At 36.1% G+C, this 566,301-nt stretch overlaps 14 protein-coding genes and 3 long non-coding RNA genes across 23 annotated transcripts in view; 11 read left to right on the forward strand and 6 right to left on the reverse strand.

Annotated features, from left to right (window-relative positions):
- The window catches only part of mmp17a (matrix metallopeptidase 17a), a 227,214-nt gene extending 222,483 nt beyond the window's left edge, over positions 1-4,731 (reverse strand). Inside the window, exon 1 of the mRNA XM_073935110.1 lies at positions 4,598-4,731. The gene's annotated coding sequence lies outside the window, so the exon portion shown is untranslated. The remainder of the gene's footprint in view (positions 1-4,597) is intronic.
- A 9,508-nt stretch (positions 4,732-14,239) lies between these two features.
- Positions 14,240-171,441, reverse strand: sfswap (splicing factor SWAP). 2 transcript variants are annotated; one of them, NM_201168.2, is made up of 18 exons: positions 171,090-171,441; positions 168,553-168,716; positions 158,452-158,583; positions 152,960-153,039; positions 148,990-149,215; positions 147,880-147,986; positions 141,413-141,563; positions 123,086-123,365; positions 119,331-119,507; positions 119,101-119,194; positions 89,967-90,048; positions 89,390-89,626; positions 80,264-80,448; positions 43,207-43,526; positions 35,429-35,575; positions 27,358-27,519; positions 26,552-26,624; positions 14,240-14,930 (listed from the first exon to the last, which is right to left on the reverse strand). In NM_201168.2, the coding sequence occupies exons 1-18, from the start codon at positions 171,281-171,283 to the stop codon at positions 14,865-14,867; spliced, it is 2,877 nt and encodes a 958-aa protein (NP_957462.2). In that variant the 5' UTR covers positions 171,284-171,441; the 3' UTR covers positions 14,240-14,864. The 2 variants fall into 2 exon arrangements, with proteins under 2 accessions (NP_957462.2, XP_009293570.1); XM_009295295.5 differs by lacking the exon at positions 27,358-27,519 and having other exon boundaries at positions 171,090-171,411.
- Positions 133,412-138,015, forward strand: LOC141379828 (uncharacterized). The gene is made up of 2 exons (XR_012396674.1): positions 133,412-135,046; positions 135,469-138,015. It is a non-coding gene; the product is annotated as an uncharacterized lncRNA (long non-coding RNA).
- A 1,964-nt stretch (positions 171,442-173,405) lies between the features above and the next one.
- LOC141379803 (uncharacterized) lies at positions 173,406-181,724 on the reverse strand. Of its 2 annotated transcripts, none has more exons than XM_073935052.1 (2): positions 175,177-181,724; positions 173,406-174,725 (listed from the first exon to the last, which is right to left on the reverse strand). In XM_073935052.1, the coding sequence occupies exon 1, from the start codon at positions 180,743-180,745 to the stop codon at positions 175,847-175,849; it is 4,899 nt and encodes a 1,632-aa protein (XP_073791153.1). In that variant the 5' UTR covers positions 180,746-181,724; the 3' UTR covers positions 173,406-174,725; positions 175,177-175,846. The 2 variants fall into 2 exon arrangements, with proteins under 2 accessions (XP_073791153.1, XP_073791154.1); XM_073935053.1 differs by having other exon boundaries at positions 173,406-174,709; positions 175,164-181,724.
- Positions 173,406-181,724, reverse strand: LOC141379804 (syncytin-A-like). Its single transcript, XM_073935054.1, has 2 exons — positions 181,385-181,724; positions 173,406-175,512 (listed from the first exon to the last, which is right to left on the reverse strand). The coding sequence occupies exon 2, from the start codon at positions 175,361-175,363 to the stop codon at positions 174,071-174,073; it is 1,293 nt and encodes a 430-aa protein (XP_073791155.1). The 5' UTR covers positions 175,364-175,512; positions 181,385-181,724; the 3' UTR covers positions 173,406-174,070.
- A 2,840-nt stretch (positions 181,725-184,564) lies between these two features.
- On the forward strand, positions 184,565-197,546 carry si:dkey-11o15.4. Of its 2 annotated transcripts, XM_068218958.2 has the most exons (12): positions 184,565-184,592; positions 184,672-184,700; positions 188,936-189,319; positions 189,411-189,752; positions 190,112-190,480; positions 190,567-190,941; positions 191,304-191,678; positions 191,762-192,103; positions 193,866-194,234; positions 194,667-195,226; positions 195,339-195,415; positions 195,561-197,546. In XM_068218958.2, exons 2-10 carry the CDS (start codon positions 184,676-184,678, stop codon positions 195,134-195,136), a joined length of 3,051 nt encoding a protein of 1,016 aa, XP_068075059.2. In that variant the 5' UTR covers positions 184,565-184,592; positions 184,672-184,675; the 3' UTR covers positions 195,137-195,226; positions 195,339-195,415; positions 195,561-197,546. The 2 variants fall into 2 exon arrangements, with proteins under 2 accessions (XP_068075059.2, XP_073791208.1); XM_073935107.1 differs by lacking the exons at positions 193,866-194,234; positions 194,667-195,226; positions 195,339-195,415; positions 195,561-197,546 and adding an exon at positions 192,858-192,977 and having other exon boundaries at positions 191,762-192,495.
- Positions 186,970-382,928, forward strand: LOC141379826 (uncharacterized). Of its 2 annotated transcripts, XM_073935108.1 has the most exons (3): positions 186,970-187,119; positions 378,361-380,262; positions 380,344-382,928. In XM_073935108.1, exons 2-3 carry the CDS (start codon positions 379,815-379,817, stop codon positions 382,620-382,622), a joined length of 2,727 nt encoding a protein of 908 aa, XP_073791209.1. In that variant the 5' UTR covers positions 186,970-187,119; positions 378,361-379,814; the 3' UTR covers positions 382,623-382,928. The 2 variants fall into 2 exon arrangements, with proteins under 2 accessions (XP_073791209.1, XP_073791210.1); XM_073935109.1 differs by having other exon boundaries at positions 378,361-382,928.
- On the forward strand, positions 201,521-218,542 carry si:dkey-11o15.5. The gene is made up of 13 exons (XM_021469040.3): positions 201,521-201,554; positions 201,647-201,675; positions 206,584-206,967; positions 207,060-207,401; positions 207,923-208,294; positions 208,377-208,751; positions 212,782-213,156; positions 213,240-213,587; positions 214,351-214,719; positions 216,617-217,018; positions 217,168-217,176; positions 217,285-217,361; positions 217,566-218,542. Exons 2-13 carry the CDS (start codon positions 201,651-201,653, stop codon positions 217,644-217,646), a joined length of 3,159 nt encoding a protein of 1,052 aa, XP_021324715.3. The 5' UTR covers positions 201,521-201,554; positions 201,647-201,650; the 3' UTR covers positions 217,647-218,542.
- Positions 221,375-229,032, forward strand: LOC141379827 (C-type Lectin CRL-like). The gene is made up of 6 exons (XM_073935111.1): positions 221,375-221,521; positions 225,019-225,405; positions 225,498-225,839; positions 226,525-226,893; positions 227,229-228,013; positions 228,231-229,032. The coding sequence occupies exons 1-3, from the start codon at positions 221,497-221,499 to the stop codon at positions 225,638-225,640; spliced, it is 555 nt and encodes a 184-aa protein (XP_073791212.1). The 5' UTR covers positions 221,375-221,496; the 3' UTR covers positions 225,641-225,839; positions 226,525-226,893; positions 227,229-228,013; positions 228,231-229,032.
- On the forward strand, positions 249,931-252,500 carry LOC141380034 (C-type mannose receptor 2-like). Its single transcript, XM_073936108.1, has 2 exons — positions 249,931-250,290; positions 252,094-252,500. The coding sequence occupies exons 1-2, from the start codon at positions 249,966-249,968 to the stop codon at positions 252,498-252,500; spliced, it is 732 nt and encodes a 243-aa protein (XP_073792209.1). The 5' UTR covers positions 249,931-249,965.
- Positions 262,835-487,042, reverse strand: LOC141379829 (uncharacterized). Its single transcript, XR_012396675.1, has 4 exons — positions 486,998-487,042; positions 482,832-482,944; positions 461,993-462,069; positions 262,835-263,953 (listed from the first exon to the last, which is right to left on the reverse strand). It is a non-coding gene; the product is annotated as an uncharacterized lncRNA (long non-coding RNA).
- Positions 264,871-276,077, forward strand: LOC137488858 (C-type mannose receptor 2). The gene is made up of 9 exons (XM_073936106.1): positions 264,871-265,108; positions 265,297-265,674; positions 269,263-269,637; positions 269,721-270,065; positions 270,259-270,621; positions 274,154-274,534; positions 274,666-274,695; positions 274,811-274,881; positions 275,491-276,077. Exons 1-9 carry the CDS (start codon positions 264,871-264,873, stop codon positions 275,569-275,571), a joined length of 2,262 nt encoding a protein of 753 aa, XP_073792207.1. The 3' UTR covers positions 275,572-276,077.
- Positions 277,397-283,210, forward strand: LOC137487312 (macrophage mannose receptor 1-like). Its single transcript, XM_073936102.1, has 12 exons — positions 277,397-277,431; positions 277,641-277,667; positions 277,741-278,124; positions 278,260-278,392; positions 278,456-278,622; positions 278,709-279,082; positions 279,163-279,537; positions 279,625-279,999; positions 280,108-280,452; positions 281,414-281,782; positions 282,241-282,723; positions 282,815-283,210. Exons 2-6 carry the CDS (start codon positions 277,643-277,645, stop codon positions 278,900-278,902), a joined length of 903 nt encoding a protein of 300 aa, XP_073792203.1. The 5' UTR covers positions 277,397-277,431; positions 277,641-277,642; the 3' UTR covers positions 278,903-279,082; positions 279,163-279,537; positions 279,625-279,999; positions 280,108-280,452; positions 281,414-281,782; positions 282,241-282,723; positions 282,815-283,210.
- si:dkey-11o15.10 lies at positions 325,198-327,015 on the forward strand. Its single transcript, NM_001328169.1, has 5 exons — positions 325,198-325,595; positions 325,883-325,963; positions 326,047-326,112; positions 326,224-326,526; positions 326,636-327,015. Exons 1-5 carry the CDS (start codon positions 325,247-325,249, stop codon positions 326,920-326,922), a joined length of 1,086 nt encoding a protein of 361 aa, NP_001315098.1. The 5' UTR covers positions 325,198-325,246; the 3' UTR covers positions 326,923-327,015.
- A 3,827-nt stretch (positions 487,043-490,869) lies between the features above and the next one.
- smarcb1b (SWI/SNF related BAF chromatin remodeling complex subunit B1b) lies at positions 490,870-508,393 on the forward strand. 3 transcript variants are annotated; one of them, NM_131448.1, is given in 10 exon segments: positions 490,873-490,973; positions 493,124-493,235; positions 493,373-493,481; positions 494,711-494,848; positions 496,838-496,965; positions 498,584-498,750; positions 500,850-501,040; positions 504,388-504,399; positions 505,284-505,415; positions 507,960-508,393. In NM_131448.1, coding segments are annotated over 10 exon segments (1,113 nt in total). In that variant the 5' UTR covers positions 490,873-490,889; the 3' UTR covers positions 508,000-508,393.
- A 15,642-nt stretch (positions 508,394-524,035) lies between these two features.
- mmp11b (matrix metallopeptidase 11b) lies at positions 524,036-564,433 on the reverse strand. Its single transcript, XM_689061.11, has 8 exons — positions 564,263-564,433; positions 551,555-551,832; positions 536,180-536,323; positions 533,082-533,215; positions 530,124-530,362; positions 529,813-530,047; positions 528,301-528,561; positions 524,036-526,282 (listed from the first exon to the last, which is right to left on the reverse strand). Exons 1-8 carry the CDS (start codon positions 564,362-564,364, stop codon positions 526,155-526,157), a joined length of 1,521 nt encoding a protein of 506 aa, XP_694153.4. The 5' UTR covers positions 564,365-564,433; the 3' UTR covers positions 524,036-526,154.
- The window catches only part of LOC141379830 (uncharacterized), a 20,398-nt gene continuing 18,402 nt past the window's right edge, over positions 564,306-566,301 (forward strand). Inside the window, exons 1-2 of the long non-coding RNA XR_012396676.1 lie at positions 564,306-564,417; positions 564,515-564,619. This is a non-coding gene — a long non-coding RNA (uncharacterized lncRNA). The remainder of the gene's footprint in view (positions 564,418-564,514; positions 564,620-566,301) is intronic.

Below are 566,301 nucleotides of genomic sequence, written 5' to 3' on the forward strand. Positions count from 1 at the left end.
TACCTCATAATAATTAGACGTTAATATGGTGCAGCTAAATATCAACTTATAACTTCGAGATAAATGGCCCTGGGAGTGAGTAAATAAGTAAGGTGTTGGTTTTTGTCTTAAATGTTTTAGTTCAGCTTACTTGATAATTTTAAGGCAATCGGTTTCCTAATAATTTCCTAGTAATGTTAACATTAATAAGTTAACATAACTAAATATTTTGTTAAAAGTAACAAAATAAACATAGCTTGTCAGTACCCAGTGTTCATAAGGACACTTTATTACGACAGAAGTTCATCATAAATGATTTTAATTCATAAAAAGCAATCACAATTAGGCAAAAGGGTGCTCTAATAGATTTAAGTGAAAAACATTAGGATATTTATGCAGTTCTAAAGAAAAATAATAGCCATGGCCATTACAATCTTTATTAAATTCAATTAAAGATTTACTTTGTTTTATGCAGGAGAATAAAAGGCCACCCAAAAATGAACATTTTACCATCATTTACCCTTATGTTCCAAAACAAGTTCAATTCAATAATGGCAGCACATTATCATAAATTACTCTAACGTTTTAGTAAATTATTCAAGTGTGGAACCAAAAATGTCATTTTCCAAGCAGTTACTGATTTTAGAGAAAAACAAGCTGATATTCAAGTTAAGCGTTAAGGCTGCACAATATTGGAAAAAAACTGAAATTGCAATATTCTATTTTACTATGATTTTATTGAATATATGAATACTTTCACCAGACTTCCATCTCTACTTGAAATTAATTAAATAGTTTAGATTGATTGAAAGATTGAGAGAGAAAATCATGCTAATTAAATATAATAAACAAAGGAATAGCAAATAATGGTTAGCATTAGGAGTAAAAGGCATAGATTAAAAAAAACAGAGCAACGATAAAATTGAAACAAACAATGTTTTATGGTTTTCTTGGGAGTCTAACAATATTCAGAAACTGAATAATTGTAAAATAGCATTGTATAGTTTTCACTGTATAAATAAAACAATTTGCAATTTGTGCCTGGACGCTTACATGCCTTAAAAACGCAGACATATGATAAACTTTCACTACATTTTGATTAAACCGTTCAGTGCTCCACAATTTCTCATGTGTTCTGAACTGCAGCTACTAGTAAAGATCAACAATCGCAGAACATGCGGTGTGATTGCAGACGTGCATATTGCTGAAACGATATATTGTGCAACTCTATCTTGCAACGTTCTGGTGTACAGAAGTCTTTCCTATTTCTACCTAATTTAGAAGGACATATTTTCATGACATCAAGTTGATTAGTTGGTTTAGGGTAAAACCGTATAATCTAAACGGACAAAAATTATTATATGCATTCAAGTATATAAATCTGGCCTAAATATTTTGGAGTGCTGCTCAGCTATAACTGGGCGAGTCTGTTGACACTGTACAGCCGGAGTCCTTGAGCTGCTACGGCAAGACTAATAAACAAGCCTATAATTCCTCAACAAAATCTCCCTCTGCAAGATTAGCACTGGACAAATGTTGCTTTCTGGACAGGGACTAGCAACAGACTAATAGCACTTGTACAAACAAGACAGGAGAGAGAGGGGCAGGGGGAAATGGAGTACTTAGAGGAGAGCTACTTCATCCAGCAGCTAAAATAACAATACTTCAGGTGTTTAAAAAATGAGGAAATTCTCAGCGCCAGGAATGGTTTTGCAAGGATTTATGAAGCCTCCCCACTTGAATCAACTCATTATGAGGCAAAGGACCTTGGGGACAAGCTTACTCAAACGCTGAAATGTTTCATCAAAGGTAAGAATCAAGGTTTGATATGCATTTAAAAAAAAAAAAAAAAACTCTATAATTGATGCAAACTATCCAAAATCATTAATATAATACACACAAAAATAGTTCTGTAGTTCAGCAGGCACAAATGCCTTATTGATGCCAAAGGAGAATGGCCAGACTGATTTGAGCTGATAGAAAGGTAACAGTAACTCAAATAAGCACTCGTTACAACCGAGGTATGCAGAAGAGCATCTCCAAATGCACAACACGTCCAACCTTGAGGCGGATGGGCTACAGCAGCAGAAGACCACACCAGGTGCCACTTTTGCCAGCTAAAATTGGACAATAGAAGATTGGAAAAACGTTGACTGCTCTGATGAGTCTCGATGTCTGAGGCAACATTTCAGATGGTAGGGTCAGAATTTAGCATCAACAACATGAAAGCATGGATCCACCTTGCCTTGTATCAACGATTCAGGCTGGTGGTGATGGTGGTGTAATGGTGTGGGGCATATTTCTTGGTACACTTTGGGCCATTATAGCCAAATGAACATCTGGTCAATGCGACAGTCTACCCGAGTACTGTTGCTGACCATGTCCATCCCTTCATGACCACAGTGTACCTATCATAACGCGCCATGTCATAAAGCGCCAATCATCTCAGACCAGTTTCTTGAACATGACAATGAGTTCAAGGGGCCTCCACAATCATCAGACCTCAATCCAATAGAGCACCTTTGGGATGTGGTGGAATGGGAGATTCACATCATGAATGTGCAGCCTTCAAATCTGCAGCAACTGCTCGAAGCTATTATGTCAACATACAAAATGGACCAAAATCTCTGAGGATTATTTTCAGTACCTTGCTGAATCTATGCCATAAGCATTAAAGCAGTTCCGACGGCAAAAGGGGGTCCAATCAGTTCTAATAAGGTATACCTAATATAAAAGTTGCTTGCTTGCTGAATAAAAAACAAACAAATTAAGTTGAATATTACTAAATGTAATTTGTTTACTTTAATTCTGTCCATATAAATCATTTGCAACCACTTACCTTTAAACATTTAGTTAATCTGATGAATATATTTTCTTCAATGTATAAAGTTTGAATAAAACAGTTTCGCATTTCCCAAGATTCTTGCTCCAGCCAAGCCCCTCGATCGCGAGGACTACTTGACTTGCAAATGTCCACTGAATCATTTCAGTCAATGACTGATAAAATATTCTCTTTATTCTCCATCGACCCCACAAACCACTGTCTTAACAGCGCAAAATACAAGTCGGCTTGACCTAGCAGGTAAGGGAGAGAGCCCTTCAGATGGCCCCAAAAATGAGATAGTACTAAAAGCAGAGAAGATTGCTACTGAATCAAACCAGTGAAGAGCGTCTCAAGGGACATTATTAGCAGCTGCGCAGTATTTTCAAAAGACCCACCATAATGTAGTGAGACGGCGAGGGCCATATTTATATTTAATAATTGAGAACTCATGAACTACATATGTTTTGCCAGAAGCGCTGAATCCTTTAGAGACACACACACACGTGTATACTGTATATACCCACCTCATACAAGCCAATCGCTGTAAAATACATTAAGCCTAGCATGAAATTGAGATGGATAGATAGATAGATAGATAGATAGATAGATAGATAGATAGATAGATAGATAGATAGATAGATATACTTATTTCCAAGCTTATTTTTCGTGTGTGTGTGTGCGTATATATAAATATATATATAAATATATATATATATATATATATATATATATATATATATATATATATATATATATATATATATATATATATATATATATATATATATATATATATATATATATATATATATATATATAACACAGTCTCTTACTACATTAACCATAAGGCAAAGTAGAACCAACTTATCCTAGTTTTGTTGAATAAAATAAAAGCAAACAATGTGAATGAAATATGACAACAAGATGTTGCGATTTTAGAAACTTGTGTTGTTGTCAGCTAAGTGAACGAGTCGTTCATAATAAAGACTCATTCAAAAACTAATCGCTCCGCAGGTGAGGGGGTGTTTCAGGACATGGATTAGATCAAATTTAACAAGGACAGTGGATGGTACATTTTCATTCACACAAACACATGCTCTTTGTCGTTAATGCCTGTGGGTCACTAATCAATGGATGTAGAAAAGTGATGTAAAATTACCATTTTCGCAATTAAAAAAAAAATGCATACTGACCACCGGGAAAACAGATCACATATACATATACATACATACATACATACATACATACATATATATATATATATATATATATATATATATATATATATATATATATATATATATATATATATATATATATATATATAATTATATATATGGTTCTGGATGGCCACAGTCCTCCACTGCACCTTGGTCCCGCATTCATTTCAATGGAGCACTAGCCTGTACTAAACCGGCAGCTCTATTGACGCATTCCTTCCAATAGACAACAACAGGGTAGACGACATCTGAAATCAAGTTTAGTCATTTTTGACTTTGAAGGGCAAACAGTGTTTAACAGGACAACATAAGGTTAAGTTAGTAGGCTATGCTATGTTTCTATCATGGCTAAACACAATGCTAACCCAATTAATCTTGGCACTAGGATATTGCTAAAACTGTTAACATGTTTTGTACCTTAACATGACACAACACATTGATGTTTTAGCTTTCAATAAACAACATTTTTGCCCACAAGGTTGAATTTAATTAGGTAACGTTTAAGTCCCATGCAGTAGATTACACAATATAACAATACAGAACAAACAAATGTAAGCGAAAGTGGCTCACTTACCGCCAGTTCTGCCACAAAAAAAAAAAAAAATAAAATAAATTCCAACGTCAAAACTCATGTATTTAAGAAAAAGTAGTGTTACAAAACAGGTAAGACTTCCATTACTTTTGTCATTGACAAGATGTGTTTAACTCAGGTGTCAAACTCTGGCTCTCCCTAATTAAACACACCTGATCAAACTAATCAAGTCCTTTAGGCTTGTTTAAAACTCTCAGCCATGTGTGTTGAAGAAGGGTTAGAACTAAACTCTTTTTGGAAAGTTTGACAGCACTGTTGTTAATGGATTCCACATTTGCAGTCTATTAACAGTCTATTTGGTGGCAAAAACTAAAAATAGAGCAAATCAATGAAAAGGAAAAAAGTGTAGACTGCAGCTAACCACTTAGTTGTAATATTGTCGTTTTTTTTTTATTAAACATCCACATTTTATGCAAAATTTACTCACCTGCAGGGGATTATTTTTCTTCAGTAGACCATTTAGGGAGTTTTTTTTAATTCGAGGAATTTATAAATAAATTAATTAATATATCTTTCATTTTTAAGCACACACTCGGCAGTGTGTGGTGTTTAAACTCTATTTGGTGGCAAATCAACAGAGGGAAGACTACACTAACCTTCTGAAAAGCCATACAATGGAACATTTTATCAGTGGCTATTTAATGTTACCACACACACAAAAATATTTTGCTGCTTGTTCAAACTACTTATTAAAAATGAGCTGAAACAATTCTTAAGATTTTTTGGGGGGACAACTTAATTGTTTTATATTCAATCCACTTAAATTTGTTAAGTTAACGCAAGTGATTTGTGTTGAGACAACATGAAGGGTTTGAAACCCATTCATATGTCCCACAAACTTAAACTGTATCCAACTTATCATTTTCCTGTTCATAATTGACTTTGATTTGATTTATATCATCTAAAGCAGGGATGCCCAAACTCGGTCCTGGAGGACTAGTTTAGCTGTAACTTCCTTCAAAACACCTGCCTGGTAGTTTCTAGTAGAAAGAGCTTGTTTAGCTGGTTTAGGTGTGTTTAATTAGGGTTGGAACTGAAATATGCAGGACACCCGCCCTCCAGGACCGATTTTGGGCACTGCTGGTCTAAAGCCAGGGGTCACCAATCTCAATCATGGAGGGCCGGTGTCCCTGCAGGGGTTAGCTCCAACTTGCCTAAACACACCTGTCTGGGTGTTTCAAGTATACATAGTAAAGCTGCGGTCACATTAAAGTTTGAGCATGCGATATTCTGTCGTGCTGTGCTGTAAAAAGGGGCGGGATTAAACAAGCTAATTAGACATTTGAAAAAGCGAGCGATTGCTGCATGCTTTAAATTTCTGTAAACAAATGTCATGTTTTGATCCTCGATTGTTCTCACGCAGTCAAGTGATGTGATTTCGCAGGTCAGAGTTCACCAAGCTTGAACTTTGCACCGCAGCAACCTGTGAAACTTAACGCATGACCCTGGCTGCGTCCGAAACCGCCTACTACTCAGTAGGTACTGCATTTAAATGTAAACGTATAACTCGGCCGTTGGAAAAGTACGTTCTATACAGTATGAATGTGAAAAGTATGAATGGAATTTGGACGTACTACATCCGCCATTTTGACTTAGTCACATGACATACCTGCATAATTTATGTCGCTTTACTTCCATTCATGAATTCGCTCGCGGGGCATCATGAAATAGCGCAGCATGCATAGGATGCGCACTCTAGAATCTCGCCGGAGGTAGTAAGTCATCCTGGTACTTCTCGTATCCTGTTTTTCGAAGTCTATGAATTCGGACATACTACTCGGCTCACATACTGATTTTAGCATACTATATAATATGGAAGTATGCGGTTTCGGACGCAGCCCCTGTGTTTCCGGTCTGACACATTCGCGTGCGTATGAATGGAAGTCTATGGGAGGAAATGCCCAGTATGACCGCAGCTTGGGACCTTAATTAGCTTGTTCAGGTTTGTTTGATTAGGGTTGGAGCTAAAATCTGCAGGACACCGGCCCTCCAGGAACAAGTTTGGAGACCCCTGTCTAAAGTGCTGTAATAACATAAGTGACTTAATTTGACCCAGTCCTACAATGCAGACTATTTCCCCAAAAGCATCAGCTTACACCAAAACAAATGTTTCCATGGGATTCAGAATGCAAATCCGATAATGGAATTTTGATATATTGTTTGTGCATGTAATTAACCACGATGATTAATAATATGCATACCCAGAGACAAATGGCTTCAATCTGAGGGAGAAAAAGATCTTAAAACAAAATAGATTTACAGAGCCGCCATTGTTAATAACTGAAAGCATCCACAACCAACACAATAAGACTGGATGTTATACTTTATACACACTGGCTCACGTGTAATACATTAATGTACCAAAAAGAAAATGAAACCGTAACCTTATACTGGAAGTCAGTGATATCATCTGAGAAAGCTTTCACATCTGCGGGATAAATCTGCAGAAAGCCCAGCTAGAGTGATCACATGCTATCGCCACAGGAGAGATAATGCAACCTATTTCCTGACGCTGTGTGGGATAGAATTGATACTTGAAGGACAAGTGTGAGAGTTAAGACAGTCTGCTTTAATCAGGACACCTTGAATATGATAACAAACAGGAGACTGAAAGCAGCGCTAGATAAAATCGCCACTGAATAGAGATTTGGTCAGTTGACCCTTTATAGGGCGCTCGGTGCAATGCTAGCCATTGAATAATAATAATAAAAATGAGTTATTGAGTGTTATTGTGGGTTATAACAAGACTTTTAAACTTTTATGACTTAAAAAAGGTGAATGAAGTTACCATATGGGTAGTTGGGTATAAATTGGCAGTAAAAATGCTGAGAAAACATGAGAGCCCAATAAAAATGTTAAAACATCTACTGTTTTGTTTATATTTTTTTTAATGAACTGCACTGTAAGAAATGTCCTATGGTGTGACCTAGCAAAAAAAAGAAAAAAAAAACACTTTGTAAGAGAAAAAGCACAAGAATAATTTATCTTCATTGATGGACACTTACACTCACCGGCCACTTTATTAGGTACACCTTACTAGTGCCAAGTTTGACCTCTTTTGCCTTCAGAACTGTTCCACCACATCCTAGATGAGCTTTATTGGATTGAGTCTGGTGACTGTGGAGGCCATTTGAGTACAGTGAACTCCATGTTTAAGAAACCGGTCTGAGATTATTGGCACTTTATGACATAGTACATTATCTTGCTGGAAGTAGCCAACACGAGATGGGTACACTGTGGTCATAAAGGATGGACATGGTCAGCAACAATACTCAGGTAGGCTGTGGCATTGGAACTAATGAGCCCAAAGTGTGCCAAGAAAATATCCCCCATACCTTTGCACCACCACCATCAGCCTGAACTTTTGATACAAGGTAGTATGGATCCCTGCATTCATGTTGTTGATGCCAAATTCTGACCCTACTATCCAAATGTCTCAGCAGAAATCGAGATTCATCAGATCAGGCAACGTTTTTCCAATCTTCTATTGTCCAATGTTGGTGAGCCTGTGTGAATTGTAGCCTCAGTTTCCTGTTCTTAGCTGACAGGAGTGGCACCTGGTGTGGTCTTCTGCTGCTGTAGCCCATCTGCCTCAGGGTTTGATGTGTTGTGTGTTCAGAGATGCTGTTCTCCTCACCTCTGTTGTAACGAGTGCTTGATTGAGTTTCTGTCAGCTCGTAACAGTCAGGCCATTCCCCTCTGACCTCCGGCATCAACAAGGCATTTGTGTCCACATAAGTGCCACTCACTAGACATTTTAATCTTTTCTGACCATTCTCTGTAAACCCTAGAGATGATTGTGCATGAAAATCCCAGTAGATCAGCAGTTTCTGACATACTCAGACCAGCCTGTCTGGCACCAACACAGCCACCCCTCTGTAATCTCTGGCCACCTAATATGATTTTGCTGTGAATAGTAGTCATTTAAATGTACTTGCGTAAATTCACAATGTCTTAATATACAGTATAAACAAATAGCAGCCACTATATTATGGTGGATTGATTGGTGCCACTGGTGTAGCTGATTCACTGCTGATGTAACCATTAATATAAAAATGTAACCATTTACTACATATTAAATTACACGACTTACACGACTGGGTTCCATGAAGCAATTAAGTTACCTTATTAATTTTTAATGGATTGAACATGTGTTAAGATTTATTCCCTAAAAAACTCAGAAATGGTGTTGTTTCAACTCATTTTAAATAAGTAGTTTAAACAAACAACAAATGTCATTTTTTGAGTGCATGACAATAGCAATCTTATAGATTTTTGTCATGTGACAGTGAAAACGCAACCACGTCAACAACCCATCTAGTTTTTCACCTGATAAATGATTGAAAGCTGCTCATACAAACACATCAAACATTTGATTCAAGTTGTAAAAATGCACGCTGAAAACTGTTGAGCATCACATAAATCGTTGCAAGGCATAAAGGGCGAGAAAACATTTCAATTACCACAGTAAAACCCTTCACAGCACCTACCATCACATAAAATGATTCCGCTGAGGATTTAGTTTTTCATGCATATTCTTTTCCCGCTCTGAAATGTTCCCAAAAAAGGCCTTTCTGTTTCATAACATTCAGGCTTTATCAGAGTTGGCTGAGATTTTCTTTTCCCTTGTGGGAAATTCAAGCAAAGCAGCTAAAGGAGTTCAGGCCACAACTTTGAAAAGTGCAACAACCCTCTGCAGAATAACCACATCAAGAGAATCAAAAGCTCTCAAACGCATGCTTCTGGAGTTTTAATTTTACATCCTCAACCGGGTCCAGCTTGGTTTTCCAACGTGTCGCCGCATGACTCCTTTCATTCCAGCGGGGTTTCCAGCTGCGGTGCGATGCATAAAACTTCAAAACAGGCCATGAGACGTCACTCTCAACCCAACGCAATTGACTTAAGATGGCAGATTTTGCAAACGTGTGCTAAAACAAACGACATATTACCCTAGGATCGACTGACAAATCAAACCTACTGCCTACAAAATGCTTTTCCTTCCAGCATTTCAGACTCATAAAGTCAACAAACGGCCTTCTCATTCCGCCCTGTGAGTGACTTCTTGGACACCTCACAGCCGTTTTATTTGTCGTGCACAAAAACTCAGACGCTGTGAGTGGGCAAAACCTTGAAAGCAGCCTTTCAGAATCAAATCAATGATGTTATAAGGTGCGTTTAATTGCTTATAAATCCATTATTTAGTGCTATACGAGGCAACCCGGGAATATTGCAGCCATTACAAGCCTGAAATGAGTGAAGCCTTGGCCAAAAGAAGATGAGATATGTGTTTACTCGCTGTGGCGGAGCAGATTGCTGGTGTGTAATGATGAACAGAGGCTCTCGAGCGAGAAAGAAAAAAGACGTCGGGGCTGGAAGGAGCCTCATATACTCGACTCGTCGTCTGTCTATAGCGGATCTGACAGCAGGTCAACGCCGATGCCAAAAACAACCCTGCAGAGATGGCGTCTTCCATTTCAATCCGGCTAATACGCTTCCATTTAATGATTATAATTAGTTAATTGCCTATAAAGACTTGGCCTGAAAATTGCCCTTAACAACCGTGTCACGCTGAAATATCGTACTAGCGACAAATGAAACGGGCACTCTAGCAAGGCCTTTTATTTCCTCGATTCAGAACTGCAGTGTTGAGGGCAAGTGAATTCGATAAAAGGATAAAATTGGGATAGACTGAATAATGAAAATCTGGAAGGGATGACGGCCGTCAGAGAGACTTTGGAAATCAACAGCTCATTTAACGCAGGCATGGTGGTTGAGTACAACAAAGTCTTTGTAATGGATGAATTCCATTTTAGGGAACAACTGGCTTTGTAAGCCTTGCTGAAGCATATTAACAGGTAGATGTGTACACAATGTCTGTGGTGGCTAGTAATAAGTAGTAATGCCGAGACTTCCGCAGACTTTTAGCCCATCATTGAGTCTATTTATTTACTTGTGTAAATGTGTATATATTTATTCATTTTTTTTAAATTAATTTCAGTAATATTATTGACTAATATAAAAATGTTTACAATACAGTTTGTAAAGTAAGATTTTCTGTCTTTAGTAGATATATTATAAGACAGACTTGCTTTATTTACTAATTAAGTGGATCTAATTGGGTTGTTGCTATAGATCACATATGTTTACTGGGAATTATTTATATTATTTATTAAATTTCCCATTTGTTGTATTTTATTAACGTTTACCCCTGTCCCAACCGTCACATTGATGTAAAAACAGTAGTTGTACTATAAAGTATTAGAGTATTAGTAGTTGTAATGTAGTGTATTATTTATGCTATCTATCAAACTACCCAACGAATTGTATTTTTGAACGCCTACTCCCATACCACCCCAACCCTAAACACAACCGTCACAGTACTGTAAAAATATTAATTATTGTTATACAGTGTCATACAAAATGCTGCTATATTGATGTGCATATTGCACTTCCTGTCGCATATCCGATCTAGACTTTACCATCTAATTGGATTTGCATTGTAAACATTAAATAAAAGTTAAAAACGTATTATTTTTTTATAATTTTATATATTAAGTATATAATATTTAATATATTAAATTCTAAGCAGAAATAGCAAAAATGTTTGTAGATTCTGTTTGACCCTAGTAATGAGTTCCATATTATTTGGTACTTTAATACAAGAACACTATTAATGATAAAACTATTTTTCAGTACGCTGGACAACATTTTACTCATTTATGTAGCTGGATTGACGCATGTTGGAATTATCATAATTCCTAAAATTTGAGAAATCATCGAAATGATGTATTTTAATGGTTGGTTAGGTGGTAAATGTCAAAGCTCTCAGAACATTTCCAGTTAAATTAAGTTGTATTTTGAGTTAATAAATAAGAGTTCAATGGAAATGTAAGTAAAAACTAAAATAAAAATGCAATAGATATTTTTGAAAATGTAGTCAATTATATTTAAAGTGTCAATTAAACAATTGGTAAAACAGTCTGAATTTGAATTTGTGGATAATTTTTAATGATTTGTTTATTTTAACATCTTAGAAGGACATCATTTCAGGGTTTCTGCAGGTTTCAAAAAGTTAAATTTAAGACTTTTTAAGACCTTTTAAAGACAATGAAGAATGAAATTTCAGACTTAATTAGGGCTAAACGCTAAGTTTTTTAAAAAATGGCCTAACAGAAAAAATATAGTTGGTGAACGGATGTGTGTTGGACTAATTGGGTAGAATTACATAAACAAATGCCTGCTTAAAATAATTTAAGAACTGAAAAACAACATATCAGTGAATTTAAGACTTTAAAGGGTCACGAAACACCAAAACACATTTTTGAGCTGTTGACAGTCGTATACTGTATGTGTCCCACACTGCTAAAACACTATTAGGTCACCTATATTTCACTAAAAAGTGTAAATTGGTTGTTTTTGCGTTATTTCAAGCAAATTCGTACTTCTGGTGTGAACCAAATTTTTGAAGCTGCGTCACAGTCATGAGATAATAGCGTTGTATTCCAGTGTGCAGAGTGGATGTCTGTGCCATAGTGGGCCTTATTACGTTTCAGAGTGTGCTGCATTAATGCATGAGTAAGGCTTGGTTCAAACCAATCAGCGCGCTCTATTGTGCAACTTCATTAATATTTATTACTGTCACAGTGTTTAGACGGAGACACCACGTTGTGTTGGCAAAACAAGCGTGAAGTGTTGCTTTTATAGTTTGCTGCAGTTAAGTTTTGTTTTCATTTTCTCTCTGTGAGAGCGCAGCGAGAGTCACGTGTGGATTAACAGTGTACGCGACGATCTACAACAATAACTTACGTGTCTAAGGAGGATTATTGTTTACCTGAGAGCTGTTCTCATCTGCAAAAGCTGAGATCCGGATTCGCTTGTAGTCTCCTCTTAATAAAGACGCGGCTCTCGTTGCTGGTGATTGTCCTGTCTCTACAGATTTGGTAAGTGAGCGACCAGCGCTCTTTGTTTATTCTGTTTGTTCGTATCGAACTAATTATTGCACCGAGTGTAAACATGTTAGCACCACAACCAAACTTTAACCTCGTGTAGGATTTTCACCGCATTTTGTGACCGGAATAACACACGCGGCTTTCTGACGCTACCTGCCGTGTGCATCTAAGTTTCCAGGAAATGCTGAGGTTTTTGTTCTCTCATTAGCCGTGCGGTATCAAACATTGCATGAAAAATACACGCTTAGAGCAGATCCTCGAATCAAATATCTCGTTTGTCACGAGGGGCATGAATTAATTCCCTGAATGAAAGAGCCAAACTGCAGTTAAAGTCCACCAATTAACAATTTGGCAAATAATTCGATTACAGATGTCTCCCCTGTGTGTGTGTGTGTGTGTGTATTTTGACTCTGAAACTCAACACGTGGTCAAATAGACACTCCCACACCATAGCTTTTTGGTTTCTCCGACACTCCCCCCTAAACAGAGCTGGACACGCCCACTTTTCTGTCTTTTTCCAAAGTAGAGGTGTGAAAACACCCTGCTGAAACGAGGGGGTTTCATGGCCCTTTAGGTATAATTTTGTTTTAAAAGCTTAAAAATTTTAAGACCCCTCGTATACCCTGAATTTATGCTTATTTGTTTGACATGGTTGTTTTAATTTGACCAAAAAAATTCTGTAAAAACAGTAAAATAGTGAAATTATTATTATTTTTTTATATTTTATTTATTCCTGTGATTGCTAAGCTGGAATTTCTTTAGTGCTGTTACATGATCATTGATCATTGCATATGATCCATGATCACTGCTGATTTAATTATATGCTTCATATTCCTGCCTAAAAGATCCAAACAATTTGTAGCGAGGATTGTTAAATTCCAATGTGAGAGCAACAACAGCAAAAAAAATAAATAAATAAAAAAAAAAGCTGGGATTATTAAGTGTAGTTCAAAGCTGCCCTTTTTAAAAAACGCATATCACAATTATCCTGATTGCTGCAATTACGGAACATTAAGCATCAATTTACAAACGAGAACCTTTTTTTAATATAATGCTAATCAAAAAATGACAAGTAAATTTAGTACCCTGATTAGATTGTTCACGGATAACTGACCTTAAGGGACCGAGCGATAGATGAAAACCCAGATGATCAATAAAATACAAGCCAGATGGACATTTTGAATTTATTTTTTGGCAGCAAACAGTTCCTCTGAGCCCTTTTTCCAGGAAAACGCCACTTGAATTGGACACAACATAATCTGAACATGGGAAAGCGTTAAGCTCTCCGTGTCAAGAGAGTTTGGAAGGGAGTGTAAATATGGTTTTGGATGGGACCGACCTGCTCTAGGGATCTCCAACCAGTCCATTTGACTCTCTCGCAGGACTAAATGAGACTCCCCACACTGCCTCTTTGGGCTGAACCGCCACCAGATTAAAGGCTCAGTTAAAATGGACCATGATTCCCACAGTTCGCTCTCTCTCTCTCTGGAGAGCAGCACTCATACAGTCCCTTCCACAGAACATGAGGTCTAATTATCATGCAGAGTGCATTCTGGGATGCAGTACATGCGTAGACGCTCCAAAGGCCAGAGCTCGCAGGTGCAGGAAATGAAAAACAGACGGAGCAGGAGGCGAACATGACGAGACGTCGCTCACGGAAAGTAAGGCAACCGTATTCTCGTTGGATAATTCATAACTTTATTGACGGTTTTACAAAGTAGCTGCAAAATTAAGCTCGTACAAACTTGGAAATGAAAAACCGAAGGCCACATATTCAAAAAAAAAAAAAAAGACTACGAATTCATATCTGAAAGAGCTCGGAGAGGGAGGAAAGGAGATGGGTGCGAAAAATAAACAGCATTATCCTTCACGGAAGGATATAACCGTGTCCCTCTGCAAGACACAATATTACAAAGGAAAGAGCTCAGTCATCAGAACACAATTTAAATTTGTTTTTTTGTTGCATCCGAGGATTTATACCTTTAACTCTTCTTTTTAGTTGCTGCACACAGCAGGACCAATGTTCCACCATCTGCTTTTGGCTTCATTTCTTTCTACACCTGCTTGGTTTCCACCTGTACCTCCAAAATATAGGAGATCTCTGTGCCTAATACTATTCTGGAGGCAAAATAAAAACATCTAACCAATGCAGAGGTCCAATACAGGTATACGTAAAGGGATTAAAGCATCCAGCATTGTGCGGCTCGGCAGGAGAACAGCAGTCCAGAGGTTTGTCAGAAGGTTGTGTCTGTCATGTGAGATGTTGGAGACTGATCCTGCCAGGTTGTTGTCTAACTTTCTCAGGAGGGGTTTGGCTGGAGGCCTTTGGATGCTGCAAGCATCGCTCTTACTTTCGCCATGAGGTCCTACAAGAAATGGAGGAAAGAATAAAATAAATTAGCATTCCTTGAGATGCAGAGATTTTGCCAGCGAATCTAATCATAGTACAAACACGGCAGAAAAACAAAAACATATTTTCATATGCTTGCAGACAATAGTGTGATTTGAAATTCAGATCGGCTTCTGGCTTTGGTTTGAATGAGAATTCTATGTGCTAAATATGGATACGGATGTCTAATGACGTCCTATAGAGAAGGCCACAGGCAAACTGGGTTCCTGTTTTTTCGAAGGGCTCTCATCATTCAGTGTGGCTCAGGTTTCCTTACTCAAGGCCATTTGCATGGTAAAAGTCCACAGAGACAAGTGACACCCGAGAACTCACAGCTTGGCACTTGAATAAACATTTACTTAATGAATATGCACATTAACTGGAGTCACTGATTTCAGAGAAATAGAATTTGCATCATGGAAACTCCAAATTAAAAACATTACTTAAAGATATATTGTGGGTTTAAAATGCAAGATCCATGATGATTGAGTGACTATGACTATTTGAAAAATAGAGGTGAATGGGGCTAATTTTATAGAATAAAATGCAGAAATGTGAGGTTTACAAGTCAACCTAAACTGTAAAGTTGTTTCAGTCCTTTAAAGTTTACAAATCACTTTTCTGGAAATTGTACTTAGTAACAATTACACATTTTAGCTAATATATTACTTTAGGATTTCATTTAGATTACATTTTCACCCGACTAGTTTAGAAATCAAGGTAGAACTAAACTGATTCAAAAAGCATACAAATGACAAATTACTTCCTGAAAATAGTAATTGGTAACAATTAAATATTTTAGGTCATTTATTGTTTACTTTTTGATTGCATTTAGATTACTTTTTTACTCAACTATTTTTAAAATTAAATTTAAATTAAACTGCTGTGACCCACAGATTTAAAAAGCAAACAGTTTACAAATTACTTCCTGAAAATTGTAGTTAGAATAAATTAAACATTTTATGTAATGTACTGTTGACATTTGGATTACATTTAGATTACGTTTTTACCCAACTAGTTTCAAGACTTCACACTTAGATATTGCTTGATAATAATAGCAGGTTTGACATGCTGTCCCGGGAGATAACCCTGAGCTCGGAGATAATTGAGCCCAGGGCTCCCTCCTGGTCAATGAGCATGTGAGGGGGTACGAGATCAGGTAGTTCTCGAAGGAGGAAAAGGGGAGATGGGGTGGATGAAGGGATTCTTCAAAAAATGAAGATGAGGGTGTAATGCCTGTCAGGTTATTTATAGTGAGTTTGTAATGATCTGATTGGCTAACTAATGATTACAGATGAGAGACCAGCTGCGATCAATCATATCAGGTGCTCCTCTCGAAATTAGTTTGAGAAACTTCACTTAAAAATGAATTTGGATTGGTGTGTGACACTGATTTAAAAAGCATAGCGAAAGAAACAAGGGTTTTCCAAACTGGGGAAAACAAAGAAAGTCTTACAAGTCAATAAAAAAGTAACTGATTCAAAAATATTTAAAATAAAATTCCAAAACACTAAACGTATTAATCATTTATCTGTTTACCTGCATGTCAGTGTGAACATTAACAGATATCAGAAAACTATGAATATGCAAATATGTTGTGAAATTATTCATACATTAACTTTCTCAGGGGCACTTAATGTAAATATTTTATGTCTGACGAGGTATGACTAACAAACAAACAAACAAGCAAGCAAGCAAACAAACAAACAAACAAAAAACATTTGTAAATTTCTACATTACATAAACATTAATAAACAAAAAAAAAAAGGCAATCGCTTAAAGTCTTCCACATATTAAATATTTTGACCAAACTTTGAAGATAGATAAAACATCTGGGTAACTTAGGTTTAGTTTTAGTTTTATATATTTAATACTGCCTTATTATCTGCCTATTAACTATTTATAATAACTTATAACGTGTGCTCCTATTTTACATCCCTTATCCTAACCAATACCTACACCCAACTACTACCAAACTAACTATTATTAGCAGTGGTTTATTGAGTTAAAAGTGATAGTAAATAGTTTGTTAATAGCACACATTGTAATTTAAAATAAATTGTGACCAACACTTTTTCTTGATATTCATATTTAAATGCAAAATGAACTCCATCACTTTATATTGTTGTACACTGAGCTCACTTGTATTGAACCTGGAATATTTCCATAATATTTCTCTTATATGAGTCACTTAATAGGATACATGTAGAGACATTTTTTTCTGTTCTTTGACAATGATGACTTTCTCGGCCACAGCATACATTCACTTCAAGGTTCTATACTGCTTTCAATGAAAGCAGCTCAGGTTGCCATAACATATCAAATAAGTAAAATAATCTTTCGAAACTTGTGGCTGAATCGCACGGTTGTCATAGGAGCAAGGTTTGCTCATTGACGCCTGCAAAGTTAAAGCCACTGCCATCTTCCACCCCCTCGGCCAGTCTAAGGAAAGTTATTAACCCTGATTTTCCAATAAAACCGCAGCAGAATTAATCATTAAACAAACAAGTGGGCAAGAAAAGCGTAAACAAAACAGGCAAGGACCAACATGTCTATGGAGAGAAAGGTCTTTCGTTGTCCTACAAAGTGTAAAATCATTTTAACGTCACTCTGGAAGAGTGAAACCCAAAAAAAATTACAAAGACTCATTTAATTAGTAGTTCACCCCCCAAAAAATAGAAACTTGTTGTTAATTTACACTGCTGGACAGTGGATTAGAGGTAATAATTTTGGAAATGTTAGTTTCTTGCACAGACTAATCATTTGCTCATATACACTACACTACCTGACAAGAATCTTGTGGCCTATCCAAGTTTTAGGAAAAAACAAATAATAATTGACTTCTTGTTGATCATTTAGTATCAGAAGTGGCTTATATGAAAGGCAAATACCTCTAGATTATGCTTATTTTACCAAAATAAAATATGATCATGCTTTGATTTTTAATTATTTAATTAGGACAGTAAGGTCTGACTTTGCTTAGACAAAAGTCTAGTCACTTAACAGAAATAATGAACAGTATAGAAAATAAAGTCATGCTGCAGTGAAAAAAGAATTAATATTGTGTTTGACTCCCATGAGTTTGAAGGACTGCATCAATACATCTCTGCAATGACTCAAATATTCATTATTAATCATGTTATCTGGAATGGCAAAGAAAGCATTCTTGCAAAATTCCCAGAGTTCATTAAGATTCTTTGAATTCATCTTCAATGCCTCCTTCTCCATTTTACCCCAGACATGCTCAATAATTTTCACGTCTAGTGACTGGCCAATCCTCGAGTACCCTGACCTTCTTTGCTTTCAGGTGGAAGCTAAAGTAAGAGGAGAAGCACTGTCCTGCTGATGAATTTGCATTTTCCTGTGGTTTGTAATGTAATGGGCAGCACAAATGTCTTGACACCTCAGGCTGTTGCCATCCACTCTGCAGATCACTCGCATGCTCCTATACCGAATGTAACCCCAAACCATGATTTTCCCTTCAGCAAACTTGACTAATTTCGTTGAGAATCTTGGGTCCATGCGATTTTCATAGAACTTCTGAAGTATTTGTCGTGATTAGGATGCAGTTCAACAGAGGATTGATCAGAAAAAAAGTTATTATTTGTTGCTCTTACAACTGGGATCAATGACAAACTTTTGTCAGGGAGAGTATACACATACACACAAAGTTCTAAAATGTTAGCAGACATTTACATATTTGTAGAATCAGCTAAAATCAATAACATTCCACTAGATAAATAAATTCACCTACATCATAGATGAGTAAATTAAAAAAATTGTTTTATTATTCTAGGGGGACTAGGCCTAAATGAGAGCCTGACTTGTAATTAAACAAAATATAAACAATAACATTGCAAATCAAGGATGTTATTTTCCCATCAATTTTAAATGCAGAACTTTCATTTGATGTCATATTAAAATTAAAATGTAATTTTAACTACTGTAGAAAAGGTCTGTCAGGATATATGTTGGCTTGAAAAAAAGTTTTAGATGTTTTGAAAAAAGAAATGTTAAAAAGCCTTGAAGTTCTGAAGGTGTACAGGCCTTTCCAACAAAGAGAATAACAGAGCAACAGAATAAAATAAGAGATTTCTGGTTGCCCTTTGAAAAAATAGAATAATCTTGAGATCCATCCATACAGACAGAATTGTTTTTCTTGTCATTTCAGATAAAATTGCTAATTAACTTCCCATATTGTGTTACTATTACAATCCAAATGACAACTTACGACCATAAGAGACCAATTCTTTAGTTCTGAATTTAACCTAATGCTAGTACAGACAAGAACTTAAGCAATTAATTTTCTTCTTACGGTTTTGGTTTATTATAATTCAAAATGCAAAAATGATAAAGTGAATTTGGCACTACTGGAATGCATTTACAAAAATGAAGAACAAGAGAGAATACATCTCTGATCACAGTGTGTTGATCCATGTACATTAGAGTGACGGGACTAAGCTGGGATAAAGGGCTCTCTGGGCTTCTAGCTGACCAGAGCAGATTACTGCAGTATCTTCTGCATGATTAGAGCTCATTATGAGACCACAGCTGGCTGAAGTGTGAGGATATCTGAGAATATAGCCGCTAAACTCTGCTCTGGCTAAAGGAAACATACGCATTTTGCTTTCTGACGTCAAATGACCAAACAAGACCTTGTTGTAATTGGGACTAAGAACTGCTTTCTGCAGTTGGCTGGTTTCTTAGAAGCCATTTGGGTTCAGATCTCAAACCAATTTGACAGAAATCACACAATTGTACCTACATTTTCAAGGTTCAGAGGAATTGCACCACTTTGAGTTCAAGAAGGTGGCACTTCAATCACAAGCCCTGGCCATTTAAAAGCAATTTTAAACCTCACACTCAATATCTCTCCAAACTCCCTCCAAAAGATTACATTAAGCTTTTTTTAAAGATCTAACACAAGTCTCTGGTGTTCCTAGAATTTGTCTGGGAAGTTTCAGTTCAAAATACATTATGAATCTTTTATTACACCAGGCTGTAAATGCTCCTTTTTGGGTGAAAGCAAAAACATGCTGTTTTCATGGTTCTGTTGAAATGTAAATTAGCTACTGGTCTCCAGCCCCCTTCATGAAGTGGGCTGTGCTTTTTAGGGTTAGGTGATGTCAACCAATAAGGCGTCATATAATGTCTGGATGTGATGTACGGTGACATTGGGGCTTCGGGGTGCAGTGAAAGTAAATACTTGCAAATTCAAACAAAAAGTGCTTAGGGGTAGCTTAAATAATGTGTCAGTGCTCTGAGTAAGGGATTCATCAGAATAAACGGCAAAAAAAATCACTCAAAGGCACATGAAAAATGTAGAAAAATATTAAGTGAAGTTTTTAAACTAATTTTGAAAGGAACACGTGATATAATTGACTGCAGCTGGCCGCCTATCTACACTCATTAGTTAGCCAATCAGATCTATCCTAACTTACTATAAATAGCCTAGCTAGATATTACCTCCTTGTCTTCGTTTTCCGAAGAAACCCCCCATCCACCCCCTTTCTCCTCCTTTCCTCCTTTAAAAAGGGGAGCTCTCGAGAACCACCTGATCTCGTACTTCCCTCACATGCTCTATGGACCTTTACGGTTTCCCCACAGTCCAAAGACATGCGGTACAGGTGAATTGGGTAGGCTGTAGTGTGTGAATGTGTGTGTGGATGTTTCCCAGAGATGAGTTGCGGCTGGAAGGGCATCCGCTGCGTAAAAACTTGCTGGATACGTTGGCGGTTCATTCCGCTGTGGCGACCCCTGATTAATCAAGGGACTAAGCCGACAAGAAAATGAATGAAAGAATGAATAAACTGATCAACATTTTTGTCTTCATCAAATTCATTCATAAACAATTTTTTAAAACATAAAAAAAAGAAAATTCTAAATATTATTTTCTGCTGCTCTCCAAACAAAAACAATTAAACTAAATTAAAATAATAATCTGTATTTCTGGTAAAAAAAATAATAATAACAATAATTGAACATAAAACACTTGTTGTTGCCACAGTGGTTTTAACTAATTATTTAAAACGAAACCTAAGCTAGTCTTGTGTCTTGTTTTATGACATAACAAATGAAAAAAATTAACAAAAGTGATTTGAGCAAAGATTTTAGCTAATTCAAATGTGATTTTGGTGACATCCTGAAACCACAATGCACCCTGCACTCGACTGGACAAAACGCTTCCACTATGGGAGAACACAGATGATGATTTACCCTATTGCCACTTCCTATGTAAAAGCGCCTTAATCATAATTGTTGCTACTATGCTGTAGATAAAATGTATTTGCTTTACATAGCAAGTAAATAGATAAATGTATAAAGCAGATAAATTTATACTCCTGTAACCTGCACACAACTTAGAGTATCTTACCGCCTTGTATTAATCTAGTAAATCACGTCCTGCACCCCATTCAGTTGCATCAAGTCACGCAAGACCCATGGGACTCTCAGGGAGCACAAGTCTCTATTTCAAAATCAGTTCCACACTGGCTTTGCAAGCAGATGGTTGCTGCATCAGGGAATGAAATATGCCAATTCAACACTGTGACGTCTATCACTCATCAGCAATGCCATTGTCTATAGGTACAACCCTATTGCCTTTACAGTTCGTAGCTTGGTTACTCCAGCAATAACAAATTAAACATCAAGATAATTTTTATAGTCTTGTTAGTTTAAACTCCTATGACATTATTTTTCAAAGGTCATGCTTTGAAAACATCACGTGGTTGTCAGTACTTGGATAGGAGACTAACATGGGAAAGCTAGGTTGCTGCCGGAAGTAGGGTTAGAGAGATCAGCAGGGGGTGCTCAATCTGCGTTCTGTTTGGGTCCTAACGCCCCAGTATATTGATGGGGACACCATACTGCTCAGTGAGCGCCATCTATCAGATGAGACGTTGACTCTCTGTGATCATAAAAAATCCCAGGGTGTACTTCGAAAAAGAGTAGGGGTTTACCCCAGCATCCTGGTCAAATTTTCCCACTGGCCACTATTCATCATGAACTCCTAACCATCCCCATATCATAATAGACTTCATCACTCGTTCTCCTCTCCACCAATTAGCTGTTGTGTGTACGGTCTGGTGCCAGATGGATGCTGCAGACGTGGTGTAATGTAATGTAATGTAATGTAATGTAATGTAATGTGTATTTATATAGGGCATTTATTGTGTATGGCTATACAACCAAAGCGCTTCACAATCATGAGGGGGGGTCTCTCCACAGCACCACCAGTGTGCAGCATCCACTTGGATGATGCGACGGCTGCCACAGGACAACAGCGCCAGTGCGCTCACCACACACCAGCTATTGGTGGAGAGGAGAGACAGTGATAGAGCCAAATCGGTGGAAGTGGATGATTGGGAGGCCCTGATCGTAAGGGCCGATGGACACCAGGGTTACGCCCCTGCTCTTTCACGAGAAGTGCCATGGGATTTTTAATGACCACAGAGAGCCAGGACCTCGGTTTAATGTCTCATCCGAAAGACGGCGCCCACTGACAGTGTAGTGTCCCCTTCACTTTTACTGGGGCATTAGGACTCACACAGACCACAGGTTGAGCACCCACTGCTGGCCTCATTAACACCACTTCCAACAGCAACCTAGTGTTCCCAAGTGGTCTCCCATCCAGGTACTGACCAGGCTCAGCCCTGCTTATCTTCAGTGAGTAACCGGTCTTGGGCTGCAGGGTGACATGGCTGTGGCAAGGAGTGATAAGGAGTTTCCCCCCAAAAATGAATAAAGGGCTCAATAAATGTAAGGAATTATTATTATTTTTATTATTTTTATTATTATTATTATTATTATTATGTCAACTATTACAAAATGTTATGTCTAAAACACACAAGCTCACTCAATGCTTGTGTCTATGAATTTGAAAACCTATGACTATGAAGATAAAACCTTGGAAGGAAATTATGTATACACATGGTATACTGTGCCATGTATGTATGCTCCCAAAAGACAACTCAAGACTACAATAGAGGCATTTGAAAAGATTCAAAAACAGTATTTGTTGTTTTTAGAGTGGACGTTCATGCTCAAACAGCAATATTACACTCTACAGCAATGGGAAAGTGTAAAAAGCATTACAACCCTTCAACATTCTGACTCAATCATTTAGTGCAAGATGTCTTTCCCCTGAGACGAAGTGGGAAACTTTGCAAATGCAACATTTTTTGGTTTCTTATCTCACACACAACAACGGCAATGTACTCATAACCAAACTATCAATCACTTGCCACCCTTAACATGTCACCCGTTCTAAAGAGTGGTAAATAAGAAAGGAGGACCAACATTTTAAGGATAAGGAGAATGGAGCACTAGAAAAGAAAAAGAGACTATTGTGTTCCTCAGGGACAACCATAAACCAGCCTCCCTTGTTGTTCGGCTGACAGGCAGATAGAGGGTTCGTAAAATCCCAGCAGAGCACTGCTAAGATCGAGAACACGCTTTTCCCTGCCTTTAATGTTACAGCTTTTCATTTGCAGGCTGTAAAAAAAAAAAAAAAACCCAGGCAGTCTCCACCGGTGTGCCTCATGAGAGCACTTCTTCCTCTATCAATAGTCAGGATGTGCATGTCAGAGCTGGAACATTCTTCTCTGGAGGATCCGATCAGAGTTGCGTGAGGTAGGGCTGCGGGCAAAGGATCAAAATGAGCTGAGCTGAAACCTGCTTGCCTACCGCAGAATTTACTGGTGGTCCATGCGGCCAGGAGCTTTCTATGTCTTGGCTAGTGGGGGGGAAATGGGGACAGACGGACTTCCACATGCAAACCGAAAAGTAAGCATGCACAGGCCTGCAGAAGTTCCTGCCGGTAGTTATTTGTCAAGGTGAACTGCACTTCTATTGATTCAAGCTGCAGTTGCTGGTTTTAATAAGAGCCAACTCGTTTTTGCAAGACGTTGCCCCCTGGAAGTCCTGCCCCAGTTCTGAAGTGTCAGAATTGATTTCGTGCAGCGAGAGTCAAAGGAAGTGAATTAGGTTTCCAAAAGTTCTGAATCCAAGTCAAGGCCGTGGTCTTTTCAAAATAGTGTGTGATAAAAAAAAAAAACACCATTCTTTTCCTACAGAATCACATGGCTTCGAGCGAAATGCAGTACTACACTGAGAATTTCTCACATCTTTTTCTCTTCGACCCAACTGTGTTTTCTAATTGCATATGGTAGCTACCTTTCATCAGCTCTGTGTAACAATAAACAAAGGGAAGGAAAGAGAGTACACTCTGCATTTCATCCTCGCCGCACAAGGCCAGGGATCATAACAGAGCTGCAGAGACTGACAGCTGCACTGAATCAGCATGCGATAGCGACAAGCTTTCTTTCTCCCATAACACACACACACACACCTACATGCCCACCTCGGCGACAGGGTCATGCAACCAAATTACTGCATTTCTCAGTTTCAGCACGTAAGGCTCAGCAAACACAGACCACTGAGGCCGTCTGGCTCTAAATTACATATATTAAAGCCTTACTAAGCGTCTAAGGGTCTCATCAGCTCTGCTACACAGTTTTGGTCTGTTTTCCCTTTAGGCGCTGAATTAAACAGAGGTAGTGAAAGTTTTGTGTTATTAGCTTAATACAGTGTTTTCAAGGCGTTTCCACTGTTTTGATATATCTCATGCTTCTTAGTTTGAGGTGTATTACATATGATTGATCGAGTAACATTACAAATATTTATAACTGTCAATATGGAGTGACTCACGGCTACAAACCACAACTGTCTAGAAGTTTTGCATTAACATAAACGGCTCTTATTTTCTGATCAAAATCATGAGCATTTTAGAGAACTCACCTTAAAATAAATCTGAAATTTCCTGACTGTTTTAACCTATATGTTATAATAATAGTATATTAGAAATGTTATTAGCTTCAATATCATTGTGTATGCCTTTAATAGCCATTATTAGAACAACATTAGATAATTTCCCCCAGTACTTACTTTTTACATACAGTAGCTGTAAAGCGCTCCTTCTATTTTTGAGTGTAATAGTAGTTGTATTTTACATTTAGTTTTTCTGCTGTGTTGGGCAAGCTACTTGATAATTATAGTGAGCTAAGCTACTAGCTGCTCTACTTAAAATGTAGCTTAACTACACTAAAAGCTACCCTTTAGTAAATGTAGTAAGCTAAGCTAAAAACTATTTATCAAAAGTAGCTTTGGTACATTTAAGCTATCTTTTTATTGCAATAAAAAATACATTTAAGCTACTTTTGCTATTTTTATTTAGAAATTAAAGCAACTAAAAGCCAAGTCAAATCAATAAAACTGTCAATGAAACAAATGAGGCATATTTGTTCATTTCAGTCACTTACTACACAAATATGCGGTACCGAACAGAAACAAACTAGTATATAACAGGTGTTACACATTTAAAAAATACTATAGCAATTTATAGTAAAGAGAAATATTTTGGAATAAGCATTATATTGTTTATGCATTTACACCTCATCATTAATGAATTACTCAACATAGTATCATTAGTAATTATCATGAACTAATAGTAATAACCATAGTATACTTTAGTCTTTACTACAGTATATATATATATATATATATATATATATATATATATATATATATATATATATATATATATATATATATAGCTGATAAATATGATATATAGCTGATAAATATGATATATAGAATGGCATATATATATATATAGCATGATAGGTCTTATTTATAAATAAACTCCTCTTCTTTCCATCAAGCAAATTTCTTGTGTTATCCTAATTGGTTTTCGACGTCACCGACCAGAGTGAGAGGTGGCAATAATGCACCAAAAAGTTTGTTGTTGACCACCATAAAAAAGGTAGAAGAAGAAATCAGCATTCTTGCCATCATAGGGATTCACTTTCACCGACTAGACACTGGCCTCACAGCTCCGTGAATATCGGTGCCACGATCAGTAAACGTAGCTTGTGTAGACGCAACTGCACTATTTGACTACTTGACAGTAGCTTTGCTACTGAAAAGCTAAATTTGATTTATGAAGTAGCGATGCTATGGCCATGCTACTGCGAAATGTAGTAATAGTTGTAGCGACGCTACTGCCCAACACTGCTTTTCTGGAGTATTTATTTTTTTTTAAACGCATCTTTGAAGTGGTCATTTTGAAGCCAAAGCTCATAAAATATATATTATCCTTCCATGATAGGTCTTATTTAACAGGTACAGTCTGATGATTGCCAGTTGATGAGTGTTAAAAAGTGAAGAGAAAATAGCCTAGCCATAACAATAGGCACCAAAACAGCAAGATATAAACAATCCGGTTTATGATAAATGGAAACTACAATTTAAAGCAACAGGCAAAAGTCCCAGGTATTCCAGATATCCGGGATGAATAAAAATAAACAATTCCCTGACTTTCAATGTCTGGAATAGACATTTTAAAATTCCATGATAATCCAGAAACTCATTGAAACCCTGGCATTTGCTAATAAAATCCTCATTTGATGTTATCTCGCTGTAAATATTGATCTATGAAATCGTGATTCCATTTTTAATTAATTAAAAAACACATTTTATTAAATTAAAAACCCTAGTTTACAAAAGCTATATTGAAGTAAACATTTCGTAATGACATACCTGAGTGATTTTGCTTTGTACTGAAGAGACAATAGTGGAGGCCACTTGCTTTTCTTTCTCCTGAGAGCCATCCCTGTTTAACAAACAACAAGACAGACAGTGAGACAGCGACAGACAAACAGAGGTCTGCCAATTGGCAAGGGCTGTGAAGAACACCGTAATACAGTATTCATGACGAGTGGTGAGGACGTAACCACCACAGACATCTCAGGCTAAAACTGAGCGACCAGAAGAAGGTCATGAAATATTCACCCAATGCCGGAAGAGACACAACAACTGCACAAATAACACAAAGTCTGGAGCGAGACTCGTAGTGGAAGCTTAAAAAAGCAGAACGAAAAATAAAAAAATAAAAAAACAACTGAATGCCACGGGAGTTTAAAGCTACTTTTTGATGAAACTTGAGAAGTGAAAAAGTCAGTGCCATAACTGGGGTTTTCGCACAGAAATCTATCTGTATACAATATATATATTATGCTGTCAAAGATGTTTTACCTAGATATCATCATGGTTAAGCATCTGAAGGCTTCTTGCTTTATTTGACAGGTAATTAGTCAAGTTGTCAAATCAAACATAAAACCATTATTACTCTAAAATCGAAAAAGCTACAGCGCAGGGCGTCTCGGTGTCTCGCACACAAAGCTCTTGGCAAAGCTCAAATTAATATTGCAACAAAGTGGGTGAAAAATATGCTGGAAATCTATGATTCTGACTGAAGCAGGCTGAGCTTCAGATGGTGGGCGGCTCTCATGAGGTTCCCGCTGATTGATTGTTTAGTAGTAGGACTACAGTGATATGCCCTTTACCTGGATCTCCCCAAGCTGGAGGTGGGGCTGGTGGCAGGGGAGGGGCTTGCAGAGACTCTGCTCACGGCTCTGCCTCTGTTTGGAGACGCTGAGGGTGAACAGGAGGAACCCTTAAAATGAGATGACTTGGAACTCTTTCGCTTCTTTTTTTCATGAGGTGATCTAAAAATGAAAGAAAAGGAAAATGAGTAAATTAAAAACAAACATAGCTACAAAGTTGCTGCTAGCGTGAATAAGACATTGTGGATCATTGGAGCTTAAATGGCTCTAGTAAAAAAAAAAAAAAAAGAAACAAAGAAAAAAACAATCTTTTGTTTCTTCCTTAACTTTTTCCTTTGTTTTGCATAAAAATCGTCCATGCTTATCAGAACTACAGGTGATGAAACTTTAGCATTATCGTGCACTTCTTCGTGAATGCTTTAATTAGGGATTCTCCGATTGAGATTTTTGCAGCCGATACAGAGTACCAATTCCTTGTCATGGGGATCAGCCGTTACCAAGAACCATTTCTGATGCTTTGAGCTTTATAATGCATAAAGCACATTTTCACTCTAAGTATGATACGGTACTTAAGTGGAGATCTTGTCTTACCTATGAGAATAAATGAAAGATGATGCATTTAACTCCTTAAACATGCCTCTTATAAACATTTAGTAAGGACATGTAATGATCAGAAGCAGCTAATAGAAAATATTAGAAAAAGAGAAAAAGAATTGCTATAAAAATCCCTAACAAAGCAATTTGGAAATATGTCTCATGTCTCAATGAAGTTTGAAGCACATATTTGATGCATAAGAAAGCCTATAAACTTATTTTATTTAAATGTTTATTACAATAAGTGCATTACAATAAGGTATTGTATTATATATTTCAGAAAAAAATAATAATACATAATAATAAAAAAAAATAAAAAAAAATATATATATATACACAGTATATATATATATATATATATATATATATATATATATATATATATATATATATATATATATTTTTTTTTTTTTTGTAATATATCATCTGCTTGTAAACATGTAAACAAACACTTGTGATATGGTACAATAAATCGGCCAGATTAGCGATCACAGATAGAGTCATAAAATGTGATCATTGGCCGATACCGATCTCATCCCTAGTTTAAATGTCCGGTCTTTCTGTATTTTTACTTCACCTTTTTCTCTCTTGTGCACGGATTTCAAAAACAAGTTCAAAACATGAATCTAGAGTGTCATACTGTAGCTTTCAAATGATGCCTTGTTTTTGATAGATGGTTGAATAATTTTAATAAACGAAGGTAGTAAATTCTTCAGACACATCCAGACAGCCCGTGGGTTAACAGGTAATAAACCAGATTATACAAAAAACATACAGAGGACAACAATATTGATAAAAGCTCATATAAGAGTCCATTTTAATCACTGATAAATATTCTAAAATTCTTCCAGGAGACACTAATATATTAAAAATAAACATTTAATTAAAATGTTTTATCGTCAAAATAATGTTTCAAATTGTCACACATTAGTTTCTTGTCCTCTTTCAATAAATATGAGAGTGTAAGTCACTTTGAGTAAGTCATTGAAATGATCCACAAAAATGGAAGAAAGTCACACTTGTTTAGAATAACAAATAAATAATGCAAAGTACATAGTAGTCACTATTCTTGAATTATTCCATACATTCTTTCTGTCTAAAAAAAAAGTCTTATTTCTGGCAGCTCTAGGGACAGTGTATTGAAGTGCAAGTCGGTGACAAGCAGTGACACTGTGGCACAAGTGTGGAGTCTTAAAACATCCACACGTCCCTTCAGCAAGACCCCGAAATCCACCACTGCATCAGCAAGGGACTGAAATCGGCCAGTCACACAAACACAAGACACACCGTGAGTTCTCTCATGAGAAAAAGCACACAGGGACCTTTATCTCCGAGGCTGTCCTTGATGAATATTTCATTTAAATATACTGGGCAGGTCCTTTAGTGGAAAAAAAAAAATATAGTTTTAAAGGAGCACCCATATTCAGCTAATGGGCATAGTGACCTCTAATTACCTGTGCTAACTGTAGCAAAATGACAAGACATGTTGGGAGAGTGGATCAAAGTACTCCTAGGAGACACAGTGAGGTTAAAAATGTGCTACTGCGGACGTGCTTACAATTCTAAAAGAGACATAGTAACACAAATGACTGAATCAATACATGAAAATGGATCCAAGTTCACAGAATGACGGTGCGTGTCCTCCAAAGGGTTTTCTCCCAAGCTGAGTGTTTTTTTCTCTTCCTTTTGTTGTAAATTGTATGTGAAGTTTCGAGCACTCACTGTTTTTTAAATGCACAGACAGTTGAATAAGTGATTACAGATGAATATTTTTAGGAAAGGACTGGTGTTTTTAGCTGTGCAAAAAATGCTTCAGTAGACACGAACCCTTAAACCTCTCACCTACTGTATCTGACTGCAAGTTTAAGATCACATGCTACTTTACTGGATAGGGAGGCATTTTGAAGTTCGACAGTATTTCTCTGCATTCATTTTACACAGATGAGCTGATAACATTACGAGCACCTAGCTATAGTCAGAGTTTGAGCAGGTGAAATTCTGTAGGACGGTGCTGGGTAAAGGGGAGAGATAAAACAAGATGCAACATTGATGAAATGAGCTCCATATTTTACATTTCTGAACAGAAAGGTGACGTTTTAATCTACTATTGGTCTCATGTAGTACCATAGTGTGAATTCGCAGGTCCAGCTTCACCAAGCTTAAAATTTTGGAACGCAGTGAAATGTGAAACTTGCTGCACAAGCTAGCATTTCTCATCTGGCATATTTGCATGATTATCAATGGAAGTCAATGGGATGAAAAGTGCAATGCAACTGTGGCTTAGAGCTTAGATCGGGCGCCAAAAAAATGAAACTAGACCCTACCTGAGCCCAAGCACCTTGTGTCTGAGCCCGACCCACTCCAGCACGTTAACTGTAATTCTGATCCTGAGCCCGTTTTAAACCCGAGTTTTTTAGAATTTGTGTCCATTATAACAGATGTTCTCAACTACAATTCAGAGTTGTTGAAACTCGGAAATTAGTTTAGATTTATCTTAATGAATAATGTAACAAAGACAAAGCTTGTAAACTGCATTGTTTGTTTATTCAGAATGGATCGTAAAGGAGGACATTGAAGGCTTTTTTCTGCCATGGCAAGCCTGCTTCTTGACATGTCTGTTCATCTTGAAAGTCCCTGTTTTTACATGCTTTCACACTGCTAGTTGATCAGCGGTTGTTTTTTTTCCGCTGTCCATGTTAACAAATAAATGTTTGCAAGAGCTACAGCATTGTTATGCATGACACGCGTTGACAATTGTGCAACTTTGTAGAACTACACAGGTTGCTAAATCCGACTTTGCTATAATATTTGTATCATTTTTTACATTATGCCATAAGCTTCCAACCAATTAATTAACTGAATGATAAAAAATAAATAAATAAATAAAAACACAAATGCTTCATCACAGCCTGACCCGGCCCGAAGATAATGGCAGGAAATATTGGCTCGACCCAGCCCATGGTGTGGGCTTAGGCTCAGGCAGAGAATCTAAACTCTACTGTAACTTAATACATTGTTGGTCCTTCAAAACAGTAGCTATGTTTCCATCCAAAAATGCAAATTAACTTTATGCGCAAAACTGGATTATCACAGAAAAGATGTGTGAATAAAGCAGCGTTTTCATCCAACCAGTCAAAGAACAAAATAGCCACTTCCTGATTAACTGGCGCCAAATATCACAAGTAAAAACTTAATTTGTTGCTGTAGGAGAATCTTTTCTCCATTTAGTAAATGACTTGCACCTCAAAAGGCAATCCTGACACGCAGTGAACGTGTGGTGGTGTTTTAAGGCGTGGGACGCGGTGCACAGATGCTCTTGATTCTGGAGGTCATTAATAACATAATACCAATAATAGTAAAACTATTAGTAATAATACTCATAGTAGTATTAAGGTATTTAGAATGACCAAAACAACATTTCAGATGCTTTACAGTGTGCTCAGTCTGCTGGATTATCCATTCGCACATATTTTTATCATCACATGATCTCTTATAACAGAATCACATGACCTTTTTACAGTAAATGCGCAAACTGGAAATTGTTCAGTAAAAGTGTTTCTAATGCAGTTTATCTTTTCTTATCAAATAAAAAGTTTATCCTACTCAGATATGTGCATATGTTTTTTATGTGCATTTTTAAAATGTATGCACATCTTGGCGTTTTTATCCACCTATTTTTATGCACATATCCAAAATGTGCATAAAAATAGGTGGATGGAAATGTAGCTATTGACAACTTGCAAAGGTTCTACAAGACTCCTAAAGGTGTGCTGTGGTATCTGCCGTTTCCAGCAAGTTCTGTTCTCTTTCAAGTTCTGTAGGCTGTAAGGTGGAGGATTTTATTAGTACAGCACATCCAACAGATGCTCAACTGAATTGCAATCTGGGAAATTAGTGAGATGGTGCAACACCGTTAACTAATTGTGCTCTTCCGATTCATTGTGGCAGGGTGTTTTATCTTGTAGCTCCAACTTGCCTTAACACACCAGCAAGGAAGTTTCTAGAAAGCCTAGTAAATGCTTGATTAGCTAGTCCTGGGGTGTCTGATTGGGGTTGGAGCTAAAATCTGCAGGACACCAGACCTCCGGGACCGAAATTAAATACCCCTGGTCTAAAACATCAAACAGATGCTCAGCTAGTTTGGAATTTGAGAAATTAGGAGGATAGCGCAACATGTTAATCTCTTTTTATTGCATTCTTCAATCCATTGCGGTATTACTCTGCTCAAAGAGTCCACGGTTTTAAACATTTTAGGTAGCAGACGAGTCGTTATCAGACATTCTGATTGGTCTGCTGTTGCGTAGCTCCATATGCCGCAGGGTGGGATCCACTGTGTATTGCGAGACATTTCTCTTGTAACCACCATTAAAATTCCTACCACTGCTGACCAGGAGCTACCCACACACCTAGCCATTTCAGAAACACTCTGTGTTATGGCCTTGCAATAACAATTTGGCACTTGTCAAAGACACTCTAAAATTTATTCCTGTCCATTTCTCCTGCATCCAACACACTGATTACAAAAACTGATTGTTTGCTGACCATCTAATCAATCCAGGCCTTAATATCTGGCCTTGTTATGAGATGAATGACAACAAACTTATTATCAGGAATTTTATCTCACATATTATAAATACAAATATACAGTTTAAGTCAGAATTATTAGGCCCCCTTTAATTTTTATTTTATTTTATTATTATTTTTTTTAATAGAGCAAGGAAATTTTCACAGTGTGTCTGATAATATTTTTTTCTTCTGGAGAAAGTCTTATTTGTTTTATTTCGGCTAGAATAAAAGCAGTTTTAAAATGTTTAAAAACCATTTTAGGGACAAAATTATTAGCCCCTTTAAGCTATATTAGCCCCTTTAAGCTGTTAACCTTTAACCCCGATAATCTACAGAACAAACCATCATTATACAATAACTTGCCTAATTATCCTATCCTGCCTAGTTAACCTAATTAACCCAGTTAGGCCTTTAAATGTCACTTTAAGCTGTATAGAAGTGTCTAGAAAAATATCTAGTCAAATATTATTTATTGTCATCATGGCAAAGATAAAATAAATCAGTTATTAGAAATGAGTTATTAAAACTATTATGTTAAGAAATGTGTTGAAAAAATCTCTCTGTTAAACAGAAATTGGGGAATAATAATTCTAACTTCAACTGTACATGATTATGGTCCTCATCATTATCTTCCTGACTAACGAATCAGGCTGGAACTAAAAAAATTAGGTTGTACAGTTAAAATGTAAATGTAGTTGAATGGTTTATGTGTTTGTGTTTTCTAGAAATGTATGTTCCTATGAGAATTAAAAAAAAAAAAAAAAAAAAAAAAAAACTTTAGATCCGGAACTCGACCACTATATTTCTAAGACAACAGCTGCTGTGGGTTTAAGGCAGGCTCTCAGACATTCAATCTTGCATGCAAGTCTGGTTCTACATCTGAGATGCTTCTATCATCACAAACAAAACTTTGCTGAAGCCCTGAAAGTGATCTAACCATCTATGTCTGGCTCTGGATTTTTTTTTCAACTTCAGCTAGAAAGGGTCAAGGGTGTAATGAAAGATGCTGAGCTTTTTCTTTCCTTTGAAGGAGTTGTGTAAAAAGCTTGTCCTCACTTTTAGCATCCTCCAGAATATGGAGAAATGTCTCGGCTAAGCTGTGTGAGTATTGCAGAGAGTGGGCTGCCCAGATAAAGAGCAGTGACATAAAAGCTGGGTGAGATCTGAGAAGTCACCATGACCATGTCTTTCGGTGGCGCTTTAACACCTTATAGGTGTCTGCAAGAAAATAATGGTACGGCAGAGGAAACGGGAGAGGGAAGGGTGATGATAGCAGTGTCATGGAGTGGTGTCTTCAAAAGAAGGATTACCGTGAATTAAAAGATCATGCTTGGTGCAGACTCTGGGGAAACACCAGGAAAGCACTTTTTTGCCTACTGTGAAAGGCGACATGCATGCTGACAATCAGCCAAACCGCTCTCTGTGAGGATATATGGCAGGAGGGTTTAAAATGAGGCCTTATCACAGCTGCTGTTAATACAAACACATGTTCTTCCTGCTGTCATTACATTTGGAATTCTCAGCAGCGTGCCAATGAAAACAGACTACATGAGTTTGATTTTGCTGAATTTCTTTGATTACAAATACAGCAAAACAGGAATATTGGCAAAGGATGGATTTATTTCTGTGATCCAAAGCTAAATAGAAAAATTGAATTGCTCTTAAGGAGACAGTTCACCTAAAAATAAATCATATTTTTTTCTCTTTCGTGTGGTTCTAAAATGCTACGAGTTGTTTTCTTCTGTTCAACTCAAAAGAAGATATTTTGAGGAATGCTGGTTGATAGGACCCATTGACCTCGATTGTAGGAAAAACAATTACTAAGGATGTCAGTGGGTCCCAGGAATTGCCATTTATCAAATTATCTTCTTTTGTGTTTGACAGAAGAAAGAAACTCAAACAGCTTTTGAATAGGTGAAGGGTGAGCAAATGATGACACAGTTTTTATTTTTGTGTCATATTTAGTTACATATAATAACCCTGGGAATGTGTCAAGTAGTTTTTTTGTATCAGTTTTTGCATCCTAAAAAGAAATTTTAAAACTTTAAAATATGGTCTCATTGCTTTACGTAAACTACATTAACTAATTAAATAACAAAAAAACCTGCCTTCTACTGCATTTATTTAACATTAAAAATCAGTAAACAACGATTAAAATGAGTAAAGATTAGTAAATGTTGCAATAAGTCATTGCTTAATAATAGTTTGTTAATTTATTAAATAATGTTAATAAATTACACATTTTAAATGATATTATTTAACATAAAATTACAGGTGAAGTCAGAATTTTTAGCCACCCTGAATTATTAGCCACCGTTTATTTTCCCCCATTTTCTGTTTAACGGAGAGAAGATTTTCTCAACACATTTCTAAACATAATTGTTTTAATAAACATTTCTAATGACTGATTTATTTTATCTTTGCCATGATGACAGTAAATACTATTTTACTAGATACTTTTCAAGACACTTCTATACAGCTTAAAGTGACATTTAAAGGTTTAGTTGGTTTAATAAGGTTAACTAGGCAGGATAGGGTAATTAGGCAAGTTATTGTATAATGATGGTTTGTTCTGTAGATTATTGAAACAAATATGGCTTAAAGGGGCTAATAATTTTTACCTTTAAATGGTCTTTCAAAAAAATGTAAAAACTGCTTTTACTCTAGCCAAAATAAAACAAATAAGACTTTCTTTAGAAGGAAAAACATTATCAGACACACTGTGAAAATGTCCTTGCTCTTTTAAACATCATTGAGGCACTATCTAAAATAAGAAACCAAAAAAATCAGGGGGTGGTAATAATTCTGACTTCAACAGTACATAGAATTTTCTTATTGTATTTGTGGCAGATCATAGCAGTCCAAACAAACTGTCCCATTAAGCCTAATGTGTCTTAAAAACTAGACCCACCTCGATCTTGAGCGCTGCCTGCCCAGTGCTGGGTTGCTGCCAAGACGGTAGTTGCTGGGACCATAGCTCTCTTTCTCCCTCTCGTCACGCTTTCTGTCTGGAGAACGAGCCCGCCGGTCTCTGCGACTGGGGGACCGAGACTGAGACCTGAGACAGAACAGATTGGAAAGACAAAATGAGAAGACAAAAAAACATTGTCAGCTTCCATCTGACTTCTGCCCATGAAATCAACCCACAGGTTGAACTCATCGATAAAGCTGATGATGGTCCTCTACTCTCCATTAACTCCTGAAAAGCTTGCTGAGAGATGGAAAAAGTTCTAAAAACAACTAAAAAGGTCCTACAATTCGCAGCAAAGTGATGATTAAAAGGAACAAAAGTAAAAGACTAGATTAACAAAAAAGCTTTTATCTTTCTAGAAACAAGCTTCCTAAAAACATTTTTTTTTGATATATTAAGCGTAAAGAGCAAATTAATATGATATCCTCAAAATGTTAGAAAGCAATTATTTTTTGGTAATTCATACATGAAGTCCAACCAATTTCTAACATAGTAAATAATTCTACCAGTAATTGTTAATAAGGGACAATCAGACAATCTTAGATGTACATAGAAGCCCTAACCATAAACACGGAATCGAAGAAACTGAGAAAACCTGTGACCCTCAAAAATTTAAGGAAATTCAGTCAGGATTGTTCACCAGTGGAAGCCACCTGTGACCTGAGTGAATCTCAAATGGCATAAATGGTCATAAATGTCAAGAGTGAGGGCAGTTATTTCTGTAAAAGAAGCAGCAATTACCACATTTATAGCAGACTCCACTGACAGTAAGTACTGCAGGTTACTGTGGTGCTGTATTTGACACACACATCTACCCATCTTTCTATCCATCTATCTATCTGCCTGTCCGTCCGTCTGTCTGCCATCTGTCCATCCATCCATCCATCTATCTACCCATCTATTACTGTATGCCAATGGGGTACATCCACACAGACATTTAATTTTTAGACAGTTGGCCTAATGACTGGTCTCTCCATTACAAAATCACCATGTTTAAGATCTTTTTTCTTTAAAATAAGTGATCTTCACAGTCTGATTGATATATGATATAAAATGGGTCTCAGATCGGACAAAAATTACTGCGTTGAATTCCATTTTCACTGCCATCTCTTTAAAATATGAACAAAATACCCAGTATTTTCACTGGAGTTTCTGCGCTAGCCTGTTGACACTGATGGCACTAGAGTTTAAACAGTCTATCATCTTGTTTTGTGCTTGAACAACTAAATGAATGCTTAAATTAATTTAACTGATTGCATTTTAATTACATGTTAATTAATGGTTATTAATGTTGATGCTGTAAAAGAAACCATATAAAATTTAAAATAGTCACCAAAACCTTTCACCGGAAGTTAACCATTGGCTAAAAGACACAAGCTGTGCATATAGCCCATTAGCTGCACAATTTAAAAACAGAAGAAAATGTGAGTAATTGTAATAAGATGGGTAATTAATAACAGGACATGGATATAGCAGACTAGGAGTAATTTGAACTATTTTTATTTTATTTTATTTTATTTTTTTAATCTAAAAATTGTGGTTCTAGATAAATATATCTGCAAAACAGGGTTTAAAATGAAGCTTCTTCACTCACCGGCCAATTAGATAACAACATTTGATAACAATAAGGCCACCTTTTAAAACAACAAAAAGTAAAGCAAAAATAGTCAAAAAATAAAAAATAAATAAAAAATAAACTCACAACTTTGATACTTTTGAACTTTAAATATATTTAGCATTATATCTAAATTAATAATCTATATGACAAGCTTTATACAGTATTTGTAAATTCCCAATTTGTCAAAATTAATGTTTACTATTAAACATTGGATATTGAAGATTAGCTTCATATAAATATACATTGGATATTGACTGGCTGCCAATTCATAAATAATAATTACTTCTTTATTATTATTATTTTTTAATAACAGAAGTCAACATACACATATTAAAGCCTTTCCCCAATTGCCGTCCAATTAAAAAAGCCATCCTGTTTTCACTCCAAATACTGATAATGAAAATCATGCTCCAAAATGTCATGTCATGTAATAATGACATTTTTTTGTCTGCCATTTCGCCTAGCCTTTCTTTCTTTTACAATAATAATACCACGAAATAAGCATCACTGAACTCAGAAAAATGCTATTTAATGTTGTCGATTACATTCCAGTAATAACATGGATAAGCTCTTATTATCAGATGTGCATAGCTTTAAATTGTACTTAAAAGTAAAAAAGCAATGAAAATGTGTGGGTCAGGAACAGGCAGAGAGAAAAAAGCCCACAGATATTTATAGAGACAGGAAGAATAAAGAAAAACAGACATTAGATCTAATCATTATACTCAAATGCAAAGGTGTCAGAGATATGATTTGAAGAAGAGGAAAGTATTTTTTTCCCACCATAATATATTTGCATCCATTTATTATAATTGTGTCCAGTTTGAGTCTCATTTTCTGCTACACTGGACAGATACACTCATTAAAGATAAATTTGCGCTGGTGTTGACGCTTTAACTAGAGACGAGAGATGTCAGGTGTCAGCAAATCAAAACCAATGAGATGCTTAAATACTGACACCATTATTATTAGCAGTAGCAAAAATCTGTGGCACAACACTGGCCATCTTTGATGTCAGAAAACGGCGCTTTATAATTACTTCTGGACCTAGTGTCATCAATTCAAAGTCCATAGAGCCACTCACAGAGATATGGGCTTGTTATTAATGAAAACTACAAGAAAAAAACAGACCCAACATGATCAAGTTTGATTTAAACAACATATTAATGCTACATTAAGCTGTCCAAATGACTGGTTATCTTCATTTCTTTGTTGTATTACAATTATTGATCAAATAAAAGAGACATACTTCGCTAAATATAGTCAAATGAGGCACAGTCATTTATGAGGTCATTATAATAAAGATAAAATGTTATAAAACAGCCACTTTGCTGTAATTTAATTATAATAGAAACAATATTTTGCTGACATTAAGTGCACATTATCTAGCATTTTACAAAGACATTAAAACATTAGTAATCCTGCCTTACTCCGGCATGCATTCATCTTTCGAAGACACATTTTAGATGAAAACCAAGAGTTAGATAGCGTAGATACAGTAGCAATGAGAGGTTTAAAGTCCAGAAAAAGAACCAAAAACTGAGTCAAAATATTCAGTGAGTCTTCAGTGGCTCAAACGTAATCGCATGTATGTCCAAGGAAAAAACAAAACATAAATATGACTTGGTTCATCTATAACAGGGGTGTCCAATTCTGTTCCTGGAGATCTACCTTTCGGCAGATTTCAGCTCCAACCCTGATCAAACAAAACTAGACCAGCTAAGGCCATGTTTACGAAAACGCCTACATCGCCGTGTCACCAAGTGTTTTTGGAAAGATCTCCATCTACACTATACCACTGAAAATGCACATCACTTGACCACACTCACACTCTGGCATGCGTTGCAGCGAATGCGCACGTTTGAGCCCCAGGCAGTCAGCGGGTGCTTTGAGCACAGCTCCCCAGATGAGAGCATATAGCATGTCGGACCAATCACCAAGGACCATCCATTGGATTTTATGTCACTATAGTCTTTAAATTCTATAGTCTTTAAATTACATGTTTAATTCATTTTGTCTTTATCTAATGACTTTAGATAACCTGTTTCAGGTAACCTGTTTTGGTTGAGCGTAAAGAAAAGTTCATAAATAAATTTATTTAACCACTTACACTGATTCTGCTTATTTGACTGATTGCTTGCCTACATTGTATAAACTTATTGTACATTATACTTTTAATAATGACCATTATTGATTATTAAAACTGATAGTGAGCAAAAGAGAGGGTATGTTTCATATTTTCAATGAAATTAAAAGAAGACAGTTATGTTATAGGCTCCGTTTTGTTATAAATATGCAAACAGTGAGATGATGCTCATATAAATATGTAGTTACACGACACCTCAGCATTTTAGTGTCTAATAGGTTGCTAATATCAAAATAAAAATAGGCAGTTCTTTATATCATGTTTTCATTGTATTGTTAAGATAGTGAAACGATGTAGCCTGGGTGATGTGAATAATGTTAAGTAACTTACACTGTTCCCTTTGAAGATTTACTCAACATGTTCTCAGGAGTTTGTTTTCAATATCAAACTTACTGAACTTTGTGCACTAGCTTAATATTAAGGAAAAAGCACCAATCAGATAGACGAATGTCTGCAGCCACCCCTCTGTTTTCAGATGTCTCAAGCTGCGTCCCAAATCGCATACTTATGCACTATTCTATGCCATTTTGTAGTATAAATAGTGTAAGTAGTGTGTTCACACTGAAAACTCTAAAAATATTAAGTGCACTTTAATTACCCGGATGATGCACTCATTCAGGAGGTAAAATGAAGTGTGGAATGATGGACACTTCACGCACTCAACGACCGTAGGTTTGATTACGTAGCGGAAGGAGCGGAGCTATCGGGCGCACATGTTGGATAACTTTAATTATTTTGTATTGTGAAAGCAAAATTCTCCTACGAGAGTGATTATAGCGCCTCCCGATGGTGAATGCGGTTATTCTCACGGCAGGTATTATTTGAAAATTCGGTCGTATATTTCACTTACATGGCAACCGTCAAACGTCATCAGGGAAACGGTTTGAATTTCCACTTAGTAAAAAAAACATTAGTGTGCCATTTGGGATAACACTACATACATATACTATCCTGTTCAGTGTGTAAGTGCATACATACATAGTGCATGAGTGCATAGTGTGCCATTTGGGACGCAGCTCCAGTTTTCCCCCATCCACACTATAACGAAGCAGCCGTTTTCTAAAATGAAAATGGCCTTTTCAGCGTTTTTATAATGCTACATTTACAGGGCTCGAAACCTCCGGGGTAGTGTGAACAGAAGGCGTAACCGCAGCAAAACGTATGCGTTTTAAAACGAAAACGTATTAGTGTAAACAGGGCCAAAGTCAGACCTAAAGTAGAAGTTGGTAATTACAGACAGGTGTGTTTGATCAAGGTTTCAGCTGAAAACCAGGAAGGTAGATTTCCTGGAACAGGACTGGGCACCCCGGTCTATATCTTCTTTTTGGCAAGAGGTCAGGGTGTGCATTTTCTACGGGCAGTAGAATGTATTCCCATTCGAGTCAGGAGTGCAAGATACAAACAGCATTTTTCACACACAAACGGCATAATTACGCAGTTGTAACATTTTTCCTCCCACAAAATTGTTCAAAAAGCTTTGTATAATTGCATTTGAAGCACTGAATTTGCATGGAATTTTTGGACTGTTTTTGGTCTCTTTTCTGCACAAAACACCAGTGTTTCCCAAGTGAAATGGGGTCACTAGCATTTTTGAAACACTTTTTCATGTTTTCTTGGATTGAGAATGCCGGAGCCGTGTAAATGCCAGGAGTGACCATAACAGAACATTAACTTTTTTAAAAACAAAAACAGACTAGTTTTGTTGTCACAATAATTTAATTCAGTATCAATCGATACACCACTGATTTCATTGTGTTCACATGCTCAACAGAAATTACTGTGATTGGTCGTAAAGGTCAGTTTCACCGCTGTTTACGGAGTGTAAACATAGATAAAGGAACACTGGAGTGTTTTAAAGTCACATAGATCAGTCAATTCATCAGTGGATTACTCGTATGTCAGCTCTTACACAGAGCAGCTGATCTTCATGGCTCAAATGTTAACGGAAAATGGATGTGTTTAAAATCTTAGTACCAAACTCCAATATCATGACGACACTACGCACTAGTAAAAACATACCCTATTCATGTCATTCGGACTGCACTGACAGAAGAAATGTAATATTCACAGGGCACAAAACCACTTACTCTAAAAACCTGCTTCCAATGTTTGAAAACTTGACATGCACTACAGTTCTCTTCCTCAACTCTCTCAAGCCTACATGACACAAATAGTTTATTAAATTCCCCTCAAGTTTGGAATCAGCTCACAAAGAGCGGCAATTACCAGGGAAGAGAACAAAAGGTGACAGCTGAACTCATTTCCTGTGCTGAAGTAGCGATGCTCAGGCACACTTGACCAGGACTCATTCTGAAAGCAAGCATACCTGCTGTAAAGCAAACACACGTAGACTGAAGGCCCTCCACTGCTCCACAGCAATCAGGGAACAAGGTCAACGGCACAAGATCACGTGTCTGTCTTGAGAAACGTACGTGTCTAAGCTTGCTAATGACACAATTGTGGAGAGAGATGACAGAGGAAGGCGTAGAGCCGCTGCAGATGCTCTCATTATCTCAGGTCATCTGAGGACTAGTAGAAAAGGGCAACACTGATGGGGCCGTTCCCAATGAGAAATTAACTCCAATGTGGGACGATCTGGATTAGACGGAGAAGATGGGATTGTCATCTTAATGCAGACGCTGCAGTCTGCGCAGTGGTGCGGAGCCTACGAAGTAAGCGGATGAACTGCAGTTCAATAACAGAGGAATAAGAAAACCGCTAGGGATAGGAAGATTTCTCATACAGCTCTTAGCTGGAGAACATGGCTAAAGCCAAGGCGATATCTACAGAGCCCACGGGGGCTCAGCCAAACTAGATTAGTAGTCTAAGAAGAGCTTCAGCCCAAAACTCATCTCAATCTCTCTCTCTTGCACCGACACAAGATTTATTCCACAAATATACAGAGAGAGAGAGGCCATTTCTTATCTGGAAGAAGCAGTTTTACTCCTTCCGATATTTCACCTAGCAGGTTCATCTGAGATACAGCCTCACTTTTTGCCCTTGTTTGACAAGTTTGCATGGAAAATAACAGTGGAAAAAAAGATGAGGAGATGGAGAGTGACAAAAAAAAAGAAATGGAGGACTTTTAAACACTAAGTGATTTAAATCCTGGGGCTGAATTGATTTAATCTCCAGAAATTATATTATGGCGTGTCAGGATGAGCGTGATGAGAGGACTGTAATTACTGCAACTTCAGCAGCAGATAATGACAAATCAGCCTTGATTTCCCTATAAAGAGGACGTATTTAAAAATGAGGGGCAGGAGAGGGAGGAACAAAAGTATAAAGGTGGGGTACTGCAATCCTGCTTTACAGTTTGCATTCTTCTTTCAAACAGGAAAAGGTATGTGAACCTGTGGATTTATCTTTGCTTTTTCATTCAAGGTTATCTTATTCAACACTAATTTAAAGGCAGAGTTCACCCTAAAATGGTAATCACTATTTACTCATCCACATCTCAAGTGTTTAGTTATGAAAAGTTTTCAAAAATATTTTTTTTTGTGCAAAATTTTGAGTAAATGATCAAGAAAAATACATTTGTTTATCATTAATGCCTTTAAATCTGAGGCTTCACAAACTTTTTTCACTAATAACTAAAAACTTAAGGATCGGGTCACGTTTTATGGCCAATGTATGCAAATGTGATTTCATGGTAATCCCTAAGGGTGCAAACATTTTTTTTTTCTCACATTAAGGTAATTCTGTGTTTAAGAAGTGAAGTCAGCACCGACTAATTCCAACATTTAAGCCCTGAAACCACATTTTACATTTAACTTAAAAGGCCACTTAGATTAACATATTCTTGGATTGGGTAAAAAAAAAAACAGGAAAGGCAGTTTAAAAACGCAAATTTCAGTAAAAGTAGCCCTCGGCATGGGAAATTAGCAATTAACAAGCGTTTTTTTAACAGTTTAAATCTTTTCTGGAAACTTGTTACAACCCCCGAGCCAGTACCTGGATCTCCTGAAGGTGCGGTAGGCACTGGGCAAAGCATGCTTGGTTTTGGATTTGGATCGGGAGCGTGACCGAGACCTGCTCCGGGACCTTCTCTTGTGTTTCTTCTTCCGTTTATCCCGGTCTCTATCTCGATCCCTATCCCTGTCTCTGTCCCTTTCAGGCCCACGAGATGAAGATGAGGAGGTAGAGGTGGTCACATGGGAAGCAGCGTTGTTTAAGCTCCTAGTTAGTGCATTTTCCAGCGGCTCGTAGTCAAAGCCTGGTATACGACATGTGTGTTGAAGAAGACCACTTATAGGCAGGATGGAACCCAATGGCTGGAAAGACACGACAAAAGAAGAGGGATTAGACACATGAGACCTGACGCACAACCGAGACAGACACATGAAAGAAACCAGCATTTTAATGAGCAAAATCCAATCAGCCTGCTTTCTCTGGACAATATTACAACACATGAGATGAAAGGTGGTCCCAGTGGCTTTCAAAATTTGCGCATCTGCCCCAATCAATAGAGCCTCAACTGGCTTTGAGCGCTGTCCGGGACCATAACCAATTTAGAAAGGTTTTTGCCATCATTGTAAGTCTGCATGTGAAAGAAAGCAGTGTTACTGTGTATGTGGATGGCTCCCTAGAGCTGTGCCTGAGTCTTTTCCCCTCGTAAGTCCTAATAGCTCCTCTTTACTCCTTCCACCCCAGAAATAGCACTAATTAAAAATACTGGTTGTTTCGCAGTATAACATGGGTCTGGCAGAAACATAATTGGCCATTCTCTTCTGTCGTAATCACTTCAATATGAGTCTGTCTGGTTAAATGAGATCCCCTCTGCTGCTGGATTCACATCAGAAATGGAATTTCATCAATCAATGTTTCGGCTCACGCCATCGAAACCACATCTGCGGGTCTCGGTTCATCACACATGAGGAAATAAAAAGTCTATTTTATCACAGAGTAGAAAAGACGATAGACAAGAGTGTGCGCTGTGCTCAATAAAGCCAGGCTCAAAGTCTAAGGCCTACCGGTTATAAAAACAGCTCTGGAGAGCTTAAACTGAACCAGGACGCAATATCATCCTGAAGTATTTTTAAACATGTCCCAATTAATCTTGAAATAGTGTTCTTCACTATCTCAGAACGTCTCATATGTAACAGATAGCACTGCTCAGGGGAGAGGGTGTTGGATAAGGTGCTGTAGATTAGCAATTGTATTCAATTTGATAACTTTCTAGCTGGAGATACACAATGGCAGGCAGGGTTAGGTTTGATTTTAGGGGCTTTGGGTTGACATTTAGGAAGATAATCCCCAGAGGAGAGCATAGCACAAGTGTCCGGTCTCTCCCATCTGTTTTTAAAAGATAGGAACAAAGTGCCCTCCAAAATATCGAGCGCACTTTAGCCACCATAATCAGGCATGTGTATATTTATACAATATCTGAAGGAAATTTACCTGAGCATTGACACAGGAATACTTACTGCTCCAATTCAAAGAAGTGTCTAAAATATTTTGATTACTACTACCAATACTTTGGTGCTATCTTCTAGACAAATTTATGTGATTATTCAGCTCTGAATTGGCTAATGCACTGGTTCTCAAGTTGGGGTTACATAAAAAATATTATATGGTTGTTAGACTGTTATTTTTTTTGTGTGCTGTCAATATGTTTGTGTTTATATAGCCTCCGGCACCCAGACTGTAGCTCTGCACAGGAAGTTTGGCCAGAGGAGAAATGGTCATGCCCAACTGAGCCTGGTTTCTCTCCATTTTTTTTTTCATCACTTTCGTCAATTGGTAAAGTTTTGTTCCTCGCCACTGGCCTGCTTGGTTTGGAACTTGTGAAGCTGTGATTCGATAGATTTGCTCTTTAGTGTTTGGACAGTCAGCAGTGAAATTTAAACCACACTAAACTGAACTAACTGAACTCTAAGAACTGGACTGACACAGTTTCAATTTACTAGAACTTCTATGTTAAGCTACTTTGACACAATCTACATTGTAAAAGCGCTATAGAAATAAACATGAATTGAACTGAGACGAATATAGGCCTATTAGTGTGTGTGCATCATTAGAATGTTTGTATATTTTTAACCACCTTCAAGTATGGTGGGAGGGGGATGTAATTAACTGGAATTGTTATTTTGAGGGTCGTGGCATGAAAAGTTTGGGAACCACTAGTCTAATGCACTGCTAATTTCACTAAAAAGCAATTGTGCAACATGCTGCATGACTTAAATGCAAACTTCCAGGTACCAATTCAGAAAATTTACCACAAAAAGTTTAGGGTTAGAGGTATGCTGAAATACATACATCAAGGTATAAGTGATAGCGACGCTTTCCTTATTAAGAACCACCAAGTACACACTCACAAAGAAGAGCGGAGAATGCCAGGTCAGCAAAGTGAAAGAACTTAGTCATGGCGCATGTTAATAAGGAGAAAGTGTTTGTCCAAATCCCCACAGCATGAAAACCAGCTGCTGTTCTGCTACTGGAACTCTATTAAGAAGTTCAAGTGAAAGAGAGAGTGGGAAAGATTGAGTGAGAGTAAGTGGTAGCAGGAGACACACAGCAAGGTCTTACAATTCATTTCTTTTTAAATGTTTTCATTTGGGTCCTTCACACACAAAACGGTACAAATCACAAACCAAAGATTGCATTTGTCATCTTTCGATCAATGATTCGGACACGAATGGGGTTCGTTCAGCCTCAGACTGTGACTAAAGCAAATCAGGCTGGGTAAAGAAATAAGCTGTGAGTGGTGGTTCGCTCCGACAGCTTTATGGGTTAAGCACAGCATTACTTGTTCAATAAAGACTCTAGAGGATATGTGAGTGCAATGTGGGTCTTCCGCTTGCCTAAGAAAGATATTAGCTTCTAATGGGTCAAATTCTGCTATTTAAAATTGTGACTTTTAAATTGATTATCTCATCATTAAATTATATTGTAAATAAATCTCCATTTTTTATATTCTTGATAATCCACTGACTAAATTGGAGAGCTATCACCAAATCAATATTAAAAATAGCAATTATGAAAAATACTGTACACATTGCTTAGTTTTTCATAACAGTCCTAACTAAAATCAAATAACCAATTTAATGTTACATTTTACAATTTAAATAATAATACTTAAAGGTGCAGAATGTAAGTTTGACACCCAGTGGTTGAACTAGGCATTGCATTCCCAGATCAAAACACACGCAAGCGCAGGTTGCCAGATTAAATGCTGATTTCAGCATAGACTAAATGCCGATTTAAGGCTGATTTAAATCGTGTCCTAAATAAAAGCAACAGTACACAATAGAAGAAATATTTTCAGAATAAAATGAGTTTTTGTCCTAACTAATACCTGGAATTTATATCTTAGAAACGGCTTCAACATTTTGCAGCTGAACAGAAAACTTGATGACATGATGACCTGAGATAAACCTCATGTGCTTTATTCAGTGTTAAATATCACAAATATTCAGCGGATAATGTGAGCTTGAATGCCATTTTATATGACATTTATTGCCACACTAGTGAAAGCAGCAGCAGATAGTTTATGAGATTTCAAAAATAAAATAAATCATTTAAAATTGAATTTTAGGACTGAAATAATACAAACCATTAAATATCAGTGATTCAGCCTGTACATTTATTAAAGTTACAGTGGTTTAATATATATATATATATATATATATATATATATATATATATATATATATATATATATATATATATATATATATATATATATATATATATTAAATTATGAACCTTACTATTTTGTGAGTACATATTCTGTGCTTTTAAATATCTGTGTTAAAATTTTTGTTGTGTTTCATCAGGTGCAAACAGCCAAATTGCTTATCACTGCTTATCTCATCACAAAGCGTGTTGTTAGGACATGCGGTTACAATGAAAGCTGCTCACCTAATGTTTACGATCGTAATATTTATATTATTTGCTGATTAATAACCTCATGTGGTACTCTGAATCTGTGTCTCATTTTGGATTCTGCTACTGTCCACCTGAGGTCGCATTTCGGTAAAAAAAGCATGTTTTGGGAGCCTTTCTGACTGAATGAATGAAATATGCTGTTTTCCACCAAGGCAATCCGGTGCTGAAATATAATTGGTTAAACTGGTATTGGGTGGGTTAAAAGGACCAATACAAAGACAGCGTTCCAGCAGGTAACGCACATTTTCAAAGCAGAATAACTGACTTATACTGTTTTTCAGATAAACAAGAATGTTCACTTCGCATGTTTCTTAAATATCAGCAAACATATTATGGTGTTTTTTATGCTTTAGATGAGTCAAAAACATACATACAGCAGCTTTAAACTCAAATAATTTTTAAATATAACCACATTACCCTTAATATATTTTGCTGATTTTTTTACTCTGAATAAATCCTGAAAAACTACAAAAACACATAAATAATTTCTATATCAAATTTCTATTTAAACTAAGAAAATGTTTACTTCTGAACATTAAAATATGAAAAAACACATTTATTTATACAAAATAAATTAATGATTTGCATATCAAATTCTAATTACATATTAATTGCTTAAATACTTTTGAATGCTCACTAAAGAATAATAAAATATAAAACAAAACACACAAATTAAATATATTACAAATTTCACCACTGTTAGATGATCAAAGACAATGAGCCACATCCTGACAACTAAACTAAATGAGTTGGTACCTAAAATCTGAAGAGCAAAATACAGAGTCATTAAAACTACGGTGCTAAATTCATCTGCTCCATCTGCAGAGCGAAGTGCGCAGCATATTTAATCCATCTGTTCTTCGTACTTGCAGAGAAAAACAAACTTAAGTGGGGTAAATTGCTCCTATTTAGTTTCTCAGGAGACACTGAAGTTTTTTTTACAACAGGAATTTTGTTATTTTTCTTTAAACCATCTCTACTGGACAGAATATGTTTGGACTGACAGTTTGAAGAAAAAGTCTAGCAGGATATACCTCAGGTGACAGTGTGCAATTATAGCCAGCAACCATTTCCCTCAATAAATATTTTTTTCATTGTAAACACCCGATCCAGGTCACAAAATGGGAAAACGTCATCAAAAGAAGAGTAAGAAGATCCATCATTCTCGAGTTTTGACACACAATCGCCTCAATCATAGAGTTTTTCTACACGAGGCACGATTCAGTGTGTGTGATGAGAGCCATTTAAATGCATGAGCAGCACTCTGGATAGTCCGACTCAGTCTCTCTCCTATAGCCAGCAAAAGCACAGACACCTATTTTCATTCAAATAACGACACCTAGAATGAGTCTCTTTGATCTTGGCCAGTTTACTTTCTGGGATTCATCGGAATACACAGCGACTCTGGCACAGACAACTAGCTGACACTCAGCGCTACGCTAATTAGCTTCCTGGAATGAACCATTATTTACGATCCTCTTCAGCTTCTCTAAACGAAAGGCTATTGTTTCTCTAATTCTGAAGGAGCATCTGGTGAGATCGGGGGTTTGGACAATCATTCCAACTATACTTTAGAGAAACGGGAGTTGGGTTTGTTTACGATCTCTCGCTACGCACAATCACATCTAATGGCATTCTAAAAAAAGCTATTATGCTTGTAATTAAGAAAGAACGGACTTCCACCTGAATTTCCTTTGCCACAACTAGCACCAAATGTTTTGATGCACGTGACCTCTAAACCACGGTAGTCAATCTTTGAAGCATCTTTAACATTGTTTACAACTTGCGACTCCACTAAAAGGATCCCTGCGGTGGTGATGGGGACCGCAGGAAGCTTTCATCTCACCCGATGTTCGCACGGGGCATTAGGACACTTTCAACTCACAGGATTTCTGATTGAGGTCAGCTAACGGTGGAGGGATTTTAGAGATTCTGAAAGCCGGCGTATGCAATATCAATGCCCCGTGTACACAGTCGGATTCCTGCCAAATTGCCTTGCCATCAGCTGGGCAGTGAAAACGTGAAATGAAGTATATGCTAGGGCATAAACAGTGATTTGTAGATTTATGAGAGTTGGGTGGAAAGTAGTAGTAAGCAAATGAACTGAAGCGGTAAAGCCATTGGATGGTGTTAGATGGCAAACAAGAGATTATAGGGGGAAAAACTGACTCAGAGGCCAGTTTAGAGTAAATTCTCTTAGTCTGTGCAAACAATGCAAGCTGCTCTTAATTTTTTATTTAATCATTGTGATGAAGAATATCATGTCTATTCAGGCAGTGATGCATGGGCAAAGTATGATCTAACTAGTTTATTATTATTTTTTTTTAATCTGACCTGCATAGCAATATAGAAAAACAATCAGCTTAAACAGAAAACACACAAACGAAGGCAGTTTTGTGCATCAGCAAACCATAAGCTAAAGTGTCATGTAACACCAAAACACATTTTTTGAGATGTTACCACTCTGCTAAAAACATTATTAGGACACATATTTTAGAAAAAAAGTGAAAATTGATTGTTTTTGTTTTATTTTGAGCAAATTCGTTCTTCTGGTTTGAAAAGAAATTCTTGTGTGTATTCACCATGTAGACTGGATGTCTGTCCCGGCGACTACAATGTGACATCTTTGAGATTTCAGCATTAATTTATGAGAAAGACTTGGTTCTAACCAATCAGCGCTGTATTGTGTATGAGGTGTAGCTTTATTAATATGCATGATAGCTTCGAAGACCTTTTACTTGTTACAGTGTTCAGATGCCAGAAAGACGCCATAGTTGTGTTGTCAACAGTAATTAAAACAAGTGGAAAAAGAAGAATTGTTTGGTCATGGGTCATCAGTGTTGCGTTTATAAATGAGCTGCAACAAAGATTTTGTTTTCAATTCCCCGTTATTAGAGCACAGCTGGACTCACGTGTGGATTACAGTGGTCTGCTAACAAGGAAAAAAATCTGTTTGTGAGGAACATTTTTTACCAGAGAGCTTTTCCCATCTGGAAATAGTGAAATCTCTATTTGCCACATCTTCTTTAAAAAAAGACGCGGTTCCAGTTTGTGTTGATTGTCCTGTCTCTACAGATTTGGTAAGTGTGTGATCAATGTTCTTTGTTTATGTTTATTCAGAGGCAAAGTTAGTTACAATTGTAAGCAGTTCTCTTTCAGTATTAAAGACATACCTTAGTCAAAATGATTTAGTTAGTAAGTTCACAGTACATTAATATCACTACAATATTATGAACTGATAGATTAGCAGTAAATGCTGCTCTCTCAATTTAAACATGTAAACACCTTAAGACATTACCGTTGTGTAGGATTTTCACCACATTTTGTGACAGGATAGTCTATACACACACGGCTTTCTGACGCTACCTACAGAGTGCATCCAAGTTATCGAGAAATATGGAAATTTTTTTTCTCATACGACGTGCAGTATCAAACACTCCATTAAAACTACACTCTTCCTGCAGTTCCTCACATTCAATATCTCGTTTGCCATGGGGGGCATGCATGAAATGTAACTGAATAAAAGTGAAGGTGCTAAACTGCAGTTAAAGACGACAAATTAATAATTTGGCAAATAATTTGATTACTGATGTCCATGTAAATACACTGTCTTTCTCCCCTGCGTCTGTGTGTTGCTTTTCCTCTGTGAAAATCAGCACGTGCTCAAATTGAAACTCCCATTTTTTGCAAAACGTTCCCTCTTTCCTTCCCCCGACACTTCCACCTAAACAGAACGAGACTCACCCACTGCTGAAACGGGGGTTTCGTGGCCCTTTAAAAGGCCCATGAACATCCATGATACAGAACTGTTGACCTACATAATGCTGAAAGCCTCGTTGTTCATCAGTCCTTGGAAAGACAATTTGATACGAGTTTGCAAAAGAGCACCTGCATGCTCAACTGTGCAAAACATTCTGAAAACAGAAAAAAAAAAAAAAAACTAGAGTTGATGTGAAAGCATTTTGTCGAGAGAAAAAAGGCACAGCACAGCAGCGGAGGGGCCGTCATGGTTTTTGGTCTGCTTTTATGCCTCAGGGCCTGAGCGGTTTGCTATCATCAATGGAAGATGAATTCACAAGTTTATCTGGACACGGTGTGAAAGAATGCAAGGTCAAATGACTCTGAAAACTGAAGGACAAGACCCAAAGCACAGAAGAAAAACAGAACAAAAGTTAAAGTCCAGACCTCAGCCTGATTGAGATGCTTTAGCCTCTCCTCAAGATTTATACAATACTGCTGAACAGAAACAGTATAGTTCAGTATAGAGGAAAAGTCAAGTCGACTGACCTTTATTTCTATGGCGAATTAGACAATGCAGATTGTGTTAACAGAGATCAGAACAGGAAACAGAAGAATCCATAATGGAAACTCGAGATTCAGCTTTCAGACGAGTACATTCAAACAAGCTATTAGTACAAAACTGCTGCTGATGGTTGGCCATGTTTGATCCACAATAGGAAAATTACATTTGATGGAGGTTATTGCTAAGAGAGGGACAATGCGCTGTTGAATTGATTTGCAAACATCTTTCACCTTGCACTATTAATGTTTAAACTGAGCTTAAATGTGTGGTCTAATGTCATTTCATGCAATTATGTTATTTGAGCATAGGTATAAAAGTGAATGGCGCACATTCCCTTTCCATAACTGTATTTTATCAACTCTTCCCCCTAAATGATTAAAGGATTTAAAGTTTCTTATTACAATCAAATATGAACATTAACAACTCCATTTCAACAGCTCAAATGGCAGAATTACATCTTTTTTTTTTTTTTTTTGGGTCAATACTGTTGGATGAGCAGTAAATGACAAGATGTGTTAACATTAATCAAGTTAACAATGAATAATCAAAAAACCAGACAGTCATTACGAACAATCTATAAATGTTTCACTGCTGATGGAGCTCGTATCTTCAGAGGGTTAGAAATTCTGCTTTCAAGTCCAGATTATTAGCTTGTTTTTCTGCAGTCTCCCGAAATGATGAATGGACATCTGTCAAGTGCTGCTTGGTAATCTAACAGGAACACAAGGGTTTCTTACTGAAATTCGGGAAGGTTCCCAGTAGGGAAGAGAACTATAAAATGAAACCCTGATTATTTAACTGCTGGGCAATCAGGAATTGAACTATTATAACAATAGTGTGGTGGAACAGCAAAGAAAAAAAAGCAACCTGCCGACTTGGTGCAATTAAAAAATATGAATAAAAAATGCAATTATATGAAACTGTATGGATGTAAACAAAAGGATAAGCCATTATTGTTAACCAAACACAAACATTTGTTTCTTTTGTGTTACACAAAAACTGCATTTGTCCATACAATGAGTGGCAGGGCGTCCAAAATGGAATGGAAGATTTAATAAATAAACATGTTTTAATATGTAATATTATTTCTAGATAACAATAGACGCCATGATTGTATTTGCTTTAAATAAGGTTGCTATTATGAAATTTTACAAAAAAAAATAAATACAAAGTCATTTGGAAAAACAAATACATTTTGAATTTTTAACCCACGCTCTCATTGGTCAGAAAAAAACAGACAGCTATTGGTTGATTCACTGTTGCCATGTTGAGTTGGCCAGGATTCTCAAACACATAAAGCTATGTATTTGAAACCAAAACAAACAAGTAGCGTAAAATCTTTAATCAAATCAGCCTATGAATTACAGGACATACAAAATTTGGTAGCCTGACGTCGCGGAGCTACAGATTATTTTAGTCAGGCTACTAAAATTTATCCATGTGCTGCCTACAGGCCAGGGAAAAAAATTTAATAAAAAAAATAATATATATATATATCAATACTTTTACAATCTCTAACAAAGTGGATTGGTAAACAGTTGGCAGTAATCCTATCAAAGGGAATGTTTTGAAAAATACATATTATGTTTAAAAGAGAAAGAAACACTACCTGGTCTGAAATAAATGAAGTGTGAGAAAATAATGGCACAATTTTCCCATTTGGATGACATGTGTTTGTGTCTTCTCTACCTCACAGCTAAAACCATTCAGATTTTAAAGGTAGCAGCAAATAAATAATCAAAAATAACCACAAGAGAATATATATATATATATATATATATATATATATATATATATATATATATATATATATATATATATATATATATATATATATATATGTGTGTGTGTGTGTGTGTGTTTTTATTTAATAAATAATGTATTTTCTATTTGGGCTACTTAAATTTATATTTGGACTACCAAATACTGATGAGTGCCTGCCCAAGGGATCTGGAAACTTTTCCAGAAATTTACAATTTTTTCAAGCCCTGAATTATGCATATAACATTACTATACTAGAATAGTATGGGGGAAAAAAACTAAAACAATTCCTGGTCTTTTAAGATAAGCTAGGCATGTCAAATAAGCAAATTTCAACAAATACAAACTGATATCACAGTTGACTAAATGCTTCTGTGACACTGTCGATCCCTGTATTCTAGTTTAACATGGACAAAAAAGAAAAAGGAAGTGTAAAGGCACAGAGCCTCACCTCCGCACCCCTGCTTTTGTCACTAATCAGGAGCGTGTTCCCTCCTGAGTACAGACTGTCTTGTTAAAGCAGTACCTGCCGGAAACACCTCTCCCACGAGAGCTTCTTTTAAAAAGAGCAGCTCGGATACAAAGAGCCCAATCAATTAAATGGTAAATCACACATCAGAGAAAAAGCGGCGCCACAGCCCTGGGGCAGGAGTATGTGGAGCTGGGAGTGCAAACACGCTAAAACACATAGAGGCGCACTAAGGGCACATCAAACAGGTCTCACATCCAGGGTAAAAACGCAAAAAAAAGGAATATAAATGTGACACTGGGGAGAACTTGGATCTCGGCTTCATGTATACTCACTGTTTGATAAAGTCTGCACTTTGGGAAGAACTTTCCTGAACTGGCAGGCTATAATCTGACTGGCTGACTTGGTACGAACAGCACAAATATTTATATTTATTTATTTATTTATTTATTTTTATCAGCATGCCTATAATGGTGTTTACAAGGCACCTGACCAATACAATACTTCAGTGGATAAAATACTCACTTTTTTGCCAACTAATACTGCAGCATCCATTGTCCACGAGGTTAGTACAAGTTCTTTTTACTACAAAATACATTCAACTACACACATTTGGCAGCTGGAATAACTGAAATTTCACTATTAAGTACTTTGTAATGATTTAAAATAAGCAGGGTAATATAAGCACTATTGTGACAAGCTTGCTGCATCAACATGGAAATAATAAGATGATAGATTCAAAAATTACAAAAACCTCAGAGGGCTAGATGAATATTGATAGACTGCATTAAGAATAGGAAAAGCAATCTCAGAAATAAATTGCATTTCATATAAAACTAAAACACATTATTTTGGATTACATAAATGCTCCCTTCTTTTGCTTAATGGAATTTAAAACTATACATTTAGAAAACTTTTGAACAATAGTGCCCTACTTTAGAGTTTAATATTGAAATTAGCAAATATTCTGATTAAATATTACTGACGCAATACTGTTATTTGCCACTTATTTGCCATGTTTCATTAAATTTAACAATATTTTTTTTATATTCATACATTTAATTATATACTGAATTAATTGTGGACACTATAGCTTAATGCAGTTTTCAGTACAGTAGTCCCTCACTATAACGCTGTTCATCTTTCTTGGCCTCGCAATTTTAAAAGGCAGAGGAAGATGCTAACCATCGCCCAAAAAGTTGGACTTTTGGACAGGCTAATGGAAGTTAAAAGTTACACAGCTGTAAGGCGCAATTATGAAATAAATAAATGAAGATCAAATGGTTTTGATCTTTGGTTTCATTCTGTAATACTGGACCTATTTTTCTATGAAGGTTTGAACTTGAAGGTTGGATTTTGCCTATTGCGGGGTATTTTTAGAACGTAACTTCCACCATTAACAAGGGACAACTCTATACACTGTACTATAATGCATTGTAAAAATCAATCATTACAAGTTAGTATTAAAGTATGCCTAATATAAATGAATAAAAAAACAAACTATTGATTTTTAAAAATAACATCAACTTATAATACAAATACTGTAAATTTGAAATATTTTAATTAAATGTTACAGGGTTTCTGCAGGTTTCATTAAGTCAAATTTAAGATTACATAACAGATTATTTCACAGGGTTAAAATCGTGTAACTGTTTTTTGTTTTCTTTCCCTGATTAAGGAGTTTAAGTTGGGGGTTAGGGTTAAAAAATTTATTAAATTAATATTTATTAAACAAAAAGGTTTATTGAAATGTATTGTTGTTCATTGGATGGATGTCAGCACAATTGAGTAGATTTACTCGGATAAAGCTAATTTAAGACCTCTTTAAAATGATTTGAGACCTACAACATAGGTCTCATATCAAAACAATATTTTAGTGAATTAAAGACATTTCAAGAATTTAAGAGCCTGCAGACACCCTGTATTAGTAAATATAACTGATGCAATACTAACATTTGACATTTAATAATGATTCGTTAAATTTAACAATATTTAATTTAAATTAAATTCAAATACTGAAAAACTTATGGATACGATATTAATGCAGTATTCAGTATGCATTATACTATAATACAATGTAATCTTTATTCATTATAAGTTAATAATAAAGTATGCTTAATATCCATGAATGAAATTACAATAGCATTTTTAAACTTAACATCAACTTATAATACAATATTTTTTTTTTATTAATAATGGTATATTTAAATAATGCCCAGTCAGTACCTAAATGGAAGATCACATGGGAAAGCTAAGTTGCTGCCGTAAGTGGTGGTGTGTGGGGGCGCTCAACCTGCAGTCTTCGTGGGTCTTAACGTACCAGTAAATTAATGGGGAATCTATACCGCTTAGTGATCACCGTCTTTCGGATGAGACGCTAAACCGAGGTCTTCACTCTCTGTAGTCATTAAAAATGCCAGGATGTCCTTTAAAAAAAAAAAAAAAAAAAAAAAAAAAAAAGAGTAGGGGTTTAACCCCGGCATCCTGCTAATGTTGCCCACTGGCCTTTGTCCATCACGGCCTCCTAACCTAATATTTCAATTAAATGTTAGTTAACATTACTAATGCAATACTAACATTTGTCATTTAGTTCTGTTACGTTAAATTTAACAATATTTATTTTATATTACATTTTCAAATGTATACTGAATTATATACACTATATTAATTTAGCGTAATGCAATTTTCAGTATGCACTGTACTATAACACATTATCTTTATCAGCAAACATCATTCATTATAAGTTAATAAAGTATGCTTAATATAAATTAAATAAAAAAAATCTCAAATTGTATTTATAAAAATAATATCTTATAATGTATAATGTAACTTATGATACAAATTTGTCAGAAAAAATCTTCAGACTATTAATTGCTCTGCAGAAACAACAGACTCATGCTAGGGACAAGACCCGCTCTTCAAGAAGAAAATGCTGCAATACTGAAAATAAAATCAATTGGAATCTTAAAATAAAGACAGACGAAAAAGAAAAAAAAACAAACACGGTTGTGGTTAGAATTGGTCTTTTTTCTATTTTAGCCATTGTAAGATCTGCAGTGGCTTCTGGGTATTGTTTTTCTCAAACAATGTCTATTTGCAGTTGGCTTGAATGAGGCCTATAAGGAAGAACTCATTTAAAAGTGAAGGTCAACAAGGTGTCAAACCTGATTTTTCTTCTCTTTCAAAAAGAAAGGCAAACACTGTATATGGAATCCTGGAAGCATCACCACTCATGAGTGTTCCATTTAATAATGAAAGGTCAATAATAAGAAACGGGATTCAAGTAAAAGCCACAGCAATAAAGCAGTCAATCTAAGACTGATGGCACATGGGGTTGCTGCAGAACTGGCAGTCCGCTGTGGACAATTTACGGCACATTTATCAATCAAAAGATGGTGAAACGACCAGCTGGCACAAAGATTTTCTGCAGGACGGAACATTTTCTAATTAATCCAAACACACTCATGGTGAAAAATATGGCTTTAATGATTACATGCCGCCTGTTTATTTAGCACCCAGAATAATTCTCAACAACATACTGAGTGAAGTCGCATCTAAATTTTCTTGTCCGACGAGCCAGGAGCTGGAAGCATCAAAAATATGGCGTTTTGAAGACGAGGCAAATATACAGTTTTCCAGATAAACACACACAAAAAGCACTGACACATGCATCCTGATATCGCTGTCGAAGCTTTTAAGAGCTCAGTGTTAAAATACCAGCACACCAGGGACTGACGCAAGCTCTCCTAACCTCTACTTGACATCATCTAAACATACGAGCATTAAGCCCTGCAATCAAACATACAAAAATGGGAGAAAGAAAGAGAATTAAAAGATTAGAAAGGCTATGACAGCAGCAGCCTTCCATTATTAATTCAACAGTTCACTGAAAAGAAGTATCTTATTCCTAGCCACCTTTCTTCAGTATAACTTTAAACAATTTATATTTAGTTATTTTTTTAAGAATGTTTTTTCATACAACAAAGCTTATTATGGTTTTGTTTTGTGTTATTTGGTCCCCATTCATACTATTGCCATTGGCTAGCATAGTTCAGGACTTGTGGAGCTCCACATGGATGGATTTGCTTTTCAGTATTTGGACTTTCCAGCAGTGAAAATTAAACCACACTGAAGTGAACTAATCTGAACTTCAACACTGAAAACTGGACTGATACTGTTTGAATTTACTATAATCTTTTATGTTAAGCTGCTTTGACACAATCTACATTGTAAAAGCGCTATAGAAATAAAGATGAATTGAATTGAAATACTACAGAGACCATAAAAAATAAATAAAATAAAATAAGATGTTTCCATCCACTTATTTTATGCACATTTTGGAATATTACATTAAAATGCCTAATGGAAATGCCAAGATGAGCAGACATTTTTAAAAAGTGTAAATGTTTTATTCGGTATGTAAAAATTCACATAAACTATGATGTATACACATTTTCGGAATAAAGTCCTGCATACACATAAAAAAGTCATGTGATTTTTGTTTGAATGGGTGAATGGATTTTGTTTTAAAATGGTTGCAATGGGACACATATTAAATGAACAAAGCAGTGGACAAGATCTAAAATGTTGTCTTTGTCATTCTAAAAAAGGCCATAGCCAAATACTGTAATCAAACTTGCATTATTACCTCCCAGAACCTCCCTTGAGTGGCTGCACTCACAAAAAGTGTTCAAGCCTCCAAAGCCACCACACATTCGTTGTGTTGCATTGCTTTTTTGCCTTCCAAGGTGCAAATAATATATTACATCTCAAAAAAATCAGGACTAGTAAGAGAATGTTGGGCTTTTTACAATTTCTCACCTTCAATTCAAACATGTGACTTCAGAGAGCAAAAATAAATCCTGCCTGCATAGTGCACTTTAACCACACATCTTGTAATGTTTAAGAATTGGGTCAGCAGGTAGAGAAAAGGCATCTAAGATAGCTGCTTGAACGCATTCGCCCACGTAAGCATCATCATTACAGTCAAAAGTGTTTTCAACTACGTCTGGAAGTGTTTAAAAGTGAACAAGCCCAAATTTTTCAGAACCGGTTTACAACTGTATTTAAAATTGTCCCATTGTGTCTGGATTGACGAAAAAAAACATCTTTATAAACAAGGCCAAAAGTAATCTTATGCATCTGTGTACTTTTTTCCTATGAAGTCTGATGGAAAACACAAGCAATAGGTGAAGTTAAAAGCTTTGCCAAATCATTTAGATTTTATAGGGAATTGTTTTTAAACCTTCTACACTCTTAAATTCCAAAATTGAGTTCAATTTAAATTGTCTAATAAGCTGTGATGAAAACGTTTCTTAATGTACAACATTTAAAAGGAACCCCTTTTCCACTATAAAGAACCAAACAGGGAGTAAAAAGATATAGTCATCAATGCCAAAAAAAAATCTTTCCTTCTGTCTATAACAAATTTTTTAAGTCATAAAAGGCCTACATTTTGGTATACATGTGAACTTTCTCTTTAAGAGAGTTTCTCTCCGTTGAATGACATTTGGGATTTTTGACAAATGGTCCACCAGTGAAAACAAGTTCTTTGTTGAGGTAAAAAAAAATTCTTCTTTTTCGCTGTGAGCTAATCCGTAGCCAATTTACTCCATTTAGGTCAGGATAAAAGTTATAGTGGGCTCTTAAATCTTCGCCATGGATTTATGTATAAACTAATTAGAGCAAGCACAGGCACAGTGGCGGAGAGCCTCAACTGTTTCAGATCACCTCATTTCCTCAGGGTCTATCGATTCTATTCCCCTTTTTAATTCTGTCTTGTGACTATGAACAGGGAAAATAAAAGGATGGCTCCAGTGAAATATTTGGCTTAGCTGAAAACAGGGCCTTCATTTCATGGTAGCTTCCTAATTCAACCACTGCCTGTTTTTATTAGTCAACAGCCTATACTAAAAGCTTCTGAAAGACATTTGCAGTGTTTAACCAAAATGGAGTGAACATTTTTTATTTGCACGTTTTTAAGGCCTGACAGAGTATTCATGCACAAGAAATGTTTACCATTTGTAACTTTACTGTATAAACAAGTCAAGAAAATATATACTTTTTAAATACTTTTGGTGTGTTATTTTTCATTTTATTTTTTATATTCTGTACCTGAATACTAATTTGACTGCTTTTTAAACTTTTATATTTGTTTTTTTATTTACTTGTGATTTGTTGATTGCATTTTATGATTTCCTTCCCTACAGAATCATTTTAATCATTCTAAATTAATATATTCTTTCTAAATAGCAGATTCAAGTCATCTCGTAAAATTGTATATCACAATATTCAATCACAGAAAAACTAAATATTTCAATATCAGATTTTTCCAGTATTGTGCAGTTCTAGTTCAGTCTCATAGACATCATACACAAACCACTAAGGCAAGGGTCAAGTATTAAAGGAAAGGTTCACCCAAAACAGAAAACTCTGTTATATTTTCCTCACCCTTCACTTTGGTCTGAGCACAGAAAAATAGATGTTGAAAAATGCTTAAAAAAAATTAAACCTTGACCATTGAGATCCATAATAGTTGTTTTTCCGACTAGAGAAGTCTATGGTTACTGGTTTCTCACATTCTTCAAAATATCTTCTTTTCTGTTCAACAGAAATAAAATCTCAAATAGGTTTTGAACATTAGAAAGATGAGTAAATAATGAAGAATATATTTTTGAGTGAACTATCCCTTTACAAAATTTAAACCTGAGATCTTGGACTTGATTTGGCTTATTTAGTACGAACTAAATATCATACACAAAACTATTCTTCAAACAAAATACCTTACATCAAAATTACCAAAAATATTTACTCAGCCATAAACACTTGAAAAAAACAACAAATGAATTTAGCCAGTGTAAAATGTAGCGAGATGAAGCACAAACTTAGACTTGAACTTGGTACTGATCTCCTGTGCACAGAGCAATGGCGACACCACAACACATACATTTATGATGAAGCTGAAGCTGTAGCTGAAAATACACAATTATGTAAGACAAATAGGCTTGCACTCACCGGCTACATAAATAGAATCAGACGTTTGGCATTATCAGGACCCACAAAGTGTTCCCCTTGCATTATTAAACATCACATTCAACATTTTATATGTCAGTTTAATGCAGTACTGTCACTAAAACTCTTTAAACTTTCATTTTTTTTCCTTGCGTTGTGAATGCAGGCATTGGATCTCTTACAGCAAAGCCACACACACACACAGACTCTCCTGGTGCTTATGTTCTGCCTCTCTCGTTATTAATGCATTTACATAATGCGAATAAACCATCTAAAATGCTTTCAGTAATCATACTACTGGAACTAAATGCAATGTGGTGATCTGAACGATGTTTGCGCTTTCACTTTGTGGAGAGCTGCTCCAGTGCATGCATGCGTTTCAGATGATCACTGCAATCAATCACACCTCGAATGGCAAACTGTGTGCGCACAATGACTATTCACAAACATTAATGCATCCAAAAATGCACTATTTGCAGTAAAGTGACTCACACATTTGAAAGTCAATGTTTAAGTGTACTGTTGTAAATGTTTTCAGTCAAAGTCATTGTGTCTCCTCAAAAAACACAAGTACATTTGGATTAGAGCACTCGACTGATTCCTTTGCTGATTTATTGTTATTATTATTATTTTTTTGATCTCTTAAGCTTTGACTTTAAATAGAGGAACATAAATCTCTCTGGCTTCTGTATTTGTTTTTAGAAGATGTGTGAATACCTTACACTGCAAAAAAAGAAAATAGCTATCTGTACTGAAAAAAATAATCACATTTTAAAGTAATTGACTACAGTTTTTAGCCACCCTGTATGTTTCCCCTAATTTCTGTTTACCGTAAAAATATGTATTTTCAGCCCATTTCTAAACATTATAGTTTTAATAACTAATTTCTTTTATCTTAGCTGTGATGACAATACATAATATTTTACAAGATAGTATTCAAGATACTAGTATTCAGCTTAAAGTTACATTTAAAGGCTTAACTAGGTTAATTAGACAAGTCATTTTATAATAATAATGGTTTGTTCTGTAGACCAGAGGGACCCAAACTTTTCAGCCTGCGACCCCCAAAATAACAATTCCAGTGACTCTCACTATCCTTGGAGGTGGTTATAAACAAACAAACATTGCACACAACGGTGCACACATAACAATAAGAACTATATAAACATGAGACAACATATTGACAACACAAAAAAAAGGCCAACAGTCTAACAACCATATCACTTTTTAAATAATTAATTATTTGTTTAATTTAATGTTAACTGTTTTTTTTATTCGTTTGTTGTTTATTTGTATGGCTTTTTATTTGTTCGTTGTTTATTTGTATGGCTTTTTATTGGTTTGTTGTTTATTTGAATGGCTTTGTATTTGTATTTTGTTTATTTGTATGGCTTTTTATTTGTTTGTTGTTTATTTGAATGACTTTGTATTTGTCCTTTGTTTATTTTGTATGGTTTTTTATTTGTTTGTTGTTTATTTGAATAGCTTTGTATTTGTACTTTGTTTATTTTGTATGGCTTTTTGTTTGTTGTTTATTTGAATGGCTTTGTATTTGTATTTTGTTTATTTTATATGGCTTTTTATTTGTATGTTGTTTTTATGTAACTAGTAAATGATACTTTATCTTCTGTAGGTTATGGATATTCATTCATTCATTCATTCATTTTCTTGTCGGCTTAGTCCCTTTATTAATCCGGGGTCGCCACAGCGGAATAAACCGCCAACTTATCCAGCATGTTTTTACGCAGCGGATGCCCTTCCAGCCGCAACCCATCCCTGGGAAACATCCACACAGACATTCACACACATACTCATACACTACGGACAATTTAGCCTACCCAATCAACCTGTACCACATGTCTTTGGACATGTTTCAGCTTGAGCTCCACCTTTTTTGCACTTCTTCTACGAGTGATGTCACTGGGGGTAGGGTTAGGGGTGGGGTTGGTGTACGCATTAAAACAGCTTACAGGAGGAGGAGCGACAGCTCATGCTCCCCCTCTCTGGAGCTCACCTCTCCTCAAATGGCTCTGCAGTGAGCACCCTCTCAAAATTTCCACAAAATCTGATTTGGAAAGCTGTTTTAACAACCTCTTAAAGAACTTTGCCTTTAAAATGACGCTCCACTTGCTCATTCTTCAATTCGCTTAAGGTCTGGAAAGGTTTCCAGTCAGAATAGTGGTCTTTAGAACTGTAATCTGTCTGAGCCCATCAATCAATGCTAAGCTAGCGTTTGGCTGTGGGTGTTAAGTGGAGGATTACACAGCGGAGCAAACTATTTGTTTAAAGGAAAAGAGCCCAGAGGCGTGAGGTTGCACACGGACACCACATAGACAAGCTACAGGATAAATGGTTGTGATATCCCTTTCACGCTGGCAGACGGATCCATATGAACAAATCCAATGCTTTTCTGAGGTGCGCTCGATTGGACGTTTTGTTTCGCCAGTAAACATGCCAATGTCTACCAGTGGAACAGTGGACAGAGGACACTTACTCCAAACCATATGTTGGCAGGCCGGGCCCTCCTAAAGCTGTACTGCTATTGGCAGAACATCCGATGGCAATGAAGCAAAGAAAAGCACTGCACTGATTTAGCAGTTTTTCCAAAGTGCTCATTTGGAGTATTTTGTTCTTGTCTGAAGGGAAACACAAATTGAATGTTTTTTTTTAGACTACACTACATGGAAGCTATTAAAAAAACGAAAACAAAAAATAATATCCCCCCAAAATAATTAAATAACTTTAATAAAATAATAGTAATAATACCATAAAATAATACAAAACACAATTGAATGTTTTTTTTTGGACTAGACTACAGGGAAACTATTTAAAAAATTAAATAAAACTAATATTACACCAAGAGAATTAAATAAATTGAATAATTAACAGTAATAATACCATGAAATGTTATTTGTTTTTAACTAAAATACAGATTATACAAATAAAATTGTATATTTTAACAGATTATTTTGCCAATTTTGAGTATTTTGTTCTAGTCTGAAAGGGAAACACAAATGGACTTTTTTTTTTAGAGTAGATTTATAAAATTTATAAATTTATAAAATACTAAAATAAAACTTATATTACATCAAAAGAATAATAAATAAATGTAATGAGTTGCATTAATTAATTAATAATAATGATAATAATACTGATACAAAATTATATTTTTTTCTTTTAAACAAAAATACAAAACTAATCTATACGTTTCTTAACATATTATTTTGCCAATTTGGAGTATTTTGTTTTTGTCTGACGGTGAAACACAAATGGGCTTTTATTAACAAAATTATAATAATATGAAATAATCTTAGTTGTTTTTAACTAAATACTAATTATACTTAAGTATGTATAAACCGTTTTTTTATTTTTTGCCAATATTTTGTTTCTGTCTGAAGAGAAACTATATTTTGACCAAACTATACCTATAACTAAAAGTAATGTAACTTTAAGAGAATTAAAACATTAAATTTAATTAGTTGAATGAAATAACAACAACAACAACAATAATAATAATAATAATATAAAATAACATAAACATTTTTAACTAAAAAACTAAATGATATTAACTAAACCTTTTAAGAGAAACGTTTTGCTAATTTGGGAGTAATTTATTCCTGTCTGAGATTTGTAAAAAGGTAAAAATAATTAAATAATGGAGTGCATTGAAAAACAAAATGCATAAAAAAACTAAATAATACAAATTTTCCATAAGTCTGTTTCTTAAAAGATTAGTTATCTAATTTGTAATTTTGTCATTGTCATAGGGATGATTTTTGCACTAAACTACAAATACACAAATTAAATAAACTAATAAGATGGAATGAGTTAAATAAAACACACTACACAGTGGACAACACCAAACAGTAAGCTATTACAATAATGTAATAATAATACAATGAAAATATTTAAATATATAATTATATATTACACAATGAAAGTGAAAGTAATACATTTAAATGAGCAGAATAAAATAATCATATTCATTTTTAAAATAAAATAAAGCAAATAAAAGTCTTCAAATTCTGATGTATTTAAACTCTTTTTGTTTGGATTTCTAATCTCTCGGGCTACACATACTTGTGCAAAAGCAGGAAAAAACTGCTTTTCTTGTTAAACAAAAGCTGCATTTCTGGTGTTGAGCAATGCAGACACTGACACAGTTTTTTTAAGCTCTCTTCCAAGGCCTGCCATGTACTTTTTTACAATGCTTCCTGAAGACACAAAGCTGACTCAGAGGTTCTGTCTTTAGTCTCATTTTAGATCTAGAACACAGTTAAGATCATAATTCTTTCATGAAGTTAGAGCTCTCTCTACGCCCAACATGAGTCTCAAACAAAAGTTTTCTGTTACAAAAACATGCTTGGTGGACTAACGACGCCTGAGATTGAATTCCTTGAGAACTGCTATATGTTTTTCTTTGCATATAACAGCCACTACATGGAATTCACTACATGGCAAAATGAAAACAAGCAAACAAGCAAGCGAGTGAAAGAATGCAGACACAGCATCAGTCAGTGCATAACCCAAGTTTTATGCATCTGGACTACAGCTGCGTATTCATTTTTAGGATGTTTAGGTTATGTTGAAAAATACATTAAGCTACAGTATAAAATCTTTACAAAGAAAACAGAACGAAGACCAAAGAAACTGTACAAGTGAAACTATATGGGAAGGGTGGACAAGGGATGAAATTACATCAGATTGAGATTTGAGAGGTAAAATAAAACATATGAAATGTTACTCTACATTACTTCTAAGAGTCTAAATAACACTCACTGTCTGAACTGAGGAAGACATTTTACGCAGCTTTTCATAAAATTTCAAATAAATCACTAATATTGTCAATGTGTCTGAGAAGTTTTAAAAGTAGGCTACAGATCATTTATTATAGCTTGTTAAAATAGCCCTTATTTGAGTGCGAGCAAAAACAACCCATTTCTGTAAGTCCAGTGAGACAGTAAAGCTTTTTGAGAGTTTTTGTCAAGTTTAAAAGGTGTGTTTGTGCGCGTTTAGATGCCTGAATGTGACTGTGAAACCTTGACTCCCTTCACAGTTCTGGTGATGCCGCGAGTGGCTTTTTTCTTTTCTTTTTTCTTTTGGAGATAATACACAATATGAATACAACAGAAAGACATAAAACTTTATAAATAACATGTCCACTTTTGTAGGCTCAACAAAAGTGTTTTATCATATCTTGATAAAAATAGCTATAAGCTATATTAAAATAATTGAAAGAATTACAAATATTGGATATCATAAAATAGGATTAAATAAATAAACCAATATAAAACTAACAAAAGCTAGCTATAACAATGTAGGTACTATATACAAATCAAACTGTTTTAGAGCCATATTAAACTTTCATTTTACAAAAGCCTGTCTGAAAAAAAAGATTTTAGATATTTTCTAAAAACAATACACATGTTTATTTATAGGTTTTAAATATTATTTATAAAGTATTTGGATACGATGATATTAATCAAAGCGTGCAAACAGAGCATTTTTGGGGTGAGTGAAATGAGGATGTTATAAAATATAGTTTATACCGAGCTATTAACGGAGAATTTCTGTGGTTTTATATTATGGATGGTGCACTCCCTGCAAAAGAAAGTTCAAGCAAACATCTAACAAACGGAGCAATGGAACAGACAGAAAAGCAAGACGGTGATTGGTTCAAGGATGATGGCCGCTGAACATGACCAAACTGAAGGACATTATTTTTGCTTTACATGTATGGCTGGTATTATGATCTGCATCAAATCAATAAATGACACTTCCCTTTTACAGCAATCTGTGTTTTACGTGTATTACGGTTGGAGACGGCCTAACGCATGTCCTATGTGCAAGGTACCTGATGCTTCAGTGAGTGAGAGAGAGAATGTAAGATTGTGGTTAAAAATAAGAGTTATACAACCTTCTTTTGGCTTAATCCCTACCATTTTAGATTGTGTCTGGACAAGAGACCAAAATAATGAAGCTTTATTTTTATGATTTGTGTCATTGTGTCAGCCTGCACACCTCACATAGTAGGCTACCTTATATGGTAAATAATATATATTTTTAGATTTATATATATATATATATATATATATATATATATATATATATATATATATATATATATATATATTATTCTTTTTTTTTTTTTAATCGCAAAATTGTACAAAAGTTACACCACAAAATCACTGTGGAAGAACTGTGGAAAAACTAGGGGGTCTGATATAATAAGATTCTGAATAGTTTATTTTTCCACATGCTTGCAAGCAAAGAATTACCAAAGCAAAGCTACTTGGATGTCTTTTTTGACCATATTCTAAATTGGTGGATGCAAGGGGGACCTGTTTATAGCACTTAAACACAGAAAAAAGGTAAGATGTTCTTTGTATGACCATTTAAAGATTATGTCGTTTTATAAGAACTAATAAAATAAATGAATAAATACATAAATATAATACCACCACTGTTTCTGAACACTGAGTGCAAGTTTCTATTGTCAAAAATGTTGTACTTTCCATTCCGCGGTAGAGAAGCTAAAACATCATCTATCAAATCACTCAAGCAAATGCAAAAACACTGCAAAATGTTTGATAAAAGCATAGCCATCAGGAGAAAACATTGTCTCAAATCACAGTGGGTCTGGCGAACAAAATAAAACAATGATCATAAACAAACATGGGCACTGACTTCCATCCCTGCATTATGGTTGTCAAGAAAATAAGTAAAAAAAGATGCATGTAGAGCTTGAACTGCTTACAACGGAAATGTCTACTCAATCTCATTCTCTCTCTCTCACATACACACATTCAAATTCAATAAACACAAATTACCTGTTTCTTTCTCATAAGTGCTGTTTTTAATGACTGGAATCATATACAGAAAATGCTGAAACTGGACAATTGTATCTATCCCTGTCTCAGCTTTTATCGATTCAGATATTTTCACATATTTTCCATTAAATCCTGCACCAGTTTTGCACAGTCTGAGAAACGGATGCATATAAATTGCAATTTAGCAATGTTCCTTGTCCATTATTTCAGCTCAGCTACCTTATTTATTTCGTATGTGATTTTAGCTTCCATTTTGTGTCATACTTGCTTATTTGGAGATAAGGTTGATAAATTTCATTAAATGATTACATTCACAGTAATTGATAATGTAGTGTGTGTGCGCAAGAGAATTGAGTCATTCCTGACTTCCAAGGCCAGTTACAAGCTGAAAATCAAAATAATAATTGCGTTCTACAATTTAACACAAAATAACATGCAACAACATATTATACATATATGACTAAACAATAATATTGTTTAACAACAATAAACAATTTATTAACAATACTAAACAATAAAAAACATATATTTTTTTTAAGGTTGCATTTTTAGATTCATGATCACTCAAATGTGTATATATTTTATTATGTTTCTATGTACAATCCTTGTATTTCATTGCATGCTTGATATTCTCTGTTGTTGTCACTCTGGGTTTTAGAAAAGCACATTATAAACAAAAGGTTTGCCCTCGAGTCTGAGTCATTTGATTTTAAGAATCTACCGATACCGAAACTCGTTCTGATACTTCTACAATACATAAAAAAAGAAGTTTTTTCAAGCTGAAATAAAACAAATAAGACTTTCTCCAGAAGAACAAAAGTATTATAATATTATAAAATGTAATATTTAAAAAAGAAATATATCTCATATCTATGTTGGCAATGGCAATGTTGTCGTCATCAACTTTAAAATACCTCAAGACCGCAGACATACTCGCGCTTTACGAATTAAGCTACTTCCATGTTCTACTTTGCCGGCATTTAACCAATAGCATAAAACAATATATATCGAAACTGTGTGATCTGGTCTGGACATCCCAAAATAAAATGTATATAATTATTATTACAATAAAATGTATATTATTATTATTAGAAGCTAAATTTTTGAAGCACATTAATAACATGACAATAAAATGTATAATCAATAATAATAATAATAACAACAACTAGAAACTGTAATAAGATAAATAAAACAAAATAAAATAAAATCAGATTGAGCTAAATAATTCAAACAAAAGAGCTGAAAACCGCTGATGAAATATGGATTAAGCTGCTAATGGAAGCAGAGATAGTCTTCGCTACAGCAAGCCACCTGGCTGCACAGATGACTGCTCCACATTTCCCATTTCAAACTTGGCATTTTCTGAGAGAGACCTGCCAAACCGCATTTAGCGCGACAAAAGGTTGTAGCTAAACATCAAACAATTAGCCAGGTCCCATTTCCACTTTAAAGCTCTCCTGTCTGTCACACAGAATCCATCCTTCTAAATCCCTAGGACAGCAGTGCAGCTCAAGCCCATTTTATTCTCTCAGACTTTTTCCTGTTATCTGGTGGCACGTCCACGTTCTCCAGCAAACAAGAGATGAACTACTACAAATACAAGTGCAGCCAGAAACACTCGAAAAGAAACAGAAAACTCTCATTGAACAAACAGGGCTGCAGTCACGGCCGGCTGTGATGGAATGAGATGGTTGTTGGTTCAACATTGCGAAAAACTGATGATCACCCTGGCCCCAGTAGAGTTCTCTGTAAAACACAGCTATTAAATGAATCTATAGACATTGTAGCATGTCCTTGGGTTGGGTAAAAGCCAGGAGAACATGACCTGATGCTGCTTGCTGAATTGGTTAGATTTGATTTCTGTTGCCATAGCAATCAGTAAAGCGCCACAGGCTGTATATATGAGGACGGTGGAGCAGCAGACACAGAGGGAGCTCTGTGCAATCTGAATGAGTCCCTCAGCTGGGCGGTGAAAGAGAATGCATTTAAAAGCATTATGAAATACAATAATACCACTAAAAACTAGATTTTCTACAAATCAATCTGCTATTGAAATCATATTCAATGCTATTTTATGCTATTGAGAAAATGAAACACAAATGGGCTAAGGCGAACTAAAAAAGTATCTAGAAAAAATAATATAGATTTTTTAAGGCTTTTTTCTATTTAAGTAATGTTCAGATGCATTATGATGAGATTATTAATTACTTAGATAACACTTTATTTTGATGGTCCATTTGATTATTAGTAGACTGTGTTGCTCCTTCAACAGACATTTAACTGACTATAAAGCTGCATTTACATTGCAGATCTTTATGGTCAACTTCGATTTTCCGAACCCATTTTTTTGATGATCGTCTAACATCATCTTTTAAAAGTGACTTGTATCCGATTTACACAGCACACAGCAAAAGCACAATAACCAGGGGAAAAAAATGGGTGCTGACTGACAGCCGATAATAAAAGAGCGTTCTTTTCTCCGTTCCTGTATTGAATCTGTTGGCAGGGTTTACATTTTTTTTTCTTTTTGACAAGTTACTATAGTTTATGACAGAAAAGTTCTCATTTGGCCATCTTCTTTTAATCCAGGCCTTTTTAAACCAGTAGGCATTTTAATGTAATGACCATGGCGTGATTTAAGCATGTGATGTATGCTATAATTTTATATTAGTATATATTGGTTACGTGGCGGATGTTGCACTCTTTTGCTCTCTCTCATTAACATGCTAAAATACTTGTGCTACATGACAACATAAAAGCTTTTTTATCTTTTTGATTTAATGTTTGGGACTCTGCTGAAGTCTGTTCTAAAATGAAAGAGTCAGACTTGACATCCTTTGCTATAGTTTTTAATGACAAAAATCCAATCAGGTGACAGGTGAAAATTCAATTTACCTGCTTACACTGCAGACACGAAGACACAGATCAGATTCATACCGGATAAATTTCCACATATGTTACAAGTGCTGAATCTGATTTGTGAAAATCAGTATCCATGTGATTTCTTACTGTTTACACATACATGGGCCACATCAGATCTGTGCCACATGGGAGAAAATAAAATTGGAATTGAGTCACTTGAACCATGCAGTGTAAATGTAGCCTAGCCTAAAAAACTTTGCAAGTACATGTCAACTTACACTAACCCCAACCTAACAGTTTATTTATAATCTAATGAGAATTAGTTGCAATGTAACTTATATTCAGCAAACGGACCATCAAAAAAAGTGTGACCATTATTTATAATAGAATTACCCTTTATAAGTGAGCCTTTGGATGTTTTGAGTCTAATTCAAAGCACAAAAACAGATGTAGCACTTTATTTAAGAGTGCAACCATGGACACTGTAAAATATTAAGCACAATTTTCGGATTTCAACCCAATGTGCCCAGAATATTCTGTTACAGCCTCAACTTTTCACTTTGGTGCCTCACAACTTCTGAAAAAAAGAAAGAAAGGAAGCCGAGATCAATGCTAGCAATCGGCTCCATCAGAGATCACAGGCTGGCATTAAGCTTAAATTGACTGAAATCATTACCACTACTGACTCACCGGAAAAAAGATGGAATAGATAATAGTGAAGCGATGCGGAGGATGATACAGCAGTCATGAGCAATGACCGATCACACCGATTTGCATTGAAGACACAGCAAAAATCCTTGAAGCCGTAAAGCGAGGTTCAACAGAGTCTAGTCAGCAGATAAAGGCTGGGCGCATCCATATTTACAGGGAAGCAAATAAGCATGCATAAACATAAATCAGGCCTTTAGGACAACAACAATACAAAAAAAACAGCTCTTGGACTTCAAGCACTTGGACAGGAACAACACTACACCATGTTCAAATCAAGTGTTTCCATAAACAAGCAACTTGTATGATGAGATGGAATGTGAATCTACAGCAATAACAGAACACAAACACAGCCGATAAGAAGACAAGAGGCGTTTCAACCAATGACATTGCAGAGTTCACTTTGTTCACCATTCACTTAGTACATCTTAAACCACACGGGAAACTCACTTTTAACACTTCTGAGCTTGTGTCCCATCTGGCATTGCTAAACAACCATCACCGCATTCTTAAATACCAACACATACTGTAGCTCTGATACAGGACTTATGGATTTTTAAGAGCCAGTTTTTGAGTGCTCTGCATTTGTCTGATGTAATTATACTGTTATGACTTAAATCTGTATACTACATACAAAGTGTAAAGCTGATTGATTGACATTGCGCTTGCGACATTCTAGAAAGTTGAGATGATTTCAACTCCCTGCACTGTATGTGTGCCTGGAAAAAGTAATATTTATGCACATATGACGTACTTCTATATTTGAGGCACACAAAGACATGTTGCGTGAACCGCCACTTAAATATACAAAAAATATAAGTGAAAATGCGCACTTTAATTTTGATACCCCCAGACATCGTCACCAAATATAAATCAGAGGTCAGACTTTCTCATACATGGCCTCATTTCAGTTGTCAAGTTAAGTAAAAATATATCAATTGAATTAATCAATTGATATTGATCAACTATTTAAACAAACGTTGGCTAGAATTATGCATTATAGGCTTAAATTATAGAGAAATAACAGATGAAGCAAGACTGCAGTCAGATTACGAAGCAGATCAATGTTGATCTTTCTTTCCAGGTGTCAGTGCAGAAATAAACAAAACAATAGGCCTAATACAAAATATTATACAATTAAAATATTGAAAAATATTTAAATATTTCTGAAATATTTTAGCACGGTTTCACTTTCGTATTCAATTAATATAACCATATGGCTATTACGCCCCATTTACACGGGGCTTCAGCGTCAACGCATGACCGAGAGACGTGTCTGAAGTTGAGGCTGACACGATCGTCATAAGTGTCAGCTAATAAAATTAGTCAGCAATCGGCTACTGTCTGAGCTGGTGTTTTGCATACAGCGATCTGATTGGCTGAAGCTTCTGTCAGCGTTTTAAAAGTTGAGAAAGTCTCAACTTCTGCATCGAGCAACGCCTCTGAAGTGGGTCCACAATGCAGTTCGGCAACGCCTGACGTCACCTATTCAAAATGTATGGGAAGAGTTGAAGCTGACGCCCTGTGTAAATACTGTGATATAGCCTTGCTTGTCACTTTGTTGAATCCTTTTGCTTTATCACTACAATCGATCCACTGCAGAGTTTGTTTCAATCGAGCAGAAACAACCTCATTCAGGCGATCTCGGATTGATTGATTGAACAATTGGCAAATAGTTACAGCCCAATTAAACTACTGACAAGGCAGCATTGGGCCAGTAATGATGCTGTATACTGTCCTGAGCATCTCACATGCAGACCCCGGGCCATCGGGCAGTCCTTATTGTTGAGACCTGTGAAATGATCTGATTTTTTTTTTTTTTAATTTTTAAAACATATTATTATACACAATAAATGTCATTATTTAATTATTTACCTGTTTACGCCCAACAAATATACTGGTTTAGTGCATATATTAGCATATTGGAGCAATAAAAAATTCTTTGTACTTGGTTAAAATAGAGTTCCTGTTCCCGTTTTTGCTGTTTTCAGTAGTTTGTTGTCTTTATTTAGCTGCTTTTTTGACCTCAAAATAGTTCAATGTGGACAAACTGTAAAAAAAAAAAAATAATAATAATAATAATAATATATATATATATATATATATGAATATATATATATATATATATATATATTTCAATGTGCAAATTCACTCAGATTTATGTCACCTGTCTAAATTATGCCAGAAAGCTAGTTATTTAGAAAATGATTTAGTTGCTAGAGAAAGTTTTTAGTCCCTATTACTTTCTTGTGCCGCGCCTGAGACTCTCTTTGTTTCCTTCCCAAGGGTAAATGACAAAACTGCCATAAGCTATTCTAAGGTGCATCTACAATCAGGCCTTGGGTAAAGAAAAGTAATAAGCTGAAAACTAAATAAGGCCCACTGAATAATTGGGAGTCCAAGAATAAGCAGCAGCAGAAGGGACATTCATAATGGATTAGTTGGTGAGGAACGTACAAGTGGTGTTGTGTATATGCGAGTGAGCGACTCAGGTAAAAGCCCAGAGGAAACAGTGCTGCATCCACCAGCTGCTTCTTCTGATTTCATGCTTCATTGGCCTCATTAATGTGGAGCTGAACCGCATGCCTGTGGAGACAATCGGCCAGATTAGTCTTCACCACTCTCTTACTCCGACTCTCTTTCACTTTTCCTAACGGCATCCCTAAATTGCACACTTCTGGTTCTGCCTTTCTCGTTGTCCCTCTGTGGACACAATGGTAGAGAGTACTTTTGGAATATAGAGACAGTGTTTGTAGCCTGTAGAGAAGATCAGGGGAAAAATGAGCTGCACACAGCTGGCGCTAGCCATTATTGTGAGAATCTGAGGAAGAGCGTGGTTGCGATCTCAAAAACACCTGCTGGGAACTACTCTAAGCAGACACCACACACAATGTTCAGCCAAAGAGCCACAGCCATAGAAAAAAAAAACATAAAACCAACTTTGCATCCTTATCTTTGCAATAAAACAGGAGATTCAAAAAAAAAAAATGCTGCTTAAAATGCAAAAATTGATTACTTCAAAAGTAAGTGATTAAAAAGTGCTTTAAAAATGACAGGTGAATTTTTGTTAAAACCACATTTCTGTTGTAACTTAGAACAGTTAAGTTCTCTTATTTTTTATAATTATGCACAGTTACTTTACTTAACAATTTGAAGGCAACAAGTTCACTCACTTTTTCAACTAATCGCTTTTTACAGTGTGCATGGTGACTAAGTAGCCATTAAAAATAAAAGTATCAGAGTTTAAGAAATAGCATATTTTATGGTGGTTATCTTTTATTTATTAAAACAATAATACAAAAGAAAAGTTATTTTATTGCACGTCAAAAAAGCCAGTTTCTATACCTGACGATCGGGTTGTCGTGGTCCTAACCTTAGACCAACAACCGTTTCACAATGCACCGGCCCCTTACGGCTCCCACTGCAGGTGGTGGGCCTGTGCGAGGCCATGGTGCTCCACCGGAAAAAGATGGTTTGCCATCTCCAGGTTGAAGGAGAGTCCTTACCCTAGGTGGAGGAGTTCAAGTATCTTTGGGTTTTATTCACGAGTGAGGGAAGGATGGATCGTGAGATTGACGGATTGGTGCAGTGGCAGCAGTAATGTGGTTAATGTACCAGTCCCTTGTGGTAAAAGAAGGAGCTGAGCCGAAAGGCAAAGCTCTTGATTTACCGGTCAATCTATATTCCTACTCTCACCTATGGTTATAAGCTTTGGGTCATGACCGAAAGAAAGAGTGGCCAAAATGAGTTTCCTTTCTAGGGTGACAGGGCGCACTCTTTTAGATAGCGTGAGGAGCTCTGTTACCCGGGAGGAGCTTGAAGTAGAGCCGCTGCTCCTCCACATCGAGAGAAGTCAGCTGAGGTGGCTGTTCCAGATGCCACCTGGAAGCCTACCAAGGGAGGTGTTCCAGGTATGTCCCACTGGGAGGAGGCCTCGGGGAAGACCCAGGACATGCTGGAGGGACTATATCTCTCGGCTGGCCTGGGAACGCGTCAGAGGAGGAGCTGGAGGAAGTATCTGGAGAGAGGGAAGTCTGGGGTTCTCTCCTAAGACTGCTGCCCCCGCGACCCGGCCCCGAATAAGCAAACGAAAATTAAATGACATGAGTTATTTTATTTGAAGTAATGAGTTTTTCTTCGTGTGGTTGTGAAGGTCTCTTTTTGTTGTGGTTCTCTTGTCTCCGCCTCTATCAGTGTCTATCTAACAGGTTTCATTATGAGTGCACAGGTGCAGTGAATCAGGTGTCGACACGTGGAAGCTTGCAGATGTGTTGGTGAAGTCCATTGAAACTGGACTGGAAGATCTTTCGGAGAGTCTCCTCTTTCCCGTCTTGTTTTGTTTATTTGTGAAAACTTATGTTGTATTTGCTCAGCAATATTGCTGAATTTAACGCTGAGTGTTGACTATTATTTAGATTAATGTACGAAGACACATGTGATGAGGAGGGTGCCGTTTTTATTTTATTAAGTTTTGTCATGTTTTGTGGTTAGTTTAAAACGTAGTTAGTTGTTGACTTTTTTGTTTTATTATTTTGACTTTACCTCTGCAAGATTAAGATTAAAGTTAAATGTCAAATAAAATTGACTTAAGTTATTTTTTTGGTCAGTCGACTTTGTTGTTGTTTTCATTTAAACGGGGGAGGAGACTCCGGGCCCCTCATTAATTTTAGAGCTGTCCCAATTAATTTAATTTTATTTATTGTTACAGGTCTGGCTAGTTTTGTGGAGCCGCGCAACATAAAAGTGGTGTAATTATGTTTATGGAGTTCTTCAAATCATACTATTATATGTTTCACAGAAGAAAACAAATAGGAGTATATATTTTTTAGACATTTTATATATATTTAACATTTGCATATGGATACTCTTTGCCTTTATAAACTTCTCAGACTGTTTGTCATCAAAAATGTGTTCTTGTGCACACTGCTGTTCAAAGATGTTTCTTGCACTGTAAAAAAAATGCAGGGTTCCATACAATTCCTTCAGGCTGTCCCAACAAAAACTATTAAGTTACTTAAATAACAAATTTAAGTGGATTGAACATAAAACAACTAAGTCTCCAAAACATCTCAATAATTTCATTTTTTGGTTAACTAAGCCTGCATTATTTAATTAAAAATACAGTAAAAAGTCAGTGAAATGTTATTCAAAATTATTGAAATTATTTATTTCTATTTAATTACATTTTAAAACTTAATTGTTAAAAAAATATACTAAATATATAAATATATATATAAAATATTAGATTAGAAATCAATTACCACGACCAATTTGTGTTGGGAAAACATGAAGAAATGAAGTTAACTTACTAGTTTTTTAAAAATATAAGTAGATTGAACATAAAAAATTTAAGTGTTCTGCCCGAAAAAAGAAAAAAAAACCTCAAGAACTGTATTGTTTCAGCTCATCTTATAAGGCATTTGAAGAAACAGCAATCGCCACTTTTTCCAAAACAATTTTGACAAATTTGTGAATTTAACAAGAGCATTCTGACATCAGTCAAAGCTTCAGTGAAAAACAATCATCAGGGACTGCTTCAATGCCTATAAATGCTGACACAAAATAAACCCACACAAACAAACTCACAAGTACAAATAGGCGTTTTTCCTATGAGACACCGGCTTTGTCAGCACAACTAATTAGGAACTCCTCCTTCTGCAAGTTCACAAAAATACAATTGGGAAAGAATTAAATAACATCCATATATTCCCATTTTATCTCATCTGGTCTGTCAACACACAAACACCCCCAGAGAAAGCTGAAAAATGGTTGTCAGAAATCGTTTTGCGGTAATGAGCATTTCCTCAAGACTCTTGACGAATCGATAAACTGTGTTGCTTTTCTTTATGGGGGACTTAACTAAACAAACCTTGAGGAAACCACAGCAGGGTTATTGAGCAGAAGTCCTGACATGATGCTGACTGATGAAATAAAAATACTCAAATTTACAGCCGTGACGACACGGTGCATGATTCTGAACCGCAGAGCAAAAAACGCTGAATTTTTTGTCAGGGCAAGCATGTCAAGCAATGCAATGAATACGGGGAGAGGGATAAAATAGCTGCCTGCTCTATTTTTTTTAAGTGTAAGCACCATAAATAGCAAGAAAGTTGTCTTGTGGTTAAAGTCACCATGAAATTAAAACTGACAATGCCTATTGTCTAATGGAATATAGCAGTACTTATTAAAATCTATTAATTCATGCACATCTTTATCCATCAACCAGCCATTTAAAATCCATCAGACAAAAAGTCCAGCCCCACAAAAGCTAGATATACCTAATATACAATCCTCGGCCACTTTATTAGATACACCTGTGCAAATGCTTGTAAAACGCTAATTTCTAATCAGCCAATCACGTCAGCAACTTAATGTATTTAGGCATGTAGAAGTGATAAAGACAATCTGCTGCAGTTCAAATTGAGCATCAGAATGGGGAAGAAAGGGGATTTAGGTGACTTTGAACATGGCATGGTTGTTGGTGCCAGACGGGCTGCTCTAAGTATTTCAGAAACTAATGATTTACTGGAATTTTAACACACAACCATCTTTAGGGTTTACAGAAAATGGTCTGAAAAAAAAAAAAAAAATCCAGTGAGTGGCAGTTCTGTGGGTGCAAATGCCTGCTTGATGCCGGAGTTTAGAGGAGAATGGCCAGATTGGTTTGAGCTGATAGAAAGGCAACAGTATCTAAAATAACCACCAATCACCAGATATCAATCCAATACAGCACCTTTGGGATGTGGTGGAACTGGGTGGCATGGATGTGCAGGCAACAAAGCTGCAGCAACTGCGTGATGCTATCATGTCAATATGGACCAAAATCTCTGAGTAATAGTTCCAGTAACTTGTTAAATATATGCCTTGAAGGATTAAAGCAGTTCTGAAGGCAAAAGGGAGTCCAACTTGGTACCAGTAAGGTTTACTTAATAGTGTACATGAAATAAAAGACAACAGATAGGTCTACATTAATATTATAACAAAACCCATATGTAATTCTCCCAAAACTGCCACAATACCATAAACTAGTTACTGGTACTTCTGTCAAACCATGGTAAATGTGTGGATAGTTCATAGCACTGTTTCTCCTGTTCGTCAGTGTCGCTGAAAATGCTGAATAACCAATACATTTCTGCTCTTTGCTAAAATCAAGCACTTCTCTCTGGAGCTGCCCGTGTGATCGAGTCGTGAGTTTTCCCCATGCAAATAAATCTGAACTCGCCCTGTGCTGCTGTTGGGCGTGATTTGCATGGACAGAAAAACAGTCTGTGAGCCGCAAACCAGCAGCACGATTAATTCCACTCTGAAGCATGAACATACCCTGAACATTTATCAAACAACTGTTATCATGTTACAGAGGGAAAATTATCCTGTGATAATTATCATTTTATTTCTCAGCCCTAAATACACACATTCATTGCACTGATTTTTTATTATTATTATTATTCTTTTGCATGTAAATGAATTTTCCCAGGCCAGTTCCAGGAGGCACACCAACAGCACACATTTATCAACTCTTCCTAATGAAACACACCTGAATCAACTCATCAGCTCATCGGTAGAGACTCTGGGACTACAAATAGAGGGGAAAGATAAAAGAAGGTATAAAAAGTGTGCACTGTTGGGAACACGGTAGCAATCTCTAATCTAAATGAACTGGTTTTAATCAAACAAACATCGCAAGCATCAATGAATCAACCTAATTAATACCAACAAAACAAAAGGGGGAAGAACTATGAATGTGCCAATCGACAGCCAGAAATTTTAATTTGTCCGACCTCTGTTCTGGACTTGTATTCAAATGAAGCACAGATGTACCAACAGACAAATACTGTACTGGCAGAACAGGCGGCACACAGGCAATGACAAAGCATCCACTGAAAAACACCAGATAACCTTTACTAACTTGACATAAATATAGCAAATATTGATTTTCATTCATTTCATTTAAAGGGATAGTTCACCAAAAAAAATCTTTCATTATTTATTCTGCCTTGGCTGTTTTGGTCTGATACAAAACAAGGTATTTTGAAGAATGCTGGAAACCTGTAAGCACTGATATCCACAGCTGGAAAAACAAATATTATGGAAGTCAATTGTTTCAAGTTTTCAACATTCTTCAAAACATCATCTTCTCTGTTTTAAAAGGATAGTTAACCTAAAAACATGACAATTCTTTCATCATTTACTCTCCGTTGACTCTTTTTGTGCTGATACAAAAGAAGATATTTTGAAGAATGCTGGAAACCTGTTAGCAATGACATCCTTAGTCGGAAAAACAAAAAATATGCAAGTCAATGGTTACAAGTTTTCAACATTCTAAAAGATCTTCTACTGTATTCAAAAGAACTAAAAAACTCAACCTTGTTTGGAACAAGTGTGTGTAAAAGATAACAGTAGTTTCATTTTAGGTGAACTACCCTTTAACAATAAATGAAAACATTGCATGGATAAGACTTGATTTTATTAAAAAATATAGCCATTAAAGCTATGTTTAAACCTAATATTATAACTAGGGGATTGTTTGAAATTTTGTAGGCATCAAAAAGTCAGACTATATTAGCAGGATATATGTTAGGTCAACTTTTAAAACAAACTCTATTTAACGATAAGAGTACAAATCTACACAAATGTACTATATATTGGATTCATTTGATTTACCTATGCATGTTTATTTTATCGCATATGTGGATCATTTGGTAGTATTTTAAAAAACTTACCAGCAAAAGCTATTTGATCCTGAAGCAAGAAATACTATGAGAAAATGCTAAATGCTGAACTAGAGAGGTGGGAGATTTTAAGTCAAAAAACTGTATTTACAGCACTGCAAAATAAGCATTTTTAAAACAACATTTTTCTATTTGTTTTACTCTAAACGTGTCATCTGCTAGCAGACAGCAAATTTGCATTTTTATTTATCCTTTATTTTAGTCGGTCATCGTTTATTCGTCCAAACCTGTTTGAGCTTCTTCCTTCTGTTTAACACAAGATACACTGAAGCCAACATTCTTCAGAATATATTATTTTGTGTTCAACAGAAGTAAGAAATTCATAAAAGTTTAGAACCACTTCACTGTGAGTAACATTTCTGAGCGAACAATTCCTTTAGGAAACATTCTAGGTATATATGGTGGTTAGATGGTCAATGCTGAGAAACGCACACACACAGAAACAAACCTCAGGTGCAGCAGTAGTTTCCTCAGTGCGCTTGACCTCAGCCTCTGGCCCTCGCAGAGTCTGCAGGAAGAGGGCAGCTTTCCTCTTGCGCTCAGCCTGAAGCTGCCTCTCTTTGGACTCTTTGGAAGCCTGGGCCAGTTTCTCCCTCGCTGCTGCTGCTAACCGATCCTCAAGCTTCTGTTTGGCTGGAAAAGAAAAAGAAAAGAAAGGTCAGACTCGCACACATTCGTCTTGATTCACACCATCTGCTCTGACAGCTAAAAGCATGGGCAAGCGAGATTGCGTGCAAAAGTGTGTTGTGTTTTTGCAGCTAAGCAAACACAAAATGTTTCTAGATGAGGTCGCTCGTGACTTACCTGGTTTTGTAAACCAGAGTGGCTCATAAAAACTGCATAGGGCTTAAAAAGCTACAAGCTAACAATGCGTTGCATTTTAATGTTTCGCATCTAGCACAACAAAACCACCCCATTTGACAGTGTTAAAAGCTGCCTGGCTTTTGACTTTATACCAGTCAACAGCATCTCAATTTAGCAAGTTTGAGTAGGCAGTGTACTCAAGTATAATTTTTTCAGGTTTTTTTCATGGGAACAGTGATAACAAAAGGAAAAGGGGGAAAAAAACAAGTCATTATATTATACAAGAATAAGAAGAGCGCTCTGTCAGCGTCCACACTAAAAATAGGCCCCCTGCCATGGACAATCACATACAACTCGAGAACAAACACAACTAGTGAGAGAACAGAGCCTTCTTCTTCATTACGTCAACGGGAGGGAGATAATAAGTTGTGTATAATAAGAAAGAAACTTGTCCCTCAATCAGCAAAGCTCTTTCTCACAAGTGTTTTGGCATTACTATATTTGACTTGAAAGAAAAAAACAAATCTTGCAGCCTTGACATCCCGTTACGATTTAACTTAATCCCCTGTGAGTGTACGGCACTGCGCCCTTGACCTAATGAGGGGGTTTAGGGAAAAACTGCAATCGAATGAAAACCAGCAACTCATAAAGCACTTTCCGATGTCGCAGAATCACTGAAACTAAAAACTTAATTTTCGTTTTGTCCTGCAAACTAGTGAGTGGGCTTAATAAACCACCTGTAGAAAACACACTCTTTCATCTTTCTGTCATTTTAACAGAAACTTGCACCAGTTTTACACATTTACACTAGACATTTTCTTACAATCACTCAGCAAAGTCCACTCAATGAAAAAGAAGCACACTTCACACAGGTGAGGGTCTTGATAAACCACCTGTATAAACACTCTTCTTTCTCTATCTTTTCAAACTCTAGCACCTAACTCTCTGAGCACTAACAGTTCCTTTGTGTACAGTAATTGGCACTTCTTGTGTGTATTGCCTCTTCTTGTTGAATCACCGAATGCCTCTTCAATTTTAAGCTGTTTGGACAAAAGTATCTGCTAAATGACTACTTGTAAATGTAGACTATAGATGACATTTTTTCTATTCAAAATGAATAAAAACATATTTAAAGCATGAAATGACAATTTGTCTAAAATTAAATTCAATGTTTAACTTCAAATACCTGTATTTAAAGTAGGCAAACAATGTTTTGTGGAATACCCAATATAACCAATATAAATAACATTTTTAGCTATAATTCTGATAAAACAGAATTAATCCAACACACCTAGTAAATCCAGTATATATAGAGAAACTTGTTTCCATTTCCATAAAAAAAGACATTAAAATATTAAAAGAAAAGCTAACAAACTATACAATGTAGGACTGCACAATATATCATATCAACATTAATATTGCAATGTGTGCATCCGCAATAGTCACATCGCAATATATGTAATTTCAGTCTAAATTATAGCAGCTGAAGAATTGTATTTAATTACTGCATTAAAATGAAATTTATAGGAATTGTGCAAAAATAAAAAAGAAAGTGTTTGTCACTTATAATTTTTTGCCTTGTTTCTAGTCTAAATATCCATATCCATTCATTAATTTTCTTTTCGGCTTAGACCCTTTATTAATCAGGGGTCGCCACAGTGGAATGAACCGCCAACTTATCCAGCATATGTTTTAAGCTGTGGATGCCCTTCCAGTTGCAACCCAACACTGGGAAACACCCATACACTCTTAAATTCACACCATTACACTACGGCCAATTTGGTTTATTCAATTCACCTACTATATAGCGCATGCCTTTGGATTGTGGGGGAAACTGGAGCACTCAAAGGAAACCCATGTGAACATGGGAAGAACATGCAAACTCCTCACAGAAATGCCAACTGGCCAAGCTGGGACTCGAACCAGAGACCTTCTTGCTGTAAGGCGTGCTACCCACCACCATGACGCCCATAAAATTTCCATTTAGAGAAAAACTCTTACTTTACACTTATTTCTTCTAAGATTGAAAACGAAACAATATTTTTACTTGATCTAAGAAATTTTAGATATCTGGTCTATAAACAAGACAATTTTATTTGCATTGTAATCATTCAACTACTGTACCTTAATACTGTTTGGCTCCCCAGACAACCATTAAATATAGCGCTATTTAAATGCTCTTGTGAAAGTGTATTCATATCGCTATATTTATCGTAGAAAAGTAAAATATCACAATAACAATCCGATTTTTCCAATATTGTGTAGCACTATTACAATGTCTACATTGCAAGTAAATAATTGCTTTTTCCTTCAGTAGTACCAGCTAAAGCACACCAAAAAGTACAAAGTTAAAAATTTAGCATCATTTTGCCGTGTTTACATAATGACCTCAATCTTCAACACAGAATTAATCTATTTTCTATGATTGTTTTCAAACTGTCGATTAATTTACTTATGGGGGAAATGTCTATAAGAATAATACATGGCAGAAAACAGTCAAACTATTTGCCCTACAAACAATTTTATTTGACAATGTATACAAATAAAAAAAAATAAAACACAAGTTTGCAACATCATTCAGCATAAACTGCTTTAATGACAGTGAAAGTGTAAGAAAACTGAAATCTCAAGCCAATAAGTTTCCATCATTTACGACAGTAAAGAAAAAAGGTCAATAGACTCAGACTGGTTTAAAATGCATTAAAGTTGCAAACCAATCAAGTCACATGTAATTAATTTATTTATTATTGATCGCTCCTGTCTTTTCAAAGCACTCGTGCTTATCCCTAGATAAAAGACTGCAATAACTTTATACACGTGACAAAGCCTTTTCAATGCAACCCGCAGCACTTAACACCTGTAATTTGCTTGTGGAGCTTCTAAAAAGCAATGACTCCAGTCATTTTTTTCTGCGTTTTCCTGCAAATTTCCCCCTTCTCTCGCATAATTTCTCATCTGTACACTTCAGAAGTCAATGCGCAATTGAGGCGGCAAATCACATTTTGACAAAATCCAATAAGGCTTACCTTTTGAGGTTTGATTTTAAAATTACAATTTGCAAAGTAAACAGGTGAATGTGAAGAAAAACACAAAGGGCGTAAATACTTCATGTGCCCACATAACCACAAGAGACAGCAGAGAGACGAACCCAATAAAACTCACTCACAATCACGCAAATTCACTTCATTCAGTAAATAAACCGAAGGTAATAGATGGACACGTGAAAACAGACCAACCCTCGGCTGCATCTGTGATTCTTTAACAGTTCATCAATACAGATTATGTTCCTCCGGATGGGTCGATAGCTATGCAATCTAAAAGCTAGTTTGCCAGTGAGTGAGGCCTTCTTTGCTGCAGTGCCGTTTATTTCACTTCCTCGTGCAGTAAACTTCCTTTGGGCATCTGGTCTTATTACTGTAATTACCCCCATGTTCCAGGAGCATTACAGCTCGGCCGAAGTGTCTGCCATTTGCGCAGTCCGGTGTCAGTGATAAGCTTTAAACAAATTCACTTTTAATGGGAAACGAGAAAACTGATGCAAAAGCTGCATGTTACAACAAAATGTGCATCTCCAAACAAACGATTCACCACAAAATGAATATTTGTCATCATTTACTCACCCTTGTGTCATTCTAAACTCGTATGACATTCTGTCTTCTGAAGCATATGAAATATTGAATACCGCAGCTCAACCAATTTTGGTATAATGAAAGTAAATGAGCACTAGGGTTGTGGCATAAAAGCGGTCAATATGGTATATGTTCTATGTTACTTGGGTCAAAGACAAGATGTCCCGTTTTATGCATGAAATTTTATATATATATATATATTGATTTTATATACAGAGTTTAGCGTATATGAGTATTCCCCCTACAGATCACACTTTTAATTTAATATTAAAAAAATTATTTTAGTAATATATTGCGTATACATATACAGCATAAGTCTAAAGTATTAGCCTCCCAATTTCTGTTTATTGTTCTATTTCAATTTACTTAATGTGTTGAGATTTTTTCAACACATTTTAAACATAATAGTTTTAATAACTTTTTTATAATAACTGTATTTTTTTTTTTTATCTTTGCCATGATGACAGTAAATAATATTTTTCTAGATATTTCAAGGCACTTGAAAGACAGTAGTATTCAGCTTAAAGTGACATTTAAAGGTTTAACTAGGTTAATTAGGTTAACTAGGCAGGTTAGGGTAATTAGGCAAATCACTGTATAAATCATTGATGATTTGTTCTGTAGACGATCAAATTATATATAGCTTAAGAGGGCTAATTATTTTGACCTTAAAATGGCTTTATAAAAAGTAATTTCATTTAACTTTAAAACAAATAACACTATCCAGAAGAAAAAATATTAGCGGAAATACTGTAAAAAATGGCTCTGGTACACATCATCTGGGAATTATTTAAAACAAATAAAAAAAAATAATAAAATAAAAGGGGGGTTAATAATTCTAACTTTAGAACAACTGTACTTTAGACTAGTCAGTACCAAAGCCAAAATTAGAGCTAACCTAACAAATAATAAACTTATTATTTTATAAATATTTTATTTTACTATTTAATTTATTGATATTTATTTAATAAAATTTTATTTAACAGAAAAAAAATCAGGAGAAAAATACAAAATAGAAAATTTAGTTTAACATTTAGGTTTTTATTTTGCTATAACTTGCTTGACTTTAAAATGTATTATCTTTGTCTTGCTAAAGATGTTAGGTGACCAAACTATTATTCAAAAGGATATAACAGTTTAATAAAAATGGTTTTGTTAAAATGCATTAAAAACTACTGGCTATTTTTAAAATATTCACTTTCAAAAGGGGTTGTACTTATTAATGATAAGCAATTTACATATGAAGAACATTAAATGGATGTGAAGTGCCTGTGTGTAAGAAAATGTGTTTCAATAACATTTGCAAAAATAAAAATGTGACTTTATACATCAAAACATGTTTCAAGAGTTCCCACTTAGATATGCTTGGCACTTATAGCAGGTTTGGCATGCTGTCACGGGAGAGAACCCTGAGCTCAGAGATATTTGAGCCCAGGGCTCCCGCCCGGTCTAGAAGCATATCAGGAGAACCGAGATCAGGTAGGTCTCGATCGCTCCCCCTTTAGAAGGGGAGAAAAAGGAGGAGATGGGGTGGAAGGGGGGATTCTTCCAAAACGAAGATAGTGCAATAAGGAGAAAATGATCCATTTATATTAAGCTAGGATCATTCTGATTGGATTATTACTAATTACGGATGAGTGGCCAGCGGTGCACAATCATATCACGTGCTCCTCTCGAAATTAGTTTATGAAACTTCACTTGAACATTAAGTTTTATATATCACCTGTAAGCTGAATAAATAAGTTTTCATTGATGCACAATTTTTTTAAGATACTGGCCGAAGTAAAAACATGTAAGAAAAAAGAATACAAATGTAAACACTGAGAAAATAGTTTTAAATGCTGTCTCAATAAAGTGCTTAGCCATAATTGAGCAACAATTTAGTTTTGACATTTACAGTAGATTTAAAAAAAATATATCTTTATGGAACATGGACTCTACTTAACTTCCAAATGCATAAAAAATTATACATTTGAATGTACTTCTGGCTATTGCTTTTGCCCAAAATATAAGAAATATTAAATACATTTAAATTCACACATAATTCTAAAATAATGTCAAGCCATAAGAATTCAAATGTGCTTTGTGTAGTAAATTAAAGAAGCATATCAAGGTTTTTCTAACAATCTCAAATCAACAGTTTATTATTAAAAAAATAATAAAAATAAAAAATAAACTTATTTTCTGTTAAATGGAAGAAAGTGAACTATGAAGATCATCATATCAGAAAAATGATTCTGCAAAAACGCAACATGAATCCAGTGTGTTTAAAACTGTTCAAAACTATTTCCAGAGCATTCAAAGGATCAAGTAACACTGGAGTAATTACTGCTGAAATTTAATTTAGTTTCAATCAAATAAATGTAACTTTTTAATTGTAATGTTTCAAAATTACTTTTTTTCTAAATTAGCAAACAAATGTGAATACACGACAGTTTGAATTTCACATGATTTTAAAATGTTTTTTTACACAAAACTGATAATTATTCTACAAATTTACTTCAAATTTAATTGTCACAAACATAGTTCAGTTACTTTCTTTCTGTTGACCACAAAAGAAAATACTTTGAAAAATGCTGAAAACCAGTAAACAGTAAAGACTTTCACAGTATTTGTTTTTCCTACTATGGATTTTTTTTTCTCAGTATCTTCTTTTGAAAAACATTATGAAAAACATTTTAAAAACCACTTGAGGCAGAGTAAACAGTGAGTACATTTTTGTTTTTGGGTGAACTGTCTCTTTAATGGTAGTAAAGCTAGATTTTCAGAAGATTTTAGCCAAAATCATATTTAGAATTTCTCCCGCACACCTTCAGGTTTCCTGCACAGACACTGTCGGTATCTTTGATTGAGTGGTGTCCTTCTTGTTTTAACCGTGTGGAACACTCCCTCTTAATTACAGAGGACAGTTACTGCCGCCGGTGAGCACGGCCCGTATGGACAGATCTATTACATTACAAGCCTGGACCTCGCTGGAGTAATTTAATGCACTGTCAGTCATCGAGATGTGACGGCGATCAGATCAGCTCACTATTTTAAATCCTTAGGGGTCAAAAGAACAATGAAGGAGTGCAGCAAAAATCCGGTAACTCTCAGCTTTGTGCGATCATGATAAACCAGTTTGTTCCTCTATACTTTTTATCTTGTTAGTGTAAAAGACTGACTTTTAAGCGTTCTGGTCAGTGACATATTGCATGTGGGCTGCAAGAATTACAGTGAAGGAAATCAGCATTAGTTATTTTCATTACACTTCAACAAAATGACTCATCTCTTCGGTTTGAAGTATTTTTCTGAACACTTACAAAAGAACAGCCTTGAAAACGGCGGGCAAGGAATTATTTCAATTAGGATTCACTTACGAAACTTAACTTTTGAACTCTCCAGACATTGATTCAAAGCTAAAATATGCTAATACGGCTGGCATTTAAAATGATGGACAATAATCCAGAACAGAGCCTAGTGCCTTTAAAGGGACAGTTCAAAAACGAACAGTGTTCTTTCAAGCACATCGACATATTACATCATTCTGAAAAAATAGCTCTAGCCATTCGTTCTAGCCATGCCTTTCATTCCCATTCTTCATTTCCTCCTATTCCTTTCTATATCTATCCCTGTTGCTTCATACCAGCCTTCATTCTCAACTTCCTATTCATTGATGTTATTCCTTCCATCTCTCATTCCGATCTTTGTTTCTTGATCCTTCTTCCTAAACTTCATCTCTGCCTTCTTCCTGTCATTCATTTCTCTTTTATGTCCATTGTTCCTGCTTGTAATCCTTCACTCCAGTTCCTTTTCTTTTTCATTCATTCATGCCATCCTTATTTCTTTCATTCCATCTATTCCTATAGCTTCCCCTTTCTTTTCGTTATTTTATATTTCCTGCTCTTGTATTATGCTTGTACTTACCTCCCTTCTTTTTAGACTTTGTTTGTCCTTCCTTAGCTTTGTTCCCTCAAGTTTTTAACCTTTGCATTTCCTACCTTTCCTGTTGTCCATTGAGTGTTCCTTCTTCCTACCTGTTTGTAGCTTGTCCTTTGATTGTCCTCATTTTTATTTTTGTAATCCTTCCTTCCTTTCTTCCTTCCTTCTTTCCTTCCTTCCGTTCATTTCTTTTGAGAGTTAATTCTTTCTTCCTGTTGCTTGTCCTTTGTTTGAATCTATTTTATTAATTTTTATTTTTTATTATTTTATTTTTTTAATTTTTATTTGTCCATCATTGTCCTTTCTTCCTTCCCTGTTTATGTCTTGTAAGTGTTCATACTTTCTTCCAGTTGCTTGCCCTTTGATTGAATTTTTTCTTCATTGTTATCCTTTTATTGTATGTTCTTCCTTCCTTCCATCCCTACTTCCTTCCTTCCTTTCTTCATTTGTCATTTCGTCCTTCTCTGTTCATGTCTTTTCAGTGTTCATACTTTCTTCCAGTTGCTAGCCCTTAGATTAAATTTCTTTTCTTCATTGTTGCCCTGTTATTGTCTGTCATTCCTTCCTTCCTTCCTTCCTTCCTTCCTTCCTTCCTTCCTTTCCTTCCTTCCTTCCTTCCTTCCTTTCCTTCCTTCCTTCCTTCCTTCCATGTCTTTTGAGTGCTCATACATCCAGTTGCTTGTCCTTTGATTGAATTTCTTTTCTTCATTGTTGTCCTGTTATTGTCTGTCGTTCATTTGTTCATTCGTTTGTTCATTCCCTCCTTCCTTCTATGTCTTTTAAGTGTTCATACTTCCAGTTGCTTGTCCTTTGATTGAACATCTTTTCTTCATTATTGTCCTTTTATTGTCCACCTGACCATCCTTCCTTGCCTCCTTCCACACCTCCATCCTTCCTTCCCTCATGTATTTTAAGAGTTCATTCTTTCTTCCTGCTGCTTGTCCTTTGATTTAATTTATTTTCTTCATTCTTCTTTAATTCCCTCCCTCCTTCCCTGTCCTTTGAGTGTTGTTCATACCTGTTTGTGGCTTGTCCTTTGAGTATCATTTTTAAACCATTTAAGTTTTAGCTAATCTTCATACTTCAAACTTCAACAAACAACGAGTGCCTTTAAAAAGTCATTTTTAAAGCACCACAGTGGTTTGGCGAACAAGTAGATAAAAACATAGCATGACATTCATCGGGTGTGAATTATACTTTTAATGAATCACTTCACGTACCTTGTTTGGCCTCCAGCTCTTCCTGTGACAGGACTGGCTTCTTCTCCTCAGCCAGTGGAGGTTGAGGAACCTCTCTTGGCGCCTCAAGCAATCCAATGGCCAGCTCCATTCCCTCCAGCACATCCCCCTTAATCGCATCCTCATCAGAGTCATCATCCAGCCTCACACGGTTCTTCTCCAAAGGCAGAAGATCGTTTTCTTTTGACTTAATAGCGAAGCAGATGGGTGCAAAGGACGCTGGCAAGAGGACAGATTTAATTTAGTAACATCGTTAACCTTTCACAATTAGCACAAATCTACTGCACAGTTACTGTCATTATGGTCAAAAACATGATCGTTACAGTCAAGCCTGATAGATAATCTAAATTTACATTGTTGGTTATACAGAAGTCCTCTCACCATTTTTTAAATTCTGGGTGAAATGGTCTTCACACAACAGCATTAATTAACTGACAGAGACATGGAACTGCATCGTTATGTGGGTGAATGAGGGCACCCTGAAATGTCAATGTGGCTGACAAGGATGTTCTGAGGTCAGGTGGTGGGGGCTCGATCATGGAGCATAGAGTTGCCTTACCTTTAATGAGCTTGCCCTCGTCCTGCTGCTTGTCAGAAGAGTTTTCTGCGCTGTCCCCCCCACTGCCATACAGCAGAGAACCCTGTGAGACCGGGACGACAGGAAGAGAGAAAGAGACAGAGGAGAGAGACACAAAGTTACTTTACTTTGCAGACATAGGTTAAGGATGAGAATCTTGAGCTCTCAGTTTTCAGACAAAGACTCTCTCAAGAGCCTGACAGTATTTTAAAGGACTTCCTTTGTACCGAATATGTGGTTATTCTGAGCCAGTAATTCCACTATACTGTTCACAGGTGACGATGAAGAGCCATGGGGGAAATAGAAAGAGTATAAGAGAGAACCATATCATCTTTTAAAAGGTATATGTGTAATATATAACGTTGAAGTCCTTTATCGGTCCCCTTTCTCTGCCTTATTTTTTCTTTTCTGTCCAATTTACTTGGTTTCTTTTTCTGGTTTGTTTCCTCCTCTTTCCTACTGTTTTCTTTACATTTAATGATTTTGCAGTCATGTACAACTTAAAAATGAGGACAATAGAAGTAATTAAAGAAAAGAAAGAAATGCAACATAAGTATTTAAACATATACGGTTGAAGTCAAAATTATTAGCCGCCTTTTGAACTTTTTTTTTTTTTCTTTTTTTAAATATTTCCCAAATGATGTTTAACAGAGCAAGGACATTTTCACAGTATGTCTGATAATATTTTTTCTTCTGGAGAAAAACTTATTTGTTTTATTTCGGCTAGAATAAAAGCTGTTTTTAATAATAAAAAAAACATTTTAGGGACAAAATTTATTATTAATATTAGCCCCTTTAAGCATTTTTTTCGATTGTCCACAGAACAAACCATCATTATACATCATTATAACTAGTCTAATTATCCTAAGCTACCCAGTTAACCTAATTTACATAGTTAAGCCTTTAACCTGTATAGAAGTGTCTTGAAGATATTAAGTAAAATAATATTGACTGTCTTCATGGCAAAGATAAAATAAATCAGTTATTGGAAATGAGCTATTAAAACTATTATGTGTAAAAATGTGTTGAAAAGGTCTTCTCTCCGTTAAACAGAAGAAAAATTAAACAGGGGGGCTAATAATTTTGACTTCAACTGTATATGACAAGACATTACTTTAAGTAACAACTTCCACTATTATCTCCTGGATTATTACCTGCCTATGAATAAGATATTGGCTTTTTACTAGTACCTACAACATATGATCTTATTTTGCATCCCTAATCCTACCCAATACTAAACCCAATAGACTGATTTCATGCTGCCGCCATTTTAAAAATTAAATCGAGGTTGCAGTGGGAAGAAACCTGGAAGTATCACCTGAAGTGACACTGTGCGTTGTGTATCTTGCTGAATATCTTATGAGCGAAGAGAAAGTGACACAAATTTATCAATTAACCACCTTCTGAGTGGCCCGAAGGTCTGTTCTGAATGGATGGTAAAAAAAAAAATAAAGTGATATCAGACCTCATTTACTTATTATTAAGTTAAGGGAAATGGCACTAGTTAGCAAATGTCATCTTCAGAGGTGGAAGGAGTACTGAAAAATCATACTCAAGTAAAAGTACCATTACTTGCCTAAAAATGTAGTGCAAGTACAGTAAAAGTATCTGTTGTAAATATTACTCAAAGTAGGAGTAAAAAGTAGCCCTTTTAAAAGTACTCATGAGTAGTGAGTAGTGAGTATTACGCTGCGAAAAGCTGATGCGCTTACATGTAATTTGTGGATGTGTGTAAACGTAACATTCTGTAGTGCATGTAGTTATTGCCTAGCAGGCATACAACGTCTTAGGACATTAATATTAGGTTAGATTTAGGTTGTGGTGTCAAGTGACCAAAATTCAATGTCTAGCCAGCATCTAAGGATAACATTATTTTGATGTCTAATAACAACGTTAAATAACATTGATATTTGGTTGATTTTAGGTTGTGTTAGAAAGTGACCAAAATCCAATGTCGTGCCAACATCTTAAACCAACATCCTATTGACATCAAATACTGATATTGATTTAGGACGTCTTCTTGGACACTTTTAATGCTTCCAAACAGTTTGCTGCATTTATAAATTGCGCATGTCTTGAGGTAGTTCATTATGAGGCGATTTACCTTCTATGTGTGATTTGATTGGACAGGAATCACAGAACTGATTTTTCTAATCCCCAAAGACAAGAAAAAATAAAGTAGTGACTGCAGGTTGAAGTAAGGTAGTGGAGTAACAGTACAGATACTGCACTAAAAATGTACTCAAGTAAAAGTACACATTTTTAAAACTGCTCAGTAAATTACAATTCCTGAGAAAAAGTTATTAATTACAGTAATTTGAGTATTTGTAATTAGTTACTTTACACCACTGGTCATCTTTCCCAAACACACGTTTTAAATACCTTTCATCATAATCAAGTTAATGAACTGATTCTTTCACTATATTAGATGGTCACACTTTATTTTGATGTACCGTTTGTTGAATTTAAGTTACATTGCGTCTTCATGCCAACTAATTCTCATTAGAGTATAAGTAGACTGTTAGGTTGGGGTTAGGGTTAGTGTAGGTTGACATATACTTGCAAAGTTTCTTATAGTCAGTTAAATGTCTGCTGAAAGAGCATATCAACAGATATTAAGCAGACAGTCTACTAATACTCAAATGGACCATCAAAATAAAGTGTTACCTATTAGACTTGTCACGATACAGAATTCTGGTAAAACTACCACCAATTTCCCGCTAACATTGAAGCACGGTTAAGCGCATTCTTAAACAGCGCTGATGACCTGAACTTATGACCTTCACAGCCAATCACAGTCATTTCTGTTGAGCACTGGTAAATACTATGTATGAACACTACTAATGCAAATTAGCTGTGTTTTAGAACAAACTCAACAGCGCTTAAATGTTAGCGGGAAATTCACATTTTTTAAATTTCATTACCAGGACAACACTATTACAGACTGCTACAGAGGACTGCAATGCTTTATCCCTCACCAGGTTACATAGGCTAAAGCAGGGAAGCGTCTCCACGATGTTTACCTGGTGCCATGAACTGAAGCCTGGGAGGACACTTAAGCGTATTACTCTTAAAGAGATTATAATTTAGTTTGATGCCTTATATGCTTTAAATTGTTTAAATTAAACTTAACTGAATTTGATGAAGTAATGTTACACCATATCTGCATTTAAAATTGTGGCAAAAGCAATGTTTACAGTGCTGATCCTATACTTTCGGGTTTCTTCCCACTGCAGCCTCGCTTTCGTTAAAAAAAAAAAAAAAAAAAAAAAAAACATGACACAAAACACATAGAACACAAAAATAATATTAAGCATAATACATTTTTAAAACGTACACTCTGCTAAAAAGACAGACTAAAATATGTTTGAATAGAGTGATTGATGGTACAGATTCTACATGTAGCTCATTCCATACACAGAGGATACTATTAACTATTAATATAAGAAAACTAGAAGTTTATTGAGCTAAAAGTCTTAGTTATCGGATTGTTATTAGCGAGAAATTGTGTGACTACTTTCCTTCAATAGTTTAAATTCACAAACCAAAAAATAAATAAATAAATAAATAATAGAGAAACGAATCATCTTTTATTCACAGCAAGTGAATAAAGGTGCAGAAACAACTAAAATTAAGCCTTGCTTGGAAGCAATTATTTCTGCAATTACGTTTGATGCCACAGGAATTGCTTCACCTTTAAACGATGAAGAAAAGAAATGAGAATTTCCCTCATGCTATATGTATTCTGAACCTAGCTCTGCTGGGATGAGATGCAGGGTTTGAGTATCTCTCTGGGAGCTTCGCTGATGGACGAGTATAATCTCAGCAACGTTCTGCGGCTCGGAAAATCACGACAAGCTTCTTCACGGTCATGCGGTGTGAGAGTAACACAGGCCTGATGCTCTCATTTATCAACCATCTGCCAGCCGAAAGCATGCTCAAAATGTCTAATTCCATCTCGATCGACATGGAAGACTGGACTCCATACTGTGAGGTGGTGAAAAACTTTACACATTAATGAGGTACAGTGTTTCCACACTAATGAGATGTTTTCTTTACACTGACCCCAAAAAAAAAATCTTTGTGCTTTTTTGTTTGAATCAGCGGAAGAGTACAAATAAATATTCTATACTGCTGTACGCTAATAGGCATTGCCACTAATAATAAAGAGAATCACATATGCTGGGTTAATGCCAGATAATTTGGCTGTCGGGTTTTTAATGTAAGAAGAATATAAAAAATTACAGACTGAGAGGACAAAAGAGAGTGGGATTCGGAAAGTTTAGTGTCCCTAATGGAAGTTTTCAATATTTTACAGCTCTATTAAAGAAGTGTCTGTAGATCCTCAGTGTAGCCCTGGGTAAGATGAAGGGTCAGAGGGACATGAAACCCAGTTAAGGAACACTCGCCCAAAAATGAAAGACAAGATGAAGGAATTAAAGCAGGAGATTGGATCTGTGACCAGACACTCGATAAAAAAGTGAAAAGAGACACTGTGTGGGAAAGACAGACACTATGAGGAGAGAGAATACTTCAATGTTGCCTGTGCTGCGTTGAGTAAGTTACTTCAAAGTTTTTAATAAAAATTATATTTTTATTAATTTTCTAAGTTCTTAGTCAAAATGTAATTTAATTACTCAAAAATGAACTGAATTACTTGACTCAATACTACTTAAAATCCATATAGAAAACTAATTAATTACAGTAGCTCATTACTTTGGAACTAATTACACCAAACTCTGACTCTAAAACTCTTCTAGACCCAGTTGTTACATGCCAACACGTATTTATGTATTTCTTTTTGTGTGTCTCATTGTGTTTTTCTTGCTACCACTCCAGTTCACTTCATTACTTGTCCTGCCTACTGATTTCCCTGGTCGGCTGTTTTACTGTTCAATGCTGCAACCAATCCCGTTACTGCTTCATCCTGAATGGTTCCTGCTCTATAACTCCATACCATTTTTAGCCAATCCCCTCATGCCACCTCTCCTTTAAAAACTCTTCACCCCAGCAGTTTGACAATCTTTTGGCTCACTTTGACGGTTTGCATTTGTGCTTTTTGCTAGTATTTTTAATAGTTTAATAAATTAATATCACTAATCGTTAATCAATAGCTTATTTAATTTACACTTTGTTGTTGTTTGAATAATTTTTTGATGTATTCTTACCCTCTTGTTACCATTCCTTTCTCACCCTCGTGTTTGTCACTAAGGTTAAAAAGGCTGGTATGTAAGTAAGTCTTGTGACATACATCTCAACACGTAATTTTACTACTGTCTTGAGAAGAGGGTGTGCACCAACACTTCGTTTTGAGGTTAAATTGTTAGTTAGTGTAGATTAGGTAGGACATTTTTCCATAGTTTTTGTTTACCAGATTAGATTATAGAAGAATATTTTTAAATATTAGTAAGACTGTTTGGGTTTTGATTGGTTCTTTTCTTTAGCGCCACATATAGCCTTTCTAAAAACCTAGTTTCGTTTATTGTTTTTAAAATTGTACATAGTGTAAATAATTCACTCACTGTTTTACCATAACCACTTGTTAATAAATCACTTTTATTTGTGCGCAAGTTATTGTCGTCTATTCTTACTTCGGAGCACATTTTTCATTTTTTAACCAAATCCTCAGTCCAAGTGTGCAAACCCACTCCCCTATACCCAGAGGTTGTAACACTGATGATAATAATAATAATAATAATAATAATAATAATAATAATAGTTAAATAAAATAAGACTTTATTCTAGTACCAGTTGGGACATCTAAAATAAAATAAAATAAAATAAAATAAAATAAAAAATGAAAAATAAAAACTCCAACCAAGTGTTGAAATTCTAGTACCAGTTTCAAAAATCTATAATAAATATAAATAAAATAAAGACTCCAAACAAGCTTTGAAATTATTGCACCAGTTCTAAAATCTAAAATGAAATAAAATATGAAGAGTAAAAAATATTATATGTGAAATCACTTAGAAACTTGATTAAGTAGAATTGGAAAGAAAACCACTCAACTCCTTACTATTCCCATCACTATACTACCTAGAGGAGAAAACTGCTCTGAATTACAAGCGCTTTCCTAAGCAGTCTGTTTGTTTCTGCCTGTTTGCTCTGCTTCAGTGTGCTTCAGTTTCCAGAGAATGCGTTGTTAAAGACCTTTGTTGTCCACTTACATCACCAAATAAATATCAAATGAACATTAATAACAAATCAAGAGTTGTTATATATTCTCCCCCTCTGAGCGACATTTCTTCTTCGGTCTTGGGTTTCCCTAAACACGTTCTTCCCTGTCGAGATGGTGTCATACTGAATGTCTTCATCCACTCATAGAAAAGCAGTAATCCCTTAATCCTGTTTATGGGTAAAGTCAGCAGAAGAAACATATGCTGATGGACCATGCCATGTGGAAGTATAGCTCTAGAATAGCAAAACATGGATGAGCAATGTGACTATGGGAGAGTTAGAATACATAGAGCAAGACTGTAAGCGTTACTCAGGAAGGATTACATAGAGATATGGGATGCTATGAGAAAAAAAAAAAACGAAAACGATTTCCGTTAACTCTAACTGAATATGTTGCACCTATAATCAAATTCACTCTTTAGCTGATATTGATAAATCAGTCTCATTCGCTAATACAATTCTTCACTTCACACAATGAACTACATCTCAGAATATTTTCACATTTCAGCCCTAATCCCCCTGATGCCACAGATAGCTTTTACATTGCATTAATTGGTTCTGAACACTGATATGCTTGCAACATCAGCTCAGCTCCACCATGAATACTACAAAAATATTAAATGGAAGTAAAAGAGAGAGAGACTCTTATATGAAAAATACAAACTTCCAAGCAAGAATGTGAAGGTTTTCTGTTAAAGTTTTTAGTTTGTTCACTTGGTTATCACTGAAAAAAACAATTTTGGCTTTTGTTACCCTTCCAAGGTGAAGCTTTGAAAATCACAACATAAAAATGTAAATTACTTGAAAAAGATGCACAACAAATGCTGCTTACAATCCTTGTTTGTATCAATAGGTGCACGCCACCATTCAAAACACCATTCATTGTTTTAATTCACAATATTAGATGGAATGGTCAGAAATGGTCTATATTTAGTGTAAACAAAACACCCATGAGGAAACTTGACACAGAGAAACATTTAAACCCCACTGTCAACTGGTGTTTCGAAAGTGTTATTGTCAGAGCAACACAAACGCAGAAGTATAAATGTACATATCACCATTCAAAACATTTTAAATGTAAATAAATTCACAATATTAGATGAAAAGATTAGAAATGGTCCATATTTACAGTGTAAACAAAACACCCACAAAGAAACTCAACACAGAGAAACATATAAACCCCACTGTCAACTAGAGTTTCGGAAATGTTACTGTCTGAGCAACACAAATGCGGAAGTATAAATTCAGAAACATTTTAACATAAATAATTTCACAATATTAGATAGAAAGACTGGAAACAATCCATCCGCCATCCTCGCCTAAAAGAAATCAGCAAAGTGCACAAAAGAGATGGAATAAAACAACAGGTGTAAATGGTAATGTGTCTCCCATGTCTACTTATGATCCAATCGACCAAAACTTCCAGCTGACTGAATTACATTTCAGTTTATTTTCTGAGCTACATGAAACATGACAAAATGATGTGATAAAAAAGGAAAGTTGCGGCAAATTACATGCTGTAGGAAAATGTGTTTGCAGCCTAGTTTACTACATCTGTCTTACATCCAAAAGTGCGAGCTGCTCAACTAATGCATATTCTAACTAGTCAAGCAAAGGAAAAATAAAAGCGTTTGGTCCATTTGGACTGGTACCCTGCAAATCATTTCCAAATGTCATTTGAGTAAGGTAAATTAAACCAGAGTCTAATTTCCGACTTTAAATTAGAGCAGGGTGATTAATCTAATTCAGGGATTGTCATGCGCATTATGTTAGTAAAGCTGGTTCTAGAAAACCTCCAGCATGTGCACTCAGGTTGAGTGGAATTTACTTTACAGAGTCCTAAGGCTAATTTATACTTCTGCTTCGAGTGCAAGTGGATGGATACTTTTGTTTTGGGTTCACTCAGAAATATATAAAGGCCACTACCAACTAGCTTTCGGAAAGTGTTATTACCAGAGCAGCACAAACAGAACCCAGATGTATAAATGTCGGTGCATAAAAGAAGTATAATCCAGTTTTTAGATTACTGATTAACACTGCATTAATCACTCTGACATTGCATTCATTTTAATCGGTCAATAATGACATTGAGAAAATCCTACTGCTATAAAGACAGTCGTTTGAGTCACATCTCAATTAAGTCTTAAGTTCCGTGTTGTAGATGCAGCATGTGAAATTACTATATATAGTAACATTGTTTAATAGTCAAGCTGAATCCATAGAAGCAGTTACATATTCTTTTTATAATGCAAACCTATGGAGATTTTTATGTTTTTTTCTTTTTTTTGTAGGCATTTAGACTATCAATAAGAGCACCCTCTGGCTTTCATTGGAGATTTACTACAGATCACACCATAGTTCCCTGATGAGATGTGCATGACAACCTTTGCTCAATCACATTTGTAATTTCAATTTGATTAAACGCCCTGCCCTACTCTAAAACTAAAAAATTCTAGGGCATTCTAACTCAGACATTAATTTCCATGCAAACCAAACTAAACTCAGACTGAAAACTTGTATTGCAAGTACAATGTATACAAAATAGCTTTTGCAACAAGCTGGTAGGATTTCTATAAAAGTTCACTAGACAGAGAGCACAGAAAATGTCAATAACAACAAGTTTTTAGACAACAAAAGTAGATTCCTTACCCCTAAAAAGTTAGAAGTAAAAGCAAAGTGTTTTCCATATAGAGAAAAATGAACTATAAAGAAAACAAAAGAAACATCCACACTAATATCCTGCTTTAAAAAAAGCTAGTGACTTCTTCAGAGGTGCTGTCCCTATTCTATTAATGAATTAGTCTAAATGAGCAGAGGTTTTTGTACAGTAGGTTTATTTTCACTCATCAACCCAACAACACAGTGGCCTGAGGATGGCTGGGTTGTCTGACGAATCCACTGCTGCCCTGTCACAGTAAAGGCACCGCAAGGCTGGATAAAAAAGGACGCAAAACAAATTGGAATAACAAGAAATGGAGGGGTGAGGGAGGAGAGGTGCAATCGAGGTTCAATTCCCCGGAGGAGAACACAATGAAAGGAAGCAAACAAAGAAAGCAGAGTGACTGAAGCGCTTTTTGGCTCTTTCACCTCTTCAAAGGCAAACTGAAGTACTACAGACCGAGCGAAGAGACACAGACACAAATCAAGAACAATGGCTTCCCAGCTGCAAGTGCAGAGCTAACTGGGCCATAAAGTTTGATAAAGTGTGTGCAGATATGTTAAAGGATGATGATGAAAAGCAGGACTGGTGGCTGGGGAAAGTGAAAGTTAAGGGAGGGAAGGGGAGAGAGAGAGAGAGGGAAAAATATTCAACACATCCCTCAATTCTGATGTAAAAGCAAACAAACAATGGAAATCTATGGGGAAAGGCACTTTCTATCAAGAAGAGTTTAAGGTAGGGCTGCACGATATTGGAAAAATCTAATATTGCAATGTTTTATTTTTCTGCTAGAAATATTGCGATATAAATACAGTTTCATAAAATAGTTTGAATAGCAATATTTGGAGTCTAACAGTATTTAGGTACAGAAATTGAAAATAAGCGCTGTTCATGCTTTGTTTAGTTTCTAGTTCAAACATAAAAAAAACTTAACTAAGTCAAAGATTAAGAGTTTTTCCTCAAAACAAGCCAATGGGGTAAGCAAAATGTTCTTGTTTTTGCCTTGCAAGGTAGTTATTTTATGTATATTGATTAAACCGGTTTGCATAAATTGTATAAATACAGAAATTAAATACATTTCTGTAGCTCTTGGTCAACTATAATCTACACTAAAAATAGATGTATTTTTGCTTGTTCAAACTACTTAATAAAATGGGCTGAAACAACACAAATCTTGAGATTTCATTGGAACAAATTTTTTTTTTATGTTCAATCCACATAAATTTGTTAAAGGTGTTAAGTTAACTTAATCGATTTGTGTAGGGTGAACATGATTTACGTGGAACCCTGCATTTTTACAGTTTAGATCCAACATAACATATCTTGCGATGTGTCTATTATGAATGCAAATATTGCGATATCGATGCTGAAACGATATATTGTGCAGTCCGAGTTTAAGAAATTGTGGAAGTCAAACTATGTTATTTCCCTGTTGAAAGTGAAAATGGCATTCATATTTTTTGACAATTTGACCACCAAAAAGTCCTTATGCTATAAACATGCATAGTAAGTTTACGACTGAAAAAATTCAACCTGATGTCAAGTACATGTACTGTAAATCAAAGTACAACCATTTAAATATATGCATATATAATACATTTCTAACAGTTCCCAATATATAAATTAACATTAGGTAATGTGTTAATAATAAACAATAGTGTATCAATAAATTAATCTAGGTGAATTACCACTATAAAACCACTTACACAGATGCACACAAATGACTTAACTGGTATTATGCCTGATAATTAGTCATATAGTAATTATAGAAAGCACTGTTTAAAGGCACAGTATGTAATTTTTGCCACCAGAGGGTGTGCATTATAATCAAAGGTTTGATGACACAGTGACTGAGTGTGGATTCATGGGAGTTGTCATCTTCATTACATCCTATGGGAGTACAGTAGAAATTAAGTTCATAGATTAGCAAAAGTATATAAAACATATTAGTGGTATAAATCTAAGTAAGACAGAGGGCTGTCAAAGCGAAAGGAGAGCACTGAAGCAATTGTGGATGAGAGTAAATTGTGCATTATTCTTTTCAAAAATCCTGATACCATGAAAATGAATGTCCCAAAGACATAAAAAGCTTTTCATTTTTAGTTAAAAATAATGTTCTGTAAATCCCACCAAAGTTTGTTCACAAAGACAAGTCTAACTTTACCAAACTGAACGACAAGACTCAAATTGTTTAGAAAAAAAATTATAAAAAAACACTTAGATATTGCTATTATCAAGTTTCAAAAACTAGATAATTCTCTTTACGACCAGAACTTAATGCCATGACTGACAGAGAGACTCTAATTACAGATATAATCTATAATTGATGAAGCAGACTCTCAAAGACAAAGATTCAGCTCATGAGCTCAAAACAGAGGCTCGGGTTTGCAAATAAGCCTGCTTAATCACCACAGTAGTGAGCAGGAAGAGCTGCTGTTTGTTCTTGTGCCGCCACTAATGGCCTGCCAGTTGCAGTAATTACAGAATGTGTTTTAAAGTAGGTGCGAGAGAATAGGAGAATACGAGAGTCTTGACAGAAAGCAGATACCCAAGCAGCTCAGTCGGTCCTTAAGTGAACTATAAGACGTGGGGGCAGCAGTCAGACTGGAGGAGGAGGATCATGTTGTGTGTGACAGAGTTTGAATATTGACATAACTACAATGACATTTGCATCTGTGTTCAAGTCTGAATACATAGTAGTGTTCACCTTCTTTAAGACAATTCAGTGAAAACCAAATTTGCCTTCAACAACACATGACTTTGTTGCTTTCATCTAAGTGTGCCGCAAGCCTACGTTTGAGTGAAGGTTTCGGCCGTTAGATCGCCCCCTGGGGGCTGGCTGCAGTACAAGTCATAAAGCCCGCCTCCTCCGTGTTAATGAAGGAGACTTGAGCCCAAATAAAAAAAAATATTACACTTGCAATAAAATGTCCCGAAAGATAGTTCTGGTCGATTAAGGCACTGGTTATTGTGCTGAAATAGGTGCAGATCTTCATTTTTGTAAACAGTTTGTTTTTAGCAGTAATTTAATGCTGGGCGTGTCATCATGATTGACAGCTGTGATTGACAGTTTCTCAAAGCGCGGCGTCTGAGCTTCGGCAGGAGACTGAAGTAGACTGAAATGTTATTATTCGATTTCTGTGTTATTTTACCATGACAAAATGAGTTTAGCAGTAAACTATAGTTTCTGACATACATGATCCTGGTGGAACACTGTTTATTCGCTAAGTTCAGGGCTTTTTTCGGGCTTTATTAGTTTGCTGATACACGCCTAGCCACCCAGATAGCAAAACACAGTTCCGGCTAGATTCTCGCCTGCCGGAGACTTATCTCTTAGAGCTCAGACTGACTAATGTTACCTCTGCTGGACCTACTCCGGATGCCTGGACTCACTACCCAATTCCAGCCCGAGTCAATCGAGCCAGATGCGGCGGCCGAGCGAGCAGGCGCTGCCGCATGCGAGCCGGAATCAGCCCGCGACGCCGCGAGTAAGTTATGCGCTGCGGCCTGGAGCTGGCGCGATTGAATATATAAAACCCTCATATTTGTTAACGTTATTACATCCATTTGTGTTGATATGACAGCAAACGCATGCTGAGAAGTTCGGGGGGCGTAGTTGATTTTACATAAAGCGTTTGATTGGAAGCTCGACTCTGCTCATTTTCGCGGCTCCTCCTCTGGCTCCATCAGACAATCCTTCTGCGCATGTCTGGCTCCAATTTCAGCAGTCTTTTGCGACAGTTTGTGCCCGTCAAGCAGGCGTTTTGCCCTCAAGGCGTTCAATGGGAAAAAGGGCTGTCGCGTCGTCCATATTTTTTACAGTCATTGCTTTCACCACATTATAGGCTTATTCTCTCAAATGGATACAAAGATCTCCACCTTCATAAGATTGATGGATAAAATCCTTTCTTTGTGCTTAAAGCTGAAAAATAAATAGGTTTTTATAGTTATTAGTTCTTGATTATGAAAAACCAGAACGGTGTGTTATTTCTGTATGTATATGATAATGTATCTGCACAAAATGTTAATACATTTACTTGGCAAAAACAAGCAAAGTTTTTTTTTTTTTTTTTACATTGAAGCAGTTCACATAAAAGTGTTTCACATCAGAAAAAAAACATGAGAAAACATGAGAAAAAAACAATCCTCTAACAATTATACTTCTGCTTCTTTTTGAGATATTGTTGTTTTTGCCATATTAAGTAAGGGATAAAGTACATGCAGGCAGCTCTTATAGCAAAATGAAACCTGATAGGCTTATCGAAAGCCTGTCACAAAGTGGTTAGCTGTTGTATAAGATTGAAGGGCTTTATTCTGCTAAAACGTCCACCTGGATTTTTACTTTATTCCATTTATTACACAGATACTTAGCACAAAATATATTGAAAAATGACAAAACATTGTTCTGAGCTATTAAAATAGGTGATCAATAATTTAATTTAAAAATAAAGCTGACAGTAATAAAATGGCTGAACAGAGCATACATTAACCTACGTTTTATTTAGTCATAAAAAATAATACTATTAAGCATAAAGATTTGTGTGTGTGTGTGTGTGTGTGTGTGTATATATATATATATATATATATATATATATATATATATATATATATGTATACACACACACATACATACATACATATTTGACATTCGTTATTCAGCGATTGTTTTATCGTTTTTTAAATTTTTTTTATAACATACCTTGGAATTAATGTCACAACTGACTAATCAAAATCAAGTATTCCACAGTGGTGTGTACTTATATAACGTAGCATTATTTAATATAACATAAATCAATATATCTTAAAAAAATAATAATATTAAAAATGTGTCTTGAGCAACAAATCCCCATATTAGAAGATTTTCTGACTATAAATATAGAAACTTTTGATTATACTACTATAACCAAACGTAATTAAATACATTGATATGGGTTCGGTTGTATACCCACACAAAAAATGCCTAGTAATAAACAGCAAAAACAGATATAATGCATTATAATAATAATAAAAAAAAACTTATAAAAAAAACATTTAGTGTTAAGGTAAGCATCAAATAACTATTATAGCTTTTATTAATAGTATTCATTGATTTTTTTCATATTATTCATATTTGTTTTGCAAACAATGGAATTAAAAATGAACAATTGTCATCATTTACTCATCTTTCACTTGTTTGTAGTCAATTTAGTTTCTGTTTTCTTTTGATCACAAAAAAGGAAAACAATGCTGGTAGCTGGCACCCATTGAAATCTACAGTTGTTGTTTTTTCTACTATGGAGGCTGCCAGCAACCAGCATTCTTCAAAATATCTTCTTTTGTGTTAATCAGAAGAAAGAAACTCATTAGGGATTACAACCACATAAAGGAAAACACATGATGAGGCAATTTAAATCCTTGGTTGAACTGTCCCTTTAGTTTTATTTTAATGGCTTTATTTTTAGTTAACTATAATAACCCTGACAATACGGTACTTCAGAGGACAGTCCAGCTAATCGTTTTTTGCTTCTAGAAAGAACAGACAAATATACGCCTGCACCAATAAGCTAATTGGCTCTTTTACATTAAAGGAATTCCTTTAGAACTATTCCTCCTCTCCTACACCCACTATACCGAGCGCTGTCATTTTTCTGCAAAGCGGTCAAGTGTCCTCCTCCTCACATTGTCTATATTCAGGAGCCTGTAGATTTCATTCACTTTCTCATGCATTGCAAGTCACAGAAAACTGAAGGAAAGCTCTAGACTTGGTTGAACATAAAAAAGAGAGAGAAAAACGATCAAAAATGGTTTAGCTGTAGAAAAAGTACCCTAGAGGAAGCTGTAAAATGGCATCGTGCTAGAAATGTGCAGACAGCCTTTAAGCGCCACTGTCGCAGCTGAGATACTGGTGCTCAGAGGCATTTCTCAAGGTCTGTGACACAAGCAACACACACATCCGTCTGCCAAAATCTAACATGAAGAGATTGCTACAGCCCTCCGTTTCTTTTAACCACAAAATATATTCCATTTTTTTTTTTATTGAAAAAAATTGTTGTAATTCAAAAGATTTTTAATGCACACTATTTTCCACATCACATACATGCTAGATTTTGTGAAATATCTTTGCAAGAAATGCAAATGTTTTACTACCATCCTCAAACCCTCAAAAAAAAAAAAAACAACAACAACAACAACAAAGATAATTCCTGTCTTTCACTTTTCATGTTTTTAAAGCAGCTTGCTAGAAATGAAAGGGAATGCAGAAACCATTGCCAGAGGGCAAAAAAACAAACACTCCTAAAAATGAGAGCTTTAATTTACCAAGTTTGGGAGGGGGAACTTCAAATATTGGCATAGTGAAAACTGAGTGAAAGAGAGTGAAGAGGAAATTATTTATCTGTATCAATATTACTTTTTAAAATAAATGTCACACACACACACAAAAAAAAAAACTGAATATATAAAAAGGTTAACTGCAGTTCTTATCACAAATTAAACTTGAATGAGGTGATCAGGCTCCCAATGCAAAGTGGCAAGATCTGGCATCACATTGAAGGTATTTTATTTGCAATAATGACCAACGAAAGTTCATTATTCTACGAATTACAAAGGTGCTAGTAAATAAATAATACAACCAAATAAATAAATGAAAAGAGCATAAAATATTAATCTAAGCTGAAATTATTTTAACATGCAAAAAAGAACACTCTGTGGGATGAGAGAGATAAAACAACTAGGCAGGAAATTGGCTGCCAGAGCAACAGTCATATGTTACAAAAATATCTGAGCGCAGATTGTTGCAGTTGACCAATCAGATTTGAATATTTCAAAGTGCAGTGTGTAATAAGCGAAAGATATGCGTCGCGGCATTCAAATGAAAAGCGCTGTCCAGAAATCCTTCTAAAGTATAAAAATAGTTACTCAGAGTGGAAGGTGGATAATTGTGCAGAGAAAAAAGGCAATGTTTTGATCTAATTTTAATAAGATCTTGCAGTGATTGTGGGGTAAAGTCAATTGACATATATAGTTGTTGGCGGAATAGATATATACTTTTATGACATTATGTGTAATAAAAAGAAAGCAGAAGAAAAAAAAATCAAATGAAATGCTCAGTTACACTGAGGTCTGGAACCGCAGAGAAATGTTTCCACTTTTCATTAAAAGCAGCTAAAAGGCTGAGCGTTTCATTTAAACATGAGCATGTGCCAAACCCTCAGAGCTGGAACTGTTAGCGGTGCAGCATTTGCCTTACGGTGAAACTCAAAAGCTGCAGCACAAAAAAAAAAAAAAAAAAAACATTATTGATGATTTATGAAGTTCACGGACTCGCCAAACGCCTTGATTATTACACAGGGAAATATTAACAAGGGCCTCAGCGAAGCAAGCAAAAAATAAAACGGCCCACTCAGGTTTCTAGAAGGCCACACAAGAACAAAACAATCGATTTTATTCAAATTAAGTTGGGCAACGTTCTTGGTTTAAAGGATGCGAACAATTTATATAATTAGAGCATTAATAGACTCAGAGAAACAAATAAATGTTATCATTGATCTGACAGACTGAACAAACTTAGTTTTGCTTTAATAAATGCATTTATTGCTATAGCAGACATTCTTGCTTAAACAGAAATGGAATTGAAATGGAGTTACATCTATTACAATGGTTTAAAAGACCTTATTAAACAAGGATGCATGTTCTTCATAAGAACACTTTGAGAACTGTGTTGATGGCTAAAGTTGGAAGGTTTAAATATGGGATTTGGTCGCAATTACAACCATCCAGATTTTAAGAACCTGCCAACTTTAAGGTCAAACTCCTCACCTGACCTTAAAAATAATTTAAAGTGCCTGAACTATCCACTATAATACATTATCCTCGAAAAGTCAAGCCACCGCAGTCTCTGGGAGGCTCCAGACACAATTCTGCCTTGTTAAAGCTTTTTACAGCCCCCTCATATATTTCTAAAGAAAAAATTATATGAAGGAGGGAGAAAATGTGGTTAAATATAGCTGACTTACAGCAGTCAGACTTTGCTGAGATGGAGAAACTTGAACCAAATGTCACTCCCTTTGAAGACGATCCCAAAACATCAACTTTAAATGTTGGCTGAGGAAGATGAATTTACACAGATGCTGAACTCGGCGAATCATGCCAAGCATTCTGAATTTGTGAGGAGGAGCAAAAGAATATCAAGCAGTGCAAAAAAAGTATGACTTCGAAAAACCAAATTGTGGTTTTTCAGAGTGTGCATTAGAATAAAATTGTGATTTATTGTACTTTTTTTTCAATTTTGATTGATTCGATCCAACTTTTATTCACCCATAAGCAGGAAAAAAAAGCTTTTGGGCACTTGGTGGGACACAAGTTTTAATGAGGCAGCGGGTGTTGGTAAAATATGACAAAGCGCATAAACTCCCATTGTGCAGAGTGGCGCTCAAAGGAGAAGGTAGTGGGATGGTGTCCTTGAGGTATGCACACAAGTTACAAGAATAAATTGATTTTCACAGGCTTGAGGCTCCTTCTGTCCTTCCTCTGAACTTCCGTATTTCAATCCTGACCGCATAAATAAAAATCCTCTAAACGGACTTAAACGAAAGAGCAGTGAAGTGTGCACGAACGCAGCTGCAAACTCACTTTATTTGACAGGGCTTGGATATGGTTCCAGTTTTTCGATCGCTAAGCTTATATCACTCTAATGACGTGGTAAATTGTGCAATTTAAGATGATATTAAACCAGACTCTCATGCAGAAACAGCATAATTTGGAATGCAAAACTTTTTTGTAACAGCAGACACGAAGTTGAGAAAATAAACATGCCACAAACCATATCTTTTACAATTTAAAAAAAATAAAATAAATTATTATTAAGACCCTTAAGCTTTATAAAAAGTGTATTATTGCCTTTGCATTAAGAGTAAAAGTGTAATTCTCAGAAATGCTGTAACATAATTTACATGCAATGCCATTTTATTTGATACTTCATTATTATACTATTCAGACATTTCAAAATTGATTTAAAGTGATAATTCAGTCAAAAGATATAATTATTTCCTACTTACAAAAGAGAATTTGAAGAATGTTGTGGTCCCTGAACCACATTTACTTCAAATAGCATGAGAAAATATTTCAATTCTAATCAAAAATATCTTCTTTTGTGTTCCACATAATCAAGCAAGCCATACAGATTGCGAAACGACATGAGGCGAGTATATGATGGTAAATCTTTCCATTTTATTTATGCTTTTAGACATTTCAGACCAAAAAAACCCCCAAAACTTCTTGGGGCCATTGTTTATAACTTGATGGCTCTTTCAGACATTGGTCCAAAAGCGAGCTCAAGGGATCTACACAGATAATTTGTGGAATGCGTGGTGAATTTTATGCAACCATAGCAAAGCCAAAGCTTTAAGAGATTGGGAAGCGCTCGGCACATCCGGCAGCTGGAATGATTGCCACCCAGCTGGAAGTATAAAGTAAGAGTGGAAGACATTCAAAATGAACAAATGAAAAAACTGCACAGCTTACAACGAAAAAAAAAGTTCTGAACAAGTGAGGAAATTAGCTGAAGCCGTAGCCCAGCTCCATCTCTGGAGATGTTATTACTGGCAGGGCAAGCAAATAACAATAGATCCTGCTGTGAGCACAGCGTTGTTGGGTTGATTGTGACAATGGAACATTTCGTCTAATTTACCCACTAAACACTTTCCTTCCTCTATTTTCTCCGTTGTTATAAGTTCTTATTTCCTTTTTGATTGTATTACTTTCAAGCTCTAAATTTATCAGGCTGTAGGCTGAAGATTTAACATCTATTCTGATATTGCAAAGCTACACTCATAACTAACATAGGTTATGTATTGGCATCAGAGGTTACATGGAGCATCTTTCAGGCTTCCTACTCTAAGCCAAATGTCAAATTCTTTGACATTCACTTAGTCAAAATCTGAATTTCCAGGGCCTATAATTATTTTTATTTTTTTTAAAAGGCAGTTGTGTTGAGTAGTGCCATCATGAATATGTGATTCTGTGATTGCTGAACATAACACAAAATCTAGCAAATGATGCAACATTTAGAGAGACTTTTGATTTTTTGTTTTACATTTCTGAAGAATTTCTGCAGATTTTGTCCAGCTAGGACATGGTTCAAATGTATGTTTAAACCATCTGCATTGCTATATTATATAAAATAACAGTATATTTGCATATAGAAAGTACTCTGCATTGCACTTCTCCTTAGATGGGTGACCCGTTTTAAACATGACCTGGCATCATTGCAACATGGATTCTTCTGCAAAGGCAATTTCAACAGGGATATTGTTTTGTTGTGTGTGCTAGAATTATGTGTATGCAAAAAATATAAAATGCTCTTGTCGAAGAGACAAAGCAGTTTGTCCTTCATACATCCAATATGATGTAGTAGGCTTTATATGGTTAGGACATCAATAGAGACCAATGATTTTTAGGGTCAGAAAAGTAATGAACTAAGATTTGCAAATTTGTGTATACATTTCACAGCAAAACGCCTGAAGTGTTGCAAATAAATATAAAATGCAAACAAAAAATCCTGATATTCCCAGATTTTTACAAAGAAAATTTTCAATTTTCAATGCCTGCAAATGAGCTTTAAAATTTCCATGAAATTCCAGATATGCCATGACCCGTGGGAACCCTTAACACCCACTGAATCTTTCGATTGCACACCAAGGATGGAAGCATGTCTAACCAAGCATTTTTTTATTTTATTTTTTTTTTTGAGGCAAGCGTATTTTTAAATTGGCATCATTGGAGGCAAAATGTATGTATTAAACAGAATAGCGAAGCGATGAGTGCAAAATCCATGCAGAGAGCTCTGGTTCAAATACAGCAATCATCACAGTCTTGTTTGTTTGTTTGTTTCACAATTACTGTACAAGGACGGCTGTGACAAATATCACCAATGGTCATATTCTATTGTAAAACTGCTAAACAAAAATGGAGTAGTAGTATTTTTTTTGTTATCCTTATCTGTAACAAAGTCTACAATCAAATTCATATGAAAAATATTGCTCTGAGGAACATTTTGTTCACCATGGGTCTATCTAAATATTGCACATCCTAAAAAAGCCCTAAAGCACCCACAACTGGGCAACAGCTGGTGGTAATTGTCCCATTGCTCCACCACTATGACTGGACAGCTGGTTAAAAAGTGACAATGCTCAGCATGAAATAGACACTTACTTCTGCCAGTTTTAAATATGCAGCAGCACTCCCAATGAAAAATGATGGCCAAAGGAAAATGTGTTTCTTTCCAGAACTTCTCACAGAAAGATTCTTTAGGGAACCCAAATTGTTGGCTTTAAGATTGTAGCAGCTATACTAATGCTACATGAAAACATGGTGCAGTTTCTCATTTAATAGTTTTTCTTTCCCAACTACATCAAGTAAAGCCCATGAAGCTAAAATAATAAAATTGGATTAATATTGGACAACAGTCTCTTTCTAAAAAATAGGGGGGTGGGCGGGGGGTGAATTGGATTAGACCATTAGTATGAAAGTATAGTTCCTAGTCATATTTGCCTAGAAAATAGCAACTTTTCCATTTCCGTCAGTCTTAGTACACAATCTAACTGCAATAGTCAAGCTTTAAATAGGAAAATATAGAGTAATATAGAAACTTTTTTTGAGTGAGATGCCAATGGTCTGATCCGATTTAATGATCTATGCTAAGCTAAAATAAAGGTGCTACCCAGAGATCAGCTGAATGGATTCAAAAATAGTAGAACTTCACTACTGTTTATCTCTAGTTGAATTGTAAAATGAGCTTCTTCTGTATAAGAGGAGTGTTTCTTTAATTGCACATCATATACCTGATAGAGCAAATTAAGCTTGAATTGTACTAAAAGTAAAATAAGGCAATCACATTAAATAATTTATTGATGATTAATAATGCTACTTTTAACATAACTATAAATAAAATTAAAAGATTTAACTCATATCCATGCTATAATTAAAGGCAAGACATATGCAAGTGAGTAAAACAACTTTAAAAAAAAGATACTCAAGCATCAATCAGCTTGATTTCAGGGTGATGACCACGCAAAGTTGATTTTATCCGAGTTCCAGCTGTCTCTGCTTAGCCCTGGATGAAAGCAGTGTGACACACACCAAACAGAACATCAGAGCGCTATTCTCATAGTTCTGACCAAAACACAACACACAAACACAACCTCGCAGTCAGCAGTCTCATTAAGGAAAGGAGGATTTTAAGTCAAACTGTTCATTGTAAACGCACACTGTGGAAAAACAGCAGCTACAGACAAATGAATGTGTGATCTGGTGCAAGCGACACCTGAAACCAAACGAAAGCTAATGAACTTGCACGCAACCATCAGAACAAAAACTGTCAAGTTTATGCAAATTATATTTCACATGTGCTAATTTATACATGAAAATACACGTTCTGTTCCATCAGTTTTTGCTAAACCTAATTCTTTATGTATGTATACCCAGTGAATTTAAGGTATAGCAGATATTAATTAGATCATGAAGAAGTTGCTTGGCAACCTTGCATGACTGTCCAATTTCATAAATATTCATGAACAACGCATTTTCAATAATAGGATCCTTAATTCACCAGTTGATTAGCACATAATTAACATCTTCATTTTAGCCAGCAAGATAGTTCCATTGGGCAGACATTGTGTAGCATAATTAAAGTGATAGTCGACCCAAAAATGAAAATTAAATCATCATTTACTTACATTGGTGCTCTTTTTGTTGCTATTTCTAACAATTTTCTAACTTTTTTTTATTCATTTCTTAGTTAATATAGGCAATGTATTTTGGTGCATTTAAAAACAGATTTATTAAACATATATTTATTAAAATAATATTTTAGTCACCAAACATATTTAGAAATTGAAAGTTAATACAATTAAATTCAAGCAAATTATTGAAAATAAAACTTACAAAATTTCAAATAAATTTGTCAATTTGTTTTTTTTTTTTTGCTTTTCTTGATTGATCCTCATTTTAAATTTGTAATTAATATTTTTCTATAACATAAAAATGTGTGTACTAGTTTTTGGACCTTTATCATATTTTGTTTTATGGGCTCCAGATTTGGCTTCAGTACCGACTAATCTAATGTATATGCACAAATAGAATATTGTATAGCTTCCTACTAAAAACATGAATTCAAAAGCTAGATTTGTGAGGGGTGTACATATATATGCTGAGCACTGTATATCCTGCTTCAGATTGTACCTGTAATGGTAGCGAACAGCAACCAGCATTAAAAAAAGATGCTAAATGATTTAATGTTTTATTTAATGAAAAGCTTGATCATTAGTCTTTGACCAATTAGTGCTACAGCTTACTCAGACCCTACCAGAAAAAGCACATAAGTGCACCATTAAAACAAGATTAATAAAACATCAAACACAATGCCTAGAAATTTGCTAAAAGCGCACAAGGTGTTCCTTCACAAAGTTGAACATCTTCAGAAAAAACATTAGCTGTAAAATGATAGACATAATGCAACAGATATTTCCAAATGGTTAAAATAAATATTTACTTTCCTGGATTTCCATTGATTTATTTTACATTGCACTTTTTTATTGTATGTTTGCTTTTATTTTTACAAATTCCATCTTTGTTCTGCATTTAACAGCTAACTGTGAAGATGCTTTGAGTTTCTTTTGACCTCTTCCACTGAGTGGTAGAGTACTGTACGGTAAGGGTCACCTTTGCCAGGCTTGCGTTTCCACTGCCTAAAGGGTCCCAATGGTGGACGTGGTGTACGACAGAAAGTTTCAATCGACATCATTCTTGCTCAATGAAATGTCAAAGTTAAGCTGTACGGGTCGTTCACATATCATATGAGCACTTCTCACAAAATAGATGCTTTATACACATAAATACTTGTGTATAAATGTTCATTACTAACCTTTCTAGGACCATGATTTGATTATAACTGCAGATCAATGATAGTGAGAAATAGCCTACTGTAACATCTGCAATTAAATGAACTAAATAAATAAATAAATGCAACATATATGAACACTTACAGACCCTTACAATCTTCAAAATATGTTACCAATTACAGTAAAACTACACATAAGATCAATTTAGTCCTTATTTGGGCTCAAAAACAACACGCAAAATATTCACCTTTTTCTTCACCGATGAGCGGGTGCAGCCAATTGAATCTTTTTGGCTCAGGACTTCCATCTCATTCACTTCCATTCATTTTTAGACATAAAAAACTGCTCGTTTCGCTGTTTGATGTTGCAAACTGATATTTCCTTATTATATTATTCTACTTGGTCTATATAGTCATGCAAACATTTGTTTGTAGAGCAAGTAGTTTGGCCGTTTTCTGCCATTTATTATTCCTACTTATTATCCCATAGGCGACTGAATCGGAAGTTCTAAGACAATCGCGAAAACAGGCGCACTTCCGCACTTTAGAATAAGGTCAATAGTCAATGGTCAGTGCAAACCTCTCATCTGTAATCTCAATCTTCACCAGCACATGTATCCTCTCGTTAGAAAGTAATTCTGTCATTCAGAGTTCATAATAGTCCAAAAGGTGATGATAATAGTTAAACATGGCATTTTGATAATGTTTTAGGTTTCTGAAACAATCATTTGCTGCTTTGTTTTTTTGGTTTCTCCTTTGTTTTTTCGCTTGTCACTTTTGCGTTTTTCCGTTTCTAAAAGGATTGGACATCAGAAGCACTTCAATAATCAAGTGCATGTTATTATCATCAACTCAAGAAGCTTGTTTTTTTTCAAATATAGAGGCGCAACAAGCATTTGCAAGTTCTCTGGAAAACGTTTGCGCTTTAGACAGCCTTATGGGGCACAAGGTGGAACTCAGTGGAAACAGACTATTTATGTAGATATAATAACAATTCTTTTTCTCACATAAATCTCTCAAAGTTTTACTTAAAGATCAAGATTGTTATTAAAACAGTGAGATGGCAGATTTCATTATATGGAAGAGTCCAAGCAACACTTTGCTAAAAAAAAGGTGTAAATGTAAAAAGTAGAGTAAACTATCCCTTTAAGCAAATTCCATTGCTTTTTAACATTAGCTTATGCATTCCTTAGAAATTGAACCTTGGGAATGAGCTATGGTGTACAAGCGCTTCTAAACACACAGCTCTAGGACTACAAATAATAACATACAAATTATTACTCTTTAGGAGACTATAATGTGAATTTGGATTACTTCAATGCTAAACTGCACAAATGCAATATCAATTTAATCCATTAGTATAAGATTCACTTATGGAGATCACAGGTCAACGATGGCTTTAAGCAAGCCCGCGTGTTCTGCCATTCAGATGACATGAGAAATCTGACAGTCTATCATCTGCCTGCAAAAAAATTGTACTATCCATTCCGATGCGTGGGAGAAATACAGAAAGGGCCACTCTGAGCACTTACAGGCAGATGTATCCATAAAAACCCTCTTATTCTAATTCAATTCACTGGAACGTTCCTTATATTCAATAATGCGCAGCTGCACAATTCAGTCCATCTTGCCTCTCAATGCATTAAGAATGACCAGCGAGTTAATTATCGCTAATGACAGGCAAAGCAACTAGAAGCAACTAGTCTTAGCATAATGGATTTACAGCATCTCACACACACACACACACACACACACACACACACACACACACACACACACACACACACACACACACACACACACACACACACACACACACACACACACACACACACACACACACACACACACACACACACACACACACACAGTATTAGAGGCAGAACGCACAACAAATAAAGTCAATAATAATACAATTTAGGCTTTAAAAAGAAATTAGGACAGGAATTAATGAGTCCTAATTATTTGGCTCCTTCTTGACATGTTTTCAAGTCCCTAGAACTAATTGACTGGTAAATATATCAAGATGTCATTTGCTGGCAGTCTCCGGTCAAGACTGGCGTCATTTGCTGTTCCACAGACTGAGACGAGTCGCTAATCATCTTGGATTAGCCTGAAGACACAAAGGGATGATAAAGCTTGAGAGTGTATTTTCCACGCCAAATGGATTTGCGAAAAATTGGATTTGCAATTGGTCAACAAACAATCATGCCCTAAACTAGTCCAACTAGCTATGCATGTAGTTATTTTAAACGTTGTTTAACATCAAATATGTAACGCATTAATTAATGTTACTGTTAAAATAGGCAACAAACTAAACATTTATTAAATACAGGAATAGGTGAGACAATAATTACCCATTTCCATTTTAAAGATGAATCAAACATGGATTTAAAATGTTAGTTTGAAATGAAAAAGTTTATTAAACTTATTTCCTGTCACAATGATTAATAATTACACCACATCTAATGCAGAATGAGGTATATTCAGACAAACTAGATTAAAACGCTAACAATTTATTCAAATAACTGACTGCAAATTCCGGAAATACGCACTCACAGCCACTTTATTAGGTACACCTGTCCAACTGCTCATGGACAGGTGTAATCAGCCAATTACATGGCAGCAACTCACTGCATTTAGGGATGTAGACATGATTAAGATGACATGTTGCAGTTCAAACTGATCATCAGAATGGGGAAGAAGGATGATTTAAGTGACTTGGAATGTGGTATGGTCTGATCTGCGACGGGTGATCTGAGTATTTCATAAACTGCTGCTGATATACTAGGATTTTCATGCACAACCATTTGTAGGGATTACAGAGAATGGTCTGAAAAAGAGAAAATATCCAGTGAGCAGCACTTCTGTGGGCACAAATGCCTTATTGATGCCAGAGGTCAGAGGAGAATTGCCAGACTGGTTCGAGTTGATAGAAAAGCAACAGTAATTAAAATAATAAATCGTTATAACCGAGGTGTGCAAAAGAGCGTCTCTGAACGCACAAGAATTGTCAATATGGACACAAAACTATAAGGAATATTTCCAGTATCTTCTGGATCTACGCCACGAAGGATTAAGGAAGTTCTGAGGGTGAAATGGGGTCCAGTAGGGTGTACCTAATAAAGTGGCCGGTGAGCGTATATGAATTGCAGACTACACTTTAGATTATGACAGAATTCTTCGTTTAGAGTGAACTTTCCAGATTAAAGTTAAGGGGCGGCAGTGTTTTTAATTGCTGTGCCTAAACCATGTTTTCATAGGAATTAGAATTTAACAAAGCTAAAAACTCACAGCTTTTCAAAAGCTTTTAACTGTTTATAAAGTATACCAAATTGGTTTTAACCAGTGTTAACAGGGTTCATACACATTTTACTATTAAAATCCAGGACTTTTCCAAAACTTTTAGCTAAATATTCATGATCTACTGTTTTATGTAATGTCTAATGCATGTTCAAATTAATAACAACGTATCAAAAAAATGTGACAATCTATGTACTTTACATTTATTTTTATATCTGTAGAATACTTTTTGGAAAGTATTTTGCTATCTTATATGTAAGATACAAACTAATCGTTCATTCACAATAATAATCAACTATAAAAAATTCCTACATATTTAGTCAAACTAAATAGATATCTATAAAAGAACAAATTATAAGTATCCTATAATATATATATATATCTGCTTCCAAAAACAGCAGCTGAATCTCCTTCTACAGTACAGAGCAAAGAACAAAGTAAACTGCTTCTGTATTGACTGCACAAAACCTCTACTCTTCTAATTGCCCTTATATTACACACTTGCCATTGTCTTGAATTGCATTATTGAATCACCATTATCCTGAATTGCATTGTTGTATTGTATTGCACTATTTCTACATTACTAGAGGACTATAAGGCACTAATCTGCCTACCACACTGACTTATAATTTGTCTACATTAAGCAGTTTTTTCCTTGAATTTTTTTTTATTTTGGGCTTTACATCTATACTACAATTGCTTAACCCCACCATTAGCCAAGAAACCATCATTCACATAAATTAACATCTTGAACAGATGATAAAACCATGTCACTTTTCTTTCAAAATCAATATATTGCATTCTGAATATGAATGTTTTTGAATATTCTTACTGATGTAAGACAAGCAGCAGTGTCAAATCAAGGCTCTGGCACTGAAACTGCATGAAATTAATGAAAAGAAATACACAGAGGTGAATCAGTGATTCAGAATCTGCAGAAGCAGCCTTGGAGAAGAGCCACCAAGTATGAACATAACCTTGAAGGTTATGAAACATGGCTATTTAAGTTGGTAAACATCAATTTCTGAAACCAAATGAGTAGGTAATGAGACGCTGAATATGCCATATTGTGCTATTAGCATCCCATACACATGCAAAACAGTTTGTCAGTATCAAAAAGACTGGGAACTGTGCATACTGAGAGGCTGATCACATGGGACGAGGGTCTGTCCCTGCTGTAAATGCAATTTAAAGGGGTCATGATGTGAGAAATAAAACGTTCCTTGATCATTTGACATTAAAGAGGTCTTTGAACCATTAAAACATCTTGCAAGTTTCATAACTTCAAATGCCCTCCTTATTTAAAAGCTCCAAATAAGCTTGTTTGGATTGTGTGTGACCGATGACTTCACACAAACAAACAAGAAATTAACAGTGGCGAATACATTTACTTTACTGCACCATAAGTCCAGCCCATTGGGAAAAGATTCATTTAAAACAAGGTGTAATGTTTTACACCTTTACACCATTACACCAAACAAGGTGTAATGTTTTACACAATGTTTTACAAAGGTTATTTGTGAGAGTTCACAAATAACTTTCAATTACAGTGTTTTAGGAATGCTGTTTTTTAAAAATGTACTTGCATTCAAAAGAAAGGACGCTTTGATGCTTTTTCTCATTAAATGATGTTAGCTGTTCATAAAAAAATTAGCATTACAGATAAATAAATGTATTAATCTTTTTAAATAAGCAATAATAAAAATTAAAAAAAACTATGAAGTATATGTTTGCTCGGAGCATATGACAACATACTTTTGTAAAATGGCATGGTGTCAAGCAGTGGTTCTCAACCCCTGGGCTGCAGACTGGTAGCAGTCCGTAGATCAACTGGTACCGAAATCATGAAATATTTCCATTTTAATTATTATCTGAGTCTGAGCAATCATTTATTTAAAAAAAAAACAAGCTTATTCTCTCGGTAACGTTTCAGTCACTTGAGTGACAAAATTTAACCCACAAGTTAGCAAACTGAGTAAGAAACAGACGTGTTTGGAAAGATTTTTTGCGAATGAAAAAAGGCCAGGTGAAAGACCCACACACTGACAAGAAATGGATCCAGAATCGCTGAAGATCACAACTGCTGGAGATCACAAATGATGGGGCCGTTTACATACCACATCTCGCCTGCACCCAAGTTTGTTATATACAAAGGAGGCCTTCGGCTTTTGCATGCATATTGGAAGCGAAGCACGCAAGTGGCGCACCCACTTGAAACCACCTAAAATTTTCAGGGGGCCACAAGTGCACAGTCATGTGATTAAAAACAAATGAATCAGCTTTATACTTTGTATGTAATATACACATTTCAATAGACTATTTATCTCAGACAAACATAGAACACACAAAGACTGTGGTGCTTTTTAATTTTTTCCATAAATAAAACTTGTATCAGAGTTGCATCAATGTTCATCCTCTCAGAAAATGGTTGATGGTCGCCAAGCAATATACGCACATTACTCCCCCCTTAACTGTTTGTAAATGACAGTGTTTTATGGAAACTATTTTTAAAACATCTAGTTGTATGCAGTAGTAAAGTAGCTGTGATGCTTTTCTCAGTAAATTAGCCATTTTCTGGATGTTAGCCATTTATTAAAAGAGTCCATTTAGACATTCCTTATGTACTGTAAAATATATTTCTGCCTAAGTCTTTTTTATTTGAACTTATATCAAAATGACAAAAAATAGATAAACTTTGTATAACTTAAAAAATAAATAAATAAACCTGATTAACTTAGAGAAACTCAAAAATAACTGATGCCTTAACCTTTTGTCATTTAATTTTTTTTTGTGTAGATAATTTAAAGTTTGGGCTTTTTAAAAAAATTACAAAAAATGAGAATATATTATACATTTGTTCAGCACAAATCTTTGCTTTGTACACATGTACCAGTATAATGTAGAATTCTCAAAGAAATGTGTTAAACGGTGACACTTGCATGCAATAACCCTTTATAGAAAAACAAATATATAAACCTTCTAAATAATGTTGAGCATGTATAAAACATGCCATAATCTCATCCTTCCATTCAAATTGCTATAAAAACTAGCGTGCAAAAGAGGAAAGGAAGAAAAAAGAGAAAACAGCATTACGCTACCTCCTGCCCGCTCAGGCCTTCTTTCTGCATGAAGTAGTGTTTTTTGAACTCATAATAGGAGTTGTACTGGTGCCAGGACTGCAGAAAGTCAAACCTTTAGGGTGTAGAAGACACACACATACATAGAGAGAGAGCTCTTTATAGTTATTACATATTACAGTGATCTAATAGGAGCAGTGAGACTAGTATCTGAAAGAAGGCTGTAAAGTGCAGCAGAGTAACTTCCTTACCGCGGGTCATTCTTGGCACGAACACTGGTCTCGAATTTCACCCCATTTCTGGCCACATACTCGGCTAGTTTATCAATGACAGGTTGAATGTCGGGAGGCGGAGGGATGATGGCAGCAACAGGAGCAGCAGTGGCCACAACCGGCGGGGGAACAACAGTGGTTTGAGGAGGCCTGGAACTGATGGTAGGGGGAAAAAAAACGATATTATTGCAACAATTTGCTGATAATGACTTCAAAATGTGAACATCAACCCAATATGGAAAATTATGCCTTGCCAATTAGATGATGTGTTGATTATTAGCCTTCGGTGACTTAATTGTCTAGCAGGAGAGCTAGCAGTAAAATCAGGTTAGCAATCTGCTCGTTCTTGAGGTGAATTTATTCCAGAGTCACAGTTTCAGATTGCCAATTTAAAAACTGTGAACACTAGTACTGAATGACTCAGTGTTTAATATGTGTCATTAAGTTATTTACTAACAGTAACTCCAATGTGTGCTTGAGTCTCTGAAGAGAGCCTCCACCAGGTCTTAATGTCTGCCCAGTTAAACTGAGACTAGGAAAATGGGTAACACTTTAATATAGAGTAACTCTCTCTAATAAGTAGCGGCTTACTACCAGCCTATTATTAACAAATTAGCTGTTTATTAGTACTTAAAAGTACATATTTTTGCATGATCTTATTCTACAACTCTATAACCAATAATTAAACCCAACAATTACATTAATAACTCGTAATATGCAGCAAATTAAGAGTTTACTGAGCTATATGTCTTAGTTAATAGCGAGATGTGTACTTTAAATTAATCGTAACAGGAAAATTAAAGTAAAATACACAAATAACATGAAGTTATGTCATAAAACAGCAAGATTTCTTTAATTGAAATCATTTTCCCTGAGTCTTTGAAAGATTAGTGATACACTGCTTAATTCAGTATCTGCTCTATGAATCCCTTTTCCTTACAATATCGCTCCCAAGCAGCCTATCCCTGGTGAGTGATAAGAAATTTGATTTATCCAAGGGGTGCAGTGTTTTTTTACTAATAAAAAATTAAGTAAAATATGAAAACATTAAATTAATGCTCTCATGAAATCAAGCATTAATTGGTATCAATAAATCATAATTCCATAAAGATTTAATTTAACTGTTAAAAACAACAGTGCATGGAGACAAAAAAATAAATAAAAAAAATCGAACACTAAAATGCAGTAAATGAAAGGTATTGGTATCACTGGTAAAAAGCAGTAAATTAAGACATTGGTATTAACAAAAGAATTCTGTTTTATCAACACTTGAGACTCCAACAATAGCATTACATTTACATTTAATCTTTTAGCAGACATTTTTATCTGAACCGACTTACAAAACAAGATATAGAAGCACTGCAAATCACCAGAGAGCAGCAATAAATACTAAGATAGTTTAGCAATTGTTTTATACATGCATACTTACACATATACATACACAGACATACACATGTGCAGAGAGAAAAGAGTGTGTTTCCTATTTGGCTTGTCAAGTGTACTCACTTGCATGAAGCACACTCAGAATCGCATAATTTTTTCCCTGAAATATTGAGTGCTTAAAAGAAAGTGTCTGGTGCATATTGATAAGAAGAGTGTGTCGCCTACAGGTGGAGTGTTTGTAAGAAAGTTTATGGAGTGTTTATAAGAAAGTGTCTGGTGCATATGGACAGGAAAGAGTTTTTCTCTTTTCTCCTTTTATTGGGTTTGTCAAGCTCAAGTACACTCAGGTTTGCACAAAAGCATGTTCTTTTATTTTATTTTCTAAATTTATATTTGCTATTACATTAAAAAAGTTATACACAATGCTAAACTAACCGAGATGTCACAGCATATACAGCTGAAGTCAAAATTATTAACCCTCATTTTTTTTTCTTTTTGAAATATTTCCCAAATGATGTTTAACAAAGCAAACAATTTTAAAAATATTTCTTTTTTTTTTTTGTTCTGGAGAAAGTCTTATTAGTTGTCCCACTTTATATTAAGTGGCCTTAACTAATATGTACTTACACAGGAATTAAGGGTTTGTTACAATGTTGTTATTGTGTAAATACATGTATTTACTGTGTACTTATGCTTGATTGAATTCCTGAATTTAATTACATCTGTAATTACATTTGTAAATACACTGTTAACCATTCCTTACACCTTAACCCATACTTAAACCTACCCATACCACCAAACATGTTCATAACCCAACCCCTATCCCAACTCAAGAGCACCACAAGTGTTCTCAAATACATTATGAACACAGTAAGTACACTGTATTTATATTTTTGATGCAATTACATAGTAGTTAAGGACACGTAATATAAAGTGGGACCTTATTTGTTTTATTTGGGCTAGAATAAAATCAGTTTTTAGTTTATTTATAACCATTTTAATGTCAATATTATTAGCCCTCATAAGCATTTTTTTTTTGTATTGACTACAGAAAAAAAACATCATTATACAAAGATTTTCCTAATTAGCCCAACTTGTCTAATTAACCTAGTGAAGCCTTTAGGCTAAATCACTTAAATCTTTCTGTCACTTTAAGCTAAATACTAGTATCTTGAAAAATATCTAGAATATATTATACCCCAAATCAGAAAAAGTTGGGACAGTATGGAAAACGCAAATAATTTACTTTGACTTGTGTTTTATTCATTGCAGACAATTACCACATTGTCAACAAATATGTGAGAAATGTATTAAAATGTTTAAAAACAATGTTCCTTGAAGAAGACATTTGGGTATTTCACCTTCAACAGTGCATAACATCATTAAAAGATTCAAGGAATCTGGAGAAATTTCAGACCGTAAAGGACAAGGATGCAAGCCTATGCTGAACAACCGGGATCTCCGATCCATCAGGCGGCTCTGCATCAAGAATCATCATTCATTAATAAGTGATAACACCACATGGTCTCAGGACTTCGGCAAACCTTTGTCAAGTACTAAAATATGTACGTTAACAAATGCTAGAATTGTAAAACTGTACTGTGCCAAAACTGTACTGTGTCTGTGTCCAGAAGCGCCGTTGACTTCTCTGAGTCACACAGTGGAAACATGTATGATGAACCAGTATTTCAGGTATTTCTTGGGAGAAACGGACACGGTGTGCTTCAAAGAAGAAAATAATCTGTTACTGTTACCAGCAACAAGGACGAGGATACAGGTACTTGACTGGCCTGTCTGCAGTCACGACCTGTCTCTAATAGAGAATGTGTGTTGCATTGTGCAAGAACATATTAAATAATGTTTGGTTTATTGCCTGCAATCAAATACAAGTCAAAGTAAATTTAGAAACCTTTTTTTTTTTTTTGCGTTACTTTTTCTGATTTGAGATTATATGTACAGTCATCATGGCAAGAATAAAATAAATCAGTGATTATAAATGAGTTATTAAAACTGTTATGTTTAGAAATGTGTTGAATAAAATCTCTCTGTTAAATAGAAATTAGCAAGGGGGGATACAGGGGGGCTTATAATTCAGGAGGTCTAATAACTTCTAACTGTAGATATTGTAGCTATTCTGGTGATTTCACAAGCTTCTCATTTTGCTTTGGACAAATAAATACAATTTAATTTAATTGAAATGTAAAAAAATATAGGCTTATCGGATAGCTGCAAAGAATTTAATATCAAGATCATGCATGCCAAAAATATGCAATAAAAAAATAGAAGCACACATGACTTTTTTTAAACGTCAAGCTCTGTTGACACTTAGCACAGTGGAAAATGATGTATACCTGGAAGTTGGAGGAGCAGGAGCGGAATGGGGGAGTGGAGCAGACGCAGGAGCTGACACCGTGACTGGACCTACAGCAGGGGCTGATGGGATTGCAACAGCAGGATCCAAAGGTGTAGTGCCAGGAGGGGGAGGTGGACCAGATGCAGGAGGAGCTGGCATCATGCCGGTGGGAAGCGAAGCATAATAGTGGCTGGCATCAATCCCAGGAGGTGGAGGGGCAAGGCAATATGTACCATCAGGCAGCATACAGTAGCCGTAGTACATTGCGGCCACATTAGCTGTGTGAAATAAACAAAAACACACACAAACAGAGAAAGATTTATTATAAGCTCTGTATGTACTAAGATCTTTTTCTGAAGACTTGTGTTTGGTGTTGGACAGAGGGTACTGATGTTGTTTATTCAAGATGTAATAGAGAGTTTCTTATGTTATAGAATGGTAGCTTGGTTTGGAAACCTATCAGTTAAGGTAAAACACAAATAAACAGATTGATTAATAAGCGATGGGGTGAGGGAGTATCCTTCCCTCCAGAATCTCTAGTTAATTAGGCAGATAAATGCAGATCCCATGTCTTGTACTTAGAATGCAAACTGCTTCCCTCAGGTAGACATTATAGGGTTCTGATTAAATATAAGAAAAGGTACCTGAAGAGATATAAACATTCTATTATTCCCGTCTCACTGAGTCTCCTGAACTTAGAATATAAGGGGCATGTGTAGGAAACTGTAAAATGTGTTGATTTCTTTGTATCCTATGCTATATTTTAGGGCTGCACAATGTATCATTTCAGCATTGATATTGAAATGTGTGTGCCCAAAACAGTCGCATCGCAGGATATGCAATGTTGAGTTGGAATTATGGTTTATTGACAATTGAGAATGCATGAGATTTGTGGATTTGAAGCATTTGGGCACAAAAAAAGTACATTTGTAACTTTAATGAATAACAATTTTACTGAATTTTTAATACAATGAAGGTAATGGAGTGTTTTTTTATATGTATTTATTTATTTAATTTCTGTAACTGAATACTGTTTGAATCTCTGGAAAACCATAAAGCACAGTTTATTTTACCCTTCTATTTTTGTATATCACAGCACATAAATCAATTAATTATAATATATATATTCCAATTCCAATTAATTTAAATGCTATTATTCTTATGGCAGCCTCAATGATTACATGAACTTTAAATCATCAAGCGTACAAACGTGAAACATGTCAGCCAATTAGATTGCACCATGCAAATATCCTCGAGCAGATGATAGCTAATCGCATTTATGCAGCACAGGTAAAGTGATTGGCTGTTGTCCAATGTTGACATGTTTTGTGATCACCGTTAAATGCACCGAAATCAAGCACACAGCCACAGTGGTGTGGCAAATTTCATGTGTAAACATCATACCACAAAAGTGGTGAAGATACACGCAGTGTGAGGAGATGTCTGATAACCCAAATGAGCAGTAACCTTGAAAAAGGTGTGATTTAAGCAAGATTTGAGCAGCTTTTTGACCTTTTTGTCTTTCGTGCATTATCTTGATGTGAAATAACTTGCCATGAATTGGTGTTTGATGTATTGTCATGTGTACGATGCATATATTAATTTCGCATTGAATATATCTGTTATTGTTAAATTTTAGCAGTACGTGCCAAGACCAGTGAGTTGACTGCATTTTATGCCCAAATGGCAAATGGCCCGGTGTGAATAGAGCGTTTTGCGTGTTTGATGCGCGTTTCGCACTAACTGCTTGAGGTCAAAAGTCTGAACTTCAGCGGACATTCGCGCAGCATTAACCAATCAGTAGCTTGCTCTTGTGGGGGCGTGATTGTGACGTACACCTGTTGTTGGAGTACCGGGGGAAATCCTCCAGCCAACAGCGACAAAAAGTTAATCAAACTGGGCTGGGCTCAGTCGGAAGCACCGCTGAAAGCCTCTATCATCCAGGTTTAGTTTCTGGAGGAGTTTATGAGCTCACAGAGCTGGATGCACCTCTGAAAGAATCTAGTGGACACAGACACGGCCCTAAAAGTATCAACACTGTTTTTCAGTCTTCATAAAGCACATAAACACTGTTATTTTATCAATAAAATCCATGTTAGCCATTTAGCTATGAAGCTAGAGCCACCGGGCAGACAGAAGCCCTGCCCATCACGCGAATCCATGTCTGTTCTGAAGTCAATTTGACACACGAATGAAGCGGATTTGACACGCGAATGAAGCAGGGATTGACGTGCGAATGAAGAGAGTAAACTCAAATGTTCATGTGGCTATTTACAAACGAATAGCGTGATTTATCCGCGCGTTCCGCATCTGGTGTAAACGCAGGATTAGGTTTCCACTAAAATTAGTCATTGGTTGAATAGTTGTATGTGTTATGAGCTGTCAAACAGCATGTGTATATGCATTTCCTACAAACACATCAAACAAATAGCAAATTGTGGCGTTGCAAAACATTTGCACCTTGTGTTCTATTAATGACATCACCAGCAATAACATAAAATTTAATAACATAAGTCAACTTCCTAAAATCTGAAGTCGTTCAACCACTAATTTATAAAGTGTGTATGTGTGTGTATATTTATATGCTACGAAGGTTTAAGGCAGTTCTGAAGGCAAAAAGGGGTCCAACTCTGTACTAGTACGGTGTACCTAATAAAGTGGCCGGTGAGTGTATATACGCACATAGGTAATGTATTAATATAGTATAGCAATGAGTGGAATTCCCACATGCATTTAAGTTTAATGTTTTAAATACATGCTTGAGCATTTGAGCCAAATTGCTGCCTCCTTTCTAAAAGTTTCATTAAAAGCTGCATGTTTTTGCTGATATTTGTTGAGCTCTGAATTAAACCTTAGTCATCAAGAGTATTTCTGCTCTGTATATATACGGTCGGGAAAGTACACTGTTGATGCAAATTAAGAATTAAAATAATCTACGTTTGGATCACTGTCCGCATAATTAAATTTCCTTTTCAAGTAGAAGATAAAAAGCGAGCGGAAGAGAAAAGCCGAATTCGTTTGTTCTGCTCCACCACAAATAATTAGGATCAAACTGTCCTCGTGTTGAGATGGCAAGCATGTAAAGACATACAGTTCTTGAAAAACACTTAATAAAGCTTAATTACAGTCAAGCGCTGCTCCTTTCCTTCCGTCAACTGTTAAGACAGTAAAAATAATCATTAAACAAAGCAGTTTAATAAGATACCAAGGCAAACAGAGACGCAAGTTCAAGCTCAGTTAAGATAAACACAACCAAATCAGTGCTCTTAGGCAAAAATCTGCTACCTGATTATTTTTTAGAGGCTGACAAGACACTGCTGGTAAATGATAAAAAGCATAACTAATAGTTATCATCAATCATCCCCACTTGATTGATTTAATTACAAACTGCAAACATTAAACATTGTTATGCTTAAATATGCAAATAAGGCATTATTTTATTAAATCTGTGCACATTTGCATACGGTTCAAACACAAAAGTCTGGTTCAAAACTATTTTAGACATTACAGTTAACATTTTTACAGTAATCACTTTTTGTCACCTCATAATTGTGAAAATGGACAACAAAACCAGTTTGAATTGTTGAAAAAGAGGTCACATATGATCTGAAATGTGAATAAACAAGGTTTTTATTTATGCATATTTTTTTAGGATTGAACAGTATTTGATCTAGATACACCATTTAAACTATATACTATTCAAAAATCTGGTATATATATATATATATATATAAATAATAATAATAATAATAATAAACCAATGTTTAATATTTATAATTGTACATATTAACTGTTAAGCGCAGCACATTACAAATGATAAAAATTAGTTTTGATTAATTTCCAGTAGGAAATGTAATAAATGTTTAAAATTAAATAGCTCTTTAAAATAGCATGATCTTCACTTAAATTTTCTAATGATTTTTGGCATAAAATAAAAAATCTTGACTAGAAGTGCTAACACTTTTTTTTTGTAAAATTAAATGTTGCTTATAATAAGGAAAATTATTTATGAACATAAGCCCCAATAAAAAACTTTAAAATATAGATATGACCCAATTTGTAAAACTTGGTAGGTGAAGGCAGAGATATATGGCTCAGTGGAGAAGAAAAAAAAACACTATAGTTTAATTATACAGTCACAAATTAAAAGAATGTAACAAACAGGGAAACACCTAAACTTTATTTTTTTATGTTTTCATTTGATAAGACTGAAAAAAAAAAACACTGTAAAAAGCCAAAAAGTCCAAAATCTCAAAATAGACAGATTTATTTAGAAAAAAAAAAAGTATTTTGTCTGACGTGGCTTACCTAAAGATTTACAAAATGTTTAAAGGAGCATGATCTTTACTTAATTTTCTAATGACTTCTTGCATAAAAACAATTTGACTAGAAGAGGTGGTAAAAGACGAAAAAAAAAATGTTGCATATAATCAGGTAAATTATGTATGAACATAACCCCCAGTAAAAAACTTTTAGAATACAGACATGAACAAATCTGTAAAGTTTGGTGGGTGAAAGTGAAGATTCACGGAAAATGAAGTAAAAATGGAATTTAGCTGAATTCCAGTCACAAATTGATAAAGTGTGACAAAAGCAACACTTAAGGCTCAATCCCAATTCTACCCCTTGTTTTGTGCGTTCCCGTGAAGGGGTAGGGGTGTCCCAATTCGCTTTAGCTTTAAGGCGTAGGGCTAAGAGGAAGGGGTAAATACCCCTTTGAACAAAGATTTTGCAGGACCACACTTGAAACCAAAAAGTAAAAAAATTTCCCAGAATACACCAGCCACGACGGCAGATAGTCACACCCAGAAACAAGGAGATTCCCAAATTAGTATTTTTTTGTCATTATTAAGAATTTTTACAACAAACAAGCATATGCTTTAATATATTCATAACCGCGTTCGTGTTCTACCGTCATGCTTTAAAAAAAAAAAAAAGCTAAAATAAAAAATGCCAAATTTTGCAATCTATAATCCATAATCATAACTCCTGTATAGCAGTCCCACAACATTCTGACACTTACATAGCCTGTCTGAAAAGTCTAGTGGCTGGAACTGACCTTTTTACAGTGTCTGCTATAACGTTAATATTGTTTTGTGTGTTTACATAAATGAGTAAGGCCACGGTGTCAATGCACAGTACAGTTACGATCTTATTGCCACATAATATTGTTATAACATGATATATGCCTTCAGTGATTTCCTGAAGATAAATGGCAAAAAATACAACTGGAATAATTACAGCAGTCGCTATCGTCTGATCTCATATGAAGCATGAGATCGCGATGACATATGATGACGTGTGCAGGAGCTGTAGTGCTGTCCAAATTCTTAGAGGTAAAATTTGAAGCCCTTCCCCTTCAAACTCAGATTTAAGACCAAGGGGAAGGGGTAGGGGTACAATAATAGAATTGAGATTGGGCCTAAATGTATGCTTTCTTTTGATCAGACTGAAAAAAAACACTACAAAAAGTAAAATCTCAAAACAATATTCAGAACTAAAAAGTGTTCTGCCTGAAGTGTCTTACCTAATAATAAAAATGCTGTCCTCATTTACACAACCTCAAGTTGTTCTAAACCAATATAAGGGCAAGTAAATGATAACATTTACATTCCAGAGCAAACCATTAACAAGTGAACACAAAGATGATGCACTTCAGAAAGGTAACACCATGAACCCTCAGCACTCAATGATGAAACACTACAAAAGAAACAAAGAAGAAATATAGAAGCTAGAGGAATTAAAGCTCCGCGTCTCTAGGGTACTCCTGAAGTCAGGGCTGTTCAGGACCTTGAAGAGACCAATAGACCTGCTCATTTAGGCGAGTTTAGCATTCTGTCTGACTGCAGCTCCACATCAAAGACAGCTGAAAGAGGATGGAGAGAGAGAAGGGGAGATATGGACACCCCTGCATTTACTTCAGGACTGACTGGAGTGAGTGAAACGAGAGAGAGAGAGAGAGAGAGATAGAGAGAGAGAGATAGAGAGAGAGAGAAACTGAGCACAAGAGGGCGAGAGACAAACAGAAATGAGCAGGGAGAGAAAAACGAGAGAAGGCACCAAAGAGATTCTTGGAGAAGAGAACAGAAAGAAGGAGAAGGCAGGAGATGTGTGTGGTAAGTGCCAGAACTGGGGCTGTGAGTCATGATTACGAAATGTTGAACGAAATGACGGTTGTATTAATATTATGCAACTATGTTATGTAATAATATTTCATATAGATGTTTATTATAATAGACTTAATGAGTGGGATGATGCACAGCGAGGGATAGTTTACTTAATTACTAAACTTGGAGGGTAAATGTTTTTACAAAAAATTTAAGCCAAAAACGTAAATGTTTTATGTTTAATATAACATTACAATATATTTATATTCACTATTTTAACATGTACATAATTTATACATTTGAAATATGTATATTAACATTGGTAGTATATTAGCACATATAAATATTTAAAATATTAGAAATATTACATTCTAAAAATTTTAAACGTGTGTATGTGTGTGTGTGTGTGTGTGTGTGTGTGTGTGTGTGTGTAGATATATATGTGTACTGCTGCACTTAACACAGTGGCATTTATTTAGATTTTTTTATTATACAATAAGCATAGATGCATGCGTATATTTCTGTTATGTACAATACAAAAGTATAGAGAAATTATTGTAATTTGTTATACATCTGCATAAAATATGCAGTTGAGGGCAAAATAATTAGCCTTCTTGTGAAATATGAAATCTTTTTCAGATTTTTCCCAGGTGCAGTTTAACAGAACAAAGAAATATCCACAGTATTTTCTGTAATATCTATTCTTCTGAAGGAAGTCTTATTTCATTAGTTTGGCTTGAATAAAATTACAAATTTTTAGGACTTTTACTTTTCTTTATTTAGCTACTGAACAACTTGCCCAATTAACATAACTTGCCTCGTTAACCTAACAAACATATGAGTTATATTCAAAAACACATCCTATTCTTATGCCCCATATGGTGATGCATACGTCTCCAAAATCCGATTGGTGGACAAATCTAAACTTGTTTTTTTTTTTTTTCAAACAAATATAATTATGAATATAATAAATAATAGTAATAATAATAACATTATACAAATGCAAATTGTGACGAATAAACAAAATAAAAAACTCAGAAGTAAAAAAAAAAAAAGGCATAAAGGTAGTGGTGCTGGACTTTAGATCAGTTACTCAATGGCTTGGTCTTATTCAGTTCCTGAAAATATCAACACACCAACAACGCCCTTTAACACACCTCCATTATAGACCGGAACACCCATGAGCAAAACATAAAAATTCCTGTAGCGCTGGTCTGAAAATAGCAACAAATCGAGCCATACATGTCTTGCTCCTTATTGCGCTGGGTGTATGATAGGGTCCACTAAGTTTAAAATGTGTTTAAAAAAATTATCTGTTAAATATCACTTGTTAAACGCTTTTTTTGAAGAATTTCACAGGAGGGTTAATAATTTTGCCTTCAACTGTAGATTCATATATAGCACATCTCTACATAAACACTTATTTTAATACACTAAAATGTATCAATAAAAAATCTAAATAATACCATTACAAATAACTCCAATTTAAACTTGTTGCAATTTCATCAAATGCATACATTAGGATGATTCATTCGGACACAATTATAATGAAATGAAAATCGATCTAACAATGACTTCATCACTTCTCTATATATAAAAAAACAGCTGAACTCACAAATCTCATAACGAATGAGTCTTTACTCCGCCTCTAGCTTAGCAGGCCTCATTTTCAGTGATGGGATCTAATCGTTTAGGACGTTTCCCTGTGGAGATAAAGATGCAGAGAGCTGTGGAAGATCCAGAGACGAGCATGTGCTGCTGGAATTGACTCGCGTGCTATTTGACAAAGATTAGCCTGCAGAATCAACAGACAATCCTCGATGCCTGAGGGAACGCAGCTCAAACGCAAACAAATTTAAGCTCACTCTGGCACACAAATATGCGAGTTGTCCTCAATGATTTCTTTTCGAACTTTTACAAGGCACGTCATTTGGCTAGAAGAAGATGTGATCCGGAGTAATCCTGAGACTTGAACTGAGCACAAGTGGGGTAATGAAAGAGTCCTAATGGAACAGAATGGGATCCGGAAGAGATTTGCAAGGAATGATCTGACTCTGGCAGTTCGGAGGAAGTAGCCTGTATTTTATTTATAGAATACCTACGGCATATTACCAAAATTAACAACAAAACTATAATAACTGGGAAATTTACAGGGAAAATGTAAATTTACTCAACATTTTACTTACTCTTGAGTGATTCTAACCCTTTGAGAGTTTCTTTGTTCTGCTGAAAGCAACAGAAGATAATATGAAGAAAGCTGAAAACCTGTAACCATTTACTTCCATTGTAGGTAAAAAGAAATACTATTGAAGTCAATGGATGCAAAATTCTTTTGTGTTTAACAAAAATAAAGAAACAGGGATGGTATAAGTAAAGGGTGAGTAAATGACAAAAGTTTCTTTTTGTTTGAACTATCCCTTTAAATATGTAAAAACTGCACCAAAAAAGGAAGTACTGTGAACATTTGCTTGTTCTGTTAAAACACCAGCAAAGAATTACAATTTCACAGGAGTTCTGTGGTCATTTTGCCTTCAACTGTTTATGCCAAAAATACATCACACTGACCTGACCACTGAGAATACCACAATTGTTTTCAGTATTAAAAAAAAAAAAATCAGAGCATCAGGGCTCATTATATAAAAGCAGACAAGTTATTCTGCAGGGACAGCAGTTTTGGCAGCAGTTTAGTCCAGTAACTGAGCAGTTCAAAGGTCAGAGCTCCCCACTGTCAACATATGTAATAATCTGCATTAATCATGCCAGCAGAATGGAGGCGGATCACTGAGGTCTGCTGAACCCTGCTCAAATGACACTTTAATTGTTCTAGCGGTGTGAAATGGACAGAACGGTCGACTCTGTTCAGCAGAAGAGCAATAGCCATGCTTCCATCCACATTTTATGTGCATTATGTGGCAATGGATGTATAAATGTATACATTTTAAAAATGCACATCGTAACATATATGCTCAAATTGAGTCAGATAAGCATGAAGGCAAGTTTGCTGCCATGGGTAGTTGCACGTGAGTGCAGTTTTTTTTAATATACCATGTGACTAAAGGCCTTTTCACCACTTTTTCCAGTGCCTTGAACTGATGATTGGTTTGCATACCTTAAGAATCCCATATCCAAAGAGCACCAATACATTATTTACCCCTGAAGGTTGTTTTGGATGAGTCAGGTTATTGTTTTATCCTATTTGAAGATGTGTATGTCAGCACCAATATCCCACATATGGTGCTCAAGTTTGACTACTGGCATGAGCTTCTTTACCAATCTCTGCCCTCTCTCTCTGCTACTCATAATTTCTGCTTTATACGCTCCACTATCCTCTCCAATTAAATGTGGAAAAACCCCCAAAAATAATTACTAGAAAAAAAAAACTGTGATGGAAACACATTTATTCCCACTTTATATTATGTGGCGTTAACTACTATGTACGTGAATCAAAAAAGAAATATAATGTATTTTCTATGTTCATAACGTAATGCAGAACACTTCTAGTGCTCGTGAGATTGGATACATATAGGGTTATTGGCAGGTTTGTTGGTATGAGTTGGTTTAAGAATGGGTCAAGGTGTAAGGCAGTGGTTCTCAATCCTCTGGTCACAGACCGGCACCGGTTTGTGGATTAATTGCTACCAGGCTACACACAAAATCATTTATTTATTCCGTTTTATACAATCTTTTATTTTTTTAAAAATGACCTCGGTTACATCTCGATCAGTTGAGCACCAAAAATTAACCCGCAAGCTGGCAAAATGAGTAAGAAATAGATGTCTTTGGAAAGTTGCTATGTGAAAGGGATAGGCCCAGTGAGGGACTGCCAAGGAATGGACCCGCAACCCATTTGTCAATAAATGTCAATAAAACTTGTATCAGAGCTGCAGCAGCTTTGTCAGCTTTGTCATCCTCTGAGAAAACGGTTAATGGCCGCCTTATTGTGTATCGTCTGCCACTCTAAGATGCAACTTACTACATCGGCAAAACAGAGCTCAGCTTACATAAATTTTAATATATTTTTTTTTAAATACGCCAGTAATTTCTTAAGGAAGTGATGATTTTATTCCCTTAAATACACTGGATGGAAAAGCACTTTATTTGCAAATATATATATATATATATATATATATATATATATATATATATATATATATATATATATATATATATATATATATATATATATATATATATATATATATATATATATATATAAATTTTTTTTTTTTTTTTTTTTTGGCCAATTCAATTTTGTGCACAAAGTAAAATTACAGCTCTGAATGGAAACATAAACACTGTCTTACAAGTTTGGTTTAAAGTCAGATGGCTAAAAGATGACAATCAGCAAAGCATTCTGGGATGAATGAGCAGAATGGCATGCAGAATGAAGTTTGCTATGGCCACAAATAAGGATATCTAAGAAGGTTTGAGGTCAGCCAGCTGTGTATGTCTCTCAAGTCTGCTGAGTGTGCACTTCACAACATCCCAACACTAGTTAACCAACTGAATCTGTTTTCATAAAGCCTTTTTGTGCATTCCTTGTACCACATGGTTGGAACTTGATAGCAGCCAGTTTAAATATATCAAAAAGGGGAACGAATTCAAACTTGAGTCGGGCAGAGAGAGAACAATGTTTAACCCAACTTCAAATTTCATTGCCAAGCGTCCCTCAAAGACAAATAACACAGCAAACCTCAGATACAGGCCAGAGTCTTGGAAAAAATAACCCTCACATTTGGACAGAGATTATAGGCTGACTGTGGTTAAGCCCATAGAACCTCTTTGTCATGCTGTTAATCCTCGAAAATACACATTTGCAGTCAAAGTAGCTTTTCTTTTGAGAAACTGGCCCGCCGAAGCGCCTTTGGGCACTGTAATCCTATGGCACTTCCCTCAAGAAACCAGCAGAGCTCCTACAGTCAGGCTAATTGAGACAAATCAGTGGTCCCAGCTTGAGTGTTTCACCAGCTGAGCACTAAATTCTCTACTTCCAATAAAAGGCGAATTGTTCGTTCCCCACAGTACCTTAAATCCTTCAGAGTTAAAGCAAGAGTACAGCTAAAGGCAAATAGAAGTTTTAGCACCATGGGTTTTGGAAGACAAAAAAACTTCTGTTCTTCTCTTTGGTCAAAATAAATCCATCTGTGCCTGTGATCATAAGTTAGCTGGCTGCTATAAAGTGGACACTTGGAACAGTGTAAATGGTATTTTAACAAAGAGACAGAAGGTATTGTAATTGTAATTATCAATCATCACTCGTCTAATAACCAGTGCTGTTACCTTACATTCATTCATTCATTCAATTTTCTTTTCGGCTTAGTCCCTTTATTAGTCTGAGGTCACCACAGCGGGATGAACTGCCAAGCTCTCCATCACGCTTCAAGCAGCGGACACCCTTCCAGCTGCAACCCATCACTGGGAAACATCCATACACACCTAATCACACACACACACACACTAATGACAATTTAGCTTCCCCAATTCACCTGTATCACATGTCTTTGGACTGTGGGGGAAACTGGAGCACCCAGAGGAAACCCACGCAAACACAGGGAGAACATGCAAAGAACACACAGAAATGCCAACTGACCCAGCTGGGGCTCGAACCTGCGACCTACTTGCTGTGGGGATATTGTGCTACCCACTGCGCTACCATGACACCCCTTATACCTTACATCTAAAATTAATTACCTATGAATATATAAACATGTATAACTAAAGTATTAAAATCACTAAAACTTATGTAAATAAAAAATAAAACTAAATGCAAGTCAATTTTGAAGTACACAAATTGTGTTCGTCTCTGCACAAAATTAATTTGCCTGTGTCTGTCATCAAAATTTGTCTGGCTGGTATAAAAAAGACAAAAAAAATTACCAAAAAGACAGAAGGCTTTTTAATAATAATTATCAATCATGATTAATCTAATTACAAACACTTTAATAGAAAATCTCATTAATAAATTACCTAAATTTACAATCACATTAATCACAAAATACTTGATTGATACTAAAACATATAATACACTTATCCCTTTAACTGCTGCTCAATAAGAGGGTTGACCATGTTTTTACTGTTTTAACCAATGACTGATAAAGTAATTTAAAGAATGACTGTTTTTAATAATGATATACACTACACAGCATTATTGGTTCACAATATATATATATATATATATATATATATATATATATATATATATATATATATATATATATATATATATATATATATATATATATATATATATATATATATATATATATATATAAAGACCAAACAAAAATAATCCTATACACTTAATAATACTCCTACACTTGATTTTGGTTTAACTGTGAAAAAAAAAAAACATGTCAAATGAGAATCTAAAATATTTTATGGCATACTTCAAAAAATAAAGGCGAGTAAGTGTTCAAAAATGTTTGTTTTTTTTACACTTTATATTGTCAGATTTTTCATAGTATATCTATTAATTCTGGTACTTTTACCATAAACCGACACATCAACCATTTGGTAAAGGCTGATATTTTAAAAATTATGTCATGCATTGAAAAAAAATGAGTGTGTTAACTAGCGACATAAGGTGTTAAGAAATGCAATCCAAACTTTTTTTCTTGGTGGTTAAAGGGTTAAAGGTACTATCAAAAATACTATTAATAGTAATTTTGGTTAAGTGCATCGTTTTACTACTAATGCACTATTAAGTGCATTAATAGTTACCTTGTGGTTAAGTGAACCGACATATAGCACCAAGGTGCTCATAATGACCCAAGTTTGATTCCCAGCACGTGGTCCTTTGCCGACCTTTCCCCTCTCTCTGGTCCCAATCCTTTCTTTTCTGTCTTTGAAAACCCCCTAAAATAATTACTTAAAGCATTTTGGTTTAACAATGGCTTTAAAAAAGCTTCAAAATTAGAATACAATAATACCTATTTAATCCTTTGATTTATTACATTCTTTATCAGGGGTCACCACAGAGGTATTTACCACCAATTACTTGAGCACATGCTTTGCAGGTGGATTCCCTCCCTGTCGCAACCCAGCACTGAGAGTACACTAACTCATGCAAGCCCTAGTTCTGGGAAACAGCCACACATACTCTCCTATTCACACACACTCTTCCATTAACACACACTCACAGACTAAAGCCAATATACCATATTCAATTCACCTATACCGCAGGTTTTTGGACTGTGGGGGAAGCCAAAGCACCCGGAGAAAACATTTCCCTATGAGGTGACAGTGCTATCCACTGCGCAACCCACAAATAATATGATTAACTACAGTAAATCAAAACTGTCACTTCACATCTGTCCTCTTGGCAGCCGCCAAAACAAAACAGTTATTTGTTTTGAACAGATTTACACAAAAGTAGACGCAACAAAAATGTTCTCTTACCATTACAATCAGCAAATCTGTCTACACTGCTCAAAGCTCTATTTGCCTGGTAAATTATAACAGAACCATTCTAGCTCCATCATGTTGCTCACTTACAGAATATGTCAGGTACTACAGCACTAGCAAGGGCTGCAATATCACGCAAATCCAATTTTATTCCAAATTACCACTTATTACTTTTTTCGCTTTGGTTCTGAGCTGCATTCTTGAGCGTCAGGCACACTCATTTCGCACCTTGTAGAGAAAGCATGCATCTGTGTATCAAAACTCACTCATTAGGCGCAGATGTTGGTACAGACAAACCTACAGACTCATTGGAATGACATTTAATTCGCAAATCAAAAGTCTGAAATTTGAAGATGTATTGAAAAAAATCCAATGGCCAGTTTACACCTGGTCAATTCATGTGTGTTCACTAAATATGTGTCTCCACTAAATGGATATTATTGTGATCTTCAAACCCTGAACTAAATGCAAAAATAGGTTATGTTAACTAAAACATCAGATGTGCCACATTTTATTTTTTGCTTTTGTTACAGAAACAGAAGCTTTATATGTTAAGCATAGAAATGATTTGATATCGCTATAGGCTTTTTACCTCACTTGCGTTCCAGTAAAACATCAGCACAAGCGTACCAGGCAGCTCCACGACTACTCATTACAGGCTAAATGAAACATCTATTTTTGCCTTACAGATACTCGCAAGACATCATTCAAAACTGTAAAGGGTTAGTATTAATTTGTGCATAACCTACTCTTCCAAAAACAAAGCACTGTGCCTTTCTAAATTCAATTCAAGTTTATTTAGTTATTTTATTTGTTATTTATTGCTTTTTTTCACAATAATCGTTTCAAAGCAGCTGCACAAAAGGTGCACATTGTTAAATTACATTTAAAATCAGAACTTTATAAGATGATGATCCCTTTAATTAACAGTTAAAGTTATTATATATAAGAATGGTTAACCTGCAGTTATATGGTAATATGGGTGATATCATTGTGTACAATGAAGTGTCCAATGAAGTGTATTTGTGTGTGTGTGTGTGTGTGTGTGTGTGTGTGTGTGTGTGTGTGTGTGTGTGTAAAAGAACACTATATTCTCAAAAGAATGAAATGGAAAAAATAAAACAAACATATCAAACTGTCATCTGTGGTGTTGCACGTTTCATTTTGTGTTATGTTATGCAGAAATGCATTGGTTTTTGTGATCGTTTTAGAACTTACAATTCTGTTGCCTATGGAAGAAATGACTAGGAATTAGGGCTGAACGATTAATCTAAAAGTTATCAATATTGACATTCAGAACCTATAATCAATCACATTTTTTCAGGACAATTTTTTTAATTACTTTCCCTACCGCATGTGGAGTCACATGATACGGCTGATTTATACTTCTAGTCGAACACAGGAGTATGGTCCGGCGCAGCCTTTGAGCGGTCGCATACAGGCACAGCTCTTGAAAAATGTATCTACACACTGAACGTTTGCATTACATTGACAATGATTGGAAGCTGCACCACTAATGCTTTGAGATGGCATATTTTCTATTGCAATAAAATTATTATTTACATTACAATATTTGTTTACAGAAGATTCAAGAAATGCACTATTTAAAACATTATATACAGCATATGCAAGAGTTATTTTATTTAGAAAAGATACTCTTGAAAACATTGAAAATAATTAATTTTGTTTCCAAAAGTCCAAGTTATTCGTTAATACTTTTATAAGAAAAAAAACTGATTGTTGGTTTTAGGCAATGTGTGTTTTAATTTCAGTTGTTCAACGTTCAATAAATAATCATAGATAGTAGATTGTGTGTGTGTTTCCTTTAAATATTTCAAAATCCAGTAGTGCACCCTTCATTCAGAAATCTCTCATGTGTAATATGTGAGCATATTTACTGTAGAAAAACCTATCAGTGAACTGTGAGGACAAAAAATAAATTAATGAATAAAATAATGGTTCATTAATCGTAATCGAGTTAAAATGTCCAATTAATCAAGATTTAGATTTTAGGCCAAATCGCCCAGCCCTACTAGGAACAATAAACGGCAGATATTGGTCAAACTACTTGCTCTATACATTTCATATGCGTTTCTGAGGGCATTTACATCTGCAAATCCAAAAATAGGATAGCTATCCAATAAGAAAACAATGCATGACATGACCAGCTGTAAACAGCCCTCAAGTGGTAAAAAAAATTTGCTCGAATTATATAAAGGTAACTTAGAACGGACAAAGATAAGCAGCACACAAATTTGTATTTAATTCAATGAACTTTGCACATATTTAAGAGTCAGCTTCCTTGCTCCAATCACTCACACGAACAAAAAGCAATCATCTTAAAAATAATTTAGGATGATATTGATTTGCCAGAATTTACAAAAAAAAGCATTGTTGTCCTCAACAACTTATATTAAAACTCTTAATAAATTGTTGTTAAATTGAATTACGATTCATAATTTCAATTAATCAGCCATGTTCTTTTGATTACAGCACTTCATCCTAACCATCAAAATGGAACCAACAAAAAAAAAAAATCAAAGAGTGAAACTTCATAGGACATTAATGCAGTCCTCAAAACCCATTCCAGCTGATTCAATGAGAGAGTAATTCATTTTAGATCAGCGGGTTCATCTGTGACTCATTTGTGAGTGGTTTGACTCATTTTAAAGAACTGGCTCAGAAGAGTCACTCAACCATGAGCTCACGACCCAGCTAAAACAATCCCTCTGATGTACAGCAAACACTGTCAAAATAGCTCAACATAGTGTTTGCACCAAAAATATACTCCAAACCACTAACACAATAATAACAACTGTTATCACTGTAAAACCACAAAAAAAAAAACTCCAGACACCATAACTTAATATATTTAAGCAGGCAAAGGACCGTGATTGTTTATGGTGTTCAAAATCTGAGGATGTAGTGAGAATAAATCCAAGAGGTCAAAGTAAAACTGCCTTAAAAGTGCTAAAGTTGAATTATTACTGAGTAAAGATAAGCAGGGCGCAATTTAGTAATTAATTTAATGAACTTTGCTGGCATTAAAGAGTCAGCTTCATTGCTCTGATCACTCAAGGACACGCTGAAAAGCAATCATCCTAAAAATAATTCAAGATGTTAATGATTTGCCAGAGTCTTTAAAGAGCTGATATTATGGTCCTCACCTACTTCCATTAAAGCTCTTCTCAAAAGGACGTATTGTCTTTGTTCATCAGCATAAGACGTGCCAAGACCCACCAAAAAAAAAGGGGAAAAAAAGGCAAAAAGAACTGGCTCGTGCTGCAGTTTCAGTTTGTGTCAAGTTTTATGGAGCATTTTAGGTCTTGGCATACACTGCTAATGTCAAGCCCATTTATGCTCACCATGTGTTAAGACACAAATCCGTTCTTACACTAGAGCAAGCACAATGACTTACAGTATATGATGCAGGGTAAATATTTTTATGCACATCGTAAAATATGCATGCAGCAATTTCCATAAGTCGGCTTAGTGAAAAAAAAGGTCTCTTTTGCAACTGAAATTGACATTTTTATTTTTTGGTTGAGGGGGTCCACATCAGTTCCAATCATGTTCATTATGTATATAGTATCTTGGTCAGGTAAATTACTGATATTGCAACATATACTACTACTAATGCTAACAATAATGCTAATAATAATAATAATAATAACAATAATAATAGAGATTAAAATGTATTTAATAAAATCAAAATAATGAAATGTGCTAGTGAAATTGTTAAACAGCACTATTATTTTTACACTTTATTATAACTATTATTATTATTAGCATTATTATTATTATTATTTTTGTTGTTGTTGTTTTTATTATAAATATAGGGCATCCCATGCGTAAAACATATGCTAGATAAGTTAGCAGTTCATTCCGCTGTGGAATGAACTACACAGAAAAAAATGAATGAATGAATGAAGATTATATTTGTGATATTATTAATATTAATAATAATGTCAATATTTTTATTTATAATAATAAAATTATTAATAATTTGAATAAAATTTATTATTATTAATATTATTATTATTTTTATTATTATAACTATTAATAATAATAATAATAATAATAATAATAATAATAATAATAGGATTAATGTTAGTAATAATAAATATGTAGTAGTAGTATTGATATCATTAATAATGTTAATAATAATAATACTATTAACAAAAATAATAAAACAATTACAATAATAATAATTATTATAAAAATAATTATTATTATTGTTATTGTTGTTTTTTGTTATTATTTTTATTATTATTATTTATAATATTAATATTATTAACATTCTTATTAATAATAATAATGCTACTACATAATAATAATAACATTAACAATTTATAGAATTAATAATGTGGATATTGCTGATAATTGATCTACTAAGAAACAACTAATAATAATAAAATAATAATAATAATAATATTATTATTATTATTATTTATTGCTGTGATTAAAGCTAATAATAATTATTAGTAGTAATGTTAATAATATAATAATAATAATAATAATAATAATAATAATAATAATAAACATTAATAATATGTAGCATTATTATTAATAAGAATAAGAATGTTCATAATATTAATGCTGCTAATAATAATAATAATAATAATAATAATAATAATAATAATAATAGATCATTTTAGGGACCTTGATATTAATTGATCTAATAAGAAACGAGTAGATAGCATGATTTTATTACATTCCCTGTGAAGCCCTAAGCACTTGAATCTTCTAAAAACCTTGTCCATGACCTTCTGTTGAACCACATATATCAGCTGTGAATGTGTCGGTATACTCACGGTCAGAGGTGTATTCAGCCTGTGTGGCCACTGCTGACGGTTGATGCTCTTCTTCTGCGTTAGTTACCAGCGCTGCGGTGCCATTATTCTGCTGTTGGGCTTTCCGAACGAGTGCTGCCAACGGGTGATCTGGATCAATGACCTGCAGAGGCTACAACACATGATAACATATGGTCAATGGCCTGTGCACTCTCCTCAGCTTTGTGTTTAAGTTATGTGTTTAAGAGAAGCCAATTCTGTTGAGTATAAACATTAAAAAACATAGTTAAACATCAAAAGTATGAATTATTCTTCAAATAATTTGTTTAAAATTGTATTTATTCCTGTGACTTAAGTATCTTCATTATAGTCTTTAGTTCATGATCCTTCAGAATTCATTCTATTATCATGATCTGCTGCACAAGAAACATTTATTATTATTAATTTTATTATTATTATTATTATCGCCGTAAAAAGCTAAACTATTGTGCTTCTTCATATTTTTTGTGTAAATCGTGATTGAATTGAATACTATTAAAATCTATTCAATTTTATTCACTAAGGACACAAGAAATTGTTCAAAGTGAAAGTGATATGAAATAATGTAATTTACAAAAAAAATGTATACTTCTATTTTATTTAAACTTGCTTTTCATCAAATTGCAAATTAAAAGCTTACAAGTCCAACTTCTCTATCCAACTGTACAGGGAGGCTCAACAAATGGCAATAATAAATGTTTACAAAGTGCTTTAATTAGCACAAGGATGAATATTACCAAAACCAACTACTGAAGTCTCTCTCTCTCTCTCTCTATTATTATTATTATTATTATTATTATCATTACTATTATTATTATTATTATAATTAATGGTAGTAATAATAATTAAAACCAACAATGATACATAATCATACATACAATAAGCAAGCAGACATAAAAAATTGTAATAAATATTTAACAATCTAACTTTTTTTTTACATTTAAATGCTGCCTGGATAAACATATGAAAACAAAAAGTGACCACAAACGTATAACCGGTAGTGTATACAGCTGTAGTCCTGATTATTAGACCCACTTTGTTTGTTTGTTTGTTTGTTTGTTTGTTTGTTTGTTTGTTTGTTTGTTTGTTTGTTTGTTTTTTTGTTTGTTTTTTTGTGTGTGTGTGTTTTTTTTTATTTCCCAAATTATGTTTAACATAGCAAGGAAATTTTTACAGTATGTCTAATAATAGTTTTTCTTCCTATTTGTCAGTCCTTTTTGTTTTACTTCAGCTAGAAGTTTTACATTTTTTAAAGCCATTTTAAGGTCAAAAGTATTAGCCTCTTTAAGTTATATTTTTTCTAATAGTATACAGAACAAACAACTGTTATACAACCATCTGCGTAATTACCCTAACCTGCCTAGTTAACCTAATTAACTGAGTTAAGCCTTTAAATGTCTTTTTAAGCTGTATAGAAGTGTTTAGAAAAATATCTAGTAAAATATTATTCACTATTAAGGCAAAGATAAAATAAATCCGTTATTAGAAATGAGTCAATAAAACCATTATGTTTAGAAATGTACTAAAATAATTCCCTCCATTATAAAGAAATTGGAGAAAAAATAAACAGGGGTCTAATAATTCTGACTTCAGCTGTATGTCCATACCTAATATCAGAAAGTTAAACATTTTTTATAAAAGCTTAAAATATTGGTGTCTGTGATGCAGCAAGTCTAGAGACTGTTGTGTAGTCCATGATTTTACAAGAAATTGACTTTAACGCGTGATATGACTAAAAAGTGGCCATAAATAAATATTTTCTCAATTCAAATGAGTAGCGGCTTGGACCCAGAAACAGTATTCCATACATTACAACTTAGGTGAAAAATCCTAAAAAAAAATAGTAATAATAAAAATAATATGTATCCATTTACACAGAACTATGAAGTCTGAAACCATTGCTAATTATAAGAATCATTATTAACCATTAAGACCCAATAACAGATATATCTGATCTGTTATAACATAACAGATCATAACAGCACAGCAAATCAGAACAATAAAATGATTTCTAATGGACATCAAAACTGGAGAAATCATGCTGAAAAATCAGCTTTGAATCAGGTGAATAAATAACATTTTAAAACTACATCCAATTAGAAAAAAAATAATTTAAACTTTCATTATATTTTACATTAACTTTCCCACTGAAATGTGGCACTGGTGAACAGAACAGGCTTCTTTTAAAAACATTTTTTTTTTTTTAATAAAGAAAAAAACACCTATTTAAAAACAAAAGGGAAAAAAGGAAATGTATTTGCAAGTAAAACCACATGACTGCTTTAAGCCTATAAATCTGATTTTAAAACCAGCCAGTATTTTTGTGTGGTCCCTTTGGAGGCAATTCAACATTTTGTAGTTCTTTTTTTCCAGGTAGCTTCCTGGCAAATCGGTCCAAGCTTCAAGCAGTGTTTGGCTACATTTGCTTCTTTCCCCAGTTCATATGAGGCAGAGCTCCAACAGTGTATGAGGTGGCCAGTAAAACACTGCAAGAATAAGACATCTAACACACTGGGACGTCCAAAGATTTCAAGTCTACTCTTGTCTCTCCCCAGTATTTCCTGCCACTGGATGTCACTCCATGCTTTATAGACTTCTGCATGCTGTCATCACTTCTGCTTGTTGCCGTCCTGCATGAACGCTTCTTTGCTTTCCCTGTGAGTCCACTTCTTTTTAGACGACATGCTGAACACGCAATTTCACTCGATTTCCTCCTGTCCCCTAAGGAGGTGACCTTTTAAGTACTTTCACCAGCTTTTTTTGCCTTCCAATACAATTTCTGTCTAGTCTCGACAAATGTCTACAGAGTACCATGACAGCACGTCTTTAAAATTCACTTTTACGGCTTGTTGCTCAGTGAATAAAAACGTATATTCTAAGATATAACATGAAAGTGATGACAGCATTTTTGTTTTTGCACTATTGCTCCAACACATGCTTATTCAGCTGAAAATTGCAATGTTAATTTTAACCACCAGGGGTGCTGTTTTACAATTTTGACTATCCTCTTGAATATTCATCACACCTGCAGAAATGATTCCTCAAGGGCTCATATTTCAAGCTTCCAATGAATGAGCTCTCTGGGTTTGAAAAAAAATCCTAGACAGCACGTATGAAATTCCATTTATTATATTCCCATTCTTACAGACTATAAAAAATGAATGAGAAAGGACAAAAGCATGCATAAGAATGGCGGTACGGCAAAGCCATTGATCACAGAGTCCAAAAAGTTTTGTTTTGAATGCATTGCATTTACCTAAGCATCTAGTTTTCTGTGATTGATTGAACATTGCTGTTGCAAAGCCTGATTATTTCAATATGTCAGGGAAGTCATTTAGCTGGCTAACATAAATGAGGTCTTGTGGAAATTACAAAAGTGATTTACTTTATTTTAGGGAAGCATAATTTAAATGGGTTGAAAAATGATAAACAAAGCAACACATGCATCGGTACAGCTGTAGAAAGCTTTGTTAATTAAAAACCTGCCACCCAATGATCGTAGATCTTATTATGTTTAAAAACATATTGCACTGAATCAATTGAATAACCTTTTTCTTTTTTCATTAAAACGTTGATGTGTTGATTTATATATTAACATATATAATAATATAGGTGCAGATTATTAACATATATGATAATATAGATTATATAATAAAAGAGATACTAATAATATATGATTAACAATTAGTGCTGGGCAAAAATGATTTGCAATTAATCGCATAAAATAAAAGTTTGTTTTGACAATGTATGTGTTTGAACTGTGTAGGCCTGGGCGATTTTGCTTAAAATCTTGATTTATTGAAAATTTTAACTCTATTACAATTAATAAACGATTATTTTATTCATTTACTTTATTTTCTGCCCCTATAGTTCACTGACAGGTTTTGTGCCGTACATATGCTCACATATTACAAGAGAGAAATTTCTGAATGAAGGAATTTTACTGGATTTTAAAATATTTGAAGGAAACACACACTATAATTATTTATTAAACATCACTGTTGAACAAATGAAATTACAACACACATTAACTAAAACCAACAGTCATTTTTTTATTATTGAAAAAGTGAAAATGAATAACTTGCACTTTTGAAAACAAATAAATTATTTTCAGTGCTTTTCATATTAAAAGTTGAAAAAAGCGGTATCTCTTCTAAATAAAATAACTCTTGCATTTCTTGCATCTTCTGTAAACAAATATTTGAATGTAAATAATAATTTGAATGCAATGGAAAATATGCCGTCTCAAGGCATCTCTGGCGCAACTTTCAATCACTGTCAATGAAGTGCAAAATAAGGCTCAATGCTCGTCCTACTAGACCAGAGATCAGATGTCGCTGCAAAGTGTGGCTAACTGAGTGGGGTCATGTGACCCCATATGCGACAAAAATCAGATTGATAAAAGGGTAAACTATCATAGGTACACTATTATAGGTTTTGATTACTGTTGGATTAAACGCCCAGCCCTAGTTCTGTTTATATTTATTATGCATATATAAAAACAAACATGCATGCATATATTTGAGAAAATGCTTAATTATATTTAGATATACATTACATAGATATGCACAGTTGAAGTCAGAATTATTAAACACTTGATTTATTTCTTTTTTCTTTTTTAAATGTTTCCCAAATGATGTTTAACAGAGCAAGGACATTTTCACAGTATGTCTGATAATATTTATTTTTCTTCTGGAGAAAGTATTTGTTTTATTTCGCCTAGAATAAAAGCAGTTTCAATTTTTTAAAAACTATTTTAGGGTCACAATTATTAGCCCCTTTAAGCTATATATTTTTTAAAAAGTCTATAGAAAAAAAAAACATCATAATACAATAACTTGCCTAATTACACTAACCTGCCTAGTAAACCTAACTAACCTAGTTAAGCCTTTAAATGTCACTTTAAGCTGTATAGAAGTGTCTTGATAAATGTCTAGTAAAATATTTACTGCCATCATGGCAACGATAAAATAAATCAGCTATTAAAAATGAGTTATTAACACTATTATGTTTAGAAATGTGTTGACAAAATCTGCTCTCCAAGAAACAGAAATGGAATAAAAATAACAATTCAGGGGAGCTAATAATTTTGACTTTAACTGTATGCATGTGTGTGTATGTGTGTGTATATATATATGTGTGTGTGTGTGTGTGTGTGTGCGTGTGTGTGTGTGTGTTTCACATAATATTACATTATGTATCAAAACAACTTTTATTTTGGATGAGATTATTTACGATTAATGTTAGCCCAGCACTAAAAATATACACACGTGTATAAAAAAAACATTTTAAACACCTAATATACGTCATTATATCCTTTCAAATTCAGATTTCAGCAATTTATTAAATTAAATGGGAAAATACTAAATAAATTAACATTGCCAAATGATAATCTTCTATAAATTAAATGTATTTTTTATCTTATCTTCCTAATGTTTTACTATCTGAAATAACCTGTTACTAACTGAAACAACCGCATTCTTGTTGTTGTTGCTGTTGTTTTTCTTTTAAAGATACACAAATGGTATTATATTGTCACAATTTTGTTAAATCTCAATAGATTGTTTGAATAAAATGAACATTAAAATATTTCAAAAATACTGGCATAGTGAGTGTAAATGTAGATTATCTTAACGTGCTATGCAAACCTGTTAAACCTGCTTCCATCATTTAAGAATGCAGGACTGGTTTCCTGAGCTATTATTAGGTTATCAATTCACCATATCATGATGTAAAAAAAACATGCAGAGAGATCTAAAAACCTAGGATAAATGTTAAAACACCTAAACTTAAACATTAGGCTCTTAAACATCAAAACACTCAAATTAATACATACTTTAACAACCACAGGCTAAACACAAGCTAAATAATTACACTGGCATTGGCTAAATTAATTAAATAAATAAATAAATATATAAAGTTTTTTTTTTTAGTTCATGATTGAAAATCTAACTTTCTACCATTAAGCCAAAAGCCGAAGATTTCTATTAGGAAACCAAATCAGATAACATAAGTTTATTTTACAAGCTTTTATCTCTGTTGCCTCTCAGTGGCACTCTCTTTAAAAAAATGACAGAGCAACTCAGATTAAACATACAGAATATTAGATGAAGAAATCAAAGCTATGATGAGAACTTCATATCCTTATTTGAACAAATAAAGAAAAAAAGTGAGAACACTTTGATGTCAGATGCTTTCATATCAGGCCCAGTTCTGTCAAGAAATAGAACAACTTAAGAGTAATTTGACATAAATGTATGGCTTTGAACACTTATCAATTGCATTCGAAATTAATGGTAATAATCTTTTTTAAGAGCTTAGTGTGCAGTGCATAACGGGGTGTAAAATTACACGTCATCTGTCTTTTGGCTCTTAGGAACATGTAATGATTTAGCATTTTATCCAAGGCACAAGGTTTGTCATCACATGGAGAATGTTTGAAACCATACCTTTATTATTTCCTCCAGACGAGAGCACTTCTTGGGTGCAAACAGGCTCGGGTGCAGGTAGTTCCCATCCCCGTCGTCATCGTCATCTGATTCATCTGACTTTGATTCTGTTTAAGAAAAATTGTTTGGGTTATTAACTGACAACTTATAAGATTTTATTGTTATTCTAAAAACAAATGAATTCAACTCTTGTAAAATATATCATACTCAAAACCATACATAAAACATAGTTTTAAACTCAGTGGAAAAAAGCCCTATTGTGAAACATTATTTTGACAGCAACTTTATTCTTTCTATGCATATTTAAAGTGCAGTACATGGATCACAGGCTCACACGATTTACATTTTGTGATTATATATATCGGTTTTGTTCCGTTTATATGTGATCTAAATCAGTGGTTCTCAAAGTGGGGGTCGGGACGCCCCAAGGGGTCGCGGGACAATGAAGGGGGGGTCACGTGGTGATTTCCAAAAATCTATATATTTTTATTAAACCATAAGAATTACCATTTTAATCCATAACCTACTAAAAAAATAGTCGTTTACAGTTACTATATACACTACTGTATAGTTAATATAGTAGCTTATAGTTACTAGTTCTATTGGATTGCGACCCCTCAGGTAATTACATTATACTAAAGACTCAGCAATAGCGTCAGATGAAGCAGATTGATTTTATAATACCAGGTTAAACTTTCTGGCACATTTACAGCACTGACATACATTAAAAAATATAACGAAGAATAGACTTGGGTGCGTCCCATTGCATGCAAGGTTTCTGTATTTATAACCACCTCAGAGGATATTGGGGGTCGCAAGCTACTGGCATTGTTAATTTGGGGGTCGCGAGCTGAAAAGTTTGGGAACCCCTGATCTAAATATTCACAGCTCGAAATGGATAGAAATAAGCAAATTGTGCTGTGTTTCTATGGAGATCCCAGTGTAGTTGCCATTACAGCCCATTGTTTTTTGCCCACCAGATCTCCGAATAGTTCATGTGACTGAAAACTATCAATTAAATACTTTCTTAGCTGCTTGCATGTGAATAATTGGCAGGTGCGCCATAAGATGCCAACCCCTGTAATAAACCGTACCCGATGCAAAACATACCCTGTTGCTGGTCCTGCTTGCCCTCTGAAGCCGGCGTGTATCTCCCTTCCTTCATAGCTCGTAGAATGTGCTTGTAGTAAGGGTTCAGGTAGTGGTCGAACCGCAGGAAATCAAACTGGGAGTTGCCAGCCTGCTTTGCCTTCAGCACAATCTCAAATTGGGCCCCCTGCTTGCATACAAAGTTGGCGGTGCGCTCGATAATAGCATGAGTCTTGGTGGTCGCAGGCTGAAATAGATGGCAAAGGAATGAGGTAAACAAGACTGACAATCCGAAATGGCTTCTAAGAGAACAGGGCATTTAAAGTAAATAAAGATTAATTAGAAAATTTGCAAAAGGGAAAAACTAGTATAGAACATTTATCATCAATGTCTTCAGGCGATTTCCAGCTACTGCAGTTTACACACAAACAATTTATGTGTGAGCGGCGCTTCATGAATCTAACCGGGGACGTCATTAATTCCTTTCCTGCAACACATGCAGATTTGAAAGAGTCACAAATCTTTCAGGCTGCAGACAAAATCATATTCATGTGCTGAGCTGATTTATGACGACGCAGTATTTTGAATGACAAATGCTTTCATTCGTGTTACGGATGTGAAAATGACACATATCATTCATTAGGGGAATAGAGTATGAATATTGCATGAGAAGAACTTTTCGTAGGCCTCCACTTGAGCTCCGGTGTCCAGGTAAACAGAGATTCTATTGCTTCCAAAGCCCCAGAGACCAAGAGATAGAAATCATGACTTGCTAATTCGAAGATAACCCAATGTTTGTCTTCAAAATCAGATCTTTTGTAGCTTCGAGCTATGTGCTGTACAATAAGCTAGGTAATCAGAGCAGCTGAGGATTAATAATTCACAATGCTCCTTCAAAGCACCTCACAGGCTTGAAACTAATTGGGGTTTTCAAGCCTGAGAAGCTGAAGGTTTGAACTAATCCTTCAACCTTGAAACGAATACGTCTCCCATCAACTTAAAATAGCCAGATTGAGGTATGTTGTTGCAACACTGGATGGGGAAGCATTTGTGTTGCCATGTTTCAAGTAAGGCCTTGGGGAAAGTGATGACAAATCCCTGGTCTAAGAGGATAAATGAGGGACATGGAGACTCCTGAGCTTTTAGAGAAGTATAACTTGGAGGGATCAACTTGCTTTCAGCTACAGGCACAGTAAAAAAGAAATCATCAGTGATTGTATGTGGCTTCCAAATGAGGGATCCTGCGGAGATAAAAGCCTGTGTCTGGTTTGTACAGATTGACGTTAGCAACCCACCGTGTGCACACGGCTTGTACAAAGGTATTCCTTTATAGCTTACAATCAAACTCTTCTGAATGGAAAAGAACAGAGAATAATCTTTATCTGCCACAGTTATAAATGGCCTCTTAAAGAGTGCAAATCTACAAAATTGAGGTTTAAATGATCAGACATGACATCCAACAACAAAAAACAAATCAACTACATATTTCATTCTAATATGCTGGGAAATGCACGCAGGGATGAACAATATATTTCAACCACACTATCTGAACATATATGGTAATAATTGATATGGATTGTGGACATTTAATAGCACATACTCATTTCCAAGATATTTTTTTCATCTCACTGACACTTAAAGGTAATGTTTACAACAATAACATATTAGTATTTTAATTACACTGTTATATGTACTCTTTAGCAATTCTAAAAATGAATATGCGTTCATGCTGTATGTTTTAATGGTGTCGTAATGCATAAATTAAATTGTGACATTGCTGCTTTTTTATTAAAAATGACTTATTTTGTAATGTAATGTAATGTGTATTTATATAGCGCATTTATTGTGTATGGCCATACACCCAAAGAGCTTCACAATCATAAGGGGGGGTCTCTCCGCACCACCACCAGTGTGCAGCATCCACTTGGAGGATGCGACGGCTGCCACAGGACAACGGCGCCAGTGCGCTCACCACACATCAGCTATTGGTGGAGTGGAGAGGCCGTATATTACTTGGTTAATCTTTTAAAACACTATTAATAGTTAATATGGATACCCCACATGAATACAAGTCAAGGATGAGACAGTTTTTATTTTTGTATTTCATGTATATCGTACTTTGAAAAAATACACAAAAGCACGCACATCACTCTAACTGGGTCCTCAGCCAACCAGCAAAAACTGCAAAAATATATTCAAAAGTGGGCAACACCAAAGCTCCAAAAAAATACCAATTATTGGAAATAAACAGTCTAACACAAAGCGTGTAATATTTCGAGAACACCAGCTCTTCAGGTTTGATGAAGAGCTGGTGTGCTCGAAACCTTACACTTTTGTGTTAGCCTTTTTAATTCCATTAATTGGTTTATTTTTTGGAGCTTTGGTGTTGCTGCCTTTTTGAATACATGTATTTTGTACATGAAACTCAACTGCAATGAAATGTACAAACATTTGTTAGAAAGCAAATTTAGTTCGGGTAAAGAGTCTACTTTAAAATTTTTGTGAAAAGAAAATGTCACGTTTCTGTAAAATAATGTCCCATCATTTAGCAGAATTGTCAATGTTAAGTACAAATTATACATGATGGGTAGGGCCAGACAGAATCTGCAGACATTTTTTGCCAGTTCTGCTTAGAATTTTGTAAAAAATCTGAAGATTTATGCAGAATTATTTTGGGAGTATCATAACTAAAAACTTAATCAATGAAATAAAAAATATTAGCTTTTTTACTTTTGTTTAATGTTTACAATGCAAATCCATCTAGATCCACTTATCTGGTAAACATATTATATAATATAACTACTAAAAGACAGAAAATATTGTAAAAAGTAAAATAAATAAATCAAATGAACACTTTCATATTAGTCAATATTATAACTCAAATTAATTTAAAAAATGAATAAATATAATATGCACATACATTTACACAATAAATTAATAGACTCAATGATGGGCCAAAACTTGGAGGTAATCTGCGGATTTCTGTGCGCGCAGATTCCGTGTGGGCCTAATGATGGCTAAAACCTAGTGGTTTAAAAAAAAAAAAAAAGCATAGAAAAGTATAAACATCTATTACAATTTATTAGTATTTTAAGAGGGTTTTTTTCCAGTACATCGTAGTGCATTTATTTATTGTTGTTCAAAATTTGCCCATCATGTTATCTTGGTAAGTGTTAAGGCTCATAAACACCTTTTCGTTTACGTTTATCGTCAGCGCTTTACGAGACGTTTTTACGGATTCAAACCCAAGCGATTTTCACTGGCATCAAGCAGAAGAGTATGCAAAATCAGTTCTTGATGTTAGAGGGCGCTACACAACTTTAAGCTTCTGACACCCAACTTATAACACAGAAGAAGAGAAAGAGAGAAAGTTCACACGCTTGTTAAAGCTACTGGTGACTCGAACAAGCATGGATGGGTCAAGTAGCATCTCTTGCGATGAAGAAATTATTATTGTTCACCAGAGCAATTTACACTAAATAACCTTACATTAAGTGGACATTTTCTTTTAAAAAGTATGGTTAAAATCTGATTTAAGTCTTTAGTGTTACATTTTAATTTACTTAAACATAATAATACATAAGCCATCAGCTATTTATCAAATAAATCTAAATTAACTGTAAGTTACTATCAACTGTGTACCAACTTTCAAATGAAATAAAATACAATATCGAGGTCAGAGCTTTTGCTAAACATTGTTTGAAATTAAATATCTAAAAAATATTTTACTTAGGTCAAACTCAACGATATTTCAGAGCAAAAGCTAATTTTCATATTTTGATTAAAGATACAACCTATACTTTCTGTGTTTTCACTTGCTCATTTCACAGATTCATTGTTGACTTCAAGAATAGGATTGTGCACTAACAAAGGTAATTTCGTCAGTTTTCATTTCATGACAAATTTAGCCGCCTTAACATCTTACTGGCCTTGAACAGAGTTTTAATATTGTACACAATTGTACAAAATGAGTATACTTTATAATGCTCACCAGCTCTACATCCGGAGGGATAAGGAGACCAGGAGGAGCCACAAACGGCTCTTCACTCTCTTCCTCCAGCTGCTCTTGATCTAAGAAGAGGGTCAAAGGCGGGAAAAAAGAAAGAAACAGACAAAATCAGATCGACAAGCCATAAACCACAAAGAATGAGAAAAAACACACACATCGAGAAAGAGCGAGAGATACAACCATGAAGTTTCTTTATCTAAGGGCACTTTAGAAGAACGCCACTTTAAGTATCATTTTGAATTACTCCAACTTTCAGAAACACAGCAAGCCCCATCAACTTTGCTTACCACTCGTGCCTCCATGCACTCTTCCAACCCCTGCCTCCGTAAATCGGCCAGGACAGGTTAAAAAAAACATTAAAATTTGATGTTGAACTCTGTGTGAAGGGAAATGGAGGCAGGAGATGGAATCACGTTGCTGGTGCATTAGAGCCAAAGATACAGTTAGAGGTAACTCAATTTAGTAGTTACAAAGTGCATATTACAAGCCTAATTTTCACTTAATTTTATGTTGATGGCTACAATAGACAAACCATCAATCAACCACTGTTTTTAGTTTTTAGGTTTAGATTATAGCATAGTAATGGACCACAAAATATATGGTTTCAGCATTGATATCGCAATGTGTGAATCTGCAATAGTCACATGCTTTTAATTGTATTTCTCCTAGCATATTAGCTTCTACACTTGCAAAGGATTTTTTATTAGACAACAAACTGATAGCATTGGTGTCCAATTTTCTATGCTCTAGAATCCAACAGGTTAAAATTGGAGGTTTTACTTGAGATAAAAAGTGTACTTCAGTTGGAGCCCCCCAGGGTTGTGTTTTATCTCCTTTGTTACATTTACATTTAGTCATTTAGCAGACGCTTTTATCCAAAGCGACTTACAAATGAGGACAAGGAAGCAATTTACACAACTAAGAGCAACAATGAATAAGTGCTATAGGCAAGTTTCAGGTCTGTAAAGTCTAAGAAGTATTAGTACTATTAGTATTTTTTATTTATTTTTTTTTTTTTTGTACAGATAGTCTGATATTCAAAGAGGCAATTGCAGATTAGGAAGTGAAGTGGAGACTAAATAGTTGAGTTTTTAGTCGTTTCTTGAAAGTAGCGAGTGACTCTGCTGTTCTAATGCAATTAGGGAGTTCATTCCACCAACTGGGCAGATTGAACGCGAGAGTTCGCGAAAGTGATTTCTTCCCTCTTTGGGATGGAACCACGAGGCGACGTTCATTCACAGAACGCAAGTTTCTGGAGGGCACATAGATCTGCAGAAGTGAGAGCAGATAAGAAGGAGCAAGGCCAGAGGTCACTTTGTAGGCAAACATCAGAGCTTTGAATTTGATGCGAGCAGCAACTGGCAGCCAGTGCAAACGGACTAGCAGCGGAGTGACATGTGCTCGTTTAGGTTCATTAAAGACCACTCGTACTGGTGCATTCTGGAGCAGTTGAAGAGGCTTGATAGAGTTAGCTGGAAGCCCAGCTAGAAGAGAGTTGCAGTAATCCAGTTTGGATGTTGCATGTTTAGATAAGAAGGATCGGATCTTTCTGATGTTATAGAGTGCGAATCTGCACGATCGAGCAGTTCTAGAAATGTGGTCAGAGAAGTTTAGTTGGGGTATAAATTTTATATACAAGTTCTTGTATATACAAGTTCTTTATATACAAGTTCTTGTATATACAAGTTATATACAAGTTCTTGTATAAATTCATTTAAAAATAGATATATTGTAAAGTATGCAGATGATACAGCTTTGGTGAGTCTTTTAAATGAAGAGGAGGAAGAATGCGGTCCGGTTCATGACTTCTTTTTAGACTGGTGTGAAAATTCAAACTTTCTCCTAAACATGTCTAAAACTAAGGGGATGGTTATTGATTTTAGAGAGAGAACACAAAGCAAAACTCCTCACACATTAATTAATTAATGGGGAGCAAATTCAGTTAGTAACAAATTATAAATATTTGGGTGCAATATTGGAAAAAAGTGGGATATGTGGTCTGACTGTGTAAGGAAATAGCTTCAAAAGAGAATTTACTTCTTGAAGAAACTATTGTCTTTACTATTGTTTTATAGTGCTTTTATAGAAAGTATTGCAACATTTTGTGTTATTTGTTGGTATAGAAATGCTTCTAAGGCCCAGAAGAGGTCAATGTAGAAGGTGGTAACAACAACCAGTAAGTTGTTGGGAATAAAATTAAAGTGCATTTATAGTATATACACACAAAAAAAGGAGTACTAAATAGGGCTCTCATCGTTGTCAATGATGAGAGACAGCCTTTATAATGCCCCTTCCAATTATTACAATTAGGTTGTTGATATTGTGTTCCTAAACATGTAAAAAATAGGAAAAATTATCATTTATACCCCAAACAATTAAGTTTTTCAATTTCTCCTCCCTCAGTAGCAGTTGATGGCCAGAAGACTGCATATTTATTTAGGGTAGAGGTACCATTTTTTTAAATGATTTATTTATTTAAATGCCAAATGTAAAATGTCAGATGTCTCTGTGAGTGTATGCTGCAAATGAAATTTCCCTACAGGGACAAATAAAGTTAACTAACTAATTGGCAAACAAAAGTTAACTAACTAACTAACATCGCAGGATCTGCAATGTGGACTTGGGATTGTAGTTGACGAGAACACCAATTTTCTTAGGCTTGCATGTGACTATGTAAAAGTTCAAATAATTAAACCATTTAGACACTAAAAATGATTAAATGTGTAGCTTCAAGAATAATTGCATTTAATTATTTCTGCAATGAATACTAAAGCAGTCAAAATTTGAAGTAGATCACAAAAGAATTTCAAAATTGACAATGACCATTATATAATGTGTAATATGTTTATCATATTTTATGCAGATTCACTCCTCTACAAAATCATCACAATTAATGTAAATCTATGAACGGTTTCCAAATATTATTATTAGTCATACTGTGAAATGCTATTCATATGGTGATATTAATTGCAGAAAAACAAAATATCACAATGTCATTATTTTCCAATGTCAAGCAGCCCTAATTGATTGGCATTAAAAAAAGGTTAAACAGAAAACACTGGAAAACTACATGAAATTAGTAAGCACAAAAATAATAAGCACACAATATTTCCCAGACATAATTCAGCAAATATAGTTATAAAGATCTAGTTCTGTTAGTCAACCTACAAACGATTTCTTTTTAACCAAAAGATTTTTCAGACTATTTAATATTATTTAAATCATTTACTCATCTGAAATTTCAAAAATTGTTGGTAACCAAACATTTGATGGTAGCCATCGACATCCACTTGAGAAATACATGATGATTACATTCAGCTTACTGGGTATAAACCATATTAAAAAATATTTTATTTTATGCTAAGTAAAAAAAAACGAAACTCCTATTAATCTAATTATCTTCACTCTTAATCTTATAAAGTTATGGGTTTAAGGCCAATGTATGCTCCTGCTCCAAGTGCCCAGGTGTTTAACAAGTGTCGATTCCTGTGGAGGAGCTCCAGATGGATACTTTTGTTTTGTGTTCTGTATTCTGTAATTACAGTTGTTCAAAGTTCACCCCATTTTTCTTTTCTTAGGCATGGGACGATAACCAGTTTTAATGTTTACCTCGGTTTGGAAAAGTCAAGGCTTTAAAACCATAAACTTTTTTGTTATACCTTTTGCATGTACTTGCTTAACATGTTTTTTTACAAGTATTTTATTTAGTTTTGTTTATCAACAATATTTCAAGGAGAAAATGGCCTTCAACTTCAAAAGCTACTGGTCAGCCTATGGTTCAGAAAACATTCAAAGGGAAAAAAAAAGTGGCTTACGTTATATTTAAAGAAACAAAAGATATCCAAAGATGCCTTTTCAAGTTGTAAAAAAATCTGTGTTTTTGAATCTTGTGAATATGTGTTTTCCAAACTTGCTAGTGGAGTGATAATGCTTCAGTTTCTGATTATTATTCATAGCTGAGTTTTCTAATCTAATGAGAAGACCCAGCTTCTTAATTATTCATGAGAGCACATGCAAGCACGAAGGCTGTGAGACCCTATGACCGTGTGAGGCCGCGTTCGTCTACAGTAAGCAGTGTTTAGCCGTTCATGAAGAGTCTTGCGTTATGGGTTTGTTTCCATGATTCACTGGGTTTTTTGCATGTTTTTCCCCACAATGCTGTCAGGACCGATAAAGCAAAGCTGTTAGTTTGCAGCAAGCATTTTGTCGAGAGCGCTGTACGTGAATTGGAGAACGGCATCCCTCTGCTAGCAGCGATCCATGCTATTATGAAGCTTTTTTTTTTTTTTTTTAATTCTAAAGGTAAACTTGAACCGAAAGATGAGGGTTTCATGGTCCTTTAAGAGCCATTTTTATTAATCCATCCACAAGCTGATGATACTGAAAACAGATAGGGTCTAAAACACTCTATCACTGATTTTAGAGGTAGTTCAGAGGTAAATTAATTTGATGGGATTGCTTTTTAATAGTTAAAATGTTGTGATGTTAAACGTTTAAACGTCTTTTCAAAGATTAGATACCATTGACCTGACAAATCAGCCAATTATACCATCTTCAAAAGCTTTCATTCTACCCGCCTACACTTGGATGCTTAAATCCCCTTATGTCAAGAAATCCTTTGTAAATACACTAGAATTATAACTAAACATTTTATTAACTTCATGAGCTTCTTGTAGATACAAAGTGGAACATTATCCTGTGTATTGTATACAGTAAGCCAATCAGATTAAAAATTAGCAAATTGAGATAGTACTTTCCAATTTCATGAGCAATTTCAGATGTTCGGTGAAGAGACTGTTGTGCTGTTTGAGGCTGATGAATGTAAATGATTTTCAATTGAGTGAATAAAAGCTGTGTGGATTACAGTTCATCACAGTCATGGTAAGAAAAAGACATCAATGACACTAGATGACTGTTTGTTTGATTGTAGTAAGTCAGTGGATAAGGACTGCTCGCCATGGGCCAAATGTCTTGTTCTCTACAGAGTGCTGGTGCGAGCAGGATTGAATGAGAGGCACAAAAGCATAAAGAATGATTACTGTTCATTTTAGAAACTCATTTGTCACTGTATTTCCACTCAAGACAAGCTCTGAGGACTCAAACTAATTCCAGGCTCCCGTGTTTATAAAGCAATCAGCCATAGAGAGCAATGTTTTTGCTACAAGCCTTCAGTGGTGAACCGCCGGACCCTGCTGGTCATTAGCAGTCTCAGCATAACCACAGCCTGGCTCGCGCACTCTTCAACAAACTTTAAGATTTTCAGTGCCTTGAGGCTTAAAAACGATACTTATTTGACCTAAGGGAAATAGCCTCGTTTCATCCCAGAGCATTTTGAAGTTCGTAGGCTAAAGTCTGTCTGAGGAGAACAGAAACTAGTCTCAGAAAGAGAATCTCCTCAGGCTGACTCGCGAGCAGCAGTTCAAAGTGAGTGTGTGTGTTTTTTGAAGTTGTGTGGTTTCTTGTACGGATCCCACCTGCTTCTTTGCTGGCCTCGTCTTCTTCAGTGGGCTGGGAGGGATCGTAGTAGTCTGCGCTGTAACGGAAGGCCACGGCATTGTAGGTGCCTTCATCTGCTAAAGCTTCACTCAGTCTTTTATACTCTTCCTCTGCAAATAAAAAAAAAAGAAAATTCACATGAACAAAAATCCTCGGCTTATCTTTTGAATTATCTGCAATGCTCAGCGTCCTCATATATTCTCTTTATAGTTCTCAACGATTTTATGACTGATTCACAATGCTGCAAAGTTTTAAAACTTCTAATGTTGGTGGATAGATTAATGGATTTATGCTGCAATTATAACTGTTTTTCTCACTGTTTCAGTTGGGTTAAAATATTGATCCTGCAAATCATTACTGCAGTAGTCTTAAAGAGAAACTTAACTCAAGTCATCATTTATTTAACCTTATGTAGCTTGTTAAACACAAAAGATATTTTTAAATAAGATTTTTTTTTTTATATATATATCAAACTTTGATACATCACATCTCTGACAGTCCTAACTATTAAAGTTTATTAAAACAATGACAACAGAACGGGTTTTTTTATTTTGGAAAAAAAAAATACACTTACTAAAAAAAGATTTTATTTAGCTTTCCACAATTTACAATTATTGTCTGGCTAGTTTGTGTCCTCTACTTGTATGCAAAAAAGACAACAAGTCCAACATTTCCGACCATTATCACAATAAAACCTAGAAAAAACAGGACATCGGTATATTGTAAACTGATAGGTTCAAATATTCTTTTCCAGTTATCAAAGAAATAATGTGTTACTTTATTTAGTTTTGTATCTATTAACTTGTTTTAAATATGAAATTGTAATTAATTCATATTCTGTAATTGTGAAGTTAAATTCTGTAACTATAGCAAACTTATCCCTCAAGTTTTTCTAAACTTTAAGAAAAACTTTCTTGCTTTCCCACTGCTGTTGCAATTTTAGCCAAGAATAATTGGCCATCGGGTTATCCCATGATCACGCATGGACGGATCTTAAAGATGTCTGTTTCAGACAAAATCTCTTCAAAGTGATTTCGTGCAAACTGTTCGCTCAAGTGTCAAAAAATGTTGTGCGCTCTGCCAGCCGAAATCATGTGGATTGCACCTAAAGCGAACCTTTGCAAACACTGCGATTACAACACAGTCACCACTCTCACTAAAGTGAACACGTCGAGTACAAATCAGCCTCAAATGCAACCAACATTTTTCAAAATATCTTCTTTTGTGTTCAACAGAATTAAAGAGTGAGTAAATAATGACAAAATTTTTATTTTGGGGTGAACTATACCTTTAAGTTACAAAGAAATATTTAACTTAAAACATTAAAGTGCTATCTATTTTCAGATTATATTCATCGTTCATGTTTTTGAAAAAGCAATCTGTAATATTCGAAAATATTACAAAGCTTTAGAATGTTTTCTATATAAAACTTAAAATGCTTCTATATATAACATAGTCCTTTGTGATAAAAAAAAATATTTTGACCCAAGGTTTACATCGTAATGAACTGAAATACAAAAATAAATACAATTAATTAATTCATATTAATCATATAATATTCTGTATTAAAAACATACCTCACCCACAAAGCCATTAAGAATTATCATTCGTATGTCTTGATTGGATTTTATACTTATGAAAACAGTGTATTGATTTACACATAGTAAGGCAGCACAATATATTGTTTTGGCATTAATATCGCAGTTGTGTGCATCTGCAAACTTTACATCTGCAATGTGAAGCCAGGGTTATTGTTGACCAGGGCTACAATTGAAATAAAACCTTTGCAGTAATTTACCAGAAATTGTATCATTTGAATGTAATTTTAAGATCTGTGACTGTGTACGCCAGTTTAAAGCATTTAGACACATAAATTTATAATGTTAATAAATATAAAAAATATAAAATATAATAAATATATAAAATATAATAAAGATTAATTATAATTATGTATAATGTCATCTGGTGAAATAGGTAATCTTAATATGCATCAAAAAAAAAATATCGCAATTATGAATCACAATGTCTGTTTTTTACAATATCATACAGTCCTAACACAAGCTAAAAATACATGTTGTTGGCATATCAAATGTTATGGCAATTCATTTAACCAAAACCAAAGCAAAAACAATAGCTTAACTAACCCTAAAACGACCTTCTGGAGGTTGCTTTAGTTCCCCTTTCATATTCACAACCAGTCTGTGCATGCAAACAGCAACAGTATGTCATCCTCTTTATTAATCTCACTACACGATCACAAATACTAAAACTGCAATAGAGCACAAGGACAGTTCAATATTAAACTATCAAAATGCTTTATTGCCGTTTATGGGATGTTAATGTAGACAGCTTGATAAAAGTTTAACGAGGTTGGGTTTTCCCCTCAAGGGCAAATCCACATGATGACTATAGAGATAATGACTACAGCGTACTGACACTATCAGCAAAGGACATCATAAGTCACTACCACTTACCGCACACCTCACTTTAAAGGCTGTTAAACTGCAAACAGAGTCGAGGAGCATCATTTTTGACTTTTTGAACCTGTTGATGCATACTGATGAGCAAGGACTAGGGTGTTGCATCTCAATCAGCTCTCCTGTTCAGTAGACAGGGCACTGATCAGGGTGTCAGCCATTTGAGGACTGTCTCAAATTGCTAAATTCCCTGAAAAGTCCCACAATGCAATGCAACATGAAAATCAGGGAGCATCGATGTGCACTTCTTTCCCTTAACAGAATTTTAGGCTGTGAATTTGATAACACATTTTATCATGATAATAAACATTGATATTGTGGGCACTGCAAAATACAGCGAATCATTGTTTATTCAAACTGGCAACACTTTACTTGAAGAGAGTGTTCATAAGTGTGTCATACCTGTAATCATGACATGACACATTTTATGCATGCATATGATAATTGTCATTCACTTAGGGCCTACTCACACTATGCCATCCGTACCGTGCCCAGGCCCGTTTCCCGGATCGTTTGAGAAGTGTGAGTGCGCTGAATCGCGCTCAAGCACGGTTCACTTGGTCGGCCCTGGCCCGGTTGGAAGAGGTGTGCCTGAGCGCGGTACACTTGGGCTTTGGCACGGTACGCTTGTGTGTGAGTGCAAAACGCGCCAAAGCCCGAAACCGAAAGCGAGACGTGACTTTTAAGGGACTGTTTGACATGGATTTATTAATCATTCTTACTGTTCAGTGTACGCAAACTGCCGTAGTTTATTAAAGACGCAAACTCCTCACAGCACGCCAGCTGCGCGCCTTCAGCAGACCTCCTCATTCCTGCAGCACGAGAGCTTTATGATTGTTTATGAGCGCCAAAAGTGGCAGATCTGTTCGGCGAAATATCTGACTGCGTGTCCCTGCATCCCTAAGGACTGTTTGGCGAAATATTTGACGGCATATCAAACGACTGAAACGATATAACTAGAGAAATCTCCCCTGTGCTACTGAGTGAGAGCGTATAGCAAGCCGTTTTAGCATTTAAACCTTGTTCTGACTATCCATAAATATATTTAGAGATATCTCTAATTATATTTTGACTAGTCATAATAATAATTCGACTAGTCAGAATGACAATTAGAGATATCTGCAATTACAATTGTACTAGTACAAAATCAGATTGGAGATATCTGCAAATATATTATGACTAGTCATATTCCTCCATTGACTTCCATTGAAAAATATTTGCAGATACCTCTAACTGAGTTTTGACTCGTCAAAAATCCAATTCAAGATATCTACAACTGTAATTCGACTATTAGTAAATTAATTAGAGATATCTTCAAATATATTTGTAAATATCTCTAAATATGATGAATTAAAGACATCTCCAAATGTATTATGACTAGTAAAAACTCAGTTAGAAATATCTCTAATTACAATTGTGACTAGTCAAAACTCATTTAGAGATATCTGCAAATATTTTTCAATGGAAGTCAATGGAGGAATATGACTAGTCATAATATATTTGCAGATATCTCCAATCTGATTTCGTACTAGTACAATTGTAATTGCAGATATCTCTAATTGTCATTCTGACTAGTCGAATTATAATTATGACTAGTCAAAATATAATTAGAGATATCTCTAAATATATTTATGGAGTCAGAACAAAGATTTAAATGCTAAAAAGGCTTGCCATAGAGAGCGCTTCTGAACAGCGCAGCAGCGATGACGTAAGCGTGCCGAGGCCCGAAATGGTGTGAGCGCGGGCCGTCGGGGGAGACGGGAGGGGGGACAAGCGTGCTTTGGCCCGGTTCGAGGCAACTGTACCTAGTGTGAGTACGGCCTTAGTTATGTCATTTTAAATCATTAATTGAGATGTATTTGTTACGACAATTTGACAAACAAATACGTCATAACCTCTCTTTGTCATGACAACTACTTAGCATTACCAACACAACATAACTCTGTTATAAACATGATTATAAAGACATCAATATTATTGTATCATGAATGTTTATAATCACTTTATGTCATTCAAAATTCACATTTAAATACTTTATTACTAAAAAATTTACTTTAAATATGTAAAATATTTTAAAGTTTATATTAAATATCAAAAGATGTTATAACATTTATAATACAAATAACTTTATAAGTGCCATTAAAATTTAGACAATTACATTTTGATGACAAATTCAATTTGTACCCCAGTCAACAAAAAAATACCAATGATGTTGTTATGAAAATCATGACAATCATGTTTATTACAGATTAATGATAAGTTATGTCAAGTTGTTTTGACAAAGACCGGTTATGGTGAATTTAAAAGTCAAGTTGCCATAACAAGACATCTCAAACAATTTCACTTTTGCATTTAAAAAGACATAACTTATCAAATGGCACTTGATGACAGCTTGCATAAAATTCCATTCATATTCATGACGTGTCATGTGATGCGTGTAAATGTTGCATGACAGTTTAACAAACACTCCATTAAAGTAGCGCTACTTTTGAACGTTTAGACTGCTTAGAGTGACAGGGGTTATGTTAATTAGCAATAGGCCTGTCACAAAAATCAAAATGCTGACTTATGGCACAACATATGTACATGACCTTAATCATTTCTGGTGATGCAATATATATCGCCCATACATAAAAACAATTCTAGCAATAATTTTTAGCTTATTGTGCAACATCTCTATCTCTGTTGGAGGTGTCAGTATGGTAAAAAAAAAAAAATCTATAGTTTTTAACTATAAATTACTTTAGTATTATTTTCATGTGGGTGTCTGCCAACTAAAAATAGATCTGGTGGCAGATATTGCAACATCTGTTATATATTTTTATATCTAAAATTTTTGTTAACATTTATTATAATTTATTAAGGATATATTCACATTCTGATTCTAATACTTTTTTTTTTAAATGCCTATCATTAAACTAAATATTCTTAAAAACAAAATATTATGTGTTGTTTGGAAGAGTGTACTTGCATTGTAATGATATTATATTGTCTTTCTGGCATTATATAATGAGTGGCATAAATTGGTCTTAAAATGACAATAATATCTTAATCGCAATATATAGACAAAAACAATAGATTTCATGACAAATAGTGATCGAAAAACAGATATTATTATGAGAATACTCAGGGTGACTTATAGACAGGGCCAGACGGAATCTGCGGACGTTTTTTTCTTTTCCTGCTGAGAATTTTGGTAAAAATCTGTGAATTTCAGCAGAATTATTTTGGGAGTATACAGCGGAGTATCATAACTAAAACCTTTATATATGAAATAAAAAGTAATAAATTATTGAACAAAAACTGAATAAATTCAGATTTACACATTTACTCAAGTCAATAGACAGAATTAATGATGGGCTAAAAATCTGCTGAAATTTGCGGAATTCTGCGGAAAATCTGCGGAATTCTGCGCGCAGATTCCGTGTGGGCCTAATTATAGAATATATATAAAGAATATATTGCCACACGGGTTTGTTTATTTTTATGTTGTTTAATCAGTTTTTATCTTCTTTTTCCACAGCTAGTAGTAGTTGATGTCTTTTACATGGTACCCTTTAGTTTATAATATATAAATTAATATTTTCTTTTAATATACAGGATGTTTATTGTCTCTCGGTAGATCCAAATGAATAATTGTCATTAATGTTTAACTGCAAGCTGTAGTTGAATGTGGCAAATTAGATTTTGAAAAACATACTTCAACAAGAATATTCCAGAACAAGCTTTAACCACCACATAATAAATGACATTTGACATACTGTACAGGAGCCTACCTGGTGACGTATATAACAAAATGATAATAGATCTACATTGAACAGCTCAGCTTCTTTGATTTATTCAAAAACAAACTCAGCAAAGTCAATTTTACACTCTTCGTAGTGCACAAACAAGCACAAGTACCACATTCACATTCCTTGAAATGCAATACAATAAAAAGGATATTAGTGGAATGCACTTAAAGTCTGACTGCACCAGTCAATAACCATGAAAAGAAGGTTTTACAGAAGAGCACTGGTTGTAAACCTACAGTATAGGCAAAACAAAACCAATGGCAGGGGTAATCATTTCCAGTAGAAACAGCGTTTCCTTTAGGATAAAGAGTGCCACTAATAAAGAGCCAGTTCATACTTTCATGCATTTATATCTGCTTCTCACTGAAAAAGTCATGAAGACAATGTTTCTTACAGTTTTTAAAAAACAAAAATCACACTTTAAATACAGTGAGTCCGAATATTTGCAATATTTACAGTTGAGGGCAAAATTATAAGCCCTCTTTTTTCTTTTTTTTTTTTTTTTGAAAAAATTCACAAGGGCTACTAATTCTGACTTCAACTGTAAAATTTATAAATAATAATAAATATATGCAATTTATGAATAAAAATGCTTGTTTTTATATACTGTATATTTGCTTGTAATTCACTTTTATTAAAAAAATCTCTATTAAAAGTAATATCACAGTTGAAAAAACAAACAATAATGATAATAATTATAAATTATGTTACGGTAATACAGTTGTTGTTATTTTTTTTGTCAATGACAGCAAAATGAAAAATGTGCACTGTTATGATGATAATTTAAATTTCTGCTCAAATATAAATTTTTTATTAAAAATGTGAATTATTTATGACAACATTTATTACTTTTGCGATAGATAACTCAGAAAAATAAGATGGTTTCAATCTGGCTTTGCCAGGAAAAAAAAAAAAAAAACAAACCAAACCAGCTATGACTTGAGAGTAAACCTAGGGCTGAAGGGCTTGTCACTCCTAACCAACTGCAAAGACTTAGTTTTAGTTTTAATTACAGTTGACTGCATTGTCACCTCACAATGTTTGTGTGTCAGGGCCAAAGACTACACCCAACAAGCAGTAGGTACAGTCTGTGCTTACGTAAATAACAGCTAACAATAGTCTGCATTCTTCATTCAAAAAAATAAATAAATAAAACTTAGACTGCTTATACAAATAAAGTAAACAAAGCATCATTTGCATTTAGTAAATATAATTGTGCTGAAATGCTCATGTAAGATGGCATTTTAGAACAGCCTTCAGTGGTGTGTTATTATGCAGTGACTCATTCTCTAAACTAAACAGCCATTAAGACCTCTCTCCAGGACATAGCAAGCATAGCATAGCCAGACATAAGGCCAGAACATAACAAGCAGACAGTCGGCCATCATACACCAATATCAAGAGGTGTGCATCATATGGTGTGCACTATTCTCACCAAATGTTTTTTGGGGTATTTTTAAACATGTTAAGTTGGTGCCTTTGTGAATATATTCATAACGATGAAAGTCCTTTGGAATGAAGAAAAAGGTGTAATTATTTTCATTAAAAGTAACAAGCAAATACCGCTTTTCTTTTTACACATTGGATATATGCAGTCCTACTTTTTTTTACAAATTAAAGGCTCCTACACACCGGGACATTTTTTGTTTGCGTTTATCGTCAGCGTTTTAAGAGACGTTTTTCAGTGTTCAAACCCAAGCGCTTTTCACTGGCGTCAAGCTGAAGAGTCTGCTAAATCACTCTTTTAACGTTAGATGGCGCTGCACAAGTTTAAGCTTCTGACATCCGCTTATAACACAGAAGAGGAGGAGAGGAAGTTTGCACATTTGTTTATAAAGTTACTGGTGACTCGAACAAGCATAGATCGTTCAAGCAGCAGCTCCAGCTCTAGCGATGAAGAAATTATTATTGTTCACAGAGCAATAAGCTGCTCCACGTTCATATCGCCTCTGGGCATCTTCTTCAATGTGCGCTCGCATTGACAGTTTTGTGCTTGAGCGCCTCCAAGTGCTGTTTACCGTAACTTCAGCAGTTTTGTGCACATGAGCAAAAGTGCCAATCTGATTGGTGGAGAAGGTTTTGACGCCGCACGTCAAAAAAAAAAAAACGAGCATGAGGCGTTTTTTTTTTTAAATGACGCTTTTGCGCCTGCCGTTTTGCACGTTGGTGTGCACAATCACATTGACGCCTTTTATTTAGTTACGAGGCTTTAAACGTCGACAGAAAACACGAGCAAAAAACGTCTCGGTGTGCACAGACCTTAAGACTGCTGATTATAGCACATATTTACAGCAATTTACTCTCACAAAATGCATTCCATTGCTGCTAGTTGGCTGTAGTCTTTATAGGCTGTTATAGGGTTAGTAAACACAAAAATAAAAGTTCTGCAGTTATAACTACTTCCCCTTGTGTCGATTAAAAAATATTTATTAAACATTTAAAATATTTATCTGAGAGCTTTCTTGTTCTCCATAGACCGCAATGGTCCACAAAAGGAACCAAAAACATTGGCAAAACATTTCATGTGACTTCAGTGGTTTGATTGTAATCATGCAAAGCTCCAAGAACACTTTTGTTTGGAAAATATAAAAACTGTAATAACTTCTTCTGTTGGGTCTGTATTTATTCAGGGTTCGCATTAGGACTGTCACAATACTTGATTTCGGTACCAATGGGTAGTAAAATTTTAAAAACGTCCATTTCCCACAAACATTTGAGCGCCGTTGAGCCCATTCTTAAACTATGCTGATTTGCCATTGTGTTCACATGCTCAAAAGAAATGACTCTGATTGGCTGTTAAGGTCATCTGGACACCAAATTCACAACTGTTGATACAGATACAGGGACACTAGAGCGTTTCAAAGTTGCATCAATCAGCTGGTTTTTCTATAAACTGACAAACGAGTGATCCGTTGATGAATCACGGCTTTAAAATGCTCCAGTGCCCCTGTATCTGTGGTTACACTAAGTAAAGTGAAGTAAAGGGCAGAGTTTGGTGAACTGATGACCTTTACGGCCAATCACAGTCATTTCTGTTGAGCTCATGACACAATGGCAAATGAGTGGTGTTTAAGAACGTGCTCATCATCACTCAAATATAAGCAGGAAATTGACATTTTTAAAATTACAGTACTGATTGGTAAAACAAATGCAACCTGGTGACCTGACAAGGGAAGGAGATAATAGACAAAGAGATGTATTTCCAGGTAAAAAAGTTTTTAAAAGATTATATTATTATACATGATGATAATGTTTTTAGTTGCTTTCCAGGAAATTTGCTGTATATATGGAGGATGAACCAATATCCTCTTTCTATAGTGAACTAGATACAACCACCAGCACTGCAATCTACATTTACTTGCTTAGCAACGTATTAATAATGAGGCGGGTGCATCTCCAGTTTGTAATTAAGGTTCAGTTAATACACTGTGAGGGGGGAAAACATTTCTCTCTATTATAGTGAGCTGCATTAGCTTGTTGTTGTATGCACTTGTTGCTGCATGAGACGTCATTTCACATAAATACTTGACAACACCTTCAAACTAAAAACAACTCTGATAGGTCTTGGTAGTTGATTTGGGCATGTCGGTTTCCATAAACAACATCTTCGCCAATTCAACATTCTCAATGGGACAAAAAATGTGTGGATGGTGCACACCACACACAAGGCCAATAGTCAGCATGGTGTGCTAGTGCCTTAGAAAATAAAGCTAATTAAAAAACAATGCTGCACTCCAGCTGCCACAAACTCCACATGCTTGAACTATGCATAGAGATTGACTGAACTGATAGACCGCTGTGTGTTTACCTTGCCTGGCCTCTTCTTCTAGTAGGTCGGTGTGCATAGCCAGGTACCTCTCCTCATCGCACAGAGCCTCTATCCTGGCCTCCTCCTCGGACAGCTGGTAGTCGTGATTCCACGAGCCAGCGTCATATTCCGAAAGATCATGTAAATGACCACGCCCATCATACCTGCAATACGAATCACATGATTAAAGGCGAGAGGAAATTAACATTGGATTACCATGCAACAGATACTCACCAAACTGGAGAACCCTAAAAGTAAAGCTTTTTGTTTAAATATTCACATCTATGCCCTACTTTCAAAATTCTACTTGGCCTACAAGGTTTGCGTGAGAAGAACTGAACAAATGCCTGGGCGGCAAAGTCAGGTGGCCTATACGACGCACTCAGCAAATCAACAGATGAGTGCACAATAAATGTACTAAATCACTATGACGCAACAGGTCTGAGAGTAAAGAACGAATAAATAAGCAGAAAACGCAAACAACTCTCCTCTTACCTTACATGGTTCAACAAACCATTCCAACTTACTGAGACAACTGGCATCATCTTTCCTACATTTACTGTAAAAGAAGTACATCCACACAAACCCGAGCACATAAATACCTATCCGTAAGAACCCATATGGAGGAAATTTTCCTGCGCTCGCTGCTGAATTCCACTTCTCAGTTCCAGTTTCTTCGGCGAAAGAGAGAAGTGGGCGCTGAGGTGGCAATCGGGGCCTGGCGGGACCCCTTAGCCTTAATTGCTGAGGAAATAAGTTTGTATTACGTGATAGAGAGACACACACATACACATCGGAAACAAGAAACAGATCCATGCAGATTAAGGTGGCTCAATGCAACCTCAGTTCAACACTCCTGGTTTGTTATCAATTTTACATTTTTTTAAAGGACTTCAGCTGGAAAAAGTGTGGAAGAAGAGAGAAAACACATATAAACACAATATCTCATTACATGATACAAACAATTCCTGCAAAAGAACAAGGTTAAACTTTGGATCTACACAAAAAGAAGTATTTATAGAACAGGATTAAATTCAGACCACATCATATTTGAGAACCACCTTAATGCACGGACTAGCAGGTAAATCTGATGCGAGTTTGCTGTGGTTTGCATTCAATCGTTGAATGCAACACAAAGTGACCACAGCAAATTCTCCAAGTGTCAGGAAGCAGAGTCCTTACATTACTCAGAGATTTGTTCAATATTTTGATTCATGTTAATTTGTTTTAATATTGAATTTAAATGGGTCAAAGATGAGAGGAGAGATCAAGCAAGAAAAAAATGCAATATAGCTTTAATTTTTTTTTCTTATAACACAGAGATGCCCAAACAAGTAAAAACAAGGAAACAAGGAAAGCGCGAGCAAGTGGGATGATGACGTCTGCTGCTACAGAAGTATTAATAGACGAATTATGATTTTAAAAAAGCATGTCGATAATGAGAATATTTTGGTTTCAAAGTCACAGACACCACAAAAACAGGTCATTTGTAAGGGCTGTCGCAGAACTGTTGCCAGCAAGTTTAAACTTAATTTAAAAAAAATGTATAGCTAATCATATCAAAATCACAAAATCTCAAAAAAAACAAAAATAGCAATTAGATATTTTCCCCAAATCGCACAGCCCAATTTATGGCATATTAAAAAAACTATATTAATAGATCACTGCAGGCCCAACACACTACTTAATTGTATTTATTTATTATTATTTTTTTTTACTTTATCACTACCCTTCAAAATACTAGTTTTTATCCATTTGACTGCAAGAACTTCTTAATTATCTAATATATATATATATATATATATATATATATATATATATATATATATATATATATATATATATATATATCAGTTTGAGAATATATAATTTTACTTATTTCCAGGCAGAAAAAGTAAGTTTTTGGATTTTTACATAAATACATTGGTTAAGGTTATAGAAATAAAATGCCGTTTTACTCAGATTTTGACATTTTATTTTCCCAAGAATGCTTTAAAATGAACAGGGATACAGGGATATACAATATGGTAAACTTTTATAAATGTACTGTTGAAATTTAATTTTATGTCAATATCAAAATGAAACTCCACATCTTCGACCCATTCAGACACAATCAGCCAATGCAACTTTATAAATGAGAAAGGACTCTGCCTCAGATATTAAACATGACCAGCCTACACTGGTTTGTTTGTCTTTCCGATTGTTTTCCATGGATCTGGTAATGTTCCAAACCACCTTGATCAGACTGGAAAACATATATAAACAATAAGACCAACAAACCACCGGGCTGTTTAAAACGTCTTATTAAAACCATTAACGGTGTTGTCATTGCATTGAGCTTATAAAAAAATCACAATCCAAGCAAGTTAACTTAGATATATCAATGTCGTTTCTTTTTATTCACGTTTGGCCATGTAAACATCACATAGTGCCCATCAGCTCCACCTCTTGCGCTGCAAAACAACATACATCCAAGGTCCCTTTGGAAGACATTAAGTTGGTTAAGTAATAATTCCCATTAGGTTTGTTTAACCGACCTATCGATCATGATGTTCTTGTCCCCCATCCATGGGATAAGGTGTTTGCCCTGATCGTGGTAGAAGGCCCTCTCATCGTCCCGGAACAGCTTACAGGCGTAGCCGAACACCAGCAGCTCCGCGTACTTGCTGCTGTCGCTCTGCTCCTTCGTCGCATTGTTTTGCTCCTTCTTGCTTCCCCCGCGCCGATACATTCCAATATCCACAGGACACGCCAAAATAAGTAATAGGCTTTTAAAAATGTATAACCATTTCTTTAAAGGCGGGAAAGGCGAAGTATAGGTCTGCTAGCAATTGCTAACGTTACATCACATAACACACTGGTGCTGAATCAAATATGGCGTGTTGTTGTAGAAAGTCGCGTTCAGAGTCGCAGATTCGTTACTTTTTATTTATTTGAAGCGAAAGTAGATCAGATTGTTTGGTTTGTAAAGACATCTGGATATGATATGCGAGCATTTTATAATATCTAGATATTTTTGTATGGATGTAGTTTGAAAAATATGGATATGTTTCTTATTTTTGACGAAAAAGTCGACTTGAAAATGAAAATATGGCAGAATTGACTTGAAATGCTCTCTACATAGATCAGTGCTTTGGCTCTTTAAGAATTTTGCTTATTTAGATTTTTATTTTTATAAAGAACTGTATGAATGATCCTTACTATGCTGTACTGTATTTATTTTACTGTAACTGGAATTTGTAAACGAGAACATCAGTACTTTGATAAACATTTATTTCACCTTGTGCTTTTCCATCGCTTTAGGCTTTATAGAATTTTTGGAGAGTGTAGGCCTATATACTTTAAAATATTATTATTATTATTATTATTATTATTATTATTATTATTAGCTGTTGAGGTTTTAAAAAATAGCTATGATGCTTCTTCTTTTTGATGTTCATCTAGTCTTTTGTAAATCATTTATTTAGCCTAAATCTTATTTTAGTTAACAAATAAGTTTTAGTTTTAGCTTTTTTCCCTGAATGTCTGCTCGTAGTCAGTAAAGTGTTTAAATGAGCGGTATAGTCACTGCTATGGATTATTTAGTCAACTCAAACGACTGTATAGAAGTTAGAAAAAATACCATTATTTGAAAAAAAAGAAAAACAATGCAAATGCTGTTAATCGTTGTTACTGATTATTTTTAAGGCGACACGATGGCTCAGTGATTAGCACTGTCACCTCACACCAAGAAGGTTGCCGGTTCGAGTCCCTGCTGAGTCAGTTGGCATTTCTGTGTGGAGTTTGCATGTTCTCCCTGTGTTGGGGTGGTTTCCTATGTGTGCTTCAGGTCCCCCACAAAAACATTCACTATAGGTGAATTGGGTAAGCTAAATCATCAGTGGTATGACCCGGTCCTCCTGGTTGGGGGTTAAGTGTTGGGCTAATGACCCACCTCGTAAAAAAATTATATGTTCTAAAACACTTAAATGGTGTGACTAAATATCAACTTCGATATAAATGGCCCTGGGAGTAAGTAAAGAATATAAAACTTTTAAGTTTAGTCTATTAGTCATTTTAAGCATTTAAGTTTTCTATAATTAAACATTTAATTTAATTAAATGAAGAGACCACATTTGGTCAACTCAATGAATTTTCCATTACTCCATCAACTGAGGAAATCACTTTCCTCAAATCATTTGAGTAGTCTCAACGTATTAGGGTTTACAGCGTGGTTGACTAAGCCAAAGGTGAATGAATGAATGATTTTTTTTTTTTTTTTTTTTAAAGAGGTCTATGGTCCTTTCAAAGAGGCCAACCTATAATGAAACACAACACCCGCATCTTTAAACTAAAACAAAGCTTCAGCATTTTCGCATTGTTTCGCTTTTAGGATCTGGCAATGCTGGTTAGTGAAGATGCTATGTTTAGCATACCAAACCTACGCCTTTAAAACAAAAACACGCTAGTGTTAACAGTATTTTAGTTTCTATATTGCTAGCAAATTTCAACGGTTTTAGTTTAAAATCTGTTACTGTCAATTATTGTGTAAGTACACATAAATAGGGTATATGCACAGCTTATGACTTTTTGAAATTTTATATTTTTCCTTTTACAGCATCGATTGTGTAATCAGGCACAAATATGTGTAATCAGGCACAAATATGGCTCAACCTATACACTGCACATCCCCTTTTTAGTCTTGGATAGAAAGTGCCATTCCAAAATGATCTGAAGTGCCCCCAGCTTGTCACATGTTTTTAGTGGCTGAACTTGTTTTGAAAGCATGTATTTACTGAGTCTATATTTATCTCATCAGAAACAACTGTTGTAAACTTCTAAGAGCCCACAAAAAACCAGGGAGAATCTTTCGGTTGTCTTCAAAGCAGAATCCTTTTTAATAAGAGGAAACTCAGCGTGGCTGTGGCGTCATCGAAAGCAAACTCTCTACTCCACAGCAAAGCAATACATTTTATACATCTTACAGCATGTAGGTGGGGTCAGTCATGGGGGACAGTAAAACAAAGCATGCAAATGAAGTCTGGGTGCCATGGTTGCAAATGAAGTCTGGGTGCCATGCTGATCTCATCAATAGATAAGTACATCATTACAACAATTTGCAAATGATGTTCTGGAGACAGGGAATACAATAGATACAGCCATGCTGTGAAACCATTAATTACATCACTTTAGCATACAAATGAAGTCTGTAGTCAGCAAGGCAAGGTTAAATGTCCCTCCTATATGGCACGTCAATGCAATGATTTAATTAAAAAAACCAAAGAAAATAACTTTTCAGTTATACGTAGAGTATTGTTCATTTGGAATTAGATGCTAGAAATTTATATTTCCACAGTTCCCCCTTTGAGAGTTATAAAAAAAACTCTCACAATAAATAAATTTATACACTGAAAAGAAAGTTCATTCTTGTAACGTATTATGGTTACAGGCGCATACTACTTGCTCAGTTTTTACTGTCTATATTTACAAATGACATGTTGACACAGGAACAAACATGCCGCTAAAATCCATGGATTTCTTATAGATAATATTCTGTTCTGGTTGGAACTGTCATTTCTTCGTCATGGGCGTGGGTCAAATGTTGAGTAAAACATTTGATACTGTGGATGCATAGATAGTACAACAGTAGGAAAAGCAATAGAAGAATAGCTATTTCCTTGATCCACAGCCAGGGTTTTCCTAACAGGTTTCCAAACCATGAAGAATTGTCTTCAGTCATCCGGTGCAATTTTACTGAAAGATCAAGTATGTCTTGTTGAATTTTGTTCAAGTTCTTGGTTGGATCCATTAATCCGGTGCAACACTCTGGGCCTATGATGGTGCAAGCTCCCCCTTGCTTTGCTAGAATGTAATCCAACGCCACTCTGTTCTGTAAGATCATTATCTTGTGTGAAGCAAGAGTGTTTGTGATATTACCCAGGGCAAAAGCTGTATCATTGGCCAGTTTCTGAACAGAATTTGATAAGCTTCTGACTTGATCAAGGGCTTGCATCACACCATAAGAAGGAATTATTGCTCCAAGAGTTCTTGACCACCATGTTTGTGCACAAGTGAGTCCTGGAATGCAGCCATCTTCTTCCTTTGTGGTGGGAGCGGAGTTATGCAGATGTAGAGAGCTTGGTGTGGCGTGTGTATTTTCTCTGATAGCTGGTAGAACGTAGCCCAATGTGCACCTGCCATTGAATTGGCTGGGAAGGATGTCATAGGCTGATGTTCCACATAACCAAAAAGTTCCTGTTGGTGGAGGAATCATGCACCACTGATTCACTGCGAAGAGTTTTGGAAGAGATCGTGTCCCGTGGAGACATGCTTCTAAATTCTTTTCCCTTATCCCTGCTGATGGGGTAATGTCCACATGGGATCCTGTTCTCATTTCAATGACAAAGTTGCATCGTTCGCGAGGAATTTTACCCAGTGGAGTTGAGGATGGAGCATTATTTTCCACGCACCAGGAAAAAATTATTGGCAGTAGTAAATCTGTCATGATGGGAGTTGCTGAAGTTAGGTTGCAGGATGGTAATCCAGGAATGCAACACGGAGTAGCTGGAGGAGTTGTGATGTTGTGACATGTACTCTTGTTGTATATTCCACTGGTGTGAACTCCAAATAATGTACACGTGTCACAGTTGGACATGGGGTGTGCCACCCAGGGGATTCCTGCTCCTACTGAAGGTGGGTGTGGCATGCAGATGTTCTTTCCAGCAAACAAGGCATTTCTTGACATATTCATCAGCTCTAAGAATATGTTGCTTCGTGAGTCGATGGCTTGTGCGATGTTCATGATGATCCCTAGTACGGCAATCTTGATCATATTGATGGATGACTGAAGTTCCTGTGTGTGGTTCTCTGCGTTGTGTTTTCTTCTGTGATGGTTGGTTTAGCAGTGGCCTCTTGAAGGTTGTGACTGGACTTGTAGGTGAGAAGGTTGGTGTCTATGGTTCTCAGGACAACAAGTTGTATCTGCACAGAATAAGAAGGAAACAAAAGCAACGAAACAGTATTTGTGGCAAAAAAAAGGAAAAAATAAAAATAAATAAATAAAAGAAAAAAAAGAAAAAAAGGTAAAAATAAAAAGTAAAAATAAAACACTAGTTTTGTATCCTCTGTTCATTCTAATTCTGCTATAGTTGTTCCTTCTTTCCCTATTTCTTAATTCCCATGACACCTAAAGAACAGTAAGGTTAGGATGGACTAATAAATGGGGGGATATTCTATTGGGATGTCTTCGCCCAGGGGTGGCCCCCAATCCCTAAAGGATCAGTTCTTCCCTGGGTACCCCACTGTTCTGTGTGTCCTATCCTATCCCTGTAGGTGGTGGAACAACTTTGCAATGTGAGACATGTGTCCAAGTTTTTCTTCCCTGACACAACACTGCAGCTGCTGTAATCAACATCACTTGATGTGGTCCAAGCCACTTAGGCTCTAATGGCTTGTTTCTGAATGATTTTATCATGACCCACTGACCTGGGATGATTGTGTGTCCACCTTCCGGTGGATTCTGCCAACACGACACAACTCTCTCTCTGGCATTCTGTACAGACTTGGTAAGGTTTTCACAGTAAGCTATCAGGGCATCTGAGACGATGTGCACATCAGCATTTCTAAGATCAATTACACCTGGCATCTGCATTGGGCGTCCAGTAATAATCTCATGAGGGCTCAGTCCTACTGATCTGTTAGGTGATGCTCTCATACTACATAGTACCGCTGGAAGTGCTTCAACCCATGAAACTCCTTCCTGATGCATTTTGCTTAGCCTGGTTTTAATTGTCCTATTAGCTCGTTCAACCTGTCCTGATGCTTGTGGCCTGTAGGGGCAGTGAAGATTCCACTTAATCTTCAGCATTTTAGAAACTTCCTCGACTACCTGTCCTGTGAAGTGTGTACCCTGATCTGAGTCAATGGAATCTGGTAACCCCCATCTGGGAATGAAATCAGTGATTAGACATTTAGCAGTATGTGCAGCTGTAGCACGTCCTGTTGGATAAGCTTCAACCCATCTCGAGAACTTATCAATTACTATCAAAACATCAGTTTTTCCTTTACAGGGAGGTAATGATATGTAATCGACCTGCAGATGACGAAATGGCCCCGGTGGAGCTGGGGTATGTGTTGCTGCTGTAGTTGCTGCTGGCATGTCATTGTTTTTCTGACATGTAACACATCTTTTCACTGTCTCAGTGGCTATGTTTCTGAATTTTGGATTCCACCATTGATTTGAGAACCTGTGATTCATGGTTGCTGGACCACTGTGACCCAAATTGTGTATTTGTTGAGCCAAGTATGGCAACAGTGATTCGGGAGCGACATATTTTCCCTCTTTAGTCCAGCAGCCAGATGAATCCACTGTGGCTCCTTTGTCTAACCAAGTCCATGCTTCATATAAAGGAACATCTTTGTACAGATCAATGATTGATTCAGGAGGTAGAATTGCTTTCTGTGCTGTACTACCTGAACATACTTGTACATTAGCATAATGACAAGCCTGTTTAGCAGCTACATCAGCAAGAGCATTACCTTTAGCTTCCATTGTATTGGCTGTGAGATGTGCTTTCACTTTAATCACCGCCAATTTCTTAGGAAGTTTCATAGCAAACATCAGGTCTTTTACTAATCCAGCATGCTTAATGGGGGATCCGGCAGAAGTTAAAAACTGTCTGCTTTGCCAAATGACACCAAAATCATGAATTACCCCAAAAGCATATCTGGAATCAGTGTAGATATTTGTAACTGATCCTGACGCTAGCGTGCATGCTCTAGTTAAAGCTACTAGTTCTGCAGCTTGAGCTGAAAAATGATCTGGAAGACGGCCTGTAGCTATTACTTCAGTGGTGGAAGTTACCGCATAACCTGCTCTTCTGTTACCATCAATGATTTGTGCTGAACCATCAACGAACAATTCCCATTCTGCATTTTCTATGGGCGTTTCTGCTACTTCACTTGTAGGTGTATAAGTAAGCGTTACACAATCATGAGTCATTTCTCCCTCATCCTCTAACACAACTTCAGTCAATGCAGACATCATACATGAGGATGGGTTTGTGATTGGTGCACGCTGTAAAACAACATTCGGGGCTGTGAGGGTCGTTAACCAATTTCCCCAACGAGAGGAGGTGACAGAAGTGACTTTTGCTTGATTCATTAGTGCAGACACTGCGTGAGGGCATCTTACATTTACAGTCTGACCTAGCACCATTACTGCTGAAGCCTGAAGAGCTAGATGAACTGCCTGTACTGCTCTAAGACATGGACCCATACCTTGAGCGACTATGTCAAGTTTACCAGAATAGTAATGGATTGGGCGTAAACTGCCCCCATGATCTTGCATTAAACATGCTGTCATAAAGCCTGAGTGTTCATGAACATAAAGCACAAAAGGCCTATCTGATTGCGCAATTCCTAATGCTGGTGCTTGACATAGTGCGGTCTTCAAATTATTGAAAGCGTTAAGCTGAGTTTCTTCCATACAAACAGTATCAGAATCCTTAACCTGACCTTTCAAGATGTCATAAAGTGGCTGGGCCATTGAGGCATAATTTTCAATCCAAGGTCGACAGTAACCTGCTGTTCCTAAGAATGATCTGAGTGCTTTAATGGTGGTAGGTGGAGGTATTATTTTGACTGAAGCTGCTCGATCCTGTGTAATGGATCTATTTCCTGTACCAATTGTTTGACCCAGAAAGGTAACTTGGTTTTTAGCAATTTGAGCTTTGTGAAAGCTGCATTTATGTCCTTTTTTGTGCAAATAGTCTAACAATGATGCCAATTCAGTTTTATGTACCTCGTGATCTGTCGAGGCAATCAAAATATCATCGACATATTGAATCATGGTAGACTTTTTGACTGGACATTCTGGGTCACACAAATCACGTCTGACAGCTTGATGATAAATGGTTGGGGAATTTTGAAATCCCTGTGGTAAACGTGTCCACTGGTATTGTTCATAGTCAACTGTGAAAGCTAACCATGCTTGGCTGTCAGAGTGCAAGGGTACAGAAAAGAATCCATTAGACATATCAATTATTGTAAAAATTTTACAATCTAATGGTAGACCATTACAAATTGTAGACGGATCTGCTACTAATGGGGTGATTTTATCAATATGTTTATTGGCTACTCTGTAGTCTATGGTGAGTCTCCATGTTCCATTAGCTTTCTTTATAGGCCAAACGGGTGAGTTACAGGCACTGTTGGTTTTAACTATCACTCCTTGCTTCAGTAATTTTTCTATGATAGGTTTCACTCCCTGTATTGCTTCCTTACTTATAGGATATTGTTTGGTAACTGGAGGTGGAGTTCCTGTCAGTTTGACTGGTTCTACACCTGTCAAAAGTCCACACTCATCCTTTTCTTTTGCCCAGATTGGATGATTCTGTAGGAAAGCATACTCAGGAGCGATTGCATTATCAGTAGAAACTTGTACTGAAGAAATTTTTATGCTAGCTGATTCTGAAGACATGTCTAAAGTTAGATGTAATTGTCTTAGTATATCCATGCCTAGAATTGCACCTGTATTTAATGGAGCACATAGCAATTTTGTTGTCAGAGTTTTTGGGCCAAATTGAACCTCTATGGGCGGGGTTTCAAACAAAATTGAATCTTCACCTATTACACCTGTTAAGGAAAGTTTAGTTTTGTTGTACGGAATGTTAAAATCTTTAGCCAATTGCATAGGAATTACTGTAATTTCTGCACCTGTATCAAGCAAAAAATCAATCTCTTTATCTTGTATGCTACCTTTCACAAACAGTCTTTTGTCATTGTGATGGATTACAGGGGAAAGGTAGCTACTCACAGCCCCAACAATTAGTTTTTTTTCCTGTTCTTGTTGTGCTTTTAGAAGAGCTTGAGCAAGCTGTCCTAAAGCTGCTGTAGACAATGGCTGAACTACTTCAGGGTTGTAGGCAGGCTGAGAGGGAGCAGAATTATGCATAGCATGTCTTTTACTATCCTGCATCTTTTTCCTACACTCTTTCTCCCAGTGTCTTAATTTCCCACAGTAGTTGCATTTGCCTTCTCTTTTAGGCCACCTATTGTCTAGGTTTTTTGAACTAAATGTAGTTGCTGCTATTCTCACTGTTGCTTTGACATCAGCATCTTTTTCCCATGCAGCTAACTTGCCTAGATTACTTTTGATGGTATTGTCAAACCATGTAAGATCTAGAAAAGGTAATGCTTTCCTGTACTCTGTTACAAGGCCATCAGACCAAATACGAACTAGTGGTCCTTTTTCATGTAAAACACTTTCAGAGTTGTCAACAATTCCACTGTAAGCTATGGCTGTTTGACAAAACCTCTCAGTGAATTCATTCACAGACTCATCTTTCTTTTGAGCACAGCTAGTCACTCTAGACCAATCTATTTTGGGCCCCATAATATTTTTAAGAGTTTTCAGAACACCCTCTCTCAAATCATCTTTACTGGCATGTTGCAGATCAGAAACAGCAGATTCAAAACTGTTGAATTCAGATTCTGTTAGAATTTGAGACAATAGCTGTGTAACTTCTGTCAACGACATGTCATAAAGACGCATTTTGCTGATTAGTGCTCTCCTAAACTCAGAAAAATTTATGCGGGCTGAAGGTAAACCCTGAGACAGTCTTTCAATGTCTTTAGGCCCTAAGGCTTTGGTAACTGATTGAACTTGGACAACAGAAGCATTGGGAGAAACACTTTCAATTTCCTCAATTCTTTGCGATTTCCTTTTCGCCCCACAAACATTCACTGACTCTACAGGTACATCTGTTTCAAAGAGAGTTTGTAAGTCTGGATAAACATTATCAGACTCACTGATTTCTTCTACATCAGCTTTCTCTGAAGCTTTGTTGCGGTTCAGTTTCTTTGTCAGAGATGCTACTCTAGCACGGAGCTGTTTGTTCTGTTCCTCTAGGTCTGAGTTGCGCTTAGCTTGTTGTGTGGCTAAGGATAAAGCAAATTCTCTGTGACAGCAGATAATGCCTTTTACATTGTTTTTACGGATACTGGCACCTAGTACTTTTTTACATTCATCTACAGACCAAGTCTTGTCTGGATGGATCTCATATTTCTGAGTTAGCTCTCTTCTAACTTTCTCAGTGACTATTAGGTCCATATGTACTCCTAACAATGATTTAAATTCCTTATCTGACCACAACGGAGTTGCAAGACCACCTTTTTCATTTGTGGGGATCAATCTAGCGTTCTTCTTAAACATTTTTGTGAGTTTCTCAATTACTACAAAAACAAAACACTAACTTTTCTGATACAAAAAACTGTATGTTAACAAAGTCAACCTTCCCTGGCAATGCAGAGGAAAAAAAAAACTGATAGTACTTCACACTAAAACAAAAACAAAACAAATATTAACACGTAAGGTTAATCTTCTCTGCTTTACAGAGGATAGCAGACTTACAACAAAACAAAAATATTAACACGTAAGGTTAATCTTCTCTGCTTTACAGAGGATAGCAGACTTACAACAAAACAAAAATATTAACACGTAAGGTTAATCTTCTCTGCTTTACAGAGGATAACAGATTTTAGCACGAAAGGCTAAACACAGACAAAACAAAAATATTAACACGTATGGTTAATCTTCCCTGCGTCAAAACAGAGGTTACAGTTTTTAGCACGAAAGGCTAAACTTCCCTGCCTAAAACAGAGGATACAGATTTTAGCAGAAAAATGCTAAACTTCTCTGGCAATGCAGAGGATTACTTATTCCTCTCTAAAATAAAATTTAGAGGATAACTTAGCTAACTAAACCCACAGCTGTTTGTTAACTCTTCTCTGACGGCGCAGAGGGTAACTAGATGTACTGGTTTTGCGGTTCTTTTTATAGAGTGAAACTCACCAAATCGTGGTTGAACTGAAAAGGTTCAGTCTGAAGTGGTCTGATCTTTGTATTGCTGAGTGACTTCAAATTGCAGTTGAGCTGAAGATTCCGTCTGAAGTGAAGTTTCCTTGATCTTGAAGGTTCAAGTTGAATTTCAGGTGGATTTCAGTCTTTTGTTGCAAATTGTTGAGAATTTGATGATTTCAGTCATCTATCCGGGTCAGCGGCACCAAAACTGTTGTAAACTTCTAAGAGCCCACAAAAAACCAGGGAGAATCTTTCGGTTGTCTTCAAAGCAGAATCCTTTTTAATAAGAGGAAACTCAGCGTGGCTGTGGCGTCATCGAAAGCAAACTCTCTACTCCACAGCAAAGCAATACATTTTATACATCTTACAGCATGTAGGTGGGGTCAGTCATGGGGGACAGTAAAACAAAGCATGCAAATGAAGTCTGGGTGCCATGGTTGCAAATGAAGTCTGGGTGCCATGCTGATCTCATCAATAGATAAGTACATCATTACAACAATTTGCAAATGATGTTCTGGAGACAGGGAATACAATAGATACAGCCATGCTGTGAAACCATTAATTACATCACTTTAGCATACAAATGAAGTCTGTAGTCAGCAAGGCAAGGTTAAATGTCCCTCCTATATGGCACGTCAATGCAATGATTTAATTAAAAAAACCAAAGAAAATAACTTTTCAGTTATACGTAGAGTATTGTTCATTTGGAATTAGATGCTAGAAATTTATATTTCCACACAACACATGAACACCTTAACCCACCCAGACATAGCTCATAAAACGTCAAGAACACAATATAAAGTTTTTGCTGTATTTGTAATTAATGAAAACATTAACTTAAGTTCACTTGCAGAATTCTATACTTAAGCATGCAGAGCAAAAAAGTGTGTACATTTTTCAGTGACTTTTTTTCATCCATTCATTTTCTTTTCAGCTTAGTCCCCTTATTAATCTGGGTCGCTACAGCGGAATGAATCGCCAACTTATCCAGCATGTTTTTACGCAGCGGATGCCCTTCCAGCTGCAACCCATCTCTGGAAAATATCCACACACACTCATTCACACTCATACACTATGGACAATTTAGCTTACCCATTTCACCTGTACCACATGTCTTTTACATTTACAATTAGTAATTAGCAGACGCTTTTATCCAAAGCGACTTACAAATGAGGACAAGGAAGCAAATTACACAACTATAAGAGCAACAATGAATAAGTGCTGTAGGCAAGTTTCAGGTATGTAAAGAAAGTGTAAGAAGTAAAACATTATTTATTTATTTATTTATTTATTTTTGTAGTACTAGTTAGTGGAGGAGCCAGAGAGGAAATTACAGATTAGTAAGGAAAGTGAAGACCAAATAGTTGAGGTTTTAGTCGTTTCTTGAAGACAGCGAATGACTCTGCCGTTCTGATGCAGTTAGGGAGTTCATTCCACCAACACCTACTGCGCCACTGTGTCACCTTGTGACATTTCTGTATTGTGAATATATTAAAGTGTTTGTTTTGCTCCTAAAAAATGAAAATTATGCTATTAATTACTACTCTCATGTCATTCCAAAGACCTTAGACATTTGTTCATCTTGAAAACAGAAAGGAAGATATTTTAGGTGAAATCTGAGAGCTCTTTTATAATTAAGACAGAGATCATTCTGACTATACAGTACTTCAAAGTCCAGAAAGAAAACATTCACAAAGCAGACCATATGCCATCAGTGGTTCTTCAGTGTTGGAGGAGACACTTGCTTGCTTCTCTCATGGATGTGAGAAGAATGTTGAGATCAGAAGAAATGTACACAAAGGCCTTTGGTGGATTTACGAGGTATGGCACATATGATTGTCAAAAATGGCCTTGTGAAAACAAAGAACGCAAGAAGACGTATCCCAGGGTACATATTTCTTAGTTCTCGAATTTGAAGCCCTGGGCGCATATTCCCAATATTCCTGGGTTAGATTTGTTTTAGAAGATTGAAACAACATTAGGGCAAGTAATTAATAACAATTTTTTTAACTACCCCTTTATTTATTTTTTTTAAAACTACCCCTCAGTCTTAGTCTGCTGGATTCAGGTAGAGAAGAGAAATACACATTTTTTATTAAGCACTGATCATTAAATGGTTTTAATCTATGAAGTTCTATGATGTGCTCCTCAATTTTCAATAGCCAATAAAATGTGAACTTGCAGCTTTTGTTTAAAGCCCTCTGACATCTAGTTTATCTGGTTCTGCTTTATGTAAGATGCCTGCTTTCACTTTTAAAGGGCACCTATGATGCAAAATCAGGTTTTGAAAGCTATTTGGACTATAGTGTGTCTGCAGTCATATTGGTGTGATATAAACCAGAAGTCTTTTTTTTTTATTTTTATTTCCTGACGTTAAATTAGGATCCAAATATCTGCAATTTTGAGGCCCACCGCAACGTGACGTGGGTGATTTTCACCATTAACCAAATTGACTGACATCCACACATTAACATATCTCTATCTGTAGTAATACAAATAATAATACCCAAAAAGACTGGACTTGCAAAGTAACTGGGATTAAAAGATCTGTTTCAACTATCTGTGATCAGCTGAGTTTTACAAGTTTAAAATATTTGCAATAAAGTAAAACCACTGAGTAATTCATCACCACAGCCACATAATATTAGTACAATTATAAAAGAAGACCTTTCAATCTCAGTTTGCGGACACTAACTCAGTTTTTTTTTTGTAGATTAACATAACGAATATGCAATTGTTTTTTCACATGAGTGTTTTACTTTAATGCTGCTCCCTTAATGATGTGTAAGTCCTGTGCTTTAATTATATAGCCATTTCCCTGGCCTGTAATGTTCTTTGGTTAAGGTTTCTTGATCCTTTCTTTATTGTATTTAAATAATCATCTTCAGATCATGTTTTTGTATTTACTGCAGGAAAAGAAAATCAAAGCAAGGTTTACAAACAGAAATAAAAACATGTAATCTGTTGTATTTGTCTCACCTAATCACTTTATACTTACAGAAGTAGTTTTAACAGATTTGCTGATATTGTGTTTACATACTTTTATAGTTCTGCTAAACAAACCCATACTGGTAGCTTATTTACGCCAATTAACAGGTTTTATAAGTTTAAAGAAAATGGTCACACCCACATACTGTGCTCTGCTATGAAAAGACCTGCCAAAAGACACACAGAAACTGACGAGCAAGACAAGGGAATGGTAAGCATAAAAAACATTTGCTTTATTTTAAACAAATGTATAGTTTTTCACAATTAATTATGCATATTTCCTCATGCAGAGCCATGTTTACACTGGTACTATTCTCAGGTATGGAACACTTTTATTTTTACTCTTTCCTCATCTTGCTATTTATTAATTTTTATTTATTTATTTATTTATATTTTTTGCTAATTAATAACTTCTTCTGAAATAACTTTTACATGCTCATCATCACAAATGTGCTTATCTGATTAGTCATCTTGACTTAACTTTTTCTAAATTATTTCAAACTCTGATTTTCTGTTAAATTATGTTTTAAATGCTGGTATTTTGAGCTCATTGTCACAAAGGTTGAAGATAAATTCAAAGAAATAACTTGCATCATTTTGGTGATAGATTTAAAAAAACAAAACTACAACAACAACAAAAATATAGCTTGAACCAAAAATAATGAACAACCTACAATCAAAGGCAGAGTTACTGAATACATTATCAACACATTTATCAAGCTACTGATAAGATGCAATTATTAAATGAACTACACTTTAGTTGGACACATATCAGTCATCCACATTAAATGGTCAGTTGCTCTTGTTACAAAGATTTAAAAGAACAGTAGGTGAGTGAATTTTTATCATATTGCTACATACAATTTTTGAAATTACTAGGTTTATGAATGTTGTTATAGATAAAAACATTGATTAGGAATAAATTTGATACTTTTGATATAGATTAATAAGAATGCTGTCTTTGACCCAATGATTATACTATAATTCTGATATATATTAAAACAATGATACTATTACTGGCATCTTTTAGAATAAATTATTTCTTCATTTTTATATTGGTTTGGTATTACACTGTAAAAAGTGCAAGGTTTCATACAATACCTTCGTGTTGTCCCAACACAAATCAATTTGGTTAACTTAATTGTTTTTACAAATTTAAGTTGTCTCAATAAAGCTCAGTAATTGTGTTTATTCAGCTCATTTCATGAATGTATTTTCATACTGTAAGTAAAGAGTAGCCTACATTTTCAAATCTCTTAGTACAAAACTTTAAACTAGTCCCACTTGTAATACCAGTTGTCATTCTTGCAACACCTGATGTTAAGGTTATATTATAGTTGCACATGTTTTCATTTTACACAATCATTGTTTCGGGCAGCACGGTGGCGCAGTGAGTAGCACAATCGCCTCACAGCAAGAAGGTTGGTGGTTTGAGCCCCGGCTGGGTCAGTTGGCATTTCTGTGTGGAGTTTGCACGTTCTCCCTCTCTTTGCGTGGGTTTCCTCCAGGTGCTCTGGTTTACCTCACAAGTCTAAAAACATGTGACAGGTGAATTGGGTAGGCTAAATTGTCCGTAGTGTGAATAAGTGTGTACGGATTGTTCTTAGTGATGGACCCCAGATTAATAAAGTTGTTTCAGAACACAAGCTAATTGTGATATGTGTTGAGAACATTTGGTTTAATGACCAAAACACAACAGTAAGATCTTTTTTAAACATAGCACAAGGTACAGGTTTTAAATTGCTCTCGGTGCCATTACCATAATATGCTTGCAGATATATTCAAGGGACAGGCTAAGTGAACATACTTTGTTTTTGTCTTAGTAACTTTACCCACTGCAACTTTACCCAATTATGTCAGCACCCTGGGTGAAAAACAGTGTACTTCATTTCAGATTCATGGCTACGACCACGTATGTGGGGGTGCAGCCATAAATTCGTCAGCCTCCGAAATGAGACGCAGATTTAAAGTTATAAAGTTCACATGAGGTTGCTTTCAATAATACTCGATGCTTTCATAGTAATGCTGGGTTCACACCAAAGTTAGAGCACTGGGTAACTGTCACGCTCATGTAAATAGTAAAAATAATACAACTGAGATGAATCCAGGATGGAAGTGTTTTATTTTACCAGAGTTCAGATATAATAGAGCAAAAAAAAATAAAAAATAAAAAAAAGTCCAAAAACAGTGAAAATAAAGAGTGCAAAAGACATGGCAAAATGTGAGCCGATAACATCCAGAGGTCAGTCGATAGCAATGCAAACAGTCCACAAATTGAGATAAAGTTAACAGAGATTCCTGACAAGACACAGAGCAACATGACCAAGCAATAATAAACTGACAAAGTACTGCCGCTCAGATATAGCTGTGGTAATTAGGCACAGCTGGGTGGCTTATCAGAATAGCTGATCAGCATAGCAATAAACCACGTGACCACAACAACAGACACGCCACAACAAATGCACCTGAGTAGGCAAAACATAAGCACCTGACAACAATACAGAAAATACCAGAAGTGTGCACACACTTAAAACCATTACAAACTCTCTCTAAACTGGCAAACTGCATGTGCGTCAATCTGAGGAAGGGACCAGGGGCCTGTTTCAGAAAGGAGGTTAAGTGAAAACTCAGAGTATTTTAACCCTGAAATGAGAGAAACTCTGGGTTTTCCGTTTTAAAATGGCAGGTTTGTTAAACTCAAGAAATCAGGGTAAGTCAAGCCTGTTTCTGAAAGAAAGGTAACTTTAACTCAGAGTCAGTTACCGTGGTAACTTACTCTGTGAATCTAACCTGGTCCGGAGCAGGTTTTATTCTCTAAACTCTAAGTTTCTGTCGGTCTCCTCCCTTTTTTTTTAAAGATGAAGCATATTTCTCGCCTTAGCCTTACGTTTCCACACACCTATTTTAGAGCTCATTTTAGAGATGCCCATAAAAACGATTGATGGAAACGTCATGATTCACATAACTTTTGAAAATACGCATAATAAAACATGTGCATAACTGAGTAGGTTAAACTTTTATTTAATAAGATGCACATAAACTACTAAGTGCACTTAACAAATTACAGTATGTACATTAAAAAAAGGTTTGTTAGAGATGATGATGAAAATGTGTGTGAATGGACAAACCAGCAGACTGAGCACAATGCAGAACATCTTAAATGTTGTTTTAGTCATTCTAAAATGCCTTAACTGTTTCAGTATTAGTGTATATTATTAATTACCTCCGAGCGTCTGGAGCGTGTCAAGATCTCCGCGTCTGGCTATAAACGCCCCCACGTGTTCATTGTGTGTCAATTGTCTTCTGAGGCGCAAGTACATTGACGCAGCTTATTCTACCTCAGTAAATTCTGTTTTTACTGTTGATATTTAAGCAAGTTAATCAGGAAGTGACGATTGTGTTCTCTTTGACTTTTTGGATGAAATCGCTGCTTTATTTTTAGGCGTTATTCCAGTTTTGCACAAATTTATGTAATAGCCTATATTTTGATGGAAACATAGCTATTGCCTACATTTTTGTCACACACAGAACAAAGTCACGTATGAGGCTTGTCCTTTTTTTTTAACCTTCGACATGCACTGTTACTAGATTAATGGGATTATTATTCTGTCTAAAAATTATTTTATTACTGCCTACCTTCTTAATGTTATATCAACCTCTATCACTTGATCAATAAAAAGGCAGACACACAAAAAGTGCACTGTTATATCTATTAAAACTGATAAAAGTGTATAAAAGTTTAGAAAAAAAGTATAAACGTCACACATTACATTACTTATTTTATTATACTTAAATGTTTAAATACTTAAAATTAAAAATTACGCATTAACTTGAGCAGCTGTTTTCCCATGCTAACTGTCTCTGTTTCACTGATGGCTGCTTCTTTTTAAATATATACGCTCATTTGCTATAACTTTGCATGAGCAGATCAAGTTCAGCTGGAGAAAGAAATGGTGATCTCTTTTTTTAAGATGTTGCCATAGTCACTTGTAATATCTACGCTCTATTGTTAATGCCTTTTTATAGTCACGGTGTGCGTGCTCAACTCTGAGTTGGTCTACTCAAAGTTGATTGACCCAGCTCAGATTAGCTATTCTGAAACCGAAAACTCTAAGTTTTTAATCTCTCGGTAAATCAACTCAAAGTTCAAGTATAAACTCTGAGTTGTTTGATCCTCCTTACTGAAACAGGCCCCAGGTAAAAAAAAAAAAAATCCAATCTAATATTTTGAATTTGGACCGCAATTCCAAGTTCAACCACTGTCAATCCAACACACTGCACAATTAAAAATGTATACAACATGAAAATGTTATCAAATAATGCATCAAGTTATTAACATATGCAAACAAAAACAGTATTTTGTAGTGCTACATGTTTTGAAAATTTACCAAATGCTTGTGGAAATTTTTGCAAAGCAATAAAAAAAAAAACTGCAAAGGTCAGCTCGCTGTGCTGTGGCAGACTTATTGCAAAGGTGCTTCATAAGGACATTACTAATTATATTTGATTTGCTGATAAAACCTCAACTCAATGCAGGTTTTATGTTTTAAACAGGTTTCTTCGCCCTCGCATTGTGTGACCTTCAGTATGTGTTTGTGAATCAATCCAAGACTTGGGCAGAAGCTCAGAGATACTGTAGAGATAAATACACTGATCTGGCCACCATTGAAAATGAACAACAGACGATCCAGTTATTGGACACAGTGAATGATGATTCCATAGATTTGGCCTGGATTGGACTCTATGATGATCTGAACAGCTGGAAATGGACTCTGGAAAACAGTGATTTTTTCAAGGCAGGGGAGAAAGACTTCAGAAACTGGTATAATCCAGATCCATACAGTTATGGGGCACAAAGCATCTGTGTGTATATGAACAGGGGGATATGGTATACAACAGATTGCTCCAATAGATTGTATCCTACTGTCTGCTATGATGGTGAGTTTATACATTAAAATCTACAAGACAATTAACAAAACTGAAAGCAGCCAAACAAACTCAATATTAATATGAAATTATTATCTTTTAGGAAGAAAAAATGCCAGTGCTACTTATGTTTTCCTTTACCAGTATAAAAACTGGACTGAAGCTCAAAGTTACTGCAGGGAACATCACACAGACCTCATCAGTATCAGGAATGAAACTGAAAACCAGAAGATTGAGTATTTTTTAAGTAGTTATTATAATTATGCTGTTTGGATTGGTCTGTACAAAACAAGATCTTGGTCAGATCAGAGCAACTCTTCATTTAGTTACTGGAGCTCATGGCAACCAGATCGTTCAGGATCCTGTGCCGTGGTCTCATTTAGTGACTCTTGGAAATGGGCTGATGAATACTGCAATTATGCATTTCCTTTTATTTGCTACAGTGGTGAGTAGATCCTAAAATAATAGTTCACCTAAAAATGTATATTTTGTCATCACTGACTCACACTCATGTCAAACCTGAATGCATAGGATGTTGTGAATCAAGTTATAAAGTTTAAGAATGACACAATTTAATTATTTATTCGGTTGCACTATTCCATTAGCTGTGAGAATAACCAGTCACATCACTTACTGAATGTGCTTACACCAACCATTTTCAATTCCTAATGCAGGGAATATAATAAAAAAAAATTGAGAATATGTAATTAAAATGATTTTAGATGATGTTTCATTTACAAGATAAATTTAATATGTTGGGGTATTTTGATTAAAAAAAACATTATTTGTTTAATCTATTGACAGTATCGGGATCATCTCGTCAGTATTACCTCGTGAATCAGTCTTTGAGCTGGACTGAAGCTCAGAGATTTTGCAGGCAAAATTACACTGATCTGGCCACCATTGATAACATGGAGGAAATGAACAGGCTGATTAACACAGTCAATGGTAGTTATAGCGGGTCAGCCTGGATTGGTCAGTACGATGATGTGAACAGCTGGAGATGGTCACTGGAAGACAATGATTTCTATCTGCAAGGAGAAAGAGATTACAGGAACTTTTATCATGAACCTGACAACAGTGGTGGAAAAGAACTGTGTGTTTACATGAATTCTAATGGAAAATGGTATGACACATCATGTGATTACACACAGCAATTTGTTTGCTATGATGGTAAGGACACTTGATTTGTTACGAAATTAGATTTTTTTTTTCTTAAAAAGCTAACATGCATATATTTTCCAAATAATGTTCCACAGGTAGAGTGAATACTTCACAGAGATACATCAGAATCTATGATTCTAAAACCTGGACTGAGGCTCGTAGATACTGCAGAAATTATTACACAGATCTAGTAAATGTAAGAAATCAGACTGAAAACCAGAAGATTCTTGAAAGAACAGGTGGAGGAGTCTGGATCGGACTGTACAGAAACAGGGTTTGGTCAAACAATCAGAATAGCACTTATGAAAACTGGAGGCCACAAATTAATGGGTTACTGGCACAACCAGACAATGGTGTTAATCAAGGTAATGAATTTGGATATCAACATTGCACTGCAGTTTCATTTGGATATTCAGGACAATGGACAGATGAGGTCTGTGTATCCAAAATGCCTTTCTTCTGCTACAGTAGTAAGTTCACTTTCTTTGCTGGAAATTAATTTGCTGGAATTAATCAAATTAATATAGTGCAAAAACTCTTATCATAGTTATGACAAACATTTGGTTAACTCTAGACTAGTACTTGGACCACTGTGTCATGAAGTCATGAGACAACTTCTCATAAAGTTCTGATATATTCATTGAGCTTAAATTTATTCCAATGTGTGTGTCTCCATATTGGAAATAACAATCATGTTTAACACTGCTAGCTCTTTAATATCAGTTTGGTTTGTCTCAGTAGTCAACAGCAATGTCAGTTTACCATGGTGTATTGGTACATCGACAATCCGATGGTAATTTATTTATTTATTTTTTTGTTAAATAATCTCCAGGAACCTGTACACAATATTCATGCACTCGTCAGTATCACTTTATATCTGAGTTTAAATCCTGGGCTGAAGCTCAGAGATTCTGCAGACAGAATTACACTGATCTGGCCACTATTGATAACATGGAGGAAATGAAGAAGCTCTTTAAAACAGTACGTGGCACTTACTATGGCAAAGCCTGGATTGGACTGTATGATGATCTGAACAGCTGGAGATGGTCTCTGAATAATACAACTTTACAGGGAGGATTTAAAAGCTGGTATGTCCAGAAACCAGTTAACTCGGGTGGAAATAGTCTGTGTGCGTACATGTCATATAGCCAGGGTAGATGGAGTGAAGCCCCTTGCTCATTGTCACTTTTCTTTATTTGCTATGATGGTAAGAATTAATGTTGGACAAGTAATTCAAATAAAAACCTTTTGAGTCCATGATCAATTACAAACATAAATTGTTCCCCACAGGAAGAGTAAACGCTAGTACAAGTTATGTGTTTGTTTACCAGTATAAATCCTGGACTGATGCTCAGAGCTACTGCAGAGAACATCACACAGACATCGTCAGTATCAGAAATGAGATGGAGAACTACAGGGTTCAGGCGCTTTCAAATTCTTACACTGTTTGGATTGGACTGTACAGAAGCAGGTCTTGGTCAGATCAGAGCAACTCTTCATTCAGTAACTGGAGGTCAGGACAGCCAGATAATGCTGGAAACAGTGAATACTGCACTGCAGTGTCATTCAGTGACTCTGGTAACTGGACAGATGAAAACTGCAATACTGCCTTTCCTTTCATTTGCTACAGTGGTGAGTGAAAATCTAGACTAAAAATAATATAAATTAATTTATTAATACTAAGACCAAATAACAAATGAGAATATGGTTTTGGTCAATGGCAATTGGGGGGTTAGGGGGTAGGGTTAGCCATAATTAGCATCCCCATTGACTGATAATAAATGCTTGGGAGGCTTAGTGGTTAGCACTGTCGCCTCACAACAAGAAAGTTGAGTCCTGGCTTGGCCAGGGGGCATTTCTGTGTGGAGTTTGTATGTTCTCCGCATGTTCGAGTGGGTTTCCTGCGGGGTCTCCGGTTTCCCCCACAGTCCAAAGACATGTGGCATAGGTGAATTGGTAAAGCTAAACTGTGCATAGTGTGTGTGTGTGTGTGTGTGTGTGTGTGTGTGTGTGTGTGTGTGTGTGTGTGTGTGTGTGTGTGTGAATGTGAGAGTGTATGGGTGTTTTTTTTACTTTCATTTTTAAGATGACAATTAGTTATGACATCTTTGGCATCTTTTAGAATTATAAATAGATTATTGCAGATTATTTACAAATTAAAAGTAATTTTTTGGGCAACATGGTGCATGGGTCAGTGGTTAGCACTGATGCCTTGAAGCCAGAAGGTCACTGGTTTGAGTCATGGCTGAGTCAGTTGGCATTTCTGTGTGGAGTTTGCATGCTCTCCCCGTGTTCCCATGGGTTTCCTCTGGGTGCTCTGGTTTCACCAACAAGCTTAAAGACATGCAGTATAGGTGAGTTAAATTAAATAAACTAAATTGGCCAGTACTGAGTTGCAGATGGAAGAGCATCCGCTGTGTAAAATATATGCTGGATAAGTTGGCAGTTCATTCCAATCCCTGATGAATAAAGGGACTGAGCTGAAGGAAAATGAATGAACAAATGAATGAAATACTTTTATTTTAATTGGGGTAGTATTTATCTTTTAACAGGGATGTAGAAAAACTGCCTATCCTTCCCAAAATTAAAAAAAATAAAATAAAATAAAAAACCAGAAACTATATAAACTAACTAGAAATATAAAATTATAATTATAATTAATATTACCGCAATTAATTCACTTTTTTAGAATTAAGTATAACTAGTCTACTCTCAAAAAATATTTTCGGTGCTTCTTCAAACTAATTTTTAATGAGCTTAGTCAACACAGTTCTTTAGCTTTCTTTCGGACAACTTGGTTAATTTATGTTCAATTGACTTACATTTGTTAAAAACAGATAAAAAAGTTAACTTAATTGATTTGTGTTATAACAACATGAAGGAATTGTGTGGAACAGCATTTTACAGAGTATATTATGCTCACATTACCTCAGGTAGAAGTCAAGAGGTGTAAATTGTAAAAGTGTCATTCATTCATTAATTTTCTTGTCGGCTTAGTCCCTTTATTAATCCGGGGTCGCCATGAACCGCCAACTTATCCAGCAAGGTTTTACACAGTGGATGCCCTTCCAGCAACAACCCATCTCTGGGAAACATCCACACACACATTCACACAGACACACACTCCTACACTACGGACAATTTAGCCTACCTAATTCACCTGTACCACATGTCTTTGGACTGTGGGGGAAACCCACGCGAATGCAGGGAGAACATGCAAACTCCACACAGAAACGCCAACTGAGCCGAGGCTCGAACCAGCGACCCAGCAACCTTCTTGGCGACAGCACGACCTACTGCACCACTGCTTCGCCCTTGTAAAAGTGTAAAAGGTGTAAAAATGACTTTAATTTTTACATTAAAGTATAATAGTAATTCCCCCCCACCTTGACAGCAATAACATCATCCCGTCAGTATCACTTTGTGAATCAGTCTATGAGCTGGACTGATGCTCAGAGATTCTGCAGGCAGAGTTACACTGATCTGGCCACCATTGATAACATGGAGGAAATGAACAGGCTGATTAACACAGTCAACAGCAGTTACAATGGTTCAGCCTGGATTGGTCAGTATGATGATGTGAACAGCTGGAGATGGTCACTGGAAGACAATGATTTCTATCAGGAAGGAGAAAGAGATTACAGGAACTGGTATCATGAACCAAACAACTATGGTGGTAAAGAACTGTGTGCTTACATGGATCCTAATGGAAACTGGTATGACACATCATGCGAGAGTTATTACCCACCTGTCTGCTATGATGGTAAGACATTTCTTTTTGAATATATTTAAATGCACATACTAATTAATTTTTCACTTAAAGGTTAATTACGTTAAAGTCTTAAGAAACTTTACAGTCAGTGTTGGTGTAAGATCTGCATAACATTTTGACCATTGTAAAAAAAAAATGTAAAAGTATTACCGAAAAAAAAATTATTCAAAGATGATTCATTGGATTAAATCAAATTTTTTACATTAAGTGGTTGTAAACAATTTATTTGGGCTGAATTTAAGCAAACAAATTAGGTTGAACATTATTAAACTTAATTTGTTTGTTTAAATTCAACACAAATAAATTGTTTGCAACAGTTCTGCATGCAACACTTTTTTGAGTGAGATGTACCGAATACATTTAAAATGAGGATGACCAGTCAAGGTGACAAATAACATGATACTGAATATGTTTCTACCTTAGGTAGAGAAAATGCGACTCAGAAGTATATTTTGGTAAGTACAGGTATGCCATGGACTTCAGCTCAGAGCTACTGCAGACAGAGATACACAGACCTGGCCAGTGTGAGGAATGAGACAGAGTGGCAACAGATACTGAACATTACACGTTATAGATATTATAGTTATTTATCTGGATATAACGTGTGGATTGGTCTGTACAGAAACAGACTGTGGTCAGATCAGAGCAGCTCTTCCTTCACATATTGGCTGCCACAGATTCAAAGTGATGTTGCACAACCAGATAATGGTGCAAGTGTCCCAGCAGAACAGGGAGCTCAACACTGTACAACTGTGTCTTTAAAATACTTTGGTCAGTGGACAGATGAGAGATGTTTTGCCACTTTGCCATTCTTCTGTTACAGCGGTGAGAAAATAAACCTTCTATTAATAAATAAAATAATAAACATCATGTTATTACACAGAAAAGTGTAACATTTGCTCATTACGCTAACATAATCTTTCTGTTTGCTTTGTGGTGAATCTGATGACTATTACATGAACCCACATTTGCAGATGTGTACGGTATGTTTGTATTGTTTTGCTAGTTTTTTTTTCTGTTTTCATTACATAATAGGTGTTAATATAAGAATTAAACTGTACTGACATGTTTATTTATTTCATTTTTACTGATTAGTGATGGGAATGCGAGTAGAAGTTATGAGTCTAGAAAATTTGTCAAAGACACAGATTGAGGAAGAGGTGATTATACAGGTAAGTCACTAATAACAACGCTACATTTTCCTTTAAGATTTTATGTAATTGGTTGATAACACATACACTTTCCTTTATAAATATGTTATGTTAAATTGCTCAAGACAACAAAGAGATGTTTGTCATAATTTGTATATATTTTCAGTTACAAGAGGAGCTGATGAAGCTTGGAGTTCCCAGCAACGTCACCATGCATCTGAGAAACTATTATAAGACCAAACCCTGATGAAGGACGATAGCGCTTTACTGTTTCCACATTTTAGAGTTTTAGACTCAGTTCTTACCACTTGCATATCATATAAATTTATTTTCTTTACTTTTATAAATGAATGATCTTAATCATAATAGTAATTGTATCTTAAATATTCATAATTAACAGGTTCTGTGTTTAGTGAGTCACAGTTTTTCCCATTTATTTACAGTTATCAGTTGCGATATGGGACTACAATCCATATTCCCCAATTTTATTGACATTTTAGTAGTCTGAAAATATCTGTCAATAAAAATATTATATAAACTATATTAAGTCCATATAAATAAAAGAAAGAGTTTTGGCAGTTTACTACAGGGTTTTTTCCCCCATAATTTACAACACCAACCCAAGTAATATCACTTCAAACTATTAAATAAGAAATTTTAGAAAAAATGCAATTCAAATTCATAAACACAAAAGCGGAAAAATACATTACAAAAAAAAAAGAACACTTAATTTGCTGATATTTTATTTTACTTTTCAATGCTCTTTTCCCCATAATAAAATAGTATGTCATTGTATTTGATTTAGTTTTAAAAGACCAATCAGTGAAGCGTTGATATCAAAATTGATTTAGCTTGAAAATTATGATTGGGTTATGAGTATACTGTATAAAGTTTGATCATTAGCTGTTAATGGAAAGGTATGTAAGATGAAACAAAAATTCCAATAAATAAATTATACAATAAATTGTATATATATTACAGTTCTGTGCGATATTCTGGAGTATCAGAATTCGTACAGCCTCTTCACTCTTGTGTATTACTCTGCCCACATAGAGTGACAGCAGATTAATAAATTTATTACAGTTTGATAAATATTGCAGCTTTTGGACCACATAATGAACTTTTGAGGCAATATTTAGTTTATTTATAAGGATAGTGCCTATTTTAAATATTTATATAAATCTCCATCAGCCTGTCATTAAGCAGAGCAAAAGCAGTTGATGCTGTCCATCCACAAGACGGCGACGGAGACCGCATAATAAGCCCTTAGAAGAGAAAAACATCGTAATTTCAAACTACAGCTGATTAAATCATTATAAAACTGGTATGTGACTTTCTAAGTCGATCTCTCTTATTTGTATGGTGTAGTGCTGTATTTATACCAAAGTAATTGTAGTATATTGAGTGTGAGATGGGACTCATATCAGGAATGTATGTATTTTGTGTTGGTCACTATTTGTAAAACCTTGAGTTACTTTTTTTGGTTGGCCATCTGTTTGTTCCTAATGAGTCTCCTGTTTTCGTTACTGCAGACAAGTTCAATTAAAATATACTTTCTTGCATGTGTTTTGTGCTTATCCTTATCTCAATAGTAATCTTGTAGTGATTGTGCTGCTTTGACTTTTTTAGGGTTAATTATTGTGATCTCCCGATTGCAACTGAAATACTTTGAAATCTTTGTAGACTGATGGCATTTCATGCCGTTCAGCCTTATAATCTTAAATGTAAGCAAAATCACCTCTTTAGTCATCACTTTAGACATTACTCTAGAGAATCATTCAAACACTAGTTCTAAACTGATGTTAGCGAAGTAGTGAACACGTCTGCAGCTGAGCATCAGAAGGAATGGCAGAAGAAAGTAGTTCCTCTTACAAAAGTATTTTTAGACTCTGTGTTTGATTTTCTTTTTATATACATGATTATGTTGTTGAATTGTTACATAAATACAATGTCACACAAGTACAAGTGCAATATGGTTGTATATCGTCACTGGTGGGACACTAAGGCACTCGGCCTGCAACCTTATTCCAATGCACGCCTGAGTGTGATATTGCTCATATATATTGGTGTTTGTTTTGAAATGGTTTTGTTTAGAAAAAACAGAGTTGGAATTACAACAAATTTACAATAAATTGTAAAGTTTTCAAAGGAAGTGGTGGTATTTTTTTTTTAGGTCTTATGGTACATTGTAGTACAAAAAATATATATCCTTACCCCTGAAAGCGCATAAAATGTCATGTATCACAATATGAAATCTTTGCTATGTTTATAATATATGAACTTTTAATTTAAAGTTCACTTAAAGCTATTTAAAAGTGAATCTTGTGAACATATAAAACAAAAATAATGACTTTATTCAACAGTTTCCTCTACTCATTGTCAAGGGGCACATTCATGTTATGTCTTGACAGCACCTATGATGTATTAAAGTACCTCGTGCATGGCATCCGAGTGTATATGTCACCCAGGGGTGACCTAAACTGACCTAAACGGCATTTTGTTACCTTACTTGTATCTATAAAGTTGAATCTAATCTAATCTAATCTTAAGTCGACAACATTTCAATTCAAGTAGTTTTCATCGGGTCAAACAGGGAACACAAGAGAATTCAAGATATAGCCAAACACATCACACCTGCAAACAATCATCTCCCCAATAATGAATCAGTAAATAAGAAAAATACACAAGTTGAAACAAATAAAAAAAATGAAATGTATATAAGAAAATACATATATATACACATACATATACACATATATAATTATAAAAAAAAGATTTCAAGTCAAGGCAATGAGGTGGCATAGTAGGTAGAAAGTCGCTTGTTCAAACCTCGGCTGGGTCCGTTGGTGTTTCTGTGTGGAGTTTGCATGTTCTCCCCGTGTTTGTGTGGGTTTTTCTCCGGGTGCTCCGGTTTCCCCCACAGTCCAAAGACATGTACAATAACTTGCCTAATTACCCTGCCTAGTTAACCTAGTTAAGCCTTTAAATGGCACTTTAAGCTGTATAGAAGTGTCTTATTATCAAATATTATTTACTATCATCATGGCAAAGAGAAAATAAATTAGAAAGTAGTTATTACAGTGTGTTAATATACAAAATTACAAATCTGCCCCTCTAGGTATATCCACAGGTGTTCCACAAGGATCTATTTTGGGCCTTTTACTTTTTACTTTATATATCAATGATCTCCCATCTATGTGTCCTAACAATAACATACAAATGTATGCGGATGACACTGTTATATTTATTCATGGTAGTAGTGTGTTACAAGTTGCAGACAGACTCACAGAATCACTGGTACATCTTTCAGCCTGGTTAGATCAATGCTGTTTACAGTTGAACATCTCTAAAACCGTGTGTATGTTTTTTTCTAAGAATGGTAGGCTAAGTTTAGTACCAGATGTATTTGTATCAGGGGAAAGATTACAAGTTGTATCTGAGTACAAGTACCTTGGAGTTTTAATAGATTCAAAACTATCATTTCAGTCTCAGGTTAAAAAGGTTTGTAACCGGGTCAGATTCAGTTTAGCAAATTTTAGATTTATTCGTGATCAGATGTCATGTGAGGCTGCTCTAATCTATTATCACTCCATGATCATTTCTCACATCACTTATTGTTTAACCACTTGGTCCCACGCCAGCATCACTACTCTGAAGCCACTTAAATCTTTATACAAACAATCCATAAAAACCCTTGATAAGAAATCAGTTCAATATCACCATTGTTTAATATTAAAGAAATACAACCTGCTTAGTTGGGAAAATTTAATTACATATGTACATATTTGTTTAATGTTTAAGACTTTACATAACCCGACTTCACCATTAAATCAGTTTATAAATATTAGAACAACTGCTCACCGAACTACTAGAGGAGGTGACAGAGGGGACTGCATTATTCCTCTCAAAAAAAGCAAATTCAGTCAATCTGTATTTTCAGTGAGAGCTGCTAGGGAATGGAACTCCATCCCACCCACAATTAGAAGATCATGCACTTTTCGTTCTTTTCAGTCTCATATTAGAAATTGGTTATTGACAAATCAGCATTGTCAGCATTAGTACTGTATTCTTGACACATTTGTACTGTTGTCTTTGGCTTTTTGTCCTCTGCTCCCATCAGTCTGTTCTTTTTTTTTCTTTTTTTCTTTTCTTTACTTTTTTAACTGTATTTCTTATGAAAGTGTATTTAATGTTTAATGTTGTGCTTCTATTTTAGGTGTGACTTTTTAACATTCTGTAAAGGGTCTACGGATGAAAAATAGCCATTCTTGGCTAATTCTGGCACATTTTACAGTAATGTTTATTAATGTGCATTGACCCTGTAAACAAATAAACTAAACTAAACTAAACTAATTAAAGTTTTTTTTAGAAATGTGTTGAAAAAATCTTCTCTCCATTAAAAAAAGTCCAAATAGATTCCAAAATTCCAAAATATGAGTAATAACTGCTTTACACAAAAAAAATCTTGTCATGTCAGACAATTTTGCGAAAAAATAAAAATAAATAAATAACAGGAAGTTATTTGCATTCCTTTTCCAAACACAGCCAATAAAAATGCTACTCTTTCAACCGTTCAGCTCGCTCTCTCTTAATCTCTATCTCTCTCTCTCTCTCTCTCTCTCTCTCTCGCACGCACACAGACACACATGTTTGTTTTTGTGAAAAGCGGGGACATTACATAGGTTTCCATTCATTTTATACTGTTCAAACCGTATATTATATTGCCCTCACCCCACCCCACCTCTAAACCCAACCATCACAGGAGACTGTGTGCAGCTTTACTCTCTGATTAAACTCATTCTGTAGGATTTATAAGCATTTTGAGAAATGAGGACGTCACCAATGTCCTCATATTTCACCTCCTTTTTGTAATACCTGTGTCATTCCCATGTCATTATACAGATTTGTGTCCTGATGTCACAAAAACACACACACAAGCACACACACACACACACACACCCACACACACACACACACACACACACACACACACACACACACACACACAAACACACACAACAACAACAACAACTACAACAACAACTTGCTAAACTGATTAGAGAAAACAGAAATAAACTGTAGCCAAGGGTAAATATATTTTAGTTCTCAAAAATGTAGCCCTGGGCACATATTCTCGATGAGCCTGGGTTTGATTTGTTTAAGAGGATTGGAACATCATGAGTAATTAATCACAACACTGTTATTTTGGGTAAACTAACCCTTTATTTATTTATTTATTTATTTATCTATTTTATTATTTTTTTTAAACTATTAGTCTGTAGATTAAGGAAGATACATAAATGGTTTCCATTTTTAAAGTTCTATTATATGGTCCTCACTTTCAATAGGCAATACAATGTGAACTATAAGCATTTGTTTAACCCTTTCACATCTTGTTTATCTGGTTCCGCCTTATGTAAGATGCATGTTTTTTTTTTCTTTTATAGCCACAATGATTACACATACCAGTGGTAAAGCAAATTTAGCTGTATAACTGAAAAGCAAGACACTGAGTTCTATACTGCAAAACAAAAGCTTTACTGATATGAATAAATCAGATATTGCAAACAATAGTATCGATATTATGACAAAAATTCTTATTGGTCTATTTTATTAGAGATAAAATCTAATAAAATAAAATAAAAAAAATCACTATTTGAGAATGACAGAGCTAGCACAGAGACAAATAACAATGGCTATCTGTGTTATACATTCCTTTTTCTCATGTGGGTGTTTTGCTTCACTTTAATCCTGCTCCCTTACTGATAAGTGTTTGTCCTATAGGCATTTTCCTTGCATGTGATGTTCTTTGGTTAAATATTATTGATTCTTTTTTGTATTTTATTGAATTTAAAGAATCATCTACAATGATAAAGACTGTGTTTTTATATTTAATGCTGGTAAAGAAACTTTAAGGAAAGCATGTAAGGCAAATACAAACATGTATTCTTTAGCATTTGTCTTCTAGTCTAACAGGTTTGCTGATATTGTGTTCACATTCTTTTATAGTTCTGCTAAAGAAACCCATACTGGTAGCTTATTTAGACCAATTAGTAGGTTTTATACGTATAAAGAAAATGGTCACACCCACATACTGTGCTCTGCTATAGAAAGATCTGCCAAACAACAAACAGAAACTGGCGAGCAAGACAAGGGAATGGTAACAGCTAAAACAAAATACATTAACTTTTGCTTAATGGTAAACAAATATATAGCTTTTCAGAATTAATCATGCATGTTTTCCTTATACAGAGCCATGTTTACACTGGTACTATTCTCAGGTATGAAACACTTTTATTTTTACTCTTTCCTCATCTTGTTATTTTTGCTAATTAATAACTTTTTTTCTGCTTCGGTAGATTTGTACTCTTGCTCATCCTCACAAATGTGCTTATCTGAATACTTACTGTGACTTAACTTTCTTAAAACGATTTCAACTCTGATTTCATGTTAAATTATGGTTTGTATGCTCATTGTCTACGCTGTCTATGGAGTTCAATTTAAGTTTAAACTTGAAGTTTATTACTACATTTTGTTGACAGAATAAACAACAACAACAACAAAATATAGCTTGAACCATAAATAATAGGCTACCTAATAATGAAAAGCAGAGTTACTCAATACATTATCAACACATTTATTAAGCTACTGATCGAATGTAATTATTAAATGAACTGCACTTTAGTTGAACACATATCAGTCATCCAGATTAAATAGTCAACTGCTCTTGTTACAAATCTCTCGTTATCGTCTTGCTACATATAATTTTTGAAATTCCTAAAGTTTAGGAATGCTGTTAGATAAAAACATAATGATTAGGAATACATTTATTTATTTGTTACAGACAAATATGAATGTTATTTTTGTCTTAATTTTTTTCTACAATTTTTAAAATGATTAACCCCCTGTATATTTTTGTCCCCAAAATCTGTATAAGGGCGAAACGATTTTTAAGAACAAATTTCTAACATAATAATTGTTTCTGTTGACAATCGGAAAAAAATATTGCTTAAGCAGGCTAATGATATTGACCTTAAAAGTGTTTTTAAAATAGAAAATTATTCTAACTAAAAACAAACAAACAAGACTTTCTCTAGAAATTTTAGAGGAAATACTGTGAAAAAAATGTTTGCTCTATAAACATCTTTGGGTGATATTTGAAAAAAAGTAAAAAAAAAAAAAAAACAGGTGTGCTAATAATTATCACTTCAATTGTATTACAGTTTTTTTTCCAATTTTTTACACACATTTTCTGTAAGCAGGTCTCATATTGTCAGAACTCTACACACAAATCACAAAACACACACACATTGGGCAAAACTCTAAAATTCTTCTGCAAAATGAAACTCTATGTTTAAAACGATGCAATTTCTTCTCAAAATGGTATTTTGTTTTCAAATGACACACACAAGCCATCACATGAATAGACATTTATAAGAACAGTTGAACACTGATAAGCTTAATGTAAAACACTATGACCATTCATCATAATGACTTTTTGTCAGTCTTTTTTGTTCAGTGTTACACTTACTACAGACAGACAGTACATAGGCCTACAGAAGTGCACTGTAAAATATTTCAGAATATTGTTTTATACAAAACACACAAATACCAAATACATTTTACTGTATTTTCCCCACAAAAACTGTGTACACAGTGTTTGTCCCAACCAACACAAAGTTGCAGATAACGTGGTCTACATGTACCATCAACAGAAGTATTTACAGAACAAAGTTACAGGGAAAAAAAAAAAAAAGCCATGAAAAGCATCAACTGCTATAGGGGTATACGTGTGTGTGGATTTCGGTCATACACTTTCCATCTCCAGGCAGAAAAACAATTCCTCATAAGGATTGAGGAATGGTGAATATGGAGGGAGATAAACCACTAAAAATTGTGGGTGGGAAGTGAACCAGTTATGAACCAGATGAGCTCTGATTTCTAAATTCTGTGTGAAAGTTGTTTACTCATGTGATGAGTTAGTATGTAAAGTAAGGCAACTGACTTAACAATTGTGAATGACAGTGTGTTCCTTGTGAAAACAAAAGATTTTCTGCATGAAGATTGGGCAAAATGCAGAGAATTGTGTGTAGTGTTTTGAAAAAAGTGTGTTTTAAACCTGCAATTTGAGTGTAAAGCAGGAATTGTGCTTGTAGTTTAGCAGAATTGGTTCAGGGAGTTTGTGCATCAGTTACATGTAGAAGAAATTCTGTCTGTAGTACAATAAATTGTGTATAAACAACTAAGAAAAACTGTAATACATTGATATCATATTAATTTTTATTACATTTTAACTTAGTTTGATATTGTTTTCATAAGTGTACATTTTCAAATCTCTTTGTACAAAACTTTAAACTGATCCCACTTGTAATACCAGTTGTCATTCTTTCAACACCTGATGTTATGATTATGTTAGTTGCAGATGTTTTCATTCTACACAATCATTGTTTCATACACAAGATCATTGTGATATGTGATGAGAACATTCAGTTTGATTACAAAAATGCAACAGTAAAACCGGTTTTCAACGTAGCACATTCATGTAGTAGCAAACAATACAGGGTACAGGTTTTAAATTTCTCTCAGTACTGAATGAATGTAAAACAGTATACATGACCATCACAGCAAATGTTATGCTTCCGTTTAGGAAAAAAATGACAAATATTAAATGTGCTTTATGTATATATGCTAGAGATGGGAAGATTAATCGATATGTATCGATACGCGGTCATGCGCGTGCACGATGCGAGTGCATCGGTAGAGCAGCAGAGGATGAATGAAATTTTGGAAGCAAATCGAGATGCATCGATTTTTGCGAGATGCATCGGTTTTTCCAAGATACAGCTTATATTTTTAATATAGAATTTATTTTTTATTTATTAACAAGTGTTGTCAACCTTTTCTTGGCGCATAATTTAATCGACCTACATAAAGTATGCCTTTAGCAACGGATTTGCGGATGTGTACACTTCAACCAGTGTATCAGGTGTGCGGATGAAGCTAGTGGTGCGCCCTCAGAAAGCGCGAGAAGCAAAACAAACATTTTATTCCCCACTGAGTTTTAAATCTAAAGTATGGCAACATTATGGATTTAAGGATGGACAGGACAGACAGGACTTGACAGGACAGATGCAATTTGCAAAATGTGCCGCGCATATGTAAAATACGTGGACAGTACGACTAATCTGAAATCTCACTTGAAGCGGCGCCACGGTGTTGTTGTGGAAGCATCTTCCAGTGTTCCTGCATCCCCGGCTTTTGCACTGCTTCAACTGTACCTACCAGCTCCAAAAGTGGTGAGAAAAGCATTGCAAGTTTTTTTTCCATGCGCAACAGTTTTGTGCGCTCTACGCCAATAACGGCTGTTATTGCATTGTTCATCATGGAGAACGAAGGTTTTAAACACCTCCTCCTGTTCATTTTTTATTTAATTATAATAATAATAATACTATTAATAATAATAATTATAAAAATGATGGGTGGCACGGTGGCACAGTGGGTAGCATGACCACCTCACAGCAAGAAGATTGCTGGTTTGTCATATTTTTATTAGCCTGTTGTTTACAGTGACAGTGATGTTTCAAAGCAACATAACACTGCTAGTTCACGACCTTAAGTTTTGAATATTCAGTGGCACAATATATCTTTGTAAAACTTGTTTTCATAGTTGAAAAGTTAAATCACAATTCTTGTTGTGCAATGCTAAACCTTTATGTTGAAAGAGTGCAAATATATATAATTTAATATATATTGCACTTATACATTCTTTTTATCTTGAAAATACTTAAATAATATGTGCTATAGGTTCTAAAATGGCTCTCTGCTGTAAACTGACACTCTGGCTCTGAGAGAAAAGCCAGTTTGTAAAAAAAAGTCTTGGTTTTGCTTGGTTAATAAATAATCAAACTCATTCAATGGCACAGCATCCTCTTTCACATAATCTCATAAACTTGAACTAATAAGTTAGTGCTGAATTATCGCATTGTATCGTGATATGGGTGTGAATCGTATCGTGTTGCATCGCAATATGTCACAAATGTATCGCTAATATATCGGATCATATTCTTTGTATCGAGATGCGTATCGGATCGGCATTATAGCTTAGATGCCCAACCCTAATATATGCAGATATTTAGAGAACATGCGAAGTGAACATTCTGTACTTGTTTATCTGGAAAAAAGAAACAATTAGTGATTCTCTATTGAAAAGGTGTGTTCCGTGTTGGAATGTCTGTCTTTGTGTTGGTCTGTTTAATTCTGCCAACTGCAAGTTTACCAAATTATATTTCGGCACTGCCTCCATGTGCATGGGGGGGCAGCCAAAAATGTGACCTTCGCAGAACAGTAGCAACCTTCAAAATGAGACGCAGATTCAGAGTTATAAAGCTTGTATGAGGTAGTTCTTTATTTGCAAACAACACAAATATTAACAATGTAAACATTACCTGAGCAGTGTACAGTGTAATGCTGGGGTCACACCAAATTCAGAACACCATGTCACTTGCTCTAGTTTTCTTGTAAGATGTCAGCTCAATCTAACATTGTGCTTAAATTAAATTCTTTGAATTTCCGCTAAAGATGTGATTGAGGTGAATTTAGCATGTTCATTTAAAATCCATTGCATAATCCACTTCATTCATGCAGAAATCAATCTGACCTGCTGCTGTGGATTCCGTGCATCCCTTCCCATCACCCCGTTCTTCACTTTCAGATCGTTCCCCCTGTTAGCATATGTAATATCCTCACGTGAATACTTAATTTAGCTTTTGGCTTGTTCCTGTTGGGGTCAACAAACTGCGTGTGCTCCAGTTTGAGGAGGGACCGGGTAATTAAAAAAACATTAATATTTTGAATTTGGACTGCAATTCCTTGTTCATTCCTTGGTCCTACACACAGCACCATAAACATATATACAACATGAAATGTTTTCAAATAAAATATTGAGTCATTTACATTTACTGTGCAAGCAATAAAAAGTGTATTTTGTAGTTTTGAAAATTTACCAATTGCTTATGAAAATTGTGGCAAAGTAATATTTTAAAACTGTAATGGCCAGCTCTAAGTGCTGTAGTAGACGTCTTGCAGTCTCACTTTCTGCACTATGGGAAAGTGTCTTGTAAAGACATAACTAATCATATTTAATTGGCTGATTAGATCCTAACTCAATGCAGCTTTTGTATTTTGAACAGGTTTCTTTGCCCTCACATTGTGTGACCTTCAGTATGTGTTTGTGAATCAATCCAAGACCTGGGCAGAAGCTCAGAGATACTGTAGAGATAAATACACTGATCTGGCCACTATTGAAAATAAACAACAGACGATCCAGTTATTGGACACAGTGAATGATGATTCCATTGATTTAGCCTGGATTGGACTCTACGATGATCTGAACAGCTGGAAATGGACTCTGGAGGACAGTGATTTCTTCAAGGCAGGAGGGAAAGACTTCAGGAACTGGTATAATCCAGATCCATACAATTATGGGGCACAAAGCCTCTGTGTGTATATGTACAATGGGATATGGTATCCAGCAAGTTGCTTTAATACATTGTATCCTACTGTCTGTTATGATGGTGAGCTTATACATTAAAAATGGACAAGACAATTAACAAAACCGAAAGCAACCAAAACAACCTCTCTTTAATCTTGAATTTTTACCTTTCAGGAAGAAAAAATGCCAGTGCTACTTATGTTGTTATTTATCAGCATAAAAACTGGACTGAAGCTCAGAGTTACTGCAGGGAACATCACACAGACCTCATCAGTATCAGGAATGAAACTGAAAGCCAGAAGTTCGAGTATTTTATAAAAAGTTTTTCTTATTATGCTGTTTGGATTGGTCTGTACAAAACCAGATCTTGGTCAGATCAGAGCAACTCTTCATTTAGTTACTGGAGCTCATGGCAACCAAATATAGCAGGATCCTGCACCGTGGTCTCATTTAGTGACTCTTGGAAATGGGCTGATGAAAATTGCAATTATGCATTTCCTTTTATTTGCTACAGTGGTGAGTAGATGTTTTAAAAAAAGGTTTGCCTAAAATTTATATTTTGATTCAAACCTGACTGCATTTCTATGATATCTTGAAGCAAGTTATACAGTTTAAAAAACAAAATTATTTTATTTAGTTGCACCAAATGTGAAAATAATCCATGACATCACTTATTGACTCAATGTGCTTACATCAATTTCAGGAAACATAGATATACTGTTGAATGCGGTCAGAAACATATGACACAATTGCAAAAAAAAAACAAATATTTTTTTACATTCTAACTGGCAAGAAATGATTTTATATGAAATATATATTAAAATGTCTGCCATTAAAATGTAGGTCACTGACCAATTTAACAACTTTTCATTGATCTTCATATCAACAAAAAATATGTTTTCTGGATCATCCCAAATATTTTTTTTTTAAATAATAGTTGATGATAATTATTTTGGATGGCGTTTTATTTAAAATACTAAATATCAAAAATATTAAGTGAATTTCGATATATAACCCTTGAATTGTTTTATCATTAGCAGGATTGGGATCATCTCGTCAGTATTACTTCATGAATCAGTTTTTGAGCTGGAATGAAGCTCAGAGATTCTGCAGACAGAATTACACTGATCTGGCCACCATTGATAACATGGAGGAAATGAACAGGCTGATTAACACAGTCAATGGCAGTTACAGTGGTTCAGCCTGGATTGGTCAGTATGATGATGTGAACAGCTGGAGATGGTCACTGGAAGACAATGATTTCTATCAGGAAGGAGAAAGAGATTACAGGAACTGGTATCATGAACCTGACAACACTGGTGGAAAAGAACTGTGTGTTTACATGAATTCTAATGGAAAATGGTATGACACATCATGTGATTACACACAGAAATTTGTTTGCTATGATGGTAAGGACACTTGATTTGTTAAGAAATCTTTTTTTTTTCTTTTTTTTAAGCTAACATGCATTTATAAAATGTCATACCACAGGTAGAGAGAACGCTTCACAGAGATACATCACAATTTATGATTATAAAACCTGGACTGAGGCTTGTAGATACTGCAGAGATTATTACACAGATCTAGTGAATGTGAGAAATCTGACTGAAAACCAGAAGATTCTTGAAAGTACAGGTGGAGGAGTCTGGATCGGACTGTACAGAAATAGGATTTGGTCAAACAATCAGAATAGCACTTATCAAAACTGGAGGCCACAGATTTCTGGATCACAGGCACAACCAGACAATGGTGTTAATCAAGGTATCGAATATGGATATCAACATTGCACTGCAGTATCATTCAGATATTCAGGACAATGGACAGATGAGGTCTGTGTATCCAGCATGCCTTTCATCTGCTACAGCAGTAAGTTCACTTTCTTTGCTGGAAAACATTATTTGGTTGAAATAAGAACAACGTTTCATACCTATATGCAGCATAATAAACATTGTTTAATTTAGGATTTTTGTACATGACTGATGGATTTGATTTGAGTTATGTTGTGAATTATTTTTTTTTTAAATATTCAAATATTCATCTGATTATTATAGTACAAAATCTCTAATCACAGTTGTGACAAACATTTGTTTAGATTTTTAATCATAATACAGAGCAGTAGAATGCTTGATCCTGACTGTCTTATGAACAAACTTAGATGTGTAAAACAAAGCTAAAGTAGTTTAAAGCAGGTCTTGATCACATTTCATAGCTCAACAATGTCAGTTGTTTTAAACTACAACAGTCAAAAATCAAAATACAGCAAAAGGACGAACATTTTGCTGTTTTAATTAATGAACTACAAATATAAAACAAATTACAGTGTATGTGGCATTAACTATACCATAAAGTCATGCAGAAAGTTCAAATCTCAATATTATCCAGTTTTTTTTACAATAAAAATTAACAGGTGCTAATGTTGTCTTGCTCAACACACACATATCTGTTAAAATCTGAAAAGTAGTGGTTTCATGAACCTTTATAATCATCATCATTTTATCAGACCTCCAACATTTATATAATTCTTGTAGGTCACTAAGGTCTTCTGATCAGTTTATTCATATTTTATGGTCAATAAATGAAATGATAATTTTTTAATAATGTATACATTATTTCATATTTTGACAGAAAGTGAAGATGTACTCACATTGGCTACATTTGTCTAGTGACTAATAATGCATAGCTGTGGCATATAAAACATGTTAATTTGTATTTTGTTTAGTTTAAATATATGATTTGTTAGATTTATATAGATGTCCTTCGTTATTGAAATTAAAAAATTATATTATAAGCTATAAAATAAAGTAAAATGTTTATTCACCGCTTCAAATGTTGGTCATGTAAAATAAGCAGGCTAAAGCACTAATGTACACAAAGATGAACATCACTTTGGATGGCCTACAGTAAGTAATAGCACACTATTGATGCCAATAGAATAAAATATTACAGTAATTCTCCATATATTCTGGTATATATATATATATATATATATATATATATATATATATATATATATATATATATATATATATATATATAAGAAAAAGCTGTTGAAAACTATTAGGTACATTTGTCACGTTACTGATGCAAGGTGCTTCTGTCCCTGTTATCTTAGTTATTATTATAGGATTGTTAAAATTGTTAATAATTAAAGAACTTATAAATCATACAGGATCTGAAAAACATGGCTGTATTGTTTGCAATTAACAAAAATTACGTAAATGTAATGGGTTTCTTGTATTATATGAGATCATATCCACACAAATGCACAATGAGAAGGTCAAATATATCTGCGTAATCAAACAAGTCTGGAAAACAAACGAGATTTAACCAGGTTATTTGTGGATGAAAAATGTTATACAAACAATAAAGACAACAACAAATTCATGTGAACTTTAAAAAAATATATATATTATTTTAAATTAAGATTTATTAAACCTGCAATTTCTTTAAAGTTGTTGCGCTTCTAATTTCAGTCACATGATAACGTAACATGGCGGATGAGGTACGATTCTATTCATACTCAACGAGATTTGGCTGTTGAGTGCCTACTCTTTTAGTTCTCGTTTAGTAAGTACTTATTGAAAAAGAGTACCTACTCATTGAGTATGTGGTTTCAAATGCAGCCCCTGTGTTTGTTCTGTCAGCATCGCGCTGCTTCATTCTTGGCGCCTTCGTCTAGTTAGTTTCAGTTTTGGTTGGCGCTGAGATGAAGCATGCGCGTTGCATATGTGTGATCGCAAGTTGGGTATCTTTTATTTATCGTGTGCTCGTGTCTTGTGTTCTCTTGTGTAGCACGTGGTTTCATGTTTACATCGTAACCACGTGTATCTTGTTTTATGTGAGCATGCAGTCAATGAGCTGTCTCGTTGGCTGCGTGTTCTAGTCCGGTTTGTATGTAAGCACATGGTTGTTCTTTTGTCTAGCGTCTTGTCCCACCCACCTTGTTATCATGTTTGTAATTATTATTTTCACCTGTCCGCCTGTCTGTTTATTGGTTTGTCTTTCCTATTTATTCTCCTAGTGTGCTCTGTTCTGTGCCGGGGTTCGTTCTTCGTACTTGGATTACTCAGTTGGATTTGGATATTGACGATTTGACACGATCCAGGATCGTTTCGTTCTTCAAAGCTGATCCGAGAGTTGTTGTCATGGCAACAGTTCTGCTAGGTCAACCCTGATCGGGAGCAGGTTCAATTCATATAAACATGATTAGATCGGCTCAGTTTAAGCAAAGATAATACAGAAAGTATGTTCCGAATTCTGATATTTTTTTACAGTAGTAGTTATATACACTTGGGAAAATGGTACATATTTTAAAACTATATATAAAGTTATAGTCATTAATAAAATAAATAAAGTTATACATATTAATAAAATGTATGGAATCTGCACCCTCGAAATGAAAGTACAAAGACCGACACCTGGTGGTAAAAGGAGAAAACTTATTGATATGAACTTTTTAGATCGCTTTAGTACAAATTGTGTATAATGAAATGCACAATATGTGACTTTTTTTTTTAAAGCAATAATACATTTATGCAGTCATAAACATGTTTTAATAGTTAATATGCCAGTGATTTGATGCTTCACAAAAGTTGCAGACACCTTTACCAATACGAAAATGCTTTTGTAAACAACCAGTTATTCTTCACACCGATTAAAAAACGGCTACTATTATGAAGAAAATCTTTTCTAAATGTAGAACTAAATACATTGATTTGCATTGAAATACATGATGAATACTCTTGTCTTGACACATGAAAGTGTAAAGCCTGCAGCTCACAACAAATGTGGAAAGTTATTGCGTGTCATATTTAACAAGCCGTTTACTGCTAATTTGCTGTAATTTTCCTCACATGGATAATTGAATATTAATCAGATGATGTCATTACGCTGCTGTGCCGTCAGCCAATCGTTGCATTGCTGATCATGATTTCGAGGATCGATAGATCTGTCCTTCACAACACACGCAGCGATCTCAGATCAGTTCATCCAGACATTCTAATCTGATTCGCGAACTTGTTTGAAGAACCAAATTAGCGAGAGATCAGTTATCAAGATTAAAAGACCCAGGATCTGCCAAATAATCTTAGATCATTTAAGCGAGGTACGAAGAACAGACCCCCGGACTGTTGTTGATTGTTTCCTTTCTCTTTTGTATGATGTCTGTTGATATCTGTTCTACAACTGTGGTTTAAAGTAGTGTGTCATGCCAAGATCCAAATCAAGTCTAGTTGAGTGTGCAGTATAATGTCGGGTTTTTTCCCCACATGGGGAGATTTGATTTTTGTTTTTTGTTTTATTTTTTAATAAATCCTTCATTACCTGCATTTGAGTCCTCGCCTCCTCTCCATCCACCCCCACACCCTGACAGTTATCACTCCAAAACTCTGGACTGGGCTCTTCCCCCACGTCAGAGACGCTCCAACTTGATCTGTTTTTAAAAAGCTTATGAAACTCCATCTTTGTTCTTTAGCATTTGAGCCTTTTCAATGTTGAGGGGTTGGCCTTATGTTTTAATTGTTATGTATGTGATAGGTTTTATTTTAAATAGCATTGATTGTGTTCAGCATTTTGGGCAATGTTGTGTCATAAAAAATGTGCTAAAAAATAACTAACTAACTAACTTTAACAAAGTTGGACACCACAGTCTTGAAGTCATGAAGTCAAAGAGACAAGTTCTCACAAAGTTTTGATTTATTCAATAAGTTTAACATTTTTCTAATGCGAGAGTTTCCATATCAGAAACAAATATCAAATTTTAACACAGCTAGTTCTAATATCAGTTTGGTTTGTCCATGTTGGCAATCAACACCAATGCCAGTTTACCATGGTGTGATGGTACATCAGTGACAATGTGAAGGCAAATAATTTTTCTGTTCTGTGAAATAATTCCCAGGAATCTGCACACAATCTTCATGCACTCGTCAGTATCACTTTGTATCTGAGTCTAAATCCTGGACTGAAGCTCAGAGATTCTGCAGACAGAATTACACTGATCTGGCCACCATTGATAACATGGAGGAAATGAAGAGGCTCATTAAAACAGTTCGTGGGACTTACTATGGCAAAGCTTGGATTGGACTGTATGATGATATGAACAGCTGGAGATGGTCACTGAATAATACAACTTTACAGGGAGGATTTAAAAGCTGGTTTGTCCAGAAACCAGTTAACTCAGGCGGAAAGAGTCTGTGTGTGTACATGTCAAATAGCCAGGGTATATGGAGTGAAGCCCCTTGCTCATGGACATTTCCCTTTATTTGCTATGATGGTAAGAATTGATGTTGTACAAGTAATTTAAATGAAACCTTTATGATTTCATGAACAATGACAAATATAAATTGTTCCCCACAGGAACAGTGAATGCTACTACAAGTTATGTGTATGTTTACCAGTTTAAAAACTGGACTGAAGCTCAGAGTTACTGCAGAGAACATCACACAGACCTTGTCAGTATCAGGAATGAGATTGAGAACTACAGGGTTCTGGCATTAACTTCAAATTATTATTATACTTCTTGGATTGGACTGTACAGAAGCAGGTCTTGGTCAGATCAGAGCAACTCTTCATTCAGTAACTGGAGGTCAGGACAGCCAGATAATGCTGGAAACAGTGAATACTGCACTGCTGTGTCATTCAGTGACTCTGGTAACTGGACAGATGAAAACTGCAATACTGCCTTTCCTTTCATTTGTTACAGTGGTGAGTAGAAATCTAGCCTTAAAATAATATGACTCTGTTAAATACAAAGAGCAAATAACAAATGAGAATATGGTTTTGGTCCATGGCGATTGGGGGTGGGGGGAAGTAGTTGACCATGATTAGCTTACCCATTGGCTGATGATAAAAGTTTACCCTGACTAATTCATTTTACAAGCACATACTTATGAGCTGAATATAAACATATTTAGCAAATAATATATTAACTAAAATTAAACAAGCATTTAAGATTTGTTTGTGGCATTATTTCATAAAGGCACATGCACATGTGTGAATGGTCCACAAACTGCACCATCTTGTGCACTTCTCTGTTACAGAGACAAGAGTTGCATATTATAGCAAATGCAATAGTTTTAAACAGTGTCCTATGAATCAGGAGTGATTGTTCAGGAGACATTTTTTTTTTCATTTGTGTGGAGAAACAGCTAAATTAACAAAAGATATTGAAGAAAAAAATGATTTAACATACTGTACTATTAAGTTGTGTTTAAATATGACATCTTTGACATATTTTAGACATAAACGATTATTTACTACTTAAAATGCAATTTTAGGGCAGTGTTTATCATTTAGCATTTAACAATTAATTCACTTTTTATTTAATTAGATGCAAATAATCTACAGTATATTATAACCACAATACTTCAAATAGAAGTTAAGGGGTGTAAATTAATTTCTAAGAATCTTTTTTTTTTTATCATTACATCTACAATATAATAAAAATACATTTCCCCCATCTTGACAGTATTGGGATCATCCCGTCAGTATTACTTTGTGAATCAGTCTTTGAGCTGGACTGAAGCTCAGAGATTCTGCAGACATAATTACACTGATCTGGCCACCATTGATAACATGGAGGAAATGAACAGGCTGATTAACACAGTCAATGGCAGTTACAGTGGTTCAGCCTGGATTGGTCAGTATGATGATGTGAACAGCTGGAGATGGTCACTGGAAGACAATGATTTCTATCAGGAAGGAGAAAGAGATTACAGGAACTTTTATCATGAACCAGACAACAGTGGTGGAAAAGAACTGTGTGTTTTCATGGATCGTAATGGAAACTGGTATGACACATCATGTGAGAGGTATTACACACCTGTATGCTATGACGGTAAGACATTTTAAAAATATATATTTTATGTACCTATCAGTAAAACATTAATTGCTACAGTCTCAACAAAAACGTTACACTGTAAAAAAAAAAAAAAAATCATAAACATTTTACAGTATTTTTTGTAATTTCAAATTATATTCAAAACTTATTAAAACGACAAACAATCTCTCTTAATTAACAGTTGAAAACAGATGAAAACAGACTTTCATTTTAGGTACTTTATCATTAAAGAAAAATTACTGACATTTTTGTTTTTTTACAGGAAAATCACAGTATTATTTATACAGTATTTTTTTTTAGTTATTTTAAATTATATTCAAAAGTCCTTAAAAATTAATCTGTAAATTAACAGCTCGACTGTTGTATTATGTACTAGATCATTCCCGAGATGAAGAAAGTATGAAGGCAGTGTTTTTTAAATTCATGTAGGCTAGAAAATAATATGTTTTGTAATATTAATCCTTAATATTTACATCCTATATATATTTTAATTTTAATTTTTTATTTTAATTATGTAAAGATATTTACATGGCTTACACACTGTTTAATACACAGAAGATGTAGAGCAATGTGCACATATCTTTACATATGAAGAAGAATTAAAATATTAAGGAAATAAATAGGATATAATAAGGATATAAATATAGGATATAAATATAAAGAATTACAATATTACAAAACATATTATTTTCTAGCCTACATAAATATAAAAACCACTGCCTTCATCTTCATCTCGATAGGCCTATTCAGTTTATTCATAACAATTTGTTTTTGTATAATGTTATCATTATTATCAGTATTATTTATTATATCCATATTTATATTTTTATATTAGTACATTTAATATATCATATTTATGTCAGGTTTTAGACCATATGGGGCACAGCATGTGTTTTAGGATATAACTCAGGTTTTTAAACACACTTCGTTAATATTGTTCATTTATTCATTTGCTGGAAATTAGAAATTAATTTTAGAAATAGATTTGAAACAAACCTTTGTGCTTAACAAACGAAATTAATTATTTATAGGCTAATGGATGTCTGTGTGTACAACACATTTCCTTATCCATGAGAGTGAAAGTGAAAGTAAATAATGAGGAGGCTTATTTCTCATTTTCACGCTGTAGATGCTCTGGTTAACTGTTTTCTTGCTAGTGAAACGCTCAGTTTTTTTTCACTTACAAATCATGTAAATAGCAAATGCACCATGGCGCAACGCAACTGACTCTTAAAAGGAATGGAGGATGAGACTCTGATTGTTTTTTTGAAAACACACCTATAACTCATAATGAAAATAAACAACTTTTTTAGACCATGCGCCATGGTGAAAAGTGGATTTTTCTGTCCTTAAATTAGCAAAAGTGGATTCCGACACACCCTTAAAGCATTTGCGCCCCAAGCTTTGGGCTTTTGCATGGATCGTCAAAATAGAGCCCTTAGTGTGTAACTTTATCGAATAGATTTGATTGTAATAATCTAATAAAAGTCTGTAAAATGCCAGTGTTTCTTTGTAAAACTCTTAGTGTGTAACTTTATTGAACGGATTTGATCGCAATAATCTAGGAAAAGTCTGTAAAATAACAGTGTTTTCTTCTGTAAACTTTTTAATGAAAATATCTGTAGATTTATAATTTTTTGCACTTTATTTAAACAAAAAAAATTTACCGTAATTTTACTGTTTTTGTTTGGCAGCCGTAGCATCCAGTTTTCCAGTGTACAGTGAGGGTTGTTGTGAGATCTTCAGAATATATCTTGGCTTGGATGGGTTGGATCAAAATAGCAACCATAAAATTAAAATATAAATGTATTGTAGTTGTACTGGACACATTTAAAATGTGGATGACAGACAAGGTAACAAATAACATGACATTGAATTTATGTTTCTGTCCTAGGTAGAGAAAATGCCACTCAGAAGTATATTGTGGTAAACACAGGTATGCCGTGGACTTCAGCTCAGAGCTACTGTAGAGCGACATACACAGACCTGGCCAGTGTGAGGAATGAGACAGAGTGGCAACAAATACTGAGCATTACACGTTATAGCTATTATGGCTATTATTCTGGATATAACATGTGGATTGGTTTGTACAGAAACAGACTGTGGTCAGATCAGAGCAGCTCTTCCTTCACATATTGGCTGCCACAGATTCAAGGTGATGTTGCACAACCAGATAATGGTGTAAATGTCCCAGGAGAACAGGGAGCTCAACACTGTACAACTGTGTCTTTAAAATACTTTGCTCAGTGGACAGATGAGAGATGTTTTGCCACTTTGCCATTCTTCTGTTACAGCGGTGAGAAAATAAACCTTCTATTAGTAAATAAAATTATAAACATCATGTTATTACACAGAAAAGAGTAACATTTGCTCATTACGCTAACATAATCTTTCTGTTTGCTTTGTGGTGATCCTGATGACCATCATATGAACCCACATTGGCAGATGTGTACGGTATGTTTGTATAGTTTTGCTAATTTTTCCTGTTTTCAATACATAATGACTGTTAATCAGCTAAGAAATTCAACTGCACTGATATGTTACTAAAATGTTACTGATTAGTGATGGGAATGCGAGTGGAAGTTACAAGTCTGGATAATTTGTCAAAGGCAAAGATTGAGCAAGAGGTGATTATACAGGTAAGACACTTGACAGTATTTATGAATTAATCAATAATACTTTGAATATTGTATGTAAAAGATTAATACCACATATACTTTTTATATAAACATTTCCTGGTAAATTTGCTCAAGACAACTGTGTAATAAATACTAAATCAGTGACATTTAAATGATGAAAGGGGAAACAAAGAGATGTTTGTCATAAGGTGTATATATTTTCAGTTACAAGAGGAGCTGATGAAGCTTGGAGTTCCCAGCAATGTCACCATGCATCTGAGAAACTATTATAAGACCAAACCCTGATGAAGGACGACAGCGCTTTACTGTTTCCACATTTTAGAGTTTTAGACTCAGTTCACTTGCATATAATATAACTGTATTCACTTCACTTTTATAAATGAATTAGCTTAATCATCATAATAATCTTATCTTAAAAATACCCATAATTAACAGGTTCTGTATTTAGTGAGTCAGTTCTTTTGCCATTTATTTACAGTTATCAATTGCATTATGGGACTTTTATCTCTGCTTTGTCAACTTTTGGTGTTGAAAAATCAACTCTACTGTAGAACAAAGTGATTTTAATTGGCATTTTAGTAGTCTGAAAATATGTAACATAAATCAAATATTATATAGACTATATTAAGTTTATATCAATATTATAAAGAGTACTGGCAGTGAATTGCTAGGTTTATTTGTACATAATTTACAACAACAACATAGGAAATATACCACTTTAAACTATTAAAAATGATAATAAAAGACCATTTTTCCAACTGTTCAACATCAAAATTTGAAAAATGCTATTTGAATGCATAAATTAATTAGGAAAAAATATATAAATCATAAAATATGGATCACCCTTAATTTGCAGACTTTTTTACAATGTATCTTTTTCTTATAATAAAATATATCATTCTAATTATCGCTTTAAAGGACTAATAAGTAAAGTGTTTCATATCAAAATTGATTGAGCTTGAATTTAATGATTGGGTTTATGGATGATATATAGTTTGATCAATAGCTGGTAATGGGAAGGTATGTAAGATGAAACAATATTTACAATAAATCGGTATCATGATGGCATTTATATATTGGTATATATATTGGTGCTTGTTTTGAAATTGTTTTGTTTTTAATATACAGAGGGAAAACTTATGTGTGTAAAATAAATTGAAATAAACTGTAAAGTTTTAAAAGGAAGTGGTGGTTGTTTTGCCTTACAGTACATTGGAGTACAGTACAAACAAAAAAATATCTTGTCACATACTATAAGCTGCTGAACCCGTTTTAAAGGCATATCCTTCCTGAGAAACAACAATGGTGAATATCTATACCAACTGACATAGCTCATTCAATGTCGTGTTACAATATGACATCTTTGCATTTAGAATATACAAACATTTCATTTAATTTAACATTTCATTCAAGTTTTTAGTTCACTTTAAGCCATTGAAAAGTTTATTTTGTGAGCACACAGAAACTAAAATAATGATTTAATCAGCAGTTTCCCCTACTCATTGTCAGTATAGGGGCACATTCATGTTATGCTTGGCAGCACCTCTGACGTATTAAAGTACCTCATGCACGGGCATCCGGATGAACATGACACTCAGAAGTGGACTGGGACATAGGCCAGAAAATCCTGCACCCACTCTGGGCGTCCTTTGGTAAATAATCTATCAGGGATTTTTAGGATTTGGCATATAGACGAGTATAAAGAGTGAGACTCTTCACAGTATGTGAGCCATACTGCATTCTGGCTTTGCTGAAGTAGATAAGAGCTTGTTTTAGGAATTTCTGTGGATAATAGTGAAAGAGGCAAGATCCTTGGACTGAGGCCATGCAAAATAATAAAAGGCTTTGGTAATACTATTACACACTATCAATCATTTATTAAGCACTAGCTATTTGTTAGTTCATTATTTGTTAGGCATTAACTCTACATTAATAGACGTTAAGCAGTTTATAAATACAGCTACAAATGATGTATTCTTGACAGCATATGTACTGCATCCCATGTCATAACACTTTATAATAACTACACATTATAAACCATTTATTAGGCATTAGCAAATAGTGAATTTATTATCTGTTAAGCATTAACTCTACATTAATAAATGTTAGTAAGCAGTTTATAACTGCAGCTACAAATGCATGAATCATTGACTTCCAACCACATTTATAATGTGCTTAATAATTGTACTTTCATACTTAGTTAATGATTTATTTTTCATTAATAAATTAAGTATTGCATTATTTACAAACCAGTTATTTAAGCATAGTTGGTTGTTTTTTTTGATAACTCAGAATGAGTTAGTAAATTATTAATAAACAATTCAAATTAACATTTATAATTCTTATTGTTCAGGCATATACTAATAGTTATTGTTTGTGTTAATAAATGCTTTAATAACTCAACTTCATGCAGTTTTGTGACCTAATCTAAGGTGAGGACTATTTATGCTGTATGAATCCCTTATAGATGACAATTAAAAAGTTAGTTAAATTCTTAACAGGAAAAAAGAACATAAATCTCGCTCCTCCATACCTTGCTAATCTTGTTCATATCGCCACACCTTCTTGAACACTCAGGTCTTCTTCTTCCATTCACCTCACTGTTCCTTCTGTCCGCCTTGTCACCATGGGGAGCAGATCCTTCAGCCACTCTGCTCCTTAGCTTTGGAATTCACTCCCTCCTGATCTCCGTAATTTAGACTCTCTTTCACAATTTAAGTCCAAACTCAAAACACATCTGTTTAGAACAGCTTATTCTCTTTGATCTGATTGCATTTTTAAAGTTTGTATTGCTTTATATTGTTTTAATTGTGTTTTTATTTGAATTGATTGTTTTAGCTGTCCTGTACAGTGACCTTGAGTGTCATGAAAGGCGCCTTTAAATAAAATGCATTATTATTATTATTATTATTATTATTATTATTATTATTATTATTATAAACAAAATTATTTATTACTATTGGTTTGAAGATACACAAATGAAAATGTACTTCAAATAAAAAATTCATATTTGCAAGCTTATCTAAAAAATACTGTACAGTTTAAACATTGCATGTTATTATATTGTTAAATTGTTATATTGTTGTTGCTTTGATCAATTTTTATGTTATATTTTGAGTCACTCCTGTTATTCTGCAATGTTTAAACTTTAGTCCTCACTTTAGATTAGGTCACAAAACTGCATGAGTTTGAGATAATAAAGCATTTATTAACATACATAGTAATATATACCTGAATAATAAGACATATAAACGTTGATTTCAATCGTTTATTAATCATTTACTAACTCATTCTAAATTATCTTAAAAACCACCAAATACTCTTAAATAGAAATGGTTTGTAAATAATCCAATACTTAATTTAGTAATGAAAAATAAATCATTAACAAAGTATGAAAGTACAATCATTAAGCACATTATAAATGTGGCTGTAAGTCAAGAATACAGCATTTATAGCTCCAATTATAAACTGCTTACTAACGCTTAATAATGTAGAGTTAATGCTGAATGAGTTCACTAGATACTAATGCTTAATAAATGATTCATAGTTATTATAAAGTGTTGCCAAAAGGGTAGTGGTAGTTTTTTCATGTGTGTGTTCTACTTCACTTTAACACTGCTCCCCTAATAAGTGTTTGTCCTGTGCTTTACTGTGTGGATGTTACCCTTGACTAAATGGTGTTCCTGGTTAAGGATTATTGATCCTTTCTAGTATTTTATTGTATTTAATTCATCATCTAAAATGACAAAGATCATGTTTTTATATTTAATGCTGATAAAGAAAATAAATGGAAAGCTGACAAACAGAAATAAAATGTATTCTTTAGCATTTATCTCACTTAATCACTTTATACTTACAGAAGTAGTCTAACAGGTTTGCTCATATTTCATTCACATACAACAAACCCATACTGATAGCTTATTTACGCCAATTAGCAGGTTTAATGAGTTTAAAGAAAATGGTCACACCCACATATTGTGCTCTGCTATGAAAAGATCTGCCAAAAGACAAACAGAAACTGGCGAGCAAGACAAGGGAATGGTAAACACAAAAACAAAAAACTATAACATTTGCTTAATTGTAAACAAATGTATAGTTTTTTCACAATTAATCATGCATATTTTCCTCATCCACCATGTTTACACTGGTGCTATTCTCAGGTATGGAACACTTTTATTTTTACTCTTTCCCCACCTTGCCTTTTTTGCTAATTAATATCTTGCTTCAGTAGATTTGTACTCTTGCTCATCATCACAAATGTGCTTATCAGATTTCTCAGTGTGACTTATCTTTCTTAGAAATATTTCAAAATCTGATTTTCTGTTAAATTTTATTTTAAATGCTGGTAGTTTGAGCTCATTGTCTATGCTGTCTATGGACCGAGGTTAAATTTAAAGAATTTCCTTTTTAAATAAAAAATTACAAAATTTCTAGTAAAAAGTAAAAGGTTAGTAAAAAGTCAAAAAAATAATAATAAAATAATAAAAAATGTTATATATAAATATATATATATATATATATATATATATATATATATATATATATATATATATATATATATATATATATATATATATATATATATATATATAGCTTGAACCAAAAATAATGAACTACCTAATTATGGAAGGCAGAGTTACTGAATACATTATCAACACTAGTGATCTTTATCAAGCTACTGATCGAGCTATTTATCAAGCTACTGATCAAATGAAATTATAAAATGAACTGCACTTTAGTTGGACACATATCAGTCATCCACATTACATGCTCATTTAGTCTTTTTACATAGATTTAAACATTTAAATGAACAGAGGGTGAGAGAATTTTTATCATCCTGCAACATATAGAATTTTAAATTCCTGAAGGTTAGGAATGTTTTTAAGTAAAAACATATTGATTGAGAATACATTCATTAATTTATTATAGACAAATAAGAATGTTATTTTTGTCCTTGTAATTATACTTATATTTTGATACATATTAAAACAGTGATATCCAATTACTGGCAGCTACCAGAATAAATGATATCTTTATTGCATTTTTAAATTGGTTTGATTTTATTTTCATAAGTAAAGTACATTTTCAAACCTCTTAGTACAAAACATTAAACTGATCCCACTTGTAATACCAGTTGTCATTCTTTAAAACCACCATTATATTAGAGTTGCACATATTGTATTTTCATTCCGAACACAAGATCATTGTGATACTGTATGGGTTAAGAACATTAGGTTTAATGACCAAAACACAACAGTCATATATTTTTTCAACAATCATCTCACTCAGTAGCTAACAATACAAGGTACAGGTTTTAAATCTCTCTCTGCGCTGAATAAATATAAAAATGTACACACAACTATCACAGCCAATGTCACACTTTTGTTTAGAAAAAACTAAAAAAGCGTTATTAAATGTGCTTTATGTATGTTGTTTTTACTCTTCTAAAGCATAAAATTACCATAATATGTTTGCAGATATTCAAGGAACACGCTACGTTAACATTCTGTACTTGTTTATTTGGAAAACAATAATACGGTTAGTCATTCTCTATTAAAAAGGTGTGTTCCATGTAGGAATGTCGTACCATCATGACTATGCAGAGTGCACTGCCAAGCACATGAAAAGTGTAAAAGAACTCTAAACACCTTAAGATATAATGGACCTTTCAGTAAAAGGAAAACATCCTAAGATGGTCACAGTCAAACTTAGATGTGGGGGGAGAAAAACTGTATAAAGGGCAGGCCCGGATTAAGAATTCAGTGGCCCCTGGGCACAATGTCTTGTAGGCCCCCTACCTAGCCATACCCCTGTTGCTGAATATAAAAAAAAGAGATTAATTTCATATTTTTTAAATAAAATTAATCTATAATGTATTGCCTGCATTTTTAAAATGAATAATATACAGTACATATATTTCTAGTCTACAACATTTTGACTTATTTTTAAAGCATTTAAAGCACTTTGAAAAAAAAATGCTAATACCTTTAGTGAAAATTAATAGATTTTATATACTTGTTCAAGTTCACTACAGCAGTACTAAAAATGAATATTTAAGGGTGTTTTAAATATATAACTTCTACAAACTTTTAATGCAAATGATTTAGATATAACACTTCCCCAATTCAGTTCTATGAATATGAGTCCTCCATAATACACACACTTAATAATGATTCCTACTTGTCTTCCTCGTGATGAAGAGTAGGCAAAATGTGATATGTAGTGGGGGGAAAAAGAAGAATATGTTCGTCAGGTGCTATATTCGAACGGGGTTCATGATTGATCGCGTCAAAAGAAGGTGCCATGTGCTCTACGAGCTACGCCACTCACTCTGCTGTCTGTTGCGTTCTTTAGTTATGTATGTTGTCTCTGTCAATCAAATGGTGATGAGCGTGAATTGCTTAACTAGCTTATTCCAATGAAGTGCGCTATTTGCACTTAGCTTAAAGAGACACTTCAAAATCTGCATTTTTCCCCCCGCGCAGGGGCCCTAAGTTGCACTGGCCCCTGGGCCTGTGCCCATAATGCCTGTTGGGTTATCTGGCCCTCATAAAGAGTGCACAGAACACAGACACTTCAGATTGTTTGGGAAAAAGGTTTCAGATTGTTCTGAAAGGCTGCTTTCAAACATATCACCTTTATTATGTAAAATAAAGTCTATCTCTTGTTATTGAAAATCAAATCATTATCAAAATCATTAAAATTAATTAATGATAAGGCCGGAAATATGAGTGTAGTTCATTTCAGTTTGAAGGCTGCCTCAATATACACAAGGGGCAGCCAAAATCAAAAATGAGAAGCAGATTCAGAGTTATAAAGTTCACATGATGTTTTTTTTTATTTTGCAAACAATACAAATATAAACAATGTAAACATTAGCTGAGCATTTTACAGTGTAATGCTGGGTTCACATCAAATTCAGAGCACCATGCACTGACTCTAGCTTACTTGTGGGACATACTGTATTTCACACTCAAATTAAATGATGCGATTTTCCATAGAAGACATGACTAAAGTGAATTTTGCACATTTTTGGCAAATGCAAAGAATGTTTCTCTTGATTTATGCAGACTTTCACGTAGTTCTTGGGTTTGCATATGCAAAATACTCATGTGAATACTTAAATTTGCTTTTGTCTTGCTCCTGTTTGTCTCATCAATCTAGTAAACTGTATGTCAGTCTAAGGAGCAGGGACTAGGTGAAAAAAAATCCCATCTAAAATTTTTAGAATTTGGACTGCAATAATTTGAACTGCCTAGTTCAACCATTAGGTAAATTCTACACACTGCACCATTAAAAAATATACATCATGAAAAGATTATCAAATAACACATCAAGTCATTAACATATGCAAGCAAAAAAATATATATTTTGTGATTATGTCTATTACATAACATGCTTGAAAATACACTGAAATGTATGAATAACTGCACTTTTAATGATCTAAAATAAATTTTAAAAGTTTGAACCAATTGCTTTCGAAAATTAAGTCAAAACAATTAAATAAAACTACAAAGGTTAGCTCTCTGTGTTGTAGAAGAATCAAATTTTTGCAGCCAGACATTCCGCACATCCGAAAGTGTCTTGTCGTCAGAAAATAACTAATAAGATTTGATTTGCTAATCCTGATTCATCGCAGATTTTGTATTTTAAACAGGTTTTATTACTTTCACCTTGAGTGTTCCTCGTCAGTATGTGTTTGTGAATGAATCCAAGACCTGGGCAGAAGCTCAGAGATACTGTAGAGATAAATACACTGATCTGGCCACCATTGAAAATGAACAACAGACAATCCAGTTACTAGACAAAGTAAATGATGATTCCATTGATTTGGCCTGGATTGGACTCTATGATGATCTGAACTGCTGGAAATGGACTCTGGAGGACAGTGATTTCTTTAAGGCCGAAGAGAAACACTTCAGGAACTGGAAAAATCCAGAACCATACAGTTATGGGGCACAAAGTCTGTGTGTGTTTATGAAAGATGGGATATGGAAAACAGAGGTTTGCTCTACAAAATATGATCAAACTGTCTGCTATGATGGTAAATTTATGCATTAAAATCTACAAGACAATTAACAAAACTGAAAGCAACCAAAACAACCTCAGTATTAATATGATATTTTTACCTTTCAGGAAGAGAAAATGCCAGTGCTACTTATGTTGTCATTTACCAGAATAAAAACTGGACTGAAGCTCAGAGTTACTGCAGGGAACATCACACAGACCTCATCAGTATCAGGAATGAAACTGAAAACCAGAAGAACAATTATTTTTAAAAAAGTTTTTCTTATATTGCTGTTTGGATTGGTCTGTACAAAACAAGATCTTGGTCAGATCTGAGCAACTCTTCATTTAGTTACTGGAGCTCAGGGCAACCAAATATAGCAGGATCCTGCACCTTGGTCTCATTTAGTGTCTCTTGGCAATGGACTGATGAAAACTGCAATTATGCATTTCCTCTTATTTGCTACAGTGGTGAGTGGATCTTAAAAATAGTGTTTGCCAAAAAATGTAATCACTGACTCACCCCCATGTCAGTCCTGGATGCATTTCTAAGATAGTTTGAAGCAAGTTATACAGTTTAAGAATAATACGATTTGTTTATTTATTCGGTTGCACTATTCCTTTATCTGGCATAATAACTCATGACATCACTTATTGACTTAATGTGCTTACACCAATTTCAGAAAACATACTGTTTAATAGGGTCAGAATCTGAGACAACATATGACATCTGGAATTTAAAGTGTATTTTTTTCTGACATTCTAACTGACAAGAAATGCTTTTATGTGAAATATATGAAATTAAAATGTAGGTCACTGAACAATTACACAACTTTTCATTGACCTTCATATGAACTCTTTTGAACAAAAATAAGTTTTGGATTGTCTCAAACTATGTTGAAGAATGCAATCAGTGGGTTTGACAAATGTGAGACATTCCCTGAAATTCCTGAAATTCGAATGCTACTATTGTAAAAAGCAAAAGCCACTTTATTTTTAAATAATTAATGCTAACAATACATTTAAAAATAATAGAAATTTTGGGAATGTCTAATTTATAATTGTTTTGGATGATGTTTTATTTACAAGATTAATTCACAAAGAATAATTGAGGGTATTTTGATACATAAAACTTGAATTGTTTTATCATTGACAGTATTGGAATCATCTTGGCAATATCACTTCGTGAATCAGTCTTTGAACTGGACTGAAGCTCAGAGATTCTGCAGACAGAATTACACTGATCTGGCCACCATTGATAACATGGAGAAAATGAACAGGCTGATTAACACAGTCAACAGCAGTTACAATGGTTCAGCCTGGATTGGTCAGTATGATGATGTGAACAGCTGGAGATGGTCACTGGAAGACAATGATTTCTATCAGGAAGGAGAAAGAGATTACAGGAACTGGTATCATGAAGCAGCCAGCAGTTATGGGAATGATTTTTGTGCTTACATGGATTTTAATGGAGACTGGTATGACACATTATGTGAGAAGAAATACATACCTGTCTGCTATGATGGTGAGACATAAAATTTATTTTTTGAAAATTATTTCTTTTTGAATATTTTTAAATGTACATAAGAAGTTTTCTTTTAGTTAAACATTAATTGTAATTGTAATGAATTTAAAGTTAAAGAATCAATAAACCAAACAGTAAGAGTTGTGGTAAGATCTCCAGAACATGGCTGGGCTTGGTTATAGGCTGGATCAAAACCCAAGTAGACAACACTGAATCATTACTGTAAAATTGAAATTTAAATGTATTGTAGATTTACTGGATGCATTTAAAATGTAAAAAAAAAAAAAAAAAAAGGTAACAAATAATTAAACACTAAATTTATGTTTCTATCTTAGATGGAGAAAATGCCACTCAGAAGTATATTTTGCTAAACACAGATATGCCTTGGAGTGAAGCTCAGAGCTACTGCAGAGCAAGATACACTGACCTGGCCAGTGTGAGGGATGAGACAGGGAGGCAGCAGATAATGAGCATTATAAATAATTATTATAATGGTAATGATTTCAGATTTAACGTGTGGATCGGTCTGTACAGAAACAGACTGTGGTCAGATCAGAGCAGCTCTTCCTTTACATATTGGCTGCCACAGATTCAAGGTGATGTTGCACAACCAGATAATGGTGCAAATGTCCCAGGAGAACATGGAGCCCAACAGTGTACAACTGTGTCTTTAAAATACTTTGGTCAGTGGACAGATGAGAGATGTTTAGCCACTTTGCCATTCTTCTGCTACAGTGGTGAGAAACTAAACCTTCAATTAATAAATAAAATTATAAACATCATGTTATTACACAGAAAAGCATAACATTTGATAATTATGCTAACTTACACCTTCTGTTTGCTTTCTGGTGAACCTGATGACCAACATATGAACCCACATGTGCAGATGTGTATAGTATGTTTGTATAGTTTTGCATGTTTTGCTGTTTTGAACATAATGACTGTTAAGTTAATCAGCAAACATTAAAATACATTTAGTCACAGAAATCTAGTGTTAATTAAACTGTACTAACATGGTCATTTATTTAATTTTTACTGATCAGTGATGGCAATGCGAGTGGAATTTACAAGTCTAGATAATTTGTCAAAGGCAGAGATTGAGGGACAGGTGATTGTACAGGTAAGACACTTGACAGTCATTATTAATTATTTACTAACAGTAACACAACTTTTCTGTTTGAATATTTTCTTTGATACTTCAGGTATTTGATTGATACCACAGATACTTACTTATTTAAACATTTAATGCTAAAATAGCAATAAATACATTATCAGTGACATTTAAATGACAAAAGAAGCACGATGATACATTTGTCATAACTTATATATATTTTCAGTTACAAGAGGAGCTGATGAAGCATGGATTTCCCAGCAACGTCACCATGCATCTGAGAAACTATCATAAGATCAAACCCTGATAAAGGAGGACAGCGCTTTACTGTTTCCACATTTTAGAGTTTCAGACTCAGCACTTACTACTTGTAATAAATATAACTGTACTGTCTTTACTTTTACAAATAAATGTTCTTACACTGTAAAAACATCTGCTAATTAACAGCTTTTGTATTTAGTAAGTGACAGCTTTATTTAGTTTATTTACATTAATTGTTTGCTTCATGAGACCTTCATGAGATGTTGAAAATAGAAGTCTGCAGTAACAAAATGAATTTTTTTATATTTTAGTTGTACATTGTTGAGAAAAAATATATATAGAGAATTAATTATGGCTTTTCAATATGAAAGCTGTTAGAGGAATTATCAAGCCTTTAAAATGCTATTAAAACGCATAAACAAAAAAAAAAAAACATAAATCACAAAATATGCAAAACTGTTGATTTAAAGATATTTCTACAGGGTGCTTGTGAAATATCTTAATCTCATGATAAAATATTGTTTTGTTGTGTTTATTTTGTTATAAAAGACAAATCAATGAAGGGCTTTGTATCAGAATTGATTTAGCTTGAATTTAATGTAAAAATAATGGATAAATGGGTTTATGGACTTCATATACTTTGACCAGTAGCTGATAATGTAAAGGTAAGACAAAACAATAATTACATTATTTTAGTATCATCTTGATAAACACAACAAAGGTTAAAAGCTGTGTGTAAAATTAAATAAAGTTTGAAGGTTTAAATGAAGTGGTGGTTGTTTCATAGGTCTATATATAGGTCTATATCACAATAGTGTGCAACAAAAGTATACCAGTCACTTAAAGAAAAGTTAAACTCATACCCATGTGGAATTAAACATTTTCATAAATTGCAGAAACATTTTAATAACAAATTTATGATCATGGTGTTTTGAGCATTAAAAAAGACATTTGAACTAATTTTCGAAAACAAACAACCAACCAAACAAACAAACAAACAAAAATTCAGTATCAGAACAACGAATAGCTCATAAGGATGGTTTACCCAATATGGCCACAGCCATATCACCCTGCAGTCCAAGACTGGTTACCCACTGAAGCTAAGCAGGGCTGAGCTTGGTCAGTATCTGGATGGGAGACTGCATGGGAAAGCTAGGTTGCTGTTGGAAGTGGTGTTAGTGGGTCCAGCAGGGGGTGATCAACTTGTGGTCTGTGTGAGTCTTAATGCCCCAGTAAAGTGAAGGGGATGCTATACTATAGCATGTGCTTTATTTTGGATGAGACGTTAAACTGAGGTCATCCTATGGCACTTCTCGTAAAGAGTGGGGGTGTAACCCGGTGTCCTGACCAAATTCCCTCCATTACCGGCCTCCCAATCATCCCCATCCATCGAATTGGCTCTATCACTGTCTCTTGACTGCACCTACAGATGGTGTGTTGTGAGCGCACTGGCGCCGTTGTCCTGTGCCTGTTGTCGCATCATCCAAGTGGATGCTGCACACTGTTGGTGTTGTGAAGAGACCCCCCCCCCCCCCCCCCCATGATTGTGAAGCGCTTTGTGTGTATGGCCAAACACAATAAATGCACTATATAAATACACATTACATTACAAAAATGTAAAACTCTGTCATCAAACCTTATTTACTCAACCTCCACTTGTTCTAAACCAGTTTGAGTTTTTTTCCTACTATGAATGTCAGTGGTTACATGTTTCGAACATCCTTCAAATTATCTTCTTTTGTGCTCAACTGAGCAAAAAAAGTGAAGATGAAGTTTGGAGCAACTTCTTACCATTGTATGACAGTGTTCATTTACAGACTTTTTAATAAGATGCTTACATGAATCTGTTTGGAGATAAATCATGAATCTGTTCTCCCCAATTTTTAATGAGCAGTTCTGGATAATCAAACTCAAATCTGAATCATTCAACTGCTATGGCAGTGTCAGTTGTTTTTTTTTTTTGCCCTGAATATGCATATGATATTCCCTCATTTGTTTGCAAAGGGCAAACAACTAGTAAACCTGGATTTTTAGGGAAACCTTCCTAGCCTTCCTACTAAGGTCAGATTGGCACATGTTTTTGATTGCACTCAGTGCATTTGAAGCTTGGGTGGCTTTTAATAGTTTCATTCATTCAATAGCATACAAGCATAATAGAGAATGTTCAAGGTTACAGAAGTAACCCTTCATTCCCCGAGGAGGGGAACGGAAGTGCTATAAGTGGATTTGATGTTAAAATCCACGTATGGGAGGTTTCGGTTCAGAAGCCGCTTGTCTGAAAGAGTATTGAACGTGCCAATGAAAACAATGAATTGGCAGCGTAAGCTTGCGCAGGTGTGCTTCATTGCCAATTATCCCAGCATATGAGCACACCTGGCGCCAGCAAACGCCATCCTTTTAAGCTGAAGAGACTTTTTAAACAGCTAAGGGACAGTCATTATGGCGACGGAGTATAGCACTTCCGTTCCCCTCCTCGGGGAACGAAGGATTACTTCTGTAACCTCGAACATTCCCCTTCGGTTGGGGAACTCCAGTGGATTTGATGTTAAAATCCACGTATGGAAAACGCCATAATGACTGCATCTTACCAACGCCTCCGATGAGAGGGCAGTCAAGCAAGCGTGACGTACCCAAATCATGGAAGGCACGGTCCTTCAACGTGCCCTTGGCCCTAACGTATCCCCACTTCAAAAGAAGTCTTACGGTATAGGTATATTTTTTTGGGAGTCGCTAGCGTCTAGATAATTCGTTGGGAAGCGTGCAATCCCAGTAGGGAGGACGCTGCGGAGACCATCCGCACCCATTGAGGGAGACAAAATGGAAATATATATGGACTAGCCCTAAGAATGGGGAGTGCGCATAAGAAGATGGTTAGCGGATAGGGAAGACACGGGTCCACCCGAGAGGGGGGACTGAACCATGGCGGAAAAGCATATGGGATCGCCAGAGGGGATCGCACATAGCCGGCACCTATACCCAAAAACGTAGGCTGACCAGCGGGCAGACCTAACGTAGTGGGCCAGCAAGTGACTCCTCTGCTTAGTCAGTGCTGGGGGCCTCGGAGGAATCTGCAGGGCTCACCGAACGGGGAACTTTACTGACAGACAGGAAGGTGCTCATCTCTCCGTGTTAAGGAAAAAAGGGTTAACTAATACCCTTGAGGAAACTGGCTCCACTCGCAGATTGTAAAACCTTGCAAATGTGTTGGGTGTCGCCCAGCCCGCAGCTCTACAGATGTCTGTTAAAGAGGCGCCGCGTGCACGCACCCACGAGGATGCAACGCTCCGAGTGGAGTGCGCACGCACTCCCGGGGGACGCGGCTGACCCCTGCTCAAAAAAGCACAAGAAATGGCCTCCACAATCCAGTGGGATAATCTTTGTTTGGTCACGGCACTTCCCTGCTGCCAACCACCATAACAGACAAAGAGCTGCTCGGAGGATCTAAAGTACTGAGTTCGGTTCACATAAATGCGCAGAGCGCGAACTGGACAGAGTAAGGAAAGGGCTGGGTCTGCCTCCTCCGGGGGCAGCGCTTGCAGGGTTACTACCTGATCTCTAAAGGGAGTGGTAGGAACCTTGGGCACATAACCCAGGCGGGGTCTCAGGATAACGTGAGAAATCCGACCTGAATTCCAGGCACGGGTCACTGACCGAAAATGCCTCCAGGTCCCCGACCCTCTTAATGGAGGCCACAGCGACCAGCAGAGCTGTCTTCAGGGACAGAAATCTTAAGGATACCGAATCGAGTGGCTCGAAGGGATCTGAACGCAGGCTCGTGAGAACGATGCCGAGATCCCAAGAGGGCATGAGAGGGGGGCGAGTTGGATTAATTCGCCTAGCGCCTCTGAGGAACCGGATGATGAGGTTATGCTTTCCCACGGTGCCGCCAGCTACCGCGTCGTGATAAGCGAAGATGGCGGCAACGTAAACCTTGAGAGTGGAGGGCGACAGCCTGCTCTCCAGCTTCTCTAGAAGGAAAGAGAGCACAACACTGATCTGGCAAGTTCGGGGGTCTTCTCTGTGAGAGACACACCATTAAGTGAATAGACTCCACTTCAGGGCGTAGGCGCGCCTCGTGGAGGGGGCTCTAGCCTGAGTGATGGTTTCAACCACCGCAGATGGCAGGTTACCTAAGTCTTCCTCGCATCTAGAGACCACACGTGGAGGTTCCAGAGATCGGGGCGAGGGTGCCAGATGGTGCCCTGTCCCTGAGAAAGTAGGTCCTCTCTGCCAGGGGTCTGTAAGGGCTGTAAGCAGCCTGGTCCACAGCTTTGTAAGCTCTAGCTCAGAGGGAGCAGAAAACTTACAGGCTTTGGATGGGAGACGAGGTGGACCCCGCCAAGAAGAGGCGCCATGCGGATTAACCGCCATCGCGCACTCAACCTGAGGAATCGCCACATATCCCCTGGCCGCTCCACCATCAAGAGTGGTGAGGGTGGAGGGACACGCAGTACGAGCAAAAAAAAAGTGCCCTTCAAGTCCGCGTGAGCCTACTGTGCACCTCTGGGAAGAAGGGAACGCCCCTCTAGCCCCTCCCGAAGCAGCCCGGGAAAGCACGGCTAACATGTCAGTTTCAGGATCCGTTTTGACAGCGCTCACCTGCCCGAAGGGGGCGAGCGGGTCTGGATCATCATTTGACAATGAAAGCCCACCCTCCGATGCTGCGGTGGATGTCTGGTCTCCGGTGTCATCGAGCGTAAGGGCTACCATCTGTTAGACGGATCGCTTCCCTCGCCCAAAGCTTAGATAGAGCGCTTGGAGGAGCGAGAGGTCCGCGGGCCCGTGGGTGACGGATTATCTCTCGTTGAACCCTCAGATCTGCCCGAGTGCCCGCTGCAAAGCAGGGGACTACTGGGGTGGTTTTCCCTTTTGCAAAGGCTAGCTGCGATCTTTACTGCCCAACAGCCATAGCATCGCAATGACGACATGAACTGCCCGCGAGCAGCGCATTAACATGCTGGAGCATGTAACGCAGTGCCCGTGCCCATCATCCGAGGACAGAAACCCACAGCATCCAGAAACGCACAGTCGGAGCGCCGTCCTGAAAAGGACGTGCTGCACGACTGTGTGGCTCTCTTTGTGAAGTTGCAACTTTATACGCACCGCTCTGGATTACCGGACCCAAAGGATCGCCAGGCAAGGGAGAAAACCCAGCTCGACCGTCTGCCGCTGCGTTGTACACACTTTGGGCTGGGAGAAGCTCTCGTTCGCTCTGCATCACTGGATCACAGCAGGAGGAACCCTCATCGACTCGATCAGAAAGTCTCTGACACGAAAAGGATGGCGTTTGCTGGCGCCAGGTGTGCTTATATGCTGGGATAATTGGCAATGAAGCACACCTGCGCAAGCTTACGCTGCCAATTCATTTTTTTTATTGGCCCATTCAATACTCTTTCAGACAAGCGGTTTCTGAACCGAAACCTTCCATACGTGGATTTTAACATCAAATCCACTTATAGCACTTCCGTTCCCCAAACGAAGGGGAACCACAATTGGCAACCAAAATTCTTTGAAACACATTTTGACGAATGGAATGAAAGTCATGCATCTCTGGAACAACATTAGGTAGATAAGCAAGTAACTTTTATTTTTGTGTGTGCTCAATTCATTCATTATTAATCTGCTTTAAGATTTAGTAAATAAACAAACTAATGGATTTAATAGGGGAAGGGAGAAAGTTCATTATGATATTGGATATGTCTGCTCTCATTTTAGATTTCTGTGTATTTTGGGGATGGAATGCCTGCTAGACGCAGATGGAGGGCAGGAATGTCATACAAGTGGTTTTATGAAGTAGGACTAAGATAATCAGACATTTTCTAGATAATTCTATGATGTCTTCTTCAGTTTGAGTTTTCATACAATAGCAAAATGTAAACAAACAGGATTTTTGTAACTCATCTAACATCTCTCATCTTACGAACTTTAGAATGTAATGATGCAATCTAACAGGTTTGCTGCTTCTCTAAAACACTACTTGTTCAGAATAACAAATGAAAACAACAGACCTTTTTAGGCAAAGGTAAAACATTTTTATATATATCACACCCACTTATTTCAAGTTGATTTGAGTATAAATAATACTGCAGAGACAACAAACAGAAACCAGCAAGCAAAAAAGGAGACTGAAAGGAGACCTGAACAGTAAATATAAGACTTGATGATCAAAAAATGCTGGGTTCATATTTAATGTACTATTCATTCTTAGTCATATTTTTTTTTTCTTTCCACAGCCATGTTTTCATTGGTTCTACTTTCAGGTACTGAACTTTTTTCCAGACAATCAAAATAATGTTAATCTTTTATTATTATTTTTGTTTTAATTATAAATTGTCCATACAGTTGAAAGCAAAAAGTTGATAATCGAACAGGGAAGAAGCAAACACTTTATCTTTCAAAAAAAGTATTATTTTTAAAGCACTATCAATCGTTTTGTCGTATGATTAATATATTTGTGCTAGATTAATTGGAATTTAACAAAAAATTTGCATTATTAAATATTTAATTTAGATTGTTGTTGTTGTTAAATAATCACTTGGCTTGGTCAGTTTATCATTGCTGTTTAATTGATTTGGCTGCTTTAATTGTCCTCATTATGCAAGTCACTTTGGATCATTTTATTTATTTATTATAACCCTTTTGCCTTGTCTTGTGTTTTGTTATCTGACTGCAAATGCATCCATTGCAGCAAATGAAGTTTATATAAATATAAAGATTAAGAACTAATCAGTGTATTCTTTAATTATGAATATTTGGGCTGCTTTAATCGTTAATGGTATCAGAACCAAATTTGCAATAAATTTAACTGCTCGTCTGTTTGACTCTTTAATTTCACTGAATATTAAATTCTAAATATAAGTAAAAAAAAAATCAAATATATGTAGGCTTTTATATAGACATAATAAATAAACACAGTCCACACAAACATATATTACATCAAACCAAACTTTGGAAGCAATTAATCGCAATTAAATTTCTGCCCAGCACTAAAAAACTCGGATAAGTAACCAATGAAAAGATTATTTATTTTAGATTAGAGGTGTATTTTGTTTTCCTTATTAACCAAGGTAAGATTGCCTAGTGAGCCTTCTAAGCTTTCAACAGGTTTGTTTACCTTCACCTTGAGTGTTCCTCGTCAGTATGTGTTTGTGAATGAATCCAAGACTTGGGCAGAAGCTCAGAGATACTGTAGAGATAAATACACTGATCTGGCCACTATTGAAAATGAACAACAGACGATCCAGTTACTGGACACAGTGAATGATGATTCCATTGATTTGGCCTGGATTGGACTCTACGATGATCTGAAAAGCTGGAGATGGACTCTGGAGGACAGCGATTTCTTCAAGGCAGGAGAGAAAGACTTCAGGAACTGGTATAATCCAGTACCAGAGAATTATGCACAACAACGTTTGTGTGTATACATGTACATGGGGATATGGAAAATATCATTTTGCACTATGGAATATCTTCCTGCTGTCTGCTATGATGGTAATCTATAAATTTATACATGATCTGCGGGGTAAAAAAGTGTTTGTCTCTTACAGATTTCTTATTTTTTGCATGTTTGTCACACTTTAATGTTTCAGATCTTCAAACAAATGTAAATATTAGTCAATGATAACACAAGTTAACAACACAGCATGCAGTTTTGAAATGAAAGTCTTTATTATTAAGGGAAAACAAAATATAAAATTATGTGAGAAAAAAAGTGTCACGGTCTTTACTTCCCGTGTCTGTGTTGCCTGTGTTGTAATCACATGGGTAATTATGTAATGCCTATCAGCTGTTCTGATCAGCAGCTTAAGCTGTGCTTTATTCAGTTGCATCTATATCTGAGCAGCAGGGGCCCTTTTCAGAAAGAAGGTTAAGTGAAAACTCAGAGTATTTTAACCCTGAAATGAGAGAAACTGGTTTTTCCGTTTTAAAATGGCTGGTTTGGTAAACTCAAGAAAGCAGGGTAAGTCAAGCCTGTTTCTGAAAGAGAAGTAACTAATTCAGAGTCAGTTACTGTGGTAACTTACTCTGTGAACCTAACCTGGTCAGGACCAGGTTTTATTCTTTAAACTCTGAGTTTCTGTCAGTCTCCTCCCCTTTTTTAAAGGCGAAGTGGTATTTCTCGCCTTAGCCTTAAGTTTCCACCCATCCATTTTAATGCTCATTTTGGATATGCACATAAAAACGATTGATGGAAACGTCATGATGCACATTACTTTTGAAAATTTGCATAAATAACATGTGCATAACTAAGTAGGATAAACTTTTATTAGATAAAAAAAAAATGCACATGAACTACGATGGAAACACTTTTATTGAACAAATTACAGTATGTGATTAAAAAAGGTTTGTTTTAAGATATGATGATGAAAATGTGTGTGAATGGACAAACCAGCAGGCTGAGCACACTGTAACATCTTTTATGTTGTTTTGGTTATTCATTATAAAACGCCTTAACCGTTTCAGTATTAAAGTTATTATATTATTTATGACCTCTAGAGCATCCAGAGCGAGTGTCTGGAGCGATCGTCTGGAGCGAGTGCGTGTTCTCCGCGTCTCATGGGCTCAAAACGCCCCCACGTGTTTATTGTGTGTCAGCATTGTCTTCTGAGGCACAAGTACATTCATTAAGTAAAGCAAAGACTGACACATCTTCTTCTTCCGCAGAAAATTAGGTTTTTAATGTTGATATTTGGCGCCCGTTTAATCAGGAAGTGATGATTTTGTTCTCTTTGACTCGTTGGATGGAAACGCTGCTTTATTCGAACGTCTTTTATGAGTTCCAGTTTTGCACATAAATTAATATATTTGAATGGAAACATAGCTATTGCCTACATTACAGTCACACAAAGAACAAAGTCACATACAAGAATCGCTTGTCCTTTTTAATAAATAATTAGCTTAAATTAACTGACCCTTAACATGTACTGTTACTAGATTAATGGGATTATTATATTCTTTCTAAAAACTATTGTTTAGTTCTGCTTACATTCTAAATGTTGTATCAACCTTTATCCCTTGGTCAATAAAAAAGGCAGACACACAAGTGCACTGTTAAATCTATTAAAACTGATCAACGTGTATAAGTGGGAACGTGTGTAAAAATGTTATAAACGTCACACATTACATTACTTATTATATTATACTTAAATATTTTAATACTTTAAATGTCAAATTACGCATTAATTTGAGCAGCTGTTTTCTAACTGTCTCTGTTTCACTGATGCAGTGGTAACTTTGCATGAGCACATCAAGTTCAGCTGGAAAAAGAAATAGTAATTTCACTCGTCACTCGTAATATCTGCGATCCATTGATAATGCCTTTTTATAGTCATGGTGTGCGCGCTTAATTCTGGGTTGGTCTACTCAAAGTTGATTGACCCAACTCAGCTGTTCTAAAACCCAAAAACTGAGTTTTTAATCTCTCGGTAAATCAACTCAGAGTTCAAGTTTAAACTCAGAGTTGATTGAACCTTCTCACTGAAACAGGCCCTAGTACTTTATTTGGTTGTCAATATGTTATTGTTTGTTCATGGTCTTTCTGTGTTTTGTCAGGACTCGCCTTGGATGCTTCTCTGCCGTGTATCTGAAGCATTATTTACACCCTGTGTCACGGTTGCAGGTTTGTGCGCTCTTCCGGAGTGTCTGTTTGATCATGTGGGTTTGTTTTGTTTTTGTTCTCCACGTGCATCTGTTTTGATCACGTGTGATGACGGCACTCAGCTAGCTTGATGAGCCCGCCAGCTGAGGTTCATATTCGTGCCTATATATGGGCGACATTTTCTGTGTGTCTTTGTGAGTTCGTTACGTGTGCTTATGTGTGCTATCTGTCTGTGCTCAGGACCTGAGGAGTTTTTACTGGACCCTGTTTCCTGCCTGATTCCTGCCCTGTTTCTCCTAGCACTAGCACCGCACTCATTCCTTGCTTTCGTTTTGACTGTCAATAAATATTTATTTTGTTCACTCGCACTTGGATTCACCTGAACATTCCTTATTTGTGACAAAACGAACTGACCCTCACCATGGATCCAGCGAGTGCGTCACAGATTTCTGAGTTCCTCACAACCAGCAATGCCAGGATCGATCGCCAGAATTAAGCGTTGGCCACCAGAGCACAGGCTATTTAGGCCCTTGTTGGTCAGGTTTCACTGCTGACAACTCAGGTACAACAGCTGGTTGCTGGAGCAGCTCAAGCGGATCCTGCACCAGCCCCGGAGGTGATGCCTGCGCCAGCTACTGCTAAAGTTAGCCGCTCTGCTAAGCCTCGCCTTCCTCCTCCGACCTGCTTTGCTGGAGAGCCTCACTTGTGTCAGTCCTTCTTGTCCAAATGCTCCCTGTATATCACCCTGCAGCCGTCCTTGTTTTCGTCAGAGCAGTCCAAGGTGGCTTTTGTAATCACCCTTCTTTCAGGAAGAGCGGCTCAATGGGGAACCACAGCATGGGAGAAAAAGCTACCATGCTGTTCATCGTTCGACCTGTTCTCCAAAGAACTCAAGTAGGTCTTTGATCGGGCCGTCTCTGGGAGAGAGGCCGTCCGAGTCCTCGCTGAGCTCCGCCAGGGGAATCGGAGCGAGGCGGACTATTTAATCGAGTTTCGCACTTTGGCTGCTGAAAGTGGCTGGAACGCGGAGGCTCAATGGGACATGTTTCTACATGGTCTTTCGGATCAGCTCCAGGACGAGGTCTACTCTTTAGATCTGCCTAAGACTCTGGACGAATTAGTGGATCTGGCCATCCGGGTGGATTCCAGACTGCTCCGCCGTGAGAGTCGCTTGAGGCAAGGCAGGTTTCCGGATCCTGTTCCTGAGCTTCCGGTCTTGGCGGTAGCGCCGGAGGTTGGTAACGCTGACCCAGAGAGCCCATGCAGGTGGGCAGATCCCGCTTGTCCGTACAGGAGAAGCGCCATCGGAGAACTGAGGGACTTTGCCTTTACTGCGGTGCGGCGGGGCATCGGGTGGCTTCCTGTCCCGTAAAAGACAACACCCATCAGTAGGTAAGAGATTACTGATGGGTGAAATCAGTTTGGACAAATCCTCTGCGGCGGCCACATTACTACCTGTCACCATAACATGGGGTTCCGGAAGCCAGAACACCCACGCCCCTGTCGATTCCGGGGCGGAGGGAAATTTCATAGACTCCAGTTTTGCTTTCAGTTTTAAACTTCCGGTTATAGCACTGTTCCAACAGACTGGTGGTTTTAGGTCATCCTTGGTTGATTCTCAATAAGCCTCATATTAACTGGGGTCTTAATACTATATTTTTGTGGAGTGAGAACTGTCATGAGTCTTGTCTTTCGTCTGCTCGTTCTGCTGTTTCTTGTTCTGTGTTTCAGGAGGAGCGCATGGACCTGTCAAACGTGCCCAGTGAGTACCTCGACCTGAAGAGAGTGTTCAGTAAGTCTCGAGCTGCTTCTCTGCCTCCTCATCGTCCCTATGACTGTGCAATAGACTTATTGCCAGGTACGTCTCCGCTTAAAGGCAAGTTATACTCTCTTTCTATTCCTGAGAGAAAAGCCATGGAGAAATATATTTCTGATTCTCCAGCGGCCAAGATCATACGGCCCTCTTCTTCACTGGCGGGGGAGGGTTCTTTTTCGTGAAAAAGAAGGATGGGTCTCTTAGACCCTGCATAGACTATCGAGGACTGAACAGCATCACGGTGAAGAATACATATCCTTTGCCGCTGATGTCTTCAGCGTTCGAGCGTCTGCAAGAGGCTTCGTTTTTCACGAAATTAGATCTACGCAACGTATATCATTTGGTTCGCATGAAGCAGGGCCATGAGTGGAAAACCGCATTCCTTACCCCCAGGGGGCATTTTGAATATTGTGTTCTTCCTTTTGGGCTTTCTAATGCTCCTGTGGTTTTCAAAGCACTCGTAAATGACGTGTTGCGAGACATGATAAATCAGTTTATTTATGTCTACCTGGATGACATTCTGATTTTTTCTCGTTCTCTCCAGGAACATGTGCAGCACGTCAGGCGAGTGCTTCAGAGGCTACTAGAGAATGGGCTTTTTGTCAAGGCGGTGAAATGTGCAATGTGTTCCATGCACAGTCTGTTCCCTTTCTAGGACATATTGTGTCAGTTGAGGGAGTGCGCATGGATCCAGAGAAGATTCAGGCTGTGGTAAATTGGCCAATTCCGGAGTCTCGTAAGGCCCTGCAGAGATTTCTGGGCTTCGGCAATTTTTACTGCCGTTTTATTTGCAATTTCAGCCAGCTCGCTGCCCCTCTGACATCCTTAACCTCCTCCAAAACTCCCTTCAGGTGGTCGAGTGCAGCACAGGCTGCATTCTACAAACTGAAGAGCTGCTTTGTTTCAGCTCCCATTCTAGTGACACCTGATCCCTCCCAGCAGTTTGTGGTGGAGGTTGACGCGTCAGAGGTGGGGGTGGGCGCTATCCTGTCCTAGCTCACTGCCTCGGATGACAGAGTTCATCCGTTTGCTTTTTTGTCTCACCGATTATCTCCAGCAAACAAAAATACGACATTGGTAATAGGCAGTTGTTGGCTGTCAAACTCGCTTTGGAGGAGTGGCGTCATTGGTTGGAGGGTTCGAGATCCCTTTATCGTTTGGACTGATCATAAGAACCTCAAGTACATTAGGTGCGCCAAACGACTCAGCTCCAGGCAGGCTCGGTGGGCATTATTTTGCGGATGTTTCGACTTTACCATCTCTTATCGGCCGGGTTCCAAAAACATCAAACCGACGCGTTATCCCGTCTTTTTGGTTCTTCAGAGCACAATACGTCTCTTGAGCCCATCGCTCCCCAGAGGATTTGTATTTCTGCAGTGACATGGGAGATTGAGAGCAGGGTTCGTACAGCCCTGGACGGGGTTACGCCCCTGGTCGGATGCCCACCTAGTCGATTGTTTGTGCCAGAGGGGATTCGGTCTGACATCATTCGATGGGGACATTCCTCCAAAGTGGCTTGTCATCCAGGGGTGAGTCGTACCTTATTTTTGGTTAAACAGCGATTCTGGTGGCCAGCTATGGCACGGGACATACGCAAGTTTGTTTTAGCCTGTTCTGTTTGTGCTGTTTCTAAGACTTCTAATCACCCTCCTGCTGGACTCCTTCAGCCGCTGTCAGTGCTGTCAGTGCACATTTCGCTAGATTTCGTTACCAGTCTCCCGCCATCTGGTGGCAATACGGCTGTTTTGACCATTGTGGACCGGTTCTCGAAGGCTACTCATTTTATTCCTCTGCCAAAATTACCTTCAGCCAGAGAGACAGCGGATGCTGTCATTAATCACGTCTTTTGCATTCATGGCCTCCCGACGGACGTGGTTTCTGACAGGGGGCCTCAGTTTGTCTCTAAATTTTGGAGAGAATTTTGTCATTTATTGGGAGCGACTGTAAGTCTTTCTTCTGGTTTTCATCCTCAGAGTAACGGACAAACAGAGAGGGCCAACCAAGATCTCGAGCGCATGTTACGTTGTTTGGTTTCCCAGAATCCCTCCTCTTGGAGTCAGCAGCTCCAATGGGTGGAGTACGCACACAATTCATTACCAGTGTTGGCTACGGGCCTTTCTCTGTTTCAGTGTAGCTTAGGTTACCAGCCACCAGCTTTTCCCAGTCTGGAATCCGAAGTCGCGGTCCCCTCCGCCCACGCCTTTGTCCAGAGGTGTCGACGCACTTGGAACAGGGCCAGACAGACCCTCCTCCAAGTGGGTGCGCGCACCAAGGCTAAAGCCGATCGCCACCGGTCGAAGCCTCCTGTTTACGTCGTCGGTCAAAAAGTGTGGCTTTCAACTAAGAATATTCCCTTGCGTTCCGTATGTAATAAACTTGCACCTAAATTTATTGGCCCATTCACTGTCATCAAGATCATTAGTCCGGTGGCAGTCCAGCTCAAACTTCCTCCAGCGTACAGGAGAATACATCCCGTGTTTCACGTTTTCAAATTAAAGCCCGTTTTCATACGGCAATTAACCTGCCCACTCCTGTCCTCTTGCTCTTGAGAGAGTGGTAATGTCACGGTTGCAGGTTTGTGCGCTCTTCCGGAGTGTCTGTTTGATCATGTGGGTTTGTTTTGTTTTTGTTCTCCACGTGTATCTGTGTTGATCACGTGTGATGACGGCACTCAGCTAGCTTGATGAGCCCGCCAGATGAGGCTTATATTCGTGCCTATATATGGGCGACGTTTTCTGTGTGTCTTTGTCAGTTCGTTACGTGTGCTTATGTGTGCTATCTGTCTGTGCTCAGGACCTGAGGAGTTTTTACTGGACCCTGTTTCCTGCCTGATTCCTGCCCTGTTTCTCCTAGCACTAGCACCGCACTCATTCCTTGCTTTTGATTTGACTGTGTCAATAAATATTTATTTTGTTCGCTCTCACTTGGATTCACCTAAACATTCCTTATTTGTGACACCCTGCTACTATACTAATCATTGTTATTTTGTTTTGGACATTTTGCACCTTTTAATTTTTTTAACCATTGGTCATTAAACACTTGCAATTGGATTCACCTTGTTGTTTTCTTTTTTTTCTTATTTAGAGTGACAAAATATTTGCAGCTAAACCTAATAACTGGTTGCATCACCTTTAACAGCAACCACTGCAATTAAGCATTTTCGAAAACTTGCAGTGCTTCTGTTACAGCACAGTGGAGGAATGTTGGCCCACTCATCTTTGTAGAAATGTTGTAATTCAGCCACATTTAAAGGGTTTTTGAGTATGAGTGTCTTTTTTAATGTCATGCCACAAAATCTCAATTGGATTCAGGTCAAAACTTTGACTAGGCCACTCCAAAGTAAAGGCTTGATTTTGTTTTTCTACAACCATTCAGAAGTTGACATGCTGGTGTGCTTTGGACCATTGTACTGCTGCAGAACTTTGTTCAGATGGTCAGACATTCTCCTTCAGCATATTTTAGAACACAGCAGAATTTATAGTTTCATTTATCACAGCAAGTCTTCCAGGTCCCAAAGCAGCAAACCAGCCATTACATTACACTACATTACAACCATTACACTAATACCACCACATTATACTGTTGGTATGGTGTTCTTTATGAAGTTTATTTATAAACAAATTTCGAGAGGATCACATGCTTATGATTGTTCACAGCTGTTTCAACTTTAGCTAACGACTGATTATCCTATCAGACGATCCTTAACTCACTATAAATAACCAGACTTTTCTCATCTCAATATCTTCGTCTTGAAGAAACCCTCCCACCGAACACTACTTTCCCTCCTTTCAAACGGGCGTCACGGTGGCCAGCGATTAGTGCTGTTGCCTCACAGCAAGAATTCCCCTGGTTTAATTCCTTTCCAAACCAGACGGCATTTCTGTGTGAAGTTTGCTCATTCTCCCCGTGGTCGTGTGGGTTTTCCCCGGGTCCTCCGGTTTCCTCCCACAGTTCAAAAACAAGCATTCTAAACAATTAATCCAAATACTTTAGCTAAACTCTGAGTACCTTTCCACATCTATATCTGACACTTAGCTACAACAAGCAAGAGGGGGAGTCATCGAGATCTACCTGAGCTCAAATGCCATGCAATCCATGCAGTTCTTTGGATGCTGTTTTTGCTCAACTATTGTGACCACTTAGATGAGTTGTCATGGGCTCTTGAGGTAACTTTGGTTGGCTGGCTCTTCCTTGGAAGGTTCTCCACTATTACAGTACGTGTTATTGCCATTTGTAGATAACATGCTCTCACTGTGGTTCTCTGCAGTCTCAAAGCTTTAAAAAAGGCTTTTCAAAAACCATTTCCAAACTACTTTCATCTACCAGATCTAAATTATTTTCTTTCATTTGTTTTTGAATTTTTTTGGGTCTCTGCAAGTTTTCTTTCTTGAGGATCTTTTAATCTACTTAAAGGTGCAGTAGGTGATCTGCCAAAATGCTTACCGCTTAGCATATTATCTTTGGACGGTGGTGGAGGGTGGTGTGTTTTAAAGCCATGCCTCCTGAAATCACAAACACGTGCACTGAGATATGACAGCACAACCAACTAGTTCATGTCAATTAGAAATGTAGTTAGCGTTTGGCCGTCTGCGTGCAGGAATTTCACTTATTAAAGGGTAATGAAACAGTGTTGCTATTATAATTTGCTGCAGTGAAGTTTTTTATTTTTATTTACCCTCTATGAGAGGGCAGCTGGACTCGCGTGTGGATTACAGTGCACGCGACGTGCCATAGAAATACTCATTTAAGGAACATTGTTTACTCGAGAGCTTTTGTCATCTGGAAATGGTGAAATCTAGATTTACAGCTCCTTTTAATAAAGATGCAGATCCAGTTTGTGTGGATTGTCCTGTCTCTACAGATTTGGTAAGTGAGCGACCAGTGGTCTTTGTTTGTTTATTCAGAGGCCAGAAAAAGTTAATTCATATGGTCAGCAGTACTCTTTTAGTGTTTAAAGATGGACCTTAGCCAAATGATTTTTAAGTTAATAAAGTTTACCGTACGTTAACATCAATATAATATTATGGACTGAAAAATCCGATATAAATGCTGCTCTCCGAGTATAAACATGTAAGCACCACAATCAAACTTACCGTCGTAGAGGATTTTCGCTGCATTTTGTGACAGGAATAACACATGCGGCTTTCTGACGCTACCTACAGAGTGCATCTAAGTTACAGAGAAATGCGGAGGTTTTTTTTTCTCTTAATCGCTGTGCAGTAACAAACACTGCATGAAAGATACACGCTTTCAGCAATTCCTCGAATGAAATACCTTGTTTGTCACGAGAGGCATGAAAGAAATTTCTGAATGAAAGAGCCAAACTGCAGCTACAGTGCACCATTTAATAATTTGGCAAATAATTTGATTACTGATGTACATGTAAACACAGTCATTGTCTTTCTCCTCTACGTCTGTGTTTGTTTTGCCTGTGTGAAAATCAAATCCAAATTGACACTCCCATTTTTATGCAAATTTTTTCAGACCATGCCTTTTTTCCTCCTCCAACACTCCCCCCTAAACAGAGCTAAACACACCCACTTTCCTGACTTTTTCCAAAGTAGAGGTGTGAAAACACCCTGCTGAAACAAGGGGGTTTCATGGCCATTTAATAAGCCACACTTAGATGCGAGTTCAGAATAAATATTCAGAGTAGCATGGTAAACAGTATAGGGAGGCTGTGATTGTTCAAAAATGACCCAATGTGAATATAAAAGCAGCTTCAGCTCAGTAAAGCAGGCTAGGTGGAATAGCACTATTTACTGATGTTCTGCTGTTAAACTAAATATAAATCTACATTTGTTGATGCTGTCAAAGGTTCCTTATGAAACTGAAAATAGTCGCATCAATCTATTGCCGGAAGATTTTAGTGGCTGAACAACACATCTGTGCATATAACCCATTCATACAAAATCATTAAGGGGCAAACACTTTTTCACGCCACTGTATGTATGGCAAAATTCATACGACAATGGTCATATATATATATATATATATATATATATATATATATATATATATATATATATATATTTATATATATATATATATATATATATATATATATATATATATATATATATATATATATATATAATTTTTTTTTTTTTCAGGAAGAGAAAATGCCAGCTCTGCTTATGTTTTCATTCCCCAGTCCCAAACCTGGACTGAAGCTCAGAGTTACTGCAGAGAACATTACACAGACCTGGTCAGCATTAGAAATGAAACTGAAAACCAGATAATAGAGTCCATTATAACAAACAATAATGCCTGGATTGGTCTGTACAAAACCAAATATTGGTCAGATCAGAGCAACTCTTCATTTCTTTACTGGAACTCATGGCAAGAAGGAACAAGTGGCCATTGCACTGTGACATCATTTAGTGACTCTGGGCTATGGCTGGATAAAGACTGCAGTTATGCATTTCCTTTTATTTGCTACAGTGGTAAGTAGAAATTAATATATTTATTAGTTTTGATAAATAATGATATCCATCACCAAGCATAACAATTATAAAGATAATGATAATGATAGAGTTTTAAAATTCATTCTGAATGTCAGAGTTCAGATGACTAGAAAAACTAAAAAATTAGCATAACTTTAAAAATTATTTTATTTATTTATTTATTTATTTTTTATTTATTTATTTATTTATTTATTTATTTATTTATTTATTTTATTTATTTATTTATTTATTTATTTATTTTTGTTAAAAATATTCCAGGTGGAATCCATTGAAACATAAAGTGTTGCCGCAATTTAATTCGCAAATTAATATCTTATTTTCGTTATCATTTTACAAGCAAAAAAAATTAATAAATTGTCATATTTTCAAAACATAAAGTCTTTACTTTAGATTAGGTCACAGTACTGGATGAAGTTAAGTTAATAAAGCACTACTATACACATTACTGTTTGCCTGAATAATACGATTTATAAATGTTTATTTGAATAGTTTACAAAATATTTACATATGCAGTTTGAATGATCTTAAAAACACCAACTATTCTTAAATAACTGGTTTGTAAATAACGCAATACTTAATTTAGTAATGAAAAAGGAATCTTTAATAAAGTATGAAAACAATCATTAAGCAACTTAAACATGTGCTTATAAATACATGTGCATTTGTAGCTGTACTTATAATTACTTACTAACATTTATTAATGTAGGGTTATTGCTTTACAATTAATGAACACATGCAAATGCTTAATAAATGATTCATAATGTTAGTTATTAAGTGTTATCAATTTTTCTTCTGTTTGCAGAACCAGCATCAATCCGCCAGTATCATTTTGTGTCTGTGCCTATGAGCTGGACTGAAGCTCAGAGATTCTGCAGACAAAATTACACTGATCTGGCCACCATTGATAACATGGAGGAAATGAACAGGTTGATTGACACAGTTAATGGCAGTTACAGTGGAGTGGCTTGGATTGGTAAGTATGATGATGTAAACAGCTGGAGATGGTCACTGGAGGACAATCATTTCTATCAGGAGGGAGAAAGAGATTACAGGAACTTTTATCATGAACCAGACAACAGTGGTGGAAAAGAATTGTGTGTTTACACGGATCCTTATGGGAAATGGATTGATTACTCGTGTTATAATTTACTGCCCTTTATATGCTATGATGGTAAGGACATTATGTTTTGCTTACAACGAAAAAGCTGTTCATTTCTCCCCTTACTAGGCACTTATGTGCATTTATATTTGTTATATTTACTACATCAGGTAGACAAAATGCCACACAGCGTTACATCAGATTCAGTGGGGATAAGAACTGGACCGAGGCTCGTAGATACTGCAGAGATCATTACACAGATCTCGTCAATGTAAGAAATCAGACTGAGAATCAGAAGATCCTTAAGACAGGTGGAGGAGGCTGGATCGGACTGTATAGAAACAGAACTTGGTCTGACCAGCAGATTACCAGTTATGAAAACTGGAGACCACAAATTCCTAATTCTGGGTTGCAACCAGATAATGGCGAAGATTATGCTCTTAATTTTTTTGCCGAAAAGGGTCATCAGCACTGTACTGCTGTTTCATTTGGTAATGCAGGTCAATGGACAGATGAGGTCTGTGTATCCAACATGCCTTTCATCTGCTACAACAGTAAGTTCACTTATGCTAAACTTAATTTATTTATTTTTGAAAGAAAAAAATGAAAGAGAAAAATGATAATTGTTTTGACATGTTTACAAGTTTTAATGTGACATACAGCTTAAAATTATAATAATTTTAAATCCACAATTCTTACAATTTCATTTTAAAATGTCATTAAAATGACAAAGTGTCAAAAAATGATTTATTTTTAGATGAACTATCAATTTAATCACACATTAAAAATAAATATTAAGACATAAAACTGAACTCAAAATAAGACTTCTTTTTGGAAAATGCTAGTTGACAGTTGATTGACTTCCATAAAAAATATCACTTTGGAATTCAATGCGTACAATCAACCAGAAGTCGTTAAATAACTTATTTTGTGTTAAAAAAAGAAGAAAGATGTTTGTAAAGGTTTAAATGATGATGAGCAATTAGTATGGTAACATACATTTTTTAGATGAACTATCCCTTTAAGGTGGATAACGTAATCACCGGGTATTTAAAAAAGAAATATTTAATTACCAATATTTTAATTTCCGGGATTTAATGTAATTATTTCAATTACTGGTTGTAATAAAAATGTTGCCATAAACCTATGACCTGTTGCAAACAAATCCAACATGGTTCAGATCAGGTTTAAATATTAACTGTCAACTCAGAGTTTGTGACTCTGGATTGCATGCAGCAAGCATCCAATAGCGTGAAAATGTAGACAGTCAGTTTTATTAATTGCTCATGAGAGAGTCAGCGCAATTCACTTCTCTGCTGAAGACATTTATTAATATTTAAATGGACTTGCAAGACAAACATAAACACTGCTGATACAGGAATATATATATTAGAGAAGGCAACTTTAAGTTATTATTAATATTAATTGACAATATATTATCAATATAATATTAATAAGTTATTATATAATATTTATAGTTCAATTATATTTTAATATATAATATAAACTTTAAATAATTATAATTATTAATATAAAGATAATATGTTATTATATACTGGCAATTTGGATGCATACAATCTTTGAGTGTAAAATGCTTCAAAACGTTCTTCAAGGGTACTTGAAAAGTATAATTTTATCCACCAAATAAAAAAAAAGTAAGGTGAGAAGAGACAAGGTTATCATCTTGCCACACAATGATTCCTTATTCACAAACTATGTTTTGTTACTCTCAGGAACCTGCACGAAATCTTCATGTGTCCGTCAGTATTACTTTGTGTCTGTGTCTACAAGCTGGACTGAAGCTCAGAGATTCTGCAGACAGAATTACACTGATCTGGCCACCATTGATAACATGGAGGAAATGAACAGGCTCTTTAAAACAGCACGTGGAACTTACTATGGCAAAGCTTGGATTGGACTGTATGATGATCTGAACAGTTGGAGATGGTCACTGGATAATACAGCTTTAGAGGGTGGATTTAAAAGCTGGTATGTCCAGAAACAAGTTAACTCAGGTGGACAGAGTCTGTGTGTGTGCATGTCAAGAAATCCAGGAACATGGAGTGAATCTCCTTGTTCACAGATATATCCCTTTGTTTGCTATGATGGTAAGCACTGCTCTTGGCTTTCGAAGAACTATGACAACTTATGATACAGTATCATAATTAATTACGTAAATTATATTTTCACAGGAAGAGTGAATGCTAGTGCAAGTTATGTGTTTGTTTATCAATACATAAACTGGACTGAAGCTCAGAGTTACTGCAGAAAACATCACACAGACCTTGTCAGTATCCGAAATGAAATGGAGAACTACAGGGTTCAGTCATTACTTTCATATGATTACACTGTTTGGATTGGACTGTACAGAAGCAGGTCTTGGTCAGATCAGAGCAACTCTTCATTCAGTAACTGGAGGTCAGGACAGCCAGATAATGCTGGAAACAGTGAATACTGCACTGCTGTGTCATTCAGTGAATCTGGGAGCTGGACAGATGAAAACTGCAATACTCAATTTGCCTTCATTTGTTACAGCAGTGAGTTTACACCACACTTAATTCAGATTGTAGGCTAGATTTGCAGTTTATTTAAAAAAAAAAAAAGCCCAATTATAATGTGTTTACAATAATAATATTACTTAAAATAGTGTTGCTTTTTCCCATTTTTGCACCTTGACAGCAATAGCATCATCTCTTCAGTATCACTTTGTGAATCAGTCTATGAACTGGACTGAAGCTCAGAGATTCTGCAGACAGAATTACACTGATCTGGCCACCATTGATAACATGGAGGAAATGAAGAGGCTCATTAAAACAGTCAATGGCAGTTACAATGGTTCAGCCTGGATTGGTCAGTATGATGATGTGAACAGCTGGAGATGGTCACTGGAAGACAATGATTTCTATCAGGAAGGAGAAAGAGATTATAGGAACTGGAATCATGAGCCAAACAACATAGGTGGCAGGGAATTATGTGTGTACATGCACAGTGGATACTGGTTTGATGTGCCATGTGACAGTTATTACCCATTTGTCTGCTATAATGGTAAGAAATTCCAGCAAAACAAAAATAAATTATTATTTTCTTATATTTTCTTATTTCGTATAATTTAAATTACTGGTTCGAGCCTTGGCTAGGTCAGTTGGCATTTCAGTGTAGAGTTTGCATGTTCTCCCTGAGTTCATGTGGGTTTCCTCCGGGAGCTCCGGTTTCTCACACAAGTCCAAAGACATGTGGTACAGGTAAATTGGGTAAGCTAAATTGTCTGTAGTGTATGTGTGTGAATGAGTGTGTATGGATGTTTCCCAGTGAAGGGTTGCAGATGGAAGGGCATTCGCTGCGTAAAATATATTCTGGATAAGTTGGTGGTTCATTCCGCTGTAACGACCCTAAGATTAATAAAGGGACTAAGCCAAAAAGAAAGAACGAATTGATAAATGAATGAATATATATATATCAGAGGTCGCGTTAACCGAATATTTTCAGTCATTGACAGATTTTTTTCAGTAGTGACGGAAAAATCTAAAGGTGATCCGTCATTTTGATGGATTATGCTGAGGGTGATCTATTGTAATTTGTAGCTAACTGTAATTCCCACTCCTGTCCAGCTGATGGCAATTGCCCTAGTTTTGTCTCCTCTTTGTTACCCAGTTGCAAAAATCTCACAGCAGCTGAGTATGAGAAGTTTCTTTAAATGGCCAAATAGTTGCGATATTAATCATAAAGGTGAAAAAAGAGGAAGTGATGCAGTGGACGATGAAGAACAAACAGACAAAAATCCTCAGTCGCCGACAGCTGTTGTTACGGGCCAACCAAGCGGCAACAAGGAGGTCAGGTGCTTTAGAGTGCGTTGTGAGCACTACCGAACACAGAGGGGTAAAGCTGCACCCCTGGTGCTGAAGGAGTGCGTGCTGCAGTATTTTTTCCCGGTGAACCAAGTGCTTTCAAGACCGGGAAATCCCACATTCAGAAAATCCAGCAAACTTCTGATCACTTCCTTAGGAGAAATGTTTCCTAACTACAAAACACTGCTGAAGTGGTGCTACCCAGATAGCAGGTAGTAATCGGCCTGAGCTCGGCTGCCCTTCAGCACCTCCGGCTCCGACTCGGCATCAGCGAGTGTTATCCGAGCCGAGTATGGCCCGCGGCTCGCTCCCGCACATGCGTTTGTGATGCTGCTGTAAAGCCTGGCCCGATTCCAGTTAACCCTATCTGTTCCGAGTCTGTCTGTAGAGTCCGGGCCGCTTCTGGTAAGGACTCTGCAGTGTGGCAGCAGAACGCGGCTTCAGCCTCCAGAACAAAATTAAAACTGTCACCAAAATTACATTTTTCAAGGCAAAGACACAGAAATTAATGACAATTGTCTCTGCATCAGTTTCTCTTGATGCGTTTGATTACGCACAGGCAAGCACACAGTTCAGGTTGAAGCAGGAGGAAGAAATTAGGAAAGGTAGATATGAGTAATTGTTCATTTGTCAAATAAAAATGAATAATTTAGCCTATATGCTCGTTGTGCAAGTTCATTATTAAAATATGAATGAAAAAAGTGATTAGAAAATATGAAAATTAATTGATGGTCAATAATAGGTTATGACAGAATTTTTACAACCCTCTGTCAAAATGACAAAGTGTAACGGGACCTCTGATATATATATATATATATATATATATATATATATATATATATATATATATATATATATATATATATATATGTGTGTGTGTGTGTGTGTGTGTGTGTGTGTGTGTGTGTGTGTGTGTGTTTTGTAAACATACCTTTAGTTAAACAAAACCATAAATAAATGTACAACAATTGTTTAAAGATGTATTATTTGTTTTATTTTATAGGAAGCACTCAAATCTATGTTTTGGTTACTCAGACAAAGAAATGGACAGAAGCTCAGAGCTACTGCAGACAGAGATACACAGACCTGGCCAGTGTAAGGAATGAGACAGAGCGGCAACAGATACTAAGTGTTACAGGCTCTGGAAATTTTGGTTACGATGTCTGGATTGGTCTGTACAGAAACAGACTGTGGTCAGATCAGAGCAACTCTTCATTCTCATTGTGGCTGCCACAGACTGCAAGTGTTGATGCACAACCAGATAATGGTGCAAATGTCCCAGGAGAATATGGAGCTCAACACTGTACAACTGTGTCTTTAAAATACTTTGGCCGATGGACAGATGAGGGATGTATTAACAGATTGCCTTTTTTCTGTTACACTTGTGAGTTTATATACCTTATATTATGAATAATAAACATCAGGTTGTTATTATTACACAGAATACAAAGACTCTTGAAAAGTGTAACATTTGATAATTATGCTTACATTTTTGCTAATGCAAGCCTTCTGTTTGCTTTGTGGTGAATCTGATGGCCATCATATGAACCCACATTTGCAGATGTGTACGGTATGTTTGTATAGTTTTGCTGTTTTTAACATAATGACTGTTAAGTTAATCAGCAAAAATTAAAATACATTTAGTCACACAGAACTCTAGTGTTAATTAAACTGTACTGACATGTTCATTTATTTCATTTTTACTGATCAGTGATGGCAATGCGAGTGGAATTTACAAGTCTAGATAATTTGTCAAAGGCACAGATTGAGGAAGACGTGATTGTACAGGTAAGACACTTGACAGTCATTAAGAAGCATTTATTAATAGTAACAGCATTTTTGTTTGAATATTTTCTTTGATACTTTACGTAATTGATTGATACCACATATGCTTACTTATATAAACATTTAATGCTAAAATTGTTTAAGACAACTGTGCAACAAATACTGTATAAGTGACATTTAAATGACAAAAGAAGCACGATGATACATTTGTCATAACTTGTATATATTTTCAGTTAAAAGAGGAGCTGATGAAGCATGGATTTCCCAGCAATGTCACCATGCATCTGAGAGACTATCATAAGGTTAAACCCTGATAAAGGAGGACAGCGCTTTACTGTTTCCACATTTTAGAGTTTTAGACTCAGTACTTACTACTTACAAATAATATAACTGTATTCTCTTTACTTTTACAAATGAATGATCTTACACTGTAAAAAATCTGGTAAAAAATGATGTTGAAAATTCAGCTCTGCAGTAACAAAGTGACATTTTAATATATTTATTAGTCTGATCGCTCTGGTTACTAAAGTAACCCTCAGGGAACGGAAATGCTATTAGTGGATTTATGAATTAATTCACGAATTGGGGGATTTTGTTTCAGAAAGCCAATTGTCTGAAAGAGTATACAACGGGCCAATGAAATGCCAATGAATTGGCAGCGTAAACTTGCGCACGTGTGCCTTATTGTCAATTATCTCTGCTTATAAGCACAGGGAAGCAAGGAAACGCCATCCTTTTAAGCTGAAGAGACTGACACTTACAGCTAAGGAACAGTCATTATGGCGATGCTAAATAGCATTTCCGTTCCCCTCCTCGGGGAACGAGGGTTACTTTAGTAACCAAAGCGTTCCCCTTCAGATGGGGAACTTCGGTGCTGTAAGTGGATTTATTCATTAATCCACGAATTGGGGGAATGTATGGAAAACGCCATAATGACTGCACCCTACCTTCGCCTCCGATGAGAGGACAGCCAGGCATAGCGTAAGCGCTCCTGCATCAAAGAGAGGCGCGGTCCTCCAACGTGGTCCCTGGCCCTTACTTATCCCACTTCAAAAGAAGTTTTACGGATTTAGATATAATTTTTGGAAAGTCGCAAGCGTCTAGATAATTCTAGGAAAATACAACAGTATGTTGGGAAAGCGTGCAGTCCCGATAGGGAGGACGCTGCAGAGGCCATCTGCTACCCAATGGGGGAGATATGATGGCAAAAATACATATGGACTAGCCCTGAAAAGGGGGAGTACGCATATAATAGAATGGTTAGCGGAGATGGAAGATACGGGGCCACCCGTGAGGGGGGACTGCACCGTGGCTGAATAAGCATATGGGATAGCCTAGTGGGGATCACACATAGCGGGCACCTATACCCAAAACGTGGGCTGACCAGCGGGCAGACCTACAACGTAGTGGGCCAGCAAGTGACTCATCCGCTGAATTTGTGCTGAAGGCCTCGGACGAATCTGCAGGGCTCACCTGACGGGGAACTTTACTGACAGATAAAAGGCGCACCTATCTCCGTGTTAGGGAGAATGGCGCAGCAAGTGTGTTTCAACACCTTCATCGAATTGTTTCCTCAATCACCAAGGGTTACCTAATACCCTTGAGGAAACCGGCTCCAGTCGCAGATTGTAAAACCTTGCAAATGTATTAGGTGTCGCCCAGCCCGCAGCACTACAGATGTCTGTTAGAGAGGCACCGCATGCACGCGCCGAAGAGGATGCGAAGCTCCGAGTGGAGTGCGCACACACTCTCAGGGGAAACAGCTCGCCTTGGCTCTGATAAGCGAGAGAGATGGCATCCACTATCCAGTGGTTACGGCACTTCCCTGCTGCCGACCGCCATAACAGACGAAGAGCTGCTCAGATGATCTAAAGCTCTGAGTGCGGCCCAGATAAATACGCAAAGCTGGACAAAGTAAGGAAAGGGCTGGGTCTGCCTCCTCTAGGGGCAGCGCTTGCAGGCTCACTACCTGGTATTAAAACGGAGTGGTAGGAACCTTGGGCCCAGGCCGGGTCTCAGGAATGTGATAGTAAGCCTGCCCGAATTACAGGCAAGAGTCAATGACCGAAAAATGCCTCCAGGTCCCCGACCTTCTAAATCGATATCAACGCAACCAGCAGAGCTGTCTTCAGGGATAGAAATCCTAAAGATACTGAGTCAAGGATCGAAGGGATCTGACGCAGGCTCGTGATAATGAGGGTGAGATCCTAAGAGGGCATGAGAGGCGGGCGGGGTGGATTAGTTCGCCTAGCGCCTCTGAGGAACCGGATGATGAGGTTATGCCTTCCCACGGTGCTGCCAGCCACCGCGTCATGAAAGCGGAGATGGCAGTCACATAACCTTGAGTGTATAGGGCGACAGCCTGCTCTCCAGCTTCTCTTGGAGTAAAGAAAGCACAACGCTGATCTGGCAAATTTCGGGGGTTTTCTCTGCGAGAGATGCACCATTCAGTGAATAGACTCCACTTCAGGGCATAGGCGCGCTTGAGGAGGGGGCTCTAGCCCGAGTGATGGTATTAACCACCGCAAGTGGTAGGTTACCTAATCCTTCCTCGCATCTAAGGACCACCAGTGGAGGTTCCAAAGATCGGGGCGAGGGTGCCAGATAGTGCCCTGTCCCTGAGAGAGTAGGTGCTCTCCCAAAGGGATCTGCCAGGGGAGGGCCATCGCGGGGATGGAGAGCTCTGACATCCAGGTCCGGTTGGGCCAGAGGGGCGCAACCAGCAACCTGTTCCTCGTCCTCCCTGCGGTTGATATACGCCACCGCCACCGTGCTGTCAGTCCTGAAAAAAACGGTGGAGAGCGAGGAACACTGCCAACAGCTCCAGGCGATTGATATGCCAATGCAACTAGGTTCGAAGCAGCTGCGGATGCCATATGCCCCAGAAGCCTCTGAAATAATTTCAGTGGGACGACTATTTGCTGTCGAGCTCTCTCAGACAGTTCAGCATCAGCTGAGCACGCTCTCCGGAGAGGCGCGCTGCCATGGTGACCGAGTCCAGCTCCAGCCCGAGAAATTGGTTGACCTAAAACCCAGACAGGTGGAGGTGCCGGAGCACCTTGTGTCTGTGCATAATCAATTGCTCCCGAGTGGGCTAAAATCAGCTAGTCGTCGAGATAATTGAGTATGCGGATGCCCGCGAGCCGAAGGAGTGCTAAGGCACCCTCCGTGAGCTTGGTATGGACCCGCGGAGACAGAAAGAGCCCGAAGGAGAGGACAATCGCTGACGTACTAGCAGTGGGGCAGCGCGGAGTGGGTGTGCTGATCCGGGAAGCGCGAGGGTCCCGCGGAAGAGCTGGAGGCGAGAGATCTGCTCTCACTCCGCACCCAAACTCCGGAGGGGAGGCTCGAGGGGAGGGAGAAAGGAGACCGTCCTCTCAGCGCTCGTGAGCCACTGGCGAAACGCACCGAACCTGCGAGCTAGAAGCATAGCGTCTCAGACTGGCAGATTTCAGCTGTCACATCCGGGGAAGTGGAAAAGTGCTCTTTCATTGATGTTTTCATGGCAGTAAAAAGTGCCGTTGGAAATGGGGCCCCGCCTTCCAGCCGGGAAAGAGCAAGTTCCCTATTCTCCAGATGACCTGTCCCAGGGACGCTTCGCGGTCCGTTACCGGACTTAGCTGTGCTCTGGGCAGGGGGGGCTGCCTGCTTTCGAGGTGCTCAACACGCTCACTTCGCCGGAGGTGTGTGCGGAGGCGGTGCAGCTCTCGTAGGTGGGCGCCTTCGGTGAGGAGCAGCAGATATGGATGGTACGGCGGGCGGAGCGGGCTTACGTTCCCGCTGATAGGTGACATTACCCATCGCCTCAGACTGCTCTCTCACCGCCTTGAATTCCTGGGTGAATTCACAGATGGTGTCGCCGAACAGGCCAGCTTGGGATATGGGGGAGTCAAGAAAGCTGACTTTGTCAACTTCACACATATCAGCCAAGTTTAGCCAGAGGTGGTGCTCCTGGATCACTAATGTGGACATCGTCCTCGCCAACGCACACGCAGTGGACTTAGTGGTCCGAAGAGCATAGTTGTATGCGGTGCAAAGTTCAAAAGCCTGGGTTAGACCCATCCTCTTGCAGCTCGGCCAGCGCTTGCATTTGTTAGCGCTAGTAGGTGGCCATCGCGTGCAAGGCGGAAGCAGCATGGCCCGCAGCCTTGTAAGCTTTAGCTCAGAGGTAGGCAGATAACTTACAGGCTTTGAATGGGAGACGAGGCGGACCCAGCCAAGAAAAGGCGCCACGCGGACAAAGATTGACCGCAATCGCGCGCTCAACCTGAGGAATCGCCACATACCCCCTGGCCGATCCACCGTCAAGAGTGGTGAGGGCGGAGGGACACGCAGCACGGGCAGAAAAAAAGTGCCCTCCAAGACTGCGTGAGCCTACTATGCACCTCCAGGAAGAAGGGGACGAGAGGCTTCGAAGGCTTCGCCCTCTGGTCCTCTACGTAGCACCCATCTAGTCGGTCCGGCCGCAGAGCTGGACGAAGCTTGGATGGAGCGCTTGGAGGAGCGGGAGTGCCGCGGGCCCGTGGCCGACGGATTATCTCTCGCTGAAACCCTCAGATCTGCCCGAGTGCCCGCTGCAGTGCAGGGGACAGCTGGGGTGGTTTGTCCTTTTGCAAAGGCTACACGCGATCTTAACTGCGCAACAGTCATGGCATCGCAGTGATGACATGAACTGCCCGCGGGCAGCGCATTAACATGCTGGAACCCCAGATATGCAACGCAGTGTTCGTGCCCATCATCCGGGGACAGAAACCACCGCATCCAGAAACGCACGGTCGGAGCGCCATCCTGAAAAGGACGTGCTGCACAACTGTGTTGCTCTTTTTGTGAAGTTACAACTTTATACGCACCACTCTAGAGGACCGGACCCAAAGAACGCCAGGCAAGGGAGAAACCCAGCTCGACCGTTTGCAGTAGCGCGTACACAATCTGGACCGGGAGAATGCACAGCAGGAGGAACCGTCATCGACTCTCTCAGAAGGCTGTAATAGTCTCTGAAGCGAAAAGGATGGCGTTTCCTTGCTTCCCTGTGCTTATATGCGGAGTTAATTGGCAATAAGGCACATGTGCGCAAGCTTACGCTGCCAATTCATTGGCATTTCATTGGCCAGTTGTATACTCTTTCAGACGATTGGCTTTCTGAAATGAAATCCCCCAATTCGTGAATTAATGAATAAATCCACTAATAGCATTGAAGTTCCCCATCCGTAGGGGAAACAATATATTGTTGAGGAAATATTATATAGAGATTTATGTGTGGCTTTTTAATGTCAAAAGCTGTTGTCAAGCTTTCAAAATGCTATTGAAATGCATAAAAAACATGAATCACAAAATATGCTAAACTGTTAATTTACAGAAATTTCTATAGTGTGCTTGTGAAATATCTCGATCTTATAATGAAATATTGTGCCATTGTGTTTTGTTTTAAATTTGTTTTACAAATCAGTGAAGGGCTTTGTATCAAAATTGATTTAGTTTGAATTTAGTGTCAAAATAATGGATAAATGGGTTTATGGACTTCATATAGTTTGATCAATGGCTGATAATGTAAAGGTAAGACAAAAGAATAATTACATTATTTTAGTATCATCATGATAAACAACAAAGGTTGAAAGCTGTGTGTAAAATGAAATAAAGTTTGAAGGTTCAAATGAAGTGCTGTTTGTTTTTTCAGGTCTTGAGTTCTGTAAAAACAAATGGACGAAAACATTTTTTTACCAAGTTCACAAAAGTTTGCAACAACAGTGTACCAGTCTCCTAAAGTCAAATGTAACTCATACCTATGTGGAATTAAACATTTTAAAATTGCAGAAAAAATTGTAATAATAGATTTTAAACATTAAAACAGACATTTTTATCAAATAAAACTCTGCATCTGAGCAAAGAATAGCTGTCACAGTCATTAGCGACCCAGGCTTGTAGATCACTGAGAATCAATCACTTTCATTCAGGACTACAAATCTGTCAACAAATTGAATACAAATCCTGTTATGCACCACACAATCACACCTGTTTTGGTTTTCCCTGCCTGTATATATCTGTTTGACCCTGTTAACCGTTGCCTGCCTGACCATACTTGATTAAATCCTGCATTTGGAAGCAAACCTCTGTTGGCAGCATCCCATCATATTACAATAGCCTACAAGGATAGTTCACCCAAAAATTACAATTCTGTCATCAAACCTCCTTTACTTAACTCCCAGGGGTCTGAGGTGATTTTGGGGCCAATGAGATGTTTTGACATGCCCTGACATTTGTGTGTTTTTCAGCTATTGATTACATAATATTGGCCAACATCTTTGTTTTTCTTTCAGCAAAAACTGTGCTACAAGAATATGTCAGAAATATTGATGTACATGATTGCGTTTTTTAGAAAAAAAAAATATCATGCATTGTTAGTAAGTTTTGGAGAAAAAATGTAGCTGAATTAAGGTCCAAAAAACACACTGAATGTGCTTGAACAAGACTTTTGAGTTATCAGTCTTGTAGGCTAGAATATTTACTTCCCAATTATGTGAAAATTATTATGTTCTCTCATTTAAAGAAAACATTACAATGAAACACAATTTGTTAATATTGCAATGTCCATCTGCAAAAGTTCACCCAAACTAAATGCTTGTATGACCTATATATATATATATATATATATATATATATATATATATATATATATATATATATATATATATATATATATATATATAAATATAAATATAGTTGAAGTCAGAATTATTAGCCCCCCTGAATTATTAGACCGCTTGTTTATTTTTCCCCCAATTTCTGTTTAATGGAAAAAAGATTTTTTCAACACATTTCTTAACATAATAGTTTTAATAAGTCATTTCTACTAACTGATTTATTTTATCTTTGCCATGATGACAGTAAATAACATTTGACTAGATATTTTTCAAGACACGACTATACAGCTTAAAGTGACATTTAAGGCTTAACTAGGTTAATTAGGTTAACTAGGCAGGTTAGGGTACTTCTACAAGTTATTATATAACAGTGGTTTGTTCTGTAGATTATCGAGAAAAAAATATAGCTTAAACGGGCCTATAATTTTGTCCCTAAAATGGTATTTAAAAAATTTAAAACTGCTTTTATTCTAGCCGAAATAAAAAAATAAGACTTTCTCCAGAAGAAAAAATATTATCAGACATGCTATGGAAATTTCCTTGATCTGTTAAACATCATTTGGAAAATATTTTAAAAAGATGAAAAAAATTCGAAGGGGGCTAATAATTCTGACTTCAACTGTATATATATACTATTACACCTGTGACGATCACCAGCGATCTAACAACCAAAGATCATTGGAAAACATACACATTCACACAAAACTACAAATTTGCCGGTTTATGGACTACAGATACTAGTCATGCAAAACACACACTCACCTGCTCCAGGTCACTATTGATTAGACACTCACAGCTGAAGCTGCTTTTGGACTAATTATACAGACTATAAATACAACACACTAACACACAGTTGTTATCTTAGTTGTTAGTAGTTGTTGAGTCTTGTTATCTGTTTAGTGACATTACAACACGTTTTCTTTTGTCTTGCTTTGCCGTGATTTTTACCCTCACCTTGTTTATTTGTTTTTCCTGTTTGCTACCTGCCTTGTGACCATTTCCCTGCTATTTTGACTATGACTCTTGATTGCCCTTATACATCTGTTTGCTCCTGTGTTGAACATTGCTTGCCTGACCATCCTGATAATAAACCCTGCATTTGGATCCTCACCTTCGTTGTCAGTGTCACATCCCTGGTTACAACACCCCTCACAAATCTCTCTTTTAAATTCATATTTTTAATAGGAAGCTCAACAATATTATGTTTGTGCATATACTTTTGTCTGTAAAGGCCAAATCTGAAACTCATCTAACACAATAACTTAAGATAATGGTCTAAAAACTTGTACACTCAAATTTGTATGTTGTAGAAAAATAATAAATAAAAATTTTAAAATGAGGAAAAATCAAGAGAAGCAAAAAAAAAAAAAAATGGAAAAGTGTCATTGAAATTTTGTAGGTTATAATATTTTTTTTTTGCAATATTTAGCTTGAATGTAATTATATTATCTTTCCATTTTTTAGTATGTTTGGTGACTTAAATATTATTTTAATAAATATATCTATTTAGGAAATCTGTTTGGTTTAAAAGCACCAAAATACAAATCAAATCAAATTAAATCAAATCAAATCAGTCCTTTATTTGTCACAAACACTTTCCTATAGTGAAATCAAACCCCCCTGACCGTACACAAACATCACAATTTTCAGTGGAAGACAGGTCACAGGAGGTAGCATTTAAAAAAAAGAAGTAAGATACATTTCAGGAGAGGGGGGCAAAAAAACTCCCTCTCGCCTTGCTCTTAAACTAGAGCAGTGTGAGACCAGGAAGAAAAAAATGCCTATACATTGCCTATATTCACTGAGAAATGAAGGAAAATATTCATTTTCAAAATGGGCTGTACTCAATTATGGTGAGCACTGTATGTGCACTTATACAGCATGCACAAAAAGAAATGGTATAAAACGTGTTTCAGAACTGTTGTAATAATTTTTTGTGCATTATTAATTAATAATTTCTGAATGACTCTAAGACACTAAAGTAGCATAATGACAAAAGCTTTAAACAAAAGAATGAATATTATTTTAAACATGAAAAACAATTACTTTAAATGAAAATAATATTTTAAGACCTTTTATATATGTTGATCCCAGGAGATTAATTGGGTCATAATTTTTATTTATTCCTGGGAGTAAAAATAAAAAGACCTTTCTAGCGTGCTGTGTTTGCTTGTGGGGGCATCTTTGTTTTGGGGTGTTGGGGCAGCTTTCGTCATTGTTTTTAATAATGGTCCAAGGGAAGAGCCAGAGTGATGGTTTGGAGCTTATACAACCTACCATTGTATGACTGTTCATTCACAGTGTATGACTGTTCATTCACAGCCTTTTCAATAATCTCTTACATGAGTCTGTTTGGAGAACATATCTGCAATTTTTAATTCCAATAAGCAGTTGTGGAGAACTCAAGACTGAATCATCCAACTGCTATGGCAGTGTCTGTTTTATCATTTTTACCCTGCATATATCCCCTTGTTTGTTTAGGTATTTCACTAGATCGGGGAACCCTTCCTAGTCTTCTGATTATGGTAAGACTGGCTTTGAAAATAAGCTTCTTGTCATATCCAGTGAGCAAACATGTTTTCGATTGCACTTAATAGTTTTATCCATTCAGTAACATCCAAGGATAGTCTAGAAAACCACAACCAGCGTGGAATGGAATTCATGTATGTCTCCCACAACATTAGGTTGAGTTAGCAAGTATATTTAATTTATAATCCATTTGCTTTAAGATTTATCAAAGAAACAAAGTAATGGATTTAATATAGAAAGAGAGAAATGTCATTCTAATTGTGATAGACATATCTGTTCTCATTTTAGATTTCTATGTAACTTAATATGGATGAAATGCCTGCTAGAAGCAGATGGAGGGCAGGAATGTCATACAGGTGATTTTATGATGCAGGACTAAGATAATCAGACATTTTCTAGATAATTCTATGATGTATTCTTCAGTTTGAGTTTTCATACAATAGCAAAACTTGAACACACAGGATTTTTGAAATTCCATCGTGTAAGCTCAGAGATACTGTAGAGATAAATACACTTATCTGGTCTCTCATCTTATGAACTTTAGAATGTAATGATGCAGTCTAACTGGTGTGCCTAAAACAGATCTACATGTATTTATGATAAACAAAACAATAGCCTACATACGTCAACAGATTTCTTTATGTTAAGGTTAAAAAAAAAAACATTTTTCAAGTTGCTTTGAGCATAAAGAGTACTGCAGAGACAACAAAACAGAAACTAACAAGCAAGAAAGGAGACCGAAAGACAGGAATGGTAAATATAAGAATTAATGATCAAAATATGGTTATTATTCAATATACCATTTATTTGTAAAGATGTATTATGAAATTACTTTCTTTTTTTCTCTCTCCACAGCCATGTTTTCATTGGTTTTGCTTTCAGGTACTGAAATTCTTTTAGATTTTTGTCAATATCTTTAGATTTTTTTTTTTTAAAATCAAATTATCAAAATAATATAAACCTTTTATTTTTTATTATAGAAAATTGGGCATATAGATTCTGTAAATTTAACAGTAACTATTGAAAAAACTTTGTATTGTAGAATGGGAGGTGTATTTATATATGCACATATTTTCCTTATTAACTAAAGTAAGATTAAAATAGAACCTAATGAGTATAGCTTCTGTGTTTTCATCAGGTTTTATTACCTTGACCTTGGGTGTTCCTCGTCAGTATGTGTTTGTGAATGAATCAATGACTTGGGCAGAAGCTCAGAGATACTGTAGAGAGAAATACACTGATCTGGCCACCATTGAAAATGAACAACAGACGATCCAGTTACTGGACACAGTGAATGATGATTCCATTGATTTGGCCTGGATTGGACTTTACGATGACCTGAACAGATGGAACTGGACTCTGCAGGACAGCAATTTCTTCAAGGCAGGAGAGAAAAGCTTCAGGAACTGGAATAACCCAGTCCCATACAATTATATAACACAAAGTCAGTGTGTATACATGTACATGGGGATATGGCGTGCAGCCTATTGCACTGGGTCATATTATCCAGTTGTCTGCTATGATGGTAATCCATACATTAATGTATGATCTATATGTGGCAAAATACATATGGCAATTGTAAATATCAAACCAGCCTCTCTCTTATCTGAATATGACTTATTTTCATTTCAGGAAGAGAAAATGCCAGCACTGCTTATGTTTTCATTGCCCAGTCCCAAACCTGGACTGAAGCTCAGAGTTACTGCAGAGAACATTACACAGACCTCGCCAGCATTAGAAATGAGACTGAAAACCAGATAATTGAGTCCATTACAACTTACAATGGGTATGCTTGGATTGGTCTGTACAAAACCAGATCTTGGTCAGACCAGAGCAACTCTTCATTTAGCTACTGGAGCTTGTTGCAACCGGGTTCAGCAGGATCCTGCACTGTGGTCTCATTTAGTGACTCTGGGAAATGGATAGATAAAGACTGTGGTTATGCATTTCCTTTTATTTGCTACAGTAGTGAGTAGAAATTAATATATTTATTAGTTTTGATAAGTAATGATATCCATTACTTATATTGTGTCTATGTAGTCAAATAAAAATAGGCACTATAAAGTACAATGTGGTCCAAGAATCTGTGTATATAACAAAAATAGTATAAAGGCCTGTTTACACCATGCACAGTACTCATAGATAAAAAAGAAGTGAAAATAGAAGATAAAAATAAAGAATATGAATAAACATTCATTCACAAATATATTTATCATTATATTTATATGTATAATTACTGTGCTTAATGTGAATGGGCCGTGAGTCTAGTATTCACAATAAAGTTTTAATTTGAAATCTGATATGAAAAAGTAAATTTAAAGCATTGATTCTCAGAGTATAAATGATAAGATGTTCCTGTTGACGGAAAAGATTCTTTTCGAAATGTTATCTGATAACCTTTTTACACTTGTGGTATTCATGAAACTCAATTGTTGCTGTCATAGTCAACTAAATATCTGGTATGAAATCAAACACAGATCAGACACTTTGTAATGCAACCAGACTTAACAATTTTGGCTTTTACATCATTTTTGATTGACTTGTTGAAATTCTGCACTGTTTAAAAACCATCCTCTTTCTGCTTAACAGTTGACGTGTTCAATCACACCAGTGTGATTTATCTAGACTGGTTTCTGGAGTGAAAGATTGAACTAGTTTGATTAGAATGTTCAGTGCTTATGATCAGCTGTCAAATTCAAATCTGCTTTCACATGTTGGCTGTCAGTTAACAACTTTTTGTGTAAATGTGGGCAATTCTGTTTGAGATCATTTTTCTTTTGTTTCCAGAGCTAGGAGCAATCCGTCAGTATCACTTTTTGTCTGTGCCTATGATCTGGACTGATGCTCAGAGTTTCTGCAGACAGAATTACACTGATCTAGCCACCATTGATAACATAGAGGAAATGAACAGGTTGATTGACACAGTCAATGGCAGTTACAGTGGATTGGCGTGGATTGGTCAGTATGATGATGTGAACAGCTGGAGATGGTCACTGGAAGACAATGATTTCTATCAGGAAGGAGAAAGAGATTACAGGAACTTTTATCATGAACCTGACAATTCTGGTGGGAAGGAACTATGTGTTTATATGGATGGTTATGGAAAATGGTTTGATTATTCATGTTACAATTCATTACAGTTTATATGCTATGATGGTAAGAACCTTTTGTTTGGTTCTCAACAAAAAATCTGTAAGTGTTTTCCCCTAAATTGCACTCATGTGTATGTATATTTGTTATATTTCATCCATCAGGAAGACAGAATGCCACACAGATTTACATCAGAATCACTGATAGTAAGAACTGGACTGAGGCTCATAGATACTGCAGAGATCATTACACAGATCTCGTCAATGTAAGAAATCAGAGTGAAAACCAGAAGATCCTTGAGACAGCAGGTGGAGGAGTCTGGATTGGACTGTACAGAAACAGAACTTGGTCTGACCAGCGGATTACCAGTTATGAAAACTGGAGACCACAAATTCTTGATTCTGTGTTGCAACCAGATAATGGCGAAGATGGGTTGCAACCAGAAACGAGTCATCAGCACTGTACTGCTGTTTCATTTGGTAATTCAGGTCGATGGACAGATGAGGTCTGTGTATCCAGCATGCCTTTTTTCTGCTACAACAGTAAGTTCACTCCCTATAGTAATAATTTCAGCTATGGGTTTGTTGTTTGGACTATACGTTAACCTATTTCATGCAAAGTTTCTTACTCGGGGCAGTACTAAAAAATAACAAGCATTTTGTATGAGGTCTCTTTTTCAATGCAGTTTTAAAAGATCAGAGGGGTTGATATAGATAGAGACATGAGATGTTTTGCAATAAATATTGTTTTGTAATGACCAAAACTGCATTTTTAGCCTGAAGAGTGAGAAAATGGGCGAATGAATGCCAGCAAGTTGGCATAGCTCAGCAAGTGCTGGTGATTATTTATTAGTAGAATGTATAACCAGTGCATGTGGAGCGAACAGTAACACTTTTCACTTCAGAGCCTCTCACATCAGACTGAAGAGATCTTCTGCTGAGCTGTTTTTACAAAGCAGTAATTCCATCAGTGTGGGCGACTATGTGTACAACGGCGGTGGAACATGGTTTATTTGCTGTTCCCTGGACATTTCACTGGCGGCTAAAAGAGCTGTTTCTACTAAAAGAGCAGCACGGTCGAGCAACACATCTTTTTAAAGATTTCATTCCAACCATGTGTTTCTCGATGCAGTGGTTCCCTCTCCCCGGATGACAGACACAAGCACTATATGACATGTCTGGGGTTGCAGCATGTTGAAGAAGTGCTCGTTGACAGCTCATGCCTTCAGTGCTAGGGCATGACTAATGAGCAATTTGCAAGGTCGCTGAGCACTACTGCTGCTCTCCGCAAGTTGGTTAGCACACGGTAACAGTAGGTGCTTAATCCTCAACTTTAGACCAGCAGACCCCATTCACAGTGTGGTTCATCCAAATTTCAATTGAGTGAGATGGTACAACTCCTGGGATTACTCTCATTAAATGACACAGAGAACCAGATGTCCATCGCTGCATCTGAGGTTGGGTTAACATGTTCTAATGATAGTTCAGACCCACTTCTGCCCTCTGAGGTTGCCAATGAGGTCTTGGACTTGGAATCAGACATGTAAGTTATTCTAACCGGAGCTGCTTCTGAGTTGGGGTTGGAGATGGCTTGTCCTCCAGCTCGACCTTTGGACCCATTTGATGGGTGTTACTTACGGGGCAGGAAGAAGGTCTAACCTTCCATGCCCCCCTGTCCCCTTGCAGTGAGTTCATGCATGCAATGGGTGCACCTTTCTCTGCCTGGTCCTAGTGCACTCCTGCCCTCACCACCCTTGAAAACAGAGCAGCCTGGTGGTACAAAGCAATTTCCTCAGGTGGTGCACGATCTCGCAGTCAACTTTTGCCCACAAGGCACCGCTACCTGGAGGAGTCTGCCTAGGCTCCCGTAAAAGGAGTGTAGATTATCTGAATCACTTGTGGCCAGAGTCTATACAACTGTGAACCAGGCCTCCTCCGCCTTTAACATTATGGCCACCTATCAGCACTACCAGGCGCAGAAGTTGACTGAGCTGCAGGAGGGTGCAATGGGCAAGTCGATGAGCGAAGTCATCAATCAGAGGGCTCGGAAAACTGCTCTCCCCACTTTCCTCGGTGGAGGGCCGGGGATCACAGTCAGCAACATGGACTTCGAAATTATTGCTGGCCTCTGGGCCGATGGTAACCAAATTGTCAATAAAAGAGCAGTTTTCTCTTTCTCTGGGTGTGCAAATCCTAGCCTTGCCAGTCTGGGACAATCCGCCTTCCAGCTCTCAGCTATGGCCCACATCGCCACAGGCTCTGAGGGTGCAAGAAGATGGTCTCATTTTGCTCACTCCTCCAGCCTTATTGTGGGATCTAGGGAGGAAGGTAAGAGACAATTTCTTATTTTCAGCTCTTTCTCGAGATGCTCCACTTCCCGATCTGCCCCTCTTCTAGCACATCAGTGATTGTACCAATGATGCCATTAGCGATAGCTCTGCCAGACTTTTTTTTAAACCATGCAGCTGATGTGCTTTCATGAAAGCGAGCGTCTCAAGAAGAGTGGAGACTCCACCCTGGTACAGTCCAGCTGATATGGGAGCACTTTAGGTCGACCTGGGATTTTGTGAAAACACCCATTGCCAGTTATTTTATTTTTGTTCCCTGATTTTTCTTAGAGAATTGTGCCTGGAATTCAGGTCAGCCTACTCTCACATTATTCTGAGACCCCAGCCTGGTTATGTGCTCAAGGTTCCTACCTCCCCATTTAGAGACCAGGTGGTGAACCTACAACTGCTGCCCACAGAGGAGGCAGACTCAACCCTTTCATGTCTTTATGTGGACCGTACGCAGAATATAAGATCTTCTGAGCAGCTCTTTATTTGTTTTGGTGGTCAGCAAAAGGGAAGAGTCATATCAAAACAAAGGGGTTTGTCCAATGGATAGTTGATGCCATTGCCGTTGTCTATCAGTGCCAGCCATGTACCCAGTGAGTGAGAGCACACTCAACATGAAGTGTCACCTCCTCTTGGGTGTTAGTAAATCGTGCCTCTTTTATAAATATATGTAGAGCTGCGGGCTGGGTTACACCTAACACATTTACAAACTTTTATATTTTCAAGGAAGCCTTGTTTTCTCCTAATAACTGGGCAAACCAGGTCAATCAGGAGGAAACTAAGCTCAGTGTCAAAAACGCTTGCTACACCATGCGTGTGCTTATTTCACTCTGCTAAAGCGGATCCGCTATTTGGTAAACCATAGAGAGTTTCTCCCACTTCGGGCACTTGCGTGTTTCCCAATGTACTGTCATACTTTAAAAAATCCCTAGATTACAATAAGCTAGGTAAAAGCACATTTACAACCCTCAATCTAATTCTATTCTTATTTATTACCATACAATGTTAATTAAAGGGCCTAGGGGATGTTGGGAGGTTGCACCCTTGGTGATGCTTGAGCACTCAAGCTATGATTGGCAAACTTCACATCAGGGGTGTGACAGCCTCAAGTGCTGTGGTGTTTTCCATACACTGTCCCATTCAATGTCTAGAAATCTCCCATTTGTGGCTAAAGACTAGGGCGAGACGGAATCTGCGGACAATTTTTGCTATTTCTGCTGAGAATTTTGGTAAAAGTCTACGGATTTCTGCAGAATTTTTTGGGATTATCATAACTAAAACCTTAATATATGACATAAAAATAATATCTTTTTAGCTTTTATTTAATGTTTAATATGCAAATCCAATTAGATTCACTTTATTTGGTAAATAAAGCAAGTTTGTCATATACTATATCTAGTAAAAGACAGAAAATGTTACTGTACAAACTGCATTGTACATTAATCTGATAAACATTTTCACATTAGTCAATAATGTTACTGAAATTAATAAAAAAAATAAATAAATATTAATTTACACACATTTACTCAAGTAAATAAACAGAATTAATGATGGGCTAAAAATCTGCTAAAAATCTGCGGAATTCTGCGCGCTCAGATTCCGGGTGGGCCTACTAAAGACACATGTTTTCGTTCCCTCTTCAGGGAACATGAGTTACGTTAGTAACCTGGATGATTTGGTACCGGTATTTAAAAAAAAAAAAAAAAAAAAAACCCTCATCTTGACCCATAATATTACCTTATTTACAAAATCCTGGTTTCTGACCAGAAATGCAACCATTTTTTGTTACTTTCAGGAAACTGCACACAATCTACATGTACCCGTCAGTATCATTTGGTGTCTGACCCTAAAACCTGGGCTGAAGCTCAGAGTTTCTGCAGACAGAATTACAACGATCTGGCCACCGTTGATAACATGGATGAAATGAAGATACTCTTCAAAACAGTACGTGGGACTTTCTATGGCAAGGCTTGGATTGGTCTGTACGATGATCTGGACAGCTGGAGATGGTCACTGAATAATATAGCTTTACATGGAGGATATAAAAACTGGTATGTCCAGCAACCTCTTAACTGGGGTGGACAAAGTCTGTGTGTGTATTTGTCTGCTTATCGAGGAATATGGAGAGAATTCTCTTGCTCACAGATGTACCTCTTTGTTTGTTATGATGGTAAGAACTGCTCCTGGCTTTCCAACAATTACGACACCATATGACACCATAATCACTAAACAATTGTTTTGTTTTTACCGCAGGAAGAGTGAATGCTAGCTCAAGTTATGTGCTTGTTAATCAGTACAAATCCTGGACTGATGCTCAAAGTTACTGCAGAGAACATCACACAGACCTCGTCAGTATCAGGAATGAGATTGAAAACTACATGGTTCAGAGATTACTTCCAAACTCTAATAATGTTTGGATTGGACTGTACAGAAGCAGGTCTTGGTCAGATCAGAGCAACTCTTCATTCAGTAACTGGAGGTCAGGACAGCCAGATAATGCTGGAAACAGTGAATACTGCACTGCTGTGTCATTCAGTGACTATGGGAGCTGGACAGATGAAAACTGCAATACTGCTTTTCCTTTCATTTGCTACAGTGGTGAGTAGAACATTTACACAATAGCTTCTGATGGCTTGCATTCTTTGGAGTGTTTACAAGAATAATGCATTAGTTTTTTTATTTGAAGATTGATTGAGTCAAAGTAAAAAATAAAATCTTAATAATACTAATAATTATAATAATAATAATGATTAATAAGAACTCTTAACTTGCACATATTGCCTTGCACTAGCATCATCCCGTCAGTATTACTTTGTGTCCGAGTCTATGAACTGGACTGAAGCTCAGAGATTCTGCAGACTGAGTTACACTGATCTGGCCACCATTAATAACATGGAGGAAATGAACAGGCTGATTAACACAGTCAATGGCAGTTACAATGGTTCAGCCTGGATTGGACTGTACGATGATGTGAACAGCTGGAGATGGTCACTGGAAGACAATGATTTCTATCAGGAAGGAGAAAGAGATTACAGGAACTGGTATCATGAACCAAACAACATGGGGGGCAAGGAATTATGTGTGTACATGCAACACAGTGGATACTGGTTTGATACGCCCTGTGACAATTATTACCCATTTGTCTGCTATAATGGTAAGAAATTCAAGCAAAAAAGTAAAAATCTGTTATTAATTATTATTACTATTTTGAGATTAGAAGTTAGCATAATTTGTCTTTGGGTATGTTTTAACAACAATTTAAAGGGTTAGTTCACACAAAAATAACACTTATGTTATTAAGTTATCAATTATACATCTTTATGTTGTACTGAACCTTCAAAGCAAAAATTAAGGTGTTTTAGGTGAAATCTGAGCGCTCTCTCATTATCCATAGACATTCCATCCATAGACTTCAAGCACCAAAAATAAATAAATAATAAAGTTGTTATTTAAAAAAAAAATGGTTGAACCTGGAATCCAGGAGGAACAATGCAGTTTTCGTCCAGGCCGTGGCCCACTGGAGCAGCTCTATACCCTCACCAGGGTGCTCTAGGGTTCATGGGAGTATGCCCAACCAGTCCATATGTGTTTTGTGGACCTGGAGAAGGCATTCGATCGTGTCCCTCGTGGCATTCTGTGGTGGGTGCTCGGGGAGTATGGGGTCAGAGGCGACCTGTTGAGGGCCATCTTGTCCCTGTAGGAATAGAGTAGGAGTCTGGTTCGCTTTGCCGGTTATAAGTCAGATTTGTACCTAGTGCATGTTGGACTCCGGCAGGGCTGCCCCTTGTCACCAATTCTGTTCATAATTTTTTATGGACAGAATTTCAAGGGCAGCCTTGGGCTGGAGGGAGTCCGGTTCAGGGACCACAAGATTTCATCTATGTTATTCGCAGACGATATTGTTCTGTTGGCTTCATCGAACATGGACCTTAAGCATGCGCTGGGGCGGTTTGCTGCCGAGTGTGACGCGGCTGGGATGAGAATCAGCACCTCCATGTGCGAGGCCATGGTGCTCCACCGGAAAAAGGTGGTTTGCCATCTCCAGGTTGGAGTAAAGTCCTTACCCCAGGTGGAGGAGTTTAAGTATCTCTGTGTTTTGTTCAAGAGGGAACAAAGTGAGGAAAGGATGGAAAGTGAGATTGACAGGCAGATTGGTGCAGCGGCAGCAGTAATGCGGTCCATGTATCGTTGTGGTGAAAAAGTAGCTGAGCCGAAAGGCAAAGCTTTCGATTTACCGGTCAATCTACGTTCCTACCCTCACCTATGGTCATGAGCTTTGGGTCATGACCGAAAGGACAAGATCTCGGATACAAGTGGCCGAAATTAGTTTCCTTTTCAGGGTGGCAGGGCGCACTCTTATGGATAGGGTGAGGAGCTCTAACACCAGGCAGGAGCTTGGAGTAGAGCCGCTGCTCCTCCACATCGAGAGAAGTCAGCTGAGGTGGCTTGGGCATCTGTTTCGGATGCCTCCTGGACGCCTACCTAGGGAGGTGTTCCAGGCATGTCCCACCAGGAGGAGGCCTCGGGGAAGAACCAGGACATGCTGGAGGGACTATGTCTCCCGGCTGGCCTGGGAATGCCTTGTGATCCCCCCGAAGGAGCTGGAGGAAGTGTCTGGGGAGAGGGAAGTCTGGGGTTCTCTCCTAACACTACTGTCCCGCCGACCAGGCCCCGGAAAAGTGGCAGAAAATGAATGAATGAATGAATTTTTTTTTTCATGTGCAGAAAAGTGTTCTCGTAGCTTTATAATTTTCTGATTGAACCACTGAAGGCATATTGTCCACATTTTGGTGGTGTGTTTTTGTATTTCACTTAAAATGAGTATGGAACCTTACTTTATTTGGAGGATAAGGGAGCTCTCAGATTTTACCTAAAATATCTTCATTTGTTCTCAGAAGACGAATGAAGGTCCCAACGGTTTGAACCAACATGAGGATAAGTTAAAATTATCATTTTTTTTTTCCAACAGCTGGTTCAAACAAGTGCAGGAAAACCCAAAACAAAAACAAAGAGTAGAGCTGGGTCCGTTCTTTGTACCTTGCTTAAAAGATCTAAGATGATTTGGCAGATCCTGGATCTTTTAATCTTGATAACAGACCTCGGACTAATTTGGTTCTGTTTTGGTTTAAATCAGATTAAAATATCTGGGTGAACTGATCTGAGATTGCAGCTTATGAAGGACAGATCTATTGATTCTCAAAATCATGATCAGCAATCCAATGATTGGCTGATGGTACAGCAGCGTAATGCCATCATTTGAATAATATTAAATTATCCACGTGAGCAAAGTTATATAAAATCTGTATAAACAGTTTGTTAAAAATTATACACAATCACTTTCCCCATGTGTTGTGAGCTGCAGGCTTTACACTTTCATGTGTCAAGAGTGTTTAGGTATTTATTTAGTTTTATATTTTAGTGGTCCAGGCCTATTTTAGTCTCTTAGGCGGTGTAAGCAATTTAAATTAAATTTGCATCAAAAAAGCATGTTGATATTGGTAAAGGCATCTGCAACCTTTGCAAAGCATCAAATCACCGGCATACTGGCTGTCAAAACATGTGCATGACAGCAAAAGTTATTATTCCTTTATAAAAAAAAAGCAAACAAACAAACAAAAAACATTATCTTACAGAAATTGTTCTGAAGCTGGATCATTACCTTTAAATAGTACGTATTTGTATCTAAAAAAATCTATATTAATAAATGTTCTCTTTGATCCCCTTGGGGAGAACCACCCCGTTTCTGTACTTTTATTTACTTAAGTAAATAAAAGTTTTACTAAGTTTACTAAGTTTTATTTATTTATAAATATTTAAACTTATACAAGTTTATATGTATATAAACATAAATATTATTAATTATTCAATATTAAATATTATTAACTATTATAAATTATAAATGTGTATGTATATACTTTTTTAAAACTATTTAACTTTTTTCCCAATTGTATACTATAGCAGGGGTCACCAATCTCGATCCTGGAGGTCTGGTGCCCAGCAGGGTTTAGCTCCAACTTGCCTCAACACACCTGTCTGGGTGTTTCAAGTATACCTAGTAAGACCTTGATTACCTTGTTCAGGTGTGTTAGATTAGGGTTGGAGCTAAAATCTGCAGGACACCGGACCTTGAGGAACAAGTTTGGTGATCCCTGATCTATAGGTTACTACTGTAAGAAAGTATCAGCATTCGGTACATACATTCAGTATTACTTTTGCTTGAAATGAGCCGATCGAATCATGTTTATATGAAATAAACCTGTTCCCAAGCAGGTTTGAGCTACCAGAACTGTTGCTATGACAACAACTCTCGGATGAGTTTTGAAGAACGAAATGATCCTGGATCTTGTCAAATCAACAATAACTGAATCCAGCTAATAAACCCTAACAAGTAGACTGAACACAAAACACATGTGCATGCCAGCACCATTTTCACAAAAATCACATTTAGTAGTTTGCACAAAGATTATAATGGTACTGTTGCTTTCCTTTGCACTTTAAAAGTGCACTTTAAAATACACTTTCACATCTTCGCAATTTAGTCCAAAAATAATTTTGTGTCAAGAATTGCCAAAAAGTACACTTTAATTTAGATTTTAAAAAAGTCTTGTAAATTTATCCTTGGTTAAAAAACCTATAATTAATGTAAAGCTATTACATAAAGATGTATTATTTGTTTCATTTTGAAGAAAGCACTCAAATCTATGTTTTGGTTACTGAGAGAAACACATGGAGAGACGCTCAGAACTACTGCAGAGAGAGAAACACAGACCTGGCCAGTGTGAGAAGTGAGACAGAGCTGCAACAGATACTGAGCATTACAGGCTCTGGAAATTTTGGTTATGATATCTGGATTGGTCTGTACAGAAACAGACTGTGGTCAGATCAGAGCAACTCTTCATTCTCATACTGGCTGCCATGGACTCAGAGTAGTGATCCACAGCCAGATAATGGATTAAGTATCCCAGGACAGTATCAAGCTCAACACTGTACAACTGTTTCTTTAAAATACTTCGGCAGGTGGACAGATGAGAGATGCTTTAACAGTTTGCCTTTTTTCTGTTACAGTGGTAAGTTTCTCTAAAAATACATTTAACCAGGTTGTTACATACAATAATGAGCCCATAAAGAAAGTGAAAGATTGTAAACGCAGGGAAATTTTGATTTGACTAACAACAGTCTACTTTTTATTTTTGACCAGAACACCAACTGACCTTTCTGAATGAGTATGGTATGTTTATGTACAATAGTACTGCATTTACACTATATTAAAACGTTACATTATTGTGAATTAGCTTTATTAACCTTTATTATTGGTCGTATTATAATTTTGTTTTTGTTTTCAGTGGTGGGACTGAGAGTGAAAGTTTCAACTCTAGACAATTTGTCTCAGATTGAACAGAAGGTCATTATACGGGTAAGTCAACGGATCATTTATCACCAGTACATAAAGATTGGTACTATAAAAGCTATAACTTTAAGCCAAAAACAAACTCTGTATATGTGGTTTGTGAGGACAATTAATAGACATTGTATTCATACAGTAAAATAATTGCTTATTAGTTGGCCCTACCCCTAAACCAAACTCTGTCAGAAAACATGTGGCAAAGTTTGAATGTCAAAAGACACCATTAACTATGATTTTTAAGAGTTTCAAATTAAGAGGACACGGGATATGTCCTCATAATGCACCTTAAAAAAAGGACATGTATGTCATACGCATATCCTTGTAAACCACATTAATAAGTACACACACGCACACACACACACACACACACACACACACACACACACACACACACACACACACACACACACGCACACACACACACACACACGCACACACACACACACACATACAGATTTTTTTAACAATGTTGATAAACAGTTTTCTCACAGGGCTACGTAGCATAATTTGCCCAATGGGGACGCAATAAACACTAGTAAATCGAATGCATTAATGATGGCAAAATAATTTGACTGATATTCCAACACGTGATTTGTCATAAATCTCAAATGTTTTCAGTTACAAGAAGAGTTGATCAAACATGGAGTTTCCGGCAACTTCACCATGAGTCCAAGAGACTTGCAGAAGATCAAACCCTGATGGAGGAACCTTCACAGCACGGTGTAGCTTTGAATACAGCTTTTGGGCTTTAAAAATGTAACTTGTTTCTAAGCTCAGAGGTCATTGAGATGAATCACTTAATCCGTTTAAGTCTATTCTAGTCGATTTTTTTCCTGATGAAGATTCAAGTATGATGATGATTTGTTTTGATTTGAAGGTGTATGCTTAATGTTACACAGATTATGAAAGTAAACTGAAGAATCAAGAAAAGAAGCTTTAATGTTTACAAGAACTTCAATCATTTATTCTTTGAATCATAATATATCTTTATGCCTGTCATTGTATTCTTAAATTATTACAAATAAAAGCATTATTAAAAGTTTTATTTTCACGTTTTTTTTTAACGCAACACTAAAAATGGCTACAATTTTATACAGTATAGAAATTATTTCCAAAGGAAGATTTATTCATACACTGTAAAACACTAAAGTCAACTTTGATTTAAAAAGAGTTTCGAACTCAGCAATAAAGATAATGAGTTAATTAAATACCTCATTGTGTCAACTTAAATGGAGTAAGTTCACAGTACCTATATAGATTAGTTTTTGAACTCAAATGGTTTGTTGCAATCGATTTTCTCAAACGGTTTGAGTTGCCTTAACTTATTGAGTTGAGTTGCCTTAACTTATTGAGTACTCGGTTGGTTTAAGTTCTCTTCATTTATTGGTTTTGACTGTGCTCAAATTGCTTTTTTACTCAAATAGATCAAGTTCAAAGTGCTCGTTTAGATAATTTTTTTTAACTTTAATGGTTTGTTGCAATTGGTTTCCTCAAATGGTTTGAGATACCTTAACTTATTGGGTTTTGTAGTGTATATATGAATTAGCCTTTATTTCAGTAATAATGTACTTAGTAAATTACTTTGATATAAATGCTATTTTCCCACATTTCCACTGGTTATGGTGGAGTTAAAATTGAAATTTAAAGGTGTAGAAAGTTTCAAAGCCATGAATTAAAGGCTTAATGGTAATATAAATGAGTACATGAATGTTAACATAAAACCTACAGTTTTAGATTAAATATAAAAGAAGAAGCATTTTAGAAAATAGTAATATGTTATATAATATAAAATAATTATTATTAAATATTAAAAATTATTTATTTAATTTGTGATCAGTCAATAAAATAAGTAAGAATAATTGTGAAGTCCTAAAAGGTACACAGAAAAAAAAGGTCATTACATTAAATTAACAAAAGGAACAATTGACAAAATACCCTCATTGGGGAGTATTTACACTGCAGCAACCGGAAATGATCTTAGTTATACTGTAGTGAAACCTTTCGAATGAAATTAGCTCCTAAATCAGAAGAATGTTTAACCTGCAATAGAAACTACCTAATTAAGTATACGTTGGCTTGGTCCATGCATGCCCATACAATACACTGGCACAATAATTCAAAGAGTTACAAGACATTTGTTTATTTAACAGCCTTCATGGGATAATTTTGTTATAGGGAAATAGGTTGGTAAAGATTCTAGCTACTCACTGTGAAATCCCCTATTGAACAACAACAACAGACACTGAAAATCCCCAAAGCATTCATGCATGTAATCCACATAGTTGGACATAAGTAATTGCATGGATAATAATAGAAGTTCTTTTCTTTGAAATGAAAAACACAACCAGTTTAAAGCAGAACACAAACACTAAGCCTTTTTGATCATTGTTATAGTACAATCACAATGTTCTTACAGAGTACATTTGATAGGACTGCTATATGATCCAAGTTTCATGATGTCAAAAGTATTTAAAGAAATGATCCACCCCTACTTTGCCAACCATTATAAATACAGCGGCGGTCACATGATCTGAAAACGGCAACTAAGAAAATCTTAAGGTAAATCAAACAAAGCTTTATTTTTAAACACATTGTGTAAGGCTAAATAAAAATATATATTTTCCTATTATGCAAAACAATTCCATTGAAGAATGTTTATAATTATTGCACTTGTTGTGCTTCTATACAAATCTACCTACAAATAAAAAATAGAAAATCATTATAAAATTCTCCATTTAAAGATTATTAAAAAGTGCTTTTTTTCACAGATATGTTTTTACTCGTTCTACTATACGGTAAGTTACAGTATATCATCTCTGAAAAGGCATGATTGATGAATCTAAATCTGATAATGTCACTCTTAAACAGGTTTTATAACCTTGACCTTGAGTGTTCCTCGTCAGTATGTGTTTGTGAATAAATCCAAGACTTGGGCAGAAGCTCAGAGATACTGTAGAGATAAATACACTGATCTGGCCACCATTAAAAATGAACAACAGACAATCCAGTTACTGGACACAGTGAATGATGATTCCATTGATTTGGCCTGGATTGGACTCTACGATGATCTGAAAAGCTGGAGATGGACTCTGGAGGACAGAGATTTTTTCAAGGCAGGAGAGAAAGAATTCAGAAACTGGAATAACTTAGTGCCAAACAATTATGGAGGACAAAGACTGTGTGTATATATTTACAGTGGGATATGGTACATGGCATACTGCACAGAAATATGCCCTTTTATCTGCTATGATGGTGAGCTGCTTCCTTCATCTGAAAAAGTGTTGTTTTTTATTACTGTATATAGGACAGTAGAAAAAGTAATGTTTTATTATTTTAATAAGCTAAATATGATATGAATATGATATGAATATGATTTATATTTTTTAGGAAGACAGAACTCCAGTGCTAGTTATGTTTTTATTCATCAGCACAAAACCTGGACTGAGGCTCAGAGTTACTGCAGAGAGCATCACACAGACCTTGTCAGTATCAGGAATGAGATTGAGAACTACAGGGTACAGTGAGTAATTCCATATAGTTATTATTATTATTATTATTATTCTGTTTGGATTGGACTGTACAGAAGCAGGTCTTGGTCAGATCAGAGCAACTCTTCATTCAGTAACTGGAGGTCAGGACAGCCTGATAATGCTGGAAACAGTGAATACTGCACTGCTGTGTCATTCAGTGACTCTGGGAGCTGGACAGATGAAAACTGCAATATAACATTACCTTTCTTTTGCTACAGTGGTGAGTAAATATCTTTCTTAAGGACCAGTATTACACAGTTGAGAATGCAACAAAGGTATTGCTTTAATTTTACACTTTTCCCACAGTGTCATTGCTGGGATCATCCTGTCAGTATTACTTTGTGAATCAGTCTTTGAACTGGACTGAAGCTCAGAGATTCTGCAGACAGAATTACACTGATCTGGCCACCATTGATAAAATGGAGGAAATGAACAGGCTGATTAACACAGTCAATGGCAGTTACAGCGGTTCAGCCTGGTTGGTCAGTATGATGATGTGAACAGCTGGAGATGGTCACTGCAAGACAATAATTTCTATCAGGAAGGAGAAAGAGATTACAGGAACTTTTATCATGAACCTGACAACAGTGGTGGAAAAGAACTGTGTGTTTACATGAATCATGATGGTAAATGGTATGATGTGTCATGTGACAACATACTGCCATTCATTTGCTTTGATGGTAAGGCATTTTTAAATGTTACCTCATAACTCACAAATTTCTTTTCATACATTTGATGTTTTAAATATTTCCGACATCAGGTAGACAGAACGCCATACAGAGTTACATCAGAATCAATTTCAGTAAAACCTGGACAGAGGCTCGTAGATACTGCAGAGATTATTACACAGATCTCGTTAATATGAGAAATCAGACTGAAAACCAGAAGATTCTTGAGACAGCAGGTGGAGGAGTCTGGATCGGACTCTACAGAAATAGGGTTTGGTCTGACCAACAGATTACAAGTTATGAAAACTGGAAACCAGCTATTCCCTCTTCACAACCTCAACCAGACAATGGTGAATATGATTATGGTCAGTGGGGCTTTCAGCTCTGTACAGCCGTATATTTCAGACATTTAGGACAATGGACTGATGAAAACTGCCTTACCAAAATGCCTTTCATTTGCTACAAAAGTAAGTTAATTGTTTGATTGTGTTGGTTAAAAGGGATTCATCGAGTGAAAATAAAATGTGTTAAAATTTTACCTTTTTATTATACAGTGATTTGCTCTAGATCTTTGTGTGCTCGTCAGTATCACTTTGTGAATCAATCTTTGAGTTGGACAGATGCTCAGAGATTCTGCAGACAGAATTACACTGATCTGGCCACCATTGATTACATGGAGGAAATGAACAGGCTGATTAAAACAGTTCGTGGGACTTACTATGGCAAAGGTTGGATTGGACTGTATGATGATCCAAATAATTGGAGATGGTCCCTGGATAACGCAGCTTTAGGTATGGGATTTAAAAGCTGGTTTGTTCAGCAACCAAGAAACTGGGATGGACAGAGTCTGTGTGTGTACATGTCATATTATTGGGGAATATGAAGTGAAGCCTCTTGCTCCTTTGCCATACCATTTGTTTGCTATGATGGTAAGAATTTCCAGGGGCTAATTAACTAAAACAACACATTTTCAAAATCGAAGATTTTGATACCGTTTTACCTAACAGTTAACTTAATTAACTTGTTGTTGTTTGCAGAAAGAACAAATGCAGGTTCAAGTTATGTGTTTGTTAATCAATTCAAAAACTGGACTGAAGCTCAGAGTTACTGCAGAGAAAATCACACAGACATCGTCAGTATCAGGAATGAGATGGAGAACTACAGGGTTCAGTCAGTAATTACAAATTATTACGTTGTTTGGATTGGACTGTACAGAAGCAGGTCTTAGTCAGATCAGAGCAACTCTTCATTCAGTAACTGGAGGTCAGGACAGCCAGATAATGCTGGAAACAGTGAATACTGCACTGCTGTGTCATTCAGTGACTCTGGGAGCTGGACAGATGAAAACTGCAATACTGCCTTTCCTTTCATTTGCTACAGTGGTGAGTAGATCATTCACGATAGAGTAATTCTGCAGATTTGTTTTTATTTCAAGTAGTCTTTACATAAGGCACCTAAAATATTAGATTACTGTATCTTTTAAGTGGCATGCATTGTTAAAGCTTTAAATGGCAACTGTATGTTGCTATAAATTATGTTACATTATTCTTATTAATTATGTTACAAATCTACCAAATGTTTAGCTTTAATAAAAATAAACTATTGTTGCATTCTGATTTTGTCTTTAGTTCAAGAGTTCACACTTAGCTAATGATTGATTATAAAGCTTGTTTGGCATGATGTCCCCGGAGAGAGAACTAAGCTTATAAGATCTTTGAGCCCAGGGCTCCCTCCCGTTGGCGAGAGGGGAGTTTGAGCTCAGGTGGATATCGAGAACTCCACTGCTGTAGTAGCTTATGAACAGATAGAGATTGCTCTAAAGAGATAACTACTTACTACGATGTCTATGGTGCTGATTTGTATTAGTCAATTAACTTAAGTTGCATGTTTTTGGACTGTGGGAGGAAACCGGGGAATCCACCGGGAAACCCATGTGAACACAGGGAGGATGTGTAAACTCGGCACAGAAACGTTGGCTGGCTTGGTAAGGACTAGAACCAGTGACGTTCTTGCTGTAAGACAACAGTGCTAACCACTGTGCCACCGTGCCACCCATCTAGAAAAGGGAGAGGAGTAGGGGTGGAGGGGGATTCTTCAAAATGAAGATGGCTGTTATATGGAACTTTGGAATCATCTGATTGGTGAATCATAAATTGAATAATGTGGGATCAGCCGCAAGCAATCATAAGCATGTGATCCTTTCGAAATCACTTTATAAATAAACTTTACTTGTTTATTTATAAAGTATTATTGACACTTGAATTTTCTAATCTGTGATAGAGGATCACAGTTTTTAGATTATTTTATTTATATAAAAATATAATCATTGCTTCTCATTGACAGCTTTAGCATCATCCCATCAGTATCACTTTGTGAATCAGTCTATGAGCTGGACTGAAGCTCAGACATTCTGCAGGCAGAGTTACACTGATCTGGCCACCATTGATAACATGGAGGAAATGAACAGGCTGATTAGCACAGTCAATGACAGTTACAATGGTTCAGCCTGGATTGGTCAGTATGATGATGTGAACAGCTGGAGATGGTCACTGGAAAACAATGATTTCTATCAGGAAGGAGAAAGAGACTTCAGAAACTGGTTTTATGAACCAAACAACTATAACGGGAATGAAATGTGTGTGTACATGGACAGGAGTGAAAAGTGGTTTGATTCATCATGTGACAATTCTTTTACATTTGCTTGCTATGATGGTAAGACTTTGTAAATCTTAAATGTAATCACTTTACATAAATGATTATTATATCAGATTTGCCTGCAGTGATGATAAAAGCTGATGTCAAACCTTTATAATTCTTATTATGTAAGAACCTGGTCATGGTTTTCTGCTCTCTGTATTGTATCTCTAGTACTGCACCTGCACATTTGGCATGTCATGATTTTGCAAAGTACAATGCGATTCATGGATTAACTTCTATGTTGATCCTAGAATAACATTTTTGTTTCGAAAATGTAATCCATACCTATTTACAACCCCTACATTTTCTTATCCCTAAACCCAATCAAAACTGTAAATTATTCCCAAAATTAGAGGGGAATAATAGTTGGATAATCATGTAGAAGGTCATAAACCTAAACGTAAGCATAAAATTAACATAATCAGTAATCATATGCCTTAATTATGATTGGCTGAATGGAATGTTGTTTCCAGGAACAGCACATATTCCTTCACATATTGGCTGCCATGGACTGCAGGTGTTGATGCACAACCAGATAATGGTGCAAATGTCCCAGGAGAGCAGGGGGCCCAACACTGTACAACAGTGTCTTTAAAATACTTTGGTCAGTGGTCAGATGAGAGATGTTTTGCCAGCTTGCCCTTCTTCTGTTAGAGTGGTAAGAAAATGTACCGTTTATAATGAAATGCTTAAATTGTAAATTCAATAATCTTTTATGCTTAACCTTTTTACGTCTTTTTTTGCTTTCTGGTGAACATGACAATCATCCCACCGTGTCATTTCAGATGTGTATGGTAGGCGTGTGTAAATAAGGTATTTTCTGCTAAATCATTCTTGCATGTCCAAAAGTTCTGACCAGTTTTGTTTTTCTCTTATTAGTGATGGGACTGAGAGTGAAACTTACAAGTGCCGAAAATTTATCGCAGTCTCAGATTGAAGAGCAGTTGATTATACAGGTAAAAACAATTCTAAGAGTTGAGTACATCAAAACAATTTTAAAGAGCTCGCAAATAATTCACAAACAAAAAAAAACAAATCATGTTTCAGCTCCAGGAAGAATTTATCAGACAAGGACTTCCCAGAAACTTCACCATGCATTTGAGAAATGTCCGTAAAACCAGTCCATGAGAAACAAAGACATCTCTCCTGCACACAAGGAAAATGGTTTATGCTTTCAAATGCTACTGTTTGCAAAACCATAATGCATATGATCTTTCGATCTCACCATATAATCTTATTCGTTTTGTGGAAAAACTTAATTGTACTAGTATTTTACTCTCTGTTTCTGCATTCTTGACAATTAAAAAACTGTTTTTCTGTTCTATTAGAAGAGAACCTGCTGTTATTTTTTCTTCACGTGTAAACTGCAGTCTTTTGTTATTCTGTTACTTAATGTATGTTCATTAGTGCATTAATAAAAAGATGACAAATACACAAACCACAAACAATCTTCCTGTGATTTGTTTACTCAAATCAAAACCACACACTTTTTAGGTACTTGCAAGTAGTATTAAGGTATATGGAGCATTTACAGTAAGTAATAGTACATACTATACCTTCAATGATAACGATATGTATCCTTACAAAAGTATAACCTATTTAAAAGCACCACCCCAGTGGCAGCTTTTGTATCTTATCTCGTAATACTGATGCTTGGTGTGGGCCACTTTTTAGTGTACATGTAGTGACATTTATCAATGTGCAAGGAACCCTGCTGTTTTCAATGCACTTGTCTTGTATGCTAGATCCATACACTATATACTTATATATATATATATATATATATATATATATATATATATGTATGTATGTATGTATGTATATATATATGTATGTATGTATATATATATATATATATATATATATATATATATATATATATATATATATATATATATATATATATATATATATATATTTTTTTTTTTTTTTTATTGATTTATTTATTTTTTCTTTTCTGGATACAGTTCTTTCAGTTTTTAAAACTTTTATGTTTAAAATTCTTATCAATGTTTATTCCAGAGGTCTCAAACTCAAATTGGCAGGAGGCCATTTCAGTGACTGACAATTTATAGGAGGGCCATTTTAACATTCAAGGACATGAAAAAAAAAAAGACATAATAGACGCATCTTAGCACAACAGACCTAATGTTTATATTTCAAGCATTACCTGTCACCAGTGATAGTGCAAATCAGCACATTTTTTGCTTCACTCAACTGCTGAAATATATCTGTGGCTGTTTAAATTAACAGTTTGACACTTAAATAATAATATATATAATGATAATGATGACATAATAATGATAATAATAAATATCATTACTCTGTCCTATATAATTGTTGCTTTACCAAAAATTTAACAGACAGCGCAAGAACAGCAAAAACTGTTTGGGTAACTTTACTGACTTTACTGGCAGTTGTTCTTCTTGGTATCTTTCTTTTTTGTAAAATTACAGCATAGAAAGGGAAAGTAAGCATATATTCACATTAACTTTAACTTGCTCAATTCAACCAGCAGTAAAATGTAGATAGGTATTATAGAAATCCTAATACGCATATTGAGAAAATCTGTCAGACCATTTGAATTGAATTATAGCAAAAATGTACATATTTGTTACATCATCAGAATATTGTATGAGCCATGAAGTGTTTGTTTAACAAAATACAGGTGGTATAAAATTGATAATAACCAAATGACCCTTGAATATTTACAAAAATAGTTTTACTAACAATAGAGCACTTATGCACATTTATTTCAGTGTTTAAATCAGCCACAGAAACAATCTGCATGTGCGTTTCTCACAAATGCATGCTGAAAAACAAAACAAAAGTAAAACTGAAATACAGTATAAAATAGTGTAGTACTTTAAACGCCAAATAAGTGGTGGGTCAAAACCACAAGTACAGTATACGCAACAGCACAATATGGATAGTGATTCAAAAACATATGCTTTGGGGGGCCGAATCTCATATTTTTGACGTCAATTGCGGGCTGGGAGGGAAAAGGAGGGACAGGCTGTAAATGGCCCACTCGCCAGGAGTTTGAGACCCCTGATTTACACAGATCTTTCAAAACTACTAAATTAAACTGAATGATGCATGCCAGACCAGTAGGTGGTGATGTCATTTCTGGTCTTTAAAAAAAAAAAAGAAGAAGCTGTGGTTGCCAGTATTTTACCATTAAAAATACAGCACAAACCATAACATGAATATTTTTTATGATAAACTACTTAATTTTATTCTTTTAAAATGTTAATACACCAATGTTGGGTGTACTAAAATCTAAACATCAGCTTTTTTGTTACTTATACAAATGCATAGACAATAACACAACCATAAGCTTGTGGTGATGAGAAAACATGCTAATATTAAACAACTGTGAAGCATACTATATCAAAGGGCATCGTTATTGTAACACACATACAATTAAAGTAATGGAATAAACATTATTTATCAACATTAGCTGCAAATAATGTACATTATCATAAACTTTTTTTTAAAGAACCATGGTAATGTTAACAAAAACAGTGAAGTGTCATGCAGGGAACTTAGTTAACAAGGTTACAAATTTCTACTGTAGCATTTTTTAACAGTTTTATAATTTAAATCACAACCATTTTTTTACAGTGTATTAATATGTCAAAAAAACTTGTTTTTTAACAGACTAAATATTTTAGATGCCTAAAATGCCGTTAAAAGCTTTTAAGAAACTGTCATGTAAACATGCACTCAATTGCTCAATGTAAGATGGTGGAACAATTTATATTTTGACCCTTTTCTCTTCCTTCCAGTGACCTGTACTTTCTTGATACTATCAATCAAAAAATTAAGTGTCAACTCAAATGTCCTTGTTTTCAAGCTGTCATCTTGAGCAATGAAGTCAAATGCTGTGTGTAGTTAATTTCAGCTGATTAATTTGACTTGCTCTTAAATGTATCACAGTGGAAGGGTGAAACTTTTAGCTGTTTCAGGCTGTGTTGTTGTGCATTTACTGAGTTCTTAGTTTAAAACAGGGGCATCTGAGAAGGAATGAAAAGAGAACAAATATATTGATAGCCTTGATGGATGTGTAGATGTGGAGACAGACACACACACACACTTCTACTCTCACACATAGTATATTTCACATCTGTTGCCATCAGTAGGGTATAATGAAGTACATGATGAAATGAAGCATGGGGAAGAAAAACCAGTGACATTCCAGTTGGTGACATTATTTAAACTGACAAAGACTATTCGCACAACAGATTGGGTGACCCAAAGCAACGTCAAAACCTGACTGCGTCAGATGAGAAATTAAAAATGACAGACTCAGATATGCTTCACAGAAGGATGGCAACAAATACAAGGCTTTGAGAAAATATGAAAGAGGCTCCATAAATTAACCTTGATGCATCTGTGGTAGTGTCTTAAAACTCAATGCAGCCACACAAAGACCAGGAGAAGCATTGCATTATTAAACCTTTAATCAGATGCTAAAGTAGCCCCTTTGAGCTGGTGAGATTCATAATGTGCTGTCAGATTCAATTTGGGTTCAATATTTTGCTCGAATCTCACAGGGAAAAACAAGCTATTTATAGCAACTGAAGTCATTTATACTGGCTTTACTGAATATAAAAAGTCTGATAATACTGACCTTTTCTCAGATATGCTAGTGGATTTCTTGTGTTAAAAATGCATTGACTTAGCCACAAATTAAACTTTTGCACTTCTTAAAGAAACACTGCATTGCAATGAATTTAATCAACTATATTTTTGATTATGTACAGTTAATACTTTAAAGAACTAAATAGAAATCACATCACTGAAAAGAAAAAAATCCACTGAGACTCACCAGAGTATATAAAGGAATCAAAGAGTAAAATCCAAAACCTTGTAAGACCTTTTTTAAGACTCTCCCCAGACATTTTAAGAGCTCATCGCCACTATAGGTCTGAACAGGTAGCATTGGTGACATTTTAAATATATTCACTAAATACTGATTCAGTGTTTCCTCTAGGATTTTTTTTTAGTTGTGGCGGCAGACTCTGATGAGCATTTTACACAGATCTTCCACATGTGGCGTTATTTCATTGACAAATGTTGTGGGTGAGGTATTAAGTCGAGATTGCATTTCTGTAATAGCCTACGAGCATGTCAATCTCTGCTCGAGCGCCGATTTCCTCTGTTTGTGCACAAAACTTCTTGCGTGCCCTCAAATATTTACTGCTCAAGTGCAGATTTTCTTGCGCCCTCAAATAAACACTGCTGAAGTGTGATTTAGTGTGTTTATGTAACGAGTATGTCTAAAACATTTATTAGATTTGCTAGGAATATTTATAAATGTCTCCAATAGACTAACAGAGCAGCATTAATGCATCCTAAAGTAAAGTGAAATGGCTATAAACTCCAGCAAGATAAAGTCATTATATGCAGAGCCACAGACCTTTATCTATAAATAACGTATAATTATGGAAACTGCACAGCACTACTATGATTACAGAAAGGTTTGTGCTGTTATAATTCACTTACTTTTTAATATGCTTTGGTGAGATTATAACCCGCTATTTAAAAAACGACTAAATGTTTTGAATGAGAAGCTGTAATGTAGCCGTTGTGGGATGAATTTTGGTGTGGCGCCCCACCACGAAGAATGAATGTAGCGGAAACCATGACTGATTGTAAGAAACTAATCCTAAACTTAAACATCATTCATATATTTTATAAAAATGTTAATCCAGAAGGTTTCGCCTATATAGAACAGCAAAAATAATGGTGCTGCCGTTGTCCCTTAACAACGCAGTGTGACATCAAATATAGCAGGATTTTATTGATTTCATAAACTACACTGCATCTCAAAATTTAAAACTTTAGCATACAACTATAATTATACAAATTTGTAATCAAAAATGATGCTACATGTAATACTTTGTAACAGCATTTAAGACTTTTTAAGGGCCTTACATTTCTCTAAATTGATTTTTCAACTTTTAATATTTTTTAAGACCCTGCAGACACCCTGCACACAATGCTACCTTACAAAAAGGCTTACAAATGACATTTAATTAGACATGACACTTTGATGAAATATTATTTTGAATAAATAAACTATTTTCTTGTAACTTGTATGGTTTTTCCATTTAAAATTATTGTATAGGACACAACATTATATATATATATATATATATATATATATATATATATATATATATATATATATATATATATATATATATATATATATATATAAACACATTTTATATATCTCTAACTACAAAACAAATCTGTTTGTTATACTTGCAGTTTCTTCTGTTTCAGTATAAAAACTAATATTAATATTATTATTTTCTTTTAAATTAAACTCCATTGATCAGTTCTTAACTTTTTGTTGAAGTCATGGAAAATGTGTATAAATCATGAATTAAATGGGACAATATTGCACAAAAAGCCATAATAAACTAGTAAAAGATTGATCCATTTACAAAAAAAAGCAAGTATGAATTTAGAATTTTTATTAAATAAACAAATATATAATAAGTTGCAGTTAAGTGTTTACAGATACAATACACATTATTCTTTTTAAAGAATATTTTCCTTACTTCTTTGTAACTCTTGACTCATTTGGAGTCAGAAGTAATATATGGAGGCTGTTGTCTGGCTGTATTATTTCTGCTTTGTGGTCTCTGAAAACCTTGTTCTCTTTTCCAGACTCCCACTCATTGAATTTGACTTTGAAATATGTTAAGATCTAACAGAAACAAATGGGAGGGCAGAAAGCACTGTGAATAATGATATTCGTTTCCATAGGTTTTTGCTATGGCTGCACGCCAAAGAGAGGCAGCCGTATGACTTTTAAGTTATTAAAGTAACTAGGTGGAAGAGGACGGGCCAAATGGCCTTCATTACTGCACATAGCTCAGGGTTCATCTACTTTACTTATGAAGTGGTCAATCAACTTAACAACACATCGCATAGCGAGAAAGTGCATTCAGGGGGGAACTACTCTGCTACTGTAAATTGAATCAAATACAAACAGTTACTTAGATCTGCCCGTACTATTGTGGACTTAATGGAAATACCAATGGCTGTTTTATCCATTATTTTATCACGCTGGAATGAATTATATGTGTATTTAAAATATTGTATGATAGTTTAAAAACCTGCAAGTACTGTAATTAGAATTTGAGCTTTTTTAAAAGATTTGTGATTCAAAATGCATATTGTATTCCTGTAAGTGAAACATCAAGTTACATTCAAGTCTCTTGAAGTGGCTTGAAACACAACGTTATTCAGTGTGCTGACGTAATTTCAACTGAAATAGGATGAAGGGGTGGGACATGTCGCTCGGCTCCTCCCCTTTTAAAAATAGTCAGCAGCATTTTGTTTACAACTCAACCAGAGCCATTTCACTTTGCTGAAGCCATATTTGACAGCCTATGACAGCCACAGTCTAATGCTAAATAATAATGCTGACATTTTCCCATCTAATCTCATCTGTATCTATTAAAAATATAGCATTTTGTGTAGATCATGTACATGTTTTTTTTTTTTTTTGCACTATAGAAGTTCACATGACAATTCATTCCAATGAAAAGCATACACTGTCTGAATAATTTATTCTCAAAATTCCATTTCCAATATAGGAATTGTATATGATTATGTGAAGAAGTGTCCAATTTTAGGTCTGGTTCTTTCAGAAAAGTGACCTCTGTCTACACTCTACAGCTTAAAATGCAATTCCATGCTCACAAAACCATTCTTGTTCATTGGGAATGCATACATTTTCTTGCATCCATACTAAGTCTACTATGGTCATATGAGAGGCTTGACGAATCAGGGAACAATACAGAATAGTCCAGAAGCTAATCAGAGAGTGATTGTCAATAGCCATGCCTCCTTTGCTCAAAAGTTTGCGTTTCATGGAGCATATTCAAGGAATATCCACATTTCCTAACTAAAATGGGGTCTTTGGCATTTACAAAATGCTCAATTTTTGCATGTCAATGATGTCGCAGTAGTGTGAATGCCAGGTAAACAGTACTTCAGTTTCTACTTGAAGTATAGAAGGCAGAACACTTCAGATTCTAGAGGACAGTAAACCAGATGAGAAGCTGAAGAGCAGAGTGATGTCATCAAAATCCTTGAACAAATCCTTGAACCATATATTGTTGAAGTGAGAGACTGTGAGTATTGAATGCATCTATCTTCTAAATGTTTTTTTCATGGTTTTGGAGCACCCTATTTTATAGACAAGCTTAAGACCAAAGTCATCATAATATAAGACAAAATCTGATTTAATGGCAATTACTGCTTTTTGCTTGACTTTTGTGGTGACTGTTTTAAAATCCTTTACATTTTCCCCATGGCTCAGAATGTGTGGTTCTTCTTTGGTACAACATGCACACTGTTATATGCTGCCCTCCAGATAGCCTTTGTGTCACTACTGCCTATATTTCCAGTCTGTTATAGCTGGAGTAATGAATGAATCCATCTCCACATACTGAGCACATTGCCACCACTGGGCCAGATTGGGTCATATATCATTTTTTTGATAGCAGAATTGTATGTAGTGCACAAACTGTATTCACACCTATGCACTTACTACTTGGCATTTTTGCTACTTGGCAGCTGATGGTATCATTTTCGGGAAAGTTATGAAATTTGAAACACATATTTCATTTCAGACAATTATAACATTAATCACCTGACCTTTTAGGTAAGTCATAGATTTCTTAGTTTGTAGAGGTTTAAATTAAATTATGTCATGTTACACAATTATTATGCCACAATTTCTTTCCAAACTCCTCCTAGATTGCTCGTCATTTTTTCACAGGAATTAAATCAGATTCCTTCACCAACAAGTAATAGAATTAACATCTTTAATCAAATTATTTCTGAATAAATTCAAGTTTTTACAGAGCTGTTTAATGTATCAGACAAAAGTCTCTAAAGGTTTTGATTCAGTATATTGTGTATACAAGTTTGGGCACTAGAAAATACATAAAATAAGAACTCAGGTGGTAACATGGCAATCTTCTTGTTGTGCAGTGTTACTACTAGTATTTTTGTAAAACAACATTACAAATATCTTTTATAATACTTTTACAATACTTTAATAATAATAAAAAATTAATAAAATAATAATAATAATTGTAATATGATAATAATAATTGTAATATAATAATAATAATAATAATAATAATAATAATAATAATAATACCTATATAGCACTTTTCTGGACACAAGCGCTTTACACATGTTTTGGGGGGAAACTCCTCATCCACCACCAGTATGATATGGGGATGGTTAGGAGGACATGACAGAGTCCAGAGGGCAAATTTTGGTCCGGATGCCAGGATAAAACCCTTACTCTATTTCAAAGAACATCTTAGGATTTTAATGATCACAGAGCGTCAGGACCTTGGTTTGACATCTCATCCAAAAGGTGGCACCCACTGAGCAGTGTAGAGTCCCCATCAATATACTTGGGCATTATGCTCCACACAGACCACAGGTTGAGCGCCCCCTGCTGGTTTCACTTAAACCACTTCCAGCAGCAACCTAGCTTTCCCATATGGTCTCCCATCAAGGTACTGACCAGTCGCAGCCCTGCTTGGCTTCAGTGGGCAACCATGTGAGAGTTGCAGAGAGCTAGCTGACGGCCAATTATATCTATATTAAAATGCATAATAATAATAAACATTTTGACATATATATAACTGCTACATTTTAGCCATTGCTTAATTGTTACCGTTACTTTGTTGAGGATATATATAGCAGTTTATGATTAGATAAGAAAAAATGCCATTAAACAGTATCTGATGAGTTGGTTCATGTTGTTCATCTTTTTTTTCTTCTTTTTTTTTAGAATTTTAATTAGGTAAACATAGTGATCATCGATGCTCTCTGGTTTTAATAGTGCATTGTGATACTTTTTATGGAGCACGTAAATCAGTGCATTGGACGAATTTTGAGATTGAGACAGTCCTAAATACAGTAGGTGACTGCCTGATCAATCTCCTACCTGCTGAACTAGAAAGCTGACTGAGGCGCAACATTGGTTTAAGTTATGTCAACCATGACCTGAGGTTGCATGCACTATTTCTGTATGGGCCATCATATAGTCAGGAAATATGATATAAATTAATATAATCTAAAATAATATAATATTCGTTCATTCATTCATTTTCTTGTCGGCTCAGTCCCTTTATTAATCCAGGGTCGCCACAGCGGAACGAACCGCCAACTTATCCAGCAAGTTTTTATGCAGCGGATGCCCTTCCAGCCGCAACCCATCTCTGGGAAACATCTACACACACACACACACACACACACTCATACACTACGGACAATTTAGCCTACCCAATTTACCTATACCGCATGTCTTTAGACTGTGGGGGAAACCGGAGCACCCGGAGGGAACCCACACGAAGGCAGGGAGAACATGCAAACTCCACACAGAAACGCTAATTGAGCCAAGGTTCGAACCAGCGACCCAGCGACCTTCTTGCTGTGAGGCGACAGCACTACCTACTGCGCCACTGCCTCGAATATAATATAATATAATATAATATAATATAATATAATATAATATAATATAATATAATAATATAATCTAATTTTTTTTTTTTTGTTTGTTTATTTCGACCTAAATATTTAAACACTGACCTATGAAGATCTGACCATCTATTGGTTTAAAGTAATAAACAAATTACATCACCTCACAAGTAATTGTCCATGTGGGCTTTCAAGCATTTTGCCTAAAATTGTCTCCAAATGTTTTTACTATTTTCAGCTGTGTAATATAATACTCAATCTGCATCTGTTGTTTTTGCCCCCTAATTACTCCTTTCAGAAATATATATATATATATATATATATATATATATATATATATATATATATATATATATATATATATATATATATATATATATATATATATTTTAATCATACTAAGTTACAGTTAAAGTACAACAATCGAGTTATTTGAAAACCTCTCTAGATCACTGTTATTAAAGCCTTTTGATAAACTATACTTTTAAGCAGTGAAAGGTCTATGAGTTCTGGAATATATACAACGAGTTTTAATGCTTCTAATATATAGTTTCATAACCCTCACGCTGTATATTTCAGACCACATGCCAACTGATTAAAATGAAATGAAACTCCATAATGTTTGAAATGCCACGAATAGCCCTTGGTTTGACTTCTGGGTGGATGGCGTTGTGTGTTTTATGAGACCTGTCCAGCTGGGTGGGTTTGTTTACCTGTAATTTCCTCCTGCTGGTCTGGGATCTCTATTAAAGCTCTACGAAAGGTCAAAAAGAAAAGGCCAATCTTTCCTAAAATACACCTTACATTGATTGCTCCAAGTTAATTTATAGACTGTAAAAAGTCCAAATAGAGATCAAAATGATTTTCAGATGAGCTCTCTTATTTCACATAATAACATTAAGTGTATTATATCCAAAAAGCATTACAACCTCTTCCTCTTTAAGGATTGGATTAATAATCAGGGTTGCACATTAACTGGTATGCATGTAATAAAAAATGCAGGACAGAAATAGCCAAAGAAGTGCTTTACCTAAGAGCGTTGTAAAATGTGTGTTGTTAACTGTAAAATAATGCACTTATTTTCTTTATTTCGTAGTTTTGCAAGCAATGGTGCCAGTTCAGTATATGTTACCTCAGATTAAATTAATATGCGTTACATGTAGGTAATGAACGTTGACACGGAGAAGAGGATCCGAATGCAGTTTTATTACAAGAATAGTCAGACATGCAATGGTCAACAGGGTCAAACAGATACATACAAAGAGTCCAGAGTCGTTGGCAATGAACAGGCGAATGGTCAGTACCGGCGACAGGCAACATAAACAAATAGACAAGGCAGAGGTCAAACATGGCAAGACAAGAGAAACAAGTCCTAATGTACACTAAACAGATAAACAAGACTCAGTCAAAATGTGTGTGTGTGTGTGTGTGTGTGTGTGTGTGTGTGTGTGTGTGTGTGTGTGTGTGTGTGTGTGTGTGTGTGTGTGTGCATGCTTGTGTGCGTGTGTGTCTGTCATTAGTGGAAAACTGGAACAGGTGTGTGTGAGGTGCATGACAGGATTTGTAATCCATATGGTGACGAGATTGTAGTTGAAGTGAAAGTGAATGATTCCCAGTGATATTCAAGCCTGTATTGCTGATGATTTGGACAATATAGTTGTGAATTGGCCATAGCATTTAGGTAAATTTTGCAATTTGGGGGAATAATGTAAAATAAAGTTGGTCTCTATGTCCAACAAACAGAATTGCAGTCAACTTGGACTTTACAGTGGCATGGTTCCAAATTACTTTACACAGTGGAAATCAGAGTTGCTAGTATGACTACATCAGCCACAATATCAAGAATTGATGCTGAAACAAACAAATAAAAGTTAATCTATTGCTTTTAAAGTGATTACTTGACTTTACCTAATTTTTATAATTAAGCAAATAATTAATTTACTTAATTATTTTTTTTAAATGGTTTACTATGTTTTGTAAGTAAAGTCTAGTAATCACTTTAAAAGCAATATATTAACTTTTATTTGTTTGTTTGTTTGTTTTCAAACTAATCACTTTTTACAGTGTATGGTTTGCTATGATTGCATAATATTTAGCCGAGATACAACTAGTTGAAAATCTGGAATCTGAAAATTTCAAAAATCTAAATATTGAGAAAATCTCCTTTAAAGTTGTTTGAAAGTGTTTATCAATGCATATTACTAACCAAAGATTAGGTTTTTGTATAATTAATGTATAAAATGTACAATATATCTACATGCAAAATTATCTTTACTTAATATCACAATGCTAAAAGAAAAATCTATAACTTTGACCCTTATACTGTTTTTTTTTTTTACTAACAAGAAATGCACGTACGCCAGACATGAAGTTGCTATGGACCAACGCACATTCGCACGTTCATTTCATCATGTGTGTTTTTTTTTTTTTTCTATTTCCATTTACGTCTAAAGATGCATTTGCAAACGTGAATCAAAAACATAATAATATGTGATGCTCAAATCCGCTTAACATTATACAAACACTTATTAATGATTCCTACTTGTCTTCTTCATGATGAAGAGTAGGCAAAATATGATATGTAAGGTGGAAAAAAGAAAAATAAGTTCATTAGACGCAGGATTTGAACCGGGTTCAGGAATAATAGTGTCAAAACATGTTGCCATGCGCTTTATGAGCTACGCCACTCGCACTGCTGAAGTCTACTCAACTATCACTCTATTAGCTCATTCCAACGAGGTGTCCAACGAGACCCCGCTGCATTATAGCGTCAGCTAAACTCTCCCATTCTATTTTTTTTTCTTTTGTTATTAATTCTGGAGGACAAACTAGCAAATAACACCACTTTTCTCCAGTCTACCTCCGATAGGTGCACCTCCACTTCACATTCTGTTCAAAGGTTCTCTTTTTGCTTGCTTTTGCCATTGCTTCTTTGTTTGGTTTTGCCAAAGTAGAGTCAATAGCATATTAATACGGGGGAGGAGGCAGGGAGGGGTTTTGCACTCGTGCATGTTGCGCTCAGTTTCACGTTCATTCGGATGTACAAAGAGAATATTCATGTGATTTATTCATCTGATTTTTTACTAAGTTTTTTTTTTACAGCTGTAAATGCGCGTACGCAATGTTTTAGTATGATTTCAACTCAAGTCTTTGTGCATGAGGCCCCTGGAATCTGAGCTTCCCCACTACAACCACCACCAGAGAACTCATTTGACTAGATTGTTTTTATAATATAAGTGCATATATGATCAAAAATACACACACTCTCTCTATGACCACAACATTTGTAATAGGATGTGTCGTGCTAGAGTGCAACAAAACAGATATTTGTACTTTTATGCATTCCACAATCAAAGCCCTGTGCCATGGGTTTGTTCATTCAGTAGTACTAGTGTGTCATACGAAGTGAAAGTGATGTAGAGTGTGATGAAATAAGACAGAAGGCTTTCAAGGAAATTCAAACACAAGTGGTCACAAGAGACACATATAAACGAAAGTTAAAACCAGGTGGAAAGTTTAATGCGTCTCAGCTGAACGCTTGTGAATCACTGAAATCGCATAGTGGAAAGAGGGACATAAACAGCATTTTAGGCAGCTAAAAAGGGTAGCAAACTGCTTAAAAAAATATCAGTTGTTTAAATGGACAGCCATTAAACATTCACAAATTTCTCATTTTGTGTTATCCTACGCCAAAAGTGCTGGGTTATATAAAGGCTAGGAGACAAAATAATTTACTTTCTCCTTATTTTCATATATTTTATGTAAGCCTGGCCTTGCATGTCAACATATGACTTGTGCACAAGTCAACATCAACCTTTGGACTGCCAGTAATTCTGCGGTTAACAGCTGAAAACTCTATGCTTTTCACATGTAAGAGAGCTATCTAATAATGTGTACATAAGTTATTAATTATCCATGAGCACTGCAGTAGAAAATCTAGTTTCAGGTTTTTCTAAAGGTCGTTTTTAAGAGATATTCAACATTCTACTGCTTGTAGAGAAGGTCTGTATTGATGTAAGTCTTTTCTATATTGAACTGCTCAACATGTAGTTTAGCATCAACTAGTGATATTTATTTGGCCATATGTTTCTTTCTTTATTTTTTTATTAATTCTTTTGTACTATATTATATTTATAGATGGCATTATAACCAGCCCCCTTTATCATTGGTGCTGATTCCAAAAGTATTTTTCCCATTTGTATTAAAACATTGGATAAATATAAAATCGATTCACAGTTGCTGGTTGTATGTGTAACGGAGGAGAGCTAGTAAGTGCTGTGCAGGTAAACCTCACTCCTCTGACCTCTGAAGGTGCTCTAGCGACAAATGCTAGAGGCCATGGTCTTTAGCCTCTGTGTTAGAGCAACCGACACCCATGCGGAAGGTCACCGATTTGATCCCAGCTCAAAGCGGGTTGAGTGGTGTAGGACCGGTGGGGTTATATATAGCATGTAATATACGATATCCAGGTCTGTGCCAAAAATTTGAATATTGAGGGAAAGTACATTTATTTCAATAAATTGTTTCAAAAAGTGAAACTTCTGTGTTATATTAGTTCACTACACACAAAGTGAAATATTTCAAGCCTTCATTTGTTTAAATTAATAAGATTTAAAAAAATATATATAGTTTAAAAAGAGCCTAAATGCAACTGATTTCTTTGTGGAAGCTTTGCATTTAGGAGGCAAAAAAAATCACTACTTCAACTACTTTGACATCAGTCCATATGGGCACTACTTTGACACTACTTTTGTCCAATTATTTGATCGGTGAATGTGTAATGATACATCAAAATAATTTATGAAACAAACTATTTTGGAATAATACAAGATCACCATGCCATATTCACAGCCATATTAATCTGCTGCCCAAGACCGGTTACTCACTAAAACTAAGCAGGACTGAGCCTGGTCAGTACCTGGATGGGAACACTAGGTTGCTGTTGGAAGTGATGTTAGTGAGGCCAGCAGGGGACACTCAACCTGTAACCTCCATTATAGTGAAAGGGACACTATATTGTCAGTGAGTGTTGTCTTTCGGATGAGAGGTTAAACCGAGGTCTTGACTCTCTGTTGGCATTAAAAGTCCCATGAAACTTCTCGTAAAGAGTAGGGGTATACCCCTTCCCGATATATAAATACACATTCCATTCTATTATTTGGTTCTGTGACAACAACAGGGTGAGTGGACATTTTAAAAAAGCATAAAACAAATACAAACAGCCCAAACTGATTTATTTATTATTATTTTTTTTTTTTTGCAAAGCCACTAAATAAAGTGAACGTATGTTTAAGATTTTGTGTTATTCAAAGTATCGTTTTGCATTCAATAAAGCATTTGATTCTCTGAAAACCTATTTGACACAAGGATGGAAAGAGCCAACATAATATTTCAAACTATGGTGTGTTTCTATAACAACCGGTGCTTTAAATTTAACATTCCAATTGCCATGCCACGATATTAGCTTTTTTATTAACTTTGTGTTTCATGTATTTGTTTATTATTGATGCTGGAATATGAATAAAGATAATTTTTGATCACTTCAAACTCATCAAACCTTTACCATTATTCATTCAAATCAGATACATTCATTATAAGGTTCTTTAAAGCAAATAAATTTGTCAGAGCTCTTGGGAAGTGAGAAGGCATCTAATGTGTTCATTTAAAAGCTTTCTGATTTTTGTTCTCATGGCAGTTTGAAAGCAAAAGCTTCTGTGATTCTCCTGAGGCTGACTCTAAAGATCGACATGCTCTCTGGGCCACTACTGATCTCAAGTCTTTGATTGTACACGGCGAGCATGTAAGCTCTGAAGATGAAGTTTTTGATGTAAAAAATAACTGAAAATGACTTTAGTTGTTATATAGTAATCTCAACGACACCCGAGCATCTTTTTACTTTTAAAAACATCTGTATGTGTTGAAAAGAGTGTGTGTGAGAGAGTGAGTGAGAGAGAGAACTTCCAAAAGGGATATTTTTAATTAATGAGAATTTTAGGGCAGTTATGCCACAGATTACGCCACTGCAGTATAATGATGTTTCTTCAACTCCAGGCTCTTTTATATCTCAGGGGTTGATTTTTATTAAAACTAATAGACTACAACTTTTTTTCTTTTTTGCTAAAGGTGACATTACAACTTATTGAAAACTTTTTTAATCTGAGCTACAATTAATTCTGCTACTTTTAAGCATTTACTGTTTTTTTTTTCTACACGACCATGACTTTAAATACTCAAAATTTGTGGTCACAATGGTACAAAAAAAAAAAAACGCTAGAAACATGATAGCTAATTATAATACAGTATGTGCTGAAAAAAGAGGGATCATAAAAAATGCATGTTATTTTTTATTTAAATCTGACCTGAATAAGATATTTCACATAAAAGAAGCTTACATAGTCAAAAAGAGTAAATAATAGACTCCATTCAAAAGTTTACAAACACTATATTTTTGTTTATAACTTAATGATCCACAGCTATATTTTCGTTGTTTAGATATATATTACAACACAACTAAAATATAATAAAATAATAAATAAATACACTCAACAGTTCTGTTTGGTTCTTGAATCTGATTGGCTGATAATCGTGCAATATTCTACAAATAACAGCACTCGCCCGGACTCTTAACCCTATACCCTTATTTATTTCTCTGCCCACATGAAGCGAAAAGCAGAGGACACTCTACAGATTGACTAATTGTGCTGCTGTTAGAAAACAATTTACTTTTGAGGCTTTTAGTCGCCAATGTAGTTGTTTAGATTGCAACTAAGTAGTTTATTTATAAGGTTATTTATTTTATAAGGCTATTATTTGTAACAACTAGGTTTTACAATTTGTTTTACAGTTTTTCTCAGTGGCTTTGGTGCATTTCTTACAAGGCTATTTACGTTTGCACAACAGTTAATGCATTTCTTTAAACAATTAGTACAAACAGCAAAACCTGGTTGATAACCTGCAAGAGTGTGCTACTTGCTCAAAATGGATAGCTCATATCAGTACTTCAAAAGCAAGTACTGATGTCAATCAAAGTGTCAGTGTCATCAAGATGAAAAGTCCTGACACCATTGTTTATGAACAAGATAGTCAGATGGCTTTGTCGTGTTTTCATTATGACAGTTTACTCTGTACATTTTTTTTCAATGCAAAAAAAGTCTGATTTTGGTATCTGAGAACAAGACACAGATGTCTATTGTGTATGTATGTTTACATTTTTACTGCATACAGTATGCTCTTTGCAATTCTAAATTATTCACAGCATTGTGCAAAAGAATAAATACACCTTTATTTACAACAAACAGATACTCGCTTTGGGTAGAGCTGTGCACAACTGTAAACAATATTGCAGTACATATCAGAACTGAATCTACAACATTCACAGGTCTATAAATTATTAATGAAATTGTTCAGTTTAGAAGACATTTTCAGGAGAAAAAAGATTACATTTTTTTCAAGAAATTTGCTTGACAGATTTTGACAACAAGTTCAACATTTTTGTATGTAATAACACAAGTAATTAGGACTGTTAGTTTTATATGCAGTGACTTTTCAGCATTCACAAGTTTAGTTAATTTTGACTGACATGACATAATCAAATGATAATGTTACAAAACAGCAGAGAGTTGTATGTTAGCAGTTGATGCATGTCCAAAAGCATTGTCAATCTGTTGGAAGGAATGAGAAACTGCTACTATGATGCGCACAAATGGCTAATTGTTTTAAGAAATGCATTAACTGTTGTGCAAATGTAAATAGTGTTGTAAGAAATGCAACAAAGCCACAAAAACTGTAAACAGGTAAATGACATTCTAAGTTGATCTCTCTCTTTTATATGTTGTAGTGCTGTATTTACAGTAATATTGTGATCTACCGATTGCAACAAAAAATACTGGGAAATCTCTGTAGACTGATGGCATTTCATGCTGTTAAGCCATATAGTCATAAAATATCAGAAAAATCACCTGTTTTGACATCACTCTAGACTCTAAACATCACTCTAGACTCTTTGACAGAGAATAATTCAAATACTAGATCTAAAGTGATGTTAGTGATGTAGCAACAGTTTTTGCTGTTCTGACGTCACTTGCAGATGTGAAGATATGGCAGAAGAAAGTAGTTCCTCTTCCAAAAGGGTTTGGAGTGCCTCTGTGTTTGATTTTCTTTATTATACTTACAATGTTTCAGTCAAACTGTTGTATAAATACAATATCACACTAGTAGCAGCGCGATGTGGCTGTATATCGTCACTGGTGGAAGACTAAGGCACAACGCATGCTTCCCACCAGTGGCCATAGGCGCCGCTGGCCGCCACGGGCAGTCTGACAAGCGTAGTGGGGTGTTGCGGATAAAAGTGTAGAGGGAGAGTGGGGGCGTAGGTCGCGGGCCCTTGATAATGTCATTCTAACAGAGACTCTGCCCTTATCGGCCCCCTGCCAGTGCCAATATACAGCCTGTATCTTGGCTGTATACCACATTTCTACTCGTGTGATGTTGCTCATATATACTACAGGCAGGCAGGCAGGCAGGCAGGCAGGCAGGCAGGCAGGCAGGCAGGCAGGCAGGCAGGCAGGCAGGCAGGCAGGCAGACAGACAGACAGACAGACAGACAGACAGACAGACAGACAGACAGACAGACAGACAGACAGATAGATAGATAGATAGATAGATAGATAGATAGATAGATAGATAGATAATTTGTTTGATTTAATGAGCCTGAAAAAACAGGATTTTTACTCTAAAATATGTAAAGAAAATTATTTGCATTCATGGTAGTTCAGGGAGAAAATGACAATTCTTCTTCAATGCACATTTATATGCTGCTGGATCTCCTAAGTGTAAGTTATTTGTGTTTGTTTTTTTGCAGCTTGAAAATGTTGATATGTTTCTTAAAAATTACTAGTGCATTTCACAGACATGATTCAAGAAGCTTTTTTATTGCATTCACTATATCAAGCAAATGGTCACAGCTAACTGAGATGAACTCAGAGCAATGAACATTCCTCCTCTTAGCTGTTACACCATTATTTAAAGTCCAGCCTACAGGCTTCGAGTAAAGAAACAGCCACGGAAAGTGATTTAAATTTGCATGACTTGACTGTTCCCACCTCCCCCTCCTTCTTAATCATAACTATATTTTAGTATAAAGCCTTTGTGTAAACAAAACCTCAGCACAATTATTTAGAGTGCGTGAATAATGTAGTTAAGAGCTAAATATTTCATACAACAACACATCTACAAAACGTATGAATGCAAGATCAGTTTTGAAATAAAATTCTAAACTGGTGTAGCCTATTTTTTTAATTTTCTGTTCTGTGCCAGGTAGTGGTGTGAATCTAGTGGTCACATGGTTCGATCCAGTAACAATTATCATGTCATCAATTTGGTTTAATTCAATATCTCGTTGCATTCACAATGCCTTCCATCCACAATTTTAAATTTTACCTAACACAACAATGCAATTTTGTGTTTTTTACAAACAATCAGATATTTGAACAGTACCTTTAATTTGACCTGCTCAATGAAATCACGCTTCATGAATGTATGAAACAAAACTTGTGTACAGGCACAGAAGACAACAGGAGCATTTAAAGCAAAATGCACAACAGTAAATATTAATCCTGCTTGCTTTTTGAGTGCTGTCGGTTGAGTTCTTTAACACACAGTATATGATTGGCCATTGTGTTCATGCACTTAACAGAAATGACTATGATTGGTTCAAACCTATCACCGCTATTCACTGAGCAGTGATCACAGCTAGCACAGCTGATGCATGATAGATGAAAGAGGAAAACTCACTTTGTAGACACGCTTCTGTCAGGAATCACAAGTATCACTGTAACACCTGAGAGAGGAAATTATTTACTGTAAATAAACAGTTGAAATAGTCAGTAATAGGTTTTAATATTGATATTTTTATTTAAGGATAGAATAATAGTATTCACCAGAAAAAAGCTGCAAATAAATTAGCAAACAGTTTAGCCTATTCAAATAAATAGCCATTATGAAGAAATTGAATCAAGTTATCAAATCTCATTAACTTTTTCTTCACTGTATAACTTGAACATTCTGATTAAAGAGCGGCGAATGAATCTTTCATTTAGATTTTCCGTTTGATCACATAAAAAACAGAGGTGTCACTTTTAATATGCGCACATCTATAATGAAAACATTCAATTGCTTTCCTAACTGTTTATGCTCATTTAAGATAAAAAACCCACCAAGATCCACATGTTTAGATATTATTATTATTTTTATTATTATTATTATTATTATTATTACTACATGCACTTCAAATCGCATGTACAGAATCAGTTTGGGAAACAGTGTCTATGTATCACTTTGGAGTGTGTCTGACAGTCAAACACTGTTAACATTACATAAACTGCCTGTAGTGGAAAGGATGGGAATCCCAACATTTTATTTATTTTTTTTATTTCAAAGTGCATTCATGCCTAAATAAAATAAAAGCACATAACAGGTTCACATTTAGGAGCAAGAGGCGTCTCCTGGTGGTTTGGTGGTATAGGTTGCATATAGGGAGTATCGACTCTATAATGTTGCCACCTGTCACAGAAAGATTAAAAATATGGGAGAAATACGGAAAAATACTTTTACAGGATGATAGCGGGATATAACTGTAAAATACAGGAGAATCCTGGTAAAAACGGGGGGGGGGGGGTTGACAGGTATTGTTCACAGTGAGAGAGACAGATGGAACGTTACTGCTTCTATTTCTTTCCAAGCAAGGAAATGGGGGCTCCTGGGTTCTACTGTACCTTCAGACTGTCCCAGCAAACTCACTGAACGCAGAGTACAGAATAGTCCGCATCTGCATCCCCATGCGTCAACGAAACAATTAATTTTTTTGACAGCCTTACTACAAGGACATTTCCAACACATTTATTGTAAATATGTGCTTCAGCCTGTATTTTAGCAAAATGTTAAATTTGTTGGTTAGGGTACCTCGTGTTGCACATTTCAAATAACAAATCCACTAGGGAGTGCTGCCTACATTTACATTATATGTAATGAAAATGAAATACATTACAAAAGTCCTTAAGAATGTGGGGCTTGTCATACAGATCACCTTACGAACCACTAACGTTCAAATAAGAGAAGCTCACTGACACCACAGCTTCCCTTGATTTTACTTTATATCTCTTTTTTTCTGCTGAGCTTTGGTGGACTTGAACTTAAGCACTCTGCATTACAAGCAAAGCACAGTAAAAATTAGTTACCAAGCAATCTAAGTGTCTAAAAATTTGTGCATATGGAGATAGATAGACGACTAAAATGTATTGATTACAAATAAAACTGTAGGCACTGTTCAGATATTTTGTAATATATATTATTTTTTTTGTTTATTTATTTATACACCTGCACAAAAATAATCCATTATTCATCAATAACGTGTCTCTGTAAATATCATTAGAATGGAAAGGAAGAAAAATCGTTGCCTCTAATTGGTCTTTATTTTATCTAGAAACCTGCAGGCAAATATATGTTGAAATACATTTTTATGGTTTCACAAAAACATAAGCTGAACACTGTGTTCAACATTTCCCAAACCACAACACTTTGTAATGCAAAATGTAAAATATGGATGAAAAACCTAACACTGAAAGATCAATATGGAAAATTACTTCATATTAAAGCACTCTGTCATATCCTGTTTTAAAGAGTCCAGATATAAATTATATGGTTTCTGTTGTAACCGTCACTGATTATGTGTAAAAGGAAAATATATGGGGCAGAAAAGCATATCCCACTGAAGCAAAGGCAATTTCACCCCTTTCATAACATACATTTTGCTGCTCCTGGACAGAACCTTATCAAACCAGCCAAGAAATAATTTGGAGTTCGATTGAGTTGATTGTCCAAATCGCATTATTCTCTGAAGGCTGAGCTTGATGAGCTTTTTTTCTCTTTCTTTCAATTGAGCAAGGAACAAAATCTCATTAATGCAGAGGGGCTGAGAAAAGATGCCTCTGGCTTTTGCATTATAGTTAATATCTGATTTACACCATGTATGGGTATGGTAATTTCAGCTTGATGATTGGTGCCTCACACCACACATGGTGGTCTCTCTCTTTATATCCATACATTTTTCTTGATTTCTGCCCTTGCTGTGACACCTCATTGAGCAATATTTTAACATTAGGCATATTTAGCTGTCACATCTACATGCCACAGTCATACAAAATCTGGTTGTACATGTTATTATGTAAAAAAAAAAAGACCTTTCTGCAATGATTATTACACATTTAACATTAGATATGCATAAACTGAACAAATGTACTAAGCATGTTATATGTCTTACATTATTATACATCATACATACTGTATACACTATTATATAATTAAGTACACTATAGTCTATAATTGAAGTAGATCAAAAACGTTTTTCAGAATTGTCCAATAAGACAAATATGGGTGTTGTTCAATAGATATAGATCAACTTAGATGAAAGGTTGATCCACTTCAAATGTTGACTACTGTTCTTGTATCTTGCCACAATTTCATGGTTATTTACTGTAAAAACGCCTAGCAAAATACCACATACATTCTTTACAGTTTACTTCTGTAATGTGCACTGCATTGTGGGTAATTTAAAAACTTTTACATTAACTTACTGCATATTACGAATTTGCAGTATTCCACTGTAATCAAAGTAATTAAGTGCTGCTCTTGAAGTTGAAGACAAAAATGAGACAGCTGATGAAAAATTGATTAAAATCTTGTATCACGAAATGTATTTAAAAAGATTGATGAATAAAAATTACTTTTGTAAACCATTTAAAATGGATATAATAACAATGAATAATAAAAATACTGTTGTACATGGTCTCATCACTTGTTTGGAATTTTTCAAAGTCAATAGTAAAAGCTAAACACAAAGATTTGGTACTTCCAGTGTAAAATGTAAATAAATTACAGCAAAGGCACTGTAAAGATTGTACTCGGGGCCGCTGCTGGCAAATGGGTACCCAATGTGAAATTTTACTTTGGTGCTCCACAGAGGAACAAAACACACAAACAAATTTAAACATAAACTACAACCACAATGTAGATCTAACTTGCACTATAATCTGTGGTGACAAAAGCTGACCCATGCTGTCAGTATAAATCAAAAACATTTGTGGTTTTTAAGAATTAAGGAGTATATTTTTAAACAAAAACTTTAATATTCAGAAAATAATCATAATTTATGAATTCATGCAATAAAATGGAATGAATGAAATTCATGCAATAAAATGTGGCTTACAGTAATTTCTCGTTTTATATTATTGATCTTTCAGAAATCACAGAAATGAGTCATTTTTGTTATTTTACATTGTAATGTACAAAAATTGGGGGGAAAAGGGCCTATTAAAAACACACCAAAAGACCAAAGAGACTTTATTGTCATTGCTGTACTACAAGCAATAGCAACAGCAGCAATAAGAAATATAAAAATAGACAAAACAAAATAACTGCAAATAATTATATAATATATAATTACTTAACATAATTTAATAACTATAAAATAATAAATAATAAATACAGTGAAATAATCGTGCATGTGTATGTACAGTAGCTGTTGTGCAAACAGAATTTTAAAGTATTGCACAAGTTAATAATAATATTTGAGTTTGTGTAATTATCAGCAGCATGGGAGAAAGGGGCAAACGTGAAAAGTTATAGAACATGTCCTGTCATAGTTTAAGCACAATGCACAGCAGCAAAGCATGAAACCGAACGTAAAAAAACAACACATAAGGCAGATTTTGTGCAGTTGTCGCAAAGTTTAAATGTTAGCCTCACTAATTTTCTTAAACAACCAAAACTATGTTTTTCAGATTCATGCACATTCCTGGGCACAGAGCTGCAACTTGCATCCATTATAATTATTTGCTGCTAGCAGCTGCAAAGATAAGTGGACCGGACCGTGCCGTGCCCACGCGGCTATGTGCGTACACAAAAAAATAAAATAAAATAAATACAACAAGTTTGCTTTTGCATTCGTCATAAAATGTTTATTAAAATGCATTTAACAATGTATATATATATATATATATATATATATATATATATATATATATATATATATATATATATATATATATATATATATATATACACTCAGCTCATGTTTGTATTATTAAATAAATGTTAGTATTTTTTTCTGAGAAACCGAGACGGTGCCCCCCTCTGGAGTTAGGACCCTGTGCGGCCTGCATACTCTGTGTGTAGTGTACATTCATTAGATGAGTTATTACAGATAATGATTTTATTAACCCCATAAAATTCATAGCGGCCTGATGTTGACTACCCGGAATGATTACCTCTTTTTTCTCTGTGTGGCTTTGTGTTAATAAGAATCATTTTTGTATAGAGAAGCAGATGCCTCACCCACAGTCTTTAGCTGTAAGGCAATGCAAATGACCTTATGAAAGGAAGCCACCTGTGATGAAATGCATCAAGGAATGGGACTATCAATATGAGGAATATCCAATGATGCCAATGTTTTTTTATAGACTGATCTAATCCTGAACATAATTATAATGCTAAACGTTTGGCATTAAGACAGGTTTTAGTATATTTAGGTATTTTTTGTTCACAAAATGCAGGTAAAATATGAGCAGAATCTAATGCTTCAATTATGATCCAACCTATATTATGATGCATAAAGCACTACTAAGTCGTATATAAAGATACTACCTTAAGGCCACCTTGATGTCAAGACAAAATGTCAAAAAACAACAAACAATGCTATTCGATTTGATGTCAAAACTCTGATGTACATTTGACAACCACACATCAATGCCATTTTGACCACCAAAATAACTACACAAAAAGAATTATATTCTAAAAACAATTTCAAGCTTCAATTACAAACTTCAAATTTACACTGTATTTTGTATCCCTGCAATGCATGTAAACTACCTTGATGTCAAAACAACATCAAATTTAAATCTAACATTGATGTAAAAAAGCACATCATTCGTCAAAACACATAATTTTACCTTCAAGATGCCTAGAACTAGTCAAACAAACCTTCTCACGCCATCATTATCACTGCTGAAGTCAGTTTATTAAAATACCTACAATATTCTCCTGATAATATAAAAGAAGTATGTGCAGAAATGTCTCTCCTGTGGTATTAAATCAAGCGTTAGAAATGTGAATTTGTCCTGCAGTTGCAATTGCTTGCGTTTAGCAAATAGACGGTTTAAGATAATTTCCTTCACAGCTTGATTAAATCAGTTAATAAAATCAGTTCTATGAGGTGCCATGCTGAATAGTGGCCAAATAGGATGGGTGATGAGCTATTGTATCAAGGCTCCTCCTAAAGTATCTTCTTACCTTCAGCTTACTAAAAATAAAAGCTATCCTCTGCATAATTAAATAGGCCCAAACTCGACATGCTAATAATAGTTTGAATGAATCACGGTTCATCGAACCTGGAGATTAACTGAACACTTTAAAAATATTTTATGGTATAAATTGCAAAATATAATGATCTGACTGGCTGGAAGTTTTGCAATAAATGAATTCAATCACAGTCAGTTTTAAACACAGTAAACTGCTGTTCTGCCATGTAAAGGCTCAGTATGTGTGCTTCTATACATTAAAACACAATGTTCAGCATTTAATCTGAGGAGTGTTTAGGTAAAACACTGCACACAGAAAAGCCTATGAGTGGAACAAGGTTAAGGTACAAAGGTTTTAAATATCAGATCAAATTTGTGTAGCTTGAACTTGTTCCATCCATTTGCTGTTCAACAAAGTTTCACAATTAGTAGATGGTTAACAAACTATGAACAACTGCTCTGTAAAGTGTGATATAATATATTAGTTAAGTGTTTGTTATTAGCTTAAGTATGTTATTAGGATGTTATGCTAAAGTTGCAACTATTACTCATTTACAGTTATTAAATGAAGAATAGTAGCAACTTTAGAATAACGTCCCAATAACATATAAACTATTAACTGATCTTTAACAAGCCTTTAGTAAGTAATTTACTAACAGTTTGTTCATGATCTACTACTAATTTATTAGGTATAGTTATAAATCATTAAAATACAGTTAAATCATTTACAACTTAACTAACAGCTTGTAAGTTATCAATTGGCTATCTATAAGGCACAGTTATTAATAATTAACAAACTATTAACTTTTATTTAACAAGTCATATATAACTTATTAACTAACAGTTTCTTAATGGGCTATTAACTAGTTATAACGGATAGTTATTCCAAAGTGTAACCAAAATGGGTAGTGTTTGATTTATAAAAGGGTTATTTAGCACAGTAATTGATGGTAAAGATCTCAGTGCATTTATACGTATACTGTACAAATGTCTTTATTTACAGAATATAGCACCTACTACCAAGGTTGACCAAAGTGTTTTAATGCAAAACAATACAAGAAATATTAATAAAATACAACAAACATTAAAACAGGGAGAAGTGTCCGTGCTATGCATTAAAAGCCTATTTAAATAAGTTGGTCTGATGCTTGACTTTAAAAAGTGGCGGGTCAGTGATTGTACGAAGCTCAGTAGGAAGGGTATTCCAAAGTTTGAGACCTGCCACTGCAAAAGAGCGATCACCCCACTGGTTGTATATTGACTGTGGGACTTCTAGCAGAAGTTCATTAGCAGATCACAAAGCTCTACGGGGTTTGTGAATGTGCAAACTTTTGCATAAATAAGAAGGTACAAAATAGAATAAAAGTGGCTTCTTATGAAAAACATATTTGAAATATATGAACTGTGATGTGTCTCTATAAATTTACAAATCACAGAAAAAAAGACAACGTAAATGAATGATACAGACTCATTATTTTTAATCATTCACAAAGTTTTCAAACAAAAAAATTCACTAACAATCATTCAGACTTTTTCTACGCTACAAACTGTATGTGAGTGAATAGTTTGCATGCCTCTGTTAATGCATCAGTTTGTCATACATCTCATGCTGTCTGTCAACGTGGTCTTAAAACCCTCTAGTTCACTTTCTGTTAGTTACTCTGCCACACTGTTCACATAATAATCAAAAAAGATCATGATTATTTGAAATGAAGAAGTCCAGGCTGTGTATTACAGTCAAGAGCTCAGTGAGGTTACAGATGCAGAGCAAAAAGTCATCCTGGGAAAATGAGTGTCTCCCAAATATCAGATTTCTCTTCTCCTTCTATCCTCTTCCTCATCTGTCCTGCTGATTAGGTGATTTGACAGTCAATACCCATAAGACACTGCTGTCTTTGACATTATCCATTAGTAACCTGACTGGCCACTCTTCATCTTGATGGTGTCTGTCTCTGCTGTTCACTTTTGACATTTAGGTTGTTCTTATGACTCTGCACTGTAAACCCTAATGCTGTAACTAATTAATTGAATTGAGTACTATTAACTTAAATCATTAAAATTCGTTTATCTTAATTAACCTTGATGAGTATTTAGAACTTTTTCTTATTTTTGAGTTTGAAAAAATTTAATCTTTCAAGTAATGTGAACAATTCTGCTGGGTTTAATTTATACAAAATGTCTCTTTAAAGTTTCATTAACTCAAAATCTGTCAGCCCAGTGATTTTGCGTCTGACGTCATCCAGGTTCACGTACGTGCTCATGCTTCATTCGTTTTTTTCAAGATGGCGGATCGGCCTCGCTTCACAGTACAGTAAGTAAAATATTTACAAATCCAAGAAATATTAAATGTATGTTTTAATTAATATAATCACAGTAACAGTTCAATGTAATGTAGAGTTAATCAGGGTGCGTTTACATGTCGTACATTACAGAAAACATGTTTAGCCTCACTTGTTGCTAACTAACGTTAACATTGCTGTTTAAAAAGTTAGAATCAGTGCAACGTTAGCGTTAGTTGTTACGTGTTAACTCTGAATTTTAACAGAGTGTGATAAAGACAAAAATATTTAAAATCGGCAGATTACATTTTTCAAAAAAATTTAAATCTTGGCGCGAGTATGCCATTTCTCAGCCTGTGCTGAAGTTGTCATGGAGACGTGCGCTCTCACAACCGCATGTCATGGCGCTGCGCTGAACTCCATCCAGTGTGTGAATGTGGTATTATCTTTGCAATCTGTAGGCACTTCGGAAACGAAAGGCGCAAGAAACGTAACGTTAATCATAACTCAAATGATCTCCGCCTAAACACTTAACGGTATTTTCTGATGACGCGCAAAAACGTAGTCTCAAAACTTAACTCTGTCACACGCAGCTTGTTGCTTGCTGATCCATGTATGAGGAGAGCCTGACGGAGAACATTTAAGCTGCGCTCCTCACCTGAGCAGGTACAGAGCAGAGCTTCATTTTACACTACCACATTGAGGTAAAGTTGGTTTTATATTCATACATTCATTTAGTAACAACTTGTGACTCGCTCCATAAATTGTTTACCATGGTACTTTGTCTATTCGTTCTGAAATCACATGCAAGTATGACATGAAAACAACATTACACTAAATGCACTATTTTTTTTGACTGAACAATGTTGTACTTTGAAAGTCATTGGCTGCTAATATGATTTCACCATTAAGAATATGCAAAAATTACCTTTCTGAAATTATATTATTAAGGAGAAAGTCTGAATGTGTAAATATAAAACTAACTTTACCTCAATCACCAGCACTGATCAACACTTAATATTTCCTCGCGCTTAAGACATCTCTGCATATCAATGATTACCTGATTAATGCGATCAGTTAAATGAGTTTAAATGTCATTTAGGTCAAATGTATTTTAAAGGTATGATAAAAGTTTTTTTTTTTTTTTCAATCTATTTTTTAAAATGTTTACTCTGGAGAGAATATAAACAGCCTAAAAAACAAAGTATGCATATCTATAACACATTAATACAAAATTATGTTATTAAATAAAATAATAACAAAACAAAATATTCAAGACGTGGTAAACAAGACATAGTTTTCTGATGTGCAAATTTTGTAGCTTAAAATATATTTATATCTTAAAAATATAAATATTTTAGTCTATATATTTTTACATCATTAGACAATAAGGTAAGTTTTGTTATTTCTAGCTTTTAAAATCAGGCCTTAAATTTCTTTGTCGTCCTATTCAGTTTTAGAAATTTCAATACTGTTTAAATTAAATCTGTGTTCATCAAATCAAAGCAACTAACATGATAATCAGCTCTATTGCTAACCGTTTTGGAGGTTAACGTTAGACATCATGCAATTGTACTACTTCCACTCTCAGCTAAATGACACTGTGACTTTGTGTACTTACAGAATTGAAGGTCGGGTGTTGCTGACTACAGATAGGAACTACAAGGAAAGTGAAACTTCAGCTAGACCTTGAGTTCAGTTTACAACATGAAGATCCTGCTTTCAACATCTGATCAACACCTGATTTTTTATCTGAGGTAAAAAATAGATAAGTAAATGAAACATAATAATAATATTAATAAATTTTTTTCTAGAATTGTATATTTTGTGGTGTGGGTTTGTTTTATGAAATTCTCTCTTGTTTCTTTTTGCTGTTTGCAGAGTACCAACATGTTACAAATGAGAATTTTCCCCACAAATTCTTTGCACAACTGGACCACCACCTATTTAATTTGATGACAATTTCAAGGCAAACAGCATCCAAAACTGGCAAGACAGCAGATACCCTGGCTAATCTTTTAAAGGCTTATGATGAGCAGGTATGTTTGGGGTCACGTGTTAAAGTATACATAAAAATATAATTTGAATTTTTTTTTTTTTTTAATTGATTTAAAATCATTTATTCATCATTTATTATACTTGATTTCCAGGAACTGCATGATGTCAGTTCATGACGGACTACTCTTATCAGAGGTCTTTTGGTCTTGCTGCGTGAGCGTGACTTAAGATTCTTTAGGAACACCCTGGTAAGACTTCATTCATTCTTTTCACAATTAGGCATGTTTAATAAAAAGATGAAAGTTTTGAAAACTTTTACTTAACATATTTGTAATCAAGAATAGTTGATGAATCATATAATATTGGCTCAGTCATTTTGATACTGTCCTTACATTAATATCCTTGAATTATATTTTTAGATTGATAATCCTGCTGACTGAAGATGCTTTATTGGCCCTGCATTCACTGAGGGTCTCTGTTGTCCTGAAGAATGAATTGGACACCACCCACAGCACACTTCCAGACCTTTCTTGTCTTGTATGGATTAATGTATGTTCTTCACATAATATATAGTAAAGGACTTTGAACTTGTGCAAAAAGTTTTGCTTGGCATGGATGATGGAAAATAAAAAGTCTCGTAGCATGGAAACCTTAAAGAATGAGTTGATTGTTTTTTTTTTTTTACTTAATAAAGACTGTCTCTGGGGTAGTAACTTCAAAACATTTATTTACCTTTTATTCGTAAGGGTGCATTTTATTATATATAGGGATAGTTTGTCCAAATGTAAAATTCTGTCATTTACTAACTCTTCACTTGTCCCAAACCTGCTTGAATTTCTTGCTTCTGTTGAACACAAAAGTTAAGTAAAGCTGACAACCTGTAACCACTGACTTTCTAATAGGAAAACAAATACTGTGGAAATCGGTGGTTACAGGTCTCAGCTTTTTTTTTTTTTGGTCAAAAATAAACTTTTAAGTGTTCAACAGAAGAAAGAAACTTAAACAGGTTTGGAATAAGTAAATGACAGAATCATAGTTCAACCAAGACTGAATATATATATATATATATATATATATATATATATATATATATATATATATATATATATATATATATATATATATATATATATATATGCTCTCCGTCAAACAGAAATTGGGGGAAAAAATAAATGGGGGCGAATAATTCTGACTTCAACGATATATATATATATATATATATATATATATATATATATATATATATATATATATATATATATATATATATATACAGTTTCTGTGTAGTTTACACTAAACGAGTCACTTCACAGAATGTGCACTTATTATTTTTTTAACGAATGCCTTATTTTATTTGTGAAACTGACGATGGAGAAGTTAATTTTAAAAAATGCTATCAACATGTATGAGCTGGGTGATTTAAGTATTTAAAGTTGAAAGAAATTAAAGCAATTAAGTTAATTGGTATTAAAATGTATGAGCTGGGTGACTAAGTATTTAAAGTTTGGAAAAATTAAAACAATTAAGTTAATTGGTATTAAAATGTATGAGCTGGGTGACTAAGTATTTAAAGTTTGGAAAAATTAAAACAATTAAGTTAATTGGTATTAAAATGTATGAGCTGGGTGACTTAAGTATTTAAAGTTTGGAAAAATTAAAACAATTAAGTTAATTGGTATTAAAATGTATGAGCTGGGTGACTAAGTATTTAAAGTTTGGAAAAATTAAAACAATTAAGTTAATTGCAATTAAAACGTATAAGCTGAGTAACTTGGGTATTTTAAGTTAGGTGAAGTGTCTTGCATGAGTACAACAAACTCAAAACTTAATGTTTCTGTTTACTTAAAATAGATAATTTCATAACTTAAAAAATTTGACGTAACTGATTACCTCAAATTTTTTGAGTTTTGTCAACTTATTCGGGATTACAGTGTGTGATACACAGTCAGTCCATCAGTAATATTCTGACTGGAAAAAAAGAAAATATGAGAGCCGGTCTGACATTGAGATTTATATCCTGCAGCTTATGTAAAGAGTAACAATAATCAGAATTTCAAATACGTTAAGTCACTTATATTCTGTTTTGCATATTGTGTAATATTTGTAAACAAAAACTTACTTTTAAGAACTTTGTGAAATGCTGAACTGAAAAACATTCTTAAAATAAGCAGTCATTCAAGAGCATTACAGATAATGCGTCTCATTCAACACAAACAGGTCAAAACTAGCAGTGCGTGAGGCTCACTTTTGCTTTTCATCTCTACACTTTGATTCGTCTAGTCTATGAAATATTCTGGGAATATGAAAACTGCCTGACTTCATGGTTTTGTTTATGTAAATCAGATGAATACCAAATAAAGACCATATCATGATGAGCCAGGCAGACAAAGCAGCACTGCAACATGACACAACTCTCGAATAGAAAAAGGCTGTTTAATTCAGGTGAGCTGTGATTCAAAACTGTTCAGCAAGGCTATTTCATGTTAAAATATTAAAATATTCTCTCTTTCCCTTTTCCAGCCATGCACCGAGGTCCACACATCTGGTTTTTGGCCTCTACAGAATGCACTTTCACATAGGAGGAAAACTTTCCGAGGCTTTAAGAATATTGACAGATTTCCCGAATCTATTAACAGCCTCATATAGAAAGAACTGAGTTGTGAGATTCACCTCTGATATACCATTGAAAACATCTATAAAATGATTTGAAATGTATAGGAAATAGTTTTATTCAAGAAACCACATTAGCTTTTAGTGACGAGACACCATGACCTGTCAATTTCCTTAATTTAGGGAGGTCAGAAAACAATTGAGGCTAAAGATGTGTGATAGATCTAGTCTACAACAGGGCTGTCAATTCTTTTAATAATATTTTATGAATTGATAAAAAATATACATATAAACCTGCCGTTTCTAAACCACACAACCCGCTCTAAGCGGGTGACTCTCAGCATAGAGGTCGGTTGCTCTAACGAGGAGGCTAAAGACCATGGCCTCTAACGTCTTTTGCTAGAGCACCTTTTTGGGGTCAGAGGAGTAAGGTTTACCTGCACAGAACTTACTAGCTGGCCTCCGTTACACTCTACCCCTAAACCTCACTCCTATCAAGATCACAGCACCAATGTACCCTGCTGGTCCTACACCACCAAACCCGCTCACAGCTGATGTCGAACTGACGACTCTCCACATGGTAGTCAGTTGCTCTAACATGAAGGCTAAAGACCATGGCCTCTAGCATCTGTCGCTAGAGCACCTTTTCAGGTACAGAGGAGTGAGATTTACAGAGATTTTACATTTTAAGACTTTTTGTTAAAGAAAACAAACGTTACATACTGTTTGCTATGTAATGTAAAAACTTTCAAGCTCAATATCTCAAAATCATTCAGAACGCAGATAAAACCTTATAATTCAAAGGTGATGAAATGTGATATTGATTTTATACGCAATTTATAAGCATTCAACAACAATAAAAATAGTTATTACTAAATTACATTTCAGACACAATATTGTTTTACTAATTTTAAGTAGTTCCCAACAAAGCTAAAACACAACATTTCATCGCCTTGGCATTATAAGGTTTTATCTGCATTCTAAATGACTTTGAGATATTGAGCTTCAAAGTTTTTGCATTCCATAAAGCATTCCATATATTTAATTTATCTACGCTGCAATGTTTCATTGGTCTGCTTATTCATTCAGAAGTCAATTGAGATGTTTCTAAAGGATTCAGCCTTCTTGAACAAATAATGGTAACAACACAGAGTTAACAGTGCAGTGATCAGTGGTAAAGGAACTTGTGACAATTAACTTATGGAAATTAATTTCCCATATAAACAAATGCTGCAGAGTTTACACTAATCTCTGACCCTGTTCTTAAGCTCATCAGAAAAGTGGCATGAGACAGTGACCATGTGTCTTTTGTTCATCTGAAAGACAAAGGGGTTAAGAGCTCAGAATTTTAGTTACCTTTGTTAACTATTTTGTTATTAAATACACATTTATTACAACTGTGTCTTCCTTGTGTTGATAATACAGAAAAAGGCTCTAGTCAAACAATCTCATTATCTTTCAGATTTGGCCAGGTAATAGACTCCTCATTTGTATAATTTAATTAACAATATTTTATTGTTAATTATTTTGACAGTGGAAAGCTGTCTGGTGCCCCGTTTAAAAGGAGTTATTTATCTGTTATTTCTACATTAATTGGTGCCCTTGCAAGGGATTAAAATATCAATATTAATAGCAATACCAAAATATTAATTTTAAAATATGATAAATCCAATTATCAATACAACAGCAAGAAAGGATAAAAGTAGACCGGCAGCCAATGAAGACATAGTAGTAGGCTGCCGTTATGCAAATATCTAATAAATATATGTTGGTTTGTCCATGAGATAACATTGGAATTGCTGTCAAACCTGTATCTGCCAGTTCAGAAACAATCATTTTACTTCTCAATTTACCATTCTAAGGCTCACTGAGACTTATTATCTGACCATATATCCGCATGTAATTACTAACTTTCATCATCTAGTGACATCTATCATTGACCGCCAACGTAAGAGTTCACAATCATGCAGATAATTAATTCTCATAATCATTTAATAGTTGTTATTCAGCGATTCATGCTGATGTCTGGGACATTTGTGTCCTTGAATGACTAAGCAGTAATGACGTTAAACGCTGATCCATCCACATTGTAACATTTCAACTGCTGCAAATTCCTGACTCATGAGTCAGAACAGACATTTGAACTCAGTTGGGGACAAGAATAAATCTAAAGGCCTAAGGAAGAAAAAATGTTGAGTGACAAATGATAACTTTATTAAATCTCTCCCATTTGCAATTACTTTATTGCTAAATGCCTTGTAGGTAGCGCTGCAGCCTGGAGACCGCCAAGCGAGAGGGATTACACCGCGAGTAGGCTGAGTTTAGGGTTAGTGTAAGTGTAGTAGACAGATAAAAAACAACAGGTTACTGTGAAGTTTGGATTTAGATTTTAAATGCCACCTATGGTGAAAAATCTACTTTTTAAGCTGTTTGGACAGACATTTGTGTAGGTATAGTGTATAGGCAGTCACATTGGGGTGATATAAACAGTCCTTTTTTTTCGATTTAACAACATAAAAACAGTGGACCAGTTGGCGCGGATTTCAGACCGACCGCAACTTGATGTAGGAGCGCGGCCCCCCGCCCACCGAATTGATTGACAGCTGTGCATCAACATGTCTCGGTAGTCAATTGTTTAATCATATCAACAAGACAGGACGTGCGCAAAGCAACCGGGAATAAAAGGTTTGTTCAGTTTGCTAGAATCATCAATCATCAATAAATGTGATCAAGAGTGAGTTTTACAAGTTTAAAATGTTTTAAAACAGTGCACGTGTGTAATAAATTACAGAGATTTACTTCAGCTTTACTTCATCAGCACAGCTGCGTGTCAGAACAATTATAAAAGAAGACGCTTTAATCCCGGTTTGTGGACGTTATATAAGCTTTAGTTTGTACATTAACATAACAGATATCCATACAGCAGTGGAGATTAACCTGTATCCTGTCACATATGCATGCAAAAAGTGTGCAAAGCTAAACACGCGCTGTCTGTGTGTTTGTGCATGTTGTGTCCGCGTTGTTTATGAGTCTGTGTATCTGTGTGTGTGCGTGAACTTTGTAACGACATTGTGTGTGACTCATCGTTGTCACTTAACACAACAAATGCATCAAATACTCATTGGTAAAGTTCTTACTGTAGTATTATTCACAAACGTTATGTGAAATCTTCCCTTTAAGCCTCTCTGTTGTCTGACGCAGCTGAGGGAGGAGATTAAGGTGGAAGATTAACGGTGGGCGGGGAGGACTAGTCTTTAAGGCGCAGTACAGCAAAACCGCCACCCAGTGCAAAAATTTGTAAAATAGAATCTTATAAAGGTATAATACAAAAATCTGATGGGTGTTTTGAGCTGAAACTTTACAGACACATTCTGGAGACACAAAAGATTCATAATAAATCTCAAAAAAGGGGTAACCTAGGTGCTCTTTAATAAAACACAACAGGTAACTGTGAGGTTCGGGTTAGGTTTGGGGTAGGTGTAGACATTAACAAAACACAAGTTACTGAGAGGTATGGTTTAGGTTTGGGTTAGGTGTAGATGTAATAAAACACAACAGGATCCTGTGAGGTTGGATTTAGGGTTGGGATAGGTATGGATGTTAATAAAACACAACAGGTTCCCGTGAGGTTTGGTTTAGGTTTGGGGTAGGTGTAGGTGTAGACGTTAATAAAACGCAACAGGTTAGTCTGAGGTTTGGTTTAGGTTTGGGGAAGGTGTAGGTGTAGGTGTAGACATTCATTAAACACAAAAGGTTGGACTCCATGTCATGTATACTGTAAGAAATTAAATAAATCAATGAAAACTCCAGAAGGTTTGTACAGCCCACTTGGAGCTCAAGTCCCACCCACTGGGGCTGACCAGCCCATTTAGAGCTGGTTTCCGACCTCCATTTATACCCTACTCCTAAATGCTGCCATTGTGTGCATGAAGAACAGCAGGCAATTATTTATCCTAATTTAATGTGCTTCCACTACAGCAGGTTTTCAATTTGGGCCCGAGCGGTCGTATATTAAATTTTAATCTTGCCTCAAAATTGTCTGAAGTAAACAGTAACATCCAGGCACAGAGGTGTTATGACAGGTCAGTTAATAAAAATGATGGAAAAGCAACCATTAAGACATTTTTGAAGTCTAGTCTTCATCGTTTATTTTTTAGCAATAATTTTTGTCGGTGGAGACTATGGAAATAGTGATAGAAAAATAATAATGAGCTGACATATAACAAGATGCTACATGCCGCCTACAAACGCCTGAACTAGCACTTATGGTTCATTACATTCAGCTATTTTCATGGTAAACATGACAGAATATGAGAGAGAAAAGCCAGGAAGTTTCATCCTTACTGTAAGTTATATACTGTAACTAGCTGGATATTCATTAAAACTTTTGTCCTAAGTTGGAAAAGAAACTGGCTGAGAGCACCCTGCTTTCATTTCACACATAGTAACCAAGAGGGCAACTGTTCATTAAAGGTGCCAGAAAGAATTAGACTTCTAGATCACAAATCAAGTAAGAATCTGTGCAAATAGGAAACGATTTTTTGATCATACCAAGAAACTGTATCTATTATATTACATCATTCTTTGACAAGAAATGAGAACCTCATTAAATGATAAAGGACAGAGTAGTTGTAACACTTTGTGCTTCTGTATATGTCCCTCAGGGTAGGTTTATTTTTACAGTCAGTGTGTAGACATATACTGCCAAGTCATTGCTACAAAGAAAAAACTTTTTACAGCATTATCAAAAAAGGCACATTTTTGTGACAACATCCCTATGGAGGGCAGTGTATGGAAGCTTGCTTTCATTTCACTCTGGAGGTAAAATAAAAAGAAGGCAACCTCACAAATCCGACATGTTTACTGTATGTCTTGCCATGCTGAAAAAAATAATAATAATAGCATCTGTGTGACAAAACGGTGTAACAGAACTGTGAAATACAGACAGAATTGTAAAAACTGCTTAAAATATGTTTTGCAATATCACCCAATTATGCCATAAATGTCTCAAATACAAGCTTTGAAATGGTTAAACACTCTTTATAAGCCAAAAGTCAGAATTAAACAGACATTTTAAAGTGAAACCTTCTTGAAATTCGAGTTCATATCCTGCAAATCTGAGACAGCATGGTCAAAGGTTAAATGTGTGTAAGCCTTTTTTAGCCTGTTATTTTTTAAGTTATCTATATTTTTTTCAGCTCTGAATTTAATCTGACTTCAATTTTAAGTGACCGTTTTTGATATATATCTGATCCCATTCTCTTCAGTTACATGTTCACTGGGGACCAAATGCCGCTTAGAGTTTCACGTCCCAGGATTGCATTTCTTTTCACGGACACCAATGTTCTAAAGTTAGTCAGAGAATTTAGGGTTAACTATAATTGGTCTGGTTTCCTCTTGCTCATACATACCAAAAAAAAATTGTAAATTTTATAATTTCTATACAACTTGTTATCGGTGATTAACTGATTAAAGGCCTTTATGCTGCCATGCCTCTTGCTCCGTACAGTCTAATGTGCATTAAAAAAACTTTAAAATCATGTCACAACATTGAGGTAGCGCAGACATGAAAAATTTCAGGAGAATTCAGAATAAATCAAAAACTTAATACTTGAAAGTAAAAGTGTATCATGCCAATTACAGAATCAAATAATAAAAAGCCAATTCAGAACAATTACCAAAGATAAATCCAAGAGTTAGAGATGGATGAAGTACGTTGCAGCAATTAGGTGTAGATGCCAATGCTCTTAGACTCGCACACTGCAACAGGGTATCTCCACTACAAGATCCCAATGACATTTCTGCACCTTCCCCCTTAAATACTCAGAACTAACAACCATAAATTCAAGAAAATAAAAGCTTCACAAGAACCCTTAATGAGTTGAGGTGTAAACCATTTTCCCTAAAGTGGAACATCTGGCAAATATCTCAAAGTCAAAACCCAAATTAACAGATATAAGGGAAAATGTGAAAAATTCCAGTCACATTGATACCACTTTACCATACTATCACACAAAGACATTTAAAATGGAACCAAACATAAAGGGAAAAATTAAAGAAACACAATATATACCATATTCAAAACTTGAAGATTCTGTGTGGAAGACTGTTAGGGTGTACTCTCTCTAGGCATAGTTGCCTTGAACCTCGTCAAAGCCTGGTTGTTCTCTATCCCCCCTCCCCCGACACCCCACACTCACACTGCATCTTTACTTTTCAAGCCGGAGCACACTTACATCAGCGATGATGTGGCTGTTCAGTTTGAAAAAGAAGTGCTCTCGCGCAGTACCGTGGAGATTGCTTTAGTTATGTTGTTTTGTTTTATTTTAAGTTGTTTGATATGCAGTGACACACAGACAAATCTTCTGCTGAACATATCCACAACTTTTGATGCTCATAAGTTATCATAAATGTTTTCATGCTGCATGAATTAGGAGTGGGTGGTTTGCATCTTTGATAAACTACAACAGTTTGCATCATTAGACAGTAAGAATGGTTAACAAAACCATATGAAACAGTCACTGTGACATTGTGTCTTCAGTTTGGCCCAACCAAACCCCGCTCTGGCACACCTTTTCCAAATGGGCCAGGGCCAGCTAACTGAACTATGCCTGGGCCCAATTCTGAGCACTCACACTTGTCAAACGAACAAGGGCATGGTTTGGATAGCCTAGTGTGAGTAAGTCCTTAGTGACCTTCTCTGGTGAAGAAGGTCAAATAGAGCAGTGGTCCCCAACCCCAGTCCGTGGATCAATCAGTACCGGGCCGCACAAGAATTAATTTATCTTTATTAATTATCTTTAAGTTGGCAGATAGAGTAGCTGCATTTAAAGCCAAACTGGATTTGTGGGGACAGCGCGTGAACAGAGGCATATTGGACATGTTTCAAACATTAGAGGGGATTTTGTGTGGGACTGAACCTGTGCCCTCACTCACCAAGCTGGTGCACGGTCACCAGTCTTCGCTGTTAAAGTTGTTTGAGAAACACTTTCTCATGTCGAGATGTACATGATATGTGTGTGTGCTGGCGCTCACGTGCTGTTTCACGGGCACACGCAAAGCTTGAAGGTAAACAAACAACGGCTTATCATAAGCATCTTATCGATAATTATTTATACGGTTGGCATTAAAGTGAACATATAAACGTTATCTGCCTAATTTCTAGCAGCTAAATGTGTCTGGAAAAATATTCAAAGGCTTTTATTCTCATAAACCACGCAGACGTGAATGTGTCTGACTGTTCTCAATGGCTAAAGCAGACGTCTCACGTCAGCAAGTTCTAGACGTGCATGCGCTCTTTCCGGCAATCTTCCTTCTGACATTACCCCCAGGTAGGACTATCTCATTGCAAAGAAACAAGCTCAGGGCTCCCATTGATTTAGTGTTACGGACCGTTTTTGATGTTATAATATGTTATATTGTATTGGAGCAATGTGTTAATAAAGTTATTACTTCCTAATGTTATAATAGCATTGTAATGTTGGAGCACTGTGCTAATAAAGTTCTATACGAGTACACAGTGGATTCATGTTTATTATTATTATTATTATTTCAACCCCCCGGTCCGCAGTAAAATTGTCAAGCTTTGACCATTCCGCAGTTAAGGTTGGGGACCACTGAAGTAGAGGGCAAAGAGGGGGCTCAGGGTAAGTGACAGAGACAGTTGAACAACTGGTTTCCCACCTGATCTTCTTCTCAGAATAAAAAGTTTGTTTTAGTGCCTGACATTTCTCATGGTCTTGCCTAATGGAATTTCATAACAGTTCTCAGGCTGTGATATTATGGAAAGACTTAGCCGTCCTTACAAAGAGCATAAGCTCAAAATCAAGAAAAAATAAACTTCAGAAATAAAATTGAGATGCAAAAAGGATCACTGACCTTTGCTTTATACTGTGTAGTTGAAAAACTCAGCGAACATGAGAACTAAAGTTTCACACAGAATCTTTTATTGCAGTTCAATGTTTTATTTATTTCTTCAAATAGAAAAAAAACTGAGAAAAAAACATCATAATTATGTGAAATAAAGTCATAAAGTATAAAGAGTAACGAAAATGGTCAAACTAAATTCATGAAATTCATAATGTTGAATAAAAAAATGGCAATTAAATTACAACATGCTACTGTATGTAGTAAACTGTATGTAAAAGTCAGAGGACATTTGTTTCTGTGAGATACAAGAGAGACAGCAGAAAGAGAATGTAAAAACAAGTAAATTACTGGGTGGGTGGATAATAAATGAAGCTTTTAAAGTTGTTTAGAGAACAGTTGAATAATTGATGAGCATACATTAATGTGGGGACGCTTTCTCAGCTGTATCCAATATTCTTTATTGGATCACTGAAAAAAAATTGCTTTACATTATAATTGTTTGAAATGTACATATAATAAAGTATATTTATTATTACAATAATCCAAGCCAATGGTAATGAACTCTATTAAAACAAAATTCACCCAGATCTGATTAAGCCTTGCGGGGATCCCTTTAAAACCACTTAGGACTAATGCACATTACTGACTCTGTATCTGTTCCCGGTTTATTATAGAGGGAGTTTATTTATCAGATGCACAGTGACTTAGCACTCAGAATAGGCAATTTTCTGTCCATTATAAAGCATTATTGATAAAATGACAGTGCACTGGTGCCTCCTGAGTACATGTGTGGCTGAGCGAGACAGTGTCAGTAATAGAACATTAGTCTTTATTTCTGCTACATCTCTTCCCTTCTGTCACCAGGCTGAATATAAATCAAAACCCAAAGAAGTGTCCTGTCAAAGCTTGCGGTTAAATTTAGTTGATACCAATAGTGAGATGATGTGCTGACGGTGCTAACCGAAGCAGACTGTCAATGTTTAGCTGGAGCCCAGTGAACTGGGGAATTCAATAAAAGACAAAGTTGAGAAAGGGCAAAAGTAACTACTTGTCTGCTACTGTATGTAGAGACTGAGAGAAGTAAATCACTATTTTTTTCATCCCATCAGTCTACTGGCTTCAGCTAGAGGGACACAGTTCCGTTTGGCTGCAATGTTGCATGAGGAGTGAGGAGTTGGGGGGGGGGGAAAAAAGGAATTTATTAAATAAACTGCATTTAATTCACAAGTAGGTAGGAATTTCAGTCTAATTGCCTAGCTAGTTGACAGATATAATCCCTCCAGCATGTCCTGAGGTCTCTTCCCAGTCGGACAGGATCCAAACATGTTCACCTGAAGGCATCCCAACCAGACGCATAAACCATCTCAAGTTTCTCCTTGCAATGCAGGGTAGCAGCAGCTGTATTTCAAGTTACTTTTGAATGTGTGAGCTTTGTACTCTCTCTTAAGGCACACGCACACAGGACAAGTTTAGCTCATACTTATCGTTTGCATTTTCAGTGATATTTTTCAGCGTTCATATCCAAGTGCTTTTCTTTGGCATTGAGCAGAGTGAATGTGCAAAATCAATCCATGATGTTTGATGGTGCTCAAAATGAAATGAAGTAAAATCCTTTGAATCGTATTTGAAATGCAGTTCCTGAATGCTCGGTTTTTATGATTGAGTGCCACCAAGTCATGTTTAATTTTAACCCTCTTGGGTCTGAGGGTGTTTCGGGGCCATGGAAAAAATTTAGACATGCACTGACATTTGTGTTGTGTTGCAAGCTGGGCTACAATAATACCCAAGCAGAATGTTTGTATGTGTTTGTGTTTTTGAGAAAGAAACGTTTATGCGTGGTTAGTGAAAACTAAAAATTTGAAGTCATTGAAACAAGGCTAAGATGGAACTAAGAGGAAAGAGTTTCAAGAAAGAATCAGAGAAAAGTTTATATACTTTATTGTTTGCAGTTTATTTAAAATATAATAATCACACAAAGCAACTGGAGATACACTTGTGAGAGTCAGTGCAATCTATAAAACTCTGCAAACTTTATAAACTTACATTTAGCAAATCTACTGAAAAAGTTATTTGTAAATGAAGAGTTTCATTGCAAAATGAGATATATCCATTTTGAGAAATTTTCGTTATTTGACATTATTATTTAAGACATCAACAGTCAAGTTCATTTACAATTTTTATACATTAAACCATTACTTGAGTCCGGGAACATATTATTCTTCAAATCCAGGATATTTTTATTTTATTTTATGTCCATAAATAGTTCATAAATAAGTCATAAAACATGCCAAAAAGCAACATACTATCTTAACATTGTCAAACATCTTAAATTGGTTAAAAAAATAAAAATAAAAACTCTTCAAAAATATATGGAAAAGTCCTTACTTTTATACGGATTACATAAAAATAGATAATTTGTTTTCCACTTAAATTTGTTAATGCAAAAGTAGATATATATGTCATAAATCATCATCTTTCATTTCAGTGACGTGTTTTTCTGACCACATTCAGCACACTTCTTCAGGCGCTTGTAATAACAATAGCCGCGTTTCCACTATCGCGCCTAAAGCGAGCGAGCCAGGGCGAGCCAAGGCCAGTCGCGTTTCCACTATCACTTCCGGGGCCTAATCGGGCCAAAGCGGGGCTTCCTTGGGGCCAGTGGCCGGCCTTTTTCGGCCCGCCGAATACCTTGGGCCAAGGAGGGCCAACTGGGGCTTCGGGGCGGGGTTACGTACAAAGGCGGAGTTTTCCTGTCAGGTAAAGAGGGGACAAGATGCTTACTTCCCTTACATTTGTTTTGCTATCGCGCTTGATCAACTCACTAAGAAGAAGAAAAAATGGATAGCAGACAGTACTGGTCAGTTGAGGACACCAGGGCTCTTCTGAACATTTGGGCAGAGGAAAATGTTCAGAGGCAAATAGTCGGCAATTGTAGAAATGAGGATGTTATCAAATACATCGTTCCTGAGCTAGCGAAAGCACAAATTCAGCGAACAACGGTACAAGTCCGCGAGAAGTTGAAGAAATTGCGAGCACAGTATAAAGCGATCAAAATCCACAATGGTCAGAGCGGCGCCCACCGGAAAAATTTCCCGTGGTTTGAAATCATGGACGGTGTGCTAGGTCACCGACCCTCCGTTAGTGGGGAGACCACCAGAGATTCGATGGCAGCTAACCTTACAGTCGGTAAGTAAACAAAACAAAGTAATGGGAAAAAAAATTGTGTATACATAAGGATATATCATTTACTGCTGTATATTAAGATATGATTTGTTTACTCTGCAATTACAATTTTTTTTCTTAAGGTGCTTTGTAGTTATGTAAAAATAAATGTTGCAATCTTAAAATGTGTTAAAGAGTTTTTTTTCTTTCGAAGCTACTTTATGTTACTAACTAGATTGTTAACATACCAAACTGCTGACATGACATCAGTGGCTAATATGTTTATTTTTATTTTTTGTTGTGTGTGCTAGATTTGCCATCAAACAACACTGTCATGGAGTTGAGTGAACTGGAGGATGGTCCATCGCAACCACTTATTTCGTCTACCCCTGGTAAGTTTGATTACACAGATGAGACAAAATAAGAGAACCTTTTTTTGCCAGTACATAATTATTCCTGTATATGTATATTACAGAGAGACATGACAGCACAACCGGTATTAGAGGGGAATCACACCACATTCCACAGAGGACACGACCAGGTATTTAGAGTTTTTATTTATTGTGTAAACTTCACACAAGTAAGCCTATGTGCATAAAAAAGTTTTCTGTATTTGAGGCTTACTTTTTTTTCATTTTTTTTTTCTCTACAGAATCTCGAAAGCGTAAGGCAACCTCCTTGTCCAGGGACTTTATGCAGTACATGCGTGAGCAGACTCAAGAACAAAGAGAGGCAGAACAGGAACTGAGACGGAAGGACAGAGATGCAGAGATGTTGATGCGACGGGAGGAGCTGGCAGCTTATATGCAATTACAGCAAAAAGAAATGGATAATAGGCAGAAGGACTCTGAGGTGTTAAGTTCAATTCTTGGTAGCTTTGCAGCTACAAAGAGACATGACAGCACAACCGGTATTAGAGGGGGATCACACCACATTCCACCGAGGACACGACCAGGTATTTAGAGTTTTTATTTATTGTGTAAACTTCACAAAAGTAAGCCTATGTGCATACAAAAAGTATCCTGTATTTGAGGCTTACTTTTTTTCATTTTTTTTCTCTACAGAATCTCGAAAGCGTAAGGCAACCTCCTTGTCCAGGGACTTTATGCAGTACATGCGTGAGCAGACTCAAGAACAAAGAGAGGCAGAACAGGAACTGAGACGGAAGGACAGAGATGCAGAGATGTTGATACGACGGGAGGAGCTGGCAGCTTATATGCAATTATGGCAAAAAGAAATGGACAATAGGCAGAAGGACTCTGAGGTGTTAAATTCAATTCTTGGTAGCTTGGCAGCTGCTCTTCTGCAAAAAAAAGTAGAGCAGTCTGTCCAAGTCGCATCTGCTTTATAGTACTTTTTAGCACCTTTGTTATTTTAACCACCTTTGTTATTTTTGTTTGTTGTGTTGCACCTTCGTAATTTGCACTATTGTAAAAAATTGATCACAAATAAAAGCTCTTTTTTTTCAATAGTTGTGTATTGTGTTTGTTGTGTATTAGGAATATACAAATTCGCATCCTGTTTCATAGTATAACCATAAGAATATGTGGAGGTCTATGTGAGGTTTACTGCTCTTATGAAATAGCATGCTTTATTTTAATTAATAAAAGTACATTTTTATTTGAGGCATCAAAAAAGGTATTGATGAAGAAAACACGCTTGCTAACAGTTGTCTAGTAATGATCGTTGTCTGTAACGACTCTAATGCTTTGGGGAATCAAACAGTTATTGTAATAGACTAGTATGCCTATTTGTCTTCTGAGATGTAAAGCAGGTCCTATTCAGGTAAATTGGTTTAGCATATCAAGTAGGTATTGACATGAATCGTCATACCTGATAATAGGTTTCTTATATGTAAAAAGCTTCTATTCAGGTCAAGACTTGGCTTATTTGATGTATGGTGATTCATGAAAGTGAAAAAGCAGACACCAAAGCAACAAAAGTACAAATGAAACATATACCATTCGCAATTTCTCTTACCCTGTATAGCTGGGGTGCTATGGTAAGCCGTTTTGACTTTTATTCATTCTCAGGATATGTATTCCTGATATCAACAATTAAATTATTGCTATCAACAATTACATTCTTGACATCAACAATTCAGTTAGTGATACCCAAAATGTTATTGTTGATAGCAATAATTTAATTGTTGATATCAGCAATTAGATATTTATAAACAAGATAAATGTCACCATAGACTGCCATTCATATTTAATTGTTGATATCAATAATTTATTTCTTTATAGTTAAGATGCAATTCTTACCATCAATAAATTGATTGTTGATATGAAAATGTAATTCTTGATACCAAGAATTAAATTGTTGATATTAAAAAAAAAAAACATTTTTTAACTAGTAAAGATGTTCATTTTTGATATCAACAATTGTTTTCCCACTAGTGACAATGTTAATTTCTGATATCATGAATGTAATTGTTACTAGTGACACTAGTAATTTTAGATATCAAAAATTATTTCCCTAATTGTTGATATCAGAAAAACATTTTAGATATCAGAAATAACAAATGTAACATGGTAAAATATAATTGCAGATATCAAGAATTACCATTTTAACCAGTGAAATTAAGTTCTTGATATCAGGAATTGATACTTTTACTAGTAACAGTTCAATTGTTGATATCATGAATAGACATTTACACTAGTATACATGTGATAACTGATATCAACAATTTAATTCCTGATATCAAGAATTCATTTCCCGTTAAACAATAAAAGTAAAAACAGCTTGCAAACAGCCGTTTTGTCTTTTATTGATAAGAGGATATACAATCTTGATATCAAGATTTGAATTTAAATTGTGAATATAAAAAAGTCTGAATTCTTGATATCAACAATTGTATTTTTGTGAATGGTGACATCATTGCCGATATCAAGTATTTACCTTGTAACTAGTTGAAATGTAATATTGATATCAACATTTCCCTTATTTAATATCAATAACTGATTTGTCGATATCAAGAATGTTGATTGTTGAAATCAAGAATTAAATTGTTAATATCAAGAATACATATCCTGAAAATGAATAAAAGTCACAACGGCTTGCCATAGGGGTACCAAGGGAAATGTTTTGCTAGTACACAGTTGTAATGATCGTTGTCTGTAATGACTCTAATGCTTTGGGGAATCAAACAGTTATTGTAATAGACTAGTATGCCTATTTGTCTTCTGAGATGTAAAGCAGGTCCTATTCAGGTCAAATGATTTAGCCCATCAAGACGGCATTGGCATGAACCGTCATACCTGATAATGGGTTTCTTATATGTAAAAAGCTTCTATTCAGGTCAAGGTTTAGTCTGTCAGGCAGCTATTATGAAAGATGATTGCACGTAATCACAAGCCATTTCTTTTAATGGTTACCCCTTCACACATATTTTAATTGCATTGTTGCAAACCAGTAACAGGATCAAGAGTAGTTCTGTGCTATGTAACAACAAACAGTAATTACACCTTGAAGAAAAATAAATCTGAGAAAAGGTGTAGTTGGTGTATCGGGTTTATCAAATAAAAATGTATTGTGTAGATATGAAAGTGAACTCTTTTCAGCCAGTTAACATGTATAAATTGTCTATACAATACATTTAATTTATGATATTGTTACTATATAAATCTAAATGTCAAGTTGTGTCACAGATTTGATAGTGAAAAGCACCCCAAAGATAATTCTAATGTGTAGTTTTCAGTATTTTATTTCACAACAAAAAAAAAAACAATGTTACAATTCTTGTTGCTGCATGAAATACTGTTGCAGAGCAGTTCTTGCATCTGAATTGTCATTACCAAGATAAGATGGTCTTTCAACATCTGCATCAGCACCATCAGAGGACCATTCTGGCTCAAACCTGTCCATGTGTAATTCACACAAGTTATGCAGTGTACAGCATGTCTCAACCATATCAACAACAACATTTACATTGCAGTCATTTCTTTTACTAAGACATTTCCACCTGCCTTTCAAGCGCCCAAATGCATGCTCAACCACACAGCGGGCTCGACTTGTTCTCATGTTGTAAAGTTCTTGAGCTTCTGTGAGCCTGCCGGTGTCTGGATATGGTTTTAACAACCATTTCTGCGGTAGATATGCAGAGTCGCCAAGAATGAAATAGCCTACATCAGTTCCGCATATGTTCTTTATTCTGCCGGGAAAAGCTGTGGTGGATGTTGCCCAGGTCCAAAGGCATGATTTTTTCAGGATGCTAGCATCATGTTCTCTACCAGGCTGTCCAACATTAAGGTCCCAAAAAAGAGAGCCTTTACCATCCACAACTCCTTGTAAAATTATGGAATGCCAGCCTTTTCTATTGTGAAAATCTGACTAGTATTGTGGAGGTTTCAGTATGGGAATGTGTGAACCGTCAATAGCACCAACACATTGTAGAATTCCAAATTTGTCCTCAAAATAATCTGCAATCTCTGCCATTTTAGCTTGGTCAGGGGTGGTTATGAGCTTGAGTCGAAGCACAGCAATCACAGCCTTACAAAAGTCATGCACACAGCGACACACCGAGGTCCGACTGACAGCAAACAGGTTAGCTACTGTTCTATACTCAGTTGTAGATGCAAGTTTATAGAGTGCAATGGCTACACGTTTTGCCAGAGGAATTCACAATCTGAATGACGTGTCTAGTCGCTGTAGTGAGGGCTTAAGCATTGTACAAATGTATCTGAACGTTTCTCTTGAGACTCTGAAGTCCTCCAGCCACTGGTCATCTGAGTACTTTTGAGCGGTGTTCTTCCACCAGTCATTTATTCTACTGTAGACCCACACATCAGATGTTCGCAGTATGTTGGTGTAGTAGTGATGTAGCATCTGAAAAATAGAGCAAAAAAAAAGGAACAATTAGTTACTATGGATAGACATACATTACAATACATTCATATCAGCTAATCTGTTCATACACCAACACAAACCAGTTATTTAATAGAGGCAAAGTTGGTTTAATATTCGCACATTTGTTCATTTAGCAGTCTCTATATTGTTTAACATGTTACTTTGAATATTCAATTGTAGTTGGCATGCAAGTATGACTTCTATATCACATTAACACTTCCATAATATACTGTGAATATATCATAATTGACTGTGAACAATGTTGTACTTCGATAGTCATTTGCTGCTCATATGATTTCCTTATTTAGAATTTGCCAATAATTATATATATTATTAAAATTATATTCTGATTTACAAATATGTACATAAACACACAAAAGTATATGTGTATGTATGCATGTATGTGTTTGTGTGTGTGTGTGTGTGTGTGTGTATGTATGTATGTATATATGCATGTGTGATATATATATATATATATATATATATATATATATATATATATATATATATATATATATATTATTATTATTATTATTTTCATTTTCTTGTCGTCTTAGTCCCTTTATTAATTCGGGGTCGCCACAGCGGAATGAACCGCCAACTTATCCAGCAAGTTTTTTACGCAGCGGATGCCCTTCCAGCCGCAACCCATCTCTGGGGAAAATAAATAAATAAATAAATAAATAAAATATATAAATATATATATAAAATACAACACAATACATACATGCATATATATATATGTATGTATATATATATATATACACACATGTATATATATATGTATATATATATATATATATATATATATATATATATATATATATATATATATATATATATATGTATGTATATATATATATATATATATATATATATACATACATACATATATATATATATATATATATATATATATATATATATATATATATATATATATATATATATATATATATATATATATATATACACATACATATATATATAAATATATATATATATGCATGTATTTATTGTGTTGTATTTTGTATGGCTAATTCGTATGAATTTGTACAATCTAATTTGTACAATTTAGTACCATTTGCTCATCACCCAAAGACGGTTAGGGTTAGGGGTGGGGTTAGGTGCCATGCCTGCTTTTTAAAATCGTACTGACTGACTAAGTATGAGCTAAATACGACTGAACTCATACGAATTTGTAAAAATTTGCCACTAAACTGATAAAACATAAAATACTTGCGTGTCCTCGTGAGATCAGGCTAGAAGGGCGGGATGTCATTCCTACTGGTAAATGTGTGTTTCATGTCAAATACGAAAGTGAAAGCATGCTGAAATATAAACGAGAGCTATTTATCTGTTAGAATAATTGACCAAACCGCAGTCTTGGTTTATCTATTATTTATCTCTATAATGTAAAGCCCAATGCATAAGCAAATTGCTATCAGAAAGTACCTCTGATTTATATTTGGTGACTATGTGGGTGTTACTATTTAAAATGAAAGCGCAGCTTTATAATATCTTATTACTCATCATAATAAATTAAAATAAAGACGCATGACAGCTGAGCTGGACTCTGCTAAATAAACTGTGAAACTCAATGTGACCACTGTGAGGAGAGTTTATTTGCACGAGACTTGTTTTAGCTCTTTTGGTCAGTTTAGAAACTTTGCCTTGTTAAAGCGAACCACATCAAGAACAAAGCGCAACATTTTAACAATTTGAATCCCTGTTTTGGAAAAAAAACAATCGATCCACAAGTGTGAAAGCACCCTTAAATATCTCAGCAGTGTTATAATGCTAACTAAATGATTCCTAAAGTACTCTGAAGCAGGTGGCCATAAAACATTACATTAAAATTAAATACAAAATAATAATTAAATTCTATTATATTTAAAACATAAGTATTTTTATTTTGTGTGTAATTATTGATCTTTAAGATGTAATGTGAAATACAGCTTACAGTATAAGTAAATAGCAATCACAGGACTTCAGCTTAATCAGATCAATTTCAAGATCAAATAATTTGGTTTGCTGTGTCATATCAAAATGAATTTTTAAACTTCAGAATGGCACAGAGGGTAGGTGAAGATGAGAGAGGACAGGTGGGAGAGGACATCTCTCACCCTAGGGGAGCCTCTGTTATTCAGTGGACCAAAAAAGAAGCAACTGCTTATCAGATACCGAAGCGAAAGAGGCAAAAAAGACTATTAACAAATGGATCTGATATGAAGGCAATTTTCTGTTCATTTAGACAAGAATCATGAAAAAGACCTGAATCACTTGGCAAATTGCAAACTTCTAATCTTTCTTGGCAAAAAAAAATCCTTTCTGCTTTGTGCCTTTCATTCTCTTTGAAAATATTTCCATAGGCCAATTTCTTATCCAACATTTAAGGCTCTTTTTCACATTCCCAGGGAATCAGTCATTAATAAAACATGGGACAAGATAAGATTATAAGCACAGAATTACAATTTGCTAAAATGACTAAAACTTGATAAAACATTAAGAGCTATATTACCATTATTTATGACTATATTAGCATATGTCCAGTACAAAGATTCAATATCAAGGGTCAGTTGTATCATATTAAGGGAATTGAAAGATTTGGGGCGGGCAGTGTGACCTATGTTATACTATGCATAGTATTATTTTAAAATAACAATACATTTCACAATATAGTTATTTAAACATTAGGTAGTTTTTACAGAGAATCAACAAAAAATGTATTATGAATATTTCGCTTTATGTTATTATTTGCTGTTTGAGTGTTTTTTTAGTGTTAGCTTTTTAATAGCCTAAATTAAAATCAGATGTATGATTTTATGACCCTATTTGATGTTTATTTCCTAGATATGTCACGTTTAGTGTTGGTGAAAGAAGCAGGGACTTAATTGCAGAAATTAATGGGTTTATTATTAATAGAAATAAAACAAAAATGCAACAAAAACAACCCAGAGGGGGAAAGCAATAACAAAACGAACAAACAAAAAAACTTGACTGAACAGGCTGGCAGGGAACAAGGCTGGACAGACAGGACAATGCAACATACAATGACGAACTTGCACAGGACAGCGCTCATGAGGAGACTATAAGCAGAAATAATTAACAGCCAGGTGAAAAGGATGAACTAATAACGGGTTAACAAGAAGGGTGGGATTAGACAATAGACAGGAGAGCACATGACACAAAGAAACAACACAAGCTCACATAAAACACTAGAACACGCAGTCAATAAGCAATCTCATTAACTGCGAGTTCATATGACAACACCATAGACTGTAAAATATATGGACTTAGTATCCGTGACGTCACCCATAGGTTTCTAAAGAGCGCAAAAAAGCCACAAGTAGGCGCGGCCAACCGTCACCATTTTGTTCGCGCGTCATCACACCCATGGCGGGATACCAAACAAGGGCAAATAGGCGGAGAGTGAGCGGAGCTACAGGCGCATGTTGCATTTTGCTTGGACCTGGTTCAGACACACTTTACTTTGGGAGAAAGCTTAATACTTTATCACCTGTGACTCGTTTGTATTCTGACCACTTGTGCTTGGTTGTATACTATATCAATAAAGTGTTTAGTCTTTTAAAAACACTGCTGTAATACATTGAGCCACTAAACATTGTTCTTATGACGTTTTTCAACAGGAGGAAAACGCGAATTACATCCAAACACTTTAGATATAGTCTGTGTTAGTTAATGTAAGATTATTGATGAAATCCAGCATAACACTGTATGACAACACTTCAGATGACTGTTCTAGAGCCTACAGCTAATCAATCTGTCAGATTCTGGAGTGCATTACAGCTCTAAATATAAATATAAACGATAAATGATCTTAAATAAAACAAATACATGTATAAAGATGGTATATAAGTATATAACTTTACTCACATGGGAAACGGAGGCCACGTGAATGGTTTGTGAGCACAATAACGTGCACTCAGCATGACATTCCATCAAATAAATGTAGGAAACAAGTCCAAAAGACAGTCGACTGTGTAAAGCCACATAAAACAACACAGAAATACGATAAATACACAGAGTTCAGTGGCTAATCTGCAGGATTCAGCTGAGGTGACGTGACGGCGACCAGCGAGACCTAACTGTCACTCAAGTGACCACGCCCTTAATTATGCAAACTTAATATAACTTAATATAAAGGAAACGGATGAGTTATAAAAAAAATCACCCCCCTCACAGTTGTCATGAAGGGTAATATTAGCTGTATTACCCAAAATCTTTTTTGTACCAGGCTGTAAACACCTTTTTCTCTGCTGTAAAGTTGGCCATTCTAACAGTGGGCTCAATTGAAATTTGCTCTGTTTTGGAGCCAGGAGCGGCCAAGACTAGCGGAATTTCGGATGAATTGCAGTTTTAGTTACTTCCGTATTGGCTTCCTGAGAGAGAGCGGGAGGTTGCAGCTTGGACAACACTAAAGCACACCGCGCATATAAACATGTACCACATGCTAATCACAACAACAACAGAAGACTGAACGCAAGACATGAGTCCACAGTAAATAAAAGCTCACCTTGCACTCACACAAGCAAAGTACATGTTTCATCCCAGCGCCAACCGAAACCGAAACCAACAAGACTGAGACGCTGGGAATGAAACACCATGCCATAGACAGAACCAGGATCAGAGAGCACCTCGCAAACACCCCCAGACCTATCTTTGCCTATATTATGCGGGAACGCGTACAGCGTTAAATGCGCTCATATAAAAAGACACACAATGACAGAAAATGAGTGCTCAACCCAAGAAAACGAGCTGAGCACAACATATAAGACATGACAAGACTAGTGTCTGGACTCTGCCACCAAAACAAGAATGAACAAGACCGGAGTGGCAGAATTATTTTATTATTAAACTTTTTATTATTAATATTATTTGTGTGACAACCAGCCCCTGAAAATAAATCTCATTGAGCAGGCATTAGGGCCCAATCTGAAGTTGCTTGTAAGAAATATTGTAAAGAAAAAGGAATGATGCAATGCTGAGTTAGGCTCAGTATGATGGTGTCAGCCAATAAGTCAATGAAAGAAATTTATTCTGACCAATATGATTGTTCAAAACTAAGCATTTATGATAATAGACATGCACAATATGTGACTTTTTTTAAAGCAGTTATACATTTGTGCAGTCATGAACATGTTTTGACAGTTAATATGACGGTGATTTGATGCTTCACAAAAGTTGCAGACACATTTACCAATATCAAAATGCTTTTTATAAACATCCAGTTATTCTTTACACCAATTAAGAAACCAGCTACTATAATACTACTATGGCTACTATAATGAAGAAAATCTGCTTTAACTGTAAAACTAAATAAATCGCTCTTGACACAGGAAAGCCTGCAGCCCACAACAATGGTAGAGAGTTATTGCGTATTATATTTAACAAACCATTTACTACATATTTTATGTAATTTAGCTCTTATAGAAAAAATAAAAATTAACCAGATGATGTCATTACTCTGCTGTGCCGTCAGCCAATCGTTGCATTGCTGATTATGATTTCGAGGATCGATAGATCAGTCCTTCACAACACACTCAGCGATCTCAGATCAGTTTATCCAGACATTTTAATCTGATTCGTGAACTTGTTTTAAGAATCAAATTAACCAGAGATCAGTAATCAAGATTAAAATGTCCAGGTTCTACCAAATAATCTTAGAACATTTATGCGAGCTATGAAGAACGGACCCCTGGACTGAGTTATTCAGTACTCAAACTTGCAGTTTAATTTTTATCCAAAACAGTTAAACTAAATCACAGGTAAAAGTTCACTTCAGATTGCTTACCTTATCTTACTATCAGCTCATCCGTCAGTCTCATGACGAGCAGCATCTTGATCAGTTTTGTTAATAAGCCATGCCGAGTTATTGACATTATCCGCTTGTTAGGTTGTGACGTATGGAATGCTGTTTCCGGTTCCAAGCCTCTACTCATTTGAATTGAGAAAATATTTGATTATGGCCCATTTTAGCCATATCACACATTAAAGTTAAATTTATATACAATCATAGTGTAGGCAACAGTCTCTGGACTTTGGACTCAGGGCTGCATCACAAACACCAACATTTTAACAATTTGAACAATATATTTCAGATACTGTATAAGCTATTAAGTTACATAAAAAATACTATAATAAATACTATAGTGTTTGGAAGCATACTATAGATATTGTAGTAATTATATTGTTGCTGTGGTCCAATAGGCTTCAATTCTCTACGCAATAATTATGCCATCACAATGCACCACAGTTTATACAACAGTATTTATCACAGTTTATCAGTTTACTATACTACAGTTATACACTTTACTATAGTGTGGTTCAAAAACTTGTTTATTATAAATTACTATAGTTTTTCCCATGTGGTTATCGTCCAGACATCACAAAATAACAGATGAAAGCATACAAAGCATAGATGCATATTCTACATTATTATTTATTTATTTTGTAAGGGGAAAAGTGCTCCACAATAATAACTGTCTAGTTTTGTTGCAAGGGTTGCATTTCTTTTTTGTTCATTCAATGAACATACCACCTACAAATATTCACTACATCTAGATATTAATGTTACGCTTGTTTATTCTGCTGAAACGCAAGTAAAGACTTGGTTTATTGCAAAACAAGACAGAGATTTCATTGCAGAGATTACATGGCAGCGTACGTTATTTACATTTTCCTGGATTTTGTATAAGTGTGTTTGTATGCTATTTTTATCCAACACACTAACATATATACTGCAGGCCTAGCTATGTGCGTTATAATGTTTATTGATTCTGTCAAATGAATTATTGTGCTTAAAAAAAGTTTGTACACATGGATGTATTGAATAAAGGTTTATTACATGCCACCTTTTTTCCCTTTTTCAGCCAGTTTCTTGAACTATCCCACCTGGGCAAAAACATTTGCAAGTCTATAAAAGCTGTTCGGCATTTCTTATTTTGGCAGATTTAAACAATTATAAACAACAGAAATATATTGATGTTCTGATACCAATTCGTATATAGAAGAATCTCTTCCTGCCCTCCATCTGAATTCCGCGTGTCATCAATTATGTCATATGAAAACAACCTTTACCCCCCACCTCTTGGGTCTCAGTTGTATAAACTTATCATATATAAAATTGGTGAATTTTTGTAATTATAGAATTCCGAGTACTATTTTAATCAAAACTCCTATAATGTTTACCATTATCATCACCTGGATTAACTTCTGCAACTAATACTGATCATATGTATTTAATTAATACAGAAGTAAATGTCTTTAAACTCTTCATACAGTACAGGTAGCAGTAATAGTTATTTTTTATATTGCGAATTTAAGTTCCAAATATATTTATAGTTTTTTTTTTATCTAATTAATTCATTACAAATCAAAATGATGCAGTTACTACAAAAAGTCAGGCATATTTTAGGCTTTTTTCAGTTCATTATAATCACACTGGGTCTGGATTGCCAAAATTACCAAAAAAGTTGTATGATATCTGCATGTCACAATCAAAGTGAAGTCAATTATTTTTGAAAACAAAAACCCATGTTGTGTTCTAATTAAACAGCTTATGGAAGCTAATAGGAAAATTAAAATAATATGACACCAGTGTTCATCTTTGCATGATGTAGACCGCCTCCTCATGAGAGTGTATTGACATGCATTAGACCTTTCATTTAAGAGCAAGGAAGAAAACCCTTGATTTTGCAAAAAACTTGAACATATTCAGCGAGCAATGTGAAGAAGAGTTATTGTGAGAGTCAGAGTACAGAGCATATTTGCAAAAACCTTGGGCCCTCTTATGCTAACACACAGCAAGATACCTTGGTGTGTGTGATGTATTTGTGATAATGGGCTTCAGTGAAGCGAGTGTTTCTCAAAGGGCCTTGTCCTCCACACAAGGGTCTGGGTTCTGCTCATGCAACACTTACAATTTAATCATGAGCCGATGCTACCACTATGATCCTCGCTAATGAGAACGCTGATTATTCAAACGGAATTCAGCAAAAAAACACAGATGCTGCATACAGAGCCTTAATGAATACAAACACAAGCTGTTAATTCTGTCTCCTACCCTTGTTTGTCTAACAATGTTCAGATCTATGAGACAGATGGAGAAATGCGGGGGTCAGAGTACTTTCTGTTTGATAAAGCCCTCAGCTCCTAATAAAATATCACAAGAAGCTTTTAAAAATGGATGAAATGTAGCTTTGATCAGTTTTGTGATCTCTTTAAGCTTACATTTTAGTGTGGTTTCGAAACCTAGCGAGCCGCCTTGTTGCCTTCATAGGCAGCTGCTTTGTGTGGCTGAGAACTGAAACAGAACCTCATTAGTGACTCTTTTATACGCACTAGATAGAAAACAACTCAATTATCATACGGTGCATTTAATGCTCAGAATGTGACACTAGACTTGTAATACAGACATAAATATGCATAGAGTGATGAAATAGCCATCATTTTTGTTTTAAAACTAATTAGTGAGTTACATTTTAATTAGCTAGGGACAATAATTCTAATTAAAGCCTGAGCAGAACTTTTGCACATCTCAGAGCAATACTGTTTTGCTTTCTTGTTGAATACATTTTTGATTAAATCATAAAGTCAATGAATCAATGATCCATTAATAAAACCGTCACTTAGTTAATTTTTTAATGCATCAGACCAGCCATCTGAATGAATGATTCAGTGAATCACTTAAAGACAAGTTCTTGTCGCAACCAGCTGATTTTATTTATCGTTGACCAGCCAATGTGCCAGCACAAAAACATACAAATGTAAGTATTGTTATCAATGACATCAGTATATATTTTATCAATATAGCACAATCCTGGCGGCGTAGTGGCGCAGTAGGTAGTGTAGTCGCCTCACTGCAAGAAGGTCGCTGGTTCGAGCCTTGGCTCAGTTGGCGTTTCTGTGTGGAGTTTGCTTGTTCTCCCTGCGTTGCCGTGGGTTTCCTCCCAGTGCTCCGGTTTCCCCCACAGTCGCAACCCATCTCTGGGACATATCTACACACACTCATTCACACACACACTTATACACTACGGACATTTTAGCCTACCCAATGCACCTGTACCGCATGTCTTTGGACTGCGGGGGAAACCGGAGCACTGGGAGGAAACCCACGGGAACGCTGGAAGGGCATCCGCTGCGTAAAAACTTGCTGGATAAGTTGGAGGTTCATTCAGCTGTGGCGACCCCGGATTAATAAAGGGACTAAGCTGACAAGACAATGAATGAATAGCACAACCCTATAAACCTTTTTCATAGAATGTAAAATTACCCATTTGCTTTTAAATATGACTAAGCAGGATGCTTCAAACTTCTGGTCGGCAGCTTGATGTGTATGAGGAGTTACATTTGAACAGCTTCAAAATCATAATATTAGGGTGTTTTCACACTGGCACTTTTGGTCAGCCAGGTTCATTTGATGTCAAAGTATGGTACATTTAGCTAGTGTGAACGCTGTCTTCAAAACTTGGGTACAAACCCGTGAACCGTACCCGAGTCAGCCTGAAAGAGGTGGCCTAGGATACAGTTTGCCCAAACGCTGGTATGGTTCACTTGAAAATATGAATGCAATCATACCAAATGAAATAACGGAACTGTACAAAAAACTGTACTACAAACTTTAGTTTTCATAACATTCATTCATGTGTATGTCTGCTTGTCTCCACCTAAACGGCTTGATGTTCTAAACGGTTTAACATTTTATGCAGCAGTATTTTGGTTTTGGTAACAAAAAGAAAAAGGCGTTAAAAAATATTAGGTAGAGTTGTCACATTACTGATGCTATGAGGTGCTTCGGTCCCTGTCATCTTATTTATATTATTTTAGGGGATTGTTATAATTATTAATAATAGTTAAAGAACATATTTATACAGGCTCAGACAAAACATGGTTGAATATTTTACAGTTAACAAAAACGACATGTAATTGGTTTCTTGTATGAGACTATTTGCACACAAATGCACAATAAGAAGGTTAAATATATTTGCGTTGAATAATCAAGACAGGAAACAAACGAGATTTAAGCAGGTGACTTGTGGATGAAAAATGTTACAAACAATAAAGACAACAACAAATTTATGTTACTTTTTAAAAAATATATTAATTTAAATGAAGATAGTAGTGCTGTTGCCTGACAGCAAGAAGGTCGCTGGGTTGCAGGTTCAAGCCTTGGCTGGGTTAGTTGGCGTTTCTGTGTGGAGTTTGAATGTTCTCCCTGCGTTCGCGTGGGTTTCCTATGGGTGCTCCAGTTTCCCCCACAGGCCAAAGACATGTGGTACAGGTGAATTGGGTAGGCTAAATTGTCCATAGTGTACGAGTGTGTTTGTGGAAGTGAGTGTGTGTGGGTGTTTCCCAGAGATGAGAAGGTTGTCTTTGATGACAGGTCAGGAACATTGATGTTGTATTTCAACATCTGATCTGACGGCAGACACTGAATTAGGAGAACGTTTTTTTTTCTCGTGCTTGAACCGCATCTGACAGAAGTATAACAGCTTTAACACACATCTTCAAAATAAAGTTGTGCATTACAAAAACAGCCACTCAAAACCTTACTTTCGGATTGATTGTTCCAGATGAGAAACGCTGTAAACCGAAGTTCTAAGGTGAAGAAGAAAAAGGTCTATAATACTTCAACACAATCACTACCTCTCTCTCATGAATCATCTCATCTATTTAATGGTGACTTTAACTGTTTTCTTCTTAGATCATTTATTTATTGCACTGCATTGTGAGACTATTTAAATATTCATTTTAAGTGAGACTGTGAGGGTGGATAAATAATTTGCCCTTTTGTGAAATGATCAAAAGGTGAAATACAGATAATAAATTCCCAAAGACATCCCAAATGCCACAAACAAAGCACATGCGTTGTTTGTCACATGATCTATTAAGACAATTCTTTTCTCAGACAGACTTAAATGTATGGCAAAGGAGACCAGAGAGCCTTACGATGCGTTATTATTTTTCACTAATGTCACTACGGCTATAAAAGTGTCTCTCTAGGGTTTTAAGTGCATTATTTTGAGAGACATATTTAAGATATTTTGTTGTGAGTTTCAGTACAGTCTTATGTCACTATAAAAGGCTGCTTCTTGACAGACAATATGTCTTGATTTAGAATGTTTGTGTACTGAATAATATGTATAATAAAAATAAGAAAAATGTGTACATAAGATGCTAATATTGAACATAAAGAAAGAAAGAAAGAAAGAAAGAAAGAAAGAAAGAAAGAAAGAAAGAAAGAAAGAAAGAAAGAAAGAAAGAAAGAAAGAAAGAAAGAAAGAAAGAAAGAAAGAAAAAGAAAGAATCGTTGTGAGTAAAGATTTTGGACATCTTCTTGGACACTTTTAATGCTTTCAAATGGTTTGCTGCACTTAGCACTCATGTCTTGAGGTTGTTCAGTATGATGTGATTGACTTTCTATGTGCAATTTGATTGGACAGGAATCACATGACTGATTTTTCTACTCAGCCAATCTCCATAGAGAAGAATAATAAAGTAGCAACTGCAGGTTGAAGAAAAGTAATGGAGTAAAAGTACAGATACTGCACAAAAAATGCACTTAAGGGAAAGTAAAGGTACACATTTTTAAAACTTAGTAAATTACATTTCCTGAAAAAAACTACTCAATTGCAGTGATTTAGGGTTTTGTAATTTGCTATTTTACCAATTTTTGGGTGAACCATCCCTTTAAGGAAAGTCATAAAAGAAAGAAAGTTACAAAAGAAAGAAGGTTATAAAAGACATTTAGAGATGAAAGAAAAGTTACAAAAAAAAAAAGAAATGTAATTAAGTCTGTCTAAAATCAAGTGGTTTATTAAAAGTTTCCCATATGGTGCATTAGTTTACTAAGAGCTCTGAAATCAGTCAGCGTAAACTACTTATGAATTAGGCTGGCTTCATTAAGTATAATATTTCCAGATTTATTCAAGTGTACGTCAACATTTTTACTCACAAATATTTCCCAGGCTGCAGCAGCAATCAATTATTAGTACACATTTCAGTGTGTCTTCATTTTCTGCCAACTGTTGTTTACCATGGAAAATGTCAGTCTTATCATATCTCCCTCAGTCCCAGGAGTAAATATGTAAACTTCACACCTGGGTTGAAAATCAAATAGCGTCAGTAAATGAGCTGCGATGATGATTAATCTTTTCTTCTTGGCATGCTCAACCATAAGCCAACCAGACTGCTCCGGATCAGTGCAAGAGCCTGCACTCAAGGAGATTTTCCAGAACATTCTGGTTAATATTGGACATGGAGATGATGGTAGAATGATCTAAGGCATGCAGGCGAACAAATTAAGAGTGCTCAGGAAACAGCAGGATTTTAACTGCAGCTAATTTTGATGAATTATGAACGCGGTGTGCCTTTAAATGGGCCAGCTGTAAGTGCAAGGAACAGATGGCTTGTGACAAACTAAATGCACGACTTTAGACGGTTTAGTGGTGAGGAGCGCAGATAAACCTGCAGCACGTGAAACCCCTCAGACTTATTTAATGTTATTTAGGAACCCACAAGCTTGACATATTAGTGCCAGGAATATAGGAATCAAGCAATTGTATAAAAAAAGTGCAAAATGGGGTTATTTTATTAATGGGTTCTATGATTTCTGAGATGAGGAAAAACTTAAATTATGAAATTAAGTTATAGAAAATTTTTACATTTACGTTTTTTTACATTTCAAAGATCAAAAGTGGCTAGTTCATACAAATTCCTACAATTTAATGTGTACGTAAATGTACAAATTAATTAATTTATTTTTAAATGTCTACAAACACCACTGCAAAACTAAAATGTACCAATGATACCATATTGTATTAGCCATTAATCAGATAATATAATTTGCCCTGAGATTGTATTGAAATGTTAAACATTTTGGATCATTAACTTAAACCAGGGGTCACCAAACTTGTTCCCGGAGGGCTGATATCCTGCAGATTTTAGCTCCAACCCTAATCAAACACACCTGAAAAAGGTAATCAAGGTCTTGCTAGGTATACTTGAAACATCCAGTCAGGAGTGTTGAGGCAAGTTGGAGCTAAACCCTGCAGGGACACCAGCCCTCCAAGACCGAGATTGGTGACCCCTGACTTAAACAGTAGTGCTATACATCTAATCAAAACTCTATGCTGGCTACTGTCAAAACGGCAAAAATACTAAAATATAATCGAAATATATTCTAATGTAAATTAATGCTGGCTTGGAGTGCAGAAAAATACTTTTATAAATCAGTATACTTTTTTTAATTGCATCTAAACCAAAATTATCCTGTTGTGCATTAGCCTGTTGTGTTTAATTTTAAAAGAACAATATTAAGAAGATGTGTGATTTTTATAATATATTTGTTGTAAGGATGAAACTTAAATAAATCTAGAAGCTAGAAAATCCAGGAAAAAAAAAATATCATATACAGTGTTTCCCACAGGTTTGAAATATACTTGCGGTAGCAGCTGAATTGAAACACACCTTTTACCCACAGCACATAAATAGTTAATTATATGTGACAAACAAAACATAATTTGATTTTAGCTCTAGCTTTATTATTATCTGTTTTAAACTTATCTTTTTCAATGGGTTAAAGTAAAAAAAAAAAAAAAAAAAAAAAGAGTGTTGAAATATTTATTTTAAAAACACTATTTTTTTTATGCTACTCAAGCGCCACATGCACCCGGCAGGTAATACCAGCTTCTCTCTATCTTTCATTCAAGTTTAGGTTGCTGTATTGTTATGACATTTTGTACAAAGGATTAGATGTTTAAATGTAATATATTGACATATATACTGTATCGTCATCAAATTAATAACATAAACAGCAAATAAGAAATGGCAGAAAAAATAAATAAAAACACACAATATCTCTAAAAAAAATCATACCTACAAGAAAAAAGTGTAGATTATTTAAATTTTTAATGGTGTACAAATATCATGCACTCAATATGGATGTAATTTCCTCCTCTGAGAGTTTAGTAAAGGTTTTCTGAGGCATTTAGAATAAAGAATTAATTATTTAATGTCTCTCCTCTCACAGCTGTGCGCACAAAATAAACGACAGCTTAGAGAACAAAACCAAATCCTGGACATTCGAGTAGATTTAGAAACCTCGGCCAGACGCAAAAGGGTGTGGGTCTCTGTGGGTCTGCAGAGCACATGAGATTACTTGTGGGAGTGTTGACAGTTCTCGCGCACACAGAACGAGCAGCATGAAGCAGGTAAAGGAGAGAAGATTTTCCACTACTTAAATCGCTCATGGATGTTTGTTTATATTGGTTTATATGGATACAAAAAAAAAAAGTGTAAAAAGGATGATAATAATAGAAGTAAAAAAATGTGCCGAAACCTGGGCAGCCCACCCAAGTCTATGTCTGGGAAGCACTGTCCATACCACATTATTTTGTGCAGTGACTTATGCAGACAGTAGAAAGTTATCACAACTAAAGGACATTTTATTAACTTCCAACAGGTGTTCTGGCTGCCCTTAAATTTCCAATGTATTTATGTTGTGAACCACTTGTCAGGGCTTGGACAGAAAACAGAGAGAAATAATTTTAAATGAGTCCTTTATTAAATAAAAGAAAAACAAAGGCTCTAAAGCTGGCATGTGCCGGTGAGGGGCTGGATTCCATAGCGAGATGACTGAGCACACTACAGGTAAGCAAAGTAAACTGATAAATATTAATAACACAAATAACTTCACAAGAGACATTGCAGAGTGTCCGTGAGGTGAAATAAACGTAATAATCTGGCAATGAGTAACAAGACAGGGCATGAAAAAGTAGAGAGCTGCATTGGATCGAACAGCAACAGGTAAGAAATGCATGTGGGCCAGCGCTAATTATAAGAGGAAACAGCTGAAGTAAACAACAGAGAAGATTTGATCAAACCTGACTCATGACACCACTGCTTCATTGAATAGAATTTCCAGCTTGAAAAAATGTGGCTAATTTGTATGTATTCATTTTTTATTTTGTACAAAAATTTGTGAAGTTTTACAAACTAATTTCAAGAGGAGCACATGATATGACTGACTGCAGCTGGCCACCCACCTACATCCATTATTTAGCCAATCGGATCAATCCTAACTCACTATAAAGTAGCCTAGCTAGATTTATTCCCTTATCTTCGTTTTCTGAAGAAACCCCCATCCACCCCTTTCTCGGCCTTTGCTCCTTTACCATAGGGGAGCTCTCAAAGAACCACCTGATCTCGTACTCCCCTCACAGGCTTTTTGGAGCTGGCGGGAGGCCTGGGCTCAACTATCTCCGAGCTCAGGGTTCTCTCCTGGGACAGCATGTCAAACCTGCTAACAGTTGTCAAACAATATCTAAGTGTGAACTCTTTTGAAAGCATCTAAGTGTGAAACCATTTTTAAAATGTACAAATGATATCAAACAAATTCATTAGAAATAGCCATTAATCAAAAAGTTATGAATTCCCATGAGATTGCTTTGGAATGTCACATATTTTAGATAATTAACTCAAAAAGCACTGCTATACACACCTAATCAAATGTCTGCTGACTACTCTCTTTAAGTATTAAATAGCAAAATCTGAATATATATTCTAAATATTTCACAAGAATTCAAATAAACACAGGCTCTTTCTGCAAAGAAGAGACTTTTATAGTAATTATACATTTTAAAGAACTAATCTAATCTAATCCAGTGGTGTATAATGGTTGTGGCGTTTATAAGGAAAAATGTACAGAAATATTAGAATGCAAGAAATGTTTTCAATAATGTTTATATTTATGTTATAAATTATTAATAAATAAATGTCCTTAATGATTAAACTTGATCAAAACGTAGAAGCTAGTAAAACCAGAAAAAAGTATTCACCACATTATTTTGTGCACTGACTTATTCTTGCAGACAGGAGAAAGCCATCACAAAATTACGTTTTATTAACTTCCAATGTGAGTTCTGTTTGCTCTTAAATTTCCAATGTAAATATGATGTGAACCACTGCTTCATTATAATAAATTCATAGAAACACACACAGCTGCTGCTCATATTGTATTCTGGTCAGCATGTAAAATGTCTGAGTCAACTTTTATACAGATGCTTTTATGCTTTACTTCAAAGAACACTGGATCCATGCATACCGCATGACTATCTTCAGAGGAAAGGTGGTTTACTGTTGTGGTTCACTCTTGTGTGCGTGTATGTCTTGAGGGGTTACTGCTATTTCAAATTGTAATGGTGCTACACCATTTATCCTCCTTTTCAAGAGACCTGTCAGCAAAACATGGCATGAGGCCAGTCTTCGGTATGCTTATTTCTTATCTATATTTTCCTCCTGCCATACTTCATTTGCATAAATATACATCTAGACTTCAAATAGACTTCATTTGCATCTCTTGTGGCATTTGAAAAAAAAAGATATCTGTTTCAATGCAGGTCTCGTAGCTCTTGAGAAACTCCTCTTTTAAATGTAATGTTGTTTGTGTTAAGTAAAATGAAGTTTTCAATCTGCTAATGCTAATACTTGTGCTATTTAGCCTGTGCAATAATTTCTGGTATACACAAATATGATTTTGTGGGGACTCCCATAGACACAGATTCATGAGAGTCTCCGGACAATCATATTTGTGTATACCAGAAATTATTGTAGAGGCTATATGGCACAAATATTAGCATTAGTTCTTAATATTAGCATATTGTTTTTCACAGAAGTAAACTCTTTCCCATGAATGCGGAGACATCCAAATCATTAGTGTTCTACTACCCATATTTTCAGCATATATCTATGTTGTTCTTCATCACAGAAGTAAACTCTTTCTTGTAGATGTGGAGATATAGAGTTTATTAGCATTCTACCCATATGTGTGTGCACATTTAACTGTTGCATGGCAAAACCTTATAGTCAAATCAAGTCATTCCATTAAGAAACTGGCCTGATTTTACTAAGCAACTAACTGTCAGAAGTACCAAAATTGTGAATTATTCCAGCCTAGTCTTAGTCGCCATGCATACTTTCCTCATGGGTCTACCTCTAAAAAACTTTGCAAGCCAATCGAAAGACCTACATTTTTAGAATGATAGCAGACAGCAAATGACATCAAAAAGGGGAGGAGGGAACAACAAAGCAACACCACCAGGCACATAGCAGTACCACAACACTTTCTTTGGGTAATTAGCACAACAGCACGGTACTGAAAGGGTGGAGCCAGACTTGGTACTAAACGCAACTGGTTTACAGAGAATCATCACTTACGGATGCAACAAGCCAGGGAAATGACAACACAGGAAGTGGCATTTTAAATGAGATTTTATTCCTTCACTTTCGCCAATGAGTAAAGATTGTACCTCCCCATTGTCACCAATGGCTTGGTTTGATTTGGGACTTGTGGATCTGCACATTGTTGTATTTGTTCTTCAGTGTTTGAGCTTTTCATTTATATTACACTGAACTGAACTCTGAAAACTGGACTGTTTCTATTTACTATAACTTCTATGTTAAAGGGCCATGAAATCCCCCCCGTCTCAGCAGGGTGTTTTCACACCTCTAGTTGAAAAAAAGTCAGAAAAAGTGGGTGGGTCCAACTTGGGAGTGTCGAGTGGCAAAAGAGGAAAGAGTTTGCATGAAAAGCGGAGTTGCATTACATGCACAACAGCTGATTTTCAGATTGGCAACACAAACACGCAGTCGTAGACGCAGGGGAGATAGACAGGGATTCGGAGAGTAGCATTTACAGCCGATCTGAGAGCTGTGTGGAAGTCAATGATTTTCAGTTCAGAAAATTGTAGTGATATTACTATAAACTTAGTAACTAGATTATTTTGACTAAGGTATGTCTTGAAAAACTGAAAGAGTACTGCTGATGATACTAACTAACTTTGCCATCTGAATAAACAAACAAAGAACACTGATCACACATTTACCAAATCCATAGAGACAGGACAATCAAAAGCAACTGGAACCTGGAAACGTTTTTTTTTTTATCTTCTGACAAACAGTCACATGCGAAGAAGCAAGAACATGATCTAATTTTTTTTTTCAATTGTTGTCTACAGGACTGTTCACATCACATTGTGTCTAAGGGCGTACTCACACTATGCTATCCGATTTCCTGGATAATTTGAGAAGTGTGAGTAATAAGTGTGAGTGTGAATTGGGGTCAGTTCACTTAGCCAGCCGTGGTCCGGTTGGAAGAGGTGTGCCTGAGCGCAAATCACTTGGGCTTTGGCGTGGAACACTTGTGTGTGAGTGCAAAACGCGCCAAAGCCCGAAACTGAAGACGAGACGTGACTTTTCAGGGACCGTTTCGTATGGCTTTATAAATCAGTCTTACTGTTAAATGAACGCAAACTGTCATAGATTATTAAAGGCGTAAACCCCTCACTGCACGACACCTGCGCACCTTCAGCAACCTCCAAATTTCTGCAGCACGAGAACTTTAGGGTTGTTTATGAGCGCCAAAAGTGTTGGATCTGTTCGGCGAAATATTTGACTGCGTGTCACCGCATGTGTCACCGCATCCCAAATCATTAGAAAACTAAAAACTAAAGACATTTCACCGGTGCTGAGCGAGAGCGCTTACTGAACAGTGCAGCATCGAAGACATAATCATGCCCAAGCCTGAATGTAATGTGAGTGCGGTTGTCGGGGGAGACGGGAGACGGGACAAGCATGCTTTGGCCCGGTTCAAGGCAACTGTACTATAGTGTGAGCACGGCCTAAATGTGTGAAAAGCACCAGGGGTGGAGTTTCCTCAAGATTTTTAAAGGCAATAGTAGATGAAATTCTGATTGGTTTAATGCACGTTATGCTAAAAACACCCACCCATAACTCATTAAGAGAATAAGCACAGCCCAGTTAGACTATGCGCTGTGACGCAAACCCGATTTTTTCATCCTTAAAATAGCAAAAGTGGATTTGGACAAGCCCCTTTTTAGGTTAGATCATTAAAATAGAGCCCTTAATGTTAAATTGTTTACTGGATTCCAGAACTCATCTACTACTGGTCAGAAACGTAGTCCCAGCCCAAACGAAATCTCAAGATTTATGCACTAACAACACAACAAAGTATTTCTGAATTTCTAATCTGGTTGCATGTGCATATTTTCGATTTTTTTTTCTCCATCTGGCCATTTGGGAACTTGATGACCTCTTCCTCCCATTTTAGAAGTTTTTTCTTTAATTTCACAGCCCCTCTGCTTTATTCATTTATTTAAATAACACATGTGCTGATAGTAATTCTGGATCTCTTACCCATGAAATTGGGCAATAAGCCTCTCCATGGGTGATACACACATTTTGAAATCAACTGCTGCATGTGAGTTTATTGTAAGTTCATGTTATATACAAAGTCACTATAAGCATAACTAAAGAACTAACGAGAAATAAATGATTTAGGTAGTGTAATGGAGCAGAGAGCGGCCTATTCAGATTCAGCTTCTCTTAAATATTTAGACCTAAGGCCTTTACCAGCTGAGAAATGTCTAGACAATTAAAAATTAATGTGAATTTTGTGTGGAAAAGTACTTCTTTCTTGCTCTGGTTTTGAATCAGTGTATTAGTGTAAATGGAATTGAATTACAGGCTAATGCAATAGGGTGAGGTTTTATCACAGAGAATGCTGTTTATTTCATTATTGTGCAGAAACAGGATGATTTCTTTGAAGAAAGGTGTGTTAAGAAGGGGGCTAATGCAAACTGGCCGCTTTAAAAGTTTCATTTAGTGATAACTAATCCATAATAGACTATTTTCTTGGGCTCTATATAGGCTATACAATAAAACAAAGCTGATATATATGTAATAAAATGCAATAGTATTAGTAATAATGTAGCAGTGGAAAAAGCAAAAATCGAATCGTTTAGGCACTGTAATTATGGAGATCCTTAAACCTGGTCACTTTGTATGAATCACATTAATAATATGATTTATAATCATTGCATTGGCACATTTATACAGCCCAGTGTGAATACGAGAGCAATCGTTTCAGTTAAAACACATGATCTGAACAAGATTATATACTTCAGAGCAATTTTAGTGGCTTTACGGTAACTTAGAAAAACTGCAGATGAGTCCCACTTATCACTGACCTAAGAAAGATGCTGTTGGTAAGATGTTTATTTTTAGTGCTGCATCAGCTAGATGATATTCCAATGAGCAAATCAAATGCATGTCTTTCGCATCATGATTTTCATAGGCGGAAAAAATGGTATCATCCTGACTAAGGTCTATGAAGCTTCTTTTTGCACTCTGTTAATTCGCTCTTCATCAGTCAGACTGATTTGTCCCTGAGGCCTTGTAGAATTGGGCGAATAAGTCACCGGAGCAGCCTGTAATGCATTCTATTAATTACTAAGATTCATGGGGGAAATGAATGGGGAAAACAAGAAAAAGGGGGCTTGCTGGTCTTTTTCAATTAGATTGTTTCTCTCCTCCGGAAAATTGAGAGCTTGATTTACACAAATGAAAGGCAACAAACAAATTATTAGATTTTTTTCCCTCTCCTTTCGCTGTGTGAGCTGCATAATCCAAGACGGGTTTCATTACAAGTAATAGAAGACATTTGTAACTGAAATTCATTTTGGAAACAAAACAAAAGGCTTCATGAGACTATTTGTTCAACAAATATAAAGAATAGTCAATTTCCAACTCTTGCATCAGGATCATGGGTCGAGTGTGTAGGAAATGGCCAAAACCCTATCTGAGCACTATTAAACAAGCCTAGTGTACTTGGAATATATTTACAATAAGAGACAATGTATTAAAAAAAAAGATAATTGAAAAAAAAAACATGCCTATGCACATACAGTCTTGTAGTCTGACATTGTTGCTTTGGTTGTCAATAATGTCTACAGTAATATCCATAGATAAAAGATATGGATGTAGCATCTGTGACGTCACCCATTGGTTTCTGAAGAACGCAAAAGAAGATACAAGTAGGCATGGCTAACCATCGTAATTTTGCATATAAATTATAAATTATCTTAAATAAAACCAATACATTTATAGAGATGGTAAAAGTATATAATTTTACTCATCTAGGAAATGGAGACCACGTAAATAGTTTGTGAGCACAATTAAGTGATTTACAATTGTCATCTGATAATTGTAAGAAATAATTCCAAAAAGCAACTGACTGTGTAAAGCCACATAAAACAAAACTAAAATGTGATGTATATGCCGAGTTCAGTGGCAAATCAGCCGGAATCAGCTAAGGTGACGAGACTGCGACCAGCGAGATCTAGCTGTCACTCAAGTGGCAATGCCCTTAAGGATGCAGACTTAATATTACTTAATATAATTGAAACGGATGAGTAATAAAAAATAAAAAATTCACCCCCTCACAGTTGTCATGAAGGGTTATACTAGCTATATGAAGCAAACTCTTTCTTTGTACCAAAGAACACCTTTTTTCTGCTGTAAAGTTTAATAGTGGGGTCAATAGAAATTTGCTCTATTAAAGAGCAGGACTAGCGAAATTTTGATAAATTGCAGTTTTAGTTGTTTCCGTATTTGCTGCACCAGGGAGTGCGGGAGGTTGCCACTTGAGTAATACATGCATGGCAACATTGTTTTCATGCTTTCAAATGTTTGTGGTTTAAACAAACACAATAAAAGGTATTGTTTCTAAAAACTTGCACTTCTGAAACTGAAATGACTCACCTCACCATTTGAAAGTGAGAACAATCAAGTCTAATCACACAAGGAAATGTAACTATTTTAGGTTTTGTCAATTTAGTGGCCAATTTGTATGAGTTCAGTCATATGAAAATGTAAGATTTTTAAAAAGAGGCATGATACCCAATCCACCCCTAAACCCAACCATCATTGGGAGATGAGCAAATCATACTAAATTGTATGAATGAGATCTTACAATTGCAAACTAATAAGCCACTAAATCAAAAAGTTATAAATTTCCATGAGATAAGATTGAAACAATCACTTGATTCTTATTGAATTAAAGTGCTATTTTTTTTTCCTGTCTGCTACATTATTACCCCTCACTTTGGAATGTAATCCATAATTTGATGTCACTTTCAAGATATCAACAACCGCTTGTTCCAATGAGCATAGCCTGCTGTCCAACCATGTCCAGATTTTGGTTGAAATGAATAAAGGCCAAACTAATTCCAGGTCACATATGTATGGACAAAGTTTAAGGTACACTGAGGAAATCATTTAAGAAAAGTAAAAACCTCCTTGACCTGCACTTTTTAAAGTTTGAAGTTAAGGGCAAAACTGTGAACTCATTTGTTCAGTAGCTGTTCCCAGTGGAGGAATCTTCTCTTATGCTTTAAGCATAACATTAAAAACATCTATGTCCTACATTAATAGGCAATTACCATTGTAGGTCAACCTCATTTATCAGCTTTATGGTAATAGCATTCAATGGCATGTCCACCTGCTTCATATTTCAGAAAGACAGTTAAAGTGCAGATTTTCAAGTACATATTAAATCAGACTGTTGACTCTAACCTTTTATTGTTAAATCTCTATGTAGACTCTAGGCATTGAAGGCTTTACTGCAGATTCACTTTTTAGCAGTCAAGTTGGGAGCCCTGTTAGTGTCCATGACACCTACATTTGTAGACTTAGAAATTCTTAAATTGTTGTTTGTTCAATCCAAAAAGCTGTTCAAAGACAAGTGGCATGTTCCCGTTCTTTGGTCTTTGTCCTCAGTTTTCTCTGCCCTGTTGCAGGTCTGCGGTTACTGTATTATTTTTACTCATTAAAATTTTTCAAAGTGTCAAGGACAAACTTGTTATTGATTGCTCCAGCACATGCCGTTGCTGCTGTGAGAGAGGAACAATGTTCAGTGGTTAGTTACATAATACCAAACTTCAAAACACTTTAATAAAATTACACAATCTTAGCTGACAGCTTTTTCATCACAGCCGACAGAAACTCATTTTAGAGAGACAGATGGGATATTAGCTCATGGTAAACAGAGGCTAGGAGGATGTTTCATAAAAAGGTAATAAACGTGTGTCATAGGCAAAGATAAACAGGTCACATACTGCATAGTAGATGAAGCAAACATGAACATCATATAGGCTGATACAGCAGCAATTTAAAATACAATTCATGATTTATTATAGACCCTACTGGCGGTATAACAACAGTCTGTAGACACTGAAACTGACTCAGTCCAGATCACATCTCAGAAACTGAAACTATTGCATTTAAAGCAAGTTTCTGTTCTAGAATAAACATCCATATAGTCAGTTCGAGAATAGTGACATCATTTAATACCAACATAAGTGCATGAATGAATGTAAATGTCTATAAGTGTCCATTAGGCTACATTTATTTGTTTAAAATAATAATATTTGTCTGCATCGACAGCCTTATGGGCAGTGTAGCTGATTACACTTTATTTTGATGGTCCGTTTGTTGAAGTTAGTTACATTGCAACCACATGCTAACTAATTCTCATTAGATTATTAGTAGACTGTTAGGTTGGGGTTAGGATTGGAGTTGGGGTTAGGGTTAGTGTAAATTGACACGTACTAGCAAAGTTTCTTATAGTCAGTTAAATGTCTGTTGAAAGAGCAGAATCAACAGATATTAGGCAGACAGTCTACTAATACTCAAATGGACCATCAAAATAAAGTGTTCCGTGTGGCTCAATATAGCAGTGCATTCCAGCTCGTGGACCTGTCCAGATCCCAGCCCCTCTCTCCAAAATCGCTTCCTGTTCAGCTAGTCTGCTAATACAAAAAATGGGCAAAATAAATGTTTAAAAAATTATAATATTTAACTAAATTTGAACTAAATAGTATATTAAATATTAATTTGTTTGTTACTTTATTTGCCAGGAATCATAATTAACAAAGATCATGGCAATATTTGGTAACCTTTTAATTTAGGTATCAATTTACCTTTATTACTGGCTTATTACCTAATTATTTAGATATTGGCTGTTTAATAATACTTATAAAGTATCTTATTATGTTGTTTATGTTAAGTATCTTACTCTACTGTACATCTTAAATCCTACTCAATACCTACCCAACTAATTCCCTAACTATTAATGAGCAGCAAATTAAACCTTTGAGCTAAAAGTCTCATAAGGATTTGTTAGTCGTGAGCATTATACCTCAACACTACAAGTTTATAACCGTCAATACCACATTTTCTTGAGGACCAATTGAGTTTCAGTGTTTTATTGTTTTTTGATCAAATATCTGATGGTTTTACTTGTAGCACTGAGTTGTGAGTTGCTGTTTTAATTGCACTTCACATTAATGCCTGCAATAGTCAGTAAATATCATGAAGAGTTTACATTTAAAGCTTGACAGAGATAATTTGGGGTTTCAGCTCCCCCTAGGCTTCTAGAATATCGAACATGGCATACAGAAATAAAAGTTAAAGGTTTCTTGAAAACGAACCTGAGATTAAAGCTTGAGATATTTGGGTTTCATGATTTCACTCACGTTTTTTTTCTGTGGAGCTGGATCACACAAGCTATTTCTGATTCTCAGTAATCCTCCGCTCTAATCTTTGCTCAGAAAGAGATGCATTTAGGTCTGTGAAAAAAAAGGAGCAATGCCCTGATAAGACATTCAAATTCAAATAAGCCTCACGAGCGGTTTGGAACACACAGGCTGTTGATTCAAATCACATGCAGAGAGGGATGTGCCAGCAAATCTCTTGGGATGTCTTCGGGTGAACTTTTCAAATAAATCAAGGTACTTTAAAACATGAGGCATTTTTCAAATCAATTTCAAAACCCAAAAGGCCCTCAAGGGACCGAAGGATGAGAACAGAGTCGGAGATAATTGTTCAGGTTTACAAAGATGTGAATTGAACCTAGCAATGTAGGAAGCATTCCTCTAGGCATCACATTCACTTTGTACATGAGAACATTGGAACATTATACAAATATATTTAATTTACATCTAAGCATTTAATAAACTGCAGTTTATATTTATAAAGCTGTCATATACAAAGTCATTTTTTAAAGTAGCTACACTTACCGGCCATTTTATTAGGCACACCTTACCAGTACCAGGTTGGACCCCTTTTTGCCGTCAGAACTGCCATTATCCTGGCACAGATTCAACAAGTTACTGGAAAATTCCTCAAAGATTTTGGTCTATATTGACATGATAGCTTCACGCAGTTACTACTGATTTGTTGGCTGCATGTCCATGATGTGAATCTCGCATTCCATTACATTCCAAAGATGCTCTATTGGATTGAGTTCTGGTGATTGTGGAGGCCATTTTTTAGTACAGTGAACTAATTTTCATGGTTAAGAAACCTTCTCTTATCCAGATTTGGTTGAGCCTGTGCGAATTGTAGCCTCACTTTCCTGTTCTTAGCTGACAGGAGTGGCAACGGGTGTGGTCTTCTACTGCTGTAGCCCATCCGCCTCAAGGTTGGACATGTTTTGCATTCAGAGATGCACTTTTACATATTTATGTTGTAACGAGTGGTTGTTTGAGTAACTGTTGCCTTTCTATCAACTCGAACCAATCTGGCCATTCTCCTCTGACCTCTGCCGTCAACAAGGCATTTTTGCCCACTGAACTGCCACTTACTGGATATTTTCTCTTTTTCAGACCAGTCTCTGTAAACCCTAGAGATGGTTGTGCATGAAAATCCCAGTAGATCAGCAGTTTCTGAAAAAATCAGACCAGCCCGTCTGGCACCAACAACCATGCCATGTTCAAAGTCATTTTAATCACCTATGCTAAACTGCAGCAGGTTGTCTTGACCATGCCAACATAACTTGCCATGCGATTGGCTAATTAGCATTAACGAGCAGTTGGACTGGTGTACCTAATAAAGTGCCTAGTGAGTGTATATTAAAAGGCAGTTTTTGAATATGGTTTGTATGTGTGTGTTTGTCTCTGGGAAGTACATATAATGGAACAGACATTTTAATTTTAGTTGAAAACGTCTGATCAGACATAAATGGCACTCTATTATCAAAAGAGCCAATCACTGACAAAGAACAGTGCAGAGGAAAAAGCTTTTTTTATTTGCTCTGTTTTCTATAAACCATATGTAGTCTAAATTAGACACAAAATGATTTTTTTGATATCTTCTTCAATGCATCTGGAAAGATAGCAATTTTCAGTCTCCCGACTCTCACTGTCTTTCTCTCTGGAGACGTGGATAGGAGAATAATCCGAAGAAGAAAAATCACAAATCAAAGAAAGAATGACAAAAAAATGATGAAAATAGGAGATACAGTGTGTCTCAAGCCTGGCAGATAAAGTAAGGACGTGCTTTCTTCTCTCTCCTCAAATCCCATCTTTTCAGTCGCCTTGCATCATATTGATATCAAAATGTTGACATTACCAGGCAATCCTTCAGTTGGTTAAAAGTGCACAAACAGGTCAAGAAAATACAATAATAAAGCATTAAAAACTGTGAAATCTTGTATAATAATTGTTTTGACAGATTCCTTACTGAAATGTAAGTCTAAGCCATTTCAGCTGAGAAAAACTTGCACTGATTGATTCTAAAACAAATCATTGACTACGTTTACATGGACAGCAGTAATGGAATTATTTGCCTTAGTCTGATTAAGACAATAATATGATTAAGGTTTTTACATGAGTTGCTTTTTGAATGTTCCCATCATAATCCCAATTTACATGTTATAAGACAAAATTCAATCAACCTCATTGCGTCACCACACTACATTTCCTTTACAATTCAATCTACATTTCCTCTGGAGTTTCATATAATATCCAAGTGGCAAAATCCAGCTCTCTCTTGTAAAGCTAATACTGAAACTGTACCAGTAACTAGTAACCTAGTAACAGAAACTGCAATTCTTTGGAATTCCACTAGGCCTGCCTCCATATTAGAGCACATTTCTATTGACTCCAATGTTAAAATGGCCAACTTTACAGCAGAAAAAAATGTGTTTACAGCCTGGTACAAAAACCAATTTAGGTGTATATAGCTAACACTACCCTTTATGAAAACTGTGAAGGGGGTACATTTTTTTTTTACTTATCTGTTTAGTTTTTTTAAAGTTATGTTAAGTGCATAATAGGGCGACACAGTGGCGCAGCATGTAGTGTTGTCGCATCACAACAAGAAGGTCGCTGGTTCGAGCCTCGGCTGGGTCAGTTGGTGTTTCTGTGTGGAGTTTGCATGTTCTCCATGCATTCTTGTGGCTTTCCTCCGGGTGCTCCGGTTTCCCTCACATTTCAAAGACATTTCGACTCTAAATTGGGTAGGCTAAATTGTCCGTAGTGTATGAGTGTGGATGAGGTTGTGTGAATGTTTCCCAGAGATGGTTTGCAGCTGAAAGGGCATCCACTGCGTAAAAACATGCTGGATAAGTTGTCGGATCAATCCGCTGTGGCGACCCCGGATTAATAAAGGTACTAAGCTGAAAAGAAAATGAATGAATGAAAGTCTGCATAATTAAGGGCCTGGCCATTTGAGTGATAGCTATCTCGCTGGTCACAGTCATTCTCCTGATTTCGGCTGTTTAGCAGCTGAACTAGGCATACACATCATATTTTTTGTTTTGTTTTATGTGTCTTTACACAGTCTGTTTTATTTTGGAATGATTTTCTACAATTATCTGTTAATATGGCATGATGTGTGGACTTAATTGTGCTCTCAAACCATTCAATAGTCCTCCATTTCCCAAGTAAGTGAAATTACATACTTACAGTATATGCCATCTCTATAAATGTATTTGTTTTAAGATAATTTCTCATTTATAAATTTTTTTTTAGAGCTGTGATGTACGCCAGAATCTGAAAGACTGGTTAGCTGTAGGCTATAGAACAGTCATCTGAAATGCTGTCATAAAGTGTTATGCCTGGATTTCATAAACAGGCTTTCATTTATTAACACACACCATATTTGAAGTATTTGGAAGTAAATTGCATTTTTCTCTTGTAGAAAAATGTTGTAAAAACTATGTTTAGTGACTCTATGTATTATAACAGTGATTTTAAAAGTCTAAACACATCACTGATATAGTGTACAACCAAGCAAATGTGGTCAGAAAACAAACAAGTCACAGGTAATGAAGTAATATGCATTTCCTCCAAAGAAAAGCCTTTTGTAAGCAAAATGCTAGCAGGCATCGGTAGCTCCGCTCATGCTCTGCCTCTCTGCCCGTTTTTTAATAATGCCTGTACAAAATGTTAACAGTTGTCTACGTCCACTTGTAACTTCATTTGCGCTCTTCAGAAACAGATGTCATGGATACTCTGTCCATATCTTTTACAGTCTATGGTATTTCAGGGCTTAATTTTTAATTTGTTGACTTTAACTGCAGTTTGGCACTTTCACATTCATTTTCGTTTGATTAAGGTGTTTACATGTCTGTACAGCACTTCAATACTGCAACTAAAACTGGCATACTCCAGTTTTTAATTCCATTTTTGTTTCGTTTGATTATGATCTTAATCAGATTAAATAAATCAAAAATCACTATTTATATGGTAAACTCTTTATCAGAGTATTGTCTTAATCATATTAAAAGGGGATTATTAGTATACTCAATGTCTCATGTTGTGCAACAGTAATTTTCTTTTGCATTTATAAAAATTACTTAAATGTCCTAATTGAACCATGAACTAATTCTGACATTATTTGTGTGGAACTTTCAACAGCATGCACACATGGAGCTTGGTCAAAAACTGTTAAGTCCTGGTTTATAAATTTTGATTTTGTCAAATCTTTTGTTTCTACCCTTTAATGTAAAGCTTTTTCGGTTTATATGTACTTTATGTATGCCATGATGTAATAGTTATTTATTTCTATGTTTTAACTTTTTATTTGATGTAACATTATTCTTGTTTTTCTTTTTTTTTCTTTTTTTACTGCAATGCTTTAAGTTTTGTCATTATAAATTAGGTCAACCTAGGTGGGAGGGTGGGGATTCGGGGTTGTTTTACGATATGCTGTATTTTTTCTATATTAAACAAAAACTGAGATATTAAAAACAATTGTTTACAAAAGAAAAATGTGTTGTTTCAGCTCATTTTAAATAAATAGTTGGTAAGTTGATACTGTACGTGTACAAGTAGATGGAGAAAATAATAAAACTACACAAGCAGCCATTATACATAAATTCAAATACAATTTGATTCGATATAGCACATGAACCCGGTTACTACATTCTTATGTAAGGTTTTATAAAATATGATTTGAAAAGAACATGTGAGAGCAAGCGATCGGGTCACAAACACATACGGTGAGTAAGTTGGGTGCTGAATGCTAGAAAGAACAGCGTGACATTAAATCTGTTCTGTCTCCAGCTCCGGGGAGTAAATGCCTCTGAATAAAAGTCTGGAAACTGTTGCATGCTTCGACTGCCATGCCACAAATATCCAGTCGCATGGGAACCAATCTCCAAACTAGCATGAGAAATAGCAATTCTCAGTCATCTTGAGCAGGATAAAAATACTTCTGTCCAGTGGAAATTAATTAAGGCACTGTACCAACTGTTTTCTGCAGGAAGTGAGCTGTGCTGGTAATTTCAAAGAGGTCCACCAATCCTCCTGCTTCGAGTTAATGGTGCTTTGCTTCATCTATTTTTAACTGACATGATGTTGCTAAGGTAGTAAAGTTAATTGCCTCCAAAAAGTATGAAATTAAAATTCACTCAGTCTCACAGGTTTCATAACCTGTGCGGTGAAGTTTAAGGCACACTGGTGAACTCGCCTGATCTTATTTGCAGATGAATGTAAGCGCAATGGTGTGAGGTGTGTTAAATAAGAAAATGTTTGTTCACATCCATATAACACTTCAGGATCATTGCATGTGGCATAATGTGAAAAATCACTTTCCCCTGTTTAAAATATACATGCACAAATTTTCTTTATGAAATTAATTATTTTTAATGCCTCCTTCCTTTCTTTAACTCTAGAAAGAAAATATTTGCAAATATTATGGAATTGGCAAAAAGAAGCATTAAATAACCTAAATATCTTAAGTGTGTTCTCTGGCGTTAAAAACTCTTTGCCAAACACTTCATAGCAGCCTGTTTGCTCAGGATTACATCACTGTTTCAAAAGCACATCCTCACAGTATTGGTCATTTCCTCAGTTCGTTGGATTCTCACCAGACAAACAAGTGCTACATAGTTAATCCTTTGCACAAGTTTGCCAAGATTACGTGTTTCTGAGATAACATTCCTACTACTAGCAGCCTGAAAGCTTTTCACAGAAATGAAAGAGTTTTAGAAGCTGTTTTGATTATCGGAGGATTGTGCTATTTTAGATAAAAAAAATAGTTGCTATTAAATCTAATTGATAACCAGCAGACAGATTTTTGACTTAACTGCACTCAAAATGAGCAAAGGTGTGTGTGTGTGTGTGTGTGTGTGTGTGTGTGTGTGTGTGTGTGTGTGTGTGATGATACTGTAGTTATTGTTTTAATGACATTCACTTTGCAAGAAATCCCACAAAATCTTTTCTTAAAATAAATATTTCATATATTTCTTTAAAATATCTTAATTTGTGTTCAACCGAATAATTCAAATCATATAGGCGTGAAACAATAAGTGAAGTGCCACTTTCATTTTAGAATAAATGTAAAATAAAATCCAATGAAGAAAAACTAAAATATTAAAAGAAAAAAAAGCATAAAGTGGTATGCCTCTTCTGTTATATACTGAAAATATAAAGTCAGTTTAGAACTATTAGAAAAGGCATAGTTAACTCAAAAATCAAAAGTTCCTCACTTGTTTTAAACCAGCTTGAGTTTCTTCTGTTAAACACAAATGAAGTTATTTTGAAGAATGTTGGAGATTGGCAGCCATTGACCTCCATAGTATTTTTTAAAGATGTCAATGGCTACGCTTCCAACATTCATAAAAAAATAATGATAAAATAAAAATATGTGTGCATATGAAGAGTTTAGATGCAAAAACCTCTAAAAGCCATCTGACATTTTCTTTTAAATTTAATATTTTTCTGTGTGACTTCTGTGTGTAGGCTCAGTAATTTTACTTTTATAGTGACGAATAAGTTGTTTACATTGCCTTTAAAGTAAAATAACTGAACATAAACATAGGAGGCTGACAAAAATGGTCATTTTAGGAGAACATTTCAGATGACATTTAGAGGTTTTTGCATTGGAACTCTTCATATACACGGTGGTGCAGTGCCTCGACTGGATCAGTTGGCGTTTCTGTTTAGAGTTTGTATATTCTCCCGGTGTTCACGTGGGTTTCCTCTGGGTGCTCTGGTTTACCCCAAATGTCCAAAGACATACCATACACATGAATCGGGTAGGCTAAATAATGATTAAATCACACTAAACTGAGCTAAACTGAACTGAACTTAAACACTAAAACCTGAACCACACTGTTCCAGTTACTATGACCATTTATGTGAAGCTGCTTTGACACAATCTACCTTGTAAAAGCGCTATACAAATAAAGCTGAATTGAATTGAATTGAATAAATTGTCCATAGTGTATGAGGTTATGTGTGTGAATGAGTGTGTAGATGTTTCCCAATGATGGGTTACAACCGGAAGGGCATCCACTCCATAAAACATATGCTGGATAAGATAGGGGTGTATTCCGCTGTGGCGACCCCTGATTTATAATTCATTTTTAATTAAGGCACTAAGCCAAAAAGAAAATAAACATACACTGAAAAAAATACTGTCTGTAAAGGTGTTGCAAACAATTTGTGTTGAATTTAAACAAACAAATTAAACCAATTAATGTTCAACTTAATTTGTTTGTTTAAAATCAGCCCAAATAAATTGTTTACAACCCCTTAATTTAATTTTAGTAAATCCAAGGAATCATCCTTGAATGATTTTTTCAGTGTATATGACGTAACTTTCTAAAGTAACACTACAGACCTGCATACATACAGCCTTGTTGTCCAGCATTTTCTGTTAGTAAAGTATTCACATTTATAGAAACATATAACATATTATACATAACATTGCACAAAGTTTTCACTTTCAAATTATTTTCAGCTTCTCAAAATGCATAAAATACGTTTCTAAATTTGTTGAAAATGGTGACTAAGAAAGAGTCGAAGGCAATTTTTAAACTACAGTAGTTCCAACTGAATTAAAGACTAAGTTTTTGTTTTATTGTTTTTGTACACAAGGCAAGTGACAAAACTGGACAGAGAAAAAGCTTTGCTGACATTCAGTGAAGATACTTTTGTTCTATTTTTCTTGTTTCTTTATTCCTGTTTTGTTATTGTTTTGTTTTTAAGTTCTTGTTTTGTTATTGCTGCATTTGTGACTGTTTAAATGCAGTCAGAAGCCCTGCTTCTTTCTGTCAATGCTGACAGTAGAAAAAGGACAGCACAATTGTTGTATCTGTCTTCACGAACACCCACAGCATGCAAACCAAATGCTACTTTGGTAATTAATACAATGGTTTGTTGTTGACATCTTTGGTGCACTTTATCCACTGCCTCAGGCAGAAATAAAGCACTTTTGAAATCTAGCGGATCAACTGTCAAACCCTATTCTAGGAGAGACCTTTGTCTGGGGAATAAAGTCGACAGAGGAATGTTACATTCAAGAAGTATTGACATGAAAAGCAGTGATGAAAAATTTAAAAAGATAGGAACAATAGAATTTAAGATGAAAGCATGCAGTCGAGATCCGTTTTGAGACTTAAAAGCACATGATGAATTCAAACGGCTGGTCCTCTGAATTACATGTATATTGTGCAATCATGTTTATTGAAACTATGGATCACAATGTCTTTTTAGATTGTTTAAAGTATAATAACATATTTGGATAACACCCTCTTAGATTGTTTAAAGTATACAGAAATGAATGAACAACTGTCGAACGCAACATAGGCTCATTCTGAAAACGTACCCCTAAATACCTTTCTAGAGATCACAAATTATGTAGCCAGAAGTATGTTTGGCTGCATTTTGTCTTTAAAATAAATGCTACAGGGAATGCTATAGTATGACACCATTTCATTTCACGCTTACCAGCCGACTGCTTACCTTTGTGTGGATGGTTTTTCTACAGTTACCAATTTGTCCAGTGGCTTGTTGCGTTTGTCAGAGTTTACCACGATGATGGGGTTTGATTCTGAAGAAGAATGATTTTTAAAAAAGCAGTTAAGACGAAAACAAAAAAAAGTAAACAAGTAAATAACAGGGTGGGAACGTGGTAAAATTTAAAAACTTAGTAAAGCTGAGTGCTTTTCTTTTTCTGGATTGCTTTTCAAAACTGTCGGTTGGGTTTAGGGAAGTGGTGGGCCCTGGTCAATCGGTGCTTTTTAAAACACAATTGGTTGGGATTAGGGAGGGGGGTGGGTGGGGGATTGATTGGTCAGTCAATAAGTCAGTCAACAGCGGTCTCTTGTGGATTTATGTGAGAAGAGCAGGCACAAATGGCACTCACAAGAGAAATTTCAGAACTGAAAAAGCATAGTGTCCTCTGGTGGATTCACAAAAACAAAAACTGCAAAAAAATAAATAAATAAATAAAAAATAAAATGCACCTCCTGGGATGTATTTGGCGCTCTCCAGAAATTTATGTAGGGGTACATAATCAGAACAAGCCTGGGTTGGTCGAATATCATGTCAGTGAACGATAAAGTGCATCAAGGATCAGTTTTAGGCCCATTGGCATTCACAACATACAGTACATAATGCCCCTGCGAGACATAATTTAAAAAAATGTCCCCTTAATAGCCATTAGAGGTGAACCTGATGTTTAAAATGGTTTGATTTCTTTCCTCAAAAGGCATGTGTCATGAGCCTGTCTTACAGTTATTTGGCTGGTGTTACCTTTGTAGAGCAGATCTCAAAAGCCTCGATTACGTTTATTCAGCAGTGCATATAAAAACAAATCCATCAGAATGGCATTAGAGGTGTAGAATAAAAGAAATCGCACACTCCACGTCTCAGCGAGCACTTCATTATCTTCCTGACTTCCTTCATTTTGTTTCAGTGGTCTTGCAAGGCATTTTCTTTTATCCTCAGAGTTTCTCATTGTGCTGACACTTCAACTGAAACACAATTAATAACGCATGAAATACAGAAATTAACAAAAGCTATATTTTTACAAAAACTCAGTCACATCTTTTATTGAAGTTTTCTCAATTCTGGTTTATAGGGAGTCTAATGACAGGGACTGGTAATGTACCACCATATGAGCAATGAACAAAGAAAATTTATGGATTTCTTTAACAGCAATTTCTTTTTTTTTCCACCCTCACATCCGACAATTGACTGTAGCGGATTCAAATGAAATCAAAGCTAGAGCGAGAAACCTGCTCCTCTTTCTTTGGGAAATTATAGCTGATATTCTTCAGCCTCTGCATTTGACCCAGTCTCAACATGCTCTATAGAAAAAAATATTTGATAAATGACAGGAGAGCTCTGGCATGTAATTGGCATGTAAATGCAAAAGCTCTGAGTAAAAGGGGTGGCAATTCAAGAATGTCATTAAAAAGAAAAGACTGAAGCAATATATCAGACAGAATAAATTGGCTGTCAAAACAGTTGGTGCTTTACAAAAATAAATTAGAACATACGGCAAAACGATAAATGTATATAAATTATAAATAATATAAAAGCAATATTAAACAACACTGTAAAAATACTAGGTTTCACACACACACACACACACACACACACACACACATATATATATACACACACATATATATATATATATATATACATACATATGTATATATATATACACACACACACACAAACACACACACACAAACACACAGTTGAAGTAAGAATTATTAGCCCCCTTCGATTTTGTTTTTCCTTTTTTAAATATTTTCCAAATGATGTTTAACAGAGCAAGGACATTTTCACATTATGTCTGATAATATTTTTTCTTCTGGAGAAAGTCTTATTTGTTTTATTTCAGCTAGAATAAAAGCAGTTTAGAATTTTTAATGAACCATTTAAGGGACAAAATTATTAGCCCTTTTAAGCTATATTTTTTCTCGATAGTCTACAGAATAAACCACTGTTATACAATGTCTTGCCTAATTCCCCTAACCTGCCTAGTTAACCTAATTAACTAGTTAAGCCTTTAAATGTCACTTTAAGCTGTGTAAAAGTGTCTTGAAAAATATCTAGTAAAATATTATTTACAGTCATCATAGTAAAGATAAAATAAATCATTTAGTAGAAATGGGTTATTAAAATTATTATGTTTAGAAAAGTGTTGAAATTTTTTTTCTCTCCGTTAAACAGAAACTGGGGAAAAAATAAACAAGCGGTCTCATGATTTAGGGGGGCTAATAATTCTGACTTCAACTGATATATTTATACACACACACGCGCACACACACACACACACACACACACACACACACACACACACACACACACACACACACGCAGAGATGAACTGCTACTGAACTATACAGTCAGTGCTCAACTTTTTGTTCATACAGAAGAGCAGCTCTGACATTTTATCTCACAGGAAAAGTCACACGAATGACATTCGAATGACATGAGTGTGAGTAAATGATGACAGAATGTCAGGAGTTCAAGAAAGCTTTCTCTTGGTTTTCTTTCGTCTTTTGCCATAAGATATATTCCACCTTATTTCATATCTGTCCAAATGACACTTCATATACTATTCACTTTCATTTTTCAGAGATAGAAGTACTTTCAGATTGCACCAGCACCCCAGAAAGCAATGGGAAAGAGAAAGCTCTCTGTTTGATATTTATCAGATATGATCAGTTCATTTTTGTGGTACTGCTTGTGATATAAACAGCAGTGGAAATAACCACTTCTGGCCTTCACAGTTGTCTGTTTCAGGCTAAGCTGTCAAAAACTGATTTGATTATTCCAGACATTCATAAACCTTTGCCATATTTTTGGATGTAAAGGTTATGAAGAGTAATGTTTAATGCTTACACTATAGAAGCTTAACTACATTTGTAGCAGGGTTATTCCTGCATGGAGAATAAGGTGGCCACTTCTTAAAATTTTGTAATACTTCAACCTTTTGATAAAATTTGGTGGGCAGTCACGGCTACTGACAAACCACAAGCAAACACTTGTGTGTTTTTTTTTTTAAATAAGACAATGTTTTACTTTTAAGACAATAGGAATAATGCAAAATGTATTTGTTTTACTGTAAGTAAAGCCAAATTTGATGATCAAGAGGCCACCTCCACCTTTTTTTTTGCAAGGAAAACCCTGTATAGTGACCATAGGGCTGGTAGGATAATATGATTTATTTGATTTTTAGCTATATTAGTATATTTGTAGTGCACCTGCCATTCAACAATCTCAAGAAGCTATGTAAATTACTTTATTCCAGCAAAAAATAAGAGAAATATAGCTTTACAAATATTTTAATAATAGAACAAAATAATTGCTAAAAAAATGTGTATTTAGTTTGTTAAAACGTTCCATAGACAATTATATGACCGTACTAAGAAAGACTTTACGAAAACGGTAAAAAGATGTTGAAAAAAACTTGTTTAAATGTGTAATCTTGTTTAAATGCAGTAACCAGAAAAAGAATAAAATTAAATAAATTAACAAATAAATAAACAATATTTCATTCATATATTTAATAGATTGTTTTTTTCTTTCTTTTGTTTGTTTGTTTTTGTCCTTCTCTATACGAGAGCTATAAGGCTAACATGCAAATGCCTTTGAAACAATCTTTGAGAGTAAAGTCATGTTTGCCAAATTAAAGTGCGTGGCAGGCTATGACCTTTCTTGTGCGCCTGTGTTCTGTTTTCTGTTTTCTTGCGACTGCAATTAAACCATCTACCATTCCGACACTCCAATTCAGACACAACCTTTCGACAACCTCTTCCATTTCAATATTAATTGAGTTTAAAAGGTCATGTTGACTTGACCGGGACGTATTATAAATCTTTATAAATCTAGTATATCCACGCTTTCCTCAAAGACCTGAGAAAAGTATGACGCAATCAAATAATCGGTAAACAAATCAGCAGTGAACTAATTCAAAAGGGCCAAGCTCCGAAATTAAGGTTGAAGATTTCATTGTAGCCCCTTGTCAACAAAGAACAAGTGAAAATGTCCTCTGTCTAAAGCTCTTGAGGGTGCATAGACAGAAATAGCTAATCGTAATTGCGTTTCCATTCAACTGCATTCGTTGGCCAGTAATTGAGCTCAACTGGAAGAAGGAGCCGAGTACCAGTTCATAAGAGAAAACAGAAGGCCAAATAGGTGTATTCTCTGTAGGTGCTCATGCAGGTTTTGCGTCTGTGTTTAAATGAGAGGGACAGTTTGGGCCGGTGCACTTGGGAGTAAAGAAAAGCAATATAACAGGAGTTCAACTACAAAAACTGGCCCTGATAACGAAGCTTGTGGTAAAACGGAAGCCATTACAGTTCCACTGAGACTGAATAGTTGGTCAGCGCTGAGTCTTAAGGTGTTTTTTAGACTACTTTCACATACCTGAACAGCTCTAGCCAAAAAAAAAAAAACATCGAAGCCTACTGCCCATGGGATCCCACCATCTGTGACCTCCAGTTCCCATTCCACCCATATACAGTATATGGATGCTTGCCTGAACTTCAGAATGTGCCTTGAGGTCAGAGAGGAAGTAATTAGTTGTGGAAAGGAAGGAGAATGCATTAAACCGAGCCACCAGAGAGGGAGCCAGGAAAGGGTAGTTCACGGCGTGAGTGAAATCAATAGTCGTATCGAGTGCCGAGACACCGCAGTGCCCGTGTTCCTTCAGGCTAGACTCACAACCACATTTTTGATGCTGCCATATGGCACAGTCAAGGAATGAGTCATGCTGTCTTGGCTTTAATATATTCCAAAGGAAGATGTTAGAAGCTTCTGTCTGGATGATGATTTAATAATGCCAAAAAAACTAACCCTCAGACTCAAAGTATTGATTTACACAACCTTAAAAATACACTGATATTCACTTCGGGGTCACTGCTTACTGGGTGGCTAGGGGTGAACGGTGCAGCAACAGCATGTTTCAAAAGCACTTGAGGGTCTTTACATCTGAAGTTATTTTTCGTCAAGGAAACGTCAAAAAATTGACTGGGGGATATTAGAAAATACTGCAGTCATGCACGTTGTTGTCTAAATAAATGTAGCTAGGTAAAAAGGTGTTTGACAAAACAGTCATGGTTAGTGAAATAAAGAAACAGAAATAAATACCATAATTATTTACAATTTATTAAGGTTAATGTAGCAATTTAAATGGCACAGATAATTTTTCATGTTATGGAGAGTTTAAACATACTTCAAAATGCTATCTTTTGTGTTCGGAAGAATTATTAAAAAGTCTCACGTTTGGCCGGGCATACACTGTGACTTCACTGTGATTTTCATGCAATTTCAGCATGAAACACACAATTTACTGGAAGACTGCATGTGACACCAAGTCAAAGCTCATGATTCATGTGCTCGCATTATATGATCCAATTGCTCAGCAGCTTGACAGCTTACACTGTATGTATGAAATCAACATGTAACATCCGCTTCTTTTTTATGTAATGGTGGTTGGCAAACCAGTCTACAGTGCATTTACTCCAACCAATGGGAAGAAATGAGAGCTTTGGCTGGGACAAAAAAAGAAATGAAAAACCACAACAAATTATTATTTTCCTTTCCTAATCAAAACTGTATCTCACAAATATACAGTATACTTGAGCAGAATATCATTCATTCATTTATTCATTTTCCTTCTGCTAAGTTCCTATTTCAGAGGTTGCTACAGCAGAATGAACCAACAACTTTTTCAGAACACGATTTATGAAGCCGATGCCCTTCCAGTTTTAACCCGATACTAGGAAACACCCATGGGTACCCTCATTCACACATACATACACACTTTAATACACTATGGACAATTTTGTTTTTTCAGTTCACCCATAGAGCATGTCTCTGGAAAGTTGGGGAAACTAGAGCACTCGGAGAAAACCCATGCCAATCCGGGGAGAACATGCAAACTCGACACAGAAATGATAACTGGCCCAGCTGGGAAACCAGCGACCTTCTTGCTGTGAGGCAACAATGCTAACTACTGAGCCACCATGCTGCCTGAACAGAATATACTCTTAATTGTTTCTGTGCATTCTGGAACAAGTTCGGTAATATTGCACCTGTGCACTTCTGTGTTTCAGTGTTTGTGCAGGTGCAGTGAGGGCACAAACTCTGAGTTCAACTCAGTCGGTTCATAGGTCTGATTCAACTGTGCGATTCTCTCATGACGACGAGCAAATTATCTGACAGTCAGAAAAACCATCTAATTGCTGATCAGGAGAGTTTAATTGCCTCTATTTTCTTTGTAAACTGCTCAAAGACAGCATGACGCACAACAAAGTTGAAATTTGCTCCAGTTCAAGTCAGAATTCAGCTCAAAATCTGACCAAAAATCTCACTGTGTATGGCAGGCTTTGGCACATCACATTGTGCTAGTGTAAGCACAGTATAAGGATTTAAATAGACCTTCCAAATAAACTGAACAAAGAACAGGTGTGTAACTTATCAAACAATTAGTGACTATGACAAAAAAAAAAAAAAACATAACCAGTCAAAGTAGGAAAAAGCATAAGAGTAAGAAAGACCATAAAATGCGAATAGAAAAAAAATGCCTGATTCTCAAAATAAAAATTATATATATATATATATATATATATATATATATATATATATATATATATATATATATATATATATATATATATATATATATATATATATATATATATAAACAAATAATCAAACAAATAGTTAATTAATCAATAAATATTAGGGTTGACAACACTGACAACTGAATTAACTTTTTTAAATGAACTATCACTTTATAGGTGTAGAATTCAGGATTGACACGAACTGGTTGAACTAGATATTGCAGTCTAGAAATTAAAAATATTGGTGAGGGTTTATTTTCACCCCCTTCTCTTCCAAATTGACACAGATTGCCAGATTGGTGACAGCGACATGAATGAGTGTGCCTGATGATCGAGCCTTACACTGTGAGCTGTTCAGTTAATATTTATTACTTTCGTAATATTTCTATTGTTTGCAATTTAAAAAAAACATCTCATGAATGCATCTCATTTCTCAGGCTTCTACGGTCCTCCAGAGGTCACATTTGTGGCTTCATCCACATACAATAAGGGAGCCTTCAAGTCTGAAATGAAATATGCTGTTTTCAACCAAGGCAACCCAGAGTGGCAAAATCTAATTTGATAAACTGTTAGTAGGCAGTTAAGAGTTACTCAGACCAAAAAAGACACATTTTTCAGAATAATACTTGACCTTAGCTATTTTTTTTTCATTTAAACAAGAATGTTATCTTAGCGTGTTTATTAAATAACAGCAAACATATACCATAATGCATGTAGTGCAAAAAAAAAAAAACTTAAACTAAGCATCTTTAAAAGATTATTATAAGAGGTTTAAGAATTGCTTGAGTTTTATAGCTAATACACGCAGCAGTTGAGACACAAATAATCAGAGAATTATAGGAAGATTTATGAACTATTCTTTTTATTTAATAGGCTAATCACTGCAGCCTCGCTGTAGAGGTTACCTTGATTATTTCACCCCAAAATACACCTGCCCCATAGTGCTGAAGGGTGAAGTCAATGGCAGTGAATTATGCCTGTGCCTCGCCTGAATAATTGAGCTATAATGAGAAGCATTTTTCTCTGAGAAACAGTAGGAGGTAGAGGGAAGAGAGCAGCAAAGTGGACTTCAGCCATTACTCATTGAAAGGGGACAGTGCTTAAAGAATTACATTCATACAGCATACCTACTGTACCACCACATGGGGTATCATCAAAACATTTGGTGAACAAACGTCTGATAATGATACCTTTAATTCTGGATGCTTTCATTCAGCGTATTGGCTTTTGCGCTTTTTGACGTAGTTCAAAATGGCAGCCTGGAGAGAAACTGACAGGTAAGAGAAGCAAGCTGACAAAGCTCTGAGTCAGAAAAGGTGCCAGCAGAGCACTATGGTTTATTAAATGTGTTCGTGTCCAGATGCGTCAAGCATAAAAATGAGACACTTTGTTCCTAGAAAGAAAAAAAAAAAAAAAAAAACGCAGCCACCCATTCCTATGTAGCTTCAGTTTTGCGGGCTACATTGTTTAATCGCTTTGTGAGTACATTTATATGGAAAATTATGCAAAGCCACTCACCGTGCATAACCGCAGTGAGTCTGAAGATCCTGGAGGGAGTTAGAGAACTCTATTTATGAAATGTAAAGCAATCTTTGATTATTTTCTTGGGTGAGGTAGAATGATGAAGTGGAGGGTAATTGAATGCAACGGAAGTCACCTTGGATAAGTGTCTGCGTGACCGTTAATGAGACCGGACACTTCACAATGAGAGAGCGAAAAAATATCAGCTGATAAACACCAGTCATGCTCTGATGAAAAACCAAATCTCAGGATATGACAACAAACTTAGCATGCATTAACATTAATTGGACTCCAGTCTTTCTAGGATACAAAAGGCAATGTTTAGAAACAAACTTATTACCGGTGCCATTGCAGAGAATTGGGTCTGATAATATACACATTACGACTAATGTGTTCTGATAATGGACACATTACTACAATAAAATGCACCTGGCTCCCTTTCTAGATCATTCAAACAGTGATACAGTGAAGAAAATACACATAAATATAAAATGCATTCATTTGAAAACCTATTATAACAAACATGGTACACACACGTAAACTTATAATGCATAACCACCGATAAAAGCAATTTTCCACATCGTTGGTTGGTGATCAGGGCTGTCAATGAAAAGACGAGAAAACATCACATATGTGCTAAGTGTAAATCACATTCATAGAGTATCTTTGGGAATGACAATCTCTGCACTGCACTCATTCTGTGGAACTTTTTAGCAACAATTTTGTTCTGTGTGGTCATGTGCAAGAACTACTGCATTTTGATAGCGAACAACACCTGTACGGCAGGGTATGTGAACATTCAGTGGCCACAGTTTAAATGCAACTTTTTTTTTCTGAAACCATTGCTGCAATCAAAAATAAGTAATGTGTATGATTCAGCATAGCGTGGACTTACCTGATATGAAATGAGAACTGCAGAGATGAGCATATTTGATAAGGTCTTCAATTCATTCAGCTCCCTTTTAGCCAAAGATTTTGATTTTGGCATCCTACTGCCCAACACGACATGTTTATTATTGCAACTGGCCTCTTTTAGCGACCGGGAACCCATGTGACATCATGTGTGACGTAGGTTGGTAATTAGTCTACAAACACAGGAAAATGTTAATGTAATAACCTAGAAAATATATATACCTTGAAAGCCAAGTGTCTCGTGAGCTTATATTTCAAATTTGATGAAGATAGCATGGAAAATAAGATTTCTGTAAAAAGTTTTCTGGGACTATATCGGTGTCAAACTTTTCCTCGCCATCAGAGGCATTTTCTTAAAAATGACCTTCCCAAGCTAAAACCATAACAGTTGCTGAATAATTTAGTCTTTTAGTCATTTAGCTGCTGCTGCGCTGAAGGTCGTGGGGAGTGGAGAACATGAGTCTGATTCCAGCGACGCTCCAGGGACAGACAAGTCTTCACTGAGGCCATCTTCCAGCCTAAACCACGGTGAATGAAGTTCTGCACAAAGACTTTTGGCCAGCGGAGAAATTAAAATGGTCGTGCCCAACTGAGTCTGGTTCTCTCAAGGTTTTTTTTCTTCACTCCCATCAGGTGAAGTTTTTTTTCCCTCTCCGCTGTCGCCACTGCCTCGCATGGTTCAGGATTGGTAGAGCTACGCATCGATGAATTGGCTCTTCAGTGTTTGAACTCTCAGTAATGATTAAATCACACTGAACTGAGCTAAACTGAACTGAACTGAACTTAAACGCTAAAACCTGAACCACACTGTTCCAGTTACTGAACCACACTGTTCCAGTTACTATGACCATTTATGTGAAGCTGCTTTGACACAATCTACATTGTAAAAGCGCTATACAAATAAAGCTGAATTGAATTGAATTGAATCTTTATTCATAGTTCATGTATCTTTGGAAAGAAGACACTTTAGGCTTGACTATCCATCATTTAGAGTTTATAATGCTCAAAACAAATTAAATGTCATAGATGCTTAACTTTTGACAGAACTTATCTGCACTTTAAGATATGTTACACCCAAAATTGAAATTTGTGTCATAGTTTAATCGTCCTTCACTTGTTTAAAGCATATTTCAACTTCTTTCTTCTGTTGAACACGAAATAGGTTGTTATGAAAAATGCAAAATGCAGGTAGCTTACACCCTTTTACTCCCATAGTCAATTTGTCCAACAACAGAAGTCAATAGGTGACATTAAAGAAAAAAGAAACATATAAAAATAAAAATTGCTAATAATATTTTATTTTTGGGTGAACTATATCTTTAAAGTACAATAAATGATCAACATAGAAAATAATTATGACAAGTTAGACAAAGGTAAGCCAAAGCTAGACAAAGCTATAAGAATCATTAGCATTTAAGCAGTAAAGAAATTATTTAATCTTCAGAACTCATTGAGCTCTGATGAGAGAATAATTATTAGAATATGTTTTCTATGACTAAGTTTGCAAACTCAAACCAGTGACTTTCCTGCTGTGAGGCACACTGCTAACCACTGAGCCACCGTACCGCCCATTTAACTACTAAACTTCAATAGCAAAAATCCAGCATGTAAAGCTTGAATCAACTATTTTCTTACTATCTTGAAGATGGCCAGATCCATATAGCACTACCACTCAAAGAAAATGTCGATAGTCTGTACTGTAAACAGAGATCTTGATAATTATATATAAGCCAGATCCAGATGCTAAGCTCTAATTGTGCACTTTGCCCCATGAGACTAATGTTTGAACCCATTTGGATTTAAATTAAATCATGCGTCTCATTCCTCAGTCTTTATAGAGCCACATAAGTCATGATCTTACAGACCCTAATGCCCGCCCTCCTGTTTATCCCATTTTAATTGGCAATAGTAGATGAAAGATGAAACATGCTTTTATGTTATCCCAAACAATTGTCCCATTCATCTTTTGGGTTTTATTGGGTAACTAAGGGAATGTTTATGAGACAGACATAGCCTGGAGAACACAGCATTTGGCACAGACAAAACAAATACAGGTTTGTGTATAATATGTGCAGTTAGAGCTGCACATATAAAAAAAAAAATGACATTGCAACAATTTGTTTTTCTCTGATATATATTGTGATATGAATTCACAAGATGGTTTAAAGAACTCTATTTGGAAACTAGGATTCGTAATTTTATATTGATAGGGACTGCATCTGCATGAAATATCCTAAACAAATTTCAAGCATAAAGTAATACAACAGAACAGATACACATGAAATAACAGTGCTTTGTTTTTTTGGAGAGTCTAAAAGTATTGAGGTACATGAATTCTATAATCAAATGTAAAATAACACTGTATATAGTAGTGCTGCACAATATATCAATTCAGCATCGATATTGCAATTTGCAAATGTACAATAATCCCATTGATCTACAATTTCAGTTCAGTTTAAGTTCAGTTTTAGTTCATTCATTTATTAGTAAATTTAAGTGGGCTTATTCAGTAGTTAACCAGGAACCACATTGTAGAGCAGGAGTGGGCAAACTTGATCCTGGAGGGCCGGTGTCCTGCATAGCTCCAACTCTAATCAAACACTGAACATGCTAATCAGTGTCTTCAGGATCATTAGAAATCTATAAGCAGGTGTTTCTGATTAGAGTTGGAGCTAAACTCTGCAAAACACATGCCGAGTTTGCTCACCCCTGTTCGATCGCTATTAGCTGCGTCCCAAATAGCATACTTATGCACTATTTTACGCCATTTTGTAGTATAAATAGTGTAAGTAGTGTGTTCACACTGAAGACTCTAAAAATATTAAGTGCACTTTAATTACCCGAATGATGCACTCATTCAGCCGCTAAAATGAAGTGTGTAATGATGGACACTTCACGCACTCAACGACCGCAGGTTTGCTTACGTAGCGGAAGGGGCGTAGCTATCGGACGAACATGTTGGATAACTTTATTTATTTTGGATGGTGAAAGCAAAATTCTCCTACGAGAGTGAATATAGCGCCTCCCGATGGTGAATGCGGTTATACTCACGGCAGGTATTATTTGATAATTCGGTTGTTTATTTCACTGATTTGGCAACCGTCAAACGTCATCAGGGAAACGGTTTAAATTTCCGCTTAGTAAAAAAACATTAGTGTGCCATTTGGGACAACACTACATACATATACTATCCTGTTGAGTGTGTAAGTGCATAAGTACATAGTGCATGAGTGCATAGTGTATAGTGTGCCATTTGGGACACAGCTATTGTGAAGGTTAGCGTTAATAGAGTGAAAGTTTGCTTTGATTTTAGGATCTGTGAGACTGTGAGATTTCATGTGTATTTAAAAAAAGTGTAAATGGGGAACAATGTAACGGTCAATATGATGAAGCCTAAACAACGATCACTATCGGGGGAAGAAACTCAGACCAGACGTGTGCTTTTACATCAGTTTGGTGGTCAACAAACACGCTGGAATCTCAGCAAATACTGGCTTCACAGACATAAGGAATATATCCACATGAAGCTTGAAATCTCTACTTTTAAATAAACCAAGTACACTTAAAAACAAGAGTTTTTTTGTTTTATAATCTGTATGAAACGTACACAAGGTACAATCCATCCTGTCAAACGCACATCACGACAGCAACTACTTAAACGGCCACAAACTTATAAACTAAGAGTCGCTGTGATTTCTGGAAGAGATTCGCCATCAAGACCAAGTTGTGGATTACTTTAGAAGAGCAGAGCAGAGGATGATAATGTGTAACACGGCCATAAATGAGATTGGTGTCGTGATCTCGGTCCTTTCGAGTGCGCATTAGCTTGGGCAACCTGAAAAAAATACCCATTTTGTTTGATTCAGATGTTTAGAATCAAAATTTATGAGACAGTTATGATTTAAGTTTAATAGTAATTAATTAATTAATAGTACCTAAAGCAGCACTTGATAATTACAAACAGGTGTGTTTGGTTAGGGTTGCAACTGAAATGTCCAGGAAGGTAGCTCTCCAGGAACAGGGTTGGTGACCCCTTCTATACTGTATATCACAGAAAAACAAAACATCGCAATGCTAGATTTTTTCCAACATCGTGCAGCCTTAGTATTAAGTATAATACCTTTCAAAGTTGTCCTAAAACTATTCAACAACACTCATTCTTGATCAAATTCAAATGATGACAACTAGTCTTCTGTAGCAAGTAGAGCGGGGCCAAGAGCCATGGGACTGGTTCTAAGCCAGTAACACGAATGTTAGGACCAGGCCTGGAGTTTGTTTTATTTTCCTTTTACTTTTATGTATATTTTCATTGTTAAAATGTTTAAATGTTTGTTGGTTTTCTGCCTCTTTCCCTCAAATGGTGAGGTTGAACTTTGAAATGACATCTTCACTGTATAAATAATTAGAATTAAACTTGTATAAACGGGTAGTTAAAGCTATTTCTTGTTACCTTAATTAATTTAAATTCTCTTGAAGTCTTAGACCAGGGGTGGCCAACCCTGTTACTGGAGAGCCACCTTCCTGCACATTTCAGTTGCAACCCATATCAAACACACCTGCCTGCTATTATCACGTGGTGTTCAGGTCCTAATTAATTGGTTCAGGTGTGTTTGATATAAGTTGCAACTGAAATGTGCAGGAAGGTGGCTCTCCAAGAACAGGGTTGGCCACCCGTCTTAGACAGTTACAGGACTTTAAATATTTCACTCTATTAGGGTTAAACTTTCCAACTGTGTTCTCTAGTAGATAATTATAATCCCAACTAAATATTGTAGATCCTGCGATGTGATTATTGCATATTTGCGAACTGCAATAGATTGATGATGAAACAATATATTGTGCAGGCGAAAAAAATAAAAATAAAACAACAAGTCCTTCTTTTTTAATAAATATTGCTGCTAGATGGAATGATTTGTAAATCTTGTTTGAAACATCAGGACCTGATTGGGATGGACAGCTATTCCCCTTCTACGTGAGAAGACATGCTAAATAAGCAAACAAGCATATTTCTAGCTAATCACATCTGACTTTCTGACCCTTGAAGTCTGATATGCTTGGAAATAATGTGCTACCTTGAAGTGCGGTTGATTACAGAACTCTCTTTGCAGATGTTAACATGCTATTGTTGATTGTTTGTCTGTGTGGAAAATAAGATAGCAGTGCAATGAAGTGTCTTGAGCAGTACAATTAGTATGTCCTTTACCTCCTCCAATTATAATAGCAAACCTGTCTGAGAGGCACCTGATTCTGTATTCAGCGGAGGACGCTGGCCATAAATATTCACAATTGTACCATGCATAAGAGATTGCAGTTGATTGTATCTTTTGTTTACACTTCAGGAACATTGTGAATAGCATTATTAACAAATACAAGCATGGGTTATTTAAAAAAGCTAGTTCTACCTCAAGAGACAGAAATAATTTTAATAACTGATACAGTTTGAAATAAGTTTTCTATGGGAGTTAATTTTCACACTAGAGTACAAAAAAAGTACTTTGTGTGTGTGTTTGTAAGCTTTAAATATGACATAATGCTACACTAAAACCACAATTGCAAGACAAAGTCAAAATAACTAGAAATGAAATTTCAAATTATTATATATATATATATATATATATATATATATATATATATATATATATATATATATATATATATATATATATATAGGCAACAATTTGACAAAAGACATTTATAAAACTTAAAGAAATACATGAACAATTAGAAGAAATTGTCTTTTACAAAGCATTCGGTAATAATTTAAAGGTGCCCTACAATGAACATCTGGGTATACCAAAGCACAGTAGAATAATAAAAGATTACTATAAGATTTGGTTACTATAAGAGCTTGTGTAGCGAACGCAGACGCGGTTTCGCGTCGTCCGCCTCAGTTTCGGCCCTTGTTTTGACTCGGGAGGCGTGTCCAAACGCCAGGTAACCACTATATAGTGAGCACGGTAGCATTAGTCGGCAGGAGAAGCACTTTAGCAGCATCTAGAACAGCAGCCTGTAAGTACATTTAAGATTTGTTTCAGTTGTTGTGTATGGTTTGAGGACTTGTTTCCAGCTGTTTGTGTAAAGTTGTAGGACATTTAAACTTGCTTTCAGTTGTGTATAATACTAGAAGTTGTTTAGCCACTGTTTCCTTGGTTACTATAAGAGCTTGTGCAGCGAACGCAGACGCGGTTTCGCGTCGTCCGCCTCAGTTTCGGCCCTTGTTTTGACTCGGGAGGCGTGTCCAAACGCCAGGTAACCACTATATAGTGAGCACGGTAGCATTAGTCGGCAGGAGAAGCACTTTAGCAGCATCTAGAACAGCAGCCTGTAAGTACATTTAAGATTTGTTTCAGTTGTTGTGTATGGTTTGAGGACTTGTTTCCAGCTGTTTGTGTAAAGTTGTAGGACATTTAAACTTGCTTTCAGTTGTGTATAATACTAGAAGTTGTTTAGCCACTGTTTCCTTGGTTACTATAAGAGCTTGTGTAGCGAACGCAGACGCGGTTTCGCGTCGTCCGCCTCAGTTTCGGCCCTTGTTTTGACTCGGGAGGCGTGTCCAAACGCCAGGTAACCACTATATAGTGAGCACGGTAGCATTAGTCGGCAGGAGAAGCACTTTAGCAGCATCTAGAACAGCAGCCTGTAAGTACATTTAAGATTTGTTTCAGTTGTTGTGTATGGTTTGAGGACTTGTTTCCAGCTGTTTGTGTAAAGTTGTAGGACATTTAAACTTGCTTTCAGTTGTGTATAATACTAGAAGTTGTTTAGCCACTGTTTCCTTGGTTACTATAAGAGCTTGTGTAGCGAACGCAGACGCGGTTTCACGTCGTTCGCCTCAGTTTCGGCCCTTGTTTTGACTCGGGAGGCGTGTCCAAACGCCAGGTAACCACTATATAGTGAGCACGGTAGCATTAGTCGGCAGGAGAAGCACTTTAGCAGCATCTAGAACAGCAGCCTGTAAGTACATTTAAGATTTGTTTCAGTTGTTGTGTATGGTTTGAGGACTTGTTTCCAGCTGTTTGTGTAAAGTTGTAGGACATTTAAACTTGCTTTCAGTTGTGTATAATACTAGAAGTTGTTTATCCACTGTTTCCTTGGTTACTATAAGAGCTTGTGTAGCGAACGCAGACGCGGTTTCGCGTCGTCCGCCTCAGTTTCGGCCCTTGTTTTGACTCTCGAGGCGTGTCCAGCTGAATTCAATCAGCTAGTGCTTTGGGGTTATATAAACAACTAGTTCACCGCGGCAGCGGTCGCGGCAGCCTCGTGTGAAGACCGCCTCGTGTGAAGACCGACGAGTGTAAAGACCATCGACTCTACCTGCGCGACTCCACCGAGCAAAGACACCGACAAAGCACTTGAGTACTTTACTGTATTGTTTTTACTTTACACTTATTTTTTGTTGTCAGTGCACTTTTATTATGTGTTTTCTAATTCCTGTTGTTACTAACACTCGCAAAACACGGGAGGTACGCTGCAGGCGTAATCCTCACAACCTTCGTTCAATACATGTATCTACTATTTCACAACTCTCTCTCTCCGTGGGCCTCTGGAACTGTCAATCAGCTGTTAACAAGGCTGATTTTATTACCTCCATAGCTACATATTCCGACTATAATCTCATGGCTCTAACTGAGACCTGGTTGAGGCCGGAGGACACTGCTACACATGCTACTCTTTCTGCTAATTTCTCTTTTTCCCACACTCCTCGTCAGACAGGGAGAGGGGGTGGGACTGGACTACTAATTTCCAAAGAATGGAAATTTACTCTGATACCGTCCCTGCCAACAATCAGCTCCTTTGAATTCCATGCAGTCACCATTATCCACCCCTTCTACATAAATGTGGTTGTCATCTACCGCCCACCAGGTAAATTAGGTCACTTCCTAGATGAACTGGATGTTCTTCTCTCATCTTTTTCTAATTTTGCCACTCCCTTATTGGTGCTAGGTGACTTCAACATTTACGTTGACAAACCGCAAGCTGCAGACTTTCAGACTTTGCTTGCCTCTTTTGACCTAAAAAGAGCACCTACTTCTGCTACCCACAAATCAGGTAATCAGCTAGACCTTATTTACACACGACACTGCTTCACTGATCAAACAATAGTAACTCCACTACAAATATCTGATCATTTCCTTCTGTCTCTCAACATCCACATTACTCCTGAGCCGCCACACACTCCAACACTGGTTACCTTTCGCAGAAACCTACGATCTCTCTCACCCAATAGACTATCCACCATTGTTTCAGACTCTCTTCCTCCATCTCGCAAACTCACTGCACTTGATTCGAACAGTGCCACTAATACACTCTGCTCCACACTAGCATCATGTCTAGACCGATTATGTCCTCTTGCATCCAGGCCAGCCCGTGCCAGTCCTCCTGCACCCTGGCTCTCGGATGCTCTCCGTGAGCATCGCTCAAAACTTCGGGCTGCAGAGAGAATTTGGCGGAAAACTAAAAATCCTGCACATCTCTTAACATACCAAACTCTTCTGTCCTCTTTCTCAGCTGAGGTTACTTCTGCAAAGCAGACGTATTACCGTCTGAAAATCAACAATGCCACTAATCCTCGCCTACTTTTTAAAACATTTTCCTCCCTCCTCTATCCTCCTCCTCCACCCGCATCCTCCACACTTACTACTGATGACTTTGCTACATTCTTCTGCACCAAAACTGCAAAAATCAGTGCTCAATTTACTGCACCTACAACAAACACGCAAGATACAACACCAACACCACACACACTCACCTCTTTTTCTCAGCTCTCTGAGTCTGAGGTGTCCAAACTTGTGCTATCTAGCCATGCAACCACCTGTCCACTCGATCCCATTCCCTCTCATCTCTTGCAAGCCATCTCTCCTGCAGTCATACCAACACTGACTCACATAATTAACACATCTCTTGACTCTGGTTTATTCCCCACTACATTTAAGCAGGCTAGGGTAACCCCACTGCTAAAGAAACCCAACCTGGACCATACGCTACTTGAAAACTACAGACCAGTATCCCTGCTTCCATTCATGGCCAAGATTCTGGAGAAAGTAGTGTTCAATCAAGTCCTGGACTTTCTTACTCAAAACAATCTCATGGACAACAAGCAATCCGGCTTTAAGAAAGGCCACTCAACTGAGACTGCCCTGCTCTCGGTCGTGGAGGATCTCAGACTGGCTAAAGCAGACTCTAAATCATCAGTCCTCATTTTGCTGGACTTGTCAGCTGCTTTTGACACTGTCAACCACCAGATCCTGCTATCTACGCTTGAGTCACTGGGCGTTGCGGGCACTGTTATACAATGGTTCAGATCTTACCTCTCTGACAGGTCATTCAGGGTGTCTTGGAGGGGTGAGGTGTCCAACCTACAGCATCTAAACACTGGGGTACCTCAAGGCTCTGTTCTTGGGCCACTTCTCTTCTCCATCTACACATCATCTCTAGGACCAGTCATCCAGAGACATGGATTCTCCTACCACTGCTATGCTGATGACACCCAGCTATACCTCTCTTTTCATCCTGATGATCCCTCGGTTCCAGCTCGTATCTCAGCCTGCCTGTTGGATATTTCACACTGGATGAAAGATCATCATCTTCAGCTGAACCTCGCAAAAACGGAAATGCTTGTAGTTTCTGCCAACCCGACTCTACACCATAACTTTTCAATCCAGATGGATGGGGCAACCATTACTGCATCCAAAATGGTGAAAAGCCTTGGAGTAACGATTGATGACCAACTAAACTTCTCTGACCACATTTCTAGAACTGCTCGATCGTGCAGATTTGCACTCTATAACATCAGAAAGATCCGACCCTTCTTATCTGAACATGCAGCTCAACTCCTTGTTCAAGCTCTTGTTCTCTCCAAACTGGATTACTGCAACTCTCTACTAGCTGGGCTTCCAGCTAACTCTATCAAGCCTCTTCAACTGCTCCAGAATGCAGCAGCACGAGTTGTCTTCAATGAACCTAAACGAGCACATGTCACTCCGCTGCTAGTCCGTTTGCACTGGCTGCCAGTTGCTGCTCGCATCAAATTCAAAACTCTGATGTTTGCCTACAAAGTGACTTCTGGCCTAGCACCTTCTTATCTGCACTCACTTCTGCAGATCTATGTGCCCTCCAGAAACTTGCGTTCTGTGAATGAACGTCGCCTCGTGGTTCCATCCCAAAGAGGGAAAAAAATCACTTTCGCGAACGCTCACGCTCAATCTGCCCAGTTGGTGGAATGAACTCCCTAACTGCATCAGAACAGCAGAGTCACTCGCTATTTTCAAGAAACGACTAAAAACTCAACTATTTAGTCTCCACTTCACTTCCTAATCTGCAATTGCCTCTTTGAATATCACACTAATTGTACAAAAAAAAAAAAAAAAAAAAAAAAACTACTAACACTTCCCTTCTTAGACTTTACAGACCTGAAACTTGCCTTTAGTACTTATTCATTGTTGCTCTTAGTTGTGTAAATTGCTTCCTTGTCCTCATTTGTAAGTCGCTTTGGATAAAAGCGTCTGCTAAATGACTAAATGTAAAATGTAAATGTACTATATGGAAATTGGCATGCTGTGAGCCTCAGACATCACTGTTTCCTTGTTTTCAAGTAAATTCCACGAGTGTTCAACCCTGGTGGACAAGCGGCCAATCAAAAGACAAAACAAATTGAGACAAGACTCGCGTGCCATGCCCTCCAAATTTGCATGAATGCCTAATTTTGGTTGTTTATCCGGACATGATGAGCAGCAATGTCATCAAGCCATGAAAACATAAAAAAGCTCTGAGATCAGCAATATGCACTGCTCATGTTGTGTTTAATAAGCAACATTGTTTTTTTGTGAGACAACCATAGTAATTTTTCTTACTTGGTTATTTTTATTTCACTTACTATGTACATGGGACTTTTATTTTGAAAATGTGAGTGCCTATTTGTTTACTGAGCATTACTCAGCCTAGACAGCACAGGGCACATTAAAACTGGCCTCAGGGTACAAAATGCACGATTTACAGATTATATATTTATTAATCTCCACTCTGAAGAGGCATAACCCAGGTAGCAAAGAATTCTGGCCCAGATTTGGCATAAATCTGGCACAGCAGGCATTCATCCGACACTGGCATACAGTATGTGGGCCAAACATGACCCGGGTTTGGCAGAGGTAGCACCATCTTTAAGGCGGCACACAATACATAGGGCAGATGTAAAATGTAGTATTTGACCCAGATGCTAATAATGTATATGTGGACCATGTAAGTTTGGCCTATTTTGACCCATATTTAAAATATTTTAAATTATTATTATTTTTGAAAAAAGGAAAAATAATCTACCAATCAGGTCCATTCGAAAGCACACCCTTAGCACACCTAAAAGGCAATGCTTCATGGGTTAATCAATTTCATTTCAGTAGTGACACATCAACATATCTGGCCCAGTTTTGGGTTATTACATTGGCTGAGACTTGGGCCAGATATGCTCCATGTTTGGCCCTTGTCTGGAAGCCAGACTTGGTCCAGTCATGTACCATAATTCACTGCGGCATATGGGCCAAGCAACAGCTGATTGTGTGGGCCAGAGCTGGGCCAGAGATATTTTGCTATGTGGGAATGTATGTTTAATTACATCTTTTGTTAGTTTATTGTGTTTATTGTGAAATTTGATGTGTATCTTTCAATAAACACGTGTAGACTGCTGAATTCATGTCAAATCACTCTGCTCGAATGTTGTCTAATCATGCAGAGGTTGATGTTAATTTCTGGCTGTGTTTTATTTGACTAGCTTCAAAATACAAGGTCATATCACTCTCTTCTATCCCTCTCTTTTATCAAGCTTAATTACAATTTAGCCTTCATCCACAACAGATCTGGTGAGCAAAATAGGATAAAGTTACTCTGATTGGGGTTTATATTTATCTGTGTTCAGCATACATCATGCTGTATGTGTGTCTCTGTAAAAGCGGCAGGTCAGAGCGGAGCTCATTAATTTTCACATAACAAACCATATATGGTCAATCTTGGACCTTATGATTTTATGGGTATTTTATGGAGTAATAAATGAGCTTATAAAACAGTTTCTGGAGATTTTAAATCTTACCAAAACCATAAACCTATTATGTAGATATCAGAGATTATTAACTTATTTAGCCAATGCACTATATGGCACCGTTAATAGAAATAGCTGCCATTTTTAAAATACAGTAACAATTACAAGAAAAAAAAGTATTAAATACAAAACATTATGTAACAATCATGCAGACAATTCAAAGCAGTTATGATTTTAAAAACTACAGTAACATTTATTAGAAATAGTTTCAATTACAAAACATTACAAAGCTGTTTGAGATGTAGTCACACTTCGAAGAAATAGTTTCAATTTAGAGAATATAAATATAAAAAAGTTGACTAATTGTCTTTAAAATTTAAGTCCTAATAAATAAATAAATATAACAGTAACAACAAAATCAAAGTTCTAAAGGCAAAACATTAAGTAACACTATTATATGCAAATGTCCATACAATAGTTTTCTATTTTATATTTTACAGTAAATATTTATTTCAGCAGACACAATACCAATCTATGAAAAAAAACATTCTGTTAAGAAATGATCTGTCCTTCTAAAATATGCTAGTGCACTGATCTAGCACTCAAGAGAACATGTATTCTAATTTTCCTAGTCCTCCCCTATTAACCCCTAATTTTGTCCTATTCCTATTTGACCTTCTGAGAAAATTCTTCAGAACATCTAAAAATCACACACGAAAATGGTTTCTACCCACAGGCTATCTGGCCGCTTTACCAGGCTCTCAATCTATAATCCTTGTCGATCATCTTTCACACGCTGTGTCAGTACAATCATTATTTCGTGCCTTGCTGTGCAGCAGATCCCCTTTGTATGTATACATCAATGTGTTCTTTATGATCAGTCAGTTGGATCAGTACAAAAAGATGTTGCAAGCCATAATGCAAACATTGATCTGGTTATGTACAACACAAAAAACAAAAAGTAATGTCAGGCAAAATGTGGGTTCAATTATTTCTTTAAAGATATTTCTTTTTGAAATCCTGTTGCATTTCATAAATATGTATTATGTATTGGTTCCAAAAGCTAATTGATGCTTTCTAACATGAAACGAACCATTAAATCGTAACATGGTGAAGAACACTGACCATTTATGATAAGAAAAAGATTAGATTTCACTTTAAATAATACCAGCGAGACAACAAGGCCTCTGACAAAACTCAAATTTTAGAAAGAGTGTGCCAAAATTGCAGCCGAGGCTCATTATGGATACTTACCCCTGTATACATTTCTGGAGAGTATGAAATACGTTTCAGGAGGTACGTTTTTGTTTGCTGTTTTTGCAAATTCAGCAGAGGCAGCTGTGTACACTTTTGAGATCTTAAATTTCTCTTGCAAGTGCCATTCACACCTGCTGTTCTCGAGTAAATCCACCAGAGGCTGCTGTAAACTGACTTACTGACCGACCGTCTGACCAATTGAAACCCTTACCCACCTCCTTACCTAAACCCAAACGATAGTGCTTTCAAAAGCAATCCAGAAAAATAAAAGCCTGATTTTTTTACCACATTTTCAGATCTTACCATGTCCTTAACCTGTTATTTACCCGTTTCTTTTATTTTTTGCCTTTTTTGTTTCACCTGCCATTCTTTATCAGACTTGAACCCCATAGTTGCGGTCAACTCCACTGGTCATCTCAAGTCTGTCAACGTAAGCAGCTAGCCACTGCAACAGTAAACTGGCAACAGAGGAAAGGCCGTCCACATTGAGGTAATCAGCTGCTAAAACAAAAAACAAACAGGAGCCATTTGAAGTGTCATACCACCCTGTAATGTTCATTTGAGAGACAAAATGAAGTCATTTGTACATTGGCTACATAATTCATGCTCCTCAGAAATGTATACGAGGGTATGTATTCTCAATGAGCCTGTGTTCTGAGGCATTTCCTGTAGGATACTTTGGCCTATTTTGACTGAAACATGCTAGGTTCCCCTTCGGTTGGGGAACGGAAGTGCCATGAATGGGAGGATTCGGATCAGAAGCCGCTTGTCTGGAGAGTATTGAACGGGCCAATGAATGAAATTAATTGGCAGCGTAAGCTTGCGCAGGTGTGCGACATCTGCAATTATCTCAGCATATAAGCACACCTGAAGCCAGCAGACGCCATCCTTTACGCTTCAGATCCTTTCTGAGTGAGTCGATGAGGGTTCCTCTTGCTGATCAGCACTTCAGAGCGAACGAGTGTGTCTCCCGGTCCAGAGTGGGTCTTCGCGGTGGCAGACGGTCGAGCTGGGTTTCTCCCTTGCCTGCGGTTCTTTGGGTCCAGTCCTCCAGAGCGGTGCGTATTGTTGCAAACTTTCCTAAAAATTCAGCGGGAGATAATCCGCCGCCCACGGGCTCGCGGACCTCTCGCTCCTCACGGCGCTCCATCCAAGCTTCGGGTAGTGGGAGTGATCCGTCTAACCAGATGGTAGCTCTCACACTCGCTGACACCGGAGATCAGATGTCCTTCGCGGCATCGGAGGGTGGGCTTTCACTGGCCGACGAAGATCCGGACCCGCTCGCCCCCTCCGGGCAGGTGAGCGCTGTCAAATCGGATCCTGAAGCGGACATGTTAGCCGTGCTTTTCCGGGCTGCTTCGGCCGTGGGGTTGGAGATGGTTTATCCCCCAGCTCCGCGGCCGGACCGACTAGATGGGTGCTACGTAGAGGACCAGAAGGCGAAGCCTTCGAAGCCTCTCGTCCCCTTCTTCCCGGAAGTGCACAGTAGGCTCACGCAGTCTTGGAGGGCACCTTTCTCTGCCCGTGCAGCGTGTGCCTCCGCCCTCACCGCCCTTGACGGCGGAGCTGCCAGGGGGTATGAGGCGATCCCGTCAGTGGAGCGCGCTATCGCGGTCAATCTTTGTCCGCGCGGCGCCTCTACGTGGCGGGGTTTGCCCCGCCTCCCGTCCAAAGCCTGTAGGTTGTCTGCCTCCCTCGGAGCCAGAGCTTATAAGGCTGCGGGCCAGGCTGCTTCTGCTTTGCACGCGATGGCCACCTACCAGCGCTACCAAGCACAGGCGCTGGCCGAGCTGCACGAGGGCGGGTCCAACCCAAGCTTATTACATGAGCTGCGCACCGCGACCGACTATGCTCTTCGGACTACTAAGTCCGCCGCGTGTGCGCTGGGGAGGACGATGTCCACACTTGTGGTTCAGGAACGCCACCTCTGGCTAAACCTGGCCGATATGCGCGATGTTGACAAAGTTCGCTTTCTTGACTCGCCCATATCCCAGGCTGGCCTGTTCGGCGACACCGTCGGTGAATTCACCCAGGAATTCAAGGCGGTGAAAGAGCAGTCGGATGCGATGGGCAATGTCATCTATCGGCGTGGCCGTAAGCCCGCTCCGCCCGCCGAGCCATCCACCTCCGCTGTTCCTCGCCGAGGGCGCCCGCCAACGAGTGCTGCCCCGCCCCCGCCTGCGCCTCCGGCCAAGCGGGCGCGGCGTTCACCTCGAAACCAGGCAGCCCCTCCTGCCCAGGGCGCCGTTAAGTCCGGTAAACGGACCGCGAAGCGTCCCTAAGACAGGCCATCCGGAGAAGAGGAAACTTGCTCTTTCCCCGCTGGAGGGCGGGGCCCCGATAACAACGGTACTTTTCAGTGCCACCAAAACATCAGTAAAAGAGCACTTTTTCCCTTCCCCGGATGTGACTGCACGAGTTCTGCCAGTCCGGGACGCGCTGCCTTCCGGCTCGCAGACTCTACGTGCTTCGCCAGTGGCTCACGAGCGCTGGGGGGACGGTCTCCCTTCCCTCAGCCCTCCAGCCCCCTCTCCGGAGTCAGGGTGCGGAGCCAGAGCGAATCGCTCTCCTCCAGCTCTTCCGCGGGACCCTCGTGCTTCCCGGATCAGCACACCCACTCCGCGCTGCCCCACCGCTGGTACGTCAGCGATTGTAGCGATGACTCCATTAGCGAGGGCTCTGCCTGCCTGGTTAGCGCGGGCCAGCCCCTCGCGGTGGCTCATACGCACAATCAGACTCGGTTACGCGATTCAGTTCGCGAAAGGGCCCCCCAAGTTTATGGGCGTGTATTTCTCCAGGGTCAACCCCCTGTCCGCCCCTGTCTTGCGAGAGGAGATTGCTGCCCTCCTGGCGAAGGGTGCAATCGAGCCGGTTCCTCCAGCCGAGATGGAGAGTGGGTTTTACAGCCCATACTTCATCGTACCCAAAAAGAGCGGTGGGTCACGGCCAATCCTAGATCTGCGCGTTTTGAACCGCTGTCTGCACAGGCTGCCGTTCAGAATGCTCACGCAGAGGCGCATTCTCCAATGCGTTCGTCCTCAGGATTGGTTTGCAGCCATAGACCTGAAGGACGCGTATTTCCATGTCTCCATTCTTCCACGCCACCGCCAATTTCTGCGGTTTGCGTTCGAGGGTCGAGCGTGGCAGTACAAGGTCCTCCCCTTCGGGCTCTCTCTGTCTCCGCGGGTCTTCACCAAACTCGCGGAGGGTGCCCTAGCGCCCCTTCGGCTCGCGGGCATTCGCATACTCAATTATCTCGACGACTGGCTGATTTTAGCCCACTCGCGGGAGCAATTGATTATGCACAGGGACAAGGTGCTTCGGCATCTCCGCCTACTGGGGCTTCAGGTCAACCGAGAAAAGAGCAAACTCGCCCCCGTGCAGAGGATTTCTTTTCTCGGGATGGAGCTGGACTCGATCACCATGGTAGCGCACCTCTCCGAGGAACGCGCTCGCCTGTTGCTGAACTGTCTGAGGGAGCTCGACAGTTCTTTCAGAGGCTCCTGGGGCATATGGCATTCGCAGCCGCCGTCACGCCGCTCGGGTTGCTCCATATGAGACCACTTCAGCACTGGCTTCACGATCGGGTCCCCAGACGCGCATGGCACGCGGGCACACACCGGGTCTCGGTTACTGCGCTGTGTCGCTGCGCCCTCAGCCCTTGGAACGACCCCTCGTTCCTACAGGCCGGTGTGCCTCTAGGACAGGCGTCCAGCCATGTTGTTGTTTCAACAGACGCTTCCAACACGGGTTGGGGGGCTGTGTGTCGCGGGCATGCGGCTGCGGGCCTCTGGAAGGGTGCCCAGCTGCATTGGCATATCAATCGCCTAGAGCTGTTGGCAGTGTTCCTCGCTCTCCACCGCTTTTTACCGGTGCTGGAGCGGCAACACGTGCTGGTCAGGACGGACAGTATGGCGGCGGCGGCGTATATCAACCGCATGGGGGGTATGCGCTCTCGCCGCATGTCTCAGCTCGCCCGCCGTCTGCTCCTCTGGAGTCACCCGCGGCTGAAATCGCTGCGCGCCATTCACGTCCCAGGCACGCTCAATCGTGCAGCTGATGCGCTCTCACGACAGCTGTTACGCCCTGGAGAATGGAGACTCCACCCCGAGTCTGTTCAGCTGATATGGGCGCGATTCGGGGAGGCCCAGATCGATCTGTTTGCTTCCCCCGAGAATGCTCACTGCCAGTTGTTTTTTTCCCTGACCGAGGGCTCTCTTGGCACGGATGCACTGGCCCACAGCTGGCCTCGGGGCATGCGCAAGTATGCGTTTCCCCCAGTGAGCCTGCTCGCGCAGTTTCTGTGCAAGGTCAGGGAGGACGAGGAACAGGTTCTGCTAGTTGCGCCCCTTTGGCCCAACCGGACCTGGATATCAGAGCTCTCACTCCTCGCGACGGCCCTCCCCTGGCGGATCCCTTTGAGAGAGGACGTACTCTCTCAGGGACAGGGCACCATCTGGCACCCTCGCCCCGATCTTTGGAACCTCCACGTGTGATCCTTAGACGCGAGGAAGACTTAGGTAACCTACCGACTGCGGTGGTTAATACCATCACTCAGGCTAGAGCCCCCTCCACGAGGCACGCCTACGCCCTGAAGTGGAGTCTATTCACTGAATGGTGCATCTCATGCAGAGAAGACCCCCGAAATTGCCAGATTAGTGTTGTGCTCTCTTTCCTTCAAGAGAAGTTGGACAGCAGGCTGTCGCCCTCCACTCTCAAGGTTTACGTGGCCGCCATCTCCGCTTATCATAGCGCGGTAGCTGGCGGCACCGTGGGAAAGCATAACCTGGTCATCCAGTTCCTTAGGGGTGCTAGGCGAATTAATCCATCTCGCCCCCCTCTCATGCCCTCTTGGGATCTCGCCCTCGTTCTCACGAGTCTGCGATCCGATCCCTTTGAGCCACTCGAATCAGTATCTCTAAGATTTCTGTCCCTGAAGACAGCTCTGCTGGTTGCGTTGGCCTCCATCAAGAGGGTCGGGGACCTGGAGGCATTTTCGGTCAGTGACTCGTGCCTGGAATTCGGGCCGGATTACTCTCACGTCATCCTGAGACCGCGCCCCGGTTATGTGCCTAAGGTTCCTACCACCCCCTTTAGAGATCAGGTAGTGAAACTGCAAGCGCTGCCCCCGGAGGAGGCAGACCCAGCCCTTTCTTTACTTTGTCCAGTTCGCGCTCTGGGCATTTATGTGGACCGTACTCAGAATTTTAGATCATCTGAGCAGCTCTTTGTCTGTTATGGCGGTCGGCAGCAGGGAAGTGCCGTATCGAAACAAAGATTATCCCACTGGATTGTGGATGCCATTTCACTCGCTTATTCGAGTCGAGGTCAGCCGTGTCCCCCGGGAGTACGTGCACACTCCACTCGGAGCGTTGCATCCTCTTGGGCGCGTGCACGCGGCGCCTCTCTAACAGACATCTGTAGAGCTGCGGGCTGGGCGACACCCAACACATTTGCAAGGTTTTACAATCTGCGAGTGGAGCCGGTTTCCTCAAGGGTATTAGGTAACCCTTTGGTGATTGAGGAGACAACTCGGTAGGGTGTTGAAACACGCTTGCTGCGCCATTCTCCCTAACACGGAGGTACGTGCGCCTTTTTATCTGTCAGTAAAGTTCCCCGTCAGGTGAGCCCTGCAGATTCCTCCGTGGCCCCCAGCACTGACTCAGCGGAGGAGTCACTTGCTGGCCCACTACGTTGTAGGTCTGCCCGCTGGTCAGCCCGAGTTTTGGGTATAGGTGCCTGCTATGCGTGATCCCCACTAGGCGATCCCATATGCTTATTCCGCCACGGTTAAGTCCCCCCCCTGGGCGGACCCGTGTCTTCCCTCTCCGCTAACCACTCTTTTGCTATGCGTACTCCCCCTTTTTAGGGCTAGTCCATATGTAAATTCTGCCATCTATCCCCCCCTTGGGTAACGGATGGCCTCCGCAGCGTCCTCCCTATCGGGATTGCACGCTTCCCAACGTACTGTCGTATTTCCTAGAATTATCTAGATGCTCACGACTTCCCAAAAAATATATCTAAATCCGTAAAACTTCTGTTGAAGTAGGATAAATTAGGGCCAGGGACACGTTGGAGGACCGCGCCCCCCATGATGTGGGTGCGTCACGCTTGCTTGACTATCTCCTCATCGGGGGTGTTGGTAAGGTGCAGTCATTATGGCGCTTTCCATACTTCTCCCATTCATGGCACTGAAGTTCCCCAACCGAAGGGGAACGTTCGAGGTTACAGAAGTAACCCTTCGTTCCCCGAGGAGGGGAACGGAAGTGCCATATTCCGTCGCCATAATGACTGTCCCTTAGCTGTTTGAAAGTCTCTTCAGCTTAAAAGGATGGCGTCTGCTGGCTTCAGGTGTGCTTATATGCTGAGATAATTGCAGATGTCGCACACCTGCGCAAGCTTACGCTGCCAATTAATTTCATTCATTGGCCCGTTCAATACTCTCCAGACAAGCGGCTTCTGATCCGAATCCTCCCATTCATGGCACTTCCGTTCCCCTCCTCGGGGAACGAAGGGTTACTTCTGTAACCTCGAACGTTCCACACAATTCCTTCATGTTGCCCCAACACAAATCAATCAAGTTAACTTATTTGTTTTTTACCAATAAGAGTGTATTAAACATTAAAAAATAAGTTGTACCCCCAAAAATTTACAGTTGTGTCTTTTCAACTGTCACAGCGCCAAACTTTTCAAAATGTTGAAATAGAATAGTATTTATGAAAATAGAAACTATTTGTCACAATTTTCTTTTCGCCATGAATACATTTTGACCTATATTATTAGAGCAATTTACACCAAATTTACACCTGCATCATTTTAAATCAATTTAACACTTTTATTTCTCACTTGACACCTTTTTTGATTTCTTGCATCAAAACTAACACTTCTCATTGCCAGAGTATTTCCTACTTAAATACTTTACTTATGAAGTTTGTTTATGCCTAACTGTATTGTTTTAAAAAAAAATGATATGTACATCAAAATGTCAGACAGTCTTCCACAAAATGTTCTATCATGTTCAATAGTGGGGAAAAGTTGTGAGGACTCTAGTGCAGGGAAAATTGGTATTTATTTATAATTACAAAAAATAAAATGCACAACAAACTACCCCTAGGAGGAAAACAATAACAACATACACTAACAAACTTGACTGGGCAGGCTGGCAGGCATCAGGATCAGGCTGGCAGGGACAAAGCACGTGGCGCATGTAAACATGTATCATGTGCTAAACACAAAAGAAGACTGAACGGAAGTTTGTTTATTTGCACCAAAACTGCTTTGACAATTTCAAAACACCTAAAGATATTTGACAGTTTTCAACAACACTTAGGCCTATTATGACAAAACATACAATACATATAACCATACAGCAGTACAGATTAATAAATGTCCACATCTCTCACAGCATTACACAAGACCAATATGTCAGCAACTTGCTTAAGCCTCCATTTCTAATCAGTTCTGCATTTCCTCATTCAAGCAACCATCTTTCTGATTTATTAAATGTGTATCTGCCTCCCATTGCCCAATTAAGATTTTTCTTACGCAAGTCTTTTTAACGACCTCATAAATCAGAGCAACCATATACATGACCTGCCATGCGAGCGGGAACTCTACTCATGCCCAGAGATATCAAGGGAATTACAGCCCAACCTAAAGCAGTAGACAACCTGCTGATAAGCCAAGTGTGCATGGCCGATGTGCTGCATATCTCATTTAAAAGCTGGACTTATCAAAATAAACCTATCTGTCTCTAGGCTCTAAAATCAGTGTAGTGGCTTCTGTGCTCAAAAGGACTGTAGCGTTATGATTTTCATACCTCTAATAGATAAAGTGTCGTATGATGAAGAAAAGATCTGCAAATGGACTACTCACTACTCATTAACTACTCACCATTTGTTCCTTGTAAAATCACCCTGTCAGCATCTTCGAAAATGCTAAAAAATGTTATGCTGTGAACAGAGCTCTGGGTATTGAGAAATTTCTCAGCGCCTGGTAAATAGCATGTAATAATGGACTAGATAAAAAACTAGAAATTATTTAAGCATGAAATTAATTGTAGAGCTAGATAAAAGACTTTTTGTTTGACAGGGATAAATGGCTTTGATATATTTAATAAGGATACCCACTCTCATTATACACTATAACACAGCAAGAGCTCTGTTATGGTTTATTTGCTCCTTGATCTAGACTTGGGCTCAGATGTACTCCAGTAACACGCCATCTAATCCTGAAGACAGCAGACATAGAGGGGAAAAACTCATATAAAAAGAACATTTTTTATTACTGTATGATTTCACTGCTGATAATATGAAGCTGGTGGCTACACTAGGAAAGGTTTCTACTCTAAGTATTCTTATATTAGTCATTTGTTGCTAGAAAAAGCTGAATTAATCAAAAACTCATTTATGAAACAAAATAAGACTTTTTTAGAGAATTTTTCTTTTTGAACAAACAAATAACAACTCTTTTGCTGGCAACTAGCTCTCTGCAACTTACATGGTAGCCCACTAAAGCTAAGCAGGGCAGTCTGTTCTGTCCAAACAGTTTGCAAAATCTGGTCAGTACCTGGATGAGAGACCACATGGGAGAGCTAAGTTGCTGCTAGAAGTGGTGTTATTGAGACCAGCAGGGGGCACCCAATGTGTGGTCTGTTTGGGTCCAAATGCCCCAGTATAGTGACAGGGACTCTATACTGCTCAGTGAGGACTCTTTGTGGTCATTAAAAATCCCAGGATGTCCTTCGAAAAATAGTAGAGATATAACCCTGGCATCCTGACCAAATTTGCCCACTGGCCTCAGTCCATCATGGCCTCCTAACCATTCCCATGTCATAATTGGCTTAATTGGCAATTGGTCTTCTCTCCACCAATCAGCTGGTGTGTGGTGTGCGGTCTGGTGCAATATGGCTGTCATCGCATCATCCAGGTGGATGCTGCCCCTTGGATAAGGAGATTCCCCCAATGTGTAAAGTGCTTTGAGTATCCAGAAAAGCGCTATATAAATGTATGTATAGTGAGTTCACAGTCATATTGGTGTGATATAACCACAATAAAATAGGATCCAAATCCCTACCATTTTGAGGTTAACCACAACATGACGTAGGAATGTGGTTTGTGGATGTTAAATCAGGTTTATTTTGTACATTAACATAACGGATATCCATACAGCAGTTGATGTTAACATGTATCACATGTCACATTTGCCATGCAAAAACAGTGTAAAGTTGAACACGCACACTGCGTGTGTCCACTTTGTGTGTCCCCGCTGTGTGTGACTCATCATTGCAGGAAAGTTTGAATCAATCCCACAACAAATACACCAAATAATCCTTGGGAAAGTGCTTACAGTGGTATTTCTCACAAACGATACATGAGATCTGCTTTCTTCATGTCTATCACTGTGCTGTTTATCTGAAGCATGCAATGGGAGATTGAGGCACACTCTAACAGGCACATGGAAACAATGGGAGGGGAGAACTAGCATTAAAAGCTCAGGCAACAAAAACAGCTATATTGTGTTTAGAGCAGCAAATTCAATATTCTGAAAGGTATAATAAATAATCTGATGGGTGTTTTGAGCTGAAACTTTACAGACACATGCTGGAGAAATAAGTCTTCTAAAGAAGAGGTAAAATATGTGACCTTTAAAACAAGATTTAAAAAATACTTACTTTGTAAAAAGCCTTTTTTTTTTTTTTTTTGGTCGATACTTTTAGCATGCCACTTTGAAATGAATTATATAAGCAGTTTTTCATATTAAATGTTCAACCCTTACATTATTCTAATGGCTAAATTGCATTTTGGCCCATAACAGAGTAGGTCATTACTTTTCAAGCGGCTTACATTAGCAATGCCCTTTCTCGCCAATTCAAATTAAACTGACTTTTGCAGCAATTTCATGCTAGCAATCCAAAGAATGAACCATAGCATTAATATGTTCAGCCTGCTTAACCAGCAGAAATAACATTATTGTAATTTCATGTTTTACACTTTGTTTTAAGATACAGAAAACAAGAAAATGGGACCTGAACAAGTCACAAATATTTGTTAGTGTCCTTTGGAAAATAACATTCACTCATTTTCTGCTCTGCTCCTAAATACTTATTAGGATCACAATCTTGAGAGAATCTCAATGGAAGTGAAATGAAATTTAAAGCAGGTACGCATTTAGTTTTAATGCATTCAAGACTCCAGGGGCCATTCCAGGTTTATTCCCATCCAATCACACTGAGCTTTTGATCCATGACCAGCCACATCAGTGCCATTTTCAACCTCAACCATTCATCTTCAGCTCACCTGCTGTCTGCCTTTCAGCCTGTCAATGGTTTCATCCGTTGCAGTTCTGTCCAAAAAAATACTGTAAAATCCCATCCAAAAAAACAGTAGCAATGACTGTAAAGCCAAGCCATCGGGAGTGTTCACTTTCAAAAGCTCTTCAGGTGAGTGCTCTAGTCCAATAGCTTTAAAATGAATTATTATTTGCCACTTTAAAGGTCAGCAACTTTAGCTTCCGTTAACATTTATATAACTCTTTATCCTGTCATTCACACTGTATAAAGTTTTAATAAAGGTGACTCAACTTTCAGGGCATTTAGATTATTTCCTTGCCCTTAAAGTCTAAGTGAGGTGGAAGAAGCGACTCTGTGGCAGAGTTAACACTGGTAAGATTGAAACAGGTGGCTAATACGTGGTTTTTCATACTGCCTTCTACTTTGCACTTATCACATATTCTTATTTATGAGGAGAAATGCTAATCTTAATCATATATTTAGTTACCTAAACATTAAAAAAATAATAATAATAATTTTATCACAGAAACATGATGATTATTTTTTAAATGCCAAATAGATTCAAGTACAACTGAACTAAAACAAAAATAAATATTAAAAATTATCTTTTAACAGTTATCAGTTATCATCCATCAACATGGTTAATCAACTATAGACCACGTACGGTTATGGTCGGAAGTTACCGAGAATTATTTATATTATATATTAAATTTCCCATTAATTGTATTTTATTAACGTCTACCCCTACCCCAACCCTAAACCCAACCATCGCAGTGATGTAAAAACAGATCTGGATCTAGAGTCTTCTCTAATAGTATAGCTAACCATCTGGCTATAACAGCCATCTACGCCTGGTAGGTGCATGGGATGACAGCTCCATTTATTGTTATAGGAGTGCTTTTTGCTTTGCAATTTTAATACATTTGGTATTTATTCTGCAGAGAAGACCATCTGTCATTTACATAATACAAAAGTGCTAGAAAAAATTAACAACATTTAAATGATAAAAGCATAAAGCCAAATATTTGAGCTACTTTTAAGCACAAATAATATAATTCCAGACCGCCTGCCAGTTGAGAGCCCATAAAGAATAAAAAAAGAAATTCGAAGTAATAGCAAAAGTATAGTTAACAGTAATATTGTTCTTTAGTTTAATTATTATTGTTTGTACATTAGTAAAGTATGTAAAAAAATGTTTTAAACACATCACTACACATCATTAACACAACACGTTTTTATATTTTTTTTAAATATTTGGTTTATATAAAACTTTATACGTTACATTTTGCATAATCCTTCAATCCTTTAGGTTTTAACCTATTTGATTATGCTGAATGAAGATGGAAAATTCTGAGGCATTTTAATTAAATTAAATAAAGCTATAAAAAATATGTTTCTGTGCATTATATTTTTTCACACTTGAAACAAACTAACTTGAATAGAAATTGTACAATAATCACACTGCTAATTGCTATTAAAAAGTAATGCGTAATTCAATGTTGCAGACTCGGTTTAATATTTGAAAAGGTCTGGGAGTCATTTTTTTCCAACACAAGTAAAGTAACTTCTGCACCTCTTGTGGCACGGACAAGCAACTTATAATCCCAGAGTTTCCAATACACTCCCATTGTGCACTCCACCTGGAACATCCACCTCAATTACATAGCAATACTTTAGCAGAAATAAGTATTTTAACCCCAACATTCACCTTTAACTCTCAGACAGACCCACTCAAAACTACTTCACTTCGTTTGCAGTCATGAACAGGAGAAAATAAGAACATGTGGCATGTGAGTACATCAGATCCTGAAGGCGTTCTGGCCTCTGGGTCACCTGCGCTGCCAGTGTGTGAATGCCACAATTAATCTTAGCCAGCCCATTTCAGACATGCTTTCAGACAGCAGATCCATTCATCAGCCCCAAACAGTCCCAAAGCCTGTGATTATTCAGCACCGACAGACCGCATTTTATCAAGGAAGAAGGAAAGGAACACAAAGCGATTTATCAACTGTTTCACATATGATCCCCATCCAAAAGAAGAGTGAGATTAGTCAACTGGTAATGGTTCTGCATCTTAAAGAACGATGGGCTGACCCCTAAAAGCTAGACAGAATCATTAATGGAATGATAATGATACAATCAAAAATCAAAAGTGTTCTTACAGAAAAGACGCAATGGCTGACAGATGGCAATAAATGGAAAACAAAAGAGTGATTGATTTGAAAGAAGTTGTGTTTCAACTGATCATAAGAGGAAGTATTTTCTGGCATGATTTAAAGAAGATTGAGTCTCATCTGTCTTCCATATGCTGCCGAAGTTTGATGCCCCTTCAATGAACAGACCCCGATTCATCCCCAAGACTCATTAGCTTGTGACAGACGCTATGGACCATTTACTAGATTTGAAAAGCATGAGAGTTTTATCCCGATTAATTTCCAGAGTCAACTTTCTACTTTTGCTGCTTTGATTTGTTATACTTGACAGTGTTTGTACTCCAGGCAGTTGGAATATCAGTATTATATATTCTATAAAATATATCAAACATGTCACTCATATATTTTCTTGACTAAATTTAATAAATACACACAAATTATATACAAAATAGTGATTCTTTTTAACCAGGTCTTCTAAAAGAACCGGTCAAACCAATTCACCAAATCAAACCGAATCGTATGAAAACTGTTCGCATCTCCAGTAACCACTCAATGCAAGTTATTCAATTACTAGAACAGTACACAGAGATCAGATCTGAAAACTGATAAATTGATAATACTGTACATGTGTGTTTCAGCAGGTGGTGAACCAAACACAAACAATACATGACACCCTGCTTTGACTGACAGAGACCAAACTTGGACAACTTAAGCTGCAGCGCAGGTAAACCAAGGGCTTAAATCAATATTAACCCTATTAATATAAATAAACAGTTTTGATTAGCTGAAATGCATTACATTTTTTTAAAAGTAACATTTTGTGATAAAATTTGAATGTTATTGTTGCAATGGAGAGATTAGAATGCAGAACTTATTAAGAATAGTCAGACTGGCAAGGGTCAAAACAAGAGCAAACAGTCATACAAAGATAATCCAAAGCATAACCCAAATACAGGCAATAGAGTCGAGATGGCAGCAAGCAATCCAAAACAATATAAACGGTCCAAGGGGTCAAAACCAACAAGGGCTCATTCTGAAAACTTCCCCCTATATACATTTCTGGAGATTGCAAAATATGTAGCTAGAAGTACATATGGCTACATTTCATCTTTTAAATGAAGGCTACGGGGTAGTGTGATGCAGTTCCTTTTTGCGATTATCAGCTGTCCACTTACCTCTATATGGATGGATTTCCTGCAGTTACCAGTTTATCCACTGGCTTGCCATGTACGTTAATGAACTAGACATGCAGAGAGGAGTTGACCACAACGATGAGAATAGAGTCCAACAAAGAATGGTTCAACAAAGCAGGTAAGACAAAAAAAGAAGCCAAAAAATAAAATAATAAAGAAAATACAGAGTGAGAATGTTGTAAAATGAGACGAGGGCTTTCTTTTTCTTGATTGCTTTTTAAAACTGTTGTTTGGTTTAAGGAAGTCAGTTGGCGAGTCAACTGGTGCTTTTGAAAACACTATCAATGGGTTTAGGGAAGAAGGAGGGTGGGTCAGTCAATCGGTCAGTCATTCAGTCAGTCGACAGCAGCCTCTGGTGGATTTACACAAGAACAGCAGGTGAGATTAGCACTCGTGGGAGAAATTTGAGATCTGAAAAAGCGTACACAGCGGTGGTGGATTCACTAAATTGCATAGGTTGGTCAAAACACTGCAAGAATAATTGCTTTGAAAAACAGCAACAGCTATAAAGGCACAATAATTGATGCATGTAAGAACAGAGTTTTTATAGTACATGAAATACGCAATAATGTCCAATAGCTGTGTCAGTGTAATCAGAGGTTAAATTGATACTGCTGTGCGGATGCAAGACATGATAGAATTTGTCACCCAGGAGGACACAGTAAGTGCTGTCCAGGGACCAGCAAAGGCAACACTGCCGGCCATCACAACAGTTATATTCATTAAAGAGAAGGGGGGAAAACACAGATGATATGAAATGAGCACTGCATTAAAATATTAAATTCATCCTAGCATATTTCTGAACGTATCTGTGATCTTAAAGCATGAAAATGACATTTTAATCACATTAAAATAGAAAATGGTATTTTTAATTATTTTAAATCTTTTGCAATATATATTTGTTGCATCAAATTACTAAATCAAGTCTTGGCGAGCATAACCAAAAGCAATGTTATAAATGATATAATCTTATAAAGCCAAATTGAGGTGAGATTGTAACATTTCATTGACTGTTTGGTTTCATTAATTCTGTTGGTTCAGTAAAACAAATGCTGTTTTGAAAACATCTGTACAATTTACCTTTACAAACACAATTTAACATTCTGTTCATTTCCATCTGTGATATTTCTCACTTATATCAAACCTCACACAGCTCACACACAATGTCTCTGGGGCTCCTAGAGTTTACTTCTCTGGTAATAATTACTGGGGCTTTTCGAAAATCAGTTTGCATTAGCTATGAATCTTAATGAGTCCCTCAGGGTAAAAGCACTCGACACATTTACAAAGATTTCTCTTTCTAATACATGGCTTGGCCTCTGATATTTTATAATCTCGAATATTACTTACAGAGCCACAGGGAGGTATTATTTCAATAGACAAAAACAAGTTCTGAACATTTTTTTACATGCGCTATAAATGAAAGCGTTGCCCGTGTGCTTCTGCTCCATAAAGCAGAAGCCCATTTGTCAAAATCACATACTGATACGATGTGTGTAATTTCTCAGAGACAGTCACTGGAAATCTCACACTGTGTACAGTGAATCCATCTTGTGCGTTTTGTGACAGATTTTAAAGCACATACATTTTTCATCAGCACATAAGAAGGTAGATAGCGAAACCTGCCATCGAGCATCTTCTAAAAAAGAAAGGGGGGAAAGATCTGGACTGTGAAGAAGGACTGAGGAAGAATATAAATTATTATGAATACATAATCTTGGGCCATAGAGGCGTGTAAATGAGCACAGAGACTGTCCTGTAACTCTAACATTCAGCATTCATACACTTCAGGAATGTGAAATTCTACTGTGCTAAAATATTTACACCAGAAAAGCAACATGCTAATGATTTCACACTTAGAATATCTACATGGCCATTAACAAAACCTGCTACATAAGCCACTCACTTCCCAGTCTTAGTAATATTTAATCTCATACAGTTGATTGGTGACAAAAATAAAGCAGGGTAACAACTCTCTGCATGAAGGAGCCTATACTGAAGTTACATGCCTCTAATAATCAAGAAAATGGGGCAAAAATCTGACTTTTTTCTATTTTGGGATGCATTGAAAGTTCAACTGCTGAAAATTATTGACTGAAAGAGAAAAAGGGCTGAAAATATGAACTGAAGTTCATATTGTTTAATTAATCTTTGTTTATACAATAGTTCTGTCTGGTTCTTAAATCTGATTGGCTGACAGCCGTGAGATATTTTGCCAGTAACAGCACACAAAGGCCTCTTCAACTTTGTGTATTACTCAGCCCACATACAAGCAGAGGACACTCTACAGTTTGACAAATAACCCTGCTGTTGGGCAACATAATTCACTTTTGAGGCTATTTTAGTCGAGAATGTGGTTGTTAAGATTGCAACTATGCAGTTTATGTATAAGGATAGTGCCTATTTTAATATATTTATCATTTCTGAGAGACGACACATCTCTGTCCATTAGTCAAAAACTGTTGACATTGTCTATCCACAAGATGGCACCAGGACCACATAATAAGCCCTTGCTTAGAAAATTAAAACTGAGTGTTGAGCGTGAATACTGAATAGCTGAAATACAGAAGCGTTTAAGGTGGACCGGATAGCAACAATAAGAAGCTGCGAATAAGAAGCTAGATTCAGCCTCGTCCCTCCGTATCGCAAACACAACAGCAGTCTGGTAGTGATTGCGCTGCTTTTTTCAGGATTAATTATTGTGTTATTTTAACAGTCGCTTAATGTTTGATATGCATTGTGTATAAATGTCATGTCCCCTTTAAGAGGACTTCTACTTTGGTTGTTTTTGCCTTTGAGATGTAAGCATGCATGTATGGGAGCTCAGTTCTGGCAAGCTTTGAGGAGAAGTGTGTGATGGTAATAATAATAATACTACTACTACTAATAATAATAATAATAATAATAATAATAATAATAATAATAATAATAATAAATCAGATTGTGTTGCACTGCCCCAATGCATTATTTGACATTTCTGAGGTTTTTGTTTCTGCTGCTTACGTTAGTGCTACTGTCAATACAATTTTGCTGTTAATAAAATGTGGTGTGACTGCATGGTGGCTCAGTAGTTAGCACTACTGCCTCACAGCAAGAAGGTTGCTGGTTTGAGTCCTGACTGGATCAGTTGGCATTTCTGTGTGGTGTTTGTATGTTCATGTGTTTGCATGGGTTTCCTCCGGACGCTCTGGTTTCCCCACAATCCAAAGACATGCCGTACAGGTGAATTGAATAAACTAAATTGTCTGTAGTGCATGAGTGTGTGTGTGCATGTGTGTGCGTGTGTGTGCGTGTGTGTGCGTGTGTGTGCGTGTGTGTGCGTGTGTGTGAATGAGTGAGTATGGGTGTTTCCCAATACTGGGTTGAGGCTAGAAGGACATTTGCTGCGTAAAACATATGCTGCAATAGTTGGCAGTTCATTCCGCTGTGGGGATCTCCGAAATAAGAGACTAAACCGAAGGAAAATGAATGAATTAATGAATGAATGAATGAATAAAATGTGGTTAAATTAGTATTTCAGTTATTGATTTAAATTCTAAAGTTTTACTGAATTACTTTATAAAATTTAATAAAATAATAATTTTTACTTAAAAATTATTCCTCAAAACAGGTATTTGCACCATTATTAAACACCTTAAAAATGCATGTCTTAAATGTTGTGTTTGAAATTGCTGTAGTTGTTGTTGGCAGGAGGAGCTACCGCAGAGAACAGAGAGTGAGTGGTATAAGATAGAAGAGTTTTTTTTTTCAACATGTGTTTATTTGGAAAGCCAGAGGAACAAATCATCCAAACATAGTTTGCCAAACATGCTATTTTTCATTTGCTTTAGGAATTAAAGGACGACTTGGAACAAACAAGAGTCACGTAATGCCAATAAGCTCTTAGTTCCCTCAGACAGCACAGAAGGAGTGTTCTCCTTGCATCTGAATTTTTATAAACTGTTGTCAAAATGTACATCTTTTGGACTAAATCATACAGTAAATACACTTGAATATGCTATAGTGCAGTGCTTCACAAAATGGGGGTTGAAGAACAATGAGGAGGGGGTCACTTGGTGATTACCAAAAAAATCTAATACATTTTATTAAACTATTAGAATGACTATTTTTTACGCATAACCCATGAAAGATGAAAATCGTTATATTTAAAATGCATTTTGCAAATAAAAAGCCGTCAACCTTTTTTTTTTTTTTTTTTTTTTTTTTTGAGTGTGACCCCTCGGGTGTTTACATTAAATAAAGACAATTTAATAGCATCAGATTGATTTTACGGCACCAGCCAATAGTACACTTTCAGACACCATTACAGCACTCACGCACATTAAAAATAAATACAGGCCACAACTGAATATGAATAATCTCAGAGTGGCCATCTCCAAAATCAAACCAAGAATAGACTTGTGCTGTAAACATTACACACACTATTCTCAATGAATGAATGACAAAAAAATATATATAATTGTTAGACTGTTGTACTCTGTGTTGTCAATATACCTGTGCTTATATAGGCTTATTGTTGTGTTTAAGCTTTTGCAGTCACTGTCATTGTTATTTTTAGGGCTGTGGGTTGAAAAGTTATGCTATGAGCGAGTGCTATGCAGTTTAAGTCTTTCACCTTCATCATTTTATCATTTCTAATCACTTATATTAAGCTTATTAAGTCTAATTTGCCTACTTTGGTCAAAAAATAAATAAGCTTAAGTGAAATAAAACTATGCTTTAGTTCAATTTGTGTACCCTACCTGCTTTTATTAAATAACTTTTCATTTTTTATTAAGTTAGCTAACTTTGATATTATGAATGTTAATTATTTTAATTTTAAGGAGTGAATATTAATTATTTTAATTGTAAATTACTTTTTTCCCAGTGCAGGGTTGTAGCTAAAAGGGCATCTGCTGCTTAAAACATTTGTCAAAATAATTGGTGGTTCATTTCGCTATGGCAACCCCCTGATTAAAAAAGGGACGAAGACGAAAGAAAATGAATGAATGAATGTAGATTACTGTAATCCATGTACTGCAAGACCAAAAAATTTAATTTTGAACACCAGTAACATTGACTACTGCAGCAAGCCTTCTACAAAACTGACATGTCTTTCCAGGATACACTGCATGATTGACAAACCCAGTCAACCAGTGATCAGCATTTGCAATTCTGAGAGCGGCATATATATGGAAGTACGGCTTTCAGCCAAAAAGTTCTGCGGCTCTTCCCTCAGAGGAAATCACACATTTTGAATCATTAGCCCAGGTTCCTTTGGGCAACAGGCAAAACGTTCCTATCGCCTCACCCGGAGAAAATAAAATCCCAGCACTTCCAAAAGATTAGATACTGATGCCTTCAGAACACCGCAACATCCTTTTAAAATTTATGGAGATGTAATACATCACAGAGCTAATGGAGAGGAAAACATGCAAAAACTAGATCAAAGGTGTCTGGTATGATTCAACTAGATTGCACAGGAAATGGACACACTCCAGCTCGCTCTCTTTCCCTCATATATGAACACACACACACATACACACACACACATCACTATAACCACCAAGCAGAAAATTCTGAGAGATATGGATGAAATGGTGTGATAAATGTAGTTGTCCCGTCTTTTTTTCCCCACACAAGTTCCTCCTGACTAAAATGTCAGCACCCAAGGGAGTGGAAATTACTGACAGCCCATCCAGATATCTGGTGCAGATAAGCCACAAAAAGGGTTGGGGGGATGAGGGGGAGGAAAGAATGTAAGTGTAAGACTGTCCCTTTATGGAAACTTCAAAGCAAATCCTCAAATTAAAAGGAATAGAATTATTGAAGGAATTTCATTTAAAAGAAGTAGCCAAATAATGGAGTTCACTTGAGTCTTAAATAAGCTTTATAGAGATGAAGTGAGCCAATTTCTTATATGACAATATTCTATCCAAACTCAAAAACCTAACTTTAATGCAATGCTTATTAGCTAATCTATGACAGTGGATTCCAGTTTTGCTATTACAACAATAAATTCAACTAGAAAAAAAAAAAAATAAATAAAACAACAAAGTTGAAATTATATATGTTAGAATTTACTGTTTAATAAAATTAGTAAAAAAAATGCTAATTACTATTAAAAATATTAAATCAGAAATAAATTATTTGGCACCAAACTGTATTCCTTATAATAATATGATTAAGCGGAAATGAAAAATAAATAAATACTATTATATTATTATATTAAAACTTTATTAAAATCTAAAGGTAAAAACTGAAGTTTCTCAAACTAATTTTGAAAAGAGCATGTGATATGATTGATCACGGCTGGTCACTCATCTGCAATCATTAATAAATCAGATTATTCCAAACTAACAATAAATAGCCTGTCTCGCCTTACTCCCTTATTTTTGTTTTTTGAAATAAATGACCAGGGGCTCTCGAGAACTACCTGATCTCATACCCCCTTACATGCTCATTGACAGGCCGGGAGCCCTGCAGGGCTCAATTATCTCCAAGCTTAAGGTCAAGCTCAAGCAATATCCAACTGTGAATTCTTGAAATATGTAAAAACTAAAATTCTAAACAGAAAAATTACAAAAATTAAAACTCAATATTATTTTTATTACATTTATTACATTTATTATTCAATATAATTTTATTACGCATATTAAACATTAATATAATACATATTATAAAGTATAAATGACCAATACACAATATTAAACATTGACAATTTAATCAACATTGTGAAAATTAAATAATACATTTAAAAGTCTAAATTAAACTTATATTAATCTTACATAATTGTGTATATTTAGAAGACTTTACATACATATTTTTGAATGTTCATCAAACAATTAATTTCATTTGTTTTTATTTTTGGATGTCTTTATTAATGTTTTGAAGTGTCAGAGTTTGGGCAAAGAGACAGAAATTTCTCACATTTCAATAAAAATATTGCATGTTTTTGAGGAGCATCAAAATTATTATGGGTTTGGAAAAACATGAAGGTGACTAAATGAACAAGTTTTCAGGCGAACAAACACTAAAGAGTTAGCAATTATACCCTTATGTGCATCTTTATTATACACAATGCAGAATAACGATTAATGACTCCTCTTTCTAAATCAGTAGTGGGAGTATGGGACAGCACTGTTTTTGTTTGTTTATTTGTTTGTTGTTTCAGCCAATGACAGATATACAAATTGAACAAACTAAACCCTTTGTTTCATGATGCTAAAACAACGCACTTGAGATTTAATGTTCAAGAAAACTTAAAAAATGTTAACATCACATTGTTCTGAGTGACAATAATTCTAAAAAAAAAACAAAACAAAAAAAAACAGGTATATTACAGTGTAGTACTTTGAATAGGGGTAGACATGGGCTCCCAATACAATTTTGCATGCTCTGTATATACTTAGAGAACAACTCAGAGACATAATGCAATAATTCTGTCAACCTTCCTTCTGTTGTCGGTAACCTTCTATTTTCTCCCAGGTGAAAGAGTTTGAGATCTACAAATTGTTTCTTCAAATGGGGTCACGAAGGTCCCCTGCTGGAAGTGTTATGGATGTGGTCAGACTTTCAGCATGGTACACAAAGAAACTCTATTAGACTCTAGTGGTGGAATAATAGCGTTTGCTACTGGGGTCATTTTAACAGACTCAAGAAAGTCTAGAGACTCCTAACACTCCATTACTACAGAAAAAAAAAAACTTCAGGAGAAAAAAAGCAAGAGGAACACAGAGGGAAGAGACTGTGTTAACATTAAAGCAATAAGTTGTTAAATGGGTGAAGGGTAGTCTACTGAATTAGTTTAAGTTTAAAATGTTTTTTTTTTAAAACAGTGCATGTTAGTAATAAAGATAGTAAAATCGCTGTCAGTAAATGAATAACTAAAATGTGTGTCTGTTTAATTCAAACAACATTTGTGTGTGGCTCATAGTTTCAAAATAGCTTGAAAAAAACTCCACCACAATTAAAATATAATATAATATATATAATATATAATATATAATAAATGTACTTGGTTAAAACTGAAATACAGCTTATTGGTCAAAAATACCATGTCTGTCTTTATCACTTACTGCTGTTTATCCAATGTAATACAGAAGAAGCAGACAGCACGTAGCAACAATGGGCAACGAAAAGCAGCTCACTTGCATTTAAAGCCACGGGCTATAAAAACAGCTACACTGTACTCAGTGTTGTGATGAGTCAGAAGGCATTGAATCCATTTGCAAGCTTTATTAAAAGCACACATACATACAAACACAAAGGGGCAATCCAGGAGACAGAACGAGGGACAGGCAAGAGTTCAAAGGAAGGCAGATATCTTACTGGTCAGAATAACAGGCTGGAGATCAGGGGCAGGCAGATGTCTTTCTTAGTCGTAGAACAAGCACAGGGTCAGAAACACAGATCAGTCCGAAGCAGGGAGTATGGAACGCTCAGAAATGACAGCCAGGCAAATCAAGACTTCGCAATGAACCAGAGCGTGAGTGCGGTATATATACACGCGAGTTGATGAGCTGCACCTGGACCGCAATCAGTGCCAGGTAGCAGGGCTTATGGGAATTTGAGTCCGTGAGTCGAATTAGAATTCGGGCGATGGCTCCCTCTGGTGGTGCACAAGAGGATCGGCATCGCCCTCATTTACAACAGAACCCCCCTCCTGCGAGCGGCTCCTGAAGCGAGAAGGCACCTGATGCCGGGGTCTACCGCGCTGTCGGGGAGCTGGTTTCTCTGGGAACCTCTGATGAAACTCTTCCGTGAGAGTTGGGTCTAGGATATCCCTAGCATTCACCCAGGACCGTTCCTCTGGACCATACACTTCCCAGTCCACCAGATATTGGAGGGCGCCACCCCGGCGTCGAGAGTCCAGCACTTCTCGAACGAGATAGGCTTCTTCGCCCTCGATCATGACAGGTGAGGGGGTCCTGGTTTCCGATTCCTCTTCAACCGTCTCCTCTCGTGGACCACCAGCGGGTTTGAGTAATGACATGTAAAAAGTGGGAGAAATACGATAATGATTAGGCAAGGCTAAACGGAAAGACACTGGAGTAATCTGGCGTAATATTTTGAATGGCCCTACATACCTGGGACTAAGTTTGCGGCAGGGTAATCTCAGACGAAGGTCCCGTGTCGATAACCACACTTACTGCCCTGGTTGATACGTGGGTCCCTGGCGTCGATGACGGTTCGCCTGAATCTCCCTCCTCCTGACTGCCCTCATGAGATGTCTGTGAGCCTGATTCCAGACCTCCTCACTCCGTTGCAACCAATCTGTGACAGCAGGTAGCTCCGTAGGTTCTCCAGGCCATGGGAACAGAGGTGGTTGGTAGCCGAGAATACATTTAAATGGAATAATACCCGTAGCTGGCTTTATCAAGGAATTTTGTGCATATTCCGCCCACATCAGATAACGGCTCCAATCGTGCTGTTGCTGATGACAATAGGAACATAGAAATCGAATGACTTCTTGATTCATTCGTTCCGTCTGACCGTTGGATTGAGGATGGTACCCTGAGATGAGACTAACATTATGATTGAGATTTTTTGCAGAGAGCGGACCATACCCGGGAAGTGAATTGGGATCCCCTGTCAGAGACGATATCATCAGGTAAGCCAAAGATTCGAAATACATGATTGCACAAGGCTTCTGCGGTTTCAAAGGCAGAGGGCAATTTGGGCAGTGGTATTAGGCGACAAGCCTTGGAGAAACGATCAACCACCGTTAGAATAACTGTGTTGTTCTGTGAAACGGGAAGATCCGTGATGAAGTCCACCGCTATATGGGACCAGGGCCGTTGCGGAACAGGTAGCGGTTGTAGTAAGCCAGCAGGGGTTTGGTGAGATGCCTTCGTAGTTTGACAAATCTTACAGTTCTGAACATAATTAATCACATCCTTCGTGAGAGACGACCACCAGAAACGAGCTTTGATTAACTCCAATGTTGCCGTTATGCCTGGATGCCCCGAGCTGGGAGTGTCATGAACATGAGTCAGTAATCTGGTACGTATATTATTGGGTACAAAAATTAGGTGGTTCGGACAATCTACTGGAGGGTTGTTTTCTCGGTTCGCCTCTTGGATCTCGGTAAGTATGTCCCACTGTACTGGAGCCACTAACAAGTTTGTAGGGAGAATGGTTTCATCACTAATAGCGGGCTTATCCTCTGTTAGCCTGGATAGTGCATCTGCCTTACCATTTTTACTCCCTGGTCTGTATGTGACAATGAAGTTGAATCTGGTGAAGAACAAAGCCCAACGAGCTTGTCTGGGATTTAGACGTTTGGCTGAGCGGAGATATTCCAAATTCTTATGATCAGTCAAGATGGTGAATTGCTGACTAGCCCCCTCCAGCCAGTGTCTCCATTCTTCCAGGGCTAATTTCATTGCCAGTAATTCGCGATTCCCCACATCATAATATCGTTCTGCGCTGGTCAATTTACGGGAGAAGAAGGCACATGGATACATTTTGGATGGCTGACCCTGGCGTTGGGATAACACCGCCCCGACTCCTGTGTTGGATGCATCCACTTCCACAATGAAAGGTAGGTCTGGGTTGGGGTGACGGAGAATAGGAGCTGTGGGGAATTGAGTCTTCAGATCAATAAACGCTTGACGTGCTTCGGAGGACCAGGATAGTTTGTGGGAGTTTCGTTTGGTCATGGCTGTTAACGGTGCGGCTATTGAACTAAAGCCTCTTATAAACCGTCTATAGAAGTTGGCAAAACCTAGAAATCGCTGCAACTCCTTGAGATTCTGGGGTAACGGCCATTGTTGGACTGCCTGTACTTTCGCGTCATCCATAGTAATCCCTTCTGCACTGATGACATAGCCCAGAAAGGCAATCTGTGTCTGGTGAAACTCACACTTCTCTAATTTGGCGTACAGATGATGTTGAATCATGCGTTGCAACACTATACGCACATGTTCAACATGTTCCTCCATATTGTTTGAATATATAAGGATGTCGTCGATGTAAATGATTACCCAGCGATACAGCATATCCCGAAAGACATCATTCATAAACGATTGAAACACAGAAGGGCAGTTTGACAGGCCGAAGGGCATTACCGTGTACTGATAGTGCCCCCTAGTGGTGGAAAACACGGTCTTCCACTCGTCACCAGCACGGATTCTGACAAGGTTGTATGCACTGCGAAGGTCAAGCTTGGTATAATATTTAACCTGTCTTAATTGTTCCAGGGCAGGAGGTACGAGGGGCAATGGATAGCGGAATTTGACGGTGATTTCATTGAGCCCTCTGTAATCAATACAGGGACGTAAACTGCCATCTTTCTTCTTTACAAAGAAGAACCCAGCTGAAGCAGGAGATGTTGAAGGTCGAATGAAACCTTTGGCCAATTCCTCGTCGATATATTCAGACATTGCCTTGTGCTTAGGTTGTGACAGAGGAAATATTCGACCCATTGGAGGACTTGAGCCGGGAATTAATTCAATCGCACAGTCACTTGGTCGATGTGGGGGAAGTTGAGTAGCTTTTTGTTTACTAAAAGCTTCGTGTAAGTCATGGTACTCAATAGGGATTCGTTCATCAACGAGTTCAGGTAAAATATTGGTGGTTCGCAATGGAATTCTGTGAATGGGCTGGATACACTGCTTCATGCATGACTCACTCCACTGCAATATCTGTCCGTCCCTCCAGGAGATATGAGGATCATGTCGACGTAACCATGGCAGTCCCAAAACCAGTGGATGATTAACTGAGTCAATAATGTAGAATTGCATGTCTTCAGTGTGTAGAACACCAACTTGTAACTGTAGCTTACTCGTGATCATACGGATGCGTCCTTCACCCACAGGACGACCGTCTAGTGCTTCCACTGCAAGACAGGAGTCACATGAGCTGAGAGATAGTTCGTGATTTAAAGCAAATTTTTTAGAAATAAAAGTTTCCGGCAGACCCAGAGTCGACAAGAGCAGTGGCATTAATCATTCTTTTACCAAATCTAATAATTACAGGAATCAGTACACTGAAAAGTGCTGGAACATGGGAAGGACTCACCGATTGAACTGGTGTAGGAGGTCGTACGCTGCAGGTGGATTTCCTGTGCCCTGATTGGCCGCAGTACAGGCATAGATGATTTTGTAATCGGTGCATTCTCTCCTCATGGGTAAGACGGGTGAAACCCAGTTGCATGGGTTCATCAGGGGGCGTGTCGCCTGAAACGTGGAACTGGGTGCGAGGATTTCTACGGCTGCGAATCAGATGATCAAGACGGATGGTAAGTTCAATGAGTTCGTTCAATTTCTTTCCTTCGTCACGGCAAGCCAATTCAGATTGTAGAGTGGCTGTTAGCCCCCGTCTGAATAGTGTCTTCAGTGTGTCTTCAACCCAGTTAGTTTGAGCGGCGAGAGTGCGAAATGATAAGGCGTATTCTGCAGCTGTGTTACGCCCCTGGGTAAGAGAAAGTAACTGCTCACCGGGGCTTCTCCCCTCTGCTGGGTGCTCAAACACTTCCCGAAACTGCTTAAGAAAATTTTCAAACGTGGGGTAATTACATTCCGCATCCTTCCATATCGCTGTAGCCCATTCCAGCGCTTTCCCCGTTAACAGATTGCATACAAAAGCCACCCGACTAGAATCAGTGGGATATAATGCAGGTTGTTGGTTAACGAATAGTTTGCATTGTAATAGGAAGCCTTTGCAGCGAGAAGGTGAACCATCAAACTTTTCAGGAAAAGCTAATCGGGGACTTACGGTAGCCGGAACATTGGAGACATTCGTTGGCTGAGGAGCTGTCATGGTGGCAGGCGGGGTAACTGCAGGATTTGGATGACGGAGTTTTTGCATAGCTCTCACCAGTTCCTCCGTGAGAGATGTTAAATGGGTGAGTTGTTGATGATGGGTGGCTAACTGAGTGGCTTGAGCGGAAAGTTTAGTAGAGACTTGTGCTAAAGCTGCTGGATTCTGTAGTGGCGAAGTCTTCTGTTGTGATGAGTCAGAAGGCATTGAATCCATTTGCAAGCTTTATTAAAAGCACACATACATACAAACACAAAGGGGCAATCCAGGAGACAGAACGAGGGACAGGCAAGAGTTCAAAGGAAGGCAGATATCTTACTGGTCAGAATAACAGGCTGGAGATCAGGGGCAGGCAGATGTCTTTCTTAGTCGTAGAACAAGCACAGGGTCAGAAACACAGATCAGTCCGAAGCAGGGAGTATGGAACGCTCAGAAATGACAGCCAGGCAAATCAAGACTTCGCAATGAACCAGAGCGTGAGTGCGGTATATATACACGCGAGTTGATGAGCTGCACCTGGACCGCAATCAGTGCCAGGTAGCAGGGCTTATGGGAATTTGAGTCCGTGAGTCGAATTAGAATTCAGGCGATGGCTCCCTCTGGTGGTGCACAAGAGGATCGGCATCGCCCTCATTTAAAACACTCAGACACTAAAATGGGCAGATTTTGGAGGCTATAAGAAATTATCTGATGCATATTTTGAGCTGAAACTTTACAAAGACATTCTGCAGACACCAAATACTTATCTCACATCTTGTAAAAGTGGTAAAATAGGTGTCCTTTGACATTTACATATACCTTAATACATGTAACACTTTTATGCTACAAGGGAAAATGTGCTTCATAGTAATAATAGCACTGGATGTGTTAGCTTAATTATGCAAATCAATGCACATTCCACAATGTGGAACCCAGGATGTAAATGTGGAATACAATGACACAGAAATTGTAACAAAGAATTACACAATTGTTTTTCCATGCCTTTGCTTTCAAAGGAATAATTTGCGTATTGGGAAAAAGAAAAAAAAAAGAAAAAAAGCAATACTGCTTTAATCGGGTTGCCTAAAACATGACAGTTATAGTCTAAAACAAACAAACATAAATGCAGAAAAAAAAAAGAAATTAAGTGTGTCAACATACAGTATACCACAAGGTGCTCGCGGCGACCAGAGTTAGTTTCCTGGCTCGAGGTCCTTTGAAACAAAAAAAATTAATCCAAATACTAGATTAAATTATTTGAAATAACAATTTAAAATTATTTAAAGGGCTTATTTTACCCCATTTGCAAGATGTAAGATACATCTTTGGTGTCTCCAGAATGTGTCTGTAAAGTTTCAGCTCAAAATACCAATAAGATTATTTATTATTTAATGAAAAATATGGCCATACATACATTTTGCCAAGTGTAGTTGTTTTTGTAGCATGTGCCTTAAAATGCCAATGAGCTATTTCTCCCCGCCCACCGATCCCACATGCGTGTCTCCTGTGTTACGTCAAATAAACTTAAATCCACCTCATTAGTCAAAAATACCAAGTAATTTTATTTGATGTAAATGCGATTGAGTTTATTCAAGCCTTTCTGAAACTAATCTCACAAAAATGCCATTACAAGGTTTGCAGTACACACAATTGCACGCTACTTACATTATGTGGCGATGGTGATCCCAGAATTCTGAATTACACACCAATTTTTGTTTTCTTTATTACAAACGTGCAAACGTTTGAGGTGCAGCTGATCACAGAGAGCTGGAACAGATCTTTTAATCCCAGTTTCTTTGCAAATCCTGTTATGATAACATCCTTGTAAAAAATAAATCCGTAAAATTTACGGTAAAAAAAACGGCAGCTGTGGTTGTCAGTACTTTACTGTTAAAAACACGGTACAAACCGTAAAAGTAATTTCTCATTTTTACGGTAAACAACCGTATTTTATTAATTTATAGAGGTAATATGTCTGTATTTTGAATTACCAACATCTACACATCTTTTGTTACACAGTTAGACATGTTAGCACACCCACATGCAGGTGGTGATGAGGAAGTTACATACTGAGCCAATGCTCATCACAATCAACTTTTCCCACAAGCAGAAAAAAGTATCAGCACATAGAAGGTGCTCAGTGTCATTCACACAGCTACTAAACACCAGTATAGTAACACGCATAAAATTAAAGTCATGAAATAAACATTGTTTATTAACATTAGATGCAACATAAATCTCTAATGTACATAACTGATGGAGAAACAACTAAAAAGATCCATATTAATGTCAACAAAATGGATAAAAATGTATGTGCCATGCAGGGAATTCTGGGAAAGTCATTTTACGGTTATTCGCCGTATATATTAAGGAAACATACCGTTAACCAGGTTACGGTCTTGTACTGTAGCAGTTTTACAGTTTTTTTAATTTTAGTTGAAATCACGGCCCTTTTTTACAGTGATGTTGATACATGTTACTACAGAGACATGTAATACAAGCCTGTCAATTATTTCACATTGTAGTGAGCCTCACAAAATCCCTGGGATTTGGATCCTATTTTAACTCAAGAGACTTGTTGTGTTTCTGTCACGTCAATATAACAGTGGACACACTATACCTACACAGTTCTGTTCAAACAGTTCCAAAAGGATCATAGGTGTATCATAGGTGCCCTTTTAAGTATAAATGAAAAAATATACTTTTGTGGTTTGGAGAGCATGATCGAACACCCAATAGGGAGGAAATAATAAATAACACCTGTATTTTCTAGTGACTGGGCCAGACAGACACCTTCTTAAGGGGAGGAGAAGGAGCAGACGAGGGGAGAGAGAGAAAGTCTGCGGTCATGGACAGTCTACAGTGTTGACGTGCTCTTTACTTTGAAAAATAAAAGAAACCGCTGACCCGTCTTCTTCCCATGACAAGAACAAAATTTAATCCCAACTTTATAGATTAAAACTATTTTACTTTATTAGCATTCTATTCTTTTTTACATTGAAATTGTAAGCCCAAGTACTAAAACTAACACTAAAACTGAAATAAAAATGAAAATAAATGCATTTTTGCTAAAAAGAATGGGAGAACCACAAAACATTTAAAGTACAGTCAAGTGAAATCTGTAAAAATTAAAAGTCATGTTCAAATGAACAAATAATACAATACAACACTAATAGACAAACTTTATTTCTAGTATGTTTCACCTTTTTATTACTTAAAATTCTATCTAAAAAGACAAATTAGCTACTGTAATTAAAATACACATCGCACATGCATAAAATCCACAGATATTCCCAATAATATCCCATGAGAATGCTTAATTTAAGCCGCTTGTCTCGCTTTGCTGATTCTACACAATGGAAATTGGATCAGGTGTATAGACTGGATGTCTTTGCTCGTATCACAATCCGTCGGGCTCCTAAACAAACACACACAAGTCCTATTTTGCTGGAAATGTTTTGAGCACTATATGCCCAATAAGGCTATTTGATTTGATGAAGAACTTGGCCTGATCTACTGGCGCCTTGATGTGGCAGATGTGTTTGTGAAGGCGTGCAGTCGAAGCACAAAACCGAGAGACAGAGAGGAAAGAGATAAAAGCAAGCAAGCGTTGTTGTCTCCTATCCTATGCACTTTAAGTCGTGCAAACACAGACAAGAGATTAATCCTTTGTGACTCATCAGGACTGCATCGGATGTTTCTTCTCTCTGCTCACTGTCACAAACACAAAAGTTGCTTGCACTGCTTTTAAGTTTTTAAAACATGAGTCTGTTTGTTTTATAGCGCAGAATTGTAAAAGCCTTTAGTTGACCTTTAACCTATGATAATAGCATCTAAATATATTCAGAAATGAGAGTCAACACCTATATATGGTGGATTAGTGTGGTCCTGTAAACCTCTGCTGGTTACTGCTGGTAATACACCATTTAAAACTTGTGTCTTTGATTTGATATTGCCATGTACATTTAATCATATGCTTGAATCTGGCCTATATCTAGCATTTTGTCACTTGCTAATAACCAGTGAAATAAGAAAATTTACCAGCCATAATTCTGCTTTTAACTGCCATAACACCTAAGTGTGTAGTTTAATTAAAAAAAATAAAAAAGGAACATTGTGTAAATATTAGAATGACATATTACTGTTATTTATAATAATAAAATACTACTTATATTTTGATTCTATTGATTTGTATATGTAATTGTAATACATAGGGTTCGACATAAATAAGTACACCCCACTTTGAAAATGAATGTTTTTATCCATTTCTCAGTGAATATATGTAATGTTATTTGGTGCATTTAGACAAAACAGATTTAATAAACAGATATATTTATTAAAATGTTTTAGCCACCAAACCTCTTTAGAAATAGAAATATAATACAATTAAATTCATGTGAGATATTGGAAGAAATAAAATTTTCTCTTGAATTTTGCTCGTTTTTCCCTTAACATATAAATTTGGGTGTGCTAATTTTGGATTGTTATCATAATCTATTTTGTTAGATTAGCTCCAGATTTGGCTTCAGTACTGACTAATCAAATATATATGCACAAATATAAGATTGTAAAACATCCTATAGAAAATATGAATTTAAAAGATAGACTGGTGAGGGGTGTACTCATATGTTAAACTCTATACATACACAAGTTTTAGGAACAACAAATAAAAACTTGACTTCTAGTTGATTATTTGGTATCAAAAAGGCAAATGCCTCTAGATTACACTTACTTTACCAAAATAAAATATAATCATGGCTTCATTTTTTTTTTTTTTTTTTTTTTTTTTTAAGGACAGTAAGGTCTGACTTTGCTAGGTCTCAACAGTCTAGTCACTTAACAGAAATAATGTACAGTATAGAATATAAACTCATGCTGCAGTGGAAAAAGAATTAATATTGTGTATGACTCCCATGAACTTGGAAGACTGCATAAACACATCTTTGCAATGACTCAAACTCATTAACAAAGTCGTCTGGAATGGCAAAGAAAGCGTTCTGGCAGGAGTTCATCAAGATTCTTTGGATTTATCCTCAATGCCTCCTCTTTCAGCTTACCCCAGACATGGGCTGGGCTGAACAATCCTGGAGCACCTTGACCTTCTTTGCTTTCAGGAACTTTGATGTGGAGGCTGAAGTATGAGATGAAGCGCTATCCTGCTGAAGAATTTGCCCTCTCCTGTGGTTTGTAATGGCAGCACAAATGTCTTGGTGCCAAAGGCTGTTGATGTTGCCATCCACTCTGCAGATGTTGCACGCCCCCATACTGACTGTAAACCCAAAACCATGATTTTTCTTTCACCAAACTTGACTGATTTCTTCAAGAATATTGGGTTCATGGGGTTCCAATAGGTCTTCTGCAGTAATTGTGATGATTGGGATGCAGTTTAACAGATGATTCATGCAGGTGTATATGAACATACTACATAAACCATAGTTGTAAATAAATATGAAAGCTTATTTTTGTCTTTAATGGATTTGTTTGACTTGTTATCTGTCCTTCCTTTTTTGCACTTGAAAATCATTTGCATTATACATTATACAATTGCCCTGAATGTTTCAAATGTAATGTACATATCTTCTCATATTGATCATACATTTATTTTAATGCCGAAAATCATCATTTCAGACTTTTAAACAGATAGCATAGCCCTACTTCAACATGTTGTTATATAACACAAGCAACAATCACATTAATTTATGATGAGAGATGAAGCGGGGGGATTTAAATTGGAAGGAACCTTCTTCATCTCAGCACATTCACATTTAAATGGTGTCAGACTTGTAACTGCCTCGACTCATTTTGATTGATTGCATGATTAGATGGGAAAGCACAATTGTTTTGTATTATAATCCCATTTAGAGTCTCTACTTTTGAAAGAACTAATATTTGGACATCAAAATCTTTCTTTTCAAACAAACAAGAGACTAACAAGATGTACAACTTCTCAGACGCAAATCCAAAAGCAAATCACAGACTTACAAACGAGTCGATTAACTTTTAATAACCCCATCAATTTGAATGACATGCTATAATCTAAAATAAGGGACAAGACTGATGCCTTTTTATTTGTTGATGTTTTTTTTTTTTTCTCAAGAAAAATTTATACTGTGAGCTCTATGCGATCAACGTCATTGGTCAAGGTTGCACATTTCACAAGCTAAGAATATTAAACTCAATCAAAATATTTGACATGTTAGGTGAAGACCACTGTACTGTCCTTGAAAACGTTAACTTTAAGTCAACATCTTCAAATATGTGCTGCATATATTGGGAATAACTTCTGTCTAAACATTGATTTGAATTCATTTAAAAACCAAAATGTGTTTGTTGATGCACGTTATGTGCAAACTTCTCAGTTCTGAAACAATACATAACATTTTAAAATACCTGGCAAAACTTTGGAGATGTGCTGTATGTGTCTTATAAGACTAAAATTACAAAGTGTTTTTGGGTTATATTATGACATATAGTGACTGTTACATGCCTGGGGGTGTTGCTCTGTTGTTCCCATCCTCCCCCCTCTGTTTCTTTTTGCTGTCTTCTATACTTCTAAAATCTAGGTGTTCCGATTGGTTGGCAGAGTTCTCCCGAGTGGACCAATCAGAAGAGGATGGGTGTTATTTAAACGCTCCAGTGATGACTCAGCCCAGATGAGAGGGGGATCCATGTTGCTTGTTGCTGCTGTGTTTTTGTAACTTTTGGTGCCTATCTTGTGCTCGGGTTCGCTTTAAAGAGAGTTTTTGTGATTTAAAAATACCTAGAGGGAAGTGAAGGGAAGTATGTCATGTGACTTACATTTTACACTCACGTAGTAGATTTTTTTGTTATTCCACTAGGTTAGAGGCGGGTGCTACCATATGTATGTTTGTTCCAGTCAGTGCAGTTGAGTAAGGGGCGTGTGACGCTGAAGATGTTTTTTTTCTTATTTACATATTTCTCTTTAGTCATTTAGAGGTGGGGGAGGGATTAGTTAGCGGGTGTTTAATTAGTTATTTTCTTTGATTTGGCACCGCTTATTCTCCTTCCCTCCATCAGGTATTTTTGTTTACTTTTTGCATTTGTATTTTGTTTTATTGTACATATTTGTAAATATACTTTGGGTGATTTAAATATTCACTTCTTTATCTTTATTGTAATAAAGCGAACCAGTTTTTTTTGCCACGTCGTTGTCTGTGTTGATTCAAAGCAGCTATCTCAGAGGAATTCTTAAAATATTGGGTTGTCATAATTATTTTAAGCCCTTTTTCATCCTCCGAGCCACACGGGGCATAACAGTGACATATATACAGTTGATTCCCTCACAGAGCCATCAAATGCACAATCTTCCACTACTGTGTCTAATTTTAATATGTACTTCATTGCTTCAAATCAAAGTTACTTTGTATCTGGTTTGTTTGTTTGTTGTATGGCTGTTTGTTGTATGGTTTGTTGTATTAAGGAACACTTATAGTGTTGATCACAAATTTTAGTTTTAAATTAAAAAAAATAAAAATAAAAATTTTGACTTGAATACAATATTTTTATTGTACATAGAAAGCATATAGACATACAGTAGCTGAATAAGACATAAGTACATGAAAATGACATACTGTGAACCTCAAACACATCCTTTTTTCCTCTTTCAGTTCAATTCTTGGAGTTGCGGCTCTGTGGATTGCCCTTCAGCAATGAGATTTGAACGGATCGGAACTGAACTGCCAACAGTGACATTTATACTGAACCGAAATGAGGAAGTTTTATTTTAACCAGAACTACACCAGCATTCTACACTACTCTCATCCTTGCCTTTTCTTGCTCCTTATTTACTTTGAAATATTGTATTCTTCACCTATGTTAAGGTGCTTTGAAACAATCTAAATTGTAAAAAATAAAATAAAAAGCGATTCAAAAATAAAGATAATCTGAATTGCTGAATTGAAAGCAAATGCCTTAGGTCATCTTAAATCACTATTAACACATCTTTCAACACACAGACATTTTATGACCTGCACAATATCATTATATGCATTACATGCCCCTGGTTGATTGGTCACAACATTTCTTAGTTATATTACATCCATGATCATTTTTTAAAAGTCCGTCTAAGCATGTATTATACTTATGTATGAACTTATTATGTACTTATGTCAGAACACAAAATGCAGGATATACAGATTATAAATTTATTGAGCACAACACCGAAGAGGCATAAAGAAGATCTGTTTAAATGTATCATTTGTTAATTTAACGTTTATATTGTGACATTTGCAGCATATGTTTGTAATGAGGCAACAAACATGTATAAACTGATTCAGAACAGAGCTCTGTTTCTCACAATCTCAAGACTGTTCCAAACATGTTTAAAAATATTTTCATTCTAATTTACGTTGTTATAAATGGGAATATAAAACTAATTATGGAGAATTTTTGCACTTACCAAAAAGCCACATACCTGCAATGTTTTTTTTTTTTTTAGTATATGCAAAAATCATACAAATACAAGAAAACATCAACAGATAACAAATACAAAGCAACAAAACAAAAAAAAAAAAAAACATCAACAATATAGTCAGGTACTGGTATGTGCGTGTGTGTGTGCGTGTGAGTGTGTGTATGCATGTAAAGGTAACTTGGTGGACAGGTCAGAGTACATACATGCACATACCTGCAATGTTGATATCAGAGAACAATATTGATTCAGTGAACTCTATGGCACCTTTTATTTAACTAAAATAACCCTGTAAGATGAGCATTTTGTCTGATTCCAGTGATAAAATTCTTCAAGCGTTCAATGTGAAAGGTAAGGAAAACATATTTTAATTTCAATGCATGTTAAGATCATCTTATTCAGACAGAACATTCTTAAATTATGGCCAAAAAGATCTTGAATGGCTTTTCATCCAGAGAACTTCAAATGTGCACAAAACATTACAGGTAGTTAGCTCAGTTTTTTTTTTCTTCAACACCTCCTCCTCTAACATCCTTTTAATCTGACACCTTTCACAGACATTGATATTTAGCCATTAAGACAGAAATTTGTGACGCAAGGAATGAATGCTGTCTGGAATGTATAATAGTTTAATTGCATAATGGCCTCTTGCCTATACTTTTAGTCAAGCCGGTATGAATTTTGCCTTTGGCATTGAATAACCTTGTTTATCTCAAAAATAAGCACAGCCACCTTTATGTTTCACCTTGCACCCATACTCATTCACAGCTGCTTTTCCCCCCTTCCAAGTCACATCAGTCCACTGCATGCTAATTGAATTTCTGATTAAATCTTTAGATTTCATGACTCCTGACCCCTAAGCCGACAGGGAAAATCAGATGTGCACCGAGCATCCTAATGTGCAGGTTATTCTGTGCCAATACGTGAATGCGTTAAGCTGCATTCATGCGTGTTTCTCTCTGCTCTCTAAAAAAAATAAAACGGCAGCATGCTGCCATGAGCTGCCATTACAGTAATTACTGGCATACAGTACACTGGTACTATGATGCCATGCACTAAATCTGTGCTCAAACTGTGATGTGCCGCTTGTCCTGCTGTGGAATGTACCAGTTTGCTCAAACAACTGGTATCAAGCTGGAGGAAATGGGAGCAATTGCATCTACATAGAAGAGTCAAGCTGTTGTTTAAATCTGCTCCAGCTCTATACACAAATCTGTTGAAGCACAGTTCATCTAAAAAATGTGTTTTATCTACCAGGAGATAAGTGACCACGACATTTATGTTCAAGTTACAATACTTATTTCAAATATTATTTCAGACTTTACCCATAAGCTTTGGAAAGAAAGGAACAGGGAGGGGAGAAAGAGGTTAAGTGAGGTAAGGTGAAATGAGGAGAGATGGGTAAGCAGATGCAGGGAGACAGATCCTATCTGATACAAGTGATGGTGTTAAACAGAATGCAGATTACTTAAAGCTCAGGCTTTTATGCTTGCATTGTTTCATCAGTGGAGGAACTCAAGACATTCCCTTTCACTCTCTGAAGGATAAAGCACAACTCTTGAGGTAAAACCACAAAAATCTCTTGTAAATACCTGGTTTCCTCTACAGTAAGTGTTCAACAAACATGGCAAAAAAAGCCTTCTTGGTGTATCCACAATGCATAAACAAGCACACAAAATGACATAATAATATATTGAAGAGCTCTCATTTTGAATTTCTTAACAATGCCTGTAACGGAGGTAAAGTGTAAATGTGTATGCATGTATACAGGTTTATGTGGTTTACGAAGACACAAATTTGTATAATGGCATGGTTATGACCTAGTTGTACTCTATTGAGCTAGTTTACGAACATATGCCTTATGTTCTTATAATTCAAATTGCTTAAAAATCATACTTAACTATCATTTTGGACATTAAAATCTTGCCACAGGCTTCTTGTGGGAGTTGGGTTTAGGAGTAGGCCAAATAATGAGCAGCTTTTACAATATAAAGCATGAAGAGTGCCATATGTAGAGTCATCGCAAACCATAAAGGTGTGTGTGTGTGTGTGTGTGTGTGTGTGTGTGTGTGTGTGTGTGTGTGTGTGTGAGAGAGATATTATTACTATAATAAATTACACATTTGTAATTACAATATCATTATCAGCTCTGCGATTTCGAAGATAATGCAGCACACTCAAATGTTTTGTGTTTAAGTGCTTTGAACAACATTTGAATGAACTGATGATTTAACTTTGATCAAATTAACTAGAACTAACTAGATTAGGTTAGGTTAAATATGAAGTTGGTAAAATTGAGTCAAAATACCCCAAAGAAGTCTGACTTCATTCAACATCCTTTTGTGAAGTGGAGAGTGCCTGTCTGAGGCTGAAGTTAGTCCACTGAAAACTCTAACTAGCTGCACAAGTGAAAAAGCTTGTTTAAACATTTGTAATTTACTGTAAGTGCCTTGAGACCAACCAGAAATACAAGCCAGAAAAGCAAGTGGAGGAGATGTCACAGAAGTGCAAGTGCAGATGTTACAAAAAATATACATACATTTTTTTAAGTATTTAAATTTAGTCTCATGCTTGATGTGTAAGCAACAATGGTGTTCATTCATATCTCTCAGATTTCATTCAGAATATCTTTATTTGTGTTCAAAATTAAAAAAAAAAAAATAAATAAATAAATAAATAAAGGAATGAAAGTCTAACAGGTTTGGATGGATGGACAGTCAATCAGTTATTTGGATGGATGGATGGACGGATGAATGGATGTTAAACAGTCAGTTAGTCAATCAATTATTTGGATGGATGGACAGTCAGTCAATCAGTTATTTGGATTTATGAATGAACGGATGGATGGATGGATAGGCGAACAAACAGTCAGTTATTTAGATAGATGGATGGATGGATAAACATTCAGTCAGTCAGATATTCAGTTGAATAAATGGATGGAAAATTTTTATATTCTGACAAATATACTGATAATATAAAAATATACTGATACTGACATAATTTTCAACCTAGAGTTACACCAACGGAGAGACATTTTATGCTTTAGGTAAGGCGGAAAATTACTCCTCAATGTAACCACATTTGTACTTCATTGTCTTCTGAAGATGAAAATTTTAATCATATTAGGCATAATTACAAACATGAGGAAAGCATTAATGCAATGAGCTGAAGTGAATCATCATGCAGCTCTAAGCTCTATAAACACAGGGATCCATCAAAAAGAATGTGTAACTACTTCCAGGGTGCTCTGAAACGTAGCCACCGGCAATTATAAACTTTGCAGTCTTTAAAGGCATAAGCTGTTTTCGAGGTTTCGCTAGTCTCGGTCTCTTGCTGCCTCCCTGTCTCTGTTACATCAGAATCATGGAAATCTAGGAGTTACTCTCGTTTAGTCATTTAGGAATGGCTTGGTGATAAAACAAGTGTAAGAGCACACTGGTAAACATCTTTATACTGTCCTTGAATAGTCTCTATGTGTCTTGCAATAATTGCACTTTCTGACTACATGTTGAAAGTCATCTAATGACTTGGGGATGGAAGTTAATGAGACAATATTCAATATATATTAATGATGACGTAATTCTACGTATGATATTGAACCATTTAGTATGACCTCCACGGTTCAATACACATGCATATTACAGTTTTGATTTACATTTTTAATAAATTACTTTAATTTTTTTATTTCCTTTAATTACTCTCTAAACTGGCTCTATGCATGTTAGAATGCATCTACATGCACTGAAACCAGGCTTCCCATGAGTAAATGTCCCATCAGTAAGCACTAAATTAGGAGACGCTTTCATGTGAAAGTGAATAAAAATTACAAAGCGCAAATTAAGTCTTGCTTCTCGAAAGTAACACTCGGTTATGACTAATAATTAAGCCAACCTATCTGATATTATAAGCATTCAATCGTTTATGCCTTGGAATGTAAACATTTTGGAAATTGTGTTGTCTGCATCTTAAAGTAAAAACATCTTATTCCTGCTGTCTGTGTTATGAATATTAAATCAAACAACAAAAGATAATGAAACCACTCTGTTCTTGTATAGCTCAGTAATAATTAAACTTTATTTAATTTATACAGTTAGGAATATATAGAGTTTTTTTTATTGTTGCACTACATACATTATACATATCTCATTCAAACACACAGGGATTCTTGCAAAACAGAAAATACCAGCCTGGAAGAGATTCCAAGCTCTCTACCCTGTGGAGTGAATTACTGTAAAGAAGCTGTGTATTTTCAATCCTCACCTTGTGTAATTGAACCTTGTTAAGTGTCTAAAAAAAAAAACAATAACTTAATGTTAAGTTCCATGAAAATAAGAATTGAATGTGTCTGGAGATCATCCAACTGCAAGATTTATTTTTGAGCAATAAATCAAAGCAGCAACAACCAACACAGTCATTGCCTAAAAGTACGTTTGCTCAGCATAAAGCAAGATCAAATAATTCTACTAATAAAGAGCTTTTAGATGAGGATCTTTAAGCACTATTATTATACTCAGATCATTCATATCATACGCTTCACACTCAATTTCAATTTCAAGGACATAGTTTCACAATAGTAAAATCATATCACACACTACCATACAGATATCTCACAATATGATATGTCTGCAGCTTTATACTGACATTGAGTACATTTTCATGGACACCAATAATCAGATTTTAATACGATTAAGACAATACTCTGATTAAGTGTCAACCATGTAAACAGCAATTTTTGATTAACTTAATTCGATTAAGGTCATAACTGTACTAAACAGAAATGGAATTAAGACATTAGTGTGTCAATATTAGTCGCATAATTGAAGTTTAGTACAGACATGTGAACATCTTAATCAAACCATTACCGTCATGTAGGATCTTCACCGCATTGACACAGAATATTCCATACACACACGGCTGTTTGACACTATTCTCTGCACCTACCAAGTCAGTGAAGGACCACAGACACCTGCATTGCGAAATGCAAAGGGTTTTTTCCCCCATCTAGGGTGCGGTATTCAATTAAATTAAAGCTACACTCTTCCAGCACTTCATACTCACATCCATTATCTCGTTTATCACAGGGTCATGCATGAAATGTTGCTCAATTAAAAAGTGATAGTGCCAAACTTCTGTTTAAGTCGGCAAATTATTAATAAAACACCCCCAAAAAATAAAAAATAAAAAATAAAAAAAAAAAAAAAATCGCATAAAATTCCAGAAGAAACGTGGTGGTGGCGCAATGACATTAATGGAATTATGTGCTATAACATGTAAAACGGGATCATGAAAGGAACATTGAAAAAGCAGCTTAAGTAAACACCCTAATTTTATTATTGTCTTATCCAGATTAAGGCAAATAATTCGATTACTGATGTCCATGTAAACGTAGTCATGACTTTCTATCTTACATTACTTTCTAACACACTCTCTACCACTTTCTAACAATATATTAGCAACTTCAAACCTCACAATTTCTATTCCATGATTGCGAGTGCATACTTTTGACAAAACACATGAATAACACACTTCTGCACGATACAAATTGTGAATTCATCTCATGCTCTTTTGAAACACCCATAAGAACATGAGGCGCAAATACACAGCTGAGATATTTCATCAAGCTGAACAAATTACAAACATATTTTTGATCCGTGAGTAATTACTCACAACCTGAGTGAACTAATAATCACATAATGATGATGAGGGTATTTAGATGACTGGTATTAATATGCATACTCGACTATTTGGATTGATCATAATTGCTGCAATCAGGGCAAAGTGCAGTGGGATTTACAAATGGGAATACGGGCACACACACACATGATTGTCTCTACGGGAGTTTCTTTGGTTGATGTACAAACACTGGACCTGAAAGAAAGCACCTGCATGCTTCGAAGCCCACTTTAGATCAATTCGTTTACCACCTCATGTGACATTCAATCTGTGATGCTGGCTTTCTGTAATCATATTAGCCAGACACACAAGGGGTGCAGTCATGTTGTATTATACAAATGACTCGTGAAGGCTTATGAATTTCACACTGACGTCTGATTAAGACTCATTTGCAACACGACCGCGGCGCCTTAATAACTGAACCTGGGGCAGAATTGTAGCAAGAACAACGGTGACCTCTAATAATACAAATGGCAAACTAATTGGCATGTGCCAAGCTTGAAACAAGGAGAACATTAAAACAATGATCTATCCATCATTAAACCATACACCAGCGGCGTCTCAGTTGTTGTGTTTTTTTACCCCATCTGTATTTCCCTGAGCTACACTACTAAGAAAGATGATTCGTTGGCTCTGAAATTCAAACTCATAACTCATTCCAGTAACAGGGGTGTGCAGCAAACAGAGCTTTATTGTATGTGAATGACTCTAGACAGTGGGAAACATACACACACACACACACAGCTTCATGCTGGTGTTTGTGGAAGGCCATAACCATTACAGGTAAATGCAAAGGATTGGGATTTATATCTCACAGCTACAGTTTTATCACGCAATATCATTTTATGTCCCACTATATGAATTTATGCCTCACAACGGCAACTGTATATCTCACCGTACAAATCTAACAATATCTCAAACCTTATCACCGGTTTAACAGACAAGGCTTAAGGCTAGTCCAAGATTAAATGGCATTTTTGAGATGTCTTAACTGAAAAGGACGTGTGACATATAGTGTATGAGCTGTGGCATTTCTTAAATACATTTTACACTGTAGGAAATGCTGAAATCCACACAATCGCTTAGTGTTGAGACGGCATGAAGGAATAAAGTTAATTTATTTTATTTTTATTTTTATTATTTTACAAATTTAAGTGGATTAAACATAAAACAATTAGGTTGTCCCCAAAGAAAAACTCAAGAACTGTGTAATTTTAGTTGATTTTAAACAAAGAGTTTAAACATCATTTATGAGTGGAAGACATACTAAAATACATGAGTATTTAATTTTTGTTTATGTACAGACTGTATTTAAATGTGAACGACACGATGGCTCATTGGTTAGCACTGCCGCCTCACAGCAAGAGTCAACAGTCACTAGTTCGAGTCCTGGCTGGGTCAATTGGCAATTCTGTGGAGTTTGCATGTTCCAAAGACATGCACTAAAGGTGAATTGAATAATCTAAATTGGCTGCAGTGCATGTGTGTGAATGAGTGTGTGTGTGTGTTTCCCAGTACTGGGTTGCAGCTGGAGGGGCATCCGCTGTGTAAAACATATGCTGGATAATTTGGGGGTTCATTCATGGTGACCCCTGATGAATATAAGGGACTAAGCCAAAGGAAAAAAAAATAATGGATATAAATGTGAATTAACTATCCTAAACGCATGTCATTGTATTTTGCACTGTACAATGTAAAAAAAAAATTATATCCAGTAGAAATCTGGGATTTTCTAGACATCTAAACCCACATAAGTAAAACTGACTAAAAAAATATTAAGTTAAACCTTATATTACTCAAATTTGGTTGAAACCAGATTAAGTACCCTAAAACATTTGTTGTCATGACTTTGTCATATCATTTCTACAGTGTATTTTACAAATTGTCTGAGTATATCATTGTTACAAGGATGCGATGTAAACGGATCCAATTGCAAGTAAAAGTTTATAAGCTGAATTGCTTGGTACAATATAAAAGGAACATAGGCTGACGGCAACTCTGGTTGCATGGGACGCAAAATAACTCACAAGTCCTGGTGGACAGCAGAACGAGACCTAAAACACAGGAACAAACATGAACGACTGAATACAGAAAGGTCCGAAACAGAGTCCTTAAGTAGGTCTCAATAAGGCTGCAGGAGGCTTCACTGATTGTCACAGATGTCAAGGAAAAGGTAAACAAACACAGCCATGAGACAGACATAACAGCAAAAGGAGAACACGGATAAATGAACCATGACAAGCATTGTATTTGCACTGTATTTTTGTATAATTGTATTTAGTATATATATTGTCTTAAAAGGTATTTTGTCAAATTTCTGTCTGGAGTCTGTACCTAAACTTTTCATTCATCACTGACAATGAAAGTCATTAGATTTGATTTTAGTGTCATTTATCAGTAATGTAATGTAATGTAATGTAATGTGTATTTATATAGCACATTTTATTGTGTATGGCTATCCACCCAAAGCACTTCACAATCAAGAAGGGGTCTCTCCACCCCACCACCAGTGTGCAGCATCCACTTGGACGATGTAACAGGAGCCACAGGACAACGGCGCCAGTGCGCTCACCTTACACCAGCTGTAGAAGGAGTAAAGAGACAGTGATAGAGCCAATTTGGTGGATGGGGATGATTAGGAGGCCATGGATGAGCCAATAGAGAGAATTTGACCAGGGCAATGAGGATATACCCCTACTCTTTACGAGAAGTGCCATGGGTTTTTTTATGATCAGAGAGAGTCAGGACCTCGGTTTAACGTCTCTTCTGAAAGATGGAATCAGTCTGTTTCCTAAAGAAATTTTCATATATTTTCTAAACTTTATTAAAGCCAATGTCCTGGTTTATATTTGACAATATTTTTTAACACATGACAGTGTTACCCTATAACTCACAACAGCATTTGGGTTAAGTCCTGTTCATAAATCCAGGTATGATTTTATGAATATTAGTTTCATAGATGTTTCTTTCATGACTTTGTATTTCACACCTGCGACTTCAAATCGGATATAACCTCATATATCACAATAACATTTCATATCTCCCAATATGACCTTACACAGTATATACTAAATAAAATTATAAAACCAAATACATCATCTGACAAATACTTTATATCTGACTATATCTCACAATAACAACTTCATATCTGTCAATATGATCCTAATTCCTCTCAACCACAGGATATATGACAACAGCTACATATTCATATCTGACCAGTACTGCAGCACTTATAATCTATTCCAGCTCCATATCCCACATAACATTTATATAACAAAATATGACCTTTACATTGCGTAATATCAAATGTTTCTCAAAAAAGCAGTATATTTCATGTAAAATAAAATAACATTGATAGCACTCTCAAAATATGACCTTATATCATGGCTCACAATTGCAGCTTTACAATAAATAACTTTAAATCTCACAATATTATTTTCCTTCATATCATTTGCCACATTGTAAATTGGCAGGCTCTCTCTTGTTTGGTTGAAAGCTGAAAATATTGCCAAACTGGAGACGAAACACTGGGGTTTTTGTAGACGAGAGCATCTGCCATTTCTTCAGTCTTAATTCACTGAAAACAAAGTTGGCAGAAAGAAAAAACACACACAAACACTTTTGTATCAATTATTAAATGCTTTAAAATTCAGTGCACAATGATGAAATGTCGTTCTCCAAGTTATCAGAAAAAAAAGAAGTTATTTTCTCTGTGGTTGGCTTGTCAATAGTGTAGTTTGTCAAAATCTGATTGGTTTAAATATTAGCTAATCGACTTGACTGCATCTACATGCACCTAAATGCATTGAGTTGCAGACATTTGATTGACTGATTGGATATTTGCATAAACAAGCATTAAAGCATTGAAGAGTTTTGTAACTTTCAGCCCAATTAAGTGATCAAGTTGTCACATTCTTGTGGCTTTAATCCTTGTGTGTTTCTGAATCAGAGAGTTTAAGCATTTATTCCCATATAAAGTCAGCTAGCCTACATCATCACTTTTGAAAGTTTTCCAAAATGTATGAAATCCAAACATGCTCAGATATAAGCTGCCAAATAAAGTTGCTGTTATCAAGTTAACACTAAAGAAATTCCTGTAGTAAAAAATAAATCTAAAAAATATAATTTGAAAAATATATAAATATAATTTGAATGAAAAAAAATGATTTACTATAATATGATTTATAATGTAAGAAGCTAATTATAATTATAAAAAAGTGATTAAGAATGATATTCAAAGAGAAAGTGTGATTAAATTTAATTTCCTTAATTTAAAGGAAATATTATCTTAAAAACACTGTTAAATACTAAGTTAATAAGGATTTAGTGTGTTTAAAGAGAATGTACACGTCACGATCACTAGCAATCTATCGGTTGCAGATAGCTGGAAAACTACACATCTGTCACTGAACTGAACTACAAATACTATCATGCACTTCACACAAACACCAGTTCCTGATTCCCCTTGATTGTCCACCGAGGAGGACACCGGCACCCAAAAACCAAGCGCCTAAACAGCCTGAACTGAATTTTTGTGCAGGATCGGGATGTACTTTATTACCACTAAGAGAAACATAGCAGCTTATAGGACCGTTTACATATCACACCTTTTGCACGCGCAAGTTTGTTATTTCCAATGGAGGCGCGTGACTTGCGCAGACATCTTCAGAGCGCATATTGCATATTAAGTTACTGAAAGAGCAACAGTTTATTTGCATTTTTTTATGGATAAATTTAACATTTTAAAAGTAACTTCAAAGTAAATTAATTAGTTATCTGATTACTTTTTACATGAAGGTATAAGTAATGTAATCAGATTACTGTTCAATTTTCCAGTAGTAGTCAGTAATTTGTAATCTATATATAAGTTTTAAAGTAACTTACCCAACACTGCCAACTGTTTTAAAACGTTATTAATATCAGAAAGTCAGGATAAATCTGTAGATTTAACAAAGCATTTGTTTTTACGATATTGATTCTTAATTTAAATTTAAATTTATTTGTTTTTATTTGGAAAAAAATTATAAAAATTGTGACCAATCCTCATGTGTGTTTCTGTAACAGAAAGTTTAGGCATTTATTCCTATGTAAAGTTAGCGTTCATCACTTTTTAAACTTTTCCAAATGTATAAAGCTCAAACATGCTCACAGTAAATTGTATCAAACAGCTAAAAGCACCAGACACTCCAACAAGGCACATTAGACTCAGTTATTTCACGCCATCTTCAATTCTAAGAAAGTTGTGTCTAAAACTGTGTGGCTCATTAGCAATAAGAGATTTGGGACGCACTTCAAAGTTCTAGATGCTTCATAAGATGGACTTAATGGCGTTCGCACAGCCACGGCACTAATGAGAAAGTTACCCAGTTTTTTGCAGAATTATCGTTTGAGATAATTAGTTTACGACATTCGGGGAACAACTGTAGCCTGAGCCTCGATTAATACATTTTATGAGGACTAATTGAGATAATAATCATATTACATAGATTCATCACACAAAAACTAATTTTCCCAAATGTAATTGCAAAACACTTCACATTCAGCTCGAGCAATTAAACGGGCCAAGCTTGCGGAATAAAGCACATATAACATTGTATGCTCGTAATAAAAGCCTTAAACTTAATTACACAACTTTATGATACAAAAGCAACCGTATTCGAGTCATGGCTGAATGTCCCTTCCTTTCAGGCCTGATCAAGCTGGCAGCCTTGTCGCGACAAAAGACGACCGCTTGCCTCTGTAAGTAAACACAAAGCCCATAGAGACCGGATGCATCTTTTCTGTCTGTTAAGAGACAAGACAGACACTCTGATTCAGAAATGTCCTGTGAACGTGCTTCTCTGTTTTGCAGCGAGCCAACATTGAGCTTTCATCCAAACTCCTCCGCAGTTACGCAGTGGCTGCATGAATTAAAGAGATGAAATGCTTGTATTCTGCACTGCATATCCAATGCCTATTGAAGCTTTTCTTGCAAACAAGCACAGTTGGACTCCTGACTGCATTGCCTGTGTGTGAAGGCATTTCTGTGAGCTGTGGAATAGGCTGCTTTGTGCTCTCGTACATACCGTAGTAAGATTCTTCCCACTTCTGCTTATCCATTTTCTCGGTTTATCAGAATTGGCGTGCTGATAAGGGCTTGCCGTATCACATTTGCAAGATGTAATGCATGTAAAATGTTGTATTATACATGTCAGCAGGGGGCACTCAACTTGTGGTCTGTGTGTGTTGTGATGCCCCAGTAAACTGAAGGGAGCAGTCTTTTGGATGAGATGTTAAACCAAGCTCCTGACTCTCTGTGGTCAATAAAAATCCAATAGCACTTCTCCTATAGAGTACCTTGTGGTCCTGGCCCAATTCCCTCCATGGACCCTTAACCATTATGGGCTCCCAGTCATCCCCATTCACTGAATTGGCTGTATCACGGTCTCTCCACTTCACCAGTAGCTGGTGTGTGGCGAGTGCACTGGCGCCCTTGTCCTGTGGCTGCCACAGGACACACCAGCTACTGGTGGAGTAGAGGGACCCCCCTCATGATTGTTAAGCGCTTTGGGTGTATGGCCATACACAATAAATGTGCTATATAATTAAACATAACATAGTACAATTTTAATTACATAAGTTTTTTTTTTTTAAGTTGTTTTTTTATTATTATAAAATACATTTTTTAAATTGAAAATTAATTGGTTTTATTTTAAATAAACTGATTTAGAATGTATTTTAAAAAGAATTCCCAAAGGGAAATAAAAAATATATCTATAAATATACAAAAATGATTTAGAACACTATTTAAAATAAATTAAAATAAAAACTAAATCTGGAATAATACTATCCTGAAAAACATGATTAAATAATAAATTAAACAGGATTTAGAATGTCATTTAAAGAGAATGTACAATTAAAGTAAAAGTCCTAGTCAAATAATATAAAATGTAAAAAATTCATTTTTTTATTATTTATAGTATATTCGTTTTAAATTAATACAATAACATCAGCCAGTAAGAAAAATGCATTACCTAAATGTTTGTTTTAAAATGTAATTAAAAAATTGCATTTATTGTCATGGTTGTGGGTTTATGCTCTCTGTGGTTGTCCGTGTTTTTGTTGTATTTTTATGTTTTGTTTACGGTGGAGTTGCTCTGGATTACCTGTCCCAGAACTGTTCTACGTCTCTGCTGCCTTTGGGACTTTATCGGCTCACCTTTCAGCTGCTACAGCATTCGGCAGCCTATGGACTACATCTATCTGGTGCCCTGTTTTGGTGTACTTTTTTCTTGCACCTATTCATCTACAACCTTTGGTCTTAATAAAGACTCACTAGCACTTGAATCCATCTTTGGTTGTTTTAGTTCACATTTAGCGTGACATTTATTTTCCCTGATTTTGAATCTTAAATAGAATTTGTCAGTGAATTGGATTTATTTCATTTTTAATTTATACAAATATAAACAGGATACAGAATGTAATTCAGAAGTATTAGAGCTTAAGATAAACTTCCCCAGTAAATACATACAAATTAATATAATGAAAATATGATTTAGAATTTTAACTTAATAATAAAAATAAAATGTTTCACTGTTTAGTTTTGCCTTTACCTCATTCAAAAAATGATGTTTGTTGTTTAAACTACTTATTTAAAATGAGCTAAACAACACAATTCTCAGGGTTTTTTTTTGGGACAAATTCATTGTTTTATGTTCAATTTATTTAAATTAGTAAAAACTAATAAGTTTCTTCCTGTTGTTTTAACACAAATAGATTGTGTGAAAACCAGCATTTCTTGCAATGCTTGTTCTTTCACCCTTAAATCATACAAAAATAATGACCATATGGAAAAAAAGGTTACTATAGGGGAAAAAAATACTTACAGGCCAAATCCTGGTCCTGTTCAGTAACTGAGATTTAGACAAATCAACAATGTTTCTCCAAATAACAAAGAACTTCTAGAACCAAATTGAATCAATCAGTCCAACAAGACACTGCTCTGTAACTCAATCTGAATAATATCCGGATATGAACAATGTTTCAGTGGTGATCATCACCGCTGCTCTGAATGCATAAAGCTTCCCTCTGAATAAACTCAATGCATATAGGCTCATTGCTCCGACTAGAAACATTCTTCTTCTCTAGTCGAGCTCAGGCAGTAAAAAGTCTTGATGGATAACTAACATTCCTTGCTAACAGACCCGGGGCTGTTTGGACACCACGGGGTTCCACTCAAATAACACCAGTGTGACATATAGTCGGCCTGAAGCAACGAACATCAAACTGAAAATCTCCATTGCGGGATTCAGCCATAAGGTCTGGCACACAATCTGCAAAGCTGAAGCCCTACAGCTGCTCATTCAGTCTCGCATCCAACATGATCTTACAATCTCCTAAAAAAAAAAAAAAAAAAAAAAAAAAAAAAAAAGTGTCTCTGTCCCCAACTGACCGGCGACAAAGAATTACAGAGAAATCAAAAGAACATTTCAGACGTCGAAAGCTTTTGTTTGTACTGTTTGCACACTTTCTCCTTTTTCCCCGCTTTCTGTTATTCGGCCAATATATAGGCGCTATTTTCTATTGCTGGATACTCAAGGAAACAATTGCTCATTCCTAAAAAGGCTTAGGCCCAATCCCAATTCTATTTTTTGTACCCCTACCCCTTCCCCTTGGCCCTTACAACCGAGGGTTAAGGGGAAGGGCTTCAAAATTTACCCCTAAGAATTGGGACAGCACTACACCACCTGCACACGTCATCATATGTCCTCGCGTTCATGTGAGTTCAGACGATCGCGACTGCTGTAGTTATTCCAGTTGTGTTATTTATTGGTATTTATCTTCTGGAAATCACTGAAGACACTGTAAATCTTTTACCCAGCCACTAGACATTACTGACAGGGTTTTCGAGTGTCAGAATGTTGTGGGACTGCTGTACAGGAGTTATTAATAGGGATTATAGATCGCGAAATTTAGCTTTTTTTTGCGTTTTTCTTTTTAAAAGCATGACAGTAAAACACAAACGCGGTTATGAATATATTAAAACATGTTTGTTTGTCGTAAAAATTTGTAATAAATGACAAAAATACTAATTTGTGTATCTTCTTACTTCTGGGTATAATTTTGTAAGGTACTATGCAGAGCTGTGCTTTCAGAAACATTAAAACTTTCAAGCCATTACATCCTTTTTTGGAGGAGTGTGTGTCATTTATCTTGTTCTTCAAAATTGAATTATACTATTTTTTATGTGAAAAGCACAACCTCGTCAACCATTTCTGAAAGATTATTATTAAAATGATTATGTAGCAGCGAGCAAAACAAACTGCACTTAAAATGACATTTGCGACAACACAAACTTACATAAAATTAAAAAATAATAACAACCTTTTCTTTCAATCCTAAAGGAAGCAGAACACAGTTGACAAAAAGAAGCAAACATCAATTAAATAATAAAAAAAAGGGAAACATACTATTAAGTGACAGAGTTCATTTCATCTTGTTTGCATTAAAATTAGCCTTTGGACACTCTTGCTGTGCTCGGTGTGAAAGTGGATATCAATAATTTATAGGTTGTCTAAAAGAAGAGCTTGGGGAAAGCGCCTTTTTGTGATATTTGACGGTGTAAATAATTCATAAAGTGTGAGGGAAAAGCGACAGGTTAAACAGAGATGTAATGTTGACAAGGCCGCAGGCTATGTAGGCAACACTAAGAAACCCCATGAGGGAACTGGTTGAAATGTTGCCAGAGCATCATTATATCCAGTACAAGAAGAAATGCTGAACATTCAGGACAAAGTATTGACTTTATATGCATGAACATACTATGATATTTATATAAAGTAAATTAAAGTTATTAGAACAACATGCTGTAATCATATTAGGAAAGTCAATAATAATTTGTGGATAATCTTTAAAGTTTATACAATATATCAAAGTTGATCAACCATGGATAAGTCATTTACCATCCAGGTGTGTTGCTCTAAACATTTTCAAGATCCCTTTATCAAAGATTTAAAATTCTTCCAACATGGGGGGAAAATTAAAAAAAAAAAAAAAATATATATATATATATATATATATATATATATATATATATGAATATATATTAAGAGTTCAGATTCTAAATCCTCTGAAATTTACTGTCTGAAATTTCCATGAAAAATGGGCATTATTCTCAGCCTCCTTTACGTTCCATTATCTCACTTTAAAGATCATAAAAATAACTTTATCTTTGCCATAAAATTTAAATTGCTGAATTTAAAATCCAGGCTCATTATTGATAAGTCCCTATATACTTTTCTGGAAATCGCAAAGTACGTCCCAGGAGCCATGTTTTTTTAAGTTTTGTTTTTGCGTATCCACCAGAGGCCACTGTGTACTCTTTTTCAGATCTTCATTTTCTCTTGCGAGAGTCATTCGCGCCTGCTGTTCTCGCATAAATCCACCAGAGGCTGCTCTCAACTCACTAACTGACTGATCTACCAACCGACCAATTGTCCAATTCCTATGAATTCATACGAACCCACTTAGTTATACAAAAATGCTAAAAAGGCATGGCACCAAACCTCATCCCGAAAGCCAAACGTAATTAGAAGATGAGAAAACCGAACAAATGAGATAATACAATTCATATGAATAAGCCACCAAATCAAAAAGTTACAAATTGTAACACACACACACACACACACACACACACACATTTTTTGTTTCCATGTGTTAAAATTGCATTAACACAAGGTATGTAAAGACAGATGTGTGACTATAACTAAACTACAGTATAAAAGCATCTAAAATGTCATTGACAGTCATGAATAATCATTGGCCTTTTCACATTCTCCATATTTTTCTTAACATCCACAATATCTTCATCAAAAATATATATAAATATATTTTGGCTGCTTGTTTAAACTACTTATTTAAAATGAATTGAAACAACATACTGTAATCTTGACATTTTTTAGGGACAACTTAATTGTTTTATGTTCTTAAATTTCCCTAACTTAATCAATTTGTACTGGGAAAACGCCAAGGAATTGTCTGGAACCCAGCATTTGTACAGTGTACATTATGGCCCAATCCCAATTCTAGCCCTTAGCCCTTCCCCTTACCCCTACCCCTCATTTTGCACGTTCTTGTAAAGGGGTAGGGGTGTCCCAATTCTCTTTAGCTTGAAGGCATAGGGCTAGGGGCTATAGGGGTAGATACCCCTTTGAACCAAGATTTTTCAGGAACACACTCTAAACCAATCGTAAGAAAATTTCCCAGAATACGCCAGCAACGGCAGAATAGTTGTAAAAGTTCCACAAATTAGTATTTTGTCATAACGAATTTTTACTACAAACAAGCATGTTTAATATATTCATAACCGCATTCATGTTTTTCCATCAGGCTTTAAAAAAAAAAAAAAAAAAAAAAAAAAAAAAACACTAAAATAAAAACAGCAGTCTCACAACATTTTGACACTCGATGACATGTCTAGTGGCTGGGATGAATGTCTAGTGGCTGGGAATGACCTTTTAATAGTGACTGCTATAATGTTAATGTTGTTTTTGGTGTGTTTACATAGATGAATATGGCCACTGTGTAATTGCACAGTACAGTTACGATCTTATTGCCACATTAGATGGTTATGATAACATGATATATGCCTTCTGTGATTTCCTGAAGATAAAGATGCCAAAAAAATAACACAACTGGAATAACGACAGCAGTCGCGATCGTCTGTTTTCATATGAAGCAGGAGATCGTGATGACACATGATAACGTGTGCAGGAGCTGTAGTGCTGTCCCAATTCTTAGGGGTAAATTTTGAAGCCCTTGCTCTTCACACTCATTTTTAAGGGCCAAGGGAACAGGGAAGGGAAAGGGCTACAAAAATAGAATTGGGATTGGGCCTATATTGTTCTTCGTGTTTTTCAATATACTCTTTAATATTCTAAATATTCATTTGAAATGGAGAGGTAATACAATAAAAAAGATCTTTGAATATTAATTTCTTTTTATTAAATCCAGCATCTATAAACTGATTTAACATTTGTAAAATCACAAATAGGGCACGTATATCTATAGTCATTCAATCAAATCATGTCCACATATAGTAACATATTACAGGCCATTATGAATCAAATGCTCCTTGGCCTGAAAAGTTTGTAGATCTTGAGTTACAATGACACAGTAGTAAAGTTGAGCAGAACCTGTTTTAGGCTTTGCCCTCACATCTTAAGAAAGGAAGAGCTGTTTTATACCCTGGAGAACAAAAACGTGTCTTGTGTGATAAGCTTACAATCAGAAAGACTGAGGCAAACCGTATAATTTAGTTTATTTCACAGTGGATTGCAATTGAAGTTCAGTGTGCCCGCTCTGACATCACAGTCTTGTGCTTCTTTTGGGAAAGTTTTCACAGCTTGACCTCAAACGGCAGACATGATTAGTTTCTTTACAGTCTTTTCAGCTCAATGGACGTAGGTTTCGTGAAGTATTCAAATATAGGATTGTATTACTTTACATGTCAATAGATTAGGATGAATGCATTTTTTTAACATTCTTAAAGTTCTTACACTCATTTCCTTCATCTGTTAACACAAAATAATATTATTATAAAAAAGATAAAAGATTCTGAAGATTGGACAATTCCTATTGGAATTAATTGTCAGAACAAAATATTGATAATAAAGAGCCCCTATTTTACATTATAAAAGGTCATATTTTGGTTTTGGGGATCTCCAACAACAGTCTGACAATCATGCAAGGTCAAAAATCACTTTTATTGTATCACTTTTATAATCACTTGAGACGCAGAGAGCAATTAAACCACGAAGAGGGGGTTCGAGTCCAGTGAAGAACAGTTCATAAGGTGTGTAACACAAAAAACAGAATCCACAAATTAAAATAAAGAAGTAAATGACAGGGTGGGAATGTGGTAAAATCTGAAAACTAAGAATCAGGCGAGGGCTTTTTTGTTGGTTGGGTTCACAGAAGTGGGCGGGCGGATCAATCAATACAGTTGGTTGGGTTTAGGGAAAGACGAGGGTGTCAGTCGATCTGTCAGTCAGTTGACAGGGGCCTCTGGTGGATTTACGGGAAAACAGCAGGCGCAAATGGCACTCATAAGAGAAATTTGTGATCTTAAAAAGCAAAGATAGCAGTCTCTGGTGGATTAGAGAAAACAAAAACTGAAAAAAAATAAATAAATAAAAAAAACTTTGCTCCTGGAATGTATTTGTAGATCTCCAGAAATGTATATATAGGTACGCTTTCAAAATGAGCCTGGGTTGAAACAAAAAAAAAAGCAGGTAAATTGCCCCATTGACAATATCAATAAGACAACAAAGTATGAGAGCCAGCTAGGTAGCAATCATTCTCAGGCAAATTCTCAAAAGAACAAGTCAATATTCCTCTGTAAACTAGAAGAAAAAGTGGCAAAAATTTTGCAAAATAAAAATACACAACAAAATTCTGGGTAATAATAAATATTTACTCTGTAAATGACCGTAACATTTTCTCAGTTTACCAACCAATTGCCAGATTTAACTCTAATTCTTACCTGGCCTTTTGAACTTCTCAAGCTGTGCTTATGAAATATTATTTGGATTCATCCTTTTCTAAATTGCCACATGGGATTTTCAGTTTAGATATAAAAGACTAATTAAACAGAAAGTCAAAATCACAACAACCAGTTAATTTCTCTAATTGCATCAGTGGGAAATGAGATGCCGTTCATTTGCACGGTTCCCGACCTACCCTAATGTGAGCAGACAGGACTCTCCCTATTGAGCCAGCAGGGGTTCCCACACAAAATCAGTTCATATTCAGCACATTATGGAGCATAATTACTACTCGGATAAATCCGACCCAACATGTACAATTCTGAAGTTCTTTCAGGGGCTCTGATATTCAGTTTTTCATTTGTTCTGTCACAGTCAATTGATAGAGGCATTGTCTGTCCTCTCTGAATGTAGTCACTCTCATATTGTCGGCCACAGTGGCGTGATGGACAAATTACTCACACTCTCTTTCTCTCAAAAACACAACACAGCAAACACAGACCGTCACTCACAGGAATTAGTCCTGACAGCCGTGTCATAGGCCGTCGCATCTCTCCAGGACACATAATGACTCCAGATGAAGTTAAGATTTGGAAATAATTTGGCAAAAAGGGTTTGAAAATTGGATGACACGGGTATAATGGCTGGGAAAGGACATACCACCTAAGAAAAGATCAACAGGATCAGAAAATATATCATAATGTCCTGTACAAATGACAATCTGTTGATAATAGATAATACTGTCTACCCTGTAATAACAACTTTTAGAAAGGGCTCTAAAAATAAATCAAACAACATGCTACAAAGGTTTTCTTATTGGTATGGCTGTTCCAAATAGTGTATTTTGGTCCTCATCAATAGCTTTACATGTTTATTTTAATTTTCATATATTTCGTCAAAGAAGTTAAACATGGATTCTGTTAGTTCTATAATGAGATTTATATATATATATATATATATATATATATATATATATATATATATATATATATATATATATATATATATATATATATATATATATATATATATATATATATATATATATATATATATATATTTATTTATTTATTTTTATTTATTTATTTTATTTTTTTTTTAGATGAGTTTTAGATCTAATTTAAGTGGGAATAAATCAGATTTTAATTGAATATGTGTGTTTGGATCTACCATGTAAAAGAACATGTTGTACTGGATAATCCTCCATCATGCAAGATATGTGGCATTGAAAAAAGGACCAAGTATTGTGAATGACGCAAACTAGCAGTGATGCGTTTAATGGTGGTATAAGGATGAATGCGGAGAAGTCATGCTGAAGTTTCATTTTGCTGACCTTTAAAGATGGAAATCAGAAAGCAAAAGCCTGTATTATCATTGTGCTGTTGTCCATATGCCACTTTTGCTTCCTTTTCAGCTTAAGCATTTCCAGATCAGCATGTCAGACTTCAGAGGTTTCTCCAAGTGTATAGTGTAAAGCTGCGTGTCCTCCAAAACATATCGCTCTTCTAAAATAGCCGTGGGCGTCTAAGGATGACTAAAGATGCTGGCACAATGTAGAAAATATTCATTTTTCACATTTCTTTCAGTTGCTGTGCTCAACATAGTGTCAACTGGTCAGTGTGACATGTTTAATCACACCTCATCCAATGCCACTGTCTCAAAACAGATATGGATGAGCAGAGCACTGCATTTTACTCAAAGTTTAACATTTCTCAGTTCTTAGCGACTGTAAAAATAAAAGCATGAAATAAATGCTCAGTGCCTGAACACCCTGCTGCAGTTTTTAAAAGGTGGTGCTTCCATAGAAAACAGTGGGGAAAAAAACACCTTGGTGGACTTAAACGCAGATAGCAGATAAATACAGGTCTCTTTTAAAAAGACATAACTTTAAATAATAATAATAATAATAATAATAAGTCTGTCAGCTGGTACTATAGGCATCAAAACCTATTGTATAAATCTGGCCTTAGCTAATGTGGAATTATTCTGAAAAGCCAGCCCCAAAGTCATTACAATGACTTGGTTAAATCCTTTAACTGTATCACAACATTGCATTTCCATTCGTAAGGTATCCACCTCTGACAACACAACAGTGTTTGTTATTCACAACTCATTTCTGGATGGATTGTTTTTGGATTTATTGTCGTATTACACTTAACCACCAGGATATAAAGACAAATTTGGGTATACCCTTGCAAATCCTACTCAAACGGGAGATCTCAGACAGTTGTGTCACATCATTTTTTTGCATTTATAATCAAACATCAGTGAAATGTCATTTATGATTATACTATAAAGCAGAGCCCTTGATATAATTTGTCAACTAATAAACCCATTCATCATTTGAAAGCACGATTTAAAATGTGCATCAATCTTTGCTGACATGAATTAGGTATTCTGTTGAGCAAGAAAAGGTTTCTGACTGTGTTCTTTTTTATACTTAATCCCACTTTTACTAAAAAAGTGCTCTTTCCTTTTGTTCTTGCTCGTTTTTAGCGACTGAACTAATGTGATCATAATGTTTACAATTGCAGCTTGGAAAATCAAGCCTAATTCGATGTAATTCAGAAAGCAATGAGATTTGGATGCAGGTTTGTGCAGTCAACTGCAAACTGTTAAAAAAAAAGAAAGAAAAAAAAACAGCAGCAAGATGCATTCTGAGTTTAAAGGAAATAAAGACAGAATAAAAAGAAAAATACATAAAATGATCAGTCAGGCATGCCACAGTGCCATTAGTTTATTCAAACAGCAGAAGCTCCCAGCTGAATAGCCTAAGATGAGCTGCCCTGGCCCATAATTCCTCAGGGTCTTGAACAGAAAGGTCAGACCGTGCACAGAATACTAAGACATACATTATGAATAGCATGAATGCTGCTTTGGTGTGTCGTGTGGCCATTTAATGTGCAGAGTGCAACTTTCATTCAATTAGCCTGTTAATGTCTAAAGACCTTCCCAAAAAATTGACTGTACTGTTAGATTTATACTGGATGGGAGTATGATATGGCCTTTATTCCTTGAATCCCCATGTGAAAAATAGTTTTTTTATTTACACAAAATTCTGGTTAAAATGAGATTCACACAATTTTTTCACGATTCTGTAGATGTTCCGTAGGTCTACTGTTGGTTAAAATGCTAAATTGTGTAGACTTGGAATAGTGGACTTCCAATATGTCTTGGTTGTTAATTCACAGTAAAGTGAATACATCAGAATACAACTAGTCATAATTCTGTCATAGACAATATTATTAGACCATTATTTCACTGGTAAAATGAGACCTTTGTCATTATTAGATTCCCTCTTGCATTATATTCAACATTATAGAGTAGTTATACTGTCCTCATAAAAAAAATTTATGCACATAAAAACATATCAAATGCTTGTCATGATCATAACTTTAAAATGCGATATGATCATTTAAATGATGTGCGCACTTTCGGTTTCACTTTTAAAGCAGAGTGTGCATTATACAGTATGCAACACCATGTCAAAGGTGTCCATGTTGCTGAGCGGTGTATATATAAAATATACAATATACAATATAAAGACTTGTGACTATGCTTCTCCCAAACTAAACTATAATTGTCTGAATCTTAGAAACGCTGGATTAAGATTGTGTGTGTGTGTGTGTGTGAGTGTGTTTTTTTTTGGGGGGGGGGGGGGGGGTGATCGAGAAAGCCCTAATATATAAAATCAGTGCATGGGTGCACTACACTGGAAATAGTATCAATTTTTCAGTAATATCTGGAATAGATTAAATCACTGAAATGGCCAAATAACCTTTCAAGTGGTATTTCCAACAAATCCTTACACACGCACAATATAAGGCCACATAAAAGACTTTGTGAGCTCTGACACTGATGCAATTGTGGCACCAGTATCACATTAATTTAACTTAAATCTAAAAAAAAAAATTAATAAAATTTTTAAAAAAAGATATTTTGAGGAGAATTTATATGATTGCACTCAATTATTAAGATTTTTGCTGTATATTAGTAATTATAAATGATGTATTCTGCATCATCTTATTCCATCTTCCTTAACCCAGCTCAACTAAAAATAGGCAACAAATTAGGAGTTTAATCAAGCAAATATTTGTTAATGGTTTATTAATACCAATACTTGTGTGTTAAAATAAAGTATGACTATATTAAATAAGAAAAAAATGTTACTTTTGATAAAATACAAATAGTGTTATGATCAACATTTGTCAAAAGCTAAATGCAAGTAGTAGAAGTTCATGCGTTTTTTTTTTTTTGTTTTTTTTTTTGGGGGGGGGTGCAAGCTGATAAATGCTCTGTATGGCTTAGTACTACTGCAGCAGAAATAGCAATGCTTATCAGTTATGCGAATTGGTAGTGGCATCAGTGTGACATTTAATAAAATTAAGTTGCACCAAAAAGAAAAGAAAAAAATGGGACCATTTAGTCACAGTCTGGAGCCCTGACATATACACAAGCTGACAAAGCCTAATAAAAATAGAGTCTGTAATACCACATTTCACTGAGGCCTCTGTTTTGAAAAAGAGGTCAAACAGACAAATAGATTTGCTCAGAATACAACTAAGCAACATAACCCATCTATAATCTGAGCAAAACAATAACAAAACAATATTTTACCTTAGTATTATGTTTAGTAAGGCATATTTTTTTGTCTGGGGTTTCAAAAGCTCATTAGCACACATGCATACAAATTAAAACCTCTAACAATAACACCATCACTAACTCTATAATAAGCTATTAAATGCAGTATTATAAACTGAACGTGTACGGCTAAAAATGACAAAACTGACATTAATTAAATATGATGATTATATTTAGACTTTCAATATTGTAGAAGGGTTCTTGGGTAATACTTTAAATTATACTTACATTATCTTCCAATTATTTTTCAAAGTGGAAATAACAGACAAGTTACAAGATTTGTAAAAAGAATGAATAAACTAAATTAAACAAAACAATACCCAATGTGTCTCTCAAATACATTTACCGCATAATAAACAGTACTACACTCACCGGCCACTTTATTACGTACACCTTACTAGTACGTACTTGGACCCGCTTTTGCCTTTAGATCCACCTTTATGGGATAGATTGAACAAGATACTGGAAATATTTCTCAGATTTTGGTCCATATTGACATGATAACATCACGCAGTAGATGCAGATTTGTCGGCTGCACGACCATGATGCAAAATCTCCCGTTCCCCCACATCCCAAAGGTGCTCTATTGGATTGATTCTGGTGACTGTGGAGGCCATTTGTGTACAGTGAACTCATTGTCATGTTCAAGAAACAAGTCTGAGATGATTTGCGCTTTATGACATGGTGTGTTATGCTGCTGGAAGTAGCCATCAGAAGATGGGTACACTGTGGCCATAAAGGGATAAACATGGCCAGTAACAATATTCAGGAAGGCTGTGGCATTGACATGATGCTCAATTGATACTAATGGGTCCAAAGCGTGCCAAGACAATATCTCCCACACCATTACACCACCAGCAGCAGCCTGAACCGCTGATACAAGGCAGGATGGATCCATGCTTTCATGTTGTTGATGCCAAATTCGGACCCTACCATCCGAATGTCAAAGCAGAAATCGAGACTCAGACCAGGCAACATTTTTCCAATCTTCTATTTTCAAATTTTGGTGAGCCTGTGTTGTAGCCTCAGTCTCCTGTTCTTAGCTGACAGGAGTGGCACCCAGTGTGGTCTTCTGCTGCTGTAGCCCATCTGCCTCATGATTTGATGCGTTACCTCTGGCATCAACAAGGCATTTGCACCCACAGAACTGCCACTTACTTGATATTTTCTGACACTTCTGTTAACCCTAAAGATGGTTGTGCATGAAAATCCCAGTAGATGAGCAGTTTCTGAAATACAGCCCGTCTAGCACCAACAACCATTTCACGTTCAAAGTGACTTAAATCACCTTTCTTTCTCATTCTGATGCTCAGTTTGAACAGCAGCAGATAGTCTTGACCATGTCTACATGCCTAAATGCATTAGTTGCTGCCATGTGATTGGCTAATTAGAAATTTGCATTAACAAGCAGTTAAACAGCTACCTAATAAAATGGCCGGTGAGTGTATATCAACTGAGTATTGCAACAAAGCAGTTCTAGTAAAGTACTATATAATATAAAGGTTTTTCTTTCACTCAAGCGCAGTCCATGTGAATAGATTCATGAGTCCTCTCTAGTGTTCAGAAGAAACCTACAGTACATCATGACAGACAATCAAGATAAATAAAATTTGATCACAGCGTTGCACAAGCCCATACTTCAGCACAAAACATACCTAGCATTGACCTAGAGACAGCATTCTAGCAGGCAGAAAATAAACATAGGCTTGTTTTCAGTTGGTTCTGCTTCAAAAGCAGACAATGTTGTAAAAAAGAGACTTCAAACGGATTCCACAAAACCAAAGTAAATTCTCCCGGGAGTTGCTTTCACTTGAATGGCGACTTGCCTTTAAAGCGACAGCTACTGTGAATGCTGACTGCTTTGTGGTTTGGAGTGGTTTGGCTCTGAAGTGCAGGTGGGGAGGAGGAGAGGTCTGGAATGACACTAGTGGCAAATGTCCTTACAAGAAGGTTGAGTACATCAGGGACTGGCTTTGTAACAAGGACTGTGCTCTGTGCTGATCAAAAGAGAGAAACTTTCCCAAAAAGAATATTCTCAGAGACTTATTCGGGCCAAATAAGAAAAAGAGGCTGAATATTGAATTTATGACATTGCATTTCATTTGAATCTGAAATTTTTTTTTTGAGAAAGTGAATAATACAGACAGAACAATAGAACAAACAATACACCAATTCAACCGGTGACAGACAGATGGAATGAAACCAAATGAATAATAAATTGATGGAACAAGATCCTGATGAACAGAATAAGACAGAGAGAACAGAAGAACGATAGACAGAATTTAAAAAGATGATATATAGATAAATTGAACTAATGATAGACAAAACAAAATAAACAAACAAGAAACAGAGATAGAATAAAAGAACAACCGAATGAGAATGCATAAGCATGAAACAGATAGAACAGCAAACAAAAATGGTGGATTAAACAATAGACAGACAAGAGGCAGAAACAACAGGTGGATAGACAGAATGAGAAACAAAGAACAAGAGAACAAGATAATGAAAGAATAGATAAACAGTAGACAGATGAATAACCAATAGACAGGATGACAGATAGCAAGTTTTCAAAATCGTGATAATGGAACTCGGGTATTAAATAAATTTGGAATAGTAATACTAAACATCAGAAGACTTACCATGGTTTACTGGGAATCTGCTACAGTAATTGATACAACACTACAGACATTATGTAATTATTAATGAATAACAAATGACAGGGTAAAAGACTAAATGAATTAAATAATTGATGAATAAGATGGAATGAATGAATGAATGAATGAACAAAGGCAGAATGAATGAATCAATGAAAATACAAAGGCAGAATGAATCAACGAATAAATGAACGAACAAATGAAAAGGCAGAAAGTATAAATAAAAAAGACAAAGGCAGATATAATGAATGAATGAATGAATGAATGAATGAATGAATGAATGAATGAACAAAGGCAGAATGAATGAATCAATGAAAATACAAAGGCAGAATGAATCAACGAATGAATAAACGAACAAAAAGGCAGAATGAATAAATAAAAAAAGACAAAGGCAGATTGAATGAATGAAGAGACAATATGAATGACAGAATTAATAACAGAGACAGGATTGATGTAAATAAATGAATAAATAAATGACAGAACGAATGAATGACATTTATTCTTTGTCCTTCATTCATTCATTCGAGACAATGAATGAATAAATTACATAATGAATGAATAAATTACATAATGAATTAATGAATTAATGACAAAATGAATAAATCTAATAATTAATTCATGACATTCATTCATTCGTTGTCTGCCATTCATTCATTCATGAAAGGGAGACAATGAATGAATAAATGACAAGGAATAAATTACAGAGACAGAATGAATGACAGAAAATGAATGAATGAATCACAGAGACAGGATGGATTGATGTAAATTAATGAATAAATAAATTACAGAACGAATGAATGACATTTATTCCTTGTCTTTCATTCATTCATAAGAGACAATGAATTACATAATGAATGAATAAATTACATAATGAATGAATGAATTTATTATTCATGACATTTATTCATTCAATTGTTGTCTGCCATTCATTCCTTCATTCATTCATTCATTCATTCATGAAAGAGAGAAAATTAATGAATGAAATGACAGAAGGAATGAATGACTGAATCAATCAAAAAAAGAATGATAATACATGATGAATTGTATATAAAGCATAATCCACACTCATACTCATGAATTTATTTGCACTCTCATGATTTTATTCATGGGATAAATGCTATCAGTCTCTGCACCTGTCAAAAGAGCCCTCCTTTCCAAGACACAAACTCTTCCTTCATCACAAGAAAGGTTTACTTTATTTATATAATTTATTTTCCAGTAAGAAGCAAGTGCTGCACTGTTACAGCTCATTAAAACAGACAAAAAGTTATTGAAGCTTTTAATATTGGAGGAGAAACTGAATACAAGTTGTTTTCAAAGTACCTTTAAACTCCTTTGAAATGTCTCCGATATGAGTTTTCATCAGACCTGTGCTAGCCTCAGTTATTTTATCTTAGCATTTCATCTGCTATTCTTCCAGTTCAATTATAAATGTCTCAGTAATTATACATGTCTGCCTTTTTACAAATCCTTTCTGGGATGACTGCCTTGTGTCACCGACTCTGTCCCAGTCATTCCCCTCTCTGGCCAGCAGAGGTCATCATCACCGGACTTCTAGACATTACGTCATCCACTTAAACTGATAAGCGCACACACACACACACACACACACACCTGTTCCTCATCCCGCTAACGACCCACACTCACCTATAGAAGCCACACACTCACTCCAGTTCAGTGCGAAGTCTTGTTTTGCCCCGGCTAACACTACTGAGCGTTTCATGATCCTCGCCTGCTTTCCCGTTGACAACTTCAGACTGTATCTCAACTCTGTCTTGCCTGCCGCCTGCCCTGAACTCTAGCCTGCATCCCGACTTTGATCCTCGCCGCCTGCCTTTGACCCATGCCTAAATACTCACCTTGTGTTTGCCAGCCGCCAGCCCTTCGATTAACTACAACTGTGTTTTATGTGAGTGAGTTCGCACACGCTTAACATCTGTGTGCTGTTGTTATTAAACCATTTAATAAATATACTGCAAATGGATTCCTTTGTGTCAGACCCTCCGTTACACCTTGATTCCCTTTTTCCAATCACCAATATCTTGTTTTTTGTAAAGAAAAAAATCTAAATTGGCCTATATGTTCTCCTACTACCCTATAATAGTTGCATGCAGTTAAAACATATGTAAACACTAGAGGCAGACAACAGAAAGTGAAAACCAGACAGAAAAAAACAAATAGAGACAGAAAATAAACCTTCTGAAATTCTTAGAATTAAACTCAGACTCAGCTTCCTTCTTTAAATATTGCCCTAAAACAAAAACTGCTGAATTGTGAAGCTTTAAACCAAGGAAATAGGAGTTGAGAAAACCATAGCTATATTATTTCATCCAAGCTTCCATTGTGTTGCTTAATTATGCAGTGAATAACTGTTCTGCTAATTACAGTTTTATTGCTGCATTATTTGCACTGCAATTGTTGTTGTTCTTGTGGTTGTTGTTCTACTGAGGGCATTTATGTTCTGCATCTAAGAAATGTTTCTATTTGTTCAAAACTTGTTTAAAGAGCAATTTTAGGACAAAGCAGGAGCATTTGTAGTAGACAAAAGTATATCTCGGGCTGTATTGATGATTTGGTTTGAACTTTGGTTTGTGTTATGTTCATGTTTGTCACCAAAAAAGTAAAAAAAAAAATAAAAAAAAACGTGATCATAAAAATACAGAATCCTGAAGTATTTTTCCTGATACTTTTTCTCATCACAGTTGCAATGTTTGATGTCTGTATTGAACTGTAAAGGCCAATGTTTTCTTTGAAGCATTTTTTCGCAGGAATATCTTGCACTTTTTTTCAGAACAAATGTGTACCATGGCTCAATATTCTAAAACACTGAACATGATCTAAAGTTTTTTATGACAATGTCAGGGTGCAAATCATATGCAATAAAAACCATCACTGATTAAATGATTACATTTTTCTCAGAATTAAACAGAAGAGGTCTTGAGTAAAATATTAATTGGCATGATTGAAACAGAAGATTTGCTACCTTATCTCTAGGTGAAATTGCACAGTGTTTCTTTTAAATCCAAAATATCTGCATTTGACATGAAAGCCATGGACACATTATGGCTATTCAAGAGTTCACACTTAAATAATGCTTGACGATGTTAGCAGGTTTGACATGCGGTCTCGGGAGAGAACCCTGAGGGCAGAGATAAAGGAGCCCAAGGCTCCTGCCTGGTCAATGAGCATTAAGAGGGAAATGGGAACAGGTAGCTCTTGGTAGCTACCCGATTCATTTGGCCTATACCTTGATTAATAAGATAGCTCTAAAAACGTTAAAACCCAAAAAATTAAGGTAACTCAAACTTTTGAGAAAACTTTTGAGAAAAACAATTTGCGTTCAAAAACGAATACTAAAGAGTCTTCTGAAATGAATTGAAGATAGGGAAAAGGTTTAGCTGGATATTTAATGTTAAATACAGTAAAGTCAATCACATCACGTGCAGTCAATCATATCACATGCTCCTCTCAAAATTACATTGTGAAACTTCACTTATGAGCATTGCCATTACCTTCAAAAAATATGTTTCTATATGCTTTTAGATCAGAACAATATATTGTTTTATCATCTACATCCCAATTTACACATCCATATAGTCACATTGCAGAATAGAAAATGTTGAGTCAGAATTATTTGTCAGCACAATTCAGGACTCATGTAGAGTGATTGCAAAGTTTAACTATAAAAGATTTGGTGGTGTGTTTTAAAAGTTTGTAAATGTGAAAGCTTTTCAAGTGAGTTTAAAGCATTAGGGCAGCAGAAAAAATGACCTTTGTAGCTTTGCCAAGATTTAGTTTCTACGCATGAATACTACAGCTGAGAGAGCCATAATATTTTACTCTATTTTTCTATGCTTCATTTATTTTTATTTTTTTTATTGTGAACACACCATCTTGAATTTTGCAATATTGTGCAGGCCTACTCACTTTCAATCTTGATGGCTTTAAGAGTGTTTTCTACAAATGAGCTGATTTCAGTAGAATGCAAGCGTCTGTGAACATTTCTATTTTTTAGCATGATTGCACAGTTGCATTTTTGAAAATCTTTACAAAAATAATAGCCAAAATGTCTTCTAGAGCAGGTCTGGAACTTGATTAGTCTGCAGCTCAACTCCATCTTTAAATGTTCATTTCAATTGAGAGCAAGGACTTTCTTACTGGGTCTCAGTGATGATATACCCTATAATTTTCAGAACAGAAACCATCTACATATTTTGGTTTACTTTGCTTGGAAATGTATTCTTGTAAAGTGGATTAACGAACAAAATGAGAGAATGAGAATTTCTGAAAATGTTTTTTTTACTAAAAATGTTCAATAAAAATATATTTGAAAAAAATATATTAAAATACCTGCCTTTCATCAACGTCATTTTTCCCAATGATTTCATCTAATTAATAATCATAAGCTCAATGCCAAGTTTCCATCCTCTATTAACCATACATCCCTGCTGTAATCCTGAACATTTTGGCTGATGTACATTATGAAAATGTTTAGATCTTAGAGAAATAAGATGAAAGGAAAACACATCAGACAAGAAGATCTTTGACAGCAAGACTGTGCGGTGCTTTGCCGTCCAACCTCCTAGACTGACTTTTAATTAGTCGGGCCATTACAGGCACACAGAGCCAACACATAGCTTCCTTCATCAAACACAAACCGATCAAAGCCTACGATATAGAAGAGGGAAGAGGTTATTCATTACCTTGATTAGTCAATATAACAAATCAGAACACTGCCCTCTGATTTATATGCATGAGATAATGAGAGAAGGAGGAAAAAAAATGTAAATTTCATAGTAGTAATATGAAGCTACGGATAAGAGGATGTAAAAAGCGGGTTTATTTTGTTTAAATACATTTTCTTTGTCATTTTCTCGACATTAATATATACTTGAGCTATTGCAGTTGAAAACCAAAAAGAGCCATATTATTAGATTAGGTGCAATTAAATATATTTGTTAAAATGGGATAGACGGCTACATTCCTGTCATGACAAATATGGATAAGGATTTAAGACGTGAATTTAAAAGGAACAAACATCTGCACTCTGGCTTTTGAGAGGACAGCTGTACTCAACTCATTTGTACTCACAACTCGTGCTCTTTAAAAGGCGACCTATTATGCCCCCATTTACAAAAAATTGCTCCCTAGAGTGTGTATGTGAAGTTTTAGTTCAAAATACCCCATATATAAATGTTTTAAAACTCTTTGAAACTGCACCTTTTAGGCTTTGATCTTAATGGTGGTACTTTGGTGACTGCTGCTTTAAATACAAATGAGATTGTGCTCCCAACTCTTTTCGAAAGAGAGAGCAGAGTTACAACTGCCCATGTGTCAGCATAGTGGCAGTTTTAAAAACAAGACTAAGCCTCATTCACACTACAAGTGATTTACAGTTGCAAAGCGACCATTTATTTCATTAAGAGCAAACAACTTCCAGCGACCTCCATCTATGCAAGCGACAGCGACAATTGGCAACCAGGTAGGCATGTCCAGTGACACGACAAAGTTAAAATTCTTCAACTTTATGCAAATGAAGAGTGACTTTGAGAGACAGTCAATGGGAGCTATATACTGGTAAGCTATGAAGGCTGTTATCCATGGTTATCCACATGGTTAATTAGCTATAGATCACAAATGGCAGCGTTAGGAAGTTAATGAAAATTTATATTATTTATTACATTTCCCATTAACTGTATTTTATTAATGTCTACCCCCACTCCAACCCTAAACCCAACAGTCACATTAATTTAAAAACAGATCTGGGGTCTTTTCTATTAGTACAGCTGATTAACCATGTGGATGGATGGATGGATGATAACAGCCTTCTGAGCCTACCAGTAGGTGCAGAAGGCCCCTACTGGCCCATATCTATCAGCTGATAACCCCTGATAACGCTCATTAGTGAGATAACATTTAAAGCAGGTAACTTCAAACGCAGAGAGCAACTGACCACAGCAACGGGGCGAAGAAGGGTTCCAGGAAGCAGGTAAGGTACCAACAGAAGCCAAAAAAACAAGATAAACAAGTAAATAACAGAGCGAGAATGTGGTAAAATCTGAAAACGTAGTAAAAAAAAAAAACAGGCGAGGGCTTTCCTTTTCTGGATTGCTTTTTTAAAACTGTCATTAGCGTTTAGGGAATTCATTGGGTGGATCAATCTGTGTGTTTGAAAACACTATTGGTATTTGATTTCAGTCGATTGGTCAATCAGTCGATTGTGGCCTCCGATGGATATACGCAAGAACAGCAGACGAGAGGGAAATTGGAGATCTCAAAACGCATACACAGCGGCCTCTTGTGGATTCACAAAATCAAAAATACTGCGATTAAAAAAATAAAAAAAACACAGCTCCAGGGACGCATTTGGCTCTTTCCAGAAATGTATATAGGGGTATGTTTTTTAGAATGTGCCTGGAAGTGTTTCTTCAGACTGTTTTGATGAAGTGTGATAATAATATTAACAGACTTGTCACACAACTGTGTTTAACCCCCTTGTAAAAGTGATTTTTGCGTAATAGGTGCCCTTTAAAATGTTATTTTGTGAAAGCAAAGCACACTAAGAAGAACACTAAAACAAATTAAGTAAAATCAAATAATCTACAGGTCTAAAATAATTACTTTAGGTGGCTCATGAAAACCACTATGTAAATTACAGGAAGAACGGTTCTTATTACTATAACTATATTATAAAAAAGCATTCAGAAAAGCAGCAGCAAGGACAAATACGGTTACGGTTTGAATATCTGCCTTTCAGCTTTTTGTGTTATCTCTCGATTCCATGGCAACAACTGGAATAAATCAGAAGAGATGAGCGAGGGCATTGAAGGTACAAAAACAAAAAGGCGTTTTAACAATCTCAGGTTTTTAAAAACAAAAAGGACACTACAGAGGAGAAGACACTGACTGCGAGAGATAAACAACCGATAATCATAACAAATATGGGGGAAATGAAAACAGACATTGGAAAGTGACGTTTTTCATTACCCACTCAGTGGGAAGATGCCACTGCAGAAAACTGAAGTAAACGAATGATTCAGCCCCCTGAGATGGCCTGCCAAAAACAGGGAGCTGGCAGGAGGAGATACAGCCAAAGTATTCAACTGTACGCTCATTTCCCATTCGCGAACGACAGTGATGTAGTGCCCTTGTGAAGACGCATATAGAATAAGATTCTTGCTAATTGCCCAGAGTGCAAATGAAGATCTGTGACAAAATGTACAAAATCTCATACAAGTTTGTGTTTTGCTCACTGTATGTTGTTTTCATCTCCATGCACATCCGCTGAGATAATTTACTGCTCTTTTCTGCCAGGCACAGAAAGATAAATGGATTTTGATCCCATACAAGCAGAAAACGAAAGTAGAAGAAGAAGAAGAAGAAAAAGAAAAATACCTGGAGCATCGCACCGCTTATTATTCCTCGACTCTGAGCCAAAGTATGACTGCCAGATTAAAAACTTCTACAGTTAATTTCAAACATACAAATAGCCTATGCTAGAATTGGGTAATTAAAAATTTAATTTATTAATTATCTCTGCAGGTCTGCCAGAATGGAGCGGCAGGCTTATTATGAAGTAATTGCTTGCAGTTTAAGGTCTATTTCACAGCTGAGCAGCCTGCTAAAGCCCACAAATGCAGCATCTCAAACTTTTCTCTGTTTATTGGGAAACTGCATATTGGGAAGGATTAGCTAGAGGTCAGCAGTGCTCCTCATTATGGCAGACCAGACTGCCTGAGATGGATGATTAAAACACACACGCACACAAAACAGCTGACAAAACATTGAAAACGAGCAATTATGCTTCGAGTTAACACAGTTGTGCAGTCGGATGTTTCATTTCTGTCAGGAAGTAAGTATTTGATGATGATGATTTGGACCTATAGTGGATATCATTATCATGGTGCTGTCCCCTCTTCCTGACAGGTTTATTCTAGTTGCGTAGGTTGTTTAAAAGGCATATGATATCTCAGAAAGTGAGAGTGAGGTTATCTGTGCTGCAATTTATATGATTGTAACACTGCAGCACATCATTAACACATTCATTAGTTAATCATTAATATCCTAACAAAACAGTTTGAAAATTGACTAAATTATATATTAATTGCAAGAAGCAATTAGCAGGATGTACTAAAAACCACAAGGTTTGTGAGAAGTAATATTTTTAAAAGGTTTTATGTAAATGTCATATACTTAAAAAAAAAAAAAAAAAGAATAATATTAATAACAGCAGAACTTATGGGTCCTTGAGGGAAACTGGTTCCTCATGAAGAGGACATCTCCAGCACAAATCTGATGGTCTGACGTCTTGAATATTGCAAATTTAACATCTAGTTGCCTGGCAACCATACATCCCATCCCACCCAAAATTACATAAAACGCCATTAGATGTAGACACTTCATGGATCCACAGTTTGGTGAGTTTCCAGCATGAAAATAAAAAGTTTTAGCTGTTCAAAAGGAAAAAAGTAATACATGAAATTGCTAGAGAAATAAGTGGAATCCAGCAGGCATCAGAGACCAGTATATGGTCCCTTAAAAAATCCCTCCTTCATAATTGAATCAAGCAAACTTTACAACAGATGAAGTTCAAGGAGTTCATGAAGCTGAAGCCAGTTTGTTGTCCACTGATACTTAACAGCACAACAAATGATTTCAAATGTTGAAAACTTACAAAAAGCAAAAGGCCAACGTATAGAACTGAAAAGTCTCTGTTTAAAGCATTTTTAAGACTGGATGAAGTTAGATCTGCAGACAATGTTTTTATCAATCATCCACAGCAGGAAAAATAATAATAAATAAAATAATCGCTGATACATATTTAGATTATATGCATGTTAATAATAACCAATGTGACTGGGGGGCAAGGTAGCTCAGTGGTAAGCATTGTCACTTCACAGCAGGAAGGTCACTTGTTTGAGTCCCGGCTGGGCCATGTGGCAGTTTTGTGTGGAGTTTGCATGTTCTCCTGGTGCTCCGGTTTCCCCCACAGTTCAAAAACATATGAGGTTTAGGTGAACTGAATAAGCTAAAATTGCCCATAGTGTGGCAGCACGGTGGCGCAGGGGCGCAGTAGCACAATCACCTCACAGTAAGAAGGTCACTGGTTCGAGCCTTAGCTGGGTCAGTTGGCATTTCTGTGTGGAGTATGCATGTTCTCTCCGTGTTCATGTGGGTTTCTTCCGGGTGCTCCAATTTCCCCACAGTCGACAGACATGCACTATGATAGGGTATGCTAAATTGTTCGTAGTGAATGTGTGTGAATGAAAGGGAGAGCATGGTGTTTTCTAGTGATGGGTTGCAGCTGAAAGAGCATCCTCGGTGTAAAACATATGCTGGATAAGTTCCGTTGTGGCGACCTGATGACCCCTGACTAAGATGAAAAGTAAATGAATGAATGAATGAATGAATGAATGAATGAATGAATGAATGAATGAATGAATGAATGTCCGTAGTGTACAAGTGTGTATGTGTATTTCCCAATAATATGTTGGGACTGGAAGGGCATCCACCATGTAAAACATGCTGGAATAGTTGGGGGGTTCATTCGGCTGTGGCGATCTCTGAAATACAGACTAAGCCAAAGGAAAATAAATGAATGACCAATGTGCAATTGGCATTTATTTATTTATTTATAAATATGTTCTATATGTAATGTTAGAAAAAGTGCTAAACTAAATTATTTTAAATAAGATTTGACAAATTTCTAACTTCAGTAATATCTGTCAAAAAATTGTTTTTAAAAAACATCAAAAAGCACATAAAACTTAATTTAAAAAAAAAAGTTATGAGTGTTGTGTAAATTATATTTTACTCTTAATTTGCTACAAAAAAAAAAATTACAATTTAATTTACTGCTACACAAACTTCAACACACCTAATAGAAATGGGAGAGTAATGGTGCGTCCCAAATCACATATTTATGCACTATTTTACGCAATTTTGTAGTATGAATAGTGTAAACAGTGCATTCACACTTAAAACTTTAAAAATAATAAGTGCACTTTAAATACCTGGATGATGCACTAACTCAATCAGTAAAATAAATTGTTGAATGTTGGACACTTCACTCTCTCAATGGCAAATGCTTTACTCACTAAACAAAAGGGGCGGAGCTTTCAGGCACTGATGTTGAATTACTTCATTCATTTTGGATTGTGAAAGCAAAATTCTTCAAGTGTTTATACCGCTTGTCGATGGTGAATGAGGATGCACTCATGGCAGGTATTATTTGGTGCTTTAGTCATTTATTTTACTAATTAGGCAACCAACAAACGTCATCAGGGAAACGGTTTGAATTTCTGTTAGGAAAAAACCTTTAGTGTTCCATTTGGTATGACACTCCATACATATACTGTGCTGTTGAGTGTGTAAGTGCATAAGTACACAGTACACAAGTGTATAGTGTACAGTCTGCCACTGGGGACGCAGCATAATTCACCTTACTACAGGACAGTCCATGTTTTCAGTACGATTCAATGCTGGCGAGCTCTGTGACAAGTCCAGATGTCAAGTCCCTTGTGAATGCTTTACATTATGCCAGCAGACAGTCTTCAGAATCCATCCCACTGATGTTACACTAGACTGTCTACATCACAATGACACACCAGATGGAAGAGAAAGCCCTGTTTGGTTGAGAGCCAACAATGCTCACCTCCCACACTGGGTGAATAGGGTGCTTGACTTCAGAATAACACTGGCATAAGAGGAGAGCAAAGCGCCAACCATCCAAATGCATGCGAGCCCACAAAAAGAGATGAATGCCCCTGTTTCTAACAACAGTTATTGCTTGTTCACTAAGCATGTGGGCTGTGAACATAATGCTTTAAAAATCACAATGTTAGGGTGACACAAACACATGCTGGCAGTTACGCAGTGCAATTTAGATACAAAAAGCATGCGTTTTTGTGATGCAAAAATGAAAATGTGGAAAAAGTAAATTGTTCTATACCAGGGGTGTTAAACTCCTAGAGGGCTGCAGCTCTGCACAGTTTATTTCCAACCCTGCTTCAACACACTTTTCCTGCAGGTTTCAAACAAGCCTAAAGGACTCAATTAGTTTGACCAGATTTGTTTAATTAGGGTCAAAGCTAAACTCTGGATTTTTCTCAATTCAAAGATTGAAGAGAATGGACGTGCGTTCTCACGGAGATCAGTCTAGCCAGGTTACCTCGGAAGAATGAACTCAGGAGGCCGCAAGAACAGAGAACGCATTCTGTGAGAAATGAGATGCTACGTTCTTCTTTTTTTTAGTTTTAACTAAAATTTATTTCAAGAGTTCACACTTGGCTGATAATTGATTACGAAGCTTGTTTGGTATGCTGTTCAGGGAGAGAGCCCTGAGCTTATAAGATCCTTAACCCTGGGGCTCCCTCTTGTTTGCAAGGCGAGAGGGGAGTTTGAGCACAGGTAGACATCGAGAACTCCCCTGCTGTAGTAGCTAATCAACAGATAGTGATTGCTCTTAAATGATGTCTATGGTGCTGATTTGGATTACTCAATTAACTTAAGTTGCATGTTGGGAGGAAACTGAGGAATGCAAGGGAAACCCATGTAAGCACTCGGTGAACATATAAACTTCCCACAAAAAGCGTTGACTGGCTTGGTAAGGACCAGAACCAGCGACGTACTTGTTGTGAGGCAATGCCACCCAGCTAGGAAAGGATGAGAAGTACGGGTGAAAGAGGGGATTCTTCAAAACGAAGATGGCTGTTATATGGAACTTATTTACAATGGCTTAGGAATCGTCTGATTGGTGAATCATAAATTGGAATTTTCAATATTTATAAAATGCACATAAACCTCACAAATATACTTTTCACAATATAAATTCCTTGCATAATCCAGAGGGACTACAGATGTAAATTAGCGTCATAGCTTCCTCTGGCCCAACATGTCATGTTGTACATTGTCCCTGTATAAATAAATAAAATAAAAAATAAAACAGATTTTAATTTGAATTTCAGCAAATCAACACCCTTAATGTGTTTGTCTTTATAAAGATTTTTTACGTTAAGGTTTACTTTCACCATTTCATTTAGTGAAACTCCTTAATAATAAATCTATATTAAATGCTGTGCTTCCCACCTTCAGGCAGGAATTTATCAAAGCCGCCATTTTAGTACGCCTTTGACATGAATGTGGAAACAGTGGAGGACTGGCCATCCAGAGAAATAGATATATACATAAGTAAATATTTTTTTTAAAGAGGTCGTTTTATCTTACTATGTATTATCATCAATACTAGTCTAGCACAAACGTTCGTAACATACAAAAATGTAAAAAACGAAATCTTACCTATGAAATGTTCTGCCTTTGTGCTTAGCCACAGCCATGTCACCCTGCAGCCCAAGACCGGTTACTCACTGAAGCTAAGCAGGGCTGAGCCTGGTCAGTACCTGGATGGGAGACCACTAACGAACACTAGGTTGCTGTTGGAAGTGGTGTTAGTGAGGCCAGCAGGAGGCGCTCAACCTGTGGTCTGTGTGAGTCCTAATGCCCCAGTAAAAGTGAAGGGGACACTACACTGTCAGTGGGCACCGTCTTTCGGATGAGACGTTAAACCGAGGTCCTGACTTTCTGTGGTCATTAAAAATCCCATGGCACTTCTCGTGAAAGAGCAGGGGTGTAACCCCGGTGTCCTGGCCAAAGTCCCTCTATCGGCCCTTACGATCATGGCCTCCCAATCATACCCTTCCACCGAATTGGCTCTCTGAGCGCACTGGTGCCGTTGTCCTGTGGCTGCCGTCGCATCATCCAAGTGGATGCTGCACACTGGTGGTGGTGTGGAGAGACCCCACTCATGATTGTAAAGCGCTTTGGGTGTATGGCCATACACAATAAATGCGCTATATAAATACACATTACATTAGTTTTCTTTGCATGTTATTACACCCGTAAACAGCACAAAAGTCTAGCATCATTATATTGGCTTTAGTCTTAACTAGTGTAGTCGAATGAGATTTGTCCTGAGAGCACTGTACAAATATGGTGGCACTATTGACGCATGTGATATCTAGTGTATATATTTATGCCCACCTCTAATATTTAGCCTTAATGACTTTTGGAACTTCGAGCAAGTTTTGCGCTCAAGTCTGCATTGATGCATCCTTGATATTAAGAACACATCAGGGAACTTTCGTACATCCCCCATTCTTGCATTCTTGAGTATTGAAACTGAACTTTGGTTGTTCATGAGGTTACATGAGAACACAAGTACTCAAGATTGCTGAAAAATGCTTATTGAAAAACAGCCAATGTAGAGCTTTTGACACCAAGACTGTTGTGAAAACACAAAGCCGTGGTCACACTGCGTGTTCTGCCACATAGACTTCCATTCATACGCAAGCAAATGTGACAGACCGGAAATGCAAGCTCGTGCGACAACTTTCACAGTTCACTGCATTGCAAAGGTCAAGCTTGGTGAACTCTGACCTGTGAAATCGCATGACGTAACTGCGTCAAAGATCAAAACATGACCTCAGTGTACAGAAATTTCAAATATGGACCAATCGCTTGCATTTGTTTATGTCTAATCATTGTATAATCCTGCCCCTTTTTGCAGCGCTGTACAATAGAATTTCACATGCTCAGTCTAGCGTGACCGCAGCATAAGACCTTGGAAGAGACAACAACAGATTTGTTGTCCATAATGTTAAGTTTAATCAATTATTAGCTGTAGTTCATATAAAATAAATGTTCATAAAGTATAGACCACTTTAAAAAAAATGGATGATTGCAGGGAAAACATAAAATGTTGCTAAATTAACTGTAAAATGTTAACATTGTGCTTACCTACTTGCGACTTTTCCACTATGCTGTTATTCACATTTCTACCTGCATCCCCAATGCTACTGTAAACATTACTGTGTAAACATTGTATGTTGAAACATCTTGAAATGAATGATGGATCATAATATAAAAGACTTTTCATTTCATCCATATAATACATTTCATCACATTGCACAGCCATTTTTGAAAGCACTACTACTATTGACTTGCATTTCATGAATCATTAAAATTCATAGTTTCAGATTAAACATTTTTTGTGATATACTAAAGGTGGTGGGGGGTGGGGGTGGGGGGGGCCTACATCAAAAACATCATCCTTCATGACCTGAGGGTGAGTAAATTAACAGCAAATTTGCATCAAAATTTGTTGGAAATTATTTATCTAAGCATTTTATTCATTCATATGCTCTTATAATCTTTAATTAAAATATTGGTTCAACCTGTTTAACCAGTTTCAACCTGTCACTCACATAAGATCATAGCAATAATAAATGACAATGCTCTAAATATTTTCTTGATAGACACGAACAAGCCTGCCTAATTTTTGCCTCAAGGAGAGCTATAAATCTGAGCTATAAGCAATTCAGTCTCCAGGTAACTGATGCAACCTTGTTGCCAGATACACAGACGGAATAAAAAATTACTTGTTTTAATGAAAAGCTAATTCTCATTTTGGTGCAAGCAAAGTTGGACTCTTTGAAACACAATATAAAAAAAACTAAAGGATGATTCAAAAACTTCCCCAAGTATTTTACATAAAATCAGTCTACAAGCTTTCACAGACAGTGTAGGTCATGGCTTTTAAACTCGACTCCTGGATGGCTGCAGCCCTGCAAAGTTTTGCACCAACTACTATGAACTATTAAGCAGGTGTGAGATGGAGCTGGTTGGAGCTAAACTATTTAGAGCTGTGGCCCTTCAGGAATTGATTTTGAGACCATTGGTGTAGATAATAAAAATCATGGAAGGTCTCCACTTTTAAATTTTCTTACAACCAGTTCATATTTCAGCAATGAGGAGCAATAACACCTAACATTTTTAACAAAACAGTCCCTTTAGGTAAAATTCAAAATTTGTAACAACAGCACAAGCAACACAAACATATTATTGTAATCATTTCAGTGCAGAAGAGCAGCAATTTCCATACTAACCGGTACTTAAGCATCAAAATAGATCAATACAGGGCAGATAGTAAATATTCAATTGCACGGCGGCCTATAAGATTCCAGATAACTTACCTTTGATGAATTTAATGGTTGAAATGCCTTCAAAAGCTGCACCAAACAAGCCAAGCTCTGGCATATGACATCCTCTCCTGATTAAATACAATTTTTTTTTTTATTATACGTTAATCTTAAAAATAGGATTTATACAGCTACACACCATGTACACATCTTACTTCAATTTATAGCCAGTGTTTCTCAATCATGTTCCTGGAGAACCACCAACACTGCATGTTTTGTACAGTATGTCTCCTTTGTTTGTCAAACTGATTTCAGGTCTTTCAGTCTCTGCTAATTAGCTGATGATCTGAATCAGGTGTGTTTGGTCAAAGAGACATGAGGTGATTCCCAAATCACATACTTTTGCACTATTCTTCCTGCATTTTCTAGTATAAATAATGTAAGTAATGCATTCACACTGAAATTGTTTTTTATTTTTAAAAAAATAATAAGTGGCCTTTAAATACCCGGATGACGCATTTATTCAGCCGGTAAAAATAAATTATGTTGAACACTTCACACATTCAATGGCGGCAGATTTGCTCTGAGGTTGGATTACTTTATTTATTTTGTAAATGTTAGTGTTCCATTTGGGATAATGCTAAATTCAGATACTATGCTGTTGAGTGTGTAAATGCTTAAGTACATAGTGTATAATGTGCCATTTGAGACGCAATAATGGAAAATGTGCAGATCTGGTGGTTCCCTCCAGGAATGTGGTTGAGAAACATTTTATTAAACATTAGTGGATAAATTAAAATATTAATATTATATTAAGTATTGCAGTTGCAGTTGATTGTTTTATTGAAAATTAATCTCAAGAGTCCCAGGAGAAAGGCCTGAGCTCATATACGATCTGAGGGAAGTTTGAGCTCAGGTAGGTCTCGAGAACTCCCCTGCTTATTTATGGCTAATGAAAAATTTAAAATTGATATATACTGCTGATTAAGAGATCATCTATGGTGCCAATTTGGTTTGGTGAATTTACCTATGTCACATGTTTTTGGAAGCCTGAGAATCCAGGGCAACCCACGCGAGCAGGGGGAGAACATGTAAACTCCACACAGAAATGTGAACTGGCCTGTTAGAGACTTGAACCAATGACATTCTTGCTGTATGGCAACAGTGCTAATCACTGTACTTCCATGCCGCCCTAACAAAGAAAAGGGAGGAGGAGGAGTAGGGGTGGAAGGGAGGATTCTTCAGGACGAAGGTAACTGAGATAAGAAACTCTGGTTATTTATTGTGAGTTAAGGCTGATTTATACTTCTGCTTCATGCGCATGTGTATGCGTATGCTGCAGCACAGCTTTAGGAATCATCCATTGGTGAATCATTCGTTAGCTAATGCACGACCAGCCATGGTCAATCATAAGCATGTGATACTCTCAAAATTAAGTTCATTATTAAACTTCACTTAAGTTTACCAGACTAATTTCAAGGGAAGCACATAATATGATTGATCACAGCTAGTCTCTCATTCATAATCAGCAATAATCCAATCAGATTGATCCAAGCCTACAATAAATAGAATGATTTTAGTTTACTGCCTTATCTTCGCTTTGGAAGAATCCATCTTCCACCCCATCTCCTCTTTTTTTTCCTTTTACAAGTCTCGAGACCTACCTGACTCTAACCAGGGGAGCCCTGGGCTCAATTATCTCCAAGCTTGGGGTTCTCTCCTGGGACAGCATGCCATACCTGTGTCAAGCAATATCTAAGTGTGAACTCTTGAAATCAGCTATTTGTCATTGAACTGGAACTAGTTTGATTGTTTTTGATGATGTTTAATGTTAGTTAACTTTAAATTGTATTAATATGTATGTTAATATGTTCATGTTATTTTATTATTCTTTTTTTATGACGTAACTTTATTACAAAGTTGTTTTAAAATTAAAGCAACTTCAAAGTAGCTTCCCCAATAAAAGGAATAATTGATTCTGAACCACTGCATTTTTTGATAATTAATTCTAAGCTCAAGTGTACAGCAGCCCTTCAACTGTGCATTCACTTTAAGCCATTCTATGGTCTGTCATTAGATATTAAATCCATTCATCCAACCATTTTCCAAACCATTTGTCCAATACGGTCACAGTGTGCAGGGACCTATTCCATCACCTATTATTCTTTACTCAAAACAGACAAAGAAGTCCTCAGATGAAAACAACACATATAGATATCAAAAAGGATTTGTTAGATTTGTGCAAATTGTATCTCTGGACGATTCTCTCCAGGAGCTCACAGATTATGTGCTCAAACAGAATGTGTAAAACATGCAATCATATTTTTGTTGTGCCTTACAGGACGTCCAGCATCAGGTGTAGCATAAACCCCCGGGAAATGAGACTATAGCGAACGGCTATCTCAATTTCATCTTGAATTGAATGACAGAGCCGGTTTGGATGACGATATTGGCTGAGGATCCGTCTGATGCATCTAGTAATCCTGCCACCTACAGAGATTTAACCACAACCAACACGCTTTCCATTAGCCAGCCCACAGGAGATAAAGAGGGAGAGATGGAAGGGGGGCATTGTGAAGGACAGATTCAGGTGTGACTGACAAGCAGACAAGGAGATGATAAGGTGGCTGATGGAGTGACAAGATGGAAATATTACGATTTATACATGCATTCACAACACACATGGCTCTTTCTAGAAGTTACAGAATTACAACAATAACAATGATGGATTCACTGAGTGCCTTTTAACAGTTGCAAATGAATCTCTGAATATATGGGACATTGTTTTAATATTTACGCTATAAAAATAATTCACTCAAAACATTCTCCCATCATTTCCTTAATCTAATCAGACCCCCTAGTTTTTCAGGATTTTTTTGTGATTTTTTTTTAATTTTTAATAAAATGACAGATTATGTGGCAGTAATTCTCAAACATTTGCAGACAATTTTGCGATTAAAAATATATATACCAATGTAAAAAATTATATGTATTTACCATATTAGGTAGCCTACTATGTTGGGTGTGCAATCTGAAACAATGACAATGACACAAATCATAAAAATAAAGCCTCTTTTTATTTTGGTCTCTTGTCAACACAAGATTTGATACGGTAGGGATAAAGCCAAAGGATGGTTGTATAACTCTTATTTTTATCCACTATCTTACTTTTTCTCAGATTTCACTCCTCGGCAGGGAGTGAAATCTAAGAACTCGTCAATGGTAGGAAAGCGTTTTCTCTTGTTAACTGCAGGGAAAAAGTCAAACGAAAATAATTTATCGATTTGACGCAGATCATAATAGCAGCCATACATGTAAAGTACAAATAATGTCCTTCAATTAAGTCACGTCCAGCGACCGTCATCCTTGAACCTGTCTCATCTCCACCTGTCTTGCTCCAACTTTCTTTTACAGTCTGAAGCGCACCAAATGCACAAAAACGCCCAATTCGTGCCACAAGATGTCTACATCTCATCTTTGCATTGACTTCACATGTAAATCACTCGCGCTTCATCTGTGTCTGCTTAACACAATTTTTTTATGCGATTATATAGAGTTTATTTAATAATTTTGCAGGATCGCAAAAATTTATGACTTTTTTTTTAATTTGCGTTGGATTCAGCAATCGCAGAATCGCAAAAAACTAGGGAGTCTGTATAATGCTGTCCGAAATGTACAGATGAGATCAAAATGATTGGCCTTTTTGTGAAATTTGTGAGCTGATTAACAGAGAGAAGCATTTTCAACATGAAAGTTCTAACAACCAATTTCTTTAGTGAAATGTAAAGTCATATGTAGGTAATGTTGGCCTAAAAATTAAATTTGCTTTTATTCCAACCAAACTACAATAAATTGTATTTTCTTCATAAGAAAAAAATATTACAGGTAATACTTTAATTTTGAAAAAAATTGTTTAATTGAACATCACAAGGGATATATTTAATAAAAAAAATCACATGAGGTAATCATTTTGCCTTCAACAGTATATAACTTTTAGGCTTTTAGCAAAATTTTTACTTCCCTTTTAGCTCTTATAATGCAAGTTCAAAGTTGTTTCCCTAAAATCCATTCAACATGAACATGATGATAATTTGCACAAGCTCAATTAATGAATCTAATGTCTTCTAAAGAGAAACGATAAGCGTTTTAGAAAAATAGTAATAATTTAAACATTAGCTTCTGGGCTTTTATTAATGCTGTAACCTGGCTACTGGAACTAGTTCATACTCATACATCCACATACGCTGCAGCCAGGCCCGTATTGGCTAATCGGGAGGACCGGGAGAATTCCCGGTGGGCCGGTCCGTTTTTTGGCCGCGAGGGCCGGTGTCCCTAGCTCCAGAATCTGTTGCTCTAGGCAGTCACACTTTTTAAATTAATTTATTTATTTACTTGACCACAGTCTTCTTATTCATTAATTTAATACAGCTCTCTGCTTTTTTCATATATAACCAGCCTGCAGGTTCATAATGTTATAAGTCACATCTCACTATACAACCGTTGTGGCCCAGTGGTTAGCACGTTAGATTACAATGTCGCTGACCCGGGTTTGATCCTCGCCTGAGTAAATTATTATTTTCATTTTTATTGTTGAGACATATAATACTGTTTGGGTTGTTGAACATTTGAAGTTCTAAAGCAGCTGTTTTCTCAAAAAAAAAAAAAAAAACTTGATAGTGTAATTAGAAACTGAATTGGAAATGAACTGAGGTGGGCCGGTCTGAGGCTTGAAACTCCAGGGCTGAAAAGGAGTCCCACTCCGGCCCTGGCTGCAGCACATACCAGAGTGTGTGTGTGTTTGGTCATATGTTGCACTGTAAAAATGCAGGGTTCCACACAATTCATTCAAGTTGTCCCAACACAAACAGATTAAGCTAACTTTTGTGGATTTAACATAAAAAATTAAGTTGTCTTAATTAAATCGCAAGAATTAGGTTGTTTCAGCTCATTTTAATTAAGTAGTTTGAACAAGTAAAAAAAAAAAAAAATATATATATATATATATATATATATATATATATATATATATATATATATATATATATATATATTGTGGATGGAGATCTTTTCAGAAACGCTAGGTAAAACAACAGTGTGGACGAGAATCGTTTTCATTCTAAAACTGCATTGTAAAACTAAAACATGTTAGTGTAAACGGGGCCTAAAATCATATATTGTCCTGATGCATCAGCCAACAGATGACTCCATATACATTCTTCTCATAATCTTAGGAATTGATTGAGCCATCAAGTGTAGCAAGTTGTCTTTTCCCTGAAGGGTTGAAGTTTTGATGTTTAAAACTTTGACAATATAATATATTAGTTTAATGATTTATGAACATATTCTTTTAGTCATCAGCATATATAGACTGTGACAGCTCAAATTTGTAAGCATTTAGGTACTGTTAACATAAGTAAATATTACAGAGTTTCGTTTGTACTTGCTGCATTGGACTGGAAAGCTTTTAGCAAGGTGAATTCACCTTATTTTCTTTTCTCAAGAGTCAGAGACAGGTAGCAATTAACGCATGAGTGTGTGCGCAAGTAAACTGTAGGTGTTTTATGAGCTATTAAATGCATCTCGCAGGTACATCACCTTCACGACTGGCCCTTTTTATCCTTTCATCAGCCTCCCAGAAAGCGCCAAGTGCCACTCCCAGCCGGTTCCATAATGCCAAACCAATGCCACTTTTTGCTGACAATAACAAGTAGAACGTGGCATTCATTATCAGTGCTGACAAGTCCATGCTCTCTCTGGAGAAAAGTAAACTTGCACCGACTACTGTGCATCATTCTTCAAACTTTTGTCTACTCTGCTGAATGCAATTTGCATCTGTACGGAAATTCATATTGCAGTTTCAATCACAGCTCACAATGGCTTGAGCTCCCGCACTGACCTTGTGGAAGGTTCATGCATTTTCATCCCAGGAATAGTGGACTCCCAAAGGACTGAATGGAGTTCAATTTGACTCAGCATCCCCCGAAAGCAGCACAGTCGTCAGCCGTCTGGATTAATTTGAAAATTATAGAGTGTATCTTCATCTCTAACTAGCATGGAGAATGTGACTCAGCCCCCTTTGCAATGATAATAGTATTTATCTGAGCTACTTAGACAGGGAGCCTCTCATACTGATATGGATTCCCATAGGGGCCTCAACATAACAAGAAACTTGGGTTTTAATTATGAGTTTAAGTTTTAGAGCTAAGTTTGCAGAGTCAGCTTTGTCATTCACACTGGAGGGCGATTTTGAATCTATAAAGTGTCTTCTAATAGTTGAAAGTGTCAGTATTTAAAATATGCACTGTTTAGGTGCTATAAAAACAGTGCTCTGTTTGAGCATTCAGAGACCAGCATTATTCCCTTGCACTGGAGATCAAGAGACCATTATGCAAATATGAATGCAGGTGAATTCATATAGTTTATAATTTAAATAGGTCCACAGCAAGGTTAAAAATGTGCATACATAAACGTAGCAGTTTTAAAAGCTCTAAATAGATTGTAAGCACTAAATAAGAATTTTAGGAATCTGTTATGCAATTTTTCAGTATTCAAAGACATACATATTTTCACTTATCACTTATAGTCAATAAAATCTGTCTTTCTTAATAACCATATAAATTTTTTTCTTTTAAAGGATCTAATTGAGCTCAAATGTTAAAAAGTTGTCTCTCAAAATTTGTGATTCATGGCAGTTTCTGTTTTTTACACTTCTGAATTGAATTATGGAGCTTTAACAAAGCTCAATATTTGAACATTTAATTTCGGTCAACAGTTAAAGGTAAAAAGGTATAGCCTAAATGTCCCAAATATGGACAAATCCAACAGCTGAGTTAAAAATTGTAGTTTCTAAATTTGATAAATTAAAATTAAACCAATGTTGCTTGTTCATTTTTGAACATTGTGATTGTGTTAATACAACCTAGCAGTTTTTTAGAACCGAGATGCCCAAAGTAGGGCCTGCGGGCCAAAGCTGGAACATTGTAACCTTTGATTTGGCCCACCATCCCATCTGAGAGGAGAGTGAGTATGATGGAGAGGGTTGCGGTGAATGTCTTCAAAACAGAGATCGTCATTTTTAACTTGACATAGCCTTTTTTTGTTTGTTTTATTGTTGAGCTACAAAAAAGCAAACAGAAATGAAATCTTTCTTTCAGTTATTAATTTATTTTCTCTTCGGCTTTATTAATCCAGGGATGCCACAGCAGAATGAACCGCCAACCTATCCAGCACATGTTTTATGCAGCGAATGCGCTTCCAGCTGCAACCCATCTCTGGGAAACATCTATACACACTTATTCACACTTGTACACTACAGACTATTTAGCCTACCCAGTTTAAACCACATGTTTTTGGACAGAGGGGGAAACCAGAGCAAACCCAGGGAGAACATGCATACTCCACACAAAAACGCCAACTAACCCAGCCGAGGCTCAAACCAGTGACCTTCTTGCTGTGATGCGACAGCACTACCTACTGTACCACCATGTCGTCTAAAATGTTTCAAATAAATGTAAAAGAATCTGCTTTTTTAAAATGTAAGTACTGTCACTCGACGGATAGAGGACTATGCAGAAGACATCAGCAAGCAAATCAAGACAAAAACTTGTGTAATTTTGTAGTGTAGTTTTACTGTAATAAGTTCAATATAAAATGTAAAACATTCTGTATTAGTTAATATAAAGAATTGTTTTCTAGTGATTTTTAAACATTATTAAATAAATTAGGGATTTATTTTACCCTAATTTATATTTATTTATTTATTTTAGGGATTTAAATTACCCATGGCAAATTACCCCACCTATATTTACTTTCAGGCCACTAGCCTTGATCAAGTTTGGTTTTTGACCCTTTATAAGAAAAATTTGGAAACCCTGTTTTAAAGTGTAACTGCAGTGTTGTATATGTTTATATATGAATGAATAAATAAATAAATAAAATAATTAATTAATTTATTTATTTATCAATGCATTTATGTATGGGGTTTTGCTCATGATAGCAACAATTGCTATGTTTCCATCCAAAACTTGTACGAATTCATACGATTTCAGTCATTCAAACATGTACGATTTTAAAAAGGAGGCGTGGCACCTAACCCCACCCCTAACCCCAACCGTCATTGGGTGATGAGCAAATCGTTCTAAATTGTATGAATTAGATGGTACGAATTTATACAAATTAGCCACAAAATCAAAAAGTTACGATTTGCCATTAGATTGCGTTGATATTTAGGAAGACAGCAGAGAAGAATGGTAGAATGCTGGTGTATTTCTAGATTAGATTAGGACTCGGCAGTCACAGGACAATTACACTAGTGTGCTCATCACACACCAGATTTAGGTAGAGAAGAGAGACAGGGATAGAGGCAAGTCAATAGATGGGGATTATCAAGAGGACCAATGGGTGAATTGGGACATTAAATTGGGACATTAGGACGATGTAAGCACTCCTTACTGACCTCCCTAACACCCCTTCCAACTGCAACCTCATTTTTATAATTGGTCTCCTATCCAGGTAGTGACCAGGCTCAACCCTGCTTAGCTTCAGTGGGCAACCAAATTTGTGGCAGTTAATTATTTCTGCACTGTTAGGCCTAGTTTCATGCCACATTTCAAATGGAAACAATGTCTAGAAGTTAGAATGTTGGATGGTTTTTATGGCCAGATTGACACACTTTGTGTGTTTGTTTATGCCTCAGAGCATCCACATACTTAATAAGCTTCTAGGATATTTACAAGCACATACCCTACTTTGTCTAGCTAAATGAACAGTCTTGAACAAACAAAGCTGTTTTGTCCTTCAGGATATGAGTGAGTTCCTGCATGTAATCTGTTGTCTGATAAGTGTCTCAGAGACGGAGACTCATCCTGTTACTTGACTGGCCAATTTAAGCACTATAGTGTTGTTTTCCATCAAACGAATCATCTCAGTAACCAGCTCTGGCACAAGTAAAACACACACACACACACACACACACACACATACCTCTCTTTGCGTAACATGCTTTATTGTCTTGTCAGTTACAATCAGCTTCCATGACATGTCAAGCATTTAAAGGGCCTTCTAGTCTTCATCAAAGTGACATATGGAACATGGCAGTCCTGCTTTTAGATTTTCGAAAACCTTTGTACAACACATTATCCCTTCATCTCTCCTGCCTTGAACAATGTGCCTCTCACTGGTCAAGCTACTTGTGATTTTCACATTTCACAGCAAATTAGAGTGCATTGCACTTTTAAATGTGAACAACAAGTCCAACACTGAACAGGTCTAGAAGGCATAGATTGTTTATATCATTCTCTGAGTGCCTCATGCATACAAAACCAATGCGAAACCAATTCTATCACACATCTTCTCACATTTCATTCTAGTTCATTTTGTTTACTGATATGGGCCCCGATTTTAAACTATACAACATAAATCTCACGCCTCTGAAGTGATTTTCATCATAGAAGTTAGTGGTCCACATTATCTCATATTACTGTCAACAACAGCCTGAAGCGTGACGCTTGCATATGATGTGCACAGCATGTGATTTACAATGCAATATGACCAAGGCCAAACGTAGAAAATAAAAAAAAGATGAGCATCAAGAAAATTATTCTGGAGTAGGGGCTGTGTAATATGACAAAATGTATATACATACAGCACATGGACGTAAAAAGCCTATTGTTTCATGTTATCCTCTATTGTTTATATCGTGGTGTTACGCAATATATTGTTTACGGTACTACTTTTTTACATGATTGCAGTATTACAAACCATTACAGAAATGCAGACCGAAACACAAATCACAGTATTGTGAGAAAGTTGCATTCTTAAAAGTACAGCTACACTTTGCATTTTTTTTTTCAATACTTCATATGTTGGGTTTGTAATCAATAGTTTTGAAATGTGTTTTATATATTTAAATTACATTTCATTTTAAACTTCTGCATTCTTAAACATTTTCACTGAAGTTTGAAATAAAGTGCAAAATTTTTTTATAGTAAAGTATACACTTTAAAATTTAAAGTGGCCAGTTGATATAAATATAAATTGATTGAATTTACTTTAATGAGACATACACTCAACGGCCACTTAATAAGGTACACCTTACTAGTACTGGGTAGGATCTGTTTTTGCCTTCAGAACTGCCTTAATCCTTTGTGGCATAGACTCAATAAGATCCTGGAAATATTCCTCAGAGATTTTGGACTATTTTGAAATGATAGCATCATGCAGTTGCTGCAGGTTTGTCAGCTGCACAGCCATGATGCGAATCTCCCTTCCATCACATCCCATAGGGGCTCTATTGGATTGAGTCTTCTGCATACACCGGTTATAATGAGTGGTTATTTGAGTTACTGTGTTCTATCTACTCAAACCAGTCTGGCCATTCTCCTCTGAACCCTTGCATCAACAAGGCATTTGCTCTCACAATACTGCTGCTCACTGTATAAGTTATCTTTTACTATTTTCTGTAAACCCTAGAGATGGTTGTGCATGAATATCCCAGTAGATTAGCAGTTTCTGAACCATGCCACTTTTTTTTTAAATTCACTTAAATAACCTTTTCTTGCTCAATTTGAACTGCAGCAGATGGTCTGGACCAAGTCTACATGCCTAAATGCATGGCGTTGCTGCCATGTGATTGGCTGATTAGAAATTTGCAATAAGGAGCAGTTGGACAGGTGTACCTAATAAAGTAGCCAGTGAGTGTTTATTGTTTTCAAAATATGAGACTATTTTTTTTTATATCGCTCAGCCATATTCTTGAATATATTGCCCACGTAAAAAAAACATGAACAAATGTGGGCTTATAGTAATAACCTGTGTGAAATGGAAATAAGACAACTTGACCGCAGCTGTGTCTGTTTTTTAATCCCCTCCTAATGAGCCAAATGTTATCCAGCAGAAGTGGAGCTGTCCAGAATTAGCCCTTTGCAGCCTTCTTTTGCCTCTCAGAAGCCTCATTAGCTAATCAGGACCCTGTTATTTAATAAAAGTGCTATAGTTTCACCAGGCCATACTAATCAGCATTATTGTCAAAAGCCCCTCGACCTTACCCAGAAGGGGTGCGCACGGAATACACAAGCCCAGGCTATATGTGGTGAAGCATGAGACAAAGAGGCTCATTTAAAGGACAATGAGCGACCGATTGAATCTTCAGAGGGTCGTCGGGATTGCCAGAGCCCAGGTGTAAAGGGAAAATGGGCTCTTTCTGCGAAAGGCACTGTGCTCTCATCATTTTTCAAAGTAGGGCAGCCGTCACAGCTGCACTGTGAATCAGAAGTGAAATTTCCATTGGAAATGGGGGGCTTAGCACTCTGGCGTGACGACAGAGCGTTGCAGGTGGACGAGCGAGACAGCATGAAGTAGCCTGTAACCATCCTGAAGAGAGACATTGAATTCTGGCAGGGGACGCAGGGCAAACAGCATCAATCTGCCTGAGCTGGGTGCCTTCATAGCATGTTAATATGTGTTTTTGAGGATACCTTTGAAAGTCAAGCTGATTCAATGCACATTTTGCAGCGCTTTCAAAGTGAAATGTCTAGTGGGTAGAGCTAACTGTGCATTCAATATTATCTGAAAAAGACAATATGAGACTTGTAATTTTTCTTTAGTTAATGCAAAAGTTACCTGTCTTGTTAAATTGGCTTACAAGCAGCACAAAAGTCCATCAAGTTCAATGGATTCATCGTCTTTTACATCAAATGTTCTACACATCTGTTAATTTTGTCAATCAAATTGAAAAACAGATTATTTTTTGTTACAACTTGATGAATTATAAGTTCAGTTTCTATTAGTTTTATACCTTCAAAAGCTTGTGTTCTCCAAAACGTTTGGCAATAACGTCTCACGTGTTAATTGTGAACTACAGGTGATGTACTAGAAATGTTCAGTAGAAAAACCTAATATGTAGAAAATCTAATATAACAAAAATGTATGCAAATATAACATAGCCTGAACACATGCTTTCACACACACACAAACACACAAAATCTATAATTTAAATAATAATTGATGAAATATGGCTTTTACAGGTGGCACAGTGGATCAGTGGTTAGCATGGTTGCCTCACAGTAAGAAGGTCCCTGGTTTGAGTCCCAGCTAGGCCAGTTGGGATTTCTGTTCCCACAGTCTGCACTATAGGTGAATTAAATAAACTACTTGCTGTAGCGTATGAGTGTGTGTGAATGTGAGAGTGTTTCCCAGTACTGGGTTGCAGCTAAAAGGGCATCTGCTGCGTAAAACATATGCTGAAATAGTTGGCGGTTCATTCCGTTGTGGCAAACCGTAATAAAAAAGGGACTAAGCCAAAGGAAAATGAATAAATGATATGGTTCTTACAAAAAAAAAAAAAAAAAATTTAACCTCTTTCAATACTGACTTTTTTTTCTCAGAATTGTGACTTTATTTTTGGCACTTTTTTAGTTATAAACTGCCAGTTCTGTAATACATCGAAATCGAAAACAAAGAAGTCAGAATTGCAAGAAATAAAATGAACTCGGAGCTATTAATTCTGAATTAGCAAAAAATAAAGCTAAAATTGTGAGATATTGACAGGTTTCTTTCTGTAATATAAACTCTTTGGGCCCTATTTTGACAGTATATGCGCAAAGCGCAGGGCGCAAACATTTTCAGGGCGTGTCAGAATGCATTTTTGCTAATATAACGATGTAAAAATCCGCTTTGCACCATGGCGCATGGTCTAAAAGGGTTGAGTTTATTTTCTTAATGAGTTATAGGTGTGTTTTGAGAATAAACCAATCAGAGTCTCATCTCCTATTCCCTTTAAGAGCCGGTTGTGTCACGCCATAAGCGTGTTCGCTATTTACATGATGTAAAGTAAGTGTAAGTGGAAAAACTGAGCATTTCACAAGCAAGAAAACAGTTAAACAGCATCTACCATGCGAGAATGAGAGATAAATGATGTACTTTCACTTTCGCTCTCGTGGATAGGGAAACCTTTATGCACAGACATCAATTAGCCTATAAATAAATAATTTAATTTGTTAAGCGCAAATATTTGTTTCTGAATTATATCCAAATACACATGCTGTGCCCCATATGGTCTAAAACCTGCAGGTGGGCAAATCTAAGCTTGTTTTTAATAAAACAAATATAAATATGGATATAATAAATAATACTGCTAATAATAATAACACTATACAAAAGCAAATTGTTATAAATGAACTGAAAAAGCCTCCCGAGATGAAGAAGGCATAAAAGCAGTGATTTTTCATATTCATGTTGGCTAGAAAATAATATGTTTTGTAATATTTTAATCCTTTATATTTATATACTATATATATTCTTATTATATCCTATATATATCCTTTTTTTTCATACGTAAAGATATTTGCTTATTGCTCTACATCTTGTGTATTAAGCAGTGTGTAAGCGAGGCGCAACTCTGCACTGAACTTTAGACCGGGTTTGTTTTGGTCTATTAAAAAATCTTGTATAGTTTCTCAAAATAGCAACACACCAGCAATGCACCTCAGAACGCCTTCCTTTTTAGACCAGAACGCCTATGGGCGCACATATGAGCGCAAATGCATTTGCTATTTAAACTGCGTGGCGCAACGCCTCAAAACGACTCTTGCACTAAGCTGATACTAGCATACAACTATTGCGTCACGCCTTGCGCCACATTGCGCCACATTGCGCCGGGTGTATGATAGGGCCCTTAATTGTTAAAGGAGACAAATAAATTTGAATTGTGAGATAACTACAATTACTATTTTGTTCTTATTTTTTTCTGTGGCAGAAACAAGCTTCCGTATTTGTTGTGTGTCATCAATGCATTGCAGAAATGAAAATGTTACCTCCTCTGAACCTGACACTAATAATAATGTAAAATCAAGTTTGACATAAAAATGCATTTGCTAAATGAACAATGCCTTGCATTTCATGGTATTGTACCTGAGTGCTTTGCATTCCAAATGTACTAGATGAGTACAAAAGTAGCATAAAAGTAAACCCAAAGGTCAACTAATCAAGTTGGAAAGTGTGTTCCAGGAGGATCTTCCATGGCTCAAATCATATTCTGCCACATTAAAGTGCATTAAAGCATGTATTTGTGGTCCCCTTGGCTTCGACAGCAGACTAAAAGCAGTGCCCAATTCCATTTTCATGGGAAAACTGCAGACTTGGCAACACTGGCCACAGAGCAGGGTTCACTATATATGCCTGAAAACCGTACACAATGAAATTATGTGATCCACATGTCAAAATATACTAGTGTGGGCCACGAACAGCACAAGATTAAGTCTTTATTTATCATTATTCTGCCCCATAATTATAATGTTCAATTCATGTTTATTTATAGAGCACTTTTACAATGTAGATTGTGTCAAAGCAGCTTTATATATAGAAGTTCTAGTATATTGAAACTGTCAGTTCAGTTTTCAGAGTTCAGTTCAGTTCAGTGTGGTTTAAATTTCACTGCTGAATGTCCAAACACTGAAGAGCAAATCCTTCAATGCGCAGCTCCACGAGTCTCAAACCAAGCAAGCTAGTGACAAAAGTGGCGAGGAACAAAACTTCGCCAATTGACAAAAGTGAAGGAAAAAAAAACTTGACAGAAACCATGCTCTAATGGGCACAACCATTTCTCCTCTGGCCAAACTTCTTGTGCAGAGCTGCAGTCTTGGCGCCGGAGGCTAGAGAATGCTGCACATCCATCGTGGAGAAGCTGCAGGTGTGAGTAGGTCACCGGCAGGTGTTCAGGCAGTGTGTGTGTGAAGGATTACAACTGAATAGTTGTACTGTCATTGCAACTGTAGAGTTGTTCCAAAAAAAAAGTGAACTGCCATTCATAAAAAGGCCAAAGTTAGTTATATAATGCAGACATCAAAATGTATTATTTTAGAAATCAATCATATGGTAAAGGTGTTTCTAGGTGAAAACTTTTATTGTGCCAGTAATAGGAATACATCTTTATTAATTAATAAAACGCTTCTGTGATCATAATTTGAGTTAAAAAGATACAAATTTCTTTTTTTTTTTACTGCCAACAGTCTACATTTCAGCTGGAAACTGCGGTGAATTGTTTGTATTTACATTCTTGAAGCAAATATTTTGTTAGAAACATAATTTTCCAACTAGTCCAAGTATAGCTTATAAGAAAAACTATTCAGAATGACAAAACAACTGGATTTTAGATGCACAGTGCTTATAAACAGACACATACATACTGTATATGCTATACACATGAATCCTCTAGTATTCTCTGTTCATTGCAGTGCGCAGCGTAGAATTTGAGTTTTATGCCATTTGGCAGTGTGTCTTTGGGGAAATGAAGGATTTTTTCCAATGTAATCACGCTAATGGCTTCCAAGTCCACAGCGGAGTCGGTGCGAACTCTGGCATGGCTTCATGCTTTTAGACACGGCAGACTGACGAGCACTGCCTAGATTAACATTTCATTTTCATGGTGCCAATCAACCCAGGTAAACAAACCCACTCGCTGTTCAGACCTCAGGCAGATTAATCGTGCCAGGGTGTGTTTCATGAAAAGGATACTATGGTAGCAGTTAAACAGTCAAGTTGGAGTTAACCTCTGACTGCCTCACACTGTTATATGCATCGTTCCAACCCTCAGAGTCCCAGTGTGTGCTTGACAGCTGAACTGGATGCTTCCAAGAAATCAGAACGAAAATTGGACTGATTCCAGAAAAAAATGATAGCTGATTTGCATAAGGCAAAAGGGGAAAGCCTGAAAATAAGGATCTCTTGTAGAGATCTCACTAAATGTTGAGTTTTTTCTCCAATGATGGCCATTTACGCAGTAAATACAATGGACTTCAAATTTAGAGAACAATGTTTCCTAAATGTTAACATAAAACAGTCCTATTTATGTTAACAAATGCAGGAGGGTAAACGATTAATGCAGAAAAAGTGATTAGACAAATAAGGGCTTGTAGATTTTCCATTAAGTTTTGACTGTACTGTAACTTTAATAAATTCATGTCAAAAGAAATTAAGTGATTGTAATCTTTTTTTCTCATGCAACAGTGTACTTTTATTCTGTAAAACATTTACATCTACCTTTAAAATTTCTTCAATTTGTACATTATTTTACAAGATTACATTATTTCTGGAAAAAAAGTTGTTCATAAACTGTTCTCTAATTTTGATCTCCAAGTATACAAGATATTTTCTTTTGCGCTATATCTACTAAGACCTTCAAACTGAATCAGGCCTGTGTAGAACAATAGTCATGGAGTGAATTAAGAGTCACGGCCATCTTAAACTCCCATTTCAATGAATGCAAGAACAGCAGATGCTTTTATCAAAGCTCAGTGTAAACTCTCATTGATCATTCAAACATAAACCCTGGAACGAGACCAACATGATGCATCAGGCATTTTCTTGTGTGATTTCCATTTGAAAAAAAAAGATGATTGTTTGCTTGATTTCTGTCTCTGTTTCTCACTCTCAGGGACATCTATCTGAAACTAAATCGAAGTGTTTAAAGTTGTGATTTGAATGTATATAGAAAGATCAAATGTTGAGCACACTCTTGTCTCTTCGAGTAAGTCTGAAACATTTGATGAAAATCCCATCCTCATCCTGCGGATTGTGCTCAGCAAAGCAGTGGAAAGACAGGATTGTCAGAAACATGACAGGAGTGCGAGTGGATTTGGCAAATGAATCCATCTCAAAGACTGTGTGTGCTGAGATGTTACTCATAGCAGGAAGATTTAGCATGTTTGATACATAAACACAAAAATAAAGCTCAAACTTGTGCATTTGACAGAGCATGCATCATCTGCAGGGAAAAGAACATGAAAAATGCAAATGCAATCAACTGGATGGAGCAAATGAAACAATATCTGCAGGGCATCAACAGTGCTTTTTATATGAAACCTTAGGCAATGGTCCAGCCTGTGAATTTTATCCTAATCTTATCATAATTGCATAAATAAGTTAATAATAAAGGAAAACAAGCATTGAAAAGTTATTATGTAGCATGCTACTAAATAAACAATGAAAGTTTTCCAACCATGCTTGAAGTAATTTACATAAATGAAAACAAACGCCAGTGCTCCAAATAAGTTCTTATGGGTGTTTACAGCAAATTTCCATTGCCACAGGCAGTAACTGGTGTTGGTTTATTGCTTTTGTTGTGTTTTTATACTCGCAAACGGTTCCAGAGCCAGCATGAGGCACATTTGTTTTAATGCAAACATAATTAAAATTCAGTTATGATTTATCCTCATGTCGTTTATTCTCAAAGCTTTATCCAAAGACCATAATAAAATAATATAAATGAATGTGTATATACCTATTTTGTACAAATGTTGATTCTGAAATCTGATTGGCTGAGATCATTGTGATTAATTGTATTATAGGGCCCTATCATACACCCGGAAAAATAAGGCGCAAGATGTGTTTTGCAAGATTTGTTGCTACAGTATATTCAGATCAGTGTAACCCTAATTTTTAGACTTTAGACTTCTAGATCGTTAAAATAGAGCCATTATCTTTTTTTGACTTGCATATTAGTAATTTGTAATGTGTGTTTTTGATGGTCATACTTTAATGTATTTGCTAAAAAAACTAATAACTAGGGCTACACAATATATCGTTTCAGCATTGATGTAGCAATGTGATCATTCAAAATAGTCACATAGCGAGTATATGCAATGTTGAGTCTGGATTATGATTGACCATTTCACAAGTGTTTTTTTGAGGCCTGTGAGGGTTTTTAAAGCAGAGGCATAATAAATTGCACCGTTTGTAACTTTGACAAGTTAACAATGTGAAGAATGGTATTTTAAACTACAGTGGTTCAGTAGTTTAAAATACGTGTAGTTCTGCCGAATTACTAAAAGGTTATCAGTATGACGGTGAAAAACTGTACATTTCTAGTCAAACCATCCTTCTGCAATCTTATACCAAAAATGGAAATAAGGACAGCATTAATAGCTAAAAATGTGGGAACAAATAATTTTTTCTAACTGTTTATAAAACAAAGACTATGCTGTTTTATTTCACATTTGATTGTTCAATTACTATATACCTGAATACTCCTCAGAAAACAATAAAATGCTGTTTATTATATTTTTCTTTTTTCTTTATTAAATTTATCTATGCTTGAAGATTGTTTCTTATATTTATGCAGATTCACTCCCCAAACAGAATCCTCCAAAATCAATTAAAAATATTCAAATAGTTATTCAACTTCATCTATTCATCTAGTGTAATTGCATTCAAATCGCAATATATAATCACAAAATAAAAAAAATATCACAATGTTAGATTTTGCCAATATCATGCAGCCTACGAATAACTAACAATAGTTGTACAGCATTTATACATTTACTAATGCATTAATAAGATCCAAGTAAATGCTTGTTATCATTAGTTAATAGCATTATTGAGATTTTTTTTTCTTTACTTTCCTCAATTGGTAAACTTTATTCCTCGCCACAGTCGCCACTGGCTTGCTTGGTTTGGAACTTGTGGAGCTGCACATTAATGGATTTGCTCTTCCGTGTTTGGACTTTCAGCAGTGAAATTTTAACCACACTGAATTCAATTCAATGGATTTCAACTTCAATTCTGATAACCCGTCTGATACTGTTTTAATTTACTAGAACTTCTATGTTAAGCTGCTTTGATGCAATCTACATTGTAAAATCACTACAGAAATGAACATGAATTGAATTGAATAGGTCTGTATATCTCTAAACTCTGTATATCTCTGCTTTTTATTTATATCCATACACTTGTACAGTCAAACCTGTGGCTTCATGCCTTTTCACTGCAGGAAATAACGTAAGCCAGGCTCAGCCCATTATGAACTAACATTATGTTCCATTATTATCAAAAATTTAAAGGAACAGTCCTCTTAAGGCACATCAGCTCATGCAATTTTGTCTTATTTTGATTACTAAGAGGTTCACCACATCTTCAGTGGAATTACATTGGGATTTGAGAGCCCATAGCGGCATCATCAGGAAAAGAAAGGGAATCGTTTTTACTACTAAACAGTCACTTGAACGCAAGCCATCCCAAATGACTTATTAAAGTGCCTGCCTCTACCTCTCATCTATTCTCTCTTTCTCTCTCTCATGCTTTGTATGCTCAGCTGCACTCACGACAACAATGCATCAATCACTGGCAGTCGTAATTAAAAACATAATCATAATCTTCTGGATGGGTTCCTGAGTGGCTGTAATGTTTCGATGTACAAATCAAAACCCAAACATTGCAATATTAGCGGTAGAATGTTGTACAAAAACACTACATTTAATTCTCAACAGAAAATTCTACTCAAATGGCAGGTTTGAAATGCGCTTGGATATCCACTTACACTGGATAGAAGCTCGCAAACTATAGTGCAGAAAATCGATTACTGAGAATCAGCAGTGAAAAGGAGAGCAGCTCGCAGCTGTCTAAAATGCTAAAGAGTGAAGCTGAGAAGTGAACGGTGTAGTGGGCCAAAACATTGACAAAAATGGAAGTAGAAATGAAAGGGATAGAGGCAAGAGCAGAGAAGACTTCTGGAGGTTTTCCATGGTTTTCTTAAGACTGTCAGTAAGATCAGACTGAGGGAATATTCACAGATGATATCATGGGAAGGGGCCAGAGGTTTTAATGATTTTTTTCAGTTTATGAAATTTGAGGTTTGCACCTCTACTGAACTAAACCACACTGATTCCAACTGACAATTCAGCAAAAGTAGCATTGACAAGCATTGCAAGCATAATTTTAGCTTTAATAACTCCCAACCAAACATTAAACTGTCATTATTATAATTGAATTTTGAATATACGCAACTCTGGTCTGTGCTTTTTTAATGAATGACCGTCATGGGTAATGGTAATGTTAATTAAGTTAATGAACTTGAATATTAATTTGTGTGTTAGATTAAACAGTAGGCTTTAAAATATATATATGGTGCCAAAGGAGTTTTTATTGCTGAGGTTCTCAACTTTACTTTTCTACAGTTTAGCTCTAACCTTGCCCTGAACTATCTAGCATGCCTGTCTTAATTAGCTGGATCAGGTGTGCTTGATTAGGATTGAACTTAAACAGTGCAGATGATGGTGTGTTCACACTTGATAGGTTTGGTTTAATTAAAGCCGCACAATATAAGCTTTCGGCCTTAAAATAGTTCATTAGTAGAATCACTTTTAACTAGTTAAATTCTGTTTCTCTAGCTACCAGATCTGCCTCCTGTTACCTGAAAACACGCTGGCAACTTTGGCTGAGCGACCCAATACACAGCCATCCCGGCGGAACCACAGGCATATATAGAAATTACTATAGGCAGAACAGTGTGATATGCTTTTGTAATGAAGTCATATTAAAGGAAGATTACCTTGTATTAGATGTGTTTAGATAATACTAAATCTGTAGCCTACAGCTATTCCAAAATAGTCAAAAACATTTTGACACTGGCTGTAACCAATAATGTGTACATTATCTGTTTTAACACTCAAAATTCAAAAACTATTTTTTTGTCCACTTCACATTTGACCTGTTATTCGAAAACAGAGTCTCTGTTACTTTACAGCTATAAGCTTTATTATTGACATCACTGCATGATTGTGCTGACTAAATCACACCCTTCACTGTAAAAAAAATTGCATGATTACACACAATTCATTCATATTGTCCCAACACAAACTGATTGAATTCATGTAACAAATTTAAGTGGATTGAACATAAAACTCTTAAGTTGTCCCCCAAAAAAATTACGAATTGTGTTTCAACTCATTTTAAATAAGTAGCTTGAACAAGCAGCATAAATCTTTTTTGAGTGTTTGTAAACAATGCTACATATGAACTATGAATAGCATAAGATTCCTCTTGTTTTGTTTTCTTTTTTTTAAGTCATGGAGAAACAAATTAACTATGAGCTTATATTTGTGGAACGAATAGGTTACTTTACCTGGTTTAACAACAGCTGCTCTTCTGCTGAATGAACTCTACATATTTGATGATCCAAACTTTGATCATGTTCTCGATCATAATTTGAGATTATTTGAATGGAAGGAGGAACATCTGTTCAAATGAGATTACATGATCAACTAGATATTAAAGTTTGAGGACAAACTTTATGGTGGCTTGAAAAGCCGAATATGAAAGTTTGAAGTGGTTGAATTAGCATGTTACTAGCATGATTCTAGCATGAATTAGCATGCTACTAGGATAATTCTAGCATGAATTAGCATGTTAGTAGCATGATTCTTACATGAATTAGCATGTTGTTAGCATGATTCTAGCATGAATTAGCATGTTACTAGCATGATTCTAGCATGAATTAGCATGTTGTTAGCATAAATCTAGCATAAATTAGCATGTTACTAGCATGATTCTAGCATGAATTAGCATGTTGTTAGCATGATTCTAGCATGAATTAGCATTTTACTAGGCGGTTGCTAGGGTGTTTTAAGTGGTTGCTAGGTGGTTGCTAAGGTGGTGCAAGGCAGTTGCTAAGGTGGTCTGACTAGTTGCTAGGTGGTTGCTAGGGTGTTGCTAGACGGTTGCTAGGGTGTTTTGAGTGGTTGCTAGGTGGTTGCTAAGGTGGTGCTAGGCAGTTGCTAAGGTGTTCTGACTAGTTGCTAAGTGGTTACTAAGGTGTTGCAAGGTGGTCACTAGGGTATTCTGAGTGGTTGCTAGGTGGTTGCTAAGGTGTTGCTAGGCGGTTGCTAGGGTGTTCTGAGTGGTTGCTAAGGTGTTGCTAGGTGGTTGCTAAGGTGTCCTAAGTGGTTGCTAGGTGGTTGCTAGGGTATTCTGAGTGGTTGCTAAGGTGTTGCTAGGTGGTTGCTAGGGTGTCCTGAGTGGTTGCTAGGTGGTTGCTAAGGTGTTTCTAGGCGGTTGCTAGGGTGTTCTGAGTGGTTGCTAGGTGGTTGCTAAGGTGTTGCTAGGTGGTTGCTAAGGTGTCCTGAGTGGTTGCTAGGTGGTTGCTAAGGTGTTGCTAGGTGGTTGCTAAGGTGTTGCTAGGCGGTTGCTAGGGTGTCCTAAGTGGTTGCTAGGTGGTTGCTAAGGTGTTGCTAGGGGGTTGCTAGGGTGTCCTAAGTGGTTGCTAGGTAGTTGCTAAGGTGTTGCTAGGCGGTTGCTAGGGTGTTCTGAGTGGTTGCTAGGTGGTTGCTAAGGTGTTGCTAGGTGGTTGCTAAGGTGTCCTAAGTAGTTGCTAGATGGTTGCTAGGGTGTTCTGAGTGGTTACTAAGGCGTTGCTAGGTGGTTGCTAGGGTGTCTTGAGTGGTTGCTAGGTGGTTGCTAAGGTGTTGCTAGGTGGTTGCTAGGGTGTCCTGAGTGGTTGCTAGGTGGTTGCTAAGGCGTTGCTAGGCAGTTGCTAGGGTGTTCTGAGTGGTTGCTAGGTGGTTGCTAAGGTGTTGCTAGGCGGTTGCTAAGGTGTCCCAAGTGGTTGCTAGGTGGTTGCTAAGGTGTTGCTAGGTGGTTGCTAAGGTATTCTGAGTGGTTGCTAAGGCGTTGCTAGGCGGTTGCTAGGGTGTCCTGAGTGGTCGCTAGGCCCTTACTAAGGCATTACTAGGCCGTTGCTAGGTGATTGCTAGGCGGTTGCTAGGGTAATTTGGGTGGTTGCTAGGCAGTTGCTAGGGTACCCTGGTTGGTTACTAGGCAAGCCTCACATACATGATTGATAAAACATTTATACTTAGTAAGCATTTCTAGCAAGTTACAGTACTGGGCTAGTCAATATTAGCATGTAGCTAGTCACTGCTAGCATGTGTAGCATATAGGAAGTTCCGTTTGCTAGCATGAGTCAAACGAGCCAATCTCCAAGTCTCTACGATGTTCTGATGCTGAGATATAGCTGTTGATGAATGGTTGCTAGGGTACTCTGTTTTGTTGCTATGGGCGAGGTTACAGAGTGAACTTGAATGTGGTTGGTTGTCTTAGTCGAATGAACCAACCCCCATGTCTCTATGACACTGCTATGCAAAGATATGCATCTTGGCCTATTTTAATGGAAGTCTATGGAATCAATTTGGGGGCGTGGCTTGTGAGCTTCATTATCATATTGAGATGCTCATTGGTTGTCTGAGTCAGATGAGCCATCCCCCAAGTCAATAGGACACTGCTATGCAAAGATATGCATGTAGGCCAGTTATTAACATGAGTCTAGTTTGAATTAGCATGTTACTAGCATGATTCTAGTACAAATTAGCATGTCATTAGCATGTTTCCAGTATGAGTTAACATGTCATTAGCATGATTAGCATATGAGTAGCATGTTGCTAGCATGATTGGCATGTCATTAGCATGTTAGAATTATAAGCATTTGATAGCACAGCTAATTACATTCTATAGGACAGTTGCTAGGGTGCAGTATGTGGTAGTTAGGGGTGTGGCTAGAAAGTTAAAAGGCCATCAGTGATTGGCTGCTGGCTAGACTGAGTTAAATGAGCTCAGCCATTAGTCTTTATGACAGTCTGATGCAGAGTTATGAGCTTACAAAGTTTGATCCCATGTTAAGTCAATGAGAGTCTTTTGTAATGGAAGTCTACGGGACAGTTGCTAGGGTGCAGTATGTGGTAGTTAGGGGTGTGGCTAGAAAGTTAAAAGCTCATCAGTTATTGGCAGTTTGGTAGACTGAGTTAAATGAGCTCAGCCATTAGTCTGTATGACAGTCTGATGCAGAGTTATGAGCTCACAAAGTTTGATCCCATGTTAAGTCAATGAGAGTCTTTTGAATGGAAGTCTACGGGACAGTTGCTAGGGTGCCATAAGTGGTTGCTAGGGAGTGGCTAGTAAGTCTAAAGGTCATCAGTGATTGGCTGCTGACTAGACTGAGTTGAATGGGGCCTGACTCTAGTCTGTAGGACAGTCTGATGCAGAGTTATGAGCTCACAAAGGTTGACTCAATGTTAAGTCAATGGCAGTCTTTTACAATGGAAGTCTATGGGACAGTTGCTAGGGTGCCAAAAGTGGTTGCTAGGGAGTGGCTAGTAAGTTTAAAGGTCATCAGTTATTGGCTGCTGGCTAGACTGAGTTAAATGAGCCCAGTTAGAAGTCTGTAGGACAGTCTAATGCAGAGTTATGAGGTCACAAAGTTTGACCCAATGTTAAGTCAATGGGAATTTTGGGAATTTTCCGGGTCGTTTTTCGGAAAACCGAAAGTCGGATCAGTCGGAAAAGATATAGCAACCCGAGTCAGACCAGTTTGAAGGTTTGACGAAAGTTTGAGGTATGAAGCTTGAAAGGGTTAGGAGGAGATAGACTTTAAAATTAGTCTCAGAAGAAAGAAGCAGAATAATAATAAGTTTAAGTGAGATAACAGTATGTTGGCTTTTCAAGCCACCATAATTAGTTCAATTACCTTAAAATAAATCTAAATATGATAACATTTGTTTGTTTTTGTTCTTTTTTTCTAATCTACATTTACAGTTTTTCCCCAAGTTTATTAGATTCTAAACTCCAGATAAGATCTTACAACATTTAGTCTATTAACTATGAAAGAATCCTGACCCTGGTATTGATTTTAACCTCAAAGTGGCTGCCAGCAGTGGCTCCCAAATACATCTCTCTTTAATAAAGAATAAAAGCCTTCTGTATGGGGCAGAAACAATCATGCCAGTGTGCGAGCTTCGTCTATGTCCATATGTGCGCTAAATTATTATGTCAAGAATCCATCATAATAATTCCTTTCAGGAAGACAGGTTTTTATGGCTGTAGTATTGGATGAATTTTAAGTCCTGTATTTGCACTGTAAAGTTAATGGCCTGTGTGAGTGCTGAATTAAGGACCAGACATATTGAAAAAATAATAATAATAATTTTCCTTGAGATAAATGTTTTCTTACATTTTGAAGCAAGATGCTTTTAAAATGCCACAAAACACAACATTGCTATAAGGTCACCTGAGTGAAATGCGTAATTTGGCCGCCTTTCATTGCTTATTCCGCGGTTCTCTGCTGGCCTTGAATGCTTTGGCGGGCGTTCGAGACATATCTGTTATGTTGAATTATTTCCACACATAAAAACATTCAAACTGAGATTGACACTTCCTCAGCAATCTCGTTTCAACAATAACTAAAAGAACTGACAGAGAAGTGAAACGTAATGTAATTAGTAATGTACAGCACAGTCTTACCTAAACAGGAATGCAGGCTGAATTTGAGCTGAAGTGAGAAACGTTAATACAAGATTGCCATCTAGTGTTCATAGCAGGTGCCGAGTTAATCATCTCAACCAGAATCCAAAAAGACATGCTAATTAGGCTTATCAATAAGTCTCATTGCATTTGTTGGTGTTACCCCCCTAAAATTAGAAAAACAAAGCTGTATCATTTATAAGCTACAACTAAGCCACTTCGGATAAAGATACCTTCTATTCAAACAGGCAATGAAGTGTAAAAGAAAATGCTTTAGATCTGTGGGATTATCCCATCATTTCATTAGGATTACAGACCAGTATGAGTGCAAATTGCTTGCAATTCCAAAAACGCCTGAGTAAAGAAACATATAATGAGATTGAGGTTTCTTGCTCCTCTGAGGCTCGGCTCTGCCTTTTCTATTATCTTCCACTATGTTTGAGTCTCTAATGTGGAACAATCTAAGAGGAACTGCTCTTGTAAAAATATAACTTTCTTTATTAACACGCTTAACAGATTGACTATGAAATGGGGTCACATAACACTTGGGACATATTTTGCTTTGCAAAACACTCTTTTATAGCAGCATGCAGTCCTTTGTGTACCAAGATCATTGTCAAGTTATAAATTAAACTCAAACTCATATTAAGGTTAGATTTTATCTTGCTGAATTTGGATGTTTTGTGAGTATAGACTGAAACTTGAGTTTAAAATCTACAGTATATTATAGAATATATATATAATATACTTTAATGTGTATATAAATATGCCTACCAGCGATGGGTTGCAGCCGGAAGCCCAGGTAGCAAAGAATTCCGGCCCAGATTTGACATGAATCTGGCACAGCAGGCATTCATCCAGCACTGGCATACAGCATGTGGGCCAAACATGGCCCAGGTTTCACAGAGGTGGCACCATCTTTAAGGCAGCGCATAAGATTTGGGCCAGATGTCAAATGTAGTATTTGACCCAGATGTTAAAAATGAACATGTTTGGCTTATCTTGACCTACTTTTAAAATAGATTTAAATCATTTTTAATTAAAGAAAAAATTTTACCATCGGGCCGCTTCGAGAAAAAGTGTGGCCTTAAAGCGAAGTCATTTTCATTGCAGTCGTGATACACCAAGTCTGGCCCAGTTCCGGCCCAGTTATGGGTTATGAACTTGGCTGAGACTTGGTCAAGATATGGTTCATGTTTGGCCCTTGTATGGAAGCCAGACTTGGTCCAATGATGTACCATAATTCACTGCGGCATGTGGGCAAAGCAAAAGCTGATTGTGTTAGCCAGATCTGGGCCAAATTTTGTCATATGGGAGGGCATCCGCTGCGTAAAACACATGCTGGATAAGTTGTTGGTTCATTTCACTGTGGCGACCTCTGATTATTAAAGAGACTAAACCAAAAAGAAAATGAATGAATGAATGAATAAATAGGCTTTTTTGTCATACAGTTGACATACTAGCCTATGTGGAATTTCAGATGCTGCCATGACTCTTTCTTGAATGAATCAGACTTCTGAATGAATCATTTGAATAGATGAATGCCGCCATTTACTGAAGGTTAATTTTCATGTCCTTTAAACCAACAAGCATTATTCATTATTAAGATCATTCAAGCAGTATATTTGGCAATAAAAAAGGTACATTTAGAATTAAAAAGATGTTTTTGCAACCCTGAAAACAGAAATTATTAATAAAATGGAATAATTTGATATGAAGGTATTTCATTATTAAGATTTATAATAGTATAATAAATGTTTTTAAATAGACAAAAATTATTAATAATTAAAAAAATCTAACTTTTAATCCACGCAAGTTCTTTTTAATCTGATAAAGCACAAACTGAAATGAGGAAATACCTTAAGAAAATCATGAGTAAAACAAGTGAAAAAGTTAGTAACTAACAAAAGTTTAGATCCAAATAAAAAACAACAGAAAATAAAGTTATGGTTCCACCATTACACTCCAAATAAAAATTCTTCAAATGTACTAACAAGATCAATTATTTATCCCATATAAAAGTATAAACAAGCTTCAAACTGTGAAGTAAGGGTGAGCCTTTCTGAAATATATATTTTTTATCTCTGAATATCTCTCCTGCAGTTGTCAGGGAATCTACAGATATCTGCACTTTGGACAGGTGGAATACATGGACCAGCAAAACTGTTAATAAACAATGAGGATCAATTCATTTTTAGGGTGAATCTCCTTTTTAAAGTGTTTTTGCCAAAGAGTTTACCATTCCCTGCTTATCACATGTGCACTCATATCTTTTAGTTCAGCTGAACATTTGTTTTTTTTTTCCCTGAAGGACACCAAAGGACATGATTAAACTACTTCAGGAAGAATATTTCACTCTGAATCATATTCGTAATGACCGATTATTAATGTTCCAAGCCAAAGGATAATGTGATGTTTAATGCAGCATGTTTAATGAAAATATGTTTTTACGTTAATGAAGCGAGTTCAGACTGTGACCCGTGTTAATGGTTTAGTTTCTATGCAGGTACTTGTAAAGTGCTACAAGAATGGAGTTTTTTCCGTTCTAATGGAGATGTAACTTCTGATTACCATTAAAAAAGGTCTGTGTTAAACATGTATGTTGGTACATTTAATCACAAGTGAACCCCCCCTTTCCCCCAAATGTTCAATCTACTTAGAGTAGTCATATAATTGCAAATAAATTTAAGTAATCTGGCACTAGATGTGAAATATCAAGGCTGTTCTTATGTAGGCTTAATGGCTAATGCGGTTTTAATTGTCTTAAATATTTTTAGCAACCTAATCCTTATTTGTCTTGCCTGTTGAGTGTTTTGGCTTGTTTATGCAATTCAATATTTCTTGTTGACTTAAGAAACTGCCATCTTTCTTGGATTTAGCTTTGAAGAAGAGAAGAATTCAATTAATAAAGAAAGCAAGAAGGAATTTATATATATATATATATATATATATATATATATATATATATATATATATATATATATATATATATATATATATATATATATATATATATATATATATATATATATACATAAAACCAACCAACATAAAACAATTATCATTATGATAATTAAAATAACTATTAAATTGTGCAAAAAAAAAAAAAAAAAACATTTATCCACATTTGATCAAATATAGATATTCATTCATTCATTTTCTTTTCGGCTTGGTCCTTTTTTTAATCTGGGGTCACTACGGCGGAATAAACCATCAACTTATCCAGCAAATTTTTTATGCAGCGGATACCTGCAGCTGCAACCCATCTATGGGGAACACACATACACTCACATTCACACAAATACACTAATACACTAAGGACATTTTTAGCTTACCCAATTCACCTGTTCAATACCCCATGTCTTTGGACTTTGGGGGGTGGGGGGGGGGGGGGAGACCAGGAGGAAACCCACTCAAACAGGGGGAGAACATGCAAACTCCACACAGAAATGCCAACTGACCCAGTAATATTTCACATTATAAGCTAGATGACTACATTTATAGCCTATAAGAAACTATATTTTCTTATCTTGTATATTTTCTTATAAGCCTATATATATTGCATTTTTAGGGTCCCTCGCAGAATTTTGGGGTCCAAATAACCCTACCCCAATCAAATCAAATCATTTTTAAAAGATTATAAGTAATATTTTAGAGTTTATTGTGAGCTAATTGTGCACTAATAATTGCTTGCTTTTAAATTTTACATTTGCTTTAATTGGTTGTTAGCTTTTCAAACAAAACTATGAACTCTTTTTGTAACATACTCGTGCTCCAACCGTAGGCATTGTTGCAGGACCGCAGCGGGGCGTCCCAGCGCGTGAGTTGGTCCCAGCGCGACGCTTCGTTTGTACGCATGCGCGTTGTCTCTCATTGTGTTGTGTTCGCAAAGATGGCGTTGAGTAAAACATTTGGACAAAAACCAATAAAATTTCAACTCGAAGAAGATGGAGATTTTTACATGATAGGTTCAGAGGTATGTCTTCAGTTGCTCTGAGTACTACGCAAATGTTTACATCTGATATGCATCAACGTAGTCGCTGTATTAACACTAAAACATCATCTTCGACTTCTCTTTGTTGGCTCTTGCTTGTTAAAGATGCTCATATCTGCATATCGAGCTAACGAATGAATGATTTAATAAGTTTGCAGTCACCCCTTTTGCTATATAAAGTAAAGTTAGTTTCAAGTGTAAAACGCAGATTGTAAGTGCGACTTTATATTGGGGCAAACAAGTTAATAGAGAACATTATTATTGTTGTATCTTATTATATAGTGTACAAGTAACGTTACCCCATCACCACAAACATATTACAGTGATGGTTTACACCGAAATGTTTTGCCATTATGTATTCGGACTACTGTAGTTCCAAACTTTTATGATTGCAACTACATTGGTTGAACACAAAATATGTTTACAACAATGTTATGGACTGACACCCTCTCAATATACTGAAAATCATACTTTATTTAATTTGGGTAACGTTAAAGTTAGTTTTATATTCACACAGTTGAATTTCCTTCTTAATAATATCATTTTAGAAAGTATTCTTTGCAAATTTAAATAGTTTAATCATTTTAGCAGCCAATGACTTTCAACGTTGTTCCGAATTTTCAAAGTAACGTACTAAACAAATTGAGATAAAGATAGTTTTATGTTCGCACATTCATTCAGTGACAACTTTACCATAGTACTTTGAATATTCTGCCTGAAATCACATGAAAGTGACTTCAAATCAAGATTAGCACTACTTGACTGTAAACAATTTTTTTGTAAACAATTATTTTAATAGGCATTGGCTGCAAATATAATTCACTATTTAGAATTTGCAAAGAATACTTTCTAAATTTATATTATGAAGGATAAATTCTGACTGTGTATGTATATATAAAACCTACTTTTCCTCAATGGTACGCTATATAGACGGTATTTCACAAGTTGTCACTGAACGAATGTGCAAATATAAAACCATCTTTACCTCAGTTTTTATTAGATATGTTAATACAAAACGAAAGTGAGTGGGGAAAAATTAGATTAAATCTTTTGTGTTTCATAGGAAAAATAAAACCACATATAGTTTAAACAACACATGTGAGTAAATGATTTTAAAATGCTTTTAACTTAGGCATTATATTGTGTGCTACATAACTAACGCATGCATTTTATATAACCCATTAGGCAAGTTTCTGACGGTATGATAACTATGGATAAAAAATATCATGATTTCTTGGTATTGTGATTACTGCTCTAAAAAAATTTTATTCAAATGTCTGGGTAAAAATCTAAAAAAAAATGTCCCTATATATAGCACAATATATTTTATTTTAGAATCATTTATAGTATTTATGAGCAGTAAACATGTCAGTCTAAATAATATAAATTAAGCATTGACCTCCACTGTCTTAATTACTTTCAAAAACACAGATTTCTATAATTTTCAAAATGGCATATTTTGATATCTTACATATCTTACATTGTAACAGTACAGCTGAAAATTTTGGCAGTTTTTAAACCTGGACTTTTCCAAACCGCAGTATACCTTCAAAACTCTTATCGTCCAATGCCTATTTATTTTGGTATCAGCATACTTGGCCTATTTGTTAATCAGAATACTTTTTTGTTGTTGTTGAGATTTTATAAGGTAGTCTTCAATTTTTCATTGCCATGTTGGAGTTTTGTTTTCCATTGTGACTCTAGAACATACAACCAGAAGAGCAATCCAAAATGTTAATGTTGCTTTTGTTGGAATTAATGTAATTACAAATAAATCAGCATGTCAGAAGGAAAAACTGACTAAAATGCTAAGGTAGGTAGAAAGGTAACATATCATAAATCACTTAAATATAAAATAGTAATACATCACTTTTGCATATAAAATACTTAAATGCATACTTGTCAATCAATATGAATTTATTAATATTAATTAAGTCATCTAGTGAAATTATATTCATAATCGCAATATATATATCCCAGAATAAAAAAGTCCCAATGAGATTAGATTTTTCCAATAATCGTGCTGCCCTAAAAGATATTTCACCTGAGAATTTACATTTTACCTCAGGCTATCAAAAATCTAGGTGATTTTATATAATTGAAAGTGTTTTTTGCACACTCTCGCTCTATAGGTTGGCAACTACCTGCGTATGTTCAGAGGCTCCTTATATAAGCGATACCCTTCTTTATGGAGACGCCTTGCATCCGTTGAGGAGAGGAAGAAGATTGTAGCGTCATCACACGGTAAGTGATTCCTTTTCAACAATTAGGTCCAGAAAGCAGCTATAAGCAATCCACACCTTATAATCTCCTAGTCCTGCTTCTGGACAGCAGTTTGTGCAGTGTTGTTTTTGTGTTAGATCATGGTTACACACCTTTAGCCACCAGTGTCACCCTGCTGAAGGCTTCTGAATGTGAGGAGATCTTCGAGGGTAATGATGAGAAATACAAAGCCGTGTCCATCAGCACAGAGCCTCCGGCATATCTCAGGTTAGATGACTGTTGTATGATTTACATTACACGTCTAAATACATAACAACATTAAAAGAAATATAATTAATACAGGATTCGATAACACTTTATGGATCAGTTCTTGCTGTTAACTAACTATAAGCAATGGCTATTACCTCAATGAACTTCTCTTTTGCTTTTAATTAAAAGTTAGTACGGTAGTTGTTAAGTTTTATTATGTGGTAGGAATAAGCAGAGCTGGCGCCTGCCTTCGGCTGACAAGGGGGAGTCACATATACTGAGAGGTGGCTATCGTGTGAATGCATATAGTTCTCCCAGTTTAAAATATGGTACCTTTCTCAACTTTTAACACACCATAAAACAAACACTTTGCTCCTTCAACAACATAAAGTGTATATGGTATGTAATATAAAGATGACAGAGCTCTAAACAGTCTTAATATACACAAGAAAACGCCCAAAACTACATATTAGAAAGCTCGTAATTACAGGCCTAAAATAGGTCTTGAATCATCAGATGTGTAGTTGAAGTTTTACTGCTAATGCTGGCACGTCGCCACAACATCAACAACAACTCCAAAAGCAGTTTATGTCCGTAGAAGTAACATCCTGAACTGCAACGAACCATTGAAACATGTCTAAATGAGAAAAATATTTGATCACACCTTTTCCTTAATAGAGCTGCAATCTACTTTTCCATGAGTGAGGGAAACTCAATTTCAAAATTCAACCTTGCCTAATAAACTGCCCTTTACTAAAATATTGTTAATTAAGCTTATTGTTCACCCTAGGAATACAATGAATTTGAAAGTTGTATTTCTAAATAGCATTTTGTTTTTCAAATCTATTTTAACATGATGATAATCTGAGGACGCAGGTTAGTGCCGATGGTTCCCCTATGGCACTGGTTCTGGGATTAAAGTTTCTAAAATATGGTGATGCAGAATAATGGATTATGTGTGTTTTAAAACAAACAGCCAGTTTGCTGGTAATAAACATGCTAATAAGCTACCATATTATTGCAAGAACTGGTCATCAAACTAATGTGTTACCTAAAATGTATGAGAAATATAATTAGTAATATATAAATAGGTATTATAATTTATAATATTTTATTATGTAGTGGGTTATGTTATTTGTATGCATATAAACACTTTCAGGCTATATATAGTAAAACTTATCAATTTGTATCTTAAAAGATGATGTTTTGTTGGGATTTAGGTTGAAGTAACTGTGTTTGTTAATTAGGGAGCAGAAGGCGAAGAGGAACAGTCAATGGGTGCCCACCCTGCCCAACAGCTCTCACCACCTAGATGCCGTGCCTTGTTCCACCACTATCAACAGAAACCGAATGGGACGTGACAAAAAGAGGACCTTTCCATTATGGTGAGATGATTAATGATACTCTTTGACCCTTTCCTGAAGATTTTGCATTCATTTCATTAGATTTTGTTTTTTTTTTAAAAAAGTATGCATTTATTAAGCAGGGCCACACTGAATATAAAAAAAGTTTGAAGACCAAAGTAATTTATTCTGGAATAAATGGCTCTTAAAAAGAATAAAAAAACTGCTTGTTTTCCAATATTTGATTCATTTTTTATTTTGGTTTAATGTAACAACCCAATTTTCTGATCGAACCAGTAATGGTTCATTTAAACTGATAACAATATGCTGGGCGAAATATTATCCATCTCTAATATTTATTATTTTAAGAATTTTATTTTAAATTGCAACAGTATTGCACAATATTATAGTTTTATTAAATTTGTGTAAATGCAGTTTTGATCAGCAAAGAAACTTTCAAAAACATAAGAAAAAGCTTGCCAACTACAAACATCTGAATAAAATGAAAAGTATCCTTCTCTCAAAAATAAAAATATACTGACTATTTACTCACCCTCAAGCGATTCCAAACCTTGATGATATTCATTCATTCATTCATTCATTCATTCATTCATTTTCCTTCGGCTTAGTCCTTTTATTCATCAGGGGTCGCCACATCGAATAAACTGTCAACTTATCTAGCATATGTTTTACACAGTATATGCCTTTCCAGCTTAGTACAGGGAAGCACCCATACACACTCATTCTCACACATACACTTCGGCCAATTTAGTTAATTCAATTCACCAATAGCGCGTATCTTTGGACTGTGGGGGAAACTGGAGCACCTAACATAAAAAAATGTTGGAAACCTGTAACCCTAGACCCTCACAATAGGAAAAAACAAATATCACACAAGTCAATGGTTAAATGTTTCCAGCATTTTTCAAAATACCTTCTTTTGTGGTTTAGTGGGGGGGAAATCCTCTAAACAGGTTTGTTACAAGTGAAGGATTTTAAAACTATCCTTAATTTATTAGAAGTCTCCAAAAAATAGAGAGAGAGAGAGAGAGAGAGAGAGAGAGATCTTAAATGTCTGCATAAATAGTTCTACCTCCATATAAAATATTTAATGGCCACACATCATAAAAAAAAAAAAAATGAAGTCATCATGGTTCTTTAAAGATTCCATAGGTTAGATCTGTTAACAGTCATCAGCATGTTAATCAATCTAAATATAATTACTAAACTCTGGGCAATTATTTAAGCAACTGTTGATTGTAACAGATGTTGTTATCAGGGCAATATCAAACCAGAGGATGTTTATGAAGAAACCAAACCACATTTCCGCTGCATTTATCCCATGACTGAGTTGTTTTGGATCAGCAGTTGAAGCAATACTCCAGAACACTGGCTTGTTATTGCAAAGAGGTTCTTTCAGGTTGTGTTGTTTATTGCTGATCATGCTGTGAAAAGCAAACTCTTGATAAGTCTATTTTTCTTTGCTCATACTGACATTCTTTCTTCCTCATCTCCCGCACAAGAAGATGTCCAAATGCTCCCCATTTTAAGGACGAGCTAAAAAAAATAGCCCTATGCTTTTGTGGTTATTGGTTTCAATTGTCCCCACATTATCTTGTGCCAAGAGGAAATCATCTTGGGGTATTTAGCTGAACGTAATCACCCTTGCAATATTGTCAACATAAAGACTGTGGTAAATGTCAACGATTGGGTTTAAATGAGACTGTTCTGACTGGAATGCCGCCAACCAGCTGTTGGTTTCAAGCAATGCTCCAGTGTGTCCAAAACCACTTCATTCCTCTGTCGGTACTTACAAGACAAGCATTTTAAAACCCTCGCACAATCACACATGCAGGTTGTTAAAAAATTTGGGCACTTGTTGTGTCAAAAAAAGAGCAGGACATGAAGGAAAAATGTGGGATGTTGTTCAGAATCAAAGCGGTGGTGTGGAGTTGAACAGCACATGCCTTGCACATGGTGCTAATTAATGATAGGCTGTGTTTATGGTCTCTGCTTTCCTTCAACACATAGTTTCGATGACCACGACCCTGCAGTCATCCACGAAAATGCTTCCCAGGCTGAGGTCCTGGTGCCGATACGCCTGGACATGGAGATTGATGGACAGAAGCTCAGAGATGCCTTCACCTGGAACATGAACGGTAGACAAAATAGATACTTTATATGCGCATTATTTTAATGACATTTAGCAAATTTTACCAACAAACTTACAATGCAGTATGGTGCAAAAGTACTGAAATTATTCTATTTGTATTGTGCTTATGTTTTATTTAGTGCTAGCAAAAATTAATCACAATTAATAGAATACAAAATAAAGATTTCTTTTGGCAAGATATATGTGAGTGCACTGTGTATATTTATTATGTATATAAATACATGCATGCATGTATATGAGAATTTATTTAGATTTAAACTTACAATATATATCTATATAATACAAATGATATATAACCTTAAATATATATGTAACAAAATAGTTTTGTTTTGCTCTTGTTTCTTTTTCCTTAAATTAAGCACGTTTTATCATGCAAGCACTGTAAAAACTGTAATCCATGCCTTTGTAACCACCCGTCTGGTCTACTGTAATGCGCTTTATTTTGGGGCGAGTCAGTCTTCTATTTTTCCACAACAACTCATTCAAAATGCAGCTGCATGTCTTTAACCTGGCACACGCAAATACGAGCACATCATACCGGTTTTATCTTCTCTAAACTGGCTGTCCGTGCATTTCAAGATTTATTTTAAGTTGTTTTTATTTGTTTTTAAGTGTCTGAATGGTGCTGCACCTCTCTACCTCACTGAGCTTCTCGGTCCCTACACACTTTTTTGTTCGCTCAGCCGACCAGCTCCTTGTTCAATTTGGCTTTTAGCATAGCGTGAGATGTTGATTTTTTATGTTTATTTTATTTTTATTTATTTATATTTTTAAGTATGGGCTAATATAACGCATATATAATACACATATACTTTGTCAAAACAAAATTTTATTATGGATGTGATTAATCTTTGCTTAGCACTAGTGGCGCAGTGGGTAGCACGTTCGCCTCACAGCAAGAAGGTCGCTGGGTCGTTGGTTCGATCCTCGGCTCAGTTGGCGTTTCTGTGTGGAGTTTGCATGTTCTCCCTGCGTTCGTGTGGGTTTCTTCCGGGTTCTCCGGTTTCCACCACAGTCCAAAGACATGCGGTACAGGTTAATTGGGTAGGCTAAATTGTCCGTAGTGTATGAGTGTGTGTGAATGTGTGTGTGGATGTTTCCCAGAGATGGGTTGCGGCTGGAAGGGCATCCGCTGCGTGAAAACTTGCTGGATAAGTTGGCAGTTCATTCCGCTGTGGCGACCCCGGATTAATAAAGGGACTAAGCTGACAAGAAAATGAATGAATGAATTTAATGTTAAATTATTTTCTTTTTAAAATACATTTTAAATGCAGTTTTTTTTGTGTTGTTTATGTGGTAAAGCTGATTTCATTTTAACAGACATTTCTCCAGTCTTTATTGCTACATGCCACATTTAATTAGCTGATGCCTATGAAATAATTCCTATTTATTTTGAAAACTTAAGATGTTTTAGATTTTTGTTGAAACACTGTATATAGTTCAAGAACAGCATCTATTCATCATATTTATTAAATATCTCACCTCTATTGAATATTGGTGTATGTTTATGATTTATTTATATTTTTGCTGTTTAGTGGAAGATCTTTTGATTATGAACACATTTAGACGGAAGGTTTCTATTTGTCTGTTTTCATTGTCTCCAGAGAAGCTTATGACTCCAGAGATGTTTGCTGAGATCCTGTGTGATGACCTGGACCTCAATCCACTCACCTTCGTCCCTGCCATCGCCTCAGCCATTAGACAGCAGATTGAGTCCTACCCTACAGACAGCATCCTGGAAGAACAGACGGACCAGAGGGTCATCATTAAGGTTTCTTTTGGACATAATTTAATCTCTGGAGTTCACACTTGTAGTTTTGGTTCTTTGATTGCGAAAAAAAGAGAGTTGTTGCTAGTAATTTTTAAATCTGACTAATCTTTTTATGATGTATTTTGCTACCAAAAAAAAAACATTCAAAACAATAATGTGTGCTTATGTGCGTACATATAATTATACCTATATTGATAGATTTTGAATGATTAGTTTCAACTTCAACAACCTGCATAGGTTTTACTTTGTGTCATTTACAATAATGAGTTTTCTTTTTAAAACACGTATGTTTTGTTACTGTTAAACCTGGGACCTGTACCTGGCTAGCTAGTTAATTTTCGGTTTAGTTTGCCCCAACTTTGGGTTTTAGGTACTGTAACGGTAGCTCAACTGCTACGTTATACCATGGCAACAAAGAGTAATGTCAAGCTGCCCTCCTGTTACCTAAAACCCAAGATTGTTGCAAAATAAACTGAAACTTAACTTGCTAGCCATTTTTTTAGCTTCATGGTAAGGCCCTTGGTGTCAAAATTGCTCTGGCATCTTTAACCACTGAAAACAGAGCATTTTAAAAAGGTTGTTTTTTGCTTAAAAATGCCGGTATATTGTGTTTTAGTATAGGTGGACTGAAACAGACTTTTTTTAGGTGTGGCAATACACATACACTCTCTGAATGGCCTTCCATTTTATATCATTCTCTGATTTGTCGAGCCTTTGTCATTACACAAGCAGTAGACTGTAAGTATGAATACTGACAAGATATGTGCATGCCCAGTTAGATCGAATAGTCTCATCTCATGGCATTAGGGCGTACTCACATTAGGTACAGTTGCCTTGAAGCGTGCCGAAGCACGATTGTCCCCCCTCGCCTCTCTCCCGATGGCTTGCACTCACACTGCATCTTTACCTTCCAAGCCTGAGCACGCTTGCGTCACCGATGATGCGATGGTTCAGTTTAACAGAAGAGAAGCACTCTTGCTCTGCACAGTGGAGATTGCTTTAGTTCTATTTTTTTTTTTTTTTTCAACTTCTTTTTTTTTTTTTTTTTATTAGAACGTTCAACAAGAATACAAAAATATACAGAAAAGGTACAAAACCTTTAACAACAAGGGTAGAGAACAGAACAAAACAAAATGACAAACTAAAGAATATGCCAGGGGGAATATAAATTACAAAAAGCACTTTGAATTTAAAGCAAGGTCACAGTGATGTTTACAAGATCACATACAATACAGTCATCTATTATAAAAAAGAGAGAATATTGTAAGATTCACATAGTGTTACGGATTTTAAAGCTTTAACATTGCTGGAGGTAGAGATTGTATTTAAATAATATTTCAAATCTTTACAAAAAATAAGAAAAAGGGGCTTTACAGACAAAAATTTGCATTTATGTATAAAAAATTTTGCTAGTAAAATAAACAGATTTATTAGAAAATATTTATCTTTAACTTTATCAACATGATAAAAACCAAATAAAACATCCTTGTATGACAAAGAAAAATTATATAAAAGAGATACTTGCTTTAGTTCTATTGTTTTAGTCGTTTGGGAAACAGTGACACGGTCAAATATTTTGCTGAACAGATCCACAACTTTTGACGTTTATAAATTTTAATAAAAGTCTTTGTGCTACACGTATTAGGAGGTTTGCTCTAGGTACAGCTGATGTGCAGCTAGTCAGAGTGTTATGATATTTAAATAACTGAAAAAAAATGCAGACGTGAGAAACATGGAGATGAAAAATATATGAAGAGAATATTGTATGATTGAGCATTCTGTTGTTATATGGTCACATTTTGCCATGTATGTAGTTCATTTAGGTTTATTCAGTCTGTGATGTGATCATATTTTAGTTGAACTTCTTAAGAGTTCAAGTCCTTCTTTGGTGTTTTGGTCTTATTACTTGGTGCACACCAGAGTTCAGATGATAGCAATATTCAATCGAACCTTACTAACAAAACAGTAGCACCAGAGATTCATTTTATTGAACTAAATTTATCTACAGTGGTGTGAATACACATGCTTAATTAATGCATGTCTGTAAAAGGGTCTCATTATATTGAAAGCAGGTTAATTTTCCTTCATTGTACTTTCAGCTAAACATCCACGTGGGGAACATCTCTTTGGTGGACCAGTTTGAATGGGACATGTCAGAGAAGGAGAACTCGCCAGAATCATTCGCTTTGAAGCTCTGCTCTGAGCTGGGTCTCGGAGGAGAGTTCGTCACCACCATTGCCTACAGCATCCGCGGGCAGCTTAGCTGGCATCAGAGGACTTACGCCTTCAGGTGGGCAACACACAGTGGGTTAATGCTCAGACATGGTTTCTTTTGTACGTAAGCACACTTACTCAGAGTGTGCTGGAGGGCAAAACTATCGATCGTACCTACATTTTAATGCAGTCGTTCATAAATAAGGTAGCTTTTTATGCATTAGCCCCTCCAGAAACACCAGATTCCCCACAGAGCTGTTTTAGGACAGTTTCTTGTTTTCAAAATGACTGCCTGCCATAATTCATACGTGTATGATTTATAGATACAGCAACCGCACTGTCATAAGGCAGAGAATGAATTATTTCCCTACCCTGTAAAATTGCCTTGGAATTTACCCAAGAAACAGCAGGACACTGAACGCTAAAGTGAGGGCTGATGGAAAATTCAGCTTCTTACAAACAGGGATAAATTAAACTGTAAAAAAATGTAGTTAGCAAAAGTGTTTCACACTATTACTCTTCAACTGTATTTACAGTTTGCAGCATTGCAGATCTTAAAGGTGCAATAAGTGATTTTCCTAAGTTATGTTTCTTGTTACGCTGTTTGCGAGTCCTTTTCTCCTTTATCCTGATCATTAAATTAAGTGGTCCAAATTTATTTATACAGTTAAAGTTAGAATTAATAGCCCCCCTGTTTATTTTTTCCACAATTTCTGCTTAATGGAAAGAAGATTTTTGTTCAACTAATGTGTAAACTTAATAGTTTTAATAACTAATTTCTAATTACTAATTTATTTCATCTCTGCCATAATGACAGTACATAATATTTTTTCCAGATATTTTTCAAGATACTAATATTCAGGGTAAAGTGACATGTAAAGACCAAAGGCTGGTTTACACTTCTGCGTCTAGCGATCGCCATGACGCATGGCATATACTTTGCATAGCCATGCATTTATACTTCTGCATGCTGTTTGTGTTGCTCTGCAATAACACTTTCGAAATGGTAAACTCTCAGTAGGCTATGTTATGTTCCTCTGTTTCTCTAATACACCCTCATTCAGTGGTGGGAACTGACGAACAACCTTAATCATAAGGTAAACACAAAACATATGATGCTCCTTCATGGGACTCAACACTTTGCAATCGCTCTATCTGGCTCGTGCATCTCAGCACCGCCCACACTTGGCACAGCTACCAAGCTGACCAATCACAGAGCTTGCACTACCTGTCATTGCAATGTGTTGTTACATTTTTTTTGAGAGGTACACGTCAGCCCCGGTAAGGGCTATGCAACTACACGAAGGCTGTGCAATACACATGTGCTTGACGCAGAAGTATAAATCAGCCTTTTACAGGGTTAATTAGAAAAGTTATGGTCATTAGGCAAGTCATTGCAGGATGATGGTTGGTTCTGTAGACAATTGACAAAAAATATTTCTCAAGAGGTCTAATAATATTGACATAAAACAGTTTTTAAAGAAATTAAAAACTGCTTTCATTCTAGCCGAAATAAAACAAATAAGACTTTCTCCAGAAGAAAAAATATTTTAGCAAATACTGTAAAAAAATTCTTTGCTCTGTTAAGCATCATTTGGAAAATATTTAGAAAGGGAAAAATGTATAGTTTTAATAGTTTGTCCAGTCAAAACATTGGGTCCAAACATTGTCCAAGCTGTCTGTCAAAATCTGTAATTGTTAACATTAACAAAGGATTGGTGCATTCAAGGAGACATTTCAGAGAGCAAATTGCAGGAAAAAACAAGCTACCTTATTTTTTATTTTAATATTTGGTATTATAATTACTTCTATGAAGTTTTCTTCCTGGTAAAAGTTAAGTGATGTACTGTGGGGATGTTTTCTAGTACATAGATGCATTCAGGAGGCTTTAAATGGCACCTATTTTACATGTAAGATGAGCCTTTGGTGTCTCTAAAATGTGTCTGTAAAGTTTAGCTCAGAATACCCTAGAGATAATTTATTATAGCCTCCAGAATCTGCCCAAATTGGTGTCTTGAGTACATTGTAGTTTTTTTGTAAATGCAAATTAGCTGCAGTTCCCACGTGAGTGTCTGCTTGTCATCATGTGTTACAGCAGATAAACAGCAGTTTAGTTTAGCAGTCAGTGATAGAGACAGACTCGGATAAAGCTTATATACAGCTCATTGGTCAAAAATAAGTTTATTTCATGCATTCATGGTGGAGTTTATTCAAGCCTTTCTGAAACGATGAGTCTCACACAAATACCGTTTGCAGCACACATGCATGCGGTAGTGGTGATTATATCGGTTAAGAATTGCATAGAAGTTTTGCTTTGTTTTAAAAATGTTTTAAACTTATAAAACACAAAAATCAGATATTTTAACCCCAGTTTTTTGCAAAAAGTTTTCTGTTAACATGAGTATACATGTTATTATGGAGACATGGCACCTGTCAATCAATTCAACGTCACGTTGTGGTGGGCCTCCAAATCACTGGGATTTGGGTTCTTTTACCTCAGGAAATTTTAAAAGAGTTGTGTTTCTATCACTCCAATATGACTGTGAACACGCTATACATACACACAGTTCTATCCAAACAGCTTACAAAAGTTGATTTGCATCATAGAATGTATGCTTTCGATGCTAACAGGCTAACATTAGCATTTCCCGTGATCTCCTATTGCTTCTTTAAACTGTTTTGAACCATATTGTTTATCTCATTCTATTCTTGTATTGTTTGATTTACAGTGTTATAAGGTCATATGAAGTGGAATTTCCATCCAGTTTATAGTGCAGTTATTTACACACAAACACACACAGCACATCTTGTTTTGGAAACTAAATTGAGACCATCTTTAGCTCGCTCTGGGACATCTAGTGGTTCTTTACAATCTCATTTTTTGGTCCGACAGCAAGCTGACAACCGGTTGAACATTGTAACTTACATTTATTATGCCTTGAAGTCGTTTTATGTGTTTCTCTTTCCTCAGTTGTTTTTTTTTTTTCTTCTAGAACAGCCCATATTGATTTTTTTATCTAAGTGTTTCATAATTCAGTTGCTTTGCTCTTGCATGGCTTGCAACCCTACATTTGCTTTTTAGGGACATAACCCCTTAGCATTACACTTTCTCTATGAGATCATCATGCTGTAATCATAAATGAAAAATATGCTCATTTATTTTTAGAGTGTGGTTACGTTAGAAGGGGTAGTTCACCCAAAATTTTATGCTTTTATCATTTACTCACCCTTCACTTCTATAAAACCTGTCTGGGTTTCTTTTTATTTTTCTATTCAACACAAAAGAAGATGTGGTACGTTAAAATCTTTGGGTGAACTATCTATTAAAATGTTCATTCTTTGTGATTAACTTCATTGTTTTCTTGGTTTTGCTTTGCTATAACATTCTAATCATTTGCTTTTCCCCACTGTTTGTTCCAATAGGTCTGATTTCAGGTCAATATACTTCAAAATTTCTTGATCTTCTCTCCCCTTACCCCCACGTTTCATACCCTGGGAAGCTGAGTACTTTCATCTTTTCTTATTTTTGTAATCTTTGATTGTCCCTGTTTGTGGACATCTTTTTTTAATGTCTAATGCTGGTTTCCCTACAAAAATGACAGAAGTATTTACTGTATGTCAAAAAAAGAGACATCCCATTTTGGTATCTTTTGATGTCTGCATCTAATTAAATGAACTTTAACCTTTAACATTAACTTTTAATTACAATTTAAATTTTAATGTTTTATATAACATTTGTTAAAAAAATAAATCAATATATGAGTAAAATAAACACTTATTTTGACTTGCATAGTTTTAAATAACTAAAAAAATCATAATATTTATAAACAGTGACTAAGTAAAATTACAATTAATTAGAATACATAAAATAAGATTCAAATAATATAAAAAGCTTTACTGTTTAGTCATTCGGTGTAATTTTAGTTTTGTTTTTTATTTAAATATGTAATTTTATTGCTCAGAAAAAAACTACAATAAAAAAGGACACAGTCTAATGTACAAGGCAAAAACCTCAATTTTAAATTAACCTGCATTACATTTTTATAACTGTTCCTCTACCCACATACAGAAATAGCAAAAACCTAATGATACCAGACAGTGGTTTGTTTAACACACGCATGTGCTACCACAGCATGGCTTTAATGTCTGTATTATGTTTAGAAGCTTATAATATTCAGATTTATTTCAATTCTAAAATATATTGTTGTCTTTCAACACCTTTGTGCCTCCATGGTCATCATTGAAGCACCACTGGTCTTTCTTTATGTTGAAAGAGATGCTGTACAAATCTAACTTCTTGTGGCTCCTATTTCCTGCAGTGAGAACCCGTTACCAACTGTAGAGATCGCCATTCGCAACACAGGAGATGCTGACCAGTGGTGCCCTCTGCTGGAGACTCTGACAGATGCAGAGATGGAGAAGAAAATCAGAGATCAGGACAGAAACACAAGGTGAGAGAAATGCTCACCACAATAATTCTATAACCAGCACTGCGGAAAAACTCAAGCTGGATTCTGATTGCTTGAGGATTGGTATACTGTAAACACAGCTAAATAAGTTCTAGTCAGGTTAGGACCACATTACGATTCCATAACACTATGCCAAAATTATTTCAATTATTTCAAGGCCTACAACAGGAAAAAGTAATCAAAACAAAATGGCTGTGGATAAACTTACATATATGCTCAAAAAGCATCTAAACTGGATGCTTACATACATAAAGTTGAAAAACATCTTTCTAGAGGTGTCAGCTAAATGTAATGAATGCAAAGCTGCAGAAAGTACACTGAAGAACTAATTATGGACATGTAGTAAGTTGCACAATTACTGACCGTGTATTTTTTGACTTACTTTCAAAAGCTCATGACTAGAAGATCGTTCCAGATCCAAAGGTGGCATTATTGGGGGTTACACATGAACCTTCTTTTAATAGTTTTGAACAACAGTTCATCTCATTGTCCATGGTTCTTGCAAATAAATAGATTTTACAGAGATTGAAACAAGATACGGTATACAACATTTGATCAATTGCTTAAAGAGCTGTTAAATATAATCCAAGTAGAAAAATTACGATTTAGAACAAGAATAACATGTTTAAAAAAAAAACTTGATATTTTAAATTTATGCTAGACTAACTGGGATTATGATAATGCACAGAAACCATGTGTATCATTATATATTTCTCTTTTAAAGTTACTGTATTATTATTGCTTTATAATCCTCTCTGGTGTTTATCTTACTGTTATTAGTATTATTTATCAACTTTTGTGCCTTATATGTGGGGGATGTATATCCCTGACTGTACAAAGCTTCTGGTTTTATTTTAAAGTTGTAATATGCCATACCTCTTTTCTTCCTTTTACTTGACCATGTTCCCTATATTGCATGGAACATGCAAAAAAAGGCTTTGGATGAGATGTGTAAGAAATTAGTTCTACAGATAGGAGACGTTTGAAGACAAAACTTGACAAATGTCATGAAATACAACATCTTTAGATGTGCTATCCGTAGTATAATCAAAATAACTGTGTTCCATTCAATTAAATCATGCCCACATCACCACCTCAGGTGTGCATTATTTTCTAATAATTCAATACAATAATTTCTAATCTTCAAATGTTTACTTAATTTATTTGTATGTACAGTGGTGCCTTGTTATTCATAAGAGTTACATTCTAAAAATAGCCTGCAATAGGCAAAATTCGCAAAATAGTCAGCTTTATTTTTTACACTTGTTATAGATGTTTTAAAGCTGTACAACCGCTCACTTCACATTTTTTACACTTTTCTCAGACAAGCATGAACATTTTCACACTTTTTTCTTTCTTGTTCAAACCCTCTCAAAGTTCAAACCTTCATAGAAAAATAAGTCCAGTATTATAGAATGAAACAAAAAATCAAAACCTGTTGTCAGGCACAAACATTTATTGCTGTCAGCAAAAGGTTCATAAACCTTTTTAGCTTTTGTGCTGATAATGTTGGCATCTAGCGTAATGTTCTTTTCCTGCAGGTTCTGATCCACAAAACTAAACCAGACACTCCATCCCTAAGGGGGTCACACACTAGATATGCCGTGCACATGACAGTTTAAAGTAACACACACTGGGCGTTATTTAAAATGAAAATTTTCAGATGGAGCTCTGTGACGTGGCAGAAATATGAACAGTGTCCTGAGTTTTAGCTGGGCACCGGAGACAGCAGCTGACTTGACGCTAGTGTGTGTATCTTGATAAAAAATTTTTTTTAAAAAACATGTTAACAATTCTAAAATGCATGTTGTGGTACTGGTACGTGGCATCCGGTGTGTGCGACCCACTTAACGATGGTCTTGCTGCGGACAGTTACAATCCTTTTTGCATCTCTGTTGGAAGTCACTGTACTGTACAAGTGACACAGAGTTTAATTGACAATGGTCTACAGCAAATCAGGATGCAGAACACAATGCATTTAAAAAAAAATTAGCATGTCAAATTGCACAAAAAAAATTTTACAAAACTGCGAGGCAGTGAAAAGTGAACCATGTTATAGAGAGAGACCACTGTATTAGTATTAATAATGTCTTCTATGGGTAGCATGTATATTATAAAGGGCCTAAAACCGATCCTTGAAAGCACCCCATACTTCACTGGGCTAACATGAAAGCGGTCTGGTTAAACTTACAAACTGGTAACAATCAAATATGACTTAAATTATTGTAAAGCCTGTTCCTGGACACCAGTGAAATTTAAGCAATCTATGATGATATCATGATTGATGGTGTCAAATGCAGCACTGAGGTCAAGTAAAACTAGTAGCGAGATGAAGCCTCGGTCAGCAGCTGTGAGAAAATCAATGGTTATTTTCACTAAAAGCAATTTCTGTACTATGATGAGGCATGAAAACTGACTGAAGCACTTCAAAAACATCTCATGTTCATCTTTAGAAAGGGTCACAATTGAGCAGACACAACTTACCTGTATTACACTTACACATGACTTGTTTGTTTGTTTTTATAGGCGTATGCGACGACTTGCCAACACGGCCCCTGCATGGTAAAGACAAGACGTGATTGGTGCTGCCACTCAATAAGCTCACAGTCTCTTAAAGGGCCTCAGGGTTGCTGGAGGCCTTTGCACAGATCCATACAGCTCTAGATAACATTCCTCCAGCCTTCAGGCCTCCTCAACCCACACAACGTTACATATTTTCTTAATATCAGGCCTTTAAACTCTGATCTGGCATCAGCCAGGCTTTACCAGCACTCTTCAAGGCTGTTCGGGAAGTCTCATTAGAATGCTTGTCTTCTTTGTTACTCTGGTATTATGGAACTTAGAGACGTCTGGTTGTAAGAACAGGAGAACGTTTGATTGAGTTTCGTGTTTTTTGTTAAAGGTGCTAATGCATACGATGAACTTGACTTGCTTTTTTTTTAAATAAATGGAAAATTGTTTATGCTTCTCTGTTTTTTATCATTAATTACATTGTTTTATAGTCATGAAAACCTCTGATTCTCCAAATAATTACAAAATATTTGTTAAAAATAAAAAGTCAGTAAAATTATCAGGATTCCCACACTTCTTGAAAGTACTCGAATTTCAGAAATATGAATTCATGGCCTGGAAAGTACTTAAAAACAAGCTAAAGTCCTTGAAAGTGCTTGAATTTAAAGTGTATAGTCTTATTTTGACAATTATACTGAAAACTAAATGAAAAAAACAAATACATTTTACATTTAAAATTCTTACATTTAAATATTGTATGAGAACTATGACAAATAATGCACATTTTAATCGATATTTCAGAAACCACATTTGAATATTACCAGTATTGAACAAAGTTCTTTGAACATGACTGTTTAAATTGGTCTAGATTTTTGAAAGGGACACATTCTAATCCAGGGTTGCTAAAACTTTTTTGTATGAATGGCTGAAAACTGTATGTGATTGATAGCTGTTGGCCATAGATAAGAATACCAAACTATTTTACATTAACAGGGTGTCCGCGGAATCCTAAAAAGTTTTAAAATGTCTTAAATTTCAAAAGCAAAAGTTTAGACCTTAAAAAGTCTCACTGAAATGTTGTGTTGTAGGTCTTAACTCATTTTAAACAGGTCTTAATTTACGTTCAGGTAAAGCTACACAATCGGGCAGACACAGGACACAACTTTTTTATGTTTAGGTTTTTTATTGCAAACAAATGTAATTTAACAGCTGTTAAGACATGTTTAAAGGAAATTCTCCTAATTAAATTCCCTAATTGGGGAAAGAAAACTAATGCAACACATCTCTTTACACAATCTTCTATTAATACAAAACTGTTTACCGATCTAACTGTGCCATTAGAAAAAAAATCCTTAATGTTTAGCCCTGTATACGTCTAAAATGTAATTCCTTTAAGTCTTAAAAGAGTCTTCAATTTGACTACAGAAACCCTGATTAAAGTTGCCCAAGGTGATTTCCTAAATTATTTCCTAATATTTAAAAACAAAAGAAAACATTACTTTTAATCATATTAACTAATGCAGTATTGCTGTTTTATTTATAACTTATTGCATTAAAAACAGAAACAATCACATTTATAACAGTGCAGTTCAATGCTGTAAACACTAGTCACGCAGAATCTGCCTTTGCATTAATTTGCTCACCAAAGTCTATCCCTCGGGTGACTGTTTGTAAATTTTTAATTCAATCTGATTAAATTACACCATTTGAATTGAAACACGTAATTTCAGTTAGCTTTTTTTATAGCTGAACAATACAACAAACAAATAAAAAGTTGAATTAAATTTGAAATGACAATCTCTAAACCATCCCCATCATTCTCCCCCTTTCTTCTTAGTTGGGATATCGGGCCAAATCAATTGTAACCATTGGGCAACTTTGGCCCACGTGCCCTAATTTGTGCATCTCTGTCCTAAGCAGTCCTTGAAAGTCCTTGGATTTGGTGTCCATTACAAGAGTGAGAAACCTGTATAATAAATCAGCAAAAATGCTAATTCATAAAATAATGATGTTTTATTCTCAGCTTATTGCATGCTAAGTAATGCTTAGAATAGGCACAAACTCTCAGCTGATCTTGGGTTATATTTGTATATTTTAAAATAATCCCAATGTTTTTCTTCTCTAACATCTGTGTCGAGACTCTATGCTGGAATGTTCTGCTGTAGTATCTCGTGCATTATCTCATCAGCTGGCCTGAAAATCGGTTCTTCTAAGCACATACGTCATACCGCTAGCTTTAGTCTCCCCCTAAAATATTCTTTTGAAATGTGAGATGGTGCGTCTTGAATGTGTCTGAAAACTGGAAGTAGTTCAATCAAAATCCTCATTAGCTGATGCCTGTTATAGATTATACATTCTCATAATGCTGCGCCAATCTATCACAGCACGTCCAATTTTTGGCTCTATAAATTATAATGGAAATACAGTAGAGTTCTGCTTCTAAGTATAACTGACTTCTTGTGTTTATTGTTTGGCGAAAGGACATCAGATGACTCCATTTGCAATACTTGATAAAAAGTTGCCAGACATCAACAGTATTGAGCATGTCTGGGGTAAGATGAAGGAGGAGGATTGAAGAGGAATCTAAAAATCTTTAAACTCTGGCAGTCCTGCAAGAACACTTTCTTTGCCATTCCAGATGACTTTATTAATAGGTTATTTGAGTCATTGCAGTTGTGTGGATGCAGTCCTCTTAGCTCATGGGAGTCATACACAATATTAATTCTTTTTCTACTGCAACATGAAATAATATTCTATATTGTACATTATTTCTGTGACAAGACTTTTGTCTAAGCAAAGTCAGACCTTACTGTCTTAATTAAGCAATTATAATTCAATGCATGATCATATTTTATTTTGGTAAAATAAGCATAATCTAGAGGCATTTTCCTTTCATATAAGCCACTTCTGATAGCAGAAGTCAAGTTATTATTTGCTGTTCCTAAAATTTGGATATGCAACATGACTTTTGTAGTGTAGTGTAGTGCTATAGTACTTTAACCACCCCGAAGGATTGCTGGAGAAGCATTATAGGTTCTTGATAAGTTGTATTTAGCGTTTAAATTGGTTCTCTTATGATTATGAGCCAAAGAGCTGCTAAAGAACTTTTTTAGAGTGTTTGTTGAGGAAAAATATATGAGACTTTACAATTAAACATTCATGTATTTTGAAAGTGATCTGGTGTACATTCCGACTTGCATTTAATAGTTTCGCTTGTTACCTATAAAAAAAGATATAAAAAGATCATGCTGATAATGAAATCAATCTCTAGAATTTTCACTGAAAAAAAATTCAGAGATGATTCCTTGGATTTACTCATTTTTTTACATTAAGTGGTTATAAACAATTTATTTGTGTTGAATTTAAACAAACAACTTGAGTTGAACGTTATTGAACTTAATTTGTTTGTTTAAATTCAACAAAAATAAAGTGTTTGCAACAATTCTGCATGCAACACTTTTTCAACATTGATTTCATTTGGTTGACTTGCATTGTTCTCTTGTTTTGCACTTGACCACTAAATCCAAAGCATGTGAATTCCTGTGACAGATTTTTATGTGTGACTATATACAAAACAAAATGCTATTATAATTGGCTAGGCGGCCTGAGCCTATTTATGCTACCTTTGCATGTTACGGGAAAATGATCATAGAATATAAGTTTTCTAGTCCAGATCCTCAGCATGATTGAAGTTCTGCAAATGTTTATGGTTGTCAATCAGTGGAATGTTACACTTTATTCTTTCATTAGTCTCCTAATTGCAACTTCTTAAGTAAAATTTCTAAATGCACATTAATAAAGCCAAATGTAAAAGTACTTTTATATTTGAACAGATTTAACATAAAATCAGAATTATCAATAAAAAAGGCAGTTGAAGTAAGGCCATTAAATGTCTTCTGGCACCTTGACAGTTTTGTGATGTGGTATATTTTGTAGTAGTGTTTTGTTGGAATAACATTTTTTGCTAAGATTCTAATTATACAAAATGTTGACAAAACTTTCTAGTTATATTGCAGATATGACCTAATATTAACACTCAACGTTTATGAGACCCTTATGTTCTTTACCTTTCAGCGTAAACTTTAGATAAGTGCTCTTTAGATTAAGGCATAAGTTACTTATGTTCACTTCTGAATTTCAAGAAGCTTTGTAACACACCTGTGACGATATGCTATTAAATTGTCTTGGCTTTATATAATGAGTGCCTTAAAATGGTTTTAAAATTACGTAAATATTGATTATTATGAAACATTTTAGTGCACATAAAAATGTTGATATTGTGACAGGACTACCTGTGATTTGTTATTCAGTCTCCAGCATTGCTGATGTCTGCATGTTCTTTTACAGAAGGAAAAACAAACTACTTTGCCACAATTGATGGCTTTTTGTCATTTTGTAAGGCCTCAAATGATGTTTGACAGATATACAGTGGGGGAAATAAGTATTCAGCACATCACCATTTTTCTCAGAAAACATTAGGTGGTGTTAACTTGAAATTTTCACCAGATGTTAGTAACAGCCAAGGAAATTCAAATATGCCAAGAAAACAAAACTAATTCGTTTACTAAGTAAAGTTATGTGTAATCAAATAAATGAGGCAGGGGAAAATGTTAAACACATAAAGAAAGGGAGCTGTAGAAAGGCAGGAAAAGCCCAGACAGCAGCTGACATCTCTCAGTAGTTCTTCAGCAACTCTCTACCCTTCCTCAGTGTAAATTAATGTTAGCTTCTTTAGTCCAACATCTACATTAGCAGGATGACGAAGGTGAAACCAGAGAATATTTTAGCAAGACAATAGCTAGGTTTCCATCCACCTATTTTTATGCGCATTTTGGAGATTGTCATTTTTTAAATGAAGAAAAGGTTCATGCAGCTTCTCTTATTGCAGCGAATTCCGTTTTTTTACTGTTGATATTTGGCGGCAGTTAATCAAGAAGTAATGATTTTGTTCGCTTTAACTCGTTGGATGAAAACACTGCTTTATTCGTACATTTTTAATGTGACAGTCCAGTTTTGCGCTTAAAGTTAAATCGCATTTTTGGATGGAAATACTGCTAATGATTCAAAACACATGCAAGGTTACTCCAATTAAGCTGTAGAATGGCCCAGGCAGTCACCTGACTTGAATTCACTAGAAAAAAAAACAAAATAAAGATCAGATTTGATAGACGAGACTGAACCGTCAAGATCACACTTGAGCTATTCATGTGACTTCTCATATGAGAGGTGCCTTTAAAAAGGTCAAGGTGCTCCAGGACTGGCCAGCCCAGTCACCAGACATGAACATTATTGAACAAGGAGGAGGCATTTAATCACCAAAAAGGCCCTTTATATAACGTATTACATACATTTCAGTAGTCCAGCACTTTCTTCTTGTGTCCTTTCATTGTAATTACACAACTTTTTAAATATAGTTTTTGTTTTATTTTTGTTTGTATTGTTTGGGTTTCTTACCGAAATCTGGTTCAATTCCATGTCAACAGCTTCTTTAGAAATAGTATTCCCAGGAAAAGAAAAAAAAAAAACATTGTGTTGGATACTTGTTTTTCCCAACTGTATATGAAATGCTATTAGATTAAAATAATTTCAAAGAAACGTGAAATAAGTATTTGATCTTACATCATTTATTTTTCTCCACTTGGACTAACAAATTGAACTTACAGTGTTATAAAGATCAGGAAACATGATTCACAAACTGGAAATCTGACTCTAGTTGACTCTTAATCATGATTCAAACTGATCAGGACCAGTCATGATTTTGAAAAATGAGGTTTTATTGAGCAAAAACCATTAAAAGCCACATGTGTTTTCTTCAGCTGCACTGTGTGATTTATAGAAAAAAAAATGTCAGCATACAAACAATCCGCTTTTTAATTTAATGAAAGAAATATAGCACGGGTCGATCGGGTCAGCTGCGTGTGCATGCTTGTGGTTGTGCCAGTGCTAACTTGCTTTACCCCAAAGGCAAACATCCCTCTTCAAGTTCAAAATGCAGACATATGTTTTACAACATACTCTTAGAACAAGTACACGTGTATGCATGACAACAGCACTTTAGGATGTCTGGCTTCAGTGACTACTGAACAAGAAAACTAGGCCATTTTTTGTGCAGACACATTTATTCAGAAGAATTTATAAACAACAAATGATTCTTCACATAGAGAAATAACTCTAAATATCAGACATGGTTTAACACAGTTCAGGAATAGGGAGAATTAAAGAGATAAATAACCTAAATATGAATTTTGCTGTTAATTTTCTGCTAGTATCTTACTAATTTTAATCTTACATTAAAGATTTTTAAAATTGTTTTCTTTAGATATCATGGTCCTTGATGATAAAATGCAATGCTGGCACTTTTAACCCTTTAATGCACTAAATGGGTCTAAAGTGACCCGTCTAAGTTTTTTTTTCTATATCTATTTTATAGCTTGTGCATCAAAGGGTTAAGAGGTCAAAAAATACAGGCAACATATAATTAATAGATGTTCTATGGATTATAACAAACAACAAGAAAGAGAACATACAAAGGGAACATAATGATTATTTATTACTTTTTTAATTCATTTAGTGGCTAATTCGTGTGAATTCCCACAATCTCAATTGTACTATTTAGTACAATTTGCTTATCCCTCAATGACGATTGGGTTTAGGGGTGGAGTTGGGTGCCAATTCTCCTTTTTAAAATCTTACATTTTTGTGTAACTGAACTCTTGTGAATTTGTATGAATTAGCCACTTGACTGACAAACCGCAAATACGTTTCCTCTTGAGATGAGGCTGATAATCCACAGTAAGATATAGCCAATTATGTCATAGTTTATCCTGAAGAAAAATGTCCCACAACTTGATGTGAAAACATCTGTTTGACATCAACACATTGATAACCTTTTGATACCAAAAAAAAAATGACAACTGGATTACACTGGATTTTGTATCCCTACAATGCATGTAAACTTTGATCAACATTGGGCGCCAAAAACATGTCAAAAATCCATTACAGGACAGTCTTTTGTGTTTTGACCAAAAGTTAGACGTCATTTTGATGTTGTTTTGACATCAAGGTAGTGAACTGGCATCAACTAGACTGGCATCTTTGACGTTTTTTTTTTTTTTTTTTGGCATGTTTTTTTCTTTTTTTTTTCTTTTTTCCCATTGACATTAAAGTGCCCACTGAGTTTAAAAACTCTTGTGTAGGATATTATGCAATAACATGTTACACTTGCCTGAGGAAAGCCATTCAGTGACCAAAAGGCATGAGGTTGCAAAAAATAAATAAATATTCTTGTGGATCAACACAAACAGCGAGAAAGAAACATACAAAGGGAACATAAAATAATTTATTAAAACATTATTATGTTTTATCCACAGTAAGGTATGTACAGTAAATGATGTTATTTCCAGTGGGCACCTTGATGTAAAATGTCTATTTGACATCCACACATTGATACCCTTTTGATTCCAAAAGAACAACACAATTGCATTACACTGGATTTTGTATCCTAATGCATGTAATATTTGATGTTAAAATGACATCAAATTGACGACTAACATTGGCCACCAAAAACATGTCAAAAATCTATTACAGGACAGTCTTTTGTGTTTTAAGCAAATGTTAGACTTCAATTTGATGTTGTTTTGACATCAAGGTAGTCACTTGACATCAAATAGAATGGCATTTTTGACGTTTTTTTTTTTTTTGGCATTTTTTTTTTCTTTTTTTCATATTGACATCAAAGTGCCCGCTGAGTTCAACTCTTGTATAGGTTACTATGTAATAACATGTTACACTTGCCTGAGGAAAGCCATTCAGTGTCCAAAAGTCATGAGTTTGCTAAAATAGATTAATGATCTTGTGGATCAACACAAACAGCAAGAAAGGAACATACAAATGGAACACAATGGTTATTTATTACAACATTATTATGTTTTATCCACAGTAAGGTAAAGCCAATCATGCCATAGCTTATCCTGAAGACAAAAAAAAATTCAATTTAGATTTTTGAGTCGAATTTGACCGTCATTGTGAAAGCGATTAACATGAAGCATTATAAAAACATGAATGTATAATTGAAGGATATATATTAAAAGAAATAAAGTGAAAATGTCTATTTGACATACACATATTGATACTCTTTAGATACCAAAAGAACAACACAACTGGGATACACTGGATTTTGTATCCCTACTATGCATTTAATCTTTGATGTTAAAATGACATGAAATTGTTGTATTGGGTACGGCACAACATCTACAAAATCTATTACAGGACAGTTTTTTTGTGTTTTGAGCAAATGTTAGATGTCAATTTGATGTTGTTTTGACATCAAGGTAGTCAACTTACATGAATTAGATTGGCATTTTTGGGTTTTTTTTCTTCCTTTTTTTTTTTTTTTTGACATCAAAGTGCCCGCTGAGTTAAAACATCTTGTATAGGCTACTATGTCATAACATGTTATACTTGGCTGAAAAAAAGTCATTCAGTGTCCAAAAGTCGTGAGTGTATAATCTTGTGGATCAAACAAACAGCAAGAAAGAAACATAAAAAGGGAAGATAATATTATTTATTACAACATTATTATCTTTAATCAACATTAAAGTAAAGCCAATCATGCCATAGTTTATCTGAGGAAAAAAAGGTCATCCTGTAACAATTTAATATAGATTGTGAGTTGAATTTGACCATCATTGATATAAACATTAATGTATATTTGAAGGTATATATTAAAAGAAATGGCAAAACTTCCTGAATTTTTTCAACTGCGAAATGTCATTAACAACATCTTGATGTAAAATGTCTAATTGACATCCACACATTGATACCCTTTTGATTCCAAAAGAACAACACAATTAGATTACACTGGATTTTGTATCCTAATGCATGTAAACTTTGAAGTTAAAATGACATCAAATGACGTTTAACAATAGGCACGACACAACATCTACAAAATCAAGGTAGTCACTTGACATCAATAGATTGGTGTTTTCAACCTTTTTTTTTTTTGTTTGTTTTTTTTGGTTTTTTTTTTTTTCTCTGTTGAGATCAAAGTGCCCGCTGAGTTAAAACATCTTGAATAGGCTACTAAATCATAACATGTTACACTTGACTGAGGAAAGCCATTAAGTGTCTAAAAGTTTAATTTAGTTGTAGTCAGGAAAATGACCAGCCAAATCCAGCTAAAACCAGCCTGGTTTAAGCTAGATATAGCTGGTTTTGGCTGGACTCCCAGCTTGCCTAGGCTGGTCAAGCTGGTTTTAGCTGGTCATCTCCCAGCCTGACCAGCTAAAACCAGGCTGGAAATGGCTGGAAACAGCCTGGAATTGGCCAAAACCCCTCTAAAACCAGCCTGGTCGACCAGCTAAAACTAGCTAAGCAGTTTAGGCTGGTGTAAGCTGGATTTTTCAGCAGGGTTTAGTTTAGTTTGCAAAAATAAATAAATGTATGCAGAAGTAAATAGTAGAGAAGCGTTCTGCTCAGTATAGGCTACTTACTTTATGTCTGTCCCAATCTATTTTGATTTAGTTGTTTAGGTCTATTTGATTTCAAACCTTTTATTTTCAGAGCATATACTGTACTTTAAACAGCTCTTGATTAAAAAGAACAAAATGCTACTGAAATGTCGAAACATTTTGAATCCAATTATTAGATTTGGTCAGAGATTCTCCAAAAGTCAGACTTTGTATGGCTAAAAAACAAAGCTACTCTTGTGTCTTTGGTGAGCACATTCAGTAAGCACACGATTATGCTTAGATTCTGTTTCAAATCGTCTGATAACACAGGGGATCAGGCTTTGCGTTTCCGACATCTGTAGTTACTAAACTGAAACCCCACAAAATGTGCTAACTTGGCGAACGACGGCTCCTGCAGATGCTTCACATAAAACAGAACCAAAGTGATGTCATTGTGTTAAAATGTCATTGTATTACAAATTCGCTCCGTGTGATAGAAACGAGGGAAGGGGGAATTACAGTCTGAAAACAAGCCAAGATAGCAGGATTCTGGAAGTCTCAGCAGGAGGGCTCACAGAACAGCCGTCTTACATTTCCGCCCTGAAAACCTCTGATAGAGCATATTAGAACCAGACCGATGAGGGTAGGATGCAAACACTTCCCTAATAAGAGAGCGTGTCTGCAACTTTTATAACTATTGACTCCACCACAACTTCTTTTCAGTCATTTTCTGTGTCATAACATTGATGACAGGATTTTGAGAATAAAATGGCTAATTCATGGGTAAATTGTTAACCAGCATTCTTCTGCATCATAAAAATATTTCTGTAGTGAACACTCTCGGGAGTTAATATGGTAAAAAATATGTATACGGCAATGTGGATGTATTTGGTGTTGCAGCCAAGGAAGCAATAGCCGTCATTTCACCAGCTAGGTGAAGTATAGACCAGATCTAGCCCAGCGACATGTAACCCAAATTTAGCCAGAATAACCTTAAATTTGGTTGTATGTTTTTTTTTTTTTTTTTTGCTAAATAAAGCTTATGATATGTATGATACTCCATCATGCAAGAAAAGTCAATAACATTCATGAGGTTCCTGCAAATAATAGACGTAGTTTCAGTTTCTCTGTGAAGTATAGACCCAATCAACCCGGCTATGTGTAACCCATCTCTAGCCCAAAAAAACTTAAATTTGCTTACCTGTCTTTTTTTGGCAAAATACTTTGTGATATGTATGATATTCCTTCCAGTCAGGAAAGTAAATCGCATTTACAAGGTGATTTGGCTTTTAAAATATATATATGTTATTTTCATAATATTTTCGTCATCCAGCCGGCCACTGATAGCCTAAACTGATTCACTGTAGTATAGATCTGCTATGCTGCTGCTTTGATTAGTATGGTAGAGCAAGTAGATCTGCTACTGCCAGTATATACATAGACATGCCAGAGAATATAACACGCTGCTGCTGCAAACATAATATTCATGTAACGGTAACAGAGTTGAAAGGATTATATGATTTATCAAATTGAATTACATTGAATTAGGCCTCATAAATAAAATGGTGTTGGAGTGCCCCTTGTGGTTAATAAATTGCAGGAATGTTTGGAATTCTGTCCCTTTGTGCTTACCGTAGATTCACAGAGAGCGATGTGACTGTTAAAAGGTAAGCGCAGCTCATCTCTCTATCATAAACAGATAAAATAAGGGATAATATAAACAATTTTATATCATTTCAGTGATTGAACTAGATGTGTATGTTGTGTGAATAATATGCCAGTTCATGTTTTGATTTCCTAATGTTTATTTTGGAACGATTAAGTTGATTAGTGTTTTGCTAACTGAAATATCACATTGCCAATGTATTTTAGGGTTGTATACAATATCGCAACAAGAGAGTTTTTGTATTTTTCCCTTTTAGAGAGAGAGCTGAATGTGAATCCTGCACTTTCCAGCACTTCGTATTTTTATTTTGTTTTTGTTTTTGTTTATTTTATTTGTTTTTGTTTTGTCTCAGGGATGTTGTTTATCAGTTTTCATGTGTTGTTTTTAAATTTAAGAAAATGTTTTCACGTAGATTCACAGAGAGCGGTGTGACTGTTAATGAGAGAGAACTGTGTGTGAATCCTGCACTTTTCTCCATTTCGTATTTTTGTTTTATCTCAGACGGTGAATATAAATCCGATTTGAGTACAATGGTGGATGGTCTCTTTCATTGAGTTCAAGATCTGAGTGAATATGGACGGGTGTGTTGCTGATAGGACACCCGTTACATAACCCCCATAGCAGATCTAAACACAGGTGGAGCTGGGGTGGAGGAGGGTCTTCAAAAACGTGCCGCAGCTTAAACAGTATAGAATGACACTGAGCTTTTAAACCGTTGAGGATCAAGCTCATTGGCTGCAGAGGAGACAGCAGTCAATCTTCTGTTCATTGTAGTTGACACAGGAGAAGATTAGGTGACCTATAAGCCTACACGCGCATAGGGTTTCCCTAAGTCATATTTCCATGTTTATTTCATAGTTTGTGTGGAAACAGTTTGTGCAGCACACTATGGGAGTTTTTTTAAAACATTTATTTTCAACTGATTAATAAGTTTTATTCAAATAAATATTTTTACATGGCAGCCCAGTGGCTCAGTGGTTAGGACTGTCGCCTTACAGGATGAAGGTCGCTGGTTTGAGTCCTTGCTGGTCTAGTTGGCATTTCTGTGTGGAGTTTGTATGTTCTCCCTATGTTTGAGTGGGTTTCGTCTGGGTGCTCCGGTTTCCCCCTCAGTCAAATGACATGTGCTATAGGTGAATAGAGTAAACTAAATTGTCTGTAGTGTACGAGTGTTTCCTAGTACTGGGTTGCGGCTGGAAGGGCATCCGCTGCTTAAAACATATGCTGGAATAGTTGGTGGTTCATACCACTGTGGCGACCTCTGAAATAGAGACTAAGCTGAAGAAAAACGAATGAATGATTATTTTACATTTAAAAACATAATTCATTCATTTTCCCTTGCCTTAATCCCTGATTTATCAAGGGTCACCACAGCGGAATGAACCACCAACTACTCTGGCATATTTTTTTACACAATGGATAATTTAAAAACATTTTATAGTTAATTCAGTTCAAGTTGTAAAATTAAATTATTATGGATCGTTAACAAATTCCATCTTAACTAAACCAAGGGCAACCACAGTTGTTTGGCAACAGCGTGTGAATGTAGCCAGCCTCTAATGAAAAATAAATATAGAGTACCGGTCAAAAGTTTGTTATTTTGCGTTTATTAATTGTAAAAAAAATTTTTTATAATAATTAATTAATTAATTTTTTATAATAATTAATTAATTTAAAATAACTGCTTTCTTATTGTATGTAGTTTCAAATTAAATTATTAGTCCAGTTATTATTGCTATCATTACTATTGCTATTATTATTATTATTATTAATAATAATAATAATAATAATAATAATAATTGACGGCAAGGCAGTGGCGCAGTAGGTAGTGCTGTTGCCTCACAGCAAGAAGGTCGCTGGTTCGAACCTCAGCTCAGTTGGCGTTTCTGTGTGGAGTTTGCATGTTCTCCCTGCCTTTGCGTGGGTTTCCTCCGGGTGCTCTGGTTTCCCCCACAGTCCAAAGACATGCAGTACAGGTGAATTGGGTAGGCTAAATTGTCCGTAGTGTGTCAGTGTGTGTGTAAATGTTTGTGTGGATGTTTCCCAGAGATGGGTTGCGGCTGGAAGGGCATCCGCTGCGTAAAAACTTGCTGGATAAGTTTGCTGTTCATTCCGCTGTGGCGACCCCGGATTGATAAAGGGACTAAGCCGACAAGAAAATGAATGAATGAATAATAATGGACGAGCCTCGGCTGTGTCAGTGGGCGTTTCTGTGTGGAGTTTGTGGCTTCCCCCACAGTTGGAAGGTCATCCGGATAAGTTGGTGATTCATTCCGCTGTGGCGACCCCGGATTAATAAAGGGACTAAGCCAAAAAGAAAATGAATGAATAATAGTAATAATAATAATTAATATTAGAGTGATTTCTGAAGGATTATGTGACTCTGAAGACTGCAGTAATGAAGCTGAATATTCATCATTAAAATCACTGGAATCAATTATTAAATGAAACTAAAACTACTTTTGAACAGTTACTTTATAGTGCAATAACATTTCACAGTTTTACAATTTGTACTGTATTTTTGATTAAATAAACGCAGCCTTGGTGGACAGGAGAACTTTATTTTAAAATAAAAATTTTAATTTTTTAAAAATAAAAAATTTTAAAATCCTACTGACCCCAAACTTTTGACCGGTAGTGTATGTAATATTTTGTAATCACACTTCATAAAGCAGCCATTCACATTTGGAGTTTTAGCATCACCTGCTGAAGATTTCCATTTCCTCCATAGACATATCTTCTGAACCACTTCTTTTGACAGTCATTTTTAACAGAGATAACATTAGCTCTACTTTAAATCTGCCACTATGCTGATGCACAGGCAATTGTAGCTATTCCTCTTTTGAAAAGTGGGCTGGAAGCACAATCTCATTTGAATTTTAAGGTATTTTGAGTTGAATCTTTACATACACACTCTGGGGACATCAGACGCTTATTTTACATCTTGTAAAGCATTATATATCCCCTTTAAGACAGCTGTACAGTAGAAAACGAAAAATCAAGGCCATTAGTTTACACAATAGGTCTTAAACTCAATTCCTGGAGGGCCTCATCACTGCGCAGTATTGCTCGAACTCTAAACACACCTAATCCAACTAAGGTGTTCAAGACTACTACAAACTATTAAAGAGCCCATATTATACATGAAATAGGATCATATCTTGGTTGTAAGGGTCTCCAACAACAGTCTAATATGCATGCAAGGTCAAAAAACACTTTCATGGTCTTATAATCTGCATTTATTTTTACCTAATTATCCCAGCGACTCCTGTATGAATCGTCCAGTGATTCATTTGTTCCCAAACCCCTCCTTAGCGCGAAGCTAATCTGCGCTGATTGGACCGATGACAGTCTGTCGCGATTGGTCGACTGCCTTCAGTCAGAGAGTGAAATGGCCAAAAGCTAATCAGCAATATAAAAGTAATCACAGTTCATACACGCTCGATAGTGTAGGCGTGGATTTTAGCTGCCACACTATGGCGAGTGGATAGTGCCACGGATAACCGAACGAAGGAGACAGTCGTGTACTCGCCATACCACACACAAACACACCTCCGGACGACAACGCTACCGCCCGCACCCGCCAGGTTTTAGCCTGAGAACCCGCTCCGTTTTCTGCCCGCCGCGCCCGATCCCGCTAGAGTGGAGGAGAACACAACCAAAAATCACCCAGTATACAGTCCAGACAGCCAAGCTGTCTGTATAAACACACACACACAGCACACAAAGCTCGTTCGCTCTCTCTCGCTCTCTCTCTATTTCTCTCGCTCTCTCTCGTGCGCACTAACACACACACAAGCACCAAGCAAACTCTCTCTTTCTAATTCGCATAGCAATATCCGTGATATTGCTAGACAGCCCGCTCCCGTCCCAAATTAAACCCGTTACCGACCGCTCCCGCGATTTATTCGGAAATTTATTCCCGCGGCTGTCCCCGCGCCAGATTTCTGCGGCGCGGGAATAAATTTCCGAATAAATCGCGGGAGCAGAACTCTAGCACGGAGCTCCATAAACAAAGCAGCACGCGTTGCGTTTTTAACGTGACTTTGCACGCAATAAGAGAATATAGCCAGTTAACCTGATACAGTACACGCGGTTACAAGTAACAAATCACAACTAAATACATTTGCAAGCTAGAGTAAACGAGGCAACAACTTTAACCGCATGTACTTACACTTGAGAAATGGAAGAAACCCATCCTGACGTCCATCAGTTACTCTTTACTGATCCTTCCTTTAACAAACTCAGATGAAGTATTCTTTGTAGCATGTAGCTTCCAGAAGTTTCCAACTGCTTGGTTATAATGCTGATGTTTCATCTTTGGGTAGAGACTCAATATAATATCCATCTGCAGTGTGACTTCAATCGACCAGCATGTTTGTGTGCGTGTGTTTGTGGGTGTGCGTGTGTTTGTGGGTGTGCGTGTGTGTCTGGGTTTCTGCGTCAGAGGGCGGGGCCTCAGGTTTGAAATCTCCCGGGTTTGCGCGTGCACGTGAATAACTTGGTTTCGTTCGTACGTCATGGCGAAACACCTTATGAATCGGTTTTAAGGCGACTCGTTTGAAGCACTATGAGTCGACTCTTTTATAGATGAATCAACAGTTTTAAACACTGTATTCTTACAGATTTAAGCCTTAGCTGGATACTTCACTTCACTTAGAGCTATGTTACACACTACATGGAGGGGAATTTTCAAAAACCCATAATATGGGCTCTTTGAGCATGTGTGAGTTGGAGCTGGCTGGAGCTAAACTATATGCAGTGCTGTGAACCTCCAGGAATTGAGTTTGAACCTATTAATTTACACCAAAATCCATTTTTAGACATAATAAAAGTGAATAAACACACAAATGCTACTATGTGCCACTTTTGAGGGAAACTAATGTAAAGTAGCTGTGTGCTGAAATTTGTATTATTTTATAATATGATAAAAATCTGTCTTGATTATTTTGGAAATAATTTTAAACAACAGATGATTAGACAGTACACAATAAACAAAGAGAGCCTTTTTATTGGAGGTGAAAATATAATACAATTATTTTTACAAAATATTTACACAGTAAAAGGAGCAACATGTGAACGAACAGAACTGATTACATGAGAAACATTATAATAACAGTGAATTAAAAGTATACAGTTTCCTCAGATCAAAATACATCATTATCTGACCATAAGGATTATATTCATCAGTATGCAAAAAGTAAAATTATTTAAGACGTGAATAACAGCATCAGTGACCTGCACTGCGACATATACATTATCACTATTGAAAAACAGGTCTTCATAAGCCCTTTACAGACTTAAATGGACGTTCACACTGACTAAGGTCACTTATGTCACATTAATGATGATGAATGAAATGTTCAGTGTGAACATGCTGAAATCAGTCACAGTTCTACTCTGTACAGTTCAGGTCCTTCAATGCATTAACAAACAATATTCTAAAATGCTCAGCTATGGTGCAACAAAGTCCAGTGGCTACTTTGACATTGCTCTGAGAATGCCTTATAGATGGTAAGACATTTTAATTTTATTATCATTTATATTTGTACTGAAAGCACCTCTGAAGTGAGACTGAAATATATTTCAGTGTTTTCAGTGTTAATATGGGTGTTTTGGGCCACTATCTGTAATCTTACCAGTTCTTCCACCTAACTAAAGGGACAATTTAGATACGTTTAAAGCTTAAGTAATATTAGCATGAACTTAAATAAAATCTTTGAGCTTTACATGTTTTGTTTAAACCCTTAAAGGCGTATTTTACCACAAAATGAAAACTCTGTCATCATTTTCTCACCCTCATCTCATTTTTAACCCAATTTCATTCATTCTCAAATCAGCTAATAAACTACAAAGTGAAGATAAATTTAATTAAATATGAGAGAATTCTTATCCTCCACGGAAAGTCTTTACACAAAACTTGTAAAGTTGAAGTCAGAATCATAAGCCCCCCTGAATTATTAGCCCCCCTGTTTATTTTTTTCCTCGTTTTCTGTTTGACGGAGAGAAGACTTTTTCAACACATTTCTAAACATAATAGTTTTAATAACTCATTTCTAATAACTGATTTACTTTATCTTTGTCATGATGACAGTAAATAATATTGTACTAGATATTTTTCAAGACACTTCTATTCAGCTTAAAGTGACATTTAAAGGCTTAACTAGGTTAATTAGGTTAACTAGGGAGGTTAGAGTAATTAGGCAAGTTATTGTATAAGGATGGTTTGTTCTGTGGACTATAGAAAAAAATAGCCTAAAGAGGCTAATAATTTTGTCCTTAAAATGGTGTTTAAAAATGTAAAACTGCTTTTATTCTAGTCGAAATCAAACAAATAAGGATTTCGCCAGAAGAAAAAAAAAATATTATCAGATATACTGTGAAAATGTACTTGCTCTGTTAAACATCATTTAAAAATATTTTAAAAAGATAAAAAAATTCAAAGGGGGTCCAATAATTCTGACTTCAACTTTAAATATTAGGATGAGTTTGAAAGGACACAAAATGATGACAGAATGTTTATTTTTAAGAATGACATTCTGAGTAATGCAGTTTCTGCTTGATATTAAAAACCAAATAATCTGTGGCAGCCAACAGCATGCTACAATTTAGCAAAATAATTTATATAATGTTGTAATGTAATCTAAAATGGCGTTTCTCAAAAAGAACCACTGTTATGTCTTCCTAACACTATCAATACTGCCAAAATATACAAATAATAAATAATCAAGTACACAATGCGTACGAAAAATATTTTGAGACCAAAATTTCCTGCTTTACCTGAGAGATGAGAGTATTTAGTTGCATAACAGAACATCTAGGAATAATTAATTTCAGATTCTGCATATGGTGTAGTGGCGCAGATCTCATACAAGTCACAGATTGAGTAGATACACAGAATCTGCTTAAGCCACAGATTTGTGTTTATTCCAGTGGTCAGATTCTTTTGCATCTGACACTTTACCTGATAAAACAAATAACCCTGCTGAAATATCCATACTTAACATTGAATGGTTCACACTGTCTGTGGCGCTACTTGCAGTATGTGCATTAAAATGATCATTGGTAGACATTACATCTAATTGGACCCAGGATTTATCGATACAAGGCTGCAGAACAACCAAAGAAATCCACGCCGATGTATCGTGGGTATCCCTCCAGCACCCTCACCTCCACTGGGTCAAACTTCCAGTACTGCTTCCCTCTTAAGAAGTGGGCGAAACCTGTGGAGAAATGAGAAACAAAGTTACTTTTTAAAATTCTCTCAATGAAAATAACGTTTGCAGTTTTAAAATTAATCCTTGGGTTATTAGTGTTTGAGTCTCGCTAATTGTACTTTCCTAATGTAGGTAATGTTTTTCCTCCTAAACATCATTAAAGAAGCCGGGATCCTTGGTATTTCAGAAAATTGTATTACAATGGCTAACTAACAGTACTCAAACAAACATATTAAGGCCAAATAAAATGAATACACATGGTCCCTGACAATAAATTGAGGTTTCATGAAGTGAAATGATCAGTCTATGCAAGTGTAAACCCGCCTGTTCTACACCACCCAACCCGTTCTAAACTGGTATCAAACCGGCGACTTTCCGCATGGGAGTAGGTTGCTCTACCAAGGAGACTAAAGACCATGGCCTTGAGCGTCTGTCACTAGAGCACACTTAGGCCCAATTCTACCCCCTAGCCCTTCCCTTTACTCCTACCCCTCACTTTGCGCGTTCATGCCAAGGGGTAGGGGTGTCCCAATTTTCTTTAGCTTGAAGGTATAGGGCTAAGGGGAAGGGGTGAATACCTCTTTGACCGAAGATTTTTCAGGACCACACTCGGTAAGAAACCAAGAGGTAAGAAAATTTCCCAGAATACACCAGCCACAACTGCAGTATTGCTGAACCCGGAAGTAGGGAGATCCACAAATTAGTATTCTTTGTCATTATTATGAATTTTTACGACAAAAATAGAATTTGGATTGGGCCTTAGAAGTCAGAGGAGTGAGGTTTACCTGCATAGCACTTCACTAGCTGGCCTCTGCCACACCCCCCTAAACATCACTCCCATCCGGGTCACGGCACCAATGTAACCCCACCAGTCCTACACCTCCCAACCCGCTCTGAGCTGGGATCAAACCGCCGACTTTCTGCATGGGAGTCGATTGCTCCACCAAGGAGGATAAAGACCATGGCCTCTAACAGCTGTCTTTAGAGATCAGAGGAGTGAGGTTTAACTGCACAGCACTTCGCTAGCTGGCCTCCGCTACACAAGCAGATGAATATTATTTACAATTATTACTATTGATCTACAACCTCAATGGCACTGAGTGCAGTGTCTCTGACACTTTTTGAATATTGTGTTTAGTTTCTCGCAAAGACAAAAAGTTTTACTTGGAGACCACAATATATAATTAGGAGCTACTGATATATCATTTATTTTTGCTTCTATCTGTTATTTGACTCTCAAAGTGCAGGTAGACCACCGACTTGCATTTTGGGATTTTAACACAATACCTTTTGTTGCACATTTCTGATGAAAATCCACTAGAGGGCGCTGTCTACATTTTTTGCTAATTTAGTGTTGTGCGAAGTACTGCATGAAAATAATCCCTTATTTATTTATGGAATGTCCCTGTAAATATCATTAGTGTGAATAGGAACAGTTGACATCATGTTGCTCCGTAGCTTTCATTTTATCAAGAAACTGCTATCAGTCATAAAGTACACTTTTAGGTTCAATATAGAATGAAGCATATAGAGAAACAGCTTTCTTTATGCTTTGTTTCTTTGTTTACAGTTTTTCTTTTCCTCGTCAGGTCATCAAAATGTGTTTACGAAGTATTATAATCAGAGTCAGCACATTATACATTTGTTTTGGCACAAAAGTGACAAAAGGAGCTTTATATGATTACAATTGAAGTGCTGAAGACACATGGAATATTTTGACGTTGTTTATGGTTCCTTTTCTGTGCTTTAAACTTCCCATGACCCTTGCTGTCTATGGAGGATTAGAGAGGTCTCAGATTGCATCTAAAGTCTCTTAATTTGTGTTCCCAAATGAATGAAGGAAGTTCTCGGGGATTGCAATGATATGATGATGAGTAATTAATAACAGAACTATTATTTTTGGGCAAACATCTTTTAGGAACAAATTATTGTGTTGTGAAGATTCCCATTAGCAGTTCTTCTGTGCATTTAAACATGAGACAATCCATGCAATTATTTGGTAACAATTTCAGTGATAAACATACCGAATCGATCTTGGAAGGCAGCGTCTATATCACTAGGTATCCCCCTCCAGTCGCTCATGCTGCGAGGGTGCATCGACTCTACACGGTTTTCCTTCAGGTTGAATCGCCAGTAGCTTCCTTTCTTGAAGAAGTAAATCTTCTGGGCCTTGGTATCTCCCCACATGAGGGCTGCCTGGATGTCGTTCACCAATAGTCCCAGTCGCTGTACAGAGTCTGGCCCTGTGATCTGCCGCTCTGCATCAAACACCCAGTAATTCTGGCCTAGATGGGGAAAAGTGGGTAGATTAAATAACGGTTTAGGGATTTTCCATTCATAATGAGCCCATGGTTTAGTGTACTAGTCCAAGGCTACAAGAAGGCAGTTTGTCAGATCATTAGCATCTTAATTGAATGTTATCACTCGATTGAATTGGCATTATTTGTGGTTATCAGCTGATAGATATTGGCCAGTAGGGGCTTTTTGTGACTTATTTATTTATAAAATTTCTCATTAATTGTATTTTTATTAATGTCTACCCCAAACCTAAACCCAACCTGCACAGTAATGTTAAAACAGTAATGTAAAAACCGATCTGGATCTGGAGTCTTATCTATTAGTATAGCTGATTAACCATGTGGATGGTTGATAACAGTCTTCTGTGGCTGATAACCACTGATAACGCCCATTCTATCTGATGATAACATTCAAAGCGGGTGACATTAGGTCACTGAAAGACTTCTGGATTATAAATATACAAGACTTTGGTGACAGACGCTCTGTTGTTATTGCAGGATTCTATATATTTCTATAACATTTGCATGCTTTTGCAGATCTAAATTTTTCCATGCAAGTTATATGTTTGCATGGTTATGACAAGAGATTATATAATTGAAGTTTCAACAGAAATCAAACCAAAACAAATAGCAAGCTAACTTCCTTGTACTCCACCTCCGTTTATCTCTTTCTCTGGTATCATCTTCATTAAAATACTTGCAAAATTCTTTGGCAGGGCTATTCCCAGACTTTTCGTGGTAATGAAATGTTTCTCGAGTAATCTGGCATGGCATCACACTAACAGATCTCACAGCAATTTCTTCATGGTTTGTAGCATAACAGTAAAATGTTGGTCCCACTTTATACTAGGTGGCCTTTACTACTATGTACTTGCATCAAAAAATAAATACAACGTACTCACTGTGTTTATAATGCATTGCAGAATACTTCTGGTGCCCTTGAGTTGAAATACGAGCAGGCTTGGGGACAGGTTTGGGGGACTGGGTAGGTTTAAGTGTGGGTTAAGATGTAAGGGATTGTCAACAGTGTACTTACAAATGTACAGAAACATATTACATTGTATGCATTGTAATCACATGCATGCATTTAATCAGTCATAAGTACAATGTAAAGACACAAGTACATTGTACCAACTGATTAATTTAAGTGTAAAGACACCTAATATAAAGTGGGTTTTAAAATATTTCCTACTAACCCAAAACTTTTAAATGGCAGTGTCTTCATTTGGGACAGCTTACCTTGGAAAAACCATATATTCCCAGACATGTCCTCAAAAGCAGCATCAATGTTGTCTGGAATTCCTCTCCAGTGTCTTGATGCCAGTGCAGGATATCCCGCCTGGAGTTTACCATCACGGATCCGCCACACATAACCCGACTTAAAGAAAAACAGCTCGCCTCGGATCATGGATACAGCATCGAAGTTGGTCTGGCAAGCATCGGGATGAGAAGGATTTGGGTGGACAGGTGGAAACTGAGAAGAAGAAAATAAATCAGCATGAAATCCAAGAAACCAATTTCAAAGACCAAGGAGAGTCAGTTTCACTCACAAATGTTGCGTCAATCTCATTTCTTTCTGTGAATGTGGGTCGTCTCTCTGCCGCCTTTACTGTTTCATCTGAACGTTTGGATCCATACAAGGCCTGTATGCCTCGTTTGTCATCTTCACTTAGTCGGACAGGGTTGGAGAAGGTGTAGAAAGGTGCCATCACTGCACCTGGTACTTTAGAATGCTGGAGTCCTAGAACGTGGCCAATTTCATGAGTTGCTACCTGGAGGAGGTCAGTACCTAGTGAAGAAATGAAATATTTTTGAAAAGTTTTAAAATTGCATATAATGCCTAATAATTACAGCGTGCAAGTGTGTTTCTGTCGAAACCCATTCGTTTGGAATAAAAATTAGCAAGATGGTATTGACCGAGTTTTATGAGCATGTGTTCCAAATGGAATAAATCCGCCTACAAAGAGCGCTTCAGAGTGAGAACTATAACAGCTTCCATATTGAAGCCTTGTTTCAAATCAAAGTCCTCAAAACTTCACCTTTTTGCTCCCATGATTCTTTGCACATGTTTATTTTGTGACAGATTACAGAGAAATGTGTTTCAAGTAACACTTTTATTTGTTCCCCTGCACCCTTTGAAGCTTTCACTCTGTAAAGTAAGCACTTGAAAGGATTAGTGCATAGGTATAAGGACTGCAGAATGAAAAACAGGCTAAATTCTTTGATCATTCTCTGAACCAATTCATCCAAATCACTGATCTATTCAGGTAGGATAAGAGTGACCGGATCAATGACTGAGAATCGTGGACTACAACCACAACAAACAATCGTGAACTACAGAACTGCTTCTTCTCAAAGTGACATCACCAAATACTTGGCCTGGCATGAATAATGCAGCATTTCAAATTTTCTTGTTATATTGATGTATATGCAACTTTAAAATATCAAAAATGCACAAAATACTTTTATTCAATTGAAGTCATGTGAAAGTTTGCTGAGCCTTGAACCATTCAATCAAATGATTCATTCAAAAACACTGATTCATTCAGGAACAAAACCCTACAACAGCATGTTCTATTCTACCAATTGTTTGTTCATATGAACACACTGTAAGCATATTCATAACAATAGCAATCTTGTTACCATGATATTGATTACAAGACATGCTGCATCCCAATTCGCATACTATCCGTCCTAAATAGAATTTTAAAACAAAATTAGTCCCTGATCATAGTATGTTCAAAGGTTCCCGGATGGTTTACTATTTCTGGTAAAAAAAATAAAAAATTTGAATTACAAACGCGAGTGAACAACGCGGGAAAATAAACTACAAACATGATGAATGCGCAATGCCACCCATAAAATATTTAAATCACATTTTTTTGTGTTATATTTAATCTGCAACCACAATACTGAACTTAAAAGACGTGTTTGGACATTAAGGCCTGAATGCATAATTATCCAGAACTGAGGAGATTTGCCTACATGAAATACTCATGAATGGGAGATAAACCTGCTACTGCTTCTCCAATAAGGTAGGAAATTAAATATGACAGAAATGTGGATGATAAGTGGATGATTGACAGGGCTCATAACTCAGCAACACAACAATCTGTTATCGAGGAAGAAGTATGTCCCAAAGATTGCATACCATTCTGTTAAACAAAAGTAAAAAAAAAAATTCCTTCACACAAAAAAGTACATACTTTTAGGGTTTAGTATAAGTATACGAGTTGGGACGTTGCAAAAACTTAGGTAGACCAGAGCCCCAGTCAGATCACACAAATTTTTCACGATTTCGGCACGATTTCCTTGACGAAGGGTGTCGTGACACAAGAGCCAATCTTTTCTTCTTGTCTAATATGGCATAGGTTATGACAACTGAACAATGTCTGCGACGCATCATGACTCCATCACAGAAAGTCTAGCATGTTGAATATTTTCTCGTTTTTTACAACGATTTCCATCATGTGGGTGACACTGTGCAACAGGAGCACATCATTTCTCAATTATATCAACGGGTGCTGACATTAATGCGCCGGTCAGGTAATCAAAATATAGGCTGCATATTTACTTATGGGTGGATCTAGGGTAGATAAGATCAATCATTCGTTATGCAAACTTTAACTACCTTTTCTAAAATATTAAAGTGTTTTAGGCATATTTATCTGACAGACTGTCACAAATATGCATCTCCATTCTCACAACGAGTTGCTGAGTTGTCTCATCCTTCCTTAGGATACAGATCTCAGGTAACTAAAACTACTCAACATACAGTATAGATCAACCTGCATCCCAAATGCAGCATGCGTCCCAAATCGCATACTTATGCACTATTCTACACCATTTTGTAGTATAAATAGTGTAAGTAGTGCGTTCATACTGAAAACTTTAAAAATAATAAGAGCACTTTAATTACCCAGATGATGCACTCATTCAGCCGCTAAAATGAAGTGTGGAATGATGGACACTTCACGCACTCAACGACCGCAGGTTTCCTTACGTAGCGGAAGGGGCGGGGCTATCGAGTGCACATGTTGAGTAACTTTATTTATTTTGGATGGTGAAAGCAAAATTCTCCTACGAGAGTGATTATAGCGCCTCCCGATGGTGAATGCGGTTATACTGACGGCAGGTAATATTTGATAATTCGGTCGTTTATTTCACTTATTTGGCAACCGTCAAACGTCATTAGGGAAACGGTTTGAATTTCCGCTTAGTAAAAACCATTAGTGTGCCATTTGGGACGACACTACATACATGTACTATCCTGTTGAGTGTGTAAGTGTATAAGTACATAGTGCATGAGTGCATAGTGTATAGTGTGCCATTTGGGACGCAGCTACTGAGATGTATCTTTAGCTACAATTTTGTTCTGCTAGAAGCATGCCGTTTTGTTCAATCTCTGTTGATGTGCCAAATGCTGCTTGTTTTTTTCATGTTTTCATTTTGTTTAAGTCATGTATTGTCTCATTCATGGTATGAGATAAACCAGGACTCTTACTCACCCATACTGTTGCCTAATGTCCAAGACTCATCCATGTCAAAGTGAATTTCTCCCTCCCGGTATGTTCTGGGGAAAAAGGCATGTGCCAGAATTCCTCCTGGTCCATCAAAATTAAGGTAGTCCCCATGTGAATACCTGAATGTGAAACACAGTCTCTTAGACAAAAGCACAATAACAGCAGTTCTTATTCCTTTAATGAGTTGATCACTAAAATTAATTCTATAAGACTACTTCATTGCATTGAATGAATTGTTGAGAATAATGAGCTTATGAGAGACCGCTGTGACTACCATACAAATGCAATGTATTTTAGTACTGTAGCTGTCAAAACACAGCGTTTTTTAAGATGCCTTTGATTTTACAGCTCAATTATAAAATGGCAAAGTCCAATAAGGGGCTGAATGGTACAAGCCACATGCTCCCCTAATTTTCCACTGCGAAAATTGCAAATGGGGTAAAATTACACACAAGACTTGCAGGATCATAGATCTTACGTTTGGCAGACCTGAAAGGTCAAAGAAGGCCAATAATGTGGCTTAAACAAAGCCACAAATGTTTAGTTCACTGCAATGCCATTGGTGAAATCTGTAGAATCTGACATCCCTCATTATATCTTCAAACATGCATTTTTCAGAAACATAATAAATGTACATTTGGGCTTTAACAGGAAGCCAAATTTTAAGGAACTTTAATTTTCAGAGAAAATAAAGCACTGCAGGAAAAGATCCTAAGTAAAACAAAATGTCCCATAGAAAGAGACATGACATTTATATTGGTCTGGTGTTTAGAATGCTGTAAAACATGCTAAAAATTTCTCAAGTAGTACTTTCTCCATTTAAAAATGTAACTTTCATTTCATTTTAATATTATTTGTTTTATTTTCAAGTAATATAATTTAAGTCGTTCCCCAGAGATGGGTTGCAGCTGGAAGGGCATCCGCTGCGTAAAAATGTGTTGGATATGTGTTGGCGGTTCATTCCGCTGTGGCGACCCCGGATTAATAAAGGGACTAAGCCGACAAGAAAAAGAATGAATGAATATTTTAAGATCAAAACATGGTTAAATATGAACGATTTTGATTAAGAGCTCAACTGAGAAATATTTATTTTGACCAAACTCAATATGCTTTGTACTTTATTGTACTTAAAAAATATTGTTTAATGCGAATAATTTATTTTTCTAATTTAGATGTGAAACCATTACCCTAAATTTGTTTAATTGGATGAATGAACATTTCATGGGAAATGTTGTTTTGATTAAAGCTATATCTTCTTGTTTAGAACAAAAATATAATATAATCCTCAACAGGACAAATATGATTTGTACCAGGTTATATAAAATTGTTCTCATGGAGATAGAATATGTTGTTTAAGGTAAATTATTTATTTTTTATTGGGTCATTTAGATGTGAACCATTACCCAATTTTTTATTTGTATTTTTTTAGATGAAAGAAAGCTTTTTCACAGTGCATGACTCCCTTTTTGCAAGCAAGTCCCCAGCTGTGCTTCATAATTTTAAGTTATGTATTTAATTTAAATATTTCATTCTATATTATTATTATTGTTATCATATCAAAATTTAACAATCTAAATGGGGGCTTTTATAAACATTACATTTTGAGATACCTCAAATCAGTCTTATACAATTTGGCAAAACTTCAATACATTTACAATATACCTATGCAAATAGGTCTAGTCTTAATGGTATTCTGTAATTTAAATTTATTTTATTATACCTTACCCCAAATAGGCCTTTAATCAAAGTTTCCGATGAGGTAATATCATGTGACATGTTGTTCTACTGACGTAGCTTATTTTGCGGCTGAAACACGTATTTGGCGCTTACACAACATACATTTTGGTAAGTTGTACTTTATTTTTGTACATCTCTGATTATATTCGGTCATCTTAATTGGTTTTAAATGTATCAGTAAGTTTACCTGAAATACGCTTATCATCGCGTGACTCACGTCAGCTCAGAATCACCGCATTATAAAGCGCCAAACAATATATTTTTTAAATTTTGAAATACAACTAATTACCTGACAACAATAAAATTCCTTATCAAAAAATATCAAAACATGAAAGATTTGCATTTCGAATTTCTTAATGAACAGCTTGGAGAACGCGTGCCTCGAGTGTTGTGATTGAGGAAAAACTTCAACAGCAGTCAGAAGTCTACACAACAAAAGTCACGCTTTCCAACATCCAGGTTATATTTCACAAAAAGAAATAAACTTTGGGATTTTGAGCCGCAGTGTTGCGTGACCATATGCTGAACTATGCAGGTGTTCTGCTTTTTACTATGGGAATTTAAGTAACACACCTGCATGAATGAATGTGCAGTGTAAATTTCCACCTATAATCCTAAACGACACCCTCTCTAATCTCCTGCTTCAGGAGGAGATGAAAAACGTCTGTGTTTGAGAACCAAAGAAATTGTTTTCTTTGTTTAAATGCTCACACATCTCATAGTTGACAATTTGGTTTTACAATCTGAGAGGCCGGAGAAATAATATAATGTAATAAAATATTAGTCCAGTGGACTTGAGCGAAGAAGTAGCTGAACATGTTCTGTTTTTTACTGCAGTGTGATGATACTTCACATTTACAATATTAAAGAGACTATACAGCAATACAAATCAGATTGTTTTAATATTTTAAAATGAAAGTGACAATAAATGACAAAATATACAGAATATATAATTTGTTAATGAACTGTTTGATTTTTCTATTTATCAAAGAGTCAAGTATCACAAAGTATTAAGTTGATGTTAAGAAGTGTTTCTTGATCATACTAAATTAATAATCATATCAGAAAAAAATCTGAATGTAACACTGCAGACTGAACAATAGCCCTAAAATTGTTCATTAAGAAATGTAATTTATCTGAAAGCAACCTCCAAATTTTAGAAATGAAGTTGAAAGTTGCCTATATATCATTCAGAATGTTTTGATGCATTAGCCAATTACAGTAGATGATAATACTGATGAAATAAAAAAAAAGCAAGAAACCCCTGACCAGCTTGAAAACATTTCATCATCAATTCTGACACATGTAAAGTAAATCTCAGAGAGTAAAACATCTTATTTTATTACCTGTAAAAATCAAACATGATATCAGCCCGGCCGCTGAGGACTTCAGTAAAGTTTAGAGGAGTTTCATCACTCCAGGCCCGCAGTGCTTCTCTTATCACGTATCTGACTCTCTCCAGATTCATCTGCCTGGGGGACTGAATGATCCTGTACAGAACAGAACCCCAAACACTCATAAATGCTCATTAAAAGACCACCCATGTCTTTTTGAATTTTCACTTCATACAGGTATCCGGTGCATTACTCCAATAATCCTTTGTATTTAAACAGAGTGGTAAACCAAAGGACCCAGATCAGAATGTCATAAGGTTGTAATAGTTTATAAAAATTATTGTTGAGTATGTACACAAGATTTGAAGACACAGTTTGGTATGCTATTGTATTTCACTACAATAGAAAATAAAACATAAACTCTTTCATTAACATGGATTTACTGGACACAATCTTTAGATGTTCTCTTTAAATAAATGTTGTTACAGTTTTATTTTCCCTTCTAAATAGGATTATTACGATAAACAACATCAATAAATTAGGATTAGACAGTTTTCGTATTAATATCAAGGTTTATTTCTACTCCAGTTCATTGTTGGAATTATAAAATTACAAAGTGACTTCTTTTTATGTCTGATTTACTAAAATTTTATGGACGTTTAAGGTAATTTAGTGCATATATTTAGAGAAATGCTCTTAATTCCTAATCTGTTGACACCAAAGTAGTCCAGGTAAATGTAGTGCAGTTTCATAAAACCTTAGATGTTTATATTTTTATTCATGCTATAACTAGTAGTAGAGGCCAAGGAATGATTGGAATTGGATTGGATTTGACTCTTGATGTCAGATTGATGTCAGCATGATGTCAAATAGATGTTGTGCCCCAATGTCATGAGGACGTTGCATTTTGTTTGGAAATGAAACTCGGGTTGACGTCAAAACCAAATGTCAGTCTGATGTCAATGTCCAACATCCAACCTAAAATCAACCAAATATCAACATCTAATCATGTTACAGCTTTTAGTTACCAGACTTTGTGTGGACGCTACCACTATGATGTCTATCAGACGTTGGATTTTGGTTGCTATACTTGAAGAATAAATATCACAGTGCGCCCAAATCGCATACTTATGCACTATTCTACGCCCTTTTGGAATATAAATAGTGTAAGTACATTCACACTGAAAACTCTAAAAATAGTAAGCGCACTTTAATTACCTGGATGATGCACTTATTCAAACAGGAAAATGAAGTGTGGAATGTTGGACACTTTACACACTCATCGACTGCAGCTTTGCTCATGTTGGATTATTTATTTTAGATTATGAAAGCAAAATTCTCCTATGAGATTGATTATACCGCCTCCTGATGGTGAATGGGGTTATACTCATAGCAAAAAGTAAACTGTTCCATTTGGGATGACACTACATACTGTACATACAGTATACTATGCTTTTAAGAGTGTAAGTGCATAACTGAATAGTAAATAAGTGCATAATGTGTAGTGTGCCATTTGGGACGCAGGTTCAGTATTTGATGTCAATATGACTTTAAGATGTTAGCTCGACATTTGATTTTGGTCACATTCCAACACAACCTAAAATCAACAATATCAACGTCGTTATTGGACTTCAAAATAACGTTGTGCTTAGATGCTGATTAGACATAAAATTTTGATCACCTGACAACACTACCAAAATCAAATTGAACCTAATATTAAACCTAATATTAACTTCTTATGCTGTTGTATGCCTACTGGGTTGTTTCCCTATTCAGTGATCTGTCACTCCACATTAAACGATTTATTGATTGAATTTCCTGATAAAACAGACAGAATTGTAAAGATATTACATTCAAATCAGAAGCATGTTGAATGGATTTGAAAAATGATCCTATTTTTGAATCACGCTTTATAAATCTAAAAGTTTCAAATTATTCTCTGTTCTTTCTGTGGTGAAAGCAACACAGTATTTCTTCAGTACATGTAACCTGCATTGAAAACGTTTGGCATGAATACATGCACTGTTACTCCCTTAGAATCCTGCTGTTCTGAAAAGACACAAGCACAATCTGAATGTTTGACTAGTTGTGGATTAGGTACGATACCCACCACAACTGCTACACTTGGACCACAACGGCAAAACAACTGGGATATTTGATATTGTGACAGTGATGGCACCCCTATCTGGGTTCGTTTAAGTGCATAAGCCTTACAGACAAAGATATCATCAAATTTCGAGGCTCTTGTTACTTGTCTTTGGCAGAACAATTCACAATACACTGCATTAGTGACTTTATAACAATAATAATTTAATACTACAAGACATACATTTTAAGGAATAATTATGCAAACATTCTTCCATGATAAGTTTTGATTTTTACAGGTTTAAACATGTTGTAAACATTTAATAGCAATCCAAAAAAAAAAATATATATATATATATATATATATATATATATATATATATATATATATATATATATATATATATATATATATATATATATATATATATAATTATTATTATTATTAAATTATTATTATACCTTTTTTTAACTTGAAATGGAGTTTCATAATTTCCATAATTGCGCATGTTTTTAATTAGTACAGTTTATATTAGTGATTAAAATGTACTTAAAAACAAAAAGGACAGAAGAAAATTATTTGAAATAATTTCATTATTCAAATAAAATTGTGAAAATCTATACATATTTTATAAAGCCCTACTTAAAATGCTACTTTTGTCCCTCATGGATTGAGCCCAGAGGTTTTAAACTTCTCTCAGATGAAAGACGAGCTGCATTATAAACCTTGCTGAGTGATGGAGGCATGCATGCTTATTTTCACAAGCAGAATCCCCACTGTGCACGTTTATGCTCAGACCACAAGTCTGTATCACGTTCCATAAATCCTAAAACCCTTTGGTGTATTTATAAAAACAAAACAGTGAAATGTCTTACAGCACCACATCTAACGTATTGTTTAGCTCCTGACCTGCAGCTATAGTTACTGCTATACATCTGTGTTGTTTTCATGCATGGACACCTCTGGTCATTATGAGCTCAGTGGGACAGGGATCGCTCTGGGGCTGCATGTTGGAGCCACAAAACCGTTTCAGAACGAGGGGCCTCTGCAGTCTGCAAGCCCAGACAGGAGCTATATGACAGCGGGAGAGAGCCCAGTGTGCTAGTCTGTGGATTTAAACATTGTCCTGTCACATGCTCTGCTTTAATGAGAGAATTCCTACTTCCTATATACTGATTCTGGGATCAAGTCATTATACTTGAATGAATCTGGCTACTCTCACAGAAGAACAGATCTAATGTAAAGCAGTTTTAGATTAGTGACTTTTCACAGCCACGTAATTCTGTTACCCCAAAAGTTTTAGGTCAGTTTTTTTTAAATATTCGGGTACAGGGACCCCAATGGGACCACAAGAGACCTCTATGAAATGAATAATGAGCACATCATTATGCATTTTATTTTATCAAGATAATGTTAAAAGAATAAAATAAACATTATATAATAATGTGCCAGTTGTTTATTTACAAGCAGCATGTTAACTTCATAATATCATGTTAAAGCGACCCATTAGTCCGTACATGGATATACACTCCCCGGCCACTTTATTAGGTACACCTGTCCAACTGCTCGTTAACAGAAATTTCCATCACATGGCAGCAACTCAATGCATTTAGGCATGTAGACATGGTCAAGACGATCTGCTGCAGTTCAAACCGAGCGTCAGAATGGGGAAGAAAGGTGATTTAAGTGACTTTGAACGTGTTGATGCCAGAGGCCAGAGGAGAATGGCCAGACTAGTTCGAGCTGATAGAAAGGCAACAGTAACTCAAATAACCACTCGTTACAACCGAGGTATGCAGAACAGCATCTCTGAAGGCACAACATTTCCAACCTTGAAGTGGATGGGCTACAGCAACAGATGACCACACCGGGTCCCACTCCTGTCAGCTAAGAACAGGAAACTGAGGCTACGATTTGTACAGGCTCACCAACATTGGACAATAGAAAATTAGTAAAACGTTGCCTGGTCTTATGTATCTCAATTTCTGCTGCAACATTCGGATGGTCGGGTCAGAATTCGGCGTCAACAACATGAAAGCATTGATCCATCCTGCCTTGTATCAACAGTTCAGGCTGCTAGTGGTGGTGTAATGGTGTGGAGGGATATTTTCATGGCACACTTTGGGCCCATTTATACCGTTTAAGCATTGTGTCAATGCCACAGCCTACTTGGGTATTGTTGTGCACACCACAGTGTGCTCATTTTCTGATGGCTACTACTTCCAGCAGGATAACGCGCCATGTCATAAAGTGCAAATGATCTCAGACTGGTTTCTTGAGCATGACAATGAGTTCACTGTACTCAAATGGCTTCCACAGTCACCAGAGATCAATCCAATAGAGCACCTTTGGGATGTGGTGGAATGGAAAATTCGCATCATGGATGAGCAGCCAACAAATCTGCAGCCACTGCATGTCAATATGGACCAAAATCTATGAGGAATATTTCTAGTATCTTGATGAATCAAATGGATTAAGGCAGTTCTGAAGGCAAAAGAGGGTCAAACTCGGTACTAGTGAGGTGTACCTAATAAAGTGGCCGGAAAGTGTATACACAACTGCTAAAAATAGTCATTACAATTAATAATTCCTTTAACATATTAATGCTTTTATTCTAAAATAATGCATAAAATGCATCAAATGTGTCAGTAAAGCCATTTGTAATAGTATTACAAAATGTTAAGATTTCATATCAACATCATTTGAACGTTTTTATTTTTATGGGCACTAAACAGGAGAATATTGGAATGATTTCAGATTGTTTGACATTGAACGACTAAAGAAATTAGATTAATAATCTTTTAAATATATTAAAATGTATTGCTATTTTTTAAATCTATAAACTTAATTTTATATGCATTTTATTTTACTTTTATTACACAATATTTAGGTTTTTCCTGTATTAAACAAATGCAGACTTTTTGACCATACATTATTTCTTTAAAAAAAAAAAACTAATAAATTAACTTTAAACTCTACACTCTAAATTGCGTAAATGCCATAAATCCCAGTCTGCCTACAACAAAAATATTTTTGTTCTTGAGAGGTGAAAGAAGTCTGAAAACACATGAGCAGAAGTTACTCTTAAAAGTGAACAACATCCCAACATCACCCACATTCCTGAGGATAAAGTTTAAATGAATATGTAAATATGTGCTGCATGTTTTCCTCTCAATATTGTGAACGTACAACTAAAATTACGGCATTTAAAAAAATGAATATTAAGAAACATCTCATTCTTCAATTTCACTTGAAGTATATTAGGGCTTCAGCTTTAAACCGAACGGTCTGATGATTATGGTAACGGATGAACTCATTCATCAGATGCACTGAAAGTACTCTTACACCAGACTTGCAACCATGCAAAATGACTGCGGAACTCAAAACTGCAAACGTGACATGATGAACATATTCCCGGTAGACTAACAGTACTAAAGGTCATGTGGACTCATTAAAATAAACTCAGAACGACAGCATGACATTTGGGGTAGGATGGGGTTTGTGTGTTTTGAGTTTATTGTGCACATGTACAGTCCATCATTAAGTAAGGGGATAAATTACAGAGTGAGGTGATACAGGCCAAAAACAACCTTCAGAGACGTGAGTCATCAATGCTCATAGTCGCACAGCATTAGAATGGTGCTGACTGGGGTTTGCAGAGGATAAAGTATGTGCGTGTGTTGCTGTCTTGACATCAGATTCTGATGAAGCAGCATCTCCTATACAAATTGCACACTGTGTTTTCAAGGGCTTGAACTTCAACGGCAATTAGTAATGGTCACTTCCTTGTCTCGCTCCAGTCCATCCAGCAGGCTTCTGATTTCAAATACAACCATTCAGCCATGAAAATTATAAACATCTGATTCCACTTGAAATCAAATTTTACAATGTAGAATTTGTTAGCGCACATTGCTATTCTTTAGGTGAACGATTAGTCTGCGCAAGTTTGTCCACTGAATTTATTTTGGTAATCTCCAGTCAAATTCTTGTTGTTTGCTTTTGCATTTGGAATAACTGTTCTGCTCTGTAATGCCTAGTTCAGACTGCGTGATTTTAGCCCCGATTTTGGCTCGCCGACAGGTTTTGAAAAATCGCCGACAAATGCCTGAAATCACAGGCAAATCGCTGCTCGTGCACATGAGTGACAATCACACAGTATAAACGATCAAAGATGCGATCTGAGAGAATCGCCGATGAGTCGCCGATGCCTGTGAGATATTTGGCATGCTAAATATCTGGAGCTGTCGGCGATTCAAATCATGCCGTGTGAATTGAGTTTTGACTGAAAATAACATCGGCGATCGTCTACAGCCAATGAGAGAGCAGCTTTCACTTGTGTGTGCGTGTGTGTATAACTGCTGCAGGTCACTGGGAGGCTGGGGGAGAAGTTAAAAGCGCTCTTTTTCGGTTTATTTGGACCCACGAAATGGAGGAAAAACTAGTGGAGGTTTGACAGGACTCAGGAGCACCCGTGTCTGTTTGACGTTTCATACAGAAAGAAATTAGTTTATTATCAACGTTGAGGAGAAATGGCTAATTCCCTTTAAACACCAGGTGAGCAAACATGTACATGTTCTACCCCATTAAAGGTTTCTTTCTCATTATGTAGTTAATAACAAAAGATATACTACATGTTTTTGGCTGTGAGACGTAGTTTGGACAAAGTTGTCGGCAATTCTCCCTATAATAAAGTCATGCAATGTGAATGTCCATGTCGCCGAACCATCTTGCAGTGTAAACAAAGCAGCGACGAAATGCCAGCCCAGATAGTCATGCAGTGTGAAAACATCTGTGACACGACTAGTTTGAAAATCATGCAGTCTGAACTCGGCATTAGTGTCAGTTTGACAATTTTAGCCACAATATTCTTAACCACACACTCTTTTACCATTACTTTGATACAAAGGAATGATTCACATAAAGAAAGCCCCGACCCGGCATTTGACCCAAACTGATGCAATCTTTGGAATATATTGCAGGATGCCAATGATAAGATTCCGTACACCGTGTCTAACAACGTGACATGACAAGATTCAACAACCCAGGCTCATTTGCGGATATGTACCCAGGTCTATATTTCTGGCGACAGGGTAATGTGTCTGCTTGCAGTTTTTGTTTTCGCAAAACCACCAGAGGCCATTGTGTACACTTTATGATGATCACAAATTCCTCTTGTGCATCCTCTTCTTTCATAAATCCACCAGAGGGCACAATATACAGTTCAGCTGACTGACTGACTGACAGATTGACACAGACAACTTCTTTCCTAAACCCAACCGATAGTGTTATCAAAAGCAATCTAGAAAAAGAAAAGCCATCGTAGCCGTGTGATTTCACCACGTTTTAACCTGTTGTTTATTTATTTATTCATTTATTTTTTTGCTTTTGCTTTACCTGGTTTCTGGAACCATTCTATACTCAAACTACATAGTCACAGTCAAATCCACTCCACGTCCTGCGCTGTAGCGTTTGTTTTAAAGATGAAATGCAGCCAGATGTACCACTGGCTACATACATATGGGTACATATCCACAATGAGCATGTGTTGAGATTCCAGCAACAAGCAATTTGGCTGTCTGCACCAAAAGTGACGCAACATGACAAAAACATTCAAATACCGGTCACTGCAATCCCGATGAAAATGTAAAAGCTTTTAATCTACTGGCTGTTGCTGATGTTGGTTTGCACTGATCCATCATTCTGGCTTTCATTTTCAAACCATTTGCTAATTATTTTATTTTTAAGATCTGAGATAAACTATTTTCTTCTGCTTTTATTATGGCAATAAATGTCACCTAAAATGGTATTTAAACTCACATTGTTAGCATTTAACACTGAATAAAGCACATAATCTCTACCTGAGGTGTTCTTTATCAAAGTAGTAAACGTTGTTCTGCCAAGATGTCACGGAAATAGAAAGCATTTCTGAAATAGAAATTTCATACATTGCCGTTGCAGATGGAAAATCGACATTAACATGGAAAAGATACCTTTTATCGTGTCGCGAAGGTAGTCACATCTACACTACCTGACAAAAGTCTTGTCGTTGATCCCAATTGTAAAAGGAACAAATAATAACTTGACTTCTAGTTGATAAATTGTAAAAGTTTCGGAAGGCACATCAGAAGACCCGTTGGGACCGGCATGGACCCAAGAGTCAAGTTTGGTAATAGAAAAATCATGGTGTTTACATTCAGTATGGGGTTGTGCGAGAGATCTGCAGAGTGGGTGGCAACATCAACAACTTGAGGTATCAAGACATTTGTGCTGCCCGTTACATTACAAACCACAGGAGAAAGGGGAGGAGAAATTCTTCAGTAGGATAACACTCCTTCTCTTACTTCAGCCTCTATATCAAAGAAAAAATTCCTGAAAGCAAAGAAGATCAAGGTGCTCCAGGATTGGGCAGCCCAGTCATGATCATATTTTATTTTGGTAAAATAAGCGAATCTAGAGCCCTTTGCCTTTCATATAAACCACTTCTGATACCAAATGATCAGCTAGAATTCAATTATTATTTGTTTTTCCTAAAACTTGGACAGGCGACAAGACTTTTGTCAGGTAGTGTAGTTAGAACACTATGTTACAAGTTATGAAAAAAGGCTTCACTTTCAAACATAAATTGACCTGAAGCCTACTGAACATCTCTGAGATTAGCAGTAGTCCACTGATAAGGTATTAAGGGAAAAGTGAATGCAGCAAAAGTTTGACAAATGCACACAGTGATCAAAGCTAAAGATGATCCCTAAAGATGTCTCTGAGGAGAAACACCCTAAAGTCTACTCCATTACACAAAGACATTTAATGGGGCAAGGGTCAGCTGGTGGTGAAAAAAGGAATATGTTGTTTCGCAATATGAGCCAAATTAACATACTGTATAAAACAATTGGTAGTGGGGTCTTTACATTGTAAAATATGTTTGGTGGCATTCACTCCTAATGAAAGTAGTCCGATACCCATGATTTGGAAAACAGTTCTGTTTTGACTTCTGTTCTGTCTTTACAGTATGCAGACACAAAAGACTAGCCTGCCCTACAGCGGGTGTCTTGATTTGGATGAAGAACCAAGTGAGATTTATGGGCTGTGATATTTTATGGGAAGGGCCGTAAATCAAAGGGCAGTTTTAATCAGCGGTTGTTGCGGGTTTTCTTTGTCTGGGTCTTCATCTCACTCCCTGCTGAGCTGAAAACTAAAACCATTTGGACTCTGCCGTAACACACATGAGTGCTCTGAAATGTAACATCTTCTCCTGGTTGGGTCATGACCTCACTGATTTTAGATTATAAGATAGAAGTTCTGTGTCCAGTGGGAACTGCATTTGACAAAGATGTATGGGGCAAATCTGTCAAAATGTGTAGTGTTGACCAGACATCTACAAATGGTAAACTCATAATGTCAATTAAAGCATTGCTCTTAGAGGGGTAGTTTACCAGTTATATAAGAATTCTGACAGCAATTATTTACTCTCACATCTTTCAAAAACTGTCTGTCTTTCTTCAGTGGGTCACAAAAATGCAAAATAGGCTCATTCTGAAAACATATCCCTATATACATTTCTGGAGATGGTGAATTATGTAGCCAGAAGTATGTATAGCTGCATTTCGTCCTTTAAACGAGTGCTATGGGGTGGTATGATGCCGTTCCTTTTCACACTGACTGCTTACCTCCGTTTTTACCAGGTTGTCCAGTTAGCCCATTATCATGTACGTCAGCGTACTTGAGACGAAGAGAGGAGCTAACCACGACCGGAGTTCGAGTCTGGCGGTTCCAGAAAGTGGGTAAGACAAAAACAGAAAAACAGAAGCCAAAAATAAAAATAAAAGAGTAAATAACAGGGTGGGAATGTGGTAAAATCTGAAAATGTGATAAAAAAACGGCCAGATTAATATACTGTAGTAAGGTAGTGGGGGTCTTTACATTTTAAAATGTGTTTGTATGTTAGGTGGCAGTCAGCGGACAAGAGATGCACAGAGGAGCTGACCTCAACGACGGGGTTAAGTCCGGTGATAAACAGTTCCAGAAAGCAGGTAAGACAAGAACAGAAGCCGAAAATAAAAATAAAAGAGTGAATAACAGGGTGAGAATGTGGTAAAATCTGAAAATGTGGTAAAAACCAGGCCAGATTAACGTACTGTAATATACAAGTGGTTGTGGGGGTCTTTACATTTGAAAATTTGTTTGTTTGTTTGGTGGCATTCACCCCTAATAAAAGTAGTCAGATGTGTTTGTATGTTTGGTGGCAGTCAGCGGACAAGAGACGCACAGAGGAGCTGACCACAACGATAGGGTTCAAGTCTGGCAAGTCTGAAATGGTTCCAGAAAGCAGGTAAGACCAAAAAAACAAGCAAAAAATTTAAATAAATAAGTAAACTACAAATCTGAAAACGTGGTAAAAATCAGGCAAAGGGCTTTTCTTTTTCTGGATTGCTTTTTAAAACTTTCAGTTGGGTTTAGGCTAATCAGTGCTTATGAATCGGTGGATCAGTCTATCAGTCAGACAACGCCGGCCTCTGTTATATTTATGTGAGGATAGCAGGTGTGAACGGCACTCGTGAGAGAAATTTGAGATTTCAAAAAGCGTACACAGCGGCCTTAGATGGATTTACAAAATGAAAAAATGCAACAAAAAAAAAACTGCTCCTGGGATGTATTTGGCGCTCTCCAGAAATGTATATAGGGGTGCGTATTCAGAATGAGCCTGGGTTGAAAAAAAAGATACCTCTGAAATTATGAATTCTTAAATCAGTAAGGTCCAAAACAGCATTGTATCCCTTTGATTTTCATTTCATCGAAACAAAAACAGCTAATGTATTTACTGCCATGAACTAATAATGAGCAATAGTTGTACTATGTGTATTAATCTTAGTTCAACATTTGCAAATTAAAATCAAAACATGTGCTTGTTAACATGAGCAAGTTTACATGATCTAACAACTTTATTTCCATTAACTAACATTAACAAAGCTTAAAACATACTCTAATAAATGAGTTGTTCATTGTTTAGTCATATTAGAAAATACATTAACTAACAAACTCTAATACAAACGACTGGGAAATATATTACATTTCTCTGAAGAAGAAGCCATTTGTGGAGGTAAAATTTTGCTTTTGGATTAAATATCCCTTTAAAAACCAATTAAATTAAAGTCATCTTGAAATAATCCTCTGTGTGTGTTTAAGAAAAATGATTTACTGTTTAAAAATCAAAGGGAGGTTTGATACATATTTCTAGTTGTGTTTTGGAGCCATGCAGTCCCGGGTCGAGACAGTTTACTGCTTCTAATTAAATGGGTGTAATGCTGGAAAGAGTGTGTGGTCTTCTTTAGAACCGATAACGACTTTAAGAAACCTGAGAAGATAAAGAGAGAAACGTCCACTTTTATTTCCAAGTATTTCCTCTGTGGGTTGGAAATGAGTATATTTCTGCCATAAAAAGGAGGAAGAACTGGTAATGTTTCATTAAAAAAACACCCTTTAATAAGAAAAAACCCTTAATGGGATAGTTCAGCCAAAACTGAAAATATGCTGTTAGTTTACTCACTCAAGATGTAGGTGACTTTAAGAGAACATTAAAGAAGTTTTGGCTGAAATTGTGGTTCTCTGTAATTCATAAGGTGCAGGTCAATGGCTAACAGCACTCTGAGATTCAAAAACATATACAGGCAAAACTAAATTACTACCCATGGCATCTGATGATACATGATGAAGTCTTATAAAGCAAAACATTTGGCAGTTGAAAGAAACTGCACATTGTTGACAGTATTCACTCACTCAATATCCTTCAACTGAGCCCATGATTTATCAAGGGTCGCCACAATGGAATGAATCGCCAGTTACTCAGGCATATTTTTATGCGGCGGATTCCTTTCCAGCCACAACTGTTTACAGTAGTTTTTGCGTTTAATTAAACACAATCTCACGGCAATTCGTAACTTTTTGATTTAGTGGCTAATTCGTATGAATTCGTATGATTTCATTTGTACAATTTAGTAAGATTTGATTATCCCATAGTGACGGTTGGGTTTAGAGGCAGGGTTGGTTTCCACACCTCCTTTTTAAAATAGTAAATTTTCATATGACTGAACAATCCACTGAACTGACAAAACATTCAATAAACATGTTTGTTCATACTTGTTAGTTTCCTCGTAGGATCAGGCTGTTTAGCCATGACTGTTCGCAACAGTTTACAGCATAAGCTTTCTGTCATGTGACATCCATCCTTCTATTTTTCTGTTTACATTTTGCACTATTGCGTAAAGATTTTTATTTATTTTTTTATGGAAATGCCAATATAAAAAATGCACAAAAACGTAAAACACGAAACCGAGTAAGAAACTTTTTATCCAGAAAGAAATACATGCATAAACTACTATGTAAACATAAAAAATACATTTCATGGGAACAATGGAGCGATTTTAATGGACAAACTAGTGGACCGACCACATTTTTAATTGTTGATAAAAAAAAAAAAAATTGTTGTTGCTTTGGTCTTTTTTTAAAAAAAGCTTTAGCCAAAGTCCATCGTCAAAGTGGTTTGGTGTTGTTACCTCCCAAAAAATGTCTTAAGTAGCGACCTCAGGCCTAAAGCCAGTTATGACAACGTTAATTGTGTTTCATCTTCATCTTCTGAGGCACAAGTAATTTATTAAATCAGAAAAAGGCCCACAGTGTCTTCTCTTGCTGTTTCAAATTTTTTATTATATTTGGTGCCAATTTATTAGGAAGTGGCGATTTTGTTCTCTTTGACTCATTGCTTATGGCCTCATTCACACTATGAATGACTCGCAGCGGCAAAACGACAAGCGACTGTTCATTTCAACAGAAAGTGAGCATCTTCTGGCAACCTCTGTCTATGCGGTCGACAGTGACCGTTGCCGACCAGGTGGGCGTGTCTAGTGATGCGACAAAGTTGAGAATCCTTCAAATTTATGCAAATGAAAATGACTTTCTTGAGTGACAGCCAATAGGAGCACCAGGACAGCTCACGTGATCCTCTCTTAGCTCACTCAGAGGCATGTTGTATTCTCTGTGCTGTAAACCCACACACCCCTGTGTATGCACCAGGTCGCTACCCAGAGTGATAGGCAGCTGCAAAGTCGCTGCTAGTGTAAATGAGGCATTAAGTGCAAACGTTTGCTGCGATATTCCAGTTTTGTGCATTCGTTTAATTTGCATCTTTTGATAAAAACATAGCTAATGATGTACAGTATGTGTGGACTCAAACTCACACATGAGCTGACAACGTTTACAATGCTGACAGAGGACACGTATGTTGAACTGTTCATTAAAAATGGCACTTTTGATCTTTATGGATTCTGCAACTTATATAAAAGATTATGTTCATGTGCATGATATCAATTGGATAGATTGACTTACAGATTTACAGTTCATAAATGACTTTTTACGCAAGGCTCTAGACTGTCATGCTAAGTGATGTTTTATAAACACATTTCAGGAGGAGCACTATCGGTCTTTGAGGAGGCTAATTCAACACACACACAATCATACTATTATCCAAACAGCTCAAGAGCAAACCCCTATAAATAGTCAAACGCGTCATACCTCTGTTTTCTCTCGACTTCAGCGTCCCTTCACCACCCCAACTTCACACTAATAAACCAGATAGCTATTTAAATCTGAGGGGGGAGCTTTCTGGAGCCGGGCTAGACACTGCGCTCGGACCCTATCTCTCTTTATTCTCATATAGGGAATAACATGATTTAGGGTGTCTTCCCGAGCTCAGAGCCCTCTCCCCGGACAGCAAGCCAAATACGCATATTCTATTCAGTCAAATATCTGTAAGTGTGAACTCGTGTAGAACCATTTAGTGAGACTTTGGATAAAAGATGATGTTGGAAATAATGTTCAGTTTCTTGCACAGACTGATCGTTTTGCTTCATAAGACCTCAATATATCATCAGAAATCACACGTATAAATTTTGTTCGTTTTTTTTACTCTCAAAGTGCTATTAGATGTTGACTTTATATTTGTTTATTTGTTTATTTCTGAGGACTATGGTTTCATCTAACAGTCTTGATTTATGTTCCACAGAATTAAATGTCCAGTGAAGTGCTTTGAAATATGTATTTTTATTCGATATTTGATGTAATCTCAAGCAAAATATGATTCGATTGTAGGACGTAGAGTAGCCCCTCCCCTTTTAAAAAAACAGCCAATAGTGCTTTCTTTTATCATCACCCTGCCATTGAAAGTGGTTGAGCTCAAACACATCAAATGACATGCAAATGAGAGAACCATCTTGAAGGGGGCAGTGCATGTCAGATACTAGAGAGCATTTGATTGGTTATGATTAACCAATTACCCAGTTACAATTCCTAGTTCCATTCAGAACAGAGTTTAAAGTACTATTACTTGTTTATAAATCTAAATGGACTAGGACCTAAATACATTACAGATATGCTCGCTGAATACAAACCTAACAGATCACTCAGATCTTTAGGATCATATAAACTAGAAATTCCAAGAGTTCAGTCAAAGCAGGGTGAATCAGCTTTTAGCCACTACGCCCCTCGCTGGTGGAATCAGCTTCCAGAAATGATCAGATGTGCTCCAACAGTAGGCACATTCAAATCAAGACTGAAAAAGCATCTGTTTAGCTGTGCCTTTACTGAATGAGCACTGTGCTACGTCCGACTATTGCACTATTATGTTTTTCTCTTCTTTTTCATTCTTTTATAACACATTTTATCTGTTTTTATGTTGTCTTTTTTAAACAGTTTTATTATTTGTTTTTATTTTTCTTATACTTGTTTCTTTTATTCTTGTTTATGTAAAGCACTCTGAATTGTCACTGTGTATAAAATGTGCTATATAAATAAACTTGCCTTGCCTTGCCTTGCCTTGCCTCATGATGTGATGAGAAACTGTAGTGTGAGGTGATGTTAATAATTAGTTTTATTCGGGTGGAAGTGACAAACTACAGGCTTTACATGTTTATATCAGTTTTAAAAATTCTAAATGCGAATTCTGTCACTGTTTTTGGGGCACAGAAGCTTATAGATATCCTTGAAGTGAATAATACTGATACTAACATCTAAAAAACTTTTGTTTTAATGTCATGGAACCTTTAATGGATAGATTCAGTAAAACGTGTGTTAGGATACTATAAATAAACAATAGAATTTCCATGCCTTTATTGCGTAAGGTTTAAAATGGTACCTTGGCAATACATCAAAGCTGTTTTAATCAATTTACGCTTCTATGATTCATTCATTTTACATCTATCTTCTAAACAAGTGTAGACACGGCAACCATACAACCGCAACCGCATAAGTCTTACTTGTAAGTGAGGTCTGTTTTGTCCCAGCGTCCTGGGAACAAATCAAAGCGTTTTCGTCGGTGGCGGCCCCCAAGCAAACCTCCTTTGTGGGCTGAGAAATGAAGAGAGCTTCCCCCCTTCTCTGAAGGGTAGTCTGGGACTCCACAACGCGGCCTGTTCCAAAACTGAGTGTGTGGTTGCGCTCTCTTATTGCTAAAGTCTTCATTCAGGGTATCCTGAACATGATGAAGTCGACCCCGCTTCTTGAGGCCATGGTGATGGGTCTTCTGAGGCCAGTCCTGTCAACACACACACATAAGCTGTCAATCACATGCAGATTTGACCTGAATACACCTTAATTAGTAAATGCTACACTAGTAAAATGGGTGGCAAACATGTTTTGAATATTTTCTGTTATGACTACAGACTTTTACACTTTCTAAAGATTTGCCGATAGTGTTATTATAGTGTAACTATGAAGCTAAAGCCAGAGCTAATCCTCCATACAGTATATAGCAAGCAAGTACATAGTTTAAGCCACCAGGGGGGTCTTTTCTGTCAAAGATGAAATAATGACGAGCAAAGAAAGACAATTGTATTTTGTTTTACATTCTATTTTTTTAAAGAATGAGAATGCACTGGGATTTGGGCTGTGTGCTACAACAGATGAGAACACATAAAATAGGTAGGAGACAGTCCCCAAAGTACCATAAAGTACCAAATTCAGACTTTGGTAATATAAAATGTCTTTCTTTGGGTGTTTTATATATAACACATTTAAATACATCCTAAACCTCTGATAAACATATTACTATTCTGTGTCTTTATGTTGGGCTTTTGTTGTTGATATGAAAAAAATGTTTCATTTATGTGAACTTCTTATGTTTGTATTTAAAAATAATATCACAATTGAGGTCATATTAGGGCAGGCGTGACCAACCCAGTTCCTGGAGATTGACCTTCCTGCAGATTTCATTTGCAACCCATATCAAACTCACCTGTCTGTCATTATCAAGTGCTGTTCAGGTCCTAATTAATTGGTTAAGGTGTGTTTGATCAGGGTTGAAGCTGAACTTTGAAGTAAGGTCGATCTCCAGGAACAGGGTTGAGCACCACTGTAATAATGTATATGCAGAAGGACTATTAATTTTTCAGTAACCTTGGTCAAACGCTTCGTATACCATTACAAAATTAGCGTGTTTAAGGTCCATTTTCTTTAAAACTCAGTAATCTTTAGTGCTTGATTGATTGATATAAAATGACTCTCAAAATGAATAAGAAGCACTGCATTAAATTACATTATTCCATGCCATGTCTTTAAAATATGAACATTTATTTTACCCCAGTGTTTTCAATAGAGTTTCTGTGCTAGCCTGCTGATCCTGATGGGCGCGTGCATGTAAACAGCTTTTCATCTTGTTTTATGTTTCTACAACTGAATGAACACTGAAGTCTATTCAACTGATTATATTTTAATTATATTACAACATAAATGCTGTAAAAGAATACATTTGGAAAAAAAAGTCACATTAAGCAGTAAGAGGATGATGTCATGCATGCATATTATATGTTTGGTCTTTTGAGGACTTTTTTATTCTTTGAATACATTATAGTTATACCCTAATCATTGGTACCTGGTTGCTAGGGTTGTCAGAATCAAGACTGTTCATTTTAAGTTATCACAGGGGCACCAGGGAGAATCCTTTATGAGATCTGGCTCCCCAGTAAAAAAACACTTTTGTATGGCGTTCTGGGTGACCAGTAAGATGAATGTGCAAATAAGACCTTGCGGTTTAAACAGGAGAGGTCAGATTATACTTATGCAACAGTTGGTTAATGATAATTTACAAGAAGCATTATCACAGTCAATTTCCTCAACCAAATTTCACGGAAATTGTTCTGTTAATGGACTGGGAGGTTAGCTGCCTCCAGGGGAAAGTCAGATTGCCCCAATTTCTCTCCGTCCCCTAACCTCATTTCAATTCACTACTCCAGCTGTGCTGGTTTACAAACCTATGTTTCCCCCCTTTTCCCTACTCTATACCTCTTTCTTTCTCTCTAATTTGGCTTGGTTAAGAGGCCAGGGGTGGTATGGGGTGAACTACTTTTTTTTCAAGCTTTTAAAAATCCTTCCGTCTCTCATAGCCATAGGGAGTCTTTTAAAAGCTGTAATTTAAGCACAAGCTATATTTAGACTACCATAAAACATTTAGAAATATAAAGCAGGAAGTCTGAAAAGAAAAAAAAGCCACTTGTTTAACCATTTCTATCATAGAGAGCAGGTAAGACCTACCATGTGGTGAAAAAAGTGACTTTAGAGTGACTTAAAGTTGAGTCAACTGGTGTTTTGTTTAGGTTATTATTTTCTTTTATTTGCTGAAGACAAACAGTAATCTTGCAGATAATAGATTTAATCATACTAATAATAGCATTGTAGTGTTCAGTGATCTAGTGACTGTAACAAAGAATGAGTGCTTGTGACATTACGTCAATCTGATATATATTTTGTTGCATTTTAGCCCTGTCTAAAAAAATCGCATTGGTTCAGATTCAAATACTACTGCATATAAGTATTTGTGTTGTGAACAATAGCAGTTTTGCTCATTGTGATAAACTTCATTTTTCAAAAAAGTTTGCTTACATGTCATTTGAAAATACAATGTAAAAAATAAATACACAGTTGAATTGGTTAGGTGTCACCCGCACTACCTGACAGTGTTTTCCTGACACTTTTAATGGTTTGCAACAGTTGATTACACAGGTAGACTAAAAGTAGACTAAAAAGTAGAATTGTCACAACCAATACAGAGCCTTTTAGACAATTGTTATTAACTATTTTCACAAATAAAAATGATTTATCTTATGTCAAAGAATATGGATGTCTTCACACTTTGTGTTTAGTTGTCTTGGGTCTCTTTGCTCTGTGGTGTGATCAAATGTCAGTTGTTTGATTTGTGTTTCTATTTCTATATTTTTTCATTCTCTCTTTTGTATCTCTAGTTTTTATGATGTTGTGAATCACTTTGGTCAGTCTTGCAAAACAGTAGTACAAGCATAATCCAATAAATGTGGTCAGTATACAGGTTAGAGGTCAGACTTGACGGTAAAGAATCAAAAATGGTAAACAAGACTAGAATCAAAACACGGGACAACTAACGGAAAAACAATTAGAGAAAAATGCTTTGTAGCATTCAATAAAGAAACATGAGTCAGCCATGTGTGAGTGAATGTAAGGTGTACTTATTGTCCTTGTAATCAGTGTTTGATTTATGGTCAGCTGCTCAAGGAGTTGATGAGCGCAGAGAGTTCTGGGAGTTGTAGTTCATTAAGAAGTAATCTCCAACAGAAATAAAGTGCTGCAGATTACTTCAGAGTACAGGAAGTAATCGCCAGCGGAGACAACACTGACAGCTTTAACACTTATTAAATGAACTACATTGGCATACCAATAGTAACAAACAAACCTACTAATCTAAAATCTGAGCTTAAGTTAAGACTTTATTTCGTTAAATCTCACTAGCTTCAGAATATTGGTGCCCAAAGTTTTTTATGGATTGTAGCCTTCAAAAATTACATTAAATATCATCTAATTGACTTCAAACTGTTTTACATTTAAAGCAGACTTAGTGCTAGAAACTTGTCGCATCTGGTTAAGACACGGTGTAACTTAAGACAAATTCTAACAAATAAAGGAATAACAACCAAATATTTGTGGACAAGCCGAGACATAGTACCTTAGTAAAAATCCACTGACATGTGAACTTGATAGTGTTGCTAAAACATGACCCCACACCCCCGGCAATGAGGAACTGCACAAATTCCACAGATAGAAGTGAAGAATTCCCTGCACTTTATCTACTCTCAGTTTGTTTCCCTCAAATCTGCTGAGTGAGCATGGACTTTCCATGGGCTGAACCGTCATTAAATGGTCATATATGTTGAAAGCATGTAATTTAAGCAGTCTCTAAACAACCTGGAGACAGGCAGGTTATTTTTTTTGTGCAACAGTCAAGACTGTTTATTGTAGAGCAGTCAAACCTCTCAGCGATGACAAACTGGCCTCGAGTCTACTTAAGCAGCGACAGAGGTGGAAGGAAAAACACCCGGGTGTCTCAGGTTCAACGGGAGTCAAGGGTTAAAGGTTAAAGCCTAAATCAACAAAACAGACCCCTTGGGCCAAAGTAAACACGCATGCTTTCATTTCAAACCCAAACTCAGTAGACCTCCTATGCTTTATCCTCTTTTTAATAGAACACTTCTGTACAACAAGTACACAAATCAGTAGTTGGTTAGTCTTAGTGAAAAGAAAAAGTTACTAACCACATTTTTTTTTAATGGTTGAGCACGTTAAATCTCAGTGACCTTATTTTATAACCAAGTTTTTAGTATGCTTGTGTTTTATAAGTGGAAGAGGTGCAAACAAGATGGCTCAGGTTGCTGATCTAATGACACATAAGTGCTTATTAGCAGCTGAAACTGCTATGAGCAAAGACTCAAAGCCAAGTCCCGAAAAGAACAGCATGCAGCCAGAGCAATTTTCTCAACAATAAATCTATCCTTAGGTGAAATACTACTCCATAATTGTGGAGACTCTAAGAGCAAAATTAACCAAAACAGGCTGATGTTTGCATGGAACGCAACAGGATTTGCACTAATATTGTTTCTATTTTTATACAACCGACTCCATCATACTGCAAAAATGGAGAAAAATAGGCTGAACTAGTTTAAACTTATTAATAATCTCTCAACTGTGATGAAGAAAAGGTCTCAAATACAACAAACATAACTGTTTCGGTTGGAGATTGATTAATACAAAGTATGTTAATTGTATACAAGTTATGGTAACACTGTCACAAATCATGACCTAACAAAACCATTAACAAATGGTTGACAAAACATCAACTAACGCTACTAGCTTAATAAACTACTAATTAGCTGTGTATTAATAGAAAATACGATAGACAGTTTGGGTAGGATTAGGGATTTAGAATAAAATCATGCGTTATAACTACTAATAAATAGTTAATATCTTAATAATATGCAGATAATAAGGCAGTAGTTAATAACATGAATTGTAATCTAATCTAAAGTGTTACCCAAATAGGCTATATGCACAGTGTTTTTCAACCAATTATGAACTTCTGGTGAAAGCGTTATGTGACTCATTTTAATTTAATATGTTTCCTTTTACAGCATCAATGTTGTTATCAAGGGTGGCGTGGTGGCGCAGCAGGTAGTGCTATCACCTCACAGCAAGAAGGTCGCTGGCTTGAGCCTCGGTTGGGTCAGTTGGCGTTTCTTTGTGGAGTTTGCATTTTCTTTGCATGTTCTCCCAGCATTCGCATGGGTTTCCTCCGGGTGCTCCAGTTGTCCCCACAGTCCAAAGACATGAGGTACAGGTGAATTGGGTAAGCTAAAATTATCCGTAGTGTATGAGTGTGGTTGAGTGTGTGCCGATGTTTCCCAGAGATGGGTTGCAGCTGGAAGTATATCCGTTGCGTAAAACATGTGCTGGATAAGTTGGTGGTTCATTCCGTTGCGGCAACCCCTGATTAATAAAGGGAATTAGCCGAAAAGAAAATGAATGAATGAATGTTGTTATGTAACTCAAATATAACTAGAAATTAAATAGACTAAAACATCCATTTTGGTTGTTAAAGTGTAAAAAGAGACGAAAGACCGTTTAAACGAAGACGCCGTCATTAACCCATTAGTTTGTGAGATGCATTTTGCAGATCCTCACAAATAATACTCAAAACATAAAGTTCCCAGGCCTGGTCCTCTTATTTTCCAGAGTTTCTTTGTGGGACTTAGGCATGGGATGATAACGGTTTGCAAGGTATACCGCAGTTTGGAAAAGTCAAGGTTTTAAAACCGCAAAAATTTTCTGCTATACCATTCCTAAGGTATGTGTACGATTTTTTAATTCACTTTTTTGTTGTTTTTTTAAAACAACAATATCATATTTTTAAAATAAATAAAGACAGCAGAAGTCAATAATTAATTTGTTTACAGTTCCAAAATATTTAAAATGTTTCTTAAAATAAAATATATTGTGTTTAAAAGGATATATATATATATATATATATATATATATATATATATATATATTTTTTTTTTTTTTTTTTTTTTTTTTTTGCAGACGTTTAAAAGGAATATATTTTTGAGCAGTAATCATAATACCATGAAATCCTGAAACTGTGGTATTTTTATCCAAAGTTATCATACCGTCAGAACCTTATACTGGCCCATACCTAGTGGGACTCAAGACTGTTGGTATTGCTACACTCCCAGATCTATCTGCCGCATCCCACTGCTCACATTCACTAATTCAGAAAATATAACGTTTCTGTAACATTGAGGGAGTGAGCTGGGAATTTTTGTACTTGTAGCATTATTTAGTTGCAACAGCATTCACGCCAACCCGCACACACCTCAACTGAACAAAAGTGCAAATCAAAGATCCTTTTCTCAACCAGACATTCCTCGAGTCTGGGCCTATTTTACAGCATCCACCTGCATGTAGTGAAACATGAAAATGGAAGTCCATTCAGAGACTCACAAAACTTCTGAATCACCACTGCGGTCACACGTGTTCCATGTAAAACAAAGGTCTTTCTCTTCAAACCTCATCATGCTGTGACGTTTTTATGATGCCTTCCTGACAGATATATGCCTCTCATCAACCGAGAAACAAAAACACCTTGGAATTATTTCCCCTTAAGCAGTATTTACACATTCAAACATCAGGCATTTGTGCCTGTGGGTAGATCTGACATGTTTTAAACAATACAGAAGAGCTATCAGGAATTATATTAACATATTTAGAAGAACCCTTGCTGCTTTATGACATAAATATGACATATTGCTCAAGTTTGCCATCATAAACAGGAACAAATCACTGTTCTCGCAACATGTGCATTTGTAGTTCAATAGGTCAGTGGGTAAAACTTCAGCATGATACAGTATGCTATGTTAAAACAAAACACAGGGATTCTAAGCCGATGACAAGCCTTTGGGGGAAATCCAGAAGAGCTGACTTGTCAGTGCAAGAACAAGGTTTGGAGAGCGCTGGTGTGCCTGGCATGGTGCCATCTCCATAGGGTTTCTAAGGATAACCTCTTTGTTGAGAGCAAAATCTTTCTCTGTAGGGTATCCGGATGATGTCACCGACTCCTGTCAGATCACTTAAATTCATCAGCTCAGCCGGCACCAGGAGAATCGTACATTTCCAAAACACACTCAAACCCCTCAACATTTGGAAGAGTGTTTACTACTGACTCAGCAAGCCCTGAAAATACAGCCAAAAGCACTTCCTTTCATCCTGCTTTTCTGGCTTGGCTTTTTATTTCCAGTGCAGCTCTCATCCAAACATCCTGGCTGGGTCTCATTGTCTCTCACAAACATGCCTTTGTCAAGAGAAAAATTACAAACAAGGAATCTCAGCCTTTTACACAGGCATTTTCTGGCACATTAAAGTAGGCCACAACTAGAGATAAAGAATGAACGTGCCAGAGGAAATTGGACTAGGATAAATATTTATCCTCAAAAACCTCCAGAGACCTGCATTCTTTGGGGTTGTATACACAAGTTAAGTGATTACACTGAAAAGGATGATTGTTTAGTGAGAACTAGACAGAGATGATGTTGATAGAAGATGTTCAGAAAGTGTGTAAGTGCATCCAAGGTAGACAATTATTGTCTAAATCTGACCAAGTCAGGGTATGAAGGGAAATAGTATTGCTTATGAATGTTTTAATGGTTTCCACTTGTCACCTTTTTCACTTCCAGATGGAACAGCTTGGTAATCTCACTATAAATGTCTACTGCTCTGTAATGTTTGATGCTTTGCCAGGAGCAACACTCAACTTGAAGAAAGGAGCGCAAGTTCTTTTGTCTCCTAATTTCTGTAGAGATAGGAAACAGCTGTTGAGGGGTTCTAGATCTTAAGATCAGGTGACTGGAAAGATGGTGGTTTGAATCAGAACCAGGTACGTCGAGGTTTCCAGTGTCAGTCATGCTCTTATTTGTCCCTACAGGCAAGAAACCTAAACCTAACGGCTCCACGGGTGGTGCATCGCAGCTGACCTCGACCTGTACACTCCACCCGCTCTAACCTTGTATGTTCTTTCCTCTGATGTGTTCAGATTGGGTCATAAGGATAACCTAAACTGAGTAATTGATGCTGATTGACATGGGTGCCTAGAATTGGTAAGACTTTTTCATTTACCTTCGTAAAGTTTTACAACTGCTTTTTTGTGCACAGTTAACAATTTTATTCACTATTTCTTTTTAAAATCTAATTTGATTATTGATTATGTAATGACTTTAAATTCAACAAAATTTTTAACAGTTTTAGCTACAATACAACATTTGTTGAGATGATTTTGATGCCTGCCTTTAAAAAAGATTTTTAAAAATGAAAAGTTGAGGGGTCTAGGGGTTATAGGCCTTATAGATGGATTGATGGACAGAGACACAATATGTGGATTGATGAAAGAACAGATTACAGTTTTTTTCAGTCGCTTTGGTACATTTTTTCAGATCAGACTTGGAATACTCAAAACTACCCGTTCAATCTTCAGATAATTGTACTAATTAAACACTGAGCCACCATGTCTCCCTGCTTAAGTCATGTTGGTCAAACTGTATTATTTTGGTCTCTGGTGAATAGTCTCACCCTCCTCAACATTTAATCGGTTGTTCATAGCTTAAGTTGTTACAAGAAAAATGGCTGAACACATTGTCATAATATTATGTCTTGATGCATTTTTATAACATTTCCATTAGGCTTTTTATTTCTAATTCTGTCTACAATCAGTACATTTTTCCCAGGTGAACCTTGACTTTTTCTAATGAAGGTTTACATGTTTTACATTTGTACAAAAAATAAATACACTGTATAAATACAAATGTTAATTTTTCTGTGCACTATTCACACTTCTCAACAAATATGTGTTTTTTTAAACCTTTATTTTATTGGTTGACTGTCATGGTGAATAAACAACTAATCATTTTGAAGAGTGTGGCTCACACGATGACAAATACACTTTATGTTTTGGTGGCCTTGACCAAATTACTGCCACAATAACTAGATTTTAAAGCACAAATTAAATGTTTTGGGGGAGTAACTACATTTTGCAGACATGGAATAAAGTTCTGATGTCCCAGCAAACAGTTTCGAGATTTGCACTCACAGTATAAAGAATTTCTGTTTTGAAAAATGTGTCAAAGAAATTGTGACAAACTGCAATAATTGCCATAGTCTACACTAGAACACCCCTCCAGAGTACATTGTTGTATTGACAACATCACTAGGTAATTTAACTGTCTTATCTATACTCAATGACACAAGGACTCATTGATACACAAAGAGAGCTGAGAGATAAACTAAGATTTTAAGCAAGAGACTGGGTTTTGCAGGTAATTCATGGAGTTTTGCTATTTGTATGCGTTGTTTTGAGAAATGCATTTACTGTTTTGCAAATTTCAGTTCTGATCCGAGAAATGTACCAAAGCAACCGAGAAAACTGTAATGTAACAAATGTCAATGGATGAATAGATAAAAAATATATATATTAAATGATGGATGGATGGATGGATGGATGAATGGATGGATGGATGGACGATGAAAAATGGATGGATGGAACCAATCAACAAATAATAAATGGATGAACAAATGGACAAATTAATTATTGACCAATGGATGGATGGGAGTAATGGAAAGACAGACAAATGAATGAACAAACAATGATGGATGGATGAACAATTGAACAATGGATGGATGGATGAATGGATGTAATCAACAAATAATAAATGGATGAACAGATGGACAGATGAATGAAGGCCCGATGGATGGATGGAAGTAATAGAAAGACTTTCAAATGAATGAACAAACAATGATAGATGGATGAACAATTGAGCAATGGATGGATGAATGGATGGCTGATGAAAAATGGATGGATGGAACTAATCAACAAATAATAAATGGATAAACAGATGGACAGATGAATGAATTCCCGATAGATCACAGGTGTCAAACTCAGTTCCAAAAGGGCCTCAGCTCTGCACAGTTTAGTTCCAACCCTAATTAAACACACCTGATCAAACTAATTGAGTCCTTCAGGCTTGTTTGAAACCTACAGGTAAGTGTGTTGGAGCAGGGTTGGAACTAAACTGTGCAGGGCTTCGGCCCTCTAGGAATTAAGTTTGACACCCCTGCGATAGATGAATGAAAGTAATGGAAAGAGAGACAAATGAATGAGCAAAAAATGGATAGATGGAACTAATCAACAAATTATAAATGGATGAACAGATGGACAAATTAATGAATGCCCAATGGATGGATGGATAGACTGAAGTAATGGAAAGACTGACAAATGAATGAACAAGCAATGATGGTTGGATGGATAAACAACTGAACAATGGATGGATGGATGGATGGATGGATGGATGGATGGATGGATGGATGGATGGATGGATGGATGGATGGATAGATGGATGGATAGATAGATGATGTGAATTCAGTGTATATTCCAATGTAACTTTACATATTGTGTCCCCAATTCAATTCAACTCCCTGGAATTGCACATTAGCCATGTTTGGTCAGTGTGTTGATTGAGCTGTAAAATGTTTTGGCAGTCTTCATGGAGTTTGTGAAGCATGAACAATGCCTTAGAGAAGGACATTAGCTTTTCTTTCTTAAGGGGTCAACAAATGCAGTGGTAGCTATCAGGATCCCTCCATTTTCCCCTCAGTCAGCAAACACAGTGTTTGTTATCCTGCTCAGCGTGCCAGATGACTTGCCTCTGCCTGCATAATCTCCTGCTCTGGCTTTGTCAACATTCAGGAACAAATTGACAGCACATGCTCCGCGTCAGACTTGCCTCTCTACATCCAAACATGAACACAGTCCTTTAAACGAGTCTGGAGCTGGTTTGAACGCAGGTGCCATTCTTGTTTGATTGGTAAAGACAAACATACATATAATAAAATTAAGCTGCTCTTTATAGACGCTTGCTTTTACAGCATGCAATGTTTCATTGTCTTTTTGTGGTAATGCTTTGTGTGATGTGGCGATTCAGAGCTCTGAAAGAAGTTGTTCTCCACTTTGTTACAACTACTTGCTTCTGCCCTTTCATTCAACGTTTCAAACTGATACATGTTTTTTTTTTAGCCTGATATTTTCCCTGAAAAAAATCTCTGTATGGATCTTTGCCAATTGGGTTACAACAGCCATCTGTAGTTCTTCTTTGTCAGTTTTCCCTAAGCCCTACTAGATTTTCTTTGTTTGTACAGAACAACATTTTATCACCTGATAATTAGCATTATGTAAACCATATCATAAAACCAACAATTCAATACAAATATTAAGACAAACTTCGGTGTTCCCTTGAGGAAATCTGACCAGAAAGTTGTTTTCAATTCTCTAGGTGATTTCTCAAGGCATTTGCTGTTATTGATAACATATTTTAACACAGTGCTAGCATGTTTATAACTCGTTTTAGAACATTGTTAGCACTTTACCAACTCATTGCTAACATTTTAAGATCTCTAACATGTAACACATTTAATATACTGCTGGCATGTTTCACCAACTTGTTTTGTTACTAAAACTTCAGCAATGATTTAATACATTGCTGTGTGTTTCTGGCAGGTTTTAGAACACTGCTAGCATACATTGATAGCATGTTTTTGCACATATTGCTTGGTTAAAGTACATGGTCAGCCTCTTTTTGCAAACTTAGGACTTTTAAGGATTTGCTGATACTGACAGATCTCTAGCAAGGTCAGATTTAGGTTTAGTTGTTATGGATTAAAGGTTTCAGTAGGGGGTAGATTCAGAAAGTGTAGTCTCAGATGTAATCGCTTAATTACCATCACAGTTTATTTTATTTTTTTTATTTATTTTTTTTTACAGAATGACAGTATATATGAATTTAAAGACTTGATAGTGACACTGAGATGGACACTGCTGAAGAAAATGCTTCATTTTTAAAATGAATTTCCTTGAATTAACATTGTCCTCTAAAATGGCTTCATCTGGTTGTTTGCATATATATAGGCAACATTTATATATAAATGATATTTGGTTTTATAATTCAATAAATATGTATTTCTATGCTAAATTGACTTGAATTAATTTTAGGCCATTATACGTTATGTATTTATGTGTTGTTTTGGAGTCTTTAAGAGGCACCTTCATACACAAATAACTGCCTTTCACTTACTGGCCAGCAGGACAGTTACTTTTTCATACCTGCTAGTGACTCTAGCAGGTATGAACTATGACTCTTTTTCTCACACTACTTTGAGAAAAAGTGCAACCTATTATGTCTTAACGCTAAAACAAATGCAAATATCTCTCTATCCAAATAAATGAATTAAAAAATTATATGCACAGGTTTGTTTATTGTTCACTTATGTAGAACGTTATGTATAACAGGTGAATGACAATGAACCTTGCAAGTTGCATACCGTGCATATTTGAACTTCATCACTACCTCTTAAATGCTACTGTAATAAATAATAACAACTGTTGGGTTAAAGATGGGTAATGAATAAAAATGTAAAAATCAACCCAGCGGTTGGATTTAGTTTGTACACAAGATATAAGTTAGGGTTTAGATAACCCTGCGTTATATTTTAGAACGCATGCATGTGCAAATCTTTATTTCAAGGTATTATTTTCTAATTCGCTAAAATAAATGATATGTAAAGGCACTCACCGCAGCAGGTCTGTACCTGTGGCTGTTTCCGTCTGGTACAGGTAGGGAATGGATGCACGCTATGCAGTAGAAGAGCGCAGAGAGGAGCTGTGCAGATCGCATGATGACGGAGAGCCGCACGCAGACGCAGCACCTGCGCGCGAGCCGCTTCAACTGTACGAGCTTTACTGTGACCCGGCTCAGGCAAGCCGAGGGATTTTATACTCTCTGATTTCTTTGTTCTCTTTTCTTCAAATTACACTTTGCTTTCAGGGGCTGGAGCGGCAAGTTCACCGGCAGTCACGTGATCCAGCCCTCCATTCCTCTGGCGAGAGGGGCGACGGTGGGCAGAGAGCAGGATTGCCTTTCTTTCAGTGGGTTAGTAGAAGCTTGGATCTGTTCCTGCAAACTACTGGGGAAGTTGATAATGTGCTTTTGTCATTGTTATGATGGATCCGTGCTGACTTGTCGTTGTTTTTGTTAGTTGTTTACATTTATTTTGGAATTTTTGGCGATTTTTCAAGTGCACCTGTTTCATTTAAACTCTGTTTAAACTTATGTTCTGTGTTTTATATTAATGTACCCATTTTAGACATAAAAAACTGAATATTTATAATAAATATACACATTAAAATCCAACATATACTTAATGCTTAATATAGCCTATAATGCTTCCAAAAAGTAAACATGGAATATATTCAGTATAGCTTTATTTAAAATGTTACATTTTAAATGAAAAATGTACATGTATGATGTATGAGATGTATGTTTTACTATAGTAATATGTTTATGATTTAGATATTATAATAATTATTCATTTTTATATAAATTATCTAATTAATTAAAAATATAAACCTCATTTATATATACTGCATAAGTAATTAAAAAGTTTATTTATTTAAATTTCTACTAAGTTAGATTAAAATTATATATATATATATATATATATATATATATATATATATATATATATATATATATATATATATATACATATATATATAAAATTTTTCACATTAAATTACATTAGGATCACTTTACAGGATTTAACTATAAAAATTTAGAGTAATGTGTTGTATTCATAATTTTATTGTAAAATTAAGGCAGGTTGCATGATTACAGCAAATTACTGTAAAGAGGGTTATATCTTTTGTATGTTAGTTATAGGAATTCAAACTCCTTTTATTTCTTTCAACATAGACATTGATACAAATGAACTTTTATGCCAATATAACACTTTTTGGTATTTAGAAATAACAATGTTATTGCAGACCCAAAAACAATTGGATTACATCTTCATATGTAATTTAAAATTAAATCATTCTGTTTTGAAACGACATGAATATCATAGTAAATTTACATTTTTGGGTACACTGCACCTTTATTAAGATTAAAAGGTTAACATGGAAATATAAAATAGTTTTTAATGAACACAACAGTGTGCTTAGCCAAAAACATAATAAACTGGAACACAAGTAATTGATTCATAAAACCAAACACTTTTAAACACCCAAAATGATTTGAAAGTCAGAATGTACATGTTAGAATGAATAGCTGAGGAAATCCTGCTTCACAGTAAAATATAGTTAATTCTACAAGATTATACTGTGAAATCTTAGTAATGGACTTTACTATCTACTGTGAAGTTACACTATATGGCTGTAATTTAATGTACCAAAATCACAGTAAATCACTATATATATATATATATATATATATATATATATATATATATATATATATATATATATATATATATATATATATATATATATATATATATATATATATTGCTAGCAATTAATGTGTATAAATATATAGATTTGATATTAAAGTGTACAATTAATGTAAGAACGTACATAATATGTGTGAAAAAATCTGAAAAATAACTGCAAAAACTCTTAATTAAATTAATGAAAAAGCAACTACCCCAGGTGTGAAAAGCTAAAAAAAAAAACAAAGTGATGCCAACGTTTTAACTTGCCGTGATACATTTTTATTAAATTGTCATCCACTTGAAATTTAATTACAGCCAATTACAAAAAGAATGTTGAAGCAAA

The sequence above is a fragment of the Danio rerio genome, chromosome 21 (assembly GCF_049306965.1).
Source record: "Danio rerio strain Tuebingen ecotype United States chromosome 21, GRCz12tu, whole genome shotgun sequence".
In the NCBI taxonomy this organism is placed as follows: Eukaryota; Metazoa; Chordata; class Actinopteri; order Cypriniformes; family Danionidae; genus Danio; species Danio rerio.

What these genes read in the sequence shown, in the direction of transcription:
- sfswap (NM_201168.2), bottom strand. Translation starts at nt 171,283, where the DNA reads ATGTATCGGCGCGGGGGAAGCAAGAAGGAGCAAAACAATGCGACGAAG. An exon ending in AAACTACTGCTGCACCTGAG is followed by an intron (nt 43,527 to 80,263) that starts GTTTGTTTCTGT and finishes GTGTCTTTCCAG; the next exon opens with CCATTGGGTTCCATCCTGCC. An exon ending in TCCAGCTTGGGGAGATCCAG is followed by an intron (nt 26,625 to 27,357) that starts GTAAAGGGCATA and finishes TTTGTTAAACAG; the next exon opens with GGATGGCTCTCAGGAGAAAG.
- LOC141379804 (XM_073935054.1), bottom strand. Translation starts at nt 175,363, where the DNA reads ATGATCAAGATTGCCGTACTAGGGATCATCATGAACATCGCACAAGCC.
- LOC141379803 (XM_073935052.1), bottom strand. Translation starts at nt 180,745, where the DNA reads ATGTTTAAGAAGAACGCTAGATTGATCCCCACAAATGAAAAAGGTGGT.
- si:dkey-11o15.4 (XM_068218958.2), top strand. Translation starts at nt 184,676, where the DNA reads ATGTTTACACTGGTACTATTCTCAG. An exon ending in GCCTTTCTTCTGCTACAGTA is followed by an intron (nt 190,942 to 191,303) that starts GTAAGTTCACTT and finishes AATAATCTCCAG; the next exon opens with GAACCTGTACACAATATTCA. An exon ending in TCCTTTCATTTGCTACAGTG is followed by an intron (nt 192,104 to 193,865) that starts GTGAGTGAAAAT and finishes CCACCTTGACAG; the next exon opens with CAATAACATCATCCCGTCAG.
- si:dkey-11o15.5 (XM_021469040.3), top strand. Translation starts at nt 201,651, where the DNA reads ATGTTTACACTGGTACTATTCTCAG. An exon ending in GAAATTTGTTTGCTATGATG is followed by an intron (nt 208,295 to 208,376) that starts GTAAGGACACTT and finishes GTCATACCACAG; the next exon opens with GTAGAGAGAACGCTTCACAG. An exon ending in TCCTTTCATTTGTTACAGTG is followed by an intron (nt 213,588 to 214,350) that starts GTGAGTAGAAAT and finishes CCATCTTGACAG; the next exon opens with TATTGGGATCATCCCGTCAG.
- LOC141379827 (XM_073935111.1), top strand. Translation starts at nt 221,497, where the DNA reads ATGTTTACACTGGTGCTATTCTCAG. An exon ending in TACACTGGTGCTATTCTCAG is followed by an intron (nt 221,522 to 225,018) that starts GTATGGAACACT and finishes TATTTTAAACAG; the next exon opens with GTTTTATTACTTTCACCTTG. An exon ending in TCAAACTGTCTGCTATGATG is followed by an intron (nt 225,406 to 225,497) that starts GTAAATTTATGC and finishes TTTACCTTTCAG; the next exon opens with GAAGAGAAAATGCCAGTGCT.
- LOC141380034 (XM_073936108.1), top strand. Translation starts at nt 249,966, where the DNA reads ATGAACTGGACTGAAGCTCAGAGATTCTGCAGACAGAATTACACTGAT. An exon ending in CCCATTTGTCTGCTATAATG is followed by an intron (nt 250,291 to 252,093) that starts GTAAGAAATTCC and finishes TTTATTTTATAG; the next exon opens with GAAGCACTCAAATCTATGTT.
- LOC137488858 (XM_073936106.1), top strand. Translation starts at nt 264,871, where the DNA reads ATGATCTGGACTGATGCTCAGAGTTTCTGCAGACAGAATTACACTGAT. An exon ending in CCCATTTGTCTGCTATAATG is followed by an intron (nt 270,622 to 274,153) that starts GTAAGAAATTCA and finishes TTCATTTTGAAG; the next exon opens with AAAGCACTCAAATCTATGTT. An exon ending in GCCTTTTTTCTGTTACAGTG is followed by an intron (nt 274,535 to 274,665) that starts GTAAGTTTCTCT and finishes ATTTTTGACCAG; the next exon opens with AACACCAACTGACCTTTCTG.
- LOC137487312 (XM_073936102.1), top strand. Translation starts at nt 277,643, where the DNA reads ATGTTTTTACTCGTTCTACTATACG. An exon ending in CCCTTTTATCTGCTATGATG is followed by an intron (nt 278,125 to 278,259) that starts GTGAGCTGCTTC and finishes TATATTTTTTAG; the next exon opens with GAAGACAGAACTCCAGTGCT. An exon ending in ACCTTTCTTTTGCTACAGTG is followed by an intron (nt 278,623 to 278,708) that starts GTGAGTAAATAT and finishes CTTTTCCCACAG; the next exon opens with TGTCATTGCTGGGATCATCC.
- si:dkey-11o15.10 (NM_001328169.1), top strand. Translation starts at nt 325,247, where the DNA reads ATGGATAGCAGACAGTACTGGTCAGTTGAGGACACCAGGGCTCTTCTG. An exon ending in ACTTATTTCGTCTACCCCTG is followed by an intron (nt 325,964 to 326,046) that starts GTAAGTTTGATT and finishes TGTATATTACAG; the next exon opens with AGAGACATGACAGCACAACC. An exon ending in TCCACCGAGGACACGACCAG is followed by an intron (nt 326,527 to 326,635) that starts GTATTTAGAGTT and finishes TTTTCTCTACAG; the next exon opens with AATCTCGAAAGCGTAAGGCA.
- LOC141379826 (XM_073935109.1), top strand. Translation starts at nt 379,815, where the DNA reads ATGTGTTTTCTAATTCCTGTTGTTACTAACACTCGCAAAACACGGGAG.
- smarcb1b (XM_005161146.4), top strand. Translation starts at nt 490,890, where the DNA reads ATGGCGTTGAGTAAAACATTTGGACAAAAACCAATAAAATTTCAACTC. An exon ending in TTTACATGATAGGTTCAGAG is followed by an intron (nt 490,974 to 493,123) that starts GTATGTCTTCAG and finishes CTCGCTCTATAG; the next exon opens with GTTGGCAACTACCTGCGTAT. An exon ending in GATCAGGACAGAAACACAAG is followed by an intron (nt 505,416 to 507,959) that starts GTGAGAGAAATG and finishes TTGTTTTTATAG; the next exon opens with GCGTATGCGACGACTTGCCA.
- mmp11b (XM_689061.11), bottom strand. Translation starts at nt 564,364, where the DNA reads ATGCGATCTGCACAGCTCCTCTCTGCGCTCTTCTACTGCATAGCGTGC. An exon ending in GACATTAGGCAACAGTATGG is followed by an intron (nt 530,363 to 533,081) that starts GTGAGTAAGAGT and finishes TTTCTTCACTAG; the next exon opens with GTACTGACCTCCTCCAGGTA. An exon ending in TGCCTTCCAAGATCGATTCG is followed by an intron (nt 526,283 to 528,300) that starts GTATGTTTATCA and finishes ATTTCTCCACAG; the next exon opens with GTTTCGCCCACTTCTTAAGA.